Genomic DNA, 576,716 nt, shown 5'->3' with positions numbered 1-576,716 from the left:
GCTGAGGTCTCAGTGGAGGAAAGCTGACACAACTAGACAGGTTGGATGAAGTAATTCAACATGACCGGCCATGCACCTGCACTGGATGGTCACAGAAGGAAATATGGGATCCTGGCAGCAGGGAATTGAAATGGGGAGGTCCAGTCTTGCTCCATCTCTAAGAAGAGCAGGTCTATAAATAGCAGTATAGCAACACCTAGTGCTAAACATAGATATAGCAGAGCAGGAACCCAGCTCCACCTGCCTGAGAACCAATGGTTAGATGAGCCCCCGCCCCCCCCCCCCCCCCCAGTATCTCCCCCAAGGAATTGCTCAATGAAATGACAGACTTAGCTTGGAGACTGCCTATAAGTCCCTACTACCTCTGGCTTTGTGATTCTCTGGTTGGGGTTTTCTATGTGCTTTTTATTGTGACTGTCCAACTTTTTTTTTCCCAGTGAACTTGTCCACTAGATAAAATGGCTGTCTTGGGTCCAGTTCTTATTATCTTTGACATCAATTAGCTTTGTGTAGATGTCATGAGGAAGAAATGGAAGGACTTTTGTCCTGGGATTCTATGATATGAAAGTTTATACTGATGTCTTTTTCTCTTGTCTTGACTCTCTAGGAGAAAATAAAAACAAAAGCAAAGGTAGGTATCTGAGTTGTTGAAAAGAGAAGAGAAAGTGTGAACCTTTTAAGGCAAAAAGTGGTACCTTGGATCCTTTGAATTAAAAAGTGGTACCTTGTGAGAGTGGCCGGTGGCTCGCACCAGCTGCTGAGAGCTGAGGATCATGGTTCAAAACCAGCCCAGGCAGGAAAGTCTGTGAGACTTTATCTCCAATTAACCACCAGAAAACCAGGAGTTGAGCTGTGGCTCTGAGTGGTAAAGAACTAGCTTTGGGGGGGTGGAGCTCAGGGATAGGGCCCAGGCCCTGAGTTCAACTCTCACAACTGGCACCAAGTAAAATAAAATGAAAGTGGTACCTTGGATCAGCCATCAAAGGTGATGTGCATCGCCCAGAGATTTACATCCTAGGTTGCACAAAGTTGATCATTTTCCTATTTCAGAAAAGATCACCATATTATCTGTATGGGAATACTACAGGAGCACAGCCCAGATCCCCCAAGTAAAAACTTTTAATGTCTTTGTTATTCCCTTTTTCTACAGAATGAGGTGGAAGGAGGGAATATTTATCCTCTGTGGAAAGCAGTCAGCTGATAAGGCTTCGGAATATTTAGAGATAATTAAAACCAGGATCCCAGGGAAAGATCCACTTAGTTTGATTATCAAGTGTAATCTGAGTTGAAAGCTAGCATCTTGGGTACACTACAAAGATGCCTGCCCCATTTCTTCCTCAGGCAGAAGGAAGTTCTTGCTGGACTCCAACAGGGTTAGTCTGTGGCCTTGTGTTTTCCTCAATCTAACCCAGAGTCATGAGGAAGTGTGTCACATGCTGATACACCCAGGCCAACGCTGTCCTGGCCACCAGTCATCCCAGGGTACCTCTCCCATCTATGGGCATGAGATGTACATACATGTACAGTACAGTTTCACAGCTGACTGAGCTAACCTGGAAGAGCTTCCTTGGGTTTCAATGTGGATTTTCAGGAAGAAGACAACTAGAGGGTTGTTTTGTTTTGTTTTGCCATACTGGAGTTTGCACTCGGGGACTGAAGCTTGTTAGGCTAGTGCTCTACTGTTAAGCCATGCCTGCAGTCCTGTTTTGTTTTGGTGGGTCTGGTCATGGGGCCTGAACTTTGGGCCTGGTCGCTGTCCCTCAGCTCTTCAGCTCAAGGCTAGCGCTCTACCACTTGAGCCACAGCACCACTTCCGGCTTTTTCTCTTTTTGCTTACGTGGTGCTGAGGAATCGAACCCAGGGCCTCAGGCATGCAAGGCAAGCGCTCTACCACTGAGCCACCTTCCCAGCCCTGCAGTACTGTTTTTTGCTGCTTATTTTTAGGATGAGGATATCCTTCTCTCTGGAACATGCATTTGAACTGTGATCCACCAACTTTAGGCTTCCTATAGCTATTGAAATCAGAGGTGTGTCCCCATATCCAGTTTTTCTCTGTGGAGATTGGGAGGTATGGGGGGAGGGGGACTTGTCTGGGTTACCCAAGGTGGCTTGGAACTTTAGTCCTCCTAATCTGCTATGTAGCTTGGGATGACAGTCATGTACCACTGTATCCAGCTATGGGCTGAGAAGGTGTCTCATGAGCTTTTCTGTCTGGGTTAACTTTAAACTGCAATTCTTCTGATCTGAGCCTCCCACATGGCTATGGAAAGGCTATGGTATCTCATGCTTCTCATGCTTCTTAGGACAGATCTAAGTGGGGAGCCTTTATAGCAAATGCTCTGTATACCATAGGGATGGTGGTAATGTCAGCTGAAGCCTCATTCATTTCTTCAGTCAATGATCAATACTTTCTAAGCATGGCTAGGCTCTATTCTCTTGCTTCTGGACTGCAGCAGTAAATAAAGTCCTGACCTCTATGGAGCTTTCATTGTATTGGGGACACATAATAAACATGAAATCCAAGAGCTGCGAATAGGGGTCTTTTTAAATACTTATATATAATTAGTGTGTGTGTGTGTGTGTGTGTGTGCGCACGCACGCATGTGCATGCACACCGCACACATGCAACAGTAGTGGGGCTTTAACTCAGGACCTAGACATTGTCCTTTAGCACTCACTGTTAGTGCACTGTCACTTGAGCCACAGCTCCACTTCTGGCTTCTGGCTGGTTAATCGGAGTCTCATCAACTTTTCTGACTGGGTGGCTTTGAACAGTGATCCTTAAATCTCAGATTCCAGGGTAGCTAGTATTATAGGGTTGAGCCACTGGGGCCCAGCTCAGAGCCATAAGGATAAAGTCAGGTGGTGAAAAGCTGTAAAGAACAGAAAAGGTAAGGGAATGGCAGAGCACTTGGCAAGGGGAGAGCCAAGGCCTCTGAGCAGGAACAAGGGGCTGTGCCCCACTGCTGGAACCAACTTTGGCTCATTTGCTTTTCTATCTTGTCCAAATATCCAGAAAACTTGAGATTCTGGTATTTTTGACACTGCTTGGAAGACCCAGAGAAAGTTTGTAAATTTACAGAGAGGTTGGGTCTCTCTAGTCTAAGCTTTTGCCTCTAGGCTGTGAGGCTCACATGGGCTGCCACGTGAAGCCCTGGTTGAACTTCCTGCTTTCCATCTACCTACTCTATGAACTCCACATCTACAAAGGGTGCCTGCTCCTCTCCAGCCCTTCATCCTTCCTCCAGAACAGGAAAAGAGTTGATTCCATTGCTATGCATACACTCTGTGGCCATCTAGATATCTGCTGTGATTCCTAACTCATTTTCTGGTTTTGGTTTTTGTATAGTACTGGGGCTTGAACTTGGAGCTTGGGTTCTGTTCCTTAAGCTTTTTCACTCAAGGCTGATGCTCTACCGCTTGAACCATACCTCCACTTCCAGCTTTTGGGTGGGTAATTGAAGATAAGAATACCTTAGATTTTCCTTACCTTTCCTGGCTTCAAACTTCAGTCCTGAGATCTCAGCCTTCTAAGTTGCTAGGATTTACAGGTGTGAGTCACTGGCACCCAGCTCCTAACTCATTTTAATTGGTCTATGGTGCAGACTATAGGAGCTGGGCTGAGATCACCAATCTGTAACTCAAAGGTGCTGATTATTTAGTTGGTAGCCGCTGGCTCTCCAGGACTATCCCTTTGTGCTCTACATGGATCCAAGTGTGTTCTCCTTCTAGGAATGCTAGGCAAAATGTCTCAAGCAGAAATTTGATTGGCCAAACCCCAGTGTGCAATGTTTATGATGTGTCCTTGGTTTGTACCAGAGAGAAAGGGACAGTGGCAACATGATACAAGATTACATTCTAATAGATAAGAGCTCCAAATGGACAGGGAACTGGCCCTATTGGTACTTTTTTTGACTCCTTGGAATATAGTCATAGTAACATGGGTAAAAAGAGGTCTTAGGAATTATCCAGGGCAGCTCATACCTGTAATCCAAGCTACTCAAAAGGGTGAGATCTGAGGATCCTGGTTCAAAGTTAGTCCAGGCAAGAAAGTCCATGAGACTCCTATCTCCAATTAACTACCAAAAAGCTAGAAGTAGAGCTGTGGCTCAAAGTGGTAGAGTGCCAGCCTTGAATGAAAAAGCTAAGGGACAGTGCCCAGGCTCTGAGTTCAAGCTTCAAAATTGGCACACAAAAATAATTAAGTAATGAAAAAAAAAAGAAATCCTCCAGGGCATTCTCCACATTTTACCAGGATACCAAGAGTCTGAGAGCTCTCCATTTACTCATGGCCATTTAACCCTTTCTGGCCACAGGCTCCTCCTCACCTTACTTAAGACTCTTGTATGCAACAAGGGTAGAAGCCCACCCTCAAAGCACAGAAAACTAGTTGCAGGGAGGGCCATATAGAATCTTTGATGTTTCTATCAGTGTCAGAAACAAATCTTTCATTTTACTTCTGTCCTTTGGTATATTTAAATTTTTTTAAAAAATAGCAAAATGTCTCTTTGTTCAGTTCTTTAAAAGAAAAAAAAACAATAAAACTAGTACAATACTCAGAAGTTCTGATCATGTGTCCTTTGTTTATAGGTGGTGTTTCCTTTTGTACCACCTGCTTAATTCAAGGACAGCCCTCTAATGATTTGGCATGCCTCAAGGTAAATATTTCAGATATCCATATGTTAAAACAGAAAATATACACTTGTCATGGCACTGGTGACTCTCACTCTCAGAAGGCTGAGATCTGAAGATTGTGCTTTGAAATTGTCCCGGGCAAGAAATGTCTGTGAGACTCTTACTTCCAATTAATCATAAAACGCCAGAAATGGAGCTATGGGTCAAGTGATTAAATGCTAATCTTGAGCAAAAAACACTCAGGCCCAGAGATCAAGTCCCAATACCAGCACACACACACACACACACACACACACACACACACACACACACACACACACACAGGGTACACTATGTATTGATCTAGTAGGGGAAAATTAAAAACAATCTATGCTGGACACTGGTGGCTCACACCTGCAATCCTAGCAATTCAGGAGGCTGAGATCTGAGGATATAGTTCGAAGCCAAATTGCAGACAAATTGTATGGGTAGACAAATTGTATCCCTAATTAACTAGCAAAAAGCCAAAAAGGAAGCTGTTGCTCAAGTGGTAGAGTATTGGCTTTGAGTCAAAAAGCAAAGTAAGAGTAAAGTTCAAGTCCCAGTACTGGCACAACAAATAAATAAATAAATAAATAACCCCTCTGTACATCACCTTTATAATACCGATTTTTAAAATTATTAATAAATACGCACATACTACATTCTATAGAGTCATACCTTCCTAGGTTCTCAGACCTGGAATTCACACTGTTTTTTATGATCCCATAACCTCGATTTTGAAATAGAAACAGTAATGACACCTGTTGAGGGTTTCCCAGCCCCCTCTGGGTCATTCCTCCTTTTCTTGTGCCTTCTAAGGGGGTATACATGAATCACAAACAATAGGACACAAAATTCTGAAAAGAAACTAAGTGAACTTATCGTCTCTGTTTAAAAGGAGTCCAGGGTTTCTTTCAAGAAAGCAATTTTTAAAAAGTGAACAAGCAAAATCCGAGAACATTTCTGGATACATTGAGCTTCTCTTTTCTCATTCTGAGTCTCCCCCCCCCCCCCCCCCGCCCCACTTTCCCCTATTTCTTTTCCTTTTGTCCTCCTCACAAAACCTCTTTTGTGAGATGTACAGGAACAGCCCGCAGCTTCCATGGGTTCTGTGTCCCCAGATCAACTCTGTCCAGACCCAGGCTTCTGATGATGAGTGACGCAGGACTTGGCTTTTGGCTCCAGAAATGTTTTTTTCTCTCAAGTGGGTCTGACTCCTCTTGCGCCCCCCTCCTTTCCTCTTCATCTTACCTCCACCCCTCCCCCTTCCCCCTCTCTCTTCCAGATTGTTTGCTTAGTCTCTTCCCCACTTCCTTGGTGGCCAAAGTGCCAATCAATCACAGCTGGCTGTCAGGATCTCAGCTCTTTCTTTGGCCCCTCTATCTCCATGATAAAAACAAGATAGGAGTGGTCTTTTCTAGCCTGTAGGCGGCAGCGGCTGGCACTCAGCAGTCAGCCAATGGGAAGAGCCCGTCCTGTCAGCTGCAAGGGCAGTCAGCCAATGAGAAGAGCCCATCCTTTCAGACAAACCCACTGGTCTCTGCTCAAGTTTGCAAATGCCACAGGATTAAGTTGTTTTGCAAAGAGGGGAGGTGGTGGAGAGGGGATTAGAGAAGGGGAGAGGAGGGAGGGAGGAGGGAGGGAGAAGAGAGAGGGAATTCTGATAAATTCCAGATGATTTGAAAACACATTTGAGGGTCAGATATACACAGCCAGATAGTATCGTAAGTGTAAATTGATGCACTATTTAGGTCCAAACATCCTGCAGCCTTTAAATTTAAAGATTCCCAATTAGAGATGATAATTAAAAGGAAAAAAAAAGTGAATTTTGCTGTCTGTAAGCCCGAAGCCATTATTAGAAGAGAGGGTTTGCTCAAAGTTGAAACTGAACAGCTAGTAAAGTAATGATGGATATGTATTGGAAAGGGTTTAAATGCAGAAAGAAAAAGAAAGAAAGAAAGGAAAGAAAGAAAGAAAGAAAGAAAGAAAGAAAGAAAGAAAGAAAGAAAGAAAGAAAGAAAGAAAGAAAGAAAGAAAGAAAGAAAGAAAGAAAGAAAGAAAGAAAGAAAATACTGGAAAGATAAAAGTATGTAAAAACTGGTGGAACCCCTTCATAATGTAATCTAGGACCAGATCCATCTTTTCTGTTTAGAAAGTCGGGGTGGGGGGTAGGGAGGGAGTTGGAGAGGTGGGAGGGAAGGGATAGTAGGGGAAAAACAAAGGAAGGGACAACAATGCTTGATAGGAAATGTACTCATTATCTTACTCATGTAACTGTAACCCCTCTGTATAATGTCTTTACAATAAAAATATATATTTAAAAAAAAGAATCCCACAAAAAAAGAAAGAAAGTCAAAGCCATCTCATAGGCTGGTCCATATTCACCAGGATCACCAGAGGTTCCAGCTTGGCCACATGCCTATTTACCTTTGTCCTTTCCTTTAATGCAGCTAATTAATGTAAAATATATATAATCTAAATTATGTGTTAAAAATATGTATTTATAAATTATATAAATAATTATTTATATGATATATAATATTATACAATATATAAATATATCATATAAATAATTGTTTATTATATAAATATATTTATATTAACATATTGTCATATATAAGATACAAGTAAATATGCAAATATATTTAACATATACAAGATATTTAAGATATATGTATACACACATATAGGTATACTTTTTTTCAATGCTGGGATTATTAAGGCTTCACACTTGCAAGGCAACTACTAAAGTACTCAACTCCTACTTGACACCTTCAGCCCCTCATCTCTCCACTTGAACTTGAGATCTTCAGCCCTTCAGAAAACAATAAAGAGCACTACTACCATTGAGTTGAACCAATAGGGCATTCTCTTATATAAATATGATGCCATACTCCCAATATATTTAACATGGACACACTAAATATTATCTACTAGCAATTTCCCAGTTGTCCCAGTAATCTTCCTGTTATCTTTTGTAACAAGGATGTGCTTTGTGAAGTTTTCTTGCCCATCTGAATTTACCTAAGGACTTACTTTTGATCAGATTCAGGCTAAACATTTTTGCCAATGCTACCCAAGCAGGTGTGTGCGTGGACTGTGTTCCAGCTGGAGGAAGTGATGTCAGAGCGCTCTGGTATTTCTCTTGTAGAGTTGGGTGGCTTGCTCATGGTGGACACTGACATGGTGCTGCATGCCCATCCTCCCCCTGTCATCCACTGGCCTTTATAGCTCCTGCCCCAACCAAATACTGTGCTGGTGTCAGTGGGGTGTTTCTTTCTCCCTTCCTCTCTCCCTCCCTCCTTACTTCGTTTTTCATATATAATGGTAATCTTCAAACCAAGTCTTTCTAATACCACAGCTAATGCTCTTTCTGCTCCATGAGCCACCTTTTTAATGTATAAACTATATAAATACCATGTGTAAACTACAAATATATATATATATATATATATATATATATATATATATACACACATACTAGTGACACTAGTTGTCTGAAGCTATTAGGAAAACACAACTTTTTCATTTCCTCTTTCTTGGAGAGTTCCATTTATTTCCTTGCTTTCTTATATCATTTCCTTTTTCTTTTTTGATAAAAATGAATTCTTCTAGGGGCTAGTAAGGTGGCTCAGTGGAAGAGTGCTTGCCTTGCAGGCATGAGGCCCTGGGTTCAATTCCTCAGCACTGCATAAGCAGAAAAAGCCAGAAGTGGTGCTGTGGGTCAAGTGGTAGAGTGCTAGCCTTGAGCTGAAGAGCTGAGCGACATCGCCCAGGCCCAGAGTTCAGGCCCCACAACCGACAAAAAAAAAAAAAAATCCTTCTAGTCTGATGCCAGTGACTCATATCTGTAATCAGAATTACTCAGGAGGCTAAGATCCAGAAGGTCTTGGCTTAAGTCAGCCTGGGCAGAAAAGTCTACCTGACATCATCTCCAAAACAGCCAGGAAGAAGCCAGACTGGAGGTGTAGCTCAAATGGTAGAGCAATTACCTAATAAGGCCCTGAGGTCAAACCCCAAAACTGCCAAAAGAAAAGAAAGGATTGTAATCCCAGCTACTCAGGAGGCTGAGCTCTGAGGATCACAGTTGGAACCCAGCCTGAGCAGGAAAGTCCATGAGACTCTGATCTCCCATTAATCACCAGAAATCCACAAGGGGTGCTGAGGCTCCAAGTGGTACAGTGCTAGCCTTGAGTACAAAAGCTCAGCTCCAGTGCCAGGTCCTGAGTTCAAGCCCCACGGCTGATGTGAGGGGAGGGGAGGGGAGGGAGGGAAGGAAGGAAGGAGGTCAAGCCCCGTGACTGGCAAGGGAAGGTGGGAAGGAAGGAAGAAGGAAGGAAGGAAAGAGAAAAAGAAAATTTTTCTACCAGTTCCTTTTTCTTTATTATACTAAGGAGGTCAGGTCTGTCGGGCTCCATATTGGCCACATGGTAGATGGTAGAGTCTAGCATCTTGTTTTCATGCTGGGGGAGGAAAATGCCATCTGCCTCCCAGGTGATGGGCATGCCTGGAGCCCTGTAGTCAGGGGTGGGCACTTGGCTGATAGGTTACTGAATCTGTCAGTCCAGTGGCTGGAACTGGGAATTTCCTGTGGGTCTGCCCTGCTGATCTGGGCTCTATTTAAGCCCGGACCAGCCCAGCCGCCATTACATCATGTACATGTGTCTCTGTGGTCATGTTCTGGGTCCTGTCTCCTGACTCCTCTCCAATCATCGTAGCGTCCCAATTCAGCCCTCCATTGGAGCTGAAGTGGCTTGTTGGTATTGTTTTTGTTCTTTTTCCTCTCTAGCATGTTTCCTAGCTGTGTTATGTGTAGTTGGGGGCTGCAGGCCTTTGTAACAACTGGCAGCCTGCAGCCTGCTAACTGTATAATAAAGACTCCAATATTCCATATTTCAAAATGTGGCTTCTGGGGTGATTCACCTACAACAGTAAACGGCAACACCTCTTCTAATACTAATAAGTTCAGATTTCTAACTCACACCTGGTTAGCCTTGTGAGGGTTACAAAGCCCTGGGCAAGTTCCCCCAAATTAAAACAAAGCCAGAAACAAAATTCTTTGTTTGCCATCTTTGTACTGTTTAACACAAGTATTTCAACAGCCTCTATTTTCCAAACATGCAACCAGGAGAGAGTAGTCTGACCCACAACCTATTGACATACCATGTGGCCTTAACCTTGAGATACAAAGCAAAGGAAAAAGTCAAAACAGCTGCGAGCAAATACCAACACAACTCCAGACCCTTTTCCCCTGGTATCACAGGAGGCTTACTGGCAATGTCCCTGGCTGTGGGACACACCTGCTCACCTACCCTTCTGCAGCTCTGTGGGGCCCCACATGCACAGTTGGAAGATCAAACACATTTATCAAGGAATTCAAGTGCTGCTACCCATGCCATCTACCATCTACCATGCTGGGGCTGTGTTGTGTATTCACAGTATACACAGAGTCTCTGCTCTTCCTTGTAGTTTAATGTTGCTAGTACAATCCAAGAGTACAGAGATGGAACAAAGCAGCGACATCAGAAAGCTGAAGCCACTTGCTTCCATTCTGCATATTGAAAAATACAACTGCTTTCAAATCTGGTTAACCTGAGGAATGTCTTGAGGACCCAAAGTCAGAATGAAAATGCAGAATCTAAGAGAAGTTCTTTCTTCTCACTGCACATGGCAGAATCCTATGGGAGATTTTGTTTGTTTGTTTGTTGTTGTTTTACCAAATCAATCAACAGAATGGAATCTCATGTGGCCAAAAAAATGATGGGTAAAAAGCAGGGCAGTGTCTGTGTCTCTGTTCCACCACATAGGAACTCTGAAGACAGAATATCCGAATGTCACACGGGGCACTTCCTAGACATCCTTGCTCAGTGCCAAATAGTCACACCGTTGACTCAGTGAATCCACTCAGCCAAGCACCTTTCAGAAGATGCACACTAATGTTCTTTCCCTCTCCAAATAGATCTAGAGAAGTCAGGTAACATTCCTTTCCTAAGAGAGAGCAGAGCCAGAAAGCAGGTCTTAGCTCTGTGTGACTCAAAATGCAGGTTCTAAACCTTCACTGTCAGCACATCAAATTATCTTACATCCTTTTTTCTTTAAAAGAAAAAGAGTATTCATAATGGAATAGAAAAATTAGACAACTCACAATTATGTTCTGCCTTCAGGATGTTTTCTTGGAGCCAAGCTTGATGGTGCACATCTGTTATCCCTAGCATGTGGGAGGCTAAGACAGGAGGACAGTGTGCTCCAAGACAGCCTGGTGTACATAGTGAGATCCTGTCTCACACACACACACACACACACACACACACACACACGATATTCAGGCTGGCCGATGGTAGCTCACACCTTTAATTCTAGCTATTTAGGAGACTAAGAGAGGAGGATCATGGTTTAAAGCCAGCCTTGGCAGAAAGCAAACTATTATTTCTAACCAACTGGCAAAAAAAACAAAAACAAAAAACCTGGAAGTAGAGGTATGGTTCAAGTGTCAGAGCACCAGCCTTCAGTGAAAAACCAAGCAGGACCCTGAAGCCTTGGATTCAAGTCTCAGCAATCTCTCTCTCTCTCTCTCTCTCTCTCTCACACACACACTCTCTCACTCTCTCTCTCACACACACACACTCACATACACACACACACAAAGGAAGGATATAATTTGAAAGAGACAATGAACATCATATTAATCAAAGTCAACTCCACATCACTTTCTCAAATGCATGAAAAATTAAGAGATGAGCTTTTATAGCTACTTAAATGCACAGAAGCCCAACATCCCAAATTAAAACGATGACTGGGAGATGAGTAGAGATCAGTGACTTATTCAGCTGACCAATTACTTCTCAACATATACTTTATTGTACACCTACACACATTCATCTTTGCACTCACTCACAAGCTGAATTAGCAATAACAAGCCAGCTTAGTAAAAACACAATAGAGAAATTCATCATGGAACTTAGGCCTACCTGGAGATAACTCCTATCAAACACCTGTATCAAGAACTCCAAAGGAATTGCACTAGAATGAAAATTTGAAAGGAGTGGAGAGTCTTGTTTTGGCTCTAAGTCATTAAGATGTAATGAAAAGAGATTGAGTCCTTGTTTATACTTTGTTTTGTGGGAAATTGTGCTCGGAATGTGGATCTATTGTGCCCAAAGGATATTGGCTTAATTCTGTGCCCACCAGGCCGATGGAGCTGAGAAACAATTAGCTCAGTCAGCAAGCCTTTGAATCTGATTAAGCCAGGAAGTGGTCACTCCCCAGACAGGGCAGAACCAAGGGAGTCAAGGCAGCAACACCCAAACAAAGACTAATTTTCTCCTCTGCTCAAATTAAACCAGTATTCAAAATTCATCATGTCCAATTTATATCAAGGATCACGTCAACTACATTTCATCTCTGGTGAAATCAAGAGACTCTGGCTTCCAAGTAGATTAACAGTCCACCTGTGTCCTGGCTACTGTCTCTAAGAAACTGCTATTTATTGAGTCCTGTTACAGCCCCGTGTTTTGGAAACCAAACCTCTTTGAGATCAAGGAATCAGGTCACAGAAGAAAATGAAGGGCCTCTCCAGACTGCGGGCCACATTCTCCTTTCTCTGGGAAGTCTCAGCGTGTTCTCCGGGGTCCTTGTCTTTTTCCCTGTGTTTTCTTTCCTCCAAGCTTTGGTTCACTGGATGGAGTGTGTGGATTGTTTGTCCCATCTGGAATGGAGCATTGGTAGGATATATTTTATTAAATATATTGAGAGAAAATAGTTATTAGCAAAATAATATAGTTAAGGAAGTGGGGGATGTAGAGGTGGAGGGAAGGACATAAAATAATACCCTTTACATTTTTTCCCCCAAAATACAAAAATGTCTAAATTCTCCAGAAAACTAGAATTCAGGTTTTATATAATTCAGATTTTATATAATGCATTTCATTTTATTTTATTGATTAGGTTCATGATACTTGGAGTTGAACTCAGGGCCTTGGGTCTGCTAGTCAAGTGCTCTACCACTGAACCACAACCCTAGCCCAGAGCTCGAATTTGAAAGCACGGGTTTCTATAAGTGGCATAGTTAAGTATAGACTGTCAATATTATTTTATTACATACATGTAGCTGGAGTCCTAGGCCTTGCTCCGGGTATTCCAACATGTCATTCACCCTGAAGCCTCAAAGAAAGCCATAGGAAATAATGAGATAATAAAGGCAGGTAAGGATCTTAATCAACACCTCAAAGTTGGGAAGATGGAGGAGATTAAGCTTCTCAATTCACCTTTGGGTGCTGACAAGAACTTTTGGGAAGCCGGGTGCCAGTGGCTCATGCCTGTAATCCTAGCTACTTAGGAGGCTGAGATCTGAAGATCGTGGTTCAAAGCCAGCCTGGGCAGGAAAGTCCGTGACACTCTTATCTCCAATAAACCACCAGAAAACCGGAAGTGGCGCTGTAGCTCAAGTGGTAGAGCGCTCGCCTTGAGCTGAAGAGCTGAGGCTAGCCTTGAGCTGAAGAGCTGAGGGACAGCACTCAAGCCCAGAGTTCAAGCCCCACAACCGATAAGAAGAAGAAGAAGAACAACAACTACTACTACTACTACTATTTGGGTTAAATAGAAGAATTGGGAAGGGGTCAAAAAACAGTCAAAAAACAGTCCAGTATAGAGGTTTGAACTCAGGTCCACAAACTTCCTTGGCTTTCTCTCTCTCTCCCTTCCTCCTCCCTCTCTCCCTTCCTTCTTTCTTCCTTCATTCCTTCCCTCCTTTCTTCTCTTCTCTTCTCTTCCCTTTTCCCTCTCTTTCTCTTTCTCTTTTTTTTCTCTCTCTCTCTCTTTCTTGTGTGAATCCTGGGGCTTGAACTCAGGGCCACAGCATCACTACTGGCTTTTTCTGAGTAGTTTATTGGAGATACGAGTGTCATGGATTTTTCTGCCCACACTGGCTTCAAATTGCAGCCCTCAGATCTCAGCCTACTGAATAGCTAGGATTACAGGCGTGAGCCACCAGCACCCAGCTTGCTTGGCTTTCTTGCTTATAGCTGGTGCTCTACCACTTAAACCACATCTCTAGCCAAGCAGTTTTCTGACTAATTGGAGCTGGATCTGAAATGCAGGCCCATGTACAGGTTTCTAGATAAATACCTTTATATTCATTGACACTGGTAGTTCACATCTGTAATCCTAGCTCTCAGGAGGCTGAGATCTGAGAATTGCAGTTCAAAGCCAGCCCAGGCAGGAAAATCTGTGAGACTCTTATCTCTAATTAACCACCAAAAAGCTAAAAGTGGAGTGGTGGCTTGAGTGACAGAGAGTAAGCATTGAGCAAGAAAGCTCAGGGATAGCACCCAGGCCCTGAGTTCAATACAGGCACGCATTCTCTCTCTCTCCCCCCCACCTCTCTCTCTCCCCCCCATACACACACACACACACACACACACACACAAACATGATCTACTTTCAGTTGCAACCCCTTCCTCCTGATGCCATTTTCTGCCATTTTCACTTCCTCATACCCTGCTCTCCTTCCCCTCAAAAACCTATCAACCTCAGCTAAGGACAAACTCCTACTGACCCTGGACCCTGGCTTGCAAACCGTGCCTTGGGGAAGAGCAAGTACAGTGATTTCCGTCTGGGGACCCAAGCCTGGAGAATGCAGAGACTTGGCCAGTGGCGGTGGGCAGAGTCCCACTGAAAGACAGGGATCTGGTAGAAAGCTCAGGGCCTTACTTAGCCTGCATGACCTCATCTCCTTCTGCATTCACTTATTTATCACTGTGGATTATATGAAGATGGGATTTTCTGTTCTATTTGCTTTATTGCTATATCTCCCATAAGCTGGAACTAAGAGAGTCATACTCTAAGCTTGAACAAAATAGTCCTTCATGTTATTGAGTGAGTGGATTCTCCATCCTCCAGCAGAGCAGTGCAGAATGTCTTCCCCGGGTGAGCTCTGATTAGATTGCAAAGACCAAAGGTCAAGCTGGTATTTATACTGAAGCAGGAAAAAAATCCTCACCAGAAGGAAATCAATAAGAATGCTTGCTCTTGCAATAATGTCTAAATGTGGAACAGCAGCATTATTTCCCTACCTAGCCACAGTCTTGTCAAGGTCAAAGTCAAAAGGCCTCTCTCTCTGCCCTGAGTCAGTGCTGGTGGTCCCTTCCTGAACTCCTTGCTACTCAGGAAGCTGAGATTTGAGGACTGTGGTTTGAAGCCAGCCTGGGGTAGAAAAGTCTGAGACCCATTTACCAAGCAAAGAACTGGAAGTGGGGATGTGGCTCAAGTGAATGAAAAAGCTAAAAATAGCTAAGCAAGAATGTGAGGCCCTCAGTTCAAGCCCCAGGACTGGCACCAAAACAAACAAACAAACTTCTGCCTTCTTCCACGGCCTCCCTGACCTGTCACATACTCGTCTTCAAAGGATGTTTCCTCCTGTCAAAAGCTCATCTGTACACTTCAATGATGTTGATGCTGTCTTCTGCAAAGGACACCATACTACGTTTAAGACATGAAATGGGTACATTTTTGCAGGTGGTAAAGGCCCTGTATTCGTTCAAGGCTATCTCAGCAGTTCACAACTATGAGTCCTCAGACTCTCCTATCTCCATTCTGACAGCCACATGACTCCCACATTTTCTAGGATTTCTGAGGGAGGTTATTTAAAGGCATCAGCTGCTTGAAGAATGCAGCAAGGAGCTCCTAATACTCCTAACACTGTAAGGGTGGAGCCCTGTTGATCCCAGGGTTGGGCTTACTGACCAGGCCTTGAGGACGGGGGGAGCAGAGGGCCTTCCACCCCTTTGGCCAGGCCAGAGACCCGGCCAATGGCAGCAGCATTGCAGCCAGAGTCCTGCTGAGAGGCAGGGATCTGGGAGAAAGTTCAGGGTCCACTTAGCGCTGCAGGGCCTGGTCCCCTCAACTGTTACAGAAGGCACTTGGTTCTGGAAAGGCTTCAAGTCTTTATTTCAACCGTCACATGACTACAGTTACCAGATGATGGTAAAAACACCACAAAACTCAGTCAGTCAGGTAATAGATGAAGCAGTAGAAACAGATTTTATTATTTAGTACTATTGCAGAGAGAGAGAGAGAGAGAGAGAGAGAGAGAGAGAGAGAGAGAGAGACCTTAGGCTAGCCCTGGGTTTGATTCCAAATCCCAAGTGGGAATTAATAGCCCTGGCCCTGGTCAGTGCATGGAAAATTACTAAGGAGAGGATATTGGGAATAAATGATTCTGGATAAACTGGCCAATTAGGATTTTTTTTTTTTTTAAATTTCAACTAATGAAGCTCAGCTTTCTTGTTTGGCTGACATGTTATCACTTGAGCCATATGCCTCCAACCTGGCTTTTTGCTGGTTCATTAGAGATAGAATCTCACAGACTTTTCTGCTGAGACTGGCCTTGGATCTCATCCTCTAGATCTCAGCCTCCTGGGTAGTTAGGATTAGATGAATGAGCCACTAGGGCCTGATTCCAACCTATCAGGACTTTTGCTGAAGACAGTTCAGGCAAATCAGATGGGAACTGACTGGGAGTTGGTGGAGGAGAAACACAAATAGGTATTAAGTGTGAGCAGACCCACAGGCACTGACTGTAGGGACAATTCCTTCCAAGAACTTCATAGGGTTCTTGCCAGACTGGCACATAGAATGGATCAAGGAGAAGAGTGAGGAACCTGACTAAAATTGGGTCAAGCAAACAATCCCAGGCCCTGATCTGGTTTTTTCCTTAGATAGACTGTTTCTTCTTTTTTTTTAATTAAGTATTTTTTATTGTTATTATAAAGGTGATGTACAGTGGGATTACAGTTACATAAGTCAGTTACAAGTAATGAGTACATTTCTTTTTGGGCAATGTCACCCCTTCTTGTGCTCTCTTTTAGTATTTCCCTCCTGTCCCCACCCACAAGTTGTATAGTTCACTTTCAACATCGTGTCTAGTGAGCACTACTGCTACATTCGTTCATCCTTTGTCCCTTCATTTCTATGCCCCCCCTTAGCTCCCCATGGCAGACAAACAAAGACACAAAGAAAATTAAGGACTGGGAAGGTGACTCAGTGGTAGAGTGCTTGCCTTGCATGCATGAGGTCCTGGGTTCGATTCCTCAGTACCACATAAGCAGAAAAAGCTAGAAGTGGCGCTGTGGCTCAAGCGGTAGAACACTAGCCTAAAGCTGAAGAGCTGAGGGACACTGCCCAGGCCCAGAGTTCAGGCCCCACAACTGACAAAAAAACAAAAACAAAAAAATTCTTGATTCTATTTCTTAGAGTTAATTTCTATAAATATTATTTCATATGATCAGATGCACTTAGGCATTGCGCCTTTGTGTTCCTCCCCTAAGACTGTCCTCCTTTGGTTTCACTGTGTGTGAATGCCTAGAGTCTTGATAATTTATCATGTCCCCATATATTTTAGATCTAGCTTCCAAATATGAGAGAAAACATGTACCATTTGTGTCTCTGAGCTTGGCTTACCTCAGTTAACATGATTTGATTTGTTCTAGGTCCATCCATTTTCCTGCAAATGGCATAATATTATTCTTTCGAATGCTGTGCAAAATTCCATTGTGTATGTATACTACATTTTTTTGGATCCACTCATCTACTGTAGGGCATCTGGGCTGTTTCCATAACTTTAACCTATTTCTTTCCATGCACCTAGTTTGCCTAAAAACAAATGAATCATCGTATTGCCAAAGTCATTTCTTCCCTCTCCAACTTCCTTTTCATTGTTTTGAGGGCAGGGAAGGGGAGGGGGGGGAATCTTGCTGCATGTGGGTTCTAATTCAGTAGGTCTGGGTGGAACCTGTGTTTGCCCACAGCTAAGGAGTTCTGAGTGGAAATCATGCTGCTGACCATTAGACTGGGATGTAGGTAGCAGTGCCCTAACACATCCAGCTCAGCCCAAGGAGCTGCCCTGTGGCTTTGGATTTTCCCAGGAGGCACGTGGCTGAGTCTCTTTCTCTTCCTGCTCATAATTTCCTTCCCCACACTTCCCTCCCTGGCTCAGACCCCACATGGACCTTGCTTCTACAGTCAGATGTAGTTCAGTATAAGCCCAGTCTATCAGCCAGCATTTATAATGAATAGAACAGGGCGGGTGAACATTCATGATCATACATAAGAAAGCATTCTTTTTGCTAGACATCATGGATGTATTAACTGGGCCACGTTGCATAATGTATTTCTTGTCATAAGTAGAGTTAAAAGAAGATGTCTGAGACAGGAGCTGGTGACTCACGCCTGTGAGGAGGCTTAGGAGGCTGAGCTATGAAGATCACTGTCCAAAGCCAGCCAGGGCCGGATTCTTATCTCCAATTAACTACCAAAAGAGCTGAAAGTGATTGAGCACTAGCCTTGAGCACAAAAGCTTAGGGATAGTGGCCAGACCCTGAGTTCAAGCCCCAGAACTGGAAAGAAAGAAAAGAGGAAGAAAAGAAGGCTGAGGAGGAACAGGAGGAGAAGGAAGGAGGAAGAAAAAGGAAGAGAGTGACCCAAAGGCCCTATTCCACTCCCATCTCCACATGCATACCATACGGACATCATCTTTCTAAACCTGTTTTAGTAGTCAGGCTAGTGCTTTCTTCCATAGCTCTTGGTGTTTCATAACCTCTCAACAAAATCCACACATGCCAGCATACTTTTGAGGTCTTCTTTCCCCTGATGTCACATAGATTTTTTTTTTCCTGCTGGAAGTCGGAGCTTCTTCCTGCCTGTTCACCAAGCAGGATACCCCCAGGACCTTTGCATATTCTGCTCCCATAGCCTGGACTGCCCTTGATTTGTCGCTGACTACTGAAGTACTTCCCATCCTCCAAACTTGCTTCAGAATTTATTTCCCTGGGTGCTTTCTTCACTATTTTTTCCAGGAAGTGGGATCTTGCCATCCAAGCTCATGTCATGTGAAGAACACTCATTGCCTAATTGTGTGGATATTCGTGTGTGTGTGTGTGTGTGTGTGTGTGTGTGTGTGTGTGTGTGTGTGTGTTCCAGTACAAGGGCTTGGACTCGGAATCTGGGCTCTGTCTCTTAGCTTTTTTGCTCAAGGCTGATACTCTACTACGTGATACTCTACTACTTCACATCCCACTTTTTTTCTTTTCTTTTTTTTTTTTTTTTTGATGGCTAATTAGAGGTAAGAATTTCATAGTTTTTCCTGCCCCGATTGGCTTTGAACTGTGATCCTCAGATCTCAGCCTCCTGAGTAGCTAGGATTAGAGACTTGAGCCCCTGGCTCCTGGCTTATGTGAAAATTCTTTTATGTGCATTATTTTCAGAACTAGACTGTAATTTCCAATGAGAATTGGAGCCGTGTCTGGTGGATGATTAATCATGCTCGTGGGTATCTTAGCCTGTCTGTGCCTCATTTGAAAAGTGGAGGCTCCTTCTGAGGGCTGCCAACTCAGGCTGAGCATTTAATCCAGTGCTGGGCAGATGTAAGGCGCTCATTCAGGGGAGCCGTGAGATTTGTTTGCTTGTTAGTCTTGGGGCCCCAATAGATGCTTGCAAATGAAAAAAAAATTTCCATATTAATATGATGCTTTTAAAAGTTTCTCTTTCTCTTGAAGTTGTTACTGCTGCCTGCATCCTTCAAGCGAGTCTGCGTCCTTCTGCAGTTTAAATACTTCTAAGAGGCTCAACTCACCACGCGATCAAAGTGTAAGCAGTAAAACCCAAGTCAGGCAGTGCGCATGCCCAGAGAGCAAGCGGATTGCATGGAGACAGGCTGAGGGCGCAGGTACTGGCCACGGACTGCTGGGTACCCAGTCTGCCCCCCCCCCCCCCATCCTCCACAGCCTCACTGTTTGGAGTCCAACTTGTCACCTCTCCCACACACCCTCTCTCAAATTTCTTCCCCCCCCCTTGATTTTCTTACTCTCAAACCTCTTCCTTTGTCATTGTCTTCCCTTTCTCTATCGAAAAACAGAATCTAGAAAAATGGAAGTGGGCATCAACAAGGTCCCTGAGTTAGAATTCCGGTCCTGCAGAGAGAGAGAGAGATTGAGAGATTGAGTGAGTGAGAGAGAGTGAGAGAGAGAGAGAGAGCGCATGCCAGGGGCAGGGAGTTCACATCTGTAATGCTAGCTACTCAGAAAACTGAGATCAGAGGATCACGGTTCAAAGCCAGCCTGGGCAGGAAAGTCTGTGGGACTCTTATCTCCAAATAACCAGCAAAAAGCCAGAAGAGGAATGCAAGGCCCTGAGTTCAATCTCTAATGTCAGCGTGTGCACACAGACAGACAGACACACACACACACGCACACACACACACACACACACAGACACACACACACACACACACACACACACACAGAGGCAAAACAGAGGGATAAGATAAGGGACTCTCTGTGACTCTTGGCGTTCACACCTTACATTTCCCTCCCCAGCGAGGCAGGGCACTAGCCAACATGGGCGGGTTCACCTAGGGCAGTATGGATTTTGCAAATCACTGAGCTGCATTCATCCAATGCCTCCTCCCTGAAAAATCTTTTCTCCAAGCATATGTAAACAAAGCAAAATTCAAGCTGGCAGCCACAGCCGAATTAACAAGCAACTGTGATTCTGCAGCCCTTTCCAACATGTGAAAGGAAAGAAATGGCCCATGCCAGCCTCAGGAAGGCAACCTGGCACCTCAGCATCTGCTGAGGCCTGCTGTCTAAGCCAAGCTCAGCGGCCGAGGGGCGGAGCCAGCCTCCTCATGCTCTCTGCCTAGTGACAGGACCATCTGTCAATCAAGGGCTGGGAGCCGGGACCAGCCCCTGGCTCACCAGAAAGCACCAGTGAATTGCTCTTATTAACCCGCCTGTTTGGTTGTACTATTTTTGCTGGCTCGACCTCCATAGGGTCCCCTGAAAACTTTCCTCTTGCAAACACAAACCAGGAACTTTCTAGACTACATTTTTATCCATGGAAGTATTATGGGATGACTTTGCCCAGTCAGGATTTCCGGTTCAACAACTTGTGTCTACAAGTATATTTTGTGTGAGCGTGAATGTGTGTGTGTGTCCCCAAATTCTCTAAATGCAGCTTTCAAAATAAAATATGTCAATGCAATGAAAAGCTAAGTTATCAAACAATGAACATGCTAAATGTAGAGCCACCAAAGTAAGCATACCCCCAAACTGTGCTGGTGGGACCAGTTTGGGTTTGTTGATACTATTGAAGTAAGGACATTGGGTCTATGCTTCCTAGATAATTAGCCCTTGAGTTCTCCTGATCGTTTCCCTAGATGGTTTGCTTTCATTTAACACTTCTGTTAGGTTTAAGTGTGCTTACCTGGTTTGCTTTGCTGATATATAACGCTTTGGTTGGGTTTAATTCTTCACACCTATGTGTGGTTTTGGCCTATATAAGCTTTGGGCTAGCTGCATTCTGGGCTGCTGGTCCTTGAAATAAGAGTCCACCAGCAGTCTTCTGGCTCTTCAATAAGACTCACAATGTGGCCTCAAATGTTGGCTTCTCTGTTTCTCACCACTGAGTTCCGTTACAACACTATGCATACACTCATGTGCATTTTTCTGTCAAAACCCAACACTGTGTTACTTTGAGAGCTGTCCACATTCAACATCTTCTTTTCAGTATTCCTCTTTCTAGTTTACTCTCTCAACCTTAAAGACTTCACTAGAGAGCAGGGGAAAAAAGAAAAGGAAAACCAGTATCATGGATTGGGAATAGCAAATTCTAGTCTCCATGATTTTTAGTGGTCTACTTCAGCAGGCTTGGTGTCAAATCATCAATGAGCTCAGAGACTTCTGTTTCATTCCTTTATCTTTCTCTCTCCTTCCTTCCTTCTTTCTTCCCTCCCTCTCTCCCCTCCTCCTCCCTTTTTTTCCTTTCTTCTTCCCTTCCTCCCTCCTCTCTCTCTCTCCCTTTCCCCCTCTCTCTCCTCTATTGCTCAATTCTGGTGACATTCTGTGAATGCTTGTGAACTCGTGTGTGTGTGTTTGCACGTGCGCATGTGTGCGCACACACTCTGATTCTGGAACTTGAACTCAGAGCTTGAGTGCTGTCGCTGAGCTTCTTTTTGCTCAAGGCTAGTACTCGATCACTTGAGCCACAGCACCTCTTCCAGTTTTTTTGGGTATTTAATGGAGATGAGTGTCCCTCAGACTTTTCTTCCCTGGCTGGCTTCTAACCATGATCTTGATCTTCAGATCTCAGCCTTCTGAGTAGCTAGGATAACAGACTTGAACTACCCACTGGGCTGAACTCTTTACCCTCTGCACCTTGGGCCTTGTCCTTCAATGGTAACTATAAAGAAAACCTTTTCCACAAAGCTAGACAGGGCTATAGGCACAGCAATAATCACCACTTGGTGCATGCATTCTAATGATAACCTTTGTTATTTGAGACATGGAGGAGTATTTGCATCCTGCCTGCAGGTTGCAGCTCTGGAATCTCAAAAAAAAAAAAAAAAAAAGTCTCAGAAGACGAAGCCACTGGGAGGGATTGAGTGTCTGGTGAAAAGTCTATTCCAACAGCTCCTGGTGCCAATTTTAAGGACCTGTGAGGAAGATGAAAACTAGACATCCCTAAATGTTCCGCCTTGTAGTAGCAGGGGTTGTGATGGCTACACCAAAGGCAATCCAGAGACTCCAGCATTGAGCGGCAGTGAACCATAGCTCTGTGGCCATGCCTGCCTTTCCTCTGATGAGGAGAGTGGACCCACAAAGCCATCCAGTGACCTGCGGTTCCTTCTTCTTCATGACAAAGTTGTGCAACTGTGAGACCGATGTTGCTTGGACTGTGAATATTATTTTTCCCATTTTCTTTCCCCAGGTGATCACAGCTGGTGGACTTTTACTATTGGTCCACAAAGAATGGACCCAGAGGCACTTGATAAATATATGGACACCAGGCAAGGATGGCAGGGGGCATCTGAAGGTCAAATCACTACTAATTTAGGATGGGACACAGACAATATGATTTCCAGTTATAAAGGAATTTGATCTAATTGAGACCTTGCTATGATGGATTTCAGTAATAAACTGAATTTTAAAGGAATGAGTTTTATCTGATTCCTCCTCTAAACAATTTCTATAAGTTTCCTTTGATTTGTATTGCCTCTGGGAAGGCAGAGCCAGTGTAAGTGCTCCTGGATTTCATTTTGAAAGAATGGATCTTTAGGCTCCTGTTCTCAATCATTTTAAAATTACATTTAATGTGTGTGTGTGTGTGTGTGTGTGTGTGTGTGTGTGATGTTGGGGATTGATTCAGGACTTCACCTGCTCTTTTTTTTTTTAAGGCACTTTAAGCTACACCATCAGCCCTTAATAATGTAATTTTATATCTCAACTCAGACTCAGATCTCCTGTCTGTCTCTGTCTCTGTCTGTCTGTCTGTCTGTCTGTCCCTCTCCTCCCTCTCCCCTTCACATCTTGATGTTTCAACATTCTAACACCAGGTAATAAATAGAATGATCATGATGTACAAGCACAGCTTTATCTGATGACTTTGTTCTTAGCTAAAGCTGTCCTTCTCAATCTACAATGCTAATCACTCAGAGACCTGGTTAAAATGTAGCTTCTGAGCCAGCACTGGTGGCTCATCCCTGTAATCCTAGCTGATCAGGAGGCTGAAATCTGATGATCATGGTTTGGAGCCAGCTCAGGCAGACAAACCTGAGAAAGTCTTATCTGCAATTAGTCAGCAAAAAGCTGGGAGTGGAGATTCCCCCCTCCCCGCTTCATGTCACTATATTCCTATCTGCATCAAAGTAAGTTTCCTTCTGCTTCATTTTCATTGGAAAGCCAGCCTCACCTTTGTGATTCTGAACATTACGGGATGCCCAGTTCATTTTACCATAAGCTTGGAGTCCGCTCTGCTGGGCCCATACTGTTTCTCCTCACTGACAGGTATGGTGGGGGTCAACTACCTGGGCTATGCTGTTGCCTTCCCTTTTCCATATGCAAAATTCCCATAGGTCTGCGTGGATCCGCCCCACTATGAAGAGTACCACCTGACCCTTCAAGCCCTCGACTTGTGTCTAAGCCTGGTCCTATTCTGCACCTCGCTGTCCATGGGCATCAAGCTTTCTGCAAGACTCATCCAGAAGGAACACATGAACATAAGTTTCAGTAAAGGGGAAGCTGCTGTTTGTTCAATCCAGAATGGTGAAATGGAAGATCTGCATAGGAAGGCTGAACCTCTCTCTTTTATTTGCTGCTGTATCCTCTCTGACAGTGTCATCCTGCTGTGGGCACCTGGCAGGTGCTCCATAATGGTTTCTGAATGAATGGAGGGACAAAGCTGAACAAAAGCCCAAGACCCTTAGTTCAGTACCAGCACAAATAAATAAATAAATAACAGAACTACTATGGCTGGGGATTGTAGTACAGTAGAATAATGTTTGCCTGCTGTGTGTGAAGCCCTAGATTTCATAATCCCTTGTGCTAAAAGGAAAAAGAAAAACAACTATCAGCTGTCATATGCTTGTGTCTGGGAAATATCTTAAGGGTTTGGGGGGAAAAAAAGCATATTTTGAAGGGCATCTGCCTTCCCAGGTTCATTATATTATTTACAACAGCCAAGATGTGGAAACAAAGGGGCTATCAACAGATGAATGGATAAAAGAACTGTGGTATCTATAATGAAATATTACTCAACCTTAAAAAGAAAGAGGACATCCTGCCACACGCCACAAGATGGGAAAAACTTAAGTGTAAGTCAAAGACAAATACTGCATAATATCGCTTACATATAGAATCTAGAAGAAAGAGATGTATAGAACCAGAGCATATGGGTGTTTCCATGTACTGGAATGGGGAGGGGGGGGGTTGTAAGAGAAGGGAGATTGTGATCAAAAAGTACAGCAGACCATTGGTGTCTGCCAGTGCGTGGTTCCAAGGAGGCCAGTGAGGAGACACCGCGCATGCTCAGGATGTGAACACTGGGTTCATTTCCCACAACTACACCCAAACTCCCTGAAGACGGGGCGCCTGTCCACAAATCTCAACGTTTCACGTTATCAGGTAAACACATTCACTTTGACCTTGCTTTGGGGAACCATTTGCTACAAGAAGGCAGATTTTCCACAAAAGTCAGACAGGAAAACCTCCCAGAGACCACGAAGGATGGACTCTCTCCCTGTCCACGGAGCTGTGAGATGCATGTGCAGGAATTTAAAAGGTTTTGTTTTTGAAATTTCTTTTGATTAAAAAAAAAACTATTATTATTAACCACACTTGATCAAAACCACAAGTAATATATCTACAAATAACAGGGAGGGGGGCTGCTGTGTAAACTTTCAGCTCTAAGATGAGTAAATTCTAGGGGTGTAATGTATAGCATGGTAAGTATATATAATGCTATACATGGTGTACGTGAAACTAGCTGAGAGGAAAACTTTATGGTGTGTGTAAGGAGGGGTTTGCAAGCTCCTAGGGCTTGAACTCAGAGCCTGGGCACTGTTCCTTTGCTTTTTTGCTCATAGCTGGCTCTCTACCACCTGAGCCACTTCTGTTTTTTGGTGGGCAATTGGAAATGAAAGTCTCATGGATTTTCCTGCCCAGACTCACTTCAAACCACAATCCTCAGATCTCAGCCTGCCGGGTAGCCAGGATTACAGGTGTGAGCTACCCAGTGTCCAGCTTACCTTTTAGAAGAGGCCTCTCTCCACACACCCTCATGCTGGGTAGCTCATAAGAAGGTTAATTGCATTTCAGTCATGGCAGCTAGTTTTGTTCTCAGGGCTGCTCAGCCCCACCCCAAGCATTGAAGCTGGAGGACAAGAATTGGAACCTTTGGTTGTGTTCGGTGACAATCTGTTGCCTTTCACTTGGGCCTAAATCTGCAAAGGAAATCCTGCACATTCCTAAGGAGCAGGGCTGATTTGGCAAGGTCTGCCAAGAGCAGAGGCAGGAAAAACAAAAGATCCTCCTTACTGTACTGCAGGGGTCTCAAACTTCTGGAGATTTCTCTCTACTGAAATGAACTTTATTCTAGACAGATGCACTCACTGAAGTATTAGCAATCAGAACAGCTCACTACAGGATCACTCACTGGACATCGAACTCTGGTAGTAGGCACAGCACATGCTAACACCTATGTTTATCCTGGTGCAGAAGACAGGAAGAAAGGAAGGGAAGGAGCTTTGGAGAGCTTGGCGATGGGCTCCAAGCAGAGCAGTGAGTTCACCTGAAGTCTCTGGGAGGAGAGGAAATGAGTTGATGACAGAGGTGAGTTGCAGTTAGAGGCAAAGGGCTCCCAGATAGAAATTTTGCATCTGTCCACATTGCTTAGGACAAGCTCCTGATGCAAGATGCTGAAACCAATCACGGGCCAGACACTTCCTAAAGTAAACCAGCAATACCAGAATCACCCAGGATTTCAATTACACCAGATTTTAGGACTGCACATTAGCCCTACTATTATGTCCAAAATGCAGGAATTGAAGGCAGGGAATTTGCATTTTTTAACTCATACCCCTAAAAATTCAGAACTATACTTGACTTCCTTCCTTCCTTCCTTCCTTCCTTCCTTCCTTCCTTCCTTCCTTCCTTCCTTCCTTCCTTCCTCCTTTCTTTCTCTTTCCTTCTTTCTCTTTCTCTCTCTTTTCTCCTTTCTTTCTTCTTTCCTTCCTTTTCTCCTTTGTTCTTTCTCTTTTCTCCTGTCTTTCCTCCTGTCTTTCCTTCCTTCTTTCCCTCCATCTTTCTTTCTTTCTTTCCTTCTCTTTCTTTCTTTCTCTCTTTCTCTCTCTCTCTTTCTCTCTTTCTCTCTCTCTCTCTCTCTCTTTCTTTCTTTCTTTCTTTCTTTCTTTCTTTCTTTCTTTCTTTCTTTCTTTCTTTCTTTCTTTCTTTCTTTCTTTCTTTCCCTCCCTCTCTGTCTGTCTGTCTGTCTGTCTGTCTGTATTGGAGTTTGACCTCAGGGCTCTGCACTCTTGCTTGACTTTTTCACTCAAGGCTAGTTCTCTACCATTTGAACCACAGCTCCATTTCCAGCTCTTTGCTTGTTAATTGGAGATGAGAGTCTCATGGGCTTTCCTGCCCGGGCTGGCATTGAACCACCTCATATCTCAGTGTCCTGAGTAGCGAGGCTTATAAGCATGAGCCACTGGTACCCTGCTCCAAGTGTGTGTTTTTAAAGATCCCTATGTGATGATCAATATTACTACGAAAAATATCATTGCTCAGAAGTTTCGTTCCCCTCCTACATTCTCAAAAACATGGTCAGAAATGAGTGAAGCCCCTTCTTAGGAATGCCTCCTCTTGTGTTGTCTGCAGTAGACTCAGGTTGTCTTGTGAATGGTCACATAGCAATGCAGTGTGAAGAGTCAGTCACTTGGCACCCAAGGTAACCTCAGTGTGAAATGCGTGAAAGAGAGACCAAGCATTTGGCAACCAGATAAACACAAACACGCATGCGAGTCCCTCTGACTGTCATGGCCTTGTCATGCACAAATTAAAAGTTCTGCTGCTCAGGAGGCTGGAGAAGGAGTTGAGGGGATCCCAGGGGTTCCTGGGGGCTCCAGGACTCAGTGAGGGATACAGCATGCCAGCAGAGATACACGCTCTGCCTCAATGTCCACCTTCTTGATCCTGTGAGAAAGTTCTAGGGAAAACAGCACCAAGCCACGCAGCCTCCGCGCCCATTTCTGCTCCTCCTCCGTGGAATGGAATGGCTTCGTCTATTTTTCTTTCATTATTTGTTGTTATGTTTGTGGCTTTTTTTTTAATAAAAGGAGAAAGGAAAATATTTCCCCCTTGTTATATGAGATGGTGGTTTGACTTTTTTTTCTTCAGTGACGTGAGAACTGTTTGCCTCACATAAACAAGGGAGGTAAACCATTTAAATGCAACTTAAAGACCTGTGTGGGCAGAATATTTATCAGCCATGACCCTCTTCCTCAAATAGAAATGAGCAGAACGTGCTAGTTCCCAGTCTCCCAGGGGACCTGTGCTGCAGGACTAGAAACATAAAAACGCTTTGACATGCGTTCACCTATAACTCTCAGGGGCCTAGGGCTTCAAGTTGAGCTATAGTAAGATCTCTCTAGTGCTTCTGGAACTGAATTTTCTTGGGGGAATACAAGTAAGACTCACCCAGGCCCCTGAGTCTGTAAGGATCCACTATATTTCTTTTTTAAAATAATTTTAGTGGCTATTTTTCATTTATTAATTTTATGAATCAAACCCAGGGCCTCACATATGCTAGGCAAGCGCTCTATCACTAAGCTGCATTTCCAGCCCCACTATATTTCTTTTCACAAATTCCATCATGAGGTCTCAGCAGGACACTGGGAGCCGTGGCACATATGGTAATGTCAGCTCTTTGGGAGGCAAAAGGAGGATCACAGTTCAATGTCAGCCTGGGCAAAAAGTTAGTGAGACCTCCCTCACCTCAGTCAATAAAGCTGGGCATGGTGGCGCATGCCTGTTATCCCAGCTATGTGGAAAGTGTAAGTAAGAGGGATCGTGGTCTAAGGCTGGCCCTAGACAAAAGATGCAAGACCCTATTGGAAAAATACCAAAAGCAGAATAGGATTAGAGGTGTGGCTCAAAGATAAGTGTCTACTGCCTACTAAGTACAGGTCCCTGTTGAGCGAGAGAGAGACAGAGATAGAGAGTGAGAGGGAAAGAGAGAGAGCGCTTGGGGGAGGAGACTTCTCACAAGTCTGAGATATGGGGATCAAGTTTCAAAGCCCCAGCACTTGAACACTTTGTACTCATAAATACAATTCAGGGATACTACAATTCAAGGCATATTGGCAAAGCTATTATTATTTTTATGCTTCTTTTTTTGGATTTCATCATCAGTGATTCTTCTATTATTCTATTAGTAAGTAATGTAGATAGTTCAGTAATGTGGACAATGCAGTAGTTTAAAACAACAGGCACTGGTGGCTCACACCTATAATCCTAGGCACTCAAGAGGTTGAGATGTGAGGACCACAGTTCCAAGCTAGCTTGGTACCAACTATCTATGAAGAAGAAAAAGAAGGAGGAGGAGGAAGAGGAGGAGGAGGAGGAGGAAGGAAAGGAGAAGAAGAAGAAGAAGAAGAGCAGGAGGAGAAGGAGGAGGAGGAGGAGGAAGAAGAGGAAGAGGAGGAGGAGGAAGAGAAGAAGAAGAAAGCAGAAGCTGGAAGTGGAGTTGTGGCTCAAGTGGTAGAGTGCTAGCCTTGAGCACAAGAGCTCAGGGACAGTGCCCACGCTCTGAGTTCAGAGCCCCAAGACTGGTGCGCGCGCACGTGCGCACACACACACACGCACGCACACACACACACAATCGTGTCGGGGAAAGATGGGACTGGCTTGTAAGGGTCAGAAAAGGTAGTAGGTACTCTATTAATTTTTTCCTCTTTCTTTTTCTTTTCTTTCTTTTTTCTTTATTCCTTCCATCTTTGCTTTCTCTCTCTCTCTCTCTCTCTCTCTCTCTCTCTCTCTCTCTCTCTCTCTCTCTCTGTATGCTGATACTGGGCTAGAACCTAGGGATGAGAGTCTCACAGACTTTACTGCCTGGGCTGGCTTTGAACCATGATCCTTACCTCTTAGCCTTCTGGGTAGCTAATAGCACAGGAGTGAGCCACTGGTGTCAGCTAATTTCCATTTTTGGGTTGTTTTGTTTTTTGTTTTTGTTTTTTGCCAGTTGTAGGGCTTAGACTCAGGCCCTGGGCACTGTCCCTGAGCTTCTTTTGCTCAAGGCTAGCACTCTATCCTTTGAGCCACAGACCACGTCTAGCTTTTTCTGTTTATGTGTTACTGAGGAATCGAACCCAGAGCTTCATGCATGTTAGGCAAGAACTCTACCAGTCAGACACATTCTCAACCCCTAATTTCCATTTTCAATGTCTTTCTATCCATGGATAAAATCCTAGTTAAGCCTACAGAACAGCCAGGCATAGTAACTCATGCCTGTAGTTGTAGCCACTTGAGAGGCTGATTGCTAAGGGCCAAGATTTGAAGCCAGCCCAGATATTAGTCTGTGAGACTCTTTATCTCCAGTTAACCACGAAAAAGCTGGAAGTGGAGCTGGGCTCAAGTGGTAGAGCACTAGCCTTGAGCAAAAATCTAAGGAACAAGCACCCAAGTCATGAGTTCAATCCCAAGTATAGCCCATGTGTGTGTGTGTGTGTGTGTGTGTGTGCATGCGCACACACACACACACACACACACACATACTCACAGGAAAGCTCTACAGTAATATTTCAAGCCTAAAAATAATTCACCTTTTTGAGAAATTTGCTATAGTTAGAAATCGAGAGGGTCTCCAGAAAGGAGTAGAGAAGAAGAATGAGCTGGAATCTCTAGGCCAAGGAACAGTGGTGGTCTGGAGAGTTGCTTTTTACCATTACTGAAGATACCTGGAGAAGAAAATGACCAGTGGTACATTTCAATCAAACAACTTGAGGTTTGATTGTTTCTCCCCTCCCTTACCATTAGAGACAGCCTTGAGCAAGTTAAGATTCACCCTGTGCAAGCCTAAGCTTTCTCATTTACAAAATCTAGATAGTCCCTACCTCACACCATACAGAAAGAAAATGATAGCCTTTCCTTGTCGAGGAAAGCATTGCCATAGTTCTCTTTAATCATCTGTTAATTTTTCAAAAGCCCTAAGCCAATCCAATCAAGACAAAATAAAGGACAAGTGACCAATAGAATATTCCACTTCCTTCCACAGCCCCAATCACTGAAGCAATGGCTTTTCTTGTGTTGTCTTCCTGTATTACACACAGATTTCTCATACCTTCATCATTGCCAGCAAATTTTATCTCTGTGGATTCCTCCTAAACCCTCCAGTGTGTTCTGGTGACGTAAAGAAGATTAAATTAAATGTCAGAAAAGACAGGACTTTCTGATAAACTATAGACATAAACATTTCTTTCTGATTTTTTTTCTTTCTTTCCTCGTGTCAAAAGAATGGATGATAAACTTGGAGTCATGTTCTCCTTAAATCTGCCATATTTTGTGGTCATCTGTTTGATATACTTTAAAAAACATTTTCATCCTGAAACTTTCTCTGCTATGTTCTCAAGAAATAAGATTAAAACATTTGGGGCCCTTTTTAATGGTTGATTTTTTTAACCTACAGAGTATGATATAAAAAATGAAAGTAGATGATTGTTTTCATAGAAATATAAACTCTACAATGGAATTTTTCAACGGATGAACATTTCTTTGTATTTTTCTCATTCCTTATGTGGTGTTCCATGGAACTTCAGTTCTTTCCTACCCCGATTAAGGAACATGTTACTAAGCTGCATGGGAGGGGACACTAGAGTTTGAACTCAGGATTGCACACTTGCAAGAACTATACAGTGTGAGCCATACCTCTAAGCCTTTGTGCTCTGTTATTTCAGACAGATTTTTTTCATTTTTGCCCAAGGTGGTTTAGAATGTGATCCTCCTATTTTATGCTTCCCCCCCATCATACTGATAGGCACATACCACCACACTCAGCCTTTTCTGTTGAGATAGCATTTTCTAAATTATTTGCCCAGGCTAGCCTAGACTGGAGATCCTCTCCCTCTCAGCCTCACAGATAGCTGGAATGATCAATATGCATGCCCCATGGTACCTAGCTATTGGTTGAAATGAGGTGTCACAAACTTTATGCCCATGCTAGACTGGAATTGCCATCTCTCAGTCTCCACACCCTGAGTACCAAGTTGCCTTCTTTGCTATCGCTAGTGAGAGTCTAAACTTTCCAGGCACAATTAAAACACTGAGAGGAATGAAGGTTAACTGGCTGTGGATTCTGGTCAGGACCTCAGTTTTCTCCAAGTCAAATGGACATAATAAGAGTAACTGAGCCATAGGTCTACTGAGAGAACTCAAGCCTGCTCACCAGGAAAACTCTGTAGCAGAAAGCCCATCACACCTTGAGCAGTCAAAAATAGTGACAGTGTTACAGATCTACTGAATGTCAATATGGAGTTCACCCACTGGAGAATGAACAAGTCGGGGGGGTGGTGATGTAAACATTTGACACATAGATATAAGACTATTGAGTACCTTCATCTCAGACACAAAATCTGATATTAAAAGAAGCTAAGCCCTGGCAGCTCACACCTGTAATCCTAGCTACTCAGAAGGCTGAGACCTGAGGATCATGGTTTGAAGCCAGTCTGGACAGAATAGTCCATGAGACTCCATCTCCAAAATAATGTGCATAAAGCTGGGCTGAGGATGTGGCTCATGTGGTAGAGTTCCAACTGTGAGTCAGAAAGCCAAGCAAGAGCATGATGACCTGAGTTTAAACCCCAGTATTGCAGAAAGAAGGGAGGAGGGAGAGAGAGAAGATGAGAAGAGAGAGAAGAGAAAGAAGGGAAAGAAGAAAGAAAGAAAGAAAGAAAGAAAGAAAGAAAGAAAGAAAGAAAGAAAGAAAGAAAGAAAGAAAGAAAGAAAGAAAGAAAGAAAGAAAGAAAGAAAAAAAAGAAAGAAAGGAAGGAAGGAAGGAAGGAAGGAAGGAAGGGGGGGAGATGCAAAGGAATGGGAAGGGGAAACAAAGGAGGAGGCAACAATGCTTGATAAGAAATGTACTCATTACCTTGCCCATGTAATTGTAACCCCTCTGTACGGTATTTTCACAATAAAAAATTTTAAAAGAAAGAAAGAGAGAAAGAGAGAGAGAAAGAAAGAAAGAAGAAAAGAAAGGGAATGTAAGGGAAGGGAAGGGAAGAAAGGAAAGGAAAGGAAAGGAAAGGGAGCGAGATAAGTGATTTGGTCAAGAAGTATGGCTCAATTTATAGAGTGCTTACCTAGCAAGTGTGAAGTCCTGAGTTCAAACCTCCATACAGAAAACCAAAACAGAACACTTCAATAACAACAAAATTTAAAACCACACTTCAATTACTGATTCCCTGAAGTCCAATACATACCTTGCAATCCCCAGCTCTTCCTTGAATGGTTTTTGTCTGTCACTCAGTGATAAGGTATCTAGTGCTGAGCCTGGCGATTACACATGTAAGGAGATCAGACTTGTCAGTATAATGTCTGCCTTAACTCGTGTGTGTGTGTGTGTGTGTGTGTGTGTGTGTGTGTGTGTGTGTGTGCGTGCGCGCGCGCGTGGCCTTACATTCACTCAACTTGCTTGCTCATGGCTGGTACTCTGTCACTTGAGCCATGCCTTCAACCTAGCTTAAAAAAAATATTACGTTAGCTTTTTAATTTGTTTTTATGTTAACAAAAATTAATCCACTAAATACTTGTATGCATTTATAGATATTGTGTTTATGTACACGTTTTTTCTAATTTACTGTATTGTTGTTTTCGAGGTATTATACAGCAGAGTTACCTTTACATATGTCAAGTAATAAATACATTTCCTTTCATGTGGTATCATCTGTTCCCTCATTCTCTCCCATTCCCTCCCTCCCATATCCACCCATGAGTGGCATAATATTCTGAGAATAGTCTGCTCCACTGCTTTTTCCTCTGATTCTGTTCACCCCCGCCCACAGATGTGCACATGAATACACCGTACATAAGGTAAAGAATACAGAGTCATCAGATAGAGAAAAAACAATTCAAGAAAAAAGTCCTTTGTTTCTATATCTTTGGACTTCATTTCAGAATATGTATTTTTTATAGACATAAGAGGCACTTGGGTATGGCACCTTTGTGATTTTCTCCTAAGACTATCTTCATTTGGTCTCATTGTATATGGGTGTCTAGAATCCTGAACACTTTGTCATGTCCCATTGTGTTTTAGGTCTAACTTTCACATATGGGGAGAACATACGTCTTTGGTCTCTGATCATGGCTTACCTCACTTAACATAACTTATTCTCGTTCCATCCATTTCCCTGCAGATGACATTACTTTATCCTTTCTAATGGCTGTGTAAAATTCTACTGTATGTAGGTACCACGTGTTTTGGATCCACTCATCTATGTGGGGCGTCTGGGTTGTTTCCATATCTTGGCTATTGTAAACAGTGCAGTGATGAACATGGAGGTGCAAGTGTCCTTGTTGTATCTTGGCTCATGATGTTCAGGGTAGATGCCTAGGAGTGGTACGGCTGAGTTGTAGGGAAGGAAGGTCCATGTTCAATTTTTTTGAGGGACCTCCAGACTGCTTTCCAGAGTGGTTGTACTAATTTATATTCCCACCAACAGGGCAGTAGGGTTACTTTTCCCCCACATCCCCACCTGCATTTGCTGTCGGGGTAAGATGGTATCTCATGCCAACCTAGCTATTTGCTGGTTAATTGGAGATGGAGTTTGGTGGGCTTTTCTTCCAGGGTGGGCTTTGAACTATGATCCCCAGATCACTGCCTCCTGAGTAGCAGGGATTATAGGCATGAGCTGCCGGCACAGTGCTTGAGTTAACGTGAACACTGTGTAAACATTCCTTTTTAGTATTGGGCACACATATTGTTTATTTACCTACATTTTGCTTTCTTGTTCATATCCTGCTGTGTGATGAAAGAGTGTAAGATGACTCTTGGGCATTTTCTCAAGACACAGGAGCCCTGGGTGTCTTCGGCACCAAGGGGTTAGGCCCCTGAAATCGGATAGTTCCTTCTAGAATGGTAACAGGAAGCTCTCCGCAAAATGTTCTGAGAATCCCAAATAGACACATGATTTCCGTGAGGTAACATAATCCCAGAGGTTTAGGTTAACCAGGATCTCATGTATATTGTGAAAAATGACGTGCAGACATCAAGGAATGTGAGAGGTTCATTCTTGCCTTTACAGCCACAGAGCAGGGAGTTTTTGGCTGTATCCTTTTTTTCCTGGAGCACTAAATGGTTAACTCTCTCCATCTTATGCCCAAAGAGTCTACTTTCCAGGACACCGGAAGGAACAAGACACCTTCACTTTAACACAGCTGGCTTCCAGTCTGGGGGTGCGTGGGGGTGCGGGAGGGCGGGGGAGGAGGCTGTTGGTATGACCCAGGAAAGCCAAGGCAGGAAAAATGGGCTGGGTTCCTTCCAGCTCTCAGTGTGGACACAGCAGCTTGTGGGAAGAAAACTATTTCAAATGGGGCTTAGGGAAAGGGGGGGAAAATCCCCGGTCCCCAGATGAGATTCTTTCCTGATGTTGTCACGCAATCTCAGAAATCTCCACAGGACAGAAGACTGCTCCCATTGGCTATATGTAAATTACCCGAGCCCAGTGGTTTCCTGGCAGGGGAAACTTAGAATAACAGAGTAGGAATGCGATCCGAGCCCTTGCTATCTGAAACTCCTGCAAGAACACAGTCGTTCTGGACAAGGCAATTTTAACCTTTGACAAGCCAGGAAATACCTTCAAAATATTCTTCAGCCTGGAGTTGTGTGGATCCAAGGATGCAGCAACAAAAATCCGTAGTACGACTGAAAATACCAGCGTTCATTTTCACAGACGTAAACAAGAACCACCAGCAGAATAGAATGCAAACAAGACGTGCTAATTAAATTTAACATTGTCACTACTAATTAAATCCAGTGCGGGGAGAAGAAAGTGTTTGGCCAAGAAATCCTGGACACATCCTGAGGCTTATTTCCTCTCCATTTCCAGGGTACTGGGTCCCTGCCAAGTTCACGATTTGACACCCAAACAAGACAGTGTTTTTGATCCTTAGAAGTGAGCCCCAAGAGTGCAAAGACCTTTGTGAGATGTGGGTGCCGGCCTTTGCATTTCAATGTGTTTCATTTTCTCCGGTGACCTCCAGCTGAGAAAGGCTAGGAGCCTCGGTTCAAAGTCAGGAAGTGGATCAGGCCTACTCACTGACATCATTTTGTTGTGGTGACTTTTCTTGGAGGAAAAATGATTCGAGCTGACAGGCAGCCAGTTAGCTGGGGTGTTTTGTATTTTGCAGTGGAAGGTGCGAGGCCCGCCTACCCTCAGCTCTGGCCTCTTCACTCCTGGTTTTTTGGCTGGAGCTTCTCAGTAATGGGGGGGGGGGGGGGGGGCGGGGAGAGGGTAAGAGGAAAGTGAAGGGAGGAGGCAGAGCAGGGGGAGGGAGGGAGAAAGAGAAGAAGAAAGGGGGAGAGAGGTGGAGAAAGGACCAGAGGGGAGAGGAAGAGAAGCTCCATCCACTTTCAACTTTTTGACAGTCCTGATACATTTAAAGGTGAGTGTAAGCCAGGCACCCATGGCTCACACCTGTAATCTTCACTTCTCAGGAGGCTGAAATCTGAGGATTTCAGTTGAAGGCCCACCAAGGCAGGAAAGTCTGGGAGACTCTTATTTCCAATTAACCGCCAAAAAGCCAGAAGTAGGACTGTGGCTCAAGTGGTAGAGCACTAGCCTTGAGCAAAAACACTCAGGGACAGCACGCTGTGAATTCAAGCCCCAGGACCAACACACACACACACACACACACACACACACACACACACACACACACACACACACACACACACACACAAAGTGAGGTAACCTAAAACCTGGTCACAACAATTGTGGGATATTTTTATTGCTAAAGCAATTCAACTCGTAATATACAACAAAATTTAAATGGTAGCATTTTTCCAATAATTTCCGTATTGATTTATCGTGACATATAGGCATGAGTGTACAGAGCAGACAAGAGGCAGACTGGAATTCAAGTGGGGCTCTCTCCTGTGGCCATGCCCCGCACGGGGCAGTGCACACTTGCTTCTGGCTCACACAAAGGTCCTGTGACCCATGGCAGGTAGTCTGGTCATGACATAGGTTTAAGTGAACGATGGGCCTGACTTGGGCTTTCGGTCCGAATGCACTCTACAATCTGGGGCTCACACCTCTGGAGGCAGGAAATCTCCAGAAGTGTCCCAAAGCCTGCAGGCGGCCTGATGTGAGTCCTGGGTAGATTACACCTAGCACCTACTGGATCCCGTTTTTGGAATTGACAGGAGGAGGTTGCTTAGGCCCCAACCCAAGTTGTATGAGGTATGTGGATGGCTTAAGAAGCAAGAGCACCATGCTGGGACTCAGCCTGGCCACTGGATGTTGTACACATTGTCCAGTTTCAGTGGTACCCCTTGCTGCCCATCTGGCTGGATTCCATACACAACAGGACTGGTCCAGCCTTTAGGACTCACTTGAAGACATGAGTCAAGGCCACCGGAAGTTAATGGCTCTGATGGCTTCTCCAGCCTGGTGGCTCCATGTGGTAACAGAGCTTTTGCCCTGGACCTCTGGGTGCTATCCAGATGGCACTTGTTCCCTTTCCAACAGCCATGGGGGACCACAGGGAACCCCACAACCCATGGGGTAAGGGGACAGCCTGAGAATACTCTGAGTTTTCTTTTGTCTTCCCACTTGGGTTGTGCTGAGAGTTAGAATCAACTATGGAGAGGACAGAAGAAAAGAGCTCCTCCATATGTCCTTCATGTATTTCTAAACATACGAACAAAAACCCTCATTTTACTTCAGCAGAGGAGAATGAATAGGATGGGAAGTTTCTTACTTGAAGAAAAGGAAGGAAGGAAGGGAGGGAGGGAGGGAGGAGGGAGGGAGGGAAGGAAACCCAGCATTGCTAATATCCACAATGGATCTTTCCATTAGAAAGAGAACTTGTGCTCAGGCTCTGAGGCCCTGTAATCCTAGTTACTAGGGAGGCTGAGATCAGAAGGCCAGCCTAGGCAGAAAAGTTTACTAGATCATCTTCCAAAATGACCAGCAAAAAGCCAGAAGGGAGGTGTGGCTCAAGTGGCAGAGCACCAGTGACACAAGCAAACACAAGGTCCTGAGTTCAAACTCCAGTACCATTAAAATAAAAGAAACTGAGCCAAGCAAGTTGAAACTCTCCCTGGCAGCTGTGTGGGTGGAGCCCACCTTTAACCCCTCCATATTCCGATGACTTATTTCCGGTCACTGTAGCCATCCCCTTGATAGAGCGCTATCTCTGGAAAAAGGAGCAGTATCTGAGAGGCGTAACCATTTCCCCAGGATGGGTGAAAACTCAGCCCTCTGTTTACACCTTTTTCCTCGGTATCCTGTGCCTCTGCTCTCCCTTGTGTGGCCCTCAGCTGAGTCACTGTTTCCAAGACCTGTCTAAATCATCAGTTCTTCTAAGGTTAGGGAGCGTACCAAACTGAGGCAGAAGCATAGGCCTTTTAAGCTATAAACAAATGGTAACATGTCCCAAATGACTGAGGTTTTATTCCTGGGCTAATTTGGCCTTCTAAAACTTGAGGATTTATTTTTTTTCCTATAGTCAGGCCTATTTGGGGGGAGGAGTAAGGAGGGGATGGGGAAGAGATAGGTTTTTCACACTCGGTTTGAATAACCCAATTACTTGCCCATACATGTTGGAAGCATTGTTTAACTTAAATCCACAGATCCTACTCCCCCATTTGCTTTGCTGTAGGCAAGGAGGAAGATCAAAGCTTCGTGTAGGTTTCAGGGGTGACCCCTGCTTCTTCTGGACGCTCCTCACATCTGTTTGTAGAAGTTCCGACAAAGACTTTCTTGTTTTTCTATTCTATAAATCTCCTTCTGAGCAAGAAGGCCCTTGCTGGTCAAGAAGAGGGAATTTACCTATGCTTTGGGATGATTTTTTAACTTAAGGTGGAAATTTAATTTATTGTTGTTGTTCATTTAAAGAATAAAAGCATTAAAGCACATATTTTCAGTGAGTTCTCAAAATTGGGGTGTAAGGAAAGCATTTGTACACTTATGTTCAAAAGCTCATCTGTTCTCGTTTGCCTTGAAATAGCCAAGTGAACAGAGTATCCTACATATTTTATTTTTACTTTAAATAACCCTAGTTTATTCATTCATTCATTCATTCTTTGACTGGAGTACATATATAATGGAGTAAATAAACAATGATCACTTTGTTCTTAAAATTATTATCAGTGGAGGGGCTGGGAAGGTGGCTCAGTGGTAGAGCGCTTGCCTTGCATGCCTGAGGCCCTGGGTTCGATTCCTCAGCACCCGATAAGCAAAAAGAAAAAAGCCGGAAGTGGCGCTGTAGCTCAAGTGGTAGAGCGCTAGCCTTGAGCTGAAGAGCTGAGGGACAGCGCCCAGGCCCAGAGTTCAGGCCCCATGACCGGACCCCCAAAAAAAAAATTATTATCAGTGGAAAATATCCAGGGTATTAATCAGAAGATTGGAAATGAAATCTCACACATCACCAAGCAGAGGAAATATAGAAGGTAACCATTAGAAGGACATTTGAGCAAGTTTGGCACCAATGGCTCATGCCTACAATTCTAGTTACTCTGGAACTGAGATTCTTAGCTCTTAGTTCAGGCCAGAGCCAAAAAGCTCATGAGATTTTTGTCTACAATTATATCTACAACTAAAACAAACACACACAAACACACACACACACACACACACACACACACGTGCCAGAAGTGGAGCTGTGGCTCAAATGATAGAACACTAGCCTTGAGCAAAACAGCCCAGGGATAATACCCAGGCCCTGTGTTCAAGCTCTAGTAAACTACTTATCAAGAAAAGAACTGAAAGCAGGGTTGTATCTCAGTGACAAAGCCTTGCCTAGCAAGTGCAGCGTCCTGGGTTCAATCCCCAGTACTAAAAAAGAAAAGATCAAACAAACAAACAAACAAAAAACAGTTAAAATTGCCTCACATGCATGAAGCCCTGGGTTCAATTCCTCAGTACAACATGCACAGAAAAAGCCAGAAGTGGTGCTGTATCTCAAGTGGTAGAGTGCTATCCCTGAGCAAAAAAGAAAAAAGAAAGCTTCAGGGACAGTGCCCAGGCCCTGAGTTCATGCTCCACAATGGGCAAAAAAAAAAAACAAAAAACAAAAAAAAAACTGGAAAACAAAATCGTTTTGGGATCTTAGTTTTCCCACACCTGAACCAAAATTAATTGTCATGTCCCAAAATGCTGGGTCTAACAGTAATCCATATATTGGTGCGAAAGTTAATTTGAAGCATGCAAGTCCAAGCAGGCTTTGTTTGGCAAATTTCAGGAGGAAGATAAGTCCAAATATGAATTATGATTTCAGATAGGGAGATAGTTGTGGTCTTAGAGAACAACACAGAAGAAAGGGGGAGCTGGTACAGAAGGAGGGGTGGCTGAGTGAAGCTGGCCAGGCAGGAGGGGGCTGAAGCAGATCTTCGTAAGAAGTTTGGGCTGAGTGCACTTCCAGGCTTAGGCCATCAATCAACAAGGATTTGATTCTCCTCGGGTTACTTTATTTGTTAAGGGACTTTTAAAGGGGTGCGTGAGATAACATAGCCCAGGATTATATGCCGTGCTAAGTATAGTAGACTTGCAAAAATATCCTAGCGCCTAACTCTAAAAGACTAGCTGGGAAGGGCATGAATGGCAGGAGAGGGCTTTGGAACTATTTGAAGAATGCATTCATGCTTCAGCAATGGGTCCCGGCTAAGGATTGCAGAGAAGCAGCTGCTGCGGGCAGCCCAAGGACTGGTACCCCAAAATGGATTTAGCATCTATGCGTCCACTGTGCAATTAGCACTTAGGAGGGGAACTAGAAACTGTTGCAAAGAATCACCTTGGCTCCCAACCAAGGAATAATGGTCAGAATTCCTGAAGATATGACACTTTGGTTTTGTAGGAAGACTGCCACATGACTCATTTTTCCCAGAGACAGCCATGGGAGGAACTCATGAGATACCCTACGAGACTGTTGTGTCGCACAGTGAGAACTAGATGATGCTCATGGTCCTTTTTGCCTTGCCTGCCAGGAAGCTGGAAAAAGAATTTAGACTCAATTCGAGGGCTCGAATGGCTAACGTCATCTTTGATTTTAAAATCACTACTTCATCCTTGGTTCTTTTCACCCTTGTGTCCTATTCCTTTGTCTATTTCAAAGGTATTTATTATTGAGCATTTACTTTGTGTCAGGATCATTAAGGCCTTTTATTTTTTGGGGGGAGGGCTGAGGGAAAAGGGGCTTTGACTGGCACACCGGGGACCCAAGCTTTAAAAGCTGCTCTGTCCATGCCCCGACCTCTGTTTAGGTCTTAGGGCTTCAATGTTTATTCTTGGGATACAGTTCAGGCATTTCCAGATGAGCGCGGCTCAGGGGCATAGAGCTACGCTTCCTACCGAACTCACCGGATTTTTCCTCTGAGAGTCTTTGATCTCACAGCTGCAGACACTCTGGCACCAGGGAGCCTTAAAGGTCAAGGATGGAAGACACACAGGATCAATGGAATCAGAGGACATCTTAGTGACCCCTAGGAAGCTGTGGGGAAGACCCTGTAGGAGAGAACCCTTCAGCTCCCCAACATGGATGGATGGCGTCCTCTGAGCTAGAAACAGCTATGAACTTACTGAGGTCTGTCTGCCTGAGGTCCAGCAGATGTGTTCTGAAAGAGACCCAGGGAGGAAAGGCAGCCTCTAAGCTGTCCTTCCTTCAATGGGTCTCCTTTCTGACTCCAGAATCCTAATGAGGTGTGAATGGGAGGCTCAGTTTCCTCATCTGTGGAATAAAAGACGGAGACCCACCAGCCTTCTAGCTATGCCTGACTCCCATCGCCTTTGACTCTAGGACTATAAATGCTACCCCCAGCTTCCTGACTCATCGCTCCCCCTCGGAAAGTCGCCCAGCACTCATTTTCTTCAATCACAGTGGACAGCCTTGTGCAGGCAAGCACAGTGGCCACCTGGAGTCATGGCATTGCTGAAGGACAGGATGGCGATCTAACAAGATGACTGGCAAGAGAATGTGGGGTTTGTGTGTTTTGTTTTGTTTTCCTTTGCCAGTCCTGGGACTTGAACTCAAGGCCTGAGCACTGTCCCTGAGCTTCTTTTTTTGCTCAAGGCTAGCGCTCTACCACTTGAGCCATAGCAATACCTCCGGCTTTTTCTGTGTAGGTGGTGCTGAGGAATTGAACCCAGGGCTTCATGCATGCTAGGCAAGCACTCTACCACTAAGCCACATTCCCAGATCAATATGGGTTTTCTTTATGTTTTATTGTGGTTTTCATTCTTTTAGTTTTTTTGTATTTTAAAATTGTTTTGCATTTTGTTTTGTTTTGTTTTGTGCTTTGGGGAATCTGAGCTTAAACTCGGGGTCTCAGGCTTGCCTGATTTGCTTGCTCACACCTGGTGCTCTACCACTTGAACCAAACTTGATTCTTTATTACCTAATTAGAGATACAGACTTGAGGACTCTTCTGCCCTGGCTGGCTCTGAACCACTGTTCCCAGATCTCAGCCTCCAGAGTAGCTAGATGTGAGCTACCAGATGTGAGCCACCAGCACCAGGCATGGTATGTTATTTCTTTTCAGTATACATTTTTTTATTTATAGCATTTGCAAATTTATGACAAATTGTGTCTGTACAGTTCTAATAAATGTATATGAATTTATATTCATTTTACTATTCAGTATGGTAAAATGATAGAAATAAATAATAAACATGGAAAATATCTCAATAGCTTTGAACTCATGAAATAGCTCATGGTATTTTAAGTTCATGACTTTGTGGGTATGTAAAACAAGTACAAACTGAGCACTAGTGGCTCATACCTGGAATCTTAGCTACTCAGGAGGCTGAGATCTGAGCCAGGGAATTTTGTGAGACTTTTCTCTCCAATTAACCACCAAAAAAACAAAAGTGGATCTGTGGCTCAAGTTGTAGAGTCCTAGCCTTGAGCAAATAATCTCAGGGATAATGCCTAGGCCTTGAGTTCAAACCCCAGGACTGGCGCTCTCTCTCTCTCTCTCTCTCTCTCTTTCTCTCTTTCTCTCTCTCTCTCCCTCTCCTCTCTCTCCCCATATATATATATATGCATATATATACATATAGTATGTGTATATATATATACATATAGTGTGTGTATATATATATATATCTATATAAAATGTGTGTGTGACACAAATAGAGTATACACACAGTTTTTGCCCTAAAGAGTTAAACTTAAATGGAACTACTTAAAGTGTAGAGGCAGGCATCAGTGGCTCACACCTCTAATCCTAGCTGCTTAGGAGGCTAAGATCAGAGGATCCTAGTTTGAAACCATTCCTGCACAGTAAAGTTTATGAGACTCTTATCTCCAATTAACCACAAAAAAATCTGGAGATGGATCTGTGGTTCAAGTGATAGAGAGCCAGCTTGAGCAAAAAAACTCAGGGACAGTCCCCAAGTCCTGAGTTCAAGCTCAAGGACTAGCTAGCATACAAAGAAATGTAGCCGGCATTGTATTTAAATATTCCAAGAGGTTCAGTGGTGTTTAAAGTGTGTATATAAAAAGCTACCACTGGGGCTGGGAAGGTGGCTCAGTGGTAGAGCCCTTGCCTTGCATAAATGAGGTCCTGGGTTCGCTTCCTCAGCACCACATAAGCAAAAAGAAAAAAGTCAGAAGTGGCGCTGTGGCTCCAGTGGTAGAGTGCTAGCCTTGAGCTGAAGAGCTGAAAGACAGCACCCAGGCCCAGAGTTCAGGACCCACGACCGGACCTAAAAAAAAAAAAATATTAATATTAAATGAAATATTAATATTGTACACTACCCACCATGCTAAAAGCTGCACATACAAAAAGGTAGCACAAGTCCTGATACGTCACAGAATTAGAATCTTCAAATGATATATATTGAAGGCAGGTGCCTGTGGCTCACACCTGTCATTCTAGCTACTCAGAAGGCTGAGATCTGAGGACCATCATTCAAAACTAGCTAGAGTAGAAAAAAAATCCTTGAGACACCATCCCCAATAACCAGCAAAAATCTGGACTGGTGGCATGGATCAAGCAATAGAGTACCAACCCTCAGCAAGAATGTCCAGAGAAAGCATGTGGCCCTGAGTTAAATCCAGTGGAAAGACAAAAAAGCAAGGTTCAGTTGTTCATCCTAAAGCCACTGAGTGCTGGTTATGTGGAAGGCTCTACAAAAGCACTTAGCAGCACAGACATGAGTAAGATCCTGTCCTGTCTTCAAGGATCCTAAAGTTTAGTGGGAGAGAGGAATCCTCTAGCAAAGCCAAGGGGGAAGAAATATCCATAGAGGCCTTCACAGGACACTCAGAGGCTGGTGTAATTTTGCCCTGGGAGACTGTCGAGGCTGAGCAATGGAGAGCCTGAAAGTTGAACAGCATTTAATGGCGGAGACAAAGGAAATCGCCTCCAAAAGAGAGATCAAGGGTCATAAGAGCACGAAAAATCAGGGCTCTGGGATTGGGAAGGAGACAAGAGTGGCTGGAGCCACAAAAGCAGGAGGGAGAAGGAGGCCAGAAAATAGGGATGGGGCACGGTGAGGGCAGGGGCCCTACACTGCCCTCAGACCCCAGGAATCACTCCTGTTCAGCTAACAGCACTCTGTCGCCAGAAATTCAAGAGGACAAGATAAAGATCAGAGCTGTTATTCATTTATTCATTTGTTGATTTATTGTCCACGTACTGGGGCTTGAACCCAAGGCCTAAGCACTGTCTCTGAGCTTTATCCCTCAAGTTTGGCCATTTGAGCCACATCTCCACTTCTGGTCTTTTGCTGGTTAATTGGAGAGAAGAGTCTCTCACAGACTTTCCTGCCTGGGCTGGCTTTGAACTGCAATCTTCAGGTCTCAGCCTCATGAGTAGCTAGAATTACAGGCATGATCCACCAGTGCCTGACTTCAGAGCTGCATATTTAATAGCAAATATGTCACTTCTGAAATGAACGTTGGCTGGGAAGCAATCAAAAAGACTGCCATCCCAGATAAGCCATCTTATGATCATGCTTGGTAAAGAAGCTGGGTGCTGGTGACTCACCTCTGTAATCCTAGCTTACTCAGGAGGCTGAGATTTGAGGATTGTAGTTCAAAGCCAGCCCAGGCAGGCAAGTCCATGAGACTCTTTACCACTAACAAGCTCGTGAATGTGTAGTAGAGCGTTATGTTGAGTAAAAAAGCTCAGGGACTGTGTCCAGGCTCTGAGTTCAAGCCCAGTAACCTATGTATGCACACACACACACACACACACACACACACAAATATGAGTGAAATTGTAGACCCTTCAAACCAGCTCTTCTAGCCCTTTAGGTAAATTCCATAATGGCTCCCAGAAGCCAAAGAATTGGCCACCAGAATGGGTCATCACTGATCCAGTCTCAAGAAAACAATTGTGGTTTGAGGCCAAAAAATTTGGCCTCATAATTTGTAACATAACAATAAGAGCTTGAACAACCATCAAAGATTCTCCCAGTCAGAAAGCTCCCCACTAACCTCCTATAAGAACTGAGGAAAGTCAGGTGCAGAGCAACACACCACGTTTATCGCAAGGCAGAGGAAGCAGCCCCTGCCTCTGGGACCATAGCTTTTTCCCTTCATAATTCTTGATATGGCATCAAGGAAACTTCAACCTCATTGTACAAAGAGTCCACACAGCAGTCCTTTGTGCTTTTTGTATTTTTTTTATCCTATTGATACTTGGATTCCTATTGGTTGGTAACTGGATTGATAAAATTCCTTGACATGTAACTAACAAGATAACTGAGCTGTGCATGTGTGGAGAAGTCGAAAGTGTTGTGATTGAGACATTTGAACAGATCTCCTTTAAGTATTCACAAGGATATAAACCAATGACATTTCTCCTTCAGATTATCCCCTGCAGTTCTTAGCTTCCATAACTGGAAAGCTGTCCATTCCCAATGTACAGAAAGATCTTTTTGGCTCAGAGAAAAAAAAATCCTATTACTATCAACCCTCTCTTCTTCCTATCACTTGTTGCTGCCAGTTGGTGATTTACTATGGACAAGCTTCTTCCTGCTCTTTTTTAAATGTTAGGATCTTAAGTAGAGGAGTAATTCCTCATCCGTTGGCCTCAGGGTAAGTTAGGCTAATCTTGCTGAGGGAGTTTGGGTGTTTACAGCTCACAAGTCTATGTGACCTGATACCCCACAAAAGAGAAGAGGGTCTTACTGCTGAGCCTGAAGCCAGTTGGGAAAGAATCCACACAGAAATCAGTAAATCCAGCACAGTTGGTATGTGTGGGAAAGAGAATCTTTTGAGATCTTGGAACCTAGGGATGGCATTATAAAGATGGGAATGTTTTCCTTCCCAAAGATCAAAGTTATTATCCTTTTGTTAGTGACAGTGTCCTTATGCTTTTTAAAAGTGGATCTGCTTCAGGAAAACAACTAAATAATCAAATGCACATGCTGGCCACATAGATCTCTAAGAAAAAATTATGCCCACTGGTGACTCAAAATTTAAATCTTCCCACAACGTTATTGCTGTTTGTGAACGATCCGAGGAAAAGCAAATGGTCCGTTCAGTTCTCTTCTGAATTCTTTCCCATCATTAAATGCTCAGAAGTTAGTGTAAGGTCCATTCCTGGACGGCGAACAGACCTCACCCAGTACCTGCGTTACCTAGGCAACTGGGATACCTGGAAGAGGTCACATCCGCATCCGCTGAGGTCACATCTTAACCTGATGTGGCCACACCTTTCTCCCACCTGATCCCACTTCCCTTTACCTGGACACACCCTTCCCCACCCCCTACCCTATATAAGGCCTAAACCGCGGCCAGACCGCCCTTTTTTTTTCCTTTTGCCAGCCGCGTGGAGTGCCAACCTTGCCTGGTCCCAGCGGGTCTACTGAATAAACCTACCCCTTACCTGAATACCACGTGCGTGGTGCAGTTCTTACTCGGCCACCTCTTTTTAAAAACCTAACAGTTAGTTCTTTCAAACTCCACCTGTGGTGTCGAAAATCCGAGGATAGAAGGATTTCAGGGATGTTATCTGAAATAGCTTAACATCTAATAGCAAACTGGTTTGAATAAAACGGAGGACTGATGGTCTGGGGGCGTGGTTCAAGTGGTAAAGCACCAGCCATGCGTGGAATAAGCTGAGCGAGGGAGAGTGCACGATCCTGAGCTTGAGCCCCAGTATTGGCACAGAGGTCTTGGGGCTTTGGCCCTCGGTGGAGGAGGCTGGGCGTGCTGACCCCTGTCTGGTCTGTCTCTCGAGTGCCACGGCCATAGGTCTGCTCCACCCATCAGAGCCGACCTGAGAGAGGCGGCTGCAGCTTAGCCTCGTTCACTTTCCACGTAAACCCAAGTATACAAGAGGTCGAGCCAAGTGAAGTGGTTGAACTTTCCAGAGACTCGGCCTGTCTCTAAAGCTGCTTTCTCCTCCATAGCTCACTTCCTTTTCAATCGCACGTTGCTTGAAATAGGAATCCTCACTTGCTGGTTCTCTGGCCACACTCCTCGGCCTTCTTAGCCCAGATCTCTCCTGAGAGCCTCCCATAGCCAGGCCGGTGGTACCCCCACCCCCCAACTGGCCCTCCGGGAGCAGGTGCCACCGTGACCCACCCTCTTCCCCAGCTCCCCATGTGCCTTCTTTGTCTTGGGTGGATTCTCTATTTCCTCCAGAGCTCCTATGAGATCCCAGTGATCCCATGTGAGCCAGTTCCTAAATGTGAGAGCTCTCTGAAGAAGAGATCTTCTTCTGTCTTTGCTTCCAACTGTCTCCCCACAGAGGGGCTTATAGACTGGACTCACCATACCCAACTAATTTGTTTGTTTGCTTGTTTTTGCCAGTCGTGGGACCCGAACTCTGGGCCTGGGCACTGTCCCTCAGCTCTTCAGCTCAAGGCTAGTGCTCTACCACTTGAGCCACAGCGCCACTTCCAGCTTTTTTCTGCTTATGTGGTGCTGAGGAATCGAACCCAGGAGCTCATGCATGCAAGGCAAGCACTCTACCACTGAGCCACCTTCCCAGCCCCGTCAACTAATTTGTTAAGAAGGGGGCTTGCTAACTTTTTGCACAAGCTGGCCTCAAACCTCAACCTCCTTATCTCCACCTCGCAAGTTAACTTGGAGTTACAGTTGTGCAACATCACAAAATGAGGTGACTTGTGAGTATGTGGTTCTGGGGTCAGAGGGAGGTAGCAATAGAACAAGGTTGCAGACACTCTTTGAAAAGCTAACTATAAAGAAAGATGGGATTATAAAGAAATTTAAATTAATTAAAAAGATAGATCTTTTGTACAACTACTTAAAGATTTTTTTTTTTTTGTCAGTGGTGGGGCTTGAATTTGTGGCCTAGGCTCTGTCCCTGAGCTCTTCTGCTCAAAGCTAACACTCTACTACTTTGAGGCATACCTCCACATCTGGGTTTTGAGTGGTTAATTGGAGATTAATTGAAGGTTAATTGGAGTCTCACAGGGACTTTTCTGCCCAGGCTGGCTTCAAACCTCCATCCTTAGATCTCAGCCTCCCAAAGAGTTAGGAATATAGGCATGAGCCACCAGTGCCCAGCTTAAAGATAATTTTAAAAGAAAGATCAAATTCTTAATAGCAACCTAACCTTTATAATTGCTGAAGGAGAATATCAAGTAAATCTTCAGAGATAAGATGGCAGATTTTGGTAGTGTATCAGTTAGAGTAGGTGAGATTATGCGATGTAACAACTATCCTGATTCAGTTACCATCAACACCAGTAAGTTTTATCTATCTTTGAACAAAATATAAATAAAACCTTTAGTATAGGTTTGTGTATATGCAACTTCTCTGTCTACATTAGGTGTAGGAAATTCAAGCACTATGCCACAAGTATTAGATTGATGCCTTCTACTGTAAACCAGTGTATACATGTATTTCAACTGGCTACTCCTACTTTCCTGGTGATGGACAGCAGGACTTTTCCCACTCTTGTATAGTTTGAATAATGCTACTGCAAATGTGGGATTGGGGGTGGGAGGGGAGCAGACATGTCTTGATATGTAGCACAGGCTGACCTTGAACTTTCAAACCACCTGTCTCAGGCTCTTGAATGTCAAGAGTACAGGTGTATATCACCACACTCATCTCTGAACATGCCTTTTTTTAAAACATTTTATTTATCTTGGTGTCAGTATTGGAGCTTGAACTCAGGGCCTTGTGCTCTCTCTTGGCTATTTTGCTCAAAGCTGGTGCTCTACCACATAAGCCAGGCCTCTACTTCCTAAGCTTGTGTTTTTAGACATATAAACACACACACATACAGACAGACAAATGTCTCACATGTCCTGCCCTAGGAGAAATGCCAGCTCCCGTTGCTGACCAGCAGCATGCCAGGCCACGCCCATGCCACGGCTGCTATCCTCAGTGATTTAATTGCAGCCAATCTGGTGAGGGGAAGGGACTATTAATATTGACTGACCGCGTGGATGTCTTCTTTGGGAACTTCCTATTAACATCTTTTGTCCATTCTTCTCCATAGGGTGTCTTCATCGTTATTGATATGTGGAAGTTCCTTAAATACTCCGGCCACATGTCCTCTCTGAGTTCTATGTATTACAAGTGTATTCTTTCATTTTGCAGCTTGTCTTTCTAATGTCTTAATTGTTGTCCTTTGATGTAGAAGCTATTCATTTTGTGGAAGACTACTACATCCATCTTTCCCTTTTGTTGAAGAAATACTTGTCCACTCTGAAGTCACAGAGCTCTTCCCCTGGTGTGTTACACGGCTGGACTGCTTTTCTTCTTACATTTAGTTTCACGTTCCATCTAGAATTGCTTTCATAGTGTGCCATTAGGTGGGGATCAGGACATCTCTCCCTTCCCCCCCCCCCCTTTCTCTCCCCCCCCCCCCCCACCGTCTCTTGCTGGTAATACTGGGATTAAAACTCAGTCCTCACTAGGCAGGTGTTTATACATAAATTTCTAATGTATCTATACATTGAACTGTATTTACAAATTAATCATTTGTCAAGTCTCAACTTACCCACAGTGACTGCTTTCGCGTTGAGGTGCCTGGGTGATTGCTTATACTGTGGGTGTCCTGTAGACATCGCATGCTTTCCTGAAATGCTTTGCTAGTGGAGGCTGAGGAAAGACGTTGTACCTCCTTATCACAGCTCTGAGAGTGGGCAAGCTGGTATTTCCTCCTAGCAAGTAATTACAGGGTTCTGAGGAAATACGGTTTGTGTGTGTGTGTGTGTGTGTGTGTGTGTGTGTGTGTGTGTGTGCGTGTGTGTGTGTGCATGCACGTGTGTGCATGTACGTGCGTACGCACACCCTACTCCTGGGACTTGAACTCAGGGCCTGAGCTTTTTTTGTTCTACCACTTGAACCAAAGTTCCATTTCAGCTTTTTGGTGATTAACTGGATAAGAGTCTCATGGACTTTCCTGTCCAGGCTGATTTTGAACCATGATCCTCAGACCTCAGCTTCCTGAGTAGCTAGTACTATAGGTGTGAGCCACCAGCACCTGGAGAAAAAAAAGAATTTTTATCCACCAAAATAAGGAAACTTTCAGTCCATCAGCTTACACGTATCATGTATCATAAACTAAATTCTATTTGCTTCCATGGTAGTCTGCAAATGTAGCTTTCCCCCTGAGTTTCTGAGCTGCAATATTTTACACAGAGCAAGTAATTGGCATAGGGTGGGCCACACCTTATCGGCTGAAGGAAACTTATGTCCTCACTGCCCAGGTGCCCATGAACAAACAGCAGCTACCTGCAGCCAGCAGGTAGGAGAAGGACCTGCTCTACATAACACTGCCAGATTCTGATTCCAGTTCCATCTTGGACAGATGTGGCCACAGGCAATTCCCTCCATCATCCAAGTCTTAGCTACATTCACCAGCACGCTCAGGCTGATGATATCCCAGGGTTATCCTAGGTTCCACATTAGTGAAAACAAACAACAACAAAAAAAAAACAAGTCCAAAGGTATGCTGTGATGGAAAGTAAACCATTTTCAAGGTCAAGGCATTTCCAGAGGTGGCCAGAGTAGATTAAGCAGCTGATAAACATGGTAGCCAAGATCGAGTAAGAGAATGGTCTAGGGCCTGTACTCCTCGAAGTGTCACAAGTACATACTTAGCAATGTCCCTTCAGAAGTAACCTTGCCAGTTCACATAAAATGTTATAGCATCGAAGAGGCCTCTCTGATGGAGTAGGCCTTTAGACTCATTGAAAGCAACTCCATGTAAAGATGATGCAAATCTTTTCAGCTTTAATTGAGATATTGACAGTGACCACTAGCTCTAATTGTAAAGACTTGGCTTAATTCCCAGCACCTACTCAGGCCTGTAATCCTAGCTACTCAGAAAGCTAAGATCTGAAGGAATTTGGTTCAAAGCCAGCCAGGGTAGGAAAGTCTATGAGATTCCACCTCCAAAATAACTAGTCATGAAACTAGGCTGGTGCAGATGGTGGAGCACCAGCTGAGCAAGCAAATGGATTGACTACAAGGCTCTGAGTTTGAATTTGGTATTGGGAAGAAAAAGAAAACCAGATAGCTGTGTGCAGACGGAGATGAACATGAGTACAGGTAACCCCTTCTAGCTCCTCTTCATAAATTCTAATGATTGGGGCTGGGAAGGTAGCTCAGTGGAAGAGTTCTTGCCTTGCATGCATGAGGCCCTGGGTTCGATTCCTCAGCACCACATAAGCAAAAAGAAAAAAGCCAGAAGTGGCACTGTGGCTCAAGTGGTAGAGCACTAGCCTTGAGCTGAAGAGCTGAGGGATAGCACCCAGGCCCAGAGTTCAGGCCCCATGACCGGACCCAAAAAAAAAAAAATTCTGATTACCATAAACCCATGTGCTTAAAGCAACCAAGGAAAAAAATCTCAAAGAATGAAGGAGTAACGATTTTAGGTAAGAACTTTTTTTTTTCTTTTTTCTAGAAAAATTAATCTATGGCTTGTGTGGCCAGGTCCCATTGCCCATACATCACAATTCCCAATATCCACTGGATGAACATGTTCAATAAATGAACATGGAGATCTTAATCGATACACAGCCTTCTCTTCCTTCAAAACATGTGTGGGGTTTTTTTTTTTTTATTTGTTTTGCTTTAGTTTTCTTTTGCTTCTTATGCTTGTATTGCTTTGGTTTTCTCTTGCTTTTTTTGCTTTGTTTTGCTGCTGTTTCTCTTTCCTTTTTTTTTTTTTTATTATTTTGTTTTTGCCAGTCCTGGGGCTTGAACTCAAGGCCTGAGCTTTTGTGCTCAAGGATAGTGCTTTAACACTTGAGCCATAGTTCCACGTGTGTGTGTGTGTGTGTGTGTGTGTGTGTGTGTGTGTGTGTGTGTGCATGCACTTAATTGGGGATCAGAGTCTCATGGACTTTCCTGCCTGGTCTGGCTTCAAGCTATGATCCTCAAATCTCAGCCTCCTGAGCAGTTAGGATTACAGATATGAGCCACTGGCACACAACTCATTTTATTTTATGAGCTGGGGATTGAACTCAGGGCCTACACATGCGCTCACCACTGAGCTTAATGCCATATTGAGTAGAGGAAAAAGGAGAGTAACTGTCCTTCCAGCTTTTGCAGAGCCCAAAGTGGGGGGAGGGGTGGAAGGAGTCCCACACAGCCTGATCAAGGCAATTCTTGGCAAGGAGACAGGAAAAGGGTGACTTCTTGGCTCCACTGGGTCTGTGGATGATGACTTAAATATTGCTAAGAGGCCAGGCATCTTCATCGATGTTTAAGGTGGGGGCATGTGTTCCTGGCCTACCCTCAGTAAGGGACAACCTGACAATAGGATCTGTATGAGCAGAGGCAGCCATTCACATGGGTAGAAAGCAATCGTGTCCACTGCCGACTCTCCAGCAGTGGTACATCTGCTAGAGGAAAGGCCTGCTCAGAGCAACACAGCGGCTGGGGTGGCACTCCTTGGCTGTGGGTTAAAAAGGTCTGTGACTCGCCTAGGTGGATCCATAAAAGAGAAATGAATTGGAGGGGCTGTGTGGCTCGCTATTCAGGAATCCCAATTCTCAATCTCTCTCGTTCACTCTCTCACTCTCTGTCTCTGGGTCTCTGACGGCCTCTGTCTCTCTGACTTTCTCTGTGTCTTATCTGTCCTGTCTCTCTCTGACTGTCTTTCTATCCCTGTCTGTGTCTCTTTCTGATTGTCTCTTTCTGACTCTGTCTCTCTCCCCTCTGTCTCTCTGTTTCCCTCTGACTTTCTAAGCCTCTGACTCAGTCTCTGTCTCTCTGACTTTCTCCATATCTTTCTGTCTCTCTTTGACCGTCTCTCTTCTCTGTTTCTGTCTCTCTATCTGTCTTTCTCTGTGTCTTTCTATCTGTCTCTGCCTCTCTCCTCCCTGTCAGTGTCTCTCTCTGACTCTGTCTCTCTCTGTCTCTGTGTCTCTCTCTAACTCTGTCTCTCTCCTCTGTTTCTGACTTTGTCTCTCTCCTCTCTGTCTCTGTGTCTCTCTCTGACTTTGTCTCTGTCTCTATGTTCCTCTCTGTCTGACTTTCTGTCTGTCTCTCTCCTCTCTGTCTCTCTCTCTCTGTCTTTGACTGTCTGTCTGTCTGTGTCTGTCTCTGTCTCTGTTTCTATCTCTGAGGTTGGCCTCTGGAAGCTGACATACAGTAGAATGGGAGATCCTTCTCAACACCCCACAGGTTAGCTGTATCCCCCTTTTCTCTCTGCTTACAATAAGGTCTCTTTACCTAGAACCTATTTAGTGAGAAAGACATCTACTGATAGCTTTGCAATTGTTGTTTTAATATGCACCGATAACAAGGCGATTTCCTTCATGTACTAAGTCATTACTTAAAACATCTTTAATCAGTTGTAGTTTAAGTACATTCTAATCTCTTCATAAATTAAAAAATAAAAATCAGGGGCTGGGAAGGTGGCTCAGTGGTAGAGCGCCTGCCTTGCATGCATGAGGCCCTGGGTTTGATTCCTCAGCACCACATAAGCAGGAAAAAAAAGCCGGAAGTGGCGCTGTAGCTCAAGTGGTAGAGCGCTAGCCTTGAGCTGAAGAGCTGAGGGACAGCGCCCAGGCCCAGAGTTTAGGCCCCACAACCAGACCCGCCCCCCCTCAAAAAAAAAATCAAATGCTTCTACTATGCCACGAAACAGTGGCCCTGGGTAGCTCTAGGAATATCCTTTGCTTCAGAGTTAGAAAGGAAATAGACTGTTTTTTTCCTCAGTACTTGCAGAGCGTTGGGGCTGGGGCCCTGTTAGTAATATACTATTACATTTCAGGTGAGACCCTTAACTTCTCTGCCTCATCTCCATCTGGACATTCAGACCATAAGCAGCACACACCAACAATACCTTTTCAGAGGCAAACTGGGAAAACATTGGAAAGCACTCTGCAAATATGAAGTGCTCTGTAATTACTGCTTGTGGTGACAAACTATTTTCAGACCCATACATGATACAAAACACACACACACACACACATACACACACACACACAGACACACACCAATTTTTAATCTAAACTGAGCAGTAGGATCTGAACAGAAATACAGCAGGAAGAGAAATTAGTCTTAAATAAATCTTTTACGACTGTGGAGAGAAACTGGAAGAAGGAAAATTTCCTGTGTCCAAGGGGGTTGTGAAAACACAAGTATTGTTTCATTTTCCTCCCTCCTGCTCAACACAGACTGTTAAGAATTCTCTCTTGTTGACCTTACAATGGATACTACAACTAAGGTGGATATTTCTTCCTTCCTTCCTTCCTTCTTCCTTTCTTCCTTCCTTTTTTTCTTTTCTGGTGCCAATACTAAGGTTTGACCTCATTGTATGGCCACTGTCACTTATCTTTTGCCATTCAAAATGGGTGCTCTACCATTTGAGTCACAGCTCCACTTCTAGGTTTTTGCTGGTTAATTGGAAATAATGGTCTCATAGACTTTCCTGCTCAGTCTGGCTTGGAACTCTGATCCTCAGATCTCAGCCTCCTGCGTAGTTGGGATTGTAGGTGCGAGCCACCTGGTGCCCACCTGATTTGTTTTTTCTATTCAAGTTAAAGCATTACTACATGAACAGAAAAGAAATTATCTTTAACCCAAATTTAAGGACAACTGTCTTTCAAGAAAATGTCCTGTTTGTGAAGACGGTTATATGAGGTAGAATTCTCCAACCAACATGGTGGTCTTGAGATTGTTCTATTCTGGGCTGTTGAACCAGATTGTGTTCAACTAGTATTTACTGATGACCTCCTATGTGTGAAGTATTCTGTTAAGTTCCTAAGTCAAATGCAATTTAATGCAAAGCACAGCCAGGCACCGGTGGCTCATGCCTGTAACCCTAGCTACTCAGGAGGTTGAAATCTGAGGATCACAGTTCAAAGCCAGTGCAGAGAGGAAAGGACAGTTAATCTCAGAAATAGCCAGACATGGCACTGTGGCTCAAATGGGTAAAGCAAAAGGAGCTCAGGGACAGTGCCCAGGCCCAGAGTTCAAACCCCAGCACCAGATTTAAAAAAAAAAAATTGCAAAGCACAAAACTAAAGTTAATTGCAAAGCACAAAACAAAAGCTTCTGTTGGGAAGAGTTCTGAATCTAACTGGACAAATAAGCCAAACTCGTGGGAAGAGATAAAGTGGCACCACCAGACTGTCATTGAGAGGAGACAAATGGCAGGTTCAAATAGTTAAGTAAGAGAGCAAAGGGCCAAATCACAGAGCGGGCTACGGTGGTCAGGGACTGAGTCTAAGACAACCTCAGAAAAGGCAGCATCAGCAGTGGAATTGGGGGCATTGGAGCAGGCCATGTGCAGAAAGATGGGAGGGACTAAGCAGGGAAGAGGAATGAGTAGGTGATTAGCAAGCAGAGGAATCCAGATTTTAGTCCAACACAACTGTACCTATTCTCCTTCTGTTTCTTTCTGTCTCTTGGCCTCTCTCTTGTCTCTGTTTCTATGTTTCTGTCTGTTTTTCTTTCTTTGACTCCATCTCTGTCTTTCTCTCACGCATACATGCACGTGCACATAGTCATACAAAGAGACAAAGTATTCAGTGTTAAGCATACCCTAATTTTTGGCTTTGAAATATTGAGCACAGTATTTCTGTTGTTAATTATCTTTCTATTCTCATCTCCCTCTCTCCTTTCCTTCTTTTCTTTCTTCCTCTCTACCCTCCTTCTTTCTTTTATCCCTAGTCTGCTTAGTGACTGAAGTATTCATCACTTTTAATTTTCCTGACATAGAATGAAAAGAAAAATCTAGAACTTCTTGTGACTACTTCTAGAGCCCTCTTGGGCTTTCATGTCTCAGGAACAGCACAGAATCTACTCCACAGGGACCTCAGTATTCAAGTCACCCTCATGGCAGCTGACATGGGACCCCTGTAGCAGCCAACAGCCTTTGCGCCCCATCCCATGGAAAAGACACCTCTGGGTACCCCAAATGTACTCTGTCAGAAATCACATCTAAACCACTCAGGTTGAGATGGCTCCTATGACATCCTTTGATTTAAATGAGTTGCTGTGTCCCCGTGGAACCGTTGGGTGGGTGCTGGAAGTACCAGGTTGCAGATCTTATGTCAAACTCAAGAACAAGCTGTGAGCAGAAGCGAGCTGCACCCATATCGAGTTCTCTGATTGAGTTTCATGGACCGCCTGGCAGAACAGGAGAGAGGGAGGGAGATGGGGGCGGGCAGGTAAGTGCACTTTACACTGGGGCTCCTTCAAGTTCCAGTGGCCCAGGCCTGTAATGCTAGCTACTTTGGAGGCTGAGATCTGAGGATCGTGGCTTGAAAGGCTGCCAGGAGAGCAGACAAATTCATGAGATTTTAATCTCTAGTTAATCAGCAAAAAAAAACCTAGAAGCGCTTGAGCTTTTACCCTGTTGAAGAATGGCTCAGATTAATCCTTTTTTCTAGGAAACTTGATTTGCAAAGACAGCCAGAAAAGGCTTGGCTTGCTGAGTAAAATGTAAAAGTATTTTTAAAAACAAACAAACAAACAAAAAACAACAAAACTAGAAGCGGAGCTGTGGTTCAAGTGGTAGAATGGTAGACTTGAGTGAAAAAGCCAAGTGAGACCCTGAGCCCTGAGTTCAAATCCCAGTACTGGCACACACACACACACACACACACACACACACACACACACACACACAGTACATAGATTTAACTGATACTGTCATGCTCTGCCTAGCCATTCTCCCCAACTTCTCATAAACAAATGTACACAAATATGTACACACACATGTACAAACACACATATAATATACATACATACACATGCATAAGCAGACACAGATATGCACGCACACATACACACATATATACACAGAAAAACAGCTACATATGTGTGGCTGTACACACACAAAACAAACATACATGTGTGTGTCCGCACACAGGTATGCATATTCATGTATTTGTGAAAACACATATAAATATACAAACACACATGCCTCTTTACTTCTAAGTACAGAAAATTCTATAGAATGGAGAAACAGACTCATTCCCAGAATAACGGAAATCTAGAATCCACCAAATAATCAGAGACATTTTAATAATCATCTTGGCATAGTAATTGTGTTCTTTAATGTAAGAGTTTTTCGCAGAATATACTTTGTTGGTCAAGCAAAGATTTTGATGGCTTTGATGACAGTTTACAAACTGGCATGACTTAGGAGAAAAGTCTGGAACACAATGTGGTAGATAGAGTCCACAATTGAATTTTAGCATTTAGGTTTGAGGCACATGGACTAGTCTATCAAATTTTATAATTTCATGATTTTTATAATCTTTGGTCTAATCTAAGAAGCATTATTATACATGAAAGTCTCTTTTCTTTTAATTTCCCTGAACTCCATAGTAGTTTAGAGAATGTTAATACATGAAACTAAAAGAGTCAGAATCAAAAGACAGATACATGATTTTTCTATTTTAAAAGCCTGCTCAACAAATCATTTATTGTGAAGAACTTTTGCTGTTAGGTTACTGTTGAGGAAGAGCAGTGTGTTCATTCCTGTACACATGTGCTTCAAAACTTAGCTGCTCATCTTCCCTTGTTTTCTTACTTTAATAGAATAACATTCTCTAGATGTGTGGGATTTTTTTCTTCCTTTCTTCTCTCTCCCTCCTTCCCCCCTTCACCCTCTCTTCCTCCCTTCATTTTCTATTGATTCTTCCCTCCTTCTCCATCTCCCTTTTTTCCTTCTTTAGCCTCCTCCCTCATCCTTTCTTCTATTCTCCTTCCATCCTTTTTTTTTCCTTTCCCTCTCTCCTGCCCCTTTTTCTCCCTCCCTTCCTCCATCTCTCCCATCCTCCCTCTCCCCTTCCCTTCCTTTCCTTCCTCCCTTCCTTTCTTTATTCCTTTCGTCCTTTCCCTTCTCCCTCCCTCCCTCCCTCCCTTTCTGGCCATTTTCCTGAAATGCCTAAAGCAAAACAAGGTTGCTGATATCTCCCAGGACTTTAATTAGGAGCACAGTTTTATCTCTAAGCAGACAGACACTGCCCAAATGTTTGCTTTACTCCCAGTCACGGAGCTAACAAGGTTCTTCTAGGTTCAAAGAAAACAGATTGTAAGACTTAACCAGAATTTACCATTCTCAGAAAAAAAAGAAAAAGGAACAGATATTTCTAAAGAGACTGAAATTGTCCAAAATAAAAGAAACAAAACCAACGACCACTTTAACCTAATCCTATGGGAAAAGGAAGAAGGGGAGATTTTAGAGGAGATCAGCAAAAAGATAGAAAAGAAGAAAGAAGCTGCATTTTAAAATCCCTGTTCTGTAAGCACACACATTCTTAGGCATGCTGAGCATGCATTGTGCTGACCAATAGCTCCATCCTATTATTCCAAATTGTTCCCACTATCAGCAAAGCCAGAGGAAAAGTTCCCCTCTGGCCTGCCTGCAAGAAAATGCAGTTCATCCACAGGCTGAGTGCGTGTGACTCTTCCTCCCACCAGCCACAAACTATCAGCAGGAAAAGGAGGATTCTAACTTGCTGTCCTGACTCCAGAAGGCTTTGTTAGTGGGGATGTTTTTGTCTGTTTGGTTTTTAGTCTGTTTGTTTTTGTTTTGTTTTTGAGCCAGTACTGGGGCTAGAGCTCAGGACTCTCCTTTAGCTTCTTCACTCAAGGCTAGTACTCTATCACTTACGCCACAGCTCCACTCCTGGCTTTTTATTGCTTCATTGGAGATAAGAGTCTCACAGACCTTCTTGCCGTAGCTGGCTTCAAACTGTGATCTTCAGATCTCAGCCTCCTGAATTGCTAAGGTTACAGCACCCAGCTTTGTTAGTGAGGAGGTTGATGACTGACATGAGCGACTCTCCAGGCACATGAGAGGCTCAGAAGGCTGACTCTGAAAGCTGTCTGCACTGAGGTTCCCATGATCCCCATGAAATCCAGGGGTATTGGAGTCCACCTCCTTGTGTATAGCAGCTTGATGCACCTCCTTGTGCGGTATCAAGCTGCAATATAGTCACAAAACAGCCATAATACATCACCAAACTAAATGAAGACATTCCACGCACCTCTGGGAAAAACTGAGGCCTGAAAGGCCTGTTGTTGGATGAGATCCCTTGAGTTCAAGGATCAGAAAGCAGACCCTGGGATTCTGGGTCTCTGCCATAGAGAATATGGTAAGTTCTCACTGGAGATCCTTATATACCTACGTCTCTCGAGACCATCATTTGGGGGAGAATAGCTTTATCACTGGGGGAGATGCAAGACGCAAAGTGTGTTGGTGGCATCCCTTTGTTTTCTCTTGACAAGTTAGTTGTCCAAGAGTTCTGAAGCAAAGTGACTGAGAAAGTAAAATGCTGTCCTGCAGAAGAGTCGTAGCAGCTTAGCTGTCACCTAAGGCTAGATGACACTCAGGGGGAACTGAGGCAGGATGGAAGGTAATTCTGTGACTCACCATAACCTGCGTTCTGACAGGAGAAGCCCACCTTATTTGACTGTTAGGGTAATCAATATCCAGGTGTGGAGATTAAAGTGGATGTTTAGACCCCAGCCCCAAAGTCCAGGAGTCCCAAGTTAGGTCCAACTACTCATTCCCATATGCCAAGTAAAGAGCCATGGTGAGGGGCTGGGAAGGTGGCTCAATGGTAGTGTGCTTGCCTTGCATGCATGCATGAGGCCCTGGGTTTGATTCCTCAGCACCACATAAGCAGAAAAAGCCGGAAGTGGGGCTGAGGCTCAGGTGGTAGACTGCTGGTCTACAGCTGAAGAGCTTGGGGACAGCGCCCAGGCCCAGAGTTCAGGAGCCATGGTGACAGGCAGAGAAAGGAGATTTCTTCCATACAGCTGTGGAAGACAGCCTTTCAGGACATTTCAGCCATCTTCAGAGGCACAGACACGGGCTGACATAGGGAGAACTGGGCAGCGGGGAGAAAGGGATGTAGGGTTCAAATAGTCTGGCTCACAGGTGTAGCCTGGCCTCAGTCTTTGTCCCTGGAGTTCTGTAGGGGTTATCACTTTATTACAGGACTGGAATAGAAGCAAGGTTATCTCCTGAATTTGAGTCTGTTTTCCTTTAAGACCATAAGAAGAAGGCATTGTTTGTTTGAAAGGCAGTTTACCTTCCACACAAGATGGTTTCCTGACCAAGTTGGGGGACTTTCAGTTACCTCACAGGGTCCAGCAAAGGCATCGTGTGTGTGTGTGTGTGTGTGTGTGTGTGTGTGTGTGTGTGTGTGTGTGTGTGTGTGTGTGTGTGTGTGCGCGCGCGCGCGCGCCAGTTCTGGGGCCTGAACTCAGGCTAGCATAATACCACTTGAGCCACAGTACCACTTCCAACTTTTTAGTGGATAACTGGAGACAAGAGTGTCACAAACTTTCCTTCTGGGCTGGCTTCCAACCTTGATCCACAGATCTCAGCCTTCTGAGTGGCTAGGATTATGGGCGTGAGCCACAGGCACTAAGCTAAAAGCATCTTTTAAGTTGCTTCTTACACTTTGTCTTTGACAAGACTCACGGCTCCCTCAAACCACCTCTGGGTGACCCCGGTCCCTTTAGTCCTCTAGAGCACTGTCACTCCCACGCTCTGGATCCTGTCTTACTGGTGTCCTTCCCGTACTGCTAGCTCAGATGGGCTCTGTTTGCTCTGCCCTTTGGAAGGCCCTTTCTATCCATCTGAATCACAATTGTGCTGTAGAATGACAGCTTTTCATTTCCAGTGTTTATTGGGGCAGGGGTGGGGATGGAGCTGGAGCTGGAGCTGGGGAGGGGTGGGGTGGTTCAAGGGCATTGTTTCCAGCCCACATAGGAAGCTGGCCTTGCCCTGGATATGGTCTTGGCTCTCTCTCTGTGAGGAAGAGATTCTTGATTTATTTGCTTTTTTGTTAATATTTTAAAGGAAATCTTAATCGTGGTTTTGCAACTCCCCCGAGAATCTTCAGTAGCCCAGAGGGTGTTACAAAATTCTAAAGTCTCCACAAGCAAGATCACTCAAACTAATAAACATGTCACACAATCCTCTCTGGGGCCTGGGGAAGGGAAATATCATGAAATCAAGCAATGATCAGAGATTAAAACTCCCCAAAGGATGGTCAGCACAGGCTAAGTGGCTGGAGGTTGGTGTTTAGTTTTGTTTGTGTAACCTCAGCTCTCCTCCATAATCATCCTGCTTGTGCTCATCAACACTTTGGCAAAGCTGTAATTGTACCAATGATTACTAAAGTAGAGCACTGTCCCTGCCTACCACATACCTACTATGTGCTAGGTACTGTACATTATCTTTAAACCTCATGGCATCCTTAGATCTGCTAGCAATATTACATATGAGACAGGTATACAATCAATTCTACCACATTAGTTATGATCAACGTTGCCATATTCATAGATATGGTGATCCATGTTACCATACTAATAGACATAGAAGTAATATTACCATATTAATAGATATGGTGATAGACTTTGCCATAGTAATATGGTAATTAACATTACCATGGTAATAAATATGGTGATCATTTGCCATATCAAATAGATATGAAAAACAACACAGTCACAGTAATTGATATGGTAACTAGCATTATCATATTAATAGACCTGCTGGTGATCTACACTATCACATTAATGGATGTGGTGATCAATATTACCATGTCAGATACATATGCAGACCTGAGATAGATATGGTAACCAAGATAACCATATCAGATAGATATTTAGTAAGTGGGGCCATCAAAATTCCAGTATTATATAGACGCAATTATCAATATTACCATATTAGTAGATATATCCTATTAGATAGATATGAGAGAGACATAGTAGTTAACATGTACCATATTTGACAGATATGGTACTATACCTTTTTTGGATTGGTAGGGTAGTCAATATTCCTAATTAGAAAATTAGCAGTTAGAGAAGTTAAGGAAATTGCTCAAAAGTCATGTAGCAAGGGAAGCTCAGCAGACCCATACCCTCTGTCTAACCTTGGTGCTGTGTCCCAGGGTGGCTGAGCTGGTCATTAAATCTGTCCACACAAGCAATATCCACTGGCTCAAAGATATACCTTAAGGAAAACTCGTGTTTGCAAGCCCTGCTTTTGAAGAGCATACCTCCCCCTGCCCGCCCCTCCCCCCCCAGCCAACAGCAGGTCACCTGTGAGTTCATTCCATGTTCATTCCATTCTCCAAGTAGCCGTGCTTTCCATCTCACCGGGTTACATGTAAGCAAAATGCAGTGCCAAGAAAATTGGAACTGTAGCATGTGGATTCAGCATCCTGTGTACGACATGTGACATTCACTAAGACCAGCAAATTAATTTTTTTATGCATTCTGGTACTGAAGGCAAGGACTAGGTGCTGGCCTTCAACCTTCTCATTCAAGACTGGCACTCTAATACTTGAGCCACAGCCCCACTTTGGGCTTTTTGCTGCCTAATTTTAACTTAAATTACAAAAATCAATAAAAAGGCTCACTAATAATGAAAGTCACTCAAATGTAGATCGGAAAACACCATTACAGAGAGGGGGCTATTTTTCTGCTCTGTGGCATATATTCAGAGTCCAGGTTTCATTTGTAGCAGTAGTTTGTTCTATTTGGGTTAGGTGTGGAGAATGATTAAGATACAGCCATTGAAATATCCAAATGTGGCTAGGCTGCCAGATCAGATCTTGTAAGAAAAATAGGCTTGGTCAGTAGATATTCCTCTCTGGAAGAGCTCTGCTCATTCTCTTGCTGCCTGGAATGGGAATGTGATAGCTTGAGCTCTAGCAGTCATGTTATGGAGGACAGAAGGCACAGTGGAAAATACAAAGAAGGAAAGAGGCGAATATATTCCTAGCACTTCTGATACTCCTGGATTTCACAAAGGAAAGAGGCTTTTCCTGTCTCTCCTGTCAAGCCGCTGTGCGTTTTAATATTTTTGTACACTGCCAAGCTTAATTATAATTTAAACAGATGGGTAATCTTATGCTCAGCTGGTAAAATAGGAAGTGGAAAAAATACTTTGGAAAATGATTAAACATTTGGCAATTAATTCTCCATGAGGAGTAATTCATAGGGGACTCAAAACAAATGTGTGTATATGTGTACCTTTAAAAGTAGACATTTAACTCATAAGAACATTCTTAAAGATGTAGCCCACTACAATAGGAAAATATGATATAACCATTAAATCTTTGAAAAGCTTAAGAATATTATTTTCTTATGAGTGAGCAGGCTGGGGCTTAAACTCATGGCATGAGTGCTGTCTTCAGATTTTTCACTCAAGACTGGTGCTCTACCACTTGAACCATAGCTCCACTTCCAGCTATTTGGTGATTAATTGGAGATAAGACTCTATGGACTTTCCTGCCCAGGCTGGCTTCAAACTGTGATCCTCAGATCTCAGCTTCGGGAGTAGCTAGGATTACAGGCATGAGCCACTGGTGCCTGGTAGAGTATGGTTATTTTCATAAGGATTTGATGGCAAGAATTCAAATAATGTGAAAGTTAGTACAGCTAAAGCAATATTCTTCCTTTGCCCTCTGAATTCATACCTCTACCTGTTTCTAGTCTAAATTTCCACATGCAAATATACAAACATGGATCGACTTATTTTAGGATTTTTAGAAACTCAAATACATATTCCAAAAGTATCAATAATACGGAGAACTGTTCTATAACACAAATTTTATATTAGAGTATAACATTTGATACAAATAAGATCTTAATTGATTCTCAAAAGTTACCTAAAAAAATAAAAATAGCTAGGCTCTGGTGGCTCACGCCTGCAATCCCAGCTACTCAAGAAGTTGAGATCTGAGGATCGTGGTTCCAGCCCGGACAGGAAAGTCTATGAGACTCCTATCTCCAGTTAACCACCAGAAAGTTGGAAGTAGGGCTATGGTTCAAGTGGTAGAACACTAACCTTGAGTAAAAAAGCTAAATGAGAGTATGAGACCCTGAATTCAAGCTTTAGTCCTGACACACAAAAAAAAGACTTTTTAAGTTACTTAAAAAAAGAAAAAAGACTACAGTCCAAATATGCAAATAAATGACTTATCCTAATTGCCAATCTTAATTAGCAATGCTTACTAGTAATATTAAATCCTACTTTCCCCTACAATCCTCCAAAACCAGCTTTCTGCATTTCCGGGAAATCTTGGATACTGCGAGCACATATTTGAACCACCTGCTTCCAAGTTCTATCCAAAATGACCCAGAAATTTTAAAAATATGTAAAACCCTGAATGAGTCCTGGAAGCTAAGGAAGGAAATCATCTAAATTCCAGAAACTTCAAAGAATTTCTTTTAAGTCTTTTGCAATTGGGACCAGATTAAAGAAGGACTTCTAGCACCCATTTGCCAACAGCCAGAGGAGCAGCTTGACCTAGGGAGCCACAGCCTGGACCCCACAGCAGGGCCCAGCAGGTTCCTTCGCTTCCATGGTGCAGATTTGCAGAGCCAGGCTGGAAAGCTGAGGTAAGAAACCTGTGCATCTCAGCCGTAGCTGTTTATGGATGAGCCTTCAAAGCTTTGGAGATGTGCACACTCTTAGTGGAGCTGGGCGCAACTACTTTTTTAAGGACCTTGAAAGCACTAATGTAAAAATAAAAAATTGGAAAAATAAATGAATTTTGTCAAAAGATAATATTAAACTGCGAGTGTGGCATACGCCCGGAATTTCAGCTACTCAGAAAGTAAAGATCGGGAAGATGGAAGTTTGAGGACGATACAGCAAAAAGCTAGCAAGACTTCATCTCAACCAACAAGACAGGCATGGTAGTGTACACAACTATGATCCTCTGCTATCCAGCTCTGCTGAGACATAGGTAGGTGAGTTTCAGTACTGGCCCCAGGCAAAGAGAGAAAGAGAGAAAGAGAGAGAGAGAGAGAGAGAGAGAGAGAGAGAGAGAGAGAGAGAGAGAGAGAGAGAGCAAGCCTATTTGAAAAAAAAAAAAAGCAGAAGGGACTACAGGCATGCCTCATGTAAAGCTTGCTCAGTCCAAACCCCAGTAAATACCAAGGAAGGCTCAATTCCTGGGGATAGACTATAGGCGGGTTTTATATGAGAGAAGATATGTCAAGTTGACCTCTGAAGGACCTGGAACTTATATCCAGATAGCAGGGCGCAGATAGTGGATGGAAAATTACTAAGGAAACACAACAGGTAATGGGGGGAGGGAGGAGAAGGGAGATTCTAACTGAACTCACCTAACAAGATTCTTGCTAAAGGCAGGCCAGGTGATCAGACATGACCTACGTGACAGGAGGATGAGGGCCATCAGACATCCAGAGTGGTCAGATTCTTGCTGAACTTCCTCAGCCGAGGGAATTCTTATTCTAATCAGATAGCTCAGAGCTGATCATGAGAACCCAGAGGTTGGGCTTAGGGAAACCTGACAATGTCTGGTGGAGGAGAGATTCTTAGCAGACGCTAACAGAGCTTGCAATAAGATTCAGAAAATCTCAGCAGGGTTCCAGTGGCTCATGCCTGTAATCTTAGGTACTCAGGAGGCTGAGATCTGAGGATTGCAGTTCAAAGCCAGCCTGGGCAGGAAAGTCCATGAGACTCTTATCTCCAATAAACCACTAGAAAACCAGAAGTGGCACTGTGGCTCAAGCGGTAGAGCACTCGCCTTGAGCTGAAGAGCACAGGGACAGCGCCCAAGCCCAGAGTTGAAGCCCACGACTGACCAAAAAAAAAAAAAAGATCCAGAAAATCTCCGGGAGAATCCGTGGAAAGGTATTCTGATAATAACAAAAAGAGGTCTGAGGAATTTTCTCAATTACATTCTACCAAATTTCCAAGGAAGGTTGTATTTATAACACTAGAACAAGCACTCAGGAGAAGAGGTTATAAAGCCAGAGACCAGGGGCTCATTCTTGTTTTTAGCTACTCAGGAGGCTGAGATCCCAGGACTGAGGTTAGAAGCCAGCCTGGGCAGGAAATTCTGTGAAACTAATCTCTAAAAAGCCAGAAATGTAATTGTGGCTGAAGTGGTAGAACCCAAAAACTCAGGAATCTGTCAGGGAAAGATTCCAGGCCCAGATCCAAAACACACACACACACACACACACACACACACACACACACACACACACACGAGAGATTGTTTAGAAAATAAATTTAAGATTAACAAAAAATGTAAATAAAAAAATTTATACTGATGTTAAGTATAAAGGGACAGAATTATGAGAAAATTGTAAGGGAAAGATGAGGAACAGACCCAGGAAATCCAGAGCTATAGACTAAATGTGTCTCCTAAATTCATGTATTGAAAGCTAGTCAAAAAAAAAGGAAAGGAGAAGAGAAAAAACAAAGGAAAGGAAAGGGAAAGGGAAGGGAAGGGAAGGGAAGGGAAGGGAAGGGAAGGGAAGGGAAGGGAAGGGAAGGGAAGGGAAGGGAAGGGAAAGGAAGGGAAGGGAAGGGAAAAAGGAAAGGTAGTGTCAAGGTGATGTTATTAGTGGTGAAAATGTGGGAGGTAGCTAGGTCCTGAAGGCCATTCATGATGTCATCAAAAAAGGCCCAGAGACCCAGACAGAGCCTACCCCTTCTGCTATGTGTACATTCGGCAACAAGACGGTCATACTGAACACAGAAAACATCTCCTTAACCAGACACCAAAGCCATGGCTATGTATAAATTCCAGCCTCCATAATCATAAGAAATAAATTTCTGTGGTTTATAAGTCACTCAGTTTGTAGCATTTTATTACAGCACACCCCCTCCCCAGTAGATGGAGACAATCAACATGACTTAAAGATCCACAAAGAAGACAATAGACAATAAATATGGCTGTCATGGATATTTAAAGCAATAGCAGAGAAATATGGCTGAATTTATAGAACCCAAAATTAATGATCAGGTAGAGAGAAACCTATACCTGCCCTGTGATTATTTTTCAAAATTTAGAAATAACAGCAAAATCAATCCACACTCAAGCTGGCAGCTTAAATTGGTTTCTCAGCATTGACTACCATTAGAATCACTGGGCAAGTCTGGGCATTCCATCTTCAGAGGGGCTGGCTTAGCTGTTATGGGATGGAGTCTGGCCATGGATATTTTCAAAAAGTTCTCCAGAAATTTGAATATGTAGCCAGGGTTGGAAACCACTGCCCCAAGAGAATACAAAAAAAAATCATAGACGCTTCTATAAAACTAACAAGCAGCAACAAATGGGGAATTTTCTTCAAAGCAGAGTAAGAAAAGAATTATGTACTTAAGACGTTGCTTGTAAAGCTTTCTTCCTCTAAAGCAGAAAGTTATTACATTCACAATTGAGGGACAAAACAGCCCACTTAAGAAGAAAAAAATTCTGAATGAAGATAGCCTCATGTGAAGAGTTACCAGAAAGTAAGGTCCCAGTGGCTCACATCTGTAATCCTAGCTGCTCAGGAGGTTAAGATCTGAGGATTGTTGGAAGCCAGCCTGAGCAGGGAAGTCCTTGACACTCTTACCACCAATTAACCAGCAAAAAAGCTGAAAGTGAAGGTGTGACTCATGTGGTAGAGCTTCACCTAGAAGCAAAAAAATCAAGCCAGAGGAAGAGTCCCTGAGTTCCAGCCTGAGTATACACACACACACACACACACACACACACACACACACACACACACACATACAGTACAGAAAACGATTTTAAAAAGAGGTACTAGGAAATCATAGTAACTAGTTATTCCTCCCATCTACAGAGCTGTCACTAATATGGCTACAAACGGAACCAAACTTCAAAAGCAAGACTTGAAAGAAATATTAGCAATGTAAAATAATAATAATAATAATTTAGGCCTGAATTCAAAATGAAACCAATGGAATTGTGAGGTAGAAAGAGACAAGAAGCACAATACAAGATCTCCATTTACACAGATAATTAATAGACAGTGCAAGATTTTCATTTTCCACAGGTGATAATTAATGGTTTGATGCTCTACCATGATAAAAAGCATTTCAAAATGCTTTCAACAATGCAAAATAATCACTGATAGAAATATTAGTACAGAGGCTGGGAAGGTGGCTCAGTGGTAGAGTGCTTACCTTGCACACAAGAGGCCCTGGGTTCGATTCCTCAGCACCACATAAGCAGAAAAAGCCAGAAGTGGCGCTGTGGCTCAAGTGGTAGAGTGCTAGCCTTGAGCTGAAGAGCTGAGGGACAACCCTCAGGCCCAGAGTTCAGGCTCCACTACCGACAAAAAAGAAAAGAAAAGAAATATGATTAGTCTCCAAAATAGTAGAGAAATAAAGACTGAGAAAATATAGTTAATGTAGATATAACAAGATATAAACCATTACATGGTATAGAGGAAAAAAAACACTATATTTTTATATGGAGAAATAAATTGGAATAGTGATTAGTTTCAACAAATTGGGATTATAGAGTTTATGGCTTATTTTCTTACTCGTATGTTGTAACTTTCTCTAAATATTCTGCAATACAAATGCCATTTTTATAACTCAAAAATCATTAAATACTAGCAATTTTTATCTTTGTATATATTACTTGTTCATTTGTGTGTGTGTGTGTGTGTGTGCGCACATGCACGCACGCCCTTCATTTTTTCACTCTACACTTGAGCCACACCTCCACTTCCAGCTCTTGCTGGTTAATTGAAGAGAAGAGTCTCATGGACTTTACTACCTGAGCTGACTTCAAACTCTGATCTTCAGATTTCAGCCTCCTGTGTAGTTAGAATTACAGGTATGTACCACCAGTATCTGGTGTTTTGTGCTTGTTTCAACCAACGTTAGGGTTTTTTTTTATTTAATCTGATACTCATGACATTTGAGAGACAAAACACCTATGAATATTATAAAGTTATTTCACATTTTTTAACAAGGTCATTTTCTGGAAGTAACATGTTTATGAAAAATCTTGCCAAAAACAAGAATATGAAAATGTGTTCTGCATTAGGAAGAACTCCACGTCATAAGTGCATTAGAAGTTAACAAGGTTTAGAAATAAAATACACAAAGCCAGAAAAACTTGGGAAAATGTGCCTGGAACTATAAATTCTTAACTGTGTCCACATAGACCGTGAGAGACACTGTACGCTGAGCTCTTGAAAATTCAACTCAATTCCTACAAGGTCTTAAAGTTCTCTGCATGCTCTTCCATGGTTCAAATACTTCAGAAAACAAGCAACAACTTATTGATTTCTTTCTCAGGCCAATTCACACAAGTTTCTTGAGAGTGCAATTATACATAGACCTGTGTGTGTGTGTGTGTGTGTGTGTGTGTGTGTGTGTGTGTGTGTGTGTGCGTGTGCGTGTGTGTGTGTGTGTGTGTGTGTGTGTGTGTGTACTGGTCTTGCAGCTTGAGTTCAGGGCCTGCGTGCTGTCCCTGAGATTCTTTTGCTCAAGGTTAGAACTCTACCACTTGAGCCACAACTCGGAGATCAGAGTCTCATTTCCTGCCCAGGCTGGCTTCAAACTGTGATCTTCAGAGCTCAAGCTCCTGGGTAGCTAGGCCACAGGCACCCAGTTTACATAGGCTTCTTGAAATTTTTTGAACCAGAATATTAATTGGTTTGCTTTGCAAGTCTTGGGGCATATTAACTTGCCATTTGACATCTTGGATTTGCTTTTTAGCCAGTCAAAACATAAATATCAAAAGCAGGCTCCTGCCTGTCATCCTAGTTGCTCAGGAGGTTGAGATCTGAGGATCTGGATTCAAAGCCAGCCCACTCAGAAAAGTCCATGAGGTTCTTCAATTTACCACCAACAAGCTGGAAGTAGAGCTGTGTGGCTCAAATGGTAGGGCACATGTCTTGAATGAAAGATCTAAAGAAGAACACAAGGCTCTGAGTGAAAGCCCCAGTGCCAGTGCAAAAATGCACACACACATATACACATACATACATACATTATAAATAATGACAGGTAATGTCCATCAAGTGAATAAAATATGCCAGGTCTTATATACTGATTTCTCACTGCATTCTTATACCAAACTTAGGAGCGGGTCCCGCCTGTCTAACTTAATTCTGGGGTTAAATACTTTCCTTCTTGTCCTGCCACAGCCCTGGGGGAGGGACTCCACCTGGGCAGTCGGAATGCAGACTTCCTGCCTGGAATGTGCCCTGACGTTTATAGTTAGTGCCATGTCCATGATCAGGCCTCCGTGGTGTGGCCCAGGTCCCATGCTGCATGGCCCTGGGGCTTCAGCTCACTCCCTGTGTCCTTGGGGTGGATGTATACTTTAGCACCAATTCTTTCAACGTGAGCCAAGTCCTATTGTCATCATGTCCTGGGGGAAACCGTCAGGGGTAAGGCCTGGGGCAGGTGGCCAGGGGACTGGCAGCTCTCTGAGGTTCCAGCATGGAGGGACTCATCATCTTCTGGCTTCTTCAAGAACATGGTGCCGGGATGGTTGTCATCTAGGGGCAAGTGCTAGTTCATGTTTTAAAACAAATAACTTGATGGGCTGGGAAGGTGGCTCAGTGGTAGAGTGCTTGCCTTGCATGTTGAAGCCCTGGGTTCGATTCCTCAGCACCACATAAGCAGAAAAACCAGAAGTGGTGCTGTGGCTCAAGTGGTAGAGTGCTAGCCTTGAGCTGAAGAGCTGAGGGACAGCGCCCAGGCCCAGAGTTCAGGCCCCAGGACGGACTAAATCTATTAATCAATCAGTCTATCCATCAATCAAATAACTTGAAAGCAAATAGGAACGTTGTTGATGACTGTGTTGTGTTGGTGTGTTCGTGATCATTTCTGATCGCAAAGCCTGCATACTGTATACTGACTGCATACAGTCAGTATGAACAGTCACATTTCTCCAGCTCCTTCTTGCAGAACTTCAAGATTGAAGTCTCCCCCCTGACCTCCTCCACACACAAAGGCACCCCAGTTGTTGTGGGGTGCCCCCTGTTGTTTCCTGACACCCTGCATCTCACAGGCCTCCAAAATTCAGGGTGATTACAGCTGTCAGGCATCATGGGCTTCCTCCTTAGGGGACACCAGGAGCTGGATTCTCCCAAATCCCTCTCTGCCAGAAGCCTGGCTCGTGTGTGTGTGTGTGTGTGTGTGTGTGTGTGTGTGTGTGTGTGTGTGTGTGTGAGTGTGAAATCGGGGCCTTTGGGACTTCCTAGCCTGAGATTGTGGGGGCGTGGGGTGTGTGTAGGAGGCAAGATGTGTCCCCTGGTTCCAGCTAGGCCACCCCACACAGTACCTCCAGGCATCATCCAGCTGGACCTATTTTCCGGTTCTGCATTTATGCAAATCTCTTCAGCCCTTCCTCTCCTATGCAGGTGTTTCTTGGACTATACACTGAGGGTAGTTCCATGTTTTCATTCTTCTGATCAAGAGCAAGGTGAGCTGGATGCTGTTGGCTCAGGCCTGTAATCCTAGTTACTCAGAGGCCGAGATCTAAGGATCGTGGTTCAAAGCCAGCCTGGACAGGAAAGTCTGTGAGACTCTTATCTCTAATAAACCACCAGAAAACCAGAAGTGGCACTGTGGCTCAAGTGGTAGAGCACTAGCCTTGAGCTGAAGAGCTGAGGGACAGACAGCCCCCAGGCCCAGAGTTCAAGACCCATGACTGACAAAAAAAAAAAAAAAAGAACCAAGTGACAACAACAAAAAATCCAGATACTAGAAGCGCCTTTGTAATCTTTCAAAGGATGTCTGTTGCCTCCCCCTCAATAAAGCTCTACTCTGCATGGTAAAAAAAAAAAAGAAAGAATGAAATCCAGGTAGAAGACTGAGCAGACAGTCACAAAGCTTGCCAATGAAAATGAATTCTTTCAGGGCTGGGAAGGTGGCTCTGTGGTAGAGTGCTTGCCTTGCATGCATAAGGCTCTGGGTTCTATTCCTCAGCACCACATAAGCAGAAAAAAATCAGAAGTGGCACTGTAGTTCAAATGGTAAATGCTACCTTGAGCTGAAGAGCTGAGAGACAGCACCCAGGCCCAGAGTTCAGGCCCTATGACCAAGAAAGAAAGAAAGAAAGAAAGAGAGAGAAAGAAAGAAAATGAATTCTTTCTAAGGGATGATGACAATGATATGTGGGCAGGCGTTTTAAATCTTCAAGGTAATAGATTTAACCAACTGTAAAAGTATGCCTTTCAAAAGATCCAGTGAACGAATGTTCCTGTTGGAAGCATAGGACCTTGTGTCAAGGAATTAACAATAGGCAATATTTTAACTGATCCCCATGCCAGTGGCTTGTGCCTGTAATCCTACCTACTCAGGAGGCTGAGATGTGAGGAGTGTGGTTCAAAGCCAGCCCAGGAAGAAAAGTCTGTGAGATTCTTATCTCCAATTAGCTACCAAAAAAGCCAGAAGTGGAACTGTGGTTCAAGTGGTAGAACATTAGCTCTGAGCAAAAAGAAAAGAAAAGCTCAGGCACAGTGCCCTGGCCTTGAGTTCAAGCCCCAGGACTGGTACAAAAATAAAACAAAATATGAATACTTTAATTGAGCATTTAAAATAGCATTGTGGCCAGTACCCTTTCAAATCCTTGCTGGAACCCTAGTTCTAGCTGCTCAGTATAACAGATACCATTCTGAGGGGCCCCTATCCATGAAATAGTTCTAGGGCCAGATATGGTAGCATGTGCCTATAATCCCAGCACTCAGAAGCAGGAGGATTCTCGCTTTCTCATTTGAATCTTCACTTAAGACTGTGAGTTTTAAGAGAAAAGAGAAATCCTACCATGGCCTTCCAGCCTAAGTTAATATTGAAGAAAGCTCCAGGGTGGGCATACTGTCATTACAGAGGAATGAGTCAACAATGGTTGACTTTGGGGCACCCAAAATACACAGCAGAGAAACTTTGATACGACTTCCCTGGTGCCTTTCACACTGCAGCACAAACAACTTCCTGACATGAAGGCTGGCCCTAGGGCAGAGGGACACCCAGCCAGAGTGCAGTGGGAAGTTTGCTTTGGCTGGCTGTGGAGGGACGCCTTGGGCTGGGAGGGCATGGCTGCTTGGCCATCCTAGCTGTGAGAGAGGGGTGGAGGCATTGTCTACAAGGCCGAGTTTGGCATGGAGAACTTCCTCACTGGTATCTCCTGCCAGGAGGCATTTTTCTTATATAATGCCTCCTCCCTCTGCCCCATCCCTAGTGTCTGGCCAAGTCTTCAGCATTTTCTTGTATGCTCTGTTCTTGTATCTGCTCTTCTTTCCTGATGGCGTGGATGCAAAAGAGAGGCTTTTTCTCAGGGGAAATTTACAAGTAGACCTTCTTCTACGGCAGGAAGAAAGGACCACTGAGATTTCCTATGGAGACGAAGCTTGCAAATGAAGGGAATCCTCTCCCTTTGAGTGTGTTTACTTTTAAGTTTAATCATGACACCAGACATATTTATCTAGAAAAAGATACACCTTTCTTCCTTTCTTTCCTTCTTTCTTTCCTTCCATCCTTCCTTCCTTTCTTTCTTTGGTTTTGAGGCTTGAACTCAGTGCCTAGCTGCTGTCCCTGAGCTCTTCAGTTCAAGACGAGTGCTCTACCACTTGAGCCACAGCACCACTTCCAGTTTTCTGGTGGTTAATTGGAGATAAGAGTCTCACAGACTTTCCTGTCCAGGCTGGCTTTGAACCTCCCTATCGGGGTTCAAACTCAGCCTCCTGATTACTAGTCCACCAGTGCTTGGCTAGATCCACAGTTTTTATTCCAAGAGATTTTTAGGAAAGTTTTCAAGTCTCAGCCACATCTGCCTGAGCCACACACTAGACATTTACAGATTGCTTAGAGCTATTGACCATGAGATCTGGAGTGTCAATTGTGTAGAGACAAGAAAATAGTAGAAAACACTTTGTGCTACCTTTCCTCAACAGTGATGGCAAACACTGAAAAATAATAAAATAGTATAAATACATAAACAACTTTTTTGTGCCAATCCTGGAGCTTCAACTCAGAACCTGGGTGCTGTCTGGAGCTTTTGTGCTCCATTTCTGACTTTTCTGGTGTTTAATTAGAGATAAGAATCTCACAGACTTACGGGCAAAAAAAAAAAAAAAAGAATCTCACAGACTTTCCTACCCAGGCTGGCTTTGAACTATAGTCATCAGATCTTAGCCTCCTCAGTAACTAGGATTACAGGTGTGAGCCACTGATACCTGGCCCCAAACTGTTGTTTTTCTAAATGTTCTAAACCCTTGAACAATCAGCTAACTACTTTTTTTTTTTTTGGTCAGTCATGGAGCCTGAACTCTGGGCCTGAGCTCTATCCCTCAGCTCTTCAGCTCAAAGCCCTACCACTTGAGCCACAGAGCCACTTCTGGCCTTTTCTGCTTATGTGGTACTGAGGAATCGAACCCAGGGCCTCATGCATGCAAGGCAAGCGCTCTACCACTGAGCCACCTTCCCAGCCCATCAGCTAACTACTTTATCCCCCCTGTGTCAGTACTAGGATTTAAACTCAGGCTCTGTGGTCTTGCTTGGCTTTTTTGCTCAAGACTAGTGCTCTACATCCCCATTTTTTGACTGTGTTGTTTATTTGGAGATAAGCATCTCATAGACTTTCCTGCCCTGACTGCTTTGAACCACCATCCTCAGGTCTCAAATTCCTGAGTAGCTAGGAATACAAGTATGAGCCATCAGCACGTGGCCAATTGTATTTGAATGTTTTCACTTAAGGGACCCCTGAGGAGAGGATGTCAAAATGATATGACAAACTTATAATCTGCAGCACAGTGTGTATCCATGTATGTATACATATATATATATATTATATATATATATGTACATGCATACATATGCACACACATATGGAGACAGGAGTTTTGCAGTTCAGAGCCAACCTGGGCAAAAATTATCTCAAAAGCAAGCCAGATATGGTGGTATGCATGTGTAATCCCAGTTATTTTGGAGGTAGAGATAGAAGGATCCTGTTCCAAGCTCAGGCCCATGCAAAAGTGGGAGAATCTAAAACGACAAGAGGACTGGTCGCATGGCTTAAGTGGTTGAGCACCTGTCTAGAAGCATAACACCTTGAGCTCAATCCCCAGGGCCAAATAAATAAATAATAAAACCTCAGCATTCTTGCTGGGTCCTTTTCTGTTCTAGAACAGTATTTTCTAGGACATGCTGTTTATAAGACCTATAATCTAACATATTTCCCTTTCTGTGATCCAAATCATGTCTGAGAGACACTTAGCACATTGTAGAAAATCACAATCACTCACGGTTTTTTCTTTGTTTCAGATCAGTACTAGGATTTGAACTCAAAGCCTTGAGCTTGCTAAGTCAGCCCTGGGCCTTGAACCAGGCCTCTAATTGCCTTTGCTTTCCAGACATTTTCTTATGGATATTTTTTTTTAGGTATCTTTCTCATGGGGTCTCAAGATGGTACCCAGCCACAGTCTCAAACTACAGTCCCCCACAAGCACGAACCTCCATGTCTGCATGTTTGTTGACAGGGACTCTTGCTGACTTTTTTTGCCCAGACTGGCCCTGAACTGCAATCCAAATGATCACTATATCTTGAGTAACTGAGACTACAGGCATGCTCCACCATGCTTGGCCTGAAAAACTTCTTTTTCCTTCCCCTCCCCTCCCCTCTCCCCCTTCCCTCCCCTCCCCTTCCCTTCCCTTCCTTTTTTATGTTGGTTAAAAAAAAAAATCTCCTAAGAATGTGTTTGTTCTATTTCCCACATTCCTTTATAAGGAAGTATGAAGATTTGTAAAGCAGAGGCAGTGCTTCAGGCCTGTGAATCAGACTCTGCTTCAGGGGCTGGGGCTGGAGCAGTAGCCTGCATTTCTAACTAGCTCCTAGGATAAAGTCCCCTGACTACACTGCTGAGTGTGTAAAAATGGTGTCTCCTGATGTCTGTTGGTCAGCCTCCACTCGAAGGAACATGGGTAACCAGCAGTGGGTGTAGCAGGCTGGAGTTCCACACAGGACCTGGACATATTTTCACAGTGGGTTCCAAAACATTGTGTGTGTGTGTGTGTGTGTGTGTGTGTGCACCCACGTGTGTGCATGCATACTGATACTGAGACTTGAACTCAAGGCCTCAAAGTCTTGCTTGGCTTTTTCATGCAAGACTGACACTCTACCACTTGAGCCACACCACTTCTTGTGGTTTTTTGGTGTTTAAATGGAGATGAGTCTCACAGATTTCTCTGCCCAGGCTGGCTTTGAACTGTGATCCTCCAATCTCCTGAGTAGCTAGGATTACAGGTGTGAGCCACTGATGCCCAGCTATGTTCAAGTATTTTTAATCTGCTATTTAAGAAATAGGAGAATGGATTCAAAGCCCTCAGCTATGAACTATATAACATGGCATAGTTCTGGTACAACATAATCTCAGTAAATTTAATATCAGTGCCTGATTATTGCCTCTGCAAGAAAGGACGTTCTCCATTTCTGGGGTTTATTACTTTTTTTTTTGGGGGGGGGGACTTCAAACCTACAGACAAGCTGAAGACTTGAAACATTCTTAAACTCTTTTCCCTAAATTGATCAATTATTAACACACCACTCTGCTTTTCTCTCTCACACCGCTCTGATAGGCATTCACATTTGTGCATACACATAACAGTATTTTTTTTCCCAGTCCTGGGCATTGAACTCAGGGTCTGGGCGCTGTCCCTGAGTTTTTTTTGCTCAAGACTAGTGCTCTATCACTTGAGCCACTGCTTACTTCTGACTTTTGGGGGTAGTCTATTAGAGATAGGAGTCTCAGGAACTTGAACCTCAGTCTTCTGATCTCAGCCTTCTGAGTAGCTAGGAATACAAGTGTGAGCCACTGGAGCTTGGCTATCTGACACATTCTTATGTTGTTTGTTCTGATGTTTTAGGCTGTATAATTTGAAGACAAATTACACTCATGCCTCTTTATCCTCTAGTATCATTTGTCTCCATGGACAAGTAACAACTAGAAATAGAACTGTTGACCAGGCCAGTCTTGTAAGGGCAGGAAACCGTGACTACCTAGTTTCCCCAAATTTCTAGGACTGAATTTATAGAGGAGAAAGAAGATGGTGGAAACCTCTGGTTTTCTTTGGAAACCCTTCCTCATCAATTTTTTTTTTTTTTTGATCCAGTTGTGGGGCTTGAACTCTGGGCCTGGGCACTGTCCCTCAGCTCTTCAGCTCAAGGCTAGTGCTCTACCACTTGAGCCACAGCGCCACTTCCGGCTTTTTTCTTTTTGCTTATGTGGTGCTGAAGAATCGAACCCAGGGCCTCAGGCGTGCAAGGCAAGCACTCTACCACTGAGCCACCTTCCCAGCCCCTTTCCTCATCAATTTATCCAGTTATCGTGTTCTCCACCCTTTTTAAGCTTTGGAACCCAGTACTGGTGACTCACACCTATCATCCTAGCTACTCAAGAGGCTGAGATTTGAAGATTGAGGTTCGAAGCCAGCCCAGGAAGGAAAGTCTGTGAAACTCTTATCTCCAATGAACCACCAGAAAACCAGAAGGGTTGCTCAAGTGGTAGAGCACTAGCCTTAAGCTAAAAAGCTCAGCGACAGCACCCAAGTCCTGAGTTCAAGTCCCACAACCAAAAAAAAAAAAAAAGGAAGCTCTGAGTTAATACCACCAGGGGCCACCAGAAGAAGGCATTCTGAAATCAAAGGCAGAGAATAACCTGACGGTGCTAAGCAACACAAATGGTGGATGAGTTTGTTTCACTGTGTGTTCCTATTTGGCAAATGAGCTCTTACATTTAATATAGAAAAGAAAAAGGCTCGGTCTTCTTCCACAATGATCAATATGATCTCTGAAAGTGTTTTGTCAACTTACCGAAGAGATACTTATATTTCATACCTATGTTCCTGACCTGGCTTTCTTATACCCAAATGGCCAGAAATTAGACCCTTCCAAAGAGCTCTGGCAGGTTAGGTTCTGGGGATTTCCCAGAGAAGTACTTGAGCGTTTTTCCTGGACAAGCCCTGCTGATAAGTTCACTGCATCCTTCACCTTGCCTGGAGGAAGAGCCCAGATACACACTGGGATCCCTGTCTGCAGCCTCAGAGCAGCTCTCTGCTGAGCCTACCCCACAGCCTGCTCCTTTAATGAGACTCAGCTGTGAACGTCAGAGAAACGTACAGAAAAGTTGCTGATCCTAAAACTGGAAGTGAAGATACGGCTCCAATGGCAGAGCACCAGCCTAAGTAAAAAAGCCACTTGAGAGCATGAGGCCCTGAGTTCAAGCCCCAGTACTGGCACAAAAACAACAAACAAACAAAAACTGTCCAGGTTCTATCCTGACTACACCCTCTGGTCCATTATGAACCGTGATTCCAGCTCTTCCTCTTGTTCTTCAGTGGGTACTACCTGAGTTCACCCAGCCCACAGGCAGACAGCAATGGAGTCCACACTTCAAAACAGATTTCCAAGGAACTAACAAAACTTGTTTGGTTTTTTTTTTTTCCTTTTTCTTGTTTATTTTTGTGAAAGAAAATGACAATGAGGCCAAATAACACCGACAACCATAAAAATCTGGGGAAAAGAATTTCTAGTGTTAACATTTTAGAAGTAGAATATAATAGAGTTGTTTTTGTTTTTTTGTTTTTTTTTTTTTTGGTTGGGGGGAAGGAGTTGCCCAAAAACTACCTTGATGATACAATATTTTAAAATAAAAAATAGGGGGCTGGGAAGGTGGCTCAGTGGTAGAGCGCTTGCCTTGCATGCATGAGGCCCTGGGTTCGATTCCTCAGCACCACATAAGAAAGAAAAAAGCCAGAAGTGGTGCTGTGGCTCAAGTGGTAGAGTGCTAGCCTTGAGCTGAATAGCTGAGGGACAGCGCCCAGGCCCAGAGTTCAGGCCCCACGACCAGACCCCTCCCCCCCAAAAAAATTTGGAAGCTAGCTATTGGGAGCTCACAGCTGTAATTTTAGCTATTCAGGAGGCTGAGATCTGAGGATCATGGTTTGAACCCAGCAGGAAAGTCCATGAGACTCTTATCTCCACTAAATTATCAAAAAAATCTGGAAGTAGAGCTATGGCTCAAGTGGTAGAGCACCAACTTTGAATTAAAAAGCTCAGGGACAGTGCCCAGGCCCTGAATTCAAACCCCAGTACACTCACTCACACACACATACACACACACATACACATACTTGTAAATAATGTTGAGCCTCTAATTTGGAATTCCTTTGAAGCAAAAAAAAAAAAAAGTTGAGCAAGGTTTGAAGAAGCTCTGATACTCTTAGGCTGAATTTTTTGACATATACTATAAGAAAGGAACACTAAGATTTCACTCAGTGACTAATTAATAATAAAACATGTTGTGATAATGTAATGATATCTCCGTGCCTTTTTTGCTTTCCAGCTTTTTTGGTCAACACAATAGCATATTGATTTATGAATTTAAGACAAAATGGGACAATATGTTCGTGAATGGCCTAACAGCTGCTTGGCTACATGTTTTATAGAATCCATTGAGTTTGACTAACTGGACAGAAGTATTTCTTTTTTATTTGTTTTGGCCAAACCAAGCACTGGTGCTGCTAAGACACTGCCCCTCCCTGTGTGAGAGGAGGCCACATTGAGCATTCCCAGCTATATGATTGAGCTCTACCATTCCAGGCTGAGAAATGAAGATCGTTCCAAAGAAAGCCTTTCCAATTCTGATTCTCAACGGGTCCGTGACTGTGAAATCAATGTAATGGATTGTTTGTGGCATTTTTTTGAAAACTGAAAAAAAAATCAATCAATTACTCATACACTAAGAAAAATCATTGTTGTTGAAACTTCTAAATGTTATGTATATATAATATATAAATCACTGTGCATGTATGTATTATAGCATATAAATTATATACAAATGCTATCTATAATATATACACTATGGTTACTTTGTGAAATTAATTTCTTACTGCCTGTCACAGCCAAAATAATTGAAAAGCCACTGCTCTAACAGCAGTAGGAAAAACCACAACCATTAAATCATCTCCAACCCATGCAATACATTATAAATAAATGCTAGCTTTTTCCTCAGTTTTAGATTTCCTTATCAGCAGTTTCTTTTCTTCAACAGGCCATGCTAATCTCATCAAACCTTGAATCTCTAAACCTACCTTTAGACCTCTACAACATGTAAATAATAAGACATTTACATACGTATGAACCCTGCAACCCTTTAGGCTATTCCAGGGCTGTAGAAAAGGTAATATAAACACTTAGTTTCATGAAATTCCTTCAAAGTTTTCTATAATACCTATCTCTTCCAGTCAAGAAGGCACAAATGGACAGAACTTCCTGATGATGTATAACCAGACAATCACTGTAACGAAATGTCTGACAGAAACAAACATAAGGAGGTTGAAAAAGGATCTACTTTCGCTCACAGTTCCAGAGGTTTCTGCCTACAATTCTTGGCTGCCCTGATTCTGAGCTGGTGGTGGGGCAGGCCAAGCATCATGGCGTCAGAAGCATGTGACCGAGGCTGCTCACCTATGGCGGACAGGAAGCAGAGAATCGGAGCCATAGCTCACCTTCTTCTTTTCCCATTGTATCTTGTCTGGAACACCAGCCTAGATGATGAGGCCAGCCATGGACAGGGCAAGTTTTCTCCGCCAGGAATCCCCTCTTGAAACATGCCTGGCAGATACACCCAGAGTGTGGTTTACTGATCTCCTCCGTGTTCTCAGTCCAAGCAAGTTGACACTCAAGATGAACCAGCAGACAGTGGTCAGGACAAACTTGAGCTTACTCTGATAGCTTTGAAAATAGGAGAAAGAGGAAGAGGAAGAGGAAGCAAATCACCTCCAAAATTCAACTTTTACCAGTTTTACAAATAACAAAAACTTAAGACACACCTCATAATGATGACATTGAGACAAAGAAGTTGAGAATAATTAGGGACAACCAAGAGAAAATGCAGATTGACCTCTCTCTTTTTCTTTCCATCTCTCTGTTTCTCTCTATCTCAGTTTCTGTCTTTGTTTCTTTGTCTCTGTGTGCCTCTGTTTCATTCTGTCTCTAACTCTGCCTCTCTGTCCCTGCCAGTCCTAGAGCTTGAACTCAGGGCCTGGGCACTGACTTTGAGCCTCTCTGTGCTCAAGGCTAGTGCTCTACCACTTGAGCCACAACGCCACTTCTGACATTTTCTGTTTATGTGGTACTGAAGAATCAAACCCAGGTCTTCATGCACGCTAGGCAAGCATTCTACCACTAAGCCGCATTCCCAACCCTGTCTCTGCTTTTCAGAACTGAACACACTTGTGCACCCAATTAGCCAATTCAGTGTCTTTTCCAAGAGAACATTCCAGGCACCAAACTGAAGTGATTTCTAAGTGAATGACTTTCTCTCTTTTTTTAGATTAAGCTCACTATAAAGCTATAAGCTCACTATAAGTGTTCTTATTCTTTCTTTGTCTTTTGGGTTTGTTTTCCTCTTTAAGTAGAAAACACAGATTTATGATTTGAAGGACGTGGGGACATTAAAAAAAAAAAAAACAGCTAAAAACCAAATAGCAGATGGGGATAGTCAAAACTTCCTGTATTTCAGAATTGAAATTGTATCTGTCTTTGATAGAAAATGGAAAATGAAGGAGTTGAAGAAGGGCATTTACCACAAGTTGTGAAGATTATGAGCAGCAAAGCCCAGGGACACCTAACTGCTCTGCCCTTCCCCGTAGCAGAGCAATCCTCCCTGGATGGAATGGGCTAGACTCATGTGCCTCAGTGGAAACTCTTCCAACAGAGAGTGGTGTGTCCTTCACAGTGACCAGGACTGGGAAGAAATAACAAGGAGAAACTCTTGAGAAAGTAAGAAAGCACTGACTGAGATGGAGGTAGATGGAAAGAAGAAAAACAACGTATCACAAGGAGCCGAAGAACAGGTACAGCTCTGTATCTGGGTATAGTCTGCCCATCAGCCTGATCTAACCTTGTCCTGGGTTTACCATTGCTTATGCTTTGTCCAAGGGCTCTAGTACCAGACCCATAAAGGAATTTTCCCAAGCCAAAAGGTTAGCCAGAGGTCTCACCTACATCTCATTATAGTTGTGGCTTCATGAACACACCTCCCTTCAAGTCACCATCTTGGTCCTGAAAGCATTTGTTAGATAAACAACAACACCACCAACAAAAAGCTCTTCCCACTCCCTAGATTCTAGAGATGCCTTTTCATTTCTCAGGAACTGAAGTACATGTATCATATATTCTCAGAAAAATTATTAAGCCTATTCAAAAAGTGCCAAACTTGAAAGTTCTATGAACTTGGGGGTTCACTCCGGCTGCCCATTCTTGTTTTGGGCAAGGCTGTCACTCTAACACTTGAGCCACACCTCTACTTCCTTCTGTCCTATCTGGAAGGTGTACTTTTGCTTATGTATTGGTTTTTGACCTCTTGGTCAAGCTGTTCTTTTGCTTGCTTTTGTTTCAAATAAATCTTGCTCTATTAAAACCTCCTTGATTATCCTCCCCTGAATTCTTTCTTTGACAAGATCAAGAACTTTTTACATGTCTCTGGTGACAAGGCTACTTCATTTATTCATTTAACCAATCATCATTTAAGTTCCCAGCTCACAGAATACAGAGATGAATATGATCCTTCACTCTCCTAGAAAAAGACCACATAAAGCTAATCATAACATCATTTTGGTAGTATAATGGTGGAATGAGCCATTCCATAGATAAAAGAGGTGGTGATTTGCTTTGGTAGGATTTGAGCTGGGGTGTGTGTGTGTGTGTGTGTGTGTGTGTGTGTATTAGGGGCTCATCTAAGTGTTAGCTATGATGATAACCACTTATATCAGCAATCTATTTAAGAGGCCAGATGGTCTGGCATAAGAAAAATCTTACTAAAATACGGATTGTGATTTGGGGAACAGAGCAGTAGACTATGAGGTTCTCTATTTCTAACTAGATCTCACGTAACCTCCACGCCATGTCTTCAGGGCCTACACTTTCAGGAACTGTGGTCTAGTGAAACGAGTAAAAACTTCACATTGACTTTCTTTGTTCTGGTACTAGTGCTTGAACTCAAGCCTCAAGAGCTCACTTGGCTTTTTCATTCAAGGCTGGCCCTCTGTCCCTCTATCCAAAGCTCTCCCAATGGCTTTTTGATGGCTAATTGGAAAGAAAACTCTCATGTGCTTTTCTACTCAGGCTGGCCTTGAACCTGGATCCTCAGAGCTCAGAATAGCTCAGATCCTTAGTAGCTAGGATTACAAATATGAATCACCAGATCTAGGCAAGAGACAAGGGTTTTGATTTCTGCTTCAGCTCTAATAATTGGTGATCTTTGTATTAAAAGAACAAAAAAAATCCAGACATAATGGTAAATACTGCTGGAAGAGGCTGAATAAAAACACAAGCACAACCCAGGCACCAATAGCTCATACCTCTAATTCTAGCTGCTCAGGTAGAGACCTGAGGATTGTGGCTCAAAGCTACCTTGGGGAGGAAGGTCTATGAGGTTTTTATTTCCCATTAACCAAGGGGGAAAAATAGCTACAAGTGGAGCTGTGGCTCAAGTGGTAGAGCTAGGGGACAGCACGCAGTACCAGCCCTAAGTTCAAGCCCCAGTACCAGCACAAAATTCAAGCCTCAGTACCAGCACAAAATTAAATAAGTAAATGAATAAAGGTACAATGTTTGAAACAAGATAAATGCTCAAGCAAAAGGAGTACATTTTCTCTTAAGTTTGAATTGTGCAATATTGCTTTAGAAAATAAATTTGCCTCCTCAAAAATGAAATACACTTAGACAGCCTCAATGAATTCACCCGATGTCTCGGGATCCATTTTTTAAAGAAAATATCCCTGATATGTATTTGTTTTTACAGCAAATTAAAGCATGAAACTTTCCCCCCGAGGCAATAGCAAAACAACAGGCAAGTCAGAAATGAGTACAGGAAGTGCTATGCCAAACCTCACAACCTAACCACTCACCCACCCAGCCTTTTGCTTAATGAAATCATGCAACTGATGGGTGAAAGAAACCTTTGCAATTTCAGAACTTCCCACTGTAGCTGGGGGAAAAGGACTTGTCATAATGCAGCTGCACAAACCTAAGCTTTCTTTAATGCACTTGAGAAGAGATCTATGAGGGCAGTAACCACAGTTGCATAGGGCTTAACTGCTTTGAGAGTTTTTTTCCCCCCATAAATTGAGGCATGTGAGCCTCAGACAAAGCATGACTAAGACGAAGATTGTATATTAAAGGAGGAAACTGAGATCTGCCCCCAGCGCCAGTTCTAATCTACTTTTTATTTTTCCAAGATAAGAGAAGCTGGAGGTAGACTGGTGGGGGGGGGGGGGTTGGAGGACTGTTTGAGAGTAGCATAGAGACCTCAAGAATGGAATGCAAGGCGAAGGGCTGGGTGCTCACATTTATAATTCCAGCTACTCAGGAGCCTGAGAGCTGCAGATCACCACTCAAAGCCAGCCTATGCTGGAAAGTCCATGAAACTCTTTTCTCCAATTAACTAGTGAAAAACTAGAAGCAGAGCGGTGGCTCAAGTGTGGTAGATTGTAAGCCTTGAATGAAAAAGTTAGTGTGAGCACCATGTCTTGAGTTCAAGTCCCAGGACCAGCACATGCACACAAAAGAAGAAAAAAAATGCTTCTCTTGCCTTCTGGTCAACTGTGATTTCGAGATTTATGCTGTGATATTTATTCTCTGTGATAACTGATAGGCTGGAGCTAAGGACTGAACACTTGAGGAAGAAAAAAATATTTCAAATGATTTCATTTTTAAATGTTTTGATAATTCACAAGTTACATTTTGGGGATTCATCCAATGCTTTCCTTGATTTCAATGTGCTTTTTTTTGGTAGCTTTAGTTGTTTTTTTTTCCAGTTTTCTCACAATATTCCAATTTAAGGACATTTGAAAATTATTATAAAACATCTATATAGTACAGATTTCTTTTTTTCCTGATGATATCTCACTGCTTACTAATTCTTGTGTAGCACAGATACCAGTGAAAATCATTTAATAATGGGATTACAGTTTCTATTATAAATACGATTGCTGTTTTATTCACAAGGGCATTGACTTTTTCCTCAGAAAAAGCCTGTTTTCTTCAGAAAGTTAGGAAATGTGTGTCCTATGGAAATGGAAAGATGAGATGAATTGAAAAAAAAAAAAAGCAATATTTAGGAATCTAGTGGAATATGCCACTACAAAAGAAGCAAGTGGCCCTGACACTCAACTAGCAGGGATCCTTTGTCATTACTTTCAAACTTGGTGATCTACATGTTTATAAAAATGACATGAAGGGGGCTGGGAAGATGGCTCAGTGGTAGAGCGCTTGCCTTGCATGCTTGAGGCCCTGGGTTTGATTCCTCAGCACCACATAAGCAAAAAGAAAAAAGCCATAAGTCGCGCTGTGGCTCAAGTGGTAGAGTGCTAGCCTTGAGCTGAAGAGCTGAGGGACAGCGCCTAGGCCCAGAGTTCAGGCCCACGATTGGACCCACCCCCCAAAAAAATGACATGAAGGAACAACTACCGTTACCCTTGCTAAGCATTCTTATTAAAGGAAGAGCCACCCGCCTCTCAACTGAATCTCAGACAATCAAACGTGTTTATAGAATTGGATGCAACTGGTGGTGCTGTAGAAGATATGAAACAATCAGCTCTCTGGGAAGAAAAGAACCAAGGTTCATAGTGTTTGCTTGCTGACTCCCAGAGCACCCATCCTGGGAGCTCAGACATTTTCAAGGAGATGACAGGAAGTCACTGAATTTAGTGTTGGGAAGCAATCGCTACCATTGGCTCTCTTTGGCTGACTGTGTTCACTCCATCCCACCATTCGTTAGAAAGACTCAAAGTGAGATCTCCTACACACAGTCCGATGCGATCTAATGACTTACATAGAGAAGAAAGGAATTACATAACAAAATAGGAAATTAGCACCCAGGGGCCTCTTGGGCAGCCTCTTGGCCTGGCAGGCTGAAACCAAATATAAGAGAGACATTGTTTCAGAAAATCTTGCTTCTACCCTTCCCCAGCCCCTTCCTGTGACCCTGGGAAGACGGTTTGCAGAAGAGATCGGATTAGGAATTAATAACCAATCAGAATATTGTGGTTGTAGGACCCAACCAATAAGGTGTCACTTTCCAAAACATCTTTATGGGCAACCAATCAGAGCGCAGCTCAGAGTACAGACTCCCCCCATCCCCCCACACACTGAGGGAGAAGCACTTGGGGAAGAGAAAGAACATGGATAATGTAGCCGGAGTGGTGTTGGTCTTCCAGCGAGATACTCCGCAATAAACTCCTTTACATTCACCAGGACTTTGTTCTTCCAATTCTTGAGGCTACAGGAGAGATGTAGCACTGAGATTCAGCTCAGGTAGTCCAGTGCCTGTCTGGCAATCATAAGACCATGAATTGATACCCCATTAATTTTTTTTGGGGGGGGAGTGCTGGTACTGAACTCACGACTTGGGTGCTGTCCCTTAACTTTTTTGCTCAAGGCTGGTGCTCTACCACTTGAACTGTATTTCCACTTCTGGTCATTTTGCAGGTTCATTGGGGATTAGAGACCCGTGGACTTTTCTGCCCAAGCTGGCTTCAAATTACAATCTTAGCTAGAACTGCAGGTATGAGTCACAGGCACCTCACAGATCTAATTTCTTAAAGAAGTGTAAATATATCTTGTGTGTGCGACAGGTTCTCACTATGGAACTCAGGCTGGTCTCAAACTTGGGATTCTCCCACCTCCAACTCTGGGTTGCTGGGATTACAGGTGTACACCACCATGTCTGGCTAAGACACATTTTTGCTATAGATGTTTTCTGAGTTGGGGAAAGCCCACTGGCTGCTCTCTACATCCTGTCTGCTTGGGAGTGAACTGAAACACAATAAAGGCAAAAGGCTAGAAAAAGTGATACTTAGCCGGGCACTGGTTGACTCATGCCTGTAATCCTAGCTACTCAGGAGGCTGAGATCTGAGGATCGCGTTTCAAAGCCAGCCCATGCAGGAAAGTCCGTGAGACTCTTATCTCCAATAACCTACCAGAAAACCGGAAGTGGTGCTGTAGCTCAAGTGGTAGAGCACAAGCCTTGAGCTGAGAGACAGGGCTCAGGCCCAGAGTCCAAGCCTCATGGGGGGGTGGGGGGGGGGGAAGTGGTGCTGAGCAACAGGGAAGGCCAGCACTCTCAGTTCACACTCAGTTTGGAGTACCCAGAAGCCATGCTTTCTGATCAAAGGGCCCAAGAGAGGAACACAGGACATCCACAGCCACCACCTCAAAAGGCTATAGAACCCAGCAAGAAAATGGAACCCAGTGATTGGAGGGGGTGGGTGGGGTTGGGAGAGATGGAGGAGAACAATGGAAGGGGTGATACTGATCAAGACAGATTGTACTCTTAAGTTGATACATTGAATATGTACCCTACTTCAAAATGGTAATTTAAAAAATGAATCAGGTTACTTTTCTGGAGGTAAAGAAACAATCAGTGTGCCTCCTTTTCTCTTTATAGTGAATAACAAGGCAGCTAGAACTATGCAAAAGAGGTTTGGTGAAGAGAATAAAGAAAGGAAGAAAGAAAAGAGGAGAAAGAAGGAAAGAAAGAAGAAAGGAGGGAGAGAGAGAAAGGGAGGAAGGAAGGAAGAGGGAGAAAGAGAAAGAAAGTAAGAAAGAAAGAAAGAAAGAGAGAGAGAAAAAGAAAGGGGAGAAAGAAAGAAAGAGAAAGAAAGGGAGGAAGAGGGAGAAAGAGAGAATGAAAGAAAGAAAGAAAGGAAGGAATGGGGAGAAAGAGAGAAAGAAAGGAAGGAAGGAGGGAAGGAAGAAGGAGGGAGAGAGAAAGAGAGAAAGAAAGAAAGAGAAAAAGAGAGAAATGGAAGGAAGGAAGAGGGAGAAAGAAAGAAAGAAAGAAAGAAAGAAAGGAAGGAAGGAAGGAAGGAAGGAAGGAAGGAAGGAAGGAAGGAAGGGGGAGAAAGAGAGAGAAAGGAAGGAAGGAAGGAAGGAAGGAAGGGGGAGAAAGAAAGAAAGAAGGAAGGAAGGAAGGAAAGAAAGAAAGAAAGCACCTGCCAGAGTACCAGAGCTTGCTACTGCTGGTATTAAATGACCCAGGACAAGGAAGGAATTGTTCTTACCCTGACCAGCGCTGATCCTGAGACTAGAATAGACAATGCAGCCCCCAGGGATGGAGAAGGGGAAAAGGAAAGAGAAAAAGAGAGAGAGACAGACAGACAGACAGACAGGCAGGCAGACACAGAAACAGAGATACAGACAGACACAGAAAATGACACACAGACACGTACACAAAAAGAGATGGAGAAGGAAGAGAGTAGAGAGAGGGAGGGAGGGGTAAGAGGAGAGGGGGAGAGGTGGGGTCTTTCATAGTTTTTCAGTAAAGCTGAAGTTGGAGATCCTACTGAGGAAGCACACTGAATTTCATTGTGCTCTCTCTCTCTCTCTCTCTCTCTCTCACACACACACACACACACACACAATCATACGCAAGCAGTATTTTTCTCTGTGAGTGTTTAAGAATACATTCCCTAAGAGTTGTGTCATCACTCTCAACGAATAAACTTTATAAGATTCTGAATTTTTGAGACAGTATTGTTCAGGATACACAGCTGATCCCACAGGCTAGGGTACCATTTTAGTTAAGCTCTGTACACAGAGCTACATAAAGCAGTGGGGCACAGGCTGCTCACACTTGTAATCCTAGCTGAAATCTGAGGATTGTAGTATAAAGTCAGCTTGGGCAGAAAAGTCCATCAGACTCTTACCTCCAATTAGCCAGGGGAAAAAAAGTCATACATAGAAGTGTGTCTCAAACAAGAGGCTCTGAGTTCAAACACCAATACCTGCATACACATACACACACAACTGGGATTTAGATTGGTGGGGTAGCTCAAGTGATAAGAGTTCCTGCTTAGCACATAAAATTTCAAATCCCAACGGAAGGAAGGAAGGAAGGAAGGAAGGTAGGAAGGAAGGAAGGAAGGAAGGAAGGAAGGAAGGAAGGAAGGAAGGAAGGGAGGGAGGGAGGGAGGGAGGGAGGGAGGGAGGGAGGGAAGGAGGGAGGGAGGGAAGAAGGAAGGAAGGAGGAAGGAAGGAAAGAAGGAGGAAGAAAGGAAGGAAGGAAGGAAGGAAGGAAGGAAGGAAGGAAGGAAGGAAGGAAGGAAGGAAGGAAGGAAGGGAAGAAAGGAAAGAAATAGAGACAGAAAAAGAGAAAGGAAGAAAGGGCTTGGTAGGATGTTAAATAATCTAAGCTGAAAGTTTTACTTTTATGCAGTTGTTTTGACTTCTTACTAGTTTAGCTTTATTAAAATGCTTATCAGTTTAATTTATGTAAGTTAGTAGTTTTCACTCTGAACCAATTTATACTAACAATATGGACATTTAATTATACCACAGTCAGCAAACACAATAGATCTTTTGCATGAGAATTCCTGGGAAAACATTTTAATCACTTAAAATATCATTAATTTTAAAACTAATTAGACTAAATAAGATTTGGCAAACTCCTACCCTTAAGACAAATTGTTCCTAGCTTTCTTAATCTGTTCATGCCTGTAACCATGGAGACCAAGGAAGTCAAAACACACCAGGCAGAGCATTGTTCTGTTCCCAACTTCCTACTATAGATTTGATGGAGAAATCTGGCCTGCTCAGGGCTGAGAATCTGAGCACACAGCATTGTTTGAGAGGGAAAAATGAGGTCAGTGAGCCAGTTGTTGGTGGCTCGTGCCTGTAATCCTAGCTACTCAGGAGGCTGTGACCTGAGGATCACGATTTGAAGCCAGTCTGGGCAGGAAAGTCCATGAGATTCTTATCTTCAATAAACTATAAAAATGCCAGAAGTGGAACTGTGGCTCAAGTGGTAGAGTGCTAGCCTTGAATAAAAAAGCTCAGGGACAGTATCCAGACCCTATGTTCAACACACACACACACACACACACACACACACACACACACACACACACACACACACACACACTCTGAGTTCAGTATTGAGACATGATCAATAAAGCTAGGAGAAAAGGGATCTTATGGGCAATGGTGAACCTTTCTGACATGGTAATTAGGAAAGAGGTAAATCACTTCAAGTAATTATTGTTATTATTGTGTGTGGCAAACATAATGTCTCTGGTTCATTACTCCAAGCAGCAGGGCTTGAGCCTGTAAAAAGGATGGGGGAAAATGCACCTGCTTATTTGGTAATTAAACCCAATGACTTTTTAGGCTGAAAGCCTATAAGAAGCACTCTGGAGCAGTTTCTTGTTCAGAGACACTCTTCTTCTCCAGGCTCAGAACACCATGAAAGTACACCCTTTTCCCAAGTCATGTACTTGCAGTATTGTACTTCTGCCTTTTCAAGACCTATGCACGAAAAAAAAATTCATTTTCATTTTACCTCAGTCTGGAACTTTGTCTCTTTTCCTCCCCTCAGATGGGAGGAAGGAAGGGCTGATGGCCTTGCAATCCAGTCTCTGAGACCTTAATTACCCTAACATTTAAAATCTGTTGGTTTGTAAAACTGTATTATACTAATAATATGCATCAACACTTGGATAAGAATGTAACTCTGAAAAGCTTCTGTAAGGAACAGCAGGGATTTGAGCAGGGATTTGTTGTTGTTGTCAGTTCTGGGACTTGAACTCAGGGCCTGGGGCACTGTCCCTGAGCTCCTTTTGCTCAAGGCTAGCACTCTACCACTTGAGCCACAGTGCCACTTCCAGCTTTTTCTGCTTATATGGTACTGAGGAATCAAACCCAGGGCTTCATGCATGCTAAGCAAGCACTCTACCACTAAGCCACATTCCCAGTCCTTACAAAGATTCTTGAACCTTTATGCTTATATTAAACTAAAAGGACTGAGCACCAATAGCTCATGCCTATAATCCTACCTACTCAGACTGAGACCTAAGGGTTGAAGTACAAAGCCAGTCTGGGTAGTAAAATTTGTGAGACTCTAGTCTCCAATTTACCAACAAAAACCCAGAAGTGATATTATGGCTCAAGTGGTAGAACTCCATCCTTGAGCACAAAAGCTAAGGGAGAGTGCCCAGGTCCTAAATTCAAGTTCCAGTACACACACACACACACACACACACACACACACACACACACACACACAGGCTCACACACACTCACATGGGTGCACACACAGATTCATTAAGAATTTCAGTTCATGAGGAATTAATCATTTATTTCACTCAATATAATTTAAGATAATTGATAAAATCTTTGGCCAAACATCTCAATTAACAAAACAGATTATTTTTTTTAATTCCAAAACTAACAAAAACACTGAATGAGCCAGGCACCAGTGGCTCCTGTAATCCTCGTTACTGAAGAGGCTGAGATCTGAGGATCATGTCAAAGCCAGCCTGAGCAGCAAAGTCCATGAGACTCTTGTCTCCAATAAATGACTCAGAAAAAACCTGAAGTGGCACTCTGGCTCAAGTGGTAGAGTGCTAGTCTTGAGCACAAAGAGGCTCAGGGACAGTGCCCAGGCCCTGAGTTCAAGCTCCAGGATTGGCAAGAGTGGAGGGAAGGAAGAGAGAGTGAGAGAGTGAGAGAGAGAGAGAGAGAGAGAGAGAGAGAGAGAGAGAGAGAGAGAGAGAGAGGAAAGAGAGAAGGAAGGAAGGAAGGAAAAGAAAAACACTAAATGATCTCAATAAGGACATTGGAAAATGTGTTTCCTGCTATTTAGGGGAAAAAATGACTGCTTTATTGCTCAGTTGTACCTCTCTCTTTCTCTCTCTCTCCTCTCTCTCTCTCTCTCTCTCTCTCTCTCTCTCTCTCTCTCTCTCTCTGTATGCCAGTAGTAGTGCCAGTGTATGAACTCACAGCCATGGCTCTCTCTTGGCTTTTTTCTTGAGCCACAGTTCCATTTGCAGCTTTTTGCTGGTTAATTGGCTATAAGAGTCTCATAGATTTTCCTGCCCTGGTTGGCTTTGAATTGCTATCTTCAATTCTCAGCCTCTTGAACAGCTAGGATTACAGGCATGAACCACATGCACTCACTCTGTTTTGTATTTCTAATTTATCTTCTCTAGTCACAGGTTTTATGGTGCTCTGTACTTGGTTTGGTTTGGTTTTGTTTTCCCCCAAGTACAGACTTTAATTTACTATATGCTTGCAAAATTAGTTTCAATCTTTCCTGTCTTTAAAATTGCTTTTAAAATGGTTACAATTAATTTCTGCTACAGAAAAACCACTGGTATATTTTATTATAGCAAAACTGTTCAAATTCTAAACTGCAACTTTCTTCAGACAGTTTTTGCAATGATAGAGGACTGTACAAATATATGTTAGCTACAGAAGTTCTTTTGTTCTTATTTCCTTGTGCTAGTACTTGGGCCTGAACTCAGGACCAGGGCATGTTCTTTAGCTTTTCTGCTCAAAACTGTTGCTATACCACATGAGCCCCACCTCCACTTCCAGCTTTGTTTGGTAGTTAATTGGAGATAAGAGTCTCATGGATGGGCTGGGTAGGTGGCTCAGTGGTAGAGTGCTTGCCTTGCATGCCTGAGGCCCTGGGTTCGATTCCTCAGCACCACATAAGCAAAAAGAAAAAAAAGCCAGAAGTGGCGCTGTGGCTCAAGTGGTAGAGCGCTAGCCTTGAGCTGAAGAGCTGAGGGACAGCGCCCAGGCCCAGAGTTCAGGCCCCACGACTGGACCAAAAAAAAAAAAAAAAAAAAAAAGAGTCTCATGGATTTTCCCCTCGAAGTCTGGCTTCCAGCAGAGATCTTCAGCTCTCAGCCTCCTGTATAGCTAGGATTCTAGTCATGAGCTCAGCTATAACAACTGAATAAAAGATTGAAAATGAACAACAACAACAACAACTAAAAAGTTAATGACATGTTCTCTTGCAGTCATCTCTATGGAAATTATGCAGAAAGTTAATTGTCAATCATGTCCATTTCTGTTCCTTTTGGGGGTGAGGGCTTGAACTCAGGGCCTGGGCACTGTCCCTAAGCTTTTCTGCTTGAGGCTAGTGCTCTGCCATTTGAGCCACAGCTCCACTTCTGGCTTTTGGGTGATTAGTTGGAGCTAAGGGTTTTACTGCCTGGCTGACCACAGACACCTCAGTCTCCTGTACCTCTTGCCCTGCAAAGTGGAGGAGGCATTTCTGTGTGTTAATCCATCCATGAAGACAATGCTATCAGAGGCCAAAAGAGAGAACATTTGCATGCTCAAAGCCCCTCTCAGTCCCTTGAGGACTTGGAAATGGAAATGACTTAGTTAATGACTTAATAATAAAAGCCAGGTGCCAGTGGCTTATGCTTGTAATCCTAGCTATTTGGGAGGCTGAGATCTGAGGATCATGGATTGAAGCCAGTCAGGGCAGGAAAATCCATGATGGCATTTATTGCCAATTAACCAGCAATATGCTGGAAGTGGAGCTGTGGCTCAAATGGTAGAGCATACCTTTGAGTAAAAAAAAGGTCAAGGACAGAGCCCAGATCTTGAGTTCAAGAGAAAAGAAAATAATTATGGTAAATAGTTAGCAATTTCCTCCCTGTTACTGGAAAAACAAAATTAATTACTTTCTTCCTCCTCCTTTTCCTCCTCCTCCTCCTCCTCCTCCTCCTCCTCCTCCTTTTCCTCCTCCTCCTCCTCCTCCTCCTCCTCCTCCTCCTTTTCCTCCTCCTCCTCCTCCTCCTCCTCCTCCTCCTCCTTTTCCTCCTCCTCCTCCTCTTCCTTCTCCTTTTCCTCCTCCTCCTCCTCTTCCTCCTCCTCCTTTTCCTCCTTTTCCTCCTCTTCCACCTCCTCCTCTTCCTCTTCCTCCTCCTCCTCCTCCTCCTCCTCCTCCTCCTCCTCCTTTTCCTCCTCTTCCTCCTCCTCCTCCTCTTCCTCCTCCTCCTCCTTCTGATTGTTGTCAGTCATGGAGCTTGAAGTCAGGGCCTAGGTGCGGTCCATGAGCTCTTCACTCAAGACTAGGGCCCTTTCACTTTGAGCCACAGCACCACTTCCCATTTTCTGGTGGTTAATTGCAGATAAGAGTCTCACAGACTTTCTTGCCCACAGACTTTCTGGCTGGCTTTGAATCATGATCCTCAGATCTCAGCCTCCTGAGCAGCTAGGATTACAGATGTGAGCCACCAGTGTCCTGCTACTATTTTCTTTATATTCAAGCACTATGGTGGATTTTTAAATTTTTAATTTATTTTTTTATTTTTATTATTATTATTTCTTTGTCTGTCATGGCGCTTGAACTCTGGGCCTGGGCATTTTCCTTCAGCTCTTTAGCTCAAGGCTAGCACTCTACCACTTGAGCCACAGTGCCGCTTCTGGTTTTCTAGTGGTTTGTTGGAGATAAGAGTCTCATGGACTTTCCTGCCTGGGCTGGCTTTGAACTGTGATCCTCAGATCTCAGCCTCCTGAGTAACTAGGATTACAGGCATGAGCCATGGGTGCCCAGCTATTATGGTGGAATGAAGTTGACCAATAGCAGCAATTTGACCTTCTGGCATAGGTTTTATTCAGTAATGGTGAAATCTCTGGAATAACTACATTGCCTTTTATTTACAAGGAAAATGTTCCTGGTGCAGCAAACAATGAAATTATTTCCCTTCAAGTACAGAAAAGACTCTTTACGTTTTCCTTCTTGGCATGGTGCAGAAACTATTTCCATAATCATTTGTTTGTGTATTTCTTTCCACTAATTAAAAGATGGCTATTAAACCATAGAATGGTATTTCGTCTGAGTGAGAGATTTATGTGTGTAATGTGTACACATTTCTTAATGTCCAGAACACTCATTACCATCTCAGAGACGCAGATTGCTCTGTTTCTGGAAGCATGCAGCTGCTGTCACTCTAGATGAGGAAGTAGACAGCACTTTAATTGGAAAATACAGCTTTCCTAGGGCGCTCAAGCAGGGGGAGCCAGTCCAGCCTCTGTGGTATGATCCAGATTGCAGGCCTGGGCTGCCTGCTCCTGGCTCTTCAGTTGGTGGGGAGTTGGAGCCTGGGGGATTGTCCCTTGGCTTTCCAGAAGCCTCTCCAAGGACAGCCAGGACAGATGGGCAGTGTATTTGACAAGCAACCCCTGGATCGCGGCTTCAACGCCCTTTCTGCTCTACTTTCAAAGCAGCACTGTATTTCTGAAGTGTTGGAACGGGCAAGGCTGCTGGCTGCAAGGGAACAATCTTCCATTCAAAGCCAGATGCGGTGGAAAGATGGAATGAGGCGCGCACAGGGAGGCCTCTCAGCCCTCCACCCAGCCAGGGTGAGGATTGTGTCAGGCGCCCCAAATATTCCAGCGGGGAGAATTCAGCAGAGTTCTTATACAGCATCGATTATGCTAACTTCACAAGGGGGATTTATAAAAGGAGAGAGAGAGAAACAAACAAACAAACTCACCTTAGCTACCTTCTCCAAATACCTCAGAAGTAGAGGTCTCTTTAGCCACCCAGACTTCAAGCACCAATATTTCTAAGAAAACATCTGGATAAAACACCCTGTTAGAAGCAGCCTAGGCAGGGATGAAGGGAGGAGGTGAAGGAGGCTTTTCTAAGTTGACCAGGAAAGTTTAACCAGGCAAGAAGAGAAAGAAGAGCAAAGTCTGGGAGGGGTGACTCACACTTGAAATCCCAGTCACTCAGGAGGCTGACATGGGAGGATCCAGCAGGAAAGTCAGTGAGACTTTTATTTCCAGTGAACCATCAAAAAGACAAAGTGAAGATGTGCCGTTCATGGTGAAGTTCCAGCCTTTAAGTATAAAAGCGAAGGGAAGTTGGGTGCTGGTGGCTCATGCCTGTAATCCTAGCTACTCAGGAGGCTGAGATCTGAAGATCGCAGTTCAAACCAGCCGGGGCAGGAAAGTCCATGAGACTCTTATCTCCAATAAACCACTAGAAAACCAGAAGTGGAGCTGTGGCTGTGGTGGGAGAGTGCTCACCTTGAGCTGAAAAGCGTAGGGACAGCGCCCAAGCCCCATGGTTCAAGCCCCACAACCGATTAAAAAAAAAAAAGCTAAGGGACAGTGTCTAGGCTCTGAGTTCAAGCCCCAGTACCAGCGCACGCGCGCACACACACACACACACACACACACACACACACACCAACACCTGCATATAGTCTCCATTTATGTTAAATCATCTCTAGATTACTTATAATATCTAATAAAATGTAACATCTAAGCAAATCGTTGTTACATTGTATTATTTAGGGGCAAATGGTAACAATGTTACATGTTCCAAACATCTTCTATACATCAAGTTTGTTTGAATCTTCCAATAAAGAAATCGGTGGATCCAAGAGGTTGCAGCTGTGTCTAATCTGTGTGGGGTACCTACATAGCATCTGGAGCCTAAAGAACTGGATCATCCAGTTCCTTTTAACTTAACTATTTCTTCAAACCCCTGCTGAGGACTTTTTCCTGGTAGGAGACCATAGATATTTCCTAAAAGATAGCATTTCCTAGAGCAAGTTCCAAAGTTATCAGAAAGGCTAAATCATCTCTCCCATGATCTGCAACTAATGAAGGTCCTAAGTAGGGTTGGAACATAAGTTTCTTGACTCTCCAGCTGTCTTTGTTTAAATGTTTTCTTCTTATGTGACTTTGACATTATTTGAAAAAATGGAAAGATCTTCAACCTGAGTTAACTCCTAACTTTCTCAGGCAAGAGTAGATACAAGGACTCACACTCCCCTGCCTGGAATTTATCCTGAGGTCTTACCCCTCATTTCCTAGCTATTTGCCCCTAGGACAAGAGCAGATTGCATAGGAGTGAGGAATAATCTTTCAGTCTTGCACAAATAACTCTGTTGTCTCCAAAGCCAGTGTGGAAAATGGAAGTTCTGAGAACGAGATACAGTCTCTGTCTTCAAGGAGTTTGGAGACTGAGAGAAGATACAGAGGTGTAAGAGATGAATCCACTCTATTGGAATATAAACCACAATTTGGTTTTAAATAAGTCATAGGAGGAAGAGGAGAGATAGCTGCCAGACCCGTGCCACTGGACTTGGCATCATGGGGGCAGTGGGTTGTTCCCTGGTGTCCAATGCAGGAGGCTGGAAAGGATTGTCATAGTTACTGTGCTGAGTTTGGCAGACAAGAAAGCACACACATGTCAGGAAATAAAGACAAAAGTGCCAGGTGCAGGGAGCTCATTGTAATCCTAGCTACTCAGGAGGCTGAGATTTGAGGATTGAGTCCAAAGCCAGCCCCACGAGGGTCTTATCTCCAGTTAGTCACCAAAAAAGCCAGAAGTGAAGTGAAGCTCAAGTAGTAGAGTGCTAGACTTGCATAAAAAAAGCTAAGGGAAAGCATTCAAGCTCTGAGTACTGGCAGGGGCACACACACACACACACTCACAGAGAGGAGGAGGAGGAAGAAGAGGAAGAGGGGAGGAGGAAAAAGGAGGAGGAGAAGAAAGAAGAGGAAGAAGGGGAGGAGGGAAGAAGAAGAAGAAGAAGAAGAAGAAGAAGAAGAAGAAGAAGAAGAAGAAGAAGAAGAAGAAGAAGAAGAAGAAGAAGAAGAAGAAGAGAGGAGGAGGAGGAGGAGGAGGAGGAGGAGGAGGAGGAGGAGGAGGAGGAGGAGGAGGAGGAGGAGGAGGAGGAGGAGGAGGACGAGGACGAGGAGGAGGAGGAGGAGGAGGAGGAGGAGGAAGAGGAGGAGGAGGAGGAGGAGGAGCAGGAGCAGGAGGAGGAGCAGGAGCAGGAGCAGGAGGAGAAGACACAAAGATAAGAATAAAGAAGAGGAAGAGGAGGAGGAAGAGGAAGAAGCATCGGCAGCAACAGGAAGAAGAGGGAAGGAAGGTAGGAAGGAAGGAAGGGAAAGAAAGAAAGGAAAGGTCGATTGGAGCCAGTTTCTTATGACTAAATCAGAATTTGTCTATGAACAATAAAGGTATAAGGTTGCTTTTCAAGTGTAGGAATGGAGGAAGGGCATTTTTCTCTTAGGAGACAGGAAGAACGTCTGGTTGGCTGGGATGGCGGACGCCTTAGCTACCTCCTCTCTACCTAGCCCAGGCCTAGGGGCTTCCCTCCCAAGTAAGTGATGGCCAGTGTCACCCCACATCCCAGCTGGATCTGGATGGTGCCTTAAGACTTTCCAGGCTTCTGGAGCCCCAAGTACGTGCTGCCTGCCCAGTTTACCTGTGGGAAAATCCCAGTCCAGCTCCATGAGAAAAGCTTGGGTAAAGTCTTTTGAAAAGAGGCAGCAGGAGGGAGCCCCTGACATTTCAGAAAAGCCCTTCTCCTCTGCCCTTCCTGTCCATGCCATTAGTTTCCAGGCTGTCTCCATAGCAAAGACCCCCACCCCCCAAAGCACCTCAGTATGAATGAATGGGGAAGTGTTACCTGGCATGGTTTTTTCTAACTCTAAATGCATTTTTCTTTTCTTTGCATTCCATATCCAAGTCAACTGGGAGCAGTTAAGGATGCTGCCATGGTCCCCAGAGGTTAAAAGTAATAAAGAGTGTCTTTGTGTCTTTGTGGTCTGGCTTTTCACAGGCGATTATGAAGGGGAGGGAATTTATCCATGTAATTTGCATGTTAATGTTTGTACTAAAAATATACTCCAAGAAAGGAAAACACACACACACACACACCAAAATCTGTTTCAAGGGAACAACATTTTAGAGCTTAGGATCCAGGTGTCAGATAGAGAAGATAAAAAGAAAAAGAACAAAATCAATTCATTGCAAATCAATCATATGTGTTACAAGTTTCATATATCAGATTAGATTTAAAGTGACTATTAAAATATCATACTTCAGGGGCTGGGAAGGTGGCTCAGTGGTAGAGCGCTTGCCTTGCATGCCTGAGGCCCTGAGTTTGAGTCCTCAGTACCACATAAGCAAAAAGAAAAAAGCTGGAAGTGGCACTGTGGCTCAAGTGGTAGAGCGCTAGCCTTGAGCTGAAGAGCTGAGTGACAGCGCCCAGGCCCAGAGTTCAGGCCCACGACAGGACCCCAAAAAAAAATAAAAATAAAAAAAATCATACTTCATGAGGCTGGGAAGGTGGCTCAGTGCTATAGTGCTTGCCTTACATGCATGAGGCCCTGGGTTTGATTCCTCTGTACCACATAAACAGAAAAGGCTGGAAGTGGTGCCGTGGCTCAAGTGGTAGAGCGCTAGCCTTGAGCTAAAGAGCTGAGGGACAGCGCCCAGGCCCAGAGTTCAAGCTCCATGACTGACAATAAATAAATAAATAAATCTCATACTTCAGCCTGGTGCTAGTGGCTCACCCTTGTAATCTTAGCTACTAGGGAAGCTGACATCTAAGGATCTTATTTCAAAACCAGACCAGGCAGAAAAGTACATGGGACGCTCATCTCCAATTAACAAGCAAAAAGTCAGAAGTGGAGCTGTGACTCAAGTAGTAGAGTACCAGCCTTGATTGAGAAAGCCAAGCAAGGGAATGAGGTACACAAACACACACAGACACACATACATCATATTTACATTCTTACTAATTCTGAATAGGGTAGGGAATTTCAAGAAGAGATGTCTTTAAAATTCTGTAAAAATTATGTTTCTCCCTTCCCATCCCTCAACATCTCCCACTGACAGGGATTGAGGCCTCTACTGAGTCCCCTACTCAGGATAATGAAGTCTTCAACTTACACTTACGTGTAGACCCTCAACTCCAGGAACCAAAATAAAGTTGGCACAGACTGATTGTCAAGTTCTTTCATAATAAAAGAAAAGGAAGCCTATTGTAGTGAAGTGATCCAACTGGAACTGTCTGATTTACATGACAAGAAATGCTCCTCCTATAGCACCGGGTATAGAATGTATCTTGAGCAGGGCAGTCACACTTATGCCTGCAATCCTAGCTACACAGAGGCTGAAATCACAGTTCAAAGCCAGCCCTGGCAGAAAAGTCTGTGAGACGCTTATCTCCAATTAACCACCAAAAAGTCGGAAGTGGAACTGTGCCTAAAGTGTATGTGTATGTGTGTGCACATGAGCACACACATACACACGCATCTGACCTTGAGTTAAATTGGATGCACATCTGGGAGTTTGGTCTTTGACCTTTGAAGCTCATCCTGGAGGGGAAGCTAAGGATGTCAGAGCAGGTCTGTGGTCACCTGCTGAGTCACCCTCTCCACATCCTGGCCTGCTCCCTAGGGTGGGGCACAGAAGCCCTTGGAGAACTGATGAGGCTTGTGCAGAGAAAGATGAACTCACCACCTGCCTGAGTCCCAGGGATGGCCAAAGAATGGCTTCCCCTCAGAGAAGCTGGGTCCACCCTGAGGAGGGAGGGGCCGTTTCCTGTGTACTTAACCCACCCTTTGGGCAAATCCTACAGAACTTGAAGGTTCTTCCCAACTCTTGCTACAATTTCCATTCCCTTAATGTCAAAGGAGGAGGAGGAGCAGGAGGAGGAGGAGAAAGAGGAAGAAGAAGAACAACAACAACAACTTCTTCATGTTTCCCTCTCTATTAAACTGGATCTGGGCCTAACATTGGTAGGACATGCCTGTAATCCTAGATATCAGGGTGAGATCTGAGAATTGTAGTTCAAAGCCAGCTGGGGCAGAAAAGTCTGTGAGACTTTATCTCCAGTTAACCACCAGAAAAGCTGCAAGTGGAGAACTAGCCTTGAGCAAAAAACTTCAGAGACAGTGCCCAGGGTCTTGAGTTCAAGCCCCAGGACTGACACTAAAAAAAAAAACAAATTTAAGAAAGAAAGAAAATAAAACAGCTTGGATCTGTTGGATGGCAAGGAGTTAACTCTTTAAATTGTAACAGTACAGTAAACAATATAGTAAAACTGAAAACTGGATGGATTCTGGATTTGGTTTTGATGTGGGAAAGATTAGTTGACTTTTGTGAAATGTGTTTTTTTTTTTCTTTTTTCTTTCTTTTGCTTTCTAAAAGGTTTTTGAAATTTTAATTGACATACCAATTATGCATATTTGTGGGACATGGCGTGATATTTCAGTTTAGGTACTCAATGTATAATAATCAGATCAGCCTAGTTAGTATACCTCAGCTCAAACATCTGGGATTGCTTTGTTGAAAACACTCAAAAGCTCCACTATTTTGAATAACATGTAATTAACTGTTGTCATAGTTACCCCACAGTGCTACAGAATATTAGAGATCATTTCTTCTATACCCCCAACTGTACCCCTGTGTCCATTCACCTACCTTTCTTTTTTCTTGATTGTTCTGTTTTTCATTTTATTTTTAAGAGTTATTTATTTTTAACTCTAAAAACAAAAACTGATATTATTGGAATGTCCTTTATGGGCATGTAGCATTGATCACTTGAGGACATGCATAATTAAGCTGCATAATGAAGAAGAGAAAGGTGGCCTCAGATATTTTTGTAGAAATACAGAAATAGATTTTGGGGGGCTGGGAAGGTGGCTCAGTGGGAGCTTACTTGCTTTGCATGCATGAGACCCTCAGCACCACATTAGCAAAAAGCCGGAAGTGCTAGCCTTGCACTGAAGAGCTGAGGGACAGCACCCAGGGCCAGAGTTCAAGCCCTACAACTGACAAAAAACAAAAGAAATAGATTTGGGGGAAAAGGCAGGGCTATAATGGAGAAGAAGAACCAGGACGTAGCCAGAAGAGAAGTAGGAGCAATAGAAAAAAACTAGAATAAGTGATCTGCTGGTGGGTCAAAGGATGAAAGGAAACATAGCATATGGAAACAGAAAATTACTAAGGAGGGCTGGGAAGGTGGCTCAGTGGTAGAGCGCTTGCCTTGCATGCCTGAGGCCCAGGGTTCCATTCCTCAGCACCACATAAGCAAAAAGAAAAAAGCCGGAAGTGGCGCTGTGGCTCAAGTGGTAGAGCGCTAGCCTTGAACTGAAGAGCTGAGGGACAGCGCCCAGGCCCAGAGTTCAGGCCCCACGACCGGACCCGCCCCCCCCAAAAAAAAGGAAATTACTAAGGAAAAAAGAATGCTCTAGCAGGATAACATCTTTTTTCACACACAAAAAACACATTGGCGAGGGCATCAGTGGCTCACACTGGTAATCCTAGCTACTCAGGAGGCTGAGATCTGAGGGTTGAGATTCAAAGCCAGCCTGGGCAGGAAACTCCATGAGATTCTTACCTCCAATAAACACTCAGAAAACCGGAAGTAGCTCTGTGGCTCAAGTGCAGAGTGCTTACCTTGACCTGAAGATCTGAGGGACGGCACCCAGGCCCAGAGTTCAAGCCCCATGACCGACCAAAAACACATGTTGGCATATGAATATTCAAATAAGAATAAGTCAAATCTTTTTTTTTTTTTTTACTCAGGATTTCACTTTCTCCCTTGGCTGTTTAGCTCAAGGCTAGTACTTGAGCCATAGCTCCATTTCTGGCTTTTAATTGGTTAATTGGAGATAAGAATCACACAGATTTTCCTGGTTGGTTTCTAATCGTGATTCTTAGCTCCTCTGATCCTCATGACTAGTTAGGACCCTAGACCTGAGCTGATGAGCTTGTTTTTGCTGTCCTGTTTAGGAGCAAAGTGCATTTAATCATCCTTACCTGGGGTTGTGAGTACAGTCAAAGATAACCTTGGCAGACTTAGCAATCAATAAGGTGGATTGGATACCCTTTAGGAGTTAGAAAGCATCGTATTGGGAAGAAAATAAAACAAAACAAAGACTTGTAAGACCTGGGCCTTTCCAAAGAGAAGCAAATGTGTAAACAAATAAGTTACAATGCAGAGACCTAAATGCCAGGATACACAATGACCTGGGCACCAAGGAGAAGGAAGTAATTAACTCCTTCTGAGAATGAATGCCAGGCTGCAAGGACAGAGCTGGGGGAGGGAGGGCTGTGTTTTACAGACTCCTGAATTCTTCCTACAAGTGCTATGTTTCTGTTGTTTCTTTTTTGTTTTATTTTTAAGAAAAAGATGGGGAGGGGAGTATTTCCTGATGAAATGATTTAAATAGGTCCTTTATTGCAAGACTTGCTATTTATTTTCATCTATTACTTTTCAGAAACACACACGTGTATCTCTAGAGATATTTTAGAACTTTGAAGAAACTTGCCTATCAAGGTTCATTTTACTCATAAATTGATGTGTTGAATTGAAAGCCCCTTGCAAACTATTTAAAGAAAATTTTTGAAAAATTAGAAAAGTAACTTGCCTAAAGCCTGACCCTCGTGGCTCATATCTGTAATTCTGGCTAATCAGGTGGCTAAGATCTGAGGATCTTCCCAATCCAGAGAACAAAAGTCTACAAGACTTTTTTTTTTTTTTTTTTTGGTCATGGGGCTTGAACTCTGGGCTTGGGCCACAGCATCACTTCCGGTTTTCTAGTGGTTTATTGGAGATAAGAGTCTCACGGAGTTTCCTGCCCAGGCTGGCTACTCAGCCTCCTGAGTAGCTAGGATTACAAGTGTGAGCCACCAGTGCCTGGCTATATACAAGACTCTTATCTCCAATTAACTACCAAAAAGCCACAAGGAAGCCGTGGTTCAAGTAAGTAGTAGAGTACTAGCCTTGAGCAAAGTAGCCAAGCCCCAGTACTGAAACAAACAAACAACAACACAAATTTACTGTAAGATTTTCTTTCTCATATGCAGATGTTAGATCAAAAATATAAATGTATGTATAAACACCTACGAGATCATTATATATATGCATATATTGATCATATACATATGATCAATCTGATTAAAATATGGTCTTTACAGGTGTATCATACCTTAGTGAAACCTCTTTGAACAATTAACATGCAGTGTGACAAAAGCAACATTAGAAAGTTGAAAGCTGTCCGGACTGGGATGTGGGTATGAGGGGAAGGGAGAAGATGGGGGGGGTGGAGGGAGGACATATATATATAAAACCAATATATATATATATATATATATAAATATATAAAACCATAAGAACATATATAACCATAATAACAATATAACCATAATAATTTATGGACGTGTGTGGAAAGGGAGCAAGGAAGCTCCGTGAGATGGGCTTGGGACTGGGGAGGGGACGAGGTAGAAGGATGGAAGGGGTGTCTGTGATCAAGATGCATTCTAGCCATACATGGACAGGTTAAAAATGAAATTGATGCTAGCGAAAAAGAAAGCAGTCAGTCAGTAAGTTATTGGCAGTCACAGAAGGCCACGTGTCCTATGGTCCCACGGAGAGAAAAAGTTCAAAAGAGGAAAATTCCTAGAGACAAAAAGGAAGGAAGGGATTCCTCGTGGGTTCAAGGTTTCTTTAGGGGTAAAAGAAATCTCAGAGTCATGCAGGGACAACAATTGCCTGACACTATAGATATAAAACCCATTAGGGGGCTGGGAAGGTGGCTCAGTGGTAGAGCGCTTGCCTTGCATGCCTGAGGGCCTGGGTTCGATTCCTCAGCACCATATAAGCAAAAAGAAAGAAGCCAGAAGTGGTGCTGTGGCTCAAGTGGTAGAGCGCTAGCCTTGAGCTGAAGAGCTGAGGGACAGCGCCCAGGCCCAGAGTTCAGGCCCCACAACCAGATCCAAAAACAAACAAACAAACAAAACAACAAAAAAAGAAAACCCCACTGGGTGTGCAGTATAAAATGGTGAATTTTCTGCAATATGAATTATTTCTGAGTGATTTTTCTTTTCAGGTGGGCCTGCAAAGTTAAGTAAGACTGGATCAAGCAAAAGTAGGAGATGAGTCACCCATGCCTTAAGCTGATGGTGCAATAGCATCTGAGGGTTGTTAGAACCCCTAAAATGAGCGGGGAAAGACAGAGCCCTATGGCTGTGCCCCAAAACTGGGATTAGTGGTCTTGGAGTTGCTAGTCACATGGCCATGCAAGTAAGGGAATGGAGCTTGTGATGAATTGCGTGGTGCCCAGCTTGCACACATGCGCAGTAGGACCACGTATGGGCCCCTGACCAAGTGGACATGAAAACAGCTGGTCATTAAGAGGCTGGAAAAGTCCATTGGGGACAGAGCAGCCTTCCAGTAGGGGCCACTTTTGTCCAAACTTCCTTGATTAGGTAGTGTCTGGCTATGGCTGTGAATTTTGGCACTTATAAGTAAGGATTGCATTTAGGAGTACAGAACACAAAGTCAGTGGGAATTGTAAGGAAAGTGACTCTCAAAAAAAATTAACAAGCCAGGCACTAGTGCCTCTCGCCGCTGATAATCCTAGCTCCTCAGGAGGCTGAGATCTGAGGATCATGGTTCAAAGCCAGCTGGGGCAGGAAAGTCCTTGAGACTCTTATCCCCAATTCTGGTGGTTTATTAACCACCAGAAAACCAGAAGTCGCATTGTGGCTCAAGTGGTAGAGTGCTAGCTTTGAACTGAAGAGTTGAGGGACAGCGCCCAGGCCCAGCATTCAAGCCCCACAACTGACAAAAAAGCAAGCAAGCAAGAAAGAAAACAAGAAACCAAGAAAGAAAAACATAACATAAAACCTGGGGAGTCAGGCACTAGAGACTCAAGCCTGTAAACCCTAGCTACTCATGAAGTTGAGATCTAAGAATCACAGCCATCCTGGGCAGGAAATTCCAGTGAGACTCTGAATCTCCAATTAACCGCCAGGAAACCGGAAGTGGTTCAGGGCTCAAAGTGGTAGAGTGCTAGCTTTGAGCAAAAGATCTCAGGGCCAGTATCCAGGCCTTTAGTTCAAGCCCCAAGACCCAAAAACAAAACAAAACAAAACCCTGGGGGACAATTGAAATCTGACAATTGGAATCTGAAAAAGTGCTTGGAATAATTAAAAGAGGTTAGCAGAGTCCCACAGTATGTTGGACATATGTTGACAGACACATGAAATTTTCATGGTTTGTTTTCTTGTGTGTGTGCCTAGGTTTGAACTCAGGGCCTGGGCACTATCTCTTAGCTTTTTCACTCAAGACTAGTGCTCTAGTACTTGAGCCACAGTTCCACTTCCAGGGTTTGTTTGTTTTTTTTGGTGCTTTTTTTCTGCCCTGGATGGCTTCAAACAGTGATCCTCAGATCTCAACCTCCTGAGTAGCTAGATTCCTGCTGAAAGTTTATTTCTATCTATTTTGTTTTCTGTTTTGCCTTTTTTGTTTTTTTTGGGGGGGGGGAGGGTCCCGTCGTGGTGCCTGAACTCTGGGCCTGGGCGCTGTCCCTCAGCTCTTCAGCTCAAGGCTAGCGCTCTACCACTTGAGCCACAGCGCCACTTACGGCTTTTTTTCTTTTCGCTTATGTGGTGCTGAGGAATCGAACCCAGGGCTTCATGCATGCAAGGCAAGCGCTCTACCACTGAGCCACCTTCCCAGCTCCCTTTATTTTATTTTTTATTACTGTCTTTAAGTAGTTGTGCAACGTGTCAGTTTATGACATCTTAGACAATGCATCTTAGACAATGGCACCCTCTTACCATTCTCCCCCATCTATCCCAAGCCCACCATCCTCTTAAATTGCATGATTTCACCTCACGTACATACACATTCAATCTGTATTGAACAAGAGAGAGCAGAAGGAAGGAAACTGAGTTGAGGGCCGTGTTTGGGGCGGGCAGAGAGGAATAGGAGGAAGTCCCATGGCTCCCACTCTCTTGAAAAGGGAAAGGCTGAATTCAGCCAACAACATGTGTGGGAAACTTCTGGGCCCCTCCCAAGGAGAGGCCGGTATTGATTCCAGACGCTGAGAGAATCCTGTGCAGAAGGAGAGAGGGAGAAAGGAGAGGGGAAAGCCAAGGATGGATAAGAAAACAGGCCTCCGCTTTCTCCTGTGTCCTGGAGGACCCCAGGAAAAGACCTCAGCAGCTTCTCCAGAGGCCACATGCTGACTTTTTCCTCCCCCTCCCCAGCTGTGACCATGTGCCCCGCCGGCTGGTCTTATTAAAAAGTGAATGAGACTCTGTTTGAGAGTCCAGCCAGGGGGAATGTAAACACTTGTTTGTCCATGCTGGTGCAGAATGGAGGAAGTTCATGGTCTGCACAAGTAATGCAATGTGTCATATCATATTGCCAAAAGGTTGCATCATTTCTCAACTTTCCGGAAGACGGGATGGGCGAGAGGTCATCTGTGTTTATTTTGTGAAGTTTGGCCTACCAGGAAATGTGTGGGTACAAGAGATATTTTGGGCCCTAGGGATTGTCACTTAAGACGCTTAACCCGGCAGTGTGTGCTAAACTTCAGCCTCTAAGTAAATCTTTGAAAAGAGTGGCAACTTGTGAATATGTCAGAAGCTTTGGCTATACTGAGAGAACCACGTACAGAGCCCTCCTGCCAAGCAGAGACCAGAACCAGATGACAAAAGACCTCAAACACCACGGGTCAACTTTTCTGTGAAACACTCATTACAACCAAATCTAGCGAGAGTCATTTTGAGAAGAATCCATATTAAGGAAGGTTGTCAAGAGATCTTAAAATACAGACACACACACACACACACACACATTTTTTGCACACAATGTTTCATGTCAAGTTTCTTTAAGCAGAGACTAGAACTATTTCATCAAGGAAGGAAAAAAAAAAGGTTGGAAGGAAGTCATTTTCAACACAGTTAAAACAGATGTGATGGTTATGGCCTTGGCCGCATCCCCCAACTGCTCAAGGAGATTGGCTTGGGTTTTGGTTTTCAGGTGGTCCCTGGGCCAGCAGGTGACCACACCCCTTCCCAGGATGGCTCCTCCCACCTGCCCAGGGAGCTCTGGGGGCTGTCCCAGAAAACACCACTCATGCACACACTCGAGCATACCCCTACAGACATATAGTACACACAAACACATCTCACACAACACACACAGGACACACACAACACACATCCATCACACTTAACACATACAGTACACACACAACATACTACACACATACACGAAACACACCCAACCCCCCCACAAAACATACACAACACACATCTAACATATACTCAATACACACCCAACACACAAAAACACACACTGAACATACACACTGAACACAACCAACATACATCCACCACACAGAACACACAGAGTGCATGTACCCTCACAATACACACCCAACACACATACAACATAAACTGAACACGTACATGAAACACACAAAAACACAACATATATCTAACATACATACCCACATAAACACACATAACACAACATATACTAAACAAACACAACAAATACAACATACACTCACTCTCAACATACAATATACATAAATGTATACACAACATACATCTAGCACACATGCACTCCTAACACACAACACATTTAATACAACATAGATACAACATACACACCCAAAAATATAACACAACATATGCATAACACATAGTATATACAACATAGATATACAATATAGACACACAGTACACATAAACACATACCCAGTACATACTCCACAGTTTCAACCCCAATCACACAGTAAAGCATGAAGAACACTCACAACAGCAGACAATGAATATAACACAAGGTAGAAGGCAATTCTCCCTTACTTCCCACATTGGCAGAACCAAGGGGTACTCCCACCTCTGGAGCCCCTTATGGAACCTCATCACCATTATTTAGGATTATTTAGGCCTGACTCCTGGCTCCATCATTTTATTGATTGATTGATTGATAGGATTGGGAGTTGAACTCAAGGTCTGCAGGTTGTCGCTTTGCTCTTTCACGCAAAGCTGGCTCTCTACCACTTGAGCCACAATTCCACTCTAGGTCAGTTAAGATAAAGGGCCAGCGGGGCACCGGTGGCTCACACCTGTAATCCTAGTTACTGAGGAGGCTGAGATCTGAGGATCACAGTTCAAAGCCAGCCTGGGCAGAAAAATCCGTGAGACTCTTATCTCCAATTAACCACTAGAAAAACTGGAAGTGGCACTGTGGCTCAAGCGGTAGAGTGCAGGAATAGAGTCCAAGACCAGAGTTCAAGCCCCACAACCAACAAACAAACAAACAAAAAAAGATTAAGGGTCTCGCAGATTTTCCTGCCCCAACTGGTTTCAAACTCAGATCCTCAGATGTCAATCTCCTGTGTGTATCAGCTGTTGGAAGGGTCCTCAAGTCCCTTCCCACCCTGATTATACCTTTTCTGCACAGTGATTAATATGTCTTGTGTTCCAGGAACCATGGTGACCGGAGATTCAGCAGAGGAGAGACAAGGTCATGCTGTCCTGGAGATCAGAATGCACTGAGGAAGATAGATAAGACACATATGCAGCAGGCAAGTTTGAGTTGTGAGAGGCTGCTGTGCTGTGTAATGGAGATCAGGATCAGGATCTCCATTCCAACCTTTTCCAAATTGCGTCAGATACAGCTCTACTCAGGAGCCTCAAGCCTTCTTAGCTTGAGGCCCTAGTCACCTCCCACCTACATCCCACTTTTTCTTCTGATAGAGTAAGAGGCCTAATATAGCCATGTTATTATAGAGCCATCTTGTATGTTTGGGCTCAAGATTCTCAACATAGGCCATAGTAACTTTGATAGATAAGAAGAATTATCTTCATGGAACTGGGTGCTGGGGGGCTCATGCCTGTAATCCTAGCTACTCAGGAAGCTGAAATCTGAGGGTCGTGGTTCAAAGCTAGCTCGGGCAAGAAAGTCGGAGAGACTCTTATCTCCAATTAACCACCAGAAAACCAAAAGTGGCAGTGTGGCTCAAGTGGTAGAGTGCTAGCCTTGAGCTGAAGAGCTGAGGGACAGCACCCAGGCTGAGTTCAAGCACCATGACTGACAAAAAAAAAAAAAAAAAAAAAAGAATTATTTTCATGGCTATGCCTCAGAGCCCATGAGATTCAAGTTAGCTGATACAATTTGCTAGAAATGAATTATGGTTTTGGTTTTTGTTTGTTTTGTCCAAGACTGGATTGGAACCCAGTATCTGATGTTTTCACTCATTGGCTGGCACTCTACCTGAGCCACACCCCAACCCCTAAAAATGAGTCTTGACAGTAATTCTTTTTAATTTTTTTGTATTGTTTTCATAAAGGTGAGATACAGAGGGATTACAGTTATATAAGTCGGGTGATGAGTACATGAGTACATTTTCTTTTTGGACAATGTCACCCCTTCCCTTGCTGTCTCCCAGTTTTTCCCTCTCATCTTCGCTAACAAAGATTCTTTTATTATTATTATTATTATTGTGAAAATAATGTACAGAGGGGTTACAATTACATGGGCAAGGTAATGAGTACATTTCTTATCAAGCATTGTTGCCTCCTCCTTTGTTTTCCCTTCCCATCCTTTCCCATTCCCCCACCCCATTGTTGCAATGGGTCCACCTGTATCCCTATTTAAACAATTTGTTTTTTCCCTTCCCTTCCACAAATTATACCAACACCAAATACATGTGGCTGTGAAGGTGGCTCAGTGGTAGAGCGCATGCCTTGCATGCCAGAGGCCCTGGGTTCAATTCCTCAGCACCACATAAGCAAAAAGAAAAAAGCCGGAAGTGGCGCTCTGGCTCAAGCGGTAGAGTGCTAGCCTTGAGCTGAAGAGCTGAGGGACTGTGCTCAGGTCCAGAGTTCAGGCCCCATGACCCGACCCAAAAAAAAAAAAAACCAAACAACAACAAAAAAAACAAATACAATAAAAGCAGGGGTTATATTGTGGGGGAGGGACATACAAAGCAATAAAGAAATCATCTTATAAATATGTTAGAAACAATCACAAGAAAGAAAAAAACATTTGAATACTTACCTTGGGGTTCATTTCCCTAACAACAACTTATCTGACCTTTTCTGCTTGACTCAGACATATACTAGTTATTACAAATAAGGGAAACCATGGGACCTGTGTTTCTTTGGGCCTGGCTTACTTCACTTAATATAATTTTTTTCCAAGTCTTTCCATTTCCTAACAAATGGGCAGAAGGCCTAATCTGAGGATAATGGGTGTAGAGGAGCACCTAGAGACAGAAGTAAATGGTCTAGGAAATTTGTTTAACCGGATCCTAGCAGAGAACTTCCCAAACATGCAAAAAGATAGGCCTATTCAGATACAAGAAGCTTTTAGAACCCCAAATAGACCAGACCAGAACAGGACATCCTACCGTCCCATTATAATCGCACAGGATCAATTCAGACCAAAGAAAAGATCCTTAAAGCTGTCAAGGAGAAAAAATCAATCACCTATAAAGGGAAACGAATTAGAATCACCTCAGATTTCTCAGCAGAGACAATTAAAGCAAGAAGATATGGAACCAACCCAGATGCCCCTCAGTAGATGAACGGATCAAGAAAATATGGTATATAAACAAAGATTCTTTTTTTTTTGGGGGGGGGGGGTCCGGTTGTGGGGCCTGAACTCTGGGCCTGGGCGCTGTCCCTCAGCTCTTCAGCTCAAGGCTAGCGCTCTACCGCTTGAGCCACAGCGCCACTTCCGGCTTTTTTCTTTTTGCTTATGTGGTGCTGAGGAATCAAACCCAAGGCCTCGAGCATGCAAGGCAAGCACTCTACCACTGAGCCACCTTCCCAGCCCTAAACAAAGATTCTTAACCTGCAGTATGGACTGAATGTTTGCATGTTGCTCAATGTCCCAATCCATATGTTGGAATCCTAGTCCATCATGAGATGCTATGACAGGGATCTCACAGAGCAGCCTGGGGTGGAGCCCTCATGAATGAGATCAGTGCTCTTTTAGAAGGCATACCTTGGGGCTCTCCTGGAATCTTTCTGCATGTGAAAACACAAGAAGACTCCAAGAGGACCCCCCACCACCACCCCGTAGGGCTTCACCAGGTAGGCATGGGATCTTGTACTTCCAAACTTTAGAACTATGAGCAAGAACTTTCTGAGACAGGTATGATAGCACATGGCTTGAATCTTAGCCTTTTAGAGAGTTAGGCAGGAAGATCACCAGGTCAGCCTGGGCTAGTAGAGAAACAGTGTTTTAAGAGAAAAGGAACAAAAAGGAAGAACTTTGTTGTTTACAATCCATTCCATCTATGGTATATTGGTATAGCAGCTGAGCTAACTAAATACAATCAGGTCTTGATTTAACAAATACCTAAAATGGGCGAACAGCTTTGAAAGTGAGCAATAGGTAGATGTTTGAGGAATTTATTTTGAGGTTATGAGGTAAGAAAAATCTAGATGAATGTGAATGGAATTTTAAAAGAAATTATCAAATAGTACAAAAAATTCTTTTTATTGGATTGGTAGCTAAAGGTAGGACAAGAACAGGAACTAACTTTGTTCAATATTGTTCCTGACATTTTGCATATATTAATCTCTCACCCAAATAAGATCACCTGCCTGGTAAAAGGCAGGCAAGTTGGGAAGTCAGGGTTTTTTCTTTCAAATTTCAGGGCAGTTTTGTCTAATAAACTATAAAGTAATTTGTTGATTTATAAGCTATTTACCTTTCTATCTTACTAGATCAGAGATTTCTCCTCCTCTTCCTTTCTCCCTTCTCTTCCTCCTCCACCTTCTCCTTCTTCCTCCTCTGCTTTCTCTCCTCCTCCTTCTTTTTCTCCTTATCCTCCCCTCTCCTTCCTCTTCCTTCCTTTCCTCTCTCCTCCTTCTTCTCTTTCCTCTCCTTCCTCCTTCTCCTCCTTCTTTCTCTCTCTTCCTTGTCTTCTTCTCCCCCCTTCCTCTCCTCCATTCTCCCTCCTCCATTCTCCTCTTCTCCCTCCTTCCTCTTCTTCTTCTTCTTCCTCCTCCCTCCTCCTCTTCCTCCTCTCCCTTCTCCTCCACCTCCACTCTTCTTTTCTTCTGTATCCTCAGCACCTACAGTGGCTCTGGATAGCTGGAATGCACACTCAAATACACACTCAAAATTAGTGATCCTCCTCATATCCTCACAAATTCTATCTTGGCCAGTCTTGCAAGTGATCCCTGCCTGGGAACTGTGTGACCATTTGAAACATTTGCCTGTGAAATAAAACTGTAAATACAACTGAGTGTTTCTCCCAAGAGACCCTGCTTCACAGGTGTACATCCTGAGAAGCAGAAACATCTGGGTGCTGGGGGGGGGGGGGGGGAACACACAGAAATCCTGCAGAGTTCCCAGCCTACAAAATGTGTTTGAAAAAGACAAAATGAGAGAAGGCTTCAGGAACAGCCAATGTCTTAGAGAAGAAGAAAGAGAGAGAGAGACAGAAAGGAAGAAAGAAAGAGAGAGAGAGAAAGAAAGAAAGAGAAAGGAAGGAAGGAAGGAAGGAAGAAAGGAAGGGGAGGGAGGGAAGGAATGAAGAACGAAAGAAAGAAAGATAGAAAGAAAGAAAGAAAGAAAGAAAGAAAGAAAGAAAGAAAGAAAGAAAGAAAGAAAGAAAGAAAAGAAAAGAAAAGAAAAGAAAAGAAAGAGAAAGAACTCCCTTGTAGAATGATGGAAAAGTTTGGAAGTGAGGTTTGCCTGGGCCTGGCTGCCTTTGTGGCCTGGAGGATTGAACCAATAACCAGGCCTGGGGAGAATTCCAAGGCCAGTGCCTGCCAAATCCTCCTTCAAGTTCTGCAGACAAACCAGCTCAAAGGGAACTCTGCTGGAGGGCAGAGGGACAGTGGAAAGTACATGTGGCCACAGCTAAGAGTAGTGGCTTCTATTTATTTTTGAATACCGAGCTGTCCGCCATGGGCATTCCTGGGATGCTTGCATAATGGGGTTTCAGTAACTAGCATGTGGGTATAGGAGAAAACATGCTCTCTTCTCCTCCTCAGCAATGGAGACAGCTACAGTCACTGCACACTATGCTGACTGGTATTTTGTGTACCACTCCGCACAATGCAATTAGCTTGCTTGTTTCAAGATACCCACCCATAGGCAGGAGTCTGTAGCTCAACATCTTTAATTCTAGCTACTCCAAGAGGCTGAGAGCTGAGGATCTCAGTCCAAAGCCAGCCTGAGCAGGAAATTCTGTGAGACTCTTATCTCCAATTAACCAGCAAAAATCTAGAAGTGGAGATGTGGCTCAAGCAGTAGAGTACCAGCCTTGAGCAAAAAGCTGAATCACAAGTACAAGGTCCTAAATTCAAGCCCCAGTGCCAATATAGAGGGAGAACCTGAAGAAAATTATTACCACTAAATATTCCTAAAACTCCAGCTCAAGAAACTTGCATTTTTTTTTAACAGTTTGCATCTCTTAGGTTGAGTCTTTGACCTCTTTTCCACATATACTGTGAAAGAAGACCAGACCACAGTGATCTGCTGGCTCCCGCCCCACCCACTGGGATCCCACCATTTGGTGGTAACTCTAGGTCAGCAGTGGCCCTGCTCTTACCGGCAGATGCATGGTCCCAGCCATGGAGGGAAAGATGGAGGATAAAAGAACATCTATCTTTCTGGCTCCAACACACTGGGGAAAAAAGAGGGCACTGGTTCTTTATCCCCTTTCAATTCAGCTCTTATCCACTGCTTTCACTTGTGTGTGTGTGTGTGTGTGTGTGAGAGAGAGAGAGAGAGAGAGAGAGAGAGAGAGAGTACGTGCGCACGCACCAGTCTTGGGACTTGAACTCAGGGCCTAGATGTTGTCCCTGAGTGTCTTTTTCTCAAGGCTAGCAACTCTACCACCTGAGCCAAAGCTCCACTTCTGGGTTTTTTTGGTAGTTTAGTAGAGATGAGAGTCTCATAAACTTTGCTGCCTGGGCTGACTTCAAACTGAAATCTTCAGCTCTCAGCAATTTGAGTAGCTAGGATTACAGGCATGAGTCACCAGCACCCTGTTTATTATGCTGGTCCTTGGGCTTGAACCCAGAACCTAGATACCTTAGCTTCTTTGCTAAAGGCCAACACTACCACTTGAGCCACAGCTCTACTTCTGACTTTTTGGTGTTTAATTGGCAATAAGAGTCCATGGACTTTCCTGCCCAGGCTGGCTTTCAACCAGAATCCTCAGATCTCAGAGCTTGCCTTGAGCAAAAAGCACTCAGGGACAGCACCCAGGCCCTGATTTCAAGCTTCATGACTAACAAAAACAAAACAAAACAACAACACAAAAAAAGATGGAGGAGAGAAAAGAGAAGAAAGGGAAAGGAGAGGAGAGAAGAGGATACACAAAGTTTGTGGGCCATGGCCATGGGTATGCTTTTGAAGGCACAAAGATATTCCTTGGGCAAGGAGAGCATGTGTGTACATAATGGGAGAAGAGAAGGCCAAGGTCAGAGGCCGGAGGATGCTCAGTTATAAGAAGGACAGGGCAAAGGCCATTGAAAAGGAACAGGGGATGGTGGAAAGTAGCCGGATATGGCTTAATAAACAGCTGGGCAAGCAGAGAAGGAAATGGAGAGCCATATCAAATGCTAGAGGTCACATCAGATAAATGAGCTAAGAGCACATCATCAGATGTGGCAATAGGGAGGCTGTTTGTGACCTGGATCAGGAAGGCCTCTGTGGAGAAGTGGGAGAAACACTCCAGTCAGAGGGGAGGGAAAGGAGATGGAGGTCACAGAGAATGGGAAGTGATTTGGGGAACTTGGCTTTGAAGAGGCAAAGAAAGATAAAAGAGTGTGGATGGGAGTGGGGGTGAGGGAAGAAGTGGAGGAGGGATTTTTTTTTCTTTTTTCCTAGTCCTGGGATTTGGCTTGGGCACTGTCCCAGAGGTTTGTTGTTGTTGTTGTTGTTGTTGCTATTGCTGTTGCTGTTTGGAGATTTTTGTTTATTTGTTGTTGTTATTCTACAGGGCTAGTGCTCTATCACTTGAGCCACAGCTCCACTTCCAGCTTTTTGGCAGTTAATTGTAGATAAGAGCCTCACAAACTTTCCAGCCAGGGCTGGCTGCCAGCCATGAACTTCAGATCTCAGCCTCCTGAGTAGCTAGGATTCTGAGTAGCTAGGCGTGAGCCATCAGCACCTGGCTGATATTTTTCAATCCCTGCTAACACACAAGCCCTGGGTCCTTTGAGCCCCAAGTCAGGTGGAACAGGGGGACTAGCACCCATCTTGGAAGCCAGGTGGGGCACTTGAGATTGTAATGGTGACAACAAGGTAAGGCTGGCATTTAGTAAGTGAAAGTTCAAGATGGCACATATCAAACAATTCTTAGGACATCCTATTCAGCAAAGGATTACCCTACCTCGAAGGTCAATACCCACCTTGAAGAAGACTGGTCTGACAATGTGAAAGTCTCCAAGGTAGCCTCCAACAGTCCCCAAGTCCTGGCATGTGGACCCCTGTAGGGGTCCCTCAGGTGATCCTAAGAGCTGGGCAGTGTGACACAGCAGAAGTAATATGTTTACAATTCCTTCGTTGAAGAGAGCACCTCCTGTCCTGATCCTAGTTTTCCTCTTCAATCACATGCTTTGTGACCCAAGTCTTTCTTGAGGAACAGCCACCCAGTCAACAGCCATGTGCGTGAATTTGTCAACGAACTGTCTGGCCCCTAGTCACGTCTGCACAGTCCTTAGCCCTGGGCTTGACACACTCACAGAAGAGACCTTTAGTCAGCTAACCTCTCCTGGATTCCTGGCCCTCAGCAACCATCCGAGGTTGATTAGCAATGTCTGAAGTTGCTAAGTTTCTTGTGTGTGTGAAGTTGGGGAGATTTCTTATGGAGACATAGAAATCAATAGAAACAAGAAAGCCAAGGCTCTGCTTCATTCAGTGTCTGCCTTCTATCTCTCTTTATTTCATAGCAAGACTTGGAGGACATGAGTCATAGGAATGATAAGTCAGGATGTGACGCAATCGAAGCTCATGGCTCCCTAGTGGGGAGGGGAAGCTGGGCTCTTTGAGGGAGGAAACAGAAGATAAGGAAAGGAGAAGAGAAGAAAGCATTCAGATACTTGAGTCTCAGGTTCTGCCTCCAAGGTTGTGCAGGCTGTTTACTGCGCATGTATACTCTGTCAAAGAGTCAAGAGACGATGGCTAAAACAGGTCCTGTTCTACTCACCAACATCTGCAGCCTAGCCCCAAGGTACATTTTCCTCAGAGGTGCCATTTTCTGTTGTTGTTGTTGTTTTGTGGTTGTTGTTCTTATTTCTGTACAGTTCTGGATACAAGAAGTCTAAAGACAAGGAGTCAGCAAGGACATGAGCCTGAGATTCTGGGTAGCATCATTTCTTGCTTCCCTATCTTCTAATCCCGGCCATTGACCCTTTGGCTTATACTTCAATCTCTCGTCTTTGGGGTCATACAGTGGCTCTGTGATCACATGGTGTTGCTGTGATCACATGGTGTCTCTTTGCTCACACACAAAAGCCATCTTCCGTCTTGGTTTTTCTTCCATCTTCCTAGGGTTTGAAGTCAGGGTCCCATGCTTGCTAGGCATGTACTTTATCATGGAGTTATGTCTCTAGCATTTTTTTGTACTTTTGTTGTTGTTGTTTTTATTTTTGTTTTTCTGTCAGTCATGGAGCCTGAACTCTGGGCCTGGGGGCTATCCCTCAGCTCTTCAGTTCAGGCGAGCGCTCTACCACTTGAACCACAGTGCCTCTTCTGGGTTTTCCTGCTTAAGTAGTGCTGAGGAATCAAACCAGGCCTCAAACATGCAAGGCAAGCACTTTACCACTGAGCCACCTTCCCAGCCCTGCACTGGTTATTTTTGAGAGAAGGTGTCATGATCTGTCTGGGTGTGTGCCCAGACCACAATCCACCTATTTTAGGCTTCTCATCGTATCTAGGATGGCAAGTGTGTGTTACCACACCTGTTTCTTCCACTAAGATGGAGTCTTTAAGACTTTTTTCTTAGCAGTCTAAGAACCACGATGCTCCTGATTTCAGACTTCCAAATAGTTTGAATGACAGGCATGAGTCACCAGTGGAGGAAGGTGCTGTAGTAAACTGAGAAACAACCCAATAAATGATTTTATGAATGTATAGAAAAATAAGAAAACTCCCAAAGTCCACCAAAGTCAAAAATCACCCATAGCAAATGCAATAGAAAACATTTTTTATTGTCTTCCATCAGATATGAGGGTGTAAATACCAGTTTTAACCTTCGTTACCCTTGTGATCTTGAAGGAATTATTAAACTACTGTAACACTCAGCCTTCCCATTCACAAGATGGAAATTACAATATTAAAGTGACATCCATTCAGAGTTTCTGCAAGAATTGAATAAACACATATCATGAGACCTATGCTATGGACGGTGCTGTGCACCTGACCTCTAACATTGCCAGGGAAGTACAACAGTACCATGCAGCTCACACATAAAGCAAGAAATACTTCTGTCATACCCCCTGTGAAGTCTTGGAAGCTGCAGAGAAGACAGGTGTAGGACCAGCATCCTCTGGTACACACAAGAGCTTGCAGGAGCTGCTTCTATAGCTCACATGAAGAGACAAAGTAGGGATACTATGTTCTCAGAAAATTCAGATACTTAGATCAGGCCAGATGACAGGAGAAAATACAGACCAGACCGAGCTGGCTGAGTCGTACCGAGAGTTCTTTAATGAGAAGGAACTGAGCGGTGATAAACATTCAGGTATAAAACCCTGTTATCCTTAGACTCTTCAACTGCTCCCAGTCTGTGGCCCTCCAGATTGGCTATAGCAGCAGCACCTGAGAGGGTTAGAAGGGTTTGGAGAGGCAGTTTTTCAAATCTGGCCTCTTTTTATCAGGACCCTACATTTCAGCATCATTCTGGGTAAATCCAATCACATTACCAGTACAGGAGTCAAACAGAAGCTGCTGCAGGTAAAATGTGTATTAGTTTTCAGCACATCTTTTGGGTATTCATAAGATTCTCTGTTTTAAAAAATTCTTCTAGTTGATGCTGGTGCTTCATGCCTGTAATCTGAGCTACACAGAAGGCTGAGATCCGAGGATTGAGGTTCAAAGTAAGCCCAGGCAGACAAATCCATGACACTCTAATCTCTAATAACCCAGCAAAAAGAAAGAAGTGGAGGTGTGGCTCAAGAGGTACAGTGCCTTGAGAGAAAAAGCTAATCAAGAAGGGGAGGCCTTGAGTTCAATCCCCAGCACCAGCATACATACACAAAAATTTATTATCACACAGTTGAGCTCAGAGCACAGTTCAGTTCTTCATTTTATCTACAAAACAATTTATGACACAAAACTTGAAATACGCACAAAACATTTGCCTTATGTAACTTGCCAACCTAAAATCAACTCCAATTTAAAGGAGAAAACTAAAAACCTTTTTTTTATATTGTTATTTACCATCATGTCAGTGAGATCATCTTTCAAAACTTTTCAGTAGATTAAGTTGTGTGAAATCTACAGATTAAAATTTTTACTTTTTTGTTTTCACTGCTAGAGACCAAGTTAAAGGCCTTGTGCAGTCTAAGCAGATGCTATACCATTGAGCTACATACCTAGCCCCAAGATTTTACCTTTATTTCTTTTTTTAACTAGTATACATCAGCTATACAAGAGAGGATTTCATTGTGACATTTCCATTCAAACAAATTTTACTTGTGTGTTTTTGTTTTTTGGTTGTTTTTGTGAAGCTTTTTGTTGGTGGTGTTGCTTTTTGTTTGTTTGTTGTGCTAATTCTGGGGCTTGAACTCAGGACCTGGAGACTGTCCCTTAGCTTTTTTAGTCAAGGCTAGCCCTCTTATCATTCGAGCCATAGCTCCACTTTTGTTAATTTTGGTGGTTAATTGAAGATGAGAGACTTACGGGCTTTCTTTGCCCAGATTAACTTTGAACTTCAGTTCTCAGATCTCAGCTTCCTGAATAGCTAGGATTACAGATGTAAGCCACAGACACCCTATTAAATTATCCTTTTTAATTTTTTTATATTTTCATTGATAAAAATTCCAAAATATCTAGATTGTGCTGAGTTTCTACATCACTTCAAAAGTAACTGAAATAAAACAGGATAAGATTTAAGTTCTGTTTCTTTTTTTTCATCACAAGCAAAAAATTAACTTGCTTGAAATCCCCACTTTACCCCTCTTCCCCCCAGCCCTGAAGCTTGAACTCTGGGCCTGGGCTCTGTCCTTGAGCTTCTCTTGCTCAAGGCTAGCATTCTGCCTGTTGAAACACAGTGTCACTTCTGGCTTTTGGAGGGTAGTTTATTGGATATTAGGGTCTCATAGACTTTCCTGCCTGGGCTGACTTGAATTGTGATACTCAGATCTCAGCCTCCTGAGTAGCTAGGATTATAGGTGTGAGCCACTGGTGCTTGACTTTTGAAGAATTATTAGACTTGGGGTTTGAACTCTGAGCCTGGTACTGAACCTGCGCTCTTCAGCTCAAGGCTAGTGCTCTACTGCTTTGAGTCACAGCGGCACTTCCAGTTTTTTTGGTGGTTAATTGGAGATAAGAGTCTCCCAGACATTCCCGCTCAGTCTGGCTTTGAACCGTGATTCTCAGATCTCAGCCTCCTGAGTAGCTAGGATTACAGGTGTGAGCCACAGTCACCCAGCTTTTTTTTTTTTTTTTTTTGGTACCAAGGAAGGGAACCCAGAGCCTCATGCATGCTAGGCAAGCACTGTACCACTAAGCCACATTCCCAGCCCTGAAATCACAACAAAGTATATAATGATCATTTGAACAAACTTTAAATCTCTTTTGTGTACATAGTAATTCTGTTTCTTTGTCTCTGTCTGTCTGTCTCCCTCCTCTGCCCCCCCCCCCCTTCCTCCTTTTATTGGTGTGTTTGGGATTAAACTCAAGGCCTACATGTTCTAAACTATTCCCTGGCAGTTGCTTTTTTTTTTTTTTTCTTAAAAAATGATTTTAAACAAAGCAATTTTGACTTTGGACTGAGATAAATTTATGTTGGGCTAGTCTCTCATACTTAAAAGGATCCAGTTTATTTTCAAAGAATCGAAGTATTTAACATCAAAAACCAGACAGTGAAAAAGAAATGCAATATTGTGAAATTTCTCAGTTTATTTTATGGAGACAGATTTTTAACATCACACTCAGAAAAACACTACTTGTGGGTAATATCAGTAAATGGACCTTTGGCACAAACTTCAAAAAGCAACTGTCAAGTGGAGAAAAATCAAGATTAATTTTTTTTTCTTTTTGCTGGTAAATTTTACTAATCAATACCATTGATGCAGAAGCCCAAATCAGAAGGATAGTTTCCTTGTCTCATTAGCTCATGTTTTTTTTTTTTTTTTTTTTTTCTGAAAGTGTCAGCTAGTCCAAAAGAAAACAGAAAATGTCAGCTGTATGCAGTTTGGTCATGGAGAAAGTGAGCAGGCATGAACTAAGTCTCTGTGTTGTTAGTTTCCACAGGCCAAGTCAGAGAGGAAGAAAGCCAGCCATTTATGGAGATCATTTAGCCTTCAGAAGCTGCTCTACAATAAAAACGGTGTTTTAAATGATTCAGTATACTTCCATTTTATTTCCAATATTAAAAAAAGATCCATTTGCTATTCTCCCAGGTGATAATGAGACAGGTAAAGTGCATCCATACGTGCAAACTCCACAGGATGAAAGACATCTGAGGAACAGAATTTTTATCTGGCTTCAAAGACACATCACAGATTCTTCACTACTTATAAAGGTACTTTATTATTTTAATAAACTTATTTTATTTTTGTGCCTGTACTGGGGCTTGAACTCAAGAGTCTGGCACTTCTGCTTTTTTTGTTTGTTTGTTTTTGCTCAAAGCTGATGCTCTACCACTTGAGCCACACCTCTACTTTCAGAGTTGTTTTGTTTTGTTTGGCAGTTAATTGGAGAGAAAAGTTTCATGGATTCCTCTGTCAAGGCTGGCTTTGAACTTTGATCCTCAGATCTCAGCCTCTTGAGTGGCTAGGATCACAGGATCAAGCCACTAGAATTCAGACTTATTTATTTATTTATGGTACTGGTCCTGGAGCTTGAGCTCAGTGCCTCAGCACTGCCCTGAGCCTTTTTTGCTCAAAGCTAGTGCTTTACAGGCAAGAACTTCCTGAACAGAGTTCCAGGGTCACAACAAATTGGAGAGAGACTCCACAAATGGGACTACCTTAAAATAAAAAGTTTCTGCACAGCTAAAGCTATAGCAACCAAGCTAGAAAGACAACCAAATACCTGGGAAAAAATATTTACCAGCAATATATCAGACAAGGGGTTAATATCCAGGATATACAGGGAACTCAAGAAACTAATCCCTCCCAAACCTAACAAACCAATTACTAAATGGGCAAGGGAACTAAAGAGAGACTTCTCAGATGAAGAGATAAAAATGGCAAAGAAACACATGAGGAAATGTTCACCATCCCTGGTTGTGAAGGAAATGCAAATAAAGACAACCCTGAGATACTACCTTACCCTAGTCAGAATGTCCCACATCCACAAGTCAGCCAATGACAAATGCTGGAGGAGATGCAGAGAAAGAGGAACCCTATTACACTGCTGGAAAGCAGTCTGAAAGGTCCTCAGAAAGCTAAATATTGACCTCCCTTATGTCCCAGCCATACCACTTCTAGGCATCTATCCTGAACAACAGAAACCAGTATACAAGGACACATGCACCTCCATGTTTATTGCAGCACTGTTCACAATAGCTAGGATATGGAAAAAACCCAGATGTTCCACTACAGATGAGTGGATCCAAAAATTGTGGTATCTATACACAATGGAATATTATGCAGCCATTAGAAATGACAAAATAGTGGCATTTGCAGGGAAATGGATGGAGCTAGAAGGAATCATGTTGAGCTAGGTAAGCCAAGAGCAAAGAGACAAACGGCACATGGTGTCCCTGATAAGTGGATGTTAAATCCAAAATATAAGGTAATACAACAAAATTAACAAGACTTAAGAAACAAAGGACTTCCACTCATCTGCTCGAATCACTACTAAATAACCCCATGGTGCTGATCACATATATGGTATATATGTGCACACTGGAGGGAAACCAGGAGGACGACACAAAACTAGAGGGAATCAGAGAAAAACATACAACAGCAGGACCCATCAGCTGCACTGGACATTGATCAAAATGAACTAAGCAACTCAATGGCAGCGATGGGAGGGAGGGAAAAGTGGGAAAGAGGGAACAGCTGGTGCTATGCAAAACAAAAGAAATGTACATACCACCCAGTGTGGAAGAAATAACTGTATTGCAAAGCTCATAGAACTCATAAATGTTATTGACTACGATAGACAATTTGCCCCATGAAAGTTAGAATGTGTTTGTGACTCTAACTAAGCATCACTATCCCACAATACTGTGAAATTTGGAAAATTATGTAACCACTTAATCACAATAAAGAATTAAAAAAAAAAAAAAAAGCTAGTGTTTTAGCACTTGAGCCACAGCTCCATTTCTGGCTTTTTGGAGGCTAACTGGAAATAAGAATCTCATAGACTTTCCTGTTTGGGCTGGCTTTGAACTGCAATTCCTAGATCTCAACCCCCTGAGTAGCTGGGATTACAGGCATGAGCCACCAGTGCCTGGCTTTTGTTGTTGTTATTAAATCACAGCCATTTAGGGGAGTGTGATGTGATATTACATTATTATTTTGACTTTATATTGCTTACTTCTGTCAACTTAGCTGCAAGCAGAGTTGCCTCAATAAACACATATAGAACCCAGAGTTTCCTTCCTGCCTTCCTTCCTACTTTCCTTCCTTCCTTCCTACCTTCCTTCCTTCCTTCCTTCCTTCCTTCCTTCCTTCCTCCCTTCTTCCTTCTTCCTTCCTTCCTCCCTTCTTCCTTCTTCCTTCTTCCTTCCTTCCCTCTCTTCCTTCCTTCCTTCTTCCTTCTTCCTTCCTTCCCTCTCTTCCTTCATTCCGTTCTTCCTTTTTTCTCCTTTGCTTCCTTTTTTTTGTTCTTTCTCATTTAAAGACAAGGCTTTGCTCTGTAGTTTAGACTTATCTGTAATCCATGATTCTTCTGCCTCAACTTCCCAAGTGTACAGCTTTCACAACCTGGCCTATAAACACATTTTCTTTAAAGTGAACCAAGGGTCATTAGAGAAATGACTCTCTTCCAAGTCAGGTCTGAGTGTGGGTCACCTTGCCGTTGGAAAGAGAGGGGAAGAGTGAGGCCAGGAGAGACATAACCCAAAAAAAACAGTTATCTAAAGACACAGGAACAGGCATGTCTCCCACTTCCAAAATATTAATTTGATCATCAAAATGCACAACAAGAGGAAAAGATTGTAACAAACCGAAGAAAACAAAATCTTTTCTTGTGCGTGTGCTGGGCCTGAGGCTTGAACTCAGAGCTTGGGCTGTGTCCCTGAATTTCTTTTACTCCTGGCTATAGCTCTCCAATTGAGCCACAGCTCCACTTCCAGCTTTCTTTTTCTTTCTTTCTTTCTTTCTTTCTTTTATTGTCAAGGTGTCGTACAGAGGGGTTACAGTTACATAAGTAAGATAATAAGTACATTTCTTGTCAAACTTGTTACTCCTTCCCTCGTTTTTCACCTACTTTCCCTCCCCTAACCCCCAACTTGTACAGATCATTTCCAACATTACTTCCAGCTTTTTTGGGGGGGAGGGAGGAGGTAGTTTAGTGGAGATGAGAGTCTCATAGACTTTCCTGCCCAGGCTGGCCTCTAACTGTGATCTCAGATCTCAGCCTCCTGAGTAGCTAGGAAGGATTACAGGCATGAGTCACTGGCACATGGCTAAAAGCAAATCTTATTTCCACACCAACATCAATAAGCAAAAGGGAAAGTTCTTCCTTAGAGTAGAATGCCAACCACAAAATGCAGAAGAAAGTAAAGAATTGGAAATGCCAATTTAACAACCACCCTAGTATTAATAACTAATTCAGGCAAAAAAAAAAAAATGAAAGAAAGAAACATTGTCAGCAACTTTTGAGCAGAGTGCAGGCCATTTACAAGTTTTAAAGTATCAGATGAAGCTGGGTGCTGGTGACTCACACCTGTAATCCTAGCTATTCAGGAGGCTGAGATCTAATGATGACTGTTCAAAGGGCAGGAAAGTCCATGAGACTCTTATTTCCAATTAACCTCCAAAAAGCCAGAAATGGAGCTATGGCTCAAGTTTTAAACCACTAGCCTTGAGCAAAAGAGCTCAGGGACAGTGTCCAGGTCCCAAGTTCAAGCCCCAGGACCAATATAATAAAATAAAGTATCAGATAGCAAAAAGACTTAATTGCAAATGGAGAAATGGGCAAATGCCACCAGGACAGCATAACAACCCTTACCAGCCAGGGGCCACATCAAGGTGTGTTGTGGCACCGTGTGTCATCAGAGTTGCTCTCAAGGTGAATCATGTTAATGTCATGCCTAGGTGGGCACCTCAGACATGCCCCATCTGGGAAAGTCCATCAAACAGATGCTTAGGAACTCTGTAAAATGTTCAAACCATGAGAGTCATGGAAAAGTTGGTAAGTTCTTCCAGACTAAAGAGAAGGCCAGCTATATAAAGTCCGAGGTCCTCAACTGGATTCTCTTCCTATGAAGGACAGGATGGAGGACCGGCATAACTTCTGTCAGGCCACTGACACATCACCTGCGTGAGTGCTTAGCACTATTCTCATTCCCTTCCAAGTTTGACATGATTTCAAAGTCAGAAGAAATAGGTCGTCAGAACTTTTAAGAGTGTTTGGAATAAATCCAACTCCACAGACCGATTATTCTTTTGTGGGTTTGGAGCTTTTCAGTTTTTCTGGCATTATCGGATGAACTGGGGCACTGTCTATGTTTTTATAAGATCTGGAACAGTTTAAGGAATCTTGCCACAGCTTACTTTACCATTTTGATGGAATTCAGATATGAAGGTACTTGATCCTAGTGTTTTCATAAATGCTGATTCTCAGTCACTTAAAAATAAAAGTCTCCTATGGTGATTGGTTTGTTCAAGTTTCCTGTCTTTAATTGGTATGTCATATTGTCTCAGAAGTCACGTAAGTTCCAATTTTCAAATTAGTTAGCTAGCTGCACATGAAGGTTTTTTTTCTTCTCTTTGGTATTTTTATGGCCTTTTTTTTTCTCATTCGCAATTTTACACCATTTGGCTAATCTTGTTTTTCTTGATCCCAAATAAAAATAGTTTTTCCTTTTACATTGCTCAGATAATCAGATTTGGAGGTTTGTTGTTGTTGTTTTTTAATCCCTACTGTGTCTTTCATCTCTGGTTTTATGCCTTTAGTTTCTACTTCTTCATCTGTTTTTATTTTTTTCTTTCTTCTAAATTTTGTAGATAAGTCTGTTTATTTTACTATCTTTATTCTTTAAAAATAAAAGAATTTAGCTGGGTGGTGTTATTCACACTTGTAATCCTCACTACTCAAGAGGCTGAGATCTGCAGCTCCATCCCAGTTGGAAGCCAGTCCAGGCAGAAAAGCCCATGAGACTCTGGTACTCATGCCCGTGCATGCGCACAAACACACAGACACAGACACAGATACAGACACACACACACACACACACACACACACACACACATGCATGCCTGTTTCTCCTGGGGCTTAAGACTCTGATCTCCAATTAACCTTCAGAAATTCATAAGAGGAACTGTGGCTCAGGTGGTAGAGCTCTAGCTTTCAGCCAAAAAAGCTCAGGAACAGTGTCCAAGTTCAAGTCCCAATACTGGCAAAAAAAAAAAGAAAGAAAGAAAGGAAGAAAGGAAGAAAGAAAGAAAAAAAGAAAGAAGGAAGGAAGGAAGGAAGGAAGGAAGGAAAGAAAGAAGGAAGGAAGGAAGGAAGGAAAGAAAGAAAGACAGAAAGAGAGAAGGAAGGAAGGAAGAGAAGAAGTAGTCTAGGAGGTTTCATCTTAACCAACAAGAAACCTGGACTAGAGGCATGGCTCCAGCCACAGATTACCCAGTAAGACTGTGAGAATCTGACTTCAAGTCCTGGTTTCACACACACACACACACACACACACACACACACACACACACACACACACACACACACACACACGGTACTGCTGCCGGGTGTGGTGTTACATGCCTGTAACCTCACTATCAGGAAGTTTGAGATAAGAGGCTAAGCAGTCCAGACAGGACTACATAATAAGACTCTGTCTCAAAAAGGAAAGAGAAATAGTAACAACAATAAAATTGAAGCAATCAAAAATCAAAACAAAACAAAACAAATACCACTAAGAAAGTAAAATTCAAGCTATAGATTTTGAACAAATAAGCTGTTGAATATAATGAATATACTTGCAGAGATGAGAATGTCATAGCACATTCAGGAGCCAAGAGACCCACCAAAAAAACAACAAAGAGCAATCAGCTTAAAACAGACTTGACCAGTGATGTTGTGTGAGTAATACACACACACACACACAGAGAAAAAAATGTGTAGCATTCATCCTTACTCTTTGGGGCTGTATGAGCTAGCATCATAATGATGCACCACTATATAGCTATGAAAAAAGCTATAGTCTATGACTTCCAATCTTAATGCTGGCCAAAGCATAGACCAATTGAAAATCTCACAGCTTGCCAGGGACAATGTAAGAGAGCATATGCATTTTAGAACAGTTAGCAACTTCATCCAAAATAATTTACCCAAGTGACATGAAAATGGATGTCCAGAAAAACATTTGTACGCGAATGCTCATAGGAGCTTGAAGGTAACAAAAATTCAGAACAATCCAGATGTTCACTGACACATGATAAACAAATTTGAAACATCCATTCATTGAACTACAGAAATGAATCACATAATATGTATTCCAGGCACCACAGAAATGAATGACTGAAGTTGGGCACTGATGGCTCCCACCTATAATCCGAGCTATTTAAAAGGCTGAGATCGAAAGATTATGGTTCCAAGGCAGCCTGGGCAGGAGTCTGTAAGACTCTGTTATGATTGATGCTGTTGTTCTTGATCTTGTTAATATGGGGTTGTACAAAGAAATTGCAGTTCCTTGTCAGGCTATGAGTACAATGTATCTTGATCAACGTTACCCCTTCTTTCTTCCCTATTCCCAAGACTCTTTAGTTAACCAGCAAAAAGCCAGAAGTGAAGCTGTGGCTCAACTGGCACTAGCCTTGAGTGAAAAAAAAATCTAAGGGACAGCACTCAGGCCCTGGGTTCAAACCCTACTACTGACACATGCACCCACACAATTTTTCCCGTTTTAAAAATTGTCTTTAAGTAGCATCTTGATCAGCATTACCCCTCCCAACATTCTCCATCTCCCTCACAATTGTTAAATGCTCCAAGAACAATGACTCTTCAAGGCTTTAACCTGAATGAAAGAAACCAGACACAGAATATATGATTGCATTCATATGAAATTCTAGAAAAGGCTAAAGGAATTTAGAATAGTCAACATCAGATTGGTGGTTATCTAGTAAGGACTCAGGATGGGCCTGGATGACTAGAAGGGGGAAAGGAGGAGTGACAGGGGGTGAGCCTTACTTATCTGGAGAGGTGTTGCCCAGATTAAGTCCTTTGTTAGCATGCCTGAAAGTACAGCCCGAGATATGTGCTTTTATTGTATGTGAACTACCCTAGTTTAACATTATTATTATTAATTATTGTCTCCTTTGTAGAAGAGGCAATCATTTTGGAGAATGTGCTAGAATTGTTTTCTCCTGCTGGGTTATCTGGCTTTCTCTGTTGATTGCTCCACCACACCCCCTGCCTGCGCCCCATACTCCCCCCCACACACACACCTCCCTCCTGCCCCTCCTCCTACCCCAGCCTCCTTTCATTTCCCGGGGTTGGCTCTCCAAATATTTGGAGAGGTCTCGCTCAGTTGTGGCCTTTACCCACCCACCCCCACTAAAGTCTCCTCTCCTCCTGGTTAAACATTGCCAGCTCTTCCACCATTCCTACTCCGTGTGGTCTCTTCTGTCGATCAAAGCTACGTGGGCCGGAGAAAGCTACGTGGCTTGAAGCAGGGAGGCAAAAGCAGGAAGGCTGGGACGTCTCCAAGCCTGGGGAGGAGACTGAGAGAGCTGGGCCACCCAAACAAAACACACACAGCTACGTGCTTGCAGCACGGGCAGACCTGAGGCCAGGAGGGTCATGGTGAAGACCTGGGTCTCTCCTCATTAAGTTCTAAGAAAGAAGCCCCGTGATCTACAGCCCACCTTGGGCCGTGATGCAGGAGGGGACTGAAAGCCAACCAGTTCCTTCAACCTTCACATGAATTCCCTTTTCAGACATCTTGCCATCTGTGAGACACAGTGCCTTTAAAATAGTTTTACCTGGTCCCTATCTTCTGTTCGTTTGTTTTTCTTGGTCGTGGGGCTTGAACTCTGGGCCTGGGAGCTGGCCCTGAGCTCTTCAGCTCAAGGCTAGTGCTCTAGCCACTTGAGCCACAGTGCCACTTCCAGTTTTTCTGGTGGTGAATTGGAGATAAGAGTCTCACAGACTTTTCTGCTCTGGCTTTGAACCATGATCTTCAGATCTCAGTCTCCTGAGTAGAATTCCAGGCTTGACTCACAGATACTGGGTGTGTGTGTGTTTGTGTGTGTGTGTGTACTAGGGCTTGAACTCAGGACCTTGCACTCTCCGTTAGCTTTTTTGCTCAACTCTGGCTGGCACTCTACCACTTAAGCTGCACTTCTATGTCTGGCTTTTGCTGGATAGTTGGGAAATAAATCTCATGGATTTATTTTTTCTGCGCAGGCTGCCTTCGAACCACAATCCTCAGATCTCAGGTCCCTGAATAGCTGGAATTACAGGCATGAGCCACTAGTGCCTGGCATTTTCTGGGTTCTCTTTTGATGACTCCTTTCCGTTTTCTGGGTTCTTTCAAACCACCATAGATAGAAGTTTCCAAACTTCTATCCTCCTTTTCTGTCAACTAGAGATGGCAACTGTCAAAATTTCAGAATATTGCTTGTCTGAGTTAAGGTATTAACACCTGTGAAGTGTCAGTATTTCCTTGCTCCCTGTGACCTCTCCTGTGTGTATTTCCTGCTAGTGTTTACTCAGGGATCAAGAGAAAAAACTTGGAAGCTTGCAGACAGAATGAATAAATTCTCTATAAAAAGGAGAAAAAGTAGCTTGGCAGGAGGTAGAAGGTGGTAGAATACATTTCCAGCTAACCTTTTGATTACTCAATCTGCATTTTACTGAGAGGGGGAAAGAAAGATGGCATCACATTTGTGTCCATTGTATTACCCACCCCATAGGAAGTGTGGTGGATGGGGTTTCTGGTGTGAGCACTTACATATAACCATGATCTGAGACATCTACTCCACCTTCCTGGATTACTGTCTTTCCCTTGCATTCCACACATACCATCTCCTCCCCACCCCCCAGCAGCACAACCAGATCCTCTTTTCTTCCCACTTGGCATTGCAATTACACCAACCCCAGGAGGCCAGGAGGGGTTTACCCACTTTTGAATTAACAGCCTTTTTTTTTTTCTTTTTTCTGCCAGTCCTGGGGCTTGAACTCTGGACTTGCGTGCTGTTCCTGGGCTTCTTTTGCTCACAGACAACACCTTACCACTTGAGCCACAGTGCCACTTCCAGCTTTTGGGGAGTAGTTTTTATTGGAGATAAGAGTCTCATGGAATTTTATATCTGATGATAACAATCTAAGAAGAAAAATAATTATTCTGTTTCTGATTCATTTATGCTTGGATCATCAAATTGTTTTCCTAAAGGCTATTTGACGATCTACTGGCTTTTGAATTCTCTGAATCTTCTGTGTGGATTCCATCAGTACCCCAGACTGGCTACTGCTAGAACATACCAGCTCTTGCCTCCTTGCTGTTTTTTGTTTGTCTGTTTGTTTGTTTTCCTGTTTCTTTGTTTGCAAGGGCATTTTTCTCTGCTTGAAATAATCTCTCTCTCTTTCTGTGTGTGTGTGTGTGTGTGTGCCAGTCCAGGAGCTAGAGTGCTGTCCCTGAGATGTTTATTTATTTATTTATTTTTGCTCAAGGTTACACTTCTGGCTTTTTTAGGTGGTTAATTGGAGATAAGACCCTCACAGGCTTTTCTGCCCAGGTTGGCTTGGAACTTTGATCTTCAGATCTCAGCCTCCTGAGTAGCTAGGATTACAGGCATGAGCCACTGGTGCCTGGGATAGCAACACTCTTTCTTTAAAACCTTCACATTCAACTTCTCGCATCCCTCAGAGTAGATTCTTCTATATCAATTTTTTTTTTTTTGTCAGATGTGGGCCTTGAACTCAGGGCCTGAGTGTTGTCCCCAAGGTCTTTGGCTCAAGGCTAGCTCTCTACCACTTTGAGCCACAGTGGCACTTCCCATTTTCTGGTGGTTAATTGGAGATAAGAGTCTCACAGACTTTCCTGCCTGGGCTGGCTTTGACCCATGATACTCAGACTTCAGCCTCCTGAGTAGCTAGAATTACAGGTGTGAGCCACTGGTGCCAGCTGTATATCAACTTCTATCAGGTTGAATTTATTCATAGTGACTAACTCAGGCCTGCATGGTATAGCTTGAGAAGTTATAAAGGGCTGTAATTGGCTGGCTAAACTAGGAATCAAAAAGAGAGCCCAAAGAACAGAAATCCGAGCTTTAGGAAGAGTGGAATGTTTGAATGAGTCTCCCACACCACTGGGAAGGTCCAGAAGTTACAACTTTTATCAATTCTCTGAGAAATTAGTTTATAAGAGAGCCTTGGCACCATGACCACCAATTTTGGTGAGCCAGATACAATGGAAACCCGCAGGTTACTTAATTAAATCAACCAGGATAATTACATCCTTGAGGTAGTGGCACATAATTGCTAAAAGCAAGGTAGACTTTGGGCTGGGCGCGGGTGGCTCATGCCTGTAATCCTAGCTACTCAGAAGGCCGAGATCTGAGGATCATAGGTCAAAGCCAACTCCAGACAGGAAAGTCGGTGAGACTCTTATCTCCAATTAACCACAAGAAAAATCCAAAGTTGAGCTGTGGCTCAAGTGGTAGAGCGCTTGCCTTGAGCTGAAGAACTGAGGGACAGCGCCTAGGCCCAGAGTTCAAGCCCCCCAACCAACAAAAAATAAATAAATAAGCAAGGTGGATCCCATTATTGTCATGGCCCTCAATGAATCCTCTGTCAAAGAGGACCTATTGTGTTGACTTTGCTGGTCTACATGTCAAATGGGAAGCATGCTAAACATGTATGTGTAAGGTCTGCCTTGGCAATCCAGATGGACAAAAATCTTTCAGACCAGTGGAACAGAAGTCTAACTTGAGTCACAGAACAGTAATGGCTCCACATGCAGCTCCCAGTCTTGAGCACCTTTAGTCTCAGAACCAGATTTATGAGCACTTCCAGGAAGGCTTAGGCCCTACCTTCTAAACAAAAAACACCCTGAGCCCTACATACTGAAAATATCTGCTGCTGATCCTTTCTCCCAGCCTTCCCCAGAGCAGAAGTCCTCTTTCACCAGGGTAATGGGACACAGATGAAAAGAAATCAATCCGATTTTGGGGGTCTACTACAAATGGAGACTGACCCCAGGAAATCTCAAATGTCCATACTGCAGGTTAAGAATCTTTGTTTAGGGCTGGGAAGGTGGCTCAGTGGTAGAGCGCTTGCCTTGCATGCCTGAGGCCCTGGGTTTGATTCCTCAGCACCACATAAGCAAAAAGAAAAAAGCCGGAAGTGGTGCTGTGGCTCAAGTTGTAGAGCGCTAGCCTTGAGCTGAAGAGCTGAGGGACAGCGCCCAGGCCCAGAGTTCAGGCCCCACACCGGACACCCCCCCCCCAAAAAAAATAAAAATCTCATAGATGTTCCTGCCCAGGTTGGCTTCCAATTTTGATCCTCAGATTTCAGCATCTTAGGTAGCTATGCACTCTTTGATGACCTCCTCTTGGTGATGTTTTAGCTCAGGTGGGCAGCAGGTTGAGTGTCATTTTCAAGATGGTCTTTCTCCTTAAAGTTGGCACCTAGGATAAAAGGTGAGCTGAAAAGCATGTAACAGCACCAGATTTGCTCCCAGCTGCTGCTGCTCTGTTAGCAATCCCTTATAAGGCCTCATGTGGGAAAGACAGGTTGTTTTCACATGGCCTCTGAGCCATCATTGTTTAAAACAAAATAATGTAACACCAATGATAATAATAATAATAAAAACCACACACACAACGCCATGCAAGGTCTTTTTGTTGGCATGAAGGCTCAAAATGCCACCTTGTAGCAACAAAAATAATGTGTATTAATTTGTTTCCTTTTTATTATGATCTTTTTTGTTTTGGGGGGAGGGAGGTATATTTTTAGACAGCCAAGCTGGCCTCAAACTCATGATCCTCCTGTTTCCACTAGGTTGAGTGCTGGGATTACAGGTGTGTACCACCATGCCCAGAAAGATAATAGTTTTTAGATGGATCTTATGTCTAGCTTAGGAATCATGTCATAAAATGGAACAGATCTGTTTTTATCTTACTTTCAGAAAAATCTAGATTACTAAATTTTTATTTACTTTCCTAAGTGTTTATACTCTGATTGCAATTACCATATATATTTTAAAGTAAGAGCAGACATAAATTGTCTTTAAAGTTTTATTTTTCTTGAGGATAAATACAGCTAATAAAAGTTCCACTTTGGTTATTTAACCACTATTTCTTGAGCATCTACTATTTGCAAGGCAGTGCTAGGCCTTCCAGGATAAACTAAGCCCCATATACTGTCAGTTTGTTCTCCAGCTAATTGTCTTCAAGTCCTTGTAATGGTTCATTTTTTTATGTATCAACTTGGCTGGGATGAAATAGCCAAGTATCAGGTCAAATACTAGTCTACATCTAGATGATGCTGTGGAGGTTTTCTCCTCCTCTTCTTCCTCCTCCTCCTTCTACTTCTTCCTCTCTCTTTCTCTCCCCGCCTTCTCTCCACTCTCTCTCTCTCCCCTTTCTTTCTGTGTGGCACTACTGGGTTTTGAACTTACGCCTCACCCTTACTAAGCAGGCCCTCTGAATTATGTCCCTAGCCAGCTTTCTTCTCTGTTCTCCCTTTCTCTCCCCTCCTCTCCCTTCTCCTCTCCCCTCCCTCCTCCCTCCCTTCTTCCCTTCATTTAAGTCAATGGACTGAGTAAAGCAAATCTTCTAACAAAGGAGATAAAACATACGAACAAACAAATGAAAAACCCAGCAAATTAATTCCCCTGGGGAGGGAATTCTGCTCCAGACTGCCTTTGCCCAAAACTACACGCGTCGAGCAATGACTCTTTTCTGTGTATCTGTATGGGTATGGTCCAGGAATTCTATGTTGAGCATAAACTGTTTCATTTTAGTCTAATTCTTTTGCCTCTATCTACTTTGAATGAATTTCCTGTCACTTGAAGCCAAAACAGTCCTAAATACATATCCACCTCTCCTAAGGGCAGTACAGCACAAACTCAGATAAAATAGATTCATTAAAATACAGACACAAGGAGGAAGAATTGTGTAATAAAAAGGAAGAATAGTCTTACCAGAAATCCTAGGCTAAAGATAATTGCTATAATTGGGAACAAATTTTATCTCTGAATTTCTCAGCAGTCAAGTCCAAAAGGAATCAAAATAAATTACCTTATTCCTGTTAAGTAAAGGAAGTGTATCACTTTACCAAGAAAGAGAATTTTTTTCCCCCTTGAGCTAAACTATAGGGAATAAAAGAAAGTTGCTAGGGATTTCATTTAAAAAAAAAAAAAAAACTTTACAAATATTCAGTGACTTTAGACTGGGTGTAGTGGTGCATGCCTACAATCCCAGCCTTTCGAAGTTAGGTGAAGGAAGAAAGATCATGAGCTAGAGGCCAAATTGAGCTACAAGTTGAGACCCTGAAACAAGCAACTAGTTAATTCATCCATAGGATGCCAGAAAGTTAGAAGCAAATGGCTTTAGATATTATCTGGCTCCACAGATAAATGAATGAGGAATCTGTGACCCAGAGAGGTCAGATTACTCTCCTAGATTGCACAGCGCATGGTGTCACAGAAACAGATCAGAATCTGAAGTGCTCTTTGCACTAGATAAGACTAACAGCACTGGTTTTTACCCCAACCTAGACTCCCAGGGAAGCTTCAGGAACATTCAATGGCATAGAGACATGGGTTCAAAGTTGAGCTTGGAAGTTCTGGAAGGTTGGTAGGGAGACTTGGAGAACCTGGGGCAGGTGGGGTGGGGGAGGAGGGGGAGCAGGGGTAGGTCTGATCCCCTATGAATGCTTTGTGCCAGGACTCTGGTGCTGTTGCATTGTTCACCCTGGATGAATCAATGGGATCATGGGGTGGACAGGAAGTGTGAGCAAGCACACTGCCACTGTGACCTGGTTCTGTGCCCAGGTGGCCTTCTAGTCTTTGTGTCTATATTCTGAGGACTGGGCAGCTACAAGTAAGAAGAGAGCACTTGCCCCAGATTTTTGGATCCCCATCTTCCTCTTATTTCCAGTAACACACCCATGGGCTTTATTGAGTTCTGCCTGACTATCCCTAATCCATTTACTTTCTCTCCCCCCCCTCTTCATTACTAGGGTTTGAACTCAGGGCCTCCTATGTACTAGGTGGGTGTTTTACCACCTGGGCCACTTTGCTTTTTGCCAGTTATTTTGGAAATGGAGTCTATTGATCATTTCTGCCTGGACTGGCCTTGAAGCTGGATTCTCCAGATCTCTGCCTTCTGACAGGCTAGGTTTACAGGTACCTGGCTTCCAATCGATTTATTCTTCTTCACCTCAATAGCCACTACCCTAGTCTAGGCTTTTTACCATCTCTTGGTCCATTCTAACAGGTCTCTCTGTTTCCAGTCTAGTCTTCTTTCTAGTCCATCGTCCAAATGTCAGGCAGAGCAATCACTTGTGAGGAATTGATCAGATTCCCTAATGCCACCTTCTAAAGCCCACATGCATAAGCCAGGACTTACAAAGTGGTGTGACACTCAGCTTTATCTTGTGTCATTTCCTATGACTGAATTGGACAGTCCCTCAGACTCAATTTTGTTCAGCTTTCACATGTAACACACATAATTCCTTACTCCCTGCCATGCCTTGTGCTTCTTTTGGTTGGTCATCGGGCTTGAACTCTGGTATTGGGTACTGTCCCTCACGCTCTTCAGCTCAAGGCTAGCTCTCTAGCACTTGAGCTATAGCACCACTTCTGGTTTTGTGGTGGTTAATTGGAGATAAGAGTCTCACAGACTTTCCTGCCTGGGCTGGCTTTGAACCTCAATCCTCAGATCTCAGCCTCCTGAGTAGCTGGGATTACAGACATGAGCCACTGCTGCCCGGAGTCTTGTGCTTTTACTGGGCACATGGTTGGATGTGTGCAGGGTCTGTCCCCTGTCCTTCCCCCTGTGATCTAAGCTGTTATTGTCACAGCCTCCTGCCCTCCCTTCCTTGGCTCTAGCTGTGGTCCCATCTCTTTGTTTGTAGCACGTTGCTCCATGCGAAGTTACACATTTGCCTATGTATTGTCTCTCTAAGCCTGCAAGACTTAGTGGTTGGGACCCAGCCTATTCACAAAGTAGCATCTGGAGTGTGATGCTCTGTAAATATTTGCACGTTGATTGAATGTACAACAGCGGTGAGATTTGGGAGCCTCTCTAGTTTATGACTGGTGTAAGAGCATATGTCAAAGAGGGAGAAGGAAGAGGGGGAGAAGGATGTGTGTGTGTGACAGCTGTTACTGCTTCTCAGGCTTCTGCAAACTGAAAGAGACAGTGCCTGAGCTCTTAGGAACCTTCTAGAAAGCACTGGAAGGTTCTTTGTAAAGGGACTAGGGAGTCCTACAATAATGGCAGCTAGAAGAGTTAGAGAAAAGGGTATGGGTGAAAGGTAATACAATTAAAATTTAACCCCTTCTTAGTGAGGTCTAACACATGCATATGTGAAATACCAAAGAATGGGCATACTTCCAAGAACTAAAGCAAATATTATAAAACCTGTAAGATGAGAAATCATTTCCTTCCCTAACTAAAATGAGCCCATCACATTTCCCATTTTTTTAATTACTGTTTCCTTGAGTAAAAGAGTTCAAATTGAAGCCTTATTGTCTGAGATAAAGACATTTCTTTGAATCATTTCTTTGCATAGGACTAAATGAATTTGTTCAAAATTATTTCTAATATGGTGATACATGGGCTTTCAAGAGGCAATTAGGTGATGAGGATGGAGCCCTCATGAATGAAATGAGTGCCCTTAAACTTGACAAGAGAGGGCCTACTTGCGGGTGTGCTCTCTCTCTCTCTCTCTGTCTCTCTCTCTGTCTCTCTTTCTCTGCTTCTCCAGGGCAAAATTAGAAAATGACCACGAGCAAACTAGAAATCTGACCTTTACCCTATACCCAGGCTTCCAGTGCCTTGATCCTAGAATTCTCAGCCTCTGAAACTATTACAAATACATTTCTGTTTGTTAAGCTAATCAGTTTATGATATTCTGTTATAGAATACCCAAAAGAGGAAGATACATATATATATACATACATATATACATATATATACACACATCTACCTCTCTCCTCTGCTTCTCTCTGTCTCCTTTTTTTTCTGTTTCTTTTTCTCCCTCTCTACACATATATGTGTATTTATATACATATATATATAGACATCATAAGGTTGGGGCTATAAAGTTAGGTGTGTGTGTGTGTGTGTGTGTGTGTATATATATACATATATATACACACACACACACACACACATTTACACACACATGTATATGTTTCATGAAAGAAGCATGAATTAACAGGATTAAGAGACTACTAAGAAAACCAACATGATCTTTGACTATAAGGTTAGAAGTATTTTGTCCAGACAGAGGCAGGGAAAGTTGATGGCTATGTTCTGATCATGCCTGAAATATAGGAATGGAAATTGATACCCAACTATTGATGTTGAACAAGTAGGCCCCAGAAGTTATAGAATAAAAAGATGGCAAGTTATCCATAAAGAGCTTAGCATGTCAGAGACATTTGTCCAGGAAAGGAGAGTCTTTAGGAAGCAAATACCAGACATGCCAGTTCTTTGAATGGGAAGTCATGTGGAAAGAGAATGTTGTTATTCTGTCTGCCTCCAGAGGGCAGAGACATGACCAGGGGCAAGGTGCCAACAGCCCCTTTCAGAAGACTTGGTTGGGGCCTGGAATTGTTGGTTAAAGCTGCCTTGGAGCTGGCTAACCACTGGTGGCTCACTCCTGTAATGCTAGCTACTCAGGAGGCTGAGATCTGAGGATCATGGTTCAAGGCTAGCCCAGGCAGAAAAGTCCATGGACTCTTACCTCCAATTAACCACCAAAAACCAGAAGTAGACTGTGTCTTAAACTGTACAGCATCAGCCTTGAGTGAAAAAGCTAATGGACACATCCAAGTCCAGGATTCAAACTCCAATACTGGCACATGCATGTGTATTCACATGTGAGTATGCACGCATACACACACACACACACACACACACACACACAAAGAGTTACCTTGGCAAGAAACTTTTTACCTTTTTTTTTTTTTTTTTGTCGGTCATAGGGCCTGAACTCTGCGCCTGAGCGCTGTCCCTCAGCTCTTCAGCTGTAGACTAGCACTCTACCACTTGAGCCTCAGCCCCATTTCCAGCTTTTTCTGCTTATGTGCTGCTGAGGAATTGAACCCAGGGCCTCATGCATGCAAGGCAAGCACTCTACCACCGAGCCACCTTCCCAGCCCCTTTTTAACCTCTCTCTAGTGGTGATTGAGACTGAGTGCTGGGGGCGTGGCTCTGTGGGACATCAGAGCACAGATGCTACTTTGAAGAGGGGGCAGTGGACCTTCTGCACTCTGTGATTCCATGAACCCCAAGAATCATTCAAATTCTACTTGAATCGTTCTTATAACGGTGGGACAGGATTCCTTGTTTGAAATGTGGTTTGTTCTGTTTCTTCAATTGTTGGGTTAAAATTTATCCTTGTCTTATCTTGAACAATAGAAAAGAAGGTGAGATCACAGCTTTGACTAATTAAATTGTTCTGGAAAGAATGTGTTTTCTTGAAGTTGTAGTATTGCTTGTTAACTTGTATTATAAGCCAAGCCAGTTGGTTTTTAAGTGAGTTCTAGTAGATTCTGAATGCTCTTGAAAACAGGATATAGAACAGACTTATTGTCATGGTTCATATTGAAGCTCATATCCAATCTGGCTCAGTGTTAGAATAAGAAGTACGTGCAAAGAGCCACATACCAGGAGCTCATATCTGTAATCCTCGTTACTCAGATGGCTCAGGTCTGAGGATCATGATTCAAAACCAGCCCAAGCAAAAAAAAAAAAAATCTATGAGATTCTTATTTCCAGTTAAACTGCAACAGCTAGAAGTGGTTCAAACAGTTGAGTGCCAGTCTTGAGCAAAGCCAAGCAAGAAGTCAAGGCCCAGAATTCAAACCCCAGTGCTGGTATATACAAATAGTAGATATTCTCTCTCTGAGGTCCAGATTGACTTTCAAGAGTAGAGGCAAGGTGAAACCTCCCCGCAGGGCAACCTAGCTAGCTGAGAAAAATATCCCAAGACTAAGAACCAGTGTGGTTTCTGGATGGAACTTTGAACTAGTCAGAATGATCTTGAGAGTGGCAAATCTCAGCACCTCAGAATGTAGACGTGTTCCGAGATTTCCTGGTTTGAAGCCATTTCAGTGCTAGCCTCCATGTTCTCCAGTTTTCCCGAGTGTTAGCATTACACATCTTTTCTGACAAATTATTTGAAATCAGGAATGGGGACTTCGAATCTTTTAATGTTTTATATGTTTGGTTACATTGCAGGCTGTGCAATGGACAGGTTTGCAAGTCATTCTATTTGGTTATTGACCATAACATCTAGGCATTTTCATTTGGATATTATCTTTTGGATTTATGTAAATCCTCAACTGCTTCTGGAAAGTATTGGCACAGAATTTCCTGCTTTTGCTCTCAGTGAACAGAACCCGCACAGCCCTTTTGGGTCAAAAGCCAGCAGAGATCACTAGGATTTCAAACTGCTAATAGGCAATGGCTACTTATGTCACAGCTCAGCAGCAGACAATGCCTGCTAGTGTTGCAGCTCCACTGTTTAGCGTGGTGAGCCTCCTTAGGTTCCTGTCTCAGGAGTCTGAAGAATAAAGTTGGGTACAATAGAGGATAAGTGTGAAGAACTTTGTTCAGATAAGAAGTATCAGCCGGGCATCAGTGACACACTTCTAATCCTAACTGAGGTTTGAGGATTGCCATTTGAAGTCAACACAGGCAGGAAAGTCTGGGAGACACGCATCTCCAAGTCACCAGCAAAAAGCTAGAAGTAGAACTGTGGCTCAAGTAGTAAAGAACCAGCATTGAGCAAAGAAGCTCAGAGACAATGCTCAGGTCCGGAGTTCAAGCCCCAGGAATGGCACAACTATAACAACAAAAGAATCTAGCTTGAAGATTGCTGCTACTGCTCTGTCAGCCATCTAGTCTTTCCTCTTCAGGTGGATCTCTGTGATCTTGTCTGGAGGTTCTTATACTTGTGCTGAGTTCTTATTTGTTACCCCTATTATAAATAGGGTTTTTTTTGAGGGGGGAGGGGAGGAGGGAAGGTAACACCTTATTGGTTAGGTCCCACAGCATTCTGATTGGTTGTTAATTACTCATCTGGTCCTTTCTGCAAACCCTCTCCCCTGGTTCACAAGCAGGTATCAAAACTAGAAGGGGCAGAGGAGGGACAATGACTCTTTTGCATCTGGTTTCCTCTTGTTAGGCCAAGATGCTGTCCTAGGGGCCCTGGGTCTTATTTTCCTCTTTCATTATGGGGTTCCAAAATTTGGGATGTAGGGCCATGATCCATAGCAGAGAAAACATCTCATTGCCTTGGGTTGGGGCCTTTCTCATTTCCAGAAACAGGACTCTGGTCACGTCTTCATCATTTCCCAAGCAGGTTGAGAATATGATCTCTGACAGGAGTCTCATTCTGCATCCTGCTGTGAGAACAATCAGCCTTGACATCTATTCCATTCTCTCCCTGATTCAATAGTTCCATCTATTTCCCACTGGATCACTCTAAGACCCTCAGGACCAGAGACCCCTCTATCAAAAATCCCACTTTTGTCTCCGAAGCTTCCAATTTTCTGTCCTATCAATCCTTCTAGGAAACACATTTTATTCATTTGTTCACTCGTTCGTTCAAAGAAAAAAAATCAATACTCATTGAGAATCAGGTGCTTGAGATTCTAATCCTCACAACAAAAGTAGCAGACAGGGAGCAGCATCAGTGAGATTTAGTAAGAAGATGCAATGCTGGGTGCCAGTGGCTCATACCTGTAGTCCTAGCTACTCAGAAGGCTGAGATCTGAGGATTGCAGTTCAAAACCTGCCCTGGTAGAAAGTCCATGAGGCTCTAATCTTAAGTTAACCAACAAAAAGCTGGAAGTGGAGGAGAGGCTCAAGTGGTAGAACACTAGCCTTGAGTGAAAAAGGCAAGCAAAAAAATGAGGCTCTGAGTTTCAGCTTTGGTACTGGCAAAAAAAGAAAAAGTAAAAGGAAGGAAGGAAGAAAGAAGGAAAAGATGATACAGGCTTGGGGAATTTCAGTAACTTTTGTCTGATTATAACCACAAACTCTCTTCTATCTATTCTAGTTAACACTTATCATTTATAAACATTTATCATGTTTTGCTTCTAAGCAAAAACTGCTCTGAAGCCTTACGGATAAGGAAAGGAATGAAACATTGAGATCACATATATGAACATGCATATAGTTAGAAAGCATTTTACTTTATTTGTCAGGGCTTGAACTCAAGGACTGGGTGCTATCCTTGAGATTTTTTTGCTCAAGGCTGGCACTCTACCACTTGACTGAGCCATAGTTTCACTTCCAGCTTTATGATAGTTTATTGGAGGTAAGAGTCTTGTAGACTTTCCTACCAAGGCTGGCTTTGAACTGCAATCCTTGGATCTCAGCCTCCTGCATAGCTAATATTACAAGCATGAGGCACTGGCACGGTTAGCATTTTCTATACATAGATTTGGGGGGGAGGGCAGGAGGGGTTAAGACTAGGTCTTGTTTTACATCTCAGGCTGGGCTTGAACTTGCAAGCTTCTTGCTTCAATCTCTTGATTGCTGGGATTACAGGTCTGTAATATCACACTCATTACTCTATATGGATTCTTCTTGGTAAAAGGAAAGCCAGTTCATCTATTAGGAGGAACAGGCAAAAATAAGTCTGTTCTTGGAATTTCTAAAACCCATTTTGCTAAGTATCTCTTTCAACTTTTGCATTCAGCCTTTCACCCTCTAAAGTATGCCCGTTTATCTAAGCATTCAAATTCTCCCGCATACTTTCTAATTACTTCTTCACAACATATAAGGAGACTATACTCAAAGCTGAACTCTAGATTGACGTGAAGGATTACAAAAATGAATGAAACTCAGCCACCTAGAAGAGGCATGCATTAGGTCCTGAGCAATGTGAGAACTGAAAATAATTGGGATCATGCACAGAAGTGCCTTGGACCCTGGGGGAGTTTGGAGAGACAGAAAGCAGACTTTGATTGGAGCTCATGGGTGAAGCATGACTAGATGAATTTAGGCAGGGAGAGGGAACAGCATGTTCTGAACCATAGAAGGGCAATACAGGCCTGATGTGTCTTTGGAAGCCCTGAGCGTTAACCTGGGTTGAAAGGCAAGGCAGGACAGGCTGGAGGGATGAAGTTGGACAGGAGAAAGTACTGGGGCCCAAATGGAAGGTGCAAAGCATCGTAGTGCTCTGTGGACCCTGGGGATTCATCTTGCCTGCCTTTTAGAAAACTTTTCCCTCCCTTATAGGTCTATGATGGAGGGTTTGAGTCAAGGCATTAATTAGTTAATGAGTTAATGTGCTGGTACTGGAACTTGAACTCAGGACCTGGGCACTGTCCTTAGTTGTTTTTTTTTCATTCAAGGCTGGTGCTCTACCACTTGAGCCACACCTCTACGTTTTTTTGCTAGTTATTTGGAGGTAACAGTCTCACAGATTTGTCTGTCCCGACTGACTTTGAACATGATCCTCAGATCTCAGCCTTCTGAGTAGCTAGGATTACAGGGATAAGCCACAGGTACCAACTTAGAATCAAGTTTTAAGACAAATGGCTTCAAGAGTCCCTTTGGTGACGTCAGCAGGACAGAAGCCAGTAAGGAGGGAGGTCTCTGCTATCTGCAAAGAAGGACTTCAAATTCCATGAGGAGAGGAGCTGTTTCTTAGGGTTCTTTTGTTTCCCTGGGCATAGTTGTTAGAATACTATGTACTGTTATTATTTTTAGAGGTCAACGAGAGCAGTGCGCTGTGTCTTCATCAGTGAGGCTCAAAGGACTTACTGGATACCTGGAGGTCACGGAGGGGACAGTCTCCCTGGGCTAACTTCTGCTGGGTCTCCTGAGACCCCTTCCTGAATTGAGGGGTGGGGTAGGAGGGAACCCATGAACCTGTGTAGCAAGAACACATTATACCTGATTCCACGAATGCAAACTCAACAGTGAGCTAATGAGCGCTTTTGTGGTTCCCCCCCAACAAGCTGTTCACCTATAAGAGAAAACAGTTCCTAGATTTCAGGACACTGATTGGGTACTGAAAGGGGAGGTGGGATGGGGGGAAAAAAAACCCATCATTTTCTCATGCTATAATTAACTTCACGCACAAAATCCTATTGGAAATATAGGCGCGACAAAATAACTCAGAAGACTGCGGTGAGAACCAGCAACAACGAACAGAGAAATATATGTATAAATGGGGAAGGGGGGGGAGGGAGGAAGAAAGGAAGTCAGTTTTGATTATTACCCAGTTAATACTACATTTATGGGCGCCAAAGGTCCGCCCTTGCGGTTCAGGAGCCGGTAGTGTCCCTACGCTTCGGAGTTCTTTGCTCTTGCGGGACCAGAAAGAATCAGCTTAGGCCTGGCTGTGCCCCCCTCGCCCCGCGAGGCCCCGGGGCTCCGGCCAGCCGGGCCATTGTGGCTGCGGGCCTACTCGGCGGATTACGGCCGGGGGCGGGGCCCGAATCCCCATGTGGTCCCGACATCATTGACATGGCGGAATCCCCCGCCGAACCCTCCTGGTAGTTATTTGGCGGCGGCGGCGGCAGCGGCGGCGGAGGAGGCGGAGGCGGAGGCGGAGAGCGGCGGCGGCGGCGGCGGGAGCGGCGGCGGGGGCGGCAGGGCTCCTCTGGCTGGGAAGGCGCGGGGCGACCCGGTGTGTGGGCGCCTGGAGCCCCCGTTGCAGCCCCGGGGAAGGTAAGGCGAAGCTGGGCGCGCAGCGGCGGCGAGCACCGGGATGGAGGCCGGGGAGCGGGGCCGGGGCCGGGGACCCGCGCTGGAAGCCGGGACGGGCGGACGCCGAGTCCGGCCCCGTGCGCTCTCGTCCCGGGCGCGCTGCCGGCTTCCCGGGGAAAACTTGGCGCCGGAGTCCCGGAGAGCCCGGGCAGCCCGGGCCGGAGGGGGGGCTCCCGCCCCCTCCCCAGCTCGCGAGGTCTGGGACCGGGAACGAAGAGGGTGGGTCGCTGTGAAGGAGAAAAGAAACGTGGGCGGCGAGCCCCCTCCTCCCGCGGGCCCCGGGCGCGGAGCGCGCGCCCTGCCCGGTGGGGGCGGGGGCCGCGGAATCTTCGACGTGTCACTTTCCGCGGGGCCTTTCCACATGGCGGCGGGCGGGGGCCGCTGGCGGCGGGGGCCGGGGTGTGTGCGGGCTGCGGGGGGCGGCGTGTGTGTGTGTGTGTGCGCGCGCGCGCGGGGTCCGAGGCGCTGGGTATGTGTGCGCGTGCAGGGTGCGTGGCCCGGTGTGTGTGTGTGTGTGTGTGTGCGGGGTCCGGGGTCCAGGGAATGTGTGCGGGGTACAGGGTGCGAGGTGTGTGCGGGTCCAGGTCCTGGGTGTGTGTGCGCGTGTGCAGGGGAGGGGTCCAGCGTGTATGTGCGGGGTGTGTGCGGGGTCCAGGATGTGTCTGCGGAGTGCTGGGTCGTTGTGTGTGTGTGCGCGCGCACGCGTGTGTGTAGTGTGTGCGGGGTGAGGGGGCCGGGCTGAGTGCGGGGGTCCGGGGTGTGTGTGCGGGGTGAGGGGGCCGGGCTGAGTGCGGGGGTCCGGGGTGTGTGTGCGGGGTGAGGGGGCCGGGCTGAGTGCGGGGGTCCGGGGTGTGTGTGCGGGGTGAGGGGGCCGGGCTGAGTGCGGGGGTCCGGGATGTGTGTGCGGGGTTTGTGCGGGTGCTCTGTCCGGGCTGCGTGTGCGGAGTCCGGGCGCCCTCCCTCGGGACGCGGGCGGGAGAGTCCCCTGCCCGCCCCCCGCCCCGCCGGGCTCCCCGGGACACTCCCCGCCTCGCGGCCGGCCACCTCTGCGCGCCACGTCCTCCTCCTCCTCCCCGGCCCCCCGGGCTCCCCCCGGGCAGGGGGCGGGAACCGGCGGCCGCGGCCGGACCTGGCGAGCCTGGCGGCTGGGAGTGCGGGCGGGGGCGCGGGGCGCGGCGGGAAGCAGCGGGCGACTCGGTGCGTGCGCGGGGTCGGCGGAACTCGGGTCAGTCGGTCGCCGAGGGGCGCCCGGGCCGGGGTGGGGTGCGGCGGGGCGGGGCGGGGCGGAATGCGCGCCCCGGGGCGGCGGGGAGGGCCGGGGCGGCGCGGGCCGGCGGTCGAGGGGAAGGCTTGTCACTCCCGGCGGGGCCCGGGACCGAACCCCGCCGCTTTTCCCTGGTCCCCGGGAGCCCCTCCCGGTGCGGGCGGCGGCGGCTTGCGGGAGTGTGCGGCGGCCCCCGGGAGGTTTTCGAATCTCCGCTCGCGCCCTGGCGTCCCAGACGGAGGGAAGCGTCTGGCATTTTGTCCAGACGGGGCCCATGGCAGACTTCCTTAAGTTTCAACTTTTTATTTTCTTTGCTCTTCAGCCCAACCCCCCTCACCCCTTTTTTTTTAAACTGTAGAATTTTGGCTGCGGTGGGGCCGACGCTGGGGGAAAAAAATAAAAAAAAGGCATCCGTGGATCTGCCTGTCCTGGTTGGTCTCTCCCCCCCCCCCCCCCCAGGCTTAATCCTATTTTGGAACGAGTGAGGTCTTTTGTTGGGTGGGCACTCTTGATTGCTTGTCTGTTTATTTTTTAATGTGCAACTAATTTGATTTGAATTTTTTCCAGTTTCCGGGCCTTGCTAGGGAGAGCTAGGGGAGAAGGGACTAATACCACTTTTCTTTCAGTGTGGCCAGAGGTGGGGCGCGGGGAGCGGGGTCGCTGTGGAGTGGGCATTGAGAGGGAGCAGACAGACCCGGAAGAAAAGGAATCCGTTCTGGAATCACGTTTCCCCCCTCTCTCTGCTTTTTTCCCTTTTTCTTCTTCTTCTTCTTTTTCTTTTTCTTTCTCCCCCCCCCCCCGCTTTTTTTTTTTTTTTTTTAAGGTTTTAGGCCTTGAGTACAATTGCACGGATCTGTTCTGATTTCTATTTCCTGAGTTCCTCCAGGACCAGCCTCAAGTGGAAGCATTGCCTATAGCTTGGGTACCCTGATATTGTGCCCCCCCCCTTTTTTTTGGCGGAGTGGGGTGGGGAGGCTTGGTTCCCTCTCATAGGAGGCTGACTCTGGAAGCAGTAAATTTCCTGGCTTCTTGGCAGCAGCAGGAAGGTAAAGTCTCTGGACAAGTTTCTGGCTCTGGAAGGGGACCTCGCCCATGGGGGCACAATTCTCACTTTGTTTAGACCCCGGAGGGGGAACCCACCAGCCGCCTAAGAATGAAGCCGGGCTAGTAAACAGAACAAAACCCAGAAATGCTGTCATTATTAAATCGTTTTTTTAACTCACGTGTGTGCCTTTAAAGCCTTTTGGCTTAAAATGCTCTTGAGAGGAAAAAACAGAATTCCTGTGTTCATTTAAGAGAGACGTTCTAAAGGCGAGATCTCCTGAAATAGGGGGTTGTCGCCTCTAATGACAGTCTATGCAGTTGCAGAAAGAGATTCCGGTAATCTTTGAAGACAGACTTTATAAATAGCACACTGGAGAGCCAGGCTGTATTGGAGAGCCAGTCGCTGGGGTTTCTGGAAGAATCTTTGGGATCTGCTAGGAAGGAGCTGGGGGAACCCAGGAAGTTGTTTACTCCGTAGCTAAGTTTGTGGCTCCCTCACGGAAAAGTCTGAAGATCTTTAGAAGTAACAAGAAAGAACTTACCAAACTTTTCTCATTATTTGAAGAGGATGCTTAGAAGTAACGAGAACTTCCCAAACTTTTGCCGGTAGGAAAATGAAGTCCAGGGAGAGGGAGGGGCTAGTTGAAGATCACTCCACAGGATTGCATTAATGGCTATTCTTTCTTAGGTGCAGAATGTGTCCATTTCTTGTGCCTCTTACACATTGTTCCATTAACATTTGAACAACCGTTTGGCTTAAGTAGCATTAGATGAACCTTTACAAATGAGCATCATGGTTCACGGGATCTAAGTAACTTTGTAGCCACAGGCAACTCTGTGGTGTGTGAAGTGAAATGTCTGTCTTGGTAGAAATGGTTATTTGTCTTGTACAGTACCACAGCCTCCACACTGGTAGTCACTGAGGACCTACTTGCTGTTTACATTTAGTTTGCTTTTAATGATTTTAAACTTAAAATGGCCAATTATGGCTAGGGAGTGCCATGTTGGACAGCACAACCATTTTCTGACTCCTAGCTCTGCTCATGTTAAATTGGGTCATAGTGCTTTTGGAATCTCTTGATTAGCCTTCTTTGTTTTTCTTCTACATAGATATAAGATGCTTGCTTGCTTGCTTGTTACTGGGGCTTGAATTCAGCACCTGAGCATTGTCTCTGAGCTTATTTACTGAAATTAGAGCTCTACCACTTGAGCTACAGCTCAACTTCTGGCTTTTTGGTAGTTAATTGAAGCTAAGAGTCTCACAAACTCTGGGGTGGCTTTGAACCATGATCCTCAGATTTCAGCCTCCTGACTGGCTAGGATTATAGATGTGAGCCACAAGTACCTATCTCATAAGAATGTTTTAGATTCAGCTCTTCAAAAGCATTTAAAGGTTGAGTTAGGTACACCACCACTTTTCTCTCACAATAAAGTGGCTACAATAGGCACAATATTATTATTATTATAGCTCTTTTCATGAGGCAGTTCTTAAAAGATTTTCTAAGTGTCAGGCCAACCATCATTCACTTTTCCTTTTATAGTCGCAAGATTAATCAGGAGAATTTAAATTGTTTTACTATTGAAATATAAAATGAAAATATTAAGCACTACTTTTATCCATGAATTAAGAAGACTAGTGTAGGATTCAAAGAGTACATGGTAAAAAAGAAAGTCTTCTGATTAGTAGATTTAATTTAAATCTTTTGTACTTTGAGAGTTTCATTTGGTAAAAGGAACTTTGAAACTTTCTGCCTTTGTATGACATAATGGGAATTCTACCTCATATTTAGTAAGCATTCATTCATCTCAATTGGATTTTGTCCATAAATATGCAGCTAGCACAATACCTTTTTCAAAAATATAGTATTGTTGTTAAGGTATTGTATGGAGGAGTTACCATTTCATAACAATCTTTTTGAGCCAGTGGAGGGGGAGGTATCTTTCGAAAAAAACATGAAACAATGATCATTTTTTAATTGGGAATTTAGAAGAGGCAACTTCCATTTCTAGCATGAAGAGAGCTACATCTTCCATACCCAAGAGAACATTATCTGGTCCTGAATGACTTATGTCAGGGAGTCAGCTTTAAATTGACTGTTCATTTTGTGAATGTGAGTTGCATTGCTTGAAGCTCTTGAAATTGTAAACTCAACTCCAGTTAAGAGACTGTAAGGACTGTTCGAAGCTGGGCCCTGGTGGCTCACACCTGTAAAGCAAGCCTAGCTACTCAGGCTGAGATCCAAGGATCACAGTTCAAAGCCAGACAAGGCAGGAAGGTCTGTAAGATTCATATCCAATTAACCACCAAAACCTGGAAGTGGAGATATGGCTCAAGTAATGAAAGGTGCAGCCTTCAACAAAAAAGGGATAGTGCCCAGACACACAGACACACACAGACACACACAGACACACACAGACACACACAGACACACACACAGACACACACACACACACAGACACACACACACACAGACACACACACACACACACACAGAACAGAACATCTTGTTGGTACCCATTTCTGACCATTGGGGGCACTGCACTATTTTCAAAGAGCTAGGATAAGAACCACTTATAAATAGAAGTTTCTTGTCCTAGGAGAGTGCCAAATATAGGAAACAAGATTTAACCCATGTGTATGGCTCTATTTGTGGGACATGAGATGCTTAATAGGAATGAGAGTTTAACAGTATCTTCTTTTTTTAAAACAGTATTGTTACATATCTCAGGATGGCCTTGAACTCACTAACCAAAACTAGCCTTGAGCTTCTGATCCTCCTGCCTCCACCTCAGGAGTGCTGTGACTACAGGCATGTGCCAGCTGCTGTGCTGGCTATTTTACTATCATCTTAAAGATGTTGAATGACTGACAGGGATTGTGGACCACCCTTGGGCACTATTCATTTTTCCTTATGTACTTGCAAATTTAATCTGAAGAATTTAAATTGTCTTATTAATCCAGATGTAAAATTAAAATATCAAGCATTAGTTTGAATTTTGAAAATCTCATCCATGGAAGAGAAAGTTTGCTTTTAAGCTGTGTGTCCTGATAACCTTTGGACTTGGCAGAGCCTAGGTTTCTAATTGAATATGAATGTAATTGCATCCATACCTCTCCAAATGCTTGTCACAGGGACTAAAGAGTCAGTGAATTGAGTGAATGGCGGCAACCTTCAGCAGAGGCAAACTTCAGCAGTTCTTGAGCCTGAGATCTGAGGATCAAGGTTTGAAGCCAGCCAGGCAGAAAAGTCTATAAAATTTGGCTCCAATTAACCAGGAGGAAGCCAGAGGTGGAGGTGTGGTTTAAGTGGTAGAACACCAGCCTTGAGTGAGACTGAGAGAATGAGGCCTTGAGTTCAAACCCAAGTACTGGTACACACACACACACACACACACACACACACACACAAACCCAAGTGACAGTCTAGTTGGGTAGACTCAGCCATTAGCCACTGCAAATTGGAGATACACACAAACACACACACACACACACACACACTAAAACCCAAGTGACAGTCTAGTTGGGTAGACTCAGCCATTAGCCACTGCAAATGGGAGATACTTCACAACTTAAAAATGGATCAGTTTTGGCATCTAGTTGAGATATGATAGTGTTCTTTAAGTTTTGGATGGAATTTGGTGCTCTCTGGCAGGAGAGGACAACTTTTTTCTGCTGAGGGCCATCTGGATATTTCTTTTCTTTTTTTTTTTTCTGGGTCCGGTTGTGGGGCCTAAACTCTGGGCCTTGAGTGCTGTCCCTCAGCTCTTCAGCTCAAGGCTAGCGCTCTATCACTTGAGCCACAGCGCCACTTCCGGCTTTTTTCTTTTTGTTTATGTGGTGCTGAGGAATCGAACCCAGGGCCTCAGGCATGCAAGGCAAGCGCTCTACCACTGAGCCAACTTCCCAGCCCCCATCTGGATATTTCTAACAGTGGAATGGGCTATATGAACTTAAAGTACAAACAGAGCAGGCATGTCTTGTTCTGGGAAGCTTATGTGTCTTCTCTGTCATATACCAAATGGTTCCCTAGCCTGCTGTTAGTCACAGATAATTGGTGTGTGTGTGTGTGTGTGTGTGTGTGTGTGTGTGTGATGCTGTTGAACCAGATGTGGCATTAGTTGAGGTTCAAGGATGTATCGGTGTTTAAAATACCTCCTGGGTTAAGTGATTCTACTCAAGTTTTTATTTTTCCACTTTTCCTACTAGGAGGCGGGTAGCTCTAGACCAGGGTCTCTTAATGGAATATTCTACTGTGTTCTGACTGGTGTTCTGGCAGAGGGAAGGCATATTTCTGTTCACAGGCAGTGGTATTTTGCTCATATTTTTGGAATGTTGTGTAGCTGAGTGTCCACCAGCAAGCTCCCTGAGAAGCTTTGAGAAAGAGGAACATCAGAGCACCTTCAGGCTGTTTAAAACTTAATTTGGATTAGAATTTAAGCTTCCAAATTAGGTTTGAATGTATAGATGCATCTGTGTTTTGGCTTTGGGGGAGTGGTAATGATTCAGAAAAATTTACTTAATAACTTTCCCTGATCTATTAACTCACAGTTACTAAATGCTTTCTGTTGAAAATGATTGTCTAGAAAGTGGTCCTTATATTTAGAAAAATGTAGCTTTTTGTTGTTGTGTGCTGGTACTGGTGCTTGATCTCAGGGCTTGGCACTGTCCTTTAGCTTTTTTGTTCAAGGCTGAAATTGTATCACTTGAATTACACCTCTATTTAGAGCATTTTGGTGGTACACTGGAGATAAGTCTTATGGATTTTCCTGCCTGGGCTGGCTTTGAACTGTGATCCTCAGATCTCAGTCTCCCAAGTAGTTAGGATTGCAGGAGTGAGCCACTGGTGCCAGCAAATGTAGCATGCATTTTTAAAAATAAATTATTAAGTAGTACAAAGGGGTTATAGTTTCATAAGTCAGGTTGTGAGTCAATGCTTCTTGGCCAGTGTCACCCCTTTCTTCATTCTCTCCCCTTTTCTCTCTCCCATCTCTACACTCAAGAAAATGTAGCATGTTTAAGAAGCAACTGAACATTCTAAAGTGGCAGGAAATAAAATGATTAAATTTATTCATAAGATACTTAGGTCTCTACAGCCTGTGAAAGACCTCTCTATTTAAAATAACTTCATTGTTTTGCATGAAAGTAATTAGGAACTTGCAATTAACCAGGCAAAGCTAGGACAGATCTTGGCTTCCTGTTCCATAGAAATGGTTTTATCTAAATATCAGAACTTCAGAAGTATTTACTCAATTAAGTGAACAAACCAATTTAAACACTTAGGGAAAATTGTGATACTTAAAAGCCTGTAAGCCAAGCATAGTGGTTCATACCAGTAATTAATTCCAGATATTTGGGAGGTAGAAATCAGGAGGTTTGCAGTTTGAGGCCAGTTCTGGCAGAACATTTAGTGATACCCTCATCTTAACTAATAAAAAGCTGTGTGTGGTAGGGCTCAGCTCTGATCCTAGCTATAGGATGACACAAAGAGGAGGATCATGGTCCAGGTTGTCCTGGGCAAAATAATTCAAGATTCTACCTGAAAAATAACTAAAGTAAAAAAGAAAAGAAAAGAAAAAAAAGGCCAGGCATATGTCTGTAGTGGTACAGTATCTGCTAGCAAGCAGAAGGCCTTGAGTTCAAACCCAGTACCACAAATAAAACAGAACAGTGTAAAAACGCACTGTGGGCTGGTTTTGTTGCTAGGTTTTCCTCTAGATACAGGAGGCCATGGGAAGTAGGTGCTGTTTGTGAGTGTTGTTAAATAGATGTATTTCCCTGGTGCCATCATGCGCTCGGTTGGATTTGAACTCAGGACACACACTCAGTGGTGCTAAGAATGATCTTATTTGTGTGCATAACAAATCGCCACAAGACAGCACCTTGCTCCTTGACACCATTAGAACACATTTATGTCTCTTTGCTTGGGAGTTTTTCTGTTGACGTTTTCTTTGCTATTTCTTCTATAGTCTGGAAGTGTTTGTGGCATAATGATACGGGTAAGTGGTAAAGGTGGCGGGACAGCGTGATTGCTTTTCGCTGCCTATCTCCACCTCTGCTTCCCACAGCAGCTGTCAGTGTGTGGGCAAGCCCATCACTCACCCTGTTCTACCTTGCCTTGAGCAAGGCCTTCCTGGGCAGCTTGTTCCAGATATTGTCTGATCTTAATAGTAGCATTTAAAAAATAAATTTTAGTATGTTTTTTATTTTATGCTCAGTTATTTAAACATGAGATTTTCTTCCTTCCCTTTTCCCTTCCTTCCTTTCTTCCTTCCCTCTCCTTCCCTCTCCTTCCTTCCCTCCTTCCCTCCCTTCCCTCTCCTTCCTTCCCTCCTTCCCTCCCTCCCTCCCTCCCTTCCTTCCTTCCTTCCTTCCCTCTTTCCTTCCTTCCTTCCTTTCCTCCTTCCCTTCTCTTTTTCCTCCCATCCTTCCATCCTTTTTCTTCCCCTTCCTTCCTCCCTTCCTTCCTTCCTTCCTTCCTTCCTTCCTTCCTTCCTTCCTTCCTTCCTTCCTTCCTTCCTTCCTTCCTTCCCTCCTTCCCTTCTCCCCTTCTCTTTTTCCGCCCATTCTTCCATCCTTTTTCTTCTTCTCCTTCTTTCCCCCTCCCCCCTTCGCTTTCCACCTATTCTTCTCCTTCTCCCTTTTTCCCTTTTTCCCTTCTTCCCTCCCTCTTTGTGGGGAGGGCAGTATGAGATTTGAACTCAGAGTCTCTGTTTGCTAGACAGGTACTCCACTCATGGAGCCATATTTTTTTTTGAGATAGGGGGAAGTAGTCCTGGAGCTTGAACTCAGGGCCTGGGTGCTGTCCCTGAATCTCTTTGTGTTCAAAGCTAGCACTGTACCATTTGAGGCACAGCACCACTTTTGGCCTTTTCTGAATAGTTTATTGGAGATAAGAATCTCAGGCCAGGCTGTAGTAGTTCACACCTGTAATCCTAGCTACTCTGGAGGCTGAGATCTGAGGTCAAAGTTCAAAGCCAGCCCGGACAGGAAAGCCCATGAGAGTCTTACCTCCAGTTCACCACCAGATAGCTGTTAAGGGGTGCTGTGGCTCAAAGTGATAGAGCATTAGCCTTGAGCAAAAGAGCTACGAGAAAGTACTCAGCCCTGCCACATGACTGACGAAAGAAAAAAACAAAAAAACAGAAAACAAAACAGTCTCATGGGACTTTTCTGCCTGGGCTGGTTTTGAATTTCAATCCTCAGATCTCAACCTCCTGAGTAGCTAGGATTATAGGCTTGAACCACCACGGCCTGGCCTATATTTTCTCTATAATTGTGTATATATCTGTATGCTCTATGCATAGAATCTCTAAACACTAGCACATATACACACATACATGCAAATAGCTTGACAGAAGTCCACTCAATAGCATTTCCCCTGTGGTGTGCTCATTTTCCTGGTAGAAGGTATTGTCCTTGCTGTGGAAAGGTCCTCAGAGTCATGGTTTCCTATCAAGGCAAACTGTGGCAGTAAAGAATACAGCATTGTTTCCATAGTGCTCTTGCTTAACTTTGGCCTCCTAAAAAGAAAATCATGTTCCATTCTTCTTGGCATATCCTCCATCATTGCTTTTAGATAATTTATCATTTTCTTAAATTTCTTGTAGGCTTTTATCTGTACCTTTTGGAGTTCTTGCCCTTGTCAACGTTGTTTGTTTCCTTATCTCTTCTTTTGTTTTTGTTTTTGTTGGTCGTGGGGCTTGAATTCAGGGTCTGAGCACTGTGCCTGAGCTTTTCTGCTCAAGGCTAGCACTCTACCACTTTTTTTTCCCCCAAGAACTGTAGACTTCATTAAAAGAATAACCATGTGATACTAAGTACTCTACCACTTTGAACAACAGTGCCACTTCCAGTTTTCTGTGGCTAATTGGAGATAAAGAGTTTTACAGCCTTTCCTGCCTGGACTGGCTTTGAGCCATGATCCTCAGATCTCAGCCTCCTGAGTTGCTAGGTTTACAGGTGTGAGTCTTCGGCACCCTGCTATTCCTTGTCTCTCTTGATTGACTTGTAATGTGATTGTTCTTCCTAGTTATTTTGGTGTGTATGTGGGCGGAGAGGACTTGGGCAATATTGGGATTTGAGCTCAGGGTCTGGGCATTATCCCTTTTTCATTTCTTTTCCATGTGGTAGCACTCTACTGCTTGAGCCACAGCTCCATTCTAGCTTTTTGGTGGTCATTGGAGATAAGAATCTCATGTATTTTCCTGCCTGGACTGGCTTAGAGCTGTGAGCCTCAGAATCTCAGCCTCCTGAGTAGCTAGGATTTCAGGCAAGATGTATGTGTCATTGAGTGTGTGTGTGTGTGTGTGTGTGTGTGTGTGTGTGTGTCACACATACTTGGGTTGAACCCAGGGCCTCATGCATGCTTGAAAGTACTCTACCACTAAGTTATACCCTAGCCCAGCTTCTAGGTTTTCATGTTTAGTTGCTGACTGGATTCCCAGGTTGAATTTCAGCTGAGGACCACTCCAGTGTGCAATTATGGTTTCTTCTACTGAGGTAATCTTTGAAACATGGACTGTGTTACAGACCTTTTGTTGTTCCCATAGCTTTCTTGTTTTGTTTTGTTTTGTTTTTTTCTCATGGGAGGGAATAAATACTTAACTAAACAAATTAAAACAAAGGCATGAGTCACCTTCTGTGTAAAGCTAGCTTTTCATGTACTGCTATCTGAAAGAAATAAAAGTTCTCCCAAGGGTATGTTTACTTTGTCATGACTGTTTGAAAGTTGATGTTGAAAATTTGAGCAAGTACCTCCTAATTCTGTTGTCCAAAATACCATTCTTAATTGTGTATGCTTTACTTGTTTACAGGGTTGATTTGAGAATTATACATTAAGATAATTTTTTAAGGTAACTTTTCAGAGATTTGGGGAAGTTTTAAATAATCTTTCTCTAGTGAAATTCTAAAAGGGAGGTACTAAGGCCCCCCCTTACCCGCATGTGCCCTGAAGCTGTTGGGGCCCAGCTGGGAGCTGATACTGGGTGCTGCTGTCCAGCCTGGTTTTGGTCTCAGACTAAGTTATAGAAGGAGTCAGACAGCAGGCTGGGAAAGAATTTGGTTAGTGTGACCTCAGCCTTTGCAGATGGAGTTAAAGCCTTTCTGATAAGGGAAGAATCTCCTGGGACGCTACCAGCCTGTGTACGGGGTGGGCGTTGTGTGGGGCTACTATTCTTTACATCTACAATGGGATCTAGGGATCTTTATTTTATCCAGACCTTTGGGTGAATGCTATGATGATACAAGCTTGGACAACTCAGGCTTGGGGAGTTTGCCCTTTTGCCAATCCAGCTCTTTTAAGTTTTTTTTTTCTCTCTCTCTCTTTTAATCTGATGCCTGGAAAGAAGAGGTAGGTCCTGAGATCAGAGGATCTCAGGATCTAGGGAAGAACTGATCACAGTGGTTTTGTTTGTATTTTGTTTCAACTCAGAGCCTGGGCACTGTGCCTTAGCTTTTTTGCTCAAGGCTGATGCTCTACCACTTGAGCCACAGCTCTACTTTTGGATTTTTGCTGGCTAATTGGAGCTAAGAGTCTTGTGGACTTTCCTGCCCTGGCTGGCTTAGAACCATGATCCTCAGATCGCAGCCACCTGAATAGCTAGGATTACAGGCATGAGCCATTGGCACCTCCCTGATACTTTGTTTTGTATAGATTTTTTTTCTCTGTTCATGGCAAAAGCTTGTACATACTGGGAATCCAAGAATAGAAGATATGGCTGAAAATGTTAAAAACAAAAACAAAAAACACCTGTCTTTGTCACCTAGACCATTTGTAGCACTTTGCTTATCAACTTAATGCTGCCACTAGTAGCTGACATTATCTTACCTGTTTGGCCAGGCTGGTACCATGTGTGTTTGTGTTCCCAGGTAGTTGACTATTAATACTATTTTCTAGTAAAATGCCTTGCTGGCTATTACTCAGATACTTAAAATATATTCTTTTGCTACAATGCTAATATTCTGGACATTCTCAAGAGGGAGATTTTTCTGGATCCTTTTCTGTCCTGGTAATGTTAGCTTTGAATGAGAGAAACCAAAGAACAAAAGCACACTTTATAGAAATGAATGTACAGGAAACAGTCTAGTGACTGGAAAAATGGAGTGAAGTTTTCTTTCAATTTAGAGACTTTTAACAACTCCATGAGCCAGGTGCTGGTGGCTCACACCTTTAATCCTAGCTACTCAGTAGACTAAGATCTGAGGGTCATGGTTTGAAGCCAGCCCAGGCAGCAAAGTCTGATAGACTTGTCTCCAGTTAACTACCCAGAAGCCAGAAGTAGATCTGTGGCTCAGTTGGTAGAGTACCAGCCTTGAGCAGATACAGCTAAGAGATAGCCCAGGCTTTGAGTTCAAGCCCCAGTTCTCTCTCTCTCTCTCTCTCTCTCTCTCTCACACACACACACACACACACACACACACACACACACACACACACACACACAAACACACCCAACTCCGTGGAAGAGAGGCCCTTCACTCAGTGGCAATGCAGATTTCTTCATCTGGACCCTCTTTTATTTAAATTGCTTTGAGTTGATTAAGATGCTGTTCCTGGAATTTGCACCTGGCACAGCAAACCCTATTTTGAATAGGAATCCTTTCTGTGAGGTTGGCAGCGAATGGTAGTCTGGGTTGCAGCACAGCAGCCACAGGTGTGGGTAGGCCAAGCCCAGGACTGGCTGGAGGGAGTCTCACTGGTGCTGTTAATTAGAAGGGCCCTGGGCATTCTGAGGAAACCTAGGCCTTTCCAGGTTAAAGCTGGGGAGCTGGCAGTCCTAAATGCTTCCTTTGTTACCAGTCACTTAGCTTTCTGCTCCATCTTTAGAAAGTGAGTTCACTGGAGGTGAGACCAGGACAGAGGCCTATGGTGTGGACCTGGACAAGTGAGGCTGTTGCCCCAGGGGGAACCCAGGCTGCTGCCCCACCCCACTTCCCTCCAGGAGAAGCCCTTTCCTCATCCGTGGGCCCTGCAGTTGGTATACAAGCCCAATTCAGGATGGCCTGAAGATTAAACTTTTTTTTTTCTTTTCTGTATGTGCCAGTATTGGGACCTCAGCTTAGGTCTTCATGTTCTTCCTTGGCTTTTTTTACCCAAGCCTAGCCCTCTACCACTTGAGCCCTATCTCCACTTCTGGCTTTTTACTGGCTAATTGGAAATAAGAGTCTTACCACTTTGTTTCCACGGCTGGCTTCCAACTATGACCCTCATATCTCAGCTTCCTAAGTATCGTGGATTACAGGTGTGAGCCACGAGCACCCAGCTGTTTTATTTATTTATTTATTTTTATTGTGAAAATACTGTACAGAGGGGTTACAATTACATGGCCAAGGTAATGAGTACATTTCTTATCAAGCATTGTTACCTCCTCCTTTGTTTCCCCTTTCCATCCTTTCCCATCTCCCACCTCCCACCTCCCATCCCCCTGTTTTTATTTTTAAAGCTTACACTAGTTATTCACCGAGAGAGTTCACTGTTGTATTTTTACATGTTTATAGTACATTTCAATCAATCTCAACTCTCTCACTCTCTCTTCTTGCTGGATTAAATTCATTCTTAAGAGCAATTACTTCTGTGTGTGTGTGTGTGTGTGTGTGTGTGTGTGTGTGTGTGTATGCGTGCGCGTGCGCGCGTGCGCATGTGCGCACGTGCACATGTGCATGTATGTGTATGTGTGTTATTAGGATTTGAACTCAGACCTCAAGCTCTCACTTGACTTGTTTAGCTCATGATTGGCATTCTACCACTTGAGCCATACATTTATTATGTCATTTTGCTTGTTAATTGGAGGTGAAGTCTTCGGGGCTCTTCTGCCTAGAACCATGACCTTCCAGACTTCAGCTTTCTGAGTAGCTAGGATTATAGATGTAAGCCTCTGGCACCCAGATTGCCAGATTTTTTTTTTTAACACACAGTAGAAAGAGACAGATAATAGAGATAGGAGCTTGTCTGTTAGACCTCAATACTGGGGGAAATAATAACATCTACATAAAATCCATTTTTTTTGAAAGCCTGTCTCAGTGAATGCAGGCTAACGGATGAAAATGAAAGGTTTTCATCAGAGCTCCACCTCAGAGCAAGCCCTGGGCCATGTTAATAATGGCAATCCCATTATTTTCCTACAGTAGACAGGAAATACTGTCTACACCCATTAGATTTGTTTGAGTGGAGTCTGGCTGAGAATGAAGCAAATTTAATTTTCTCACTTGCAGGGACCAAAAAAAAAAAAAAAAATCACACAGTGTGGTATAGAGGTTGATAATTGGGTTGGAATAAGAACAGTATCATTCTTAAAAACTTGAGATTCTTAATATCAGTTATCAGGACATCTAGCCCAAACTGTAGTCATGAATGGTCAGATGTGTTCTGTGGTGTAGACAGCTGTACTGTGTTGATGTCAGACCTGGCCCAGTTCTGGACTTTGTGTGTGTGTGTGTGAGTGTGTGTGTATGTGTGTGTGTGCGCGTGTGTGCATATGCGCTCATGCACGCACACACGCACACACACACCAGTCTTGGGGCTTGAACTCAGAGCCTTGGCTTTGTTTCTGATCTTTTGTGATCAAGGATAGTGCACTACCACTTGAGCTACTGCTCCACTTCTGGATTTTTGGTGGCTAATTGGAGATAAAGAGTCATGGATTTTTCTGCCTGAGCTGGCTTTGAACCACTATCTTCAGATTTCAGCCTCCTGAGTAGCTAGGATTACAAGTGTGAGCCGCTGGCACCTGGCTCCAGTTCTGGACTTTTAACCACATGGTTGCAAAGAAATCAGTCTTTCACACACCCCTCTACTAGAAGGAAGGCTTTGCTGCACCTTTCTTTCAGATTCACTTGCTTTTGTCCAAAGTAACATTTGTGTTACTTTATATAGTCATTAGGGAAGTCAGTTACTTTGTGGTTTCTATAAAGAAGAAGAATAAATTGGTATTATTGTTATTTTACTGAGAATGTGGCTTGAACTCAGGCCTTGGGCACTGTCCCTTAGTTTTTTCACTCAAAGCTGGCTCTCTACCACTTGACCCACAGCTTCACTTCTGGCATTTTTTTTTTCTGGCTAATTTGGAGATAAGAGTCTTATAGATTTTCTTGCCCAGACTGGCTTTGAACTCTGGTCCTCATATCTTAGCTTTCTGAGTACTGGTACCCAGCAAAAGTTGGCATAATTGTTACAGAGAAAAGACAGGGAAACATGCTCATGCACATTTTCATGGGTAACGATGTGTTTTTTCATCTCAGTGTGATTTCTTCTGCTAGACTTTTATGTGCCTCGCTTAGGAGTGAGATTGTAAAAAAGTTGCTTCTTAAAGTTGATGTCATAGGTGTGTGTGTGTGTGTGTGTGTGTATGTGTGTGTGTGTGTGTGTGTGTAGGCAGTGCAATTAAACTCTGGGCCTTGCCTCTGCTACTTAAGCTACACTCCCACACTGAGAATTGGGGTTTAAAAGTAGCTGGACTCCTGCATACTATCTGATTTCTTTATTTCAGATAGATTTGGTCTTTTTAAAATGTGGCAAGAAACCAGGACACGAATACAAGTTAGGCATTATTGTTTATTTTTCTAAGTTAATAGCACAATTGGCCTTGCCATGGAAAAGTAATTATTGCGGACGTTTTACCTGTTAACCTATATAAACTTGCTTAACCTTTTAGCATAATGGTATTTTTTTTTCCAGGATGCTGACCGGATGATTGTGTAGAAGGATGTTTGTTCGTGGCCAAGTGAATTAAGGCTTTTAGACAAATAGAGGCCCTGTATCACTTATTCCTTTGCTTTTGAATTGTTTGGTCAGTGAGAACCTTCATTGTGAAATGCTTCAAAGCATTTAGGCGTCTTTTAACCTTTACCTTTAGGGAACAGTGATTTGGATTTTGCAAAAATGAAGGCTTCATTAGGAGGTCATGTTACTGGTGACAGGCTTTGAAAGCCTTACTTGACTTGTGTTTATTAAATCTGTTTTGCTTTTTCTAGAATCATTTCCATCATGAGGAGAATGTCCCCTCTCTTTCAGGTTTCTCATGACTCAATCTTTTTGTTAACCTCTGAGTCAGTACAGGTAATGAAAGATGGTGGATTTTGATTTAACATGATGGATTTGCCTCTTAGATGTGGGTCCCTTTGTTCTGGGGTGGGGATGACTGGTGTGGTTTTAGGTGGGGTGGGGTGGGGGCCAGTGGAAGGCTCATTATGGGTTGACCCCCACAGCCAGGTTTTCTTCTGTACATTCCAGGTCTCCACGGGTGTGAGAGAAAGTCCCCAAGGGTGGTAATTTCACACTTCACATTCCCGCTGTAGAAGAGATGGGAGGTTGTAGGAGCCTAGGAGTTAATGAGTCAGTCTCTGAAGTCTAGGGCACCTTCAGTTCAGTCAGGAATGGTCTAACTGCAAAAGGTGTCTTCTAATTCCTGTCTGTGTTTATCCCTCAGTTTCCCACTGAAATCCTCAGCACACAGCTGCTGGCCTCGTGCTCCACATGTATGTAGTGTCTAGCAAACAGTGAATGCTTCCATTGAATCTGTGACTTAATAACGAAGCAAAACACGGGCTTTTCTTTTTGTCAGTATGTGGATTTGAACTCAGGGTCTCTTGCTCTGTTTGCTTGGTCAACTGGCCCTCTACCAATGGAGCTGCACATTCAGTCTGGCTTCCGCTAGTTAATTATAGCCTTATGGACATTTTTGCTGTTTTGAACTGTGATGTTCAGGTCTCAGCTACCTGAGTAACTAGAATTCAGGGATGAGCCACTGGTACTACTTGGCGCGCGTGTGTGTGTGTGTGTGTGTGTGTGTGTGTGTGTGTGTGTGTGTGTGTGTGTGTGTGTGTGTGTGTGTGTGTGTGTGTGTGTGTGTGTGTGTGTGTGTGTGTGTGTGTGTGTGTGTATGCATTGGTCCTGAGGCTTGAACTCAGGGCCTGGGCACTATCTTTGAGCATTTGTGCTCAAGCCTCTGACTCTACCACTTGAGCCACATTTTGTGTGGTTAGTTGGAAATAGTCTCTCAGACTCCTGCTTGGGCTGGCTTTAAACTGTGATCCTCAGATCTCAGACTCCTGGCATGAGCCACGGGAACCAGCTAAGAGGTATTGTTTTGACACTGAGATGCCATGTGTTTGAACCAGGAGAAAGTTCTATGTCCTAGCACTTTGGTAGGGTCTCCCCTGGGCAGTAGGATTAAGATTTGGTATATGGAGCTGAGAGAAAATCCTTGATTGTATCCTTGTCCTGGTAGTATAGCAGTAGCAGTTGTCACTCAGTGGACAGATATTTTCTGGTGTTTTGTTTAGACACAATGCTAACCTCAACTTCAGTTTTAATTATAAAGATGAAATTTTAATAAAAAGAAATGGGCTATGCTTTTGGAAGTACATGAACTTTTTACCACTACAAGGAATAACAGATGCCTGAAAATAGGTGAAGATAGGCTGCTGGTGTTCAGGATTATTGTGTTTGCACATAACAAACCTGAGCTGTCTTACTTAGGAAGCTTGGATTTGTTGTAGGGCTATGAGGGTACTGGGAGCAAATAACTTTTCTCCTTTCCTTTCCTCCTTCCTTGATAACAATCCTCTCCTGTAGAGTCTCGTGTGTGCAAATGCTTGTAAGTTTCTAACATTGTGTTCTTACAAAATGACCTAGTTTGTACATTACTCTTCTTTTTTTGAGCTGGTATGGGGGCCTGAACTCTCACTTGGCTTTTTTTTTTTTTTTTTTTGCTCAAGGCTGGTGTTCTGTCACTTGAGCCACACCTCCACGTTCAGCTTTTTATTGCTTATTAGGAGATAAGAATCTCTAATATTGTCCTGGCTGGGTTTGAACCATGATTCTTAGGTCTTAGCCACTTGAATAGCTAGAATTATACATGTAAACCACCATTGCTTGTCTTGTATATTGATTTTTTTTAAGAAAGACTTTTAGGAAATATATTGTGAAGCAAATTTCCTTTTAGTTTGTCACTTACAGTTTGTGAGGAGATGACTATATAAAAAAGAATGACTACTTCAGAAAATAGTGATGTCCTACATTTTCTGGTCTGTCTCTTGTTTCTCTCATTGTCTCTGTGTCTCTGTGTCTCTTCAAATGAGCTAGCTTCACAGCCAGGCTGATTTCATCCATGAAATCATCTTAGAAACTACCCCGTCCGTTAATTACTCTGTTCAGTGGACAGGAAATGGTTAGATTTGTACAAGTTACTCAATCTTAACGAACTTGGGACAAGGCTGGAAGAAATCTGTGAAGCTTTTTTTCTTCTTCTAATATTCACCTTTTTGTTCCATTAATTAATTGATTAATGCCTGATGTATGAACCTAGTTACTGGAGAACATTTACCAAAACAATCAAAGTTATTTTGCAGAAGATATGCCTGTTTGGGGCCACAGAGGAAAGTCACAGGAGAGCATTGTGTTTGTGCTGAGGTTAAGTCTGTGAAGTTTTACTTCCTTCTTCGTGGTCTCTTATACATGAGTGGAGGAAATGTCCTGAAGCCTGTCCCTGCCAGCATGACCATGAAGTACTTGGTCTGACCCCATTCCCTTCCTCCTTGCCCTCTCTTGCAGGCTTATTTTAACTTGATTCTTGATTGTGTGTAAGTGTGTGTGTGTGTGTGTGTGTGTGTGTGTGTGTGTGTACGTGTACACCTGCATTTGACCTTAGCACCTTGAGCTTGCTTCCAGGTGCTCTGTCACTTGAACCATGCCTCCGATCTGTCTTTTTGCTGGTTATTTTGGTGATGGAGTCTCATGGACTTTTCTGCCACCTCAGTAGCTAGGATTATAAGAGTGAGCCACCAGTGCCTGGTTTTTGTTTTTGTTTATTTTATAAGGTAGGATCTGGTAGATGTGAAGGTTTGTGTCGTCTGAGAATTCATAGGTGCAAATCTACTCTCAGGTGATGAGACTGAGAGGTGGTCCTTTAGGGCAAGAGGATGGAGTGCCCTACGATGAATGCCTGTCCTTATAAAGAGGCCAGAGGAGCCTGTTTTCCTTCCTGCTGCGAGAATGTAGAGAGGGGGCATTCATGGTTCTTACACTGAGGAATCTTGGACTTCTTGCTCTAGAACTGCAAAGAGTACATTTCAGTTTTCTGTGTCACCTAGTCTCAGGCATTTTGATATAGCAGCCCAACTGGACAGGCCTGTTATCATCTACTATATATTTTTATTTATAATTTTATGGTTTAGTCTTTTAATCCACAGTTTGTCCCTTTCCTCGATCTATGAGATTCCTTGTGAAGGAGTTACAGAGATGTCTGGTTAGACATGTTTTCAGTTTTTTTCAGCTTCAAGTTGCCCTCTGAAAGGATGAGATAGCTCTGTAATCCCAAGTGCAACTTTACAGATAACTTTCATTTCTTTGAATTCTGTTGAGAAATATTTGTAGGAAGTGCACAGCCCTGGCTTATTGGGGTTTCTCTGTGCTCTAGAGGAAGATGAACCAATGTAAATCCGTGAGGGTTCACATGGCTCCTGTTGTCAATGGTATTTTGCATGGAATCGCTTCTGAACTCGGTGCGTGTGTGTGTGTGTGTGTGTGGCGTAGGCACTATTCCTGAGCTTCTTTTCTTCAAGGTTAGTGGAGCCACAGCTCCACTTTGGGCTTTTTAAATTTTTTTTTTTGGTAGTTTAGTGGAGATAAGAGTCTCATGGGTTTTCCTGCCAGGGATGGTTTCAAACAGTAATCCTCAGATCTCAGCCTCTTGAGTACCTAGGATTACAGGCATGAGCCACCTGCGCTCGGCCTGTAGAGTTCTATTTTTGACAGAGTTGTTGAAGGCTTTGATTTCATTCACCATCCCTGGCACAAAATAGGTGGTCTGCTTGCTGGCTGAAGAACGTGGTCCTGTTGGTCCTTCCAGTAACCTCATCGGTCATTAATGATCTAGCTTTCACACTTGTCTGTGTATTGTGTGATGCCACATTGGTTGCAGTCTCATGGACACCTCAGCCTCTGCCAGGAATGGCCTTAACCTTTCTGGTGGATTTCCATGTGCCATTTCTGAACATAAACAGCCATAATTAGACTTCATTCTGGTCCAGAGATGGCTCTTTTTAGTTACACTTCTAGAATATCCCATTCCTGGTATGTGAACAAAGTAATAAGATTACACACACACACACACACACACACACACACACACACACACACACACACACACACACACTCTATGGTGTTGCGCCATGACTCTGGGTACATTTCTTTGGAAGTCCTTTGTGTTTGCTGCAGATACAGTATAAAACTCCCGGGAGCACCGGGTGGGGGTGAGATGTGCCCTGTGCCCGTGTGTTTGCAAAGTGGCACTGATAGGTCTGTCACGGACTTTTGAAGAGATACAAAGTTTGGACTACCTCCCGATGGTCACAAGAAATGTTTGTCCAGAAGTCAGAATGCACATCGCAGCGACTGAACAGGCCACTTATGCTCATATTAAAACACTGGCTTCCTACTAGATGTCTGTGCCAAGTTCTCCCCCTTGTCACCTCTTCTCTCTCCCCTCTTTTTCCTTCCTTTTCCCTTTCCTCTTCTCTTCCCTAACCTCTTCTTCCCTTCTCTCTCATCCCATCTTCTTTCCCTTTTCCTTCCTCCCCCCTTCCCTCTCCTCCCTTTCCTTCTCTCTTCTATCTCTCCCTTTCCTTTCTGTTCTCTTTTTTTTTTTTGTTCTCACCCAACCAGTGAGCAGAGGAACATGTTAGTCTAGAGTTACGGGAATTAACATTTGGAAGCCTTGTTCTGGTGCTTCAGGGGTAGAAAAATGTTGTCTATGGCTAGTAGCGTTTCTTTGTCAACTTCAGTATCTGTGACGATTTTAGGCCACCAGCAATCCAGCTGATTTGGCAATGTAGGCCGAAGCTTCCTTTGGCTCTTACATGCTCCTCTAATAACCTCTGTGTACCCACAATGCGTAGGGATTTCCTCACTTCTTCTCCAATCTGGATTCCCCATGATTCTGTGGTCACTAGGGCAATCATGAAGAGTTGGTGTCCATTTGGGTTGGAGGTGGGACCTGGGGGTCAGGTCATGCAGGGTGATGCTGCTCACCTACACTGACTAGGTGTTGTTGGTCTGGGTCTTAGAGCTTCCTTAGGATTTCACACATGGCCTTCCATTCCTTTTCTCAAACCACAGGGAACCTTATTTTCCAGAAGAGAAACCAGACTCAGGAAGATACTACCTGCCCCAGGTAATAAGCAGGGAAGTCCCTCTTGCAGCCTGCTCTGACAGGTTTGCAGAAATTTATGACAATTTCCTGTCCTTTCAGGCTAGAGGAAATAAGGGTTATTTTCCTCTGGGAAACTTGGGGCTTGTGGGAGTTGAGCCTTTGAGTCAAGCTTGGTCACGAGGCTCAGATTAAGTGAGGAACTTGGTGCATCCGGACTGCTTTCAGTTACTTCTGTGGTTATTGAGTAACTATGGGGTTTGAAGACCATTAACTAGAGTTTTATGTTTTCGAAGGATATATTGCCCATGACAAAGGGGTATTAAGCTATGTCGTTCAGAAAAGAACTTTTTTTTTTTTTTGGTTGTGGTATTATAGCTGGTACTCAGGGACTGGGCATCATTTCTGAGCTTTTTTGCTCAAGGCTGATACTCTGTCACTTGAGCCACACCTTCATTTCTGGTTTTTGCTGGTTAATCACAGGTAAGAGTCTCTTGGATTTATCTTCCCAGACTGGCTTTGAAGGTGATCCTAGATTTCAGCCTCCTGAGTAGTTAGGGTTATGGGTCATTGGTACCTGGCAGGATTTTTTTTTAAAAAAATGTTTTGAGTAACTGGTTGCAGGGGTGTTCGACTTTGGTTAGCTTTTTTTTTTTTTTTTTTGTCGATCGTGGGCCTGAACTTTGGGCCTGGACGCTGTCTCTCAGCTCTTTAACTCAAGGCTAGCGCTCTACCACTTGAGCCGTAGTGCCACTTCCAGCATTTTTCTGCTTATGTGGTGCGAAGGAATTGAACCCAGGGCCTCATGCATGCAAGGCAAGCACTCTACCACTGAGCCACCTTCTGAGCCCCATGGTTAATTTTTTTTTTGGGTCCAGTCGTGGGGCCTGAACTCTGGGCCTGGGCACTGTCCCTCAGCTCTTCAGCTCAAGGCTAGCGCTCTACCATTTGAGCCACAGCGCCACTTCTGGCTTTTTTCTTTTTGCTTATGTGGTGCTGAGGAATTGAACCCAGGGCTTCATGCATGCAAGGCAAGCGCTCTACCACTAAGCCACCTTCCCAGCCCACCTTTGAAACACCTTCTTTGTTGTGGCTGACAGCATATGAGGGTTGCCTACAGGTAGCCTTTCTTGTGGGTACTGGGATGGACCCTTTTCTCTTCCTTGGGCCCCTGTGGAGTTGGTTTTCAGTGGACGCCTTTTCCTTGTGCATGACCTCAGGCTCAGTCAGCAGTCTCTACTCACACTCAGTCTTCCCAACACTATCAGAATCCTTCTCTAGGCTCCTATTGTTCTGCTCCATTATTTTGTCTTTTAAAAATTCCCACTGTGTAGATCTTATTCAGGCAATAGTGGTATTTTTCTCTGTAGATGACAGGGCATTGCATTAGGTCATGAGTTCTTTTGGGATTGCGTCTTAACCATAGGAAAGGCCAAGAGTGATGGATGTAGTGCTGTCTTTTTGTGGTTTGAAGTGGTGCTGTCTTTTTGCTGAGAAGGGTGACAGATTGGTTTGGAGGTTTGCTGACTGAATGTGTCTCCATTAATGTAGAGTTTTCCTTCTTCTATTTCCCCCCTGTATTCACCAAGGCAGTAGAATGAGATTCTGCTTTCTTACTTTATTTCACTTATGAATAAAACAACTCAGTTATTTTATAAAAGATAGGCTTAAAAGGGGGGAAAATGACTATCACCAGGAAAAAGACAGCTACAGTTATGGGCGTTTTCTCTATGAAACAAAGTTGCCAGTGATTTTTTTTCTTTTTCTTTTTTTTTGGTGCCTGTTCAGGGCCTTGTCCCTTAGCTGTTCCTCAAGGATGGCACTCTACCACTTGAGCCGCAGTTCCACTTCTGTTTTTTGCTGGTTAATTGGAGCTAAGAGTCTCAGGGACTTTGACTGTGATCCTCAGATTTCAGCCTCCTTTGGACCTAGTAATGCAAACACGAGCCAGCAGTGCCTGGCTGGAAGCTCACTTTTATCTTACTCAATAAAAAACTTTTTCTTTTTTCTTCCAGTGCTGGGAATGGCACCCAGGGACTTGCACATCTAGATAAGGTGTCCTATTCCTAACCCAAGGACTGTTCACAGAGTCAGAGCCTGTGCTGTGCAGTGTCCTGCTGAATACCTGAGAGCAGAGAGGAGGAGGGGAGGGAAGAGAAAAGGAAGGGAGAGGAGGGGAGACAAGAAGCTAAGGAATGAGCCTAACTCCCAGAGTCTGCTGTGTTTTCTTAGATGTTTTGGTTCAGTTAATATGTGGTTCTCTCCTTCAGAACTGCTTACCCAGCAAGGGTTTAGGCCAGAATGTGTTTTCTTTGAGGAGTACTAATTTATGCAATGGTGTAGGGAAATTTAATATATGTAGCAGCCTAGACTGAGCTCTTACCATGTGCCAGGTACTGTTGTAAGGCTTGATGTGTGTTTCTTCATTTACTTCTCACTGCTATTTGAAGGTATTTATTTGTCTTTAAGTTCTGTACTCACAGAGTAAGAAAGAACACCAGGAAATTGTGAGTCAGGGTCTGTGATCTTCAGGCTAATTGTGTGAGACAGGAATGTGCTGGTACTGAGGCCTTGTGCTCCTGCTTGGCTTTTTTTTTTTTTTTTGCTCAAGGTTGGTGCTCTACTACTTGAACCATACTTCTTCTTCTGGCATCTTGCTGGTTAATTGGAGATAATAGTCTCTTGGACTTATCTGCCCCAGCTAGCTTCAAACTATAATTCCCAGATCTCAGCCTCCTGATTAACTAGGACTACAGGTGTGAGCCACTAGTGCTGGCCTAAATGTGTGTGTGTGTGTGTGTGTGTGTGTGTGTGTGTGTGTGTGTGTGTGTGTGTGTGTGTGACACATTTCCCTCTGTCTTGTATAGTTATTTGGGTCAGCCTGCTGTAACTTTTGCTACAGAATGTTCCTATCAACTTCCTTGCCCTGTAACTGCCTGCTCAGACTTGCCAACCCTGCCAAGCAGTGCCTGTCTTTAGTGGGTCACTAGAGGATTTGGGGGAGAGGCTGGGGAAGACAGTAAAGGCATTTAAGCCTCAGGAGATGGTCTTAGAGTTAGCCACATCCTTCATTCCAAGGGTGTAGGTTTGTTTCTTGTAAGTTTTTTAATTTTAATTTTTAAAATTTTAAGTAGTATCACAAAGGGGTTTTAATTCAACAAGTCAGATTATGAGCATGATTCTTCCTGGCCTGTGACACTCTTGTCATTTTCCCCAGTCTCTCCCAACCCCACCCAGCTCCTCAAACTTTCCACTTCTGCTTTCACATGTGTACATTGATTATCATGACTGTCTCTGCCCGAGGAAGGACATAGTTTTGAACATCTTCATCAGATCAAATTAGAGCTGCTTGTGCATTTGCTTAGTTTTCTTTGGTAAACAGAGTGTTTTGTGTTTGTTGGCTTTTTCAGTGGCTACAGTGGGCAGATAGCTGTGGAGATCTCCGAAGGATTGGTGGATTTCCTCAGTGGTGGTTGATGCCTCTGCTCTGATTGGTTGCTGGCCTCACCTCACCTCTGTGGCTGGGCTCTGACTCACCTTTCCTACTTTCCACCTTTCCTACTTCCTGACTTTCCACAGTTTCTGGCTCTCCCCAGAACCTTGCTGATGTGCTCACCGGGGACAGTGCCCAGTCAGGTCCTCAGTTAAGCCCTAGTAGTGGCACAAAAGAAATTTAAGAAATTCTAGTCTGAGTTAGTGGGTTTCTCCTAAGGGGATTTGCAAACAAAGAGAGAAATGAAGTAATGATTCAGTTTTATCCCCCTCCTGTTTTTTTCCCCTAGAGCATAATGATGTCTCAAAATTGGCTGGTCTGTAATTGAAAATCTCCCGCACTTCTGAAATTATATGAACATTACAATATTTTCACCCTGTGAACATTTTCCTGAACTGTTACTCTAATATTTTGACATTCATTTTTCTAAGTGGAGAAAGGAGTTAACAATCACCCTAGTTATTGTAAATGTGAGATGTTTTAGATGTTAGCGCTAAATTAGGCTTCTTCAACAGAAGGCAGTGACATGGTGCTTCCTCCCTTTCTTTGTACTGTTACTGACACTTGAACCCCCTTGGATTCTTCACTCAAAGCTGGCACTCTACACTTGAGCCACAACTCTACCTCTGGCTCCTTGCTGGTTAATTAGAGATGAGGACTTGGCTGCCCAGGCTGGCTTTAAATTGTGATCCTCAGATCTCAGCTTCCTGAATAGTTGGGATTACAGGTGTGAACGATTGGTGCCCAGCATCTTAATGCCTCTTTTGACTAAGGGGACATATTGGACATGAGAATTATGGATCAAAATGAGACCCTTGGTTGGTTCTGTAGGGTGCTAGACAATCCACCCTGTAGTTTTCTTAAGAAAGAGAGAAACCAAATCAAAGCCAGGCCATGAGAGAATGAATGCTCTGGGGCATGAGGTTGGGGATAATCATGAGTTCTCTCTGGGGTGGCTGATGGGGGGGGTGAGTGGAATTGAAGTACCCTGCTACCAGTGATGAAACTGAGGTTGTCATGCTGTCACTTTGCAAAAAACCAGAAACAAAGCAAAAAACAATAGAATAATATTCCCCTCCTCCACTACAAACCCTTACCCCCCCTTTTTAAAAATAGATATGTCACATCTGCATTATTCTAGAATAACCCCATGTGGCTGTTGAGTGCTTGAAATGTGGCCCAGAATTGAAGATTTAAAGTACCTTAAATTTAAACTCTAAAGGGAGCTTTGAGTGTCTGGGAGACTTGGGGGTAATGACAACAGCTTGATATTTTGTGACTGTGTCTTGACTTTATTAGGGGGGCAGTGAGTGTATCATTAAGTAGCAAGGATATAAATGAGGATGGGTTTACAAATCAGATAATTGAATGGTTGAAAATGTAACGCCTCATAACAGATTCCTGTTTGATCATCAACTTGAGAGTTTTCCAGTCTACCACATCTGGAGGAAAGCATCCCCTCGTTAATTCCTTTGTAGTTAAACAAACATTGCTTTGACATGCCCTTATGCTTTGCAGTCTGGTGGAGTTCTCGCTTTGTAAAGAGTCCAGCTTCTTGGTCAAGCTTGAGTCAAGGAGTTTTGATAAGGCAGCACAATGGCCTTTGTGCTCTGAAGTAAGCCTTGTGAGCTGAGAGCTTGGCTCTTCCTAAAGCATTGGTTCGGTGGGTTCCTTTTCTTTGTGTTTGTGTGCTGGTACTAGGGATTGAACTCAGCTATTTTACCCAAGGCTAGTGCTCCATCCTTTGAGCTACAGCTTCACTTCTGGCTTTATCCTGGTTCATTGGAGATAAGAGTTGTCACAGACTTCTCTGCCTGGGCTGGCTTCAAATAGTGGTCCTCAGATCTCAGCTTCCTGAGTAGCCAGGATTACAGGGGTGAGCTATTGGTGCCTGGTTATAAGATGCTCTTGACAGAGCTCCTGTCTTTGAAATCACAGCCAGATACTCAGGGCCAATGAAGCCAGGCTTTATTTCAAACAAGACCCTATAAACTGTGGTATTGATGCCTCCAATGTGCTTTTATCTGAGCCTTTATGAGGCACTTAGGGCTAATGATTTTAAACTTTTCTTTATTTTGATGGAAGGAGTTGGCTTCAGCAGCCATGGTGGCTCTCAAATTCCTGCAGAGTTCGTCTACAGATGGTGGTGGACTTTGGGCCTTAGCCACATCATTAAACAAATTAAACATGTCTGCAGATCTCTTCTGTAGCAGTACTAACACAGACGTTTCCTTTGTTTATGAGATGCAGTTGTTATCATTAGCATTGAAGTGCTAGCCAGGTGTAGTTATTCAGCTACTGTGCTAAACATCAGAATTTTGCTTTGCAAGTTTGTATAGTGAGAGAGTACATTTAAAAACTGGGTTGCTAGGGGTCAGTGGCTCATGCCTGTAATTCTAGTCACTCAGGAGGCTAGGATCTGAGGATCCAAGTTTAAGACAGACTGGGCAGGAAAGTCTGTGAGACTCTTATCTCTAATAACCACTAAACAGCTGGAAGTGAAAGTGTGGATCAAGTGAAAAAGCTAAAGGATAGCACCCAGCCCCAGAGTTCAAGCCCCAGTACTGGCAAAAAAAAGAATATTAGGAATTATTTCAGTGCCCAGTAAATCTTGCTTGTCCAGTCTGTTTGGAATTCCCAAGTGTACAGTTAGAATGAAGAGCCAACTCTGAGTGTGAAGGCAGATTTGGGGTGTTAAAACTATTGAGTTGAAAAACTATTGCCAGAACTATTGAATAGCAGCTGAAGATATGGAGTTCCCCTGGCTATACCAACCTTTGTTTGAAGTCAGGTGCAAGTGAGCGGACTTCTCACAAGGAGAATTACTGTTTTATTTGTGACAGGGGACCCCACCCCCCACTCCCTGTGTGTAGTCCTTGCTTTATTCCAGATGGGCTCTCCATTTGTGCTTGGAGCAGGTCAGCATCTGTAGGCCTCTGTGATAAATTATCCCATGCAGTGGTGAGCAAGATAAGGGCTCCATCACCATTTCCAGCCCCTCACCTTCACCTGCCTGGTCCTGGGTGAATGATGACAGTGTCAATTTGCTAAGGGAGAAACAAACTCTCATTATTTTAGGTAGAAAAACACAATCATTTTTCTTTTGTCCCTTCCTTCCCAGTATCTCTTCCTTTACCACATGGCCCTTTTGACCTGTGCTCTTTTTGGAAGCCAGGCCTTCTGTCCTGAATTGGGTGAGTATTGAGCTATATCTTTTGGCTAGGGAGGCATCATGGGTAATGATAGTGGAGGGAAACTTTAATTCTGACTTTGCAAATGAGAATGGATTGCCCTTTTCTCCCCCATGCCCAACTCCTTCCTTCTTCCTGCCCCTTCTCCTTTCCTTTCCTCTCTCTTCCCCTCTCTTCTCCTTTTTCTTCTCTTCCTTTTAAAAAATGAAACTGGGGTTTGAACTCAGTGCCTCTTTATACTTTCTAGATAGGCATTCTACCTTTGAGCCGTGCCCCTAGTCTGCTTTTGCACTGGTTATTTTGAGATAGGTTCTTGGGCCTGAACAGAGATCCTCCTATTGTTGGTTTTCTACTATCGCTGGAAGCCACTATACCTGGCTTTTTCTGTTGAGAAGGAGTCTTACTTACAAGCATTCCCTCCATCCCCCTAGACTGGCCTGGAACTGCCATCTTCCCAATCTCAGCTTCACCACTAGCTACGATTACAGGCATGAGCCACCATACCCAGATTGTGAGGGAGGTCTTTATTCTGTTCCGCAGATGGCAGATGGGTGGCCTGTGGCCATAACTACCTCTGAGATGGCCATCTGGGTGTCTGTGTTATAGTGGTCTCACCAGACAGGACCTCAGACCTTTTTCTGTTTATAGATTCTGTGGGTTCTCAAACCAACCACACACATCTGTGTGATCACAAACTTCACATTCCCTCCCACACACATTTGTAAGGCAGAAAGGAACTAAAGATTTGTAATGACAACCAAACTTGGAAGGAACTTTGAAGTTGGCAGGAGGTTTAAACCTTACTTACTTCAAGACATCAGAAAAGTTGTGTTTCAGAGCAGTCTAGTCCTCCATACTGTAGGCCGGTTAGTCGTTTGTAAGAGTCAGCTGGATTGTTGATGATACTATAGGATTTGTAGAAGATGTTTCACAGGATGGGAGTTAGCTTGCTCTTTTGTGGCCTGGGTTATGCTTTAAGGGTTGAAAAAAATTAGGTAATTTAAGTCTCTTTGGAGACACCCAGAAAGGAAGCTATTTCCTAACTTAGAGCCATGTGAAACTTGACAGGCCCCAAGCCCATTAGTGGTCAGAGTCACATGATCAATTGCCAGTTGGGGACCCAGGGCTTAAGGCAGAAATTCATCAGATCCACCCTGTTCTGCCAACTTCTTTACAACAACCAATGCTTATTGTCCTTCATGTGCAAAAGTTTGTTCTATATATCCAGTTAATACTGTTGGAACTGTTTACTTGCATACTTAATTTACTTACTTTAGCAGTACTGGGGATTGAACTTGGGACCTTGTTGTACATGCTGGGGAAGAGCTCTACCACTAAGCCATACTCTGATCTCTTGAATGTCTTGATTTCAATAGAAATTTGAAGGTTTTATCACTTCCTTAACCCATCCTTATATTTGAAAAAGTTGTGGTTTTTTTTCTTAGCAAGTTAAGAGAAAAAGAGACCGATTGCCCCATATCATGACCCTAGCCATGCCTTTTGCCTAAAAGAAAATTTGCACGGCAATGTACGAATGTGAAATAGAATGGGGTTTAAAGGGTGGTTGATTGTTCATGGAAATGAGTGGGTTGTTTTCAGTGGGGTTTGCTGTAAGGGGGTCATTTTGTTCTTACACAAAGAGCAGAGGTAGATGTGTGCAAAATGTGGGTGGGGTGTGTAGACTGTTGCATGAACCAGATCTTAGTCCACTCAAAGCTTAGGGTTAGGGTCTCTTATTGAGGGGGAGCACAGCAAGGGACATTTTGATTTTAGAGACTATTTAAGTTTTCTGTAACTTGCTTAAGGATGGAATTTCTTTCATTTAATTAAGGGTTATCTAATGCATATTTCATTAAAAGGTGTTCTTCTTTGTTTATGTGTCTTCTATATTTGAAAGATTTTTTTTTCCTCAGTGGAGAAACTATTTTAATCTACTTATTTAGTTAAATTTTCTTAATATTTAATAAAAACAAAAAGTTACAATTTAAGAATTTTATTATAAAACTTATAAAAGTATATTACAAGTGATTTATTATAGAAACTCAAAACATTTTCCTTAATTTTTTGCCTTTTATACTGGTACTGGGGCTTGAATGCCAGGTCTTGTGCCCTCACTTGGCTCTTTTAGCTCAAGACTGGTGCTCTACCACTTGAGCTACACCTCCACTTCTGGCTTTTTTGCTGATGAATTGGAGATTAGAATGTTACCTTTCCTACCTGGGTTCACAGACTTTCCTGCCTGTGCTGACTTTGAATCATAATCCTCAGATCTTAGACTCCTGAGTAGGTAAGGATTATGGGCGTGGGCCACCAGCACCTAGCTTCTTAATTTTTTTTTAAACCCATATTTGAAGTCCTATAAATAATGTAGGCCCTGGTACCTATATGTGATAATTTATGAGTTGATTATCCAATGACATATATAATAGTTGTCATTTTACCCTACAGGATTTTAATGGATAGGCCTCAGGGAGGCCAGTAAGTGTGGAGACCTGGCAGCGTCTGTCTCTCTCCACAGCATCCTTTGGTGTCTTCCAGTTTATGATGAAGGAAATGGAAGAATGACACCAATGGTCACTAAGTTTCCTTCATCTCTGCATTGCTGAATATCCACTGGCAAAGAGCCTTCTGCCTCCAACAGAAATCAGTTTATTCTTTTTGATATTTTACATCTCATTATTATATTGAGCCTAGAGTGGTACAGTTAGATGTAGGCTTGTTTTCTAGGCATGTATGTATTTTTATACTGCAGCTCAGTAAATGTATAAATCAATGCAAATAGCTGTGTAAATATTTGTGTATGTATATATCTAGCTGTATCAAGTTTCTCTGATCAGTACTTGCTTTTTTTTTCCTTTGTGATTGAAGTTCTGTCCTATTCTGAGTGCCAAGCACCAACCCACTGAATATTGATCCTGCTATAAGAAAACACCACTCTTTAGTAACCTAGACCAGTTTTGCTTTTCCACAAGGCAGCTCCTCCAGCTCAACCCCAGCCAGTGTGCTGATCTCCGCTGCTTCTCTTCTATAGGCATATTTGGGCCCACCACCATCATGGACCCTAGATACTGGCATTTATGACCAGAAAGAAATGCACTCTCAAGATAATTTAACTAAGTTATGTTTATACCTCTTTTTCTACTCATGTCTATGTATTTTTGTATTTAGTCTGCTAGTATTTGTATCCCATGTGTGTTTTCTGAGCCACTAGTATGTGTTTTCTGAGTCATAACTGTGTTTACTGAGCCACTACTGTATATTCAGGCTCCTCATGGAGCTTTGGGCTACTGAAGATCAAAACAAAAGTCCCTGCTCTCTGCATCGTAGAAAACTTAGCCAGCCCCTGGCACATATCATTGGATTCCACCCAGGGACCCCTCCCAAAGGCCACTTGCATGTGATCTTTTATGGCCCTATGTTGTGGCACTATTGTTACAAATTTACTCTCCTAATTGTGAGCTCTTCCTGCCTTTCTACTTGAGCGCACATGTTGGCAAAGATGAGCTGTAAGTTTCTAGGGAGAGAGCTCCCGATTGTTTCCTTGATTATTTTGAATTCATTCAACATGTTAACATTGAAATGAACTTATCAAAGTAGAAAACTATGAAGTTACTTAACATTTTTCAAATTGTTATTATAAAGGGGATATACAGAGGGGTTGTAGTTACGTAGGTCAGGTAAAGTGTACATTCCTTTTTGGACAACGTCACCCCGTCCCTTGCTTTCTTCTAGTTTGAAGTCATTTTTCTTAGGGTTCAGTGGTTGATGATAGGTTGAAAGTTTTTCCATTAGACGTGATGGAAACCTGTGGATCTCTCCTCAGAACCCCAGGGCACCAAGAAGGATTATACTCTTTGGGGCCATAAAATATACTTTTCAAAGAAAATTATAACTTTTCCCCAGGGACTTTTGCCATGAGTAAGCTGGATCAAGAGGTTGAATTACATTTAAAATAATCTATTGTGTGTAAAGCAACATATTGGGGAGAATATATTACTTTAGTGTGCAAAATTTTGTTAGTTAGTGCATTACATAGTTTTAGTTAATGAACAAAATGAAAGTGGGGTCCTTATCTTCTTGTGTTTGCATTAAAAAACAAACCTACAGGCAAATAGTTATATAAACCAGTGATCAGATTATATAATCCTGGCAACTTGCATATGATTATAGTAGAATGAATCAAGAAAGACTAGCAGCTGGGCATCTATGGTTCATGCCTGTAATCTTAAGTACTTAGGAGGCAGAGATCTGAGGATCATAGTTGGATGCCAGCCCCAAAGGAGAGTTTGTGGGACGGTTATCTCTGATTAACCAGCAAAAAGCTGGAAGTGGAGTTGTGGCTCAAGGGGTAGAGTGCCAGTCTTGAGAAGAAAAAAAAAAAGCTTAGCGACACACACACAGTCTGTTTTTTTTTTTTTCCTGTTTAGAAAAGTAGCAGATTACAGAGAAGATGTATATGTATTTCTGACATGAGAAATGAATAGTTAGGTACTGAAAGCACAGGAGAGACCAACTTTGTTGTGGTATTGTGTAGTCAGCGTGTTTGGAGAATACAGGGTGTGAAAATCATCAGGGTGGCGGTGCCTGTAAATCGTTCTTTTCCTTTATACTTTATTCTCAGCCACAGAAACGTCAGTTAAAGCTTTTTGCACCAAGTTAACAGATGGCAATTTATGTCACATTTAGACACAAAGCCTTCCAACATGACTACACTTAATTGATGAAAATAATCTCCCTTCTCTTAGCAAAGATCTTGGCCTCCAGCATGGTTGTCCGAAAGGAAATTTTTTTTTTTTTTTTTTTTTTTTTTTTTTTTTGTCGGTTGTGGGGCTTGAACTCTGGGCCTGGGCGCTGTCCCTCAGCTCTTCAGCTCAAGGCGAGCGCTCTACCACTTGAGCTACAGCGCCACTTCCCGAAAGGAAATTAATGAATTGCTTTCTGTGATCTCACTATTGAAATATTTGACTTTTCCTCATCTCCAAGAAGAAAACTTCAATGCTTTGAAGTGGCATAGTGTTTTTAAGTTCACAAAGGTGTATAGAAACAAGATTTGGAAAATTGTTACATTTACCTAAAAGCATTCTTATTTTTGGCTTCAATGTAGAATGATGGCTCAAACCCAGAAATAATATTCTGAAATAAAACACAAAAGTAGAACATGTCTAATTATATGATTTCAGACAAACATCCAAATTAGAGCCTCTATTTTAGGCTTTTTCTACTCCTTCCTTCCTTCCTTCCTTTCTTCCTTCCTTCCTTCCTTCCTTCCTTCCTTCCTTCCTTCCTTCCTTCCTTCCTTCCTTCCTTCCTTCCTTCCTTCCTTCCTTCCTTCCTTCCTTCCTTTCTTCCTCTTTCCCTCCCTCCTCCCCTTCCTCTTTGTGGCAGTACTGAGGCTTGAACTGTGGTACTCACACAGTCTTGTTCAGCTTTTTTACCCATTGCTATCACTCAATAACTTGATCCTTGTAAATTATTTTTCTTCTTGTTCTTCAAGATGAGATGATACTTTTAACTGAAGTACACATTGGAGTAGCTGGGATGACAGGTGTGTACCACCATGCCCAGCTTGTTCTTTGAGATAGGGCCTTTCTATCTTTCGCTGGGGCTGACCTTGAAAGTGGCTGCCCAGTGTGTTATCAGTGTAAGTGGAACTTGGAGTTTGGGAGGGCGGTTGCAGATGGCTATGGCCAGTGGAAGGTGGGTCTCAGCATCGGGTGGGAGTAGCCATCGAGCAACATACCAGTATGTATATGGTGTGCTCCTTTTTGGACCTCTGGAAATGGTAACTTTCTGCTTGTGAAGAAGTGTGTCTTCTAGCAGCTTTGAAATGAGCAGTTGGCCAATTGAGGTAAATACCGGGAGACTATGGCAATGATAGAAGCATAGGCCTTGGTTTAACACTTGGTTTTAATGGTGTGTGTGTGTGTGTGTGTGTGTGTGTGTGTGTGTGTGTGTGTGTGTGTGTGTGTGTGTGTGTGTGAGAGAGAGTGTGTGAGATGGCTCTACTTATTTTTTCTGATAGGGTCTTGTTCCTGGGTCTGTCTGGAACCACAAACCTCCTGCTTCTGGAGTGGTTGGGATTTAGTGTATGGACCACCATACCCAGCCTGTTCTTTGAGATAGGGTCTGGGTAACTTTGCTCAGTCTGACCCTGAACAGAGTCTTCTAGTCTCTGTCTTCCAGGTAGGTAGGATTATAAGCATGAAGCTTCTGTTAGAAGTCTGATGGTGACAGTCCTATGATTGCCATGGGAATGTGTTTACTGGACTGTGCCACTGTGAAACAGGTGATAAAGATTCTTCTCCTGCGGCCCCCCTCCGCCCCCTCCCCCCCCCCCCCCCCCCCCCCGATTCTGACGTTGGCAAAAGTCACTCACACCTTACAGAAATTTGTTTGTAGGTATTGTTAGAGCTTGGTCTCTATTGATTGACCCAGTTTATATATCTGAATTCAGTTTTATAAGTAAGCAAATAAGCATCTCCTGAGAATTTGGAAGATACAATATTAACATGCAAATTAGGGCATTCTGTGTGTGTGTGTGTGTGTGTGTGTGTGTGTGTGTGTGTGTGTGCGCGCGCGCGCATGCTGGTACTGGGGCCTGGGCACTGTCTCTTAGCATTTTTACTGCAGGCTGAAGCTCTGCCTTTTGAGCCACAGTTCCATGTCTGGCCTTTTTGGTGGTTAATTGGAGATCAGAGTCTCATGGACTTTTAGATCTCAGCCTCCTGAGCAGCTAGAATGACAGGGATGAGCCATGGTACCTGGTGAGAGTCTTGTAACTATGGTGTACTGTACATCCAGATTGTACAGTCAGAGCGTGAGATGAGGCTTCACTGTCTTCTGTCTGTCTGGAGAGCTGGAGCAGCCTGTGTGGTTCTCATTCTCCTTTGGTCCAGAATGGGTCTCTGCTTTTCTCCCAGGCTGCAATTTGTGCATGTGTTGGGATCCATATTGGGAGTGTAAACCCAAATGGTCCTGCTTGTGGGTTCAGAGGAGTAAAAACTGGAAGCTAAATTGGCTGACACAAACACAAACAACTTGGGAGACCAGGAAAGACACTTAGTAGTGAAGATATTTTATTTTTCATTTTTACCTTTTTTTAAAAAAAGAACTAGAACTATTTTGATTCTTGTTTTGCTTGTTGCTGGGGGTCTTAGTTTAGCACCCTATTCTTCCTAAGTTGAAATTTGTGGAGATGGGAAATAATTCCTGGAATAGCCATATCCGGGAGATTGCCACTGCCATTTAAGATGATGGAATTGGGTTTCTAATAAAGACAGAGTCTGGAACTGTTTTTAAACCAGGGTACTGGAGATGGGGATGGGATGATGCTGGTTTTGACATGTGTTTCTGCCTTGCTTTGGGAGTCTCTACTTGTTAGAGTGTTGTTCCTGGAAATGAAAAGCCTGGGGACAGATCTTCTATTTCTTTAGAAAAGATTGCTGGCCTGGCTCTTGATTGGACAGATTTAGTAACTGAGATCGGTCCACGTGGCTCTTCAGAACTCAGATGTTTGTCTTCAAGTAGAACTCTGCTTGAACCAGAAAAACAGGGCAATGGAAAAATGCAAAACAGAAATAAGGTTTATATTTTGAGTGTTCACATTTTGCTTTTAGTCATAGTCATGAGTGATATTCATTTTCCTAAGGGATGTGTGTGTGTGTATGTGTGTGTGTGTGTGTGTGTGTGTGTGTGTGTGTGTGTGTGTGTACACTCGGATTTGAGCTCATGGTCTTGCAATCTTACTTGGCTCCCCCCCCTCCCCCAGGCTGGTTCTCTACCACTTGAGCCACACCTCTGCTTCTAGCTTTTTGTTGGTTATTTGGAGATAAGAGTCTCATAGACTTTCCTTCCCCAGACTGGCTTTGAACTGTGATCTTTAGAACTTAGCCTCCTGAGTAGCTAGAATTGCAAGTGTGAGCCAGTAGTGCCCAGCCTGGGTGAATTCTCTGGTTTGAGTTTTACATGGTGTATTTGAACTCTCAAGGGCTTAATGCCACACATAACATTTCAAAACACAATGTTGACTTGATAGATTCTTTTTCCTACAAGCTCTCATCAGCTGACTCCATGTTTTACTGTTGGGAGAGGATCATGGGTGACAGCATTGGTGTTCACATATATTTGTCTTTAATCATGCCTTTTGCCTCTTCTTCCTCAGAGCAATTAAGGTAGTGCACTAAGCTAAAAGGGTAAGAAATGTGCTTCAAAGTGTAGAGTAAGTTAAACTTACCTAATTGGTAAGGAAGAGCTTTTGCTGGTTTACTTTTTCAGGGACATAATTTCCTCCTTTGGTATGATGAAGCATAGTAGCAGAGTGGAATTGATCATTAACACAGAGTGGATTTATTTTCTATGCTGCGTATTGCCAGGGAATGTAACACGTGGTATTCTGCTCATACACAGTTGCATGAGTTACATGGAGATGTGGCAGGGAGGGTCATCTAATTCCATTTAATAGTTCAACAACAAACTCAGCATTTACTGTGATCCCAAGAAACAAGTCAGGCTTTGGCATTTGTGGTCTTCTTTATGTGCTCATTCTTTTTTGGGCCAGTCTTCTTGATTAAGATAGAAGTCAGCCCAGTATACACTTTTTTTCTTCTTATGTAAACAATTGGTCCTGCTCCCCAAATAATTTGCATAAACTCTTGTTTTATTCCTGCCTGGCTTAGTCGCTGACTGTGGACATGGTATTCCTGGTTATTTGCCAAGCTGATGTAACAGCACAGCTGTTGAATGCTTGGCATTTCTGCTGCTGGTGTAATGTTATTTGGGCAGATTTATCGGATCCAGATGTGTGACTAGCAAGCTACATTTCTAATTATAAGGACGGCCAAATTCCATTATATGCACATCATGGGATTGGAGGGCTCAGAGGCATCCTGAGAGGACATCTAGTTTACTCTCCAGTCTTTGAGCAGCACCCCACTTCTGCAACTGCTCCGGCCCCGAACAGAATGGTAAAGAATGAAGGATGTCCCACCATGTCTACGCTGATCCTGGCACCATCATAATTACAGCTGGCTGGGCCCTCCAGGTTTCAGGCCTACAAAAAGTCTATTCTATCAGTCCTTTCTGACCTCTTTGCCTGAGTTTGCAGGGCTGTCTTCTGAAGTGTGTGCGGAGGGAGATGGTGGTGGGCTTGTTGGGAGATTCCGTGTCATGTCCATGATAGAGTTCTTCAGTCACTTGGAAATAAGGGGATGGATTGGCAGCAGCTAGATTCCACTGAAGGCCAGCAACTTTCAGAAGCCCAGTGCAGGGTGAGCTCTTCCAGTGCTGAAACACTCACCTATATTGGGGTGCTTGAGTGAGAAATGCAGAAGAAATTGAGCATGATAGTAGGTTTGCAAATGTCATATTGATCCTAACTTGTCCTGGGTTCTGTTTTATCCCCATACCAGCTCATTGACGCTTCATAGAGTTTCCCAGGTGCCACAGAACACGACTCCAGAACCATGAGCAAGAGCTTTATGTCAGCTAGAATAACTATCTGTATGCTTATGTTGGTTTGCCTGGCTTTAAGAGTTGTAGGGGGATAGGAGTGTCCCGATGGACTGCAGAGGAACAAGAGCTCTGGGGAGCCTCTGCTTTTATCACAGGCAGTCAGGGGGACTTGCTCTTTCTTCCAGGGGAGACATTACCTCATCTGTCATGGCTGTTCATGGATGAAATGGCCCTGATGCAAAAATGGCCAGTGCCTTACACTTTGAGCATTACTTAGGAGACTGTGTAAGATCAGGATAGGCCTGTGGAAGAGAAGGCCTAGGCCTGGGGGGGCTGGGGGGGGGGGGGGAGAGAGAGAGAGAGAGAGAGAGAGAGAGAGAGAGAGAGAGAGAGAGAGAGAGAGAGAGAGAGAAATACTACACTGATGTCTTGGGATTTCTGTCCAGTTTTTGTTCTGGAAGAAAGAGATGATCAAACAAACACTGCACTACCAACTTCATTTAGAGTGAATACACCAGGAAGCAAACTCATGATAGGAAAGCTTAAATGCTGGATTATCTGAGTGATAATTGAGGAGGGAAAATAAGAAGTTAAATTGATTTCTTCTGTAAGTCAACATAACCGCAACGGGAGAAAGTGGTCAGATTATACTAAAATAAATTAGGGCTTATATATCTTGTTTTTGCACTGCTAAATCTGTATACCTTTTTGTGCAGTGAAAGAATAGTGGCTGTGTGGATCCAGCTGTGTTTCTTTTTGAAAGGCATTCTGGTCTTTTTTCCTACTTTAAAAAGTTCTTTAGCCAGGGCCCAGGTGGCTCCTGCCTGCTACCCTAGGTATTCAGGAGGCCGAGATCTGAGGATTGAGGTTCAAAGCCAGCCTGGGCAGACAAATCCATGAGACTCTTATCTCCAGTTAGCCAGCAAGAAGCTGAACGTGGAGCTGTGGGCCAAGTGGGGAAAACTCCAGTTTTGAGCAAAAAACCCACAAGTGCTGGCCCAAAGTAGAATATCTTTTGTCGCTGTTTTTGGCGAGAGAGGAGGAAAGGGGAAGGTGGACCTTTTAGTGCACGGAGATTCCTTTCTTGGCTTTGGCGGCTGTGAGCATGGGAATGTCTATGTGTGCATGTTTTGGGGAAGTAAGCAGTTTAGATTTTCTAAGATTGTAGTTCCAGTTGTTGATGGCATGCCACAGGGAGGAGGTATAGAACAAGGTGTGCAGGGGCAGGTGGATGAGGCCTCCTCTGTTGAGTTATTCATACACAATACGTTTACATGTTACAGGTGCATGGTCACGTTTGAAAGGTCCCTGAAAAGTGTGTGTTTTGGTTATAGAGAGAAGTGGTGGCTGAAAATTCAGAGGATGTATATAACATTTTATTGCTTGGGAAAAGTGAAATTTCCTCCAGGAGAAAGGAATGTTTCCATTTGTTATTGCTATAGATGTAAAAACTTAAGCTTTCTGTTTCCCTTTCAATCTAAAAGAACAAGTGGCATCTGATGTCTAGCTAAATTGAAATAGTGACGCTGTTTCAAATCATACTTAATATGGAAATGATTTATTGATTGGTAGTATGTATGAAGACTGTATTGGTAGTATGTATAAAGACTGTATAATCATTTTCTTCCCTCCCTCCTTCCTCCTTCCTGTGTTTTTTTCTTTTTTTTTCTTTCAGAGACAGCCCCTGGGTGCTTGTCCCTGAGCTTTTTCCATTCAAGGCTAGCCCTCTGCCATTTGAGCCACAACTCTACTTCCAGCTTTTTGGTGGTTAGGAGATAAGAATCTCATGGACTTCCCGCCCAGTCTGGCTTTGAACGGTGATTTTTAGATCTTAACCTTCTGCAGAGAGTAGCTAGGATTACAAACAGGAGCCACTGGTACTCATCTGGATTGTTTGTTTCCCTCCCTCCCTCCCTCCCTCTTTCTCTCTACCTACCTTCCTTCCTTTCTTTTCTTTCTTTCTTTCTTTCTTTCTTTCTTTCTTTCTTTCTTTCTTTCTTTCTTTCTTTCTTTCTTTCTTTCTTCTTTCTTTCTTTCTTTCTTTCTTTCTTTCTTTCTTTCTCTCTTTCTCTCTTTCTCTCTCTCTTTCTTTCTCTCTTTCTTGTTGTTGTTGGTCATGGTCATGGGGCTTGAAACTCTGGGCCTGGGTGCTGTTCCTTAGCTCTTCAGCTCAAGGTTAGCACTCTTCCACTTGAGCCACAGTGCCACTTCCTGGATTGTTTCTTTATACTCATAAATTGCTTATTTGATTTAAGCTTAACAGACGATCCAGTTTGGTTTTACTTTATTCATGTTGGTGCCAGTACTGGAATTGAACTCAGAGCCTTGTGCTCTTACTAGGCTTTTTCACTCAGGGCTGGTGCTCTATGACTTGAATGACTGCTCTACTACTGGCTTTTTGGTGGTTAATTGGAGATAAGAATCTTACAGACTTAGCTCCAGCTGGGAACTATTACAGGTGTTAGACACTACCTGGTTGAAAACTTTAAATGCTGAGGTTGCAATGTCTGGGGAAGTAGAAGGGATTGTGGTCCTTTGGAAGAGAAATCCATCCTCAGGGTAGAATGGTGCAAGCTGGTAGAGGAAGGTGATGTGGAATCTTTGGCATTTGCCAGGGGCTGTAGGAATGCTTCTCTAGTTGTCTTTGCCTCTCACACATGGATGAGGTAGGAGAATTCCAGAGCCCTAGCTCTAGCTGGGAAGAGAATGCACAGGGTCCAGGCTGCTATGCTGACAAGAAGTGGGAGTAGAGTGCGGTCCTCGGCTTGTGGGTCAGGAAGCTTTTACCATCCATCACATCAACTATTCATCTCCTGTCCTGCCCCCCCCTCCCCACCGCAGAGTAAATAATGAGCGCTTAGGACCAGGAAATTGCTTGCCACATCTTGTTCCTGGCAAAACTGTCAGTCTAAAAACGCTTACCACTCAAGGTGTGACAGAGCAAGCAGTGTAGAATGGTTATATTTTTTTTCTGTAAAGATATGCAGCTAAGTGGGATTCTTTCTAGGGAAAGTCTCATGTTGCTTAGACTGGACTTGAATTTTCCTGATCCTCCTATTACAGCCTCCAGAGTGCTGGTATTACAGATGTGTGCTACTCTACCCAAGTTAGAATGAATATTTAAGTGAATGCACAAAGTCATCATGTAGAGTGTCAAAGAGTATAAGATTAGGGGCCAGGTGCTTTTACCACAGAATTTTCTCCAACCCTGGAAAGACCTGCATAGAATCCCTTAGGGATAAGGAAATTTCCCATGTTGAGGATTGACCACAGGATGTGTTGTATGGAGGTTTGGAGCCATTCCCTGGGATGCTCAGGACAGAGTCACTTATTGAAGTGCAACACATATCACACACAAGCTGAATATCAGCCTTAGTAAGCTGTCAGCAGCACTGTGAAGATCTTAAGTAATAATCTCAATGATAGCCCTGTCTTAATATCTCCAACAGAGGGATCTTGGAACATCAAAAAATACTCTTGTAATGCCATCCTCTAAAGGTTAAGGACTTGGAGATTTGTAAATCTTTTTCCCTCCCTCCCTCCCTTCCATTTCACTCAGGGACTTTCACTCAGGGACCTGGGGCATTTGCTGTTCCTTAGCGTTTTTTTTATCCAAGGCTGGCACTCTACCATTTGAGCCACAGCTCCACCTTTTGCCTTTTGTTGGTAAATTGGAGTTTCATGGACTTTGCTGTTAGCTCTGGCTTCAAACTATGATCCTCAGATTGCAGGCTCCTGAGTAGCTGTGATTACAGGTGTGAGCCCCCAACATCTGGTTTCCATTCATTATTTAAATATCTCTTCAAGTCTTGACTCAGTTGGTCTTAGTCATAAGTATAGAATCAGATTTTTTCATCTGCACAGTACAAGCAATGTAATTCTAGTAAGTGTCTGAGCAGTTGAGGGTTGAATTCCTTGGTCTTCCATCCCAGTGACAAAGCTGATTTCAGCATACAATATTCATTGGTGTCACAGTTTGGGGGTGGTAAATCTGTTAGGGGTTTTTTTTTTTTAAAGTGAACTGGGTTTGTGTGATTCTAACGTTAATGATCAGATGCTTCTTTAAGTGTTTTCTTTTTTGGGTCATTTTTGAGTTCTCAGACGTGAATATTATCTCTGAAATGTGAAATGAATTAGCGATAGAGGCCAGAGGCCAGAGCCTTGGTCATTGTGACCTGTTCAGGATTAAATGGGCCTCTCCTTCCCTCCTCCTGCTGCTGTCCCAGACTGACTCACAGGAAGCTCCAGTATGAGGGTCGTCGGTGCTTTTTTTAACCCACAGCCAACTACGTGACATTGCTTTTTAATCTCACGACCTTGCCAGCCATGTCTGATCACAGAATGGGGCAGTTAATCTTTCTCAACATCACACTCCAGGCAAGCTCAATCGATTGGCACGACATGGAAGGAAAAACCTAGAGCAGCCATAAAACTGTGTGTTAGTGAGCTGCAGAGGGATTGGAGCCCCAGCACAGAAATAGTTCTGGGGAATCACTATGACTTAGGTGTACTGATTTTCACTGGAGTCTTCATCACTTGGCCAGGATTGGATGTGATACCAAACTGAAATTAGATCCATACTTAGGGTCTAGCTCATAGAACTAGGTCATTTTATACCTTGTGGTTTCTGAGTACTGAAGGGATATGTATTTTTTTCCTGTTGTGTCAATTCTGGGGCCTGGGCACTGTCTCTTAGCTTTTTTTCTCAGGCTGGTGATCTACCATTTGAGCCATAGCTCCATTTCTAGCTTCTTGTTGGTTAATTGGGAATAAGAATCTCATGGACGTAACTGTCTAGGCTAATTTTGAACTGGAGATCCTAAAAGCTCAGCTTCCTGAGTAGCTAGGATTATAGGTATGAGACTGACCTCTCTTTGGAAGAACCATGCATGGTGAGCAGGTGTGTAATAATTTAGTAGAAACGGTATTCCAGAAATGAATGTCATCTGCACATACAGTATAAAGTGGATGGAAGTAAGATCGTGGGCAGGCTGTGGGCCCAAACTGCTCCAGAATCTGGAAGTGATTTTAATTATTTCTAGAACTAGGATGCTGTTGCTGCTAATGAGAAGAAGGGTCAGAAGTTATGGACTGTGTATCACAGAGAGAAACCTTTCAAGCCTTGCACTGATGGCTCATGCCTGTAATCCTAGCTGTTCAGGAAGCAGAGATCTGAGGATCATGGCTCCAAACCAGCACAAGCAGGAAAGTCTGTGAGACTTATCTCAAAAAAAAAAAAAAAAAGCAAGCCCAGAGGTGGAACTGTGGTTCAAGTCTTGAGCAAAAGAAACTGAGGGACAGCACTCAGGCCTCAAGTGTAAGCTCTAGAACTGGCAAAAATAAAATAAAATAAATAAAAAGACCCACCATTCAGTGAGCAGGATTTAAAAATATCCAGCAATTTATATGTCTCATAGTTCCAATACTGGCCTTGACTGTCACTGTTATCCTGTTATTCCATATAAGTGCATTTTTTTTTTCATAGACTGAGAGAGGAAATCCTGGGTAACTAACTGAAGGATATGGTATAATAAAAGTGCCGGCTTGTGGGATTTTGGAGCCTAGCTCTCCTAGGGATGTTTATGTATACTTGCAAGTCTGAGTCAGAACTGAACGTTTTCAAGTTCCTTTTTAGATGGAGATTCTGGGATGTGTCTTGAAATGGAAAATAGCTTCTGGGAGGCTCACAGTTCTTGTTATCAGTGGTCCTAACAGCCAGTGACCCACGTGTGGCAGTCCCAGAAGTGAGCTTTGTCATAGGGCTGTCCTTCTGCAGATACCCGTGTTGATTCTCACATCTTTCTATTATATGCCATGAAGTAGATGGCCCTTCAGATGCCCCCCAGTCGTGGTGGCTCACGCCTGTAATCTTAGCTACTCAGGAGGCTGAATGCTGGAGATTGTGGTTCGAAGCCATTCTGGGCAGGAAAGTCCATGAGACTCTTATCTCCAATTAACCACGAAAAAGCCAGATATGGAGGTGTGATTCAAGTTGAGGACAAGCCTGAGCAAATAAAGGCAAAGGACAATATCCTAACCCTGAGTTCAAGCCTTAGCACCAACACACATGCAGTCAGTCAATCAATCAATCAAATATCAATAGAAAAAAAGCAGATTAGTCTGTATTCTGTAAACTCCAGCCCTCTAACTATACAAATTTCATGTCTAGACAAACATCATCGACATAAATATGCAGGTTATCAGTTCATGAGGCCTGTTTCTGTGTGGTGTGGTTATCAGTAATTCAAGCTTTCTTCTTGCTATTCTGTGTTGTTAGATTTCTAGTGTGAACATGTATGTATACATGGGAGTGTGGACTAAAAATACAGGACAAATATTTTTAGAAATTGTGGAATGAAGGAGGGTGGGGCAGAGATAGTAGCTCGTACTTACTTTTCTATTCAAAGGCTAAAGCCTGCCAACTCCAGAAACATCTCTGACCCCACCCTGTACTTTCTTGAGCTTTGGAAGTCTTTGTGCTAGTTAGGGACCAGCAGATTAGCACAGCTAAGTTAGAACATGGCAGCTTCTATTCTTAGGCTTATCTCCCATGGTTCCCACTTGATTGACAGAGAGGTCTCCACCCCAGAAAGTCTCATTTACTTTGGCCATTGGAAGTAGATTTTTTATGGAACACTTGTTATCTAAAAAAAGTTAGCCTTGAGGGACCTGCCCCCCTTTTCCTTTGCTGGAGCTTTGGCTCTGGTGAGCCTTGCCTAATCTAGGGATTACTCAGCAAGCATGGTTTAAAGGCTGGTTTTTTGTCAGTGTTACCAAGTTCATTACTTTGTTACCAAATCGATTACATTGTTACATCCTGCCTCAGTCTGTGAGCTTTGGATAAAAGTTCTTTTAGGTCTTTCTGTTGTTTGGTAGTTCAAAAGTATTTTATCAGGTGGTATACAGTACATTCAATTTCATGCTTAGGTGTGTGTGTGTCTGTGTGTGTGTGTGTCTGTGTGTGTGTGTCTGTGTGTGCTCATGTGTGTGTGGGTGGGGGAGGTGGGTGTGGTGTGTGGTGCTGAGTTTGAAACTCAGGACTATATGCTTGCTTAGCAGGCCCTCTACTGCAGAGCCATGTCCCCAAGCACCCTCTCCCCATTTTGCGTTGTTATTTTAGGATCTCCCTTCTTGGCTGGGTGCTTGTTTGTGATCCTCCTATTTTTCACTGCCCACTGTAGCTGGAATGACAGCCATGTGTCATCATGCCCAGCTTCTTTCATGGAGATGGTATAAAATGGACTTTAATGCCTAATCTGGCCAAAACTATGATCCTCCTCATTTCAGTCTCCCCAAGGAGCTAGAATGATAGGAATGAGCTACTGGTACCTCAGTACTAATTACATGGGTTTAAAAAGTTTACTTTCATATAAATTATCAGGACCCAGTGTATATTTTAAAAATATAAGTATAATAGAAAAATAGAACTCACTTGTTCCACTAACCATAGGATAACTATTGTCAGTTTTTTTTCTATTTCTATTTCTTTTTTTTTTTAACTTATGTAATCTGACTGTATATTTCCATAAACTTTATCTTGTGAGCATTTGATGATAATATTTCTGGCTTATGTTTTTCTCTACTTCTCAGAGGATTCCTAAAGCTTGTAAGGGGTATGAGGTCTGGTTGGTGTAGGTACAATAGCTGCCTGGATAGACTTGCATAAAACCCTTAGGTGCCTGTGTTAGTTACATACTCAAATCCATCAATTAGTTGAAGAATTTCCTTTCTCCCCAATATCATTAAGTTATTTAATGGCCCTGCAATTTTACTGCAAGAAGTAGCTATGACTTCTGTTTCACAGATAAAGAAACTGAGGTGTTAAGAATTTGATTACTGTGTTTTTAAAAGAACTGGGTTGGGTTACTTTCCAATCTCAAATAGAAAAAGGTCCAACTTATAGGTTAGCATTAAACTGACCCAATTTATTTTCCAACTGCATTTCCCTCTTACCATGTGATTTATTTATTTATTTAAAGGGGCAGATGACCATTGTCCCTTTCGGTGCACACTAGTGTGCACATGGTGTTGAAAAGACCTACTCGAGGCATTCACATAATTATCATTTGGTTGTTTTTCATTTAAACACAGAAGCCAGTATTTCAGGAGCCACATTTTCCTGGTGATCAGTGAAGTGACATTTGAGATTTTGAGTTTTTCAATCTCCACTCCTTGCACTTGAGTCTGAGAAAAAAGAATACCTTCTTGGGGAGTATTTCCTAGTGTATTTAAGAAAAATAATTCCAGAGTTGTGGACCCTTCCTCTCCCTTCCTTCCTTCCTTCCTTCCTTCCTTCCTTCCTTCCTTCCTTCCTTCCTTCCTTCCTTCCTTCCTTCCTTCCTTCCTTCCTTCCTTCCTTCCTTTCCGTCCTCTCCTTTCCTTCCTCTCCTTTCCTTCCTCTCTTTTCCTTCCTCTCCCTTCCTTCCTTCCTTCCTTCCTTCCTTCCTTCCTTCCTTCCTTCCTTCCTTCCTTCCTTCCTTCCTTCCTTCCTTCCTCTCCTTTCCTTCCTCTCCTTTCCTTCCTCTCCCTTCCTTCCTTCCTTCCTTCCTTCCTTCCTTCCTTCCTTCCTTCCTTCCTTCCTTCCTTCCTTCCTTCCTTCCTTCCTTCCTTCCTTGCTTCCTTCCTTCCTTCCTTCCTTCCTTCCTTCCTTCCTTCCTTCCTTCCTTCCTTCCTTCCTTCCCTCCCTCCCTCCCTTCCTCCCTCCCTCCCTCCCTCCTCTTTCTTTCTCTCTCTCTTTCTTTCTTTCTTTCTTTCCAAAATGATGCTCTGAGGGATGATCTAGAAAAATAACACAGGACGGTGGTGCCCTTCTCTTTCACCTTGGGGAGAACTCCAGGGAACAGCTGTGAACAATTCCAGCTTTGTTGATCCTGACGGGTAGGCAGCCAGGGCCTCTGAACATGGCATTTCCAGGGCTCCTCATTCTGGCCTTGGAGTGTGCTCTCAGCCTGCTTCCTGTGTGTGAACCTTTTGTGGAGGCCTCTTTGGCTGCGAGGTTTCCCACCAACTCACAGTGCACCTCTTCGGCCATGGAAATAGACATTTGGCCTGGGGGCAGGGGAAGGAGCAGCTCAAGTTAAGCCAGCTCTTGTAAAGAAAGATATTTTGGAGTTCCCTTTATTTAAAGTGGCCAGTGGAAAAATGAATATATGCCCATGAAGTCTATTTTTAAAAAAGAAAGGGAAGTCTCTCATCTCCCAGTATTTGCTGAATGCAAATCAATTTGCTGTGGCATCCTTGGATTTTGCTAATTCATTGCTCTTTCGGAAATGAATTTCAATGTCTAATTATTCTGTCTGTATTTGAAACCTGAGGGTCATTCCATAAGAGTTCTTCTTTGTGCCTCAGGATTTTTTTTTTTTTAAAGCAGTACTGGGGTTTAAACTCTGGGCCTCACATTTGCTGGGCTGGCACTGAATTGTTTGAGCCATGCTTTCAGTCTTGGCCTTTTTTTCCCCTTTTTTTTTTGGTGGGGGTAGTGCTTGTTATTTTGGGGATAGATTTTTTTGTGTGAATTTTTCTCCCCAAGCAGGCCTCAAGCCCACTGTCCTTCAGATCTGAGCCTCCACAGTAGCCAGGATTGCAAATGTAAGCCATTGATGCCTGGTTTAGGTTCTTTGAAAGACATAAATAAGTGCGTGACCCAAGAAAATAACTAAATCAAGTGATTGCAGGAATTAAAATGGGCTTTTGGAGTAGTCAGTGAGTGTGCATCAGTCACTGTAGTGATCTGAGTAGACAAGAAGACAAGATGGGTGTTGATCATCTACCTTGATTCTAGGACACTGGTTTGATTACGAGGCAGACAATTAAGTGTTCCCTTCTAACAGGCCTGGGTTTGTTGCTTCGCAGTCACAGCCTCCCTTGGCAGTTTGACAGCTTGATAGTTGGAGCAGGAAGTACTTGGTTCCCGACATCCAGTTTTTGTCTTAGTCTTCTGGCCTGTTTCTCTCAAGATTTTCATCATATGAATTTGCTTTACAAAGGTGCTTTAATGGCAGGAGCCTAAGAAGAGAGAAATCTATGATAGAATTTAAACATGATTTGTATACCTCCTCAGGTATAAGGAGAAAATTGTTAAGTGTTATCAGTGCATATGGATTCTGTTTCTATTTTAAGCCACAAGTAACATGGCATTTGCTTTGTATCCAGTCATATTACATGAAACCCAAAACTGATCTTGAGAATCTAATCTGTGTAATGGCTCCACGGACTCCTAACATTCCAGCTGTAACTTGTTTTTAGAAAAAACATCATTATGCTGGGTGCTGGTGGCTCAGCCTGTAATCCTAGCTACTCAGGATGCTGAGATCTAAGGATCTCAGTTCAAACTCAGCCCAGGCAGGAAAGTTTGTGAGACTCTTTTTTCCAGGTAACCACCAGAAAACTGGAAGTGGCACTGTGGCTCAAGTGGTAGAGTTCTAGCTTTGAGCTGAAGAGCTGAGGGACAGCACCCAGGCCCAGAGTTCAAGCTCCATGACTGATCAAAAAAAAAAAGAAAAAATAAAAAACATCATTATAGGCAGATTTTCAGTGCATCATATCTATTATTCTCACGGGTTTGTTTTTTGCTCCAAGGAGTTTAGAATCTTATTATTATATAGTTGTTGGAAAGTATTTGAACAAATATCTAAAAGAACTTACATCAGAAATCATTGAAACCATGTACAAAATTAGGGATGTTTAAAGTCAGAGATTGCTTTTCTTAGGAGAGTTTTACAACATTGCTTCAATTAATCAAACTTGAGTGTGCTTATGTATGAATGAGTTCTCTATGAGCTTATTGAGGTAATACTTTTCATGTCCTCATGGCTGATCAGAAATACAGGTTAGGGAGGAGGCCAAAGATAAATTACCTTCTGTAACACTTATCAGATTTCAAAGCTCAGAAAGAGACCACAGCTGGGCAATCAAATTGAGATGCAGAGCTTATCTCAGATGAAAGGTATCTTGGAAAATGGGTGTGTCTGTGGCCCTTGTGTGAGGTTGTGTCAGAAGTCTCCAGTGTGGATAGTTACCCTGTAATAATGTTCAACCCTCAGGCCTTTACTATTAGATACCTAGAACCTAACGTAAGTTCAGTGTACCATAAATACTTGTTTAAATATTGGTTATTGCCCTTGTTAAGGTTCTCTTGGCTTTTTTGCTCAAGGCTAGGGCTTTACCACTTGAATCATGCCTCCACTTCCAGCTTTTTGGTGGTTAATTGGAAGTAAGAGTCTTGGGGATTTGTCTTCCTGAAGCTAGGATTATAGACATGAGTTACTGGTGCCTGGCTGTGTTTTTGTATATAATCCTTTTTTTTTTTTTTGGTCCAGTCATGGGGCCTGAACTGTGGGCCTGGGCGCTGTCCCTCAGCTCTTCAGCTCAAGGCTAGCGCTCTACCACTTGAGTCACAGTGCCACTTCCGGCTTTTTTCTTTTTGCTTATGTGGTGCTGAGGAATCGAACCCAGGGCCTCAGGCATGCAAGGCAAGCGCTCTACCACTGAGCCACCTTCCCAGCCCGCCTATATAATCCTTATAGATGTGAATTTTTCATTTAGAAGATAGTACTGACTTCAGGCATGATAATGTGTTTTTGGATTTTAAATTATTCAAAGTTATTTAAAAATATATTTAAGACCAAATTGTCAAAAAGAAAAAAGCAAGTGTGGATTCTTAAATGCAGAGCTGATGCAGCCAGCTGGTTGACTGTCCTTCTCTCCCACTGCCTTTAAGAGTACAGTCATAGCTCTTTTTGCATGTATGCAGTGTATTTTTTGCATGTATTTATGCAGTGGTGATGGTGTTTTTAGTCTAAAAAAAAAACAACTAAAGCCTACCATTTCACAGGATTTGTCTGTGGAGTTAAGCTTTCCAAGTCAATATCCTATGCTTCTAATTGGGTGCAAAAAGCAAGTGTGTTTTTAAGGTTAAGAATTTTTGTAGACAACTGTGATCTTACTTCACTAATGAACATGTATCAGACAAGAAGGCAAATTCCAGACTATTTGTGCCTTAACCAAGCAGCTGGGCACATACCTCCAGGTACTGCTCATGTCTCAAGAGCTTTTTTTTTTTTTTTTTTTCCATGAACAATTAGCACCACTCCTTTCATTCAGGTGGCAAGCCATGGCAAGAGGCTTTCCTGCCCAGCTGTACAGAACTCAGCTGCAAAATCAGATCTATTGGCATAAAAACACAGTGAACAGCAGCTCTGGCTTTTGTACGTTTTCTTTCACATTTTCTTTCAATTCTTCCTCACTGCTATGCAGAAAGCTAAACACCACATTTTAGAGATTCTATTTTAGCTTTAGATTAATCTGTAATGAATAAACACAGAAGGGAATTAGTATATGAAACATAGTGAATTAAGAGCAGAAAGAATATTTAGGGCTAATCCATAATCTTGTGCTTTTATAAAATAAGAAAAAGTTAGTTGCTCAACTTTAGAGCCAATTGTTACCAAACCTAGATTGGAATTTCCTAATGGTCAGTCCTAGGGAGTGCCAATCTAGGACTGCTTGCTTTATTTTATTTCATTTCATTTCATATTTTTAAAACTATAACATACTGGTTCTTTAAGCTGGTTTTAAAAATACTTAACTATTTATTAATGCTAGTGCTGTGGCATAAACTCAGGTCTTGAACTTCTTGATTCGTTTATTTTTTATTATTTTGTCTCAAGGCTGGCATTCTATTACTTGAGCTACACCTGCACTTCCAGATTTTTTTGGTTATTATTTGGAAGTAAGCATCTGATGTACTTTTCCTGCCTGGGCTGCTTTTAAACCTTCATCTTCAGATCTTAGCTTCCTCAGTAGCTAGGATTACAGATGTGAGCCACAGGTGCCTTGCTTAGAGTTGTTCTCTGTGTTAAAATTTTTTGTTTGTTTGTTTTTAAAGCTGTGACAAGTCCTAATCACAACCCTCAGTCTTTCTCCCTCTACCTTGTTTATTTTGTTTTTATTTTTGTGCTATTTAATTTGGTTTTCTAAAGAAGCAAAGGACCAAGTGCTTACCAGTTGGCAGTGGACTGGAGAGACTTAGGGCCTGTCAGCGGGCAGCCCCTCCCTCTCGGATTCTGTCCAATGGCCGTGCCCCACATCGGGCCACAGGGGCCCCATGCTAATGTCTCATGCAGAGCTGGTGTAGGGTTCCTGGGAAGGCAGAGGTAAGCCCTCTTCTCACAGTCCTGGAAGTGGCCGAACAAGTGTATGTTGATGGATGAACAGATTTCTCAGAATTTCAGAGGTAATGAAGATAGTGGTCTGCTCCAGTTTCCTTTTAATTTTCCCCCCTCCTGTTGATGCTGTGCATTTCCCATAGTTATTGTATAAATGAAAAGAGGCATCCAGTTTTGCTGGGAAGACTTAGAATGTTAACTACCAGAGGTTCTTTCTTTTTCTTCACTTCACTTTCTTTTTCTTCACTTCACTTTTTCTTCACTTTCTTTTTCTTTCACTTCCAGAATTTCTAAGTCTGGAAACACCAACCTACGAATTTGCCTCTCAAACCTGGTGTGGATCAAGAAGGACAGAGGAGATTGTGGTACTTTGATGTCCCTAGTCCTTGCCAGAATGTGTCCAACTAGCTGCCTCTCTTCCTCTCTTCTCCTCCTCTCTCTTTTCTCCTCCCCCCACCCCATCTTTGTAAGTCTTGCTAGTAAAACACAGAAAGGAAGTGCACTTTTAAGAAATTGTCAGTCCTTTTGACAATGGCATTTACACATCAAGGCCACCTGTAGGGTGGGGTGATCCAGGCTGCTATTATTTCTGTGCTGTTTGATTCCTTATTGAAATTGGACCTGCCTAGATTTTCTACTTCTACTGCCACTGTGACATAAGCAGGCATGAACCAGTGACACAAATGGCTGATGTCCTGAATGAAGTGTTCTTAACTTTTGGTTGTATATTGCAATTCCTCATAAAACATTAATTCTCTTAAGGTGGTACTGTTTTTAAAAGGCTAGAGCACACATTTATTTCTTAATAGCTTCCAAAACAGAGCACAGAAAAACAAATCATTTTCTGAAAAGTCAGGGTGTTTATGGTTTATGAAAGGATCCTGTTGACTATTGATACAGTTTTCCCATCTCCTCCACAAGAAGCTCAGTTACTTTTCTTCATTAATATTATAGAAGTAGACAGACATTGCTTTGGTATAATTGTGACAATGTTCTCAAGTCTTACCTACAATAAAGTTTTCAGTATCAGAATCAGTTTTGTTTGGGCTGCTGGTGGTGGTGGTACTGGGATTTGACTTCAGGGCTTGCTAATTGCTCTTTATTTGGGCTATATTCTCAACCCTTTTGTTATTTTCTTGAATACACTCTACTTTCTTTTGCACAGGATGTCTTAGATCATGATCCTCCCATTTCTGCTTTCTGAGAAGCTAGGAGGACAAATGTGCACCATCTTGCACAACTTATTATTGGTTGTGCCAGCATCTCATGACCTTTTACTCTGTGCATGTCTCAAAGCATGGTCCTCCTGATCTAGCCTCCTGAGTGGCTGATATTAGTGATGCATCATTTCCAGCTTAGTTTTTCATTTGCTGTTTTCAATCAGGTTCCTACTAAATTGGTAGGCCTGGTCTAGTACGTCATGAGCTCAAGACATTCTCCTGCCTTAGCCTCTTGAGTAGTTGGGATTACAGGTGTGAACTACCACCCTTGGATAGTAAAGAAGGAAATTTTCATGAAATCGGACTCAAGCCCTGATTTGATCATTTTTGTGAAGTTGGCCAGTTTGAAGTAGGAAAACTTGGAATAAGCCAGTTGTCTAGAGAAGTATAGAACTAGCAGACACTTGGTGATTTTTAAAATTTATTTTTGTGCTGGTACTAGAGCTTGAACTCAGTGGCTGGGTGCTGTCCCTCAGCCTTTTTCACTCAAGGTTAAAGCTCTATCACTTGAACCACATCTCCATGTCTGGCTTTTTAGTAGTTAATTGAAGTTAAGAATCTCATGGACTTTCCTGCCCAGGTTGGTTTTGAGCTGTGATCCTCAGATCTCAGCCTCCTGAGTGGCTAGGATTATAGCTGTGAGTCCCTGCCATCTGATTGGGATATTATTTTAAAAATAACATTAAAAAAAAAAAGCTTTGGACTCATACTTGAAAGACATTTCGTCTTACTAACAGCAAAGTTGTATTCATTTTGTTTTCTTATTTCCCTGTCCAACCCCTGACTCCTGCCATTTATTGAACCCAGAAGTAGTTGATAACCAGGGATGTGCTCTCTTAGAAGAGAGTCATGAGTCACAAATGCCACATGGCTTCTTTCCCACCCCTTTCATTCAAAAGAATAGGAAACGCATGGAGTTCTTGCGGTTTTAGTGTTAGGATGTGGGGTTAGGGGGAGAGATTGTGAGGGCCTGTGGTTGAAACTAAATTTCTTCCCCTTCCCCTCCCCTCTCCTCCTCCCTCCCCCTTCCCTAATCTTTCTCCTCCCTTCTTCCTTCCCCCTCCCCTCCCTTCCCTTCCCCAACATGTACTGTCATTTTCTATGCTCTGACTTAAAGGATGACCTACAGAACTTGCAAGGACTTAGGGCAGTCCCAGAAACTAGTTAACTTCTTCTGTCCTACTGGGTGACACAGAAGAGAGCAGGTTCCATCTGTCGGGGAGAGGGGCTGAACTGTGCTGTCCCAGTGGGGAGGGGAAGGGAAGGCTGTTATGGAAGGCAAGGGAGAATCACTGTTGCCGTTTGCTCCTTCATCCAGTGTCTGGAAGTCCTTTATGGGCAGGGCCAGGGGTCATTTCTAACTGTGACCCAACTGACTTTCAAGGATACAGTGAATTAATCACACCTAAGAAGGAGGTCTTTTTTCTTTTTCTTTTTTTTTTCTCAATCAATCTGAGAAAAAAAAATGACTTGCCATATTTCCTTGCCCTGCTCCTAGGATCAAGTGTTAGAAATGAGAGTGAAGTGGTCCTTCTCGATCACTTCACTCCCAGTCAAACACATCTACCTGAGAGTGTCTAAGGTGACCTGAGCTTTCATGTAGAAGGCTGTTTTCCTCATGGGGATAAACCCTTGTGCTCTGTGCTTTGTACTTTTATTTGTGTAGGACATGAGCAATTGCCTAATAAAACAGCACGGTGGTACTCATAACACCTGATTATAAGACCTGTTATTAGGGAGTGTGTTGACTTTGCTGGGACAAGACTTCCTAGCTTGCTGCTTAAATAATTAGTTCCTCCAAGTGGGGGTGATAATGTGTAGTGTAAAATTCTACTTATTTAAAAGGAAAAAAATGTTTATTATCTCTTGGGTGGCTTTTCTGCCTCATTGGGAGGGCTTTGTCTAGAGTGGGGTATCTGGGATGGAGTTGTTCAAGAATGACAATAGATGGATATGAGTGGCTGATGCCTGTAATACTAGCTACACAGGAGGCTGAGGATCACAGTCTCAAGCCAACCTCGACAGGAAAGTCCAAGAGACTTTATTGTTCCTCTCCAATTAATCAGCAAAAAGCCAAAGAAAAACTGTGCCAGCTTATATTACATATATTATAATTGTAGTATATGCAGTTAACATCTGTTTACTTGCTTGCATGAAATTATTTTAAATCCTAATGAAAGGGTAAATCAACCTCCCTCCCTCCCTCCCTCCCTTCCTTCCTGTTTTTGTAACAAAGGCTCACTAAAATGAACACTAAGATGAGAAAAAATTGCATCCCCCCCCAGGGAGAAAGATTTTTTTTCCTGGTCTTGGGGCTTGAACTTGGTGCCTGAGATTTATTCCTGAGATTTAGTAGACAAGGATAGTGCTTTATCACTTTGAGCCACAGCTCCACTTCTGGCCTTTTGTGCTGATTAATTGGAGATAAGAGTCTCACAGCCTTTCCTGACCTGGCTGGCTTCCAACTGTGATCCTCAAATCTCAGCCTCCTGAGTAGTTAGGATTACAGGAGTTGCATTACTGGCACCCAGCTTGAGGGATGGGTTTTTAATTAGAAGCAAAACTCTGGGTAGACAATGGTGTTGTACTAGCATTAGTCTCTGGGCCTGTCTTGTCTCACTCTCTGGAATGTTCCTTCACTCAAGCGGGGAAAATCTTTTGTGATTACCAAGATGTTGTCTTTGCCTCCCAGATGATATCCCCTGGTTTTTACTTGGCATTGTCTTTGTTTGCTATCAGTGGGTCTGAACTCAGGGCCGTGGGCATGGCTGTTAGGCTGGACCTTCCAGTGATTTTCTTGCACTGGTGATTTTCAGGGTAAGGTCTCACTTCCCACCCTGGTTGTGTGGCTGTACCCTGATTTTTCTTATTTTTTACTTAGGGAAGACAGGTGTGTACTACCATGTCTAGCTTCTCTTTTTGGAGATGGAGTTTTGAGGCCTTTTCTGCTTGGGCTGCTCTTGAACCATGGATTTCCCAGTCTTAGCCTCCCATGTAGTTTGGGATGACAGGTATACACCATGGTGCCCATCTGTATGTTGAGAAACAGTCTCGCAACTTCTCTGTTTAGGCAGGCCTTGAACAGGGAGCCTCCAGATCTCAGCATCCAAAGTAGTAAGGACCACAGTTGTAAGCTATCAGCTTGTTTGGCATTTTTACTATCTGAGAATGTTTGACTTTATCCTCAGAAAGACCTCTAGGGCAAGATTGTTGTTATTATTGGTCTGTTTTAAAGTTCTTCACTAACTGCCCAGCTGAGGCATTAGAGGTTACATTCACATGGCTGCCTGGAGACTCTGGTTTTGATCTCCCAGTTCAGGGTATTTTTCCCCCCTTGTCTCTGCCCCTTCTGGAAGCTTGACAGAATAGTAATAATCCTCTATGATTAGAGTAATTTGGGTTTCAGCAGACTTCATGATGGTGCATTCAGAATTGCTGACTTTCATATAGCTTAGGTTACAGTTCATTTTTGTGGTTCTTTTTTTTTTTTTTTTAAAGAAAAAAAACACACACAAAAACACAAAACTCCAAACCAAAAATTTGTGGTGTTTGTCTTGCAGGAAGCCAGTGGAGGGAACTTCTCCATGAATGTATGTCACCATGATGATGACCGACCAAATCCCTCTGGAACTGCCCCCACTTCTGAATGGAGAGGTCGCCATGATGCCACATTTGGTGAATGGGGAAGCGGCCCAGCAGGTTGGTGCTGAAATAGGACACCTTGTCTCAGTCCACATTTGGTTTATCTTGGGATGCAAAGGTTTCTGTTTGTGTTAGTGCCAGAACCAGGGTGTGAACTCAGGGCCTTGCGCCTTCACTCAGCTTGCTTGCTCAGCTAGCACTCTACCACTTGAACCACACCTCCAGCATAGCTTTTCCTTCCTGGGCTGGCTTTGAACTGTGGTTCTGTGATTTCAGCTTCCTGAGTAGTTAGAATGACAGAATTACAGGCTGGTGCCTGGCCAAGTTTTTTTTTTTTTTTTTTTAAGTTATAAAATTAGTTTTTGGCTCTCAAGAAAATACCAGAAACTGTTGTTTATGAGAACAGCAACTTTACCTTATCTGGTTAGTATCCTTAAAGCATCAAAAGCTCCCAAAAGGTGTGATCTTTTTTTTTTTTTACATGAGTCATGGAGCCTATGCATGTCTTTGGAATGAGAGGGTGGATTCTCTGGGTCTGAGAATCTGCTCCCCTGGTCTCTTGCATGGGCATTACAGGCAGCCCAGAGGGGTGGGTTCTGACTTCACAGTGCCCTGACCTGGGCAAGGTGCTCAGGTCAGGATGAACCTACTGGAGCTTTTGGAATAGTTCTTCCCAACGTGTGCCCCATAAAACCAGAGTACTCATTTTGTCAAACTCCTTTGTCCCTAGCTTACTCAGAATTATGGGACAGAAAAGTATTTCTGAACTCAATCAGCTGGCACTTGGGGAAACTATTTAGAATATAAAACTTCAAAAAAAAAAGTAGAACTTAACATTCAGTAGGAATTATTATCTCTGATAGCATCAATTCAGTTTTCTTTCTAACATGTTTATTTTATTTTTTGCTGGTAGTTGAGCTTGAACTCAGGGCCTGGATGCTGTCCCTCAGCTTTTCCCTTAAGGTTGACACTGTACCAGTTGAACCATAGCTCCACTTCTGGTTCTTTGCTAGTTAATTGGAGATAAGAATCTGATGGAGTTTTCCTGTGGGGGCTGGCTTCAAACAATGATTCTCAGATCTTGGCCTCTTGAGTAGCTAGGATTACAGGTATGAGCCACCAGCGCCTGGCTCCTAGGTTGACTTTTTAAGGTAGATGGTGTTGTAGCTACTTCTCAAATGACTCTTGTGGAGCACTATAGTCTGGCACTGGGTTTTCTGGCAGTGTGTGTTAGGAGTGTGAGTGGTGTATGTGTGTGAGAGTGTGCATGTACATACACTCACAGCATTGTTAGTGTACCCCAGCTGTCCCAGCCCATTATGAGCATTTCTAGTATGCACAGGACCCTTCAGTAAGGAGAGAGTTCCTGCCTCCTCAAGCCTCCTTCTCCTGACTAACGGGCCTGAAAGCTGGATTTGATTAGATCAGCTTATGCCAGGGTTCTGGCTCTCTAAATGAGAGATTCTCTTAGTTTTCTTTATTAGAAGTCCTATTAAACTGGAAACTTGATTTGTCATCTTATGGGAACAGAGATTGTAGATGATGGTTCTTCATAAAGCTTTCCTTATTACGAATGGAATGAGAAAAAATGGATTGTCCTCTAAAAAGAAGCAGTAAAACTCAATTGGACAGAGAGCATGGACATTTGTATTGAACTTTAGTGCCTGTAGTATACACCTTACCCATTTAGTACATGGTGGAACTTGGTGTATTCACATAAGCTTTAAGTTTTTATCACTGTGACAGAGTACCCGAAGAAGACAAAGATTTATTTTGGCTCCTAGTCTCAGAGGTTTCAGTCCATGATGGGAAGGCTGCCTGGGAGCCTGAGTGAGGCCAAGTGTCCTGGTGGGGCGTGATGGAATGAGCTACTCACCTCAAGGCAGCCAGGAAGCAGAGAGCGGTAGTGAGAGAGCGAGAGCAAGAGGGACAGAGACAGGCACCATCAGGGATGAGGTAAATCCTTCTAGAGCTCACCCCCTATGTCCAGTTTCCTCTAGTTGGGCCCACCACTTAGTTTCCATCAACTGCAAATAGTTCCATAGAAGTATGACGCTGTCAATGTGTAAATCTATTGACCCTCAGCCTGATGATCCAATAACTTACCCCCGACCTTCCTTCTCATCCTTGTAGTGGGGGACGATTCAAGTGCATACCACCACCAGAGCTTTGCAGAAACCTGAGTACAATTGATTTTAGGGTGTTTGGACATAGTGAAAAGACTCTGATGAACTCACTCCCTCATCTCTGTTTCTTCCACCAGTCTCAGTGAACCACTGATCTGTTTTCTCTGCAGATATTCCTTGCTCTGGACCTGTCATAGAATGAATTCTTGCAGGATTTTCTGCAGCATTCCTACTTGTGCCTGATCTCTGGCACTTAGAATCTTTTCTGGGTTTGTGTGTTTTTTGTTTTTGTTGGTCGTGGGCCTTAAACTTTGAACCTGGGCGCTGTCCTTGAGCTTTTCAGGTCAAAGTGAGCGCTCTACTTAAGCCACAGCACCACTTCTGGTTTTCTGGTAGTTAATTGGAGATAAGAGTCTCATGGAATTTCCTGCCCAGGCTGGCTTTGAACTACAATCCTCAGATCTCAGCCTCCTGAGTATCAAGAATTATAGGCATGAGCCACCAGTGCCTGGCATGGTTCGTCTGTTTTGTAGCAGTGTATCCATGCTTATTTCCCTCCAGTCCCCTCTCCTCCCTCAAATATCCCAGTGTATAGTAGACCACATATTATTAATCCATTTGTCAAGTGAAAAAAATTTTTGGCTATTATGAACAGGGTTACTATGAACATTCACGTATAAATTCTTGTGTGACCATCTGTCTTCATTTGTCTTGGAGACATAACTTAAGAGTGAAATTGGAGAGCTTCATTGTCTTCTAAATAAAGTATTGTTATTTGCTCATCAGTAGTTTTATCTGCCTTTGGGTAATTGTAACCCAGCATAACTAAGTAAAGTTGTCTTTCTTAATATTCCTTACAAAGTCTTATTCTTGAGGTTTTTTTGTTTTTTGTTTTTAAATTATACTGGGGTTTGAACTTAGGGTGTTACAGCTGTTAGATATGTGGTCTACCACTGGAGGTACACTTTACATTTCTAGCCTGTTTTGCTCTGGTTCTTTTCTTTTGGGGGGGAGGGGGCGGGTTCTGCTCGTAGGGCCTGAACTCTGGGCACTATCCCTCAGCTCTTTAGCTAGTGCTCTACCACTTGAGCCACAGCGCCACTTCCGGCTTTTTTCTTTCTGCTTATGTGGTGCTGAGGAATCAAACCCAGGGCCTCATACATGCAAGGCAAGCGCTCTACCACTGAGCCACCTTCCCAGACCTCTGGTTCATTTTTTGAAGTTGATTATTGATTTTTGCCTGGGGCAACCTGGAGCATGATCTTCCTATTTACTTCTAGGATGATAGGCAAGTGACACTATGCCCCCGCATTTGTATGTTGAGATATCGTCTTGTGAGCTTTTTGCCCTGGCTAGTCAGTCTGGAGCCATGACTGTCCTGATCTCAGTCTTTTGAGTAGCTGGGATTACAGGTATAATTCACAAGAATTAGATTTTAATTGAGTTTTTACCATGTGACCGTACAAATAACAGTGAATATCATTCAATAATCAGAGAATTGGTGCTTTCAGCGTCTGGTGATGCAGTCCTGTAATTCCAGCACTTGGTAGGCAGAGGGAGGTGGGTCCTAAGTTCCAGGCTAGCCAGGGCTATGTAACAATAGCCTGCCATTTAGGAAAAGAAAAAAAAAAAAAAGAGGAGCAGGAAAAATTGGTATCTGTGTTGATATTTCCAGAGCTATTAATAATAGAATTCAGCTGTCTTTGTTTTGAGGTTTAAAGATGTAGCAGCTAACTGTAAGCATGAAAGAATAAATACCAGCTCAATTTCTGCCTTTTATAAATGGGAAAGAATCACAGCATTTGCCAGTTAGATAAAGAAACCATTATGTTGGGAACAGAGATGTTCACAAGGGTGACAGAGTTAGCTGATTGGTTGATTTTATCTGTACATACACAAAGGGAAAATGCCACCTTGTATTCTTGTTGGGGACTCCTGCTTCCTGGGACCTGGGGCTACGTTGGTGGCTTTCTCTCTCCTGGTTAGCATTCAGCACATAGAAGTCACCTAGTGAATGTTCTATGTGTCTTACTGTAGGATTTTCTCTTATCATCCCCCCCCCCCCCCCCCCCCCCCCGCTTTTTTAAGCTTCTTGGATATTAATTGCCCACAAGTGCTTTTAATGCTTCTTCAGGACATCAGTCCTGTTAAGTGTAAATAGAAAAACATTATCTGCCTTACTAGCTTGGGAGCATGTGTGACAAAGCTTGCCCTCAGAGACAGGAGGTTAGCAATGCTGTCATAATTTCGGTTCTGACTTTGTCTAGCCGTGGCGATGCACACATCATTTCACCAAGCATTTCACCAAATGTTTGACATTTCTTTTCTCATTTCTTCTGTGATTTTTTTGTATTTTTATGTTGCAAAATCCTTGTTTCTTCTCAGACATTTACATTGCCAGAGTTTTCCCAGAGCATTTTTTTGTGTTAAAATGTACTAAATGTGCTAAGACATTTCAGATGGCACTTATTTATCAACTGTAACCTCCTGGCCTCATCCAGTGACCTTTCTGCTCTGGCTTTTACCTTCTTAGCTTTCCCGATGGCCTTTTCTTGCTTTTAGTAGTTCAGATTCTTCATTGCTCAAGTTCAGTCTCTAAATATACTGAGAGCCCCTGTGTCAGGGAACTCATAAAGAGTATTATGTATATAACAGGCCTCTTATACTCCTCAAAACCCTAGTGGAGGATGTTTTACAGACAGCCTCTCCTAGAGAGGTAGATGCACAACTCCAGGGAGAGTACTCAGGAATAAAGATGATATTCAGTGAGAGCGGACATTAAATAAATGGCATTCAGCTGTGCCTCTGAATGTCCTTTTATATATAGTGCCTTTCCTCATAGAAGCCTTCCTGGGGCCGATGCTCACTCTAGAAAGTAGACTTAGATGGGCGAAAGGTTGAGTTTGGAATACCAAACACGAGAAAGCTGAATTCTCCAGCAGAATGATGCATAAGGAATGTACACCTTGCTCAGATGTTTATACTATCCTTGCATCCAGGTGCTGGTGGCTCATGCCTGTAATACTAGCTACTTAGGAGGTTGAGAGCTAAGCATCATGGTTCAAAGCCTGCCTGGGCAGGAAAGTGTGTGAGATTCTTAATCTTAGTTGACCAGCATAAAGCTGGAAGTGGAGGTGTGGCTTGAGTAGTAGAGTACCAACTTTGCTTGAAAGAGCTAAGAGACAGTGCCCAGGTCCTGAGTTCAAGCCCCAGTACTAGCTTCTACCACTCAAAAACTCACAAAGGCCTCTGGTGTCAGCATATCAGTAGCCTGTGTCTCCTGAGATTAGGTGGCAAGGAATGTGAGATTTATGGCAGAATTAAGGAGCGACTGAATAATAGATGTGTTCATTTTAATAAGCATTTATCAAATCCTTCTGTGCAAGTATCTTAACAGGAAGATGAATAGAAACAGGAGAGAGCAGTTTAGCTGGTGAGTGAATCCTGTTTCACTTAAAAAAAAAAAACAATGGCCATGTGTCAAGCCATAGAAGTGCTTGGACTGCAGATCAGAACTCAGAGGAGGGTGTGAGGGTTGGAGTAGATACACAGGAAAGCAGATCTAGCTAGCAAAAGTGTGAGGATGCTGAACCATTCCAGAGGTCTGCCTGGAAGTGGAGTGGGCAACCATTATTCATGCTTTGCATGTCAGGTGACCGATTTCTGTGTTGTTAAATGAGAATGCCCCATGGGGGTTTCCATTCAAAGGAGCACTAACATTAGGAATGCCTTGAACAACTGTTTGGTTGGTTTATGATCAGTTCTCTTGACACTTGGCTTTCAGTATCGTTGTTAGTGAAGCTGTGTGTTGTGATGCTCTCGTCCTTCTGTCTGGTGCCCACCTTGGCCTCTGAATGTCTGGCATCAGAATCTCAGGTTCTTCAGAGGTCCACATCATAGACACTCTTCCATCAGAGCTGCTTTCTAACTGCACAGCTGGCCTTCTCTGCTGTGGAGGGCCTCCTTGTAGCTATAAAAGTGATGAGTTTATTCTGTTCTGTGGCCTGATTTTTTTTTTTTCTCCAGTCCTTTTTGCATTGGGCTTGCCAGTTCTCCCCACAGAGACTTCCAAAAACTCAGCCTATGCATAGCCTCCATGCTAACCAGGAAAGTTTTGATGTAATATTATCAGAGGGTGTCGTTATGTGTGGCACCCGTAATAATTAGGACAAATGACATGTAATTATGACAGCTCAGAGTTGTCTGGGTTGGGAGACACTGCAGAATTTAATTAGCCAAAGGCCACAATAATAAGATGCACGATGTCCTCAGTATCCTTTCACTGGTAGAAGCTAAACTTCCTTCAAAAAAAGAGAGGATTAAGGAAAACTATTGCGGTGGCAAGGTTGCATTGAAGAGTAATGGCCATTTCAAATTCTGGGGCAGTTTTAACATTATGATTGTTTTTAACTGACTGCAATCTTTGATTTCATTGTAAAGCAGGGAGAGTAGACACAATCTTTTTTGTCCATGCTATGCCTGGTACCTGAAGTTGCATTCTGTAAATGTCTTTAAATGGATGAAGACTTTAAAAAAAGAGCAAATTTAATTCATCTATACTATGAAAACTGCAGCTATCTTGTGTGTGTGTGTTTGTGTTGTGTGTGTGTGTGTGTGTGTGTGTGTGTGTGTATACGCGTGTACTGGGGCTTGAACTTGGGGCCTGGGTGCTATCCCTGAGCTCTTGGTGTTTAAGGCTAGCACTCTATCACTTGAGCCACAGCACCACTTCTGGCTTTTTTTTTTTGTGGTTAATTGGAGATAAGAGTTTCTCAGAATTTTCCTGTCCAGGCTGGCTTCAAACCATGATCCTTAGATCTCAGTCTCCTGAGTACCTAGACTTACAGGTATGAGCCACCAGTACCCAGCCATAACTTTTTGCATTTGTGATACAGGCTAATTAAAAGAACTTATAATTAAAAAAGGAATAACAAAAATACTTGGGTGCTATGTAGTCCTCCTGTCATGCCCCTGGGTTCTTTGTTTTCAGATTCTACTAATTGCCATAGATCTAAAATACTTGGAAAAGTGGGAATGAATAGTGTCTATACTGATCATGCACAGTCTCTCCTTGTCATTACTTCCTAAACATACTTACTACAGTTTAACAAATGCTCACCTAATTGTACACTATATTCAGGAAGTAATACAGAGAGGATCTGAACTTGGGAGGAGGGATGAAGGAATATGCAGGAAGATGCTATTTGTGAGCATCCTCAAGTTTTGGTATCCATTAGCAGGAAGGAATAAGTTGTCCTGGAGGACTGTATTTAAAAACAGGAAGATTTGGGGTGAGAAGGTGGCTCAGTGGTAGAGTGCTTGCCTGAGATGCTGGGTTCAATTTCTCAGCACCACATAAGCAGAAAAAGCCAGAAGTGGCGCTGTGGCTTAAGTGGTAGGGTGCTAGCCTTGAGCTGAAGAGCTGAGGGACCGTGCCCAGGCCCAGAGTTTAGGCCCCACGGCTGACAAAAAAAAAAAAAAAAAAGAAAGAAAGAAAGAAAAAAAAGGAAGATTTGCTATCCAGCAAATAGCCCACAAATATAATCCTAGAGACTGTGGAGGCTGAGATCTGAGGATCGCTTTTGAAGCCAGTTTGGGCAGGAGAGTCTGTAAGCATCAATTTAGCATCAGAAAAATGGAAGTGGAGCTATCCCTCAAAGTGGTAGAGCACGACCCTTCAGCAAAAGAAGCTCAGGGCAGTGTCTAGGCTCTGAATGTAAGCACATCCATGTGCATGTGCGTGTGTGTGCACACATATGGAATATTTGCGCAAAATTCCGTATTTTATTTTTCTTCTGTGTACCTGGAGATCTGAGGACATAAGGCTTGACTTATCACTTGACAACAATAGACTGATAAAACTTGGCTGCCCTCCTTGTCTCCACTTTACCTATGCTTAACTTTTTATTTATTTATTTATTTTTTGGTCGGTTGTGGGGCTTGAACTCTGGGCTTGGGTGCTGTCCCTGAGCTCTTTAGCTCAAGGTGAGCGCTCTACCACTTGAGCCACAGAGTCACTTCCTATGTGCTTAACTTCTTTACCTTTGCAACTGCATCCATGCTCATGCCTCTTAAAATAAAAATAGCACAACTCATCAAGAGTTTTCAAGAGTTCCCATTTGTTGATGTTGACTAAGGTTCTTAGCTTGTACTTGTACCTGGCGACTTGGGAAATGAATTAGGATGTTACCTGCTTACCATGGCTCAGGAGAAGTATTACTATTGTTTGACTTAGGACCCATGGAGTTTTTGACTTCTGGTGACAGAACCTTCACTAAGTGCCAGATGCCTTGGTTCTGTTTACAGTCTAGATCAGGGATACTGTGCACAGATTCTAGATCTAACTGTTGCATGAGCATGGATGCAAATATTTGGGTTTATAATCATTTTTTAAAAAGTAAACGTATAGTGGTATTCCATAAATGTGGCTTTTTCCCCCTGCTTGGAGCCAGGACTGGGGTTTGAACTCAGGGCCTGGGCTCTGTCCCTTAGCTTTTTCACTCTGCCACTTGAGCCACAGCTCCACATCTGGCTTGTTTTTTTTTTCCCCCCAGGAGGGGTGGTTAATTGGTGATAAGAGTCTCACAGACTGTCCTGTGTGGTCTAGCATTGACCTACTATTCTCGGATCTCAGCCTCTGAGTAGCTAGTATTACAGGCGTGAGCCATTGTACCTAAGCAGGCATTTTTATTTATAGCACACTAGATTTTTCATCAACTATGATTAAATTTAATAGATTTCCACTCTCTGATTTGTTTGGAAATCTGTTTGTTGTATTGGACATGATATGACTGCTGTTGCTGCATCAGAACAGTGAAAATAGGATTTACATGCAGGAAGGAGGGATGGGCTGCCTGTGCATCCAAAGTATTTGAAGGCATTTGTCAGGAACCTAATAGCTTCATAGAAGCAGACGTTTCTTTGTGGTCATATGACTGGTTTCAAAGCAGACCTTGTGAAATAACTCACATCATGCTCCCGACATGATGGTAGTGAGAAGGCTGTACAAAATTAGTAACAATCTCCCAGGTTCCAACTGCAGACATATTCATTCTTATTTTTTCCTCTCCTACATTTCCAAATTCAAGTATACATAGACTGCCAAGAAGTTACTTGCTGGAGTGCTGTCATATGCTTAGCTACAACATTCAGATTATTGGCACTGATCTGAGCATCAGCTCTAGTGTTACAATTAAAAAAAAAAAAGAAAGAAAGCTTTGCAAATAGGGTCTTGCTGTGTAGACTATTTTGTCCTCTTAAATTGAACTCTCCCTGTCTACTTTTTGAGTGCTGGGGTTATAGGCATGTGCCACTATTCCTGGCCAGAGTTATAGTAATTTTATTTTATTTTATTTTTTTTTGGGTCTGGTCGTGGGGCCTGAACTCTGGACCTCGGTGCTGTCCCTCAGCTATTCAGCTCAAGGCTAGCGCTCTACCACTTGAGCCACAGCACCACTTCCGGCTTTTTTCTTTTTTTGCTTATGTGGTGCTGAGGAATCGAACTCAGGGCCTCATGCATGCAAGGCAAGCGCTTTACCACTGAGCCACCTTCCCAGCCCCAGTTATAGTAATTTTAAAGTAGACATGGTGAGCCCCCAGAAGAAATGGAATTAGAATACTACTTCAATGTTCTTACCTCTGCTGGTATTGCTTTGCAGCCCTGGGCTTTTTTCTTAGTAGCCAACCATCATATCAGGTCATCTGTTGAGAGGCAATGTGTGTTTTATGAGCAGCAGGTGTGTTCAGCATGACCCTTAACCAGAACAGTCGGGCCCTGCCTCTTCCAGGCCTGCCCCATGCTGTCCAATCCTTGCTTCATGCAGTCTTTGGATAAAATGGACAGTCTACCTTTAGCAAATTAACTCACTGAAGTCTTCTGTTTCAAATAATGGCAGTTAACACAGAGGCAGAGAGAACCAGAGGCAGCTGTGGCCTTGTTTTAGCTGTTGGCTAAGAGGACATACTTAGGAAATATTCCAGTGACCCCTTAAACATTAGGAGCCATCCTATGTATTTGGGTAACAACACAAGTCCAGTTTCTTTTCTTCTTTAAAATTTTTTAATTGTTATTATAAAGGTGATGTACAGAGAGGTTACAGTTACATAAGTTAGGTAATGAGTACATTTTCTTTTAGACAATCTCATGCCTTTCCTCACTCTATCCCAGTTTTTCCCTCCTGTCCCTACCCAAAGGTTGTATACTTCATTTTCAGTGTAGTGTCCAATGGGTACCATTGCTGAATTTTTTTTTGTTCACTCTTTGTCCCTACATTTCTGTGTTCCCCCTTACCCTCCCAAAGACAGGTAAGTGAACAAACAAGACAAAAAAAAAAAAAACAAAACCAGAAACAACAACAAAGAAAAAACCACTTGTTTCCATTTCCTGGAGTTCCTTTTGATAAATATTATTTTAGATGATCAGAGGCACATAGGCATTGTGCCTTTGTGTTCCTCCCCTACGAGTGTCCTCCTTTGGTCTCACTGTGTCTGAGTGCCTGGAGTCCTGTACAAGTCTATTTTCCATCATGTTTAATGTTCAGTTCACTAGGATTGATTTTCATTGCTTTGAAAACATTAGCAATGGGGCATTCCTGACAGGTTGATAGTAACAGGTTAATAGTATAGCGACTTACAAGTCAGCCTATATCCAAAATTAGACTCTTTGCTATCTCCACTGAACTGCCCCAGTTAGCTTTTGATTTGGGGTGGGAGGAGAGGTGGATGGGGATTTGCCGGGGACCAAACTCAAAAGCCTTGAGTGTAGGAGGCACATTAGTTCTCCCACTGACCTACATCCCAGCCCACCTGCCTGGTGACTGCACTGAGCATGTGGCTTTCTCCCATCTTTGCTGTAGAGCTGAGCAGTCAAGGCTTGTTCACGGAAACTCCATAGGTCTAAGATGGCTTGCATGCTGGTTGCAGTAGATGATAAAAAGTAGAACCCAGAGACCCTTAGAGACCCATGACACTGGCACCTGTATTTTGTTTAGTGACATGGCTTGGTAGCTGCTTTGATCTGAGCCAGGCAGCTGTTGTCTGGTTTTGCCATTTTACTTGTTGCTTTATGTTGTCAGCATGAAGACTTGTTCATATGCTCCTCACCTTGCAAGCCCACATCCAAAGCATCCTTCTAGAGGGGTGGTTGTTCTTTTAAATTCATTGGGTGGCTTTAGTCATGATGAAAAAAGAGCAGTAATAGAAAATACTAAGGTAATATGAATTATGGGGGACTGAAGACATCTTCATTTTTCTTTGAGAGTGTAAAAAAGTTGGGCATTAGTTTACATCTCTTCTGTCTGTGGGTCCTAGCTACCACATAGATCTAATAACATTGTGCCTTTATAAAGTGTAATCTATGCCTCAACCCTGCACACTCAGAACTCCAGAATTCCTCCACTAAGAAGACTTGAAGACTGCGTCACTCCAGGCCCTAACTCCTTCTTTGGAGGGGCCAATGGCTTTTTTTTTTTTAAATGGGATATTCTAAACCCTCTGGGAGAAATGCAGGACAAAAGTTTCTGAGTTTGACTCTCCCAGAAATTTCTGTGCCTAACAATGTAAAAGATAATGTTAAAGGTCAAATTTTCGTTATTGAACGCTTACCAATTGAAAGCTTTCACTGAATTTTCAGCCCTTACTTCTGACTGAAATTTTATAAGTTTGCTGGTCACCAGGAGACGTTCAGTCTCAAACTTTTACCTGCCTGGTTTATTTGTGGATGGCAAGTGAAATTGTTGGAAAGGGTAATGTGTAGTCAATGTTTTGGTTTCTTAAGAAGTGAAGGGAAGGAAGAGTACCTAGTTTGGTGCTTATGAGGTGCTAGGACCAGTGTGCTAAGTACTTACCTACACCAGTTCATTCGGTAATCATATATCCCAGAAGGTGGCAGTCATTCTTATAGGCAAAAACCTAAAAGTTTAAGTGCTTGCAGCTGGCAAATCAGGGCTGGAATACATTTCCCGTAGGACCTCTTCCAAAATGCAGATCCTCTTCTGAAATACAGGTCCTTCTTTCCAGGGAGATAGAGTGTCCTGGGTCAAGTGTGTCTTACTAGTCTTGCTTAGGTGTAAGCACTTGAGGAGGCATGGGATTGGTTTAGTAAACAAAGTTTATAGCAAAGGCTGTTGCTCTTCAATGTCTGTGGCTGCCATATTAGTTCCAGAAAGTAGCAGTTGTCCTCTGCTGACTGACGAGGCCCAAGGGTCAGTAGAGTGTTTGGAAGCACAGGGGCCGTGTTTCCCTTTGCAGAAGGATTCCCAAAGTCTAGGTCAGGTCACTGTAGAGGTCCTGTTTTTCCTTTTCCCTGAGATTAGCAACAGGGAAGCCATTGACTCTGTGGTCAGTGGCTGCTGAGAGTGATGTCCACAGGTGGTGGTGGTAGAGGTTCTTCTCCATGGTATGAAGACCTGCCGTGTGTGTGTGTGTGTGTGTGTGTGTGTGTGTGTGTGTGTGTGTGTGTGTGTGTGTGTGTGTGTGTGTGTGTGTGTGTGTGTGTGTGTGTGTGTGTGTGTGTGTGTGTGTGTGTGTGCGCGCGTGCACGCGCGCGCAAGAGAGAGAGCTTTCTGCTTGTCCTTTCTTCCTCAAACCCCACTCTTGGTAGCTTTTGAGATTTAAGAAATCATGAAACTTGTTGGAAGATTTGAACCCATGAGTTGTTTGATTTGTATTCCTAAGTGAGAATTATTTCTTTTAAGCAAAGCCAGAATACAACCATCAACCGAGTTTACTCTTTGCAAAGAAAGGAAATAGGCATTAGGTGCACAAGCATGTCTTGGGTCGCTCATTTTGACTTTCTGGCTTTCAAGGGGACCCAGAATGCAAACCATGCAGGCCTTGTACACAAGCCACGCGCAGCACCCGATTGCCAGTGGGCTCTCATTTTCTTTGTCTCAGATTGCTGTAGGGCTGCTTGGACTTTTCCTCTCGCCCTGTTAATAATATGTTTCAGAATCATGTGTTCTGTTAAAAACCACTTACGCATAGTCTTGGAAAGAGAACTAGAGGCAGGGAGTTGCTTCAGGGTGCAGAATATTGTTTTGGAGGCCTTGGGAAATAAATCTTAGAGTTAGTTCATTTACCACCAAGACATATTTAGTCAGTGGAGATAAACAAAAGAAGTCACAGTGTGCCTGGACATTATTTGTCCCAGATGGAGTTTAAACTTGGCTCATTGTGCTGCACTGATGTCATGGCGCATAAACTTGGCCCTCAATTAGACGTGTATAGAATCTGCTCTGGGCTTGTGTGTGCTGAGGGCCTGTGGGGAGGAGTGGTGGGGCAGGCTGGAAAAACTTGGTCACATTTTTTTTCCTTCACATTTTGCAGAGACTAGTGTCAGCCCTGTCTTTGGACGTGGTCCTGAAGGGGCAGGAATTGGAACGATCAGTTAATTTGTACAAGTTTCTCTGTGTACATGGGGATAGGCACTCAGGACTGTGCTGCTTTGAGAGCTCAGTATGAGTCCCACCTGAGTCCAAGCTGTTCAAGAGACAACTCTGGTACTCCGAGAATCTGAAGACACTTGCTTTCTCCCTGCCCCCCCCCCCCCCCCCCCATGCTAAGGATTGAACCCAGGGCCTTGTACAGTTTGATCTGTCTCTGCAGCCTCAACTTTGGCTCTTCATCTCATGCCTGTACCACTGTAGCCACATTGAAATTTTAGCTGTTGGAATGCATCATACCCTATAGTCTTTGTGTATGTACTTGTGTGGTTGCTCCTTTAGTAATCTACTGTGATCCATCCTTCTTTCCTCCCTCCTTCCCTCTTTCCCTTCTGTCTCATTCCTTTCTCTTTTATCTTCTCTTTTCCCTCCCTCCCTCCTTCTCTCTTTCTCTCTTCCTCTTTCTTCCCTCCCTTACTGTGCATGCTATACAAGTGTTCTACTGAGCTACATTCCCAGCCACCTACTCCCTCCCTTCTTAAATGCACTCCAATGACAATTTCTTCTGCTCTTTTGTTGTTATAATCGTATTTCTCCACTATAGAACCAACTCATATGCCAGGTATAATTTCATTGTTGTCAACATAAAATTGATCATCAGTGCTTGCTTTGTAAAAAGTGCCTGATGCATATGTCAGCATATGTTAGTTGAGTTGAATAATCAAGGTTTCAATGATTGCATTAGGTTGACTTACATAAGGGCAATGGAACCAGTACAAAGTCAAGGCCTGAGTAGGGGGATGTTCTGTGTAATGTGGGTAGGGAAGGTCTTGCTATTTATTGCTTCTCTCAGATCCTTCTAATCCCGCTCCCCCAAATTATGTTAAAGGACACAGAGTATGAGGCAACCGTAGTATTAATTTCAAGTTGTTGGAAACCTGTTGCCCTGAAGAGCAGTTTCCTGTAGCGTATCCATCAACAAAAGTTAGAAACGGAAGCAGAAGAATGGGAATATTCTTTCTGGGCATATTATCTGAAAGGGAAGAACAATGTTGCATGAATACATATATGGTTGGCATTAAAATGGATTCTAAAAGCAGTGGAATATTGGAACATAGGCAGTTGAATATTTCCTCAATGGCCTTGAGATCCGCTGCTGTGAGGTGTCAGGTGGCTTGTCAGCGGGGATTATATTGCTCTGTCTCATTGGATCAAAACCAGATACCAGGTAGTTGCATCTGAAATGAGATAGGCTAGTTTCAGTGTGCATTGTCAAGGTAGGACTGCTGATTCCCAGAACTGTGACCTGCAGACACTGCTGTATGGTTTGAGCAAAAGGAATTAATCAATATTGATCAATCTTAGGAATGAAGATGAGCCAGAAATGGTGATGGCAGGGACTCAAGTGTGTTCTCAATGAACCTATGTTATTTTATTGCATTTTATTGTGAAGATGCTATACCGCTGTATAGCACATAAGTATAGTTACATAACTAATGTAATAAGTACATTTCTTGTTGAACATTGTTACCCACTTCTTTGTTTTTCTCCTACTATCCCCTCCTTCTCCCCAAGTTGTAAAGTTCACTTCCAATATGTGTCTTGTAAGTATCATTGTTGCATTGGGTCAACCTTTGTCCTTTGTTTCACCATTTTGTTATTCCCTTCCCCAAATCAGGTAAGTGTATATTCAAGACGCAGGGTACCAGAATCTGAGACAGTGAAAGGAAAAAGAAAAATGAAATAAAATAAAATAAATAAAATAAAAAGAAAGAACTTGATACAATACATTGAGGACAACAAGGTCAGCAACCAAAATGAGACCTGTAGTTTTGAGGTTATTTCAATAAGCATCATTTTATATGCTCATGTGCATAGCTATTGAGCTGTTATGATCCTCTGCTAGAACTATCCTAGACATATGCTAATTATTACAAATGAGGGAAGCCATGGAGCCTGTGTTTCTTTGGTTTGGCTTACTTCAGTTAATATGACTTTTTCAAGTCTTTCCATTTCCTTATGAATGGGGTGATGCCATTCTTTCTCATAAAAGCATAGAATTCCATTGTGTATATATACCACATTTTCTTGATCCTATCATCTATTGAAGGGCATCTGAGTTGGTCCCACATCTTAGCTATGGTGAATAATGCTGCAGTTAACATAGTTGTGCTGGTAGCTTTAGCATGACCTTGTTTGTGATCATTTGGATAAATGCCCAGGAATGAGATTGCTGGATCATAAATATGTAAGTCAATTAATGTAATTCAACACATCAGTAGGAGCAAGAACAAGAACCACATGATCATCTCTATAGATGATAGTAAAAGCATTTGACAAGATCCAACACCCCTTTATGATGAAAGCTCTGGAGAAATTAGGAATCCATGGAATGTTCTTCAATATAATATATGACAAACCTAAAGCCAGCAATATGCTTAATGGTGAAAAGTTAAAAACCATTTCCTCTAAAATCAGGAATGAGACAAGGATGTCCACTTTCTCCACTCCTCTTCAATATTATATTGCAATTCCTAGCCAGAGCAATAAGGCAAGAAACACATAAAAGGGATTCAAGATAAAGTAAAACTCTTCTTCTTTGCAGATGACATGATCCTGTATTTAAAGAGCCCCATAGATTCCTCTCACAAATTACTTGAGCTGATCCAAAATGTTGGCAAAGTAGCAGGTATAAAATTAACCCACAAAAATCAGTAGCTTTTCTGTATGCCAACAATAAGAAGAGCAAGGCTGAAATAATTGCAACTCCTTTTGTAATAGCCTCTTAAAAAAAAAAAAACCTAGGAATAAACTTAACCAAAGAGGCCAAGGACCTTTTGGAGAAAACTTTAAAAACTTAAAAAAAAGGAAATTAAAGTAGATTTAAGGAAGTAGAAAAACCTCCCATGCTCCTGGATTGGAAGAAGTAACATCATGAAAATGGCAATATTTCCCAAAGCTATCTACAAATTCAGTGTAATACTGATCAATATCCCACCAACATTAAAAAAAAAATTTTGTCTTAAACTGGGTATCTGATACTTTGCTCATTGACTGGTGCTCTACCACCTGAGCCATGCCTCCAACCCCCTGAGAGTACTTTTAACTAAAGGATGATGACTGATCTTTTTGGTACTTTTCCCTGAAAAATGCATTTACTGAAGTGATTTGAGTAGACAAGATGGTGCTCCAGTGCATGTGGGCATTTGATAGCTGTTATTCTTAGCTGGGGACAAACCATACTGAAGCGTACTTGGGAGTTGTGTAGTTGAAACTTTAGATTCAAGTGTTGGTGATTCTCTTAAAAGACTCTTTTAACTTAGTTTGGGCCTGCTAGATTACGTTATACATTTCTTTTCCATTTAAGTGAATGCTGTGTTTACATTCTCAGCACAGAGCAGCTCTTTTTGTAATAGAATCTTTTTTTGTTTTTCTTCTTCAAGGCAGTGTACAATTAGAGTTGAAATGTCCTTCTTATATTCTGCCTTCTCACTTTCGTTGCCATGGCCTGTAAATGCTTCGTTTCTTTAAATGACTGCCCTTCTCCATCCTGGGCAAAGGTGGTCAGAACTTGGTGTTGCTAAGGCTTTGTCTGCAGTGCCTATAGGAATTCTGGGCTATCTGGGACATGGAGATTGCTGATGAAGACAGAGTTGTAGTGGGACTTTCTTCAAGGGCAATTATTTCCTGAAATCCACCTGTTGAACTCTTGTGCGCGTCTGTCTTTTGCAGTTCTTAAGTTGTATAATTTTAGCACATAAAAGTATCCCATTTGCCAGGCCCTGGTGCCTCATGCCTGTAATCCTGGCTACTCAGGAGGCTGAGATCTGAGGATCGCGGTTCAAAGCCAGCCTGGGCAGAAAAGTCCATGAGACTCTTATCTCCAGTTAATCAGCAGAAAACCGGACGTGGTGCTGTGGCTCAAGTGGTAGAGCACTTGGCTTGAGCTGAAGAGCTCAGGGACATGCCCAGGCCCAGAATTCAAGCCCCCATGACTGACAAAAACAAACAAACAAAAAACCAATATCCCACTTGGCCCAGCTGCTTGCTCTTCAGTTCCCATGCCAGTCCTTTTTTGTTTTAGGGGAAAGCCTTAAATTATCTTTGCCTTGTGTTTACTATTTGGCCATGAGGATTGGTGTGCAGTTATTGTAGCTTTAGAGTGATTATCTGGAGGAATGACAGAACTTGAGAATGACTTCATGGGAATGAGTCCTTTATGAGACTTCAGGAGAATACCTCCATGCCATGCCCTAATCGGGGCAGGGCCTCTGCGTCAGGAAATGAGCCTCAACTCTCAAAAAGGGAGCTTGTCCCAGTTAGTGTTGGTTGTGCCTTGAATCCAATTCACTGCCTTCTTCCACTGTGGCAGATTTTTGAAGGATCTTGATCGAGAGGCTTTGTGAGAAACTCAGGCTTACTGGAGTGGAGGAGCTGGTACTAAATAGGGGAACATGTATTTTTACCCTGCCAGGCTGGGTCCCAGTTTAGCTCAGACAGATACATTAAAGTTTGGTGACTTTGGACAAGACTTTTGTGTTTTTGAGCCTCAGTTTTCCCATCTGTAAAAGTCTGGTTAGTTATGTCTACCTTGCAGACCATACATGTTCAATAAGTAGGAACTATTTTTATAGTCATTATAAGGGAGAAAAAAACCTGGGCAGAAAGAGTTTTAATAAAGCAGTTTACATCATGCAAATTTCATCTGACAGATGTGAAATAGTCTGTTGAGGGAAACAGCTTTTGAGCTTTTTGATAGAGTACAAAACACTTTTGAACCATTAGAAAGAGACCTTGAGTCCAGGAAGATTGAGAATGAGAACATTTATCCTTTCAGTTGTGTTAGCAACAGACTGGCCTAATACTTATGTCCTCTGGAAGCCTCTGGTCTTGTGTTCCTTTCCTGTGGGCTTTGCCTGAAGCTTTGGTGGTGGGGGGGAGAGGGTGGGGCAGGGCAGAAACGGAGCAGAGCACGCAGGTGGTATTTGCAAATGACTTTCTACTCTATCTGCTCATGTCTTTAATTCTGGGATGTGGGATATTATTGCCGCAAAGATTTGCTATCACTTCCCAATAAAAGAAAAATAAAGAAAACTTTATTTGGAAAAAAGAGATGGGGTTCAGAAAAAAAAACAGTGCTTACTTTTCAATGTCATCTAAGGATTGCTGTGTTTTGAAGCGCAGATATCAGTGTACAGAGGTGAGTATGGATGGAGGCAATCAATCAATCAACCAGTAAATCAATCGTCATTCAGTTTTTCTCTGAACAAAAAGGTGATCGCTTTGTGTGTGTGTGTGTGTGTGTGTGTGTGTGTGTGTGTGTGTGTCTCCATGCCTTTGACAGTACTGGGGCTTGAATTCAGGGTCCTTAGTATGGTCCCTGAGCTTTTTCATTTAAGGCTTGTGCTTTACCATGTAAGTGGTAAATTGGAGGTTAATTGGAGGTAAGAGTCTCTCACTGACTTTCCTTCCAGACTGTCTTTGAATAGCAATCCTCAGATCTTGGCCGCCTGCTTAACTAAGATTACTTACAACAGTCGTGAGCTGCCAGTGCCTGTTGGAAAGGGTTAGTTTAAAAGCTGTTGCAGCCGGGTGCTGGTGGCTCACGCCTGTAATCCTAGCTACTCAGGAGGCTGAATCTGAAAATCATGGTTCAAAGTTAGCCCAGGCTGGAAAGTCCTTGAGACTCTTACTCCAATTAACCACCAGAAAACTAGAAGTGGTGCTGTGGCTCAAGTGGTAGAGTGCTCATCTTGAGTTGAAGAGCTGAGAGACATTCCCAGACCCAGGACAGCGCCCAGACCCAGAGTTCAAGCCCCACGACTGACAGGGGGGGGAAAAAAAAAAAGCTGTGTTAGAGCACTTGCCTAGCTTAAGGGAGACCCTGGGTTTGATCCCCAGAGCTACAGAAAATAAAATAAAATAAATACATTTTATGAGATCACTTGGACAAAACATTTGCTCACATGAAACTCTTTTGCAGCCTTTAGGATATACTATGTCTTTTTTTTTTTTTTTTTTCTTAAAGTCATTTGTGGACAATAGTAAATATTGGCTCGAAGCCATAGGTGTTCATTTGTACAGGAAACAGGTTTAAGGAAGATACATTTCACAGCCCCTGAAAGCCACTGAAGTGTGATGAGCTCTCCTCCCCCTGTGCTCCTTATGTCTTGTTTGTCTGGGGACCAATTGAACTTCTCAGAAGGAGGCAAACATATGTGTCTCCTTCAGCCCCCACACACAAAGGTTTTTGATATGCTGACGTGTCACAGGTGCCAGGTGGTTGGTGGTGTTTTCATTTGAAGCTTAAGTCAGAATTTGTCTTCAGAGGTAGTCTTAGATACTATTGTTCCGATCAGTCAGCCTCCCAAAGTTTAAGTTGCAAAAGTAGCTTTTCCTTTTCTCTTCTAGCGAATAAAATAGAAAAAACAACAACAAAAACGAAAACAAAACAAAACACACATGTAAGCCAGGTGCTCTTGGCTCACACCTGTAATCCGAGTCACTCAGGAATCTGAGATCTGGGGATTGCAGTTTGAAGTCAGCCTATGCAGACAGATCAAGACTCTTATCTCCAATTAGCCAGCAAAAAGCCAGAAGTGTAGGTGTGGCTTAAGTGATAGAGCACCAGTGTTGAACAAAAACCTCTTAATGAGGCCTTGAGTTCAAGCCTCAGCATCCCCTCCCCTCCCTGCTCCCTGCCCCCTGCCATAAGAAAAGATGATGTGGTTTGGACAGCAAGGTCATATTTTATATTCTGTATTTAAGAGAACCTTGTAACAGTTATCTCTGCATGTGAAGGATGGAAGGGGTACTGACTGAGACTTGTGTGATACAGAGATTAAGTGCTCCCTGTCTGCCAGGGCGTGACTCCTGTCTTCAAGACTACAGATGCCTGGGGCTGCTGCTGACCCATTCATGTCTGTTGTCAAGACCATTCATTGGGCTGGTGTGTTAAAACTTTATTTTTTCCTCTGCTTATTGACAGCAAAAGCTGCAAGGTACTCAGCTTCTCTTGGTACAATGCAGTGCTTTCTTCTTAAAATAAAAATATCTCTTGGTGCCAAGATGAATACCATTTATTCAAATAGTGACCTTTTGCTCTTACTAAAAGAAATTGGTATTGGGACACAGGAGATTTGCCTGGTTTCTGAGGGACCTTGGGAGATCACAATCTGGTTGCCATAGCAACTCAGCAGCAGTGAAAATTACTCGTACTAGACATCTGAAGAGAGGTATTTTAGGGATGCTTAAAAGCCCTCTTCCCTTTATTTTTCTCCCTTGAGGAAGTGGGGCAGTGGTCAGGAGTAAGAGGGGGGCCTGTGTTTTCACTCTGGCCTTGGTGACAGTGATGGCTGAGGACTGGTCACAGGCCCTTTCTGTGTAGTATGGTAGGCAGACAGTGTGACAATCCAGAGCATACCCCACATTCACAAATCCTCACTCTTTTCTCCTAGAACTTTCTGACAACCCTGGTTGTCAACCAGGGTTGAGGACACATTGTCTGACAATTTGTAGGAGAGAGTAAGTAAGTTTGAGATTTGTCAAACAGAATCTGGGACCCAGAGTTTTGATGTCTATCAGTTTTCTTTTCCCCTGACTAACTCCACAGACATTTTATTATGAGCTTATCCCTAGAGCTTTAGACACAGAGCAGAGGGATTTTGCTCTTTTAGGGTGATGCTAGTATTTATCTAAGGACTTAAAAAAAGGTATGATTTTCCTTGTTGAAGTGTGGGTTTTTTTTTGTAAAATTTCATTTATTTTTGATTGTCAAGGTGATGTGTAAAGGGGTTACAGTTACATACGTAAGGTAATGAGCACTTTCCTTGTCAAACTTGTTACCCCATCCCTCATTTTTCTCCTACTTTCCCTCCCCCTCACCCCCTGAAAGTTGTACAGATCATTTCCAATATATTGCCTTGTGTATATCACTGTTGCATTGGCTCCCCCTTGTCCTTTGTCCCACATTCTGTTGTTCCCCTTCCTTTCCCTAATTCAAATAAGGCATTTGGAAGACGGGGAACAAAGAGTGGAAGAAGACATGAAAATGAAAAGATTTCTATGTTACTTCCTCACATGATCCTTGAACTGTTCTAACAAAGAATTTAGTGTTATGATAAATGTATACTTGTTTACATCATTGATACATGTATACACATGTATCAAAAGAAGTAATCGATGCAGTGTGGTTTATGCCATTATAGTAAAGTGTACTCTATATGTAAAAACAAAGTTTTGTTGTTGTTGTTGTTGTTGCTGTTGTTGTTTTTAAACTCAAGTGAGTGGCTTAGTGGTAGAGTGCTTACCTAGCATGCATGAAACTGGATTTGCTTCCTCAGTAACACATGAACAGAAAAAGCTGGAAGTCAGTGCTAGCTCAAGTGGTAGTGTGCTAATCTTGAGTAAAAGAAACTCAGGGACAGTGCCCAGGTCTTGAGTTCAAGCCTCAGGACTGGCAAAAACAAAAACAACCCCTTCCCTCCCTCCCCCCAAAAAAAAACAAAACTCAGGTGACTTCCTGAGTTAAAAGAATGATTAAAAGTGAACTTACAGGAAAGCAATGGACATGTTTCAGTTGTGCTGAGGATCTGACAAGATTTCTTCTTGAGGTCTTCTAATGGCATTTGGTGTTTGTATTGGTATGAGTTTGAATGTTGAAGCCTGAAAGATTATTGACATTCCTATTGTCCAGAAAAAATAAATTACCTTCAAATAACTTATCAGCCAAAATAATGAGAATTGCCAGGGATAAGTCTTACACTCCTTTTCCTTGAGTAGTCCTGATGTTTTTTCTTCCCCAAATTCATCTATTTTCTAATGTTAAACATAAAATCTCAGCAGTGAGTTCTTTTTTTTTTTCTCAGCAGTGAATTCTAAGGTGAATGAGTAGAAAAGGTGAAATACAAAAATAGTAATGATTTAGTTTTTAAAGATGAAATGACTTTGATCTCAATAAGGAGTTTTGTAAGACAGATAAATAAAATTGATTTTTTTGGGGGGGTGGTAGTGGATATTGGTACTGGGGCTTTGAACTCAGGGCCTGGCCACTTTTTCACTCAAGGCTGACACTCTACCACTTGAGCTCTAGCTTTACTTCTACCTTTTTGCTGCTTCGTGGACATACAAGTTTCATGTACTTTCCTATTCGGGCTGGCTTCAAACTACAATCCTCACATCTTAGCCTCCTGAGTAGTCAGGATTATAGGCCCAGCTGAGCCCTTTTATTTCTGTGAATTACTTGCTATTGTTACATAGTAGAATCAAATAGCCCAGGTTATGGTAGGAAGCAGAAATCAGTTGTTAGGTCAAAGCCCCATTTCAAAGTTTACCTTTGAAAGTATAGTTCTTCACTTGTTTCTTTTTTCTTTTTTTTGTTGTTGGTCAAACTCTGGGCCTGGCACTGTCCTTGCGCTCTTCAGCTCATTGCTTTTTTCTTTTAAGTCTTGTGTCTATACTCATTAGGGAGAAAAAATAGTGTGCTTTCAAAAGAAAAAAATTACTTACAATTGAGCTTTTTAAAGCTATTTAACCTAAGCAATGTCGGCAAATTCAGTTTTTCAATGCAAATGTGAGCGGCATTTAAGATGGATGCTCTGTGCTTTCTGCTGGTATAGGATGTGTGCTCCATACTCCCTGGCCCCTCAGGGAAGATGATGAAGCTTGAAGCCCCCAGCGCTCTAGTAATAAACTGAACTTGTGGTGTTGTTTTGGCAGGTTATTCTCGTTCAAGTCAATCCAGGAGAGACTTTCACAATCCGAGCTGAGGACGGGACTCTTCAGTGCATCCAGGGTAAGGAAAGTTTTGCTAACTATTTGGAGCAAAGTGTTTATCCCTTATTGTTTTGAAGAAGGAATATAAAGAAGTTTTTTTTTTTTCTGGTGCATCTATCTGACTTTCTTCTAGAAATAAAATATATCTGTTCCTTTTTTTCCCCCTGTCAAATAGTCTGATATACAAATGATGAACTTACTAGCAATATCTAGATCTTATTTACTGCTAACAAATCATCTCAAATTATAGATGCCTATAACACCCCCAGGCATGATGTCAGTTTCTGTGGATCTGGGATTTAGGTGTGGCTTTGCTATGTCCATGGGCCCTGGCCTCTCAAGTTTCTAAAGTGAGGGTGTGAGCCAGGGGTCCAGTTGTTGTAAAGCATAGGTGCAGGTAGATCTGCAACAGGTGTAGTTGAGTGGTTACTGGTACCACTTACTTTGATAGGGGGTGGCTATTAGTAGAAAATTTCTCTTGTTTTCTGTTAAATGGACATCTTGTTTAGCAGATGGGGTAAAGGACTTTAATAATGGCAACTGGCTTCATCAGAATGATTAAGAACCCTGAGGGGTCCGTAGGTCCAGACCACACTGAGCCTGTTCCCAAATCTTCTCACCTAGATCAGCCGCAGGTGTCGGGGAGGCTGGGCATGGGCTGAAGATGCAACGCCAAAGACGTTCATGGAATACTTATGCTGTTTCTTTTTTCTTTTTCTTTTTTTTTGGGTCCGGTTTTGGGGCCTGAACTCTGGGCCTGGACACTGTCCCTCAGCTCTTCAGCTCAAGGCTAGCGCTCTACCACTTGAGCCACAGAGCCACTTCCAGCTTTATTCTTTTTGCTTATTTAGTGCTGAGGAATCAACCCAGGGCCTCAGGCATGCAAGGCAAGCGCTCTACCACTGAGACACCTTCCCAGCCTTATGCTGTTCCTTTACATTTTTTTTTTTCAGAGAGAAATGGGTGAAGTAACTGTGGCCCCTGTAGAATTCTGGGTGGAAAGTCACTGCAGATCTGTGATTGGTCTATAAACATTGTTAGAAGGCATGGCTTGTGACAGGGTAGCTCTTTCTGACAGTGATTGGGATTATGTCCCAAATATTGAATTGGCCTGTGCTAATTATTGATTGAAGCAGAATCTGAGCAGAGGATTATTTGTATTAGTGGGACTGGCTTACCAGTGTGGGGGGAAAAAAAAAAAAGAGAGGAAATGACCATCAGTTTTACTTGCGTCTCATGTGGAACTTGCTTTGCCTAACAAGACAGCATGCTTTGTGGGCAGTACTTCTGTATTTATAAAAAATAATAAAAATAAAATCCACCTAAACTTAAAAGAATGGATTTTTGAAGACCCAAGCCTGATGAGTTTGAATTGTATTTAAGCTGAATGATTAAATCATTTGACTAATGATTTCTGCCGACTCCATTTCTCTAACCATAGTGTCCCTGAAATTGATCGTTGGTATTTGAAACCACTTAAAAATGAAGCTCATTCTTTGCTAATGAAAAATAACCTCAAGAAGAGAGGAAAGAAATACTTTAAAGTCGTATAAGAGATGGGATCTTCTGCCTAGTTGTAGTACTATAATAAATGAATATTGTTGACATCTACTTTGTATCTCTTTTAAAAACAATTCTGTAGGAAAACCAGATGGAAAGCTACCTATGTGGAACAAAGCAAATTTCTCACCCAGTAAGAAAGCAGTTTATCTTCTGCTTATGGTAGTGTTAGAGTCCTGTGAATTTATAGGTAGACTATGTGTCCCTGTACAAGTTAACATGGGGCTTAGAAGCCATAAAAGCAAATTGCTCCATGGATCAGCAGAAATGAAATCCAGCCTTCAAAATCAGCTGAGTTCACTTCCTTTTTTGTGTGTGTGTGTGTGTGTTGGCACTGGGACTTGAACTCAGGGCTTTGTGTTCTTGCTTGGCATTTTAATTAAGGAAGTCTGGCTCTCCACCACTTGAGTCAAAGTCCCACTTCCTGTTTTTGTTTTTTTTTTCTGGTTTATTGAAGCTAAGAGTCTCTAGGATTTGTCTTCTTAAGCTGACTTTGAACTGCAGTCTTCTGAGTAAGTAGGATTACAGGTATTCGCTACCAGTGCCCACCTTGAGTTCAGTTTTGGATAAGCGTGGGTATATAAATGTGTGTGTGTGTATACATGCGTGTGTGTATTCATGGAGTTAACCTCTCCCTCATTTTTATCTTCTGAGTTCATGTCAGGAGCGGGTGCACTCGGCAGGAAATGTTGCAAGTATATTGCTGCGTTCACAAAGGGAGCTCTGTATTTATTCATGATGATACTGGGAGATAAGTGACACTTACACCCTTCCAGTGACTTCAGAAATGGCTTTGACTGCAGTCGAATTGTGAAGCCTGTTATCTTGGTCTCTCCCAGCCTTCCTAGTCTTTGTTCTCTTCTGAGGATCCAGATTCTTCGTTAATATCTTCATTTCGGGCCTGGTGGCACCTGGCCCTGTTTCTTGACATGGCACAGTGAAGAGTGAGAAGGAACAGGAACCAGAAGCCATGGGCTGCGCTGCTAGAGTCAGGGAAGGACTGTGGCTGTGTGAGCCTCACCTCTGGACTCACGGGCTGCCACTAACATGTAACAGGTCAGGCACAGGGTTTTAAAAAGCCAGTGGTTGCAGTGGGAGGATGCCCATTTTCTTCAGGTATGTGACCAGAGCGTGGTGGGTTTCAGGTTGAAGAGAAACAGGATTCTGGGTAGCATGTGAGAGGGTCAGGGAGAGACAGAGCTGGTTCTCAGAGCAATGTGTAGTGTCGATGGACACCTTGTTAATACAGTAAGATGGACTTACTGGTTTGGGGTTGGACTGGGAATGCAGGAGGTATTGCTTTCTAACCTAAATCCTTTCTGTGCGAAGTCAGGATTGGGCTTAGATTCCGAGAGGAGGATTGGGCTTAGATTCCGAGAGGGCGCAGTTCCCAAGTGGGGCTTCAGCTCCAGCTGCAGGCCAGGCAGAATCCCAAGGAAAGAGCTAGAAATTGAGTCATTGTAGGGGATCTGGTGAAATTTTCGTAGGGGCTGAATTTAGCAGAATGCAGCTGACGGGTGTGTGCTTTTTGTTTGTTTTTGTTTTTGATGGTTGCTTTTGAGTTGGGGCAAGGTGAGCAAGGTAAGTGGTTGCTGGTGGCCTTCCTGGAAATTTGGAAGGCAGACTCATTGCTTGCGCCATGGTTGTAACTGTCAACCTCCTAACTTTGCTTTGGCAACACTGGCCAGCAGGCTAGACACTGCTTTTGGAACAGCGGGTGGTTGAAAGTAGGGCTGGTTCCTGGCCCTTCCTGGAAACTTTGAAACCATACCAGATAAGACCCACCCCCTTGTTTGTAGTTCCATCTTTCAGTTTAATGGCTTTCTAAGACATTGTCACAGCACTAGAAAGACCCTAGGAGCTCATCTTGATGTCTTTGAAAGCTCCTCAGCAGTTAAGACCAGTTTAGCATTGAAGAATATGGATGCTTGGTTGAGAAAGGGTTTTGTTTCCAGGAGAATATCCTTGGTCATAATGAAGGAAGAAAAACACAGGAAACATACAATATGCTAGGACAGCAGATTCATTTCTAATGGAATATTTCTCAATATTTTCCATGAAACATGAGTCATGAAGGGGCCACAAAAGGGCAGGGTTTACTTTTATTTGGAGGTTCCATCTACCTATGACATCCTAGACAAAAGTGTTTTCATTTCTTGGCCAGGTGGAATTGGAGAGCGAGCTAATTATTAGGAAAAAGAGCCATCAATCAGAGTCTCCCTGCTTTTGCTTGAAGTCAGGAATTCGTAGAGGGCAGCTGTGGCTCTCATTATTTTCATGTCCCTGTCTGGGCCAAGCACTGGCAGAGCAGCAGAGCAGCCTTCCTTCCTGTCCACACATGCCATCTTTCTATTTGGGCCACTTCTCTGTTCCCTGTGAAATCCTTTGGCCAAAACAAACACCCCACTTCCTGGAAGGCTCAGGTCTGTCTCTTCCCAGAGCCCTCCAGATCACTGCAGTCCATCCTGACCTCCTTCCTCTGGGTTGGGAGGAGAAGGGAGAGGTAATACTCCATAGTCTGGTTGTGTGTAAATCTTTCCTTCACCCCAGATTACTCTGCAGTCAGCTGTGGCTAGAAACAGCCAGCCCTCCAGCCTGATATCCAGCTCTAGACAGCCTGATGGCCATTTCTGTCTACTCCTGACCAGCTTGCCTCTCTGCCAGCTGTGGCAGTCCTTCTTTAACTCTTACCATTCTAGTGGTTAACATCTTAGCGGTTAGTTATATGTCTATCCAATTTAAAAACTTCAAATCACACTGGGTGCTAGTGGCTCATGCCTGTAATCCTAGCTATTCAGGAGGTAAGATCTAAGGATCCCAGGTCAAAGCCAGCCCCAGGCAGATGAATCTGAGATACTGTAACCTCCAATTAACTACCAGAAAGCCAGAAGTGGATCACATGGCTGAAGTTGTTAGAGTACCAGCCCTGAAGGAGAAAAGCAGAGTGAGAATGGAGATCAAGCTCCAGTACTGGTATAAAAAATAAACAAAATTCAAATCATATGGTTGAAGCACACTTGTTTGCTTTACAGAAACATGTTGTAGTTCTAAAAAACTTTCATAATGATCCTACATGAATAATGAACTTTTACATTTTCCAATTGTTATACGCCACCTGAGCCTGTAGAAAACAGGTAGAGTAAGCAAAAGCAAATTGCTTAGAAAGAAGCGCCATCATTTTGATCAATAACAACAGTGAAAGACTAGTTGGAAATGGGTTTTGTCCAGAATTATTTAGAATATCTTTTGCAATAATATTTACTCCACTAACTTAGGTTAGTGGAGACCTGGAAATGACTAGAGAATAGCCACTGTGTGCTTAAAAGGACACGTAAGAGGATCTATTTGGAGTCAGCCATCGCTTTGGAGCTGCTTGAATGGACAGCTCTCTCCTCTTTCCTCTTCACCTCTGTGTGTGATTTGTGCTGTGAGAGTGGGTGAGGGAAGGGAGTCAGTGAATGACGCCACCCATGCTGTCTCATGCTCACTCACTTCCTCATCTGTCCCCTGCACCACTTCTGTGAACACTCAGCATTCACAGCGACACAGGGACTTAGCGTTACTTTTTCTTTTTTGATTTGGTGCATTGACTTCGCTTAATAAAGTTGCTTGGCAGATTAAAACACTGGCCTGTCATTCTTTGTAAGAATTTTATGACAGATCATGGGAAACTCAGTTTGTCTCTGGCTTTGTTTATGTGGGAAAGTCATGAATGGTATCACAGCTTTGTTTTATGAGCTAGGTAGACCATAATTTCAAAAGCGGAGCTTCTGGGTTTTCCTGTTTCTTTTTCTTTTCTTTTCTTTTTTTTTTTTAATGCTGGCAGAGGGGCTTGAACTCAGGGACTTGTGTTCCCATAGCTTTTTCTCTCTAAGGCTAGCACTCTACCACTGGAGCCACACCTCCACTTCTGGCTTTTTGCTGGTTAATTATAGATCAGAATGTCACAAACTTTTTGTCCTGGGTTGACTTCAAACCGTGATCCTCTGCTCTCAGCCTCCTGAGTAACTGGGATAGTGGGTGGTCTACCTTTTTAACCCAGAACACAGGAACGGTGCCAGATGAAGTCTTTTGGTTGAACCCTTGCCTTGGCTTAAATGTAACAAAAGTTTGATTGAAAAAAAAAATCTTAGGAGCTTGAAAGTGGAGTCATTAGCATAAGTATACATTAAATGCCTCTTCATTTTTCATCATGTTGGACACAGAATTGATGGTTATTTCGTGGTAGTTAACTATTTGCAGAGTATCCTTACTATAAATAGAGCTATCTCTGTTACAAGGTTAGATGTGGGAGCTTGCTTTATTCACAAGAAATTGCTTTAAAAACCCACTTATTTTGCATTTGGGGTTTTGCAAGAAGGATGGCTAATACACTGAAAAGTTTGTGTGAACTGAAAAATTTCATAGAACTGAAAATGGCAACTCTTTTGCCCAGGTGAGCCTCAATGCCATGCCCATCTTTCTGATTAATCTAAAGCTGTATTTGCTGATAATCAGTTTACATTTCTCCAGGGATCTTGAAGTCAAGAGAGTCTGAGTGTGAATGAAAACCTTCCACTCACTTTCTGGCCCACTTTGTATCTCCTCAGTGCTAGCTTCATGACAAGTCAGCCTTTGTGTATGTGAGCATGTTTTTGCTTTTAAGGTTTTCTTCGATTTTCCTCATGTGTACATTTGTATCTCCCCATGAAATATTGGAGAAAACTGACTTTAGCTTTGGAGCCCACATGATTCCTTGAAGTGTTGGTTTTTCTTTTGTATCTATGATTTAGTTTTTCCTCCAAACAGGAACTGGTGGATGCATAGCTATTTGGTACAATAGGCTTTCCATTCACTGAACTCTTAGGCTGGTATCCAAATAGTAGCTTGTTGCTACTGGGTTTTTGTTGTTGTTGCTGTTGTTTTGTTTTTGTTTTTTGGCCAGGACTGATAAGTACTGATGGGTGTCTAGTATGGAGTCCAGTTATAGATCTAATGAAAGGGATCAAGTACTATCATAGGCTGGGTTCCATCTGTGCCAAACTGTGGTACTGCCCCAGACAATGCTGAGTCCCTCCCAGGGGAGGTACTTAGTGCCCTCTGCCTCTCTCTTCCTGCCTTTCCCAGTTATCTTGATTCTTTATGTCTCCTTAAGTTTGCATAATTATGGAATTTTAAACCACTTAGACAGACCCTTCACCAAGTGTTATATCATCAGATTTTCCTTTTCTTTTTTCTGCCAAGTTGAGTTCTAGTGGTTTGATTTGCTGGAAGATCTCATGGTGAATTATCAGAATTATAAAGTTACCAGAGTAAAATATCACTGGACTGATGTTTAGAGTTTTAGCCCCAGTTTGTTCTGGTAAAATAGAGACAGTGATTGCACATCTCTTATAGGATTGCCAGACATTCTTTATGTCCATCATTATCATCATCATTGTCATTGTCAGTTTCAGTGTCATCTATGGTTGCACACAGCTCTGCCAATCACTGTTTTCCTAAAGAGATTACATGATTAATTGAGGGCTGTGACTTACTATCCTATGTGTGGAAATCAGCCAAAGTTCCGGCCTGTTCATGGCTTACTCAAAGTAGTCTTGCTAATGGTGATCCTGGTTCAACCCTTTCCATATGCATTTTGTGTACTGATCAGACTTGGGATTGTAGAGAAAACAGGGAGTCCACTTCGGCATGTGTTTAAGGCGGGGCTGGTCATCATTGCAGCTTTACTGGTGGCTTTTTTTTTCTGGATTATAGCTGTTAATTCTCATGTCATGCGTGAACAGCCATAGCCATACACGCTTTTAGAATCTTCCCATGTTCCCAGTAGCAGCTCCTGTGCTCTGAAGGTCTTGTCTCATTTCTACCAAATTGAGTGCTTCCTTTATTCTTCATTTAGTGTATCGTGCTCTTCGGTAGTGCTAAGGGTTAGTAAGGTGTATTTATTGATGAGATCATTTATAGGTTCTGGAGGGAGAAGGCCTGGCTTAGAGAAACACCTATGTTATATTGTAAAACCAATCACTGCTTTGCATATCTGTTTTCATTTCTCTAGAATTAGAGTAATAGCCACTTTGAAGGATAACTGTGGGAACTAACTGAGATACAGTGTAGAAAACACTGGGAACAAAGTTCCCAGTAAATAAGAATTGTTGTTAAGCTTTGGATCATTATGAGTATGATTTCATATTGAATGTGTGTGTGTTTTTTTTTTTTTTTAAGCATTCTGGTGTTGGTTCTGGAGCTTGAACTTAGGGCCTGAGCACTGTCCTTTAGCCTTTTCCATTCACAGCTAGTGTTCTACTTTTACTTCTGACTTTTTCCCCATGAGATGAGAATCTCACAATCTTTCCTATCTGCCTGTCTTCAAACTGTGATCCTCAGATCTCAGCCTTGTTTCAAGGGGCTAGGATTATGGGCATGAACTACTCGTGCCCAGCAATAGCTTTTATTTTTATGACCTGTCACTTTAAAGTATCTCAGAATGAGGCCCCCATGGTTGTGTGTTACCAGGACTCTTTTAGATGTCTTCATGTTTCAGCCTAAACACTTGAGGGCAATATGTTTAACACTCTTTCAGCCGTGTGTCTTGTACACCCTCTGCCTCTCAGGCTGGTGGATGGAGGAGTACAGCGTTGGCTCTGAAGATACACTGCTTGCAGTTGTTCTAGTGTTGCAGACCTTGGCATACCAGTGACCAGAGGAGCACACAGGCTGTGACATTGCCACAGCCATTTACCACATGCTGTTTCACAACTTGTTGTCTGCCAGCGCTTGCTGTATTATTTTTTTTTCCTGTATTTTTTATACCCCTATTCTTAACACAGCTTGAAGTAGAAAAAGTCATGTTAGAAGTGTCTTTAAAGAAGCGAATGGAATGGAATTTTTCCAGAGGGCATTGCTGTACCTTCACTTCTCAGTGCCCTGCCAGTACACCGAAGCAGTCGAAGCCATGGCAAGTGACTTCCCTGTCCAGTTGCTGCAGTCTGCTTGGGCAGCTCTAACACAGGCACCAAAGTTGGCTGGATGGCTTCTAAGCAGCAGAGAGTTATTCTTGTGGTTTGTTTTGGAGGCGGGAAGTCTCCCATCCGGACACTGGCACAGTTGGTGTGTGATGTGGGTCTGCTTTCCTCTCTATCCTCACGTGGTTGGAAGGGGCCTAATTTTGAAGACAAGGGAGGCGAGAGCAGCAGACCCACTGCGGCTGCGCTTGTTTCCATTTGCTTTATGATTGAATTGGACTGACCTGTTGCTTCCCCTTCTTTTTACCTTTATAGATCGGGACATTGAGTGATGTAGATGTCCAGAAAAAATGTTGGTGTCTGAGTTGGTTCCCACAGGATATGGTTGAACCCGTGGTGTGACCTCAGGTACCCTACCCTGAGGAGCCCACCAGGCAGCAGCTTGGTTCTCCTGTTACCATGGATAGGCATCACCTGGATAGGCACAGTTGCTGGTTTTAGACTCAGGTCCACAGTGGGCAGGACCTTGGTGTTGGGTTCCCCAGTGATATTGATGTCTCTGGTGCCAGAGTGCTGGGTGAAGGGAGATAGGGATCGTGGAGGTGGTGCTCTTTTGAAAGAAGGGAATCTGGACAAACCATGCCCTACATGAAAGACAAGATTCTCAGAATTAAGCTTAGCCCCACAATGGGCCAATGGAAAAATGACAGGAAAGGCAGAAAAATAAGAAAACATCTGGCTTAAAGACTGTTCCTAAGTTCACACATGGAAGTTTGTTTCCTCCTCCCTCCCTTTCTCCCTCTCTCCCTTTTTTCCTTCTTTCCTATACTGGGATTTGAACTTAGGCCTGTGTGCTAGAAAGTCCAGCACAGCTCAGACTGGCTTCAAATCATGATCCTCTGATCTCAGCTTCCTAAGTATCCCTCGCTTTTTCATCTCATGAATTGAGGTTTAAATTGGGACTCTGTTATCAAAGGATTGATTGGTATAGTTTTCAGTTTCTGTCTCCTAACTAGAGGAACATTTTCTTGGGAATTAGTTTTTCTACATATTGCAAATAAAATGGTTTTCTAAAGATATCCTAGTGGTTCTGTAAAGTTCAACAAAAAGATTGCTGAATTAGTCACCATGTACAAATATGAAAGTTTCTGAGGGGAGATAATGTCTCACATTGCTGCATTCATGGAGCGACCAAGTACACGTAGGCAGTGGAGTCCAGTACGGACAGGAAGAGCCAAGGGAAGAATCAGAATGAGGCAGACCCGTGTAGGAGCTGGCTTCGTATTGTAAAATGTTCTAAAGAAACAGGAAGATGTCAGTGCGTGCTATGGAGCCAAGGAAATGACTCAGGGCAGAGTAGATGGGGGTTCCCACCCAGCACCCATAACTGACCTGGGACTTAGAGCCTTTACCCCAGGGACAGAGGAGGGAGGCAAGCTACAAGGGACAGCCAAGGTCAAACCATCCCTCCATGACAACATACAAAACAGGATTAGACATATTCTCTTTCTGGATTTTTTTTTTCTTCACATGGACAGAGAACCATTGTAGAAGCTTAGAACTTTGAGCCCTGCTGGAAAAAATCTGTTGTGAGGGTGAAATTGCTGATTATTACAAAGAATGACAATACTGAGGCCCTCTCTCTGAGTCTCTAGCTGGTTCCATTTGTGACTGGAGTTCATTGATCATTCTCTGCCCCTCTGTGCACCTGGCATACTGGTATCCGCAATTAACATTCTTCAGAAGTGAATAGAATGCCAGCCGCCAGCCCAAGCCACTCAGGACAACAGGTGCATTCTCCCAGTTTCTGGGCCATACCCAACTGGTTAGAAGGCGAGCAATTACATGGAATAGACTTTGATGAAAATGGATTTTTTCTTAAAGTAATGGAGCTGCATATTAAAAAAAACCCTCTGGAAAATTAAGGAGATGCAGGAAGTGGCTCAACAGGAAGGGAGAGAAAGATTTGCTAATCTGGACTTTTAAGTATTTGCAAACCCATTTCCTCTCATTGATACAAATCTTATTAACTGTGCACCTTCCACAGCCAGTCTTTTCTGTGTAATGCTATTCTCCTCCCTCTCTCTCTCCCTTCTTCCTTTCCTCCCTCCCTCCTCCCTCCTCCCCCTTCCTTCCTTCCTTCCTTCCTTCCTTCCTTCCTTCCTTCCTTCCTTCCTTCCTTCCTTCCTTCCTTCCTTCCTTCCTTCCTTCCTTCCTTTCTTTCTTTCTTTCTTTCTTTTCTTTCTCCATTCATTCATTCATTCATTCTTAGGTTTGAACTTAAGGCTTTACACTCCTGCTTGGGTTTTTAACTCAAGGCTGGTGCTCTACTGTGTGAGCCACACATCTGTTGTGGCTTTTTACTGATTAACTGGAAATGAGAGCTTCATAGATGTCTGGGGTTGATTTTGAACCGTGATCCTTAGATCTCAGTCTCCTGAGTAGCTAGGATTACAGATATAAATTGCCAACATCTGGCATTGTGAAAGGCTTTTTAAATTACTTTCCATCAAAGATAATTGAACTTGGATTCATACAATAAAATTTGGTTTGGTACATTAAAGGTGTTTTTTTTGTTTTTGTTTTGTTTTTGTCCTGAGGGCTGTCCATGAGCCTCTTTTTGCTCAAAGCTAGCACTCTACCACTTGAGCCACAGTACTACTTCCAGCTTTTTCTGAGTAGTTTATTGGAGATCAGAGACTCATGGACTTTCCTGCTCTGGCTGGCTTTAAACAGCAATCCTTGAATCTCAGCTACCTAAGTAGGTAGGACTAGAGGCGTGAGCTACTAATTCCTGGCTTAAGTTTTATTTTCCCATTTAAATGGAAAGTTGACAAACCCCTCTGGTTCTGAGAAGAGGAATAGAACCTTCTGTTATAGATTAAAGTTGGTTTCCTTCAGCTCCAACCCATCAATCCCTGAGGTTTCCTGAATGTTCAGTAGTATAGGTCAAAGCAGGTAATTTCCAAAATTCTGCCCACCTTCCAATTTCTTTTTCCTTTCTGGTTTTTAATTTTGAGATACTTTTAAAGTTTCAATTTTTCAAGGTACTTTTCTTCTGTGAAAATTGTTCTGTATTTAGTTAAAACACATGGCAGCTATTCAGCCTGAAGTATTTGGCTTTCAGGACAGTAACAGGTAGCATAATGTAATGTTGATTTTCTTGTATATGTAGAGGAGCTGGAGGCATATCATGTATGGATGTGTAATACCTGTGTAAAGATGAGATATGAAGTGACCATTGAGTTCAGATAGGAGATTATACTTCTTCATTTATTTTTACAAAATTTTAATAATACCATAAAGTACCTTTGATGTCACCATATTTCTAATACCTATAAAAGAAAAACAAAAAAAAAACCAAGAAACCCGTTTTTTGTTGTTGCTGGTGTTGCCTTGGGCTGCCCTTGAATGGCATTCTTCCTATCTTTGCCTCCTGAGTAGCTGGGATTACAGACAAGTGCCATTGTGCTCAGCCTTGATTTGTTTTTGCAACTAATTTCTCTCCACAGAAAATGTTGGTTCTGCAGCCCCACTGGGTAATGGCTCATTGTGGGTTTTTCCTCCTTTCCTGACTTGTTCTTTATGCCTGTATGGCTCGAGACTCCTTTAAGTCATGTTCCATTAGGTTTGGGGTTCCTGTGTGCATGGGGCTCTAATGCCTTCTTTTGGAAGTAGCTCGGCAGCTCTAGAACTGTTAGGAAGGGAGGGGCCTTTGATTTTCCAAAGTGAGCGGGTTGTGTTGCTTTCTGTCTGTTCTCCACCCCTGCCACTCCTTGACATTTCACCCTTAAGCACCCCCCTTTCTATCATTTGATCCTTTCTCTCTACTCAGAGTCTGTTTAAAAGGCCTTTTTCTTTAGCAGATGTGGTATTTTCAGACTTTGGGGCTGTCTTTTCTTCCCCTAAGAGCAGAGAGGAAAGCCCTCTGCTTGGAAGATGTCTGAGAAAAGTCACAGGTCCAGTTTTTGCAGGATCCCTGGAAACACCTAGCCAGTTATGACACCCTTAGGTGTCCCTGGTGAGCAGGAGCCTGCAGTTTAGCACAAAAGCCTGGCTGTGTGGCATTTCTTAGTGACAACGAGATGGGAGTTGTGAGCCAGCTACCTGAGGTCATTTGTTCAGGTGTCTGTGGATGACGCATGGCAGGACTTGTTTGCTTGCTGTATTGAATGTGTAAGCACAGGAGAGAAAAGCCTGCAGTAGAGATGAGTCTTTTCCTACCCTGGCTCCCTGCAGATCAGATCAGGGTGGAGATGGAGGTTGGGTTGCAGAATTCCTGATCCTGCTCAGAAGTCAGAGAGCCACTGGGAGGTTTGGCTTGATCAGTGCCAGCCTTTACCAAAGAGGAGCGTGGATGCATTCGTCAGTGCTCCAAGAAAGAGAGGAGGCAGGAAAAGAACTCTATAGGTAGAACTTGTAGACAGGGGGACACTACACTCTGAGGTTTGTGTCTCCCCTATGCGGGTGTCACAGGCGATCAGAGGTTCTTCCCTCCCCCCCCCCCCCCCCCCCCCTCTCCTGGCAGCTCAGGGTTCCTGCACTTGGGAGAAACCACAGAGGCAGCCTCTGCCCTGTTCCAGACTGGCTCACTGCGACCTGGCCGCCAGCACTGTTTCCTGCTGATGTGGCCTCCGGGCCCAGCAGAACAGAGCCGCCTCAGTGTGAACATGAGTCACCCCAGGATAAGGAGAAATGAACAGGGACAGCACCCAGCTGCCTGGCTTGCCTTGCAGATATACGTACTGAATAGATACCTTTCTTACAGGAAGGGAGGAGGAAGGGGGCAAAGAGTACCTTCTCCCTCTCTTCCCACATCAGGCAGGGATTTCTTTCAGACTGGCTGACTTTCTTATCAGTAGGTGTGAGGTTAGGGTGGGGGAGGCACAGGAGGACCCCGACTTCTTAGAGGGTACGTTAGAAGGTCACACTGAGCAGTTGAGGGTCTTGGATTGCTGTTGCAGGGCCATCTGAGTTCTCAGCTGTATCTTGTAGCTGGAATGCAGAGAGATATTAAAACAAAACAAAAAAATCCCAACCCCTCAAAACCAAATAACTGCAGTTTGCGGTTTGGTGAGAAAGGCGCTCTCACCTCTACAAGAACAGCAAAGAATTCTGGGAACCACACAGGTGCAGGTCCGTGCCACGAGGTCCTCATCAATGGTGTTGTCAGTCTCCCAATGGGTGTTCATTAGGTACATCTGTGTCAACCTCTCTTTGGCACCTCAGTTGACCTATTACAAGGTCCAAGGACAGCTTGCTGTCACCTTCTAACAGACAGAACCCCCAAAGCCAAGGTGTCAAGGCATTTTACAATGAGATGGGACTGTAATTCTGCTTTCCCTAGCATTCTCTAGTGGCTTCCATTGTGAAAAGTTACTATAGAAAGTATCAACTGCTGCATTTGTTCACCCTTTGTTCCACCCTTTCTGTGTCCCCCCCAGCCCCCAAGACAGATAAACTTACAAACAGGATGGAAGGTAAAGAAAACAAAAACAACAACAAAGGGAAATACTAGTTTATATGGTCTTATGCACATAGCTTTTGTGCCTTTGTGATCTCTCCTAACAGTATCCTCCTTTGGTCTCACTGTGTGAATGTCTAGAGATCTGTATGAATAAATGCAGCAATGGTGCTCTCTAAACACCATGGTGAAAATGAACTATATATCTTGTGGGTGGGCTGAGAGGGAAAATCTGGGAGAGAACAAGGAAGTGATAACATTGTTCAAAAAGAAATGTACTCATTACCTGACTTATGTAACTAACCCCTCTCTCTATATCACTTTTACAATAACAAAAAGAAAAGACTGCGAGAGTGTGAGGGAAGGGGTAACATTGTCCAAAAAGAAATGTACCTGTTACCTGACTTACGCAACTGTAACCCCTCTGTACATTACCTTTATCATAACACTTAAAAATAATACTATTCCAAAAATAAAGTAAAATTATAGAAGGAAAAAAAGGTTACTATAGAGCTGTTACTTCAGTTAATCTCATGAGGGTCCTCAGCACACAGCACATATCAATGGTGCTTAGCACAGGTGGAGCCCCTCTGCTCACCTGCCTGTCTTTCTCCTGGGAGTGACCGTTGGCATTTCTTTCCTGCTATCAACACAGTTTGTACACCACCGAACCCCAGATCTAGTCTACTTTTCCTGTTTTCTTTCTGGGAATATTACCTCAGTCAGAGGTCCCGTTTTGAAGTGGTATTGCCATGAGCCTGTGTCCTGCCTTTCCAGTCTCTATTTATTTATTTTATTTTTTATTTTTTGGTCGGTGGTGGGGCTTGAACTCTGGGCTTGGGCACTGTCCCTGTGCTCTTCAGCTCAAGGCAAGCACTCTACCGCTTGAGCCACAGTGCCACTTCCGATTTTTTAGTGGTTTATTGGAGATAAGAGTCTCACAGACTTTCCTGCCCAGGCTGGCTTTGAACTGCAATCCTCATATCTCAGCCTCCTGAGTAGCTAGGATTACAGGTATGAGCCACTGGCGCCCGGCTTTCCAGTCTCTTAGTGGAGGTGGAGTAGCAGCCTCCTGGTCTCCCTGCCTCCAGCACAGGCATGGATGGGGACAAGTGGAGAGAAAAATGCCAGTGGTTTCCCTGGCTGAGATTTGAGGTTGCGGAGATAGCAGCGTGAGAGGAACTAAGAAAGAGAATCATCAACATGTTTGAAGTATGGCGAAGGTTTTATGTTACAGAAACTGGATATTAAAAGTTATTAAGAAAACTTAATCAAAGATAATCCTTAAACTGGCCAAGGAAATAGGCAGAAGGCAGAGGAGTCTCTATTTATTAAAGTCGCATTTGTGACAGAAGACTGTCTGGTATGAATGGGAAGACATTATTTAGGCTTGCCTGAGTTCTAGTGAGTCTCTGTTTCTTTCTGCCTCTCTATGTCTGTCTGTCACTTTCCTTATCTGTCTCTGTTTCAGTCTCTTTCTCTTTCCTGGTACTAGGGTTTGGAATTTGGGGTCTGGTTGATGTCCCTTAGCTTTTCAATCACAGCTGGCTCTCTACCACTTCAGCCACAGCTCCACTTCTGGCTTTTTTAGTGGAATCTAAGAGTATCTTGGATTTGTCTTCAAACTGCAATTTTTGATCTCAGCCTCCTGAGTAGCAAAGTTTTTAAGTGAGAGCCACTGGCACTGGGCAAAGATGTTTTGTTTCCAATAGACCGTACATGGGTAGAATTAGGAAATAATTCAAGTCATTGATGATTGTGTGTGTGTGTGTGTGTGTGTGTGTTACTGCATGTATCATAGGCTGAGTTTTCAGCTTTGTGACTGGCTGGGAGGAGCTGGCCATATTTGGCAGTCCCGTTTCAGTGGTAGAGATGCTGTATGTTTAATTATATACCGTGACTTTTTTTTTTCTTTTCTTGAAAACAAATCTAGCATGCCCATATTTTTGGGGGACCATTTTTTTCAAAATGTTCTTGGTGAATCTATTCTAGCACAGCTGCGAATTAGGAAGCTGTGGTAGTGGGAGGTGGCCATTCTTTCATGTGTTGGTAGGTGAGATGATTTCTGCATTATAGATTTGCAGGAGACTGCTTGTTTAAATGAAACTTTAGAGCCCTTGGAAAGCCACGCTATGACCCAGCCCCTTGGCTTTATTATTTTATTTTATTGTTAAGTTCTTTTTAGTTTCATATGTTTTGCTGTCACCAGTTGCATAAGCCAATGCAATCATTTTAAATAAAAAAACTTAGGCCATCATTTGTTTGGTGTCTTTTCTTTTCAAATATGATTTGACCCCGTCTGGCTCAGAATTGTTCTTGTTTTCCACACCGGCCACCCATCCCAGTAACAGGGCATGCCAGTATGGATTGAAGGTGAGAGGAAATGTTCAGGATGGAGCTTGATGAGCAGTTGCCCCCCAAGGCTGGCTGCGGCTTCCTTTGGGTTGTTGGCAAGGGACTGGCACAGGAATTTCCGTTACACGCAAGAGGAAGCCAGGTAAGCCTGGTGGTGTCAGATTGCCAAGCCAAAGCTAAAGCTCCTTTGTGTCATTTGCTAATGGAACTTGGATTCCTCACCTTACAAAGTGATCACAGAGAGATGAGAAGTGCTGCCCTTGGAAGATTTTAAGTGCTGGCTCTGCAAGCCAACTGGAATCTACTTGGTTAACAAGCAGCTCATGGATCCGTTTGATCTTGATGTGGAAATGAACCCTGTCAACTCTCAGGTCAGGGCACTTTCCCTGGGTGAATGTTTGATTAGTTCTTTGAGATGTCTTTCATCAGGTGGGGACCATCAAAGGTTTACTTCCTTTGGAGGGTCTCCTGTTCTACATGGAGGTGTGACTGTTGCTCTAGGGGCGTTCCCTGCATGGTTCACCAGTCTCTGTGCTGGTGTGACTCTTCTGACAGTGATACCGTCTGTGTCAATGCGATTCTCCCCACAGAGAAGCAAAGTCCCATTTGTAAGTGGACTGTCTGGTCTGTGGAGTGGTGACTTCATTGCTCACACAGCCTCCTGTCATTCTGGAAAAGTTCTTGCCACTTTATTCCAAATGATTCCTGGATTATATTTATTTATTTTTTCTTTTGTACTTTATATTAAAACACTTTTTTTTTTATACCACTTTTTAAACTCCTCCTTCCCTTTTTATTGCTGAATTCAAATAGTTGTACCATGGTGTTTTAATTTAACATGTCTTTTTATGTGTGCAATGCATCTTGATCAGAATCACCCCTTACATTATCTTCCCTCCCCATCTATCCCAGCCCCCTCCATCTCTTGTGTGTGTGTGTGTGTGTGTGTGTGTGTGTGTGTGTGTGTGTGTGTGTGTGTGTTTGTGTGTTTGTTTGTTGGTCGTGGGGCTTGGGCACTGCCCCTGCGCTCTTCAGCTCAAGGCGAGAGCTCTACCGCTTGAGCCATAGCATCACTTCCGGTTTTCTAGAGGTTTATTGGAGATAAGAGTCTCACAGACTTTCCTGTCCGGGCTGGCTTTGAACCGAGATCCTCAGATCTCAGCCTCCTGAGTAGCTAGGATTACAGTCACTGGCACCCACCTCTCTTGTGGGTTTTTTTCTCTCTCCTTTTTTTTTTTTTTTGCTGGTCCTGGGGCTTGAACTCAGGCCCTGGGCTCTGTCCCTGAGCCTCTTTGTGCTCAAGGTAAGTGCTCTACCAGTTGAACCACAGGGCCACTTCTGCATTTTTTGAATAGTTTATTGGAGATAAGAGTCTCATGGGGACTTTTCTGCCCAGACTGGCTTTGACCTTTTTTTTTTTTTTTGGTACCAGAATGGGACCTTGAACTGAGGACAGGGTGAGCCCTTAGCTGTTTTATTTTAAATTCAGGCTAGTGCTCTTCTTTTGTACCTTTCAATTCTCATTAATCTGCCTGCTAATACTATCTTTAATTATGAAGAAATGAAAATTGAGAATGGCTGGCAAACTGATATGATGTATGAGTGGGAAAAGTGGAAGTGGAGCTGAAGACAGTTCCAAAGCCACTGGTGTTTACCACCTCCCCATCTCTCTCCATCTAAACACTTTAAAACAACTGCAAACTTACAGAAACTTAGAAAAATGTGTAGGGTGATTCCAGTCTTAACATCTTGTACAACTATATCTTCCTATTAAAGTCAAATGGACCTTGGTATAATCCAGAAGTTATCAGATTTGTGTAATCGCCACCACAATTATAATATCAACTTAGTATTTCACCAAGTCTTGTCTGTGCCACCCCTGTAAAGCTGTTCTCTGTCTGTCTTCCACCATCCTTAATCCCAGCAAACACTTATCTGTTCTCTGTCTCTCTCAGTATAATTTTTTTTAAAGTTATGTTTTGAATTGAATTAAAAAAAAATCCTTCAAGTAGTTTACAAAGGGATTTTAATTCAGCATGTCACTTGATGAGTACAGTGCTTCTTGGTCGACGTCACCCTTCTATCATTCTTCCTTATTTCTCCCACCCCTACCCATCCCTTCAATTTACCTGGTTCCATTTTCATATATGCACATTGAGTCGAATGGCTGCATCTTCCCACTCTCCCACTCTTCCACTCTGCCCTGGGTAGAATTGTAATTAAGACAAGGGTTGAGTGCCATTGAAGGTTCTTTGCCTTCACACCTAAGTTTGGCCAGGGTATCGGTATTGGTAGAAGGTGAGCTGACTGATGGCTTTTCCAATCCTGTTATTTTCCAGTGTGGTTTGGAAGAAAATTCTCTGCATATGAAGTCAAGAAAGTGCAGGAAGCCTCTGGTTGATGAATTTAGTGTGTTTCAGATTTTCCTCTCATAGGGAGTCCTGGAAAAAGCACTTCAGAAAAGAGTGACACCACTCTGCATGCATATAAAATTGGTCTTCTCCAGGCTGCCTTGAGCTCTGGCCTTGCCTCAGGTGGACAAACTCAAAGTCTACTGATGACCACATCATGGATTGGAAACAAAGCCATTTTGTGTAGCATTTAGGCTTGTCCAGACTTGTGGCTAGGCTCAGAGGCCCATCGAACATGTGCGTCTTGGACCAAAGCCTGGCAGTTTCTGAGAGCTGTTGTGTGTTATTCATGACAGGGATTGGCTGCTATGCAGTTTTAGAAGTCCTTCACACATCCATGCACGTGCGCGCACACACACAGTTTGTGGTATAGACAGTTTGGAGTGTAACTATCTGTGTAACTGTGCAGTCTGGATAGCCACCAGCAGTCATTTCCTTTTCTCCATATCCCCCAGGTGAGGGAGGGTGTGCGTCTACTTTCTGTCTCTACAGTTGCTTATTCTGGACATTTCATATAAATGGAATCATAAAATTGTGGGGTTTCTTCTTTTACTCAGCATAATAGTTTTGAGATCCATATATTTTGTAATGGGTCATTATTTAATTTCTTTTATTGCCAGATAGTGTTCTGTTGTACAGTAGTAGATAGACTACATTTTATGGACATTTGAGTTGTTTTGACTTTATTGACTGTTACTACAGTCATGAGCATTTATGTACTAGTTTTTGTGGAGACATGTGTTTTATTCCTCTTGGGTATGTGCACAGGGGTGAAATTGCTGGGACAAGTGGTAATTATGTTAATCTCTGGAGGAGTTGTTTTCCAAAAGTATACACCCATCTTACCTTCCTGCCAGCACTCGGGGGTTGCCTACTTCTCCTGTATCCTTGCTAATACTTGTTCTTGCTTTTTTTTTTTTTTTATTGCAACTTTATGTTTCATTCCTTTGTGTTATGTTTTGATCCTTTGTGTTGTTGGCATTTTCCTTTCAGAAGATTGGTGTTTATATACTTCTAAAAGTAAGGTGTGGCTCACTGGAGTGACTATTAGTGAGGTTTCAGTTGCTGTGACAAAAAGCCAGAAGAGGGCTGGAACTATGGCTTAGTGGTAGAACGCTTGCCTAGCATACATAAAGCCCTGGGTTCGATTCCTTAGTACCACATAAACAGAAAAAGCCAGAAGTGGCGCTGTGGCTCAAGTGGCAGAGTGCTAGCCTTTAATAAAAGTAGCTCAAGGACAGTGCCTATGTCCTGAGTTCAAGCCCAGGACTGGGAAAAAAAAAAGACAGAGGAAAATGAACTTGAGAGAGGAAAGGAAAGGGAGGGAGAGGGACAGAGAGAGAAAGAGAGAGGTGTAGGGAGAAGGAAAAGGGGAAAGATTAAGAAGACTGGGGATAAGACACACCCACAGCAACTTACTTTTCTCTAACTAGCACATACCTGGGAATAGCTCATTAAGCTGGGAAGGATGAGGTTAGAGCCACCATGATGCAGTCACTCCTTAGTTAGCACATGTTTGAACACTGCTGCTCAGGAACCACACAGTTAATACGCATGCTTCAGGGTGACTTACCAGGCTCATGCCATTAGCACCTGGGATGGCTGGAGCTGCAGTAGAGGTGCTCTAGAACCTTCCTCAACCCGTAACCTCACCAAATCATGGTGCTACCCCTAAGAATTTTAGTAGCTCACATTTGATCTTTGTAATTTATTATTGAGACATATCAGACACACATAAAAATGCCTAAAAATTTACGAATAAAGAATATTTATAAAGTAAATACATCATCCACTCAGGCCACATAGTACAAATGTAGGGTTCTTAGTATAGGTAAATAATGGACAGGATTGAAAAGTCCTCTGCTATTGTGAACACAAATAAATAACCACCAGCAAATAAAGTAAATTCCCCTTGTGATAATCCGCCTCATTTGGCTTCAATTTGCTTTTGGGTTTAACAAACACATGGATCCTTAGTCCCAGTAAATGTAGTTGGATTTGCTTGGTTTTGAATGTCGTATAAATGAAACTGTACATTTTTTTATGCTGGCATTGGGACTTGAACTCAGGACTTAATGGACTTGGTTAGCTTTCTTGCTCATGGCTGGCATTCTACCACTTGAGCTATGCCTCTAATCTCGCATTTTGCTGGTTAATTGGAGATCAAGTTTTATGAACTTTTCTGCCTGGACTGGCTGTGAACTTCAACCCTTGAAGTCTATAGGCATAAGCCACTAGCACTTGACTTTTCTTAGTTCTGTTGTGTTGCTTTACATTAATTTCAAGTTTTGTTGCTGCGCATTAATTTCAAAGGTTCTGTGTGTAGTGGTTCACTCCTTTTTCAATGCCATCTATTCTTGTTATTTCTGCAGTCTCAAGGAACTTTCGGACTGTCCTGGTTTGGGGTATTAGCACTGTTGCCATGAGTGATTGGGTATGTGTCTGTCCATTCTTTGGAATTGCAGCTTTGCTAGCTAGTACCAAGCTAAGTACTTTTACAGAATAGTGCTTTCCTCCAAAAATGATTTTAAAGTGGTTTGCTGTCAGTAGTCACCTCCATAGTGACATCTTATCATGGTTTTCATTTGATCATTGTGAGTGTTATATTGCTTTATTTTTTTCACCCAGTGAATTTCTGGGCTTTTTTTTTTTTAAAGTGGGCATTAGGTTAGCAGAAGATTATCTTGTGCAGCTGAACCCCCTCAGGCAGTGGACTCTGGGTAATGTCATCAAGAAGCAGATCACTTGAGTGAGAAGGATCATTGGGTGTTTTCAATCCTGTGACTTCTGAGTAGATAGATTTTTAGGTTGCCAGATCGATCGATGCTTGAAGCATGAAGTCTCTAATTAGTTAGCAATGAATCAAGGTGTTTATAACATGCTGTTTAAGAAATCCTAGCTCTGCAAAGCATGGTACCTTTCTGTGTGTATGTGTGCCAGTGTCCAGATAGAGCCTGATGTTGAAAACAGTGACACGCTTATCCTTTTGAGACTATTTTGTGCTAATGGAAGATGTTTCCTTTTTTTTTTTTTTTTTTTTAAATGAGAGGAAACCTAACAGTAATCTCAAATGTTTAACTTAATGAGAACCAATAAACCTGTTGCTTCAGCTGTGGAAAAATGGGATGCAAGGACTTTTTAGGTAATATTAAAAATATAAATCTACAAGCATTTATTACCCCTGTGAGAAGAAAATACCACAGTCACTCTACCTGGACTTACGGTAGTAGTAGAGAGGTGAAATCGATCAAAAGTATATCAGGTGCATTTATAGAAATAGCACAATTAATACACATTAATAAAACTAAATAAAAAACCATGTGTAAACATGTTGTATCATTCAGGTGCCAGTGGCTCACACATGTAATCCTAGCTACTCAGGAGGCTGAGATCTGAAGATTGTGGTTCAAAGCCAGCCTGGGCAGCAAAGTCTGAGACTTTTATCTCCAATTAAATGGCAGAAAGCTGACAGTAGAGCTGTGGCTCAAGTAGTAGAGTATTGGCATTGAGTGAAAAAGCTAAGGGACAGTGTAGGTCCTGAGTTCAAGCTCCAGTACTGGCAAAAAAAAGAGAAAAAGTTATATTTTTATGTCAGCCGGTTTGAGTATGCTTTAAGACATAAAAATGAAGCAGGGTTGGGACTGGGAAGGTGGCTCAGTGGTAGAGTGCTTGCCTTGTGTGCATGAGGCCTTGGATTCGATTCCTCAGCACCACATAAGCAGAAAAAGCCAGAAGTGGCGCTGTGGCTCAAGTGGTAAGGCGCTAGCCTTGAGCTGAAGAGCTGAGGAACAGCGTCCAGGCCCAGAGTTCAGGCCCCAGGACCGATACACTAGCAAGGTGCTAGTGGCTACCCAGGAGGCTGCTGTCTGGAGGATCACCAACCCTGGCAGAAAAGTCTGTGAAATTTTTGACTCCAAAGTCAAAAGCAGGGCTGGAGGCTTGGCTCAAGTGGTAGAATGACAGCTGAACAAGGAGTCTGAATGAGTACAAAACCCAGAGTTCAAATCATAGTACCACAGGGAGTAGAGAGGGAGAGGGAGGAAGAAGGGGGAAGGGTGGGAGAGGGAGAGGGTGGGGAGAAATGAGGATGAGAGACTACTGCTTTACTTCCAGTTCTTTAATCTACATACAATTAAAGCTACTATATAGGAAACTATAGCATCTCATCACCAGGGTTGTGTTAATGTTTTTAGTTTATAGTGATTGCTTACCTTCCTGGTTATGGTTATATACTTAAGATTCCTCAGGAACATTTACCTTAGCTGCTATAGTGAAAGCCTTTCTAAAGCTGGATTCTGTATGTGAATGAGGGTTTGTTTAGTTGTTCAAGTGGGAGGATGAGTTCAAGGAAATGTAAAGCAAGCAGATTCTCTTGTTTATACTGGTTGTAAACAGTGCTGTTGAATAGCTCTTTGGTTTTGATTCAGTAATTGAATGATCTACACCAAATTACATTGTATTTCCACGGGAACATAATTGCTATATCTTATCCCCTTAATTCTGGATTGAATTTTACTGTGTCATTCTGTACTGTACAGAGTAGAAGGGGTCTTTGTTTTTTACACTGAATTTCAGTCCTACCATTGTACAAATTGTTATGTTTTTACCACTGTCATTTTGTTGATCATTTCATAAAGTCGACCACTTTATGAAACCATGTCTCGAAGTCATTCAGAAGTAGAAAAACTACCAGGCATTCCCTAACCATGTGACCTGGCTGTTCATGGTCTTAAATTTGGCTAGTTTTCATGAATTCAGGGTTAGGAAGTCCAGGAAGATTGCCTGTGTATATATGTGTATGTGTGCCATATGTGGGTGTGTATTTTGTGTACATGCATTTGTGGATTTGTACATTTGTGTGTATGTGCCTTTATGGGTGCATGCATTTGTGTGTATGTGCATTTGTGGGTAACAGTATTTTTGTGTATATGCATTGTGGCTGTGTGCTTTTGTGCATACGTGCATTTGTGGGTGTATACATTTGTGGGTATGTGCATTTGTGGGTACGTGTATTTGTGCATATGTGCATTTGTGGCTTCATGCTTTTGTGTACACATGCATTTGTGTGTATGTGCATTTGTGGGTGCGTGCATTTGTGTATATGTGCATTTGTGGTTGCGTGCTTTTTTGCGCATGTGCATTTGTGGGTGCGTGTATTTGTGTGCATGTGCATTTCTGAGTATGTGCACTTATGTGTACATGCATTTGTGGGCATGTGCATTTGTGGGTGAGTGTGTGTGCATTTATGCTAATGCCTCGCGTGGCAGGAGAGATGATTTGATTCTTCCTTTCTTGTTTCCTTGGGCAGCATAGGCGCTTCCCACTGTTGGTGCCTGAAGAGGAAGTTGTGCAGAATGGGCCTCAATAGCTCTCGCTGATATTAATGAATAAATGTATTATCCTTTTAGGAAAGGTCCAGTCATGTAGGGATTTCTTTTTTTTTTGTCGGTCGTGGGGCTTGAACTCTGGGCCTGGGCGCTATCCCTCAGCTTTTCAGCTCAAGGCGAGCGCTCTACCACTTGAGCTACAGAGCCACTTCCGGTTTTCTGGTGGTTTATTGGAGATAGGAGTCTCACGGTCTCTCCTGCCCGGGCTGGCTTTGAACCGCGATCCTCAGATCTCAGCCTCCTGAGTAGCTAGGATTACAGGCATGAGCCACCAGCGCCCAGCTATGTAGGGATTTCTTAATCAAGAACTAGAGTAGTTCTCTCCAAAATATGCTTTGTTTTATGAGTAAATCATTTCAGTGTTCCCCATCTTGTGTTGAATTAAGTTGCTGGTGCCAGTGGCTCATTCCTGTCCTGTAATCCTGGCTACTTAGGAGGCTGAGATCTGAGGATCTGGGTTTGGAATCAGCCTGAGCAAAAACGTCTGAGACTCTTATCTCCAAGTAATTAGCATAAAGCTGAAAATTGACTTAATGGTAGAGCTCCATTCTTGAGGGAAAAAGCCAAGTAAGAGCATGAAGTGCTGAGTTTAATTCCCAGTACTAGCAACAAAACAAAACAAGAAAAGGATGGCAGTAGTTTTACCGCTGAGCCTGTGAATTTCCAGCTTTTTCCTATTTATGTTGGGTGGTGTTTTGAACAGTGTTGTAACTCCTACTGTCTCTGTAAGGATTTGCCACCAACTAGGTCTTAATATCTGGTAAATAATGAGTGAAAGAATGAGTGATTATAGCCTGCATAGGACTGTGTAGGAGCATATAAATAGTAGAGTAATTGGATACTCCACAATTGAAATGGCCCTTGTCACAGTCTCATTGGAAGCACACAGGTATTCTAGTCAGGATAGGCTTATTCTAGCCATTTTGGAGTTTAAGCCCATAGGATCCTGTGTCCATTTCTTTCCTAAGAACAAATGTGACTGTGTAAAGTGAGATACGGGCTGAAGAATGGGAGCCCAGTGTCATTTCTTTATGGATACATCCAAAGTCAAATAGTTCTGAATTCTAGGAATACATTTATTTCTGAGAAGATTAATTTAAAGTAAAAAAGAAAAAGCTGGGTGCTGGTGGCTCACGCCTGTAATCCTAGCTATTCAGGGGGCTGAGATCTGAGGAAATCTGATCGAAGCCAGCCTGGACAGAAAAATACTCTCAAGACTCTTATTTCCAATTAATCACTCATAAACTGAAAGTGGTGCTGTGGCACAAATGGTATGGTGCTAGTATAGCACTAGCCTTGAGCACAAAGAGGCTCAAGGACAGTGCCTAAGCCCTCAGTTCAAGCTCCACAATCAACACTCTCCTCCCCTCCCCCTCCCTCATCCCCCCCAAAAAGGATTGAGAATATTAGTGTTTGTTTTTTTTTTTTTTTTGCTTTTTATTGAAGGAGCACATTTTAGATCATAAAGGAAGAAAGGAGAAGAGTATTCTTTTTGCTGTTTCCATTGTCCCATTTAATTATGACCCCCCCACCCCCATTCCCCCCTGCAAAACCTTGGTGACTGGAGAAGGCAGGCAAGCTCTTCTCGCCCGTTAGGTTCTTTGAAAGAGTAGAAGGTAGTGTTGTATGTGGCTGCAGCTATCTGTCCCTGTGTGTATCTGGGTGTCTGGTTCATCTCATTAGTGCAAGGCCGGTTGGTTTCCTGGCATGCAGTGGGTGAAACCATTTGCTGGCTGTCACAGGGCTTGTTCCTGGAGACAACCGAGGTGTGCCTTCAGCTTCCTCTGACTCCACTGCTGTGAGTTCTCTGTGCCCAGTCATTTGTGCAGGGTTTCTATTCTGGGGTCCCTCTGTGGGAGGAGCTGGAAGCTCCCACATTTCGTAGTCCTGCCCAGCTTTTCATTTCATGCAGTCGGGAGAGTTTTGCTCCAGAGTATGCCAATGCCTGTGTTTGCTGGCTGCTCACGGTACATTTACTAATCAATTTATGTCATGTACTTTTTAATCCCTATTTCCAAATTGTTATAGTCAGTGCAAACAACCAGGAAAGAGCAAACAGTGACAAAGTAGTCATTATGGTGGAAGCTGCGGGCCCTGCAATGATTTACTCCTGGGGAGTCAATCAGTCATGTGGTCCTCTGCCAGCCATGCTGTGAATAATCGGATAGGACTCTTCTACTCGTTCCTGCCTCAGTAAAGCTGAAGAGAGCCAAGAAGGCATTGTTGTTCCCCAGCTTTTGTGGCATTCTCGTAAGACCAACAATGGTAAAAGAGAAAAGCTTACAATTCGAATTACAATAATGTACCCTATAATGGTGTTTTGGTTAGTTGATTATACTGTGTGTGTGTGTGTGTGTGTGTGTGTGTGTGTGTGTGTGTGTGTGTGTGTGTGTGTGTGTGTGTGTGTGTGTGTGTGTGTGTGTGTGTGTGTGTGTGTGTGTGTGTGTGTGTGTTTGGTACTAGAGCTTGTATTTATAGCCTCCTCTACTGGCTTGGCTTTTTCAGCTCAAACCAGGCACTGTACCACCTGAGCCATAGGCATTGTTGTTCCCCAGCTTTTGTGGCATTCTCGTAAGACCAACAATGGTAAAAGAGAAAAGCTTACAATTCGAATTACAATAATGTACCCTATAATGGTGTTTTGGTTAGTTGATTATACTGTGTGTGTGTGTGTGTGTGTGTGTGTGTTTGGTACTAGAGCTTGTATTTATAGCCTCCTCTACTGGCTTGGCTTTTTCAGCTCAAACCAGGCACTGTACCACCTGAGCCATAGATCCACTGAAAGCTTTTTGCTAGTTAATTGAAGATGAGATTCAGATTTGTCTGCCTGGGCCGACTTTGAACTACAATCCTCAGATCTCAGCCTCCTGAGTAGCTAGGATTGTAGGCATGAGCCACCAGCATCCAACTTAGATTTAACTCCTTGAGTGCCATCTCAGCCTGACTCACCAACCATGTGATTTTCGGCCCCCTTGTCAAGCACTGACACACAAGCAAGCCCAGGCCAGTCCCTTTCCTCTAGTTACCTGGAATGTCCATAGCAGCAGTGTACACTGTGTTGATGCCACACAGGCCAGGGGGAGGAGGGGAGCAGGCAACCAACCAAGGGGTCTCCTGAGCAGGGCTCTGTGTCCTGCAGCCATGTGCCAAAGGGTTTGTACTGAGAGTGAGGCTTGGCTGTAGGACCAAGCCAACTGGTGCATTTAGGGTGGAGGAATGGGAAAATAATTACTAACTATGAGAATGTAATGGATCCAGGCTTCCTAGTAGGATGTTTTTAAGTAGGCCAGTTTTGTTTATTGCACATAGTGGTGACTTAGCTGGAAAACAACTTTGAGAACAGTGGTGATGAGTCATGGGTTTCCTGGCCTGTATCAAATCATTAAAAACGATGGCCTGGATAAGACTGTGCAGCTGGAAAGGCCTTCTGCAAGGACAGATGTTACGACGCCCACTCTTCCTTAGCCCTTTTCTGTTCAAAACTGGAGCTCTTGAGCCACAGCTCCACTTCTGGCTTTTTGCTGTCTCATTGGAGATAAGTGTCTCATTGGAGATAAGAGTCTCTCTGATTGGTATGCCCAGGCTGGCTTTGAACTCTGTTCCTCGATCTTAGCCTCCTGTGCATTTAGGATTATAGGTGTGAGCCACTGATACCTGGCACAAAAGAATCACTTTGTATTTGTGTGGTTGCCTAGTGTACATTTGGTTGGGATCCCCCCCACCCCCCCCAAGCTTGTGGGAGATCCTGAGTTTGTACCCTTCTTACCTGTACCTGGAAGGAGCCAGGTCAGCTTGGAGAACAGGAAGAAAGCAAGCCACACATACTGTGCAGAAGTGCCGTCATGTGTAGTGTCTACTTCTGTCATTGGATCCTCTTCCTGGAGCTGCAGAAGAGCTCAGGTGACACAGGACACTTTCAGGTAATGAGACATGGCCTTCCTCTAACTGTGACCTAGTTACTTTTCATTTCACTTATAAAGTTAGTTTTGATTTCAATACAACACAATTTCATTATGCAAATCTGTGAGCTACCTTGATGGTATAACTTCAATCATATTGGTCTGATATTAAATATCTTCTTTGTCTGTCTGTTGTAAGATAAAACCTTTGAGTGCAGTCAGAGAAAATGGGCTCCTGGAGGATTTTGCCAGTGTCAGCATGAGGATGTGAGGCTGGGATCCACACAAAGGCTTTCTGTGCAAGGTCTGTATGTCCTACGACGGGGAAAGGCCAGCCAGGCCAGCCAGGCTAGCCGAGAGGGGGCATTCCCAGCTACGGAGCCCTGAGGTTCCTCTGGCCATTATTTCAGACCGGAACTGCTCCTTTATTTCAAAACAAAACAAAACAGAAACAAATAAACAAGTAATGTGCCAGACAAATGAAGGGCATTTCATGTAATTATATTAAGGTCTTCTGAGAATGTGCTGATACGGACTTCAGAAATACCTGATTTAAAAGCTCTTATTTATCCTCTCTGGGTGGTTAGCCCTCTCCCCCACCCCTTCATTTTGTGGCACACACATGCTAATATTCACACTTACTTCACAGGAAGTCTTCTCCCCCCAAATCCCGGTATGTTTTCTTTATTGTTGAGGTGGCACACAGGACTGGAAACTTTGATGCCTGATGTTTTCCTCCCAAGGCTAGGGTATCTTTTTAATACTGAGCTTATACATTATTGTGACTAGGGAACTTAGTATTAGTGGGGGAGATGTTGAGGGAAGTTTAGAGGGAGGAATTGCATTCTTTTGGCATTCTTAAGGGGAAAACAGCTGTATTAACTCCTCTTTTTTTTTTTTTTAAGTGCAGGGTATCTCCCCTGACACTAAGAATTTCAGCTCTTCACAGTTGAGTACAAACAGCTTGGTCCACGTATTCAGGGAGGCAGCACACATCAGTGTTGCAGTTCTGGTCATCAGCAAATAGAAAACAGCTGTATACCTTACTCATGAAAGGACTTTGAAATTAACAACAAAATCCCATAGAGGCCAGGCATCAGTAAGTACTGTAGTCCTAGCTACTCAGGAGGTGGAGATCTGAGACTAGTTTAAAGCCAGCTTGGTTTGGAAAGCCTGTGAGATTCTTATCTTCAGTTAACCACCATCATGTTGGAAGCAGAGCTGTGGCTCAAGTGGTAGAGCACCAGCTTTGAGTGAAAAAAGTAAAGGCAATGCCCAGGCTCAGTGTGTGCATGTGTGTGTGCATGCACACACACCCTACCACCAGCACCAACAGCAACAACAAAACCAGTGGAGCTTCTCTATACATACCAGCTGCCATATCTGGTGTCTGCTCTGTACTTCAGACCCATTGGCTAGGGTTGGACATGGAAGCCAGCTTGGCAGAGGTGAAAGCAAGATATGTGTGTAGCAAAGGCAGTTGTGTTATGGTTGACTAGTAACATTTTAAGGTTAATTATTTTAAGAGAGCCTTTCTGTAGCCAGACATTGGAGTTCTGTTCTTTTTCTTCTCATAAAAAGAAAATGTTCTGTACCTGTAAACATAGGGTCTGCTATCAACATTCAGACACCTGTATCTATCTATGGATGTCATTATATATATATATATATAAGTGCACACACTATATATATGTGTGTGTGTGTGTGTGTGTGTGTGTGTGTGTGTGTGTGAGAGAGAGAGAGAGAGAGAGAGAGAGAGAGAGAGAGAGAGAGAGAGAGAGAGAGAGAGAGAGAATGAGAGAATGTGTACTGGGGTTGAACTTAAGACCGGTGTGTGCTGTCACTCAGCTTTCTTACTTAAAGCCGGTACTCTACCATTCTACCACTTGAGCTATGCCTCCACTTCTGGCTTTTTCCTGGTTAATTGGAAACAGAGTCTATAAACTTCTCTACATCTCAGCCTCCTGAATAGCTAAGGATTACAGGAGGAGTTACCAATGTCCAGCTGTGTGTGTGTGTGTGTGTGTGTGTGTGTGTGTGTGTGTGTGTGTGTGTGTGTGTGTGTGTGTGTGTGTGTGTGTACACCAGTCTCTCCAAATGGACATATTCCATTTGTTGTTCATGAGAGATTTTGTGTTTTTTTTTCAGGTGTATATATATAACCCTTGATTAACTTTCACATTGATTTCAGTTTCTGGATTTCTTTAGGACAATTTAGGGCTAGCTAAATCTCAATTTCCAGGCTGTATTTTGTATCATAAAGTAAGGATTCTCTAAGATAATAAATCTGAAGATCCTACTTTTGTTGTGGTGGTTGTTTTCTCTAAAGCAGTACATTTCTTTGAGGAAGGAACATGTGTGACTGGTCCTCTGGGAGAAATGGTGGAACTGGTTATTGAAGTCTCTGTATTGGGAACATAGGAGGAAGTGCTTCATGAACTTGCCTGGGAGGATTCCCAGATTCTTTTACACCTTCTGAGCACAGTAGCTTAGTATAAGTCAGGTTAGACATACCTATTCCATACCTATTTTTCTCTCAGCTCATCTACTTGTTCTAGCAAATCATGGCTTCACAAATGATCACATTTTGTGTCCTTTTCATTTGAAATTTCTTCAGTGGAAGAGTAGAAAGCTTAGAGGTAAGCTGCTAATGATGTGCTTTTCTCATGGACTGAACTCAATCCATTGTGTCTTCTGTGCATCACAAGGTTTCTTGGATTGATCTTCTTCTTCTTCTTCTTTTTTTTTTAAAGATGTTCTCAAGCCTTGTGTCTCAAACTCTTTTTGCCATGAGAATCCTCAGTCTGTTTAAAAATGAAGCCCAAAGATGACTAAATCCCATAGTAGAAATGTGACCAGCTGGATCCAAGTGTCTCGATGGGTTCTGTCAACTCACTACTCCCAGGAGAAGTCTTTCTGTGTGGTTTCTGAGCCACTGTGAGTCATGGTAGTATGTTTAACATCTCCTGAGGTCCTAGGAATAGGAGACTGTTGCTGGAGCAGTCGTGCTGACATGGGACTAATAGGAGCCATTGGTGATCCCCTCTCAGTGTTGATAAAAGGTGTCTCAGGAATGTGTTATTTACAGGAGAAACGCAGCCCATCAGTGAACTGAGGATCTATTCATGGGTGTAGTAAAAGATGCCCTTTGGGGAAAATGTTTCTGCGCTCCTTGGCACCTTCTCCGACCAGAGGAATGTGGGTTGTCTTGCGGGGGCTCTGAGGATTGTGCCATGTTCACACCTCCAGGTAGAGACTGGCCCCCAGTGTCTCTGACCACAGGTTACATCTTTATTCACACAGAGGCGGGACAGCATCAGGGCAGATATAGGAAACACTACTGTGTTTAGACACTTTCACACATGGAGCCTTATTTCAAAAATAGTTGTGCTCCTGCGTGCTTTGTCTGTTCCTGCGTGGGGAGACCTCCGTGGAGTGAGCCTGGTGAACTGAAGCTTCTTTATACAACATGGAATCAAACGTGCAGACTGCATGTACAAAAAGCATCTCTGTCAAAACTCCCAAATCTGAATGGAACTCTCATCGCGCTCGACATTCCTTCTGGTGCTTCCAAGCCAAAGGCAGGGGGAAAATATAAACAGTGTACTAATTGCAGCATCTGGTCCCAGAGTATCTTTCTGTTCATGTTTGGAATTTGTGAATTTGAAGGACTTGTAGGAAGGCCATCTGGATTCACATGGTAGATGCAAACCTCAGTCTTCTGAAGGGGGATTGGTGTCTTCAGGGGAGAAACCAACCAACAGACACACCTTGAACAGACTAAGAGGGAAAGGTGTGACATTTCTATAATATTAGGGAGAAATGAAGACAGAGGGGCTGGGTTTGGTCATGAGTGAGCAGCCTCTTATTTAACATAGTATTTAGCTGCTGTGGTGTCTCAAGTCTTTTGCCTTCTGTGTATGCAGTTAATTCCCAATTCTTCACGCATGCATGCTTTACCCAAATTGCTGTTCCTGACCTCCATTGTCTATCCCTTTGCCTGATTTCCTCTGTGACTGTCCTGTCCTTTCTCCCAGGGTGGAGTGGGGAGCTGCTAACCTTGTTTTCATGTTTATTTCCATCTCCAGCACTTACTGTTTGCTTTCTCTGCTTTGGCCTTTGTGTTCACCCGAGGTTCTTGTCCACACTCTACTTATTCTCTGTTGGTGAAGAAGAAGTTGGTTTATTGTTCTGGGAAGCTCTAGAAGGTAGCTGCTGTTCAGGCTGTTAAGGAGGGAGTGGAGGCTGAACACAAAGCATTTTCTTTGAAACTTTTCTGATTTGTTCTTGCCAGTGTTTTCTTCAGGACTTCACAGCCTACTCTTGGCTGGTAGGTGATGGTGGGTGGGATATTGCAGTTAAATACTTAAGTATCTTTTTGTCCCTTGTTTCTTTTTTACTGCTTTCAACTTGGACCAAGTCTCCTGCCCCTTGCTCTAGGCCAGTCATTAGAAAAGGAGTTTTTAGATTATTTAAATCTGAGGAAGTTCAACTTTGGAGTTAGGGCTACTACAGTAAAAAGAACCTTGAAAAGAAAGGCTTGTCACGTAACAAATATTTAGTTTATTGAGATCTCTTTCTGTTTTGAATACTGTGGGAAATACTAAAATGAATTTGCCCTGGATTCTGCTGTTTAACGGATTTTACTATAGAGAGGAATCTTTAAGGACAATGACACCGGAGGCCCTTACATCTAAATAAATACATAAACACATGATTAGTAATGTGGGTGAGAAAGCTGTGTTCTGTGCATGGAATATCAGTGATCTCCTAAGAAGACATTATCTCTCTAGGGGGAAGAAGGCTGGTGTTTGCTCTGATACTCCTTAATGGAGAACGTGGGGAGGGGAGGGGAGGAGAAGATGGAAAGAAAAACTCATCTGGACAAAATCAAGTATTATCTATAGAATTTTTATAAACCTCTTTCTGTTTCATTTTTGAATATTAAAGCTCAACATGGAACATAACTTTCCCCCCTCAAGTGAAAGGCCAGTTATAGATATTCAGGTCCCACTTGGCAAAAATACTGCTTTGAGTAACACTCAGTCCTGTGTTCCATTCCCGAAGCCACCTTAAGCCAGTCAGTCTGTTGAAAAGGCCTTTGATTAGCCAGTTGCGTTTCACATAAATCAACCCTCACTAGCACACGTATGCACTGCACACAAGGCGCCTTCATTCCCTCACTGAGCTTCCGCGCTGAGTTTATTTCTAGTTCTACTCAACTTTTTGGTGTCTTCTGTAGATAAAGTAACAACAAGATGGAAACACTAAGAAAACAGCAGAAGGTTTCTGAGAGCTTGGCAATGTCTGGTGCTTTCTGTTTTAATTGTTGATATTATGAGGGACTAAACTGTGCTTGGGGGTTGCCTAGATTTTTAGGAATCCCAAGGTGGGTTTTTAGTGGCCTCGATTCAGGAGCTTACTGAAAATGATGTCTGAATTGAGTTGGACACTTCAGTTGTGTGGTCAGGATTGTGGATTACATGAGGAGGAAGAGGCAGGGTCAGAGATGGGGTTGATACATCTCTTTAGAGTTCTTTCTAGGATGATGATGATGATGGTCAACTGAGCTCATGAGAAAGCTTTGTAGTTGAGAAGAATAGAGGGACCATGAGTTGATCTGCAGCTGTAGCTCAATATTTGTTAAAGTGGGGTCTGATGTTACTCTCCCTGCCCCATACTCTGAGTCTCACACTTGTTCCACTACTTGAGCCACATCCCAGCTCTGCTTTACGTTTTGAATCTAGTTTCACTTTTTTTTTTGGGGGGGGGGGCTGGACTGCCATCCTCCTATTTATACCTCACATGTATCTGAGATGACAGATGCATGCCACTGACTGCACCAAGATTGTTGGTTGAGTTACAAGCTGGCATGACTTTCAGGCCGACTGTATTCTAATTGCGAGGAATCCTCTAGATAGTTCCCGTCTTCTAGGCTGCAGGGAATGCTGACATCATTAAGAGGCTGTGGTTTCATGCCAGGGAAGATCATAATGGGAAGGAGGTTGAAACTGTAATTCAGATGTGTAGAGCACGTACCTAGCATAGGCAAGACCCCAGCCCTGAAAGCATACAAACTATAAATAGGAAGAGGAACTTACATATGGATATATGCAGGTGACCATTCCTCTTAGATTTAAAAGAGATAATCTCAAATTGAGAATAAGCTCTAGAAATGAGCTTTGAAAGAATCTAGGCATCCTAAGCCTATATTCTTTAAAAAAAAAATTCCCTGTGGAACTTAACTTTCTGTGTGTGGTCAACTGGCCTGTTGGCATATTATCATTAAAAACAGCTGGACTGTCCTTCTAAAGCAGGAGTGCTGGAACGTGTGTGGTGTGTGGAGACTGAGGTCAAGGGAAAGTGGGGCACGGAGAGAGGATGGGTGTGCAAATGCAGCCATCACATTCAATGTATGCATATTAATAAAAGCAGAACCAGGTAAATTGAGGGGAGGTATGGTGGGGGGGGGGTTAGGAGAGATGGAGGAGAATGATGACATTGATCAAAATGCACTGTACTCATAAACTGACATGTTGAATTGAAACTCCTTTGCACAACAACTTGAAGATAGTTGTAAGTGTCAAAGCAGGACTGCAGATAGAGCCCAGAGGTAGAGTGTTTGTCTAGCATCAGCAAGGCCTTGAGTATGATTCCTAGCAATGGGGGGAGGGAGAAGGAAAGACAGAAAACCAATTAAAACAAAAACGGAGAAGTCTATCTTCACAACAACAGAATTGCCCCAGTTGGGAGAGAGTTCCTGCTAGCACCAGGAGCTGGCAGAGTCGCAGAAGGGCTGGTGGCTGACTGTGGCCTTTTCCAAACATCCATAGCTAGGGAGCTGGGGTAGAAGGTTGAGTGAGCCTGGCCTTGGGTATAGGAAGCAACCTTAGTTGGGGAGCTTCCTGGCTCTTGCCCTTAATGAGATCAGATGACACAAATTCCCTGTCTGATATCAGCCATGCTAGGTACACTTCTGCTGGCAAGCTTGGTAAGATGAATGGTTAAGATGTGATTTTATTTGACATAGATTTAATGCAGTGCTTGCTAGCTGCAACCAGGTACCTGTGGAGGACCGATGAATCTAACATAGAAGCTGAGAAAGGATCTGTTTGTCAGGATGTAATGAATTTATAAGTTGCGTAAATGAGAATTGGAGGTGTCATGTTTTAGTAGTGTAGAAGAAGGCTAAGAAGAAGCTTGGATTGTTTGACAATGTGTTCAGGTTCAGAACTCCACCCCTTTGCCCCACTAACAGCAGAGAAATTACAGAAAGCTGTATTGTCTTTCTGGCAAGTCAAAGCAAGATAGAACAAGCTAAGATCCTAGATTGCTTTCACTTATGTGACACAAAGCTTCTAAAATAAGAAATAAGAAGCCCCTGGGTGCTTGCTTTTTGGAATGTGTGTGGACAGATCCAAGTCATCATGTACTGCATGCTTTTTAAGAAGTGAGACTTTCTGATTAGCTGAATTTCTGAATTTCTGTCTCAGCTCTTACACTGGTTCTTTAAAGATATACCTTGCGATGAAAATTTTATTTTTATCATGAAAATTTCACTTCCAAAGTTTATATTTCTCCAGAACTAAAATCTGTAGCCTCTCTAATTTGCAAATAGAGGAAAACAGTCTGATTTTATTTAAATCTGAACCAAAAGGATGATAGTACCATCAGTATGTCACTGTGGAAACTAGAGAGCCTAACTGATGGTTAGGCCTCATAGGGCAATGCCCAGCGGCCAGGGGGGCAGACACTGAGGGCCTCGAACGTCAGTGTTTGAAGAACGAACATCCAGGTGTTCTCAAGTCCCTGTGCTAGTCATTTAAGTAACAGTTAGGAGGATTTTTTTTTCCTGGAACTTTCCCTCCCTTCCCCTTCCCTTGCCTTCCTCTTTCCTTTTCTCCCCTGCCCTTCCTCTCTTTTATTACCAGTACTGAGGCTTGAACTCAGAATCTCATGCTCTTGCTTGGCCTTTTCACTCAAGGCTGGCACTTGCATTGCCCCCAGCCATGGATTGAGATGGAACTTTGTGAATTTGGGGCCGGGGGCAGGCTGACCTCAAACAGTGATTTCCTGTTCTCCATCTCCCTAGTAGCTAGGTAACAGGTTTCAGTCCAGCTTTGCAGTTTCTTCATTATAAGTAAATAATCATCTACTGCATGAATTCTTTGCCTTTGCCTTTCTTTCAAAAATTGGGCCGTGCCATCCATTTTACTTGGACACTGAGGTGTAAGAAGGCAAATCAATTAAAAAGGAGAGAGGATATAATTGGTAGAAGATGACTGTAGATCTTACAGGCATCTCAAGTGAGGCTAGGAGAGGAAGAAAGAAGTTTACGGCTTCATGACATATGTATGTCATGAGCTCTTTCTCTATAACATTTCTCTTTCAATAAACTTTTCTTCCATCTTTAAAAACAAAAGTGTGTGGCTCTGAAAAGTCTGGAAACTTAAAGAAGTTGCATGAATTAAATATTCTTAGAATTACTTGACTCACTCCCATCCTACCAAGTGGGATGTTTTCTCTCTTAAAGGATTCTGACAACTACTGTTTTTTAGTTTATATAAACTGGTAAATAAACAGCTGAATTCATATACTATCATCTGCTTCTTTTCCATGGTTGAATAAAATTGGGGATTACAAGTGTTTTTCTGTTCATCTCATGATAACAGTTTGTAAAACATTCCAAATTTGGGATTTGAGCATTGTGGTGAGATCTTTCTCCAAGCATCTGAAATATTTGCTTTATTAGTTCAGCTAAGAATGTAAAGATTTATGAGTAGGACGTATTTTGGGTGGCCTCATAGATAACAGCTCCAAACTCATTGGCTTACCCTTACAATCTTGGAAAGTCCTGTCAAACTGTGTCAGTGTGACCTGAGGGGAAAATGCACATGCCTTTCCCCTAAATTCCTGGTTTCTAGTCTCTTGGTACTATGGTATTTTACTCCTATCTTATAAATCCTGCACCAGCGTAGATAATGAAGGAAATAGGAAAAGCATAGAGGGACCTCTCGGAGTCTCACTGTGCATGTCCTTGGCCTCCCTGTGTCCTTCACAGAGGGGGTAGGAAGGGAGAATGAGTTTTAAGATTCTCTGCCCTGTCATCTCATATATATATATATGGGATTTTTCTAATCATGAGCCCATTGCTGAGAGGATGTTTTCTATCAGCCCTCAATAACCAATGTGGGTGAAGTGACCCACAGATTCTGAGACTTCAGTTTTAAAACTGGAATTGCTATTGACAATGTGATTCAATTAATTCTTTTTCCTTCTAAATAGTAGCTACCAATAAGCAACTCCTGTATAATCTGGGCCCTACTATTGTTTAAAGTGTAAGTGATTATGAGCCCTTGCAGATGAATACAAGTTTTGGGGCTACTGCTGACTTATACCTCAGAGGCACCTCATGAACTGTTGCTTCTCCTAATATATCAGGCAGGTATAGATACAGATCGAAAATGTACAAACACTAGGCTCCCTTTCCCCTAGATCTGTGTTGACAAGCATCAGCTGTATATGTGTCTATCTGTTAAAAAGTGCAGAATTCCTTTTTATTAAGTTTAGGTACTGCATATTCATTCGTTCATTGTATCACTATGTAGTTCAGGTTGGTCTCCAAGTTCTAATCTTCCTGCTTCCATCTCTCAGTGCTGGAATTGCAAGCATGTGTCACCACACCTGGTGGTATCACTTAAGAAATATATCTTTTTTTTTTTTACTAAGAAAATCCAATTGATTTCAAAACCAAATGGAAATATGTTAGGCAAAGACATTACTTAATCTCTTCTTGCTCTTGATAATGTAACAGAGTAAAACAACTGCCTTGCTTTGTTTATGTGGGGTGGCCAGTCTGCAGTAGGTGATCACACTTATGTTATATTCACCCTGGTCACCCTGGTCACTCCCTGCCATGCTGGCACTTGGCATAGGTAAATATTGGAAGAGCGACTAACATAAATCACGATTGTTTTTCAAATATGTTATAGTGGAAACAACAGTGATGTTTAGCAAATATTTAGAACATTGTTATTCTTTGTGTGGGGGGTGTATGTATGTGTGTGTGTGCCTGCCAGTCCTGGGGCTTGAATTCAGGGCCTGAGCACTATCCCTGAGCTTTTTTTTTTTTTGGCTCAAGTTTAGTTCTCTACCACTTTGAGCCATAGCTCCATTTCCAGTTTTCTGATGGTTAATTGGAGATAAGAATCTTACGGACTTTCCTGCCACAGCTGGCTTCAAATCTCGATCCTCAGATTACAGCCTCCTAAGTACTAGGATTACAAATGTGAGCCACCAGTGTCCAGCTTGACATTGTTATTCTTTCAGCCTTTCTCTTTGGCAGTCTTGGCATTTAAACTCAGGGTTTCTCCCTTGCTAGGCAGGTGGTGTAGTTGAGCCCAGGTATATGCCTGAATCACAATTCACCTATTTTTAGGTTTCTTGCTGTAGATGAGATAGCAGTGTGCTAGCAGCACTGTGTCCAGATTCTCTCTTTGAGATGGGATCTTATTAACTTGTCTGCCTGGATTGGCCTGTAACCACAATCCTTCTACTTTCAATCCTCCTACATGGCTGGGATGACTGGTTCACATCATCGAGCCCAGCTATTGGTTGAGATGATGTTGAGATGCCTGGATTTGCCTACATCCTCAGTCCTCTGATTCCAAGTATCCAAGCTATAAGCCTGAACTACTAGTGCATGTCTTCTTTTTATAACTCTTAAGTTAACTATGGTTAGTATTAGCCTAAAGGCATTTTGCAAATATGGGCAGACTCTTTATTTGTATTACTACTAATTAGAATTCAGTGATAGAAATTCAGATGAGAGAAATAAACATTGGAAGTATAATTTAAATCCCATTTTTGTAGTTAAGCAAACGTATACAAATCAGTGCAGCAATAAAGTTTCTCCTTGCCATTTCTTGGAGTGGCTAGGCTGAAGTTGTTCAGGCTTTAAGCTGGAAGTTACATGTTGAGCTCACCTGTGCATTGTGTATTGGACCATTATTTTGGGTTCAATAACTGTTAAAAACCTTCATGTACTTCCTTCCTTCTTTGCACCCCATGGGTCTTGCCTCCCTTGGCAACTTTGACATGACATGTACTGTTTGTACTCTGTGACATAGTTTTGTTTTGTTCCCTATTGTTTCTTTACTGCTTGGGCATTTTTCCTCAACATGGAAAACGAACCATAAGGAATGAATCACCTTAGTGGGAAGGAAAGTATTTAAGCATTGATTTGACAGGTTTTTATAATTGAGGAGAATTAATACTTGCTTCCAAGGAAAAGTGAACTTGCTGAAATTTAGAACATAATAATCAGGATAGGATATTCACAATTTTTAATGTGTAAAAATGTAATTTGCTTTCTACTATGGTTTTATTTTAGAAGGGAACATGTAAAAATGTTCAATCCTGATATTGTCGGGGAACAAGATTCGTTTCTGAATAAGATTCTGCACTCACGGCAAGGTTGTTAGAGGTCATCGTGACCCATCTCTGTGTTACAGCTGGGGCTCCACTGCTGAGTCATGTGATGCGTAGGTGGTTACCTACTTTCTGGCCCACATTTTCTCTGAGAAGGTGCTGCTTCTTCAACAGGTGATCACCATGGCAATAAGATAGTCTCCTATTTTTGGATCATGAAAGTAGGACCTTCTTAAATCTAATAATACACGAGAATTCCAGAGACCCAGGGTTTTAAACAAGTGCTTCTATTTGCCTTCTTTATAACTCACACCCTTCTGTCATGTTCCTGTGAAATTGTCTGGAATGGAGAAAGTTTGCCAGAGAAGTGGTTTAATTGTAAGCTTTCATTGTTTACAAACACCAACAGCACCCATTTACTAGTTGGTAGGCCTTGCTGGTAGGCTATTTTTATTCTTCTAGGGAAACTCAAGAAAAGTTAAGTAACTTGACCAAGTTCACAGAGGAAATGAGTTCAGCCCAGGCTGCTTAGCATTAGATGGCCACTATGAGCCCCTAGAGCCTGGCCGGGGCCACTGTGAGTTCCTGGCTCCTCATAAAAGGGCTGGCAGGCAATGCGTGTGGCCCCTAATGAGGAATGGGGTAAGCATGGTGGCCCTAAGTGGGGTTAGGTGCAGAGTCTGGGAGTAAGGGTGAGTCCAAAACACACAAGTTTGGCCATTGAGAGTCTTGTTACTAACTTTTAAAGTCATGCAGCTCCAAGTGTCCTGTTCCTCATGAAGACTACGGATGGCTCAGAAGCCATGGGGGTTAGCACCGGGAAGGAGATAAAAGCTTTTAGTGCTCTTCAAACAGTTGGAATCTGATTGCAGCCTACGGTTCACCACCACGTTTATCAGGAAGCCCACTTTTTATTACATAGTCCCTTTTCAAAGTCTGTCCCAGAAATATTAACAGGCTTAAATAGACCAGATAACTCAAGGATAATGGCAAAGCTTGTTTAGAATCACTTCTTAGAGGCCGGAGGGGTTGATGATAAATATTCAGAACTTTTCAGTGGCTTGATAACCATTGTCTTTTTTTCATTTAATGATAAAACATTGAATAACTTGAAATTATATTTATAGATAATCAAACATCACGTAATTTTAGAAGTAAATGACACTGCAAAATATAACCAACTTGTCCACAAGTGCAAGATGAAAAGCTGCAGGCTCAGAGAAAAAGCCACATAATCTATGGCTTCTGAGGCTATCCAGCATGCATCTGAGGATGGCTGGAGCCTGGTGCATTCAGCCCCTTCTCAGAGAGGAAGGGGAGGGAGGGAAGCGGGGAAGGAAGGAGACTGACAGTCTCTAACAGTGGTCTTAACACACTCCTCTACATTGAAAAGAGCTGCGCCATCTTAAAAGAACTTAGTACTTGTTTTTCTTTACATGTTTGCTTTGTGTTCGGTAAAATACATTCTTCATCTCAGTGATCATGATTGGTCAGTGCCAGGAAAGCCTGTGTCTTTGTTATTTTGTTCTTGATGTCAGTGTTATCATTTTAGGAATAGGAGAGCCTGTGTTTTCCAGAAGTTTAGCAAGCTCTTCAGACTTTCAGCCAGTCTTTTGTGTGTGTGTTTGGGGGTGGGGGGGGCAGGGTACTTTACTGGGGCTTGAACTCAGGGTTTTAGGTACTTTTTCTTGGCTTTTTCACTCAAGGCTAGCACTCTACCACTTGAGCCACATCTCTACTTCTGTTTTTTTGGTAGATAATTGGAAATGTGAGTTTGACCGACTGGGCTGGCCTGGAACCTTCTTCATCCTCAGATCTCAGATTTCTGAGTAGCCAGGATTACAGGTGTGAGCCACTGCAGCTCCATGAGTCTTAATTTGTATTAGAGAAATGAGTTAAATGCTCCTACCCAACTCTGTCATCTGAGACTGGTTGGACAGCTCTGGAGGTTCAGAAACTATCCCATAGTCTTGGGGGAAAGGTGCAGTAGTCTGCTGTAGTCTGCAGTGCGACTGGGGGGCAGGAAGGATGTGTGTGTCGCTAGACCAATCATTTCTTCTAGCTTTCCTACTCATCTGAGTCTTGGTTCTTGGGGTAGAAAACTCAATTTGAAGGTTACAGCAGAAGATGGAGGTAGGGCTTGATGACCTGACTCTGGAAATCGAACTCATGTTCAGAAATGAAGATGAGTTATCTCCTGTTTCATTTTGACTGTCACAGTGTCCAGTTACAGGGCCTGATGTTTACTGATCTTGTCTTCGTTTTGATGATGACCCCATGGAAAAGCAGGATTCTCCAGTACACTGACTTTATAACAAGGATTTAATTGCACATCTCTGGGACCATGAATTATTATCCACCATGCTTGCCGATGATCAAATACAGTTTATTCCACATTGTAAATGCCAACCTGGAAATCAGATAATTATTTAGAAAATACATTTGTCTAGCTGCTATCTTGCAAATTATGAGTTCTCCTATATCTTGGCTTGTGATTTTTCATTTCATATTTCTACCCCATTCCACCCCGTTCCACAGCCTGCAGTATTGTGCCACTTGTATTACGATATCAGACACCAGTCTTGACTCTTGCTATCTAACTGCTTGTCTTTTTTTTTTTTTTTTCCTTCAAGGTATTTTGATTTGGTAGCTTCAAGTATAGTAAGAGGTATTTCAAAGTATCATCTAGATGCCAAAGATACTCTGTATTCCTTGGTTCCTTTCAGATCACTTGGTTTGAGTGTAACTCCTAATTGTTACTGTGTGATCTTGGCTTGGGGTCACTTCCAGCATAGCATTTGTAGTGCCATGTGGCATTGTGATTGCTGACCACTGGCACTGGATGGCCTTCCGCCTTCTGGTGCCTATACTCTATTGGAAAGTAAGATGCTCTGAAATGAGGTAAATATAATCAATTATTGCCACCAGAGGAAGATGAAGAATCCTTTTCAAGGAAGGTCTCCTGCTTTAAATGCTAAAATGCTCACATTGAGGATGAATGAAAAAAAAAGTTTTTTTTTTTTTTTTTTTTTTTTTTGTGGGGGAGGAGGTGAATAAGGATTATAAGCAAGCAGGTAAAATTCTTCTAAAAATTGCAATATTGGTTTTGTTTGTGTCGTATGGTGCTGATTTACATCAGCCAGCAACTAGTTGAGCAACTAGTTGAGAGATATTGGAGAACTACAAATTATGTGTCTTGTCCAGTGAAGAAGAGGAAGGCAGGAGCGATAACATGTTATGAATGAGATCATCTCCTAATTGTTATGGTGGTTGCAACAATAAGCTGTAAGTTTCTTGTGAAATGTTTGTTTTTTTTCTTTTTCTTTTTTTCCTTTTGTGCTTGTACTAGGACTTGAACTCAGAGCCCCTGGGCCCTATCCCTTAGTTTTTCAGCCAAAGCTGGTGCTTAGCCACCTGAGCCATAGCTTCACTTTTAGCTTTTTGCTGGTTATTTGGTGATAAGAGTTAGATAAATTTTCCTGACTGGGCCGGCTCCCAGTTGTGATCCTCAGATCTCAGCCTCCTGCTTAGCTTTGATTACAGGTATGAGCCACCAACGCCTGGCTGGAATACAGTCATCTCGTGCTATATCACACTTCACTTATTGCGGGGTCACTGTATTGTGTTTTTGTTTTGTTTTTTAAGTAAACCTACATTCCAGAGACCTCTGCGATAGGTGAAAATTCATGAAGTAACAGTAAGCAAACTGTATTATAGCCAGGGACAACTACTCCCGCATTGGTGAGGGATTATAAAATGCATGGGATGAGCCTGAGAAGCTCCCAGCATGAGCGAACAGCATTTGTGGGAAACATTGTTTTTGTAGGTATGCTCCCTGGCCTTGTGGATGCCAGGTGAGCGCCTTACCACTGAGCTACTGCGCCAGACCATACAATTTGTGTTGTTGTTGTTTTTGTCGTGGACCTTGAACTCAGGGTCTGGGTGCTGTCCCTGAGCTCTTTTGGCTCAAGGGTAGCACTCTGCTGTTTTGAGCACAGCAGCATTTGCAGCAGCACTTGTGGTTTTCTAGTGGTTAATTAGAGATAAGATTTTCACAGGGACTTTTCTGCCCTGCCTGGCTTTAAACTGCAATCCTCAGATCTTAGTCTCCTGAATAGCTAGGATTATGTATACCAGTACATGGCATAACATTGTGAGCTTTGTTACTGGTTTGTTTTCTGTATCTGAATTCCAGCGTACCACTTCTAGAAGCTTCTCATCAGAGTTACCTGTGGTACTACCGTGCTGGTGAAAACTGGAAAGGACATGATTATGCTTGGATTATATATTGAGAGATGATCACAGTAAGAAAAAGGTGCTAGGAACATTTGGAGTATTTAGAATTTTGTTGATCAACATCTGTTCATCTAATTTAGCACCACAGAGTCCCCTGTGAACTCAGATTCATAGGTGCATCAAAAGAAGCGCGAAAACTTTTTGGTTCTCATTACCTGGAGCCTAGGATGTTTAATGAGTCTAAATGATTGGTCTGGCCTCAATCTGGGGTGGGTAACCTAATTCTAATGCCACGGTGAATGGTTACTGTGACTACCCTGTTGCTAAGAAACCTGTTCTGTTATCAAGTTGCCTTGGTGAAGTAATGGCTTCTCTGGACTTGGACTCCTTCACACTGCTGAGAGGTTGTTAATCATAGCCATGAAGGACCATAAGAATTTGGTTCCCAGGTTATAACTAGTTGTTTTGTTAAAAAAAAAAATTAAATCAGGAAGAGACATAAACACAGGTTTTAGAAACGGACTTACAAAGTTTTACTTTTAACTCTGGCTTTTTATTATAGAATAAGTTGTAATCCAAGATAGAAAACTGTTGTTATTAATCCTAAGTTAGAACACTTCATATATGGTATGTCTTCCCCCCCAGAAATCTCAGCATTCTGTTTTTGTGAGGGATTCTTGGCAGTGGATCTGAAACATACAGAAGAGTGTGAATTGAGAGTGTGAGAAAGAAAAAATATGCGTGAAATTATTTTTGTCACTTGGTATTAGTTGCTGTTAGGAAACGATTCTCAACATTTTCTAAGAAAACAAATGCTATACTATCTAGCCAGTCTTTTTTTTTTTTTAATGCATAGACTGGATTTTAGGATAAAAATTCTGTTCAAGGAAAGGGCTCTGTCTTTTGCCAACTTTGCTCCATGGCAAAAGGTTTCTCACTGAGGTAAGCGACATCACTGCAGATTCTCAGGGGTGAGCTACTACTCACATTCACATATGAAAGGATCTGAGAAGTGTCCAATTTTGTGTAACTTGGATCTCTTCCATGTCTTCGCTTAATAACCACATATGTACTTGTTCCCAGCAGGCCATGTTTTGAGAAAACTTATTACTGATGACCAGAGGCAGTGTAGAAGGGTTGGTTCCTGTTTCACTCCAGTCTCTGTACAGTGATTCTGCACAAGTCACAAGCCAGCCATAGAACGAGGACCCCTCAGGAGTCAGACTGGCTTGATTCCACTCTGGCTCTTCTGCTTCAGCCTTCCTGACCTTATCTGAATTACGCAAAGACACAAATCTTGATTTTCCTCCACAACAATAAACGATACCAGTTTCGATACAATGCTTACCATGCTCTGGCTTTTCATATGAGTCTTCATAATTGTAAAACATTCATTATTACTTTAGAGAAATTTTTTAGGGGACTGTAAATTATTTCTTTATATCGGAAAGGTTTGGGTATTTGGTATTTGACATATAGCATTTACTTGTTAGGATGGGTTTCCAGATTTTATAACTTTCATGTATGTATTTTCTATAATTTTTTAATTTTAATATTTTAATGCCAGTCTTGGGACTTGAACTCAGGGTCTGGGTTTTGTCCCTGAGCTTTTGTGCACAATGCTAGCACACTGCCACTTGAGTGACAGCTCCACTTCAGACTTTTTGGTGGTTAATTGTTGATAAGAGTCTCATAGATTTTCCTGCCTGACCTAGCTTCAAACTGCAGTCCTCAGATCTCAGCTTCTCGAGTAGCTAGATTATAAGTGTGAGCCACTGGCACCTGGCTGATTCAATTTTTTTTTTTTTTTTGTCATTTCTATCCCTTTGTCCTGCTTGGCTTGGGCATTCTTGGTGCAGTCCTGTCTCCTAGTCTCTCATTTTTTTGGGGGGGGGGCATGAAGTAGTGTAACGTGGTTGATGTCTTTTATTTGAGCTCTGGCAGAAATATTTCAGATTTATCTGTACATGTCCTCCTCATCTCTTGATTTAACTATTAAAAACAAATACTTTAGTTTTACCAGGCCCCGGGTGGCTCACACATCTCTCTCTCTCTTGCTCTCTCTCTCTCTCTCTCACACACACATACACACGCACACACATGTACACATACAGAAATACCCTATTTTCTTTCAGCTAGTAGTGAGAGCCAGCATGTGGGGGGTAAGTGTACCGGTACTATTGGGGTTGTGCTTCTGCAAAACTCTCAGTGAACAGATGGAGAACACTGGAATACGTAGTTATGTGCAGACACAAACACTCATGTATTATGTTTATTTCTACCTCTTAGAAACTATGAATTTACATTGATGTCTGTAATTCCAATCTAAAGGATTCATTCTCCTTCAGTGAACCTCCTCTGTTTCTATGATTGTGAGAAACCTGGCTCACCCCACATGCATCTCTACCTCACCCCTTGGAATCTGATGTCTATGTCAGACTCTTCCCTTCCCACCCCCCCACCTTATCCCACCCAGACTCCAGCACCAGCACCAGGAAGCCATCGTGGATAATGCCCGTTTCAGACCTCTCACATCTGGATGTCCCTACCTCACAGGGGTGGTCACTCCCCACGTCCAGCCAGCCCTAGTCCCCTCGACACTGTCCCCTGGATGCCTGTCTTGAGGAGCAGGAAGAGGAAGAAGAAAATAAGAGCTATTTTCATATTTTTAGCATGCCAGAGGAAGGAGTCATAGCTGTTCCAAATGTTTTGAAAAACACTATTCTGCTGGTTGTCCTAAGGAAAAAGCTTCATATATAATTGCTTTTGTCATTTGGAGTTGGAGTTCATATGAGAGGATGTAGTGTATGTATAAATGAATTCAGTATATCCACCCTCTACCCACTGGCTTAGTTGAAAAATAAATGTGTGGTAAAAATGAGAGAGGGACACAGAGAGAGAGACAGAGAGAGAGAAGCACTTGAAATATTTTCTCCTAAAGTATGCCATGTTCTATTACTTAGTTAATTGATTAATCTATTTTAGGGTGTCTATACTGGTACTTGAACTCATGGCCTCATAGTCTCCCTTAGTTTTTATGCTCAAGGGTAGTGCTCTACCGCTTGAGTCACACCTCCACTTCTGCTTTTTGGTGGTTAATTGAAGTCTCATAGAGTTTCTGCCCAAGCTGGCTTCCAACCATGATCCTCAGATACTCAGAAGATCTGAGTAGCAAGGATTACAGATGTGAGCCATCAGTGCTTGTCTTTATTTAATTTTTTACTGAAAGGGCTTTGTGGCAGTTGTTTCTAACCTATACTCTGTCATGTACTTGCACAGGCAAAAAGAGGTTGAACAGAGCCTGTTATCTAACACCAACTTCGTGGGTTCATTTGAGGGTGGCTCAGAAGTCTTAAGCTTTAAGATCATTCTGTTGCTAGGCTGTTTGGACCAGCCATAGTCTTGTGGGGAGCAGAAGCTGTTCATGCCAGCCTAGGGGCTACAAATGAATGGCAGAGTGAAGATATCCCCCAGCCCCAGTGGAAAAACTGGATGAAGTTTCCACCCAGTTCTGGCAACTCTTCAGACTCCAGTGTCTTGTGAGTTTTCCGTTTCCTTCCAAAAGCATTAGCACTACCACGTGGGCATGGTAGGGGCGTGGCATGTGGATCTGGTTTGCAGGGGGAGGTTCCTCCTGCTGGCTCTTGTGTCACCCGTTGTCCTGTGAGTGTGGCCCTCAGGAAAGGGGCTGGCACAACTGAGGAGTAAGTCTCTAGGTATCAAAGATTTCCCTGTCCTGAGATCATTCCCCTGCAGTTGAGTAAAGCAGTGGGGATCTCTTGGTGACTCAACACGTGCCTTTCCATGCCATTTCTGGTGGAAGAAGTCCACCTCATTTTGAACGGCTTCTCCCCTCCTGCCTGTGACAAGTTGGCAGGTGTTTGAACAACCATCTGTCTCCTTCATTTGTGGTAGACCTGCCAGGTACAGCCAGGTACAGACATGATGTCCTCTTAAAGCTGAACTTCACACAGACTGCAAATATTTTTTTTCACATTAAGTGTATTCCCTGCAGTCTTGTGACATGTTTTCATGGAAAATGACTTGTGTGTCTACAGTTTAGCTTTTAACTGGGTGTGGCGTGGAGCTTCACTCTGCAAGAGTTTGCATGCTGGAATACTTTAGATGTATGTTATACATAAAAATAGTGTATATGGATGGTCAGTTTCAAAAAAAAAAAAAAAAAACCCAAAACAACAACACCTGCCTGGTTCACAAGTTTAGAGTGACCAACATTTCCAGAGGCTTGAAAGGTAGCTGTGAGCTGGTCACAGGTAGCTCATGGCTGTAATCCTAGCTACTCAGGAGGCTGAGATCTGAGGATCACAGGCTGAAGCCAGCCCAAGGAGGAAAGTCTATGAGACTCTTATCTCCAACTTAACCAAAATTCTGAAAGTAAAACTGTGGTCAAGTAGTAGAGCATTAGCCTTAAGTGAACAAGCTAAAGGACAGTGCCCAGGCCCTGAGTTCAAGTCCCAGTACCAGTCCAATAAGGAAAGAAAAAAGGAAAAGAAAGGAAGAAGGAAAGAAAGGGAGGGAGTGGAGGGAAGAGAAGGGAGGCAAATGACTATGTAAGGCTAGTGTAGGATGTAGGAAGAAAGACACATTATAAAGCCGCCTCTACTTTGATCGTTTTTGGTTAGTGTGCCACAAGAAGACTAGAAAACTATGTAGCACAAGGGACAATCCCTCCCATCCTGTTAGGTACTTTCTTCAATAGCTTTTCAGTGCTTGATTCAGCTAATTGCTTCTTGTAAAGGCCAGTGATTATTATTGTTAGGCTTTTTTTTTTTTTTTTTTTGGGTTGGTTGTAGAACTTGAACTTTGGGCCTGAGCACTATCCCTCAGCTCTTCAGCTCAAGGCAAGTGCTCTACCACTGAGCCACAACACCACTATTGCTAGTTTATTAAGTTAGGAACTCTTCAAGGTGAAAGGTTTATTGGGTATCTTCCCAAAGGAAAGAGTTTGTCTTAGAGTTGCCCTGTTGAACATCTGTGCAGATTGAGTAGATAAGACCCTTGTCTCTGATTGATCATTTCATCTTCCCCCATGTCTCTGGTCCCTGAGATCATTTGAAAGCACATATATTGTTTTATTTAAATAGAATGAAAGATTATTTGAGGCTTTTTAGTGGTTTATCATAGGGGCTGGCACATTTTTTTCTGTCAGGGGCCCCTAACAGAAGTACCTTATATGAGGCACATTGTTTTAGATGCATGTTCTTTTTTTCTTTTATGACTCTTTAAAACTATGCAATCCATTTTTAGCTGGTGACCTGTACAAAAATAGGCCATGGGCTGGCAGTAGATTTCCTCAGTAAAAGTGTTTCCTCTGAGAGATATATTACAAATGTACCTTTAATCCAGATATAAATACAAGTGGTCTTGACAGGGATTAATACTTAGTAGTAACAATATATTATAGACTGTTGGCATTATTGTTATTATTTGTGGTACTGAGGTTTGAAGCTCAGGGCCTCACCCTTGCTAGGTGGGTGTTCAGCCACTGAACTACCAACATTTTCTGTTGCAATTTCCTTTTTTTTTGGATTGGTCTTTTGTGTATGTCCAGGTCCAATTGTGATCTGTCTATATAACCCTCTTAGCCAAAATGGCAAGTGTGCACACTGCACCCGAGTTTTGTTAGTTGAAATGAGGGTCTCATGAACTTTTGGCTTGAGCTGGCCTTAACCTGCAATCCTCCTGATCTTGGCTTCTTAAGTAGCTAAGATTATAAGCCTCAGCCATTGTGTTTGGTGGTATGGGCATTAAAATGTTCTGGAGGACACAGTTTCTCTTCCTGCCCCCTTCCCCCTATGGCAGTTACCCATATATCGATATATTTGTATATGTATCTATATCTATCTAAACATATAGAGATAGATAACTATCTCTGCATCTGCCTATATCTGTCTATGTTTGTCTGTCTGTTTATCATCTGTCTATCCTTGGATAAGACTCTCATGGACCTTCCTGCTCGGGTTGGCTTCAAACCTTGGTCCTCATGTCTTAGCCTCCTGAATAGTTAGGATTACAGGTGTGAACCACTGTTACCCAGCCATTACCCATATCTTCAAAAGGAAAAATACTTAAATTTGCATTTAAAATTTTGGCTGTGTATTTATACCCCATATATGTCATTCTTACAGATCTCGGTTACCAGTTATGTGGGACTAAGTAGTCACATAGCAAACTCAAACCCAAAGGCGTAGTAAGCAAGATAGACAATGGCTCATGTTTGCTTTGTGACTTGAAGTGTCATGAAAATTGGGTATGACAGGACATCCTGACCAGCTCTGTTGTCTTTCAAAGCTAACAGTTCTTCCAAAACCATATATGCATTTTATTTTTGAATTCTGTTGTGTAGGGATACTGCACTCACAAATGTAATTCACCAAGAAGTTTGCTGTCTGATTTGCTCCATCGTGTCTGATTTCCTTAGCATGATTACGCTTGGTGTTCCTCCAGATTTGACTGAAAACTCATCACCGTAGCACGCCTCTGAGAACATCTGGTAGAACATAGGAGCTCATCAGGGCCCATCGTGTGGGTCTTGCCTTTCCAGCTACCATGTTACTGATTAGTAGGAAGCCGTTCACTCACTGGTTGCTTATTATTATAAGAGGAAATCGGGGTACTTCCTCTCATGATTTCTTTTTCACCCCTTCTGACCTTTACAGATGATTTGCGGGCCCAACCGCAGTGGTGAATAGACAGACATAGTTTCTAGGAAAGCTGTTGGGAGCCAGTGAATTGTGACTGCTGGACAAAGGCATTTTGTTTAAAAGGCTTGTCCCAAAGTGGAGTTGGAGTCTGAAAGGAGGGCCGCCAGCGTCTCGTTCTTTCTGCTGCAAACTGAGAGGAAAGCTGGTGTTTGCTGAGTGGATGTCTGTACTCACTGTCCAAACACATCTCTGTTTGCCAACTGTGAACATATTGCTGCCTCTGTGGGCATCCATCATTCCTTGAATGGGTCCTCTTGTGTTCAGAATTTCCGACCCAAAGACAGGGGGAGAGAAATATTTCTTTCACACTTGAGCATTCACGGGAGCACCCATGGTCTCTCAGGCCTTTAGAAACCAAGCTTACACCCGAGGCACTTTTGAGGAGAATGAGAAAGGAGCTGAGAAAAAGGAATCAGGAAGAGACAGCCCCATTGAAATGCCTTTCTCCTGCCTTATTGGTAGCCAGGTTTTTGTAAATAAACCTAGCCTCCTTGGCAAATACATGGGTCAGAATATTCCTGATGTATATTTTCTTCCCCTGAACAAAACAAAACTTTCTCCACTAAATTTCCAACTCATGGTTTATTTCTATTCCCCTATCTTCATACACATGGATACTTCCACAAAACCTAATACCTCCATAGTATTCTAAAATAGATGATGGGTAAAGTTTTGATTATTTTATAAATGATAGAGTTTTAGAGTTTTCAAACTTACTAGAAATTGAAGGAGTGAAAAATATTGATTTTTTCCGGGGGTGGTGTCATTTTTGTTACTTTCTACATGAAAGTCTGCTCTCAGGGCAAGTCTAGCATTTGCTGTGTGGGAAAGCTTGGATCTGTCTTGCAGTTCTGCATTGTTCTGTGACTTTGTGGAGTCAGGACGAGTCACATCCATAGACAGTGTGACTCTGGAAGCCTATGGCAAGGGCTGGGTACTGTACCCATTGCAGCTGACTTGTTTACCAAGTACCTGTTAAACAGTGGGCAAGCTTCGCTAGGCATTGTGGGGAAGCGCAGAGGGCTTTCCATGTTTCTGGGATGATTGGAATGCTTTTTTGAGTGGAAAGAAGGTCTCTAGTCAGCAGTAAGTTGTTTTGTCTGGAGGGGTTTCTCATCAATGAGAAATCAATGTGAAATAAAGGAGGGTATGACCCCAGGCAAGGCATAGTCCCTCCTGTCATCCAAGTTCTCATGTTTCCCATGTTTGCTGTGTAGATGTTACTTATCTAGGGCTACTTAGACACAGCCATCTCTTTCATCGGATAGGTTCCAGTGGGCTGTTAGCAGGGACAGATAGTTGGGGAGAGGGATGGGTGGGTGTCTGGGCAAGAATGACTCCAGCCAGGTATTTATTTTTAAGCCCTTTGTGTGTTATGTCATTGCTTTAGGAGATCTTCTCAGATTGGTACCACCAGTTGAGTGTTCCTCATCTGAAATGCACACCTACCAAAAGCACTTGAGATTTCTAGTTTTATGGAATGTGTGGAATATTTAGGTAGACTTTAACTGGCTGGGTGCTTCTACTCTGAAAATCCAAAATGCGAAGGTTTGAAAGCCTTGTCAACACTTTGAAAGACCAAGATTTTGGAGCATTCTGGATGTCAGTTGGGGGTGTTAGGACTCTGGTTTGAAGCAAGCCTGGGGCAGAAAAGTCTTTGAGACCCTTCTCTCCAGTTAACCAGCAAAAATCTGGAGCTATGGCTTAAGTGTTAGAATGCCAGCCTCAAGGAAAAAAGCCAAACAAAAACATCAGGTCCTGGGTTCAAGTCCAGACCTGTGTGGGCAGTGGAAAATGAACTGGAAAATGCTTTATTTGCATTGACCTTAAAAGAAGTTAACAAGTGGCACATTGCAGCAATACTGAGACTACCTGAAGTATGTGGGTCTGAATTTGAGGTTAAAGGAATCAGGTGCATTTATTGAGGTGAACTACTCTAATTATGCCTTTGAATTTGGGTCAGAAAGTGAATATTGATAAGTTTCTAATATGTTAGACTTCAAGCTGGACAGTTCTTAGCTAGCTCAGTAGCTTAATTTGTAATCCTCACTACTTTGAGGCAAGGATTGTGATTTGAGGCTAGCCAGGTATAGAAATTTGGGAGACTTTATTTCAAACAATTATTGTGCACAGTGGTGTACACCTGTTGTACCTACTACTGGAGCACAAGATGATTGGGCACAGTGATGCACACCTGTCATTCCCAGTGACACAGGGAAGCACTAGCAGGAAGATTGCAGCCCATGGTAGCCTAGGTAGAAGTAAAACTCTACTTTGAAAATAACCAATACAGAAAGGCACTGGAGAGGAGGTGGCTGAAGTAGTAGAGTACCTATTTTGCAAGTAGTAAGTCCTGAGTTCAAGTCCTGAGAAGGAAGAAGAAGAAGAACACCCTCATCTTAGCCTGTTGGGCTGAAGAAGGGATTTGAGAATTTTGGATCTCACTCATAGAGATCTAAAGGGTGGAGTAGATGAATCTCAATTTTCTTTCTTCTGAATGAGAAATCCCTCTGGGAACCTTATTAGTCATGAATACTGGAGTAATATGGTTGTACCATGAACAACCTCTCCTACTGAGTAGAGTCAAATGAGGTAGTACGTTTCCATAAAAGGGAAAATTTTACTTATCACCATAATCCAATAGAAGCAAACATTTCTGGGTAAAAATATTTCCAGAGTTACATGGGCATGTTTTTTAAGAAAAGTCATAAAATTCTACTAAGGTAGAAAACAGGAACGTAAAATCTCTTCTGAAGTTCATGTCTAGTACAGGTTTTCTTCACCAGATTTTAAACTTCCACCTTCCTTCTTTCTCTCAGCACAAGGTAGTGGCTATGTTACATGAAGTCTATCAAGTTAGTGACATGTTTTAGTAGGAAAAAATCCATTGGATTTTAAAAATTTTTTTAATTTTTTTATATTATTTTATATTATTTTTTTGTGAACATACTGTACAGAGGGGTTACAATTACATGGGCAGGATAATGTGTACATTTCTTATCAAGCATTGCAGCCTCCTCCTTTGTTTACCCTTCACATCCCTTCTCAGCCTCCCCCCCCCCTCCACCCAATCCCCCCCCCCCCCCCCCCCCCCCCCACCAACGTTGTAAAGCTTGTTTTCAACATGACAACTTGTACTTCTCTGGATTTTTTTTTTTGACACTTCTCTTCTGTACACTTCATTCTAGTTAAACTTTTTAGCCAAATGCAAAAGCAAGTGAAAGGATTTGCTTGTGACCACTGAAATGGCTGTGACCTGGGAGGTCTGGACTAAGGTATACGTGAAGAAATGATTTTTCTTTCTGACTCAAAGGAGACACGTGTTTGCTGAGAAGGCATTTGTTTGTTGGATGTGTTATCTATATGTGGAGTCGTTAAATCATTTTTCCACTCATATTCTCAGAGGTGGTATTTTGTTGCTGACACAGTTGCAAAAGTTGGGTTAAAAATTAAAAAGAATCTTGATTAATGCCTTTTTAGTATGCTGTTACAAGGACCTTGAGTTAGAGTTACAGACAATGAAATGATTTCCAATGTGGTAAACTGTTTATGCTTCCTTATGAAAATATTCCTATGCCTAAAACATAGATCTATGATACTTGGATGATGGCATAAACAGATATGTACCTAGTGGCTAGCTGATTTAAATAGCATGGATTCTGGGCCCATCTGAGGATGAAGAGAGTGCTTGCTTTCAGATGTGAACTGAGGGATCCTCTGTTCCCAGGTTCTAACTGCAGTGGGTTGAGTTTTCCACTACCAGAGGCGTGACAGGCACAACATATCTTTATCACTGGTCCCTTGGCCCTGTGTGGAGGCCAGCCTGATGGGCTTGTTTCTGTCTGAATTTAACTATGAGTAGACCAGGCTATAAATGACCCCTGCACGCGCTACCTCCACCCCCGCACCAAAAAGAAAAAGGAAAAACATTAGGAATACAAAAATTGATAAAATTCAGTGGTTTTAGAGCTCAGTTACTAAAAGGAGCGCACATAGTCTGTGTGAGGATCCATAAAGATGGTGTTGGGATCCATGTGATGAAGGAAGGAGACAAAGCAATCCCAGATGGTTTTACCTATATAAAAGAGTGGCCAAGCCGAGCGCTGGTGGCTCATGCCTGTAATCCTAGCTACTCAGGAGGCTGAGATCTGAGGATCGAGGTTCAAAGGCAGCCCAGGCACGGAAGTCCATGAGACTCTTACCTCCAATTAACCACTAGAAAACCGGAAGTGGTGCTATGGCTCAAGTGTAGAGCACTCGCCTTGAGCTGAAGAGCTCAGGGGCAGTGCACAGGCCCAGAGTTCAACCCCCATGATGGACCCAAAAAAAAAAAGTGGCCAATGGGATTTAACTATCCTTGTATCTGAAGGACCTTTTTATGGAAATTAGTTAACATTTAGTCTGCCTCATTCTTAGGAAATGAATTCCTGCTTATTAAAACTGAAAATATTTAATCCTCTCAGGAAGCTGAGATCTGAGGATCCTAGTTTGAGCCAGTCTAAGCAGGAAAATCTGTGAAACTCTTATCCCCAGTTAATCAGCACAAAGCCAGAAGAGGAGGCATGGCTCAATTGGTAGAATGCTAGCCTTGAATGGAAACAAGCTTAAAGTCATGAGTTCAAGCCCCAGTACCTGCACAAAAGGTGTAATTTGTTGTATTTTGAGAAAATGAACTCTATGTTGCCTAAAGTATTTGGTCACTTGCTAAAGATTTTTGTACAGTTGGTCAGACTCTAAATGGGGAATTGTTCTGGGGGATCTTGGAGATCCTCAAGTGAATTTTGATTCTGTCATCTATAATATAAAGATTTTTACCAAGTTTTCTATTAACTTATTCTGAGATACATAGAATTTCATATCTAACTATCACCAAAGGCCAGTAATCATACAAACAAGTTCTCTAATTGCCCAGACTTCTTGATAGAATGCTTATTACATTATATAAAATCCTGTGATCATTTTGTGGCCATGGAAGTATAATAATAGTTGCTTTATTGTGATGAAGGCTAGAGAATATTTTTAGCCAAATTATAATCATCTTTGTCAGTTGAAGTATATTCAATTAAATACCCATTAACAGGATCAGATTCATGGCATGCCGCTAACCTCCCCCCCACCCCCCACCTTCATTTCTAAACTTTACAATGAAATTAAGACTTAGCTAATTGGCTGCTCAAAGTAACTATTAATGATCTGTGCAAACGAACTTTACAACTTTGGTGGGGGGGGGAGGCGGGGAGGATTGGGGGTGGCGGGGGGGGGGGGAGGATGGGAAGGGATGGGAAGGGGAAACAAAGGAGGAAGCTACAATGCTTGATAAGAAATGTACTCATCATCTTGCCCATGTAATTGTAACCCCTCTGTACAGTATTTTCACAATCAAAAAGATTTTAATTGAAGCAAAAACAACAAAAAAATGATCTGTGCTTCAAGAATCATGAATATACTAAGTTTTTTCTTATCCCAAACTGGTCCATAAAACACTTGGATCCAAATCAAAGGGCTCTTTGGCATCTGGGGAAGAGGTGGAGGGAGGAAGGTAAGCCTTTGTGGAAAAGGCTTGGAAAAATGGCAGTCTACATTTGCTCAAATTTGGCTCTAAAAAACAGTTGATGATGAAAACAAGAAGGATTTTAAGTAATGCCAAATCACAGCTGCTTTCTAGAATTTGTCAGCCTAGCCTGAACCACACCAGTCCTTGTAGGAGCATCTCTCCCCAGAAACCAGGGGGAGATGCCAGGTTCCTTTTCTTTTCTCCTGCGTTGAACATGGACAGTTAGTGCTTTGCTCAAGGCTGTAAGGATTGGGTCCTCTCTTCCTGCTGAGCCATCTGGTTTCAATGGGGAACAGTTGAGCAGAAGAGCTTTGAAAATCCTGTTGGACCAGTGGCCAACATCTGGGCTCCTCTTAGGCTTTTTTGTGAGTCTCCACTTTGAATGTCATGGATGTGCTGTGGTCATAGGCCTTTTAATGCCTCACAGGGATAATGGGAAATAATTCAGATGATATTAATTAGGGCCATATAGATTTTCTAGGTGTGGTTTGAGGGCTCCATTGTTTTCCCACACTCCATTTAATTATTTCCTCTCCCCTCCCCCCTTTTTTTTTGTGTGTGTTTTTTTCTACATTAGCACCTCTCCTCTTTTCCAGGGTCACATTTCTGCCCCAGACCTTTCTTTCTCTTATTATTATTTTTTTAGCTAGAACTCAGAGCCTCATGCTCATTTTTCCTCTCAAGGCTGATGCCTACCATTTGAGCCATACCTCCATTTTCAGCTTTTTGTGTGGTTAAGTGGGTAAGAGTCTCACGGACTTTCTACACTGGCAAACAAGACCTCAAATCTGTGGTCAGAATTTTCACGCAAAACTTTTTTTGTTCTCTTCTAAAAGTGAACATAGTCTGTAGTTTGGTATGATGCTGGAAGTGAATCTGATAGCACGGGCCCACGTGTGTGCAGGTGGACGTGGGGACTCTCTTGCAGGGGAAGTCACACACCACAATGTTTTCTCACAGCTGTGATGGAGATAGGGAACATTCTTTCAGCCCTCAGTTTATTTATTTATTTATTTTTTTTGGGGGGGGGTGTCAGTCATAGGGCTTGAACTCTGGGCTTGAGCACTGCTCCTGAGCTCTTCAGCTCAAGGTGAGTGCTCTATCACTTGAGCCACAGTGCCACTTCTAGTTTTCTAGTGGTTAATTGGAGGTAAGAGTCTCATGGACTTTCCTGCTTGGGCTGGCTTTGAATTGTGATCCTCAGATCTCAGCCTCCTGAGTAGCTAGGATTACAGGCGTGAGCCACTGGCGCCAGTCAACCCAGTTTAATCTGAGTAGTAGTGTTTGGACTTCTAAAGCTTTACCCTAAAAGTGATTCTAAGTTGCTCAGCTATGCATGTACCTTAAATATGTTATAAATATGTTGTTGTTTCACCATTGAGAACACTATGCAAAGCACCCTATATGTTTGTTTTTATTATACACAATTTTTTCTTCTCTCCTTCTCTATTTACTCCCCTGTGTCTTAGTCTTAGCCATTTGACTTAGAAAACTGAAGACTAGTTTTGCTGTGTTATCTTGAAAATGTAACTGTTCTCATCAGGTATAGTGTTGCGCACTTGTAATCCCAACTACTCCAGAGACAGAGATCAGGAGGATTGAGATTCCAGGCAAGCTGGGGCAGAAAGTTAGGGAGACTCTTATCTCAATCAATAAGCTTGGTATAGTGCTAAGTACCTGTGATCTCAGCTATGCAGAAGACATAGGAGGAGGGTCCTGGTCCAGGCTGTCCCAGTCATGAATTCTAGCCCGTGTCAGAAAAAGAAGCAAAAAGGGCTCAAGTGGAGTAGCACACCTGTCTAACAAGTGCTAAGCTCTAAGTTCAAATCCCATCACCACCACTGAAATTTAAAAAAAAAAAAAAAAGCCAAAGCATCTGCCTTTTTAAAAAATTAAAAGAAAAAACTTCCTGTTCTTTTCAGCTCAGGAAAACCAGCAGTAAGGAATCAGTAAGGAAACTTTTCTGATTACTTCTGATCCCAACCCCTCCAAGAGTGGATGCACTATTTGTATTTGTCTCCGGCTCCCTTAGTAAATGATTTTGAGTTTAGTATACAAAGTTGCTGCCTATTGTGTAAACTAGCAACCTTTGGGGGGACCCTGTGCCCTGAGGGAGAAGCTGAGAACTTGAAGGTAACCCCCACCCAGGTGGTCCCCAGTGTGTTCCGCCCTCCCACAAGATGCTGGGAGGTGTGACACAGTCTAAACCCAGGGGCCTGGGAGACGCTCCTATTGGTCCTTGTTTACTGTCAGTCTTCAGCTTGCCTTTTATGTTTGACATAGGAATCACAAAAGTAACATCAAAAGAAACATCCTGTGTAACCTGGGCTGGACCTTAGGAAGCCTCATTTACTTTCTTGTTGCTCTGTGTGGTTTTAGGTAAAGGCAGAGAACAGCACTAGAAACCAACTAGTTATCCCAAAGCCCGTGATTAGGATCCAGTCACTGGCAGTTTAGAGGATTTTAATAGTAATCAAAATGCCTTTGTAATAGAAGATTGCAGGTTCAGGGTTGAAATAACCTCCAGTGGGACATGATGATTATGAGAAAATGAAGAGAGCCTTCTAGACTGGAGGGAAAATGGCAGCAGGGAGATTGATGTCCTCCGGAACATTTAGTTCATTTTTTTCCATTACTGTAGTAACTCTTGACTTTTCTTTTGTTTGTAGTAGTTCTGTTATATATATAGATCTGGAGTATTTCTGCCTTGCATTTGAATGTGGAGTGCATGAGTTAGAGAGCTAATATGCACTGGGATATTAACAAAACACCTTTTGGCCCGTTCTCAGAGGCTCTACTTATTGGCAAATACTGCAGGGCCCTGGAAGGCCCAGCCCTGAGAGCAGTTGAAAGGGATCCACTATGGTTTGCTTTTGTAAAGCTCATGAAAGCAAAAAAATAATTGAACTCCCCCAAAACACATTGAGAAATGATATGCTAAGAAAGCTGTTCATTATTATTCTTTGCAATGTAGAGTTTAGGTGGGGGATGCCTTAGTGTTCTTTACTTTGTAACCAGATGAAGGATGTAAAGCAGGGCTTGTTAAGGACTGTGGTCACATGTTGTCTGAGAATAATTTCAGTCCTATTTGCAAACTTGTCCCACAGGAAGTTAATACTTGTCCCTAAGTTTTCCACAGAGTTGTGATGGAAATAGATATCTACGGTTGCCTTGTCATTTGCCTGCTCCTCTGTCCTTCCTTAGAGAAGAAAACCTCCTAACTAGATGAGTGGGGTGGGCCTGGGAGGGAGAGAAGATGAGGCTTTATTCATTCCTGTTCCTTTTCCCAGATCTCCCTGAGAGCAGAGAAAGCCCTTTAAACCCTTGGGACCACAGTGGATAGAGAGGTTCTGCCTCATTCCTGGGACGTGGCCTCTAGTTGCTTTTCTTGCATTGTCTTTTTATGAACAGCCTATCTTTCTGATTCTTTTTTTTACAGAATAGTTTATTATTATTATTATTAATGATTATATTGTCATTATTACTTCATGCTGGCATTGGAACTTGAACTCAGAGCCTTGTGTTCTTCTGTAGCTTTTTTGCTCAAGTCTGGCACTCTGCCTCTTGGGTTACATGTCCTCTTCCAGTTTTTTGCTGCCCAATTGGAGATAGAAAACTAAAGGCTTTGTCTGCCCAGGCTGGCTTCAAACCCCAGTTCTCACATCTCAGCCTCTTAACTAGCTAGGATTACAGGTGTGGTGAGCCCCTGGCACCCAGCTTTAATACTATTTTTAACAATGTATTTCTGCATTTCATCTCAGGACATTTAACATGATATTTCAGTGCCCTAACTCTCATAGGGAAAATATAGGGAACTCTTTAGCCTCAGAAAGAACAGGTAGAAGGTTCTGCTGGCATGAAGTCACTACACTTACTCACCTTTCCTAAACACCCCTGCTTGAGTTTGTGGTCAGCTCAAGTGCTAATAGGAGGAGGAATTGACAGGGACTTCTGGTACCGGTGATGGGCATAGATGAACCCTCTAGCAGTGATGTGCTCTTCATAGCTTTCGTAGGAAGTGCTTCCTACTCTTTCTGATGCCTTTATCTTAACATCCTTGTTAATATTTGCAGGACTGTTTCTATGCAAAATAGCTGGACCCCTTTTTTTAAATCAGCATTTAGAGCTGCATTTGTCTAATTATAATAAATAGCTGTGCCCCCAGTCTCCTGCCACTCCACAACCCACATTGGAGAGAACACAGCCCCGCACTGGTGGCTCACACCTGAAATCCTAGAAATCCTAGCTACTCAGGCAGGATTCTGGTTTGAAGCCAGGTAGAGAAGAAAAGTCAGTGAGATTCTTATCTTCAGTTAGCCAGTAAAAAGCTCAAAGTGGAGATGTTGGCTGAAGTGTTTGTTAGAGTTGCACCAGCCCTGGGTGAAAAAGACAAGCAAGAACTTCAAGCCCAGTACCAACACAGAAATTTAAAAAATATATAAACACAGAAAGACCCCATCGAAGTGGTTGTTTACATAAGTGTAACTGGCAGGGTGTTCCCGAGGGCTTTTCATTGTAGTCTGGAAAGTTTTGGTCCTGGTTTGAATTGAGTGGAGGAGTTGAACTTGAAGAGCAGGTCCCCACAGTCCTGGAAATCAGTTTGAGCTGGAGGTGGGGGTGACCCCACTGGGTTTTTCCTTAACCACCCTTCCCCCCTTTAAAGGCCTCCTGCCTACTTCTTTAATCATTTCAGCTACTAGACTAGGCGCACCATTGTTTCTTGAGCAGACTAGGCGCACCATTGTTTCTTGAGCAGTCTGCGCCGTATTCCTGACCTATACCAAGACCCTCAGGCCAAAAGGGGAACCCAGAGCCGGCATCACCCTTCTGACTCTCTCCACCTGTGCATTACACCTTTGCCTGGCTCTTCTCAGAGTCCCCGTGTTCTTAGTTATCCCGGCCAGGGCTGGATGACAGTGTCTTTGACAAAGGTTTACTGGACCAAACAAAGCAACATGAAGAGATGCAGCTGAAGGCTGGATTACAGACCTCTCTCCTGCTACCCCATATATCTCTGACAATCTTAGAGCTTGTGTTTCTGTATACTGGAATTGAAATCCAGTTCTTTTAAAAGCCACAACAACAGCTTATCATGCCTGTAAATGAATGGACCTCCAACTTCCTTTTCCATTCAGCTGTGGTCTAGGAGGCTTAAATGTTTTTTCCACTCACCTGCCGATAATCATTACTCTCCTGCTTCACAGATTCTTGCCTCTAACAAAGCAATTACAAAGTGGTTCACTGTTTATGATCTGTCGTAAAATCCTGTTGTGACTATTACTTCCTTACAGTGTCTTACATAACAAGTGTTTATTGAATTGAATTCCATCAAATATTAACTAAGAGGTGTAGGGTTAGATCTTCATAGAGTTACTATATAAATTTAACATTTAAGCCATAACACAGTTTGACAAAGTCAGTAGTTAGGTAGATATCTCCATTTTGTTTGAAACGGAAGAAAATCATATCTAGGCAGTTAATTCTCACGTGAGAAACGAGCCCCTGGTTTTCGGTTCCTGAGACCCCTGTAATAAATAGCTGAATCCAAGTCCTGAGAGCCATGCTTGAGACTTGAATTTGAAAACTGCTCGTATGGGTTTGTTAACAGATAAAATGCCTTTTGTCTTTTGACTCATTACTTACAGAGTCTGTCTCAGCTCAGTTTTGGTTCTTGGGAGAGGTGTTTTTCAGGAAAATTCAGCAGAAAGAATACATCATTGTGCAGTTTGTTGTTATGGTCATTTGCTTTGAACGACAACGTCTGGGCCAGACTAGAAATTCTTGAAATAAAGCCAAGGTCAGAGGGATGGATAGGATTGGCTTTCAGAAAACAAGGGCTGGTCCTGTGGCTGAGAGCTGTCTGGGGAGAAAGTTAGGCACAGTCAGCTTTTTCTAAGGTTTCCTAGAAATTGGGTAAAAGGACTTGCGAACTTTGAGAGGGATACAGGGTTAAGCTTTGAGCTAGAGAAGTAGGGAAAATGAAAATAACTATCTTTTCCCCTTTGTGTGTGTGTGTGTGTGTGTGTGTGTGTGTGTGTATGCACATGCACATGCGTGCACACACACACTCATATATACACTCTGAGGCTTGAACACAGGGTCTAGGTACTGTCCCTAAGCAATGCTCAAGGGTGGTGCTCTACCTCTTGAACCACAGCTCTACTTCTGGCCCTTTCATGGTTAGTTGAAGATAAGAATCTCACTGACAGGCTGGGAAGATAGCTCAGTGGTAGAGCGCTTGCCTTGCATGCATGAGGTCCTGGGTTCGATCCCTCAGCACCACATAAGCAAAAAGGAAAAAACCAGAAGTGGCGCTGTGGCTCAAGTGGGTGAGCGCTAGCCTTGAGCCGAAGAGCTGAGGGACAACGCCCAGGCCCAGAGTTCAAGCCCCATGACCGAACCAAAAAAAAAAAAAAATCTCACTGACTTTCCTGCCCAGGCTGGCTTTGAACCACAACCCTCAGATCTCAGCTCCTGAGTAGCTAGGATTACAGGTATGAGCCACAACCACTGGAATACAGCTTATCTTTATTTTTAATTTTTGTTATTTGCCTTTATATGTTGCTTTTTTTGAAAGGAGGATAAATTTTTATGCTAAAGATAATAATGCATTTTAGAAAAAAAATATGCAGAGTGAAACAAGTAACTTATTATTTAATTATGCAATAATTAGCCAGGCACTGGTGGCTCACACCTGTAATCCTAGCTATACAAGAATCTGAGGTTTGGAGTATTGTGGTTTGAGCTCAGACAGAACAGTCTGCAGTACTTAATCTCTAATTACCCAGAAAATGTTGGACCAGAGGCATGGTTCAAGTGGTAGAACACCTGTTTAGCAAGTAAGCCAACCAAGAGAGAGATGCTGAGTCCAATCCCTGGTACTGGCAGGAAAAAAAACAACAAACCAGTATAATTTGTTTGGCCTCTGTGGTAAATAATCATACTACTAACACCTCTTTGTTCATGTAGTGTTATATTCTTAGCTTGTTATTAGGTACTTGATATGCATCCCAAATTCTGTTTTTTTTTTTTTTTTTTTGGTCGGTCATGGGGCTTGAATTCTGGTCCTGGGTGCTGGCCCTGAGTTTTTCAGCTCAATGCAAGCACTCTGCCACTTGAGTCACAGTGCTACTTCTGGTTTTCTGTTGGTTAATTGGAGATAACAGTCTCATGGACTTTTGTGCCTGGGCTGGCTTTGAACCACGATTCTCAGATCTCAACCTCTTGAGTAGCTAGGATTACAGGCCTGAGCCACTGGAGCCGGGCTCTGCATCCCATATTCTAATCCTCAAAGCAATCTTTGAAAGTAGCAGTTAGGCTTTGTTGAATGGCAACTCTTTTGTACAGATACCTAAAGATTATTATTGTTAATAATAATAGTAACAATAATAAAGAAAGTGGCAGTTATTCCTTGACGTGGGTGAATAATTTGCTGATGTCTGTTTTTTTGTTGTTGTTGATACTACGGTTTGAACTCATGTTTCCTAGGCAGATGTTCTATCAGTGAGCTATTCTTCTTAGCGCCCCCTCCCTTTTTTTTTTTTTTTTTTTTTGGACTGGTTATTTTGAGATAAGATCTCACTTTTTGCCCAGTCAGGTACTTGAATCTTCCCACTGTAGATGGAGTGGTAGGTGTACCCCATGATGCCTAGCTATTGGTTGAGAAGGAATCTGGAGAACTGTTGTTGCTCTGGCTGGCCTCATTCTACCATCCTCCAAATCAGCCTCCCAAATCGCTTGGCACGAGCCACCCCACCTAGCATGGAATTGTTTTCTTAATTCCCTTTCCCAATTGTTCCTTGCTGGTATTTGAAGTTAAGGTTCCTGTGTTGCTATTACATCTTGTAACTGTATAATCACATAATAGCTCTATACTTGTGGATACTTTGTGATTTCCTGTGTATTAGACCATATTGCTTTTGGGTGGATACAGTTTTGCTTAGGACTCCAATCAATGCCTTGATGTTTCTTATCGAATTGTTGTGGTCAGAACATTTAGTACAATGTTGGGTAACAGTGGAGAAAGTGAGCCTTCTTGTGGTGTTCCTAATCTTAGGGGAATCTTTTCCAATTGTAATCATTGGGTTAACTGTGGGTCCTGACTAAGACGGAGGCTACCCAACTGCTGACCAGAACGTTGCATCTATGTCATCTAGAACCAGTTAGAAACACTGCCATTGTGTCCCACACCACCCTCAATTCCGAAGCTGACTATGCAGTCAGCCTTAAAGTCCATATTTTAAGAGCCCTGCCTAGGATTGTTATGTACAATGATTTTTAATAGTTCCTGCAGTAGAGCTCAGGTTTCTTTGACGTTAGGACTCCAATTCTGTTTCTTTTTAATTCCTTTGTACATTTAGTCAAAACCAACCACCACCGCCAATAATAATAATAATAATAATAATAATAATAATAATCCTCATAATAGTAATAAATATCCTTTGACATAGATGAATAAATTGTTCATTTCTGTTCTTCCTTCTGATTCCTGTTTTCTGTTTTCCTCCTCCTCCACTTCTTCCTCCTCTTTCTCCTTAGGTCAAAGCCAACCAAAGGGCCTACCTAATGTCTTTGTGCAAGTCTTCACTTACCACTAGACTTGCTATTTGCTGTTTGCTGTTCTGGCAGTCCTCAGGCCCTCTCCCACTTTGTACTCCATCCAAGATCTGCCCTTTGAGCAGATCATTGGTCTCATCATCAGAGTCACTGAATGATCTGCCCACCAGTGGTTGAGCCTATCTAGAAGGCTGTCTTTTCCGGCAGAACCTCTATTCTTTAGTGATTTACAAAGACCCAAGGGCTCCTAGATTTTTATCACATCATATTTCACCTCTACTGTCTTTCCTAGTGTTTTTTTTTTTTTAAATCTTGTTTTGATGTGACCTCAGTCCTCTTGTATCCCTTTTGAATATGAAATTTAAGTTAATATCTGTATCTCTTAAGGGATACTGTGGAAAAATAGCCATTTGGAGACCCATGTAGGTGTTTACACCCAAGCACAATTGCTTTATTCTTTGTTTACCCATGGTGAATGCTGAGCTCTTAAATCTACCACTTAAAATGTCTAAAGTTATAGCAGAATTCATTTATAGGCCGTCTTTTTCTCAGGCCGACTCCCATTTGCACTGCTTTCAGGTCTCTCAACCTCATTTGTTCACTTGTTAGGTCTGACTCCCAGAATGGGTGAGTGCTGAAGATGGTCAAAGGGGAGGGCATGTGGCCTGGGTCAGAGAGAGGAGGCAGAGGCCAGGCCCTGTGACCTTTAGCCTGGGCCCTGAGCTCAGGAACCCTCTGTGACTGTGTGCAGTCCTAGCCAGTGGAGCTAGGGTTCTTCTGCTCTTTGGAATGTGCATATAAGGTCAGAGCATCACTTCAGTAATTACTGTTGATGGAATAATAAAACATCTTTCTGTTGATTTTTGTTTCCAGCTTCCTTGTGGTCAATGAAAAAATCATTAAAGATACTAGCAGACTTTTTTGTTCTTTGTTTTTTATTTTGGTGGTGCTGGACTTACTGACATTACTTACTTACTTGGACTTATTAGCCAAGCAAATGCTCTTCCAATGATCTAAATCCCCAACTCCTACCAGCAGACTTTAAACTGATGGTTTATACACTTAACATTTGTATGCTGAAATGAAAGGTTTACACTAATCTGAGGTATTATTTGTATCTCACATCTTACTAAGCTAAAGGAATTTGTGGTTTTTTTTCAAGTTTCAATAAACCTGGAACTGATCAAATTCCTCAAGGGGTGTGTGTGTGTGCGTGTGTGTGTGTGTGTGTGTGTGTGTGTGTGTGTGTGTGTGTGTTACATGTGTTGGTCCTAGAGTTTGAACTCATGGTCTGGATGCTATCTGTGAGCTTTTTTTTTTTGGTCAGTTGTGGGGCCTGGGCCTGGGCCTGGGCCTGGGCCTAGGCACTGTCACTCAGCTCTTCAGCTGTAGACTAGTGCTCTACCTCTTGAGCCCCACTTCCAGCTTTTTAGTAGTTAACTGGGAATAAAGACTCTCATGGATTTTCCTGACTAGTCTGCCTTAGAACTGTGATCCTCAGATCTCAGCTTCTTCAGTAGCTAGGATTTACAGGTGTGTGCCACCAGCACCCAGCTTAAGATTTTCTAAATAATGATGTTTTGTTCTAAATAACATTCTAGTTCTAGTTCTAAAAACTGTGCATGGGACATTTTCTATCTGTTTGCACAAGAGTTCATTCGGTCTCTGGATGAGCTTCTTAGTTTCTGCAAAGCAGAAAAAGCCTCTTCGTATAGTATGTGTTTACTTTTGTCTTAATTTTTCATCTGTGTGTATATATGCATGTGGCATAGATCTGTATCTGTACGACTAGTGTATTTAAAGGGACTTTTGGATACCTCAAGATTTTTTTTAATGTTAATAGTTTAATTTTTCAGTAGTCTAGGAATATATTGGTTTGTTTGAAAAATTACCTAGATCTACTCTCCTTTTCATATAGCCTGTGTTGGTGACCTAAACAATAGATCCTTCCCATATACATACATACATACATACATACATACATACATACATCTATGTGCATATGCATATATACACATATGCCCCTTATTGTGTGGGCATCCCCTTTGAGTTTTGTATATGGTATGGGTGTGGCTTAAGAGGAAACTAGCCATGGAACTTTAGGGAGGGGAATGTGTTTAATTATTTAGAGAAGGATGAGAGGATATGGGGACTTGACATTCTCAAACAGGGTGAGAAAACTGCACAACTGTAAGGTCTTTAGGAAGAGAGTAACTTTCTTGCGCTGCCTTGTAAGAGGATTTCACTCTGCCAGCTTTTCAGCCCTGAGGACATGGGTGAGAATGGTGTATGTCAGGAAGAAGAGGAGCCTTGGCATGCTGAGGTGTACTTGGGTTTTGAACACCTGAGCTGCCTATCTGGAATTGTCCCTTGAAATGGTTTTGGTGACAATGACAAGAGGAAAGCCTCTGGGCCCCAAGTGAATTTCAGGACAGGAAGAAAACATTTTCTAGCGGTAAATCACTTACCTGTCACATTCTTCAAAGCACTTTATACAGATGCATGTAACTGTTTTAAAGGTTGTGCCTGCAGTCAAGAGACTTTTTTGCCCAGGATACACATCCATGATTTAAAAAGCATCATTTATTGACTTGGCAGCACTTTCGTTCACACTGTTCTGTTCTGACCTTGTATCTGTTGAGGAAGGGCTACTCCTTCAGTCAGTATTAGCTAGTATACTTGCATTTTTGTGTTGCAGGAATATACAATATTTTTAAAATGTATTTTTTTAAAAATATGATTGTAACAGAAAGAGCAACTTAAGCCATCAGTAAAAATTTAAAAAGTATTGAAAGAGTAATAATGATCAGGAATAATTTTGGTGAGCAATTACTGTGCCATTTATTGCCTTAAGGCACTTTTGTATGTGACATGAGATTTATTTGATTGCTTGATGTTCTCACAGAACTGGGCTTTGAACATAGGGCCTCACCCACGTTAGGTAAACAGCTTCCTACCACTTGAGCGATTTGCCCCAGCCTCCATTCTGATGAGGTCCTGAGAATATGCCCAGGCCAGTCTGGATGGTGATCTGCCTGTGTCCACCTCTCAAGTAGCTAGGATTACAGGTGTGCACCACTGTGCTTGGCAGTGAGTTTAATCTTTAAACTTGACCTTATGAAGTAGGAATTGTTATTCTCATACCTTTTGTGAAGTGAAACTCAGAGAGGAAAAGTGAATGAATTGTTCAAGGTCACTCAGAAAGTATGACTTGAGAACTGAGTGTAAAAGCAGTCAGAGACTATACTCTGAATATCCCACTCCATGGATTGACCTTGGATTTCACAGACCGTGCTCAGGCAGATGCTGAACTAGTTGTGTAGGATTTCTTTGTGAATCAATTCACATAAGAACATAAAGTACATATCTAGCTGTTGTGATGGCTAATGCGAAAGTATGAAGCAGAAGAGAAAGGTGAATATAGACACAGTCTCTTTAGAGATCAGTGAATGTGTTAACTTAACCAATACTTTAAAATAGGGTCACCTAGTACCCCATTTGTTCTGAAACTTTGCTTGTGGTATGCCCATACTGGGCAACTGAATTATGGCCCGGCACCCATCACCCATGCTCAGCCATTGTGTGTCTTTGCTTTGCCAGTATGTCTCCCTTTTGTGTCCTGTGTGCCATTCACCTTCCCTTAGTGGCACTGTGATGTGGGGTGATCTGTCTCTTTTGCCAAATAAAGCTCTGCATTTCTCTTAGGTTTTCATCCAGCTGAGCAACTGCCTTGCCTGGCGGCATAACACAATTAGGAGAAAACAAATGAAAACCACAAGGTGGTTGGTGCCCCAGGGGGTTGAATCTCAGCTCAAAACCCAGAGCTTTTCACTGACCTTTAAGGAGGGCTGTGGTGAATGAGAGCTAGCTACCAAATAGAAAGCGCTGAGATTCTTTCACACATCTTTCGGCTGGATGTCCTGGGTGTCAGGTTGATTTGATATCATGACCAGTAGTGTCCTTGTGATTGATTAGCTGCTCAAACTATGGCTGGGGTCCCTGAGTGAAATTCTGTACCATTCATTACTTGGCCTTATCCATGTGACTAATTTGCTGAATTCAGTATTTTGAAACTTACCCCTTGTTATTTTAAAGCTTTATTGTAAAACAATTCAAATGAATTTGGCATGAGTATTCCTAACAGTGACTTATTTCAACATATGATTTGTATTTTCCCTTGCCTTCAGAGGGATTGACCAAACAAGCTGATTTGGAGTATTTTCAAGGCTTCCTGTCTTTCATATTAATGGCAGGTTATAACAGCTTACTAAAAATAGAACTATGACTGTACATCATAAACCCAAATATTATAAGGAACTTTTTGAACTAGAAACTCACTTTGATTAATCTGTTTAAACATTGATCAGTAATACTTTTTTGTTGTGGGGCTTGAGCTCATGGACTGGGTGCTGTTCCTGAGCTTTTGCCTCAAGGTTAGCACTCTACCATTTTGAGCCACAGCATCACTTCTGGTTTTCTGGTGGTTAATTGGAGATGAGAGTCTGGTAGACTTTCCTGCCCAGGCTGGCTTCAAACCATGATCCTCATATCTCAGTCTCCTGAGTAGCTAGGATTACAGGCACGAGTCACTAGCATCCAGCCAGTAATGCATTTTCAAATGCAAAAAAAGTAAAAAAGAGAAACTTTTTGCTGTAGTAGATTCCTTCCTTCCTTCCTTCCTTCCTTCCTTCCTTCCTTCCTTCCTTCCTTCCTTCCTTCCTTCCTTCCTTCCTTCCTTCCTTCCTTCCTTCCTTCCTTCCTTCCTTCCTTCCTTCCTTCCTTCCTTCCTTCCTTCCCCCCGCCCCCCCTTTTCCTTTTGGCTGTAGGGTCTCATAGTCCTAGAGCTTACAATCCTCCTGCTTCCACCTCCCCAGTACTGGGATTGCAGGTGTGCACTACCATGCCTGAAAGTTACACTGCTCTTTACTAATCAGTCTTGGCTCATGGAACTTGAGGCTTGGGGAGTCATGAAATATTCACAAAGCACTGATAGTTGTTTTATTCATTTATTTGCAAGTTTACCTTGAGTTGTGTAACTGGAAAGTTCCTTTTCATTCTCAGTCTCAGATAAGATAGGAGATGCTAGTTCTTAAAGAACCATTAGACAAATGACTGTCTTGGATTTTGATACTGTATCAAAAGCATCAATGATCATTTTACTAGAATGCTGTATAATTCTTCACCTCTTAATTCTTTGCTGTTTCTCCTCTTAGGACCTGCTGAAGTTCCCATGATGTCACCTAATGGATCCATCCCTCCCATCCACGTGCCACCAGGTTATATCTCACAGGTACTTCTGCACTCCGCCATGCCTTAGTTTACTTACCAGAAAGCTGCTGGGTAGGATTGAATGCCTTTCTTTTTGTGGCAGCAAGCAGCACTGCAGATCTTGCCACTTGGGGTGCCAGAGAGCCAGAGAGAAATGGAAACAGGCTCTTGGGCTGCCCTCTGTCAAAGTAGGTGACCACATCTGATGTCTGCTTCATGATTCACCAATTCTCCTGATTTAGAAATTACCTTCCATCCGTCTTATAATTTCCTGGGACTTAATTAGCAACGACATTGCCTCACACTTGCAAACCTACTTACTCAGGAGGATGAATTCTGAGAATCCAGCCTGGGCAGGAAAGTCTAAGAGATTCTTAATTAATCAACAGTTAACCACTGAAAGAAGGCAGAAGTGGAGATGTGGATCAAGTGGTAAAGCACCAGCCTTGAGCAAAAACACTAAGGGACAACAGTCAGGCCAGTATACAAAAAAATGGGTGTAGGGCTGCCCTCTGGTGTAAGAGTTGCATTTCCAAATCACTAAAGTGACATAGGTAGGCCTATAGAATTACTGAGTGTGATGTGAGAATTTGGAATTTGGTGTTTGCCCTTAAGTTTATTTGAATTTTGGTCTGTTCTTCAGTAAAATATTACCAGTAGCAATCTCAGAGATGTATTGGAAGAGAAAAACATTCAAGAGGATGAAGTTATTGTTCTGAGCCTAGGTCCTGTATAAAGTGCTCAGGGTACTTGTGATGCAGTGGTTGGTGAATATGTAAAATACTCTCCTGTCATCACTAAATTCCTATCTTTGTTTTTCCTTCCTAGTACATAATACTTCACCAGCCAACCATCATTCTTTTCTCTCCTTTCCCTCCTCCTCCACTTACCTTGCTCTCCTCCTCCCACTCTCTCATTCTTGTTCTTTGTTCCCTGACTTATATAAGAGTATGATATATACATTTAAAAAAAAAAAAACAGGACAAAAGCCTGAAGAATATGAGATGACAGTCACAATGTTAATGTTTTGGAGGTTATAGCCTTTCAGAGTTTTCCCTTCATGCCTTATCGATTTGCCTGCCGCTGCTTTTAAAAGAGTATTAAAAATCTGTAATTTTTACTTTTTAATGATTTTTTGCTAGGGTGGAAACAACTGGCGACGGCATAGGCAATTTACTGAAGCTTAGGCAGGAATGAAAGATTTCTCCTTCTGTGATGTAAAAACATCCATTTCTTTATGGCATAAGGCATACTGCAGCCACTATGATTTCTTTTTCCATCCTTTTATGTGAGTCATGTTGGCCTTCTTTCTCTCTTTCTCTCTCTCTCTCTCTCTCTCTCTCTTTCTCTTTCTCCCTCCCTCCCTCCCTCCCTCCCTCCCTCCCTCCCTCCCTCCCTCCCTCCCTCCCCTCTCTCCCTCTCTCCCTCTCTCTCCCTCTCTCTCTTTCTTTCTTTCTTTCTTTCTTTCTTTCTTTCTTTCTTTCTTTCTTTCTTTCTTTCTTTCTTTCTTTCTTTCTTTTCTTTCTTTCTTTCTTTCTTTCTTTCTCTTTTCAGGAAGAGAAGTTTATTTACTGAACTGCTGCCCTGCAATGCATGGTAGAGGTGCACAAGCCAAAGGGGCAACCCACCCCTGGCCCAGGACTTACCTAGGCCAGGGGCAGGGACAAGGTGTGGTCACACTAGATGCGACCTCAGGGCCTAGGACCCTCCCATGGTTCAGTGGGAGGTGTGAATGGGGCGGCCCTGGGTGCGATCTGGGAGAAGAGAATGACTGCCTACAGGTGTGCCAGTTACCTAGGTGACATAGGTACTGGGCCACTATGGTGGCAAAAAATCACACCTCCTTTCATAGCCCCCATTCTCTGATGGAAAGCCATTATACTTCCAGTATTCTAGCTAGTGACTCATGCCTGTAATCCCAGCATCTCAGGAGACTAAGAGCTGAGGATTAAGATCAAAGCCAGCCTGGGCAGGAAAGTGTATAAAATCCCTACCACCAGTTAACCAGTAAAAGGCCAGAAGTGAAGGCATACCTCAAGCAGTAGAGACCCAGGGTGGAAATACAAAAAGAGAGTATGAGGCAGAGTTTAAGACTTAGTACTGGCATTAAAAAAAAAAAAAAGACAAATAAAAACATCTAGCATTCCATTTCCATCAGCCTTTTGCTCCTTTTGGTGTGGCTGTGATTATATTAAATGCAAAACATTTATTGGAAGTGAGTCCTAGGTAAAATGGAGAATATTTGGCCTGGGTTTATTTTGGATTCTGAAAAAAACTTTTATTGAAAAATCCAAAAGGAAAGGGCAAAAACAAAGATGTAAACTCAATTCTGCAAACCTGAATTGGAAGCAAAGTGACACTTCTTCCCAATGATGATTGATCGTGAGAAAATTCTACAAAACTCTAGAAGAGTAGTAAGAATGGAATAGATTTCATTTGGAACTGAAAAGTGAGGAAGAAGCAGTCTGAAAGGCCCGTGCATGGTTCTGTTTCATAGCCCCTACCCCATTCTCCTTGTGGTGCTGAGAATGGAACTCTGGACCTTGTATGGGCAAGGCAGGTGCTCCACCACTGAGCTACACACTAGACTGTTTTGATTGGGATCCTTGAATATAAGACGTATTGAGAGTTTACCCTTCCGTATTATTTTTGGTGGTACTAGGGTTTGAACTCAGGGCTTTATTCTCACTTGGCTTGCTTTCTGACAGCGGATGCTCTACTACTTAAGCCATACCTCCAGCACCAATTTCTGCTGGTTAATTGGAGATGGACTGTAATGCACATTTCTCCCAGGCTGGCCTCCTGCCATAATCTTCCAGTTCTTTACCTCCTGAGTTTCTGGGATTACAGGCATGAGCTCGGCTTTCACGTTCCACCCTGGCTGCTTCCTCTTGTCTAGTTTCTTCTGTCACATCCATGAGTAACCCACTGGGTACAGTAGGAGGAAGAAGAATGAAGAAAACCATGGCCCAGGCATTCACTGTGTTTCAGCAAACCCTGTGGCTGCCTGGCAGGGCTTGTCTTTCTGAGTCTCTGTCGGTGTGTGTGTGTGTGTGTGTGTGTGTGTGTGTAAGGGGAGGTCGGCCGAGTTTTCCTCTCCTTGTACGTTGGCCATGGCTCTTGTGGTTTCCTCCCATCATTAATTTTCTGAATAATTTCCACGTAAAAATTTCTTAAGCAGATGTCCTGCGTTTTATTTTCCATGGCTCCATATGAATTTCTGGTATGATTTTCAAATGTTACCCAAAGATGGAAAAGATCTGTGAAAAGAAGAAAAGTAAACCATTCAAGTCACTGTCCTATCATTTAGGAAAACCACTTTGCTTGTTTGTGTGCGCGCACGCACACACGCGCGCACACACACACACACACACACACACACACACACACACACACACACACTCATTCTAATCCATTCCATTATTATTTTTTGTGGATTTGTTAATGAACCAGTTAAAGAGAAATTGTTACTTCTGGTGAGGGGAAGACATTTTGAAAAGCACATTTAAATTTCACTTTGTTTATTCTGCAGAGCTGGCTGGAATTAGCCCATTGGAGATATAATCTGGCCTGTTGGTTGCCCATCCCTTTTTGGCTCAGCCTGGTCAGATGACTTACAATTAGCCTCCTCTTATAATTACCACTTCATCTTATATTATACACTGTTAAGATCAGGCAGAAAGAATGCAGGTATTGTACTGTACCCTGACAAATTGAGAGGGAGATCCCCTAAGCCATCAGTAATAAGAAAATCAGGTTTCTTCAATGTTCTTTGGAAGAAATAAATTTTTTAATAGGAAGTTAGGAAGATGAATTTTTGGAAATTTCTGAATTTTAGGAATTATTTAGTTTCCATGATCAGTTTTTTAAAATACTTTGAATTACTTTGAGGAGCCATCACAGGCAGATGTGAGAGTGCTTAATTAAAGGAAGATATCTCTAGCTGGGTACCAGTGGGTAATGCCTATAATCACAGCTACTCAGGAGGCTGAGATTTGAGGATCCCAGTTGGAAGTAGCATGAGGCAGGAAAGTCTATGACACTCTTCTTTCCAATTAATCACCAAAAAAAAAAAAAAAGAATCACTATCTGGCAACTAATAACAAGTAATTTTATAGTTGTGATCAGCATATATCTTGTTACCTAATAAACCTTATAGTGTATTATCAAAGTATCTGGGCTTTAAAACGAACAAAATCTGAAGTACTGCTAAAACTATTGTAACTTGTTGATTACATTTACAACTAAAAGAAGTACTAAAAAATAAAAAGATTTCTGATTCAGGGTTCCCTGCATTCAGTCCACCTTACAAGCTTGCAGGCTAGCAGTCCCTGGACCTGTATAAGGCCTTGGGCTCTAATGTAATGGCCCCTACCTTGCAGGCTAGAGTCCCTGGGCCTGTTTAAGGCCTTGGGCTCTAATGTAATAGCCCCCACTGTGGAGTAGCACAAAGCTTAGCACCATGGGTCTGTCCATCTCTGGGAAAGATTCACCCTATTTCTTCCTGGTGCCTCATGACAGATGACTTAATCCAAGTGGGATGCAGTACACAAACAGAAAAGGCCTGGGTCTCTAGGGTCCCCACCCACGGGTGGTACTGTGTTAATCCTCATCAGATCTCTTGGCGTCAGTCTTTCCCTTTGTTTTTTTAGCATTGTTCTTCATTGTTCTCCAGCTTTGTTCTTCTCTGAGTCAATTATCAGAGCTGTCTCAGAGTTATGGACATTATGAAAACTAACTTGTTCCATAAAGCTGTGTAGCTAGGTGTCAAGGAATGTACTAGTGGCCTGTTAGGTTGACTGTGGAGGGCTTTGATCTGTGTATTATCACCCCTAGAATGCTTTTCCTTGTTTCCAAGGAAATGATCCTCAGAGCAGCATGGAGTTGGCTATGTCTCTCCATTGATCAGCACTCAAGAGATGGCCAATCATTTCTCTCAGTCCAGCTTCTCAAGCACAGTTATTTCCTTAAACTTAGTCCCCAAGTTCAAGCCCCAGTACCCGAACCCAAAAAAAGAAAAGGGGGGTGGGTCCTAAACTTGGAGGGTTTATAGTCTCCGAGTATGGATGATGGCAACACATTTGAATGTTCAAATGTTATTAAGGCTAGATGTAGAGAAAAAAAATGAAGTTCACAAGTACTGTTCTATGATTTCAACCATTCAGTTGGAAATCCAGAAATGTCACAAGATTAGGATAATGCCTTCAATTTCTGTCAGCATTTTCAACTTGAACTTTACCAGTAAAATGAAACACATGGCCATGTGTTCCTGTCAGTCTTCGCTGGTCCTTGAGAATTATTTTATACTAATCCTTCCACATACTCACCCCATCCCCCTTTTAATGTCAGTATTGGGACTTGAACTCAGGGGCCTGGGCACTGTCCCTTAGCTTTTTCAATCAGGGCTTGTGCTCTACCACTTGAGCCATACCTTTATGTCTGGTGTTATAGTGGACATAAGAGTCTCATAGAATTTTCTTCTCAGCTTGGCTTTGAACCTGATTCCTCATATCTCAGCCTTCTGAGTAGCTAGGATTACAGGTGTGAACCACCACTGCCCAGCCTTCCCTTTCTTCCCCATGAAGGTCAGAGGAGTTGGATCTATTGTCTGCAGTCTGGGCTAAGAGAGTACAGTGCTTGTGTGGCAGATCTGTCCCCTATATGAAGAACAGCCCAGCTTTCCATATGAGCCATGGTAAGGGCCAGAACTAGCTCAGCAGTGGAAAGTGGGATGTGATCTGTGAGTGGTAAACCTTGTGAACGCTCCTCTGGTAGAAAAGTGTGCTTGACACTGGACATGCATCTTTCTGTATAAATACTAGTAATAAAATCACACTGAGTTCATTTAAGAGGATCAGGTATGATGGTGTGTAGTTTCCTGAGTTCTTACTAGCTAAATTTCCAGGCACTGAGCTGTGTCCTCATTCTCAGCATTGTGTGAAATTTTAGAGAAGACCAGTCCAAGCTCACCAGAGTTATGTGGGGAATTTTTGATAAAAAAATGTGCTGCTATTCTTGACACATTTTTAATCTGTCACAGAAAAGCTATATTTTTTAATGGGTGATAGAAGACTAGTTATTCACTTAATTTACTAGGACTTTGGGGGGGGGGGCAGGAGAGTCTTTTGTGTGTCCAAGTGCTTTTAAATTGTAGCTGGCCAGGATGCATGGCTCTCCTGCAAGCTATGGTGAGAGAGGCTTCTCAGTTTTGGACAGAAGGTAAGGGCTAGCGTGGATTCTCCCGTGGTCCCTGTTCTTGCTGTGGAGATGGTTGGCTTCCTCTGGGCCCTTCCCCTGGTCTTTGTCTGTCCCTCTGGAGTCTGGTCTCTTCTTAGGACAGTTATCATACTAGGTTAGAGACCCCCCTCTGTGTGACATTGCTTTATATCAGATTATCTGTAAGAACCCCTGACTCCAAAGAAGGCACATGCTGAGGTCCTGAACACTTGGACTTGAACTTGAGAGAATTTGGGGTGGTCCAGGCTTCTGTCCTTCCAAGGGGATACCATGTTGAGGGTCAGGTATGTTGAAGCTCAGAACACTCAGTTCTGGCTTCTGAAAGTCCAATTCTTTGTTCTGGTATCCCTGGCAACACTCAAGAAGGCTTTGTCTGATTTTTCTTTTATATTGTTGCTATACTCTGTTGTTTAGTACCTACTTATTCTCAACTTTGAATATCTGGTATTTAGTGTATGGTATGTGTCAGGCAATAATTGTTGAAGATGTGATTTGTCTGTCTCTGGACATTGACCTAATTTCAGTGGTCCCCAAAAGGAAATTAATTTGTGTTTTAGGAAAATAGAAGACGGATTTTTGATAGCCTCTGGATTTTTTTTTTTAATGTCTACAATACTAGATTTATTTGTGAACCATCTTGATTAAACAAAGAATATTTCTACCATGGTATCCCAAGTGGCTTATTGCTTTCTTGCATTATAACCAGTCCTTACATGGGGCTGTTCTTTGTGACAACATCGGCATAATTTCATTAGATATGGTTCACAACTGAATTTGATAACTAAAATCAGTTGCAATTCATTTTTTTGGTATGGTTTTTGGTATTTTATGCTTAATTTAGAATTACTGCTTAGTTTTATTTATTTATTTATTTTGAGGGGAGTGAAACACAGGCTTGGGTCCTAAGTAGCTCTCTGAAAGTGTGTTGTAATGTGTGCATGTCTATCTTAGGCAAATGCCACAGAAGAATTTAGGAGAATTGGAAAGGGCAATATCAAACATCTTTTATATGTGTAAGCAATTTGTGGTTTCCCAAAGCTACTTAATTATCTACTTAATTATCTGAATTATCTGGAAACCTGTTTGGGGAGCATGTGTGAAGGACAATTTATCCTTTACCTTGACTTAGTAATTTTTAAATTAGCACAAACATTATCACTAAATACAGTAGTAGATAATTTTTGGACTATCTTTGCCTCCTCCCCACCTCCCCCCCCCCAAAAAAAATTGTAAAGTTTTTCTTTGTTAGTGATACTTTTCTTAAAGCATGATAGCAGGTCAAAAGTTATGTGATGGTATGATGAAAATAAGCTGGGTGTGTAGTTCATGCCTGTAATCCCAGCCTTGAGGAAGCTGATGCAGGAGGATGGATCTCAAATTCAAGGCCAGCCTGAACAATGTGGTAAACAGATAAGCAAACAAACAAATAAGAAAGAAAATAAATTATTTTTTTGGCAACCATCCTGTTGAAAGTTAATGTATCCTCCCATTGAGTGAGGACCCTGTTTCTCTTATACCGCATCAGTGTGATCTGTGTAGCTGATTGAAGGTTTCTGTATTTGTGAAATAATAAAGGCTAGAAACTTTGAGAAAATTCTTTGTTTCTGGGGACCTTACAGGATTTTACAAAAGCCCTAGCAAGGAGAAACATTTTAAATAAGCCTACCTTCTTTCCTTCTGATGTCCTTGGCAACACTTAGTCTGCTTTTTCTCTTTATTATTATACTCTTACTTATACAATTATTTTTATGATTAGAAGGTAGGGAGGATAAAAGAGATAGAATAATGTGTTTTTTGTATCTGAAGTGGGATCAGTTCATAACACTTGTAGGAAAATTGCACAAGGTGTTCTAAATAGCATTGTCCGCTCTGCCTTTTAGACAGCAGATAGCTTGTAGGAGGTGAGTGGCATAAACACTGCTACACAAACCCTTGGAAATCAGCACATAAAAGCAGGTTATAGTTCTCTGAGCCCAGACAGGGCTAGCTACTTCTATTCAAGAACACAGAGAAAGACAGGCCTGAGCTCTACTGTGCAGTGAGATTCAGTGTTAATTTTAAGGAGTTAATGTTGTTTTATTTAATGAGGTATTACCACCACAGAAACCTTTATCTTAATATATTTATTTAGATACTTTCATTTTCTTGGCAGAAGAATGGCTGCTGGTTTGTGTTTAACTTACTATATGCCTGAAGTAGACACTAAGCATTTATACACTTGCTATTTGGTTACAGCAATGTGTTTTTCCCCCCAATAAAGCTAAGCTTAGAGTGCTATTATTGTTGTTAGACATGATGAAATCATTTTATTCTGGCCTGTAATCAGCCTCCTGAGGGGTAATGGGAAATCCCTTTCAATAGACAGGTTCAGTTTTCAGTTAAAAAGAAATCTATCATATTGTATGCTTGATTATTTGTAGTTGATTAAACCAGTTATTGGTATGTCTCTTTAGCTAACTGATCTTGGCTCTTGGCTTCCTAAAGACACTCTCCCCCTCTCTCCCTCCCTCCCTCCCTCCCTCCCTCCCCCCTCCCCCTTCCTTCCCTCCCTCCCTCCCTCCCCCCCTCCCCCCTCCCTCCCTCCCTCCCTCCCTCCCTCCCTCCCTCCCTCCCTCCCTCCCTTCCTTCCTTCCTTCCTTCCTTCCTTCCTTCCTTCCTTCCTTCCTTCCTTCCTTTCTTTCTTCTTTCCTTCCTTCCTTTTTTTGGTGCTGGTACTAGTGGTTGAACTCGGCCTGGACACTGTCCTTTAGATTTTGCACTCAAGGCTGGTACTTTACCACTTGAGCCATAGCTCCACTTCAGGCCTTTTGCTGGTTAATTGGAGATAAGTCTCATCGACTTTTTAGCCCAGGCTAATTTCAAACTTTGATCCTCAGATGTCAGCTTCCTGAGAAGCTAGGATTACAGATATGCACTGCTGGTACCCAGCTTGTTCAAGTTTCTCATATGTTAAAATCCTTTCATTGAAATACCAGCTCCAGTAACCTTGTAGGCTATGACTTTTGACTTGAACAGTCCTCGTGTTTCTGAAAGCCTTTATGATCATGGAAATGTGCATATTAAATGCAATGGGACAGAACATTGCCAGGAGAACCAGCCCTACAAATGTCACACAGCTCAGAAAGCTTTTTTTTCTTCTAGAAAAATTCTACAATCTATTGAAGCACACATTAAATTTATTTGTCTTGGATGAAGCAGAGAAAACTCTTGATGACAAAACCAAGACTTATCAAACTACTGTTCTCTTAGGAAAGTTAGAAAGTATCATATCAGATCATTTACAAACAGCCTATTTTGGTGAATTTTAACAGTTCCAAAGTGCCTCCTTCCAGCACTTATCTCAGAACTGGTTTTCACTGGTTGAATTACAGAGCCAGGATAGCGGAGAAGTGATTTCTTTTCCACGGGAAGAAGGAAATTGCAGTGAACGGGGGATTTACCTTGTGTGGGCACAGCACATGTGTTAATTCTGCCTCCTCTCCTTCTGCCTTTCTCTTCAGGTGATTGAAGACAGTACTGGAGTGCGCCGGGTGGTAGTTACACCCCAGTCCCCTGAGTGCTACCCTCCAAGTTACCCCTCTGCCATGTCTCCGACCCACCACCTGCCCCCGTACCTGACGCACCACCCCCATTTTATCCAGAACTCTCACGCGGCCTACTACCCACCTGTCACTGTGCCTGGAGACATGCCACCCCAGTTCTTCCCACAGCATCACCTTCCCCCCACGATCTACGGCGAGCAAGGTGAGTACACCCCACATCCAGGCCGGCACCCTGAGCCCTTAAAACTGGGCTCACACTTCAATGCCTGGAAGCGTTTTTGTTCTTCTGTAACAGACTTGAAAGAAAAGGATCTGGCCTGGTGTAAAACTCGGCGGACACCCCTAGTCCCCCTTTCCTGGTTAGTGCTTTTTGAGGGTTGCTACTCTATTCCTTCTTTCTTTTGTCCTAAATATTTTCCCTGGGTTTGATTCCAAGCCCAGAAAAGCCAAGGAGTGATGTAGCTACTTTCCATGTGGGAGGAGTGGCAGTGATGTTCAAGATACTCTTCTATCCTGTTCACGTGCGTGTGTGGAAGAATGGCCTGAGGTAGAGCTGGACCACATTATATCCTTGGCGTGTGTTAAGTCTTCCCCTACAGAGGAAATTGAAGAGTTTTTGTGTCCCATTTCGAATGGTAGAGGATTGTAAAGTCTCAATATCCTTTGGGGTTTGGCAAGATCCTGCTTGGCACAATCCACAGATCCTGTGACTGGCGTGGGGCCCTCGGGAGACAAGCAGATACTTACCTTGAAAAGCGAAGAGCCTTGGAGCGGCCGACATTGTGTCATTTCAAAGTTTTGGCCTTGGTGTTAGTTTAGTCTGAAACTCTGCTCTGTTAAAGTGGATACTACAGGACCAGATAAGCCAGTTCAAAATTAGTTTTTAAACCTCTAGGACTTTGCAGAGTGATTTTCTTCAGAGTCTGTGAATTGAAGCACTTTATGGTTTCAAACATTTAATTGGTTTGGTTCAGATAAATTGTATGAAGGTATATCTGTCACATTGTAGAACTTTTGAACAAGTTATTATCTAACATTCCTTTAGCAGTAGCAATTTTGGTATCAGTTTTTGTCCTCTGTATTCATTTTATACTGTTGTATTTTCTTATTATAAAAAAAAAATCTGAGCTGAGTACTTTTAAGTGAAATATCCTGTGGTAGGATTTTTTTTTTCTTTTTTTAAAGTAATCTGAAATTTAATACAATTCAAAATAATCAGGTGCTTTCATAACAGGATGTGGAGAGATGAGAAAAGAACATGGAATCAATATTACCAACAATATCAATGACTTCTTAAGAGTTGGATCTTTTTCTACCTTGTGATATGACTCCCTTCTCCCCACTCCACCCCCCAAAAATCAAAGCAACAAGCTTATAATAGGGAAATGTTTAGAAACAAAGTGAAATAATAAGTTAAGTACTTTTACCCAATATTTGTGAACTATGAGAGATTCCATCTGGGTCTGAGCTGTACAGACAGGCAGCATGAAGGGCCTGAGCCTCTACTCGCTTCACGCTGAGTATCTGACCTACCTTATGTAGCTTGGGAGAAGGGTTTCAGGTATGTGACATCTATTGTGACTTTAGTCATGGCAAACTGATTTAAATTGCCAATAGGACTAATTATTTTTTAAATCTCCCTCTCCATTTTATACTGTATTTTTATTTAATTTCATTAAAATAAAACCATGGATTAATGTCCAAATAAGAAAAGTATGTACTTTAATTTCAAGTTAAAGACAATAGTTCAGTAAGATCTTTATGTCAAATAACTATATATTTTTCATTCCTGAAATGTGCATAGCTAAAAGCATTTCAACATTTGAGCCCTAAGAGTTTAAAGTTTCAACATGACTTAAATGATGATTGTAGCAGTGCCTGTGTGACTGTTTTAAATCTGAAATGTAATGAATGCATTATGCCATCTAGAGTACTTGCCCTCCATCTTGATACGCTTTATTCACACATAATCTCTCTGAATAGGGTTGTGTTTATTTTTGTGAGCATTGTAGTACGAATTGACTTACCTTATAAAAAAATATTCTTCTTAAAGATCTTCTGTTACTGTGAACAGGAAGAAAATGAGGAGTTGAAGTTTACAATTGAGCAACTGAAATAGAGGTTAAATTCTCTGCAGAACACAGTATGCCCCTGTGAGCCTGCAGGGCCCTGATTTCAGCCTCTGTTTCCCTCTCACAGGAGTGGATTTGGATAGTGATTCATATGATGACTTGGTGTAGATAAGCCCTGTTACCTTGTAAGATACAAAGGCCCAGCCTGGCACCTACACCTGTGACTCACACCTCTGAGCCTAGACACACAGGAGGCAGTGATATGAGGATTGTGGTTCAAAACTAGCCTGATCAGAAAAGTTTAAACGAGTCTTATCTCCAGTTAACCACTACAAAGCCAATAGTAGAGCTGTGGTTTAAGTGGTAGAGTACTAGCCTTGAGCAAAGAAGCTAAGGGACAAGCACCCAGGCCTTGATACAAGGACCCAATATCTGTGTTATAGATTGCATTTTGATTGATGCTAAAATATAATTTCAAAGTGGCTTAAAACTATAGATTTCAATTTTTCCCTCATGAGAGCATAAGATCTGTTCTGTTAAGCAACTTAAATATGTATGTAGCAAGGTGCCACTGGCTCGCGCCTGTAATCCTAGCTACTCAGGAAGCTGAGATCTGAGGATCATGGTTCAAAGCCAACCCTGGACAGGAAAATCTGTGAGATTCTTATCTCCAATTAACCAGCAAAATGCCTGAAGTGGACCTGTGGCTCAAGTGTTAGAATACCAACTTTGAGCCAAAAGGCCAAGCAAGAGCTTGAGGCCATGAGCTTAAACCCCGGTACTGGCCTCTAAAATGAAGTATATAATAAAGCCAATCATTTTGGTCTTCCCCTTTGTTCTTCTACATTTTCCTGCATGATTTATGGGAAATTTCTCAATACCCTGTGTGGCTTTTAATAATTGATTTTCCCTTGATTGGTTAGAAAAGAATAGGGACATATTAAACATATATGGTATATACACATATATACATAGATACATACAAAACATACATATAACATTGTCTTCAAAGTATTTTTGATAGGAATTCTTCCTTTTGAAGGAATTCTTCCTCCTAGAGGTCAGGCCCTATGACCTTCAAAGCACATATTGCTGAAACTGCAGGCTGAGCCTTTGTTCCACTTTGCATTTTAGAAATCATCCCACTGTACGGCATGTCCAGCTACATCACCCGAGAAGACCAGTACAGCAAGCCCCCGCACAAAAAACTGAAAGACCGCCAGATCGACCGCCAGAACCGCCTCAACAGCCCCCCCTCAACCCTCTACAAAAGTGGCTGCACCACCGTGTACAATGGCTACGGGAAGGGCCACAGTGGAGGCGGCGGAGGTGGTGGAGGTGGCGGCAGCAGCGGGGGCCCTGGTATCAAGAAGACTGAGCGGCGAGCCAGAAGCAGCCCAAAGGCCAACGATGCAGACTTGCAAGGTAAAGCCAAGGCCCTTTTCATAAAAGGGAACTTGCAGATGGAGGCGGGAACACCCTAAAGACTACATCAAAGCATCTTGTTTCCTGAGTGCGTGGTTTTTCCGCTGGGGACTATTGAGTGGACCTCTCTAATCTGGTCCTATTAGGCAAGCCTATTGGGGTATCTAATTTTTACATTTTGTGGCAAAAGCATCCCATTTTCATCACATCTAACTTAGTATCAGTAACAAGTGTTCTGTGTGCGTGTGTGTGTGTGTGTGTGTGTGTGTGCGTGTGTGTGTGTGTGTGTGTGTGTGTGTGTGTGTGTGTGCGCGTGCGTGCATGCATGAGCATACCAATACTGGGGCTGGAACTCAGACTTGTGCTCTAAGCATTGCCCATTTTCATCACATCTAACTTAGTAACAAGTGTTCTCTGTGTGTGTGTGTGTGCGCGCGCGCGCGCACGTGCATGCGTGAGCATACCAATATTGGGGCTGGAACTCAGACTTGTGCTCTAAGCATTGCCTTTCACTCAAGGCTGTTGCTCTACCACCACTCCACTTCTGGCTTTTTTCGTCGTTAATTGGAGATGAGAGTCTCACAGTTTTGTCTGCCTGGGCTGGCTTTGAACCTTGATCCTTATATTTCAGCTTTCTGAGTAGCTAGGATTGTAGCCACTGGTGCCCAGCTGAATCCTGAATTTTTAATTGCTGGCTTTTATAGAGCTTGCTTTCTGATTAGACACCTCTTTCTCTTTCTGGAACAAATCGTTGGATAGCTCTGGCTGCTCTGTGGCTTACTCTTGCTGATGGCTTGAGTCCCTAGCTCCTTCAGAGAAAGGTGGAATTGTGGTTTTCTTAGAGCTGAGGGTGTGACATGGGCAGAGAATACTTGGGACTTCTGTAACTGCCATGCTTGGCTTAGAATCAAACTATGTCCTTTCTTAATCATTAGTTTTATTATTCCTAGAATTTCTGTGTCCTTGCTTCTACAATGGGCAGTTTCATTCCTATTTGTAAAATATTAAAAATATCTAGCTCAGCACCTAATGTTTTCCTGTGACAGTAATGCATGTTACTGGAATATTCCTTTTTTTGGTGGGGGGGGGGGGTCCGGTTGTGGGGCCTGAACTCTGGGCCTGGGCTCTGTCCCTCAGCTCTTCAGCTCAAGGCTAGCGCTCTACCACTTGAGCCACAGCACCACTTCCAGCTTTTTTCTTATGTAGTGCTGAGGAATCGAACCCAGGACCTCATGCATGCAAGGCAAGCACTCTACCACTGAGCCACCTTACCAGCCCCTACTGGAATATTCTTATTGTCTTCCTCATACCTGCAATGGCTCCATTCATACCACTGTGTGTCAGCCAATGTATCTGGTCCTCATAGCAGGCATCCCCACCCTCTCATGACCCTCACTTTCCCTCCTGTCACATGCTTTCTCCTGTGAGCAAGGGATGCTAACCCTGTACCCCTGGACCACTGGCCCTGCCCACCTGCATCCTGGTTGCTCTAGAAGGGATTGGGACTAAGAATATACACCAGCCCCTGGATCTATTGTGTGGAATCGTGCCAGCTCTCCCTGGCTTTTCCTGGCCTCTTGGTGCGACCCAGCTCCAAGAGAACTCTGGGGCATGGCCTCCTTGCCTTGTTTATCATGTCTTATCCTTGGGGGTCTGTGCACATGGTCCTCGTAAGCCTCAACAGACCGTCCCCATGCTCAGGCTGATCCCTGAGGAGCCTCCCCGAAGGAACCCCCGTGTTCTCAAATCAGTGATTTTTCCATTCCCTGATCTGTGTAATGGCTATAGCTAAATCAGATCTGGACAGAGCGTTCCTTTGTTGAGGATCCGTGTGGCCCTGATGATGTCTGCAGGGCATTCTGACAGCTGCCATCCACTCGCCCGCCTCACAGCCCCTCCATCCTCATCCTCCACCCCTGTCTGCCCCAGCACTCCAGTGCCTCAGTCTTTCCTTGCTCTAGTTTTTCCAGATCCTCTAGCTGCAAATGCCAGCTTCATCCTTCATGAGCCCACTCAACAGATCCCTTCTCAGGGGAAAATTCTACCAAAATGTCTACCTGTCCTTCTTCTCCCAGCATTTCATTTTAGATCGTGGGCATCAAGTCCACAGATGTTTAAGAAGAGTGGAAAAATACAGTACGTCTGTGTAGACTGTTGTGATAGAAGTAAGCCTTGAGCCTGCTCTGGAGTCAAAACCCAGTCAAAATAATCATAAGGCCTTCCACTGCCAGGACTAGAGGAGTTTCCTTTGCTCCGTGCGCATGGAGAAACAAGCTTCGTTCCTTCTAGTTTGTTTATAGCAGAAACTGAGGCGTGTGATATTGGGTGGTAACTTGTGAGATTTGCTGAGCGACAATCAAAGTGCCTGCATTTTCAGATAGTGTTTTATATTCTCTGAAAGTAAAGGCTTCTGCTACTTAGTTTTAGAAAGAACTTGTATGAATTTAGACTATTTTTTAAAAAAATAAAGCTTAGGGGCTGGGAAGGTGGCTCAGTGGTAGAGCGCTTGCCTTGCATGCATGAGGCCCTGGATTTGATTCTTCAGCACTACATAAGCAAAAAGAAAAAAGCCGGAAGTGGCACTGTGGCTCAAGTAGTAGAGCGCTAGCCTTGAGCTGAAGAGCTGAGGAACAGTGTGCAGGCCCAGAGTTCAGGCCCCACGACCGGACCCCCCCCCCCCCCAAAAAAAAATAAAGCTTGGTTGAGGACCCACTACCCAATCATGTAATGATACCTGTTCCAATCGAATAACAGTATCTATCAGGCATGGTGGCACACTCCTATAATCTCAGCCTTAGGGGGAGAGTGAGGCAGGGATATCATGGGTTCTAGGCTAGCTTGGGGGTATATGGAGAAACCTAGGCTCAAAACAAAATAAACAAAAACAACTGCCCCCCCATGCCGTCTTCCCACTTAATGGTAGTAATGGTGAATATTTGAGTAGGGTGTGTGTGTGTGTGTGTGTGTGTGTGTGTGTGTGTGTGAGTGAGGCAGATGGGCTAGGAGGAGAGGAACGAGAGAAATGCACAGAAGAGTCAGGATTTCATCTCTGGTGTGTGTAGGAGGAAGAAGATATGGTTTGTGCGCTCGCTGATGGTTACTTTTGCTGCATTCCTAGTCTTCCTCCAAGAGTGAGAGTGCCTTTATAAACTCATTTGTAAATCATTTCTAAAACATACTGGCATGAGTGGGGTGCCACATCTGTAACCCCAGCTACCTATCTGAGAAACAAAATTAGAAACCAACCAGGGCAGGAAAGTCAGTGAGACTTTTATCTCCCATCTACCACCAAAAAGCCAAAAGTGGAGCTATGATACAAGTGGTGTAGGATGCCAACTTTGAGCAAAAAACTAATGGACAGTGCACAGGCTTTGAGTTCAAGCCCCAGTGTACATGTGTGTGTGTGTGTGTTTGTGTGTGTGTGTGTGTTGGAATGGAGAATGACTGCGTGTAATATAGAACAAATAATTTCACTAGGCTTCAGGCTCCCTTTGGAAAATTGAATGGATGAGTTCAGTGATTTTCAAAATCTCACCCATGATGACATTCTCTCTCTCTTTCACTTTTTTTTCACTCTTCTGTAGCTCTCAAGTTCAATAGACTATTTCATCATTAGCCAGTTATAAACACATGCATCCTGGAACTCTTATGGTTTCAAGGGGACCATGGGTCTTTGTCACCATCTACAGCCATTGATAAAGGACCCAGACCTAGTGTAGGCCCTGGCTGCTGAGAATCTCAGGGCAGCAAATCTGAGAGCTGACAGTATTTACCCTTCCAGCCTTTCCCAGAACCACAGCCCATGGAAGCTGTTTCCCAGGTGCTTTAGGGAGTGACTTGCCCGCTAGCCCTTGAGAAATGCTGGCTCTCTGAAAGCCAGGCAATTCCCAGCTGTGGTGGGGAGGGGGAGGAGGGTGTTTAGTTAAGACACATGATTTCAGATGAAGCCTGTTCCTTGTCCTTAACTAACTGTGTGTGATACATTCCCATGATAACTCCTAGGGTGGAGAATCCCTTCTGTGTTACAAAGATGCAGCAGCTTATGCACAGTCTTCTAGAACTCACCAAGTCACATTGAGGAGGGGGTGGAACTGGAGCAAATGGTGAGAATTCCAAATATAGAAGAAAGAGAACATAGAGCTGGCTTGGGCATTTGACCTTTGGGATTGTGAACAATCCAAAGACTGGAGGAAATTCCACCACATAGAGTCATACTTTGTGACTGTAACACTGAAAGACTTGAAGAAGACATTATTCCTGCACATTCCCCTTTCAGAGGTGACCCATGCCCTCAGGAGCCTTTATATCAACTGTTTGTATTCCAGTGATTTTCCAGGTGGTCCTCCCTGATTCTTCCTCTGTCCTTGCATTTTCTAACCAATACTAAGAAGTCTGAACCAGAGCAAAGTGACATTTACCCCAGAACTGGTCGAAAAGTTTCTTCATAGTAATACTTATTCATGATAAAAAGCATCCTTGCCCTAAGTTGGGGATGGCATTTTCCCCTCTAAAGGTCTGAGGTTAGGACCACTGTGGCCCCAAAGTCTGTCCTCTTGTTGAATGCCATGTCGTGGGATCTGGGATGGATGGCCGAAGCCACCTGCACAACCCACAGTGGCTTTCTTTGTTTGCAGTGACGTGCGTGATCGCAATAAGGCCTGGAATGTGTTTTTACTGGAATGTCTTGGTCTTGGCTCCCTGTGAGAGATAATGCTGGCATTTTCCCGTTTAAAGTTGGATATGCAGTGGAGATTTGTGCTTCACCAGCAGCTGAGTTCTTCTTTCTCTTGAAAGCTTTCTCTCATTTGAGCACACACCCTCCCAGACAGGGTCTTCGGAGGATGGGAGACAGTGTGAGTCACAGATTATAGACCAGGCCCCCGAATAACTTCATTAGAAACTCATTTTGACATAGAGTTTCAATATTGCTTCATCTGAACGCACTCCGTTGATGATAAATCCTGTGTGTTTTCTCCTGTCCGATGCTACCTCTGAATCCTGACCCTGCCAGAACTATCAAGAAAACATGAAAGAAAAATTAAAAGTGAGCTCAGATCCATGGAATTCACCATTTTCCTGCCAAGTACAGTCTGAAAAGTGAAAACAGTCCAAACAAGTCCAAATAGCTTTTTATTTAAAAAAAAAAAAAAAACAAAAAGGACAAAATGGATCCCTGGATGAAGATTCAAGTGACATTCTTCTTGGCAGGAAACTGGACAATTAGCACCATCATTCCAGCAGATGTGGCTGCCAGCTCTTCCCCTCTGAAGGCCTTGGAGAGACTGAGTTGTGGGCCCCATGGACTTCAGGGTCTTGCAGCTGTCTGTGTGTGGGATGGACACGATGATCGTTTAGGGGGCAGAAGGTCTTTCTCATGGACTGTGTTGCTCATTAACACATGTGCTTTCTGACGTGGGTGTTATTTTCTGAGGTCCAGGGGCTGGAGAAATTGACTATGAATAACCTTTTCTATGAGCCCAAAGTGTGCCAGTTTCCCTCCTGGCTACAATGTTAACTTTACTGGTGCAGAGTCACATCTGACAGCAAAAGAGGGATCTGGTGGCCTAATTTGTCATTAATAATGAGTAGGGTACATAGTAGTAGCCTTTATCAAGCATTAGCAGATCCTTATCATTTTGCCTTTTGTCCTTCTTCCTTTTAGTGTTTTTCTTTTCTTTTCCTTTTTTCAAAAAAAATGCGGCCACTACTAGGGCTTGAACTCAAGGCTTTATGCTCTCACTTGGTTTTTTTACACTCTAGGCTACCCCTCTACCACTTGAGCCACAGTTCAAAGCCACAGCGTTTTGGTGAGTAGTTGTAGTTAAGAGTCTCATGGGCTTTCCTGCTGAGGTTGTCTTTGAACCACGATCCTCAAGATCTCAGCCTGCTGAGTAGGTAGGATTACAGGATTACAGCTAGGATTACACCAGTGCTCTTTCTCTCTGTATTTTTGCTGTGGCTGGAATGTTTTAAAGATGTTAACTATATGATTCTTGTCACCAGGCAGGGGGAAATATTTTTGTCCTGTCAATCTCAGGAGTCTGCATTCATTAAATCATACTTTAAGCTTCAGCATTGTTCACCTAAATAGAAGGCAGCATGTGACAAGCGGCTTTGGGTTTCCTTTGGAAATGATCTTTCAGCGGAGGTTTGAAGGCAGAATCTTGATTGGCTTCTACTGTATGTAGTACTTAGCTCCTTGGAGCCATGTTATTTTCTCTGCCTTTGGGCTTTCTTGGGAAGTGATCAGAGCAGCATTTAGATGAGATCAGTACCCTTGTTTGACCAAAGAGCCCTTTAAACAGCAGGTATGTGTGATGATATGGTGTGTGTCTGGTAGATCTGTAGCCTTCAATTTCATCGAGTTGAAACTCTAGTGTGTTGCTCTCTGGTTTAGTTCAGCTGGATTCAGAATGTATCTGGGTTAGAGGTCATGGACCAGCCAGGCTGGGAAGCAGAATCACATGCAACGTGGGGTTGACATGTCCTGGCTCTATCATGTGTAAGCTGCGTGCCCTTAAGCGTGATTATTAATCTCTTGAAGCTTCTTTTTCTCCATGTCTATTAAAAATGGGAGTAATTAATAACACCTGTTGAGGAGGGCTGTCGAGAGCTCTTCATACAGTTTTAGACACTTAGCAAACATTAAAAATTTTAGTGTTCAAGAGCTGGGCACTGGTGGCTCATGCCTGTCATCCTAGCTACTTAGGAGGCTGAAATCTGAGGATCATGGTTGAAAACCTGCTCAGGCCCGAATGTCTGTGAGACTCATCTCCAATTAACCAGCAAAATGCTGGAAATGGAAGTATGATTCAAGTGCGAGAGTACCAGCCCCGAGTGAAAACACCACGTGACAGCCAGAGGCCCTGAATTCAAGTGCCAGTACTTAGAAGGAAAAAAAAAGAACCAAAAATAATGTTTAGGTACTGGTAAAGGAAGACCATGCCTTTTCTGGTTTTGAAGACTGGGGTGGGTCAGGGTGGAAGAGAGAATCCTCCCTTAGTGGTCTAGGGAAAGACACAGTGAATGCCTGGAGATAGAAGTTGTTCAGAAGGGTTTCTGCTGTGTCCCTCACCAACCCACGGCAGACATGGTGGGCAAAATGCAGGCCTCTCTTCTCTTCTTTCCTCTGCCTTTTCTCTGAGCTGGCTTTTTGCTGTGAGCCAGAGTCGGGAATGACAGACGGGCTTGTATCTGTTTGAATCTGCTCATCCCATTGACTGTTGTAGATTACCGTGCTATATGAAAAGTTAAGAAGAAAAAAGTGGGGATAAAGTAGCTGATGATAACTTGGGCAGACAGCAAAACTTGTTGATAATTATTTTATGAACACATATTTCTTGCAGTAGGTCATGTTGTTAAGCCAAATGGATATGCTAACTGAGAAGATCACTGAATTACAGTCTTTTATACTTTGACTCAAACACTTTTGAAGTTAAATAATACCGTCTCCTGCACTTTCTTTGGGATACATAGGTTGGCTCTGACTCCTGTGGATGGGTATATGCACGATGGTGGAACTTACCAGCCGAGTGCTTGCGGCTCATGCCTATAGTCCTAGCCACTCAAGAAGGCTGAGATCTGTCAATTGAAAGCCAGCCCAAGCAGAAAAACCTTCAAGACTCCATCTTCAACTAACCAGCAAAAAGCTAGACTGGAGGATTGGTTCAAGTGGTAGAGCACTAGCTGAGAACAAGAAAGCTGAACAAACTCGTTTCTAAGTTCAAGCATATGCTTAACATGTGCACTCACAGACACACACACACACACACACACACACACACACACACACACACACACACACACACACACAGATGTAAATCAAGGAAGCAAAGATCATGGATCAAGGATCATGGAGGCCGCACATGGCCTGCAAAGCAAAAAAGCATCTCTATGATAGTCTTATGGAAGAGCTCAGCATTTGTGCTGGAATTCTGACCATCAACATGGCTGTTGTTGCTTCCTTTCCTTCACTGATCCTGGGATCATTGATTCTAGGATCCCTGCATAAAGTGCCATTGAAGGGGCTGTTATATGACCAGCACCACACTGTACACTTGTAGCAAGTTGCCAACCTGCTAATGCTAGGCCATGTTTTCCTCAATGATCACCCTTGGCTTTCTTTTCCTCCATGATCACTCTTGGCTTTCATTGTAAGTTTAATTTGATCAGCCAAACACATAGTATAACAGTCTATTTCAGGTTTGGGAGCCATAACAAGTCCTTGAAATTTAGGGTAGACAACACAAATGTGATGTGGCAAATGTCCCTGAAAACAAAGGCACTGAGTGTGATTTCCAGCATACCAAGTGCCAGTGCTCTGTAGTTGACTAGAGTATTTCTTCTTTACTTCCAGTGCTGGATTTGTATTTTAGAAAAATACAAAATGGCACCTTGAAATAAAAAGGAAGTGGTAAAAAAAACCCAGGGCCAACCATCATGGAAGGGAGTGTATATGCGGGCAGGAAAAATCGGTAGACTGTGAAATAATGATAATTTGGAAAGATGAGGCAGAAAATGAGAGGTTTCAGGGTTCCATTTCATATAGTCCAATCCCCCTCATGAGCTAACATTTTCCAGAGTGTTCGGGTGGGGTGGGTGGATACTGGAAAGCCTTTTTGCCTTCTTGTAATCAGTGAGCCTTGTGACCGGCAGATATACTTTGAATAAATCTTTATGTGAATACAACCTCCCATTTCCTATTTGGACTTTGCTGACACTCTTCGGATGCCAGTGTACATTATTTGATAAGCAACTTAAAAGCAAATTCTTCAGCAAAACTTTGGAAGTGTAAGACTGCACTGTGCGAAGGTGTGGAGTGTTTTGAATAGTCACCTGAAATTATTGATGTGCACGTACAGCATTTGGATGTGCTTAAAACATTGAAATTTAGATACTTTTTTCCTACCTTTGGATTTAGATTGAAAATTCAGCACAAGAAAGAGAGATCATTTTTCCCCTGTCTCAATGATGGTGTGAAATTGTTAATAACCTGCCGTTATTTAGTTGAACGTTTGGTTGTTTGAAATCCTCTTTCAAACAGACCGCTCACATGCTACCTTTACATACAAGAAGAGAATGCCCCTCAGGTCTCTATGAAATGCCCATTCCTCTTTCTATACTGATCTCACAGCTGCATGAAAGCAACATGCAAAAGTGAGTGGGAGAAACTAGTTTTCCCAATGATTAAAAAAAATCTTTCATAAATGCTTTTATTACTTTATTTACATCATGAACTTGCCTTGACCTATTTACTCCTATTATTTGAACAGGCAAGTTACATGGAACACAGTAAGATTCCTAAAACCAAAAGGGATAGAAAAACTGCCATATTTCAAGTTCACTGAGTTCCTCAAAACTATTTAAGTGTCTTGCCAAGCACATTTTAATAAGTTCAGGAAGATTTATCTTGTGGTGGAATGTTGCTCCAAAGAACTCCACAAGGTAGCAAAATGTCTTGAAAGCTCTGTTAAAAATCATGTGTTAAGACACACACACAAAAAGGCTATTGGTACCTCTGATTATGACTTGTTTTTTAAGCACTCTAACTACATTAACTATGTTTATACTACTTATACCATGGGAAGATGGCTCGAATTAGGTTGCAAAGTTCTTCACTGGGAATTTGTATTTTCATCCCATTGAAGATTTTCCATGTTCATGATAGATCTTAATCCATGAGCACAGCGATCTTAGTACCACTAAAACACCATGTACATGGATTTCACATACTGGTCATCATGTCTTTTCACATACTGGTATTTCATAAAAGAAAGATTGTCTTTCTGCAGTGTAGACTCAGTAAGACTTCTTTCAGTTTGCCAGGTTCTGCAGTGTTTATGCATCTGTTGGTTGCACTAACTATTATTATTAATATTTAATTAGTCGTAAGGCTTGAACTCAGGGCGTGGGTATTATCCTTAAGCTCTTTCACTCAAGACTAGCACTCTGCTACTTTGAGCCATAGTTCCACTTCCAGTTTTCTGGTGTTAATTGGAGATAAAAGAGTTTTATGGACTTTCCTGAGTGGGCTGGATTTGAACCATGATCCTCAGATCTCAGCCTCCTGAGTAGCTAGGATCACAGGAGTGAGCCACCAGTACTCAGCTACACTAATTAAGTAATATCAGGAGTAGGTATGACTCCAAGGTCATGTTTCCCCATCCTAGGAAAGGAAACTACAGTGCTTTGTGTGTTAGCCACTGTTTTTCCCTCCTCGCCCTTTTTATTTGAAAATGCTAAAAACAAAGGGGTTATAGTCACATAAGTCAGGTAAAGAGGACATTTCCTTTTGGACAGTGTCACCCGCTCCCTTGGTCTCAACCAGATTTTCCCTCTCATCCCATCCACAAGTTGTATAGTTCATTTTCAACATAGTATCCAATGAGTACCACTGCTGCATTTGTTCACCCTTTGTTCCTTCATTTCTGTGCCCCACCCAGCACTCTCAAGACATGTAAGCAACAAGACAAAAAGAAAAGAAAGCAAAAAAGAGTAAGATCTCATTTCCATTTCTTGGAGTTAATTTCAATAAATATGATTTTGTATGGTCAGAAGCACGTAGGCATTGTGCCTTTTTGCTCTTGTCTTCAAGATGTCAGTACTCATGAATCTGTGAGATGCTTTGAACTAAGAAATTAGGCTTCCACTCTTTTGTTTTTACTTTATATTCTTTATTTTCTGTTCGTTTTTCATTCTGCAAATCCTCAACTCTCCTCTGTCCATCCCCATTCTCTATACCTGGCTTTGACGACTAACTGTGTTCATAATCACTAATATAAACATATTTTACTGACTCACCAAGTTGTTCACTTATTCACACTGACATACTTATTCATTTTGGTTTTTGGAATGAGTAAGGACATGGAGACATGATAGTTGAGAATAATATTTCCAGCATTATTTTTTTTTAATCCTGGCTGTCAACTCGTACTTTTTTTTTTTTTAAGAAGAAAAATTGTTCTTCCAAAGAATCTTTTGAAAAGACTCATAAACCAACTACTTCCTCCACCACCTCCTCCTCCTCCTCCTCCTCCTCCTCCTCCTCCTCCTTCTTCTCCTTCTTCTTCCCTCCTCCCTCCTCCCTCCTCCTTCTTGCTTTTAATGGCCAACCGCCAGAGGTTCATTGCCTCTGGAGACATGAACTCAGGAGGCTGAGATCTGAGGGTTGCCATTCAAAGCCAGCCCAGACAGTAAAGTTCATATGACTCTTCAGTGAGCCAGCAAAAAGCTGGAAGTGGGAGTGCAGCTCAAGGGGTGGAACACTAGCCTTGAGTGGAAAAGGTAAGGGACAGTGTCCAAGACAGAGTTCAAGCCCCTCCTCCAGCATCAAAACAAGCCAACAACAACAATCCCTTAATGAAGCTAAGAGTCTATACATGTTAAATATTCTACAAGAAAAGTTGCCTGAAGGCTGTTATGCTTAGATGTTTGTCAGAGGTGGGAAAGTTTTTCCTTTCCAAGGGTCTCTTATTTGCCTATTTGTAACAGAATTCAAGGGCAATACAGAATTACTGATACTGACAGATCCTGTCTGTCCCATCATGCACCAAATGATTTTGATTTTAGGTGCCTTATGCAACCTGCATGCCCATGTTCCCCACACTCATATAGATGGAGTGTGGTAATTGGTTTAATCTTGAAGAGGAGGTATGTGGACCCTGTGGTCTTACATTCAACTGTTCAAGTCCTGTTATCTGCCTTGAGTTTTTTTAACTAACATTGCTTGTTAAAATGAACTTGTATCTTTTTTTTTTTTGGTTGGTCATGGGGCTTGAACTCTGGTCCTGGGCGCTGTCCCTCAGCTCTTCAGCTCAAGGCTAGCACTCTACCACTTGAGTACCTCTTCCAGCTTTTTCTGCTTACGTGGTGCTGAGGAATCAAACCTAGAGCCTCATGCATGCAAAGCAAGCACTGTACCACTGAGCTACCTTCCCAGCCCAAACTTGTATCTTAAAAAAAAGTTTTCTCTAATTCTATATAAGATAGGTATTCTTGCCTCTTCTACTAAACTATAATTCTATTAAATGTGGTATGAAATGTATGTATGTGTGAATATATATATATATATATATATATGCATATATATATATATATATATATATATGCATGTGTTGACCTATGTGTATTAATTGAGCATATATGGTTGAATTGTGAGTTTCAAAAATTGTAAAACACCCCCAAACCAAAGGTTGATGAAAGTAATAAAGATGGAATACGATGAAACAAGAAAAAATATGAACAATGAAAAAAGCCAGATGCTGGTATAGTTCACACCTGTAATCCTAGCTACTCAGGAAGAAAACCCCTGTTCAAAGTCCATGACATTCTTATCCCTAACTAGCAAAAAACTGGAAGTAGTGGTATGGCTCAAGTGCTAGAGTGCTAGCCTTGAATGAAAAAGCCAAATGAGAGGCCCCAAGTTCAAGAACCTGTACTAGAGGGTGGGGGCAAAGAAGGGAGAGGGGAAAGTATGCAGCTAGATTCTGTATTATCCACCATGATCTGCACTGTGTATCAGATACACAGACAGTGGCAGCCACAGCTGGACAATAGAGAAGTCAGGGGTAAGGTTAGTTCAAGATCAGCCAGTTTAATTGGGTAATCCACTCCTGTGGTAGGAGAGGACCTTACTGAAGGTGACACAAGCTGAGGGGTGACCCATTACCTCTTTAAAGTTGTTTTCCCCATCTTACTTGGAGTGAATTTATAGCTGTCCAAGCCATTTAGCTCTGCACAGGGTCTTGAGCCTTTCACTTTTGCTACTTATGTGGTTTTTCCATAAGAGGATCTATCCATCAGAGTGCATCCTGTGTCTGCCAGCTCCTTTTGGCACCAATTTAAATGAGAAAATAAAGGACTGGTTGGGGGAGGGGGGGGGGGTGACTGGTTAAGTATGTCTGCTAAACTATTTTACTATTTGAGAACAGTTTTGGAGACTGAAATACATTTTCCATTGAGTAGAATTTGCCTTTCTTCATGAACCACATTTGTGGAAATATGTTGAAATCTTCAATGTAGAGAAAATGACCTAACTGCTTCTGGTATTATCCGCTGTCTAGAAAGATGATACGCTCTTCACAGTAATATATCACTGATCAGCCGCACTGGAAAACCAGAATAACTTCAGATTGCAGTTCAGTGGGCAGTTCATGATTCACATGTGGCTTCTCCAGATTTAGAAGCAAGTATACTACCTACTGTAGCTTTTTTCTCAGACATTTTCTCAGATGCGTATTCCTGTCTCTTGTGTCATGTATTCCTATCATGTACGAAAATGTAGGTACGGAATATCACATTGATTATTGTGCAACAAGTATTATAGCTTCTGTATACCCCAGACACAGTTCATTTGACTTTTCCTAAATTTCTTCCATTATTGTAGTATTTGTTTTGTATTTGTAGTATTTGTTTTGTGTATGTATTTGGACATACGAACATTCTGATAGAACTTACATGTGTAAAATAGACTTCCAATCTCAATGGTTAGTGTCTCTAGTGTAACTACTTTTGTCCCGTCCAGTTCATTCTTCACACACTCGCCAGGAACATTTTGTTTAAATTCCTTCTTCTTTCCTTTTAAACTTAGCATCAAATGCAAAAATCTTTATTTTTGCATCTAGGCCTGGTACTAGTGGCTCACACCTGTCATCCTGGCTACTCAGGAGGCTGAGGTCTGAGGACCCCAGTTTGAAGCCAGCTCAAACAGACAAATCCAAGAGACTCTGATCCCCAATTAACCTGCAAAAAGTCAGGAGTATAGCCATGACTCAAGTGGTAGAACACCATCCTTGAGTAAAAAAGCCAGGCAAGAGCACAAGATCCTGAATTTAAGCCCCAGGCCTGTGTGTGCATGCCTTTACATGTGTGTGCGCACATACACACTTCCATCTGGTAGTGCCTGCTGCTTGCCTCTTCCACCCACTCTGCCTGAGGTACTTGAGATTCCTTCCTAATTTGGGCCCCCTAACAAAGAAAGGCTTACCTGCCCTATGACCTTCACCCTTTCTGTGCTCTTCTCGAAGAGTTCTCTTACTCTTTGTTGGCACATTACACATCCTTCCTGGCATTACCTAAGTGGTTCTGGGTCACTGAAGCCATCCGGGACTCCTCCTGTCACATACATCTCTCTTCTTTCAGTGTTTTTTCTGACTCTCACCAGTAGCTGACCTCCTCATATTCGTTTGTGTCTATATTCTCCCCCGGCAACATTGCCTCCTTAGTGAATCTGAAACAGATTGGAGTGAGCAGATGTTCAAACACAGAGCTCACCCAATGGAACTTCCAAATATCTTTTATAGACAATACAAATTGCTGAATTTGCTTTTTTTAATATAAGATTTTTTTCATTTTATAAGACTTGGGTTAAAATACAGAATTCCATTGCAGTTGGACAGCGTTACCAGATAGTTTACTGTGTGTGTTTGAATGCCAGAGTTGGCTAGCACATAGAACCATCAGTATAACATACTTATTTGAGGAGCTGAAACAGTGGGTAAAAATTCACTGCTAAGCCTATTTCATCCCACAAATGAAGGCCTTTCTTGTCATGAGGTCTTGTACCTTCTTCCTGCCAGATCAATGTGGGAAACTGTCATCACTCATTGCCAACTTCTTTGTTAATAAGGATTCGCCTCTCTTGGTGCCTGTAGTCACTTTTGGTGGTCCAGTATTATTTCTAATACTAGCTTTTATCCTCAGGTAAGATTTGTAGTTTTATGGTTTTGCACATCTAATTCTACAAATTAAAACTTAGGAATGTGTGTGTGTGTGTGTGTGTGTGTGTGTGTGTGTGTGTGAGAGAGAGAGAGAGAGAGAGAGAGAGAGAGAGAGAGAGAAAGTGGGTGTGAGTATGTGATTACTGGGGCTTGAACTCAGGCTGTTTTTTAGCTTTTGCACTCAAGGGTGGCACTCTATTTCCAGATTTTTGCTGGTTAATTGGAAATAAGCATCTCCTGGACTTTTTTTTTTTTTTTTTTTTTTTGCCTCAACTGGCTTTAAACTGTGATCCTCAGATCTTCTTAGCCTCCTGATTAACAAGGGTTATAGGCTTGAACCACCAAGGCCTGGACTACTCAGGTACTTTTGCCTGCCTAGCAACAAACATTTCAAAGAAACTGATTCAGACATTCTTCTAAACTATTAATTTGCTTTATATAGTTTGGGGATGCTTTTAGGCACCAGCTCTCAGTAGTTTTGATTTCATTAACCCTTGAAAAACCAACCACTAACTTTTGTATTAGCCAGCACCTTCCATATTCTGAATGGTTTCATATGCTCTTATTCTGTTGGAGGATGAAACTTTGCTTTTGTAATTGTTGGGGCTTGCTGTAAAAATCTCAGTTTTTGACCATTTTGTGCCAGTTCCAGCGACTGCTGGCCATTGTACCTATGTTGCTCTGCCAGCAAAAGCAAGCTCAATGGCTCACCATGGTCTTAGAGCAAGTTTGTAAAGCAAACTTTAGGTCTGGGCCAGAAATAAAAATGGGGAGTCATCACCTTCCAGAGGTAATAGAGTTCAAGGCAGAGGAGGAGGTTCTGCTGGGGAAATTAGCGTTCTGAAAGCATGCTTTACCAGATAGTAAGTGTGCCAGCATTTTGGAACATGGGCTGACCACTCACCGGGTTCAGTGAGGTCCTGGTAATAGCATTGTGGATGGGGAAAACTAGGTGATTCTCTGTCTCTGTCTCTGTGTCTGTCTCTGTGTCTGTCTCTGTGTCTGTCTGTCTGTCTGTCTGTCTGTCTGTCTGTCTGTCTGTCTGTCTGTCTGTCTCTCTCTCTCTCTCTCTCTCTCTCTCTCTCTCTCTCTCTCTCTCTCTCTCTTTCTCTGCTGGTTTTTGGGGGCTTGAACTCAGAGCCTGAGCACTGTCCTTGAGCTGTGTTTTTGTTTTTTGTTTTTTCAAGGAAAGCACTCTACCACTTGAGCCTCAGCACTGATTCTGGCCTTTTCTGTGATTAATTGGAGATAAGAGTGTCACAGGTTTTCCTGCCTGCACTGGCTTTGAACCTCAATCCTCAGATCTCAGTCTCCTGAGTAGCTAGGATTACAGGTGTGAACCACCAGTGCTCAGCTAACTTTGATTCTTAACCCAGGATATAAGTTTGTCTCTAGAGAACACATCTGAATAGGAAGCAAATCCTCTTAACTGTCGATCATCATTTAGGTCTAAATCATCATTGTACTTAAGCAGAGACTGGCTTTAAAACAATCCAGGTGTTTGAACTGAAAATATAAGAGATATCATAAATGTGTTTGCCTAAAAAGCAGGTTGTCACCAAACTAAGAGAGTCAGAAATCCTTCCTTCTCTTGTGCTAAACAGTATCAATGTAAGAGAGGGGTATGAAAGGGGTATTTTGATGTTTTAAAGTTATAAAACATAGTACTCTGAGTCTTTTTTTTTTTAATTTTTAAAATTTCATTTATTTATTTTTTATTGTGAAAATACCATACAGAGGGGTTACAATTACATGGGCAAGGTAATGAGTACAGTTCTCATCAAGCATTGTTACCTCCTTTGTTTCCCCTTTCCATCCCTTCCCATCTCCCTCCCCCCACTCCTCCCTTCCTCCCCTCCAGACAAAAATGTAAAGTTCATTTTTGGACATAACGTCTTGTACATCTCTTTGTTGCAATGGGTCCACCTGTATCCCTATTTAAACAATTTTTTCCCTTCCCCTCCACAAATTATACCAACATCAAATACAGTGAAAACAGGGGTTATACCATGGGGGAGGGACATACAAAGCAATAAAGAAATGATCGTATAAATAGCTTAGAAACAATCATAAGAAAGAAACAAACATTTGAGTCCTTATCTTAGGGTTCATTTTGCCTAACATGAACTTATCTGACCATTTCTGCTTGTCTCAGACATACACTAGTTATTGCAAATAAGGGAAACCATGGGACCTATGTTTCTTTGGGCATGGCTTACTTCACTTAATATAATTTTTTCCAAGTCTTTCCATTTCTTTTTTTTTTAATTTAATTTTATTTTATTTGTGAACATACTGTACAGAGGAGTTACAGTTACATGGGCAGGATAATGCGTACATTTCTTACCAAGCATTGCAGCCTCCTCCTTTGTTTACCCTTCACATCCCTTCCCAGCCTCCCCCCTCCACCCCTAATCCCAATCCTTCTCCTTCCCCCCCCCCCCCCCCCAACGTTGTAAAGTTCATTTTGGACATGACAACTTGTACTTCTCATTGTTGCAACAGGTCCACCTGTATCCTTAAACAACTGGTTTTTCCCCATCTCCTCCACAAGTTATACTGACATCAAATATAGTGAAAGCAGGGGTTATACTGTGGGGGAGGGACATACAAAGCAACAAAGAGATAATCTTATAAATGTGTTAGAAACACATGCATGAAAGAAAAAAAACATTAAAATACACATCTAAGGGTTCATTTTCCTGACATCACATTATCTGACCTTTTCCGCTTGACTCATACATATACTAGATATTACAAATAAGGGAAACCATGGGACCTACGTTTCTTTGGGCCTGGCTTACTTCACTTAATATAATTTTTTCCAAGTTTTTCCATTTCCTAACAAATGGGGCAATGTCATTCTTTCTGATGGAGGCATAGAATTCCATTGTGTATATATACCACATTTTCTTGATCCATTCATCTACTGAGGGGCATCTGGGTTGGTTCCATATCTTAGCTATGGTAAATAATGCTGCAATAAACATAGTTGTGCTGGTAGCTTTAGTGTAGTCTTGTTTGTAAACATAGGGTAAATGCCCAAAAGTGGGATTGCTGGGTCATAGGGGAGCTCTATGTGAAGTCTTTTGAGGAACCTCCATACTGCTTTCCAAAGTGGTTGAACAAGTTTACATTCCCACCAACAATGAAGTAAGGTTCCTTTCTGTCCACATCCCCTCCAGCATCTGTTGTTGTTAGAGTTCTTGATTTTTGCCGTTCTAACTGGAGTGAGGTGATATCTCAATGTTGTTTTGATTTGCATTTCTTTTATGGCTAGGGATGTTGAACATTTCTTCATGTGTCTATTGGCCATCCTTCTTTCTTCTTCAGAGAAGTTTCTCTTTAAGTCTTTAGCCCACTTATTTATTGGGCAGTTGTTTCTTTGAGGATTTGTTGTTGGGGGATTTAATTTTTTGAGTTCCAAGTATATTTTAGATATGAGACCCTTGTCCGTTGTATGGCTAGTAAAGATCTTCTCCCAGTCCGTGGGCTTTCTATTGATCTTGCTAGCTATGTCATTTGCCCTGCAGAAGCTCTGCAACCTTATACAATCTCATTTGTCCAACCTTTCTTTGATTTGTTGTGTTTCCGGGTCTCTATTCAGAAAATTTCGGCCTGAGCCAAGGAGACCTAGGGTTTCTCCTATTCCATCCTGTAATGTTTTCAGAGTGTCTGCTTTGAGTTCAAGGTCTTTGATCCATTTGGAGTTGATTCTGGTGCAGGGTGATATATAAGGATCTAGCTTAAGTTTTCTACACGTAGTTAACCAATTTTGCCAGCACCATTTACTGAAGAGGTTGTCTTTCTTCCATTCTATTGTTTTAGCTCCCTTATCGAAGATTAGATGGCTATAGGTCTGTAGGTTCATTTCTGGGTTTTCAATTCTATTCCATTGGTCCTGAGGTCTGTTCTTATGCCAATACCAAGCTGTTTTGATTACTATGGCTTTATAGTAGAGTTTGAAGTTTGGTATTGATATTCCTCCAGCAGTGTTCTTTCCGTTGAGGAGCGTTTTTGCTATTCGGGGTCTTTTATTGTTCCATATGAATTTTTGGATTGCCTCTTCTATTTCCTTGAAGAATGAGGTTGGAATTTGGATAGGTATTGCATTGAATTTGTAGATAGCCTTGGGAAGTATTGCCATTTTCACGATGTTAATCTTTCCAATCCAGGAGCATGGGAGGTTTTGCCATTTTTTAAGTTCTGTGTTGATTTCCTTTTTCAAGATTTTAAAGTTTTCATCATAGAGGTCCTTCACTTCTTTAGTTAAGTTAATTCCTAGGTATTTTATTTTTTGTGGGGCTATTACAAATGGAGTTGCTTTCCTAATTTCAGCCACACTTTTCTCATTGTTGGCATACAGAAAAGCCATTGATTTTTGGGGGTTAATTTTATAACCTGCTACTTTGCCAAAGTTTTGAATCAGCTTGAGTAATTTGGGAGTGGAGTCTATGGGATTCTTTAAATACAAGATCATGTCATCTGCAAAGAGGGAGAGTTTTATTTCTTCTTTCCCTATTTGGATCCCCTTTATGTCTGCATCTTGTCTTATTGCTGTAGCTAGGCATTCTAATACTAGATTGAAGAGAAGTGGAGAGAGTGGGCATCCTTGTCTTGCTCCTGAGTTAAGAGGAAATGGCTTTAGTTTTTCACCATTGAGTATAATGCTGGCTGTAGGTTTGTCATATACAGCCTTTATTGTATTGAGGAATGTTCCTCTGAGTCTTGATTGTGAATGAACACCTGGGCGGTCTCTGACCAGCATCCAGAGACACAGAGATGGTGGGAAGTTTCCATAGGGAGACACAGCCATGTGTCTGGGCATCTGAGATGTAGCAAAGCATAATCTTTATTTTATTTCATTTTATTTTATTGATATCTATCATCTATTTATTGTGCTGGTCCTAGGCTTGAACTCAGGGCCTGCACATTGTCCCTTAGCTCTTTTGCTCAAGCTTAATGCTCTTTCACTTGATCTACATCTCCACTTCTGGCTTTATTTTGGTGGTTAATTGGAGATGAGAGTCTCATGGACTTTCCTGCCTGAACTGGCTTCAAACTGTGCTCCTCAGATCTCAGCCTTCTGAGTAGCCAGGATTACAGGTGTGAGCCACCAGCACCTGGCTAATCTTTTTATTTGGCATGTTGATTTTTACTTGTTGTAGGAAAATTTTGTTTTTATGTTTCAGAGGAATATTCTTTGTTCCTTCGGGCTTTGGAGGAGAGCATAAATCCTTCGAAAACCCAGGGGGATCATCTTGGAACCTACTTAATTCCTTTCTTCCCACACAGTCCATCTTCTCATTTCCTTTCACTGGTCTGAAAGTTAACACCTGCTGGTGAAATCAGCTTTGTGCTGCTTTCACTGGAGACTAAGTCTCAAACTCAATCCTGGCAACCAGTGAAAAATGAAATTTGGAAGATGTCTTGATTCTCATGGACTTGTGCAAGCTGAAGTTATTATGGAGGATTAGAACCACAGCTGGCCAGCAGACGGGAAGCTTATAATTTCCACAATCTTAGGTAGCCATAACCCCCAGAACTGCTCAGAACTCTGCTTTTTCTCTCGTTTATTTCCCTTTATCTTGCTGAAATAATAATCCTGTTCATATGTGATCTTTTCATTGTTGGAGATGATAAACTTTACTTAAGAGGTTTTTCATTGGGATGGCCTCACTTATAATTCTGGTCAACTTCCTATCAGAATTTTAAATTAGAAACCAACTATTTTAATAATTGACTAAACAGAGGCATAGCAAAATAAAAAAGTAGAGTAAGACTTCTGTTTCAAAAGATAGAAATGGATTGGAAGTTTGAATGATGAAGACTAAGTTCACAGTGATTGCAACTTTTGCTGCTTAAAGAAACCCTGGAACTCATCCATTTTTTTCAGCTTTTTCTTTGTGTCCATTTCTACAAGTAATACCTGCTCTGTGTACACAATTCACCTAGACCAGTGGCTCTGCTGCCCACATATATGCTCCATAATCTTATCTCTTCTGGCATATATATGCATATATGAATATATATATGTATAACTTGTGTAATATATGCATATACTCCTACAGGCCTGGACCTCACTTTCTGGCCCATTTGTATTTTCTCTAGAGAAGAAATTTCTGCTCAGTGACTGTTAAAGAAGGTCAAACCAGGGATGCCATTCAGCTAACATGAATTACTAACGTTTTAAGGGCTATTACTTTGAGGTAGAATAGATTTAGTGCCCCTTACCCTGTTTATCAAGCCTTATCCTTCCTCAGAGAAATGTGCAAATGCTAAGTGTGTGTAAATGTAGAGGAACAGCTGGAGTCGAAGGCCGCTGAATAGTGTTGATGCTCAGGAGAAAAATAATACAAAGACATTTCAGGTGAAGCAATCTGGTAAACAGATGTAGGTTTTGGGCCAGCAAAAGGTCTGTTCTTTTAGAACCAGTATGTGCTTTTTCTCCAAAAGCCACCATCAGCTGTAGAGAGATTGCAACATGTTTTGTTTTGTTGTTTGTTTATGCTTGAACCTAGCGCCTGGGCTGGGGGACTTTGTCATTTAGTTTTTTTCACATAAGGCTGGCACTTCACTACTTAAGCTGTACCTCTACTTAACTTCTTTTTTTGGTAGTTAATTGGAAATTAGTGGATTTTCCTGCCTGGACCAGCTTTGAACCCCAATCCTCAGATCTCAACCTCCTGAATATCTAGGATTACAGGCATGAGCTTCTGGTGTCCATCTTTCATATGTGTGTTTTGAAAGTAATTATTGATTGATACTCAGTGTTCTGGCTTGAAACCATCCTTAATGCTGTATTTTAATGCAGTGGATTGTGTGCGTGTGTGTGTGCGTGTGTGTGTGTGTGTGTGTGTGTGTGCGCGTGTGCGTGCGTGCGTGTGTGTGTGTGTGTGTGTGTGTGTGTGTGTGTTTATGTTTATGTGTAGAGGGACAGTACTGGGCTGCCAATACATGGGCCCAAAGCAGTCTGAAGAGTTGCCATAGGAAGTGTTCTTTTCTTAGACTAGCTTGTGAAATAAATTTTGGTAGCTTCTCTTTGGATTTCTAAATTGAGCTTCTATAATTGAATGTGATATGGAAACAGTAGTATAAACTGTTAATTAGCTTCTGGTGTAATTATTTTGTACTGAAACAAGGAGTCTAGCAATCTCACCCAGCTGATAGAGTTGTCTCTCTAAAATTGTTTCCCCTACCCTGGGTACAGGGGAACGACAGTCTCTGCCTCCCATGTAGCCAGGGTGACAGGCATGAGCCCTGGTTCCTAGCTTCTAAACCTTTTAATTAGATTGATTTTGTTGTTGTTGTTAGCAGAACACTAGTGTCATTCTGAGATTGGAGGATAGGATACCTTTTTAAACCTGTACTATATTTTGAACAAGAACAGCCCATTGGACAACAGAAATCCATCCACATGGCCCACCCAAGATGAACTCTTTTATATAGAAAATGGAAGTTCTTAACTTCTGCATAAATATTTTATTATACACTTAGGATTAGGCAGAGCAAGTTCCGTATATATAATTTTGACATAGATAGGAGGCTTGTAGACAAGACTTCTTTAACATTGACCTTGGATGTGTGGGAGTCTCTGTCATATACATGTTGGCGAATAAGATGGAAAACTTTATGAGCTAGGCTCTGGTCCACAGAGTAGACTCCACTGCTGAGACCAGTTTCTCAGGTAGCATCTTTGTCATGGACAGGTCTGACTGGGGCTGAGCATTTTTGTTTTAGTTCATTCCTTAGATCAATGCATTTAAAAGATGGCCCATTTTCTTTTCTGGCCTGGAACAGATGGTGCTGTCTGTTTTGATCATCTATTTTTCAAAAGTAAAATGTTATTAGGAAGAACAAGGAATAAACCACAACTAGATTGAATTAAGAGCAGAAATTACACAATCTAAAATGAGCCAAATGTGTTTGATGGTGTTTTACTTAAAGTTTACTATAGTTCATATCCGAGTTTCTATAGTTCTGGTTTGGTGCATTTTAAGATGTGCTTTTTTCGGTAATGGCTTGTTTTTGTTTTTTTTTCTACTTCTAGTCCTATTTAAATTCTTGGGCAAGAATGGCTTTTGAAAAATCTAAAATAGTTAGATAAAATCTATGTTACAACTTATTTCCCTTTAGACTAGGGACACTTTCCATTTTCTTACTCTTTGGCCATAGAACATTAAACCACAGCACTTAGCAGAAGACAACTATCACAAGCAGGTGGACACAGGAGGGTACCCAGGGGACAGGGGCCTCTTGGCTACATTTGAGACAAACAACTTCTCTGACAATAGTGATAATAATGGAGGATTCTCCATTTTAACACATTGAATACAAAAATGAGTGAAAGTGAAATGACAAATTGGCAGGATTAGAATGTTGCAACTACCAATATAATACGTTTCAGCAAAGATCATCACTGTTTTTTCCTAGCCATTTGCTAAAAGGGGAAAAAGTACTCCAACAGTGGAGGAAGATGTTATGCAGAACCTCAACCAATGGATTCTAACTGAGCATCGCTAAATGGTTCAAATCACAGGGCAGTTTCCTCTGTCACTGGACAGGAAGTACATAGTTACACAATTCTAGCCAAAGGATTTCAGCCTGTATTTAATCATGAGGAAACAGTCACAAGGTCCCAATAGGGATGTATTTTATAAGAAGACCAGAGAGACTCTGCCAGAGTTATTACCTTCATCAAAACCAAAAGCATAAAGGATTTTCTATCTAGATTAATAAGACTCTAAAACTTGACAAATAATACTACCCTGATCCTTGATTGGATCCTAGGTTGAAGGGGAAAATACTAAAAATGTTATTGGAATACAAGGAAACTTTTAAGTTCAGATTCTAGATTTGATTTTAATCCATTTTTGTTTAGTCTTTTCATTGTAGTAATGTTATTATATAGGATGACCTCATTGTCAGGAAAACATGGTAAATGTAGGGATGAAGTATCATGAGAAGAGAAATGAATTCAGATGTATTTCCTTTTTTTTTAAAGAGTACGTGGTATGTGTGTGAAAAGTGAGATAGGGAAGGAAGGAAGGAAGGAAAGAATGAAGGGAGGGAAGGAGGGAGGAAAGGAGGGGCAGGGATATGCAAATATATTGATATGTTAACAGTTGGTCAATGCAAGTGAAAAGTAGTTCTTTGTCAAGTATAGCTTGAGGTTACTCTAACAAACCATCATAACCCATGTGGCTTAAACAATAAATATTTATTGGTTACAGTTTTGGAGACTGAAAAGTCCAGGATCAAAGTGTAGGTAGATTTAGTGTCTGGCAAGGGTCTGCTTTCTGATTCAGAGATTATATCTTATCACAGATGACTGAGAAAAGTTGCAGGCTTTCTCAAGATTTTTCTGTACACTTTAAAAAGTATTAGTATCTTTAAACAGTTGTACAAAAGACTTGCCATTAACCAGTAGTTTATAAATACAGTATGTCTTGATCAACGTCATCCCTTTCAACATTCTCACCCAGCCCTCCCTTATCCACTCCTGTGTTAAGTGAAGTTAAACAGGCCCAGAGAGACAAAATACAAATGTTTTCTCTTACATGTGGAAGCTAGATTTAACCTAAAAACTCCTAAGTTAATACAGTAGTTGGTATGTAACCTTGTACAAACAGAAATGCGGTAGATTCAAGGGAAGATCTCATTTAGTGTAATTCCTTAGAAAGCAAAGTTCAGCAAAATAAAATACCAGGAAACCTACTGGAAAGGAGTAGCATGGGATCAAAGGCAGTGAAGAGGAGCAGACGGAGGAGTTGCAGACAAGAATCCAATATATATATCTTACAAGATCGACTTTTTTAAGGACATTAATCCCACGGATGAAGGCTTCATCCTTATGACCTCATCTAGTCCTAGTTTCTTCCCAAAGTGCTCACATCCAGCACTATCCCATGAGGAAATAGGATTTCGGCATACGAATTCTGGGAGGACACACACATCCAATGTGTACCAGCAATTGTAGGACTAATGTAGCTTTTCCATAGGCCTACACTACCTTAAAATACATATACGTACAAATTGGTCAATTTCACATAACATTTGCATTTGCAGATTCTCTAAAAATAAATGGAAATATCTGTCAAACTTAGAGCCATGAAACCCCTGAATGACTGAATGTATGGCTACTGTCACTGTGACTCATTTCTTGCCTGGTAACTGGAGCTATTTGCTTGTGCCCCTTGCTGATTTCCGAGTGGGAGAAGTTGTATCATGCAGTTATGACCTTTCTGCATTCCAGAACTCCAGTGAGGTACTGGAGCCCTCTCCTATGACATTAGCTCTGACTCTCATTCTTTCATCAGCTGATGATCTGGGCTTTTAGGATAGACTCTGAATGTCCATCTTCACATAGCTTAGTCATACAAAGACGTTTTTAGGAATACTGGTATAGAAACTGATCAAAACCTGCTAAATGGGTGGTAGAAATATTAATGTTCTCATTCAGTTGCATTGTCTTAAAAAAAAAAACAAAACAGTGCTCAGTGGATATTGCCTGTCAGGCCTCCTATTTTTGCAAGAATATTGAATAAGCTACTTGAAAAATTCTCAATGTGGCATGCCAAAATTTAATGCAACAACATATAGTGGAAATGCTTGTAGATGCCACAGCAGAAGGAAGTGCATAAGCTTTCATTACCTTTTAGGTTTTTCTGTCCTGTGATTAAATAAGTCTGCTTTCCTGGTACACACCCAGGGAGGGCGCCAGCCTTTCTGGGTAATCATGGCGTTGAGCCTTCCCCCAAAATAAAGTAACTATATCTGGTATGGCTTAGCTTGCTAGTAAACAGTTCCTATATGAAGGGTGAAGGACAGGCAGTGGCCGATGTGTGAGACAGGCTCACCAAACCACCATGTCTACTTAATTCTTTATTCATTTTTTTTTTTTTTTGGTGGAATGTACTAGTGGCTTCTGTCCATTACTAGGCACATATCTGATTTTACCTTCTTTTAAATCATAAATACCGAATTGGACAGAAATGTAAATATTAAGCAGAGCCCTAATACAGTTGACATCAAAGATGGCGATGGAGTTGCTATAGAAATCCCAAAATATATCTAGTACTTTCCATGAAAGATCCAAACGTAGTACTTCTGTGTTTCTTATTTATTACCACAGGTATTGCACAGCCTTTGCCCCAGGGGGTCATCTGCCCCTGTTCTGGGAAGACTTGGTGTCAAATCTTGAGCCAAGAAAGAAAGAAAAAAAATCATTTTTTCTATTGAATTCCAGAAATAGCAACACAAGCTGAGAGGAAATTAGCCCCTGTTGTCCCATTTGCATTCTCTGGCCATCCCTCCTGTCCAGCTGGGCATTCCACCTGTGAAAGGAATTCGTCTCTCCATTCCCTCAGGTTTCAGAATGTATTTGGAACCCAAGCCACCTTGCAAATATTTTTGTAGACTGGAATGCAACTTCATACAACATATGCGCATCTGCCAGCTACTTTATTTTGCAGTGGTCATAGCTTAGTATTCCCTAGGATAGCTTTCAGGGCTTCAGATAGAGTAATCACTTGAAGACCAGCCAAATAGTCAAATGTTTATTTTTGTTGGGTAGAAGGGAGAGAGTGGAGTTACTGGGATTTGAACTCAGAACCTCAAGCCTGCTAGGATGGTAGCATACTGCTGCCTCGCCTCTAGCTCTGGTTTTTAGGATAGGATTGCTCTTCCTTCCCAGGAGTGTAGGTGAGCCAAATTCAGCCTCCCTCTGCTGGACTTTTATGCCAGGGCTGGCTTGAAGTGTGATCCTCTCAATCTCAGCCTACCACAACCACTATGTTTCCGTATGGATTGAGAAGGGGTCTCTCGAACCTTTCTATCCAGGTGAGCCCTGAACTGTAATCCTCTCTCAACCTCCAACGTAGTTAAGGGTGTTAGCTACCATCTAGCTATATTGGCATTTTTTTGACCCAGGCAAGGTTTTTTGATATCTGAAGATATTTCTAAAATATTTACCTTTGGGAAATTGTTTCCATAATAAGTTATGCAAATATATTTTTCGTCAGTTTTAGATGTCTTTAGTTTTTAATTAAGACCATTGCCTGTGGAATCACAATCACTAAGTGGAAGAACATTTTGTTAGGTAATTAATACTATTTTTGTATGAATTTTCTGATTCCCTTATTTTCTCTTAACATAAGGGAAGCAAATAAAGAGCTGACTGTAGCCAGTTACTTTTCTCAGAGGGAAAGCATCTACAAAGCACTCTCAGTATTTTCTTTCTTCTGGCCAGTTTATTCTGATAGGCATTAATATACTTAACTGGGTAGCTAGTTTGTCTTTATTGTTGAACACTTTTCTTTTTCAATCAAAGTAGTTTTTTCTGGTCATTTGGGTCTTAAATTGATTGGCTGTTATTCCTTCTCCCCCCCCCCCCCAAAGGGGGGCCAGACTGCATATTTTCAGTCGCTCAGGTTTTTTTAGATTTGTTCAGGAGAGCAGATCTGTCAGGCCGCTGGCCAATCTGAGCACGCCATGTGATGTTGTGAGGGGAGTATCTGCCCAGGAGCCTGGGGATGTGAATTAGGAAGAAGGTTCGGGGCTAAGCCAGCCTCCTGTCATGCCATTGGAATGAAGGTACTCTCACAACCCTGAGTCCGTTCTATAGCTAAGAGCAAATGATTGCTAAGAAGGAAAAAATGTGAAACCAACTAAAGAAGAAACTTGTGTTTACAGAAGAGGATATTTTAATGAGTTTAGACCTTGCAGTTATTCAACTGCACTTCTTTTTGGAGCAAATATGAAAACCATTATTTATGGAAAGTTTAGGTTTCACATGTCACATCATCTTCATATGTGTGTGGTTTGGGGGTTGGGCTCTCCCACCTATATTTGCTTTGCTTGTATAGTTTTATTTTTACCTTCCTTTGCTTTGTTTTCAGGGTAGGGACTTTGTTTTGGGAGGAGGAAAGATGAGCTGAGCCCCACTTTCTTCTTTCTTGATATTTCTAAACAGATGGCTTCTCAGTGCATTGAGCATTTTTTGTATTTATTACTTCAAAAAAAAGGTCCCACCTCTAGAGGGGGCCTGTGTCTGCAAAACAGCGTGTGCCTTCTCTGGATGAAGCTTTCTTTAGAGCCTGGTATCCTGCATTTACCCATGAGCTAGACTGCTTTGCAGGAAAATGCTTCTTTCCTTCCTTCCCTTCCCTCCCTTCCTCTTCCTTCCCTTTCCTTCCCTCCCTTCCTCTTCCTTTCTTCCCTCCCTCCCTCTCTCTTTCTTCCCTCTCTCCCTCCCTCCCTCCCTCCCTCCCTCCCTCCCTCCCTTCCTTCCTTCCTTCCTTCCTACCTTCCTTCCTTCCTTTTTTCCTTTTCCTCTTTATTTCTGTCTTGCTTTCTCTTTCTCCCCTCTCTCCCTCCCTCCCTTCCTCTTGCTTTCTTGCTTTCCTTCCTTCTAAGAGTTTTAATTCCACATGTCAGTGTGTAAGTACAATGCATCTTGATCAATGTCACCCCTTCCATCATTCTCCCCACCTCTCCTAACTCCACCCATTCCTTCAGGTTGCAGTTCCATTTTCATATACACACATTGAATAGCATGACTTTTTTCCCACTCACTTGAAGGTAGGTGTCATATCCATCTAGCCAGCCAGCTGCCAACAAAATTGAAGCAGAGAGAAGAATGATTTTGCTCTGTTTGCTTACTCCATAGCAGCTTCACTGTGAGGAGAAAGAAATGTAAAGTTGGTTTCCAAGATTGGCCTGTGAACTTAGGAAGACTCGCGTCACTCCAAAGCGAATCCATTCCGTTCTGTGGGGAAGCCCTGTGACCTTGTACTGGTGCCTTTCATTTCTGACCCCAAGCTAGGACAGCTCTTGTTCAGATGGCACAGGCCAAGTTTTTCAACAGAGAGGAAGCTGTCCTAAAGCAAATCTCCACTACGCTAGTTCCTCTCCAGTTTCCTCATTACTTTGGGAAGGGATTAGCTGTTCTTCCTTTTTACTCTTTTTTTTTTTGCCCACTGTGTGTAGGGAAAGGGGAGAGAGAGACACACAGAAACAGAGAGAGTATATACTCACAAGCAGAAGGACTGTGGCTACGCTGATAGAACCGCCATCCATGGAGATGAGCTCTAAAGCTACTTACTTCACCAAAGGATGATCATTGATTGACTGTGTGTAGTGATGGGAGGTCAGAGACTCACTCATAGATTAAGGTAGTAGAGTTGTGAATGTTGACATTTTCATTCCAGATGCTTAGTTTTCATGTAAGAACTTTTTATGTTACTTACTGTAACTTTCTCTTTAGGTCAGTTAAACAGATCTTATGTCACTCTTGATTGTACAAATTATATTCCTGGGATTTATTTCCTTTTTTACCCTCTTAGCTTACAGAGAGGACCCAAATGGAAAAGCATTAAGTAAATACGGCATAAATGCAATTCTCTCCCCTCTTGTCCAGTTTTTGTAATTAGATCCATGAAAAAAGGCAGAACACCTGTCTAATGCCCAGTATGTCCTGATCCAGCAGCGTGGGAGACGGTGACGCCCATCCTTCAGCCCCTCCTCCCACTCCTGCCCTTCATATCGCTGATCTTTTCAGAATCATGTGTTTATTTGACAAGTCAAGTAAGAAGAGACTCATGACCCACTTTTGCTTAGTCTCCCTTTAAAAATAAATGCATTCTCCCCAGAGCTTTTTGGTCCATGTACTTGGTAATTTTTTTCCAAAGTTAATAAAAAAACAAGAAAAAATAGAACCAATGCAAACCCATTTTAGGGACATAGAGGCTCTCCTCCTTCTCAGTGACAGTCACCAGAATTAGTCAGTGTTTGCTCTCTTGCTCTCCCTCCCCCCCCCCCCCCCCACACACACACACATGCATACACCTTATCCTTTATAACTTCCAGATGTGTGCTAATTCATTAGGATACAGTCAGCGTTTCTACTTGCTTTGAGACCGTTTATTAGACTTGTAGCCCTAAGGAAATCACATCCGCTAGGAGTCTTATTTTCCTCCTTCATTCTTCAGTCAACAAGTCCCCTACAAGCATTACCCGGTGGAAAACGGACCTCAGCCCTCACCTCTGCTGGAGAAAAGGGCAGAGCAAGGAGTGTGGGTTCCTTGACCAGCATACACCTGGGTGCTCAGAACTTGTCCGCTCTTGTTATTGTCATCAAAGGCAGAGGGACAAGGAAAACCTTGATCTCTTCTTGGAAGTGGTTTTATCCTACCATCTTTCTCTTGTATTTCTGACTCTTGTCAGGAGCCCATTCTGCTTGAATTGGGGCATAGCAAAGCATGGGCACTCTCCTGTCATCTGGGCATGGAGGCAGGGTGGTAGGGGAAGCTTCTGGTTTTCTGGAACAAAGCATGCTCTTTAACTCTTGATTCTTTCAGACACTATATTGAGTATGTAATCTTGCAGATTCATACTTGGAGAGCTTTTAAATTTTTTTTTTTTTAAATGCTGGTATTGGAGTTTGAACTCAGGGCCTAGGTGATTTCCTTCAGCTTTTCTACTCAAGGATGGTGTTCTACTACTTGAGCCATACCTTCACTTCTGGCTTTTTGCTGATTAATGGGTGGTAAGAGTCTTATGGACTTTCCTGCCTGGGCTGGCTTTGAACCTCAATCCCCAGATCTCAGCCTGTTGAGTGCTAAAATTACAGGCATGAGAACCTGGCAGAAACTCTTCTCTTTAACAACTGAACCAGGTTAAAGCTTAGAATGGTGCCAATTCCAAGTGCTTATTATTATTATTATTATGTTTGTCGGTCATGGGGCTGGGCCTGAACTCTGGACCTGGGCGCTGTCCCTCAGCTCTTCAGCTCAAAGCCGGCACTCTACCACTTGAGCCACAGTGCCACTTACATTATCAGGATTTTGATGCCAAAAATTTCTGGTGAAAGGTAACTGACTTGGTGACAGCCTTAGGCAAGGCCTTGGGGAAAGGAAGTCAACAACAACCTTACTTCTTTCTAATGGTATTATTTTTCCTGTTTTGTTTTTCCTTTGTTGCAATGCAGAATATGAGTTGGAAGTAAAGAAGGTTCAAGACATTCTTTCCGGGATAGAGAAACCACAGGTATGTCTTCTGGATTTTTCAGCACAAAAGATGCTTTATTTTAAGTGTGAGTGAGTGTGTGTGTGTGTAAGTAAGCACAGTAAGTAAGCAAAAGGACCATTTCCCATTGAGGATTATTTATAAACTATGAAATTGCCATCAGTTATTAATGGTACATGAAAATATAGAAGAAGGGTATTCTGTGGTGAAATGCTTCCTTTATTTCGGGATCTGGATACAGTTGGATATTCTCTCACCTTCCTAGGATACATTTTTTAAAAAAATTTCTTGAGTCTACAGAGCAGTTTTCCTTTTACTTGAGTAAATGTAGTAATAGTAAATTTATAAAACCTCAAAAATTCCAAGTGTTTTTTTTCCAGGTAAATCCTGGGGAAGAAAAAAGATATATAAATATTAGCCGAGACACACAAGCTCGGGGCATTGGGCTCAGCAACAGGAAAACTGCTGTTATGAGTATTGATACTGTTTGGTTTTCAGTTGGATTTTGCCAGGTGCTTTGAAATTCAAGTGAAAATTCCAGAATGTTGATTCCACCTTTCTTCTGAGATGTACAGAGCTAGCATTCTATGGAATGTTCTCTAGCTGAGTTGGAGACCTTGATTCTTCATGTGTTTTGAATACTGAGGCTTTCTAAGGAGAATTCAGCCATGCCTCAGGGTGCATAGTTGAGTTTGACTAAACCTAAAAGCAGGGGTGTGTTGGTGGGGGCGGAGGGAAGGGGAGAGAAAGTGTGTTTGTGAAGGAATGAGACCTTGTTGTAGAGTTGAAGATTCTGAGCTTCCTTTGGGAAAGAATGGGCTCCCACTGAGGACTCTGAACAGAGGTGTTCAGTAATCAGGGCCACATTTTTAGAATGCTCAGAATGCAGATGGGTTGGAGCAATAGTATTCTATTAGTAATCTCCTCCTGTGGTTCTCACAAAGTCAGAATTTGGATGACTTAAGGAGGGGCAAGTATTAGACCCACCATAGAGATGATTCTGGAAGGTGTTAGAGATACTGTATGTCATGGCTTCCAGTTTCAATTGTGTCCTGTAAACGCCCCCCCCCCCCCCAATTATTGTCCACATCCTCATAGAACTAAGCGCCTCTGGTACTGAAGCCACATGCACTGGGCTCTGACTTTATTCAGCTCTGCCATGGTCTCCAGTGTATTACTTCAGTCTTTTCCAGTTATCTGGAGCCCTCTAAGTGAAGTTCATCTCTAGGTGTTTCTTGTTTTGTGCTAGGTCTTAGGCCTAAGCACTGTCCATAAGCTTTTGTGCTCAAGACATAGCATTCTACCAGTAGATACACAATTTCTGGCTTTTTGCTGGTTAATTCAAGTTAAGAGTCTCAGACTTTCCTTTCCCGACTGGCTTTGAACCTAGATCCTCAGATCTGTTCCTCTTGAGTAGCTAGGATTACTGGCATGAGCCACCAGTGCCTGGCCTTCTAGTTCCCTTTTGTGGTTTCAGTGCCATCCTTAGTCATATTGAGCTAGTTTCCTAAGAATCGTGGGCAGCTGCAGTGGACAGGAGGACCACAGATATTGGAATGACTACTCATAGACGGCCAGACTGGAAGGCAGTATGAAAAGGCTTCGGAGCAGAATCATTGAGAAAGCTCATCATATGTAGCACAGCAAGAAGAAGAATACTCCATAACGAAAATAGAGGGAGCAAAGTCAGAGAAGGAAAGCAGACAACACCATCCCAGAGGTCCTTCCTCACAGAGCTTTCTTGCCCTGTCTCGGGGCTGTGCACACAGTGCATACAGTGCACACAGGCAGGTGTACCCGCTTGCTTCTTTACTGTACAAGTGGCACAACCTCCATTCTGAGATACTAGTAAGATAAAAGCAATATTTCATTGCATTGGTCCTGTTTCTTCACTCAGCATCATCTTGAAAGCAGGGCAGATAGATAGACTTTATAGCTCTGGTGGAAGGTAAAATATGGTAGGATCGTCATCTGAGCATTTTCATCTGTAACACCTAGAAACTAGGATTGTTTGGCCAAAGAAAGAGATAGATGCTGGTGGTACCCAGGCCAGCCTAACTCAATAGCAATGTCCTCATCGTGAAGAGCTGGCTGGTTAGAGCTCAGTGGAAATCTTTAGTCTCAGTGTCATATAGCTAACCATCAGCATTCTCATTCAGTGCCTACCCAGTAGCCTTTTGAGAAGTTGACTTCCCTGGGAAACCAAGGGAAAAGTCCATGCGGTCTGTTGATAGTACTGTCTCACCTCTCCGAGCATTTTGTTTCTCATTATGAAGGAATTAATTGGGGATCTGATTTTATGTATCAGATTCTATGAGTCTTATTTTCACTGCCAGTGTATTTTCACATACCTGAATCTGATTGACCATGACACAGCAACTGGGCGAAGGCTATCCTTGGTGGGTTACTCTGGTAAATGCCACAGAACAGCAGCCTGCGCTGGGGACTAGCCAGCTTACATGGACAAAACACTAACCCTATTCACTGCCCTGCCCCAAATTTCCAAAATGGCTTGGGAGGTTAGAAGTGGAAGCAAAAGATACCATTTCCATATGAGCATGGTTTAGTCAGTAGAAATAATACGATGCCAAGGCTCTTCTTTATTAATTTTATTTTTAAAATTAAGTAGTTATATATAGGGGTTATGACTGAACACATGTTCGTGAGTACAATGCATCTTGGTCAATGTCACCCCTTCCGTCAGTCTCCCCATCTTTCCCAACCCCACCCATCCCATTAATTTACCTTGTTCCATTTTCTCATATGTACATTGGACTACTAAGGGTATTCGTTAATCTTGTTGCATAAGCAACATGTTACCTAGGATTGCAGGAGACAAGCTGAAGAACTTGTAGATGAGGAGAGACAAGCACTACGATCCAATGCTCTTTTTGCCAGTCCTGGTGCTTGAAATCAGGGCCTGGGCACTGTCTCTGAGCCTCTCTGAACTCAAGGCTAGCATTCTACCACTTGAGCCACAGTGCCACCTCTGGCTTTCTCTGTTTATGTGGTATTGAGAAATCAAACCCAGGGCTTCATGCATGCAAGGCAAGCACTCTACCACTAACCCACATTCCTAGCCCATCTAACGCTCTTTTTAACAGTGTTGGGCTTGCATCTTGCCTTTTTGTTGTTGTTGTTGATCGTGGGGCCTGAACTCTGGGCCTGGGTGCGGTCCCTTAGCTCAAAGCTAGCATTCTACTACCTGAGCCACAGTACCACTTCCGGCTGTTTCTGCTTATGTGGTGCTGAGGAATCAAGCACTTTACCACTGAGCTACCTTTCCAGTCCTGCATCTTACCTTTTAATCACTCTCATATAAATGAAGTCACCTGGTTGGAAGTCAGTGCTGGGACCCATTTGCTTCTTAGCTTGTACTGAGAAACACAAGCTCACTGCCCTTTGGGTCAGGTGGGATGGCAGTGTAGATGTAGCTAAGACACCTTCTGAAGGCAGTCACAACCATGAAGGATTTATGAGTGTTGTGCTAATTTATGTTTTCTACTCTTGCACATAATTAACACAACTTTGCTCCTTGCCCAACTATGTTAGTTTCCTATTGTTGCTAGAACAAATAGCTGCAAATCAAATGGCTTAAAAGCAATTTAAGTTGCTGGGTAACAGTTGCTCACACTTGGAATCTCAGCTACTCAGAAGACTGAGATCTAAGAATCGCAGTTCAAAACCAGCCAAGCCAGAGAGTCTCTGACACTCTTATCTCCAGTTAACCAGTAAAAAGCTGGAAGTAGAACTGTGGCTCAAGTGATAGTATGCCAGCCTTGAGTGAAAAAGCTAAAGGACAGTGCTCAAGCCCCAGCATTGGCACCAAACAACAACAGTCAAAATTATGTTACAGTTCTGAAAGGCATGAAGTCCAAAATGAGTCTTGCTTGAGCTAGCATGAAGGGATGAGCAAGGCTCTTTTACTTTCTGAAGTCTTTTCCATTTCCTAAGGATATCATGCATTCAGCGGCCTATGGCCCCTTCTGCCTTAAACTTATCATTCTTACCCCTCACTCCACTTCAGTTGACCTGTCTGTCCCTCTAACTCCTGCCTCCCTCCTATGCACATAAGGATTTTTGTGATCACTGTGGATCTGCGTAGGTAGTGCAGGATAATCTCCCCATCACAAGATCCTTGCTCTAAGCGTATCTGCAGAGTCCTTATTACTTGCAGGGTAATACATAGACTCACAGGTTCCTGGGCATAGGGGATGGATGTCTCTGGAGCAGAAGATGCCCTGCATACTTTCATACTTTATCTGTCATTCATGCTTATCTTACTTCTGCATTCCTTGTAAACCTCCTCTGCCGGGGCATCTCTTTTTTTTCCTCTCCCCTTTCTTTCCCTGTCTCCTACTCCATCTTTATAAAGTTCTTAGTCATGACTGTGTCTTACTTATCTTTGAGACCCTACTGCCTAACACTGTCCTTGGCCCATAGTGAAGCCCTATCAGATGTTGCCTAATAAACATGTGGCAGACTTCAGTGTCTGTGGCTGGCTTTGGCAGGTGGGACAAATGCCTGAAGGCTAGCAGGCATCAAGACCTCCTGCTCAGCCAGCACAGAGGAATGCTAGCACCAGAGTGTCAGGCCACCACAGGGAGGGGAAGGGCCTGTGTTCACAATTGGCCAATCAGGCCTCAGACATGAGCACAGCTATTAACTATCTCCCCATGCTTCAGATTTCTTATCTTTGAAGAGTAGGAAAATAAATATTGCATGGTTTGAGAAGTAGAGAAGTTTGAGAAGTAGATTCTGTATTCCGTGGAATACTTATACCATTTCCTTAAGCAAATGTGTGACACCCTGTCACACTGTGGAATTCTGGGAAAGACATCACTCTGCAGAAGACAACAGACATACGTTGTAAAATGGGTCATTAGTTTTCTGATCTTTTTTTTTTTTTCTTTCAGGCACATCTGGTTCCCTCTCTAAATAAAAGACTTGTCCTTTTCTTTGAGGTTTTGCAGGTGACTTGTGGATTCTAGTCATCTTTATGGGACAATGTGGGCACCTTGAATCAAGCAAGTCAATTCAATCCTGTCTATACAATTCAATTCTCTGAACAACTAAGTGAGTCAAGATTGACTTAATTGTTCAGAGCCCCAGACACTGTAAATACACAGATGCGTAGCCAATTGCACTAAAACAGTATATGCCACACTGGCCTTTTGTCCTGGACTGTAGCTTTCCCAGGGTATCCACTGAGTGCTGTAGCAGAAGAATCAGCTCAGATTTATCGGAATGAACATCACTTTCAGCCTCCTGTAGTCTGACCTCCTCGGGCCATATCACTGAAGGTGGCCTCTCTCATCCTGGTGGGCTGTTGATTTTGAAGATGTAAATAAACATAACCTGGAGTAGTGGCCCTGCATTCTCATGCACTCATGTTTAGCTTGCAGAAACAATTTGTTGGTTCCAGAGTATGATCTGAGAAGGAATACTTCCCCCCAAGAAGCAGTTTTGTGAAAGATAAACAGCAGCATTGGCCCTGGGAACCGATCCAAGGCTCTCAGCACATGAGGAGTATAGAAGCAGACGATTCAGAAATTTTTAGATTTGAGTATGCCTTTTTATTTGACCTGTTCCTTTCTCATTTATTTTCCTTTGTGATGTGATTCCTTGTGGTGGATGACTTCAGATTTGAAGACCTCTATCTCTAGGGTGACACTTCCTTAACTTCTCTGTGATCAGATCCAGGGGCCCCCTAACGTGGCTGAACCCAAAGGCCAAATAATCCAGAAAGTGCTAACGTGCCAAGCAGTTCAAAAGGGGTAACAGTGATGCCGGGCGCCGGTGGCTCACGCCTGTAATCCTAGCTACTCAGGAGGCTGAGATCTGAGGATCTTGGTTCAAAGCCAGCCCAGGCAGGAAAGTCTGTGAAACTCTTATCTCCAGTAAACCACCAGAAAACTGGAAGTGATGCTGTAGCTCAAGTGGTAGAGCACTAGCCTTGAGCTGAAGAGCTGAGGGACAGTGCTCAGGGCCAGAGTTCAAGCCTCATGACTGATAAAAAAAAGGGGGTTGGGGTAAACAGTAACAAGTTACTATCTATGAAGAGAAAAAAAAACGTTTCTGATCCCAATAGTGCATATCATTTCTCTATGAAAAATGGTGAGCATAAAAATCATGATTTCCCACAGAATAGTACTAAATAGTGTGATGACCAGAAGAGACTGGGGAAAGAGAGAGGCAAGGACTACATACTGAGTCTGAGAATGCAGATTTATCACTTATGCACACACACACATATTTGCGATCTGCTTTTAATAGTCGCATAGACAAACCTAATTTCTAATTAGCATGTGATCAGAAGTAGAGACCAGCCAGGCGCTGGTGGCTCACGCCTGTAATCCTAGCTACTCAGGAGGCTGAGATCTGAGGATCGCGGTTCAAAGCCAGCCCGGGCAGGAGAGACCGTGAGACTCCTATCTCCAATAAACCACCAGAAAACCGGAAGTGGCGCTGTAGCTCAAGTGGTAGAGCGCTCGCCTTGAGCTGAAGAGCTGAGGGACAGCGCCCAGGCCCAGAGTTCAAGCCCCACAACCGACAAAAAAAAAAAAAAGAAGTAGAGACCAATTTTATAAATGCCTCCAGTTACTTAAAAGCAGTTTAAATACCTCCTTTATACATTTACACTGGTCACCTCCCATCGATGCACTTGTATCATAATACAAAAACAAGTGTCAGTGTGTCGAAGCCACACTGGATCTGGAAGTCATCACTGTTACAAAGGATATTGACTTCATGTTATGCCAGTTAGTTACATACTAGCAAGTCAGTCTTGTGGCTGCTAACCTTTTTTTGGGAGGTGGGGGGAGTGAGTCAGCAGCCAGGATGGTTGAGATTACCTGCTTTGCTTCAGTGCTCACAGATGCTGAGAAGGTTTAGGCATAGAGTGCTGTGTAATGTCAGGCTCAGGTGATGGTGCTGCTCTGAGCAGCTTGAGCCTGTCTTCTGAATCTCACAGTACACTTTCCAGGATACTGGAGTAAATAGACTGGGCACTGAGCCTTCTCCCCCAGCTGATGTTCTCTGGAAAGACTCTGTAATGTCAGCCTTCAAGTAGAAGTGAGCCACATCCTCAGGATGCCAGGGATAGAAGTAGGGAAGCTTAAGGCTGAGAGTCATGGAAGGGTGGGTGGGAGGTGAGGGAGAAGCCTGAGCAGGGGCTCTGGAAGCATGATGCGTAGTTTGAGTGATGTTCATAGACCACTGTCCTTCAAAAATGCTGCAGAGTCCCCAGAGAGCCCCCGAGAAAAGGTAGACATTGTCATCGCTGATGCCCCAGCTGTTAGGTGCCTGTGTTCACAGAAAGAATAAGCAAAGGTTCTCTGTTGGGGGAGAGGGGAGAGGAAATCTGACCAGGCACCTGTGGCTCATACCTATAATCCTACTCAAGAGACTGAGATCTGAGGATTGTGGTTTGAAAAACCAGCCAGGGTAGGAAAGTCCATGAGACTCTTATCTCCAATTAACCACCTAAAAGCTGGAAGGGGAGGTATGGCTGAAGTGGTAAAGCACCAGCCTTGAGAGAAAATGCTAAGGGATAGAACTCAGGCCCTGAGTTCATGCCCCAGTACTGGCACCATTAACAACAATAGTAATCGTAAGTATATCAGCAGGAGCTGGTGAAAAAAGCCAAGCTTGAAGGGCGGTGACTTATGGATCTGTGTTTGGTATCTAGAGCACTAGCACATGGCTGAGCTGTTTTGTGACATAATGCTGTTTTCTACCATAATTCATGAAATCGATGCTGATGCATTCATTCTTGGTTCTTGGAATTCTGAAAAGCAGCCATTTGTCACCTGGTGAATGTCTTCCCAATATCCCATCAGCCTCCTTTTTTAAAATTTCAAACAGATCTCTTCAAAGCACAACATCTTCTTAAGTTGAAAATCAAGCATAACACTAAGTACCTCAGGCTTACTGGTTCATGTATTAAAGAATTAAGCAAATACACTGACAAACATAAGGGGTTCTATGTGCAAATGATAACACAAATAATAATTCTGTCTACAAACATGTCATGCTCTGTGCAATGAAGCAAGCATCAGATATTAGTCCTGGGAAATTGTGGTCAGAACACAAAGCAAACCTCTATCATTTCTGATTGGGGATCTGGAAGGTCAATTCAGACACTTCATGAACCTGGAGCTTTGGAGGTCTCTAGGCTCAGAAGCAGGCAACTGAGGCAGGAACTGGGAGAAGGACAGGCAGGTCGGCTATGGAGCAGACTACTACAGGACGCTGCCACAACTCCCCAAGCAGTGGGAGGCTGACTGAGTGATGGAACATGCCTCACACCAGAACTGAGAGTGGTCCAAAAGTCAACCTATGTAGGTGGGCTCTCATGGCTCATGCCTGTAATCCTAGCTACTCAAGAGGGTAAGATGTGCAGATCATAGTTCAAAGGCAGCATGGGCAAGAAACTCAGTGAGACTATCTCCTATAAACTACTCAAAAAAAAGCCGGAAGTGGTCCAATGGCTCCAGTGCTTAGAGCACTCACCTTGAGCAAAAAAAGCCTAGTGTCCAGGCCCAGAGTTCAAGTCCCAGGACTGGCAAAATAAATAAATAAAAAACCATATATATATATATGTGTGTGTGTATATGTGTGTGTATATATATATATATATATATATATGTATGTATATATATGTATATACATATATATATATATATATATAATCATATATCAAAAAGTCTCAGGATAATTTGTTCGAGGGAAGTCTTAGGTGAAGGCTAAAACTAAAAGAATAAAAGTAGAGCTTAGAGCCCCTGCCTGTGTCTCATGCTGCTTAGGAGGCTGAGATCTGAAGATGATGGTTTGATGTCAGCCCAGGCAGTAAAGTCTGTGAGACTTGTTTCTCTAGTCACACACAAAAAATGCCAGAGTGAGGTTGTGGCTGAAGTGGTAGAGTACTAACCATGAGCAAAAGGAGCACCCAGCCCCAAGTTCAAGCCCCAGGACTGGCACAGAAAGAAAAACTAAAGCTTAGAGAGATGAGATCTCCACTTCCACACTTATTTCTGTCTTCTCATGTGCTGTTCCTGGGTTCCAGTTTCCCATATATGAGCTCCTCTGGGAGTCTGACCAAGGGAACATAGTTTGACTGATGTTAGCATCAAAGGATTATTGGACACTGAGTAAGGCTTGAAGGCCCACAGGAAGAGCCTGTAGACAAGGCTCCTTCCACAGAATTCAGTGGCTAACCTGAAACGATTGAATTTCATACTCAGTGTTTTACCTTGACAGCAATTCTCAGGCATGGCTGGTTATTGTTACTTTCTGAAAGGACTAAGTGAATCCTACTGGACTTGAGTGAACCTTTGCATTCTAATGCCACACATTTCAGGGACCATGTTTTGAACACCAACACTTAGACAAAAGCACACCATATAGAATTTCTTTCTTAATTACAGTTGCTTGTCAGAAATTCATTTGGCCATTTTACACCATTAGTAATGATTACAAACACCTTCTCCATCGAAGAAGGAAGTGTGTGATCATCCATGTAAGATAATTTGACTTCTTCTAAGCCATGTTTTTCTAACCCTCAGGTGTCGAACATCCAGGCGAGAGCAGTGGTGCTGTCTTGGGCTCCTCCTGTAGGACTTTCCTGTGGTCCCCACAGCGGCCTCTCCTTCCCCTACAGTTATGAAGTTGCCTTATCAGACAAAGGACGAGATGGAAAATACAAGATCATTTACAGGTAGTGCCTCCTCTCATGTGTTTTTCTTAGCTGCTAAGCTGCAACATTAGAATCATTGAAGAAAAATCTGAAGCAAAGGAAAAAAGTTTCAGGCTTTGCAATTTTTCATTTAAATAGTTCTTTTTAAGAATGAATAATTATGGACACTAGAGGCCCACACCTGCAATCCCTGCTACTCTGGAGGCTAAGATCTGAGGATCACAGTTCCAAACCCGCCCGGGCAGGAAAGTCTGGGAGATTCCTTATCTCCGATTGGAGGTATGGCTCAAATAGTAGAGCACCAGCCTTGAGCAAAAAGGCTAAGCAAGCATTTCAGTCTAAGTTCAAACCCCAATAGTAGTGTGTACCCACAAGTGCGCGTACGCGCGCGCACACACACACACGGAATGAATAATTATAATGTCAAGAATTAATTTGTCTAATCATTAATCAAATTAGTAGTATAGAGTTATTTCTTATTGCTAAAATAAATCATTTAGCTTTCTTAGATGTCAGCATCATATTAATGAAATTAATTTTCAAACAAATTTTCCAATAATGTCCGTCAGGGCAAAAAAATGTCTGACTTTTATATACATTAAGCAACTCCACCATCATTTAACTCTTTAGCACCAATCTTTCATATAGTTTTCATTTAAAAAATTCTGCGATACTTTTTTTGCTTCTATTTCAACTTCTCCTTACACTGTTTCTTCTAAGAGGTACTTTAAAGCAGTTTGTTCAAAGTCTTTCTTAAGTGATCAGAAGTTTCACCTGTAGAAGAAAGGGAGCAGCCTTTTGGTTTTATGGACTCCCACATGTAAGCTGTCCAAATGATTTATACCTGTGTTGTTAACAGGGTAAAAATGTGAAGGTCAAGTCCTCCTTTTGGGATGGCTCCAGAAGGTTGCTATTTGCACATCAGGAAATCAGGCTTCTTTAATACTAGTTGGCCCTCCCAGTGGGGCCCCTAGAAAGATGCCCACACCAAGTACCTGGCTCCCATGAGCTGGTCTGTCTCCACCACAGGTGTTGGCTTTAGTCCTGCCTCGAGGCCACATCACTACACTGTCTCCTCCTCTCTGCCCAGTGGAGAGCATGCTCTGGACCCAGAGAAGAGGAAGGATGAGGAAGGAACTGCCCTTGGCCACTACCTCCTCACTTCCTACTCTGCAATGATGTCTCCTCCAGAATACCCACACACACACCCCTTGGCCTTCCTTCCGGCCTCTGCTGTAGATCTCCACAGGCTACCCTCCATGCTGAAGCGGACCCCACCCCTGAGAGAATCTGTCATCCAGAAATTGTCCACTGTGATGCAAATAAAAGCCTCACTACTCTCCTTCACAGCCATGTTTTATTTTGAAAAATCAGAATTAGATACACAGTCTAATTAGAATTTCACACTCAGGAAACATTGCACAGATAGAATGATGAAGACACAAACCTACATTGTACCCATAGTTACCAGTTGCTAAGATTTTACTATGTCTACTTTACCATTTGAACACCTGCCTTTTTCCTTTTTTTTTTTTTTTTTTCTCTCCTCTGTCATTTTATAAAAATGCTGCTGAGTATTTTGGTATATTTTCTCAGAAAAGTATTCTCTTAAAAAACTAAATGTACATCGGTATTATACTTTAATCTATGATCCATTTTTCAGTTTTCTTGGCTGACATGCAGAATGACTATTACTTAGAAAATTGTGAAAGCATTTTGTTTAGGACAGCATTCAGTCTGGTCACAGATGGCATCTAGCTGTCTTTTTAACTTTGTTTTATTTGGATCATGTCCACAGTGTTTATTTGTCTTTTGACATTTTGACAGAATACAAAATAAATTATGTCTGTGTGCACCCTCTTTACCTTTTGAGGGAAAGTTTGGGGTTTTTTTGTTTTGTTTTGTTTTGTTTTCCCAGAGAGTCTTGCTGTGTAACCCAAGCTGGCCTCAAAGTCATGATCCTTTTATTTCTGCCTCTTTGCTGTGATTATAAGCATGCATCACCATGCTCAGCTTTTTGCATTAATTTTCACATACTTAAGTGTCAGTTTGGTTGTTCCTTTTGATTACGTAAATGGTTTCATTATCTTTGGTGAATTGGTGTGTGAGAGAAGTAGTCTGTGACTTCATCAACAGTCCGTTGCTGAGGGAGTTTAAGTCCAGATGATTTGGAACCTTGGACTCTTGGAGCTGACTAATTGAGAATGGGTGTAGCTATTTACATACATATTTATTTGCTTGCTTACCCACTTTTGTCTTTTGAAAAGTGGCAAGATACTTTGGTGTTTTATTAGTATGTTGGCCATGTCATTTTTTATATCTAGCATGCATCATTAAAAGCAACCTCATTTTCAAGTCCTAAGAGAATAATAAGAGCAAATAAGAAAGCTCATTCCTGGTTTATGGTGGAGACGCATTAGCTCTGGCATCCCAAAGCCTGATTTACTTTCCACGCAGGTATTACTAATTAACAAATGTTTCTCTTTGCAGTGGAGAAGAATTGGGATGCAACCTGAAAGATCTCAGACCAGCGACTGATTATCACGTGAGGTGAGTCAGCACCCAGCAGCTAACTGTACTGGGGAACCAAGTCACTGGGGTCATGCGACCCCTTTGAAAGCCTGGTATGGAAGCCAAGCACTGTTGGCTTAAGTTGTAATCCTAGCTACTCAAGAGGCTGAGATCTGAGGATCACGGTTCAAAGCCAGGCTGGGCAAAAAAGTCCATAAGAAAAGCCAGACATGGAGCTGTGCTTCAAGTAGGGGGAATGCTAGCCTTGAGTGAAAAAGCTCAGAGATAGTACTCAGGCCCTGAGTTCAAGCACTAGTACCAGCACAAAAAAATAAAGGGCAAGAAAACAGAGCCATGTTAAGGTTGTAATATCTTATTAACTACATGAGTGCTTTAAAACTAAGTTTAGAGCAGTGTACAAAAGAGCAGATTATATCATTGTAAACAGCACATCTACTCAGCCATTATACTATGTAGATGAACATTTTTGCAACTGTTTCTTCCTGTTTACATCAAAACCTTCAGGTTTTGAGTCATTTAGCCTCCTCAAACATAATGAACTTCACACAGGCTGCACAATGTCGTATAAACTGTGATGCTAAGATAATAATAGAAATAGTTTAACCATTCTTACGCAGTCAATGGAACAGCAAACCAGAGAATGGAACCTCATAGAAGGAATACTGCAAACATTATCCATTATTCATGGCTAACATACGTTTTCTTTTATCTTTTATGTTTTAATAGTTTATTGTTACTGCCTTATTCAAGGTTTATTCTCTTAATTTCCTGTCCATTCATGAGCTTCCAGTATCCTTTTTAAGAAGTTGAAATGCCATGAAATCCAGCCCCATATTTACTATCTTGTCTCCTCTCCCTTTACTCTTTCCTGTCTGACTCCTTGCAAAGAGTAAATTTTTAGAACACTATCAGTTGACTGTCATGCTTTTCCTGCCATGTGCTGTGAACACTTGGCCTTGCAGGCAGATAAGAGGCCTGGGGACATGGGGTGGTTACCGAGCAGGGGCTGGATGTGGGCATTCTCCTGCTTCATTTGGGTATGCATGCAATGTCACAGGCATGCAGCCCAACAGATAGTATGTGGCGTAGCTCTCTGCTTGACAGAGAAATTGAAAATTCTCCCTCTGCTTGGTGACATCTAATTTACTGTTTTTCAAACAAATTCTCTCGCTTGACAGAAATGTCTACAACCTAAAATTTCTTGTATTTCCCCTGCCTAAAGCCAATCTATATGGATAATTTTGCTTTTCATTTTACACTTTATTTTTCCTTCTGGAAGAGAAAAAGTTTTAATACTTGTAACTCACTCAAGTTAATTGGTTAGGTGAGGCCATTGCCAAGTATGGATACACCATGGAGCTTGGATGTTAGGACTTGTTCCTTGCTAAGGGTACCAGCTTATACAAACCATTAACACTGCTTTGGCCTCGTTTTCATTTGTAAAAATAAAGAGAATAAGCCAGGCACTGGCAGCTCACACCTGTAATCCTAGCTGCTCAGGAGGCTGAGATCTGAGAATCAAGATTCCAAACAGGAAAGGCCATGAGACTCTCAATCTACAAGTGACCAGTAAAAAGCTAGAAGTGGAGTTGTGGCTCAAGTGGTAGAGGGCTACGCTTGAGCAAAAGAACCCTGAGTTCAAGTCCCAGGACTGGCACGAAAGAAAAAATTTAAGATGATAATAAAGCTAGCATCAGAAATGCAGGTCAAATATACATGCAGACTTGCTATAAATCTGTGAGATATTTACAAACAGAAATTTCTTTTCTTTTTTTTTTCTTGAAGTTGTTACAGTTTTTGAACAATTTAGAAGTAAAAAGAGCTTCATGATGTAGGGTTGGGTCTTTGAACTTGTTTACCATCCACTCTTCTATTGGGATGTGTCTTACTTGACACTAAGAGAAGCAAAATTCTTGATGATGATGATGATGTAGTTAAGATTTTCTAAGTCTTAATCCTAGGAATGCAAGTTTTTAATCACATAAAGGAGCCTCAACTTATCTTAAAGTTAAAGAAATACCTATAAGGCCTCAAAGGGCTGTGTGCAAATACCTCAGTTTCACCCCCTCCCAGCTGTTCAATGAGCAGATCTTGTACACTTCTGGTTTCTTCGTATTCCTAATTTTAGAAAGCATCACCCGGTACCAAGCTCACAGAAGTATGGAAGAAAACTGAGGTGTCTTTAATGTCACTAAATAGACCACATTTTCCTTCTAATACTTTTTTTGAGGGACCAGGACCTAAACTCGGGATCTTGAAACTCTAGCATGGCTTTCTTGCTCACAGCGGGTACTCCACCATCTGAGCCATGCTTCCAGCCCAGCTTTTTGCTGATATATTGGAGTTGGAGTCTTTATGGAGTATTGTAGACTTTTCTGCCCCTGCTAACCTCCAGCCATGATCTTCCAGCTCTCAGTCTCCTGAGTAGCTAGGATTATAGGCTGGAGACACCAAAGCCTAGCTTTTCTGATCCTTACAGTTGTACATTTTGATTATGACCTACAGTAATCTTAAATGATGGCTGAAGTCTCAGGGCTTCTGCAGTTACATTTGTTATTTCTGTTTTTTCCTACTCTGATTGTTGTATCCTCTTCAAAGATTATCCTGTATCTTCATAATAGTGCTTCTCCTCATTTTCACCCCATCCCCAGACACACACACACACACACAACATGTTACTCTGCTAACATGGTCAAATGGATAGGTTTTATCTTTAAGTGGCAGAGTGATTCCGTTGTGGAATCTGGCCATTGCTTGGATCAGTTGCTTGGCAGGAAAGGCTCTGATTTCTTTGTTCCTCTGGGTTCAGTGAAGCCCGAACTAGCCTGTACGCATTGCAGGGGGTTTAATGGCTGGCTGGTGTTGTGGGCATCTGCCAGACCATTTGAGCCAGTCTACCTGCAAAATTACATCTTGAAACACTTCAAGTCTTCTTAGTGTTACTCTGCTAGTTTTGTGTGCCAGTGTTAATGAATCTACTCAACTCTGTTCTAGCAAGGAAGGAAATTAGATCCTTCTCTAAAATATACATTGATTGAATAATTTAGGTCTTGGGTCTTGGTGTAGCATTTTATTACAGCTGTCACTTTTTTACTTATTAAATGGTTCTTACAGAGATTGCCTTTTTTGGTTTAAAATTGATACTGTGTTTAAAGAGAATCAACTTATAATTGTCAAAGTGTAGTTAGTGATTCTATAAAGGGTATTGTGCTATGTGTTATATAAAATTATTAACTCAAAAATCCAGTATTACTGGGGTTTTAACTCGGTGCCTAGTATTTGCTAGGCAAGTGCTTTATCATGTGAGCCATGTCCCAGCTATGTTTTTAGTTACTTTACAGGGTCTTAACACTTTTTGCCTGGGCTGGGCCAGGAACATGATCCTCCTACCGACACCTCCAACATATTGGTTGGGACTGCAGGCATGTACCACTACACCTGGCTTGTTAATTTAGATGGGTTCTTGCTAACTTTTTTTTTTTTTTTTTGTCCTGGGCTGGCCTTGAACCTCCTGCACAGTGGAGATGATAGTCTTGAGATACCACACCCAATAAACATTCCTATTTTTATCAATCATGGGATAATTAGGAATTAAATGATGGAATGGATAGCAGTTTTCCAGCTGTCAGCATAGGCAGTTTGTCAAAGAAGTTGCCCGGAGATGACATCATGTAATGACATTTCCCAGAAAAGTTATGTGATGAAATATTTCCAAAAGTATGGCGGGCCAGCATAGTGCTGGGCTATGCAGTGGGTGTTGCTGACCAGAGACTATGGCTCCTTGGCTATTAGAGATATGTGGGGGAAAGCTAGAAGTGTACTTTTGAAATTCCCAGAGGCTAGTCCATGAGATTCTTACCCTACTTAACACCAAAAAGCTGGAAGTTAAGGTGTGGCTCAAGTGATAGAGTGCCAGCTTGGAGCAAAAAAGCTAATATGCAAGAGCATAAGGCTCTGCGTTTAAGCACAGTGCTGGTATACAGACAGACAGACACCCACCCCCCCCCCCCCCACACTCACACTCATACACACAAATTATAATTATAATGTATTGTTAGGAAAACATTTGATTTTCTAGTGGTCAAAGGAAAAGAAATTCAACTGCTTGTTGATTTGTTCAACCCAAGAAATTGACCGTCTACCAATCTTCCTACTACAGAGGGTGTTTAGGGACAAATATCACCATCATGTGGGAAATGCGGGACTTTAAAATATGGCATCATTTCCCAAGAATTGCTCTTGCTTGTGCAAATTCCTGGTGGGATTGTGGCTGGTTACTGTTACAAATAGTTGCTATCTACTTACGACAGTATTTTAATTAACAGGAAATCATAGTACACTCAGATCTTGTGTGAAATTGTACTCTACACAACACACTTGCTTTCCCAAATAAATATAAATCTTGCTTTCTTTGCTGATGAACTTTGTGTGTGTATGAGTGTGTGTGAGAGTGTGTGTGTCTGTCTGTCTGTCCTTTAGCAAGCCAAGCTTCTACTCTGCCACTGAACTACATATCCAGCCATCCATAACCTTTTCAAGGTTAAGCACCACTCCATGTGTTCCATAAGTCACTCAGGATGGCCCTTCCTCCAGCCCAGGCACAGAGTACCTCTGTCAATTGTGCTTTCCTTCTAATTCCAGCAATCCTATTCTTTTTTTTTGGTCGTGGGCCTGAACTCTGGGTCTGGGTGCTGTCCCTGAGCTTTTTAGCTCAAGGTTAGTGCTCTACCACTTGAGCCACAGTGCCACTTCTGGGTTTTTCTGCTTGTGTGGAACTGAGAAATCAAACCCAGGGCCTCATGCATGCAAGGCAGGCACTCTACCACTGAGCCACCTTCCCAGCTAGCAATCCTCTTCTAAAAGCAGCAGAGAACTTGACTGGGTCCAGACTGCTTTCTCCTCAGACAACTAATCTTTTCTGATTGTACCTTGCCAGCTGTTTTCTCTATCCTGTGATCTAGATAGATTTCTGGGGCCTGTCATTTTTGTAAAGATCATGGACACAGCCTAGTAGTATACATTTCTGCTATTGTAGGGAATTGCCCAGGGATTGCAAACTGGGATTGCCTGCTTCCTGGAGGCACCAAGCCTACATGGCTGAAACAGGAGTGGGAACGGCTCAAATGGAGTCCTGGTACTGGGTGACAACGGGGAGTGGTAGGTACTGGGTGAAGTGTAGCTTCTGCCCCATGCAGGGGAATTGCTGCAGTCTGCCTTCTCCATTCCCCACAGTATGGGGAAAAGAGCCAAATCTCATTGAACTTTCTGTTCTTAAGAGAAAGCCAGCGGTGGTGGTGGTTCTTTTTTTTTTTAAATGAAATCCCAAGATGTAGACTTACATTTTACTTTTTAACTGAAGAAAATTTGAGGATGTTGTCACAAATGGATAGCAGTGGAATAAGCTCTCACAAAGAGAGTTCGTTCAGTACTTGCGTTAACTCTGGGCCCCACACCTGCCCCGGCACTGATGATGCTGACATCCAGATGTTCTATTTTCTAACCTGTCAACTGAGTTACCACCAGCACAGGCGCACCCAGAACAAACAACAGATCAACTCCTCCATGTCCTCAGAACTGAGAGGTGCTTCCCCTTCCCTTCTGTCGTTCTCAAATGGAAGTTTTGCTTTGGCTTTTTCTGTGATGGGAATGGAGATATACTGTCTGGATGGTAATTATTTAAGCCACCATTCTCGGTGTTTTTGAGTGCATAGGTTTCCCTTCATCCCTCATTGTTTTTGTTCTGTAGAAATTTCCACACATCAGCTTGGCTGGGTTCTCAACCACATTGCTTAACATACTCCCCTGCGCTCTGATTCCCAGGGAATCTGCTTTAATCCAAGCCAGATTCAGTTTTCCTGGCAGGACATTTCATCCATAGTGGCAATTTCTCTTCTCTTTTATTTATTTTCTTCTTAGAGTCAAGGTCTTGCTATGGAGCCCAGACTAGCCTTGGATTTGCACCCTTCTGGCTTCATCTCCTGAGTGCTGGGATTATAGATGTCAGCCGGTTGCTCTTGTTAGGAATGTTAAAGACTGGTGGTCTCTTTTTGTGATTATTGATTTCTGTATCCTCTACTTCCTAGTTGGGCTGTAATATAAAGATACCTCCACTCCAATACACTCATAGCTTGAGCTCGATGTAATCTGTAAACCACCATTTGAAGAATTATGGTCTAATAAAATTTAGGCTTGGGCTGGGAAGGTGGCTCAGTGGTAGAGTACTTGTCTTGCATGCATGAGGCCCTGGCTTTGATTCCTCAGCACCACATAAGCAGAAAAAGCCAGAAGTGGTGCTGTGGCTCAAGTGGTAGAGCGCTATCCTTGAGCTGAAGAGCTCAGGGACAGTGCCCAGGCCCAGAGTTCAAGACCCATGACTGGCCAAAATAAATAATAAATTAAAAAATTAAAAAATTAAATTTAGGCTGGATCCCTGCCCAAGTCTGAAACATTCTGTGATTCATTTTAAGTAATTGACTCCCACTGAGCCTGTCCTGACACATGGAAATGATCTTGCCAGATCTCCCCTTTGGTTTTATGTTATCATATGCCTAGAAAGTGTGTATATTCAATATTAGAAGAGTTTCTCTGTTGTATTTTTTATGCATATCCTCTATGAATCTTCATTAGAGGCAGTAGAAGAAAATGACTTTGCATATCACACACATAATTAAGATTATCTAGCTAGCTAGCTAGCTAGCTAGCTATCTATCCATCCATCTATCTATCTAATCTGTCTATCTGTCTGTCTACCTGTCTATCTATCTAGGTGCTGGTACTGGGATTTGAACTTGGGGGCCTGGGTGCTATCCCCTTAGCTTTTTCATTCAAGGATGGTGCTGTGCCACTTGAGCCACACCTCACTTCTGGCTTTTTGTCGGTTAAGTGGAGATAAAAAGTCTTACAGACTTTTCCTGCCCAGGCTAGCTTTGAGCCGCAACAATCCTCAGATCTTAGCCTGTTGAATAGGTAGGATTATAAGCATGAGCTACCAGTGCTCACTCAGCTGATAATATTTTCTTTGCTGCTGTTCAAGCTCATTGAATAGAGGGAGGGGAAGTGGCCATGGACATTTAGAGGAGCATGACTGCAGGTTGAGCATGGTGGGTAGGCAGTGTGGCATGATGGGTAGGCAGTGTGGCATGGTGGCTAGCCATACACACTGAGCAGAGTTGATCCAACTTCTAGCAGTGTAGCCTCAGGACATCTCCTTCATCTCTGGGAACTTCCTTCCATCTTCCGTGGGGTAATGACTTCCCTCTATGAGAGAGGGTACTTGCAAGAATTGTTTATAAGCTGAGTAGCTTCACCTGGTATGTTTTAATGGTATCAAGCCTTCTTCATACTCATTTGGGAAGAGTGTGCTTTCAATTGAAAAAAAAAATAATTTTCCATATAAAAGAAGTGGAAAGCTAGAAAGTATTGTGAGGAAACTTGTGTTATTTGTGGTTAGAAAAGAGCAGGGTAGTGTATGTCCTGTCTTCACAGCTTCTCTTGAGACTCCACATGCATGTGTTCATTATTGAGCTAAGTGCTTTGAAAGTGGAAAACAAGCAGCTTTGTGCAAGATTGCAAATACTCATATGGATAAACTGTGTCTGAACACTGTATTTGTTTTAGGAGAGAGAGACAGATACTCAGCTGTAGCAAACATGTTTATGTGTGAACATCCATTTTTACCTATGTATGAGCAGTGGGTTCTGCTAGATGCTGTGGTGCCTGCCTGTAATCCTAGCTTATCAGAAGGCTGAGATGTGAAGATTACAGTTCAAAGCCAGCCTAGGCAGAGAGTCTTTATTTCCAGTTAACCAGCCAAAAGCTAGAACTAGAGATGTGGCTTAAGAAGTAGGGTGCCAGCCTTGAGAAAAAAGGCTAACCAAGAGCTTGAGGCATTGAGTTCAAGCCCCAAACTGGAATGCGCACACGTGCACAAATTACTTGAAAGATGCATATCCCATGCTTTTTCTTTCTCTCTTTCCAGCCTGTGAACTCTGATCATTGAGTCTTAAGCTTTTCTACCAACTTTTAGATCTCCATATAAAGTCAATCAGAGAATAGCTTGATGGAATTTAGAACAAAGATTTAGAGACCAATCTGGGGATTAGCGTTTCTTTTCTTGTTCTTTTTTTGTTCTGAGGTTTGAACTCTGGGCCTGGGTGCTGTTCCTGAGCTTTTTCTCAAGGCTAGTACTCTACCACTTTAGCCAAAGCTCTATGTAAGTTTTTTTGGTGGTTTATTGGAGATAAGAGTCTCACAGACTTTCCTGTTTAGGCTTGCTTCAATCCTCAGTCCTCAGATCTCAGCCTCCTGGTTAGTTAGGATTACAGGTGTGAGCCACAGGCACCTAGCAGATTCATTTGCTTGTTGTAAAACAGGGTTGGGTGAAGCACATTTAAACATAGGCCAGTTGGGATGGTTGCCCCTGTAGTACTTTCCACTGCTAGATCAGAACCAGACCAGCAGGTCAGAGCACAAGTCACAATGCTCCTTCTGCTCACCAAGGATAGCCGGCAGGCGAGGGTGAGTACCAGAATCCTGGTCTTGAATCCCAGCTCCCCACACTGACTGACTGTTCTCTTTACAGGGTGTACGCCATGTACAATTCTGTGAAGGGATCGTGTTCGGAGCCAGTTAGCTTCACAACCCACAGCTGTGCCCCGGAATGCCCTTTCCCTCCCAAGCTGGCACACAGGAGCAAAAGTTCCCTCACCCTGCAGTGGAAGGTGGGTACCCCAGACTGTGGAGAGCCATCTCCCATCAGTGTCCGCTGAGGCCATTTGAAATCACAGCTTCTGTTCTGCTAGAGCACTTGGCATGGTCCATAGTCAGTCACATTGCACAAGCACTTATTATGATAGCAGAAGTTGCCATTTCTAGAAGACTTGACCAAGGGATGGGAAGAGGACCTTGGAATTCAGTTTCCATGAGAGATTATAGATCTTCTAAGATTAGAACTAATAAGTGATATAAATATTTAAAAATAACTAAATTCCCATACTTTCTTATAGTTGATTTTATTTCAACAAATGTTTGAGAACTTCAGCATGCTATTTTTATAATGAAAGATGGAGAGAGAAAGTATGGTTATAGTTTCTATCATGAGTGACTCAAAATATTTAATATTAAAAACTTCCCAGTGAGGCTCCAGTGGCTCAAGTCTGTAACCCAATTTACTCTGGAGTCTGAGAACTTAGGGATTGTGACTCAGGCAGAAAAATTCAATAGACTTCATTTCTAAAACAAGTAGCAAAAACCACAGGGCTGGGCTAGCTGTGTGCTGGTGGCTCACACCTATAATCCTAGCTACTCAGGAGGCTGAGATCTGAGGATTGAGGTTTGAAGCTAGCCCAGGCAGGAAAGTCTATGAGACTCTTCTTTCCACTTAACCACTCAAAAAAATGGAAGTGGAATTGTAGCTCAAAGTGATAGAGCCCTAACTTTAAGCCGAACAGTTCAGGGATATTGCCTAGGCCCTGAGTTCAAGCCCCATGACTGAATAAAAAAACAGGACTGAATGCATGGCTCAAGTGGTAGCACCATCCAAGCCAGCAAGCCTTGCAAGTATAAAGCCCTGCATTTAAAAAATACTGCCACCAAAAGATGAAGAAGAAGGAGAAGAAGGAGAAGAAGAAGAAGAATTCTCCCCAAAATATATAGTATTCTAAACTATATTTAGACATTATTAGTTTTGGCTAATTAGTCTTTAGATGTTTCAGGATAGTTAAAAGTCTAAATTATATAGTAAATCTTGTAAAAATACAATGTACTGACTAAAAAAATAATTTAAAAAAATATTACCAAAGCAGAAATCGTATTGAACCTTCTTTAAAGTGTGTCCTTAGCTATGTTTTTAAGAAACAAGATCACTCTCAACCTCCTTAATAATTTTTATGTTTTGAAATGCAGTTACAGGGCAGATCATAGGTCAGCTGGCGTTGTGTGGTTTGGTAGGGATCTAGTGTGAGAGGTAAGTGGCTGGGAGATGAGCTGAGAGGAGCCCTCAGTTGTGACCACGTGGGCTTCTCTGTGTCCTCGTGGGGGGCCGCCAGTTCCATAGCCAAGAGCCAGCCCTCAGTGTATTGTTGGGACAGAGGCAAAGCGTGGATGGCTTAGAATCTGAACTATTTTATTTTCCTTTCTGGCTGCCAGGGATAATGCAGGTCAGTGATTTCCCACCTTGTCAGAGTTTTCACAAACACCTGGTCATCTTGCTTAATACCTTGATGAATATCCATCTGTTTATTAACACATGTTTACTTATGTAAATGTAAGGAAAGAATTTAAAAAACGTACTGATAGTGAAAAAATATATAAGCTCTTAAGCTTACCAGAGGGATCCCGGGGTCTTTCCAACCTAAAGTTGGGAATCACTGATAACATATTTTCTCTGCTTAATATCATACCTCAATAAAATTCAGGTCTCAGGCAGACAGAGCAATATGAGGAAAGTTCAGTTGAGAATCAGAAATACATTTTTAGCTTATTCATTCTTACCCAAGCATCAAAGTCCTGGATTTTCTGATCATAGTGCTTCAAGTAGAAGGCAGAGGACAGGGGACATTCTCTGTCTATGACCTGTCCCCACTTCCATAAACTCACTGAGAGAACTAAAGATCTGCTGGCATCTACCAGAGCCTGTTTCTGTAGAGCCAGCAGACTTGGCTGAGTGAGAGTCCATCTGAAGAATGCAATGCCCACGGGGCAGGATAGCACTGAAAAGTCTACTCCTTGAGTAGATTCAACAAACCATCAAAGAACTTCTTACAAATGGGTTCTTGTCACTTATTGAGAACTTTAAATGCATTCTAGCCTGTCTTCCAGGCCCCAAAAGCCTGAGATGACAGTTTTATACTCCCCTGGGCTCAGAGTTTTAAGACTCAGGTTTTGTGACACAGAAGGAGAGAGAGAGGAGGTAGGAGGGCTTTGAATATGACACTTAATCTGCTTGGTTAACAGTAGTAAACAGTGACTGTTTACTGAGTATTTCTCATAAAACTGGATAGTTTCATAGTGATTTACATACATTTGCCCAGTTATTTACCACAGCTATCTGTGACAGAATAAGAAGTCAGACATGGATATTAAACAGCCAATTCCAGGATGCCCTTGACAGGCAGGTAGCCGGGTCCAGAGTCAGATGCAGCAGCAGGGCGGGACCTTTCCCACAATTCTCCAGACTCTTGTTATTTTCCAAAGGAAGAGCCAGGCCCAGGCTGTGAAATCAAAGCCGGAGTCTCCTTTTCAGCTTTCCAGCTTTCCTTCTGAGCGTTTGTGCCCCACTGTGGGGCCCTTCTTACTAGTCCAATTCTGCAAAGCATCCTTTTCTCCAAAGTTCTCTTTTTTGGTTTTCTCAATAAAATAGATGTCAAGAGAGGGAAGGAACTGATGGAGCTTCTTTCTGCTAACTTAAGGAGCAAACAGCCTCTGTCAGTCTGTCCAAAGGGTCCTTTCTCCTTAGACACCACACACAACTTTCTAATCTTAACAACCCCATCTTACAAGCACACAGACTTGCTTGTGTCTCCTAAACCCCAGCAATGCTTGTGTTTCTCAGTATCTTGTTTAATCACTTGAATTCAAGGTGATGAAATCTTCAACGTTTTGTCCACTGAGGAAGTAGGACCGCAGGGGCCTCTGGGCGGAAGTGGTGGGAGGAGGCGGTGTGGCCATTTGTGGCATGGCTTACTGGTTGTGAATTCTGTCTTGGGGCTAAGCTGCACTCAAGCTGGTGTGGGGTGCTTGCCTAGAGGCACCAGGGACTGCCGGGGGTCTCTCAGAGAGAGCACGCGACTGTCATAAGCCCCGTGTTGAAGCCATGTTGGTAGCTCGTAACTTGTTTTTGAACAGCTTTCTCCAATGTCATTTTGTTATTTTTTTAGGCTCCAATTGACAATGGTTCAAAAATCACCAACTACCTTTTAGAATGGGATGAGGTAAGCATATTTTCACATTCATCCATCGAAAACACCATTTCAAAGATAAATTGCTGAGCAAATATCATCATATATGTTTTTAGAAGACATGTTAATCGGGGTGAGGGGGGGATCTTAAGCGGAGACAAATTTAATAGTTACTGACCTAGAAAGGAAAACAAGTTGTTGAACAATGAATTGCACATTAAAACCTATTTCCCTGGTTTATTTTTGAGCTGAACTGTGGAAGATAGGGTATTAGCTGTGTTGACTCAGTGTATCATCAGGCATAAATTTGTATTAAAAATAGACAGTTTTGTCAGTTTGACCACTTGATGGGTTTTGTTGTTGTTGGCTCTTTGATTTTGTCTTTATGGTTTGTCCCATAAACATGTTCATTTATGTAAACAGTGCATCTTGATGCTTTGTGGTGTTGATGGGGTGAAGTACCGGGTTTGGGAAATATGTCTTGCACTCCCTTTGTAGAAAATGACACCTACCTGTTGCTTGCTGTAGACCTGGTGAGCACTCACATGGGAGAAAGGCAGAAAGGCGCTCCCCCCCCCCCCCCCGGGCCTAGGGCCTGAGCCTTGCGCCCCAGAATCATGTCTGCCACGGAGGTTCTCTGCCAGCTAGTGGCCCAGGCGCCGCCATCACAGGCAGCAAACGCCTGGGCAGAGGAAGCCCTTGGTCTCTAAAAAGCAACTGTGCTCTTTTGTTCCTAGAGATCTAAATTCCATTCATTCATTCCCCCCTGCTTTTATTCTGTCTTCTTCTGTGGTGGATCAAATAGTAAAAGGATTTTAAGAACAGAAAAGGTGGGGTTAGAGAAGAAATCCATGTTTTTGTAACTTAACTGGGGGTGAAGGGATTGAAAAATCCAAAGTATAAGTTTAAACAAAAAGTGACAACTGTTACAGAAAAATATTCCAACAGAATGCAAAAGGAATATAAATATACATATATACATACATTCATACATTTGTACACACACACAGAAGCAAATTGACTGAAGTTCAGTATATGCCCAGAAGATATGTAACCAATGATGTATAACCTTTTTGAACAACTAACTTTCGTTTAACAGAATGAATACCAGGAGGCTGAAATGAGTTTGTCAGGGGAGAGGTCATGGGGAGAAGGTGCAAAATAATGGCTAGAGAGGACAGGTGGGTGGATGCAGGTGTAATACTCAATGTACACCTGTAAAAATGGAACGAGGTAACTTGAGGGCATGGGTGGAGCTAGGAGAGATGGAGAGAATGGTAGAAGGGGTGACACTGATCATGATGCATTGTACCCATAAAACTGATACGTGGAATCAAACCCTTCTGTACAACTACTTTAAGATTAAAAACAGAACAAGAGGAAGAAGAAAATAAAGAAAAAATAACCGGATGGAATTCCCAGGATGGAATTTTGATGCAGGATGTTGTTTTCTGTGAAAGCTGGCTGCATCGAAGCAGCTTGACTTCCAAGTTCGAAAAGACAGTGATCCATTGTTGTCAGAATGCTTGTGAATAGCTGATATGTACAGATTGGCCAAATCTCAGACTTATCTGGGACACTCTACCTGCAAGGTGGATCTCATTTGTAAAGGCTTTGGTTAGAAAAATGAAGGCTCCTCTGTAGCCCTCTTAGATGGTTACAGACAGTCGAGAAGGCTAGATGGGAGCTGTCATTATGTCTCCTCTTCCCCCTCCTCCAGGAGAAGAGTGGAAGCTCAGTGCCACCCTGCTTCTATGTGTTGACCTGATGTGTTTGTTTTCTCTCATGTCTTGATGTTTTCTAGATAAACTTTACTAACAAGAGGAGTGTGTGTGTGTGTGTGTGTGTGTGTGTGATGTCTGTCTGTCTGTCTGTCTCTTGTGGATTTTGCTGCTTCTCTGCTTGGAACTGTGATCAACTAAGTTCAGGAGGTCAGCAAGCTTCAGCACTTAACTGGGAAGGTCTCCCTAGCTCTGCAGAAAATGGCTGTGGTGACTCAGGTGCTCGCTGCTCCCCTGAGAGGGGTGTGTGTGTGTGTGTGTGTGTGTGTGTGTGTGTGTGTGTGTGTGTGTGTGTGTGTGTGTGTGTGTGTGTGTGTGTGTGTGTGTGTGTGTGTGTGTGTGTGTGTGTGTGTGTGTGTGTGTGTGTGTGTGTGTGTGTGTGTGTCTGTGTGTCTGTGTGTGTGTCTGTGTGTGTGTCTGGGGCTTGGACTCAGGACCCGCACTGTCCCTCTGTCCCTTATATTTTTGCTGAAGGCTAATGCTGTACTATTTGAGCCACAGCTCCACTTGTGGCTTTTGGGTGACTTATTGAAGATAAGCATCTCACACCTGTGAACCATTAATCCTCAGATCTCAGCTTCATGAGTAGCTAGAATTACAGGCATGAGCCACCAGTGCATGGCTATTCGGTAGTGTATTTGCTTTATAGTCTACTTCTCTTAGCCCATTTATAAAGACTAAACAATGGTTTTATTGAGTATCCTGGCATGGAGAATAGATAAAAAGATGACAAGGTCATTTCTGCTCATGATTTTGGAAGTGAAATTTCTGACCAGACAATCTAGCAGTGTGTGAGTCTAAACTTGAACGTAAGCTGGCGGTCAGTAGCCCTCCTGAGAACAGGTTCCTCATGCTGGTCTCTGAGTTCCATAGTCTCACTTTACCCAGGCATTGGCTGCAAGGAAGGAAACCAAACGTTCAAACAGCACCTGGCCTGCAAGAAGTGTAGCTCCACGAGGCCTGTGCTGGCCCTCTGAAACCTGTTGGTAGATTCTGGTACCAGATGTTGCCCAAGTAGGGTACAGAAAGATTGTGAGGTGCCTGAGGAGAGTGTCACTGCCTGAGATGAACAGGGGTGAGCTCAAAGGAGATCTTACTCAGGAGGAATGAAGTATTGCAGTCCTAGTGAGAGTATATTCTTTTGCTCAATTTATAGTCAAAGGAGAAGCCACCTTTACGTCTGCTAAGATCTACAGAGCTGCACTGAGCTAACCATCTTTGAAAGATCTGTCTTGAGCAGAAGCTTAACCACATGGTCATCTCCTGAGAACCAGGGAAGGCATGGCTTGAGGCTGGAGAACAGTCCTGGCCCTGCCATCATGCATTCAAGTTCATTGTCACAGAATCCACATGCTGTTTCTCCAGATGACTTGATAAGAGTTCACTAGCTACCCATTCTTCACTAATGACTCGATAGTCCCTTAGTGGAGTAAATGACGATGGAGCAAGGAAAACTGCAACTTTCAGGCGTCCCCGGTTTCTCAGCTGGTCTCAGTTTTAATTTTCACCTGCCATGAGTCGTTTGGGGTAACCTGAAATGGTAGCTGGCCAAGGACCCACACTGGAATGACTGTGATAAGTCTTAAGGTTCAGGGCTTTCCTTGGTGATTGAGAATGGGCCCTGCACTGCTGCAGCCCTCCGGCCTCTGATTCCTCCCATAGGTGGCTCCATTTCAAGCAGAAAGAACCGCACACTTGTTAGGCAGGGCTCTTACTTGAGCCATGCCCCCAGTCCCAGAGGGTTTAGTTTTAACCCTTTCTACTTGGTTACTCCTGTGTGTGTGTGTGTGTGTGTGTGTGTGTGTATTGGTTCTGTGGTTTGAATGTAAGGCCTCTCACACTTGTTTACTTTCTCAAAGCTGTACCACTTGAGTCACACCTCCACTTCCTGCTTTTTGGTAGTTAATTGGAGATAAGAGTCTCATAGACTTTTCTGCCCATGCTAGCTTCGAACCTTGATCCTCGGATCTCAGTCTTTTGCGGTGGCAGGATTGCGGGCACCCAGCTGATTATCGGTTGCTGATTGTTGATCTTCCTGACTCCACCTCCATGTTTATTTTAATCTGTTAGTAATCAAAATGACAGAAGGTAACCTGAAACTTCTAAGAGGTTATTTCTGCTATATTTCAGCATTGTGCCTATTACCTACCAGTTACCTCCTACCTGGGCCCTGGGCCCTCTTGGCAGCCTTTCTAGCTCACTTGCCCTTATGCCACTTCTAGCTGGACTTCTTGACACATGTTGGTATCTAGTGGAACAGGAGATTTGGAGGACCCAGACACCACTAAGGTAGGGAGGAACTTTAGGAAAATAGTGGACAGCCATTGCATGGGATCTCGTAATTGTCTGCTCCATCTGTGTTGAGGTTCCCAAATAGATGAAAAACAATTTTTTTTGAAAACTTGGGGAAGGGGAACATATTTCATGGTCACATAGGAACTTGCCTTTCCAATTTAGGGGAGGAAAAAGCAGGTTGTGTAAGGGAAGCATGTTTGGAGTCTGAGCGTCAAAGTTTTACTCTAAAATACTGCTTTCATTAATTGTGCTAGGCAAATGTGGCAGTGTGGTAGCCGGTCACTCAGAGCAAAACCTGAGTCTCCTAAGATGGCACCATGAGTGTGTGCCATGGATTCATGGTGACGTTGTTTAATTGGTGATGTGGTGTTGATCCACAGAGTCCCGGATTAGTGTTTGTGTGGTCTGTGTGTTCCTCACTGGTTAGGGGGACCTCAAACAAGCAACTGGGCCTCTGAGCCTCAGTCTCTCCACTTGCAACACCATGCTGGTATGTCAGGGCTGCTCAGATTACCTGGGCACATAGCAGATGCACTGTTTTGTTCAAGTGCGCTTCAGTAGATGTTAAGATGTGAGGTAGGACAGCAGTTAAGACTGTTTGAAGAGAATGTGATAGAAGGAATTTAAGCAGGAGTCCTGGGGCCTACGTTGCTGGTTTGAACTGAACAGAAACTGATTACCAGTGCAGTCCGTAGATGTAAATATGTCATTGGCACAACTTTCTGCCATGACATGTAAGGGACATGTGGAAGATCCAGGCAAAAGAAAAATCACCTTGTGAGAATAAGATAGGTAAAGTTCCCCTGGATCGCTGTGACTCAGCTGGCCCAGAAAAGAAGTTCACATCCACATCTGGTTTCCTGGTGACTAAAGAGCCAACACAGCTGTGAAACTAAGAACAATCTAACCATAGAAACGAAGGCAAACACAGCATGAAGTCATATGACATAAAAGGCCAACGGCAAGGTAGAGCCCGAGAGGAGGCATCAGCAGGCCAGGCCTGGCCATAGCTGGCAGTTCTACTGTAAAAACTTCCTGGAACCATTGCCAGCCCCACAGGGAAGCTTCTAGAACATCTGATTCTAGAGAGTCTAGGCTAGCTCATGGAAAGACTAAGCTTGTTCCAGAGGAGAAGGTTGGTACCTTGGTTATCAGTTAAGCCCCTGTGCAAGTTTGGGTGTTGGCACCTGGTATTGATGGTCTCTCAGCGTTGCTTGTCACTGGTGGATGTGCACACGGCTTTCTGATATGCCTGGCATTCTGGGCATGTAGAGGTAGAGCATTAGCAAGCAAGAGTGACTGACCAGGAGCCATCCTGGGAACTGGATGCACTCTGTCTATGCAGTCGGCCACACTACCTGAGGTTGAACAGTGTGTTGGCTCCATGAAGAATACCAGAAAGGTTGGTTTCTATTCTCTGACCCAGCACCAGCACCTGGCTGGAGTGGGCAGGAAACTAGCCCTTGTGGGGACTGGGGAGTTGGGGAAGGGTAGGATTCATCAGACACTGTCCACCAAGGACACCAAGGTCCTAGGCTGGAAGTGTAACCTGCCCCATATGGTGGCCAGTGTTTGGCTGTGTCACATCCAAGGGTGGATTCATAGAAGCAAAGGAAAGGGAAAGGAAGTCAGCCCAGAAAGACTTTACAACTCAAACACCAAGTTAACAAAGAAGAGACCCCACTTTTAGGACCTACAGCCCCAGAGATGGCGGGCCCACAGCAGACTTTATGTGGGAGCTCCTGTCTGAGATGAAATTGTAAAGACTCATGCTGGCCCCTGGCATCCAGTAGTTTGATTGTTATGTTTGCCATGCCTGCCGGTTGCCAGCTGGACATCAGCCACCGTGGACCTTGGCTCGTTGAATGGCCCAGGCCATCCCTTGGTTCATTTGTGAGTTACATAGGCAGCTTGTCCTAAACCTCCCTACCTGATCCTTTCCCTTTCCCTGGGACACATTGATCTTACCACTTATCCCCAAGTGAACCTAATATTTGGAGACATATATAGGAAAGTTACAGCCGCTTTTTTCAATCAGAGGACCTGATGATCCTCCCACGAAGAGTACAGTTAGTATTCCAGACGATGGAAGGGTACTTCGTGACACACAGCCACAAGCCACTCCACCCCTTTCTTTGCCAGTGTGCCTCTTTACTAAGGCATCGCTGAGAAGAGCGAGGCTTGGCACAAGGAACCTTTGAGTCCTCTCAGATATAGTATACCCCACTTTACTGTTATACACCCCATCTTATACATAGCCAGCTGACCACACACGCGCAGTATTTATCGTCGATGTTGCCTGGGTTTGGCTGGTGTGGAACAACTTCTAAATATAGGCACAGAAGCAGATGAAATCTTACAACCTGGCCAGAGTTCAGTTGGCCAATATAACGTAATTTTTTTTAATTGTAAAGGTGGTGTACAGAGGGGTTACAGTTACATAAGTCAGGTAATGAGTACATTTCTTTTTGAGCAGTGTCACCCCCTCCCTCATTTCCTCTCATTTTCCTCTCCTTTCCCCTTCTCTCCCTAACTTTAGTTTTCATTTGATTTATCATTTTCTGACAAGTTGATCTATGCCATCAGAAAGCATGCCCAGCCCAGAATCACGTTGTCCATGTCTGGGTCTAGCAGTCCTGAGCCATAGGCACAGTCACGATAACTGATAACCAGATTTGTTTCTCAGCTAGTAATCCATCTTCGTATGCACAGCTCAGAAAGGCAGCTCTTCCCAGAACAACCCATACGAAAGGGAAATCTCTGGAACAAGAACACAATTTAAGAAAACACCCTGCCAGTCAGAAAGTCTGCTAGCACATGGCCAAAGCAAACTGGGTCACCTGTATTCTAGCTGTCTCAGTTGACTCTCTTTCTCTCTCTCTCTCTCTCTCTATCTCTCTCTTTCTCTCTCTCTCTCTCTCCATGTGTGTATGTGGAATGAAGGTGTAAATAGGAACAAGGGATCAGTTCCAGTTTAATTTTAATACAATTAAATACAATTAATAGCAGTCAGCATCATCTTCTAGTGCCAGTAGTGTTGGACATAGCCACTTGCAGTGGTGTGAGTGCCAGGCTGATTGGCAGTGTTATCCAGGGCACCCTCAGCCCCAAAGTCTGAAGAACTATGCTTGCAGGAAGATAGGATTCAGAATTCTATGCATTTTATGCATAGAACCAGCATGGAGGTATTAATTTCCTTAATGAAAACCCAGCTCATGTAGATGATTCCTCCTCCCAAGTACTGAAGATAGGCGTCAGGAGGACACAGGCTTGAAAATCCTTTTTTTTTTAAGGGACTACAAATTTCCTTTAAAAAATTATTTAGTTATTAAGTTTAATTTTTGACTGTAGATAGAAAGAAAATCAAGTAATAAAAGGGGTAAAGGAGAAAATAAAAACAAGTTCCTTAAAATAGTTAAAAATCTTTTGTATTATTTATCCTCAAATTTTACTTCAATGTGATACAATGTATGTATATGAAAATAGAATGAAATCTATTATTTAGATAGTTAATACACACTAATATCAAAAAAAATGGCATAGTGTTAAGGCATTTTTTCCCCCTTTGAGAAAGAAGATCCTTGTCCCTGAATTGTGTCATACCTTACACGTTTTCGAAGATCACTCTTGAGATGTAATCATGTAAGAGTGTCCATTGTAAATATTTACCATGCTCCCTTCCCTCACCCCTGTATGTCCAGGACAGGTCTGTCATCATGCCTGGGATCCTTGACTGAATGTGTGACCCTCTGAGATGTAAGCAAGGACAAGGTCTTTGCAGGTGCTGACAGCACACTGTGTTCTGAAGGTGGGGGTTCTCCCTCAGAGATGGCAATTGCCTTTAGTAGGTGCATCCAATGTGACACAAGGCCCCGGGGAACACAACATGCATAACCCAGGCCAGGTGAACCCTGGACAAATAGACTTGCAATGACAGTAGGGATGTGGGAATGGAAAATAAGCTGACCAATGGGGTCTAACATGTGGATTATACATGGTGAGAATGCAGAGAAAGAGGTAATCAGAAATGGGAAGGATGGCCCTGATAGTCATGAACATAAGACTAGCAATTCTGAGGTGTGTGTGTGTCTGTATGTGTGTCTGTCTGTCTGTCATGGGGCCTGAACTTGGCCTTGAGGCTGTTCCTGAGCTCTTTGGCCCAAGGCTAGCACTCTACCACTTTGAGTGAAAGCACCACTTCCAGTTTTCTGGTGGGTAATTGGAGATAAGCATCTCAAGGACTTTCCTGGCCAGGCTGGCTTTGAACCAGTCCTCAGATCTCAGCTTCTTGAGTAGCTAGGATTCTAGGCGTGAGCTACCAGCACCTGGCTAATTCTGAGATTTATTTCCTGGAGAGCAGTTTTGACCAGAAGGCAAGGATGACACCCGGTGCTGGTCAGGACATAGCTCCCCTGGGGTGATCAGTGTGGATGGATAGTAGATGAACAAAGATGGGTATTCTGCTGCGTGAGAAGAGGAACCCCCAAGCCTGGAGAGTGAACTAGGCCCGGCGCATAATGCTTTCCCCAATGCCAAATCACACACCTGGAGGCTAATCTGCATGCAGTTGGCTTGCAAGCCAAGATTTCTCCACATTCTAGAAAAGATTACCCTTGCCCTCAAGTGAACTCGGGGCGAGCTGTGCAAACAAGCGCTTGGGCATGCCCAAGACTATGAAGTGGAAACAAGCCAGTCAGCCCTGAAAGTCAGCCCTCCTCCATTTTTTTTCACTGCCAGGCTAGGCCGGTAAAGTTAGGCCTGAACCACTCCGGACTTTAGATAAGTTCATGTCATAGTAGGTCAGTAACCTAATGGCCAGGCGTTCCCAGTGACCAGAAGTGTGGGCTGTGGTCTCCTCATGGGTTTTTCTAATTGAGGTGGTTCCTCCTTCTTTGCAAGAATGGGGAACCCCAGAGCTCATCGTGGGGTTCTCACGCCCCACTACCTGCCCTCCAGGGTGTCAGTGGGTAGTCCGGGGTTGCTGGGATTGCTCTTGGGCACCAGCCACATCCTGTGCCCACCCTTTGCATCAGTCTGCGTATCCTTTCCTCTTTCTGACACACAAGTGACCTGGCACTAGTACCTGATCAGAATGAGGCCTGGCCACGACTGGCCCTGCTCCACCTGTGTTTGACCAGATCACCGGTGACAGCAGGCCTCAAAAGCGGCAGCATGGTGCCCGTTTCAATTAGAGAATTCGGCCCGAGGCTGATTTCACATATTGAAATGTAAGATTTCTAGGTTAAGCTAAGTACCTCAGTAATCCTGTGGGTTTAAAATATAGTTTATGAGGAGGAATGTGGCATCTATCATAATCTCTCAAATTGCTTTAGAGCCACACTACATGTGTAAAATGTCAAAGCAAGGATTTGCTATCCAGAAAGCTTTACTGACAGTAACAGCTTGGACATATTTAGTTTCTGATAAACAGTGATAAACTTTCCCATTATCAATCAGTTTATGTGACTCTTTCAATCTTCTATAGCATTCTATCTTTTCTATCCTGTTTGTCAAGAGTAACAGGGCAGTATTTTATTTGTAAATACTGTCTGTCAGCCAGGAACTGGTGGCTCATGCCTTAGTCCTAGCTACTCAGGAGGCTGAAATCTAAGGATCATAGTAAGAAGCCAGCTTGGGGAGAAAAATTCTGTGATTCTTACCTCCAATTAACTAATAAAAAGTTAGAACTCAGCCGGGCGCTGGTGGCTCACACCTGTAATCCTAGCTACTCAGGAGGCTGAGATCTGAGGGTCTCGGTTCAAAGCCAGCCCGGGCAGGAGAGACCGTGAGACTCCTATCTCCAATAAACCACCAGAAAACCAGAAGTGGCGCTGTACCTCAAGTGGTAGAGCGCTCGCCTTGAGCTGAAGAGCTGAGGGACAGCGCCCAGGCCCAGAGTTCAAGCCCCACAACCGACAAAAAAAAAAAAAAAAAAAAAAGAACTCACATAGTAGAGCACCAGCCTTGAGCAAAAAAGGCAAGCAAGAGTATGAAGCCCCAAGTTCAAGACACACACACACACACACAACGTAATAATATATTTTTCTTTCTGTGTGTCCCTTTCAGATTAAACTCCATATCCTACATGAATCTTTTCTTGTGCCTGAGATATTTTGTTAACCTGCTTTCTATTCTTTTTGCTCTATTCTCAAGACTTCTAAAATATTTCCCACAAGGTTTAAGTTTATAAAATATTGCACTTACTTACTCAAACATTACGGACATTGTTCCTAAAATTATATTCCAAGGTTCCCATAACTCTGGAGCTCTCTACATGTTCCTAAGTTCCAGGCATATAGTAGTATATCTCAGAAGGGTTAAGATGGGTAATTCATCGTGCATTTAGTTGGAGCAATTATTCTGGATACTGAAGTAGAATTGGTTTGGTTTGGTTTGGTTTTCGTCTTGGGGCTTGAATTCAAGGCCTGGGTGCTATCCCTGAGCTTTTTTGCTCAAGGCTAATGGTTCTACCACTTCTGGCTTTCTGGTGGTTAATTGGAGATGAATCTCATGGACTTTCTTGCCTGGCTGGCTTTAAACAGTGATCCTCAGATCTCAGCCTCTTGAGTAGCTAGGATTACAGACGTGAGCCACCACGGGCTAGTAAAGAAAATGCTTTGAAGGTCCTGCAATTCCTCTTCCTGGATTCTTGAGTGAGTACCACCCTTTTAAAATAGAAGTCTACTTTCCTGCTTTTGGTGTCTCTCCCCTCTTTCTTATTTAGGTCATAGACAGTCTGCATTGTACAGTATAAAAACCAATTAACCTAGTAAGAAAAGACCAACTTTATTTCTTGGCTGTAGGGCTGCCAAGATGAAACAAAGACATAGGGAAAAGGAAGCATTGAGGAGGAGCCAGCATGGGTTTTGGAAGGGAGAATAGCTTCTGCTGAGTTCAGAAATAGAGGAGCAATAGCAGCAGACCTTGCTTCGGCCTGAAATGAATGCAGAACACACCAGGAGTCTTGTGAAGCATAATCAGACACAGGTACTAATCATGCAAATCTGCGCACAAATAGTTTTCCTATGAATAAATCAGCAGCATCGACCTTGGCATTCAAGGTTAAATAAGCACACAGTGGCCTCGATCAGCGTTCCCATAGTTTTCTTACACTCACCTCTCAACTGAGCCATATTTAACCCTAACAAAATGAGCTTTAGGACTTCCATTGCCTTTGCTGGAAAAAGTTCTGCTTTTCCTCGTGAGGAGATGGGATTGGATGGTGAACAGGACTATGGTCTAGTTTTTCCTAGTCTGATGATCACACTGGCTCCATCCACGTATTTTATTTTGAATTACACATCCCTTGGAATGTGCTCTAGTGATAAACATTTGGAAACCTGCTCAGAGATGCTCAAATGTGCCAAGGGGGGAAATGTGTTTGCTTTTGGTTCTTTATAAAATACACTGAGAACTTCAAACATATTCCTGAAGGCCCAAGGTTTCACTAGTGAGAAGACTGTCCACTGTCGGCTGTGATTTGCTGTTGCATGCACAGCAATAAGTTATATGATGTGATGGATTATGGGTAGGAAATTTTCTCCTAGCACATGGCTCACAGGAGTGTACCATCCTTCTGAGCACTACATAATACAGCTATGTGTTGTCCTTACTGCGAATCTATTTAGATACCGTACTGGGCTTATTTTTCTCTTAAGTGATATGAAGTATCTTGGAAAGATAAGAGACTTAGAGTGACTGCAATACATCTAAATGAGTTCTGTCAATGTTCTGAAGGCTTGTAAGGGATCAGTTCATTTCTTCAAGTACTGATTGAGCTCAATTTGTGTAAAACACGAGGAAAGCGGGTATGAGTCAGGTGAAGCAGGCATACGGGACTCTGGTATTCAGGGACCAGTGAGCAAACAGCTGGGCGTCACTGGGATGTGTGGGGTGGGGATGGCCAGGGCCACAGTTGCAGGAGAGAGGAGACAAGTCCAGTGTGTCCCCGAGGCTGTCCAGGCTGGTCTTCAGTATATGGGAAGGCCTGGAAAGACCACAGTCCTAGCCAGCCATCCCTGCAGTGGGCACCCAAGTGAAGAAGGGGGGTCTTAGAGATGGTGATCCTTAAGTGAAGCATACTTTGTACCTGAAAGGGCTTTATATGCGTACTACAAGTATAGATAGGCACTGGCAGCCCACACCTGTAATCCTGGCTACTCAGGGGGCTGAAATCTGAGGATCAAGGTTCAAAGCCAGCCCAGGCAGAAAAGACTGGGAGACTCTTATCTCCAATTAACCTGCAAGGACCTAGAAGTGGAAGTGTGGCTCAAGTGGTAGTGCACCAGCCTGGAGTGGAAAAAAGAAAAAAAAAGCAAGAGTGTAAGGCCCTGAGTTCAAGCTCCAAGGACCAGCACCATAAAAATCAAATAAGTAAAAGAAAGAAATCCAAGTACCCGTGGATGACCCTTGGCACGGAACTTCCTGTGCTGCCTTTCTTTACGTTAAGGATGAGATTTCACCCCGGAGTTCTTTCTGTGCTACATGGATCCTTTCATGTAAACTTTCCTTCTGTTGGCTGTGTTCATTCGGACTAGGAAATTAATTTTAGTTTTAAATTGCTCCTTCGCTTACCTATGGTTTTTTTTTTTTTTCCCAAAGAGTTGAACGCATATCATAGTATCAGAATGATACCCATTAATTTGGGCAAGGAGGATGCATTGGTGATAACTTTCAGTTTTGGAGTGACTCAATCAGTGAGCCAAGTCTAGTGATAACTGAACAGTGCAAAAGAAGCCTCACCCTGTGGTGCTGAGGGCAGAAGAAAGACCTTGCATGCGTTGTCTTCCTATTTCCTTGTAGGGGAAGAGAAGCAGTGGGTTCCGACAGTGCTTCTTTGGGAGCCAGAAGCACTGCAAGCTGACCAAGCTGTGCCCGGCCGTGGGCTACACGTTCCGGTTAGCCGCTCGGAATGACATCGGCACCAGGTATGATGCTGGCTTCTCTCAACTTCCAACTTGGAGGCCATGTGTCTGGATGTCCTGTCATATTGCCAGAAGGCATAAGGAAACCTGCTGCCCTCCACAGCTGCACATTCTCTGCCAGGAAAGCCTCCTTTGTTGGGAAAGACCTGTGGAAGGGATAAAGTCACTCTGGCCTTTCTGCGGCCTTCTGCGAAGACCCCATTAGGGGTCTCTGAAAACAGAGATGAAAGAGACAGGCAGCTTTTGAAAGGAACCCTGTAAAGGCATGAGTACTTCAGATCTTACATCTTTTTATTTTTATTCCAAACCCTTTATTCAGTTACCTTTTCCAGTTGTGCTTGGGGTGCTGGCTAGCCATAGTTCTCAAGCCCGGGGTGGATAGCCCAGGATGGAGAGACTCGGAGCTGTCTTGGTCGCTGATCCCACTTAGGCTGTAGGAGAGGGGGGAGCAGGTGTGTGGCTCCGTGCTCCGTGCTGTGGAGGCTGTGGAAAGGCCACCTTTGGGTCACGCTTGCTGCGCAACTCATGATGAAGGAATGTTTTCTTCTATCACTGCTTATGGAAACATTTCCTTTAAAGATGTGGCCAGCAGCGGCCTCCTACCTTCTCTCCGGCCTACAGAGCCTCTCCCTTTCCTGCTTGGAATTTAACAGAAGTACTTGTCCCAGCCACAGTGATGATTATAGCTTTAGAGCTCCCTAGATAAAAGGTCATATGAATTGGAGATTGCACACACTTTGGAGAAACAACATTGTATCTATTTGTAAAACACTGGAATTGATCATTAGACCATTCTTTGTGCTCACATTGATTTGAAGACCGGTAGTTTTAGCTTGATACACAAGGTTCTAGGCTGTTCTTTCTTATAACTTTGAAGGGGAAACTATATATTGGTCTCCAGTAACTTGGTATGTTTTTCTAAGAGTGGACAATAGGGGGCGATAGAGGAAAGGGAAAGTCGTGGTATTGAATATCACACAGGTCCCTTGTCTGCCCCTTTCTCTCCTTCACGGCCGTGTGTGTGTGTGTGTGTGTGTGTGTGTGTGTGTGTGTGTGTGTGTGTGTGTGTGTGTGTGTGTGTGTGTGTGTGTGTGTGTGTGTGTGTGTGTGTGTGTGTGTGTGTGTGTGTGTGTGTGTGTGTGTGTGTGTGTGTGTGTGTGTCTCACTGTGTTCATTTCTCTCCAGTGGCTATAGCCAGGAGGTGGTGTGCTACACCTTGGGGAACATCCCGCAGATGCCCTCTGCTCCAAGACTGGTTCGGGCTGGCGTCACGTGGGTCACGTTGCAGTGGAACAAGCCAGAAGGCTGTTCACCCGAGGAAGTGATTACCTACACCCTGGAAATCCAAGAGGAAGAACACGTAAGGTTTACAAATCGTGCATCCCGTGCAGGTTCTGTGTAAGAGCATTATGATAGCCCTCACAAAAAGGTGCTAAAGAGCCACTTGCCAGATTACCACCACTACCAAAGGCTAACCTGCACTTCCCTATCTTGGTAAATGGTGTCCCCTCCTTGTAGCTGGGGAAGACAGAGTTCCATGAACTTATCCTTCTCTCTGTATATAATTACTCAGCAAATCCACAAATCATTCTTAAGAAATCAATCCTTCAGTAGCCAGGTGCCAGTAGCTCACGCCTATAATCCTAGTGGGTAATCGTAGCTATGCGGGAGGCTGAAAACTGAGGGTCCTGGTTCAAGCTGACCTCAGACTCTTAATTAACCAGCAAAAAAAAAAAAAAAGCCGAAAGTGGGGGTCTGGCTCAAGTGGTAGAGTGTCAGCCTCGAGCAAAAATTCCAAGCCCTGAATTCAAACCTCAGTACCCGCACCAAGAAAAATAATAATGAATGAGAATCTAGAAGTCAAACGTATGTGCAGAGCTAATGTAGTGGTCTCTGAGCCATGTTGTCTCACCCCTGGTTGTGTCAGTGTCCTGTCATTGTCACTCTGTCCCAATCCGCGTGTGTTCTGCACATGATGCCTTCGTGTGGCCACGCCCCGCTGGGCCTATTTCCTGTCTCAGAGCTGCCTTTGTCCCTTCCAGAGGAAAGGCCAGGCCCCCATCCAAGTCCAGATGAGGTCACAGCCACGGTGTCCTTGACCTCTGCCTCCCCTCCCTCCTGTCCCCTGGGTCTCCTGTCACACATCACCTCTGAGGACAAGCCCTCCCCTGGCCACTCTGTGGGAGAGTGCTGTCCAGTCACACCTACCACAAGTGGCACCAGGCACTTGAAATGTATCCACAGACCTAAGGAGCTGCAGTGTTCACCCTATTAAATTTGAGTGTGAAGAGTCACACATGGCTGCCGTGTTTAAGTCACGCCACAGTGGAAAGCAGCACCTCGCTGTCCTGTCTGCTTTTTACCCAGCCTTAGCTTGTGTCCTAAACCACAGACTTTGTGGGGGAGTCAGGTGGGGTGGGGTGCTTTTGATGGCCCTCTAGGTCAGCTGTGTGTATGTGTGCATGTGTTTGTGTGCGTGTGTGTGTGTGTGTGTGTGTGCGCGCGCGTGTGCTGATTGAGCCAGGCTGAATCATATCTCAAAAACACAGATAAGAACCTGGTGCCCAGAAGTTGTGCCGCAGTATTTGATGAATGAATAGATGCTTGATAGAAAGTAAATGAACTCTCTTGAGGGAGGTTTATCCTTCCCATCTAAACTACTGTTTCTCTCTTGGTCAGAAGAGGGCACTGTTGTACCCAGTAACCTGAGATGCCCTTTTGGGAAGATCACAGTACAAGAAGCTTTTTATTTGTGATAAATACATTATTAAATAATTGTTTTCAAGTATTTACTGCTTTGAAACAATGAAGTTGGCCAGAGCCAGGGGAAATGACAATATAATAAAATGATTTGTTTTGCTTATTTTTGGAGATAGGACTGTAGATTGAACTCTAGGTAATTGCATTTTTGTTTGGCTTTTTCATTCACTTGAACCTCACCTCCATTTCTGGCTTTTCGGTGGTTAATTGGAGATAAGCATCTCACAGATCCTTGTGCCTGGGCTGGGTTTGAACCATGATCCTCAGATCTCAGCATCCTGAGTAGCTAGGATTACAAGCATACGCGCCAGTGCCTGCTGAAACATACCTGAATCTCCAGTGCTGTGTGTGGCACCTGGGGCTTCTGATACTCTCTGAAGCTCTGCCAGATTTGTCCCCCTGCCTAGAGTAGGAGGAGGCTACATGTGAGTTCTATAGACCATGCCCAGAGTCGGTGATGCTGATGTTTCTTTCTGGCTTTTCCTTCTCAGGATAACCATTTCCACCCAAAATACACTGGAGAGGATTTAACCTGTACTGTGAAAAATCTCAAAAGAAGCACACAGTATAAATTCAGGGTGAGTTGATCACTTTGGTTACCTAAAGTAGTAGTAGTAGTAGTAGTAGTAGTAGTAGTTATTAGTAGTAGTAGTAATATTACTGTTTATCATTTCAAAAGAAGCATCCTGGTTAAAAAAAATAAAAGTTCACATTTGTGGCCTCTTCCATGTTCAAACTAGCATTGGTATTTTAATAGACATCCCCCATTTTAATTTTAAACTGTACTATTGAGACTGAAAATTGTCCTAATGTATATTGCATAACAGCACAGCCAGGTGGCCTGGCTGGAAATAGCAAGCCCGGTGAGAGTGTACCTGTGCCTCTCATGTAGAGCCAAGTGGTTTAATTTGGTTTCTAGTAGTCACTCGGTAAATCTTTTGTCAAATTATCCCACGGAAAGAACGATTTGCTACCAAAAATTCCTTCCTTTGTCCACAAGATGGCACTGTCCTACTCCTAAATAAATTGCATCATCTTACCAGGTTTTCCCACCTTGTTTTTCCTTCCATTATACAATAGGATGTAGTTAATAATGTACTGATTTTTTTTTCTATGTCTTCTTCAGAAGACACAAATACATTCACCTAAAAACTACCTATGATTTTATCTTTAGTGTTTACTAAAATGTTTAATGTTTACCAGAATATACAGACCATAAGTGGTCACGAATAAGGACTATTAAATTAATACTTGACTTTAGAGGTAGAAACTGTGTGACTGTGTATGTATTTCACTCTGGGTTTCTGAGGACCTTGATCTTGCAGTGTTAAAAAGTCATGTGCATTATGGTGGATGAGTGGATCAAGAAAATAGTGTGTGTGTGTGATATTCATACAATGGAATTTTAATCATTAGGAAGAATAATATATGTCATTTGCAGGAAAATGGATGAACCTGGAAATAATTGTTAAGTGAAATAAAGTCAAGCTCAGAGAGACAAATGGTGCATGTTTTCTCTTATATATGAAAGCTAGACATAAATTGTGAAAGTGTGTACAGGGCCATACATACATATACATAAATTAACTAAAGGAAGGGACACCCCCCGGGTGGTACAACTGCTATGAACAACTAACTTATGCTTTTACAAGATGAATACCAGGAGGCTAGAACGTGTGTCACTGAGGATGGTGTCATAGGGAGTTGGGGCAGACACACAGAGAGAAAGGATGGGCAAATGAGTGAGAAAATTCCAGGTATCTATTTGAAAATGGAACCAGGTAACTTGAGAGGAGGGGTGGGGATGAGAGATGGGGAGAGCAATGGATGGAAGGGGTAACACTGAACAAGACTTGTACACATACACTAACATGTCGAATTGAAACCCCTTAAAATGGAACAACGAGTTAATTTTATAGAACATCATCTTGAGTGAATTCTCGGTTGTCTTCCAGCTGACTGCTTCAAACATGGAAGGGAAAAGCTGCCCAAGTGAAGTGCTCGTTTGTACAACCAGCCCTGACCGGCCGGGGCCCCCGACCAGACCCCTCATCAAGGGCCCGGTGACAGCTCACGGCTTCAGTGTCAAGTGGGGTACGGAATGCATTGGTTTCAATAGTGGCATACTGGTAATAATAATACCAAACGCTGATTTGTGAGCATAGGGCGCATTTGGAGCATACAGGTGAGAAGCCCTCCTAATTAGAATAGATACTCGCCTGGGTTGTATTCTAAAATGAAGAAGAGGGATAGATAGAGTAATAGGCTGAATTTGATCAATATGCTATTTATAGGGATATAAAAACTATCACAGTGAAACCTCTCTGTATGATTAACATATGCTAATTTAAAAAAAAAAAAAAGGCAAGCCAGGCACTGGTGGGTCTTGCTTGTAATTCTAGCTGCTCAGGAGACAGATCTGAGGATCACAGTTCAAAACTACCTAGGGCAGGAAAGTCCATGAAGCTCCTGGTCTCGGTTCACGTGATAGAGCACTAGCTTTAAGCAGAAAAGCTCAAGGACAGCACCTAGACCCTGAGTTCAAGTCCCAGGACTGGCACCAAATAAATAAATAAGCAAGAAACAATGAGATTTTCTTTTCTTTTTTTTTCTTTTTTCTTTTTGTCGGTCATGGGGCTTGAACTCTGGGCTTGGGCCCTGTCCCTGCGTTCTTCAGCACAAGGCAAGTGCTCTACCACTTTAGCTACAGTGCCACTTCCAGTTTTCTGGTGGTTTATTGGAGATAAGAGTTTCACGGACTTTCCTGCCCAGGTTGGCTTTGAACCGTGATCCTCAGTAGCTAGGATTACAGGCATGAGCCATTGGTGCCCAGCACAATGAGATTTTAATGTGTTGCTAAATTTTATAACTTAATGGATTCTTAAAGTTTAAAAATCTCATTTATTTATTTCATAGTTTTCCTGAATTACATATTTTCCTCAAAATATTCCTGATTTGGGTATGGAAATGGATCAATATTCTTCAATAGACCACCCTTAAAATGTCAATAGACAAAAATTAATTGAAAAGTTGGCATTGAAGGTGAATTAATTACACAAAAGAAAAATAAAATGAACTGCAAAATTTAAGCATGTCCTCTCAAGTTGGTTTTATCATGCACAGTGTTTGTGTTGCAGTGACACAGGAAGAGTTGTGTCTTCCTGACCTTTGAGCGTAGACACCTCCCTGAACTTAAGGATGGTCTATTGCTGAATGTCATGTGGAGTTTGAGGAGGAAGCCTGGATTGTCTCAAATAACTAGATACAGCTAGTTATTATTGATAGCTAGTCAGAGGATGTAGAGCTGTGTGGTTTTCACTGAGGGCATATAATATATTAACTCAAAGGCAAAAGCAGGAAACATAGAGAAGTCTAAAATACCATCTTACCAACAGCCAAGTGGCATACAGGAGATGGAACCCCTCTGGAGGCTGCCTCAAGGTACCTGATCATGTTGAGATAGAATCACGAGGATGTCTCTTTCCCTGGATGACAAAAGACACACAGAATTACAAATCCTGGTGTGCTTTTTGGTAGACCTAGAATGCGCTTGTCAGAAAATCCTAAGAAATTATTTAACAATACAGTCTTTGACTTCATACTTGTCTTCTGTCTTATGAAGTATGATACACAAGTGGAAATAGTAGGTGAGAGGTGAGAGGAAGTGAATTCCCAAAGGTGTGGTCACTGGGAAACGTCTCTCCCTGTGTAAGCATGGAGACGGTGAGCTGATAGTCAAGACTTCTCAGAGTTCATTCACAGAGTTATGCTTTGAGGCAGTTTTGTGCCCAGAGCATCAAGCTCCCACGGGTAGACATCAGCGGACCGTATTTTGAGCTGTCATAGGGAGGGTCTATGCACAGGCAGGACCCTCCCTCCTTAAGCTACCTGCCTCCTGAGTGAGTTCTCGGGGTCCCAGCTCTGGGGTTGCACCTGGGATGGGGGATTCTCTATAGCCAATCGTGACACAGGAGACATTTGCTTCCTTCCTAGACCCGCCGAAGGACAACGGTGGCTCTGAGATCCTCAAGTATTTGCTGGAGATCACCGACGGCAATTTCGAAGGTAGAGTGAGAGGCAGCTATTCCGTGCACAGGCCACAGCGAGGCCTGCTTTCTAACGTGCTCTGCGCTGTTACGGTGATGGGGCAATCACAGTCCCACAGAAAACCAGTTTGAATCCCATAGTGGCAGCTTTGCCTTTCACACAGAACTCCAGAGAGCAGTTTTTCTATGTCATTTTAAAGCAGAGTTTCTAGTGAATCAAATAAATTTAAGGTTCTCATCTCCAAACTAGTCGTACTTTCTGTGGGAATTCATTGAAGCGGAGGAGAGGGAAGGGGAGGGGAGGTTTCCATGGAGACTATAACTTGTTTCTGACCGTCAGTAATGGTTGATAGTGTTAGGTTTTTATTTATGAGCAGCGTAAACTTACCCATGATTCTTGTCTTACAGCCAACCAGTGGGAAGTGGCCTATAGTGGATCTGCTACAGAATATGTTTTCACCCACCTGAAACCAGGCACTTTGTACAAACTCCGAGCATGCTGCATCAGTACTGGTGGGCACAGCCAGGTGAGTTTGTCTCCAGCTAATAGTACCCTCCTTGATCAAGTGTGGCCAAGCTGCATCGATCATACCAGAATACAATTGCAGGTTCACAATGTATTTTCAAGGGCCAAGCATGCGCCTGTAATCCCAGCCAGTCAGTCAGAGATTGGGAAGACTGTGATCTAGTGCCTGCGCTAGCAAAAAGTGAAAGACCCTACCCGAAGAGTAACTAAAACAGAAGAAGGCTGGGGTTATGGTTCAAGTGGTAGAGCACTTGCCTGGAAAGCGTGAGAAGTCCTGAATTCACATTCCATAACACCAAGGGAGGAACAAGAAATTATCTCACTCATGCCTAGTGTCATGCCATAGTATTACATTAGGAAGTGAAAAATAGACCCTTTCAAATTGTACTTTAGAGGAAGAAAAGATAGGCCCCAAGGATTATCAACTGAATTAACATGGCTACCAGTTCCCTCATCACTTACTTATGCTTCAGGAACATTTGAAAATTGGTTAGGATTTGCATCCACTAAATAAAGGAGACCTGAAAGGAAGTATAGAACTTAAGAGTCAACAAGGCAAGACTTGTGCACACCTGCCAATTCTGTTAAAGGGCCCAAAGGTCCTCTGCTGCCCTCTTCTGGCAAGTAGTGCTAGAGACCCTATAAATCTCTGAGGGCAGCAGCCCTACCTTGGTCTGTGTGACCTTGGCTCTGTGACCTTGGTCTGGCCAGTTAACCTGTCAGGAACCTTCCTCTCAGCCACATGCTGAAGGATAACCTAATAAATGCACATGGAGTACTCTGGACATAAGCTAATGGCATGAAGTTGAATGAGAGGGACATGCTGCTAGAAGATGTGATCCCTTGGAGAGATGCTACTTAACGGTGATGGTTTGAAATCTTCATACTTAGAGAGGGAAGCGGAGATGTTGACTGGCGTCCTGGCACAGGAGAAGGTCTACCATTCTGAAAAATGAACGGGTTTTCTTCCATCAACCCAACTTTAACGTTTATTATTATTTTTGCCCTATCTGCCCACGGCCCCCAAGGAGGTACTGTGCTATCTGCCCTGCCCCGTAGACAGTTAGAAATTCTAAGGCAGAGCCAAAGCTCTCCGGGATGCCTTCTGGGACAGAGGACCTCCAAACCAAGGCACAGAGCCATCATGGTACCTCCTGTGGGAGGGGCTGCGCTGCACACACCTTTACTGCTGGATCTGTAGAGTCTGTGTCCTCTGACCTGGTGCCTGGTCCTTCAGACCCTACTTCCTTAGCTCAGCAGTAGCAGGACCTGCTGGCCCACAGCACACTCTGGTGGCCAACACTGGATTTATTGGCTCTCCTACTCGGTCTCTGGCCAGCCATTTATGGCCCATTCTAAATGTTCACTCAGCCATCATTTTGTGTTCTCTTCTGTCCTCATGAAGGCTCTAAGTTCAATGTAGAGCCGAAGAATTATTTGCTAAAGTTATACAACACTCAAACCTATTGATGTGAGTTCAGAAGTAATCATTCTTGTTTTCAAGTATGCCTCCTGCAGACAGTCTACATTCAAAACACACACATCTGTAATCCTAGCTACTCAGGAGGCTAAGATCTGAGGATCGCAGGTCAAAGCCAGCCCAAGCAGGAAAGTCTATGAGACTCTTATGTCCAATTAACCAGCAAAAGCCAGAAGTGGAGGTATGACTCAGTGGTTGAGTTCCAGTCTTGAGTGAAAAAGCCAAGCAAGAATGTGAGGTCTAGAGTTTAAGTCCTCATACTGGTGCACACACACATCCACATACACACACACGAACACACACATCCACACACTGACATGAAAGTTCTTCTACCCAGGGCACATACAATAATGTCTACACATTCAAACCGTACACCGTGTGGGGTCAGATCTGTGTGCTGTGTTGCGTTTATGAAGAGCTCTCCCCTGTTTCTCCTGCAGTGTTCCGAAAGTCTCCCTGTCCGCACACTGCGCATAGCGCCCGGCCAGTGTCAGCCACCGAGGGTTTCAGGGAGACCAAAGCACAAAGAAGTCCACTTAGAGTGGGGTGAGTGAAGAATCTTCACCTTACCTGGACAGGGGCGGGCAACTGGACTTGACGATTCATGCTTTGTCAATTAACTTCCAAAACTTCCTTCATTTACCTGGGCCTAGATCCCCTCATTCCCTCCCCTTGCTGTTTGGACTGCCAAGGGCTCCCACCCTCCCTCCGTCCCTCATCGGCACCGGGCCCAGCCAACTCCTGCCTTTCTCAGGAATCTTTCTAGATTCCTCAGCTTTGCTGAGAGCTTAAAGCAAGACACGCTTCCCAGGCTGCCGTGGGGGGCGCCCTGACGGGGTGGTGCTGTTGATACTTTCTTTTTTTTCTTGCTTTCTTTTCTTTTTTTAAATTCACCTGAATAGTCAGGGAACTTCCACCTATTTTACTTAGATTTTCATTTTTTTCAAATTCCGACCAGAAAAAGCTATAGTTGGAAACTAGTTACACACTAGTTTTACTCCAAAGGAGTAGGATCGTTCAGATTTACTCCATAAAAGTATGCAATCCTTGGCTGGGAAGGTGGCTTAGTGGCAGAGCGCTTGCCTTGCATGCTTGAGGCCCTGGATTCGATTCCTCAGCACCACATAAGCAAAAAAGAAAAAAGCCAGAAGTGGCACTGTAGCTCAAGTGGTAGAGCGCTAGCCTTGAGCTGAAGAGCTGAGGGACAGCGCCCGGGCCCAGAGTTCAGGCCCCACGACCGGACCCAAAAAAAAAGAACTTTTGATTATTTTTTTACAATTTAAGATCCCAACTTTTATAACTTTTTCTATTCAAAAATTCTCCTTTTCCTTTAGGATGGTGTAGATACAAGTATTTCTGCATGATTTACTGAAACTTCTGTTGACACTTTGCTCATGTGCTTCCTGATGCCATGTAAACCTTTCCTGTTGTTCCCAAAGCTTCTCGCTTAGGCATATCCGTAGACCTTGCCTTACTCGGATCATGGTCAGGTAGGGGGGACAGTGTATGCCAGAGTAATTGGAGTTCATGCCATCTCTTATCAGCTTAATCAGTGGCTTGATAAATTGCAGGACTCCAACATTCACCTGCTTCTTACCCTGTGGTTCTTAGGTTGGAAAATGAGTGACATCAAATCTCTGCTTTTTTATTTCTTTGTTCTAATAAAAATAAAATTAATAAAAGCTTCTGGCCTGATGATTGCAAGTGTCAGTGTGTGGGACTAGCACATTCTCCCCACGTAGCCTAAAGGTAATGAGATACTACGTCACATGGCAGTCTGGAGCTTTGAACCTGGACTTACTGTGATCTCCAAGTTAAGATTTATTTTTCCTCTTTTACATTGCATGACACGTGAAGAAGTTTGCCCTGCTAGCACTCCTGTTATTTTGGGTTCATTAAACACATGGAAATCTACTTGCTTTGGTTACCGAGAACACCATTCAGGGCTTTTTCATTTTGTTAGGAAGAAGAGATCTTTTGTAAGAGAAATACATGGTGTTTCACAAAAGCTGTAGGAAATCAAACCCGCTATGGTGCACAGAGCATGCTAAGATTTACAAACATGACCTGCTGCCTTGCAGATGTGCCCGAATGCGAGAGCGGCTCCGAGGTGTCGGAGTTCAGCGTGGAGATGACGGAGCCTGAGGACGCGGCTTCCGAGGTGTACCACGGGCCAGAACTCACGTGCACCGTGGGCAACCTGCTCCCTGGGACCGTGTACCGCTTCCGAGTGAGGGCGCTCAACGACGGAGGGGTGCGTGCCAGGGCCGTGCTGTCGTCCACATGCGGGCTTCTCACACAGCTGCTTCTGTGTGTGCTTGAGCTGGGGCTTGAACTCAGAACCTAGGGCTCTGTTCTCAGCGTTTTCACTTTGCACTGGCACTCTGCTACTGGAGCCACGCCTCCACTTCTCCATGTTGACGTGAGGGGTGGGGCCCTGGGGAGAAAGAGATGCAGAAATGCTGGCTTCCAGAGAATGACAGTCAGCAGCCAAGCATGGCGGCACATCCCTATATAATCTCAGCACTAAGGATGCTGAGGCAAGGGAATCATAGGTTTGAGCAAACCAGGGAGACAGTGTCTCAAGACACAAAAGGAGGAGAGAGAGTCTAGAATACCCAGAATTTATTAAGCAAATTTTTTTAAAATCTGAAGCTCTAGTCGCTTTTTTTTGGGGGGGGGGTCCGGTCAGGGTGCCTGAACTCTGGGCCTGGGTGCTATCCCTCAGCTCTTCAGCTCAAGGCGAGTGCTCTACCACTTGAGCCACAGCGACACTTGCGACTTTTTTCTTTTTGCTTATGTGGTGCTGAGGAATCGAACCCAGGGCTTCAGGCATGCAAGGCAAGCGCTCTACCACTGAGCCACCTTCCCAGCCCCTCCAGTCACTCTTTTATGAAGTTAAATTTTAACTTAGGCTGTGCATCAGACTTAGTTTTCTCGGATGTGTCTGAGGCGTGGGACGCAGGATGGCCTTTCTTGTCAGAAATTGCCATATTTTTTTCCGACATCAGAGTTGAGTCACACAACCTTCTTCTCTTTTTGAGTAAAAGATGAGACGTGTGTACGAGGCTTTTACTCCCTGGCAAACAGCACTAGTGTACAGACAAGTAAAAGCGAGGAGCATTGCTTCATTGGGGTGGTGGGGAGGTTATTACGTGGTGGGCCTGAGGTTGGAGCTCAGGACCTCACCTTGCTACTACCTGAACCATCCCCCCCAGCTATTTTTTGGCTTTAGTGATTTGGAGAGAAGGTCTCACACTTTTGCTCTGGACCATCTAGATCATGCTCCTCCTATTTCTGCTTCTCACCACCACATCTAACTGTTGGCTGAGAGAGAGTTTTTCAAGACTTTATGCCTGAGCTGGCCCTTGAACCGAGTAACAGAGATTACAGGGGTGAGCCACAGCACTGGGCCTCAGGAGAGTGGGTTTTGTTGTTGGTGATGTTAGCATCATCTGTATCCACACCCACACACAACATGTGTTCACACATGTGTGCCCTTCTCTTTCCAGTATGGTCCCTATTCTGATGTATCCGAAATCACCACTGCAGCCGGGCCCCCGGGACAGTGCAAAGGACCTGGGATTTCTTTCACATCTGATGGCCGTGTCCTTGTGAGCTGGGAGGTAAGCACTGACACATAGGCATCCAGACACAAGTTTGGAGGGATCCACGAAGCCAAGATGCCTGCCTGACATTCATTTGGTCTGAATATAACAATCTTGGCACTTGGTTGCATTCTTTAGAGTGATGGAAATGGCCACCATTAAAAAGGAAATGAACTTGTGTGTGTGTGTGTGTGTGTGTGTGTGTGTGTTGGTGCTGGGGTTCAAACTCTAGGTGCTGGCTCTTAGGGTGTGGTTGTTTTTTTGTTTTTTTTGGTTCAGGGCTGGCACTCTACCACTTGAGTTATTCTTCCACTTCTGGCTTTTTGTGACTTGGTTGGAAATAAGAGTTTCGTGGACCTCCCACCTTGGGCTGGCTTTGAATCCTTATCCTCAGATCTCAGCCTCCTGAGTAACTAGCATTGCAGGCCTGAGCCACTGGCGCCCACATTGAAGTGTGGTTTGCATGCCTTCCTTTTTGCTTGTGATATTTGTATTGGAAATCCGTTGGGCCTGTTGCCCCCCCCTCCCCCTTTCCCACCCAGGTGAGCTAGTTGAACTGCACACAGTCTGCATTTTCTTGGTGGAATGACTCACTACCTGAATCGCTTTTCCCCAGAGCCCCGAGAGCTTGGGTGCAGACATCTCAGAATACCGGTTGGAGTGGGGAGAAGATGAAGAGTCCCTGGAACTCATTTATCACGGGCCAGACACCTGCTTCGAGATAAGAGACCTGCTGCCTGCCGCTCAGTATTGTTGCAGGCTACAGGTAGGCCGACATGTTTCTCATTATTCCTTGGGCAGGCGAGTCTTCATAAAGACTCTTTCAGGAAATAACTAATAGGGGCAAAGAAGAATGTTAAGGGGTATAAGGAGGAAAGAGTCCTTTGAAATAAGAAAAACACGTGCAAGCTGGGCCCTGGTGGCTTATGCCTGTAATCCTAGCTACTCAGGAGGCTGAGATCTAAAGGTCACAGTTCAGCACCAGCCCAAGCAGGAAAGTCCATGAGACTCTTCTCTCTAATTAGCCAGCAAAAATATGGAAGTGGAGGTATAGCTCAAGCAGTAGCGTGGCAGCCATGAGCAAAAACAGTTAAGGGACTGTGATCAGGCCCTGGGTTCAAGCCCCAGTGCTAGCACAAAAGAAAAAAACTCATTTTGATGTCTGGTATATAGCAAATTCCATTGTCTGAGCAGTTGTAACATGTTAGAGCCTGCGGGGGTCTTCCCTCTCTACTTCTACACCTCACGTGGCCGGATCATGTGTGAATGAATGCATCCAGGTGAAAGGAGAGCTGGAGCCTTGGGAGGGAGGCCCTGCAGTGCCCCTGCAGCTCCCGCGGTGCACCCCGCATCCAAAAGCCAGAGAACTGGCATGCAGACAGAAGTCCCATTCATATACCAGCTCGTATTGGAGCTGAGAACAAATATCTGGTTTGTTTGGGACCCATCGGCCTGAGGTTGCAGGACCACCTCCCGTAACTGTTCAGGGCGGGGCATCTGCAGGCTTCTCCCGGGGTGGGGGTGGGGATGCGTAGAATGGGATCAGGAATCGTGATTCCTGGCCTCACCCCCAACACCAGTGTTCATGGGTTTACTCTATATCATGCATTTGGGTAAATGTTTTTTCCTGCTAGAAAGCTTGTTTTCTTTTTAATGCTTGCACTTGCAGTACTGGAACTTGAACTCAGGGCCTTGCATTCTTGTTTGGCTTTTCTTGCACAAGGTTGGTGCTCTACTACATGAGCCACACCTCCACTTCTGGCTTTGGTAATGGTTCTTTGGAGAAAAGAGTCTCCTGGACCTTCCTGCCCTGCCTAGCTTTGAATGGTGATCCTCAAGTCCCAGCCTCCCATCCCAAGGGTCTAGAACTACAGACATAGAGGGACCACTACCTCCCAGCTAGAAACCTGTAATAAAAACTGAAAATCAAATTCTTGAACCATTTCTTTCCATTTTCTTCAGTAATATTTCCTGAGCACAACGTTGTATTAGAATCAAAAGACGATCAGTAAGGAATATACAAAGATGAATTAATCAAATGCCAGTGTCGGCCTGGAAGGATCGTCTTCACATGTCTAGCTTTGACTGCAAAGATGCCACATTTAGGTTCTGACCTGATTTAAGTCATGGATCAGAGTGTTTATTAGAAGTGCTCCCAATGTCCCTGACCTCTTTGGAGAAAATACTCCCATCAATTCAATTTTCCAGAAAAACTAAAGCTTTTTTTAGTTAAATTCTGAAAGCCTGCTTTATCTGAAACATTTCTGATTAAACCATTTTGCTACACATCATCCTTCCTTTCTTCTCAGCTAGAGCACCTGAGACGTAATTAACCCTTCCCTTAGTCGTGTGTCGTGGCACATTAGCTGAGCTTTGTAAAGGTGGCGCTGAGTCCCTAGGAAAGGGCGGATTGTATGCCATCCTCCCCAGTGGAGAATAAGGTCAGGATAAAGAGTGCCACGTGGTGCAAGCGCTCCCTCCCCTCTGCTTTTGAAGTTTTCCTGCCTCTTTAAGGTTGCCTTTTTTTTCCCCTGGGGTTATGGTGTCACTTAGCATTGCCTGCATTTTCTAAGATGCAATTAAAAGAGATGCAGAATGATCTGGTTTCTCTGTATGGACAGTCAGGAATAGGAAATGTTTTTAAATGTCCATAATTGTCAGAAAATGAGTCAGAGCGTGTGACAGAGGTGTGAGGACATGGAAGCAGGCAGTACCTCTGAGGTCGCCACGGGCACACTGGAGCAGGACCGCCACAGGCTCTGTAGCCCTCTCACGGTGTCTGTGGCCCACGGAGGAATTATGCCCATCTGACTTTACTCCAAAGTCAGCTTCAACCTGAATATTCCTTTGACTATCTGGCACTTAAAAAAATTAAATCATTTTAACACATACACTTGTAGGATTTGGGGGATGGGGGAGAAGGTGTGTGTTGGAATTGAGGCTTGAACCCAGGGCTTAGGTCCTCTCCCTGAACTTTTTTTTTTTCCAAGACTGGTGCTGTACCACTTGAGCCACAGCTCTAGTTTCAGCTTTTTGCTAGTTAATTAGAGATAAGATTCTCATAGATTTTTCTGCCTGAGCTGGATTTAAACTGAGATTCTCACATCTCAACCTCCTGAGTAGCTAGAATTATAGGCTTGAGCAACTGGCACATGGCTCTTTTTTATTGTTTGTTTTTGTTCATTTTTTGGGTGCCAGTTCTGGGGCTTGTACTCAGGGCCTGGGTGCTGTCCTTGAGCTTTTGTGCCCAAGGCTAGCACTCCACTACTTGAGCCGCAGTTCCACTGCTGAAGATAAGAGTTTATTGGAGATAAGAGACTCATAGATTTTCCTGCCTGGGCTGGCTTAGAACCATGGTCCTAAGATCTTAGCCTCTGAGTAGCTAGGATTACAAGCGTGAGCCACCAGCACCTAGTTCTTTTTTTTTTTTTTTTTAAGGTTACAAACTTCAAGTGGCTACACAAGGGAGACATTTAACATGTCCATGTAAGTGGACGTAAATGTAGTGCTACTCCATCTTTCTCCCCTTCTACCATTTTCCCCAGCCCTCCTAGCCCCCACAGACATGAGAAATTTCTCATGTCCCACTTCCTTTATCACACATGTACAATGAGCATTCTTGCTGTATTTGTTGGCTATTCTTGTTTCATTCATCCACAGTGCCCAACTAGCCCCTCATTCAAACTGTATGTCAGCTTCCTGATACTCATTTCTGTGCTGTATTTTATAAAAATTTAGTGAAGTGTGTCTTGTTCTGCTCAGGAGTTGTTTTTTTTTTTTCTTTTTTTGAATTTTTATGTCCTTCCTTAGGAGTATTTTAATTAAGAAGTACCAGAGCAATGCTTCTTTTTTGTAAGTGGCATATAGAATATTACACTGGCCACTTTCTTAGTAAAAGATGCTTTTAAATTAAGTGTCCTTTGAACACTGATGATTACAAGTACCATAAATCAAGAAAGAATTTTCCACACAGCCAAGCCCGATTAAAGAAAGTAGGCCACCAGATAGAATCCTGGAATGGAAAAAATAACTATCTTACTGGAAAAAATGGGGAAGGCATGAATGGAGTCTTGCGCTCTTCACAGTAGTGTAGCAAACGTGGCTTGTTCAGTGTGATTGTTCTGTGGTGTATAAAACGTTACTCCTGAGAGCACAAGGTGAGACCACAGAGATTTCCCTGTGCAGTGTGTCTGGCTTTTCTACCAATGTGAAAAGTGGTCCAAATTCTATAGAGTTCGGTCACAAAGGGAAATGCTGTCTTGCTCGGGTTTTCCCCCTGGGAAGGAAGTAAGGGACAGAGACAGAGGAGGAAGAGGAGTTGGATGAGTAGGGGGAAGGAAGAGGGCGGGAGGGAAGAGAAATGATAAATGAAAAATGAAACAATAATGAGACTAGAAAAAGAACTAAAAGCAAAAAGAGAGCTGTGGGCATTGCTCAAGTGGGTAAAGCACCTGCCTAGCAAGCATGAAGCCAGTACTTCTAAAAAGAACCAAAATGTGTGATTTAAAATTTCTTTAAAGGGGGCCCTGTGGCTCAAGGGGTAGAGCACTTGCCTTGAGCTGAAGAGCCCAGGGACAGTGCCCAGGCCCAGAGTTCAAGCCCCACAACCGACCAAAAAAAAAAGGTCATAAAATTTCTTAAAAAAGATATAGTTGAAATATTGTCATAGTCACATGTGACTACTGTCACAATGCTACTAAATATTACTAAAGTTTTTTTTTTTTTTTGGTGGGGGGGGGTTGTCCGGTTGTGGGGCCTGAGCGCTGTCCCTCAGCTCTTCAGCTCAAGGCTAGTGCTCTACCACTTGAGCCACAGCACCACTTCCGGCTTTTTTTTTCTGTTTGCTTATGTGGTGCTGAGGAATCGAACCCAGGGCCTCATGCATGCAAGGCAAGCGCTCTACCACTGAGCCACCTTCCCAGCCCAAAATATTACTAACGTTTTGCAGGGATTTGATAGGGAGCCAATTCTCCTAGCCTACTTTTTTTTTTTATAACTTGCAGATTAACCAAGAAAGGAGCTATATGTAAGTGTTGTTTGTTAGACGTCTCCTGATCAAGTCTCAATGGGGTCAATGAGAACTAGATTTCCATTCACTTCCAAAAAGTTACCTTCAAGTTTTTTGTATATGGAAAAAAAAAAAGACACCATACTAAGCAAGGCACCAATGGCTCACACCTGTAGTCCTAGCCACTCAAGAGGGTGAGATACAAAGATCACTGTTCAAAGCCAGCTTGGGCAGACAAATCTAAGAGACCCTTATATCCATTAAACTAGCAAAAAGCTGAAAATGGAGGTGTGGCTCCAGTGGTAGAGCACCAGCCTAAAGCTGAAAAGTTAAGGGAGATCTCCAGGCCCTGAGTTCAAGCCTAAGTGCTGGAACATGGATGGATTGTAGATAGATAGATAGATAGATAGATAGATAGATAGATAGATAGATAGATAGATAGATAGATAGATAGATAGATAGATAGATAGATGAATGATACACCAGTTACATGGAGGCGTTAGGATGTGCCAATGGAGTGTCGCTGTCCTGTTTTCCAGGCCTTCAACCCCGCAGGTGCGGGACCGTACAGTGAGCTTGTTGTGTGTCAGACGCCAGCGTCCGCCCCCGACCCCATTTCCACGCTCTGTGTCCTGGAAGACGAGCCCCTCACCACCCACCCAGACCCACCCTCCGTGTGCCTGGTTCTGAACTGGGAGGAGCCATGCAGTAACGGCTCTGAGATCCTCGCTTACAACATCGATCTTGGAGACAAAAGTGTCACGGTGGGCAACACCACCAGCCATGTCCTGCGGGACCTTCTCCCCGAAACCACATACAGGTGAGTGCAGGTGGGGCATCCAGGCAGCCCCAGCCCCTAGCGCCTCCCACTCTCCTAGGCTTCCAGCTTGTGTTGCTTTATTCTTACCTCGGTGGAAGAATGTCCCCCCATGTTAGTCTCGTGGGGCCTCGGTTGTCGCTGGGTGTGTTCTCTCCATGGCTTGTCTCTCTGTCCTTACCCATGTGTGTGCTCATCATCCCCAACAGCAGATGCAGGGCTACAAAGTGTTTGTGATAGACTGGACTTTGGATTTCACAGGGGGGCTCAGAATAATTCCATCACACCCCTGCACAAAACACAACACTCATCTGCATTCTCTCCTTCTCCCCAAGTACCGGGGAGACCTTCTAATTGTCTGTGAGAACTACAAATCACCTGGCTCTGCTCCCCTGCAGCTTGCTGCAGCCTCTTCAATTAAAACATTTGGAATGATCTGGCCCACATGCTCAGAAGAGGTTCAGGAGCTGTCTCTGGTCATGTTAGTGTGGCCCCAGAAGGTCCCCTGGTCACTTCCAAAGTTTCTTTGGCAGGGTGGTATGCGAGCGCCACAGACTCAGACTCAGCTCTTTGTGCAAGGTGTCTTTAGGCAAGGTATTTAATCTCTGTGTCCCAGTGTCCTCTGTGAAATGAAGGCAAGAACTATTGTAAGGAGGAAATGATGGCCTGGTGCCTGTGGCTCACCTCCGTGGCCTTAACTACTCAGGAGGCTGAGATCTGAGGATCTTAGTTCAAATCCAGCCCAGGCAGGAAAGTCCATGAGACTCTCATCTCCACTAACCACCAGACATCAGAAGTGGAGCTGTGCCTCAAGTGGTAGAGCCCCAGCCTTGAGCAACAATGCTCAGGGACAATGCCTAAGCCTTGAGTTCAAGCCCCAGGACCAAGACAAAAATAAATAAATAAGTAAATAAGGAGTAAATAATGAGTATTAGGGGCTTAGAGTCCAGCATCACATAGGAAGTTGAAAACAGACACTACTGTAACCTGATTATTAAGATCCTCACCCCACAGAGCCCTTCTTCCTTTGATCATTAAGATCCTCACCCCACAGAGCCCATCCTCCTTCCAGTGGGTAGCAGGCACCGAACCCAGCAGCAACTGCTTCCAAAGGTTTGTCTCACTGATGCTTTTTTCTACAGTGGTTTCTAATTCTTTTGCCGGGTAGATTTGTCTTTCTGTCCCCGGAAGCTGAAGTAAGAACCCCACAGTTCCATCTGGACACATCATATTGTCTCTGCCTGCCTCTCCCACCAAGTCTGACTGTTAGGAGTAATTCATATATTTGTTTTGCTTTCCCAGACAATGACAGGCTTTGCTTGTGGTTTTATATGCTTGCGTTATTTTAGGAACTCTCTTTAGTTATTGTATACGCTGACTTTCTAAAACATTGTCCTGGCACAGGCCCTGGTAGCCGTAGCTCACATCCATAATCCTAACTACTTGGGAGGTTGAGATCTAAGAATGGGGTTCAAAGACAGCCTGGGCAGCAAAGTCCAGGCAATTCTCATCGTCAGTGAACCACCAAAAATCCAGAAGTGAAGCTCTTGTTCCAACAGTAGAGTGTGAGCAAAAAAGCACAGAGACAGTGCTTAGACCCCAAGTTCAAGCTCTAATACCAGCAGATGAATGCATACACATGCATGAGCACGCACGCACACACGCACACACACACATTCACACACATAAAACCACTTTTGTGTCATTTGGAGCACTCTGGATTTCAGCACACAAAGGTCAAAGGTGGTTGTGGTGGTAGAAAAAAAGGTTGTATATGGAAGGTTGTTGGGGTCTCAGAGAAGATCAGAGTTCCTAGTGGTCAGGATCTGCAGGCGTAGGAGCTGGGGTATAGCTCAGTGGCAGAGCATTTACACAGCCTTCACAGGGCCCTGGGTTCCACCCACAACACTCAGTGGGGAAACAAAAGGACTTCCGACCAACACTGGATAAACAGAGGCATGATGGAAACAGATGAAGAAGCAGGTCAGAGTACTGTTGTAGCCAATCCCAGAAGACCAGTCTTCCTCACTCCTGTTTTGTACCTTGGTCTGAGTGCCTGCTGTGCCCACGCACTGAGAAAACCCACGGATGATGAGCCCCACACCTTGACCACTGGGAATTTCCTGTGTGGTTGCTCAAGGAAATCTGATCATGAGCTTAGCCTCCTCTGGAGATGATTGAGGCCTGTCATCCCCATCTGTCTCCAGAAGACTGGATGTCCCCGTGCAGTTTCTCCTGGAGCCCTTGGAGCAGAACTAGCACGGAGACTTGGAGGGGAGGGGGGGGCGGGGAGGGAGGGAACAGTTTCATGCCCACTCTGGCCCACACCTGTCTTGAAACAAGACTCAAATGCTCAGTCCTCTGAGTGTTCAGAAAGATGAGGGGCTTTGGGCACAGTGTTAGCCTAAGAATTTCCCTTTCTCCTATACTGTACTCACCTGACAGGGGGCTTCAATGATGGGACTCAAAGGACCCTGTGCATGGAAATATAATGAAATTACCACATATTACAAATGTATCCCAATTCTAAATGGATAGATAGATGAATAGATGACGGACAGATAGATGGATGCTCAGGGGTATCAATGAAGTAGAGAACATTTTGAATCCTGTTCAGTAAGAAAAGCCAGTAAAGGTGAGAGGTGGTGGCTCATAACTGATACCCCAGCTCTTCCTCTGAGACCCCAACAACCTTTCATACATAACCTTCTTTCCATTGCTACAGCCACCTTTGACCTTCGTGTGCTGAAATCCAGAATGCTCCAAATGACATGATAGTGGTTTTGTATGTGTGAGTGTATGTGTGTGTATGTGTGTGTGTGTACATGCTCACACACATGTATGCATTCATCTGCTGGTATTAGAACTTGAACTTGGGGTCTAAGCACTGTCTCTGTGCTTTTTTGCTCACACTCTACTGTTTGAGCAACAGCTTCACTTCTGGATTTTTGGTGGTTCACTGACGACGAGAATCGCCTGGACTTCTTTGAAACCCCATCCTTAGATCTCAACCTCCCAAGTAGTTAGGATTATGGATGTGAGCTACTGCTACCAGGGCAGGAGACAGATATTAGGAGAATTGAAGCTGACAGCCAGTCTAGACAAAAAAGTTTTGAGAGACTTCTAGCTCAACTAGGAAAAAGCTGGGTATGGTGGCATGTATCTGTCATCACAGCTCTGCAGGAAATGCAAGTAGGAGATCCAGGCTGGACTAGGCAGAAAGCCCAGGGCCTATTTGAAAAACAAAAAGAAATGGGCTCTGAGTGAGGTAGATTGCCTGCCTGGCAGATGCAAAGTCCTGAGCTCCAGGAAGAAAAAGAGGAAGGGAAAGCCAGTAATAGCTTCCATGAAAGTGGTTGATTTAAAACAATACATGTAAGCTAATAAAAAACACAAAATGCTTTTTAAAGTATTAGAAAGTACTTCCAAAGACAAACCTGTTCTGGAGAAGGTGAAGTTGTTTAATGATGTAGGAACTGTGGAGGGGTGGGGGGTGATGAGAGAAGAAAGAAATTGACCGAAGTCATTATCCAGTCAATTAATTAAAAATTAGACATTGCCTATTTCAAGATGCTAAAAGAAATAGTTCTTAAGGTCAGACGTTGCACAGCTTTAGGAATTCCTAGTGCACAGTTGGGTTACTGCATCATACAATTCTGGTTGACCCCTGAGTCTTCTAATATTATGTTATAATAACATGATTTCAGCAATCATAGTGACACACAGAAGGAGTATTTCAAGGAACTAAGGGTATCATTGTGGTCCAATCAACTTTTAGCCCACCTCTTTCTGTCTCAGTAATTGGTCAAAATGCAAGTGAACAGACCATGATGTTCTAGATGAAAATGGAGAAAGCAGGCCGTAGATAAATGGGCTTGTTTCTTTTGTTTGGTAGTTTTTGTTAGTGTTCAGTCGTTACATATTGTTCTCACTGGAGTCGAGCTGGCCTCTGTCAGCATGGCGGGAGGAATCTGGTGAAAAGCTCAGGTTTCAGGGGTGCCGTCCTTTCTCCCATCCATACTGGCAGAATCCCATCCCCCCTCCCCTCCCCCCCCCCTCCACTCCCGTGTCCTGCACAGGATTTGATAGGAATTACAATGCTATTTTTAAGAGCATCACTTTAAACATTGAACTAATGTGAAATTGAATTTCAAATCGTTTTGCTTTGAAGAAGAGAAGATATTACCAAGAACAGAATCAGCTTTTTCCTTCACGTGAGTTCCTGCCAAATAGTTGTGTGGCTTATGCGCCAAGAAAGGCATGAGGTCCCCTGGAGTGGCCGTGGTCCTTGTGGTGGGGCGTGTTCCAGCCTTGGCTCATTGGGTAGTGTCCCCCCCCCCATATTTGTATCTCCTGCTATAGTATTTCCCTTGTACTTGATCAAGACCTCCTCATAGCTAAAATCCCCTCTGTTGACTAAGAGATATCCTTTACAGCAGTGGTTCTCAGATGTGGTCCCAGGACCAGCAAGGTTAGCACCACATGGGGATTTGCTCCCTAAGAGGTCCCTCTCAACCCTCTCAAGACCTATTGAAAGTTCTGGAAATGGCACCTACCACTGTAGCCAGCAAGGAGGTTTTAATGCATGTCAGAGTTTGAAAACATCTGTCCTAGAGCAGGGCCTCTTAAATATCAGCACGTATTAAAAGTTGTACCAGGTATAATTGTAACCCCTCTATGTGGTATTTTCACAATGTAAAAAAAAAAAAAAAGTTGTACCAGGTACCTGTAATCCATTCAGGAGGCTGTGACCTCCTGAGATTGTGGTTCAAAGCCAGCCTGGTTAGGAAAGTCTGTGACATTCTTATCTCCAGTTAACCACCAAAAACAAAAACAAAAGCTGGAAGTAGAGCTGTAGCTCAAGTGGTAGAGCACTATCCTCGAGTGAAAGGGATAAGAGACATTTCCCAGGCACTGAGTTCAAGCTCTAGTACTGGCATCTACACATGCATGCACTCACACACATACACACGTGTACACACACACACATACACAACTGCTACAAAGCAGGCAAAATACGTGAGCGCCTGAGCCCTGCTCCTATAAACTACGCATCAGTTGTCCCAGGGAGGCCAAAACAACATCTCATAATGCCAACTGTGTGTCTGTCCTCATCAAATTGTCCTCACTAGCATGGGTCCTCACTAGAGCCTCCTCCATCCTCAGTTTCTATGCCTTCATGGTCCCCATTACACGGCTTGCGTGGGGTCTGGCTGAGAAGGGCTACTGCATTCCTCTTCCATCCTCAGCAGTTACTCAGTTTTCCTGAGATTACTTCTTTTGAGCCAATCATTATGTGTTTTAACTCCCCCTGAGCTGGCAGACACTAAAACTTAGAGTAGACTTGCTTATTGCATCAATGAAATGTGTCCTCCTCCTTCCTAAATAAAAAGGAGTTGCTAGAACATTCATGGCGTCCCTCTAGGCCCTCCTGCTCGCTAGGTGGGAAGTGAGCATCCCTTGCGGATGACTGGACCAGGTGCACTGCTTCTACTGGAGCCGAGTGCAGTGTGCTTCGGCACATGTAGACCGGTGCAGCACATGAGTTAACCACTGTGGACTTCAACACCTCACTTATTTTCTCTGACCTCAGTCTGGGTCTCCGGTTCCTGGTGTCTAAAATGAGGATGACAATGTAAACTACCTATGGCAGGGTGGTTGTGTATTGTGGCAAGATGCCTGGCTCTTTGTCTGGGCATTCGTTGGATTGTAAGCATTCGATAGCTTTCTGTGCGTGTTTGATAGGGAAGAAATGAACCAGAAATCAGGCTGGGGCCCCATGCTTCTAAGCAATGGGATGTACTGCAGGACTTCACCATTGCTGCAGGTCTGTCGAGTGGAGGCAGGTGGGTGTACGCTGCCAGCATGCTCCCAGGGGAAGGGACCTGGCTGGAGGAGTTCAGAGCCTGCTCCACGGAACGCAACCGAGTGTGTCGCTCCCACACAGGGACTTTCTCTACTTAGAACATTTTCGCCCTGTAGAAGTTATTTGATAATGGTTCTCTCACATTTTGGGGGGAGAATAAATGGGGTTTGAACTGGGGATATTCAACCACTTGAGCCCTGCCCTTGGCACTTTTTAAATTGGACCAGCTAGAACCATGATCTTCCTGTTGACGCTTCCTGCGTAGCTAGGACGACAGGCATGTGCCACAATGCTTAGCTTTCTATTGACTGAAATTGGGACGAACAAATTTTTGTTGGTTTTTTTGTCCAGGATGGCCTCAGTCCTTCTAAGTCACTGGGATGATAGGCACGAGCCACTAAGCCTCATTACTTCTTTTTTGCAGTTGGGTGATTAGATCGTAGACTGGATCAAGAGTGCTATGTAAAGTACATTTTTGTTTCTTTTCTTCTTTTTCTTTCTTTTTTTTTTATTGTGAAAATACCGTACCAAGGGGTTACAGTTACATGAGCAAGGTAATGAGTACATTTCTTTTTTTTTTTTATTTTTCATTGTGAAAATACCGTACAGAGGGGTTACAATTACATGGGCAAGGTAATGAGTACATTTCTTATCAAGCATTGTTGCCTCCTCCTTTGTTTTCCCTTACATTTTTGTTTCTTAGTCCTCTATTGCCCCAGCCTTCCCTGGGCCCTGTCCTTATTCTCCATGCACGATCAGACAGCAGCGATGACCACTCGAGATAAGAAATGTCATCATCCCTGGCAAGGACAATTTGTTTTGAAAGTCATTTTTCTTTTAATAGGCTTAGTATTGGGAATTTGACTGTGACTATGTATCAAGTGCATTAAAGAGACGGTGTGATCTTCGGAAGCAGGAATGTCTTTGGCACTACTGGATAGATATTTTAATGGTGTCTTTTTAATCCAAGTGTATAAAGATATGTTTTGTAATTTGATTTACCTAATCAGCAGTGTTAGTATATTGATGGACTCGGACACCTCCTGGGAACTTGAAGAGATTCTTGCACAGGAGCCTGGCCAAGACAGGATGACATCACTTCCCTATGCTGGACAGCACATCTCCGTTTCCCTTTGGCTTCGTTTGCAGGGCTAATGATTTCCAAAACTGACATAATGCACGTTACATATTTTAAAAACACATCAATGGGTTGTGCCTAAATTTCAAGATGATCCCATTATCTTCCGCTAAAGAAAAGTTCCTTTGGAGTGTGGGATAGGTTTTAATTTTAACTTTTCTAAAAGTTGGCAAGTTTTTTTCCTTTTGGAGGTATGTATGACTTGCTCATCAGGTTGGTGTGTAATGCATCACTAATTACCACCCTACCTTGCCCCTCTTCTGTCATCTCTCACCGGAGTTAGGAAATGATTTTGATACCCTACATTTTTTCATCCTAAGACGAAACAGGAAATCACTGCGTGAGGCCTTTTCTTCATCTTTCTAAATCTTTTCTCCTTAGAGTTCTTAATATTTGTTTCCCAGAATATAAGATAGCACCTCTGTGTTGTTAGTGCCTCAGTCCTTTTTCAGTTGTGAGTGTTACTTTATAGTGAGAATAATTGATGTTAGTGCAGAGTGTCTGCTACTCAGGAAAGATGGTTTTCAGTTGCTTTACGGAAAGAAGGTATATTTTTACCAAAAAAATAGGGAAGCTGGGTTAAGTATTTTAAAGTCTTAAGTAGCCGATCTCAGGACCAAAATGCTAACTAAATAAAATGAGAATAAATTTGTTGACACTTCTCAATATTTCATGGAGACAAAGCAGAATTGACACGTGTGGCTTGAGCTAAAACGACCTTTTGTCTGGTGCCCAGTTGTCAGATAGGCAAATATGGTGTGCCAGGACTTAACAAAGGCCTTGGAGCCTGAAGGGCCTCAGTTTCCCCACATGCAGGTCTGACCTGGGTCTCACGTATGGACTAGTCAAGGAACCAGACCTGGCTGTGCATCAGATCCTTCGCTTGTAAAGTAGGCAGCGTAGTTCCTGCCTCATGGGGTCAGGGGAGGGATTAGAGGTGAAATCACTCCTGTGAAACCCACACTTCAACCCCTGGTAGCACTGAGTCTTGTCCATGAAGTTATCTGGTCTCTTTGAGTTGACCTCCAGTCATCCTTGATGACTCAAGCACATTCTTCCGAAGAAAGCAGGTTCACCGCGTGGGGTGGGGTGACTGTCCATGGCAGTGGGACAGTCACCATTCCCACCAGCTCCTGAGCTCTGTGCCTTACCTCTCCTCACCCTCCAGAGCACGGCTGGAGAAGAAGCCAGTCCTCTGGGCTGTCCTTGGCCGTAAGGCAGAGGAAGGAAATGGTGGGGTGGGGAAGAGGGTCTGCAGACTATTGGAGCTATAAAGGAAGTAGGAGGCCTTAGTAGTCTGCAGACTACTGGACCAAAGATGGGGTGACTTTGGTCCAAGAGCCTCGAGTCCCCTCTCATGTGCTTACTGGGTTTTCTCTGCTGCTGGTAATTATAGCAGTCTCTATAAAAATGTCATAAGGTAATCGTGGCATAAATGGTCATTTTAGAGCTCACCAGAGCACACTTAGATACCTTGAAAGCTTTCCTGGTTTATTATGTAATTAGAAGATATTAAACACTAGAAAGTGCTCCTCCTTTACACGCCCATCCCAAATCACCTGGTTCCATTTTCACAGATGTACATTAAATATTATGGGTGCCCTTCCTCTCACCATTTGCCTGTTTTCCCCCCTTGACCTGACTCCTCCCCTAACAAAATGTGTCTTTCCTGAATTCATCTCTGTTCAATTGTTTATTCAAAGGAATGATGCCATTGGAATCCTCCCCATACTTTAGTTAAAGTGTTAGTGCTTTATGCATATGACCCTGCATGTGTTTTCATATATGTTTGTGCCCTAGATATAACTTCTGCACCTGAGAGAAAACGTGGTGACTTCATTTTGGCATCATATATGCAGACCCTTTAATTCTGAGAATAAAGGCTTTTTCCCTGTGTTTTCTTCTTCAAAGTTGCGTGTTCTGCATTTAGATCCATGGCTCATTTTTTTGAGCTAAGTTCTTGTTACCAGGTGTGAGGTGTAAGTTGAGGCTTATTTACTGTTTCCTGTTGACATCCAATTGCTCCAAACCAGTTTGTTGAAAAGACTATCCTCTCTCCATTGAATTGCTTTTGCACCTGGGTCAAAAATCAATCGGCCATATTTGTGTATGTCTATTTCTGGAGCCTCTGTTCTGTCTCATTGATCCATGTGTTCGTCTCCTCACCAGTACCACACTGTCTTGATTACTGTAGCTTTATAGTAAGTCCTAAAGTCAGGTGCAATTTCTCCAAGCTTCTTTTTTTTTTTTTCTTTCAATTTGTGATAGCTATTTTAGTTCCTTTGCCATTCTACATAAATTTTAGAAGCAGTTTGACCTTATCTCTCATTTTCTTTTCTTCTTTCTTTCCTTTTTTTCTTTTTTTTGGATTTTGAAATAGGGTCTCACTATGTAATCTAGGCTGACCTTGAACTTGCCTTCCTCTTGCCTCTGCCTTCTGAATGCTGGAATTACCAGTATATGCTACCATACCTGGCTGGAGTCATTAGTTTTTTTTTTTAATTGTATTGTCTCTGTCAGTTGGGAGGGATCTTCTAGCTCATTAACAATATATATAATCATCTTTAGTATTTTTAGCAATGTCTTGTAGCTCTTTACATGGCTGAAGCAATGGGTGAGAGATGGCTTGAGTAAAGATGATTTTAGGCTATTTTGTATTGTACAGAAGAAAAGAGGAGGAGTGGGGGAGGCCTTTGGTGAGAGGAGTGGAGAAGGCCCCACTGGGGCGTGCATCCACCACCTCCAGGAAAGGGTGCAGTCACTGTAAGAAGTGCAGAAGGAAGGTCAGGACGGGAGTGGAAGGAAGGTCAGGTCAGGACAGCACAGCAGCATCAGCATGCTACTTGGTGAGTGGAGAGCTGTTCTGCTCAAGGACTGGGAAGCAAGGGAACAAGAACAATGGGACTCGTACTCTCGTTGAGCATATGAAAGAGTTCTCCATATTGCATGGTTGAGCTTTCTTAGATTTCACATTCATAGACCCTACATGGGGTTAAATTCTTTGCTACCCATAAGGCTGCATGCACAATAAGCCACTGGTAGCGATTTTCCAACACCTCGCTACTTGGTGAAGGCTGTTGTCCTTTGGTTTTGACTCTAAATAAGACAAATTTGTTCTCATATTCAGTTCATAATTTAATTAAGGGCTGGCACTCTGCCACTTGAACCACATTTCTGGCTTTTTGCTGGTTAAACTGGTGATAAGAGGCTCTTAGATTTATCCACCCACGCTGGCTATGAACCGTGATCCTCAGATCTCAGCCTCCTGAGTACCTAGGATTAGACGTGAGCCACCTGCACTCAGCTCCCTACTTGTTTTCCTTCATTTGATTAAACCATTTTATTTTAAGGGCAAATAATAAATACCCTGTCCAATGTTTGCTTTGAATGAAAAACTTTTACATTTTATATTTTAAACTATTTTGTTGTTGTTTTTTTTTTCCAGGATCAGAATTCAGGCTATCAATGAAATTGGAGCTGGACCATTTAGTCAGTTCATTAAAGCAAAAACCCGGCCCTTGCCACCCTTGCCTCCTAGGCTGGAGTGCGCTGCTGCCGGCCCCCAGAGCCTAAAGCTAAAGTGGGGGGACAGTAACTCCAACTCCAAGACACACGCTGCTGATGACATGGTGTATACACTGCAGCTAGAGGACCGGAACAAGAGGTGAGAGGGGTGGACGCTTGGGGAACAGAATCTTAATTCACATCCTTGTTTTTCCTAGTCCAAAAGACACATCCTTTGGTCAAGGCAGGAGCTTGTGTATATGACTATTGAATTTTAAACTCAAAATTTTATCCTCCTGTTGGATTTTCTAGAGATGCAGAAGATCTTGATTTCTCTACATGAGATAATATAATGCATGTTATTTTTCCTTCCCTAAAGCCAGATCAGAGAGAAGTATTATCGAAAGGGAAATGGCCAAATTTAAGACCACTCTATGTAATAGTTTCCTATTAGAGATGAAGGCCGAGGGAAGAGATGGTGTCTCTTGAAATATTCAGTAACCATTGGGACAAACATGTTTACGGATCTGAAATCACTGTGGGTGTGCACAGATGTGGATTTTACTCTGGAACTCTGAGCGGTGCACTATCAAATGAATCAAAGCAAATAGACTTGTTTTTAATATGTCTAAGCCCAGAAACAAAACCCAGCCTTTCACATCCTATGTATTTAACTTCATTTCTTCTGAAGATGGCTGTTCAGAAGATGGGCAACCTCTAAGGTGTTTTTGGAATATTTAGAGGAAAAGTTAGTGGTGACAGAATGTTCTCATACCAAAGAAAATCACAGTGGGGGGAGGGGGGAGGGAGAACACAAACCAGCACTCATGTGTCAGCATTTCTGTCATTTCCCCCTTATATCTTACAGCATTCTGGGCCTTTCCATGAGACTCTGGTTCCCCCAGAAATCCGTCCAGTATCAGTACACACTTTGTAGCCAGGTCCTAAGGGCCTTCTGGCAGACCAAGAGGCTGCCTGGGCTCCTGCCCTTACAGCCACTGCGGTACACACGGTTTCACAGGGACAGGGCTATGGTCAGGAGGCAGACACTGGGCAGACGCTGTGAAAGAGGAAAAGAGGAAAGAGGTCTGGCAAAGTCAGACAAAGCTTACTATGAAAGAGAAATGAAAGCCTGTAGCCCCTCCAACTGTAGACAAAAGGGAGATTCAAGGATCCCCACACATCCCAGAAGCCTCCTTTCACCTTCCTGCTCTGTTCTGAGTCCTGCCCAGCCTGCTGCAGTGCATGGGTGATATTGCAAAAACAACCTTGGGGGAGATGGACACCCGCTGCTTTGAGGACAGCAGCCCTTTGCAAAGTAGACTGTTGAGCTGAAGAAAAAATACTCAGAGAATACTGCTGAAAGCAGGTGAGGCAAAAAAAGAGTCACTGTGGCTGAGAATGACCAGAAGGATGAGGGAGAGGAGTAGAAGGAAGAAGAAGATAAAGAACAGGGGGATGACCCAGAAAGTTCTGTTTACCAAGCATAGACAGGGAATTTGGTGGTTTTTCCTTGTTTATAAAGTCTTTAACCCCCCCTGTGCACAACTCAGGGCTTTTAAAGAAAAGAGTTCAAATGTAAAGCTGTACAGGATTTGTTTTTAAACTCTACAGTATCTTTTTTTTTTCTTATTGGGTAGAGTTATCAAACTAATAAATGTAGGTTTAGAGACCCTGCCCTGGGCCTGGCACCAGAGGCTCATGCCTGCCATCCTAGCTACTCAGGAAGCTGAGATCTTATGAGGATCCAGGGTCAAAGCCAGCACAGGCATAAAAGTATGTGACAGGCTGATCCTCAATTAACTACCAAAAAGCCAGAAGGGGAGCTGTAGCTCCAGTGACAGACCGCCAGTGAGAAAGCAAAGCCAAGCCCCAGTTCTCTAGCAGCTATAAAGAAAGCCCTGTCCTGGCGATATTTTTGTTGACTGCTCACCTCATCTAGTGTGACAGGAGGGCACTGACAGGGAATTCAGAGCAGGTTCTCCTTGGTGCATAGTATGAATTAGTTATATATGGGGAATCTTGTTTCCAGTCTCTGATGAAGCTCAAATGAAATAATTATTTTGTTAACTGATTACCACTCTGTACATGCAATAATAATAATAACAGTAATAATAACAAGGTGCAGCTATTTTGTTGACATTCAGAAAGTGTCTTAGTAAACTAAAAAGCTCAATTGTGGCGGGAGGGGCTTGAACTCAGGGCCTAGAAGCTGTCCTTTAGCTTTTTCACTGAAGGCCAGTGCTTTACCACTTGCCAAAGTACTACTACCTGCTTTTTGTTGGTTAATTAATGCTAAGAGTCTCACAGACTTTGCTGCTCTGGCTGGCTTTGAACCGTGGTCCTTAGATTTCAGCTTCCTGAGTAAGATTACAGGTAGGAGCCACAAGTGGTGCATAATTTCCTTAGAAAATATTTGTGCAGTTATACTGTGTCAGAAAAATGAAGCACAGAAAAGTTGGGCTCTAGTTGGGACTGGATCCAGTGTCCCAGCACCAGTCCCATGGACTGGGATGGTGAGGGAAGGTACCCATGCTGTACGCATGTGTGGTCCCATCCTAGGGTCCCCTGATGCAGAGCTCTCTGAGCACAGAACCAAAGCTTGTGTCTAAGTGAGTATGCTGTCAAGGCATATTCAAATAGACCAGACAGAACAGAATGCAGAACACAGTGATCAATGTATGCTCTTCTCCAAAAAAATAAATAAGAAACAAGTAAATCACATGCCTAAATCTAAATGGCAATTTAAGAAATCTGACCATTAGGAAAGCAATATTTTTTCTTAATTTTATGAGCTGGAGTCCCCAGTGTATCTTGTAAATTAAATTTGTCAATGTTCTCAGAAAGTTATTAAAGTGATACGAATCCTGGGCATAATAAATTCTTGTTCTATTTGTAGAATAATTTTCCTTGGATTTTAGTTGGAGAAGGACAGCCTAATTTTGGTTGGTGGATGACCTTTCTAAGTGTCTTGGATGAAACCAAGCTCTTATTCTCAATGGCCCCTTAGGGATCAGAGTTGCATCCTAGCCTTTGTTACTAGTGTAGGTTTTGTCAGTCCAGACTTTGGGTGCTTTTGGGTGTGCCTTCTTCCCAGGTGGGCAGCTGTTTTTTTTTTCAGTGAATTTGGTGCCAGCTCATGTGCTCTTTGGCATACACATCTTATTACAGATGTGGAAGGAAAAAGCTCATCTATTCTGCTTGTGGCCCAGGTGAGATGCAGAGATGAGTTCTGATTTACTCTCTTGTGTGTCGTATCTCAAAGTATTTCTCTAGCCCAGACACTTTGCAACCCGGGCTGTGGGCATTTGAGATAAGAGGCCCTGATGTCCACACGGTACAGGCAACCTTGCCTTGCCAGTATTGGAGTGGTCTTAACTGAAGATGTTGGCAACAGAAGAATAGCAAAAATGAATAACTCTACCCATGTCTGGTCATAGATTAAAGAATGGCTCCATCCGGGTCACTAAGCCATGACTCTCACTTTTCCTTCATTCATGAAGTAGATTAAACTGGACAACGATCTCTCCTGTCCTTTCCACTTCTTTCCGCTATAAAGTACCATGACTGTGTAAACCATCTGTGAAATAAATCCTTTTCAAAATGGCATTGTCCCTTTTAGTGATGGGGACATGCTATGTTTTGGTTTTATGTTTTAGCTTTTCAGTATCACACTTAAGAGTGACTACTTTGCTTGGTGCTATTGGCTGATGCCTGTAATCCTAGCTATTCAGGAGGCTAAGATCTGAGGATTGAGGTTTAAAGCCAGCCCAGGTGGGAAAGTCTCTGTGATTCTCTTCTCTAATTAAACACCAAAAAGCTAGAAGTGGAGCTGTGGCTCAAATAGTAGAGAACCAGCCTTGAGTAAAAAGCTAAGGGAGAGCAGCATGGCCCAAAGTTCAAGCCTCAGTACTGGCACAAACACACACACACACACACACACACACACACACACACACTTGTAAACATTGTAAAGGAAACTACTTGGTGCCTACAAAGTGCTGAGTACAGAGAGCCTCAGGCTCGATCTGAACTTACCTGAATCACATGGGCTTGCTACACTGAAAGCTTGCTCCCCATTGGATGGGCCATTAATGCCCATGGATTCATGCTTTGGACTTGAAGGTCCCTACTTTACATTTATATGTACATAGCACCCTTGAAGCAGTGCCTCATGCTTCTAAGGCTAAGTTTGTACCTCATGATTCAACTAAGAGTGTTCAATTTTTTTCCGCTATCTTCTTTCTTGAATTTCTATATGGTAGGCCTTCTAAGTTATTTGACCTCTCCATAAGCTCTTATCTCACCCAGAAAACAAATTCACATTAAACAGCGAGCAGACAGTATAAGGGATTTTATTTAATTTCACCAGAAAAACAGAAATGAGATTAGATCGGCCTTGCTGTGATTAAGTCTGTTATTCTTAACAGATCCAGCAGAGAAAATCTGAATGGCTTTCATTCCCTGTTATACAAGAAAATTATATGCCCATAAGGCCAACTTAACCTAATACACATACTAGAGGACCAGGCACAGGCCAGGCATGTTGAGATAGCAGTGTTGTGCGATGCTTCTGAAGATGCATCTGTCTGTGTTACTGAGATGCAGGGTTGTGTCATACTCAGAACTGAAGTTGGTGCTGATGCCGACCTTTGCCGGTCTGAGGGCCCTGATAATTGCACACAGCGTTGAGGCAGAAGAGCGTAAATTCCAGGAATGCATTTGCGGTTAATGTGTTTGTCAGGGTTAGTCAGACAGCCCTGTGGGTTTATGTTGTTGTTGTTTTTAAGTTTTGTGCCAGCAAAATTGGCTCCCTGTGCTCATGCTCTTGACTCTGTCCCCATGGCCAGCAAACTGGAGAGGCTGTGATCTTTGTAATGGGCCCGTCTGTCCGCTGGTGCAGATGGACAGACACACCCACATTATTATGGTTCTCATTAAGGTCTGAAAGTTTGCACACTAGGCAACTAGGAGCCCATGTGTGGGCACAGAGCAAGCACTTGAGTTTCCCAGTGTTCGTCCTCTCTAAGCAGAATCCTGCTTTTAGTTCCCAGAGCATGTTGCTCAATTAAGTGACATGAATGTCACTCCCAGGCTGGGAGACTACATGTACAAAGGGGGTTTTAATTCAATGTGTCCTTTATGAATACAGGGCACCTTGATCAGGGTCACCCCTTCCATCATTCTCCCTGTCTCTCCCAACCCCACCCAGCCCCCCATTTCCTAGTTCCATTTTCACATCTGTACATAGAATATAGTGACTATATTTTTGCCTACCTCTCTATTTGTGTCTCCCTCCCCTCAGCCTCTCTTACTCCCCAACACATGTTCCAGCTTCCTCCTCATTTTGTTACACTGTAAGTTTGTTGTTCAAAGCAGTTACACTATTTAAATCCTCCCCTCCATATACCATACTTTCATTAATGCATTTGTGTGTATGCATATGACCCTGTATATGTTCACATATACATTCATAATTTAGATGTCACTTCCACATAGGAGGGGAAATGTGGGCTGGACAGTGGTCCACTTGATCATGCCCATCAATAAAGGATGTTTCTCTATGACCTTCAGTCCCAGAAGATGATGTGGTGTCCGTCACAGGTGTCAACTTGCTGTCGCTATCACTGACCTGCCACTGAAATTCCCAGCTGATTTGAGCCATATTTCTTGACTTCTTTTGCCTTAGTTTCCCCCACTTCCCAGGCAAATAATGATGCCTGGCCTTTCTAAATGGGAATATATTTGAGAAATATTTTTATTTTCTCAGAAAAGAAGCATAAAATTCCAGCATACAAAATGAAGAGTATGATTAGCTTAGTCCATTTCAGGCTGAAATGTCTAGGCACAAGCAGCACTGAGGATGAGCTATTTGAGCTCTTAATTGGACCAGAAATAAAATCTGGATGATAGCTTTTACCTCTCGTGTAAGTAAAATAAATAGAATGGAAATGAATAGCGTCTTCCTAGGGTTGAAGCAAGGCCACTGAGCAACTGGACAGAAATGTGGATTTGAAAGCAACAGGAGAGTGGGAGGGTCTCCAGGTTTTCTCTTTAACTACAAATTAATATCTCTTTTAATATAGCAATGTCTAAACTGGGTGCAGGTAGCTTATGCCTATAATCCTAGCTCCTTAGGAGGATGAGATCTGAGGATCGCAGTTTGAAGCCAGCCCAGGCAAGAGAGTCCATGAGATTCTTATCTTTAGCCAGAAGTAGAGCTGTGACTCAAGTGATAGAACACCAGCCTTGAGCAAAAAAGCTAAGGGATACCACCAGGCTCTGAGTTCAAGCCCTAGTACTGGCACAAAGATAGGTAGATAGATAGATAGATAGATAGATAGATAGATAGATAGATAGATAGATAGATAGATAGATAGATAGATAGATAGATAGATAGATAGATCTCAATGTCTAAAACTACAGTTTTTACAAGCAAAAATTGAAGGCAATGTTTTTATTCCTCTATTCCTTTTAAAGAATTTCTCCCATCAGCAGCAACAGTGTATTTTTATTTAATTAAAAAAAAAGAGCATAAAAATTCAACCCATTAACCAAACGTGTTCACAAGTCAAAAAGCCCAAAGCATAGTCTGACAGGACCCAGGGGTAAGGGATTAGCCCCGTTTTCATCCCCGTTCTAGAAGGAGCCCTGTTCTTGCATGACCAGTTTGTAAGTGGGCATCACCATCAGCATCTGCTTAGGGGATACATGTTCCTTGTCCAGGTGTTGCCACACACCGTGCCATCTGCTTCTGCATAGAAATGCAGGACTCCGTGTTCCTGGCAGGGTGAGGGGAGAGTCCACTCACCAGTCCTGCTTTCAACATCTCCTGCACCCAAATGCCACTTGAATAACAAAGGAAGCTTTCTTCCCCCTCCCACCCTCCTTTCCTCTCTTTTCCCCCACCTCTTGGTTTATCTGCTCCTCTCTGCCTCCATGAGACCCCAAAAATGAAGAAAAAGGAATTAAAAGAGGAAGGCATTGTCATTGTTAATGAATATCGTTGTACCAAGTTTGGGAACAGATGTGGGTTTGTGACGTTGTGAAAGATGTTTTGAAAGATGCCATTTGCAACCTTTTGTGGATCACAGGCCATTTCAGGTCAGCAGGTTAGATCACTCTGAGCCTTCATGTGAAAGGGCTGTGCTTAGCCTTTGGTGGGCACACAGATGATAAGATGGCAGCAAAGCAGTAAACCCACACCCCTGCGCAAGAAGTCTTTTCATTTAAGATGTATTTAAGATACAGGCTATCAGGCATGCTTGGATGTTCCTTTCTAAACAAATGGTTTAAGAAAACCGCTTAAAACACATTCTGTATATAAGGTAGGATCTTATTTTATGGCCTGGGCTTTGGTCCTCCTACGTGGGCTTCTCCATGTCTGCCGCCGTTAACAACAGATGTGTGCCTCTGCATCTCACCCCACAGCTGGAGTAACAGGTGTGCACCATTGTACCCAGTCACTGGTTGAAATGGAGTCTCATGAACTTTTTATGCCCAAGCTAGACTCAGACCACAGCCCCTAATGTTCATGTCCCAAGTAGCTAGAATTACAGATTTGAGCCATCCTGCTTTGCTAATAGTTTTGTATTCTTTATTGACTAATAGTCTGTATTTTAGAGCTGTATTGGGTTCATAGCAAAGTTTAAGAGGGAGGTAGACTGGTGTCCCATCTCCCTTCTTCTCCCAGCCCCCATTAGTAACATCCCTCCAAAGTGGTGCATCATTACAGTTGATGAACCTACACAAAACTCCTTGTTACCAGCCAAAGCCTTAGTTTACATTAGGGTTCAACACTTAACGTCGGCATATCTGGGGCATCACTCATACATTTGTCTCCATTGTAGTATCAGAGAGACATTTTATTACGTAATCACAGACAGTAGAAAGCTTTAAGTCATTGGAAAAAATCTCCTCCAGTAAAATCCATGTGTGCTTGTTGCCATCAAGAAAATATTACTCTTAATATGTTATTACTATGAATAATGCTAACATTTGTTAATATAAGTAAAAACAAGTTGGAGGCAGAGCTGTCAAGAATTCTGTTAGACTGCAGCCTGAGGTCACCCACATAACCTCCCATTGTTTCCCCTTCCTGAGTTAAAATGCCCAAACTGGGTGAGACGATGTGTGTTTGTAAGGTCAGCACTCAGCAGGTTAAGGCAGGAAGATCAAGGTCGCAGTACAACCTGGGGAACAGAGCAAGACCCATTTTCTAAAACAAAGAAGAAAAGAGCTCCAGCACTGGAAGGGCAGGCTGCCTGGCCTCCAGCTCCCATCTCCGGGCTTTGAGTGGCTGGGAGACCATCCTGGCTGACACAGCTTGGCGTCAGGCCCGCATCCTTGTTCACATTCAAAACCAGAGCCCTTCTGTCGTGGTGTCTTGGGATATTTGGTATGGTTTATTCTATCACACAAAGCCTCTAGCTTATTTATTAATAAATTTTAAATTTAAGTCAGTCTTTCAGGAAAAATATAAAAGAAGAAAATGACGTTGGTCTTTGTAAAGGCGGGATTTGATGAATATTTTTAATCTCTCCCGGAGTGGTTCTAGCCACAGGGGTGTTGACCCTATGGAGTGTTCAACCATGTGCCGGCCCATAAATCATTGATTTCGACAGGAAAAAAACAGTCTCTTTTCTGCTGCCTCCTGGAATGATAGAAAATAATTCTAGAATGGGGGTGAAAGAGGGGTTATATCGATTTGTGTGTGTTGGCTCATGTGCTGGTGTTTTTGTTTGATCTTTGCTACTTGATATTTAAGAAGCAAAGAAAAACAGAAGTTCTTGTCTGTGTGTGTGTGTGTGTGTGTGTGTGTGTGTGTGTGTGTGTGTGTGTGTGTGTGTGTGTGTGTGTGTGTGTGTGTGTGTGTGTGTGTGTGTGTGTGTGTGTGTGTGTATGTGACATCTGCCAGAAAGACGCTGCAGATACCAGGACTAGAATTCAAGGCCTGGGCATTGTCACTTTTTTTCTTCAAAGTTGACACTCTACTATTTGTACCACAGTTCAACTTCCAGCTTTTTGGTGGTTAATTGTAGATGAGTGTCACAGACTTCTTTTCCTCTGGGCAAGCTTTGAATGGTGTTCTTTAGATCTCAGCCTCCTGAGTAGCTAAGATTACAGGCAGGAGCCACCAGCAGCCAGCAGGAATGCCATTTTATTTGCTTGATAAAACATGGTGGCACAGCTAGTAGGTTTGGTGAGTTTGGAAATTGTATGTGTGTTCTTTGTTCAGTGTCAGTCATACTGAAGAATTTGAGGACTCTGTGTGCCTTGTGAATTTCTTTGTGACCACGATTGACATCCAACACTTATGATTGAACATGGACACAAAGTCAGACACATTGAGCCCCTTTCCAAGAGAAAATGCTTCCCCTGGGAGGTAAGAGAAGCCAGACAGCAGAGCCCTCCCTAATCATCTTCTCTAAACTCTTTAAACTGAGCCTTATGACAGGGTTGTAATGCACTTGGAGGTTTCACTTCTTCAAGCCTTGACTTCCATTTGGGATATAATTAAGGGTAATTACTCCCGTTAGAGAGTCTGGCCCAGGTGAGGCCGAGTTAATAAATAGCTCTTTGCCTCTGGCATTAGCCAGGATGTCTTCATTAAGGAGATAATATGTCAGGAGAGCTAAGCAGGTTGCCATGGTATTTGTGGGTTCCAACCTGGACTCTGGCTTTCTTTGAGATCGAGAAGTAAAAGGCACTTCCTTCCACCACAGAGCAGACAGAACACTAAACAGTGAGATGACTAGGCCTCATGAAGTCCACAGCGAAGGCTGAGGGATGACTAGATGTTCTACATTAAACATTGGCTCAGACACACTTAAGTAAAACAAAGTAAGCCTCTGGCCTGTGGCTCACGTCCTAGTTACTCAGGAGGCTGAGATCTGAGGATTCAGATTCAAAGCCAGCCTGGACAGGAAAATCCATGAAACTCTTCTCCAATGAATCCCCAAAAGCTGGAAGTAGAGCTGCGGCTCAAGTGATAGAGCGCCAGCTTGAGCAAGAAAGCTAAGGGACAGTGCCCAGGCTCTGAGGTCATTCTCCAGGAGCAGCACACACGTGTGCACGCACACACGCACACGTGCACATACACAGAAACACAGATATTTAATCCCTCCTTCTCTATCAACCACATGTCCATCCATGAGTGTTCTTCAACACATGAAAGTGTGCTGCTGTCATTCAGAAAAACCTGTCCCCCACCCCACGGACCAGCCAACCCCTGGGATTGGGCCTCCACATCTAGCATGCAGCAGATATTTGAGAACTTCTTCCCGCCTCCCCTTTACCACTTGAGCCACAGCTCCACTTTCAGTCAGAGAGGTCAGATGGTGACTCTGTGGGTGACTGGCTTCCAGAAGCACAGTGCCAGCAGCCAGTGCGCAGGTGCAAGGAAGCCCCTGTGGAAATAACATGGTGTGGTTGGGTTACATCAAGGGGGGGCTCGCGGGGTACCCGGACCAGTGGGTCACTTCCTTTATCTCTGTGACTCACAGTGGCTCCCACCTGTGATCCTAGCTACTCAGCAGGCTGAATCCCCAATTCCAGGAAAAAACAACAAAACAAAAACCTGTAACTTATGCAAAGTTACATTCTAGAATTTTACAGTTAGCTTTAAAAAATTAGCATAAGTATTTTGCAGTTCTAGGTAATCCATTGTCACTGGAAAAGTGTTAGGTTTTCAAGACTGCGGGGTTGGGTGACGGGGTAATACCTAAAATACAAGGCTTTTTTTTTTTTTTTTAGATATCTTTATGTGTGTTTCATTAAAAAATAAGTTCAGCCTAAATGGTTCAACCCCTGCCATTTTTCTTCATTTTAGCGAACCTGTCAGATGACTCTGAACACCATAATTTTTTTCTTTTTACATATTTTTGTCAAAGGTATATAACCCTTAATATTTTCTTATTTAGGAAGGAGCTATGTAAGGCCTATCAGGGAGAGAGAGAGAGAGAGAGAGAGAGAGAGTGTGTGTGTGTGTGTGTGTGTGTGTGTGTGTGTGTGTGTGTGTTTCCCCACAATGAAATGTTTGAAAAATTCTATAGTTTACTAGTAAATAAAAACAAGAGCCAGGTGATGTTGGCTCACTTCTGTAATCCTAGCTACTTAGGAGGCTGAGATCTGAAGATCACAGTTCAAAGCCAGTCTGAGCAGGAAAGTCTATGAGACTCTTACCTCCAGTTGACCACTAAAAAAGTCAGAAGTGGAGCTGTGGCATAAGTAGTAGAGCACCAACATTGAGTGAAAAGGCCAGGCAAAAGTGGAAGGCCCTGAGTTCAAGCCCCAATGTTGGTGTGTGTGTGTGTACAGAGAGAGAGAGAAAGAGGGAGAGAGAGGGAGGGAGAGAGAGAGAGAGAGAACAAACAAGCAAACAAACATGAGTGACTAATATTTCTAGAATCTGGACCATAACCAAAGGAACCTCATTCCAATCTCTGTATGCGCTTGGTTTTGTGTTTCTTTTATGTAAATACTCATTAGCCATTAAACTTCACCATTCCCTAGCAGACTATGTGAAAAGAATTTGTCAGGTTGGCCTCCACCAGCTTGTATCATAATTAACTTCTCAACACTAAGATTACAGATGACTAATGGCTCCTCTGCCTCCTCCAGGTTTATTTCGATCTACAGAGGACCCAGCCACACCTACAAGGTCCAGAGACTGACGGAATTCACCTGTTACTCCTTCCGAATCCAGGCAGCCAGTGAGGCTGGGGAGGGGCCCTTCTCAGAAACCTATACCTTCAGCACAACCAAAAGTGTCCCCCCTACCCTCAAAGGTCAGTCGCCAGCCAGTGGTCTCTGTCACACTGTCCCCTAAGAGGAAAGACATGCTTGGTGCTAGAGTAGGAAGTTCCATTCTTACCTTAAATATGTGCAGTAGTTCTAGTATTAGCACAACAAAATTAAAAGGACATCCTAAAACAGATGATGCATTGGATTGTCTGGTTAGATGAGAGGTAATAGGAGAGGATGTGGAGAAGCCATCTGTTCTGTGCTGTGTATGAGTAGTGAGCACTCTCATCCCTACAAACAATAGACTAAGGAAAAGCACTACTTGGACAGGCTCACGCCTTTAATCCTAGCTACTTAAGAGGCTGAGATCTGAAAATCGAGGTATGAAGCCAGCCAGGCAGAAAAGGCTGTTGGGACTTTGGTCTTTAATCACCAAGAAGTTGGAGGTAGAGATACCACTCAAGTGGTAGAGCACTAGCCTTGAGCAATAAAGCCAAACAAGAGCACAAGGTCCTGAGTTGAAGCTCCAGTACTGGGGAGGGGTGGGGAGGGGAATCCATGCAGGCCAACAGTTATTAATATTAATATTAATATTAACTAATGAGACGTCTCATCCCATTCTGTCCTGCAGTAACTCCTCTATGCCTAAAGCACACCCAGCTGGGTTACTGAGAGACTGAGCAAATACCTCTCCTATAAGGCCGGACCCAGTCACGCGCTCACTCACTCTTTCTGGATTCTTACTAATAGAGCTAGAATATTGACTGTTAAATTTGAAGCTTGGATGTGTGCGTTTCTGTTCCAGCACCACGAGTAACACAGTTAGAAGGCAATTCCTGTGAAATTTTTTGGGAGACGGTACCACCAATGAAGGGCGACCCTGTCAGCTACGTTCTACAAGTATTGGTTGGAAGAGAATCCGAGTACAAACAGGTAAGAATTGGTGTGTATGGCACACGTGTGGGTCTCTGAGTTACGAAAATTATTGTATACTAATTGGACCTGGCTAGTCATGGTCTTTAAAAAAACCTTTTATTCCAGCCAGGCACCTGTCACTCATGCTTTTAATCCCAGCTAGTCAGGAGGCTAAGATAGGAGTTCTCAGTTCAGAGCCAACCTGGGCAGACAAATCTGTGAGACTCTCGTCTTTAATTAACCAGTAAAAAAACTGGAAGTGGAGATGTGGCTTAAGTGCTAGAGTACCATCCTTGAGAGAAAAAGCAAAAGTGTGAGGTTATAAGTTAGGCCCAGTATTCACCCCCCCGCCCAAACACACACAAAACAAAACCTCTCTCCTATGTTCCATGCTTTTCCACCTATTCTTGGAAATATGCTCTGCTTCTCAGAGCCCAGTAACTGCTAATGTCACAGCAGAAAAAAAAAAACAAAAACATTATTTGTTCAATATTGTACATGTCAGTTTTGCCCAAATGAAGGCAAATCTATTCCATTATTTGGATGTAGATTTTTACTGGCAGATTTCTGTTCTAAATCCACTGTCTGTTGTGTATTTAGCTGATGGATCTATGAGTTCTAATGGAACAGTGTACAATCATCTGTATGCCACAGAAAATTTCTCTTATCATAAACAACTATTTCCTGGTGAAAACACAGGACCCCCTCAGTAGATGGACACATCCTCAGTAGATGGACGCATCCATCTACCAAGAAATGCATAAGGACCACAGTCCAAGAGAAGTCACAATTAGACCAGGAACAATGTGTCCTGGGTCCTGGGGGAAATTTTTTTTTTCTTCTGCTTCTGCCTGTTCCGTAAGCATTCATTTAAACACCATTTTTTGAGTGTTTCCTTTTCTTGTTCAGGATGTAAGATAGGGAATAAGGGTGATTTGTATTGTATGTGCAGAACAATGGTTAACTTAATTATAGTCCAGGGATAATAGGCACTAGGCTTTGAATTCATAGAGGCAAAGCAATAGCAAATGGGAGGTAATCGGGCACCGTGGGAGCTGCAGGCTCTCCTGGGGAACTCAGTGGGACTTCATTACAGCACTCGTCAGGCAGGGTCCTTTAGCATGTGAGCTGTGTGACTCATTTTTGTTTTACTGAAACTGGCCACCTAGCTGGGTACTTGGGATATGTTTATTGCACCAGTGAAAGAGGCAGTTTCAAAGTTAGAGGGTTGTTGATATCAGCAGTGGTTGGTGATCAGAGTTCATCGTGGAGATTGTTGTTTAGAAACTTTGATGAAAAAAAATCTCCTGGCACAGGAACATGTCCCTTGTCCTGAGCTTATTTTTGTGGGATGAGTGTTGTGGTATTTTTACCTTTGTGCTAGCTGATTAGCTTTCAACTGCTCAGCTGCTGTGATGCAAGAAAATAGCAGCAGGGTTGGTTTGTTTGTGAGCTTGTGACAGTACTGAGTCTTCAACTCAGGGCCCAGATGCTATCTCTTTGCCTTTTCATTCCAGTCTGGCTTTTTACTGGCTAACTGGAGATAAAAGAGTTTCATAGCCCAGACTGGTTTTGAACCATGATCCTCAGATCTCAGCTTCCTGAGTGACCAGGATCACAGGTGTGAGCCACCAACTCCCAGCTCAGATGGCAGGTTTTCATAATTATGCAGTCTATTCAAATATTCATCGTTACCTAAAATTTTCCTCTGAAGTAGAATACACATAGTATTAATTTGGCTTTTCTGACAGTCAGTGAACATTTCAAACACAGTGTTGTGTTGTGGTTGGTTGTGGGTTTTTTTACAGGAAGGTTAATTTTCTTTTTGAACAGTAAGATTGTAAAGCATGATTGAAAAGGATGAAGAGGGCATGCGTGCTATTGCTCTTTGGCACAGGTAGAGCATAGACAGTTCAACCCATGCATAAGAAGTAAAGCAAACGTCGAAAAACGAACTTTACAACTTTGGCAGGGAGGGGGAGGATATAGGAGGGCAGGGATGGGAAGGGGAAACAAAAGAGGAGGCAACAATGCTTGATAAGAAATGTACTCATTACCTTGCCCATGTAATTGTAACCCTCCATCCGGTATTTTCACAATAATAAAAAGAAAAACTTAATAAAAAAAAGAAGTAAAGCAAAATTCTCATATCCATATCTCTGTCCCAAGAACTATAATTCTGACAGAAAATGTTGCAAAGAAGCATTTGGAAGTGAGAACAGGATCTGCTGACTGCAAGAAATGACTTCCTCTTGGCAGTCCGGACTTAGGCCTGAGGCTTTATGGCTTCTACTAGGGTATAGAGCTCTACGATTTATTTATTCATTTGTTTATGCCAGTACTGGAGTTTGAACTCAGGACCTGAAACTGTTAGTTTTTTTACTCAAAGGCTGGTGTTCTACCACTTGAGCCACACCTCCATTTCTAATATTTTGGTGGTTAACTGGAGATGAATCTCTTGGATTTGTTTGCCCAGGCTGATTTGGATGCTTAGACTTCAGCCTCCTGAGTAGCTGGGACTACGGGCATAAGCCACTGGCACCCAGTACATTCCGTTTTAAAAGCCTGAAATATGTCACTTCTTTTGGAAACACTATTTATTTCAGGAATGATTTTTTTTTCAGCACAGGAATAAACAGTGTGAAGTCATGGCTGTTCAGAGTCACATTTAAACTGAAAATCAAAATAACAACCTTTAAAGGCCATGATTTGTCTTTAGCAAATTCTTAAGGGTTTGGGGTCTGGAAGTTCCCTTAAGTATCCGATGAAGGCCATGACCTTTTATGTCAGAAAATTTCCCACATGTGAGCCAGTTAAAATTTCACATCAAATGAGTTTGTCTTCAGATCCCAAAGCTCAGGTCGGGACCCCTAGCTTACTGAGCTATACTAGCTTACTGGGTGCTTTTCCTGTGAAGAATGTCTGATATAGGCTCTGAGTGCTGGTAGGAAAGGCAGTTGGTCATTCCGGACTCACGATCACAGCCTGTGGGCAGATTCCCACCCCCTAGAGGCCTGCAGGTGAGCTAGCAGTGGCCTGAGGCCCGCTCTGCCTCCTACCCTGTGTGGTTTGGAGGAATCAATTCGCCTCGCTGAGCCTTGGCTCTCTTGCCAGAAAAGCAGAGATGATAGGCCTGCTGCTCACCCACAGCCATAGGAGGAGTGGAAGAAGAAGGTGAACTTCCCGCTTCCATCCAGCACTTGGGGGTGGAGCTACGTAAAGAGCCACAGACCTGTGTATACTTGCTTCCCCCAAAAGCTGCTTTTGAAAGGATTTCAACTTACATAGCATGTTACCCTGAATTAAGCTTTATGGATTCTTTATCTCAGTTATGTGGGTTTTACTCTCCTTTATTGGCATCTGGAATAAATGATCAGATTTACTTTCAAATATATTGCTCCTCAAATCAACAGCAATTGTCCTTATGAAAGGAAGGTTGCATATATACTTTAACATGATGATCGGTCACTTCAGTAAAGAAAATCTGGAGCTTCGCGTATGAAATTGAGTTGAGGCAGGAGGAGAAACCCATAATGGTGCCTCTGTCAAAATGAAAGAAAATGAAGGGACATGATGGCATGGCCAGTTGCCCAGCGCCAGGCTGGGTTACCGGGTGGAGGCCCAGCAGCAGAGTCCAGCCTCTGTGACTTGGGCTTGTAGCAGCATCGGCTCCCACATCTGCTGGTCTCCAAGGAGCAGTGAAGAACCTGGGCTCCTCATGATTTCCTCCAGCGGGTGTCTGCATGTCCTATATCATGGGCCCTGGTGATGGTCCTGGCTGCCTCCCGGCTACCACAGGGAGCCGGCAGGAAGCCCAGTCCAATAGCAATGTCATTCTCAAGTTCTAGAGAATTAGAGACACCCTCTCATCTTCGCCCTAACCTATGTGGCTCAACGATACCTTTGTTTCAGGGAGTTGTTTTTCATCCCCAAAGACATGGTGACTTTGATGCATAAATGTTAGAGAGATGCTAAATTCGTTCTTGATGATTTGGGGTTCGGCAGAGTATCTGGGACTTAAAAATTCTCGTTGTTGTTGTTCTAAATACCCACAAGTTTAAAATGAAGAGCAAAGGTCTGCAACTATAATAATGCAGATGGCTTATTTTCATTTAGTTATATAAAATATAATTTGCGGCGAGGTGCCAGTGGCTCATACCTGAAATCCTAGCTACTCAGGAGGCTGAGATGTGAAGATCATGGCTTGGGCAGGAATATCTGTGAAACTCTTTATCTCCAAAAAAAACCCAGAAGTGGTAGAGTGCCAGCCTTGAATGAAAAAGCTAAGGGACAGCTGCCAGGCCCTGAGTTCAGGCACAAATAAGAAGAAGAAAAAGGAGAAAGAAGTGAAGGAGGAGGAATAATAATTTGCTTCTTCTATAAACATTTAATTTTTCTAATGGACGTGGGCATTGTCTTGTATTTTAAGGCCCATTTTCCTTATTGTCTTTGAACCTGAAAATCCTTCGTGTATTTTTCTACCTTAAATTGCTAAAAGTGAAGGTATTTCATGCAGCCTTTTTGTTGGTTGGTGAGTTGGTTTTATGACAGTACTGGTGCTTGCCAGCACTTTCTACCACCTGTGCCATGACTCCGGCGTGACTACTTACTTTGGCTTTAGTTACCTTTTTCAGATAAACCCTTACAGTTATGCCTTGCCTAACCTGGACCGAGATCCCATTTGCACTTCCTGCATAGTTGGAAAGACAGCTACATACCACCACACACAGCTTTGATTGGTTGAGATGGAGTATTGGGAACGTTTTGTCCCAAGCTAGCCTCAAACAACCTCCTTACAGCTATGTACCAAATGATTTTGAGGGCCTCACATGGCCCCTAGACTGGACATTCCCTCCAGTGCTTAGAGCAGTTAGTTAGGGTCAAGAAGTTCCATGGAAACATATGATGTCTCTTTGCAAGATTCTCTAACTGCAGTTTCTAGGAATTTATACCTACTTTTGAGCCCCCTTTCCTATAAAGATGTAGCCACTGGGTTTGGGACCATGGCTCAGTTGGTAGAGCACCAGCCAATGAGCCAAAGTATCAGGTACTGAGTTCTAGTCCAGTCTTGGGGGAAAAAGAAAAATATAAAAAGATGTGCCCATGAAATTCTGGAAGCTGTAGAGAGCACTTAAATAGATATCAATATCTTTCTATGCACTTTCCAGAAGCCTCTAAAACTTCCACAGGATCAGTTATCAAGTGGATTTCAACCGTGAGGTCATCCTTTGCAGAAATGAAGAGGCCACATCGTACAGATGTGGCCTCCGTCTTGGCATAGTAGAGGCTGAGGTGGAGAACTTCCCATAGTGTTTGGAGGGAAAGGCAGAGCCATCTGTGTAGGAAGCTGGACCCAGGCTGGGGGAGCTGAGAGGTCTTTAACAGAGACACCAGCATGGGAGTGGAAGTGGCACATGTTTCGTAAGGCAAAGTCAAAGACTCTATGTGTCACATTGTCATCTTTCGATGATGTCATGGGATGGGTGATGGAATGTGGGGCATGTCACTGCCCGTGGGCCATGTGGGTGATGAACTTCTCTGTAAGTTAGGAATGGGATCTCATACAGAATATTCTGTTTGTTAGAATTTCCCAAGTTGATAATTAATTGGTAATTACATTATGTTAAGAGATTAAAGAGCAATAAATTTAATAAGGTTCATTTGTCTCCACAAAACTGTGTATGTGTATGTCTCTGTGTGTTTGTGTGTGTAGTGTGTGTGTGTGTGTGTGTAAGCGCACACGCACGTGTGCACAGCTCAGGTCCTAGGTGCTGTCCTTTAGCTTTTTTACTCACGACTGGCACTCACTCTGCAACTTGAGCCACAGGTCCACTTCTGCCATTTGGTGGTTAATTGCACACACGAGTCTCATGGACTTCAATGCCAGGGGCTTGCTTTAATCCTCAGATCCTCACATCTCAGCCTCCTGAGTAGCTAGGATGATAAGCATGAGACACCTGTGCCTGGCTTGGATGAGAACTTTTTTTATATCATTTTTGCCGTTATGGATTGAACTTACACCAAGGCTCTGATGATCGCCTAGAGACCACAGTGTTGTGAGTTCATTGATGATGGCATCCTTTTTCTTAAAGGTATACAAGGGAGAAGATGCCACATTCCAGATCTCAGGCCTCCAGACCAACACGGAGTACAGGTTCCGTGTGTGCGCGTGCCGTCGCTGCCTGGACACCGCACAGGAGCTCAGCGGAACCTTCAGCCCCTCCGCGGCTTTCACCCTACAACGAAGTGAGGTCATCCTCTCCGGGGACATGGGGAGCTTAGATGACCCCAGAATGAAGACCATGATGCCTACTGATGAACAGTTTGCTGCCCTCATCATGCTTGGCTTCGCGACTCTGTCTATTTTATTTGCCTTTATATTACAGTACTTCTTAATGAAGTAAACAACTCATATGAATTTACTTAGTGCTACACATTTTAATACACACATTTATTCAGATACCCCACCCCCTTTTTTAAAAAGCCCTTTTGTTCTTTGATTTATATACTTCTCTTGTTTTACAGATTTAGCTAGGAAAAAAATGTCAGTGTCTTGGTGCACCTTTTTGAAATGCAAAACTAGGAAGAGGTTAAACTGGATTTTTTTTTCTTTTTTAATTAAAAAGAAGAAGAAGAAGAGGAAGAAAAGCAAACCAGATACCAAACGCTTTCTTATGTTTTCTTTTTGAGTTTTCAAATTTGCTTTGATTTCTGTTTTTCACTGATGTCTTTGGCAAGACTTTGATTTTTTTTCTTTTAATGTTACAATTTAGTAATTTATAGTCACCCGTCACTTCTTTATCTTGATCATCTATATCTGTAAACAGAATCACAGCATGTGTGCTTAAGAGGACTAGGTTGTCAGCACTGTCAGAGTTACTCATACAGCAACACATACACAAGCGTGTGCACTCACATACAGCTGCCCGAGCCGTCATTGCCACTCAGTTTTGTAACTGTGTTTAGGTCGTTTAATTCAAAATGTGTATTTTAATCGGAAATGTTTTAGTAATCTATAGTTCTTCTGATTTAACACTCTATGAGCTGCCTGTATAAAAAACAATCAAGTAATCAAAATGCACCAATAAATTACGGCGCATTGTGTAGATTTGACCACACAGATTCATAGCAGTAACTTTAAGAGGGCATTGTGCAATAGATAGTTGTTTTCTTTATTCAGCTATTTGAAAAGCTGCTTTAACTTGTGTGTTTGTCTTTGTATATAACTACTTTTCTAATCACTAGAGTTATTATATTCTGTTACGTTTAACCACAACGCTACAATGACAGTTGATGACGGGTTAGTGCCTCTGCCCATTTGTCTGTGACTTACACTAATTTTGAGCAGTCTTTGTACATGTCATCTCATGATTTGGAAAGATTTGCCTTCTGGCTGTTCTTTGAGGTATCAATGAAGTGATTGAATTTCAATACCTTAATTCAGTGCCCATCATACTAGTGTAACAGCAGGTGAAGAAATGATTTAAAAAACAACCCAAAGGGGAAATCACCTGAATCTGTAGCTCTTATTTCTGTGGGTGGACCAAGAATGGGATTTGGCGACCAGCCTGGGTGGGAGGGGATCGGGAGGCCTAGATGCTCTCCCTGGATCTGTCACTAACTTGCTGTGTGATCTGAACACGTCACTTTACCTCTCTGTGCCTCGGTTTTTCCATGCTTGAAAAGAAAAGAAAATGGAGGTTCTTATGCTTGTTGAAGTGCTTTGAGATCCTTGATGAGCAGGTGCTATCGGAGTGCACAGTGTTTCTCTTACATGTTTATGTTTTTGAGTCATGAGATAATCGATTTTAACCCAAAGTCATTGCATTGTTTATATGAAGTCCATAATGTTCAAGTACCTCAGGGACACTTAAGGAATTGGAGGTGCAAATGTATTCCAAAAGGGTGCAACAGGCACAGAATACCCCCCACCCCACCCCCCACTCTCCTGCTCTAGGTTTTTTTTTTTTTTTTTTTTTGTATATTTTTGCTACTTGGTTTTCTTTTTTGTTTGTTTGGATTTGGGTTTTTGTTTTGTTTTGGGGTTTCTGTTTTTGTTTTTGTTTTGATCATTGCTATTTTGTGCTTGGTCTATGTTTTGTCTAAGATGCAGTAAGTATCCTGAACTAGCTTATAATATTCCCATACCAAAGTCATGGGGGAAACACCATTATTTGTTTTTGGTTTATTTATACTATATTCTGCATACAGTACTTTAAATGCCAATTACAGTGCAATCTTTATTTATTGTAAAAATAAAATTTTTTAAAAATGTACTTATATACTAATTCTCCCTTGTAGCATGTTATTTTTGTGTGTTTTCTACTTTTGTAATTTTAGGTCAGTCTCATTTCTTGGCAACAACATCTATACTAGTATTAACCTTCTGACGTTTTCTTGTGTTTTTAATGAGAAGAGCATTTAGTGCATTGAATGCCAAAAACAAAAACAATCTATTATCAGTGATTGAAAGGTTTACATGTACCCAGAAAAACCATAATCATCTCTTGAAAGAGTGCTACAATCCATGAATTTAATTCTTTGTGCCTATATTGATGTAGTAACTACTAGAACGAACGTTCTGTATTTGTTCTTGACTGTAATTAGTGTAATTAGCCTGGCAAATAGATACCATCAAGGTAAATAAATTTTTGCCAAAGTTCTGGCCTTTGAAGACCCATTCTCCATCTAAATGTGTGATTTAACCTGCTCTGACATTATGTCTACATTTCAGATTCAATTTGATTGCAGGTAGTTTAGATGAAATGGCTTTTTTTTCTTTTTTAACCTATGAAAATTCAGTGCAGTCATTTTTGCAGAGGAAGAAATGCTTTTTTGAAACACTTCAGAACTGCTGCTATCAGGAAATTCTCTGAATCAGTCAAAAAAATTTAAAGGAAATAATACTTTAGGTCACAATTGCTTCAGACATTCATTTGATCTTTCTGAGATTTTCATCCACTCTCTTCATCCCACCAGAAAGCTGAAGTATGTGAAATCCAAGCTGATTGCACTTTATTTATTGCTTTCTATTTTCTGGTATTCAGTATATTCCTTTCAATCAGAAAATTACCACACTCTCTATGGCACTATTTTCTATCCTAAATCTGCCTATGTGATATGGATATATAATGCTCTATATTTCATTACACACAAATGATAAAGTATTATAGTAAAACCTTATCTTTTTGCCCTTCTGCCATTATGCATTGAGTGAGCTGCTTCCTGATAGGTAACTCTGCTTCTCTGTATGTCAGACTCATCCCTGACACAAGGAATTCCAACCAGTCCTATGGCACAAACTGCCGTCTGGTCTCAAAAAAAAAAAAAAAAAAAAGATTTTCTTAAAAACACTTTTTTTTAAAAAAAGGTATGTTTTCATATGATCTGCCTTGTTCTTTTCCACTTGAAATGTTGGCATTTTCTAACCTTGTTTTCTTTGACCATGGTAATTCAGTATTCATGTCAAAATTGAAAAGTGCCCTAATTGAATGTGTTTGAATGTTATCCTTGCACAATTCTTTAAATTGAAAGACAAAAAAAAAAAATGTTTTTACCTCACTGTTGGACATACATTCCAAGCTTTTCAACTCTAGGAGAGAAATAATCATATGTTTTCTTGTATTGTAAATTTTAGACTATTTCATATACGTTGTATTAAAACTGCCATATCGATTTTTAATGTATAGATTTTTGCAAATACTATGCTATAAGTAATACCTAACTATCTGTAGTGTATATGTAATATATTTATGCCCAATAAATGTTTTAATTCTTTCTGACTTCAGAAGGGTTTTTCTGCCATGAATAGGATTACTTTTGTTGTTGGCATTCCTTGAAAGATCGAAACAACACTGCCAATTTGCTAGTCAAATGCCTTTAGAAGCCACACAGGTAGCCCATGCACCAGGCTTCATTGAAGGAGGAAGCTGAAACTTGGCTTGGCTGGTGAACAATCCTGGTTAAGCAAGCTTAGCTGGTGAAGGACACCATCTCACATGTACTGATGTTGCAAAAGAGTCTAAAAAGCCAATGTCTCCATAGGAACCAACTAAAATGTGACTGCAAACTACATCCACTGCCAGCTTAATGCTTCATTATGCAGAGGTCTCCATGTCTAAGCTTTTATCAGGAACTCCCTCTGTGACCTGACACTGTGTACTTCCTGTCCCATGACAGTTTTGGTCTTCCTCCTCCAGGATTCAATCAACAACAATAATAAAGCATAGCGTTCCTCTTAAGGCTGTTGTTCATCATTTATGGTGAAGTTGTTTTGCTTGGAATTCCTCCTATTTCAGGGGATGTATGGAGTGCGGGGAGACAGTTATACCAAAAAGCTCACTATGTGAAGAGTGGTGGTTGTTCTGAGCACTGGTGGTTCGCTCCTGTCATCCTATCTACACAGGAAGCTGAAATCTGAGAATCTTGATTTGAAGCCAGTCAAGAAGAAAAGTCTGTGAGACTCTGATCTCTGATTAACCACCAAAAAGCTAGAAGTGTAAATGTAGCTCAAGTGGTAGAGCACCAATTCTGGAAGAAAAAAAAATCCAAGCAAGAGCTGGAGGCTTAGTTTCGGTCTCAGTATGAGCACCTAAAAAAAAAGCACAAACTTAGCACATGGCCCAGAAACTCTCTTCCTAAGCATATGGCCAAGAGAAATGACATGCACATGCCAAACTTGTTCACACACATTGCCAGCAGCATTTCTGATTCCTAACAGCCAATTCAATACACACACAAAAAAGGTGTTGTATGCCTTGTAGTAGAGCGTAGAGTGAATAGTATAGAATGTAGGAGAGAGTAAAATGAGTGTACACTGCCCTGAGTAATAATTAATTAGAGTGATAATTAAGCTCTCCAACTATGGGAAGTAGGAAGACACAACTGCCCTGGCAACCATCACGGAGTTTGACTCCCTGGCTGGGCCACTGTGTTAGCTATGACTGGATTCACAGACCTGATGCCTTAAAGCAATCGAGAGATCCCAGGAGTCCTTTGTAAGAACTGTTTCCACAAAGATGGAGCTGGAGACAGATTACTGAGAGTGAAAAATGAATATCTGTTGGAAACTTGTGAATAGGGAGGGAGAAATAATGGCTGGTGGTTGACCGGGACACAAGAGCGGCTGGCTGCCTTACCCTCAGTACCTTAGGATGGCCATGGACATTCGGTTGACCCAAGAGAGGAAGCAATTGAAGATGGAGAAGGAGGTATATTTGGGGTAGCAATGTTACCCAAAGGGAAGAGTGCAAACTAGCTTCACCACTGAAAGATTTAACCTTAAAAACTACATTTGAGACAAAGGGAAAATAATGGGTGTGTGTAGAGCAAAGTATAGAAATAGATGTAATAGGAAAATGCATGTTTGAGAAAGCCTCTGTTATTTCAGGAAGAGCAGGACTAGGTCCTGAGTGTAGAGAGTGAAGGGCCTGGGAGGGGCTTAGAGGCCAGCGTGGTGCTGGGGGAGAGAAAACAGAGCTCCTTCAGGAAAGTTGCTCAGGAAGGGCTGAGCAGCCTTTGTGGAGTTGTCTATCAGCAATCAAGCAATTTCCTTGAGCAAATCCAGGCTGGAGTGTCAAGCAATGAATGGCCAGGACTTAATGAGGATTTTAATATTAGCTCAAGAGGTCAGGCCCCAAAGGGAGAAAAACCCATCAAAGATATGCAAGAGAGGAGGCCAGCGACCCCTGTAAGTCAAAGATGACAAAGCTGTTGAAAGTAGAAAGAGAGCCTGGTGGGCGATCAGGGCAAAGGCCCCCAACCACAGTGGTACTGCGTCTCTCACCACGACCTTGAGCGATCCACGTTCAGTTCCCTAGATATCATCACATCACCACGGCCCTGAGCATTACCAATATGGGTCACTAGACATCATCACATCGTGGCCCATTGTCCTTGGAAGACTTGCCCAAGAACACCCAGCATCACAATGGGCATCTAGAGACTAAATGACGAGTGGGGAGCTGGTTCAGGATGTATGGAGCCTCTGATTGAGTCTAGAGACTGATATGTCTGCCAGGCTGTCCAGTGATCTTTAGAGTCACGTTGCTGTCTCCTAGAGACACCTATTTCTGAGCCCTGGACAATGCAGCCTGGGCAGTGTTCTCCCTCAGCACCCCTCCTGTCTAGAGAGAGCTCTGCTTATCTGTTGCCCATTAAATCGTGCTGTTGGTGGTAGTAGTGCCAATCCTGGGGCTTGAACTCAGGGCCTAGGTGCTGTCCCTGAGCTTTCGTACTCAAGGCTAGTGCTCTACCCCTTGAGCCACAGCTCCACTCGCAGTTTTCTGGTGGTTCATTGAAGAAATGAATTTCATGGACTACCTGCTCTGGCCAGCTTAGAACCTCAATCCTCAGATCTCAGCCCCCTGAGTAGCTAGGATTACAGGCATGAGGCACTGGTGCCTGGCCTTTGTTCAATTATCTTTGTTTTACTTTTCCCTCTGAGTTGGTAAACCTATCCTTCAAGACTATAGAGCCAAAAGACTCAATCCAGAGTTTACCATTTTCAATGTTTCCATATGGGACATGGATTTTGAATACTGAGCCTATTACATAGACGCCAGAGTAAGCATTAGAAGACCCAGGGATGAGTGTTCATAGAAAAGCATCTATTAAGAGCTGGCTGGATTCCCAACATGGAACCAAGCATCATAGAAGCATTATTTCATGTATCAGAATAATCCTTTGTATGATATTGCTATTTTCATTTTATGGACAAGGAAGCTGAACTCCAGTATTACTTTTTCTTTCTTTGGTTGGTTGTGGGGCTAGAACTCTGGGCCTGGTCGCTGTCCCTCAGCTCTTCAGCTCAAGGCGAGCGCTCTACCACTTGAGCTACAGCACCACTTCCGGTTTTCTGGTGGTTTATTGGAGATAGGAGTCTCACAGTCTCTCCTGCCCGGGCTGGCTTTGAACGGCGATCCTCAGATCTCAGCCTCCTGAGTAGCTAGGATTACAGGTGTGAGCCACCAGCGCCCGGCCTAGTATTACCTTTTCAATGTCACTGTGGTAGAGGTTTTTCAAAGATGGCTGAACCTCATCTCCCATCATGGACAGTAAGGCCCTCCCACTGCCTCCTCAAACCCCACACCGAATCTGCTGTGACTGCTCCAACCAACAGAATGTGACCAAAATATCTCTATATGCTCTCCAAAAGTTTCACATAAAATGCCATGCGTCTGGGGGGAGGGTTGGAGGGGGGGAGCGGGAGAGGCTGGGAAGGGATGGGAAGGGTAAACAAAGGAGGAGGCTACAATGCTTGATAAGAAATGTACTCATTATCTTGCCCATGTAATTGTAACCCCTCTGTACAGTATTTTCACAATAAAAAATTTTAAAAAATGCTGTGCATCTACCACCTGGTTCTGCTGGATGTTTATGCTGGAAAAAAACCAACAACTGGTAGGAGTTAGTATAAAAGCAGGCAGTCAAAGCATTTCACCTACAGAACTTTCCAGCAATAAGGTAAGCTAATAAACCCAAAACCGCCTGGCAATGAAATGAGGGATGAGCTAATAAGGACCAGTCAGTAAATTTCCGGCATCGTGATTTCACAAAGAGACCTACTGATCAGAAAGCCATCTTCAAGAACTCTAGCTCTCCTGATTTAACCCAAGGCCAATCTCTGTTACCAGGAAGATGGCACAGGATGGCTGAGATGGGCCAAAGTGCTGTCTTGCAGTGGCAAATCTATGCCACGTGTCCTCTTTCTCTGCCATATTTCTTTTCTAATAAACATTCTTGTCTTCTTTAGTATAATTGTGTCTTTCCTGAATTTCTCTCTTGCCAGACACAAAAGATGGAGTTAGAGATTAAGTTTTTCTTTTTTGCTCACTTGGATTCATTGAAGAGTAACATAGCCATGTCCAAAGTCTGACATCTGCAAAGCTGCCATTCTGGCTTAGCTCCTCGGTCATCCACGAACAAGAACCAAAACTGACCTCACATCCAATGCAACCTAATGTCAAGCTTTCCTATGAACTCTCACTGCAACCTTCGGAGAAACCCAGCCTTTCCTGAAGTTCTAACCCAGACAATCATGAGCAAAATGAAGTCGTTGTTGCTTTGCCACAAGTAGAGGGCTCGTTGTACAACAAATGTAACTGGAATAGCTTCACACCAACAGAGACGAATAGGGATTCCTGCAAACTAGTTTGCGTGGAGGCCCAGCTCTCAAACGCTCCATTCCCCTCCATGTTACTTCCTCTGGCTGTCTCCCTTGCCTCCAGTTTTCTTCCCACTTTAGCCATATGCCAAACTAACCTCTCACTTACTTAGGCACATACCTGCTTTTCACTAGTCTCTGCTTTTTCACTCTTTCATATATTATACCATGTAAATCACATGGGATTCTGTGCCATTGTTCTATGTGGCTCTGGCTATGAAAACTTTCATGACAATATTGCTAAAGAAATCAACCATTCAAATATTATTACTTTTATGCTTCTTGGGGTGGGGGAAGCCATAAGTATTCAGGCTTTGATTAAAAATAAAATATGTGCCGGATGCTGGTGGCTCATGCCTGTAATCCTAGCTACTCTGGAAGCTGAGATCTGAGGATTGCGGTTCAAAACCAGCCAGGGAAGTCCATGAGACTCTTATCTCCAATAAACCATCAGAAAACCAGAAGTGGCACTGTGGCTCAAGTGGTAGAGCTGAGGGATAGTGCCCAGGCCCAGAGTTCAAGCTCCACGACCGACTAAATAAATAAATAAATAAAAACATGCTATCTTCCTCTTAGCTATGTTAACTAGGAGTAAGGTGAATCTTCTCTCAGCGTTCTGGTATTTTTCAAACAGATTAAATTTAGGGAGATCAAGAAAGTGCACTAGGCACTGAGCAATAATGATGATTAAGAAAATGATGATTAGGGGGGCTGGGAAGGTGGCTCAGTGGTAGAGCGCTTGCCTTGCATGCAAGAGGCCTGGGTTCTATTCCTCAGCACCACATAAGCAAAAAGAACAAAGCCAGAAGTGGTGCTGTGGCTCAAGTGGCAGAGTGCTAATCTTGAGCTGAAGAGTTGAGGGACAGCCAGGCCCAGAGTTCAGGCCCCACAATCGGACCAAAAAAAAGAAAATGATGATTTGGAGTTGAAATCTGTGTTTGTAAAGAGCTAAGATCTCCCCCTTCTAATGCCCTATCTCTGAGAGTCACTGACTTCTTTTAACAAGAAGGCACCTTTTGGGTGTTGGACGCATTTTGAAAACCTGTGTTTCAGCAGACAGCGGCGCATGCTAAGCATGGTGAAGCCAAGGAAATGGCCAGCAGAAATGAATGAAGTCACACATTCTGCCACTTTTGAAATCTCAACCCAGACCACAATCCTGGGGCCTATACCCAATTGAACCTGTTTTTCCCCTCTTCACTCTGAAGGGCCCACTAAGAAAACAAGGCCGTCCTTGAGTCAGTTAAATGTTGCTTGGCCTACCGTAGGTGTTTCTGTTTCCTGTAGCTCCCCTGTCGCGCTCAAGGTTCCAAATGGAGCAGCTTGTTCTGTGGTCAGTGGGAAGCAGCATCTCAGTGCTCCTCCTGCTCCTCCGCCTCCAGTGCTATTGAATTCCTAGATGTCTTCTCCAACATTCTTTTTGTTTATTTGTCTTGTTGGTTGTGGGACTTGAACTCTGGGCTTGGGCACTGTCCCTCAGCTCTTCAGCTCAAGGCCAGCACTCTGCTGCTTGAGCCACAGCGCCACTTCCGGTTTTCTAGTGGTCTATTGGATATAAGAGTCTCATGGACTTTCCTGCCTGGGCTGGCTTTGAACTGTGATCCTCAGATCTCAGCCTCCTGAGTAGCTAGAATTACATGGGGCCTGGCTTCCAATATTCTTAAGCTGTAACCTGAGCTCCAGGTCAGAGAGGGCACAATTCTCATTAAAGTACTTTTTGACAAACTCATCTAGGGTCATCCAGAAGAGACCATGGTCTCCCTGCAGGCATGGATGTGGAAAGTTCTTTCACAGGGAACTTAACTACAAGTTCTCTTTCTTCAATAGACTGTGTTTCAGCTTATCTGCTTCTTCTTTAGTGATCTATAACATGTTGTATCATTCAAGGGTGTCACTCATTGTATCAAAGTTGAATTTACTAGCAACAAAGACCTTTATATTATCTTATGATCTGAATAGTTCCTGCAAAGCCTCTTGATGATGCCATCTTTTATTCTTAATTAGAAATATGTGTTGTTTTTTTCTAATCAGTATGGCTACATTTTCAGTGTGTTTGATTTTTCTCAAGGAATCATGGTTTCTCTGAGTTTTGTTTTTTTTTTTTCTGATTTCTGTTTCATTGATTCCTGGTATGATCTTTATCACATACATTCCACAAGTTTCTTAAATTGTTGAGACTTTTTTTTTGGTCTGAGACCAGGACTTAAACTCTGTATCTGAGCTTTCTCTCGTTGGCTAGTGTACAGCCGTTCCTCTAACCCCTGATGAGACTTTGGTCATGTGGAGATGTTAAATACTATCAAATGCCTTTACTGTATTTGTTGAATTGTGTTTGCTTTCTTTTCCTGTTGTTCTCTGGCTCATCCTAAAAATCTTTTTTTCTGTTACATACTGCTATCTTAAATTGCACTTATTTAATTTTTATCAACTTGTTTATTTGTGTGCCTATACTTCTTCAACAAAATGTAGGACACAAGCATAAACTTTAATGGAATCCTTCTATCTGGTACCTAGAACATTGCCTGGAATATAATGTGCTCATCAACTCATTAATTAATGACTAGGTAAATTTATATGGGAAGACAGGGAAAATACCTGCTCCTTGCTATTCTTTTGTCATCTAATTATCCACAACCTTCATTAAATGTTGAGGCAAAGAATTCCAGACTCGTTCTGTTTTATTTCTCCCTCCACTTCTGGACTAAAGTAATGCTATCAACACTTATACGTTTGATTAAAATATAACCCTGCCTAATTGAAGGATTTTTTAAATTCCTTCCTGTCGGGTAGCAGAGGTTTGCAGGGAATCAGGAGCAAAGGATGGCATGGCAGAATGACCTTGAATCTTTCCTCTTGCCCTGGGCTCTTTTCTCCAAGGATTCTTCCCTGTAGGGAAGGGCTTGGATGATTTTCCCCTGAGTCGCTCACTTCAAGTCAGCAACATTGATGCCCAGGTGATGAGCATCTTTCCTAGCAAGCCAGCTCTAATCCCAGTTTCTAATCCCAATGCCTCTGTCACAAACCGGTGTGGGCTTCAGCAAGTCACCTCCTCTTGCAAGCTGTGCTGGGCTTCCCTGTCGTTAGAAGGATGGCTTCTGCTTCCCGGGGGCCTCATGAGTCAGATAAGAGAGGAAGTGTGAAAGAAAAGGGTGACGTAGGTAGCAATGCTCAATTTTTAATAAAGACCTGAAACTAGAGACCCGTTCTTTATGAGATTTGGGTATGATAATGATGACAGGCCATTATAAGTCAGCTTTAATTTTTTTTTGTGTGAGATTGTACCACTCAGACTTCTAGTACAGATACTTCTAGTACTATTATATGATTTTTCAAAAGTTATGACTTACTAAGTATGTAGTCTCATATATGTGAGCACTTTCACTTGGCAAATACGATTCCAAGTGCAAAGGAAAATGTAGAGAGGAAACCCCTGTTGGGGTGGGCTTACATTCCAGTAGAGAAGCAGACAATTACCTCTGTTTGATTAAAAAAAAAAAAAATGAGCCAGGTACTGGTGGCTCACTCCTGTAATCCTAACTACTCAGGAGGCTGAGATCTGAGGATCATGATTTGAAATCAGCCTGGACAGGAAAGTTCATGAGACTCTTCTCTCCAATAAATTTCCCCAAAACCTGGAAGTGGTGCTGTTGCTCAAATGGGAGAGTGCTAGCTTTGAGCAAAAGAAGTTCAGAGACAGAGCTGAGGCCCAGAGTTCAAGACCCAGGACAGGCAACATTCCCCCCCCCCACCTCCAAAAAAAAACCAAATAAAACAACCAGGCAACTATAGAGTGACGTGTGCCCTTGTCTTTCTGTCACCTGCTATTTTTATAGTGCTAAGAAAAACCTTTTCTACATACAGACACCTAAAGCTTCTTAGGACTAAGAGGGCTATCAACTTATACCCCTACTTGTGGCCCTTAAAAGTATACTTGGCAGAGTAAAAAATAGAAAAAAAAAAGTTTTCTCCTGCTCTTGTCTACAAAAATTTGTCACTAGGGGCCAAGAGTGGATGACCTAGACACCATAACCCAGGCTTCCATAAATCTACAAGGACTTCTGACCAACTATGGCTTTACTAAATAAAAGAGCTTTAAATATGGAGGGCTTGTGCCACTCACAGACCAGGACAAGTCTAAACTAACATTTGTATTAAGCCACAAAGCCTCTTGAAGACAGTTCACTCAAGGACAACTCTCAGGGGAGACACCTGTCCACGTGTCTTGACTGCTATCTTTCCTGGCACCCCTAGTTAGTCTAATAGTTACGCTCACATTTGGCCTTTGTATTCTCAACCTGCTTGTTGTTTTTTTCTTCTAGACTGGAATCTAGAAGCTACAAGTGGCCAGAAACAACAACAATGAAAGGTTAAAGTTTGAGGCAGTGACCACCACGTGTTGCTTGTTTCTGTCTAGCAAAGCAACACGTGGTGGTAATCAAAACACCTGGTTGATTGTGTGCCTATATAAGACCTGCAAATCCTTAGCTCGGGGCTCTCCTCCTAGGCTCCGCTGTGTTGGAGTGTAGGACGAGGCCCGAGCTGCAGCCCGTTTAAATAAAACAGCTGTAGAGTCTGACTCTCGGTGGTCTTCTTGCAGGGGGGGGGGGGGTCCTGCGACCTTGGCATAACAAACAACAACAACAACAACAACAAAAGACATATAAACGGTCCTCCAGAGTTTTACCATGGTCCATTGCAATGCGCACAAGCCAATTCTATCTGCCTAACAGACCCTTCCTGGTGGATCCCTGACTGCCATGTCCCACTCAGGCTTCAGCAGGAAGCAGCCATCACCCCTGTTCTCTAACATTTGGAGTTTTCATCAGAGGGGGCTGGGGAATGAGAGAGAAAGAGAACTGTTAGATAGGTAAGGATAAAAAGGTAGCTATTACATGTGTCTGTCCCATCATGGAGGTTCTTGTTCCCATAGTGCCTTGGGCTACTTCTCAAATGCTTCTTCCTGCTTAGACACTTCTTCCCATAATGCCCTGGGGTGCCTGTTCAACCAATGAAAAAAGCAGGGACAGTACATGCACAAACCCTGAAGCCCCATACTATAAAACCTCCACCCCAAAGGACTCCACAGGACTCCTCTCCTGATAGAGTTTCTGCTACTTTCTTTCATGGCTTCCTTTTATTTTCAAATAAACTTATTCTGTTTAACTTTTTTTTTTAAAGGTGAAGCCTAACACATTTGTAGTCCTAGCTAATTAGGAGGCTGAGGTCTGAGGTTTGTGGTTCAAAGACATGCTGGAAAAGTCCTTAAGATTCTTGTCTCCAATTAACCAGCAAAAAGTCAGAAGGAGAGCTGTGGCTCAAATGGTAGAGTGCAGCCTTGAAGCAAAGAAGCACAGGGACAGTGCCCAGACCCTGAGTTCAAGCCTCAGACCAACACAAAATCAAATAATAACAATAGTAATAGTAATAATAAATGGATGTTGAGAAGGAACTGAGGAGGAGAAGTTGGAAGACGTGGAAGAAGAAGAAGAAAAAAGTGTAGGAGGCGTTTTCTCCATGGTAAATAAGACAGTAAGACATCTTATTTCAACGTCCTCATCAGGGGAGATTTTGAGCTAGCTAAGACTCCGGGGCTTAGCATTTACTTGCTGGTTGATGGAAGTTTAGAAAACAAAGTGAAAATGCTTCCATTTCCCCATTTCAATCTGCGCATCGCCATCTGCTGTCCTTGCTTCCCTGGTGAAGTTCAGGAAGCCACAGACTCACTGATGCCAGCTCAACATGGATTCAAAGCCCTGAGGTCAGGAGAAAGCTTCCTGATCATTTGTCTTCAGCACCTCTGGGACTTTGCTCATTTTCTACAAAGGCCTGGTGGTCCCAAAGCACACATTGTTGAATGAGTTTCATTGACCAACCTTTTGATCATAATGCAGGCAGGTAAAACGCGTAACTATTGTCTCACGGTCATCTGTCCTTCGAGAAGCCTTTCATCATTGGAGAGTCTTTTTTATTTAATTATGCACCCCATTTGCGACACCCAATCTCAGCAACAGAGAGTAAAATCAAGTGCAAGTGTTATCCCATGAGTCTGCCTCTCCATACCTTCTTTGGCTCTTCTTGGTATTGGGGCTTGAACACAGGCCCTGAGTGTTGTCCCTTAGCTTTTTTGCTCTAAGGCTAGCACTCTACTACTTGAGCCATAGCACCACTTCTGGCCTTTTCCTGGTTCATAGGTGATAAGAATTTCACAGACCTTCCTGCCCGGACTGGCTTTTGAACCTCAGTCCTCAGATCTCATCCTCTGGATAGCTAGGATTACAAGCATGAACTGGTGGTGCACAGCTGTCATCTCTGTTTTACTCTTAGCATAGTGTTCACAGTTCCTGGCATTGCCTTTGGGGCTCTGCCCATCTCTGGGGCCACCTTCTCCCACCTTGCACCAGCCTCTGCCCTGCCTTCAGTGCCTTAGAGATATCATGCCCCCTTCCCATTCTCCTTTCCCTGCTTCAGCCACCTGACCTGCTCCCAGTCATCCTTTGTGCTCTTCCATTAATGTCCCCTCCTCATGGGCTGCCCTTCTTGGTCTCATGCCCCACACAAGGTTGGGTAAACATGCAAGACTTCAGAGCATCCACTCATGTTACACAACTGAATTAAGCTAACCGATTATTGGACAGTTGTTTCCTCCACATTAATTTTCTCCATCAGACAGACCAAACCAGTGCTTGACCACATGGTTTATTGACACTTTCTTTTTCAGTACTGAACTCATGAGAAATGCATTTCTCCTGTTGGTAAGCTGACTGTTTATGGTATTTCATGATGGCAGCCTGAGCAGACTAACAGAAGAGCTGACTAAGGAAGTCCCCGGAGAAGAGGACCTGTGAGATTTGCTCAACCTGGTTAAGTGGGCCACAGGATATTTCTATATGATGATGTTGATCCAACCGGGTGCTGGTGGCTCATGCCTGTAATCCTAACTACTCAGGAGGCTGAGATCCGAGGATCACAGTATAAAGACAGCCTGGACAGAAAAGTCTGTGGGACTTTTATCTCCAATTAACCACCAAAAAGCCAGAAATGGAGCTGTGGCTCAAGTGGTAGTTCATCCATCTTGAAGGTAAGGCTCTGAGTTCTAGCAACAGTACAAAGAAAGATAAGAAAGAGAAAGAAACAAAGAAGGAAGGGGAAAAGACAGAGAAATGGAGATGGGGTAAGGAGGGAAGGAAGGAAGGAAAGGAAGAAGAAAGGAAGGAAGGAAGGAAAGAAGGAAGGAAGGAAGGAAGGAAGGAAAGAAGAGAGGGAGGGAGGGAAGGAGGAAGTTTTTGGAGAGACAAAGATAAACAAATGAACCAGTGGTACTCATTGGACACTATGTTAGAACTGAACTATGCAGCTTGTGGGTGGGGATGGGAGGGAAAAACTGGGAAAGAACAAGGAAAGGGGTGACATTGTCACGAGCAGGAGGAGCCTCCTTTAAACCATCCATCTCCACAAAACTCTCCCCTCTCCCCCTGCCTTCCCGGACTTTGCACATAGCACTGGTTCACCCACAGAGGCCCCTCTGTTCCCCCATCTTGTTCTTATCCGTGTTTCATATCTTGATGCTCCCGGGGACAGCTACAGAAATAGCAAAGGATAGAGGAAGCAGGAGACTGATAAAGAGGAGCAACTCAAGCCACTGAAATAATGAATTCAGATGACATTAACATTTATCTGATACCTGGCACTTGCTCTTGGCTCTTTTTTCTTTCTTTCTTTTTTTTTTGGGTCAAGTCGTGGGCCTGAACTCTGGGCCTGGGCGCTGTCCCTTAGCTCTTCAGCTCAAGGCTAGCACTCTACCACTTGAGCCACAGTGCCACTTCCAGCTTTTTTTTCTGCTTATGTGGTGCTCAGGAATCGAACCCAGGGCCTCATGCATGCAAGGCAAGCGCTCTACCACTGAGCCACCTTCCCAGCCCGCTCTTGGTTCTTAAGATGACATGGAAATTGTTGCCTTGGAGCAGTTGTGTTATGGGGGGGGGGGAATCCTCCTCTTACAGGAAAATTTGGGGTTCCCAGTTGCCCTAAGTATTGTTCTCCAGCAAGAATTTCCAAGACTAGACAAGGTGCAGGACTTTCCCCCCTAATTCATGGAGAACACCAGCGAGAGATGAAGATACCTTTTATACAGAGGACAGAGACAACCTTAGTCATGTGACCAGCAATGCACTTCTAGAATGAGAGCACTTTGAAGCAGGAACGGAGTTAGTGAAAATAATGAAGTGCATAATGTTGGAAGTTCGTGTTTATTGACAGTTGGATTTTACTTTGTAGTAAAAGTATCAAGGAATTCTAATCATACTGTTTTCCCACTGATGGTGGGTGGCGAGGGGGAGAAAGTGGGTACTGTCTTTCTCGTGTTTCAGTTTTTCTCTGTGTGTGTGTGTGTGTGTGTGTGTCTGTTGTGAATTTTGGCAGTTTATGTTCTATTTCAGTTGCTAGAGCATCACAGTTTCTTGGGGGTGAATTATGTGTGGGTACCACACATAATTGTGTGGGTACCACAAGGAATTTCAAGCTCTGCTGTGGGCTGTGTAAAATTCACAATTTGATAAGAATGTTCTTCATACCTTGACATAGTGACCGCCCCACATTCTATTTGTACTGGCACCCCACAATGAATATGTTTAACATGGAGAATTTTCTTATGTTTTTTGGAATCTTACATGGATAATGGCCATCCTCCTTTTAAAATTTTCCACTTTCCTTCCTTGCTTCCTTCTTTCTTTCCTTCCTTCCTCCCTTCCTCCTTCCCTTCCTCCCTCCCTCCCTCCCTCCCTCCCTCCCTCCTTCCCTTCCTTCCTTCCTTCCTTCCTTCCTTCCTTCCTTCCTTCCTTCTTCTTTTCTTCCTTCATTCTTTCTTCCTTCCTTCCTTTTTGAGTCTTGCAATGTAGGCCAAGTTAGCCTCTTTCCCTCTATCATTCTCTTTCTCCCTCCCTTCCATCCTTGCTTCATCCCTTCCTTCCTCCTTCCCTCCTCCCTCTCTCTCTTCCTTCTGCCATTCCTTCCTTTTTAGGTCTGGCAATATGGGCCAAGTTGGCCTCTTTTCCTCTCTTCCCTTTCTCTTCTTTCCCTTTCCCTTTCTCTTTCTCCTTCCTTCCTTCCTTCCTTCCTTCCTTCCTTCCTTCCTTCCTTCCTTCCTTCCTTCCTTCCTTTCTTTCTTTCTTTCTTTCTTTCTTTCTTTCTTTCTTTCTTTCTTTCTTTCTTTCTTTCTCTCTTTCCTCCTTCCTTCCTTTCTTTCATCTTCTTCCTTCTTTCCTTCCTCCTGAGTCTTGATATATAGGCCAAGTTGGCCTTCAGTTCTAAATCCTCTGGTATCATAAGCATGTGCCACCATGCCCAACAAAATTACAATTTCATTCTCAATGAAGGAAAATATTGCACTGTGGCAGAATTATTTCCAGAAGCTTTATTCCAGTCTACCAATTAGATGACCAAAACTCAGCCATTAGTGAGATTAGCTGACTTATTAAAGTGTCTCATGGCACTGATACAAAGTTGGTCTCATTCAAGTGTGTGCCAACTTGTTCTTCTGACTGTGGAGCTGTCACAGTAACTGCTCTCATGAACTTTTTGCACAGGCGTAAGAAGCTATAGGACCCAAAAGGAGTCAAATTAATTTGAAAGATAATTATTTCATTTGGATGTGAAAACGTGCTTTGCATGCTGAAATATAAATATACTTTCTCAAGCATTGTGTGTTAAGTAGACATCTTTGGGCATAGGTTTCTTCGTGGAAAGGATTTTATTCAATTTATAGCAAATTTAAAAGCTTATGATCATTTAACAAGTTCTGATTTCTACCCGAGGAGGAATGCTCAGTCTCTGCCTCCTGTATTTCTAGACTGGCACTGGCACCAAATCTACAATTCTCCCCATTCACCCCTAATCCTGCAGACCACCAGCCTGGAGATTCCGTATCTTGAAGAACACAATGAGAGCCACACACAACTGTCTGTCCTTCCTTCTTTCCTTATTTCCTTTCTTCCTTCTTCCTCTGCCCCTTCTTTCTTCTTTCTGTCCTAGAACTAGTGCTTGAACTCAGGTTTCAAGCTGTCTCTTTTCCCCCAAGGCTGGTGTTCTACCACTTGAGCCACACCTCCACTGAGCACCTCATCAAGATTGCATTTGTCCTGAATAGACTTACTTTGTGTGTGTGTGTGTGTGTGTGTGTGTGTGTGTGTGTGCTGGTGGCAAGACTTGAACTCAAAGCGTTGAACTGTTCCTAAGTTTGCTTTCTCATGGCTGGTGTTCTTCCACTTGCGCCACACTTTCAGGGTTATCTGGGATAAGAGTCTCACCAGCTCTTCTTAGGCTGGCTTCAAAGCTCAATCTTGCAGCTCTCAACATTCTGAGAAGCTAGCATTACAGACAGGAGCCACCAGAGTTTTTCCTAAATGTTTTCACTTTTTTTTTGGGGGGGGGGGGGGAGTGGAGGTCCGGTTGTGAGGCCTGAACTCTGGGCCTGGGCGCTGTCCCTCAGCTCTTCAGCTCAAGGCTAGTGCTCTACCATTTGAGCCACAGCTCCATTTCCGGCTTTTTTTTTCTTTTTGCTTATGTGGTGCTAAGGAATCAAACCCAGGGCCTCAGGCATGCAAGGCAAGCACTCTACCCGCTGAGCCACCTTCCCAGCCCCAGTGTTTCCACTTTTTAAGGACAGGTCACTAGTAAGTAGTTGCATTAAAGTAAGTTGAGATGTGGTTCTTAGTTCTTTGCATGGTTATTGGGAGTTTCTGCTGGGGATTTATATGTCTAGGAGGATGAGTGATTCACTTTCAGGAGACAGATTTCTCTCCTCTGCACAAGCTAAACCTGAGAGGTGACAAGCTACCACCTGTTGCTTATTTCCTGGGGGAAACACTGGTGGGGAACACTGGCTGCGAAAAACCAAGCACCTCATACATGGCAGCTGGAGAATGCCAGGTCCTTCTGCTCAGATGCTGAGAAACATTTGGTAGCAATCCTAATCTCTCAAGAAACTGAGATCTGAGGATTATGATTCAAAGGCCAGCATGGGAAGGAAAATCTGTTCGCACCTTGTCTCCAATTTACCTGGCAAAGGCTGGAAGTGGCGGTGTGGCTTAAGTGGTTGAGCACCAGCTTTGAGTGAGAAAACTAAGGAACAGTTCTTAGGCTCCAAGTTTAAGCTTCAGTACTAGTGTGTGTGTGTGTGGTGTGCACGCACACACAAATTGTACATACTTATGGGGGTAGAGTGTGATCATTGCACACGTGTAGAGTGTACAATAATAACTTCCTTACCTACTTAGCATTTGTGTTGGAATGCTTTGAACTCCTCCTTTATTTCTTTACAAATATTATAATAAGTGGCTGTGAAATTCGATTTCTTCTTCCTGAAGGATGCTGTTGCTTCGCAGTATTAAAGTGCTCTGACACAAGTGTCCAACACATCCTATCTACAAGCCCCGTAAGGGCTAAGAGGCCATAGTGCCTTCCCACGCTGCCCCGCCTTCTCATCCCCTGCCTGCCTTCTTGGCTCCTCCCAAATTTGACTCCACCCATTTCACATGTTGCCCTCCTTACTCAATTAAAAATTATACAAATAAATTGTGATGGCACACACGCACACAAACACATACAAATCATCATTTGTTTGAACACGCTAGTGAATCCTGTTGAAAGGCTCAAGACTCAAGCCTGGCAGTCTCTACAGTTCCATACAGATAGAACTAGTGTGGTGATTAGAAAGGGTGGGGTCTAAAACTGTATAAGGATCCAAACTCAGCCTTCTTCACACATAGCTTAGCTAGCTTCTTGCTCTGCTACCACCACCCTGCAAAACAAAGAAAGAAGAACAGAAAAATAAACCATGGAATGAAGAAAGAAAAAGAAGAAGAAAGAAAGAAAGAAAGAAAGAAAGAAAGAAAGAAAGAAAAAAAGAAAGAAAGAAAGAAAGAAAGAAAGAAAGAAAGAAAGAAAGAAAGAAAGAAAGAAAATCCCAGTTAAGGTGGTACAGACTTATAATCCTCAAGCACTTCACAGGCTGAAAGAGGAAGATTGTAAGTTTGAGGCCAGCCTGGATTACATATCCAGAGTTGAAAAAAAAAAAAGCCAAGCACCCAGGCACCAGTGGCTCACACTTGTAATTAGCTACTCAGGAGGCTGAGATATGAAGACCCCAGTTTGAAGCCAGCCCTGGCAGAAAAGTCTGTAAGACCCTTTTCTCCAATGAACCACTAAGCAAACTAGAAGTAAAGCTGTGTCTCAAGTGGTAGAATGTTAGCCTTGAGCAAAAAAGCTCAGGAACAGTATTTAGGCTCTGAGTTCAAACCCAGAACCACCACACATACAACATAAAGAAAAACAAAGGAAAAGCTATCTACCAGTGACTCATACCCATGGCTCTACTTGGGAGGCTGAGATGAGAGGATTGTACTTTGAGGCCAGGCCAAAAAAAAAAGTTTCTGAGACCATTCTCAGGTGTGCAGTGGTGCACACCTGTCAGCTTATCTACATAAGAGAGGCTCAGGTTGGGAGTGCACCATTATAGCCATGCTGCTGTGTACCTACCACCCTAGCTAAGGCAAGAAGCAAAAAAAAAAAAAGGATCACAGTCCAGGTATATGCTTGGGAAGGATGCAAGACCCTGTCTTAAAGATAACTAGCGTGAACTATGGTTCAGCAGTAGAGCATCTGTCTAGCAACTATGAGGTACTGAGTTCAAATCCTAATATCCCTCCCCCGCAAAAAAAAAAAAGAAGAGAGAGGAAGAGAAGAAAGAAGAGGAGGAAGGAGGAGGAAGAGGAGGAGGAAGAGGGAATGGAGGGAGGGAAGGAGGGAGGAAAGGAGAGAGAGAGAGAGAAAGAAAGAAAGAAAAAAACAGGGGTTGGGAAGGTAGCTCTGTGGTAGAGCACTTGCCTTGCATGCATGAGGCACTGGGTTCGATTCCTCAGCACCACATAAGCAAAAAGAAAAAAGCCAGAAGTGGCGCTGTGGCTCAAGTGGTAGAGTGCTAGCCTTGAGCTGAAGAGCTGAGGGACAGCGCCCAGGCCCAGAGTTTAGGCCCCACGACCAGACCCCCCCCCCAAAAAAAAAGGAAAGAAAGAAAGGAAGGAGGAAGGAAGGAACGAAAGAAAGAAAACCTCAAGTGGTAACAACAGGCTGTAAACAACCTGATATGTGTTGGCTTTTCTAGGAACTAGATGGTCTAGAAATCTCATTTGTTCTCACCAACAGCTTTTAGGATTCTCATTGTCCTGTTAAAAGCAGACACGTGTGAGGTTCATGTTGGGTAACTGCTTGGTGGCTCCTGGCTGGCAGATGATGAAGCCATGAGTCAATCCTTCAGCTGTTCAGCTTTCGATCGAGTCCTGTCCCACCTGCTCTGCGCTTGGAGGTTCAATTAAGAAAGGAGCTATTATGAAGAGGTCTGAAGCAGGCCATCAGGCCTCGGTCGCCAGCAAGTGTCCATGAGCTGAGGAAGACAATGCTCAGCCCAGAAGGCTCCCCCAGCCTCCACCTCCTCACCTCTGCCACCACAACCTGAAATGACCTTTCCTTTTCCTTTCTATCATTTTTCTGTACTGGCACTGGGGCTTGAACTCAGAGCCTGGGCGCTATCACTTGAGTCATACTTCCAGCTCCAGCTTTTTGCTGGCTAACTGGCAATGAAAGTCCTAAGGGCTGGGCACTGGTGGCTCATACCTGTAATCCTAGCTATTCGGGAGGCTGAGATCTGAGACTCAGGGATCAAAACCAGCCCAGGCATGTAAAGTATGTGAGAATCTTATCTTCAATTAACCATCAATTAACCGGAAGTGGAGCTGTGGCTCAAAGTGGTAGAGCACTAGCCTCGAGCAAAAAAGCTCAGGGACAGTACCCAGACCTTGACTGACAAGCCCTATGATTGACCAAAAAAAAAAAAGAGGAAAGTCTTAAGGATTTGTTTGCTCAGGCTGGCTTTGAACTGCAGTCCTCAGATCACAGCCTCCTGAGCAGCTAGGATGTGAGCCACTAGTGCCTGGCTCGGTCTGTAAACTTTCATTCCCTGACCAGCACCAGGGTGTGGTTTCTGAGAACAAGGGCAAAAGAGCCCCTTCCCTGACTCTGAGGGCTCGTGGCCCTTGGGTCGCAGATGGGTGCCACCCCTGCAGGGCATGTGGGCTCTGGGTCACAGGCTGGAAGGTCCCCAGGTCGCGGGTGACATGGGTTCCCATGGGAACCGGGGGGTTCATCCAAGGTCCCTTACTTTTCTAATCCTTACTGGAAGTGGTTCATTCCCTAGGAAATGTTGCCACCCTTTACCACCAAACCTTGTATTCACAAAATATGTCTCTCAGAAATGTAAAATGGAGCAAGATAGAACTAAAGTTAGGACCAGAGGTGAAGCAACACATCCCAGATACCTTACAAAGACATTTATTAAGCAATGACTTGAAAGAGGAAGGAAACTCAATATTGAATTCCATACACAGCTTTGTGAGAACTATAGTAGTCTTTATTAATATTTCAAAAAACAAACTTAGAAAGAATTGCAAGTGAAAATACCACCAGTGACATTTCTGACACATATAACAACATAAATTAACCAAGTACAGCATTAAATTCTATGTGGATTTAGATACACCATCTACCATAGTGAAATGGACATACAGTACTCTGGGAGTTTAACACACTCAAGTGTTTCTAGGATGAGAAACCTACACTACTAAAAGTAAAACACATAAACATTTTTATGGTTGGAGCCAGGGAGGTGTTTTTGGATTTGAAATGCTAAAATCACAAAATCTTCCTAACCCTTCTTTCTCATCACTTTCTCTGTGGTCGAGGGAGAGAACTCTTCTAGCACATTCTAATAGAAATTTCTGGTCACTTAAATGAAGCATACTTTTCGAGGATAATACTGTTTTGCCAGTGTTGAGGGTAATTGATAAAGCAATGCAGCATCACAGCATAAAAAGATTAATTGGAATTCCAATAAATAGGCAAATTATTAGGAAGGGCATAAACATAGCAGTTATTTTTAGGATAATGACAATTCTACCAACCAAAATAGCTAGTATCTAACATCATGCAAGAGATTGCCAAAGGAAAAGCACAAAAACAAACTTATCCAATCTTTCCCGCTACTTGATTCAACTTTACAAATTTCAGAGAATCAGTGTGATTGGATTCATTGAATGTCGATAAGTAAATAATTTGAGCTAAATGCAATGAGCTTTGATAAACAGTCCTTTCATCTGCTGATTTTGACTAGTAGCCTCTTTTCTGGATTGAATATGTATAGTATCAATTCACTCACTGAATTAACATTTGTCTCTGTCACCTAAGTAAGTTACAATTGTACATCCTAGCTAGTATTGTGATTTAAATCACAAAGAAATGATAGGAAACTTATAAACTAATAAACCATGTTGGAGAGAGTATATCTTCTATTGATATTATCTTATAATGACATTATTTACACTAGCTGCCTTATTTCTGAAAGCAGAAATCTCTTTTCTGTTCACTTAGACATTATGATGAGAAATTTTTATAACTGTTAATATGCGTATCACAGTTCATAGATGTATGCACTACTTTTTAAAATGAAGATTTTCAGGCACCAGTCTTGCAGAAAAAAACCTCACAGTTTTGTTGTTAATATTAAATTCAAGTATGTGGATAAAAAAAAAAAGAGAAAAACAGCTGAAACATTAATGCTGAATGAAATAAGGGTAATTGTCATGATTTCAGGTAAGCGTTTGTATGACAAAAGCTGGAATTTTAAGCCAAATTACATCACAACCTTCATTGTAATAAATAGTTTACCATGAAATGACTTTGAAGGTTGCTAAATTTCCTGATCACAAAGCTTCCTATTTTAAAATAAAGGATGGCAATGCGCATTACCTTTAAAGCAATGATTTAAAAGTTCCTACTCAGGTAATAGTGAACATGCTGTCATGAAGATGATCTAATCCTTGATTATGAGACTGTGTGAAATGTGGGCGAGATAACCAGGAAAATGGAGACACAATCAGGCCTTGAAAATAGCTTACCCACCCCCACTGTGTGAGGGAAGAATGTGGAAGGTGGTGACAGACAGGTTAACTCATGATACATTGTACTGGTGTATGCAGGATGATCCCAGTTCAAATCCACTCTGAGCCAGTGTCTGCACCACCAAAGTGGGTTGGCTGTTAGATAGTTTCCCTCCAGAGATGATTATTTCATGACTTAAAGATATTTATCGGTCACCTACCAAAGCATGATATTGAAATAATTATGTTCTCACAAAGGAGAAATAAAATCTTTGGCTTATTAATTGCTAGGCAGATACTAAATGCTGAGAAAAGATAGGCTTTTAAGAACAACCTTCCTCAGAGTAATTTCCTCTTGTCCCTGAGTCTTAGACTATAAGTGAAGTATAATACAGAAGTTACAGTTAAAAAAAAATTGCTGAAGAGGATGAATTGCTGAAGAGCTCTTTCTCCACAAGTAGCCTCTGAGTTCCCAGATTGCCCAGTGCAAAACTCTGTGTGTGTGTGTGGAGGGGGGGTGTACGCGCGCACACGCGTGCATGTGTCCTCGCTGTAGAAATTATTTTCCAGAATTGAGTTAGGCTATGCTACAAGTGCAACCCCTCAAGAGATGGAGGACCAGCGAATAGATTAAGTGACTAATTAGAGGTTGGGTTTGTTTTCCTCTAAAGTAATCAACTATGCAATAGAGGTTAAGCTTTTTGCTTTGCTTTTCATTTCTTCTCAAGGAGGATTTGGCTGAATTATCTTTGGGAGATTTTCCGTTTAGAATAAAAATAGTAAATTCTCCAATTAATGTTTCATGGACCTAAATGCACTGGTATACTTAAAAAAAAAGTACTCATATGTTCCTAAAACTAAACTGAGTAACCAGCTTGCTAAAATTCTGCGTCTAGACTGAATTGTTGTGAACTTTTAGTGTCCAAATGGATTTCAGATATTTCTTTAGTGAAATAGTTCTTATGATGAATATGTTCGGATGTTCAATAGATAGCCAATCAATTATTACAGCATGATAATCTTTCTTTTGGATGAGTAAAAAAATCATGGCAGTAATTTCCTTAAATAGCTTAATTAGTTCCATAGTTAAAACACTAACTTTAAGTATAACCTGCTTGTAAGATTCAGTACTGCACTTGCATTTAAAGAAAGCATTTTTGAGTGATATATTTAATACAAAATGGTCCATTATACAGGGACAGTGTATACAAATGAAAAATTTAACTTTATAAATGTACAATATTTAGTTGAAGGTGTCTACTCATTCATAATTATGATTAGAAGGCTGACTAGAAATCAAGTAAACACATCTATCAGATAAGCAGTGGAATATAAATAGCAAAAGAAACTCAGAGAAAGGACATGACATAGATATGTCAAAAATAAATGACTGCTGTTTACAAGTTTTGAATATTAATAAGCAGTAGCATTTACTAGATTCTGAGTCTTGTACCTGGACCTACCTTCTACATCTGAAAAAATTCTAGCCTGTGAGCTTGTCAGAGTAAGTCATTATTCCTTCCTCCACATAAGTCAAAGCTTAAGTGTTTTTATTAGGCCAAATAAGGCAGTTTGTGACTGCCTGTCACTTTTTTTTTTGTAAAATTGCAATTCTTGAATAGTAACACATTCAACTAAACTTAAGCACATTCTGTTCTTTTTTGGGACTCATCATTCTAAAATTCTCCTCTGTTTATTCACCAGGAAAATGTACTTATTTGAAAACAGTTAATATAAGATTATTGAGAATTCTGTATATACTCTAGAGTCTTCCTGCTCAGTGTTGTTGCCTCTACTCACATTTGTCCAGTGGACAAATTTGTCTGTTGGAGTTGAATTTATGAACTGAATTTCTCCTTTTAACTAAATTTGAGTTCAGAAAGTTCTTGTTGATGTCATTATTTGAAAACTGTTAAGGGTATTTATACCATTGAAATTGCGGAATTGACTCTTTCATCTGTAAACGTTCTGAAACTTAGATGCACTGTTCTACCAATGAAAACAATGTCCAAATAGAAGCGGGGTGTAAGTATAAATGCCATATCAGATTTCAGGATTAAAAAAAAGAAGGTAAATGTCTCATCCAGGATTTTCATATTGATTATTAATGCATGCTGAAATGTATTTCTCTTGGGAAGCATGTTCTAGAGCTTTATGAAAACTTCTAGTTTTTAAAAGTCAAGTTTTGAAACATATTTTATTGTAATGCTAGTCTTCTAATCCAATCATTTTGATCACTATGGGAAAGCAAATCAGATTTAGTGTTTTTCCAGCCAGGACCATAACTACTGGCTCTGAAACTCCTCCTCTTTCTGAGATGGAAAGCCCCCATCAGTACCAGCTCCAGAACACAAAGTTATAGGCAGTGGATTCATGGGAAGAGAGTAGGACAGCATAGATGAGTGTGGAATACAACCAAACTGCTCAGACCCTCCCCACCCCCATTGTCTCCAAGTTCATGGGTCCCTAAATCTGGAACTGACCTTCAGCTTCCTCCCAAGTCCTGCCTGATGTCCTATGGCTTCTGGTTTGGAATAAGAAGCAATGACTGGACTGGGACATGTGCTCTATCATGTGTTGATACTAGATTTTGTCCAAGCCCGAGAACTTTCATCTTTCAGAGTAGACATCTTTCTCTGGGAGGATTCAAATCCTAGGAGTTTAAACACAGCCATCCGGTACTTCTTGGACATGATGTTGTACAGAATGGGGTTGATGGCAGCACTGAGGTAGAAGAGGACGAATGACACCAGGTTGCAGTATTGGCTGATCTGAGCAATTTCTAGGGAGCCAGGCTCGAAGGACTTAGAAAACAAGTATCTCCCCACGTGGAAGGGAAGCCAGCAGAGGATGAAAGCAAACACCACTACAGCTGTGAAGGACAATGGGAGAAAGATGGTCAGGTCAAGAAACATCACAGCAAATCATGTTCTATCTTTAACACTTAGCTTTCTTTAGAGAATGTGTAGTGTGGTCACCGGGAAACACTGCTCTGCTCTTGACATAAAGAAATGTTATGTTTCTGACCTTTCCCATTCCTACACTCTAACCAAGATGGAGACTGAACCCACAGTTCAGCAATTTTTACTGAGCTGCTCAGCCATTTCTATTTTTGATTTTGTGATTTGAGTTAACATAATGACCACACTCATCAGCCAATTCCTTCCCCCAAATCAACCATTTTATATGTATCAGGCCTGTATGAATGAGTCAGGATGATTGTACTCAGCCATCACTGGTAATCAGATACCTGTGGTGCTTTTAAAGAAAGCAGATTGGAAGGAGATACACATGCAGACATAGAGAAAGAAAAATAGATGATAGATGCATGAATGGATGGATGGATGGATGGATGGACACATGGATGATGTATAGATAGATATAAATCAATAATGACTAATATAAACTATATATAAACTATTTAAACTATTATTACATGTGATAAAATAACATATACCATCCACTTTGATTTGCTCAAGTAAGATTTTTTTTCAATAATTCTACATTTTTCAAATTGTGTTTAAAAAATTCAGAAACTATGAGGGAATGGAAGGGGTTGAGAGCGATGAGAATGAATGATGGAAGATGTAAACTGACTCATAAACTGACATGTTGGATTAAAACCCTTTGTACAACTACTTAAAGATAATTTCATGAATTGGGGAGAGAAAAACGGAAGACAGAGGGAAAAGGATCTATGAGTGCTTGTCCCCATTCAGTGATCCTCTTCAGAACTGTCAAGGAAGATGAAAATTAACATGGTAGTAACATTAATTCCCAAGGAAGAAACAAAACAATATGCAGGAGGCTGGTTTTGAAAATTTGAGTAAAATTAATTAATGTTTTGCTTGGATTAAGAACACATTTTTATAACTTCCCCGAAACCAAGCACCTAAGGTAGTGAGTTCATACATTAACTATGCAGCATCCTGGAGTTGTGGCACTGCACCCAGGGCTCCTTGTGGGGGCCACTGAGGGGGTGTAAGTCCCGCAGGTGCCACAAAGTCTCCTTTCCTCTAAGGGGACACTTGTCTAATCTCCTAGCAAATGCTGCTCACAGTCACAGATAATGACCTAAGCAAACCAAAGGAGACCTGAGCACCAATCAGTCACTAACTTTTTTTTTTTAAACAACACTGCCATAGACACAGCAGGGAAATAAACAGTCAATGAAATAATCTGAAAAAATCTCCAGGACATGGAAAAAAAAAAACCCCTCCAAATGTAGAAAGAAAAATAAAAGATCCCCTATAGAATCAAACAAATTGGTCATGGTTTGGGTGATTTTGCCCCTGAATACTTCTTCAATCATTATGTACCTTGGATATTCTGCCATTTCTCTTTGAAACAGGAGCTCCAATGTCACCTTTCACACAACACAAACACAGTAGACTTTTATGAATGATCTCGGTTTTGAAGTAACTTTCTGGACTAATGTGAAACTCATTTTAGGGAAATAGAAAAGTGAGACTGATTCCCATGAAGGAGAGAAAGAAGGTATAGCAAGAAAAGAGATACAAAGAGATGGAAGAGACCAAAAGAATCAAGACAATGACAAGTGAGAGAGGGGGAGACAGAGACAGACAGACAGACAGACATAGAGAAAGAAAAATAGATGACTGAGATAGATGATAGATAGATAGATAGATAGATAGATAGATAGATAGATAGATAGATAGATAGATAGATAGATAGATAGATAGATAGATAGATAGATGGATAGATACTGGATATATACAGAAAGAAGTCCAGAGACATCAGAGAGGCAATAACTAGAGGAAGGAGATGGCTCGGTAGATAATGGATGATTGATGATTACATACATGATAGACAAATAAGATAAATGGATAGATACATATATGCATACATACATCATGCATACGTATAAATATAATAGAGACAGAGACATTGGAAGACATGCGATAACAAAGTAAGAGAGGAAGGAGAGAGAGAGAGAGACATGGACACACACAGAAATCGAGATGCATACAGAGAGCCAGAGAGCAGGAGAAGAGAGAGACTCCAAGCAGGGGCAGAGGGGAGGACAGGAGAGCCAGGCTGGCGACAGCGGCGCGCGATCCCGATCCCGTGGCGCGCGGAGACTTACCGAGCATCTTTACCGTCTGCTTGTGGTTCTGGTCCCTGAGGGAGGCCCCGGCGGCTGCCTCGCCCCGGCGCCGCCGCCACAGCTTCCTGCCAATGAGGCTGTAGAGGACCGTGAGGCAGAAGACGGGCAGGAAGAAAAAGACGCTGGACACCCACACCATGACGGTGAGCAGCCCCGAGCGCACGGCGAACTCGGTGGCGCGGCACTCGTTGGTGTCCCGCGGGTCGGTGCCGTTCTCGTGCTCCACGCCGACCAGCACAAAGATGGGCCCGGCGCTGCAGAAAGCCACAGCCCAGATCACCAGGATGACCAACTTCACCCGGCCCTTGGTGACCACCACCTTGGCGCGCAAGGGGAAGCAGATGGCGAAGTAGCGCTCGACGCTGAGCGCCGTGATGGTGAGCACCGTGGCGTAGGTGCAGCTCTCGCTGACGAACTGGAAGAGTTTGCAGAGCAGGTCGCCAAAGTTCCAGGGCCGGTACTGCCACAGGCGGACCAAGTCCAGCGGCATGCACAGGAAGATGAGCAGATCAGAGAAGGCCATGCTGGATAGGTAGAGGTTGGTGGTCGTGCGTAGCTCCCGGAAGCGCGACACCACCAGCATGGTGAGCAGGTTGCCCGCGATGCCTACCGCGAACAGGGCCACGCAGGTGGCCGTGACGCCCGCAAGCAGCGGCGCGGGGAACAGGGGCAGCAGCAGCTGCTCCGTCAGAGACTCGTTGCCCAGGGCTGCGTCCCAGTCCGGATCTGCCACGGTGAGGTTGGGCTCCAGCTCCTCGGCGGGGGTCGCGTTCCACATGTTGCCTGGTGGCCTTCGCTGATGGGAGATCGCGACGGTGCGGGTCCCCGGGCGAGTCCGCTCAGGCGCAGAGAGTGCGAGGAACGAGCGCCCGGGCGCAGTGAGGATGCTTGGAGAGGAAAGAGAGAGGTGGGGGGGGGGGGGACGGGCTGGAGCCAGGGGAGAAGGTGAGACCTGAGAGGCGGCCAGAGAGCTAGGGGGAAGAAGGGGAAGACGGGGGCAGGGGGGCGGGGGCGCTGCGTCGCTCTGGCACCGCTGCTTCCCTCTAACCTCTTGCACAAACTCCTGGTCTCCGAGCCCAGCCTCCCCGCGGCACCCACACGCCTACCTGTCAGCGGAGCAGCTGCGCCGGCCCGGCCAGGAGCGCGCGATCTCCACCCAGCTGCGTCTCACACTCGCTGCCCAGAGCCAGAGAGCGGGACCGGAGCGCGGGGCTGGAGCGCGGTGTAGGAGCGGGAGTTCTCTCCTGATCCTTGTGCGCGCTAGGGGAGCCCGGAAGGACTGCTCATTCCTGTAGTAGGGGTGGACACCCTGGTGAAAGAGTCGGGGGCGGGGGGGGGGGGGAGAATCTTGGTTGGGGGAAAAGGTGAACGTGCCTGGCTTGATTGAGAAAGGGGTGGGGTTAGGAAAAGAAGGCGCTGGTGCCAGGATCCTGGCTATTAGAGGAGACAGAGGCACACCTGGAGAGAGCCTCACAAAGACCCAGAACGCCATCGTGTTCACCAGGAGAAATAAGTTGAGAAATGAGAACCGTTTGAGCAAGCTCACTCACGGAGTGGTTAGCATAAAAGAGAATTCGAACTGAATTCCGTGACTCACGCCAGTAATCCTAGCTACGCAGGAGGCTGAAATTTGAGGACAAAGGTTCGAGGCCAACCAGGGCAGGGAAGTTTGTGAGACTCTTATCTTCAATTAACCACCAAAAAGCAGGTAGTAGAACTGTGGTTCAAGTGGTTGAGTATTATCCGAGAGGGAGAGGAGAGGGAAGAGAGAGAGCGAGCAAGCGAGCGAGCGAGCGAGCGAGAGAGAGAGAGAGAGAGAGAGAGAGAGAGAGAGAGAGAGAGAGAGAGAGAGAGAGAGAGAGAGAGATTTGGGTTACTCAGCGAGCTTGGGCATTCAAGAATCAAGAGGCAAGATGAGTGAATAATGCCACCTCAAAATTCAGCTCCCTAACTAGGGTGGAGGGGAGATTGCTTTTGCTCGGTGCAAACCAGGAGCAGGACAGAGGAAGGACAGCGTCGTGGGTAAGATGAGGAGTGGCGGGGGAGCAGAGGCCGGCACACACTGGAGTGCGCAGTGTTTTGATGCCTGATCAGGAGCCATGGACCCTTGGGTAAGGCTTTCAGCCTTGGAGCTTGGCTTATTAGGGTGTGTGAGTGAGCTCGGTGTTGGGGTCAGGGGCATCAGTAAAGGAAATGAAGGCTGCTAGGCCGTCACCGCGATGAATGGATGGAGACGCCCCTGCGTGACGGGCAGATCCCCTGAGCGCAGCCTGGGCACCTGCTGCCCAGGATTACAATTGGCATCCAGGAGGGGAGACTGCCTGGCCAGAGAACTCCCTTCCCCTCCCCTATCCTCTCCTCCTCCTCCCCCCCACAACCCCAAGCCCTTAGAAGCCTCTTGTGGCAGCTATCCAGGGAAGGTGTTCAGCACCCTGGCCAGCGCCCAGCCCATTGGCCAGTGAGCCGCCTGCAAGAGCCATTGTCATCCTTGGCCATTCAAAGCCTCAGCCCTGCTGCAATTTATTTTTTTTAAGGTTTATTTATAACCAAGCAGGGTGCTGTTGACTCACACCTGTAATCCTAGCTACTCCGGAGGTTGAGATCTGAGGAGTGTGGTTGGAAACTCGGGCTGAAAAGTCCTTGGGATTCTTATCCCCACTTAGCAGCAAAAAGCAGGAAGGGGAGGTATGGTTCAAGTGGTAGAGCACCAACCTGGAGAGAAAAAGCCAAATGAAAGCACAAGCGTACTTGAAATGGATTTTAAGCCCAAGATCAGCACCACCCACAAAGTTCACTTGTAACTACTATTTAAAAAAATATGGCAACTATATGAAACCATGAATTACTAACTTGATTTTTTTTGAAAAAGCAATACTTTGACTTTCCTACTCCCAGCTCTACATTGTGTGTGTGTGTGTGTGTGTGTGTGTGTGTGTGTGTGTGTGTGTGTGTCACTGTGAGTGTGTGGACAAGAATATAAAATAGACTGAGAAAAATAAAAATGCTGTAAGAAGTTATTGTCTAAGAAAAAGAATCAGGAAAGTATTGTTAGACATATTTCTAGTCTGTTTTATGGCTAACAGGAGCGGGGAGAGCAAAAAAAAAAAAAAACAATGAGCCCCCCAAAATACTATAGTAAAATTTGTCATGTTGTCACAGCCAGTTATTTAATTGTACCTGGGTATTTTCTACAAAACAGACAATCCTATGCTGTGGGATTACAAAAGAAGCAGAAGATTCTATGACATAGATCAGTTCATTATGTCATTGTTATAAAATATGAAAAAGCCCTGTTTCTCCATGTAATAAAAGCATGAAAAGCACTAACAACAAAATAGGTGAAACCCAGATAGGCTCTGTGTTGATAAGCTTGTCTGGAGAGAAAAGTATAGTTAAAGAAGCAAGTATGGGAGAGTATTCCTAGGTGAATTTTTAGAGGTGGGTACACACACCAGAGTAGAATCAAGAGAATTATGAACTACTTTAATGTTGGCAAGTTTTAGGAAAGGCTTCTCGGTAGAAGGGGCATCTGAGCTGAATCTTAAAGAATTTGAGTTCTGTCTGGAAAAACAAATTCATTCACCTATTCAAAAGGCCCACAGCACTTGGGGGGGGGGGGTGGGAGAAGCCAATATATCTTGTCCTATGAGTGCTGTAAAGATTATTGTTATGGACTTAAGGATTCTTGTATAGCCCATCAATACTGACCAATGTCTGATTTTCTTTTGATCCTGAAATTGTCCCTTTTTTTGCCCAATGGTATCCCTTTCAAGCTGGCTCCAGAGTACTTTTGACATGGCGCAAATGTTGAGAACTTCCTTGCTTTGTGGCCCAATGTGATGTGTGGGGCTCATTTTGTAAATGTTCTACTCTAGACCTGAGAAAAGCCATGTACTTGAAAAATACATGGGGAGAGGGGGGATTTGGGGGACTAAATTTGAGTAGTAGGAGGGAATGATTGCATAGCCAGAGTGTGTGTGTGTGTGTTGTTGTTGTTGTTGTTTTTGCTTTGAAGTTGTGAGATGATGATGATGATGATGTAATAGTAAATCAGAGACATCCACAGTCTATTTTGATCAGGTGATCAAAAGTAATGCCATTATGCTACCAGTTGGATAATATTCCAGGGGAAATGGGAACTCTTTTTTTTTTTTTTTTATTCCTAATGCTCTTTCCCTTTCCTGGGCATTCTCTATCAGAGCATGTGGTCCTTTAACTCTTTCTGAAGAGTAACAATCTCTTTCTTTTTTTAAAATTTTTTATTGTAAAGATACTATACAGAGGGTTATAGTTACATGAGCAAGGTAATGAGTACACTTCCTATTGAGCATTGTTACCTCCTCCATTGTTTTCCCCCTACTAACCCTTCCCTCCCTACCTTCCCCGAGGTTCTTTTTTTTTTTTTAATTGTGATTAAGTGATTACACAATTTCCCAAATTTCACAGTATTGTGGAATAATGATGCTTATTTAAAGTCACAAGTTCATTCTAACTTTCCTGGAGCAAATTGTCTATCACCATCTATAACATATAATGGTGTACACATATACACCATACATGTGATCAGCAGCATGGGGATATTTAGTAGTGGTTTGACCAGATGAGTGGGAGTTCTTTGTTTCTTAAGTCCTGTTAATTTTGTCGTATCACCTGACATTTTGGATTTAGCATCCACTTATCAGGGAGACCATGTACCGTTTGTCTCTTTGCTCTTGGCTTACCTCGCTCAACATGATTCCTTCTAGCTCCATCCATTTCCCTGCAAATGCCACTACTTTGTCATTTCTAATGGCTGCATAATATTCCATTGTGTATAGATACCACAATTTTTGGATCCATTCATCTGTGGTGGGGCATCTGGGTTGTTTCCATATCCTAGCTATTGTGAACAGTGCTGCAATAAACATGGAGGTGCATGTGTCCTTGTATATTGGTTCCTGTCTTTAGCTTTCTAAGGACCCTCCAGACTGCTTTCCAAAGTGGTTGTATAAGTGTACATTCCCACCAGCAGTGTAATAGGGTTCCTCTTTCTCCACATCCCCTCCAGCATTTGTCGTTGGCTGACATTCTGACTGGGGTAAGGTGGTATCTCAGGGTTGTCTTTACTTGCATTTCCTTCACCACCAGGGATGATGAACGGGAATGGGAACTCTTAACCTAATGATAAGGAAACACCTCACAAACTGAAACAGGAGAGCACTTTATTTAAAAATTCCTTTAAAACTAACAATGTTTTAGTTTCTTTTTTTTGTTTGATTGTTTTGTTTATCTGTCTTTTTGGTGGTACAGTAGGCACAAAAATGGAGAAACAAAGGGTAAGCAAATGCATCAGTGGTACTATACAACTTGTGCATGGGGATGGAGGGGGGGCTGGGAGAGAACAAGGGAAGAAGTGAACTGTACTTATTATCTGGTTTATGAGATGCTAACCCCTCTAGACATCACCTTAATAAGAATTTTTTAATCCTCTAAAACTTCAGTGTTATATGAGACAAAGTAATACTGAAGTTTACCATCTTCTCTGTGTCAGGAACATACAAACATACAGGAGGGAAGATGGCTGCACCAACCACCACCGGAAATGTTCCAGACTAGAGGAAATCAAGGAGAGACAGTTAAACATCATTCCTTGTCCCAGAATGGATCCCAGCTGTTGCCATTGACACCCATAGATAGGGAATAATAAAGTAGGTAGAAATGTTGGATCGATGTTTTCTGAAATCAATAACTGTATGAAAAGAATGTCTATTCTTAGAAATACACATTCAACCATAATTCATGCAACTTGCTCTCAATTGTTTTGGAAAACATTGTGTATATGTTACATGTGTACCCAAATGGACAGAATAAATGATAAATCTTATCTATGGGAGAAAATGTTAATGAGATGAATATGGGAGGAAGGTAAAATAATTTTCCTTTCATTATTCTCGCAACTTTTCTGTAGCTTGACGTTATTTCAAGAAGTCACATGTTTATGTACGTGCTTCCAGCTCAGTTCTCATTTACTTAACTTATTTGACTTGGGGTTCAAGCTGAACATCTTGACTTCTAGCCATAATTACAGAATTATTAATAAATACAATTATTTAGGTATATAGCAATCATATAATTATTTATCTTGTAAACCACTAAATTATTTCAAATGAATACATCAAGTTTGTCATTAATAAAGTTGATATATCAAGATTGAAATTTTTTCGAGTTCTCCTTGGTTCTTACAATATGTCCCACTTGTACAAGTAAGTACTGTGCTTTAAAACTCTGCTAATGCTTTTCTATGGATAATTATGTTATGATTGGTGTGTATGTGTGTGTGTGTGTGTGTGTGTGTGTGTGTGTGTGTGTGTGATACTGGGAATGGAACCCAGGGCCTTATGCTTTCTAGGTAAGTGCTCTATCACTTAAGCTACATTCCCAGCCCATGTTACCACTTTTATATATGGTTCCTTTCTCTCAAGGACCTTGAACTTTAGTAACTATTTTTAAATTTAATTTTACTTTTGAATATATGATATCTACATTATTTGACAGAACTTTAAAACGAAGCAGGATTCTAAACTAAAAACTGTACGTCAAGTATGTTCATGAAAATGTTTCTCTATTTTCATACTCCCTAATAGATAAAAATTAAAGAATTGTAGGGGAGTAGAAAGGGGTAAACGGGACAAAATAAAGGATGGGATAACAGTGTTTAAAAATAAATGAACTCAAAATGTACTCATTACTTTACTTACGTAATTGTAATACCACCCCCTGCTCATCATCTTTTCAATAAAGATTAACAAATAGAAAATAAATAAAATAAAATAAATGAAAAAATAAAAATAACAAAAGAATTTTAACTTCTTAGTAAAATTTCAGAATACAAAGGCAATATTACAGAACAGTAGCATCTTATTGAAAAATAAACCTAAAAAACAACATCACTCACAATGTCTACAGAATTAAACATTTAGGTATAAATATAACCAATGAAGTGGCTGGTATTGGTGTTGCACACCTGTAACCCCAGCTACTTTGGAAGCAGAAGCAGAAGGATCTTCAGTGAGTCCAACCCCAGAAAAATGTATTGAGACTTTTGACCCCCAAAGAAAAGTAAAGCCCAAAGCACTGGAGCATAGCTTAAGGTGTACAGTACTTGCCTAGCATATGCAAGGCCTTGGATCCAATCCTCAGTACCAACCAAAAAAGTAAATAAATAAACATTCTCTCTCTCCCCCCCACCCCCGCAACATTACCAAGAAAGTAAAAGATTTGTGCAATGAAAATGATGCAATGGTGACCAATTTTAAAGGCTGCACAGAAAAGAATTGAAAGTATGGCAGATGTCCCTTGCTCATGGATTAGAAACATAATCTAGTTACAATGTCCCTTCTGCCCAAAGCAGCCTATGAATACAATGTAATCAAAATCAAAGTACCAGTGTCATTCTTAATGGAAATAAAACATAGTTTAAAATTCATATGGAGCCAGAGGACAACCTCAATAGTTATATCAGTCCTAAGGAAAGCACACAGACACAGACACAGACACACACACACACACACAGACACACAGACACACACAGACACACACACACACACACACACACACACACACACACACACACACACTCCATACCTGATTTCAGAATCTACTATATAGTACAGGGGCTGGGCTATCATTCAGCGATAGAGTGCTGAGCGAGATCTTGGATTTGATTCCCAGCACTGCAAGATAAAAGCAAAAGTAAAAACAAACAGAATTCTACAAAGTTATAGAAACCCAAAGAGCATTTTGTTGGCATAACAACGGACAGGTAGGTGGATGGAAGAATCCATTCATCAAGACAGAATCACTGGAGATACTATTCTGTACACATGCAGCCAACTTAGTTGTCTTAACAAAAGTAAAAAATAAAAATCTTTACAGGAAAGAACATGAAGGGTGCTGGCAAAACTGCATATTCACATGCAACAAAGCAAAAATAGATCCCAACAACTTCTGCACACAAAAATCAGCTCAATGGATTAAATATCTAAATACAGACCCGAAAGAGAACATAGAGGAAACACTTTAAGACATCAATGTAGGCAAAGATGTTTTAAAAATAGGATTCACAAAGCACAGGCAACATGAAAATGTCTGAGTCTATCCATAGTCTACATAAAAGGTAGTATACTCAGCCCTCCATATCTGTGGGTTCCATATTGGATGATCCAACCAATTATGGATGAAATATAATTGAAAATATATTACATCTGTACTGAACATGTACTGAACATTTTCCTTGTTATTGTTCCCCAAGCAATATAGAATAGCAACTTTCTTTTCTTTTCTTTTCTTTTTGTGGTGGTAGGCCTGAACTCTGGGCCTGGGCGCTGTCCCTCAGCTCTTCAGCTCAAGGCTAGCACTCCACCACTAGAGCCACAGCATCACTTCCAACTTTTTCTGCTTATGTGGTGCTGAGGAATAGAAGCCAGGGCCTCATGCATGCAAAGCAAGCACTCTACCACTGAGCCACCTTCCCAGCCCAAATAGCAACTATTTAAATAGCAGTTGCATTATATTGAGTACTATAAGTAATCTAGAGATAATTTAAAGTATATGGGGAAATATGCAAATTCACACTGATTATGTAAACTCAGACTAATTTACATAACAGTCTTGAGAAGCTGCAGATTTGGTACCAATGGGAGATCCTGCAAGGTTCTGGAACTAGTTCTCCATGATTATCAAGAAGGAAGGTATGCTGGGCTGGGAAGGTTGCTCTGCGGTAGAGTGCTTGCCTTGCATGCATGAGGCCCTGGGTTTGATTCCTCAGTACCACATAAGCAGAAAAAGCCGGAAGTGGCACTGTGGCTCCAGTGGTAGAGTGCTGGCCTTGAGCTGAAGAGCTGAGGGATAGCACCCAGACCCAGAGTTCAGGCAGGAGGGGGAGGAGGAGGAGGAGGAAGAGGGGGAGGGGGAGGGGGAGGGGGCATGCCAGAAGAAGGCATGCCGTATCCAATATCTTTTTTTTTTTGGGGGGGGGGGTCCGGTCATGGGGCCTGAACTCTGGGCTTGGGCGCTGTCCCTCAGCTCTTCAGCTCAAGGCTAGCGCTCTACCACTTGAGCCACAGTGCCACTTCCAGCTTTTTTTTTTCTTATGTGGTGCTGAGGAATGGAACCCAGGGCCTCTGGCATGCAAGGCATACGTTCAACCACTGAGCCACCTTCCCAGCCCCTTATCCAATATCTTTTACTTTTTTTTTTTGGTTGGCCATGGGGCTTGAACTCTGGCCTGGGCGCTGTCCCTCAGCTCTTCAGCTCAAGGCGAGCGCTCTACCACTTGAGCTACAGCGCCACTTCCTACTTTCTCCTTTAACCTTACCTTATCTGCTAGGATTCTCTTGCATCAATGCTATTTTTTAAAGTATTTTTAAAAATCTTTTGCTGATACTGGGCTTGAACTCGGGTCTGGGTACTGCACTGTTCCTTAGCTTTTTTTTTGCTCAAGGATGGTGTTCTGTCACTTTAGCCACAGCTTAGTTATGGTTTTTGGTGGCTAACTGGAGGTAAGAATCTCATGGACTTTCCTACTCTGCCTGGCTTTGAATTAAGCTCCTCAGATCTCAGCCTTGTGGCATCTAGGATTATAGGTATGAGCAACCAGCACCTAGCTAGCAATGGTATTTTTCAAATGGTTCTATTAGACTCCATCTACGGAAACTTTCATGGTTTCTTTCTTTTTTTGGGGGGGGGAGGTGTCGGTCGTGGAGCCTGAACTCTGGGCCTGGGCACTGTCCCTCAGCTCTTCAGCTCAAGGCTAGCACTTTATCACTTGAGCCACAGTGCTACTTCTGGCTTTTTCTGCTTATGTGGTGCTGAGGAATCGAACCCAGGGCCTCATGCATGCAAGGCAAACAACTCTACCACTGAACCACCTTCCCAGCGCTCATGGTTTCGATTATAGAGATATATCTTAGTTTCATTTAGTCATTATTGATTGGTAAATATTAGTGTGTTTCAATCATCTTTTGTCATGAATAATACTGCATATAACATTTACACAAGTACTAGTATAATAAAATAACATAAAATAAAGTAGGAGTTTAATAGAAGAAATGGAACTGGGAGTATACAAGTCATTGAAAGTGTGGGGAGACAAGGTGAAGGGTGGAGTCTGAGTTCTGTAAATGCATACAGAATTTCAGTGTAGAATAACAGGCATAGCACTATAGTATGTTCTTCGAAGAGAAATAGTTGGCTCAGAAGATGAAAGTGGAGTATCTGAAAGTATATTATTCTACACATTTTCTCTGCATGAGGTTGAATCCTTGTGTATCTCCACTAGCAATCGATGGTAACACCTGTGTTTCTTCAACCTCTTGCAAAACAAGGTGGTCCCTCTATAGCTAAGATATGGAACCAACCCAAATGCCCCTCAGTAGATGAATGGATCAAGAAAATGTGGTATATATACACAATGGAATTCTATGCCTCCATCAGAAAGAATGACATTGCCCCATTTGTTAGGAAATGGAAAGGCTTGGAAAATTTTATATTGAGTGAAGTAAGCCAGGTCCAAAGAAACATAGGTCCCATGGTTTCCCTTATTTGCAATATCTAGTATATGTCTGAGTCAAGCAGAAAAGGTCAGATAAGGTGATGTTAGGGAAATGAATCCTAAGATATGTATTTAAATGTTTTTTTTTCTTTCATGCAATTGTTTCGAACACATTTATAATATTATTTCTTTGTTGCTTTGTATGTCCCTCCCCCACAGTATAACCCCTGTTTTCACTGTATTTGATGTCGGTATAATTTGTGGAGGGGAAGGGGAAAAACAAATCGTTTAAATAGGGATACAAGTGGACCCATTGCAACAATGAGATGTGCAAGTCATTATGTTGAAAATAACTTTACAACTTTGGTGCAGGGGGTGGGGAGGGTGCTGGGAGGATTGGGGGGGGGTGGGGGGAGGATGGGAAGGGATGGGATGGGGAAACAAAGGAGGAGGCTACAATGCTTGATAAGAAAAGTACTCATTATCTTGCCCATGTAATTGTAGCCTCTTTGTACAGTATTTTCACAATAAAAAAAATAATAATCATGAAAAAAACCAAAAAAAAACAAGGTGGTCCCTGTTGAATTTTTGGCCATTTACTTTATGAGAAATTATGTCTTTGTATTTTAATTCATTATTTTATTTTATTTTACTTTATTTTGTGTGCTGGTCCTAAGGCTTGAACTCGGGGCCTGGGCAGTATTCCTGAGCTTTTTTTTTTTTTTCTCACAGCTAGTGCTCTGCTAATTGAGCCACTTCTGGCTTTTTGGTAGTTAGTTGGGCACAAGAGACTCAGAATTTCCCATCTACGTTGGCTTCAAACCACAATCCTTGGATCTCATCCTTCTGAGTAGCTAGGATTACAGACATGAGCCATCAGAGCCCAGCCCAATTTTGTTTTGATCTTGAATGGTTATTCATTTGTTTCAATGTCAATTGTTGACAAATTAGTTTTCCTGTAATAACTAGAGGTAGATTTTTCTCATACATCAAATTTCTATGTTTCAGAATCCAGACTCAATACTTAAGCTACACATATTGTTTCTGCAGACTTTTTTTTTTGGCATGTAGTAAATTGTATTCTGCCATGTGCTATTTCTTCTATTAAGTAGCTATTGGATTTTTATATTATTCTTTAACTTCCTGTATTAAGTCTGTATCAAGTCCAGGATTTCACACATAAATCAAGAAATCTTTAAAAAATATATATATAGGAACAAATTTATAGTTTTATTTTACTTTTAAATTAAATCACAATGCTGGCTGTCCAGAAGTGATATCAAGAATTCATATTTCCTTTGTCTTCATTCACCAGCATCCACTCGGTGTGACTTCCAATATCAAGATTGCTTCACAGATTGAGAATATCAAGGGTGTATCACAGATTAAGATTGATGCCGGGGCTCCAGTCATCCAAATAAGTTTCAAGAAAGAAGAAACAGAACACAAAGGACAAAGAATTTTCTTAAATTCAAAATTCTTACCTATATTAACCTAGCTAACTTCAACTTCAAAAGATGCGGCTCAGCATGGTAGTATGCGCCTATAATCCCAGTTACTTGTGAAATAGAGATAGAAGGATCATAATTTGAGTCCAGCTGGAACAATAATTTAGTGAGAATCTTTGTGAAAAAATAAGTCAGGTATAGTGATTTCTGCCTGTAATCCCAGTTGCTCAGAAGGTAGAATAAGAGAATCCTATTGATCCTATTTGAAAAACAAACTAAGAAAACAAAAGACCTGCATGGCTACTTGCCTAGCAAGCTTAGACCCTGAGTCCCTAGATTCAATCCCAGAATTCCTAGTATCGCCAGGCAGACAGAGAAAGAGACAGAGACAGAGAGAAATAGACTTTTATAACCAGGTCCTTGATCACTCCCTGAGTTCTAAACTTGGGTAAACACCTTACCTCTTTGCCATGTTTCCCTGGCCAGACTACAAGCAATTTGAAAGCAAAGGTTTCTTTACCTGACCCATGAGACCTAGCACTGCGTCTTTGAAGGTAACAGGATGTCTGAGTAAACACGTGCTGATTGGATGTCTTTTACCTTCCATCTAAAATCTCATGTATAAACAGAGGACACAGAGAAGGCCCAGAGGAAATTGAAGTGCGGTGTGCATCTTCTGTAAGAGCCATCACTTACTGGAATATTCCACTAGAGCTTTGAACATAATGTCCTAATATATTTGGCTCCATTGCTTCCTACCATATCCTACCTCATTTACATAATATCATGCACATATTTCAAAGTGAAAGTGTGTATCACTCTTTCCTGACCAACAAGCCGTAAGTAAGAATCTAGATTCAAGATCTACTGCATCAACGGTGGATTAGTAAAATTGTATTTTGTAGAAATCATTTAATCTTTAGCATGCAGGTACCTCAAACAATTGCTTTTATGATCAGCAATACATTTTCACAAATGATCATTATGAATAATTAAGTATTTTCATAGTTTAGAGGATCACTTTAAAAATCTATGTTTTTCTAACTGGAGAAGTAACATGTATTTCTTAAAAATTAATTATGTAACCATAATCCCTGTGTACATCTCCTTTATAATAACAATACAATTTTTTTTTAATTCAGCATGTTAGGAAATGATTGCTACCTAGTATGCCCTGACTTTCCTTTAGACCAGAGCAACTGGTCTCTATCCTGATGTTAAATACCGTGTGTGTGTGTGTGTGTGTGTGTGTGTGTGTGTGTGTGTGTGTGTGTGTGTGTGTGTGTGTGTCCTGGGGCTTGAACTCAGGGCCTGGGCACTGCCCCTGAGTTATTTTTTTGTTAAAGGCTAGTAGTGTTCTATCTCCCAAGCCACAGCCCCACTTCTGGTTTTTTGGTAGTTAATTAAAGATAATTGTCTCTCAGACTTTCCTGCCTATGCTGGTTTCAAACTGCAATCTCCCAAATCTCAGCCCCCTGGGTAGGTAGGAGTACAGTATGAGCCACCAGTGCTCAACTTCGGTTTTTAGCTCTTTTCTCTTTCAATTCTCAGATCACCTATACGTAAGTGCAGACAGACAGACAGACAGACACACACACACACACACACACACACACACACACACACACACTCATTTCTCCATACTGTAATCTAGGTTAGATTAGATTCTTAACATTTACATTTTATACTAAATATTAGTAAATCTAAATTGCATACTATGCTGCAACATTCTCCTTCGTTGGAATACTTTTTGTTTTAAGCCAGGTGGTGGTGGTTCATACCTATAATCATAGCTACTCAGGAGGATGAGAATCGTAAGCTCAAGGTTCAAAGCCAGCCCTGGCAGTGAGCCTCTTACCTCTAATTAACCAGCAAAAATCAAGAAGTGGAGGTGAGACTCAAGTGGTAGAATGACAGCCTTGAGGGGAAAAAAGAAAGAGCACCAGGCCCTGAGTTCAAACCCAGTACTGAAACAGCAAGCAAGTGAGGAGCAAGAGAGGTGTGGAGGGAAGAGAGAAAAGAAAGAAGGCAAAAGAGAGAGAGAGAGAGAGAGAGAGAGAGAGAGAAGAGAGTGGGAGGGGGAGAAAGAAAAGAAAAGAAAGAGAGCTGGGTGCCAGTGGCTCATGTCTGTAATTCTAGCTACTCAGAAGACTGAGATTTGAGGTTCACAGTTCAAAGCCAGCCCAGGCAGAAAAGTGAGATCATGAGCGATCACTGTGGGCTTGAAGGGAGAGATGAGTGGCTTCCAGCATCACATCAGTCCCGGCTCCTCCCCAGGGCCCTAGTTGGTCTCTCCCACTTTATGTCTCTTTTCTTCCCAGCTTCCTATTTGGCTGACCTCAGCACCGGCAGTCGTGTCCAAAAGCAAAGCCATTTGTAGACGGTACAAGCAATGACCTCAGTGGTACAAGGTCAGATACTCAAAATTCATTTCTTCTTCCAAGTCACTACTAGTGATTCTGCCTCTTTGATGGAGTCCATTCCCATGTACCAAGACAGCCTGACTCGATGGAGAAACAGGGAGGGGGCTGAACTGGCCATGTTGGGGAGATGGGATGGGGATGGGGGGAGGAGGAGTCAAGAGCCATAATGGGGTTCAAAGGTGAAGAGCCTCCATGGCCACGGTTAGGATTTTGCTTTTACTCTGATTGATATGGAAAGTTACTGGACGATCTGAAGCAGAAAAGCGACATAATCTGACTGATATTTCATATTACAATTCTGGCGGATGCTTAGAAAGAGGCAAGGGCAAAGGCAGGGAGGCCATTTAGGAAGTCATTTTAAGAATCCAAAAATAGTTTAAAAGGTACAGTTTACGTGCTATGCTTACGAACCTCGCCGGCCTATGGTTTGGCTTATACAACTCAAAGTCTGATGCTGTCATTAACTAACACAGGAGAGATTAGAGGTAGAACAGGTTCTAAAAGAATGATTATGAGATTAAGGTTACCAGTACTGAGTTAGAAACACATGTGGGAAATTTTGGTAGAGAAATTAGGAAGGCACTTGGTATACTGCTATGAAATGTAGAGGTAGAGAAAAATGGAGGGAGCAGGAATAGATAGTATTTAAATCAGATGTGAGATTAATATCACATTGGAAGCCAGGGTAGCTGGAAAAAGGGTCCAAAGTCCTTGAGATCTGGGGTTGTCTGCTTACAGTCCCGAGAAAGGATTTATAAGTAGTCACAAGAATAGAACTGTAGGGCTGGGAAGGTGGCTCAGTGGTAGAGTGCTTGCCTTGCATGCATGAGGCCCTGGGTTCAATTCCTCAGCACCATATAAGCAAAAAAAAAAAGAAAAAGAAAAAAGAAAAAAAAAGAATAGAACTGTAAGCAGGAAAGTGGGAGGTTCTAAACACAGAGAGGAAAGTACAGCAAAGAGAGAGAGCAATCAGTTACACAAGATTCTGCTAGGAGTCACATAAAAGGAAAATTGACAATGGCACTTAGGCAATGATTGTGGAGCCATGTTGCAGGCAATTCTACTTGGTTCAAGGGAGCATGGAAACGCATCATCTGGTCACAGCCACTAGAGGAGGATAGGAATCACAGGAGGGTTTTGTTTTCTTCTCCTTCTTTCTGTTATCTAGGCTTAAACACAAGGTGTCTCACTCCATCAGCTTTCTTGCTCACAAACATTGCTCTACTACTGAAGCCATGCCTCCAGGCCTGTTTGTGTTTGCTGGTTCATCAGGGATGGCGTCTCACAGACTTTTCTGTCCAGGCTGGCTTTGAACTGTGATCTTCCAACTCTCAGCCTCCTGAGGAACAAGGATTATGAGTAAATATTAGAAAATTCATAGAATTTCTAGGAAAATGGGCCAGAGGGAGGCAGCCTGGGCAGAAGGGCACATGAGGGTCAGTATCTGGTTAGCATTGGGTCCTGGAATCTAACTGGCAAGGGCAGGCGCTCCTGCAGCCATCACACCTGGTGCCCAGAGGGCCCAGCCACTCGGCAGCACAGTCTGGTTGCTATACTGCCCCCAGGAAGCTGCACAGGCTGCACTACCTTTTCCAGGGCCAAACAGCATTTCTTCTGTCACCACATCCACGTGTCACTGTCTCCTGACAGACACACAGTCTGGAGGTGCCGGGTCTTCTTTTCTCAAGCCTTTGTCTTCCGCTGACACTAGCTGCACGGAGGATGGCAGGCAAAGATTTGGTTGCTTGGGCTGTTGGCGTGGGAGCAGCATTTTCCTTCCTACCTCAATGCAGGTGGCGTGAGCTTCACCTGATACAGAGGTGGGGTGGGGGTGTTCAGATAACCCATAACCAAACATGAAAATGAGGAAGTATTCCTTAAATTGTGATCCTGTATTCGGCTTGGCTTCACTGGGAGCAAACACCTGACAGGGGCTAGGGAGCAGAGGAAGGATGTATTTTGGCCTAAGGATTCAGTAGCCCCTGGCTCCTTGGGCAGAACACCATGGCCGCAGGAGTGTATGTAATACAGGAGATCTGTTCACATGATGGTGGACAGGAAGCAGAGACAGAAGCAGGAAGGGACCAGGATGATGTATAGCCCCCGTGACACATCCTCAGTGAGCTATTTCTGCAGCTTGCCTCTATCTCCTTCTTCTTACCACCACCAGGAATGCCATCCTATTAAGAATCGGAGAGATTAAAACACTGATGATCTATTCATTCCTAGAGAATCACTCACAGACCACCCAGAGGTGTGCTTTCTTCATCTATGCACTTCTCAACCCAAGACAATCCACAGTCACATGGTTCAACGATGCAAAGAAATACTAAGTGGCCGTGGAAATAATTCTGATCAGGGCTTAATAACATAAACAATCATGTTTGATTTTAAGTGACATGAAAATTTCTGAAAAAAACACGATCTCTATTATTTTGTTATCTTTATTATGTATCCTACATATTATGTATAACTATTATTTTTATATCATTATATATGTGTATCTATATCTTCTATCTATCTATCTGTCTATCTGGCATCTATCTCTCTATACACATTTATCTTACTATGGACCCTTGCCTTGCTTTCTCCTTTCACTATTGTGAATAATGTTGCTGTGAACATTGGTTTACAAATATCTGTTCTAATCTATGCATTCAAATTCTTTTGGGAATCTATTCAGATGTATATTCATGTGGTAATTCTATTTTTAATTTTTTAGGCACCACCACACTTTTCCATAGTGACACAATTTTGTGTTACCACCAGCTATGTGTAAGGGCCCAAATTTCTCTACAGCCTCTCTAATACTTGTTAATTTCTGCTTTTTTAAAAACAAATCCAAATAATAGCCATCAATTAATAAATGTGAAATATTTCATTGTGGTTTTGATTTGCTTTTCCATGGTTGGTGAGATTGAACATCTTTTCATGTGCTTATTAATCATTCACATATCAGTTTGGGAGAAATTTTTATTCAACTTCTTTGCCTTTGTGTGTGTGTGTGTGTGTGTATTGGTACTGAGGCATGAACTCAGAGCCTTAATGTCTTGCTTGGCTTTTTCACTCAAGGTTGGCATTGTACCACTTGAGCCACAGCTCCATTTCTGGCTTTCTGTTGAATAATTGGAGATAAGACTCTCATAGCCTTTCCTCCTGGGCTGGCTTCAAATTGTGATCCTTGGAACTCAGCCTCCTGAGTAACTAGGATTACAGGTGTGAGCCACTGGCACCCAGCTTCTTTACCCATTTTAAAATAAGGTTTGTTTTTGTTGTCCTCATCTTTAGGTTGTTCCTTTGACTTCCGAGTTTATGTATTCTTCCAATTAATTTTCTGATGACTCTTAAAACATTTGCAAACAAATGCAAAGGAGGAATGTTAATAGAAATGTTAATAGAAACTAGTATTCCATTTCAGTAGAAACAATCAGTACAGCTGGTTTCCATAAGCAAGGCAGTTTCAGAGTGCTTCAACAGATGGTGTTCAGAGAATGAGCTCTGCGGATGGAATTACAACAAATTCCATTCAATTAAAACCCCACTTAGCACAAGCCTTCAACAGTTGCTGCCCTCTCTGAAGCTCATCTATAGTAGAGACGTCACTTTGGGACTTTTTCATTGGTACTGTGTTTGGCTCTTACGTGAGATTTTTCTACAGGTGGCTCCACTGGTATTTTGGTGATTGCTGAGGAGTTGAAGGTTAGGAGATGGAGCGTATTTTTATCTCTAATAGAAAGGCACAGAGGAGGCCAGTGGACTGTTAACAACCAGAAAAGATTTGCTAACAAGACGTGTGCATGAATTACTTTATAAAAATCAACAACATACCCTAAGGCTATTTTGCTAGAGATTGCAAAATAATTTTAGTGGAAATTTATTATCCTATGTCATTTTTTTCATCTTTAAAACCCCACTAAATTGAAATCTCCTTACAGTTCTTAAAGTTACTATTGCCAGATTTTTCTAAAACTCAGTAGATGTTTATCAGAACAAATCCATGACTGCTTAGGCAATTCAATTTTATTGTGTGGAAATGTTTAACATCTCATTCCATAAAGTCTGAGAAAGTGCTTTTAGAAACCGGGATATTTTTTTCCCTTTATACAAATCATGGAACGTGGCAGAGCTAATGAGGGAGGCATCAAGGGATCGGAGAGGATGCAGAGGAATGCAAACAAAACCCTCAGTGTATTTTGCCTACTGAATATTCATTATTGGAACAATCATCCTCCTCACATGTCAGTTTCAAGCCCATCACATCCCACTAGCTAGATGTGTCTGCAATCTTTCCCTGTCCGCCATCAACGTCCAACACCAAACTCAATTACACAGAAGGCAAGTTCTTACAGCCCAGCAAAACCAAACTTCTTTAAATCTTGCTTTCATCTGTACCTTTCCTACATGAAATATTTTTAGTGGAGCCTTTGTTATTCTTCCATCAAGTCTTAAAATTTTGACTTCTTTTGGCCTTATCCAAAGCTTAAACTCTGAGTACCACAGAATTGAGAATGGGACTGGATCAGACTGGATCAGGCTCTCGTGGCTGCCCAGGGCTGCATCTGCTCCAGGATCTCATCAGCATAAGCAGAAATAGCAAGGTGCTCTCCCTGCGCCCAGGGCTCTCAGAGCTGACTGAGCATAGACTCTGCCCTGGTCCACAGGTCTGGTGGTCCATGAAGACCAGGCCTACAGACTGACTCAAAAACAGAAGGCAAACTTTATGAGTAAGCCAGATGTTTTATGCATCTGGACAAATCAGAATTCCGAGTCCTTTTTCTTGTTTAAGTCAGATGATCATATACTCAGTTTTCTTTCATTATCAAAGTAAATCATGAGATTCTGTTTTAGATAAAGCAGCTGCTCCCTGTGCTTGATCTTTGTGCTGGTTCTGGGGCTTGAACTCAGGGTCTGGGTGCTGTCCCTTAGCTTTTTTGCTCAAAGCTGCCACTGTACCACTTGAGTCATGGCTCTATTCCTGGATTTTTGATGGTTAATTGGAAATAAGAGTCTCATGGTGGGCTGGGAAGGTGGCTCAGTGGTAGAGCGCTTGCTTTGCATGCCTGAGGCCCTGGGTTCGATTCCTCAGCACCACATAAGCAAAAAGAAAAAACCCAGAAGTGGCCCTGTGGCTCAAGTGGTAGAGCGCTAGCCTTGAGCTGAAGAGCTGAGGGACAGTGCTCAGGCCCAGAGTTCAGGCCCCATGACTGGACCCAAAAAAAAAAAAAAAAGTCTCATGGAATTTCCTGTTTAGGCTGGCTTTGAACCAGGATCCTCCCATCTCAGCCTCCTAAGTAGCTAGGATTTCAGATGTATGATCATCATACAGTTTTAGAATTAAAATAATTCATTTAATTTTATTTCTACTAAGATGTTATAAACCTATTACCTCTCTACTTACATGTTTTTACTTTAATACTTTTTTTATTGTAAAAGTACTGTACAGAGGGGTTACAGTTATATGAGCAAGGTAATGAATACATTTCCTATCAAGCACTGTTGCCTCCTCCTTTTATTCCCCTACCATCCCTTTCCTCTCACCCTATATGTTTTTTAAATTATATGTTTTGTTAAATTATATATATAGCATTACTGGGATTTTAACTCAGGGCCTTGCTAGGCAGGTGCTCTATTATTTGATCTATATCCCTGACTCTATTTGCTTTAATTAGTTTTCAGAGAAAGTGTTTTTCCCCCCTGGGGCTGGACTATGATTCTTCTATCTAAGCTCCCTGTATAGCTGATACATGTATCAGCTTTTTGGTTAAGATGAGGACTTGTTAGCTTTTTGTCTGAGCTGGTCTGAAATTATGAGCCTCCCGATCTCTGTCTCATAAGTAGCTGGGATTACAGGCATGAGCCACTGAGTGCAGCTCTCCTATATTTTTGACTTTAAGTAAAACTTGTAGAACAGAGCAGCATGAGAGGGAGGACTTAGATCTATAATCTTTTTAAAGACGTCAGTGCTCATGCCCACAATGACAGGGAAGTCTTTTTAAAGAAGTCGGTGCTTGTGTCCAAGTACCAGTAATATCCATACTAATTTTCTCTTTGCAATTTGTTGTTCATACAACTTGGGAGAGAAAAAATGAGCTCAATTTGAATTCTTGACCCTTCTTCCAGCCCCCATCCCTTTCTGCATCATATTCTTCAGTCCATTGTGTTAAATTTTTCAAGTTCCAATTCTCAATAGAGAAGAAAGGAAGTGAACAGGCTCTCTACTATTCCAAGGATGCGTACAACACTCACCTCAAATTCTGCCAGCTGAAAATAGCATGAAATTGCCATAATGGCAGCATTACCATTTTTCTTCTCTCCATTCAAAATTCTAGAAAAAAAAATACCCTTCCACAAATTACTGTGAACATTATCTAACATGGTTTGCAAAACGTTTACACGTTTTATTTTATTTTTCTACTGATGATCCTGTGAGACACAGAAACACCAGTCAGAATGTCTAATTTCAAATAAGCTAGCAACCAGTACCTCCATGCAATCCTCCCTTTCAGACTTGGGGTGCTGGCTGGATTAAAGGGGTGAGAAAAAGAGACTGTGAGATGGTTCCCTATCTCTTCAGTGGTGGAGGTTGCTGGGAGAGGGGAAGAGCGCCAAGGAATGCCAACTAGAGCAGGAGCACTCCAGGGCAGAGGTGGCTGGGAAGCTGTCTGGGAGGCCTATTCTTTTCCCCTTTGCTTCAGAGCAAGAAACCAGCAGTGTCAACCATGTTATGATCAGGACAGGAAGGACAAGTGTAATGTTACACCCCTGTCATCCGGGCATTTCAGAAGTGGAGTCAGGAAGAGCGAGAGTTTAAGGCTAGCCTTGGCTACATAGTAATGTCCTGTCTCAAACACCATAACCATTGGGAGTCTGGAGGAGTCTGGCTACAGAAGTCCATTGCTCTAGGTAGAAAAGAATGATTTATTAAAGCCTAAACAATCAATGGCCCAACAGCAACAAATCCTCTACACTAGGACCAAATCCTCTACACTATGAATATCACCATTGACATACTACAGTAGAAAATGAGAAAAAAAAAAAGTCCCAATTTGCTGAAGCTAAGTGATATGATTAACAGTTGATAACATCTAGACAGGTGAGAAATAAACATAATTACTGGTTTTATGGGTTTTATATGGTTTTATAGACATTAAGAACATAGACTGCCAGGCACTGATGGCTCATGCCTATTAATTCTTAACTACTCAGGAGGCTGAGATCTGACAATTGCTGTTCAACGCCATCCTGGGCAGGAAACTCCCTAAGACTCTTAGCTTTAATTAAAACCACCAAAAAGCTGGAAGTGGAGCTGTGGCTCAAGTGATAGAGCACTATCCTTGAGCCAAAATAACCTCAGGAACAGCTCCCACACCCTAATTTCAAGCCCCAGAACCAGAACACACACACACACACACACACGTGCACGCACGCACGCACACACGAACATAGACTTTAGCTAGAGCTGATGACTCATGCCTGTAATCCTAGCTATTTAAGAGACTGAAGCCTGAAGAACTGAGATTTGAAGCCAATCAAGAAAAATCCACAAGCTTCTATCTTCAATGAACTATCCAAATGCTGGACTGGTGGCATGACTCAAGTGGTACAATGACAACTGTGAGCAAGAAAGCTAAGCAAGAGTTTGAAGCCCTGAGTTCAAGTCATGTTACTAGTACAAACACACACGTGTACACACATGCAAGCACACACATACATTTACATACACTGGACTTTATAACTCTAAAACTAGATAAGAAAGTAATGGAGTAGATAAATGTGTAATGGAGTAGGTAAATGTGATAAAAAAATTATATTCTATACACACAGGAAAATGTCACAATGTCATTATCTTGTGTATTTTCCATGGACTTTATAAAAGAATGGAAAAAAATAGAATTCGCAAAAAATTTAAAAAGTAAATAATTTATAAAGTTGTTAGGAAATCATTTTAATTAACCAATAAAAGTTAGAATAATGGGAGGGAGGAGAATGAAACAAAATACATGTTTAAAATAAACTTACCAGTCAGGCATGGTGGTGCATGCCTATAGTATCAGCACTTGTGATGTTTGGAGGAGGAGGGCTGGAAATTTGAGGCCACCTTGGGCTGCATAGTGAGTTCCAAGCCAGTCTGGGTGACATAGTTGAGGCCCTGCATCAAGAAGAATTTTTTTTTTTAAAGTACCAATACATAAAGATACATTAAAGTGCCCAATATTCTAGTGGTCTAAATGGAAATGGTTTAAACTCACTGTGCAAGGCACAGGTGGCTTGTGCCTATAATCCTCGCTACCTGTACTCTGAGAATAGAAGGATCATGGTTCTAGGCTAACCTGGGCAGAAAATTCTGTAAGATCCCTTTTCAATCTGTGGCCGGATATAGTGGCACATGCCTGTAATCCTAAACTACATGAGAGGCTAAGGCTAGGAAGATCACAGTTCCAGGTCAACTTGGGAAGAAAAGTCCAAAAGGCTCCATCTCACAGGAGAGTGTTAGATACAGGCTGTCCTCCCAGGGAGTCTGAGAAACCTGAATAAGCAGAGCACAGTTTGGATGCATGCCCAGGTAAGAAGGAAGACTCTATCTTAAAACTAACCATGGACTGAAGTGGCACTGTAGCTCAAGTGGTAGAGCGTTCGCCTTGAGCTGAAGAGCTGAGGGACAGCGCCCAGGTCCAGAGTTCAAGCCCCACGGCCGACCAAAAAAGAAAAAAAATAAAAAAATAACCATGGAAAATCAGTGCTGGAGCTGTGGCTCAGTGGTAGAGCATCTGGAAGCAAGCCTGAGGCCCTGAGTTCAAACCCTAGTCCTACAAAAATAAAAACAAAAAAACCCCGCCATTCCTAGTGTATTATGATTATGAACGGATGTGGGACTTTTCTCAAAGGCTGCTGAAAACAATGAGCCATGCCACAGCTGCTGGATGGAATATTCTGTTGAAGTCTGTTGATCAACGGAGCAATTTAACTTTAAAATTTCTTTGTTGAGTGTTTTGGTCTGGATGATGGATGGATGGATGGATGAGAACAGGGTATTGGAATCACCCACTATTATGGTAGCTATACTTTTATGTCCACTGGTGTTTGTTTTATGAAACTGGGTATACCGGTGATAGATAGATAGATAGATAGATAGCTAGATAGATAGATAGATAGATAGATAGATAGATAGATAGATAGGCAGGCTGATGGTATATCTTCAGTGGATTATTCCCTTTATTAATATGTTATTTGAAGTCTGCTTTTTGTAGTATTCCTGTAAGTATCAAGTGTCAGGCATGATGGTACATGTCTTTAGTTCAAGTTTACAGAGGCTGAAGTAGGAGGATTAGGAGTTGAAGGTCAGCATGGGCTACCCAGTGAATTTGAGGTCAGTATGGCCTATACAATAAGACCTTGGTTTACCAAACAAAAACAAACAAAGCAAAAGTCTTTAATGAAAAAAATAGTCAACATCATATGAAATTTCAGCTTTCACATAATCTATGTGGAAGAGAATTTTTACAAAAGCACTAAACTTTTTATTAGTAGAAAAAAGATAGAATTTTTATGCCTAACAAATAAAAATATCTATACAACCCTTAGTTTCAGGAGCAAAATCATAAGACAGGTTACATAAAATTTAAGACTCATCAATAAAACATTATAGATCAAGAAGTATGATGAACAGTTCAAGTTATATCTGGAGAAAAACTATGGGATTTAATTTGCCTACCACAAAATAATATTTACATAAATTAGTTAACAATACATTTGAAGTAGAATAAGTTGTAGAAATAGGAAACAGAACTAAACCAAGATGAGTTAAACCATCTTAACAGGCCCATATCAAGCACTGAAATAGAAACAGCAATAAGAGACCTCCCAGCTAAGAAAAGTCCAAGACCAGATGGTTTTACATCGGAATTCTACAAGGCCTTCAAAGCAGAGCTCACACCAGTACTCCTCCAACTCTTCAATGAAATTGAAAGAGAAAGTTCACTACCGAACACATTCTGAAGCCATCATAACCCTCATCCTAAAACCAGGCAGGGACTCATCAAAGAAAGAGGACTATAGACATTTCTTTGACGAACATTGATGCGAAACTTCTCAACAAAATTTTGGCCAATCGACTTCAACAATTCACCCAAAAAATCATACACCAGGATCAAACAGGATTCATTTCAGGGATGCAAAGCTGGTTCAATATACGCAAATCAATTAATATTATTCATCACATCAACAGGAGCAAGGATAACAACCACATGGTTATCTCAATAGATGCAGAAAAAACATTCGACAAGATCCAACACCCCTTTATGATGAAAGTTTTGGAAAAATTAGAAATCCATGGAACATTCCTCAATACAATAAAGGCTGTATATGACAAACCTACAGCCAGCATTATACTTAATGGTGAAAAACTAAAGCCATTCCCTCTTAACTCAGGAACAAGACAAGGATGTCCACTCTCTCCCCTTCTCTTCAATCTAGTATTAGAATGCCTAGCTATAGCAATAAGACAAGATGCAAACATAAAGGGGATCCAAATAGGGAAAGAAGAAATAAAACTCTCCCTCTTTGCAGATGACATGATCTTGTATTTAAAGAATCCCATAGACTCCACTCCCAAATTACTCAAGCTGATTCAAAACTTTGGCAAAGTAACAGGGTATAAAATTAACCCCCCAAAATCAATGGCTTTTCTATATGCCAACAATGAGAAAAGTGTGGCTGAAATTAGGAAAGCAACTCCATTTGTAATAGCCCCACAAAAAAAAAAATCTAGGAATTAACCAAAGAAGCAAAGGACCTCTATTATGAAAACTTTAAAAACTTGAAAAAAGAAATCAAAACAGAACTTAGAAAATGGCAAAACCCCCCCATGCTCCTGGATTGGAAAGATTAACATCGTGAAAATGGCAATACTTCCCAAGGCTATCTACAAATTCAATGCGATACCTATCAAAATTCCAACCTCATTCTTCAAGGAAATAGAAGAGGCAATCCAAAAATTCATAATGGAACAATAAAAGACCCCGAATAGCAAAAATGCTCCTCAACGGATAGAACGCTGCTGGAGGAATATCAATACCAAATTTCAAACTCTACTATAAAGCCATAGTAATCAAAACAGCTGGTACTGGCACAAGAACAGACCTCAGGACCAATGAAATAGAATTGAAAACCCAGAAATGAACCTACAGACCTATAGCCATCTAATCTTTGATAAGGGAGCTAAAAAAATAGAATGGAAGAAAGACAGCCTCTTCAGTAAATGGTGCTGGCAAAATTGGTTAACTACTTGTAGAAAACTAAAGCTAGATCCTTATATATCACCCTGCACCAGAATCAACTCCAAATGGATTAAAGACCTCGGACTCAAAGCAGACACTCTGAAAACATTACAGGATGGAATAGGAGAAACCCTAGGTCTTCTTGGAGCAGGCCAAAATTTTCTTAATAGAGACCCGGAAACACAACAAATCAAAGGAAGGTTGGACAAATGGGACTGCATGAGGTTGCAGAGCTTCTGCATGGCAAAGGACATAACTAGCAAGATCAATAGAAAGCCCACGGATTGGGAGAAGATCTTCACTAGCCATACAACGGACAAGGGTCTCATATCTAAAATATACTTGGAACTCAAAAAATTAAATCCCCCAACAACAAATCCTCAAAGAAACAACTGCCCAATAAATAAGTGGGCGAAAGACTTAAAGAGAAACTTCTCTGAAGAAGAAAGAAGGATGGCCAATAGACACATGAAGAAATGCTCAACCTCCCTAGCCATAAAAGAAATGCAAATCAAAACAACATTGAGATACCACCTCATCCCAGTTAGAATGGCTAAAATCAAGAACTCTAATAACAACAGATGCTGGAGGGGATGTGGACAGAAGGGAACCTTACTGCATTGTTTGTGGGAGTGTAAACTTGTTCAACCACTTTGGAAAGTAGTATGGAGGTACCTCAAAAGACTCCACATAGAGCTCCCCTATGACCCAGCAATCCCACTTTTGGGCATTTATCCAAATGTTTACAAACAAGACCACACTAAAGCTACCAGCACAACTATGTTTATTGCAGCATTATTTACCATAGCTAAGATATGGAACCAATCCAGATGCCCCTCAGTAGATGAATGGATCAAGAAAATGTGGTATACATAGCTAAGATATGGAACGAACCCAGATGCCCCTCAGTAGATGAATGGATCAAGAAAATGTGGTATATATACACAATGGAATTCTATGCCTCCATCAGAAAGAATGACATTGCCCCATTTGTTAGGAAATGGAAAGACTTGGAAAAAATTATATTAAGTGAAGTAAGCCAGGCCCAAAGAAACATAGGTCCCATGGTTTCCCTTATTTGCAATATCTAGTATATATATATGAGTCAAGCAGAAAAGGTCAGATAAGATGATGTTAGGAAAATTAACCCTGAGATATGTATTTAAGTGTTTTTTTTCTTTCATGCATTTGTTTCTAAAGCATTTATAAGATTATTTCTTTGTTGCTTTGTATGTCCCTCCCCCACAATATAACCCCTGCTTTCACTGTTTTTGATGTCGGTATAATTTGTGGAGGGGAATGGGAAACACAAGTCGTTTAAATAAGGATACTGGTGGACCCATTGCAACAATGAGATGTACAAGTTGTTATGTTGAAAACGAACTTTACAACTTTGGTGGTGGTGGGGGGAAGGTTGGGTGGGGAGAACGGGATGGGAAGGGGAAACAAAGGAGGAGGCTACAATGCTTGATAGGAAATGTACTCATTATCTTGCCCATGTAATTGTAACCCCTCTGTACAGTATGTTCACAATAAAAAAAATAGGAAAGAGAAAAGTATGTAGATAACAGAGACAAAAAAAAATAGAGAATAGAAAAGCAAAGAAAATTATTACTAGTACCAAAAATCTTAAAAAAGTGACTAACAGGGCTGGGAAGTTGGCTCAGTGGTAGAGCGCTTGCCTTGCATGCATGAGGCCCTGGGTTCGATTCCTCAGCACCACATAAGCAAAAAGAAAAAAGCTGGAAGTGGCGCTGTGGCTCAAGTGGTAGAGCACTAGCCTTGAGTTGAAGAGCTGAGGGACAGTGCCCAGGCCCAGAGTTCAGGCCCCACGACTGGATCCCCCCCCCCAAAAAGTGACTAACAACGTGGAAAGACTAATGAAAAAAAGCAGCAAAATAAAATGAGAGAGGAAGCAAAGAAACTAAAATCTCCGAGTCTTCACTGTTCCATTAAGTGATTATGAGTAGAGAATGCAAGCCGGGGTTCTGTGTTTTGCACCGAAGTTTCATTCATGAGATTTTCTGTACCAAAGTTTTTTATGTGTACCTGTCTCTCCCAAGAATTTATTATTTTATTTCTACATGTCTCTATATCCATACGCACATATTCATCTTTTGGTGCATTTGGGAGAGTCTGGAGATTAGACCAAGACCTCAAGACACTCTGGATCATTGTTTTACTCGAGAACCCAAGACTATAAATGACCAACAAAAACCAAGACCCGTGTTGTGTTGTTAAAGGCAGTCCCTAACATGAGAAAACTCCCAGGGAGCAACAGCTTTTATAGAGAAAGAAATCCTCAGGTTGTTAAGGCCAAGAGGTCAGTGGCAGACAGAAGCCACTTGGTCTTCTCTCTTGCTATGGAATGGGAGAAAGAGGAAGGACCTGGTGGTTGGGTGCTAAGCAGCAAGAGAAGAAAGTGTGACCCTTGTGCCCACAGCTGGTCACTGAGGATGAGTGACCCCTCCCTCCCCCCATGCTGTCTGGATTCTAGTCTACACTTTTTCTACTTCATCACTGTTTTTATTTTATTTATTTTTGTTGGTCATGGGGCTTGAACTCAGGGTCTGGGCACTGTTCCTGAGTTCTAGCGCTCAAGGTTAGCACTCTACCACTTTGAGCCACAGCACTTCTTGTTTTCTGGTGGTTACTTGGAGATAAGAGTCTCACAGAAGCCGGGCGCCGGTGGCTCACGCCTGTAATCCTAGCTACTCAGATGGCTGAGATCTGAGGATTGCAGTTCAAAGCCAGTCCGGGCAGGAAAGTCTGTAAGACTCTTATCTCCAATAAACCACCAGAAAACTAGAAGTGACGCTGTGGCTCAAGTGGTAGAGCACTCGCCTTGAGCTGAAGAGCACAGGGACATTGTCCAAGCTCAGAGTTCAAGCCCCATAACCGACAAAAAAAAAATTTTTTTTAAAAGAGTCTCACAGACGTTCCTGCCTCTTCTGGTTTTGAACTGCAATCCTCAGATCTCAGCCTCCTGAGCAGCTAAAACTACAGGGGTGAGCCACCAGGGCCTGGCTTCATCATTGTCTTCATAAAGGAATATTATTTTACAGAAAAGAACTTCTATCAGAATATGTGAGGCCATGTGGGACTACAGAAAGAAACAATATTTCTAGAGACAACTTTCTGAAGGAAGAGAATACCAAAAGGTCCACATCAATAACGTAACAGATAAGAAAAACAATATTGCTTTGCATGGTAGCTCTTTGTATCAGGCCATCAGCCAGTGGCTTTGTGTATGTTTGCTTTTCTTTTTTAATTTTAAATTACAATTATTTATTTTATTACAAATTTAAGACAATTCTATCTTCAGTAAGGCCCCAATCCTTCCCCCATACCTACCTTCTTTGTTGGCTTTTGTGCTGCAAAATCATGTAAAATATCAGGAAGAGCCAGGTATTGGTAGCTGATAGACTTATTTCACATAGTTAGAAAGAGATGTGATTTTAAAACAAAAACAAAAACAGGCAAACTACAAATCAAGACAGGTGCTGGTGGCTCATACTTGTAATTCTTGCTGAGGATCTGAGGATCATGGTTTGAAGCAAGATCTCAGCCTCCTGAGCAGCTAAAACTACAGGGGTGAGCCACCAGGGCCTGGCTTCATCATTGTCTTCATAAAGGAATATTATTTTACAGAAAAGAGCTTCTATCAGAATATGTGAGGCCATGTGGGACTACAGAAAGAAACAATATTTCTAGAGACAACTTTCTGAAGGAAGAGAATACCAAAAGGTCCACATCAATAACGTAACAGATAAGAAAAACAATATTGATTTGCATGGTAGCTCTTTGTATCAGGCCATCAGCCAGTGGCTTTGTGTGTGTTTGCTTTTCTTTTTTAATTTTAAATTACAATTATTTATTTTATTACAAATTTAAGACAATTCTATCTTCAGTAAGGCCCTAATCCTTCCCCCATACCTACCTTCTTTGTTGGCTTTTGTGCTGCAAAATCATGTAAAATATCAGGAAGAGCCAGGTATTGGTAGCTGATAGACTTATTTCACATAGTTAGAAAGAGATGTGATTTTAAAACAAAAACAAAAACAGGCAAACTACAAATCAAGACAGGTGCTGGTGGCTCATACTTGTAATTCTTGCTGAGGATCTGAGGATCATGGTTTGAAGCAAGCCCACGAAGGAAAATCCATGAGACTCTTAACTCCAATTAACCACCAAAAAGGCAGAAGTGGAGCTGTGGTTCAAGTGGTAGTGCGCTAGCCTTGAGGAAAGAGAGAGAGAGAGAGAGAGAGAGAGAGAGAGAGAGAGAGAGAGAGAGAGAGAGTCCCTGAGCTCATATATATTTCTATCTATCTATCTATCTATCTATCTATCTATCTATCTATCTATCTATCTATCTATCTATCTATCTACCTACCTACCTACCTACCTATCTATCTATGTCAGAAAGTTCAGAAAGAAATAGAACTGGAAATGAGCTGCTGTCAATATGGCCAAATTCTCTGCAGAAGGAAAAGGAGAGAAATAGAGAAAGAGAAATGGTGTGTGGTGGGGCAGGGAAGTGGGGGGTGGGGGGTGGGGAGCAAGGACAAAAAGGACTCGGGTTTTCTGGGAAATCTGGTTTGGGAATTGGAGCTTTGGGAAATGGTGCAAAGGAACAGAGAAGAATTTTCAGAGAAGCTGCTGTCAGTTTGGAATTCTTTCTATGAAAGATGAATGTGACCATGGGAATCACGTCTGTTACATTTAGACACTGGATTGTGTTCATTTGAATAGAACCTGGAGATGGAGCTGGGCCCACATTGTACAGTGCAAGGTAACTGAGTAATTTTGAAAGCAACAATGAGAAACAGATCGCTATCATTCTCATTGCATAAGTGAGGAGGTGGAGCTTGAAAGTTAGGCAACATTTCCCTATAAATCACTAAGATTTTAAGTGGTGACCTGACTTAGAATGCATTGAACTAAATATTTAACTTTAAAGGAGATGAGAGTAACTACTTTAATGATGATGAGAGTCAGAAATAGAGTATGTCCTGGACGGTGTTGGTAGGTCACAGGCTAGAAGAGTTACTGTGTTTTGTTGCAGAATTAGTCTGAGCTGACTTTATTCTCAGATTATATTTCATTATTTTTATTTTGAAACAGATGTGGTAAAAAGCAGACAAACTAAAAATCAGCACAGGTGCTGATGGCTCATCCTTGTAATCCTTGCTACTCAGGAAGCTGAGATCTGAGGATCACAATGAGAATCCAGCCTGGGAAGAAAAGCCTGTGAGAGTTTTATCTCCAATTAACCAGCAAAAAGCAGGAAGCAGAAATGTGGCTCAAGTGGTAGACCACCATCCTTGAGTGAAAAAAACAAGTGAGAATGTGATATCCTGAGTTCAAGCCCCAGAACTTGTATGCATGCATGCATGCACGTGCGTGTGCACACACACACACACACACACACACACACACACACACACGTGCACGAGAGTCAAAAGATATTTCCAAATTTTAAACAAAAAAATTAAACAAAAACTCTAACTGCCTGTGCAGTTGATGAGAAAAGCTTTTACTCCATCTTATGTTATTATCAGCTGTGTTTGAATCCTTATGTAATCCTCAGTGTTTCCCTGGCCTTAGTTTTGTGAAAATCCACCTCCCCCCAGGAAAATGGTGCCCCCAAATCAGTGACAAATTTGAGATTCATTCAAAGACGGCACGTCTGTAGTGGAAGTTGATTGGGGCTGTGGGAAAAGTGAATGCATGCTCTGCATCATTACCGTTTCCCTCAATGGTGCAGCTCCTGGAAACCCCAGGCCCCTGTTCTACTGTACACCGACCGAACCCCTCATCCCACCCGACCCTCCCTTCTGTACGGACCATCAACCTTGCTAAAGTCAAGACTTGCTCAACAGTTCTGGGAGCTAAGATTCTTTCTATGTAAATGAAAAGTGAGCCCCATCTCTATGCCATAGAGTTTTGGGGTTTTCTTGGATGGTTCTGGGGCTTGAACTAGTGGCCTGAGCACTATCTCTTTGATAGCTCACTCAAGATTGGAACCAAAACTCAACTTCCAGCTATTTGGTGCTTCATTAGAGATTGGAGTCTGCCCAGGCTGGTTTTGAACCTTGATCCTCACATCTTCACCTCCCAGGTGGCTAGGATTACAGGCGTGAGTCATCAAGCACCCCACTATCACAGTACTCTTTCTTTCTTTCTCCTTCCTTCCTTCCTTCTTTCCTTCTTTCTTTCTTTCTTCCTTCCTTCTTTCCTTCCTTCCTTCCTTCCTTCCTACCTTCCTTCCTTCCTTCCTTCCTTCCTTCCTTCTCTCTTTCTTCCTTCCTTCCTTCCTTCCTTCCTTCCTTTCTTTCTTTCTTTCTTTCTTTCTTTCTTTCTTTCTTTCTTTCTTTCTTTCTTTCTTTCTTTCTTTCTTTCTTTCTTTCTTTCTTTCTTCTTTCTTTCTTTCTTTCTCCTTCCTTCCTTCCTTCCTTATCTCTCTCTCCCTCCCTCCCTCCCTCCCTCTCTCTCTCTCTCTTTCTTTCTTTCTTTTTCTTTCATTCTTTCTGCAGGGACAAATGGGCACTCCAGCAGGAGAACCTGGAATAGAAGAATTTCCTTCCTTTCCTTCCACACCATTACCTCCTTGGAGTCAAAGATGTTTCTGTCAGAGAAAGTCCAAGGGCAAAGAGCACAGCCCTCCACCCTTGTTCAGCTTCCTGTGGAGCCTCCAGGTCAGGACAGGAAGAGAACTCACAATAGGACTACTGTGTTTCTTCCCAGTCTGCATCTATTTCTTGTGCTTCTCCTAGAGGGAGGGGATTGAGTAGAGAGGGGACTGCCACAGGAAGTGGGGAACATGTAGGAAAGGGAAAAGCTACAAGGAAAGGAAGCATAGAGCACAGAACTCAAGTCACTTGTGTCCCAAATTATCCTAATCATCTCCCAGCACAGTTTCCAGAAGCAAAGTGGGTTTCATATGTTGGAGCAAAGTGGATCTCATTTGTTGAATCAAAGTTTTCACATACAAAGAACACCAGTTTTCTCAGGAAGGTTGTGATGCATTGCTTTGTAAAAGACTTTTGCAAAATCTCGAGTTTCTATGGTTTGTAACCTTGGAGATGTTGTACATTGGTTTGGCAAGCAGGAAGTATTTGAACCCTCTTCTCTGTATCCAGATCATTTTGAGTTTTGATGTTGATGTGGCTTTCTACAAGATTTGAAGAATAAAAATGAGTGTGGGGTAGAACTCACCATAAAAATGCTTAAAATATGGCTGGGAAGGTAGCTCAGTCGTAGAGTGCTTGTCTTGCAGGCATAAGGCCCTGTTTGGATTCCTCAGTACCACATAAGCAGAAAAAGCCAGAAGTGGTGCTGTGGCTCCAGTGGTAGAGCACTAGCCTTGAGCTGAAGAGCTGAGGGACAGCACCCAGGCCCACAGTTCAGGCCCCACGACTGACCAAAAAAAAAAACAACAAAAAATGCTTAAAATAAAGATTCATTTAAAGGCGGCACATCTTTAGTGGAAGTTGATGGGGGTTGTGGGAAAAGTGAATGGCTCATGCTCAGCCCAGCACAGATGTGTTAAGTGCTCATGGCTCACAACTGTAATTCTAGCAATTCAGAAGGCAGAGGTCTGAGGATCACAGTTCAGAGCCAGCCTGGGCAGATCAATCCATGAGACTCTTATCTCCAATTAACCAGTTTTAAAAAAAAATAAAACTAGCAGTGGAGCAGTGGCCCACGTGTTAGGGTGATAGGCTTGAGTAAAATGGCTAAGCAAGTGAGCCAGGCTCTGAGTTCAAGCCTCAGTACCAGCACAAAACTATAAATAATAAGCCAGGAGTTACTGAGCATCTAGAACTTGCCAGGTTGACTCAGCTCTTCATGTGTTTTGTCATTTTCTTGTACTCACTCCCCACAAGGTGGTGTTATTTTTGTTCCAATTTTGCTGAATGAAACACTGAGACTCTGAGATCCTGCTGAAAGCCTCTTACCTCCCACAATCCTCTCTCCCACCTTTCAAGTACTTTGGGTATTGAAGCTATTAAGGGAACTTCGCCTCCTGGTGGACACTCATTGTATGACAGTAGATGACAGACTGGTCTGAAAGAAAGCAAAGAAAAAACAAGTTTCTTTCTGCTATAGGAGCCTGCCAAGGTCAGAGAAGCTGACCTTGCCTCTAGATTCATTGTCTTAAAAAATGATCCCCACTGCAGATGTTTAGTGGGCCAAAGTCCAGTAAAAGAAGGCCTGAACTTACTATTTTTTTCAAAAGCATTCATGTTTATGGCTTTCAAGAAGGGATTCACCAGTGACCAAGAAATTGTCATTTCAGAATACAGTCATCCTACAGCTTAAGTTTTAGGTGTTTTTCATCAGGGATTGTGTTTGATACACACCTGAACTACACCTCTAGCCCTAGTTTTTGCTGGGATGCTATTTTTTTTTGAGATAAGCTAATGCCTGACCCTTAATTCATGTACTTTAAGCTTCACTTTTTTGCTGAGCTCACATGTGCACTACTACTATGTCCAGCTTCCCCCATAAAGCTGGAGTCTCATGGGCTTTCCTGGTTGGGTTGACCTGGATTTGCTATTCTCCCAACCTCAGTCTCCCATTCGTGGTGATAAGGGGAAGAAAGCATTCTTATTTCCTGTTTCAGAGAATGTAAACAGCAAGGAGAGATTTTTAAAGGTTATTGGTTATTTTTTTTAACATTCAAATTATTAAGGCCGAGGTGGCTTAACATGTACCCGGGTTCAATCTCCACCACCACCAAAAAACAAAACAAACACACAGAATGCAAAGATGGTTCAACATATGAAAAATCAATAGAATAGGTCACAGTAATAGGTTGAAGAAGAAGAAAAAAAAACCCTTGATGATCGTCTGAATTGGTGCATTGGTGAGTGGAATGAATTGATGATTTGAAAGTATTTGACAAAATTCAATATCCTTCATTATAAAGAACACTCAATAAACTGGGATTAGGAAGAAAACAAAACAAAATTTAAAAACACAGTCCTAAATTTCAGTTTAGGAATCAGAGCATAAGGATCAATGGCAAAGGTTGTTATGACCTATTTTCAATGACAAAACAATTGGAGACAACTCAAGGGTGGAGTTTTATGATCTATTCATCCAAAAGGTTGTTACCAGGTCCAGGAGCCAGTGGCTCAGGCTTGTAATCCTAGCTCCTTGAAGAGCTGAGATCTGAGGATCATAGTTCAAAGCCAGCTCAGGCAGAAGTGTCCATAAAACTCTTAACTCCAATTAACTACCAAAAGGCCAGACACTTCTGTCTCAAGTGGTAGAACACAAGTATTGAGCAAAAAAGCTCAAGGACAGTGCCCAGGCCCTGAGTTCAAGCCCTGGTACTGGTACAAAAATATTATTATAAGCCCGATGCTGGTGCCACTCAGCCACTCAGGACACTGAGACCTACTCAGGAAAGGCCAAAAGATTCCATCTCTGATTAACCAGCAAAAATCTGGGCTGGAGGAGTCGCTCAAGTATTAGAGTACCACCCGTGAGCAAGCAAGCTAAATGAGCCTGAAATGCCGAGTTCAGGTTTAGGTACTCTGTAGTCATGTGAGCGTGTGCCTGTGCTGGGGCTCTTCATCTCAGCCTCATTCTCTCACTTGGCTTTTTTACTCAAAGCTTGTGCTTTACTTCTTGAGCCACAGCTCCACTTCATTTTTTTTTTTTTTTGCTTGTTACCTGGGGATAAGAGTTTCAGGAACTTCTCTGCCTAGATTGGCTTTGAACTGAGATCTTCAGATATCAGTCACCTGAGTAGCTAGCATGACAGGTATGTGTCACCAATGCCAGGCTCATGTACTCTTAATTCAGTGAGTTTCCTGCCATACACACACACACACACACACACACACACACACACACACACACACACACACACACACACATGCATATATTTACATATGTGTTTGTGGGTGTATAGTCCCATTTATAAAAAGAAAATTTAATAAAGCTGGAGTATTGTGAGTAAGTAGAAAGACAAAAGGACACAGTTTCCACATCTCCTTCATGTGAAAAGGACACAATGTCAAAACTGTTAACTTATTCTTCATGATTGTGCTTTTAAACTTTTCCTTCATGTTTGTGTAAGGTCCAATAATGCTAGTGCTTGTCTGTTTTTGTGCTGGCATTACAGCTTGAACTCAGTGCTTTCTAGCTCACAGCTGGTTCTCTACCACTTGAACCAGGCCTCTGGTTATTTAAAAACTTTGGCAGGTCTGAGCTTTGAATTCACAGCCTCATGCTTGCCAGGCAGGCACTTTACCTCTGAGCCATACTTCCAGCCCCCAAGAATGTTTTCAAAACTATGTTGGTGAGGTAAAAATTAATATGTCCCCCCCCCAACCCCACACACACATTCTTCCTAGAAATAGAGAGAAGAAAGGTGTAAAACTTGGAGAAAGCTTTGTTCCTTGCTGAAGTAACAAGGAATCTGGTATGGCAGCAGAGGAAGTGGAGGAAGGAGATTTAGAGGAGAAGGTCAGACATGGAAGTGCTTCCAAGTCAAAGGAAGGAATTTGCAAAGGTACGTGCAGGTGGAAGTATTTTCACCTTGCAGGAGACAGGGGAAAGGAGCACATGAAATCAGCTATGGCAGACGCCATCTGACTAAGACTTGGTTGTACAAGGCCACAGCAAGGAGAGCAGGTGAAAGGCTTTGCCTCCTCCAGGCAGAGAGGATGCCGGCTCTGAAATGGACAGCGGGAGGGGGAACAGCAAGAACTGGGCGAGTTCTGGGCAGGTTCCAGTATAGAGGACTTGCAAGTGGATCTGATAGAGGAGGGAGAGCGGCGAGAAGTAGATTTTCCAGGCAGTGTCTCTGAGGAGCTCCATTTTGGACACTGAGACTGAGAGCTTATTTGAAGCAAAGTCCAGGCTGGAGTCCGGAGTGTGGATGTCCAGTCAGATCAAATATTGCTACCCATCATTGTGGAGACCATCATGAAACCATGAGATGGGGTAAAATGATGAGGGAGTAAAGGGAGACCAAACATCAGCGGAGACCCAACACCAGACCCCACGGCACACTTTCTCTCCATTTTAATGGACTAATACATGAGAAGAAAGCACCCAAAGATACCAGGTGCTGGTGGTTCACCCCCCCAAGCCCTAGCTACTCAGGAGGCTGAGATCTGAGGATCAGAGTTCAAAGCCAGCCCTGCAGGAAATTTCATGACTACCAAAAAGCCAGAAGTGGAGGTGTGGCTAAAGTGGTAGCCTCTGTGTGTGTGTGTGTGTGTGTGTGTGTGTGTGTGTGTGTGTGTGTGTGTGTGTGTATGTGTGATGTATCCCAGGCTGATCTGGAACTTGTGATCCTTCCAACTTAGCCTCCTAAGGGCTGTGATTATAGGCATGTGCACACATATCAAATACAAAGAGGATGTTTTAAGGCAAGAGTATACAATGGCATTCAATGTTGCTTGTGGGAGGACTCAGAATTGATTGTTGTGTTAAACAGTACTGAAGTCATTGGTCATACTACTTTCTGTCAATTAAATGTGTTCCACAGATAGATAGATAGATAGATTCCTAATTTATAAATTATCTTCTTGTTTTGTTTATTGTTTTAGATAATAGGGTGGGGGACCTGTTTTTCTGCCCAGAGCCATTGGATATTAACAACATCATTCGAGGGTCCATGCAAATTTACTAACTGAAAAGTTAGCCCTGCTGCATATGGTCAAACATTTCATTAACTCACCCCTCACATGGTGGCTGAGCTTTCTTCTCTTTGGCAAGCTGTGTGATGTGTCTGGTATTGATGATGTGGCCACTCATAGCTGCTTTTCTGGGTCACCTTCTGTCAGTCTGGAGTGCAGTTGACTTCCTGGGAAGGCAAATTTGGAAAAGAGCTCACACTATAACTTGTCCTGAACACTAATGTATAACTCTCAAAGAGGGAAATTCCTCATTGCTTAAGGAACCATTATGGACGGCGGGCAGTAGGAGGCTTGTCGTATCTAGCTTTTAGCTCATCACCGAGTTGCAGCTAGATGATTTCGTGTTGTAGGTTATTGGACACATCAGCTGGTTCCACATTGAATGGTATAGCAAAGATCTTCAGTTCCATTTGTTTGCTTTAAATACACATTCGCCAGCATATTCAAATGCTGGAGAAGGCTTTTTGTCCTTCCCGAGTAGAGAAATGCACCACATAGCTTTCCAGTTGCCATTACCCCAGCCTTAATTTAGCTTCAAATGCTTTCACCTTGCACATGGAGACTTTCTTGGTGTATGCCACAGTGGCACATAATTATATCATTTGGATGAAAACGAATTCTTTCTTGACACACGCAAGTAACCCTATCTGAAAGCCAACCATGTCTGGAACTCCATCTGTAGCATGCCCTCTTACTGGTTTAAATGATAGCTCAAGATTTTTCATTGATCAAACAAGTCTCAGACACATCGCAACCATCCATGGATCCACCCCCCCTCCACAGGTCCCTTTTGCATCAAACTCTGCAGCTGTCCCATAATAAAAATAGCCAGTTGGGCTGCACTTGTTTGGTCTTTTGTCTCATCACAAAGTACAGAGAAAAATTGGAAATCTCTTGAGGAATCCTTTGATTGTGTTATTTTTCAATATTTTGTGCCAAAGCAGTCTCTAATCTGAGACAGTTCTCTGAGATAAACGAACACTGAAACAATTTGTCTTCGATGCTAGCACCTTTGCAGCAACCATCACATCCTGCCCGGAGACTTGGCCCAGTGTCCTTGTGATTAGTTCCCTCTACACCACTCATCTGAATAGTTTCTCTCTTCCCCAGTGAGGGCTAGTGAACACAGCTTGTGGTGATTCTAAGCTCCTCTGAAGAGCATTGATTTTGTGCAGACCCGTTTGGCCTGTCAACACATTGAGCCGAACATGTTTTGAGTTGTAATGACACTCGAGATTGCTTTTTCATTATTGTTATTACACAGACCACACAGCGGGCACCCAGAATTGCCTTGAAGTTCGTTAGCTGGGGTGAAGTCATTCTGTGAGGGCTGACATTCCAGTGGCTAAGGTTCTGCCTAGCCGTCTGCGTCTCAAGGTCACCCTGGCCCAGCCTTTCCACTAACAACCCTGCCTTCTACTCACAGTGCAGTCCTCCATCTTCTTCTTCCCTCCCTATAAATGCCTCTCCCCAACTTAAATGCAGCTGCTGCTCTCTGTCCTGACAGAGACAGCCTGCCAGTCTTGCTGGCATTAAACTTTTCTTTCTCTCCCAGATGTGTATAGTGTGCTTTACCCAGTCGAGACATCTAACAGAGTTCAACATCTGTCCATGTCTCCAAGAGACATCTTTCCTTTCCTTTCAGGGAAACATTTGAAGGCTGTGACACCATTTATGGTCCAGGAGCTATCCAATGTGTGCATCACCAGTCATGTGGCTATGTTGCTTTGATCAGTATCCAAATCTTGCCTCTGGTTCAGGAATATATGCCATATTTGAATCAACTTTTGAGGTGTGTTCTGTTGGCTTTAATTTTCTTCATCTGGATTTCCATTTTTTTGCAAGGATTGTTGAATGTGAATGTATAGATAAAGGTAGGACTGGAGTTGTCCTCTGTATGGACAAGGAAGTGGGCGGCAGTGTCACCGGTGCTCAGAGGCATGGTCTTCATCGTGAGAATCATCTCATCACCACGGGATCACTAAAGTCTCATCACAGTGTGTGAACACATCCACAACATGTATACCCGTAGCCTGCCTGGCACTGATTGTCCTGCGTCACTGCCATGCAAACTGGCTTCGGGCAGTTATTGAGAGGCATGTCTGTCTGTCCTGTCTTGTATTCCTGTGTCCTCCAAATGTACATTATTACTATGGTCCACTTAATATGAACGTTTGTAGCTATGACAAAAGTTTCTAGATGTATTGAATTTCAAGTCCTGCCTGCAGCCTTATGTGGTCTTCAGGCTGGACAGTTCCCACTGATGATTTTAGTGAGCCAAAGTTCTTCATTGTAATGTAATCGGTCATAGCAATCTTTTACATCATTGTTTATCATTTTCAAATTTTGTTGAAATAAATTATATGTTGGTGTGTGTGTGTGTGTGTGTGTGTGTGTGTGTATAAAACTATTACACATAGGCAGCAAGTGTCTTGCTTTCTAGCCTAATACAGTATTGAGTTGCATTTTTATTTTCCAGAATATGGTCTGCTTAGGAGCCAGTGGCTCATGTCTATTACCCTAGATACTCAGGAGGCTGAGCTCTGAGGATTGCAGTTCAAGCCAATCTGGACAGGAAAGTTTGGGAGACTGTTAACTCCAATTAACCACTGAGATGTGGCCCAAGTGGTAGAACATCAGTCTTCATAAGCTAAGGGATGGTGATCAGGTCCTGAGGTCAAGCCCCAGTATTGTTCTGCGTGTGCATGCACACGTGCACACACACACACACACACACACACACATACACAGAATCTGGACATAGAATAAGACGTGCTGACAAGGATGTGGAGTAAAAGCATTCCAAGTACCTCATTGGGAATGTAACTTAGTCCAGATCTTGGGAAAACCATTTGGAGATTTCTCACTAAACTAAAAATAGGATTTCCTGTAAGTCAGCAGTCCTGCTTTGTGCATTTACCTGTGTTCATTAACTTTCTTATTGTCTTGACACAATACCAGACACAAACAACTTAAGGGAGGAAACATTTATTTTAGCTCATGGTTTCAGATTCCAGTCCATCATGGAAACAGGAACATGTAGAGGAGTTTCTTCACTTCATGGCTACTGGAAAGCAGGGAGAGAGAGCCTCAGAAACACATGGGGAGATGGAGACATACATATGGAGAGATAGATATATATCTAGAGAGAAAGTCACAAATACACACACGGAGAGATAGACACACATGGAGAGAGACAGAGAGACAGAGAGAGAGGAGACATGGACAGACAGAAACAGACACTGCGATACAGATGACACAGAGAAATACAGTACCTACAGGATGGAACCAGAACAGAGATTCTGTAGTAGAGTACTCATGTTTACCTGATAAACCAGGACCGAGCAAGCCACAGTCCCGGAGGACACTCCCCCTCCTTTCCCCCCAGAGACCGTCAGCATCTTCCTCTCCTAAAGTTTCCACCACCTCCAAAAATACTGCCAGAGGCAGTGTTCAACACAGAAGTCTGTAAGGCACATTTTATATTTAAACCATGACTGTACTCAAAAGATTTGAAGTCAGTATATGAAAGAGAGATCTGCACTCTTACATTGAATGCAGTACAATTCACTATAGCCAAGATATAGAACCAACTTAACTATCAGTGGATAAAGACAATGTGATATATATATATATGTATATGTATATATATATATATATATATATATATATATATATACACACATATGATGGAATTCTAGTCAGCCTTAAAAAGGAAAGAAATGTCATTTGTGTCAATACGGATGGAATTGGAGGAGATTATGCTAAGAGAAACAAAGTAGGCATGGAAAGAGAGACGCTTCCTGTGCTCACTTATTTGTATAATCTGCAATGATAGAGTTCACAGAATTGGGTTCCTAGAGGCTGAGAGAGGCTGAGAGCGGATGCAAAGGGGAGACAGTGGTCCATGGGTAGGAATCTTCAGTTAAACAGGAGGAAGTCAGGGGAGGGGACTGAAAGATATATTGTGGCGTGTATTTCAGTAGAGTAAATTTCAGATGCTTTTACTCCCCAGATATTGAGTTGATGTTAGCTTAGCTCAATTATCCCACATTGCATCAATGAATAACATATTTTGTACCCCATAAATACAGATGGCTTTATTGTTTTGAATTTTTTAATGAATAAAAGAAGATACCCCCCATAATGCATAAGCATCATCTCAGACTTCTCAAAGATGCTAGATGTCAGGTGCCTGCCAATCCAAATGCATGGAATCTAACCTCAGATTGGGCTCTAGAAATCTGTTTTAAGCTCTCCACACCATTCTAAAGTTCACTGAACTTAGAGAAAACACCAACTATTTTGGATTTAGTGTTGGAGGCGGAAGGCATCCACCAGGGGGCGCAGTAATAGTCACAGAATTGGACGATAAGCCTACCATATTTTTATGCTTCTCATGCTCTGGGATAATGGGGGGAGGGGGGGCGGAGGAGGGCGGAGTGCTGATTGGTTGGTCCTGGGGCTTTAACTCATGACCTAGGTGCTGTCACTGAGTTTTTTGCCCAAGGCTAGCACTCTAAAACTTGAGCCACAGCTCCATTTCCAGCTTTTTGGTGGTTTATTGGAGATAAGAGTCTTATAGACTTTCCTGCCTGGGCTGGCTTCAAACCACAATCCTCAGATCTCAGCCTCCCAAGTAGCTAGGATTACAGGTGTGAGCCACCACTTTCCAACTTGACTCTTTTTTTTGTTTTTAAAGGAAACTTGATGTCACATTTCATCTTGATCAAGGAATTATTTATCTTTTCATCTATATTTCCATCAATTGAACTAGTGGCCTCTGGTATCTTGGTTGGTGGCTGTTCTTTGGGATTTTGATCACTATCTTCTTCTTTTGATGGACAGTACTCATCCAGATGTAGAAGTCTGGTGGTTGGCCAACTTTAAAATGAGATTCAAAAACCTCTCCATTATTATTAAAGGTTGAGGAAATTGATCACATGCCACAACACCAATGAGCCTTAAGCCATTATGCTAAGAGCAATAATGCAAAACACAGGAGGACAAGTTTAGTAGAACTCCCCGACCTAGGTATATTCAGAGACATAAACAGAATGGGGCTACCAGGTGCTGGTGGAGGGACCAACCTGATGCTGCTGTTTAGTGTGTACCGTGTTTCAGTTTGGGGGATGAAAGCATTCTGTACACAAGTGGTGGTAATGATGGTTACCTGACAATGTGAACTATGAACTATGTGCTGAAAAACGACTAAAACAGAAGATCCTGTGCTTTATAGATATGACCACAACCCTTTTTTAAAAGGATGATATAGATATGACAGAAAACTAGAACAATAGGAAAAAAGAAACAGCTATATAACTTTGCATACAATAGCAGAGACATTTAAATTGGGCACTGGTGACTCACGTCTATAATCCTAGCTATTCAGGATACTGAGATCTGAGGATTGTAGTTCAAAGCCAGCCTGATCAGACAAATCTGGGAAACTCTTATCTCCAATACACCTCCAGAAGTGGAGGTGTAACTTAAGTTACCTGAAAAAAAGCTGAGGGCGGGCTGGGAAGGTGGCTCAGTGGTAGAGCACTTGCCTTGCATAAATGAGGCCCTGGGTTCGATTCCTCAGCACCACATAAGAAAAAAGCCGAAAGTGGTGCTGTGGCTCAAGTGGTAGAGTGCTTAGCCTTGAGCTGAAGCGCTGAGGGACAGTGCCCAGGCCCAGAGTTCAGGCCCCACGACCGGACCCCCACCCCCCCCAAAAAAAGCTGAGGGAGAGTGTGAAGCCCTGAGTTCAAGCTCCAGTACTGACACAAAAAATAAAAAAAAAAAAATTTAAAAAAACAAATCAAACAAAAAACAGACTCTGATGTTCTTTGACTTGCAACTGCATCTCTCAATCTTTGTCTGTTCCCACCAGTGTTCCTTCTGGATGTCTCTGCACCCAATTTTCCTTCTTTTAGTGGAGACACTGGTCCTTCTGTGTTAATATCCAATTCCATCCTAACTAGTTATATTTGTAACGATTATACTTACAAATTAGGTTCTGATCTGTGAGGTACAGGGAGTAGGGCTTCATCATATCTTTCTAGGAACACAATTCCACTGATAATAAAAGCATTAACCATGAAAGAAAGAATTGATACACTGAGCATAATAAGAAACAATCGACTCAATAAATACATGAAATATTCAACATCCTTAACCATAAAGGAAACACACGTCAACATGAGAAGATTCCATCTGATACCAGTCAGAATGGTCATAATCAAGAAAATGAACAAGAACAAATGCTGAGAGAAGATGGAAGGGAAAGGACCTTTATACACTGAGGGTAGGGATGTAAATTAGTCCACCTGCTATGGAAGTCAATATGGAGGTTCCTCAAGAAACCAAAAACTAGATCTTGCATATGATCCTGCTGTACCACTCTTGGGAATATATCCAAAAGACTCTTAAGTCAGCATACAAGAGAGATACCTGCACAGCAACACTGTTTACAATAACGCTATGCTATTTACAAGTGATGATTGGATAAAGAAACCATAGTATACATATATGCGTGTGTGTGTGTGTGTGTGTGTGTGTGTGTGTGTGATGGAACATGATTCAGTCATATAGAAGAATGGAGTTGTGTTGTTTGAAGGAAAACAGCTGAAACTAGGGGTGTTAAATGATTGTATGTTTTTGCCTCATCTTCAGAATCTATGCATAAAATATACATCTGTGTATGTACACACACGTACATGCACACCTGTGCACACACATGTATATGCATGACTGTGAATGGGAGACTGCTTGAACTGGATGCTAGTGGCTCATGCCTGTAATCCTAGCTATTCTGGAGGATAAAATTTGGACACCCTGGTGCATACCTGTCATACAGCTATCACAGGATGCCTAACATAGGTAGCTCATGCTCAGGCACTGTCTGGGCAGAAAATGAGGCTTTATCTCAAAAATAGGGCTGAAGGTGTGGCTCAGACATAAGAGTACCTGCCTAGCAAGTAAGAAGCCTAGAGTTCAAATCTCAGTATTCTTCTAAAACTAAGGGGGGGGGGGCTGCTTGGGAGAGGAACAAGAATGGGAATAGCAACAAAGGAATGGTTGACAGAGATGAATAGTATAGGAGTACATTATGTCTATGTATGAAAACAGCATATATAAAATGTATGTATGAAAATATGTATATGTATGAAAATAGTGAAACTGGTCAAAAACTGTTCAAAATGAGTGGGGAGAAGGATTAAGAAAGGGTAATACTTAATATGCATGTTGTAAATACCCTAATGAAGCTTCTCTCTACAATTAATTGATGTTGAAATATTTTTAGAAAGTTAAAACTGGAGGGAAATTTTCAGTCATTGAAGAGGAATGAGATTGTGCTGTTTTGGGGAAAATGGATAGAAGGAAGTGGAGATCATCACGTGAAGTGAAATGAGCGAGACTTAGAAAGGCAGGTATCACATGCTTCCTCTCATTTATGGAGGCCAGGGAGAAATAACACAAACCAAAACAATGCAACTAAGGCCGTGAAAATGGAAGGGGAGGGCTTTGCGCCTTGCTAGTAGAGTGCTTGCCTAAAGAAAGCTAGCCCTTGAATTCAAACAGCAGTCCAAAACACAAATGAATCAACAAGAGCCAAGCACTTGTGGCTTATGCCTGCAATCCTTTGTGCACAGGAGAATGAGATCTAAGAAACACCATTCGTTGTTGCTCTTGTTTGTATTTTTTTTTCTGGTTGTGGGGCTTGAACTCAGGGCCTGGGCACTGTCCCAGAGCTTTTTTACTAAAGGCTAATGCTTTACCACTTGAACCACAGCTCCATTTTCAACATTTTGGTGGTTATTTGGAGATGAGGGTCTCATGGGTTTTCCTGCCCAGGCTGGTTTTGAACCATGACTCTCAGATATCAGCCTCTTAAGCAACTAGAATTGCAGGAATGAGCTACCAGGATGTGGCAGAATCATTTTTTGAAGACGCTTGAGAAGACAAATCTGAGAAACTCTTATCTCCCATTTACCAGCAAAAAGTCACACATAGAGGTATAGCTCAAGTGGTAGAGAACCAGCCTTGAGCAGAAAAGCTAAGCAAGAATGAGAGGGCCTGAGTTAAAGCTTAATACTGGCAGAAAGGAAAGAGAGTGTGTGCCGAGTTTGCATATCAATGGCAACACTCTTAGACTTCACTCAATTGATTCAAGCACTTCAAATACCAGCCATACCAATAACGGACTCCTAGGCCTAGCCTACTAAGCATGCCCCACACCCAGGGAAGCTCATGTGGAGGTCATGGGGAGTCCTCTGAGGGTGTCCTAAGGGCTGTTCTGAATTGCTGCAGGGAGATGCAGCTGCCTTGCCAGGGCGGATCCAGCAGAGGGTCGGTCCCACGTGGTCACCTCCTGGGGAGGCTGTCTTGCTGTGTCTCTGCTGCCCTGGGTTTTTATATGCTTTAGGCTGGCCCTTCCTTTCTGGCCATGTCTGATTACCAGGGCTGTCTTGGTGACAGCTTAGCTTCTGGTCAGGTCTAGTTATGGATGAGGGCGGAGCTGGCTTGTCTCTGGCTGACTCTGGTTATGGATGAGGGCTGGTTGCGTTGGTGGTGGCTCTGCAGGCTTTCTGGGTGTGTTCTTATCTACCCATTACTTAGTTCTAACTTCTAACTCCTAACTCCTCATTTTACAGCTTAACATTTCATATTATTTCACAGCACAATTACATTCAATGTATTTTTATTTAATAGTTCAATATTCAATATCATGTCAATAGTTAATAACACTCTATGTCAGTACATACTATGTCAGTATTTCATAATATTCAACACAGAGAGAGAGGGAGAGGGAGAAAGGGAGAAAGGGAGGGAGGGAGGGAGGGAGAAAAGGGAGGGAAGGAAGGAATAAAGGAAAGGAGGGAAGGAAGGAAGGTAGGTAGGAAGGAAGGTAGGAGGGAGGGAGGAAGAGAAAGGGGGAAGACAGAGACTGAAAGAAAGAAAGAAAAAGAAAGAAAGAAAAGAAAAGAAGATATTAATAAGATATGAATAAGTCCATTATATACTTGTATGGAAATATCACGATGAAAGCCCTTACTTTGTACAATCTAATATATGCTGATATAAATGACAGTTTCTCTCTTCCTTCTATAAGGTGTACATTGAAAGTAAGATTAGAAGCCCTTTTCACATTGTAGTAGTGTGAACCACACAAACACAAGCATGTAATGTTGTACTACCATGTTATTTTATTGAAAAGTAATGGCCATTTCTTCTTCTTCTGCAATCAAACTCAAGGACCCTAAGTGAAGAGTCCCAACTTTCAGAGGGAAACTTCACAAACCTTCACTTGGATGCAGTGACAATTATTATATCCCAGATCCAAAAGAGACTTTGAGACACCCAGTTAAAGGAGCTGGGAACTTTATTACAGCCGCGCAAGGTCCGCTTCCTCCTACCAGGAAAGTAGGAGAATGGCCCCAAGCTCAGGGTAGGATGGGTTTTTATAGAGGTAGGTTACATAGAGTTACATAGCTGAGCCATACAAGGTAGGTTGGCACATTTTCATCGGTTATGGTTATATGACCTTTAAATTCATTTGTTCTTTATGGTATATATCATACGTGATAATTTGCGATAGGCCACCCACAGTGAGACCACTCCGTGGTGCTTTTCAATTGGAGGACAGGGGTGATGTCACCTGTGGGCTCAAGGCCTTGCTACTGAGGCAAGCCAGCAAGGTTACAGCAGCAAAACAGCCTCGAGTCACAGGAGCATAAGCAGGACATAAGCTTGACTTGGTCAGCATGATCATACTATCAGTGCTATTGACACTATTACAGAAGTGATTGTTATTATAAGCTCCTGACTAACACAGCCACTCAGTGCAGCTGGTGATAAGCCTCAAGGTTGTCAGTAGCCTTCAGCAAAGCTGCCAGCTTGGTAAACTTGAGTGAAATGTTCTTTTGCTTTTTAGCAAGGTTGGAGGAAGGGCAAAGGCTGAGCACTTGTCAGCCTTTGTCTGGGGTTTTTTCTTTACCAAGAGGTTTTGTCCTTCATCAATAATTTTGTTCTGTTTTCTGATTTCACATTTTTGTTCCCATGGATATTCTTTTCCCAGGGAAAAGGGGGTTCAGGGGAGAGAGTAAATTCCCAACAGCAGGAAGGCCTGAGGCTAGACAATAGGAGGAACTTTCTGCCAGTGAATAGCAACTCAGATATTACAACACTCTCTTTAGTGGCATTTGCTGATTTCCATCCAATTCAAGTGGCATAACTTTCCATGGTTTAAAAAAATACCTGAGAGAACAACTTGCATAGGAGAATTATTTACATTAGCTCAGATTCTCAGAGATTTTTGGTTTTTTGGATCCTTAGTCTTGGCTCATTTGATTCTTTGCCCAAAGTGAGGTAGAAAATCAGGGTGCTGGATAGCAGGGGGAGAGGACAGAACTGAGGAGCAGGTCTAGCTTTACAAGACATGACCTATTTCCGGTCAGGCCCCTCCGAAAGTGTCCACCATCTCCAAAGAGAATGTCTGGCGAGGCTGGTGAGTGTAGTTGAAACCTCATGGTTCACATCCATCTTAAAGACAACCGTCACCACATCTGATCTGATTTCTTGGTTAGGGATGTTGTATTCCGATTGTCTTTCTTTGTGAGAATTATTGTAACATTTCCATAGGCTAATATCTCAACAGATGAATGATCATTTTGAAGGTGTTGGTTGTTTTTGTTTATTTTGTTTTGCTGTTGGAACTGGGGTACCTTTGCTCCCCACAGTCTCATTGGACCCTGGGCCTAGGCGTTGTCCCTTAGCATTTTTGCTCAAGGATGGTGTTCTACCACTTGAGCCACACCATCACTTCTGGCCTTTTGCTGGATTATTGGAGAGAAGAGTTTCCCAGTCTTTTCTATCTGGGCTGGCTTTGAACTGCAATTCTTAGATCTTAGCCTCCTGAGCTAGGGTTAGTGGTATGAGCACTAGCACCTGGCTTGTTGTTGTTGTTGTTGCTGTTGTTATTGTTGTTTTTGTCTTTTCTTTTACTTGTACAGGTCATTTATCCAACTAAAAACACTCCAAAATAACTAGCTTCTTGGTCCAAGTCAATCAAACTTTCATTAGTCACAGAGACAAAAATCCGGTCATTTTCCTTAAGTTCAAATACTCCCCCTTGATAGATAGAATAGAGTCCGTATTCGGAATCTTTGGCCCAGCAACTATTTCTAGCACTTTTCATCAGCAAGATCGGGTCAGGGTAGCTTGTGTTCTTGTAAATATATTGAACCATCTGTTTGACTCTCTTTCTAGAACCTGTTTTGGGAGATTCTTCCGGTTCTTGAAATCGGAAGTACACTTGGGAATAGATGTAATAGAGGCCTGCTTTGTGGATGATCAGCTCTCCATTCCTCAAGTGTAAATTGCTTAGGAAGGAATGACCCTTTCTTGATGATTCCCAGGACTTTATCTTCTGACCCAAGGTCGTGTCATTCTTGGAGTCTGCATGAGAAGCAAAGAGCAAGTGAACAGGGAGAATGTGGAGCAGTGCAGAAAGACGAGGAATCCCTGGCAAGCTCTGAACAGTCAATGTCTGATGAGCTTGCGGAGGATTTCACTCTCATGCCAAACGCCTTGCTCTTTCAGCCTCATGTGGGTGATGGAATCTACTCATGCACAACTGAAGGAGCTCCTGAGTCAGCATGACCTACAGGAGGTCCCTAGAGGACCTGCACCTCACCTGCAGTCGAAGTCACACCTGTCCTACTCAGCTCCGAATGGCAGCGTGGGCAGCCAGAGGGCAGCTTTTCCCCATGGACAAAGCTCCCATCCTGAACGTCTGACTTCTTTCTTTCCTGTGCTGGAAGCTGGAAATGCAGACTTCAGAAAGGAACCCGAGCAATGGTGTCTTGCTTTCTTAAGGTCAAAGCTCGGGCTTTCTCACTATTTCTTTAGGACTTTTTGAATGTGTCCTCAGCCTTTCAGGCAAAGGTGCCAGCCAGCCAGGCGGCATCCACAATCCAAAATAAGAAAGGACAGGAAGTGCAGCTGTGGCTCAACCTGGTAGAGCATTAGCTTTGAGCGAAAGAGCTCAGGGACAGAGCTCAGGCTCTGAGTTCAAGCCCCATGACCTACAAGGAGAAGAAGAAGGAGGAGGAGGAGGAGGAGGAGGAGGAGGAGGAGGAGGAGGAGGAGGAGGAAGAGGAGGAGAGAGAGAAGGGGGAGGGGAATAGCAACCAGGTCCTGAGTTCAAGCCCCAGGACCAGAAAAAGAAAGAAAGAAGAAAGGGAAGGAAGGAAAGAGAAAGAAAGAAAGAAAAAGAAAGAAAGAAAGAAAGAGGGAGAAAGAAAGGAAGGAAGGAAGAAAGAGAAAAAGGATTAAGGAGTACAGAATTAAAGACCCTTGGTTCCTTCATACTATAGCTGCCAAAATGTCTGAATGAAAAAGAGCCCTAACTTAGCCTTCATCTCCATTGATTGGTGCAAAACTAAGCCTTTTGAGAGTGTCAAATTATTATCAAATTTGTTGATGAATCACAAATAGTAGTATTGCTGTGCTTACTTGTGGGAAGATGGGAAGAACATGCTAATGGTTTCTAAAACATGAATTCAGAAGGCAAGCTTCCAGAAAATGAACTCATAGAACAGAACCTTTTCATCTATAACTGATGTCTGAAATTACCTTAACATGGGGCAAAGCCCTTCGTCACAATAAAGGTGAGCTGAGTGTCTGTGGCTCATGCCTGTGAGCCTAGCTTGAGCAGCTGAGATCCACAGTTTGAAGCCAGCTTGGGCAAAAAAAATCCATGAGACCCTTATTTCTAGTTAACCACCAAAAAATTAAAAAAACAACAGATTAGAGCTCAAAAAGTAGAGCTCCAACCTTGAGCAAGTCCTAGTAGAGGCAGAAAAATAGATAAATAAAACTATTATTGAGTACTTAACTCAGACTATTTGCTTGTACTGGTCATCTTCAATCTTATGATTGTCTCTGAATGTAAAGAATCTGGAGTTGGCTTCTTAAATCACACTACACAGGCATCTAGGTGAGATGGAGCTAAGTTCCAACTTGAGTATTTACAGCACCAGACTATGGGCTGTATCACAGCGCTATGTTCACACCTGGCTCTCTAGACAATAATCAGACTTAACATCGTTGTGGGAAACTGACATTTTGGTGAGATGTTTCTGTAAGTGAAGTGATTTGCAAGTCAAATGTTTCCTGTGATTCAACTTTATATAACTTCCACTAGGTGCTCCCAGTGTGTCAGCGAAAGAATAAACATGGAAAGTGGTAGAAGGCCAGGGACAGAGACAGATAGGCAGGTAGACAGACAGAGAGACAAAGAAGGAGAAGGAAGGTAGAGAGGGTATGAGAAGATAGTGTGAGATTCAGAGGAGATAGGAAAGGTAGACAGAGACAGAGGGAGGGAGAGAGGGAGAGAGAAAGGAAGAAAGGAAGGAAGGAAGGAAGGAAGGAAGGAAGGAAGGAAGGAAGGAAGGAAGGAAGGAAGGAAGGAAGGAAGGAAGGAAGGAAGGGAGGGAGGGAGGGAGGGAGGGAGGAGGAAAAAAGAAGGAAGAGCAAAGTCAATGGAGCTGAGCCTGGGAATTTCCAAGACAAAATTCTATCACATGGAGACCCCTTATACCATTATATATCCTATGCTACTTCTGTATAACTTTTGTATCTGAAAGCAATCGATCAGAAATCAATCATTTTGTAGATTGCTGTATACATATTTGAGGATAGCTGTATAAATATTTCAGATACAAGTTAAAAAAAAACTATTTCAAAAAATTCTTCCGTTGGCTTTGTTGTCAGACTTGTTTCTCTCGGGGCTGGAGATCAAGCCCAGGGCCTTGTGCTGTAGCACCCAGCTCCACCCCAGCCCGTGTCTTACGTGGCACTGAGAGCACACTGCTTCTCCGAAAAGTCCCGGTGATGTGAGCCGCCACTTTCTGAGGTCCTCGCTCTCTCATTAAAGAGGGAGAACCGTATTGCTTTTCTAAAAGAGAAATCACAGCACTGTCACAACTCATTCTTGAACATGGTACAGTTCCCAGCTACTGCAAATTAGGCCTTATCAGCACCTATGTCCTATGCTACTTCTGTGTAACTTTTGTATCTGAAAGAATCAATCAGCAATCAATCATTTTGTAGATTGTTGTATACATATTTGTAGAGAGCTGTGTAAATATTTCAGATAAAAGTTAACAAGTTATTTCAAAAAAATTCTTCCCTTGGCTTTGTTGTCAGAGTTGATTCTGAGTGCCACAGAACAACCCATATTTTAGTACAATAATCAATCTAATTTAATTAATGTCTAATTTGAAAAGTACTGTAGATAGAAAGAATGGTAGTAATATGTATTATAAGTTATCAGCGTCATAGAGGTAAGCTCCAAATAGAGTAGAACAAAGTGAAGCTTCTGAACACTTTCAAAGAAAGAAAGAGGAAAGGAAAGAAGGAATGAAGGAAAAAAGAAACTGTAGACTTGTAATAATCCTGTGAAGCAGTTCAGAGTGTGCAAATAACCAAGTATTGGCAACGTTTTACTTTACATATATTTAGAGCATGGCACCAATGGCTCATGCCTATAATCCTAACTACTCAGGAGGCTGAGATCTGAGGGTTGCAGTTTAAAGACAGCGCAGGCAGGAAAGTCCATAGACTCTTATCTCTAATTACCAGAAAAGTTGGGAGTGGAGCTGTGGCTCAAATGCAAGAGAGTGCTAGTCTTGAGCACAAAAGCTCAGGCCCTGAGTTTTAGCCCCAGTACCAGCACACACACACACACACACACACACACACACACACACACACACACACAGAGTTATATTTAGAAAAAAATAGTGATACCAATTTTTATCATCTCCACTATCTTGCAAGCTACTGATCCGTGATAAACCATTGTCCATAAATGCTGTAACATGTCCACAGTCACCCAACATTCCCTCCATTGCCACAAAAAGAACAGGGATTGGCCTGCTGGTTATAGAATTCAATGTATGAGTAAATAAGTTGCTTACAACAGAGCATAAATGAACAAGTAAGATTATCGACATCATCCAAAGTACCATAGAGTAACTTACAAATACAATAAAGTTCTCTCTTTAAAAAATTAGCTTACACCAGGCACCGGTGGCTCACGCCTGTAATCCTAGCTACTCAGAAGGCTGAGATCTGAGGATTGTGGTTCAAAGCCAGCCTGGGCAGGAACGTTTGTGAGACTCTTATCTCCAATTAACCACCAGAAAATGGGAAATGGTATTGTGGCTCAAGTGGTAGAGTGCTTGCCTTGAACCGAAGAGCTCAGGGACAGCGCCCAGGCCCAGAGTTCAAGCCCCACGTCAAACCAAAAAAAAAAAAAAAATTAAATTATATTCATTCATTGAGTTCATATTGGCAAAAAGAAGACGTCTCTTTATACCATACAGGCCTACATGGAGTAGCCACTGACTTCACTGAGTGAGGAAGGTGGGCATGGATAGGAGAAAGACATTCCCACACAGCCTAAGCAGAGGCCAGAGGTAGGCGGCACAGTGCAGCCTGGGACAGGGCCTTACAGGATTCAGGTCTAGACTCAAAGAGGAGCCAACACAATGGAGCTCTAATGTTAACCTAGAGACTCACAGAACATGGAAAGACATGTTGTTCAGGAAAGCAAAGAGATCCACGTTCCACGTTAGGCCAGTTTCTTATGTATAGGATGGCTCACGGGATAGATGGCGGGAGGGCCATGTGATGGCAGAGAAGGAATAGTTAGGCTAACAGGTGAGTGTCATTGGTCAGGATCAGAGCAGTCGGCCTTCATCTAGGCTGACAGCACAAGGGACCAAAAGGAAGTGGGACATTTTTATTGAATAAGAATGAATGGAAAATGAGAAATCTCTTTCCTCAACCTGGCGTTACTTATAAATTATTATCATTATTGTTGTTGTTGTTGTTGCTGTTGAAGCATATTCTCCTCAAAGCAACAATCTCTTGAGCGAATAACTGAGAAATTTGATAAAACTGTGGAGTTAGAGATGGGGTAAGAAAGTTGGCATAGATGAGACATAAATCATTAGTGAGGGATGATAGACAAATGGACAGAGCAAATCCTTCCGAGAAGGTGGAAAAAGTTAAACAATACATGCTGGCCTTCCTGCCATTTCACTCATCCAGGTTCTAGACCCTTCAATAGAGCAAAACTGCTTCTTTTTTTTTTTAAAGTTGTATTGCTGAACATTAATTGTACAAATTGATTTTATACATATATAAATATACTTTCATTACATTCACCCACTCTCATTCTTCCCTCTCTCCAAATAGTCCCTATTCTACTTTCACATCCTTTGGAGGGTGGGGGGAGGAACTAGATTCCACACATGAAAGAAAACATTTGATATTTGTCTGTCTGAACTTTAGTGCTCCATCCTTATTTCTTAAAAATGATAGCATTTAATTATTTGTTCATGCTTGTATAATGTTGCATTGTGTGTATGTGTGTGTGTGTATGGGTGTGTATGTATCACTTTATTTGTTTGTCTGTTGACAGTCACCAACGCTGATTTCATACTTGACTATTATGAGTAGTTCTGTGAAAAGCACAACTATGCATTACCTTTCTTGTGTGCTGATTGAGATTCTGTTGGATCTGGACCCTGGGGTGGTGTAGCCTGATTATGTGGAAGTTCTATTTATTGTTGTTGTTGGTGGTGGTGGTAGTGGTGGTTGTAGGGCTTGAACTCTGGTCCTGGGCACTGTCCCTCAGCTCTTCAGCTCAAGGCTAGCACTCAACCACTTGAGCCACAGAGCCACTTCTGGTTTTCTGGTGTGTTATTGGAGATAAGAGTTTCATGGACTTTCCTGCCTGGGCTGGCCTTGAACAGAGATCCTCAGATCTCGGCCTCCTGAGTAGCTAGGATTACAGGCATGAGCCACCAGTGCCTGACCTAATTTTAATTTTTGAAGACCCTCCACACTGATTTCCATAGTGGCTGAACTAATATAAAGTCCCATTCACAGTGTATAAGTGTTCCTTTGTCCTGTATCCTTGCCAAAATTGGTTCTTTTTTTTTTTTTTTTTTGTCTTCTTGCATAAGATAGAATCTCTGTGTGGTTTTGATTTGCATTTCTTTTTTTTTTTTTTTTTTTGTCGGTCGTGGGGCTTGAACTCTGGGCCTGGGCGCTGTCCCTCAGCTCTTCAGCTCAAGGCGAGTGCTCTACCACTTGAGCTACAGCGCCACTTCCGGTTTTCTGGTGGTTTATTGGAGATAAGAGTCTCACGGTCTCTCCTGCCCGGGCTGGCTTTGAACCTCGATCCTCAGATCTCAGCCTCCTGAGTAGCTAGGATTACAGGCGTGAGCCACCAGCGCCCGGCGATTTGCATTTCTTTTATGGCTAAGGATGCTGAACATTTTTTCATGTATTTATCAGCTATTTGTGCTTCTTTTGACAACTACATATTCAGTTCATTTGCCAGGTTATCAGTTTGTTAGTTCTTTTTGTACCAGTCCTAGGGCTTGAACTCAGGGCCTGGGCACTCACTGTTCCTCAGCTTTTTTGCTTAAGGCTAGTGCTCTACCACTTGAGCCACAGCTGCAATTCTGGCTTTTTGTGGAGATTCAGTTAGTGGCTTGAGACAGTGAATGACATAGCCCATAGTCTGGATTGGGGCAGAGAAGGAGGACAGAAAGCCATGCACCCTGCTCTGAGGTCAGTGATAGCAAATTAAGACAACAACAAAAAATGACTACCTTGAATTGCAGGAGTGGTTTCCTCAAAGGTTCTCAAAACCATCTGCAAACAGTATTGAGTAAGCTTGTTAATACATGTTTTACTTATGACAGCATACCTATAACTCTTCTTGCTGAAATCTAATAGGACATTTCCACAAAGATGGTCATTGTGAAAGCCTTACATTGTTCAACATAGGGCTTCTATGTGGAGCGGGTAAATGGGATGAAGACTGAGAGAGACATCCCTTGATCAGTGGATCAAGACTTGGTCCTCTGTCTGGGAAAGTTCTGCCTCTGAATGAAGTCTTTGGAAGGTCACACTCAACACACAACAGGAGGAAGAGGACATCTCTCTCAGGTCTCCCAGAGTAAGGCAGTCTAATGCCCCCCAGGGCACCATGTGGCTCATAGACGACAGGACAGCCACATGCCATGGCTCACTCTTGTGGGGCATGTGTTATCAGGTGGAGAGGGAAGAACACAGTGTAACAGCTTGCAGTTGTTGGACAGACCTAACCCTTACGCTTCCTCAGCCTCATGACACCCACAGACATCACAGGTGTGTCCTGGTAAGCACAACATACACATTCTACATCCGGGTAGTATCTTCTCACACCTTTGCTGAACATCTAGTAGCCTCCACATTGGACCAATGAATAGGGAAAACCAATAAGAAAGTGTAAGCTGAATGCTTGTATTAAGGGAACAGAATCTGACTTAACTCAGTCACAGCTCCTGAACTGCCTTTATTCAGCTCTGCCATTCCCAAGCGCTCTGTTTCCCATCACTGTTGCTAATTTTTCAGATGCCACAAATATGCCTCTTCTGAACACCCACTGCAAAGTGAAGCTGTCTGCTTCAACTCTGCCTCAAGGCTGGACTGCAATCAGTCCTGGGCTCTGGAGGAGGGGAGGCAGAGTGAAGAGGAAGGAGTATTCTCTCTCTCTGTCTCTCTCTCTGTCTTTGTCTCTCTCTCTCTCATCTATTTCTCTGTCTCATTCCTCTAAATTTGAGACAGGAAAGAAGAAAAAAGGGAGGGATGGAGAGAAGAAGGGAAGGGAGGGAATAAGGGAAAAAGGAGAAAGAAGGAGGAGAGAGGAAGAAGGAAAGGAGGAAGATCAAATGAGAATCCAAGCTCTGAGATGTAGATATTAGCCCTAGGGTCTGCTCAAGCTACTTAACAGACCAGAATTCCAGTTTCTTTCTCTACTTAAAAATGTCTCCAGGCCTGGGATGTAACTCAGGGGCAAAGCACTTGCCTAGCAAGTGACTGTCCTGGGTTGGATCCCCAGCACCATAGAAGAAAAGACCAAAAAACATACAGTTAAAAATGTCTCCATACAATGTATTTTGACCAATGTCACCCCTTTCAGCATTCTCACCTGATCCTCTCCTACCCACCCCTTCCCTCGCTTTTCTTAATTTTGTAGGATATACATTGAATTCTTGACTGCATTCTCCCCCTCTTCTCCTCTTTATTCATCTACCCCTTTCCCCTTGACCCCATCCCAGTACCCCCTTTCTGGTGTTTTATTTTGCTGTGTCTTCATTCAGCCCACTCCTCAGTTTCTCCAGTCTTCAGAAGTTGCTGGATTTACCCTGCCCACCTCCACCCTACTTAGGGGACTTCCAGGTTCTGTCTTAAAAATTCCACCACCTGGCCTTCCCCTTTCCCCTTCCTTCCCCTACTCCAGTCCCAGCCGCTTCTGTATAGCTGTGTGCGGTGGGTGATCCATTCCCCACCTTTACTTCTAGGTTGGCCATGGAACAAGTGGGTTTCTGGGGTACCCAGGTAGATAGATTTCATTTCCTATGGAAATAGCATCACAGGATACATCTGAGTTCTGCTCCATAGACCAGGAGCAAACAGAGCAAAATACAACGGCTATCAGAATCACATCTGCCTCCTCCCTGGGAGATAGGAGATACCTACCAATGCTGGCCTGTGTGGGGTTTCTTAATTTATACAGAATGACCTTTATGGGAGAATAAAAGACAACTATTTTTAAACTTTATCTTACGAAGAAGGAAGCAGCCAGAGGCTGATTTGATTTGATCTAAAAGTAACATTATACAACCACATTTCGTAAAATCAAATGCAGTATTTTGGCCAGAGATCCTATTTTAACAACTTCCATAAACCGATAGTTTTTGTGTGGATGTGGGTACTGTGGCTTGAACTCAGATTCACAGTTAGCTTTTTTCCTTCAAGACTGGTGCTCTACCACTTAAGCCATGCCTCCAATTCTAGCTCTCTGCCGGTTAAGTATAGCTAATAGTCTCATGGACTTTCCTGCCTGGGCTAGCTTCAAATTGTGTTTCTCAGATCTCAGCCTCCTGATTAGCCTTATAATTTGTCATTTTACTGACTGAAGTTCCTAAAGTGTCTCATTTCCCTTTCTTCTTCTATGCATACAAAAATAAAGTTGCATTTACTTCCAGAGATCGAGGAAGAAGATAAAACACCAGCTTGTCCCCTTTTGTTTTCTAAGTGCAAACAAAAATCACACCCATCCTTTATTACTAAGAATCCTTGAACACATTACCTTGTTTCCTGTCCCCTTTTGTTTTCTAAGTGCAAACAAAAATCACACCCATCCTTTATTACTAAGAATCCTTGAACACATTACCTTGTTTCCTCATAAAATAAAAAGGCTTAGATGAGGGGGTATAAGTCTGGATTATGTGCATGACTATGAAATCTGAAGAACTTGCTTCAACACACTGGGCCTCCGTTTCCTTATTTACAAAATGCAAAGTCTACACTTGATATCATTTTCCTCTGGCCAGATACACTGCTGGTGAGATGACCCACCTTTCTAGCAAGGTGCTCCAGTTGCTGCTTTACCAGCCAGCACGGACTGTTCATTGCTCCTTCATTGCCGGAGCTCCAAGGGACAGCTTCCTCTAAGAAGCAAGCTGTGATACTTTCGGAGTACTTCTCCTGCATCTGCGGGAAAAAGTAAAACAACATGATGCCCACATAATTTTTCTGCTTGCTTACTTGCTTCCTTCCTTCCCTTTCTCATGCCAGTTCTGGGGTTTGATCTCAGGGATTTCAATCTCACCTGGCTTTTTTGCTCAAGGCTGGTACTCTACCACTTGAGCACAGCTCCACTTCTCGCTTTGTGCCAGTCTTATAGACTTTCCTGCCCAGGCTGACTCTGAACTACAGTCCTCAGATCTCAGTAGCTAAGATTACAGGTGTGAGCTTCCTGTACCCAGTACCCAGCCTTTTTCTCTTTACACAAGTGGAAGTGACAACAGCAGAAATGAACCAGAGAATCAGACTGAGTTTTGCTACTGTGGATAAATCCATGCTGTGAATGAGAAACGCCATGCTACCCTTCATCCATTGACTACAAGAAAGCAGGTGGGTGTAGGGGAAGGGTATAGCTGTGGGCCAGGCATGCCAGTGGACAGTGACCTCTCTGCCCTACCTCTCACCAGCTCCCCATCCCTCTTGCTCTCCTCTTCTGCCTGTGAGCTGCCTGCAGTAATGTCTGAGGTCCCTTCCAGCTCTAACAAGTGTGGATCTATCTCGCCCTAAAGCTAAAACACAACTAAATACCATGCAGGCAATGGAGACAGCCTAAATGCTAACATCTTCAATACCGTCTGTGCAACCCTTTGCAGCAGAGGCGATGTTCTGGTGTGTGTGTGTGTGTGTGTGTGTCTGTGTGTCTGTGTGTGTGTCTGTGTGTGTGTGTGTCTTAATACTGGGGCTTGAACTCAGGGCCTGGGTGCTGTCCCTTATCTTTTCTTGCTTGGAGATAGTGCTCTACAACTTGAGCTGCAGCGCTACTTCTGACATTTAACTGGTTAAGTAGAGATAGAGTCTCATAGGCTTTTCTGCCCAAGCTGGCTTTGAACTTCAATCCTCAGATCTCAGTCTCCAGAGTAGCTAGGATTCCAGGTGTGAGCCATCAGCACCCAGCAGAATGTCCTGTTTCTTAGTTTTCCCTCTGGTAGCTCAGTAAGTTCTAGCAACAGATGTGATTTCTCTTCCTTTGAGGGCAGTGGCAACTAGATAGGCTGCCCCTGGAACTTCGCATGGGGCTCAACAATTAATTACCCATACTCCCTAGTGACTTGCCTGCCAGAAACTCTGCATACCATTGTAAGGTTTTCCTCTTGCTAGAAAGTAAGCATTTGTAATAGCTCCATTTCTGTCAACAAAATCCTAACTCTCCTAAACAAACACTTGCTCGGCTCCCCTCCCCTGCCACAAGCACACATTCAACACATCTTAACAAGGGCAGAACTCCTTTTTTTTATTATTTATTATTTTTTATACTTTTAGAACTCCTTTTTCCTACCAAGGGAAATTTGAATATTTATAATGTCATTCTCAGGCTATACAAAATGGTCAATAGAGGTCAACAGGTTCTCAGGCAGCCACGGAGAAATAAACCAGAAGCAGTTATGCAGGTACAGTGGCCCACACTTGTAATCCTAACTACTCAGGAGGCAGAGATCTAAGGATGGAGTTGAATTGGAACAATCAAATTCACATGAGGTACATGGCATGCATTTCCCTAACAGACAAGTGACACTCTCTGACTTTTGTGTGGGGATAGGCAGTACTGGACTTGAAGAGCCTCAGGCTCTTAATTAGCTTTCTCCCTTAAGGCTAGAGCTTTACCACTTGAACCACACCATCACTTCTGGCTTTTTGGTGGTCAGTTGGAGATGAGAGGCTCAGGGACCGGCTGGCCTCCAGCTGTGAGCCTCAGATCAGCCTCCTGAGCAGCTAGGATTACAGGCACCGACATGAACTCTTGTTCCTCATATTCAGACCTGCATTTTTAGCAGAACCATCCCTGAGCAAAGTAGAAATTTGATTTGCTGTCATATCTACAGGAAACATCCAATGCTGAGTATAGAACTTGAAAAAGTTCAAATAACTTCTACAGAAACCATAAAATGCTGAGTCTAGAACTTGGAAATAGCTCAAATAGTGACTTTATTACAGGCGTTGGCTGTGGCACACTCATCATGTCCAAGGAGAAGTTACAATGTCAGCCCTTTGCACTCATACAATTGCCAACCCAGAGCCACCTCAGCAATAGACCCAAAACATACATCAAAGATCTGCTTATATTTCCATGACCCACAGGTGCAGAAGGAAAAGAAACCTGATATTTCAAGACTGAATCTGATCTCAGTTTAACTGCTAGATTGGGAAAGCTCAGCTTGTGGATGTGAAGTTTTTTTCCCCCTACTTATTTAATAATATTTAAGAGAATCTCAACTGGAGATGTGGTTCAAGTGAAAGAACCCCAGCCTAGCAAGTGAAAGCCCTAAGTAAGCCTACTGCCTGGTACTTAACCCAGTGACTGGACTAAGAAAATGGTGTGTGTGAGTCTGGGGGGGGGGGGGGGGGTGGGAGGAGAGAGAGAGAGAAATAGAGAATAAAGAAGAATGGAATTATAGCATTTGCAATAAAATGGATAGAATGGCAGATTATCATGTTAAGTGAGATAAACTGAGCTCAGAAAGATAAATAATGCATGATTTTCCTCATATGCAGAATCTCCATTTGAAATAATGACATTGTTAGCATTATCCCCACCGCTGGTCCTCAGCTCCACCCAGACCTGGAGTTCCCGCCATACAGCTGGCCACTCTTTCTCTTTGCCCAGACCCACCTGTGCACACAGCTACCTCACTACCTGCCCCCAGACCTACTAGCCACTTGGATAGGGACAGACACCATGTGCTTGCTTTCCCAGGAACTATGGCCCCTCTAATAAACCATATAATCTTTCTCCTGTGCCTGCCTGCCTCCTCTTGGTCTCCTAGGATGGTTGTGAAGAATTACAAACATGACTGGAAAAGGGGGCTCTGCTTGGGAGTGGGGCACCAGCAAGTGGGGAGAGGGAGAAAGGAGAGTGTGCTGGGAGTGAATATTACAGGGTGTATATGTACAGAATTGTATATGCTACATGAAAATATAAGTGTATGAAGCCCACTGAAAGCTGTTAAGAAAAAAAAGGAGGGAGGAGGGTCTAAGATATATTAGCATCAATGGAGGAATTATGTTGTAAATGTCACAAAGAAACCTCTTTGTGGATACAGGTGGACCCATTGTGATGGGTACAAGTCGTTATGTCCAAAACAAACTTTACAACTTTGGTGGTGGGGGGGGGGAGGATTAGGTGTGGGGGCAGGGAAAGGGATGGGAAGGGGAAACAAAGGAGGAGGCTACAATGCTTGATAAGAAATGTACTCATTATCTTGCCCATGTAATTGTAACCCCTCTGTACAGTATTTTCACAATAAAAAAATTAAAATTAAAATAAAAAAAAAAAGAAACCTCTTTGTACAGTGAAGTGTTAAAAACTTTCCAGGTTCATGACTATCACTAATGGCTCATGCCTGTAATCCTAGATACTCAGGAGACCATCCGGGGCAGAAGAGCCCTTGAGACTCCATCTCCAAAATAACAACAAAAAGTAGGACTGGGGCATGGCTCAAGTGGTAGAGAACAAAGAGAACAAGCTTGAGACCTTGGATCTAAAACCCAGTACTAGTAAACAAAATGGGGGCATAACTCAGACAGCACTCACAAAGAGTGCCATTGCTAACACTGCAAATCACAGATCATTTCAAAGACAAAAGCCACAACCATCCTCAGGCCCCTCAGCTGCACTTGGTCCTCACAATCCTGTAGTCTACCCACAGATCCACAACAAAACTTTCCAAAAAGAGCAGGCTGAGAACCGAGGAAAGAGAGATGACTGCATTGTACTCACCTGCTTCAGCTCACTGGAGAAGTATATGTATGTCACAGCCACAGAGAAAGCCTGCAGGACTACCTGCAGGAGTATGGTGAAGACCAGAATGAGCCCAAACGTCTGCCTGAGGCTGGGGTCGGCTGGGGGCCGCAGGGACGCCATGATCTTGCCTGTGCCTGTCTCCCAGCGAGTCATTTGCAGGGATGAACTTCTCTTTAGTTTAGTTTCCTGACCAGGAAATGACCAGCACCACCACCACACATACACACACACACACACACACACACGCGCACATGCGCACACACACACACACACCCCTACAGAAAAACAAAACAGAAAGTTCATCCCCCAACGATTCTAATCTAGTACTTACACAAGAGACGGAGCAGATAAACACACCTTAAATAAACACATTAAGTCCAACCAGCTTCCTCCTGCTCTGCACAGACCCTGGCACAATCCGAGCAGCTTCAGGCTAGACAGATGTGGTGCTATCTTCCCTCCCCACACCAGCTTCCAATTTCTGAGGAGTAGGAATGGCTGCATTTGTTTTTTATACACCATTCCCCCCCCCACACACACACACAGCAAGCCAGAGCTATATAGTACTTGGAACTTTACAGCTTTCCTGGATCCTCCATCTGTTTTAATGAAAATTTCTAAGAAGATTTAGGGAATTTACTATTTGGCAAAAAGACACATGCTTTCTACTATTCACTGTTGACAAGTCATTCATTTTGATAGAACCCGAGGGAAATTTTTTTTTTTTGGGGGGGGGGAGGTCTGGTCGTGGGGCCTGAACTCTGGGCCTGGGCACTGTCCCTCAGCTTTTCAGCTCAAGGCTAGCACTCTACCACTTGAGCCACTTCTGGCTTTTTTCTTTTTGCGTATGTGGTGCTGAAGAATTGAACCCAGGGCCTCATGCATGCAAGGCAAGTGCTGAACCACCTTCCCAGCCCCAGAGGGAAATTTAAGTTTAAATCACAACACACACACACACACACACACACACACACACACACACACACACACACACACACACACCCCTTTACCATTTCAGTGGTATGTTCAGAATTGTTTCTCAATCCTGGTTGACTTTGGAATCCTCTGGAAAAGCCTTTAAAAACTTCACTGCCTGGGTTCTACTTATCATTTATATAATCAGGCCTACTGAGAACAGCATACAGACACTGGCATTTTGTCAGAAGCTCACTATGGGAAATCAACTGGGACGTCCATTGCCAATGGTAAAAAAAAAAAAAAAAAAAGTGATATAACATTATGCAGCCACTTAAAAAAAAGAAGAATGCGGTGTCAGTAGCATATACCTGTAATTCTAACTACTCAGCAGGTTGAGATCTGAAAATCATGTTTCAAAGCCAGTTGGGGCAGGAAAGTATATGATACTCTTATCTCCAATTAACAACCAAAATGCGGGAAGTGGAATTGGGGCTCAAATGGTAGAGCAGTAGGCTTGAGCCAAAATGCGAAGTAAGACCCTGAGACCTTGAGGACAAGTCCTAGTTCAACACAAACGGGAAGAAAAGAAGGAAGGAAAGGAAGGAGAATAAAAGACAAGAAAAAGGAAGCACTTTTGAATTATTAGCATCTCAGGCCTGTAATCTTGGCTATTCAGGAGGCTGAGATCTGGAGGGGAGAGGTTTAAAGCCAGCTTAGACAGAAAAATCCATGAGATTACATCTTCAAATAACCAGCAAAAATAAGGGTTGGATGCATGGCTCAAGTGGTAGAGCATCAGCTGAACACGCAAGCTGAGCTAGTGAGAATACCAGCAAAAAAGAAAACACTTTCACTTAGATTTTAAAAATATTACTTTGTTTTATTTGAGGGAGGACATTCACTTCAGCTGTAATCATTTTAGCTAAAACATTCACCAATTTCATTGCTGTACTTCCAAATTCCTAGAGTCTTTCTTAGTTCAAGAATTACTGCTCCAGGGGCTGGGAAGGTGGCTCAGTGGTAGAGCACTTGCCTTGCATGCATGAGGCCCTGGGTTAGATTCCTCAGCACCACATAAGCAAAAAGAAAAAAGCCAGAAGTGGCTCTGTGGCTCAAGTGGTAGAGCACTAGCCTTGAGCTGAAGAGCTGAGGGACAGCGCCCAGGCCCAGAGTTCAGGCCCCACAACCGGACCCCCCCCCCCAAAAAAAAAAAAAAGAATTACTGCTCCAGCTTTGGCTAAGTCACTTGATTAAAGAACCATTTTTTAAAAACAAACTCTTCTTTCTTTCTTTCTTTCTTTTTTTTTTGGGCCCGGTTGTGGGGCCGAAACTCTGGGCCTAGGCGCTGTCCCTCAGCTCTTCAGCTCAAGGCTAGTGCTCTACCACTTGAGCCACATCACCACTTACGGCTTTTTTCTTTTTGCTTATGTGGTGCTGAGGAATCGAACCCATGACCTCATGCATGCAAGGCAAGCGCTCTACCACTGAGCCACCTTCCCAGCCCTCTTTCTTTTTTTGAACTAGTTGGTAGAGTATTTTTATTCATATTTTGGGTGTGTTAAGTAAACCTACTCTGCTCAGGTTCTCTGAGAATTACGAGCGTTTTCATTTCTTGCTAAAATTAACCTGTTTATTCTCATGAGCATTTCATCTGAAGAAGCATGGTGGAGTGAATATGGTGACACATGCCTATAATCTTAACTACTGGACAGGAAAAGAGAGGGCAGTTTGAGGCTGTCGCAGACAAAAGTTAGCGAAAGCCTATCTCAAAAACAAGCTGTGAGAAATGGATCGCTGTAATCCCAGTTGTACAGGAAAGAGAGCTGAGAAGAGCATGGTCAAATGGTAAATGTTTTCCTAGCATGGTCAAAGCCCTGAGTTCAATCCTCAGTACAACTACCAGAAGAAAAGGAGAGAAAAGAAAACAAGCAAACAAAAAAGGATAAGAGAAACTGAATGTATGTTTTCTCTGTTCAACCCCTCTTGTTCTGCAGTGTAGTATTAAAAATTGAACCAGGGACTACTACTTAAGCTATGTTTCTAGTTCTATTTTATTTTACTGCACCCCTCCCTCCCTCCCTCCCTCCCTCCCTCCCTCTCTTCTTTCCTTCCTTCCTTCTTTCCTTCCTTCCTTCTTTCCTTCCTTTGAATTTGAGATCTTCCTATCTCTGCTTCCAGATTAGCTTGGATTATAGGTAGGTGTCACTACATTTGGCTTCTTTTCAATTCTTAGCCCAATGACTGTCAAGTGCAACATACATGTAAAGCACCAGGAAGTTTGTTCAAAAACATTGCTGCCTGGGCCTAATCCCGCATAGATCCAGTCTGCCTCCATCCTTCCCCTGTGCCTGTACAAAGACAGCATGAGCTAAAGCTTGTATCAATATAGTAGCTGGAAAAGGGGGAGACAGTGTGAGTTAGCTGTTCCTGATTGTGACTCAACACTTGATAAAAATCAACTTGGGGGATGAGCAATTTGTCCTGTGATTTTAGAGATTTCAATCCCCAGTCACAGTAGACTCCTTATGGTGGTGAACACGTGGCACCAGATTTGCTTATCTCACAATGGCTGCTGGCTGTTAGGTTTTTAAAGAAGAGGCCGAGTAATAACAGCACCACGCACGTGGCATTTGGGTAAGGGGAAGGTTTATTCATTGTTCCTATATTCATCGTTCCCGACTAGTACCAGGCCATGTTAGCACTCCACGTGGCTGGGAAAGGCCTGGGAAAGAGGCATCTGGGTAGGGGTGCGGAAAGGTGTGGCCACATTGAATCCAAATGTGACCTCAGTGGATGCAGACGTGACCTCTTCCAGGTGTGCCAGTTGCCTGGGTAACACAGGTACTGGGTGGAGACTTTGCTGCAAGGAAGGTAGAGTCTGCTCACCATCCAGGAGTGGATCTTACATTCCAGCCTTTTAATAATCATGAAATAAGGCATGGATTCTCTCTGGCTACTTCCTGCTGACAAGGGGGCATTGACATTAGGGGTAAAAGGCTGGAATGTGGTCCCCTCCCAGAGAAGGCAGCGAGCAGCAGCTGTCCTTTGGTAGGCGTGAGCCTTTAGATGAAGTCTGGAGGAGACAAGTATCTTGGATGAAGTCTGGAGAAAGTCTCATGAGGCATTGAGGGACTGAAAAAAAAAAACACTAGAGAGCAAATAAATGGCAAGAGGAAGGACTTGGGGCTGAAAATTAAAAATTAGATGACTTGGCTAGAATGGCTAGTTCTTATCTCCTGCATTCCAGGCTGTCCTGGAGTTGGTAGAAAAGTTCCTAGCTACTTCTGACATCTGGCGACTAGGTAGGCGAGAATGTCCAGTAACAAAGGCGAGAATGTCCAGTAACAAATGCAAGAATGTAAATTCCTGTCCAGTTAAAAGGTATACAGGTTGGACAGTAGATGGGCAGGCTTCTTTCTTCTATTAACCTCCCGGCTCTGATTAATTTTAGAATGGCAGGCACAAAGTGGCTGATGTCACATCATCCCCTGTTACTCCTCTCCATGGTCCCTTGTTCCCCAGACTGACTGAATCACGGGGGTCTAGGTGCTTGTTTCTGGGATGGCTTGTCCCAGTTGGCATGCACAGGCTTTGAACTCAAGGCCTGGACACTGTCCCTGAGCACTTCTGCTCAAGGCTAGTGCTCCACCACTTTGAGTTATAGTGCCACTTCCAGTGTTTGTTGTTTAATTAGAGATAAGAGTCTTGAGCCAGTTTCTAGCCTGGCTCCTTGCAGGTTAGTTGGGAGATGGAGTGTTAGGGACTTTTCAGCCTGGGCTGGCTTTTAACTGCAATCTTTGCCATAAAACCTTTATAATTTCCAATTAAAGCAACAAGGAGATCAAATAGAGTAAGTAGAGCTTATTACCTGCTCCTTATCAGGAATTGACCAACAAATATTCTGCAATGACAAAACTCGTTAGATGTGATGAGAATTTTAGCACAGATGTGCCCAATATTTTAGAACCATGTAGTCAGTAGTAGAATACACAACACCAAACAAAAAATGCAAAACTCAAAACCTAAAATTTTTGAGAACAATGTTTAGGCATCTTTGGTAACAAAGCACATCAGATGGTTGGGCCTCAGTTACCAGGCCCTGTGAAAAGAGCAACTTGTTAGTAAGGCACATTTAGAATAAATGGGTGGATGGAGTAGTAAGCTTGGTAGAAGGGTAAGGGTCAGATGGGGTCAAACCTTTAACCCACCATGTGGCCAAGATGGCAAACTCAAGATGGCGAATTTCTGAAAAAAGTGCAAAGAAAGCCTGAACAAATAGATCTAGCCTAGATTGGCTCACCTTTTTGAGAGGGAGCCTAGAAGGGGGCCCCCAGGACCCAGCCTTCATCACACTCTTCAGGCACAAGCCAAATAGTTGTAGAAAAGAGAAAAGGAGAGAAAGTTGGACATGATTAGCAGAGAGAGCAAAGAGAACCTGAAAGTAAACAGACTTCTGACTATTTACCATTGCAGAGGCAAAAATTGTCTAAATCTGAGAACAGCATAAAAAATTAAGCGCTCTGGCTTTCCAGGGAGTGCAGGAGGCATTTCAGAGGGGTTTCCAGGACCGGAGTGACACACAGCACCCCATTAAAAGCATAGGAGAGAAAAAATTAGTGAGTGAAGGAGGGCTTATCGAATGGAAGCCGTGTCCCGACTTACCACCAAGCCCTGTAGGGAGGAGTGGCCAAGCAACCAGAGTCAAGCATCCTTGGCTCCAGATTTGACTGGCCTTTCAGTTAAAGGCCTAGTAGGTTCTCTGGCATGGAACCACGTCTGGAGAGGGACTGAGCAACAGAGAACCCTTAGAGAGTAGTTTACTCACCAAAATGTAGAAGCATGGAGGTGGATGCAGAGGCCAGCAGTGGTATTGATGTGCTGTGTCCACAGCAGACTGGTCCCCAAAAAGGTCATCAGAACTGTGGGTATTCCTCAGAGCAAAAAAGGGGGAAAAACAAAAACAAACAGAGAGGAATCCCACCTATCTTGACTTTAAGCCCTTCCTGGGTTCAAACAGCACTATTTGTGTTAGGTTTTTAAAGAAGAGGTTGCCGTGTAAGAACCACACCACGCACATGGTATCCAGGTAAGGGGTAGGGTTTATTCATCTTTCTGGCTGGCACCAGGCCATGTTGGCCCTCCACAAGGCTGAGAGAAGGGTGGAGTCTGCTCACCTTCCAGGAGTGGACCTTATACTGGCCGAGGGTTGAGAGGGTCTCGGGACCCTGGGAGACCTACTTCCTCCAGCTAGGCCCCACCTCCCAGTAGCCCATTCAAGACAAGCACTCATTAGTGGTTCCTAGTCCACTCATGAAGTAAATGATTTTAATGGGGATGGTGAGGGGCTTCCCTCTGCTTCCCAGTTTCCAATACCAAGTCACAGATCCTTGAGATCCAGGCCTTGAGATCCACTGGCGAGTAAAGAAACATTTCCGGGACTCTTGCAGTAAGCAAAGTTTCACAAGGTGAAGTTTAGCTGGGATTTTTTTCAACATAGCAGGAGAATGAGAAATGAGAACAAAAACAACCAAAAAAGGAAAGAAATATTTTCTGTTCCCCACATGGAAATGAGAGTTAAATGTGTGTTCCACACACTCAGAATGGAAGTTCCTATGTGTGACTTTCAGAGCTGGGAAAATATACCTTAGTGTTTCCTCATTGTTTTTGAGTGGGAGCTGAGCACCAGTGGCTCATGCCTATAATCCTAGCCACTCAGAAGACAGAGTGTCACTGGACAGAGGTGAGGTTTAGTGAAGCTTCCCTTTACATATAGGAACTCTTTAACTTGTCGGGAGCCAAAAGGGAGTCTCTCATCATGATAGGCTTGACTATCTCACTGGTACATCTTGAGGCTGAGTTTACAGAATCTGACCTTTTCACTCTGCCCTAAGCAAACATCCTGCAGCTGCTACGGCCAATGAAAAAACTTCCTTAACAACCAATGAAAAAGCTTCCTTATTCCAAGCATATAAATACCCCTGTGTGAAAAATAAAAATTTGCAGCTTGATCAGAATCCCTGCCTTGCTGTCATTCTTTGTATCTCTTGTCCCTTCATTCCTTCTCGCTTAGGTTCACTGCCCTCATTGACGTCCTGCGGGTCGGGACATTTACTTAGGGTCCTTGACTTGGATCCCAAATAAGAATTTCTGGACAAGTCACAATAGTAAGAAAACCTGGCAGAGATTTATTGAGTAGGTAAACAAGCAGGCAAGCAAACAAATAGACAAAAAAGGAGACAAACAGAAGGACAGGGGCACACTCTAGCAGATAGAGACAGAGAGATAAACACACAGACAAACACACACACACACACACACACACACAGACATGCACATGCAAGGAGACACCCAGACAGATCAGGAGGTGGACTCCTGACTTAAAGACCTGCAACCCAGTACTGAGTTTGAACCAAACTTTCAAGACAAAAACCACATGCTTGGGTGGGAGTACTCAAGCTCAACAAAAGCAGACCATATACACAGCACAAAGAGCAGAGCTTTTCCTGGGGCTAAACAATATGATGCACCATCGTATTCTTTGAAGCACAACTCTCTTTGCTCTCCTGGAGCTATGCACCAGCAATTCAAAGACTGGCATGTCTCACCTCTAATCCTTTGAAGCTGAGTGGAAAGCTCCTACCACCCAGCTAGGCGCCAGAAGAGCTTGTGAGAACAAGGTGATATTACTCAGACCCAATCTCCTTACTTCAGTTGGATATGGGCTTTCTTGTTCACAGGTAGAATATCAGAAAAACATGCTTCTCCCAGGCATCTCCCAGCTTCCCAATTCTGTTCTCTCAAATATAAGAAAGTTAGCATCTTAAAATGTGAGGGTTTTCAGTACAAGAATTGTGTTAAAGTTTTCCACTGACATATTTATAATCAGTTTTCTGTTATTTTGTTAAATAGTTTGAAACATAAACTTATAAAGAGAAAATATTTATTTTGGCCAAGAGTTGAAGAGGTTTTTTAACAGGATTTTTAGACCCCAGACCCCAAATCCAAGAGTCTCAACTTAGGTGCAGCCACTAGCCCCAATATGCTAAATAAAAAAGACATGGTATAGGGCAGAGAAAGAAGATTTCTTAAATGGCAGCCATAGGAATACATTTTAGTATATTCGATACATTTTCAGCTGTCTATAATGGTACAGACATTGGCCTCAGGTTACATACAGAAAATTGTGGTGGGAGGGGGAGAGGAGGAGCAAAAAGTGAGAAGGATATGCATAGTTAAGACAGTTGCAAGTCACTGGCATGGCTTGGTTGACCCTTAGCTCAGTCTTTGTCCATGGAGGCCTGGCCTGTAGTCTCTGCTCTTGGATATTCCCTTCAAGATGATAAGAAGAAGATATTTCACAGAGGAGCAGTTTGACATTTGTCACAGTTGTGTATCAATGGAATCCTGTCTTTCATGGAGCCCCAGAGGCTTAGGAGAGAATGATCAAAGAAGGGGGTGGAAGGAGGTTGAGGCCTCATGCCTAGCTTTCAGTTAATTCTCAGGCCCACAAAAAGCATCTTTGTGTGCATGCATGCACGCATGCATGTGTGTGTGTGTGTGTGTGTGTGTGTGTGTGTCTGTCTGTCTGTCTGTCTGTCTGCCTGGCTTGGGCACTTTCCCTGAGTTTGTTTGTTTTTTCCCTGTTGAAGGATAGCACACTACCAGTTGAACCACAGCTCCACTTCCAGCTCTCTTGGTTAGTTAATTGAAGATAAGAGTCTCACAGACTTTCCTGCCCATGCTGGCTTTGAACTGTGATTCTCAGATCTCAGTCTCCTGAGTAGCTAGGATTACAGGTGTGGGCCTGGCAACAGAAACATCTTATTAGTTGCCTCTTACAGTTTCTGTCTGTGAACATCTACTCCTTTTGTTTTGAGCCTTCATTGAGGATATATACATATACATACACATATATGTTCCATATACATACATATATATGTGTATGTATATGGAGCACCTATATATGTTTGTATATATGTTCCACACACACACACATATTTGGAGAAGTATGTGGTAGAAAGAAGTCATAACCAGGGTATGAAAACAAGAAACAGGAAGATACTAGGGTCCCACAATCCCCTTATGGCCACATCCTTGGTGAGCAGAGCTACCCTCCAACAATTAAGACCCCCAAAGATGACATGAGCTAAGAATTCAAGCCTCTAATGCATGGGCCTTTGGGAACATTCTAGATATAAGCGATAGCAAAATAGAATCATAGAACATGTGTGTAAGATTGGATAGTGTATTCACACCCATATGTACAGGGATGGGGAGAGGAGGAGAGGATTGACTTTTCAGAAACAGGCTCATGAGACAGTGGGAGCTGGCAAGTCTGAAGTCTGTAAGGTAGGAAGCCTGTGGCTCCCACCTGGTCCTAGCTACTCAGGAGGCTGAGGTCTGAGGATCTCAGTTAGAAGCTAGCCCAGGCAGAAACATTTGTGAGACTCATACCTCCAATGAACTACAAAAGTAAAGCTGAAAATGGAGATGTGACTTAACTGGTAGAGCGCTAGCCTTGAGAAAAATAAATAAATAAATACAAAACTTCAGGGATAGAACCAAGGCCCTGAGCTCAAGCCCCAGGACTGACCAAAATAAATAAATAAATAATACATACAAACCACTGTGATGACCGTGCAAGGTCATTGCTTTCCTTTGGTCACACCTCAGCCTGCATCACACCAGCCATTTCGGAATTCTGTCATCCCAAGTTAGCTTCTGGCTTAGATTTTATATAAATTGAGTAATAATGTGTGCTCTTTGTGACTAGTTTGTTTGAATGTGTGTGTGTGTGTGAGAGAGAGAGAGAGAGAAAGAGACAGAGAGAGAGAGGGAGAGAGAGAGAGAACATTTGTGTTACTTGTGTTTCACTGTGGTGTGTGTTTAGTGCTGATAATATTAAAATAACAACACAGATCCACAAAGCCAGATGGGTAAATTTTAGGCATTTTGGGGGTACTCATCTACGTACTAACTAAAACAAGATATTTTCATTGCTCCAAAAAGTTTCCTCAAGTACCTTTCCAGTTCATATCCTCCAGGTAAAATAGGATGTTTAGACCCCAGGCCTAAAGTCCAGGAATGTGACCACTCACCCTATATGTCAAACAAAGATGAAGGGCGGAGAAAGGAGATTTCTCACATGGCACCCAGGGAAGACAGCCCATCAGGACAACTCCTGCCATCTTCAGAGGCACAGACCTCAGCGGAAAGGTATATACAAAGTTAAAACAGCCCCTGGTTTCAGGTACTGTCTTTGTCCCAGGAGGAATTCCAGAGATGTTATTCTTATTTTGTTACTGGCCTGGGACAGGAACTAGGTGATCTCCTGCTTTGTGCTGTTTGCTTTAAGACACTAAGAAGACATTGCTGGGTTAAGGGGCCATATGCTATCCACACAAGATTGCTTCTCTGTGAATCTGGTCTTGCTTGGAACCCATAGTGATTGCAAAGTTGACTGTAGCAGAGAATAGATCGGGTCAAAGGGCACAGATTCAAAGTTGAGGGATTTTTTTTTTTTACTTCACTCACAGGATCCTAAAACTTCTTTTAAGTTACTTCTTAACACAGGTCATCACTTTCTATTTTGCTTATAATGGTTTTGAGATTTATCCCTGTGTGACACAATTTTGTAGTTTGTTGCCTTTTGTGAGTAGCGTCTGTAATTTGTTCTCCTACAGATGGCCAAGATGTTCGTTTCCATTTGAAAAGGCTATTTGGAATACCAACAAATGAGCCCATGAAATATATTTAGCAGAACAATACTGAAAACTTTCCAAGTCTCCAGGGAAATATGGACAGCTGGGTGATGCAGGCGGTCCAGGTGCATGCAGACACTTGGCCCAGCTGTTGGACTTCCACAGACATCTGGATGGGGAATAAACAGGAGGACTCAGTTGGACTTAGATGCTGTGCCAGTGCTCCCGGGCAGCAGGTCCCAGGCACTTGGCTAACTACCCACTATGCTCGCATGTTAGCTTTCCCTCTGTGGCTTCTGATGCCCAGAATGGATGTAAGCTAGCATCCAGTTTCAAGAAGGCGTCAAGCCATAGCTCTTAGGGGGTGGGGACTGCACAATCCGGGCTCCTCTGCTCTCTTGGTTCTGAGTTGGCCCATGTGGGGAGTCAGTGTGCGAGAGACAGGGGAGCCCAACGTTCATGTGTCCTTCCTGGGTTTTCCCCAGCATCTTGACCTCATCCGTTTGCTGCCATCCCCCGGCTTCCTTTCCCCATGTTTCATATGCTCATTTATTCTTGCTTGTGGTCCCTTCCCACAGTAAGTACAAGAACTTAATTTTCTCTCTTCTCTCTTCTCCTTGGGCCCAAGCTGGTGTTAATAGTCAAACAAGCAGTCCATGTTGCCTCTGATCTCAGAGACCAGGCCTGAGATGCTGGAAGCAGAGAATGTAGGGGTACCACTGGCAGTGAAAGGGTACTGTTGATATTTCATGAGGCCCGAACAAGCTGTCTGGGTTATTTGATTTCAAAGCTCTCTAGAATTACTCTTAGGAAAACTGTAATTCAGCATAATTCTGGTTCCCTCACTTTTTCCAACTATTCAAATGAAGGTCAGTGTAACAGTTCTGTCTGCTGCCATTAACTGTTCAGGACTTAGAAGCTAAATAAACAGTCTGGGCTGACTGAGTTCAATGCAGTCCCAAATAGATCATCTGAAATCTGGAACCCAGCAAAATTCTGGGGCTTTTAGATTGTCCAACTCATTGAACTAAACATAAACTTTGGAGTCTATTCAGTTAATATTAACAGTTGGGGATTTAAAAGCTGTGGTCCAATGAAGCCTACACTAGCATTTGGGGAATATTGAATTCAATGATGTCCTGAGTGGCTCTTATGAAAACCGCAACCCAGCATAATCTGGTGTTTTCAGTTTTGTGAACACCTCCAACTAAATGTAAATGTAAGAGTTCATCTGACCATCATTAACTTTTTAGGATGTAGAAGTTGAAATTATTAAGACTACTTAAATAAGCATGGGCCTATGAGTTCAATGTGGTTCAGAACTGCTCATATGAAAACCAGAACCCAGAGAAACTCTGATGCAGTGCAGCTATGCCACATCCTGTAGATCACAGGCACTTGCCTGGGTAGTACCAGGAAAATCACCAGAGGCTTAAACACTTGTGGGTTTTTTTCTTACACCTTAATGTAGAGAAGGAAGTCCAGGGCTAACCTTAGCTTCTCCAAGAGTAAGTCTATGGACATGATCTGCCTATTTCCTTCTTGTGCCATCATGAAAAGGGCAAAACCAAGTCTCAGTAGCTTCCAGATGGGTGAGATGTGAGAGTCCCAAACCTTGAAGACCCTAGTAATCATTCTGTACATCAGCACGGAGCTGGTATTTAGCAAGTATTTCCTAAATTGTCAATTCACGCATGCTTCCTTCTAAGATTGTATGGGGTTTTACAACCTCACTTCTTTCTTCAGGAAAAAAAATTCTGGGCTTTCTATAGGGAGCTGCCATGCCTCTGTCCATTTTTCTTCAAGAGACAAGCACATTTTTAATTTTAATCAAACAACAACCAGCACCACCTCCAAAATAACAAGTTCTGTTTCACCTTCACACCCTGAAGCTCCAGAGGGGAAAGTGTACTCTATTACAGGTGGAATCTCACTCCCAAGAATTGAGCTTCATTTCCAAACTGTGGATTAATTATCTGGAAGAGAACCTGTAGTTGCAGGGGCCAGCAGATTAATTCTCTTTTTCTTTCTTCTTAAGGGTACAGCCAAACAACCGCTGCCAGTAACACAGCACTACCCCTTGTCTGCAGGATGTTTTGTTCACAAAGAAACATGAAAACAAAATGATATTTGAAGGGCAGTTTACTAGACACCATGTTAACTGTACCTCAAAAGCTTTGAGGTAATTTCTATTGAATTCAGAGGAAAATGGGACGGTGTAATTGGCCACAAAATGAAGGCACACCGTCTGATTGCACCTCCATTATCTAACTAACGGCGGTCACTATATGTCTGATTGGGACTAAGGTTAATTATTCTGTTCGTTACACTGCAGGGATGTCAAGCTAAGTTGTTTTGCTCGTCATTTGACTTAACTGGATCGCTGACCTTTTCCCTTTAAGTTATGGCAGCCATTTTGTTGTGCCTTAGATTTTTCTTATACTTCGTTTTCCATTTTCCATGGATTGTATCTTGACATTTCCTATAAGATAATGCTCTTATTCTGCACAGAGATCAGTGTCTCTATCATCTGATATTAGAATCATTCAGAGATAACATGCAGAACTTCTAGTTGGGATGGGAAAGAATATCCAGAATGATGACTATACATTGATGAGGTCATGGTCCAAAGTCAATGTAACATAAGGTCTCTAAGGAACATTTATTTATAAGGTGTTAGCAATTCCAGATTTTTTTTAAACTGGAGTTATTTCTCACTGAAAGGTTCTGGATGAGCTGATTTGTGTCCAATACCTTGTCTTCCTGACAGTCGTGTGTGTGTGTGTGTGTGTGTGTGTGTGTGTGTGTGTGAGGTTGTAAGGTGTTTCAGCTGGTGAAGGAGTTCAGATAGTGTTTTCTTGCTATAAATGGTCTGCTTGTTGTATTCACTAGTAATTTTGGCTAGTATGGTCCCTCAGTCAGTGTTTTGACCTAGTAACCCAGTGAGCTATTCACTTTGGGAAGCAACATGGTGTAGTGATGACATTTATGGGTTTAGGAATCAGGCAAGGCTGGATTTGATTCTGGGTGCTGTGGTTAGGTCACTGAGTGGTGGTCCTGATTAGGTGTCATTCTAGATTCTTGGTGTCATGAATAAAGAATTGAATGAAATGCTCATGACTAGTGAGATGAGTACAGGTTTCTTGAAGTGATTGTAGAGAGAGTAAAATAGGAATACATTCCATGGTATGGGAGCAGGCCTGAGAAAGAATGCTTCAAACCCTGTTGGAGTGGTATCTGGAACAATCTATGGCAGAATTGTATTGACCAGAAAGACAGCGGGCTCCTCACACAAAAGGAATTCTTCATAATGGACAAGTTGTGTGTGTGTGTGTGTGTGTGTGTGTGTGTGTGTGTGTGTGTGTGTGTGTGTGTTTATACTGATTGAACATTAGATACCGTTATAAAAGAACTGTGTGGAAACAGAAAGCTCCAGTAACTTTTGGTCATGTTTTGTATGGAGTGACAGAATGAAAGAGGCTGTTTCTGAGGGGAGAGCCACAGCTCATTGCCTTCTCAAAAGGTGAGGAGACTTTTCTACTAAGCACATCAAATGAGTAGAAGTAAAACTGTGATGAGAATTCTAGTTTCTACACTCTAAGTTGGCTCTTCATCCACATGAATAAAATGTGTATCAAATCCACGATGCCTTTTTAAATGGTTAAATTGTTTTTTGTTGTTGTGGTGGTGTCAGTATCAGGGCTTGAACTGAGTGAGGGCCTTGCACTCTCTCTTAGCTTTTTCTGTTCAAGGTTGGTGCTTTACCATTTGAGTCACATTTCTACTTCTGACATTTTGCTGATTAATTAGAGATACAAGTCTCTTGAATTTGTCTGTCTGGACTGGCTTTGAACCACAATCCTTAGATCTCAGCCTTCTGAGGAGCTAGGATTACAGATCTGAGCCACCAGAACCTGATACTTGTTTTGTTTTTAATGTGTGTGTGTGTGTGTGTGTGTGTGTGTGTGTAAGTACTGAAAGTTGAACTCAGGATCTTTCATTCTTGCTTAACTTTTTGGCTTTAGTTTGGTGTTTTATCATTTGAGCCATATGTCTGGCATTTTTGTGGTTAATTAGACATATGAATTCTCAAATTTGTCTGCCTGGGCTGGCTTCACACTGGGATCCTCAGATCTCAGCCTTCTGAGTAGCTAAGAAAACAGGTGTAAGCCTCTACTACCACATTCATTAAATAGTTTTAAGACAATTAACCCAAAATTCAGATAATATTATCTAAGGAGAAGGTAAGTATACTTTATAGGACACTGTGGGAGTAATTGCTCCAGGTACATTTTTTTTGGTTGAGTTCAGACTAATCAACATGGTTCAGAAGGAAGAATTTATAACAGTATGTCAAAATGTGGTAGATCTACATTAATGCATGTTGTAAACTGAAATCTGCCTCCCAAAATTCAAATACTGAAGTCCTACCAGTATCTAAGAATGTGATTGTGTTTGCAGATTGGGTTTGAAAGAGGTATTAAGTTAAAATGGGGTCATAAGAGTGTGTTCTAGACTAGAGTTGGTGGCTCAGGCCTATAATCCTAGCTACTCAGGGGCTGAGATCTGAGGATCATTGTTTCAAGCCAGCCCAGGCAGTAAAGTCTGTGAGACTCATATGTACAATTAAGCACCAAAAAAGCCAGAAGTGGAGCTATGGCTAAAGTAGCTGAAGTGCTAGCATTGAGCTGAAAAGATCAGAGACAGCACCCAGGCCCTGAGTTCAAGCCCCAGGACTGGGGTGCATGTGCACATACATTACACACACACACAAGAGTGGATCCTTACTTGTTGAAGTACTTACTTGGGGTGTGTGTGTGTGTGTGTGTGTGTGTGTGTGTGTGTGTGTGTGTGTGTGTGTGTGTGTGTGATATGTAGGTCAGGGTCTTGAACTCAGGGGCCTGGGCACTATCTCTGAACTTTTTTGCTCAAGGTTGGTGCTCCACCACTTGAGCCAGAGCTCCAATTTTTGGTGGTGAATTGGGAAGGCAAATCATCCAGAGTTGCATGGCAAGAATTCTCTGGAGAAGCAGCTGGCACAGAGCTGGGTGGTGATTGGGACACCGTCAAGATAAGGACCTGCTCGAGGTATTAAGAGCATCATCCATCCCAGAATTCCTATGTGCTGGCCACACCCCCTTGCTCTTCTGAAAGTCACCCCTCTCCTAAGCCTATGTTCCTCAGGATCATTGTCGGTCTTCATTTCTGAGAAAAATTCCAAGAAAAGATTTGGTGGGATGAATTGCCACCATTGGTCCTCGGATGGTCACTGATGCTGGATCCTTATCATCTCCCTCTCCCCACCCCCAGCAATCCTAGACTGTCAGTACATAACACTAATCTATGTGGCTTGTGGCTTATCTGATGGAGTCAACCACGTATTCACCTGTGAGATCCCCTGAGTCACAGCCTTCATAGGCCATCATTGCTGTAGTTTCCCAGCTATAGCTAAAATTGGGCATGGGCAATCCCCGCTCATGGGAGGAGACTACTTCTCACGACAGATTTCTTCCAGATTCCATTCTGTATATCAGATTTATATTCTCATGATAATGAGAATCATTTAGTCCTGACAGTATGCTAACATTTGGGGGGAATCTGCTGGGTTATTAGTACAAACAACCTAAAACTACCAAGAGGGAAGCAGTAGCTTTAAATTTAGTAATGTTCTTACTCTGTTCCCCCTTTGGGACTATAATACTCAGACCCACAGAGATAAAAAGGCAAGAATAAGTATACATTTCCAAAGTCCTATTCAGTATGGGTTCTTCTAGGCTAGCCTTTTGTTTTCTGGAATGCTATACTTTAGTTGTTAATTTCAGAACATATACCAGCCATTGGTTTAAGGTCTATACATTGAAGTTTTGTTCTCCATCACTGGGGGAGGTGTTAGCTGTACTCGGGTGTGGGCATTGTACTTCCAATAAATTGTCCACAGGGGTAGATGAATGAAGAGGAGAAGATGGGGGGAGAATTTCATGTATATTCTATAAAACTGAGAAAAGTAGGGGCTTGGAAGGTGGCTCAGTGGTAGAGTGCTTGCTGTACATGCATGAGGCCCTGGGGTTGATTCCTCAGCACCACATAAGCAAAAAGAAAAAAGCCCAGGCCCAGAGTTCAGGCCCCACGACCGGACCCCTGACCCCCCCAAAAGAAAACAATAAAAATAATGTTTAAAAAACTGAGAAAAGGGATGGAAGGGATTGGTTGGGAGGGATGGTTGAGAATGTTGAAAGAGGTGACCTTGATTAAGATATATTATATTAATAAGATACTTTATTAAATGGCAACTTATTTGTACAACTACTTTTTTTTTTAAGTATTAAATAAAAGAAGCCATCCCAGTACTGTTGGAGGTCAGCAACTTGCGGATGGTGCTGTATGTGACAAGGCCAGTGGGTGCCATGGCTGTTATCTTTCAACTCCTCCTCCGTGCTGTAGTCCTTTGGTCTGAGATGGTGTCCTGTGGGACTGTGTTTTTGGGAGATTGGCCATTGAGCAATGACATTAACTGAGCAATTATATGGAAGAAAGGCAAATCCATACCTAGTCAGAAAGAACCATATTTGTCAGGCGCCAGTGGTTCACGCCTGTAATCCTAGCCACTCAGGAGGCTGAGATCTGAGGATTGCGGTTCAAAGCCATCCTGGGCAGGAAAAGCCGTGAAACTCTTATATCCTATAAACCAGAAAACCGGAAGTGGTATGGTAGCACACATGGTAGAGAGCTAGCCTTGGGCTGAAGAGCTGAGGGACAGAGTTCAAGCCCTATGACTGACAAAAAAGGAAAAAGAAAAAGAAGAAAAAAGAAAAAAAAAAAACATTTCTTCTCCCAGGCTGAAGGAATTTCTTGTAATCAACCTGCCACCAAGTAGCTGATGGACTCCTTTGAAGCAATAGTGCCCTGTCACTATTACTGTTCATAATCAATACGTGATGTTTTGGCTGCTATCATCCAAACATTCTTCATTTCTTGAGGAAGCTCTGAAAAATAGCGAAAGGCTGCTTTGCAACTTCCTGTACAGAAGCCAAAGGAGATGAATTCTATATCGGCTCTGCCTTAGCAGCTAGACTGGCTAGCCAGAACCCTTCCAAGTTCTTAATTTTCAAGACAGGATCAATCAGCTATCATCACTATATATGTAAACAGAGTGAAATTTCCAGCATACAGTCTAAGAGAATCCTGAAGTGCAACTACAGCAAGAACAGCCAGCCAGCACTAGGTAACCATGTCAACCACAGAAAGTAACCACAGAACCACAGGAGATAACCATAGCAATCACAGCAGGTAACCATGACAACCATAGTGGTAACCATGGCAACCGGTGTGGGTAACATGGTGATAGCAGTGGTGATAATGTTCTAAGTGTTCATTCATGTGAAAAGGTTTTGGCTTCGCTGTGCATCTTTTTATTGTTGTGGTTAAGTAGATGTACAGAGGGATTACAATTCCATAAGTCAGGTTATGAATACAATACATCATGGTAAATATCATCCCTTTCTTCATTCTACCTGATTTTCTCCCTTCTGTCCCTATCCTCAAGTTATGTAGCTCATTTTTATGTAATATACATTAAAGATAATGACTACATTTTGAATTTGCTTCTTTGGTTTGATTTGGGTACCTAAATCTCTGATCTTCTCTCTGTGAAGTTCCAATGATTTGTCTTATTGTGTTGTTTAGAGTCAGCTTCTGTTTATACAATGAATAATCTGTGCTAATAATATGACTCTTGTTAGCATGAATCACATACGTGGCTAGATAGGGAGCATCAAGTCGCTGATGCATGAAGACATAAACCTTGTGAAGATGGGTTCCTGGGAAAGCTAGAGTAATCCAGTGAATCCATGGGACAAGTGTTCACAAAAGCTCAGCAGCTGGGGGAAGGCCTGATTCACAGAGAATGACTTGAGCTATGCTCAAGGCTGTGGATATAGTTATTAGAGTAATCAAACATCCTATAACAATATTTCCCCTGATTGATTTTTGTTTTTGTTTCTTTTTTTTGATGAATTCTCAAGACTAACATCCGGATAATATGAGTAACCAGCTATCATTGCTGAGTACTACCTGTCTTCCCATACAATGGGACAGTGTGAAAGGAGAAGTTATCATATCTGACTAGTACATTCAGAAATCATAATTTTTTGTTTTTGTATTTGCTGGAACAATAGTTTCCTTAAGACAAAAGAATTTACTTCCACTCTATTCTGAAATCACTCTCCTTTTCGACATTTGTGTTGTAACTCCTTCCTAGAACCTAAAATCAAGTTCAGAACGATGAGTTTTTTTTTTATTGTGAAAATACTGTACAGAGGGGTTACAATTACATGGGCAAGATAATGAGTATATTTCTTATCAAGCATTGTAGCCTCCTCTTTTGTTTCCCCTTCCCATCCCTTCCCATCCTCCCTCCCCCCACCCAATCTTCCCCACTCCCTCCCCCATCAAAGTTGTAAAGTTCGTTTTCGACATAACGACTTGTACATTTCATTGTTTCAGTGGGTCCATCTGTATCCCTATTTAAACGATTTGTTTTTCCCCTTCCCCTCCACAAATTATACCGACATCAAATACAGTGAAAGCAGGGGTTATACTGTGTGTGTGTGTGGGGGGGACATACAAAGCAACAAAGAAATAATCTTATAAATGTGTTAGAAACAATCGCATGAAAGAAAAAAAAAAACATTTGAATACATGTCTTAGGGTTCATTTCCCTAACATCACCTTTTCTGCTTGACTCAGACATATACTAGATATTGCAAATAAGGGAAACCATGGGACCTATGTTTCTTTGGGCCTGGCTTACTTCACGTAATATAATTTTTTCCAAGTCTTTCCATTTCCTAACAATGTCATTCTTTCTGATGGAAGCATAGAATTCCATTGTGTATATATAGCACATTTTCTTGATCCATTCATCTACTGAAGGGCATCTGGGTTGGTTCCATATCTTAGCTATAGTAAATAGTGCTGCAATAAACATAGTCATGCTGGTAACTTTAGTGTGGTCTTGTTTGTAAACATTTGGGTAAATGCCCAAAAGATGACGACTTTTAAAAAAGTGAAATAAAACAGGGCAAAGTACAGTTGAGTACTGATGGCTCAGACTTGTCACCCTCACTACTTAGGAGGCTGCGATCTGATGATCACACTTCAAAGCTAGCTCAAGCAGGAAAGTTTGTGAAACTCTTAGCTCCAAAAGCCAGAAGTGGAGGTGTGACTCAAGTGGTAGAGCACCAGCCTAAGAAATACTATCCTGAGTTCAAGCCCAGTACTGGCACACACACATGCACATACACACACGCAAATAGAAATGATCATAATAAATGCTTATCTCTCTTTAACTTGGGGTTCACAATGATACTGATGGTAAGCTACGATCCCAACCTTTTTTTTTCACATAGACTTTGCTAACTGTCACAGATATTGTGTTACATGTGTAGTCTCAACTATTCTGCAAACTGGTCTCTCTCTCTCTCTCCCCCCCCCCCCCACTGACTCCCTTCTTTTCTCTCTGAGACATTAAAACTAAAAGACTCTAAGCAATTTCTGTACATGGATAGGATTGAGGTCTTAAGACTGAGAAAAATAGAAGTCTTCATGTGGCGCTCTAGGAAGTTGGCTTTAGGCTGATTTCAGATAAAAATAAATAGAAATAAAATGTGTCACAATCTCTGTGTTCAGCCTGGCTCAGACTGCAGCAGATGCAATAGCTAGCATTAGTGGGGGCACTGGTAACTTTGACCTTTACACCGGAAGGAAACACAAAGGCTACCCTCTAACCTGTGGAGATGTGATCTCTCAGCCCTTCTGATCGATCCATTTGTAGTTGTCTTTGTTGCTGTTGGTGGTGGTCATGGGGCTTGAACATGGGGCCTGGGTGCTGTCCCTGAGCTCGTTTGCTCAAGGTTAGCTCTCTACCATTTTGAGCTACCCCCCTACTTCCTGTTTTCTGGTGGTTAAGTGGAGATCAGAGTGACATAGATTTTTCTGCCTGGTCTGGCTTTGTACTGCAATCCTCATATCTCAGCCTCCTGAGTAGTTGGGATTACGGGCATGAGCCACCAGTGTCTGGCTTCATTTCTCATTTGTAGGAAAAGAAGACATTCCTGTTCTAATGTTTAGAACCTAACAAACTGCATACATATTTTTGATACTTTTATATTTCCCTAGGTGACTATCAGAAATTGTCCTCACCATGGTAACCACAGTACGGGCTCTGGAAAATGCCATTTCTGATTGTGTTGTGCTGAGCTGAGCATCAAAGGAAAATGATATGAAAAAGGGAGTGTGTCAGATCAATTCTTCAAAAAATTATCTTTTTAATATACTATTTAATTCATCTCAGTGTTTCCAACATTTTGAATGGCAAAGGAAAATCATGCTTTCCCCATGAAATAAATGAGTGTGTGTGTGTGTCTGTGTGTGTGTGTGTGTGTGTGTGTGTGTGTGTGTGTGTGAATACTGAGGGTTAAACTCAGGGACTAGACTTTCTCCTTTAGCTTTTTTGCTCGTCTGTCTCTCTACCTCTTGAACCATGCCTCTACGTCTGGTTTTTTGGCCCTTTATTGGAGATAAGATTCTCTCAGGTTTGTCTAGTCTGGCTTTAAATCACTATCCCAGATCTCAGCTTCCTGAGTAGCTAGGATTATAGGTGCAAGCCACCAGCACCTAGATTTAATTAATGTTTTTACGATCTTTAGTAGTTGTACAAAGGGGGTTCAATTCAACCTGTCAATTTGTGAATAGAGTGTATCTTGATCAATGTTACCCCTTCCACTGTTTCTCTTCATCTCTCCCAACCACACCCAACTCTTCAATTTACCTGGTTCTACGTTCACATATGCACATTGAATACTGTGACTATATTTGTACACCTTTCCAGAGTGAATGAATTCTTAAATGAAGTGAGGGTTTAGGAAAGCATGAGAGAGTGAGAACTGGTTTTGCTGTCCAGTTGTTGGTGGCCATTTCTTCTTTGTTGAGGAGAGCAAGGAGTTTGCTATTGAACTGGAGCTCAGCTACCTGAGTTCCTGAGAGCAGGAAAGCAATCTTGTGGAAAGGAAATGAGGTACAGCCTCTGGATGAAATAAACACATTACAAACTGGGTTGGTGTTTTGCCTCTTTATTCCTAGGTCTGTTGTCTTTTATCTGTCATTTCTTATGGTTTTATCAGTTATTTTAAATTGCTGGTGAGGCTCTGTGAGAGTGTTCTTATTCAGAGTTCCTTCTCAAGTGTGTTGGGTATCTTAAGGTTACAACTTAAGCAGGGATTTGAGGCTTAGATGGGTTTGGACATGGTTGCATCTTTGGGCTGGGGATTATAGACACAAAGGAGGCCAAGAAAATAGGCATCTGCTGGCACCTGGTAGCTCATGCCTATAATCCTAGCTACTCAAGAGGCGGAGATCTGATGATCAAAGTTTGAAGATATTCCAGGCAGGAAAGCCCTCCAAATTCTTACCTCCAATTAAACAGCAAAAAGCTAGAAATGAAGCTGTGGCTCAAATGGTAAGAGTGCTAACATTGAGCACAAAAAGTCAGGGACAGTGCCCAGGCCCTGAGTTCAAGCCAGAGGACAGAAGTAGAAGAAGGAAAGAAGGAGGAGGAGGTGGAGGAAGAGGAAGAGGTAGAGGAGGAGGAGAAGGAGGAGAAGGAGGAGGAGGAGGGGGAGGAGGAGGAGGAAGGAAGGAAATAGGCATTGATGCAAATTAGAAACACTCATTTCCCCCTTGATACTCACATCTTGAAAAATACCAGAACTGCCATTGCTACCCTTGTCAGATCAGCTCCTCATCCCTTCCTGCCTCCCCAAACACACCCTGTCACTTTAAGAGAGATAATCTGTGACTGAGGGCCATACCAGGTGTTGGTACATCTGCCCAACACAGAAGCTGTTTAAAAAGTCACTCATCCTGTGACTCCAGGTATGATTGCTCTCCCACCTCAGCTCCTTCTTTGCACAAATAGCCCCTTCCCTTGGGAAACAAACCACCCCTGACCCCTTCTGCCTTGCCTGACTTCACTTTTCTGTCTGATGGAGAGGGACTCTAGTTGTGAGGGAGGTGCGCCATTTTCTCCTCAGCTGAGCTGAGCCAGACTTGGATTCCCGTCTCAGGTTTCCATTCCAAATAAAGCCTGTTGGTTTGTTGAGGTCACATTTCTGCTCATTCTCTTTTCTTACAGGCATCTGCACTCTTGAAGCTTTCTCCTCATGGCAGCTGAAGTTGAGTACCAAACAGAGCCTCCAAGTCATTGATGTTAGAGCTGCTACAAAAGCAAAAGCAGGTATTAGACCCAGAGCAGCTCCCAGGTCATCCACAGGCCCATGTAAGGAGTCCATGTTTTTCAGCACAAGCAGCTTTTAAGCACCTCTTGCAAGCCATGCCCATCCCATTCACCTTCTTACACCCTAGGAAGCAACTAGGCACCCCAACTGGAGCCCAATCTGAGTCTGAAGATGACCCCACAAAACAGATGGTTCTACTCACCCTCCTGCTGCCTTGGGAAGTCCCTCCTCTCCCCAACTTTGTTCTAGAATGTGGCTGGACAGTCTTCCTGAACAGCAGTCCCACCCTGGTTCAGGAAAACAGATTAGTGGTCCAATCTACCCAAACAAGACCCCAGAGGGCAGCCAGGCATTTTTTACTAAGTGGCTCAGTCTGCCAGATTTCTTAAAAGTCTCCCTCCATCTCCACCCCCCCACCTCTGTCACACACACACACACACACACACACACACACACACACACACAACACACACACACACACACACACACACACACACACACACACACACACACACACACACACACACACACACCCTGCCCCAGCCAGCCCCATTCATCCTCCACCAGTCCCAGGAAGCAACTGAAAAACCTGTTTGGCACAGCTCAGTCCACTGAGTCCTGAGCAGATGCTCAGCCTTGCCTGCTCACCCACATTACCCTCCAGGAGCCTTGTGAAGTCGTGCCTGTAACTCCTGGGCACTGACAGATCCTCTATCTGGACTCACTGGTGTGGTCTAGCCTCATGAGGCCTTCAGATGCTGATGCCTTGCAACTGGACAAGCTGTATACCATCACCTAGACCCACTGGGATCTCAGAACCTCATGGATGTTCTATCTCTGCTGGTAGTACACTTCACTGCTAGCAAGCCTGCCCATCCCAAAGGAGCTGAATTTCAATCTGTGCAACACCATAATCCCTGTAGGTCACTTAGACTCCCACATACATGGCCAATGTTGACTTTCTGAGGAAGCTACATGGACATGACACCAAATTATCCACCTGGAACAAAACCAAACAGCATCTGCAACTAACCCCGCAGACACATTGTCAGCAGAAAGCCTTTTACTATGAGAGCTATCCTAGGAAACAGGTAGGGGCAACCAAATGCAGAAATGGAAATACCAGGTACAAAAAGTATGAATAAACAAAGAACACTGATTCCCTTCAAAGAAACACAATAACTCTCTAGTAACCAGATTCAAAGAGAAGGAAATCAATAAATTGCCTTACAATTAGAAAACAAAAATTATTCTTTTTAGTACTAGGGCTCAAAATTAGTGCTATCCTCATGGTGAGCAAATGATTCACCACGGAACTACAGCTGTAGCCCCAGAAGATGACTTAAAGAAAACTAAATGGAATTCAAGAGAACATAGACAAAGGATTCAATAAAAATCAGAAAGGTATTCATACACTGGCAGGAATGACATTGATCCAGATGCGCTGTACCTAAAATTGGACTTGTTACATTTCAATGAACATCTCTTTGTGCAACTATTTAAAATATAAAAAAAGATATTCATGCTATATGAATGAAAAAGCCAACAGAGATTACAAAATGTAAGCAAGAAGAAAAGTAAGGCTAAAAAACTCAATAAATGAAATTAAAAAAACAATAAAAAGCCTGAGCAGAATTGATCTGGCAAAAGAATGAATTTCTAAACTTGAAGACAGGTCTTTTGCAATAAGGAAGCTCAATTAGAAAAATATTTAAAGATATGGACATAGACAATAACTTTCCAGTAGGTCTCCAACTGTCAAGAAATAAATGCTAGAACTGACAAATGAGACTACATCAAATTAAAAAGCTTCAGCACAGAATGGGAGAAAATCTTTGCAAATAATGCATTAAACAAAGGATTACTATCCTGAATATATTAGGAGCTCAAAAAATTAAATACCAACCCCCTCCAATTAATGAAGTAATGAATTGAGCAGACAGCTCTCAAAAGAAGAAGAAATGACAAACATGTGAAGAAATATTCAACATCCTTAGCTATAAAGGAATGTAAGTCAAAATGACAATTAGATTTCATCTCACCCCAATCAAACCCCAATCATTAAGAAAACCCACAAGAAATGCCAGTAAGGAATCAGCCTTTGACAGTGGAATCCTCATACACCCTCATACATGTCAGTCAACATACACTGAAATACACTGGTACACTCATGTTTACAGCAGCACAATTTACAGTAGCCAAGCTATGGAATAATCTAAGGGACCCAACAACTGATAACTGGATAGGGTCCATAGATACAAAGAAGAGTGAAATTATGTTATTTGCAGGAAGATGGACAAACTGGAGACAAAACAAAAGAAGCTCAGAAAGATAGATATCATTTGTTTTACTCATATGTGAAATCTACACTAGCTTTCTGTGTGTGTGTGTGTATGTGTGTGTGTGTTGTAAAAATAGCATAGTAAGCAGGTGCCAGTGGCTCACTCCAATAAGCCTAGCTACTCAGAAGGCTGAGATCTGAGGATCAAGTTTCCAAGCCAGTCTGAACAGGAAAGTCCTTATCTCCAATTAATCATTAGAACTTCAGACTCAGAGCTGTAGCATAAGTGGCAGAGCATTAGCTCAGGGACAACTCCCAGTCCCTGAGTTCAAGTCCCAGGATGGGTACCAAAAAACCCATAGTGAAACACACTAAAAATGTTTAAAAAGCAGGCAGGAGGACAAGGAGATTAGGAATGAGTAATATAGACAGGGTAAATAAAAAGTAAAAACAAATAATACCCCTAACTTCTTCTTTTCTTCAAAAGAATGAATCACAAGGTTTTAAAGAACATATATGTAACTAATCTGTTTTTTAAAAGTTGTGGCAAACAAGCCAGGTGCTGGTGGCTCACTCTTGTGAGCTGAGATCTGAGGATTGAGGTTTGAAGCCAACTCAGGCAGGAAAGTCCATGAGACTATCTCCAATTGATGATCAAAAAGTCAGAAGTAGAGCTCTGGCTCAGGTTGTAGAGCACCAGCCTTGAGTGAAAAAGCTAAGGGACAGAACCCTAGCCCTGAGTTCAGTCCTAGTACTTGGGCGCGCACACACACACAAATTGTGGCCAAAAACACATAATATAAAATTTCCCATCTTCACCATTTTTCCATGGGATAGTTCAGTAGTGTTAATTACATTTCCATTTGATGCAAGCAACTTTTCACCTTATAAAAAGAGAAAGTCAAGACCTGCTAATTAACTGCTTTCTATTTCTCTTTTCTATAAGTACTGACCACTACCTCATACTTTCAGTCTAATGAACTTAATACTTACGATACTTCTTATAATTACAACCATATGCTATTTACCTCTGTGAGAATGGCTTATTTCTTTTTTTTTATTGTGAAAATACTGTACAGAAGGGTTACAATTACATGGGCAAGATAATGAGTACATTTCTTATCAAGCATTGTAGCCTCCACCTTTGTATTTCTTATGATGATGGTTTAAAGCCAGCCCCTGGAGAGGAGTCTACTGCACTCTTATCTCAAAATATCTAACAAAAATCAGGGCTAGAGGTGTTAGAGTGTTAGAGTAGCCATATAGCAAGTACAAGGCCCTGAGTTCAAGTCCCAGTACCACAAAAAGGGAAAAGAAGGGTAAGCATATTTGCACGTCTGAATTTCTATACATTAGCTGTTGAAACTGTTGAAATCTGCCAAAGAAGAGTAAAATGAGGGCTGGGAAGGTGGCTCAGTGGTAGAGCACTTGCCTTGCATGCCTGAGGCCCTGGGTTCGATTCCTCAGCACCACATAAGCAGGAAAAAAAAAGCCGGAAGTGGCATTGTGGCTTAAGTGGTAGAGCACTAGCCTTGAGCTGAAGAGCTGAGGGACAGCACCCAGGCCCAGAGTTCAGGCCCCACGACCGGACCCCACCCCCCCCCAAAAAAAGTCAAATGAGCCACAATGTTTTTCATGAAGAATTCTTTTTCTACATATTGTTTCCTGTTGACAATGGGATTAAGGTCAGGTTTGTCTTGACAAAATCTCTAAGTCATACACAAAGCAAATAATAGTTGATCAAGAAGAAATAAACCTCAGTATTTCTACAATAAAGGATAATAAATGGAAAAACATAAAAAAACAAGTTCCATAGATTTAATCTGGGGAAAAAATAGAGTAGTTTATAGTAGCTATCAATCCAGGTTCCAACAGCTATCATCTCCCCATTCTCTATAGAGTCTGCTCTCTAATCTGACATTATTATTTTTTTGAGGCCAAAATCTAAGTATAAAAAATGTTCTACTATAGCTGGGTCACTGAGCTCACACCTGCAATCGGAAGGCTGATTCTTTTGCTATTCGGAAGGCTGGGATCTGAGGATCCCAGCAATTGCTTGCAATTAGTCCCAAGGTATAATAAGAACTTCCTCATTGCTCAGTCAGGGAGGGGGCAAACTCCAGTGCTGGGATTGCAAAGTGGCCCAGCCCAGGTAAATTGGATATCAGATGATTTTCAACATTCCATACTTTAAACATGTGCTTGTTTGTCCATGGAGGAACTTCATAAATCAGTAAATTTTTCTACATTTATGAAACCGCTCTTTACAATTTACCAGTCATTGCAAAGGATGCATATCTCAATTGCTTATATTCTCATGTTATTCTTTTTAAAAAAATCAATGTAGCTTGGCACCAGTGGTTCATGCCTATTGTTAGGTTTTTAAAAAGAGGTTGCCAAGTAAGAACCACACCATGCATGTGGTATTCAGGTAAGGGGTAGGTTTATTCATCAATCCAGCTGGCACCAGGCCATGTTAGCACTCCATGCAGCTGGGAAAGGCCTGGGAAAGAGGGGTATCTGGCCCTGGGCTAGGCCTTATCTAGGGCAGGGGTGGAGAAAGGTGTGGCCTCTTCCAGGTGTGCCAGTTGCCTGGGTAACTCAGCTACTGGGTGGAGACTTTGCTGTGAGGAGGGTGGAGTCTGCTCACCATCGAGGAGTGGACCTTACACCTATAATCCTAGATGCTCAAGAAACTGAGATCTGAAGACTGAGGTTCAAAGCCAGGCTAGTCAGAAAAGTCTGTGAAGCTCTCCTTTCCAATTAAAAGCAAAAAGCCAGACTAGAGTCATGGCTCAAGTGGTTGAGCTCTAGCCATGAGTAACAAAGCTAAGTATGAGTTCCAGGCTCTGAGTTCAAGCTCTTAATGGCACACACACACACACACACACACACACAAATGTTACACTGTTCTCACTAGGTGTAGCTCATTGAGAACAGTGTATAGTGTGTGCCTTTCATGCACAAGACCCTTTCATGCACCACCACTGGAAAAAAAATCACCAGGGAAACAGAAAAGAGAGGGTACGAGGAAAGAGAAGACGTTAAAAAAAAATAAACAGGGAAACAAGAAAGGACAATAAACAAGGGGGAAAGAGTTATGCTGATTAAAGATTTACTATTCCTGGGTTCCCAGAAGCCGGATAAGTTTCAGGAATAAAAACTTCTTTGAGAGCCTCTGGTGGTTTCATTTCCTTCTAATTGATAGGATCTTTCTCAAATTAGTAGGCAATTTGATTGGCTATGCAGTCATGTTCTGATTCTCTTAGATTCCTGAATTATATAACAGCCAAGTAAAGAAAATAATCAATGAGAGTGTAATGTTTTTCTACAGATTTTGATAAGGATTTTCAAACATGAAAGAAAAAACCCCAATCTTGGGCTGGGAAGGTGGCTCAGTGGTAGAGTGCTTGCCTTGCATGCCAGAGGCCCTGGGTTCGATTCCTCGCACCACATAAGAAAAAAAAGCCGCAAGTGGCGCTGTGGCTCAAGTGGTAGAGTGCTAGCCTTGAGCTGAAGAGCTGAGGGGCAGCGCCCAGGCCCAGAGTTCAGGCCCCACGACCGGACCCCCCCCCAAAAAAAAAGAAAAAGAAAAAGAAAAAACCCCAATCTGGTAGAAGTAAAGTTGACACTAGAAAAGTGAATGAATTTCAAAGCATTATTAAAACCGTGTATTTAGACAACAGACCCAAAGCCCAGGAGTCCCAAGTTAGGTCTGGCCATTCAGCCCCATATGCCAAGTAAAGAGCCATGGTGAAGGGCAGAGAAAGGAAATTTTTCCCATGCAACCGTGGAAGACAGCCTTTCAGGACATCCCACCCGTCTCCAGAGGCACAGACATGGGCTGACATAGGGAGAACTGGGTAGGGAGGAGATAGGAATGTGCGGTTCACAGGCATAAGCCTGCTGACCGATGGCTCAGTCTTTATGCCTGGAGGAGTTCCAGAGAAGATAATATCACTTTCTTCCGAGTTTCTTCTGAGTTTTTGACTGTTTGCTTTAAGATAACAATGAGCAGTCCTTGCTTGTTTGAGGGGCAGGGTGCCTTCCTGCAAGATTGCTTATCTGTAAATCTGGTCTTTCTTAGAGCCCTTTGCTAAATTGACTGCAGCAGAGAAAGGCTCAGATCAAAAGGCACAGGTACAGAGCAGGGGAACTTAATTCAGAGGGCCCAGCAAAAACATCTCATGCGTTGTTTCTTACAATTATTTTTTGTTCAGTGGAATGAATCCTATATGTTTTATAGTCACTGGTCCAATGGAATAAAAGGGAATAAAAGGGAATATTGCCCTTTATTCCCCAGGCTGAGTGGTGAGAATGCCCTTGAATTCAGATTACAGAACTGATTATTGCTAGTGCAACTTATAACTTTGCCTTCCAGCTAGACTCGGGTCATGTTTTATGCTATTGGAAACTTTTTTCAATTCAAGAGGTAAAAGAACAGAGTAACTTAATTAATATTGAATACAGGCTGTCATTACCTCTTTATGTTGTTAGTTGTAGGGCTTGAACTCCTGGCTTGGATGCTGTCCCTGAGCTCTTTTGCTCAAGGCTAGTGCTCTATCTCTTTGAGCCACAGTTTTTCTGGTGATTAATTGCAGATAAGAATCTCACTGACTTTCCTGCCTGGGCTGGCTTTGAACACTGATCCTAAGGTCTCATCCTCCTGAGTAGCTAAGATTACAGGTGTAAGACACCAGCACCTGGCTTGTCATTACCTCTTGCATGATCATCCTGATCAGAGAAGAAGCTATTAGAGATATAAACAAAGCTGGGTGTACACATAAGTGCAATGAGTTCCTGCAACAGAAATCATGGGGTCATAGCTACAATGCACAGAAAGACAATTAAGTGCAAGCCCAAGATTATGGAGCAGCCTCAGACCTGGATTCATCCATGCATTCTTGGTGATAATTATATCTAAAATGGGAATAGTAAACCAAGTGACAGTGGCTCATTCTTATAATCCTACCTACTCAGGCAGCTGAGAGGCAAGAATCATGGTTCAAAGCCAACCTGGGCAGGAAAGTCTGTGAGACTGTTGTCTCTTAATTGAGAAGCGTGATATATATAACCAGATAGACCTGTATTTGCCATTTTGTATTAGACCGGTATTTGCCATTTTGTATTTTCTTTAACTTGCCTTTCTGCTTCTGTACACATGCTTGCTAAACCTTGAAGAATGCAGCTGCTATTCTACCCGCCCTTGAACCCCCGACACTCCTGGTTCTGGAGCTGAAATTAATGACCCTCTGGCAGGGAGTACCTGACACATCCCGACCATTTCCCCTGGCCTAGGATCCGAGATAGTGGCTGCCTGGCAACCACTTCCCCCGGGGTCGGGGTCAGAGATAGTGGCCATCTGGCAACCACTTCTCCTAAATTACCCTAGAAGTACCCTCTAATTAGTTTAGAGCACAATAGCTCGCTAGCCTGACCAATTATTAGCCCCAGCCCTTTTCCCGCTTTGTACTGTGTCAATCATCTGCTAGAATTATGATTTAAATTTCCCACGTGGTGTATTGATTCGTTGCCAATACATACTGAGGCCTTACCTCTACCAAAGAACATATAAAAAGAGCTGTACCCCTGTGCTAGGGACCTCTCTCTGCACTCGGCCATCAGTGCACAGAGGGGTCCGTGCTCGAGCTCGTCAATAAACGACTCATTGCCGCTTGCATTGATCTTTGGTCTCTGGTAGTCTTTTTAGGCGCTTCAAGTCTCTGGGTATTACATAATAACCACCAAAAAGCTGGAAGAGGAGCTGTGGTTGAAGTGGTAGAGCACTAACTTTGAGTGAACAAGCTCAGGCCCTGAAAGTCTAGGACACACACACACACACACACACACACTAGTAATAAATGATATATCTCTACTTCTCTGGGGTCCATGAAGATACTGATGGAAGCCAAGGCCCCAATCATTTACCTTCTTTTGTTCACATGAACCTTGCTAAGCATCACACTAAGAGTCCTGTATTTTATATGTAATCTCAACTGTGCTGCAAACTAAAGTTCTCTATCTCTCTCCTTTCCTCTCTCTCTGAGAAAGTAAAAACCAAAGACTATAAGCAATTCTAAAAGGGTGGAGCTGAGATCCTAAGACCAAGAAAAATGCAAGTCTTTCCTCATGAGGTGCTCTAGGGAGTTAGGTTTTAGATTGATATCACCTTTGTGTGGTTATTTTACCTGAAATATCCTGATGAAAAGGCTGAGAGGCTTACTTTTCTACATGTAAACTCAACCCTCTACTCTTAGGAATGGAATGTTGAAGGTAGAATTGGTGTCTTTCAGGTTTGCAGAATACTTGCTCATAGATAAGCTCATAGGAGAACACAACATCTTCTGTACTTAAAGCCACAGTGGGGCCGGGGTCAGGGGGTCGGGGGGGGATGAAGCAGGGAGGAGGAGGTCCGACACTAGGTCCTGGGTCCCTGGAGAAGCCTGTGTGGCCTGTGTTTAAGTGGAGGATCCATAACAAGGAGGTAAATGGGACCCCCACTGAACAATACAGAGCTGAAGCAGAAGGAGCCCCCTGAAAGCATAATGGTAGATGCCTGGTTTTGAGCACGGAGTAGCAGGACAGCTCTTTAGACTGAGTTGCTCTTCCTCATTGCTCTTCCTCTCTGTCTTACCTTGTCTCCTCCAGTGTTCCAGGTGGACACAAAGGCAGAGGCACATGCCAATATCAGAGAGGAGCTGCTGGAGGAGAAATAGCCCCACTGTATCCTGGCTTACTTTAAGATAGGGCTGAGCATTAGAGGCCCCACTGGGGATCACGGGCTTACAACTTGCTATGGATATAAGAGTAAGAGGCACCCTTTCTGGCTATTCTGACCACAGAAGTTTAAGCCACTGTCATTCCTGGCCCTCTGTAGGTCAGGATGTCAAGTGATGCTGAGCACCAGCGGATATCAGGATCGTAATGCTAGTTACTCAGGAGGCTGAGATTGGAGAATTGTGATTCTAAGCCATCCCTGATAGAAGTCTATGAGACTCTTATTTCCAATTAATCATCAAAAAACTGGAAGTGAGCTGGGCACCAGTGGCTCACGCCTGTAATCCTAACTAATCAGGAGGCTGAGATCAGATCTGAGGATCATGGTTCAAAACCAGCCCAAGCAAGAAACTCCATGAAATTTTTATGTCCAATAAACAACTAGAAAACAGGAAATGGTGCTGTGGCTCAAGCAGTAGAGCACTCACCTTGAGCTGAAGAGCACAGGGAAACTGCCCAGACCCAGAGTTCAAGCCCCATGACTGACAAAAACAAAAACAAAACAAAACTGGGAGTAGAGGTATGGCTCAAGTAGTGGAGTATTAGCGTTGCATGAAGAAGCTCAGGAATAGCCCTGGTACCATTACCAAGAGAAAAGAAAGGAGAGAACAAAATATGTCAAGTGACCTGCAAGATTTAGAGCCAGCACTGTTATATACAGAAAGTCAGAGGAAGGGCAAATTAGTTAGGACCCAGGTCCCATGGACAGCCTATTGGCCTAGCAAGCTAAAGCCAGATGCAAGACAGCCATTATTTCACACCACCTTGCCTCTGCCCCTCCCCAGCTCCTTTCTAGTTTTGATGCCTTCCTGTAACCCTGGGGAGAGAGCTTGTTGAAGGGACCTGATTAGGAATTAACAACCAATCAGAATGTTGTAGGATCGTGGGACCTAACCAAAACTAGAACAGGGGCAACCAATCAGAACACAGCCCAGGAACCCCTGCACTCACACATATGCAAACATACATTCACACACACACACACACACACACACACACACACACATACACACACACACACACACACACACACACACACACACAGATGGATGGATAGTCATAGAACAGCAATGGCAGCAGCCTTCAAGGCAAACACTTCTCTTCTGAATAAAGTTCTTTATATTCTTCTTTCATTGTCCTGGAATTCACTCTTCAAACTCCTGAGTCGGAAACCCAAGGGGGTCAGAGCAGGGCTGGTAGTAGAGCTGCAGCTGCAACACCAATACTAATAGGTACTGCCAGCACAGAGCCACTGATCTCTGCCAGCTGCTCAGCCAAAAGGGCTGTGTGTGCTCTGCCCACCAAGAGCAACAGTAGAAAAGTTGAGATTGCCAGTGTGCCAGCACACCTAACTATGGGTATGTTGGAGCATTTAGCACATCGCTGATGTTGAATTCCCCGTTTGACCTGCCTCCTGTCCCTAGTAGGCCTCACTGACTGTGGAGGAATGTTCCAACCGATGGCCTTGTTTTCATTGTGAGGGATGTTACCTTTCAAATTGAACAATACCACATCATCTGAGCAGCAAAGAAGATAACTTGTGTTAACAGAGGCTTGCGTCTTGTGGTTCAATATTTTCCCATTTGAAAGTCTAGTGTAACCTAAAAGAAAGGAATCCAGGGCAGGGGAGTTTGCAGTAAGCTACTAACTCACTTCTGCCATGATTGACCATGCTTTATCAAACATATATATATATAGTAAAGGTTCAAACATTACTTCCCTTACAGAATGCTTGGCCCAAACTTATACTGCCATTGACCTTACAATGCCTCTGCCTCACTTCCTTCAGGCAAACTGGCCAAGACCAATTCACTTAGCTGTGGCTCAGAACGCACCTGTCTGGCCATCTTCTCAGGATTATCAGCTGCCCTGTCATCTGCCATCAAAAGGCTGAACTTACAGCCCGAACCTCTGCTGGCATGAGGTTAATAACAATGATTGGCTCCAATGACAAACATGCTTTTGAGTGGCAATGACCTCAACTGTCTCGATCATCAGTTCAGATAAGTGTCCAGGGCCAGTTCAACAAAGAACCTTTTCAGAGAATGATCTAGGCCAGATCCCACTGGACTATTGCAAGCACAGTGAAGGACAGTCATGAGCACAGTGCTCTTCAAGGAAGGCACAAGCCAGGGGACTGCTCTGATAGGAGTCAGACTGAGTGAAGCTAAAGATGTACATGGAAAAACTACAACCAACTTCTTCTAGGGCACCCCAAGCCTCCCCACCCCAAGCTTCCAAACGATAGATCCCACCCATTCCAACTGTAGCTTATGGCAGGAGGAGACTGGCATCAGATGACCAGTCAGCTACAGAACTGGGACATCCCTGGTGTCAGTAACTAAATGCTTAGCTGGCCTGTCCCCGGACACTGACAGAGACAGAGCATGTCACCTGTCAGTCACCAAGTACTGTAGGACCTAACTTGCCTTTCATAAACTAAGTCAACACAAACACAACCCACAAGGTGAGACAGATTGACAACATTCCATCATGAAATGGGAAAGGTGTGTACAGGACCACAGTCTCCTGGGGCTCCAGGCTATCACGTGATTTCAAGAGTTGGAAACTTCACAGTGATACCCAAGGTATCACAGCTGACTACTGCTGAACCACTGGTGCCCCCAATTGCAAATTGGGGGCCCTTCCTAGAGGAAGTTCTTCCAAATACATACAAATAAATCAACCCAAAAAATGTGCGACAGAATCCCCGCATGGCTGTGCCACCTGATCTTGAGACGACCAAATCCCGACCCATGAAGATGTGAGGAACATCAGCACCAGGGACAAAACAGGCAGCAGAGTGGTTGCACATGCAGGCTACCACCAATCCCTGCTACGTCTTCCCCGATTTCTGGACAAAAGCCACTGATCTCACCAAAAGGCCAACAACCAACCAAAACCAATTAGAACACATGCAGAATCATGGAACACTCTTAAAGCTGCTTTACAGAAGAAGACAAGAATAAAAAAGGGGGTTGGGAATGTGGTTTAGTTGTAGAGTGCTTGACTAGCATGCAGGAAGCCCTGGGTTCAATTCCTCAGTATCATATAAACAGAAAAAGCCAGAAGTGATGCTGTGGTTCAAGTGGTAGAGTGCTAGCTTTGAGCAAAAGAAGCTCAGGGGCAGTGCCCAGTGTAAGGTCCATTCATGGATGGCAAACAGACCCTGCCCAATACCTGTGTTACCTAGGCAACTGGGACACAATGAAGAGGTCACATCTGCATCCGCTGAGGTCACATCTGGATCTGATGTGGCCACACCCTTCTCCTACCTGGTCCCACCTCCTCTTACTTGGTCCCACCTCCCTTTACCTGGACACACCTTTCCCTACCCTTACCCTAGATAAGACCTAGCCCAGGGCCAGATGCCCTCTTTGCCAGCTGTGTGGAGTGCCAACCTGGCCTGGTCCCAGCAGGCCTACTGAATAAACTTACCCCTTACTTGAATACCACGTGCGTGGTGTGATTCTTACTCGGCTACCTCTTTTTAAAAACCTAACACCCAGGACTGAGTTCAAGCCCCAGGACCTGCAAAAAAAAAGAATAAGAAAGGGAACTAGAAGGGTGGCCAAATATGATGAAAATACATTCTATACACATATGGAAACATTGCAGTAAATCCTGCGGTACAGTGAAACTAAACTTGACAAAGATATCTTGATGTTTGGACAAGATTTATGGCAACAACGAAAATAAAACAGCAACAAACAATGAGTCCAGTGGTAGCCAGGTGTACACTGTAAGGTCTGCCCGGGGGCCATGCAGGCCCTGGCCTCTACCTCCTGCATAAGTCTCCACCCAGTACCTGCATTGCCTAGTAACTGGCACACCTGGAGACAGTTACCTCCCCCTCCTCCCAGGTCACATCCTGGGCCTCACTGTCACACCTCCCATTGGACCTTGGGAGGGTCCCAGACTCTGAGGTCAATCCACATCTGGTGAGGCCACATCCCCTAGATAAGTCCTGCCCTGGGGGTGGGGCACCCCTATAGCCTATGCACCTCTACCATGCTAGATGAGACAACAGTTCAGTAAATAACCTCCTCTTGCTGCCTGAATACCTCATGGCATTCTCTTTAAAGGCTATCTAATTAAACGTAACTACCTAATTACCTTACACACGTGCCTATATACTGTGAGCACTCAGGAGGCAGAGGCAAAAGGATTGTGAATTGAAGGCCAGCCAACGATACTTCATGAGTTACACAAGCCTGGACTGCATAATGAAATCAAACCAAACCAAATTAAACAAACAGCCCAACAAACAGCCCAGTAGGTGGAAAAATATTTTTCATCTATGTGGAGGATAAAGGCTCCTAGCAAAGCAAGAGAAATGAGAACAAGCAGGCCCCTGGAGGCTGACCCAAGCTCTTGGCGCCACTGGAGCTGGCTGGGTCCCTCAATCAGGGACCTCGGGCTGCAGCCCACATGCCGCCACATGCTTGACTTGAAAATACAAAAGCTTACCAGGCAGCTGTTGCCTGAGACGGATTGCTGAGAAGTACAAAGAGCCCAGAGAGGAAAACAGAAAGCCAAGCACCAGTGGCTCACACCTGTAATCCTAGCTACTCAGGAGGCTGAGATCTGAGGATCTCGGTTCAAAGTCAGTTCCGGCAATAAAGAATGTGAGACTCTTTATCTCCAAGTACGCTCCAAAAAAAAAAAAAAAGCCAGAAGTGGAGCTGTGGCTCAAATGATAGAGTGCTAGTTTTGAGCAACAAAGCTCAGGGACCACACCCAAGCCCAGAGTTCAAGCCCCGAAATGGGCAGCAGCAAAAACAAACAAACAAACAAAATGAAACAAACAAAAGCCTATACACCACACAGAGAAAGAAAAAAGGAGTATAAAACAAAAAGGCAAACAGAATTACACCAACCCAAGGCTAGCCCCTAGGAGACTTCCACAAATGGACCACATCTGGCTGATCCAGCCACCTCTGTCAGAAATTTAATGATGTCCGCCACAGTGGACACCTGTTCTGGGCTGTGACAGGGAGCCCGCTCCCCACCCCCACCCCACACTTGCCCCCCCTTTGGGTGAAGACCATTCTGCTAGTGTGGTCATCCTCCTAGTTTCTTAGCAATCCTGATGAAATGGTGTTTCGGATTGCCAGGGAGGTTCTACAAGTAAATCACATCCATTCATGCTTTCTAGGGTTTCCACGGACCCCGCTCTGCATCCAAGTTGTTTTGTTTTATGAAGAATCGTGAAACATGAAAACAAAAGGTGGTGTTACAAGTTACTGTTATAATGGCTTTTTACAATCACCCTTTCATTTCAACCTGTACAACTCTCTAGCATTTGTTTCAGGGAAGGTCTTAATATTTCACTGACCTCTTTTTGTGTGGGTGTGCCAGTACCAGGGCTTGACCTCAAGGCTCTTGCTCTTCAGAGTTGGTGCTTTATCGTATGAGCCACACTTCTACTTCTGACTTTTTGCTGGTGAATTGGAACTGAGAAATTATCAGATTTGTCTGCCCAGGCTGACTTTGAAATGTGATCCTCAGATCTCAGTCTCCTGAGTAGCTAGGTTTATAGGAATGTGCCACACATAGCTTTCTTTGACTCTTGAAACAGCTATTTTGAATATAGGATTCTTAGGTGACACACATTTTTTTTCTTTTAGCACTTTAAATGTATTAGCGTATTGTATTGCCTTCTGGTCTTCAAATATCCACAGATACTTGATCAGAAATGTGGATATCTATGGATGGTGGCATTGCGAGTTTTCTTTAAGTAATGAGCCACTTCTCTTCCTATGATCAAGAAAGTCTCTTCAGCTTTATCTTCAGACTATTTTATCATCAAGTTTCTTGATCTGGCTCTCCTTGAGTTCATCAGACAGAGTTCATTGAGCTTCTTGGATTTTTTTTTCTTTTTATTATTATCTTAAATAGTTGCACAAGAGTTGCCCTCAACAAAGCAGTTTATGATACAACCCATCTCCATCAATGTCACCCCTTTCCACATTCTCATCCATCCTTCCCAAACCACTGCTTCCCTCACTCTTCTTCACTGTGTAGGACATACATTGGATTCTTGACTGCATTCCCCTAGGATTCTGGGCCCAGCCCATCATGCATGGCTCTTCTTGAAGGTTTGTGTTCTTGTGTCTCAACACATTCTGGAGGTTTGGGGCCCATATTTCTTCGAATATTCTCTCTCTCTCCCCCTTTCCCTTTCTCTTCTCCTTCTGCAATTCCCAGAGTGCATGTATTGCGGTTACCTCATGGGTCCCTAAACAACTCTTCTTTTGACCTTTTCCTCTCTGTACTGTAGAACCAGTAGTTTCCATTGTCCTGTCTCCAAATTGGCTGGTACTTTCTTTTGCCTGCTAACATCTATCTTTAAATCCTTTCATTGATTTTTTTTTAACCATTTCAATGATTGTACTTTTCAGCTCTACATTTTCTTTCTGGTATCTTTTTGGATTTTCTCTCTGGTATCTTTTTGGGTTTTCTCTCTTTGTGGATGTGTTCATTTTGTTTGTATGTTAATTTGTTAATTTTCTCCATATTTCCCTTTAGTTCCGTGAACACCTTCAAGACAGTAGTTTGAAAGTGGAGCAGATCTGCTCTCAGATAGTTTTCAGAGAAAATTTCAGTATATTTAGTTCCTGTGAATGAGCCACACTTTCCTGTTTCTTTGTACGCTTGTTGGTTTTGATTGAAAGCTAGGATTTGAGCCTTATAATTTGATAATTCTGGAAATTAGATTCTTTGACTTCTTTAAGGCTTGCTGATTTTCTTTCCTTTTTTGTGGTTTTGATTATTGTAGGATATCTACATGCTGAGGTGTAAACATAAGGCTTTCTCCGGGCTTTTCTGAGTCTGTGTGTTATGCTGGGTATGCATGGTGACTTTTCAGGACCCTTAATAGATACAATTGCTTTTAAACATCATAATCTTTAATATCTGGCCCCAAAGAGAGAAAAGGGGGCGGGGGGAATGAAGGAAAGGAAAAGGGTGCTTGCTTTTTAATTCCCATGGAAGTCACTTCAACCTGGGGAGGGGAGAGAAAATGTTCCAACAATGGCTGCCATTGTGACCAGAACCAGCAGAGATCAGTGCTCAAATCCCCAAGAACAGAAAGATGGGGACTCCTGTGGTCTCCCCTGGAGCCTGCAGCTCTCCGCAAGTGTCCAGGGAGGGAGGGGAGCAAGGGTTAGCCAGTGTATCAGTAGAAGAATGCTAGAGCTGATACTGACTGAAATAATTGCAATTTACCACCCAAGCCTTCTTCTGGAAGTTGTAAGTATCCATCCTCTAGCTTCAGAGCTTTGGAGCAGACCTGCTGGGTTCTACCCTGCAACTGTCTCAGCAGAAGACACTAGAGCATCTCCTACTCCTGTCCTCCCAGAAGCCATTCCCAGAACTCTATTACTCAACAGAAAGGAGAATTACTGCACAGAAAGGCCTCATACTTTTTACATAAAGAACTATTAATAACTCAGACACAAGAATACAACGTAACAACTTTCTTCTTCCTGGAGGTCCTGCTTATAGTGAAACCAAGGAGAAACGAAAGTGATACTTTAAAAGAAGAGAGAGGAAGGGGAAGAGAGAGAGAAACACAGACTGAAAATAGTGACACACACAGAAATTTCCTGCTTCATCTTCTAAGAATTTGGATTTGTTATGACAGAACACATCTTCCTGTCTAGGCTTTTCATTTACACAGTATATCATCAGGATCATCATCATCATCATCATCATCATCATCCTGATATCAGGATTTGAACTCAGGACCTCCCACTTACTTGGCTTGCTTGCTCTGTTGGTACTCTGTCACTTGATACACACTTCCACACTAGCTTTTAGCTGATTCATTGGAGATGGAGTCCCTCAGACTTTTCTGCTCAGGCTAGTTTTGATCCTCAGTTGTCTAGCTCTCAGCCTCTTCAGTAGCTAGGATTATAAGTGTCTGGCATGTTCTCATTATTGATGAAGGCAGTGTGTTATGTTTCTAAATGACTCAAAAGTTTTTAGCCACTCTAGAAGGATAAATATTAGGTTCTTATGGGACAACACACCATGACCTATTATTCCTTTAACTCTCATTTCTCCACCTTCCTGTTTCCAATACATAGAATTTTTTAAAACTCTAATTATGCTATTTTCCTGCTATTGTTTTCTAGTATAAGTATATAGAACCAATACATAAAACTTTCACCCCAAGATCTCAGGGCATAGAGACCTAGGATACGTGTGCCTCCTCTGGAGATCCTGGAGCTTGCGCACAATTAATTTTTTTATTGTGAACATACTGTACAGAGGGGTTACAATTACATGGCCAAGATAATGAGTACATTTCTTATCAAGCATTGTAGCCTCCTCCTTTGTTTATCCTTCACATCCCTTCCTAGCCTCCCCCCCCCCACCAAAGTTGTAAAGTTCGTTTTCGACATGACAACTTGTACTTCTCATTGTTGCAATGGGTCCACCTGTATCCTTAAATGACTTGTTTTTCCCCTTCTCCTCCACAAATTATACCAACATCAAATACAGTGAAAGCAGGGGTTATACTGTGGAGGACGGACATACAAAGCAACAAAGAAATAATCTTATAAATGCGTTAGAAACAAATGCATGACAGAAAAAAAAACATTTGAATACATATCTAAGGGTTCATTTTCCTAACATCACCTTATCTGACCTTTTCTGCTTGACTCATACATATACTAGATATTGCAAATAAGGGAAACCATGGGACCTATGTTTCTTTGGGCTTGGCTTACTTCATTTAATATAAATTTTTTCCAAGCCTTTCCATTTCCTAACAAATGGGGCAATGTCATTCTTTCTGATGGAGGCATAGAATTCCATTGTGTATATATATACCACATTTTCTTGATCCATTCATCTACTGAGGGGCATCTGGGTTGGTTTCATATCTTAGCTATGGTAAATAATGCTGCAATAAACATAGTTGTGCTGGTAGCTTTAGTGTGGTCTTGTTTGTAAACATTTGGGTAAATGCCCAAAAGTGGGACTGCTGGGTCATAGGGGAGCTCTATGTGGAGTCTTTTGAGAAACCTCCATACTACTTTCCAAAGTGGTTGAACAAGTTTTCACTCCCACCAACAATGAAGTAAGGTTCCCTTCTGTCCACATCCCCTCCAGCATCTGTTGTTGTTAGAGTTCTTGATTTTTGCCATTCTAACTGGAGTGAGGTGGTATCTCAATGTTGTTTTGATTTGCATTTCTTTTATGGCTAAGGAGGTTGAGCATTTCTTCATGTGTCTATTGGCCATCCTTCTTTCTTCTTCAGAGAAGTTTCTCTTTAAGTCTTTAGCCCACTTATTTATTGGGCAGTTGTTTCTTTGAAGATTTGTTGTTGGGGGATTTAATTTTTTGAGTTCCAAGTATATTTTAGATATGAGACCCTTGTCCGTTGTATGGCTAGTGAAGATCTTCTCCCAATCCGTGGGCTTTCTATTGATCTTGCTAGCTATGTCCTTTGCCATGCAGAAGCTCTGCAACTTCATGCAGTCCCATTTGTCCAACCTTTCTTTGATTTGTTGTGTTTCCGGGTCTCTATTAAGAAACTTTCGGTCTGCTCCAAGGAGACCTAGGGTTTCTCCGATTCCATCCTGTAATGTTTTCAGAGTGTCTGCTTTGGATTGTCCCCATTTCTAAAAAGGGACCTCTGTGTATTTGGCATTGCTTGTAATGGGTAAATTTTATTTATGGAGACAATTTTGATCATTTTTGTGGTGGTACCAGTATTAGGACTTGAACTCAGGGTATTACACTCCCACTTAGCCTTTTCTATTTAAGACTCATTCTTTACCTCTTGAACCACAGGTCCATTTCCAGCTTTTTGGTAGTTAATTGGAGATAAGTCTTTTTCTGCCTGGGCTGGCTTTGAACTGTAATCTTCTGATCTTAGGCTTCTGAGTAGCTAGGATTACAAATGTGAGGCACCAGTACCTGTTTGTTTGTTTTTTTACATCATTTTTGACATGAGAAAAAAATGTATATAAAAACTGTGAAGAGATACAACTGGCAGAAATATCAACATTAGACTTTTTTGGTATTCATACTTTGATTTATCTTTGGACAGCTATTTGGCCTGTATTTCATCCATGAGGTTTCTGTGAGGCTCATCCAGGTGAAGGCAGAGAGAAGCAGATAACGTGATTAGTTTGGGGATGGGCAGGTAACTCAGACTTGCCCAGTGAGAAAGAGTCAGCTCTGTTAGCCTTATTAGTGTCTGCAAAAAGACATTCCTTTCCCGTGTCTGGCTAACCTGGAAGACTCTAAGCCTGGATTACTAATGACCCTCAGTCACACAGGGAAAGAAAGAGCTTTCTAGGAATACAGCCAGCACGGAATAGCAGCATCGAGCCAGACATGTTCCTGACTTTAGATCATCTGGGTTCAATTGCACTTCTGCCTCGGACGGTTTATGCAAAACAATGACTTCTTCCTTCTGGGCAAGTCATTTTTCACTTGATGTCTCTCCTGGCTAATGGAGCCACAATAGAATGATTCTGTTATTCTTGGTTTTCTGGTTCATAGAATCTTCACACTTTATTTCCCGGTATGTTCTTTCTTCTTTAGAGATTTCTCAGGTCATTTTAGTTGTCTTATTTCTGTTATCATATTTTATTTTTCTTTTGCTGGTCATGTGGCTTGAACACAAGGCCTGGGTGCTATCCCTGAGATCCTTTGGCTCAAGGAGAGTGTTCTACCATTTGAGCCACAGCTCTAAATTCTGGCTTTTTTTTTTTTTTTTGGTAGTTCATTGGAGATAAGAGGCTCATGGACTTTCCTGCCTGGTCTGGCTTTGAACCCACCCTCAGATCTCAGCCTCCTGAGTATCTAGGATGATAGACAGGGATGAGCCATCGGTACCTGACCTACTTGTCTTATTTTTGAGATGTGCATCTCTCCATGTTGTCTTAATTGTTTGTGAACTCAAGCAATCCTTCTGTCTTAGTCTGATGAGAAGCTGGAACTCTAGGCATTCACTACCATGTCTGGCATGTCAGGTCCTTGAAGTATCTATTCCTGGCTGATTTGACAATACATTCATCTTTCTAAGGGAAGCTGGATACATAATTGATTTTCCCATAATATTCTTCTTCAGTAGGAACAAGTGTGTGTAGCTGGTTTCTGCATCAATAAGTCAATGCCTGTGTTTTGCCAGGTAAGTACTTTGAATATCATATCCATCTGGGATAAAGATAGTGGTCTAAATTTCTCTGAATATATTTTCTGTTCCCAGACAATCATCAAACTAAACCACAAATAATTTCCAGATAACTTAAAATTTAGTTATAAGTTTAACCTTTGATCAAATAATGGGAAAGTGTAGAATTTCCCCTCATGTTTAAACCAGAATAAAATTGACACTGAAGAGCCACAATACCTGGATCCCATCCTTTGCCTCTATGGCTTGAAGAGGGAGAAGTAAAAGAGCAAAGATTTATTGAAGAAAAGGATAAGCAGAGTTCCCACTACACAGAAGAGATCCCAAGGACAGGCACCTTTTTTTTTTTAGTGGGGGGGAAGGTTGTGCAGGGGTTAAAAAGATATCTCTAGGAGGAAGAGCTTCATGATTCTCAAGATCACTGGACAGTTTGTAGGAACATATCTGTCTCCAGATCCAAGCAGAGGCTTCCCAGAGACTCCCAGTGCATCCTGCAGCCCCTCTGATTGGGTGCCCATTCTGGTGCACACCTTTAGAATCCAATCAGTCAGAAAGTATTCTAGGGGCAAAGGGCCAAGAAGTGATGCCCAGGGACTCCCATCTGGGACTGCTCAAGGCCATGGTGTCGTGATGTCTAGGGGCTTGCTCAAGGCCATGCTCAAGGCCCTGGTGAGGGTTACAGAACCAGTCTGGGAGGGAGCCTTTGCCCAGATGGCTTAGCCAGGCTCTTTTACTTTTCTCAAAATTAAATACAGAAAGGAAGAAAGAAGGAAAGGAAGAAAGGGAGAGAGGGAGGGAGGGACAGACGGAGGGAGGAAGGATAGAGGTTCAAGGACAGCCTGGATAGGAAGTTTTCTAGACTCCACCTCTAAAGCAATCAGCAAAAAAAATAGGCTGGATGGTGTGGCGTATGTGTACATATGTTCACTTTTACACAAAGCCAAGTTCCTTCAATTTTGCACTTAGTTTCACCGAACAGAATGAGCTAAGACTTGACTGGTCCTAGGGCTTAAATTCGGGACTTGGGTGCTGTTCCTGAGCTTGTTTGTGCAAGGCTAGCACTCTACCACTTGAGCCACAGCTCTACTTCTGGCTTTCTGTTAATTGGAGAGAAGAGTTTTACAGGCGTTCTGGCCCGTTCTCAGCTTCCTGAGTAGTTAGCATTATAGGCCTAAGACAGCAGGGCCCAGAAATACTGTGTACATTCTTAAAATGTCTCGTCTTTGCTTCTGTGAGCTGCTGAGGAGAAAAATAGGCAGTGCTCTGGAATCCAACGATGGTTGCTTAATTCCTTTTCCTATGAACAATAACACGACTGCACGGGTGAAGGGTTCTAAGGCAGAAAAACGCATGTGGCAATGTGAGACACGGATGGCAGACTGCAGAGGTCTGAGCTGACTGGAACACAGGGTCTGTATTGGCCTCCTTTGAACTCAAACAAAGATTCAAAAAAGATTTATTATTTTTCCAGTCAGGGAAGGGCTAGTTGGAATTGAACTTTGTTTTTTCCCTAAACTCAAATTGTAACAAAGACAGGATGTCCTGGCTCCATCCGAAGGAATTTCAGTTTCCATTTCTCTTTCCTATGGCCCTCATCTCTCAAGGCAAAGAAGACAAGAAATATACTTAGGGTTCTTCAAAGGGGAAAACAATTATTTATTTTTAATCACAGGCACCGTGATGAAGGCCTGGATGCATACATACTGAATATATATGTGTGTGTATGTGTGTGTGTGTGTGTGTGTGTGTGTGTGTGTGTGTGTGTGTGTGTGTGGTTGTGCATGTGTATTGCTATAAGCTTTGCTTAACTGAACAGTGAAAGCCAAGTGTCTCTGTTGTCTTGATGTTCTTCTAGGTGAAAACTGAATCCTCTCTGCCTCAGATGAACAGATACTGGCTCCAGTCCTGGGGCCCAGAAAGTATGGGAGTTGAGCTGTGCAATTTAGTCACCTGGAAACAAGTCAGTTCCTGACTAACATAGAGATGAATTTTTTAAACTTACAGAAAGTCAGTTTGGAATTTCCCAGCAAGTAGTTTGGACTGTTCGACAGCTAATGTTTTTTAAATGAGTCTAAGATGAATAAAGTAGTGTATTGTGATGTACAAAGCTACACTTTGTTTTTCAATTTAGTTTAGTTTGTATTTTTTATTTGTCTATTTGGAGGTTTTGAGACAGGGTTTGTTGTGGTTGTGTTATTTTTCCTGTCTGCCCTGGGGCTTGAACTCAGGGCCTGAGTGCAGTATCTGAGCTTTTTTTTGCTCAAGGCTGGTGCTCTACCACTTGAGCCATAGCTTTACTCAGCTCTTTGGTGGTGAATTAGAGATAAGAGTTGCATTGACTTTCCTGTCAGGGCTTCACACTTTTGCTTAGCTTTTTCTGTTCAAGGTTGGTACTGTGCCACCTGAGCCATAGTTCTACTTCTGGCTTTTTTGATAGTTAATGAGATGAGAAAAAGATAAGAAAGTCTGTGGGTAAGAGTTTTGAGCTCCTCAGCTTTCAGCCTATTGGGTAGCTAGGGTAACAGGTGTAAACCCGGCTTGAGACAGGTTCTTTCTGTGTAACCTGTGCTGCTTACAACTCAACGATCCTCCTGCTTTTGTCCTCCTGAACACTGGAACTCCAGGCCTTGCTTAAAGCTGCATTCAGTTGCCAGGCATGGTGGCTCAAAGACTGTAACCTAGCTACTTGGGAGGCAGAGATGGAAGGCTTGAGGTTACAGGCCAGCCTATGACGCTGAGTCTCCATCTCAACCAATGGCTGGGTGTGGTGGTGTATGATCATTATCCCAGCTACAGGGATGCACCACAGCTGGGTACAGAGGCCAGCGCCTGTCATCCTCAGCACAACAAATCGAATAGCTGCCCAGGCCAGCAGAGACAGATAACCAATATATGAAGGGGCTAGATAGGAGTGGCTCAACTGGTGGAGAGAGCCTGCGTAGCAAGCTTCCTGTTCTGAGTTCAGTCCCCACTGCTGTGTTATTATCGCAAAGTCAGGAGGGGAAGGGCGTGTTAATTGGTGAGGGGGCCGGCATGAGATGAATGCAATCAATTTCAAGGCTTATTAAAATCAAGGTTAAGCACACTTGCGTCCTGCCTGTGTTGTTGCCCTGCTTTTATTCATTACTACCAAGAAACGAAAGTGTAACTAGCAAAGCCAAGGGAACGGAAGTGAGGCCTGTTAGTTTGCAGGCTCTGTGTGTTAGGGCGCCCTCTATCGGCAAACCCTGAATAGTGCGCCATATAAGAAAGAACGCCCACCCCCTCACCCCCATCTTCTTTGCTTATTTCATTACCAATAGTGCTCTACCACTTGATCCACAGCTCCACTTCCACTTTTCTGGTGGTTAATTAGAGATGAGTCTCATGGACTTTGCTACCCAGGCTGCCTTTGAACTGTAATCCTCAGATCTCAGCCTCATGAGTAGCTAGGATTATAGGTGTGAGCCACTGGCGCCTGGATTTATCATCAATCTTTTAACCCTTGCACTCCTTCGTAAGCTACAGTATTGACAAGGGGGGAAAAAAGAGCAAGAGCAGCTTTCTCCATTTGACCTTGCCTGCAGGCCCCAAGCAATCAGTGTTCTCTAAAATCTGAGAAAGAACATCCTAAGAACCACATCCTAGAGAAGTAAATTCTTGGAAAAATGGCTCCTCCAAGCACAAAGTGCTCATCTCCATGGAGAACACTTGTGGCAGGTCATATTCTATCTCAAGGATAAACACCAGTTTAAAAGCATATACAGAATGCATTCTTTCCTGAAAGGGATGCCCAAACACAATGATCCTATATTTAAAGTAGAGCTCAGAGTCAGACAGAGTCCAAGTGGTAGATTAAGAGCAAAGATAAACACCTATCTGCATAGCTTTAAGTCAGACCCTCTCTTTACCACAGATACACCCTTGATGCCAAGAATTGTGTGTCTCTCTCCCTTTGAGCACACACACACTGGGCTGGAGTGTGCATCTGAGTTTCTGTTGGCTCTTTGTCCGCTTGCTTACTTACTCAATAACGTTCTGCCAAGTTTTCTTACCATTAGAACTTGTCCAGAAATTCTTATTCTGCAATCCAAGTCAAGGACCCCAAGTGAACAGTCCCTACTTCACAAAGTAGAACCAGCAGCACCAAAAAAATGTGAAAAAGTGATAAAACAAACAAACAATTTTTCTTGGCACTGCTGTGATATATGACTGGCTTATCTCCATGGCAGAAAATAAGACCTATCTTAAAAATATCCGGCATGAAAGAGAAGTAGAGGAGTGGCTCAGTGGCAAGAGTGGCTGCTAGGCCATCATTAGGTCTTGAATTTGAACCCCAGTTCAACCAAAGGGAGAAAAAAACAACAGAGAAATAATATAGTGGGTTATATTATGTATGGTAAAATGGGATTCTAGTAATTATATATGAGATATGTGTTTAATTTTTAACGCTTTTCTTTGGTACTCATATATTGTTATTTTGGGGAGGTTTAGGGGTTTTGTTTGTTAAGGGTTTTTTTGCCATTCTAGGGATTGATGTCAGGGCTTTGTGCATGCCAGCCAGGCAATCTACCCCTGAACTTCACTTGTAGACTCTATTAGGAAGTCTTGAATAAAACATACAAACTAAAAATCTTTTGTATCTATGTACAAAAGGAGAAGTATAGTAAATACTATTGTATTAAAGAATTGTCTAAAGTTAGATATTAGATGTTCATGCAGTAACAAGAAAAAGAATTACAGAAGTAATAGAGATGTTGATTTCCTTCCCTGTAACCATCAGTTCATTATATAGATGTATCACATTACAGATCTTAGCTATACACAATGAAAGGAAAGAAATAATTTGGAAAATAATTTTTATGATTGAAATTTATTTCTAAAAAAAAAAACAGAAGCTAGCTACTGGTAGATCATGTCTGTAAATCCTAGCTGCTCAAGGAGTTGAGATCTCAGGATCACAGTTCGAGCTAGCTTGGGCAGGAATGTCTGCGAGACTCTTACATCCAATTAACAAAAAAAAAAAAATTTTTTTAAAGCCAGAAGTGGTCCAACCTTAAGCAAAAAATCAAAAAAGCTAAGGGAGAGCTTCCTGGACCTGAGTTTAAGCCACAAAGTATGAGCATGCATACACACACACACACACACACACACACACACACGAATTCAAATTTTTGAACAGGTGTGGCAGCAGGAAAGTCCTGTAGGAATTTCCATATTATGCCCAGAGAAGATGGGGTTAGAAAATGGGCCTCATCTAGCAGCTGGCTGCGTCAGAGCTTGCCCTGGCCTCTCCAACCTTGCAAACACTCGGTGCCGGCTTTCAAGAAGGAGCCTGGCATTAGGAAACCTGCCTCTCCAGGAATAGAGTGATAAGATGCCAGGAAGCCCAGGACTCAGGTGGCAAATTCACCTGTGTCCCAAGCCTTATCCCAGCCTCTTTAATTAACTTTCTGTATCTAACTGGACACAGATATGCGGTGCCAACATTATTCTGGGTATGTATGCACAGATGTTTAGATGAGATTAATATTTGAGTCTATAGATTAAACTAAGGGGCTGGGAAGGTGGCTCAGTGGCAGAGTGCTTGCCTTGCATGCATAGGGCCCTGGGTTCGATTCCTCAGCACCACATAAGCAGGAAAAAAAAAGCTGGAAGTGGCGCTGTGGCTCAAGTGGTCGAGTGCTAGCCTTGAGCTGAAGAGATGAGGGACAGCGCCCAGGCCCAGAGTTCAGGCCCCATAACTGGACCCCCCCAAAAAAGATTAAACTAAGAAGGTTGCCTTCTCCCAAGTGTGTGAGCCACATCCAATCTGTCCAAATCCTGAACAAAACAGAATGTTGGGTAAAAGAGAATTCTCTCCCACCCCTGACTGACTCTGCTGGGACATACTCACACAGCACTGCCGCTCATCCACCAGCCCACTGGGAACAGCAGCTCTTCAAGTGCAGATCTTGGCACTTCCCAGCTTCTGTAACTGCATGAGTTAATTTGGAATTGACCATTTCATTACATGATATAAGACAATATTGTGACACACATATTTTTATATAATGTAAACATATCTTAAACACATGTGCATATATATTATAAAACATATATCATATATTATATAAGTGTTACATATTTGTCATTATTTTATATAATTATTATATAATTACTTTATATAATACAATATATTAAATGATACATTATATAGTAATATATTACATTGTATATTATATAATAGTAATGTGTCAGTATAATATACATATTGACATAACATATTAATATGGTTATAGTTATTAACACAATATAACATATTAACATGTAATATACATATTAGTATAACATACTATGCATATTAAAATATATGCATATTAATATAATATAGTACAATATAACATATAATTGTATAATATATTCAAATTCATATAATAACATAATATACATATTAAAACAATATATTAACATAGTATATAATATCATATATTACATGTATTATGCTATATATTTGTTTTTTTTGGGGGGGGGGGGTCCGGTCATGGGGCCTGACTCTGGGCCTGGGTGCTGTCCCTCAGCTCTTCAGCTCAAGGCTAGTGCTCTACCACTTGAGCCACAGCGCCACTTCCGGCTTTTTTCTTTTTGCTTATGTGGTGCTGAGGAATCGAACCCAGGGCCTCAGGCATGCAAGGCAAGTGCTCTACCACTGAGCCACTTTCCCAACCCTATGCTATATATTTGTATATATTATTTCATATTTTATTTTATATAATATGTATATGTTATATAATATATTTTGTATTCGTATGATACATCATAAACCTTAAAATATAATACATATTGTTTTATGTAATATATGTAACATAATATATATTATATAATTATTATATATTATGTTCATTATATATAACATATAGTACATATAAAATCTATATTACATATAATATGTAATATCTATTTTCTCTGAAGACTCAAGACCAAGACATGTATGATCTTGGATAAGCTAATGAACATTCACTTTCTTGATTCACAAAACTCAAAGTATTACAACTGTTAGGGAAAAAAAAATTTTTTTGGTTGATCTTGGGGCTTGAACTCTGGGGTTTGCATGCTGTCCCTGAGCTCTTCAGCTCAAGGCTACCTCTCTACCACTTGGGCCACAGCTTCACCTCCGGTTTTTCTGGTGGTTAATTGGAGATAAGAATCTCACACACATTCCTGCTCAGGCTGGCTTTAAACTGTGATCCTCAGATCTCAGCCTCCTGAGTAGCTAGGATTACAGGTGTGAGCCACCGGCACCCAGCTGTTAGGGAAAAATGTTGTGACATGATTGTCCCAAGTATAAGCCTTACAAACATCAAATCATTTATATTAGTGCTTCCCTCGAGATTTATTTTTCTAAAAACTATTTTTTTTACTTAGTATTTCAGGTAACAGAGAAAACAGTTTATAAATGGAGCATGAGTCAGTATAAGAGCAATATTTTTAAGTTATTTTTTTAATTATTCAAACGTATCTACAACTTTGTTAAAAGTTTAACCAAAATGTGGTATTGGTACTGTGTCAGCTCCATTTTCTTCTATTTTGGGATTTGAATTTCAGACATCCTGAGTCTTTATATTATCGAACCTGGCAAGAAATGGGTCAGATCTGGCTATCCATGCACAACAAAGTGTTCTCTCTTATTTACAACGCTCTTTCTCCATTAGGTCATGCCAATTTGGGGACTGAAAAAAACAAAAAATCCCATCGTGTTGAGATGCAGAAGACATTTTAATCTGGCTTCACAGAACTCCATGTGCTCAGTGGGGCACTGATTCATTATGGCCCAGGAGAAAGGAACAAATGACCATGAGAGCAGATAGAACATTGTTTGTGACATTAACTTGTTATTCTTCTCTTGCTCGGCAAAGTAGGAACGGAGCACGTAGCCTTGATTCGCACTGACCTGGTTACAGGCTCAATCCTAGAATGAAGCCAGGGGATGGCAGTCATAGAACCCACGTAGGCTACAGGGCCAGATCTTGAGAAAACATGGTCAATGAATGGTGCTTGGTGGTGGTCTTTCCCACTTCTATCTGATTTCTTCCTTTCTGTGCCAATTTTAGTTACATGTCCCCTTTTACCGTGATGGTCCAGGCTGATTTATGCTCTGCAATAAATAACTTAATATTTTGCCCTTCCAGGTGTATGTGGCTTTATTTATTCATTTTCAGGGTTTGAACTCTGCTTTGCACTTGCTAAGCAGACACTCGATCACTAGAGCCACACCTCTCTACCCTTCTTGTATTTAATATAAATTGTCTTATCTTTTTTTTTTAAATCGGTCATAGGGTTTGAACTCTGGGTCTGAGAGCTGTTCCTCAGCTCTTCAGCTCAAGGTGAGCACTTTACCACTTGAGCCATAGCAGCACCACTTCTGGTTTTCTGGTGGTTAATTGGAGATAAGAGTTTCATGGCCTTTCCTATCCAGGATAACTTTGAACCTCAACCCTCAGATCTCAGCCTCCTGAGTAGCTAGGATTACAGGCGTGAGCCACTGGCACCCGGCTAAATTTTATTATCGTTAAGTACGCATACAGACTTGTTTCAGTTTAGCATGTCATTTTGTGATTGATGAATGTCATTGCTTCCATCCTTCTAAACAAACATGGCAGTCACAGAGCATTGCCCAGCCTAGGGACGCGTATTCTATGACCATATTTTAGTTCTGTCGCCACTGTTAGTATTGAGCTTATCTGCATCTCAGTTACTCATCTGTGAAATCAGGATAAGAAAAATGACTTCCCAAGTTACAGTGAGGACCAGATAATATCTGTAAAAAGACACAAAAATCCTTCTGGGGAATGGGACCATGATTCAAATGGCACAGTGCTTGTGTACCAGGCACTGGACTATGAGTTCAATCCCCAATAACACACACAAACACATATACATACACGTCTACACACACACATACACAGGAATGCAAACGTTATACTTACACACAAAAGCTTTGTAGAACTTCTGATTTCTGGTCTGGCATGGAATTATTGCTTCAAACTAAAATGCAAAATGCTGAACACATTTATTTAGAAGCCACCAAGTACTCTTAGAGATGCCAAGGAAGTGAGGTCACAGGGAAAATCACTGGTCTCTAAGTTGGAGAATCCAACAGGGAAATACAGAGAAGCACAACTTGCCACACGGGAAACCATGGGCAAGTAGCCACCTCCTTTGGCACCAATGTCAAAGTAGAGAATCCCAAATTGTAACTGTCAAATCACCACCAATTTCCCTTGGGTGTGGACAACTCTGAGAGTTAAACACTCTGGGAGACTGGGTTATATGGACCCTCACGCCATGAAAACACATGGAGGAAGTTTGAATGGTAACTATTATGCAAAAGAAGCTCCCTTCCCCTCAAAACATGACTCCAGCCATATGGCATTCTGGGAAAGGAAAACTTATAGAGTCAGTAAAAAAGATCAGGGGGTAGTGAGGAGGGAGGGAAAACTCTACTGTATAGAACTGTAATGTGTATGTCATTATACATTTGTCCAAAGCCCATAGAGATACAACATCACTAGATAACCCTGTGTAAACTAAAAGGTGGAAAGGATGCATCAGGGTTAATTCAACAGCCATAAAAGACACGTCACCCTGCTGGTAGATGGGGATGATGGGAGAAGCTGCAGGGGCGTAGGGGACTGTCTAGGGAGTGTTTAGGAAATCTCTATACCATCTGCTTCATTTTGCTCTAAATCCAAACTTCTCTAAAAACCAGAGTCTAAGCCAAGCTCTGGAGGCTCATGCCTGCCATCCTAGTTATTCCAGAGGCTGAAAGTGAAAGTGTCATGGTTCAAAACCAGGCTGGGCAAGAAGGTCTGTGAAGCCAGGCACCTGTGGCTCATGTTTGTAATCCTAGCTACTCAGGAGGCTGAGAAGTAAGGATCACAGTTCAAAGCCAGCCCAGGCAGGAAAGGCTGTGAGACTCTTATCTCCAATAAACCACTAGAAAACCAGAAGTGGTACTGTGGCTCAAGCAGTAGAGCTCTGGCCTTGAGCTGAAGAGCGCAGGGACAGCACCCAAGCCCAGAGTTCAAGCCCCACAACTGAAAAAAAAATCTGTAAGATTCTATCTCCAATTAAACAAAATGTCAGACAGGAAACATGGCTTAAGTGGTAGAGCACCAGGCATGAGCAAGAATTCTGAACAGAAGCAGGAGGCCATGGTTACCACACACACACACACACACACACACACACACACACACACACACACACACACACACACACGTCCACTTTGGATTATTATAAGCATTTTTAGTTATTTTCATAATTATTATCAGTAAGTTTTCCATTTCCCGGCGTCCTCTAAGCCCTATGAGGTCCTTGAGTGCGGGGCTGGGGTCTCTGTGATTCAGTCTCAGTCAACCAAATACTGGGATTACAGGAATGTACCACCATACCGGGCATAGTTCTTGTGAGGCTTTGCCAGAAAACCTTATGAAGACCCAGGCACAAAGAACAAAGAAAAGTTTATTGCCAGGAAAGGGACTGGCAAGACCCCTTCTCACAAGAGAGAAGTGCTGGCTATTGTCTGAGGTGACCTATATAACCTACAAGGTTAGGAGACCACAGAGACCCCAGTGTGGACATATGGACTAGGGGCTTCATCATGGCAGACTAGGATTTATGGCTGCTTCCCAAGTGGTAGATAAGGAGTCTTGTAGCTGCCCAGATTTGAAGATCACTTTAAGGGGATCATATGGTTGGAACTGCCCCCAAAGGCGTGCCATCTAAAGGGGGGTGGAGGCTGATTATTTACTGCTTTTATCAAATGTACTGAGTGTTGCCTAGAAGAAGAGCATGCTAAGTGATGGGAGAGGAGGTTATTGGACTCACATTTCTTGCTTAATTAGAAAGTTTCAAGTATTTTGGGGAGTAAGGAAGAGATTTAGATAAATATAACTTTTTAAATGAGGAAACCAAAGTATACGCGAAGACTTACAAAATATATTTGCAATCAGAGCTAGAGCTTAGGCTTCATGTCTCAAATGTTTCACGGTCCAGTTCAGTGAATGATGATCATTAATCTTCAAACACTTTCCTTAGCTCTGTTCCTTAGCATTTTCTACTCAAGGCTAGCATTCTACCACTTGAGCCACAGCTCTGCTTCAGCTCTTTGATGGTCCAATGGGAGATAAGAGTCTTAAAGACTTTCCTGTCCAAGCTAGCTTTGAATTATGATCCTCAGATCTCAGCCGCCTGAATAGCTTAGAAGACAGACATGAGCTACCAGCGCCTAGTAGATTTGTTGTTGCTAAGTATGGCAATCTCACAAATGTCTCTGCTGAGTATTAAGCATGTGCTCTGGCTTTAGAAAGCCATCTAGGCATTAGGTGGCTAAGCCTAAATAATTTCTTACAGATATCCTAGGCAGGAAATAGAGGGCTGTTCACTCAGCTCCAAGGCCTAGAGGGGAGACAAGCCATTCTGTGAGGTGCAGATGCCTGGCTCAATAGGGTGAGCTAGGAGGGCTCTGCTTCAGAGAGATGCAGATGTCATAGCCTTAGGAAAGCTTTGCATACAGAGAATGCTCTGATTCTGCATTGATTAGCTCCCTAAATGGCTTAACTCACCAGCCTCTGAGTAGCCTCTAAGCAGACCCTATTTGGGAGGTTAAAGCCTATCTTGCCTAGATGGAAAAGTTTTGCTGGTACCTGAGTATGTCCATTTAAGGTCGGGCATCTTGTCTTCACCCCCGAACATACCTGGAACCCTGGAGATAGGGCCGGACACTTGGCTGATAGGTTGCTGAACCTGTCAGTCCAGTATCTGGAACTGGAAGTGTCCTATGATCCCACCCCCTGCACAGACTCTATTTAGGCCTGGAACAGCATAGGTGAGGACTCCATGTTTCGTGTGTCTCTGTGATCATGTCCTGTCTCCTGGCTCATCTCCAATCATCATGGCATTCCAATTCAGCCCTCCCACGGAGCTGAACTGGCTTGTTGGTACTGTTTTTGTTCTTTCTTTCCTCTCTGACCTATTTCCTAGCTGTGTTATGTGTATTTGGGGGCTGCAGGCCTTTGTAACAATGGGCTGCCTGCAGACTGCTAACTGTACAATAAAGACTCCAAAATTCCATCTACCAGATTTGGCTTCTGGGATAATTTACCTTACAACAGAAAGACTTGCCTCTCCCTTCTTGGCCTATTCTTTCTGTAAGGTCCTCTCCTGGACGGAGAGCAGACTTGGCCCTCCAAGTCTCTGCCCAGTACCTGCTTTACGTAGGCAACTGGCACCCTAGAGGGGGTCACATCTGCATCCTCTGAGGTCATATCTGGATCCGTTGTGGCCATACCTTTCTCCCACCTGGTCCCACCTCCCTATACCTGGCCACACCTCTCCCACCCCTACCCTAGATAAGGAATGGCCTGGGCCAGACGCCCTTTTTCCCAGCCACTTGGAGTGCCAACCTGGTCTGTTGCCAGCTAGTCTGCTGAATAAACCTATTCCTTACCTGATACCACCTGTGTGGTGTTGTTCTTACTCAGCAGCCTCTTTAAATACCTAACACTTAATACCTAAATACTATTCAAAGGTGGAATACGAAGAATCGAGCCCACCCTGTTTTCCTAGGTGCATACAGAGTCAGGCAAGCCACCATAGATGTGTGCAGACTGCCTGACACAGGCTGGGCATGTAGCTAAGCCTGGCTGTAAACATTCCATTGTGGGCCCAAGCAAAAGTCCTCACCTCCCTAGACCTAATGGCTTTTTCATTAACCTCTGTTTCCCTGCTAGACCCCATAAAATGCCATTGCTGAGCCCACCTCTACACAACCTCCTTACACATAGGAAGGTCTGTCTGTGTCCCTCGCTAGCCTGCTGAGATCGAGTCAGGCTCTTCCTTCTTTTCTCTCCATTTTCCTACCAAGCCTGACTTCACTTACTGATCTCAAAGACAGTCTTCTTCTTATCTAAGGAATCACAGTGTGGTTCTGGGTACGTGGGTTGCCACCCAACACAACAAAAAAGATAAAGATTCTCTAATATCCTGCTATCAAATAAATGGTCCTTCAAAAATAGGATACATTTTTTGACAAGTGGATAAATTCATGTTTTAAAAAGATGAAAAAGAAAAGAAAGACCAAGTATTTGGGGAGCAGGGAGATGAGTCATGTTTTTACAAAGCGACGTGAGCCCTGCTTTGAGAATTCAGCCATTTCCTTTCAAGCACTCCTGAGGATTTACATTTTTCAGTTGAAAAAAAAACCCACCACAGCTAAATTTCATATATTCTTTGATGAGACATGACATGGCTTATTTATTTGCCTTTTGTAAGTTCAAGAATGCTACTGGAAAACAGTTTGCTTTCTTCTGTGAAATTTTGGATGTAATATGAACAGCAGTGGATGGAGGGAGCTGATGCCAGTGGCTTTCAAGTGTGCCCTCTGCTGGCCATTTCCATAAATGCTTAAACTTCACTTGAAGGCTCCAGGATTTCATCCTGTGGCCAAAGGTTTTCAGAGTACAGAAGAGAAAGTATTTTCCTGGAGAAAAATTCTCAGAGAATCTTAGATATATAAACAAGGCAGGCAGGTGTGTATGTGTATGTGGGGGGGTCATGCCTGCATTCCTAACTCCTCAGAAAGTTGAGATCTGAGGATTATAATTTAGAGCTAGCTTGGGCAGAAAGCTCATGAGACTTTTCTCTCCAATAAATTAGCAAAAACCTAACTGTGGAGTTGTGGCTCAAGGGGTAGAGCTCCAGGCTTCAGCAAAAAAAAAAGCTAAGGGACCGCATCTAGGCCTTGAGTTCAAGTTCCAACACCCACACAAAGGAAAGAGCACAACGAAACAAAAAAGAACATAAGCAAGAAAGCATATTATACATAGAAGCGTGGAGCATAATTTTACATACGAAAAAGAAAAACAAAACCCAAGTTTGGATTGTGGCAACCTGAGAATAACAGTCAGCTTTCTCTGCAGAGATGATCAAGTTCTGATTTGGTGACTGGTACCATGACCACATCAGGTTCACCTAGCTCAGGTAGAAACCATGCCAGCTCCATAGACCTGTCAGACCCATCCACAATCACCACACCATGTACCTGGTGCCTGTGAGGCCTGAGGAGCCGGCCCCAAGGCTTCCTCCTTGGGGAAGGATGAACAAAGGCCCAGCAGGAAGAGCAAAGAAAGGTATTGTGCATAAAAGACAACATAGTTTCCATGTGGAGCATGTGGAGAACCCAGATGATGTGCTCAGCATGGTTGGCTGCAGCTCAGTGTGATACACAGTGGTAGCCAAGACAGGATACCCTAAAACAGCAGTTCTTGCTCATCTTAAGTCTCAAAAACATCCAAAGAAATGATTGAGGAACCCCTCCCAAGGGCTTTGGTGATATACATTTTATCTGTTGATAAAGCCTATCATCTTGGAAACAAAAACTAAAAAATGTGAAGTGTATTCATTCGTTCATTTAATTACATTATCTATTTAGTTCCATAGTGTGTGTTTTCCAGGGAGAATTTTTTTTTCTGGTACAAATTAGTGAGAGAAGTGTGGGGCCAGTGCACATTTTCACAAATCTCTCTCAATATCTTCTGTAAGTGAGAAGGCTGGATCTGGCGTCTGTTATTCGGGGTACTGCAGCATTATATGTGGTAGCTGCTGAAGGATGCCCGTGTACAAAGGCACACACTGTCACAGTGTTATGACAAGCTGGTGGGCCTTCCAGGTCTCCCTAGCATACTTGGGATGCTAACCCAGAAAGAGAAAGCAGAGACAAGGTCATGAGGGAGGCCTGTGCACATGGAAGGTTGTCAAACTCAGGAATATATCATCGAGCTGGAGTTCTAACCCAGTGTTCCTGGAAGCTGTGGAGTGGCAGGACTCGAGGGACACGAGATTAAAAGCAGAGAAAAAAAAACAGTCACTCACTACTAGTTTATTTGGACAAAGAATGAGGGCTGGGTGTCTGGTGATGGAAAGGAAGGATTTGGGAAAGGTTTAAGAAGTAAAAGACATGAGTGCTGGGAAGTTGGCTTAGTGGTAGAGTGCTTGTCTCACATGTATAAGGCCCTGGGTTCGATTCCTCAACACCACATAAGCAGAAAGAGCCGGAAGTGGCGCTGTGGCTCAAGTGATAGAGAGCTAGCCTTGAGCTGAAGAGCTGAGGGACAGCACCCAGACCCAGAGTTCAGGCCCCACGACTGACCAGAAAAAAAAAAAAGAAGAAGTAAAAGACATGAGACTTGGGCAGTGGAGAGAGCAAATGTCCTAATTCTACCTTGGGTATGTGCACACTAAATGGGCCAAGCACTGTGGAATTAATGCTAGTGGGGGGAGACAGGGGAAGGGAGTAAATTTGGGGAATAGCTCAGGAGATGCACCAGAGGGTGAAAGTATGAATCTTCTGCAGGAGTAGGTTTGCTACAAAATCTGAGCTTAGATGCCCTCATTTGTATGAACTGTGTTGAGGAACAGGAGAGCCCCATTTGTAAGGGCTAGGGGTGTGTGGTAGAGGGCTTGTCTAGCTGGCCCTAAGCTTGATATCATCACTAAGGTAGGAAGTGAGGAAGGGGAGAGGAAGAGAAGGGATGTCTCTGACTTTAAAGTTCACAAACTTAAAATACTTTAAGTGTAGTAGTTTCATTCTTTTCACTGCAATTCTTTCTCCATGTTTCCTCCCATGTCAGATGACTTGGTGACAGCAGACATTTCTACTCATACTATTAAGGGAACATTGGAATAAGGCTACATTTAGCTTTTATTTGGTGGGGTATATGTGACATGCAGCTATTTCTTTTAAGAAAGCCAGTAGATGGATAGTTTCTCTAAAACTCATACCCCACGTTCTGCTGAAGGCAAGCTAGAAGGATTGCAATATGAATGAATCCTAGCTTCTCAAAGGGTTGTGAGGATCCCACTTCAAAGCCAGCCCATGTATAAAAGTCCAAATGAGGAAGTGGCGCTGTAGCTCAAGTGGTAGAGCGCTTGCCTTGAGCTGAAGAGCTGAGGGACAGCGCCCAGGCCCAGAGTTCAAGCCCCACGACCGACAAAAAAAAAAAAAAAAGTCCAAATGACTCTTATCTGCAATTAACCAGCAAAAAGCCAGAAATGAAGGTGTGACTCAAGTGATAGAGCACCAGAGTGGAGAAGCCAAGAAAGGGTATAAGGCCCTGAGTTCAAACCCCAGTACTGGCACCAAAAAAAAGACAGGAAAAGGGAGAGGGGATAGAAAGAGAAAGAGAGAGAGGAAGGAAGGAGGGAAGGAAGGAAGGAAGGAAGGAAGGAAGGAAGGAAGGAAGGAAGGAAGGAAGGAAGGAAGGGGAGGGAGGAAGGGAGGGAGGAAGGGAGGGAGGGAGGGAAGGGGAGGAAAGGGAAGAGAAGGGAGGAGAAAGAAAGAAAGAAAGAAGAGAAGGAAGGAAGGAAGGAAAAGAAAAAGAGAAAAGAAAAATAGAAAAGAAAGAGCTAAGGAAAAAAATATTCATGGGACCAGATACAATCTGGAAATTCTCCCCATCATCAGACATAGAAAACTAGTAAACAGAAAATGTTGTAATCATTTAGTCACCATGGAAGTTCTCTTCTGGCAAGAATTAGAGTGCACTCAAAGATAGCTGTAAGTTCTCTGTCATTCCTTCCATTTCATTAGAGTCTGTTTCTCCTTCTCGCATCTGGGGCTGCTCCAGCAATTTGCTTTGACTAGTGGACTGTAATAGGAGGGAGGTCGGGCAACTACATGCGGTGCATGTGGATGCCCAATTCAGATGGAAAGTCCATGTGCAAGGAACAAGGCACTCAGCCCCGAGCCCACAAGCTGCCCTTGTGCAGTACCTGGAGGGGAAGAAGTCAGTCTGCAGCCCCACTGGACAGCACTGAGCTAACCCCAGCCAACCCCGAGTCCTCAGCTAACAAATACCTCTGCTTTTCTTTTTGTTTCTTTGTTTTGTTTCTGCTTTTCTTGTTGTGTTGCTTTTGAGACAAGGTCTTGCTCTGTAGCCTATACTAGCCTTGAACTTGTAAGAGCCTCTTGAATGCCAAGACTTAGATGTGTGCCACCATGCTTGGCTACAGCTACTGGGTGTTGGTTGGGGTTTTTTTTCCTGCTATTGTTTCATCTTTTAAGTTATATTTTAGTATGTTTAAATGAAGAGATTGCCATTTAACAACTCAGTTTATCAGTAGAATGCACCTTGACTGATAGCAGCCCTCTCATCATTCTACCCCAAATCTCTCACCCAACCCCTCCCATAAACATTTATAGTTAACTAAGACAGGCATTGAACACCGATTACCTCCCTCCCTCCCCACACACTTCTTCGCTTCATTCACTACCAGCTTCCTCAGAATCTTCCTCAAGTATCTGCTTCTACATCTACTGCTTTTAACGAGGCACGTCCAGGTGGCGTGTGCCTATACTGTAATCCTGTTTACTCAGGAGGCTGAGATCCAAGGACTGCTGTTCAAAGCCAGCCAGAGCACAGCAGAAAAGTTTGTGAGACTCTTAAAACACCCCAAAAAGCAAGATGTGAGGCTGTGGCTCAAAGGGGGAGAGTGCCCGCCTTGAGCAAAAAAGTGAAGGGACAGCACTAGGCCCTGAGATCAGGCCCTAGTACCAGTACCAAAACCAAACCAAACCATAAAAACAACGAATCAAATAACTAACTAACTAAGTGTGTCAGAATGATTTGTTACTCAGCAACAGGTAACTAAAAAGGCATTACAGCACGTGCACTGGTACTGGATTTGTCTAGAAGGAACTAAGGAGCTTCAGTTTATGAGAACAGAAGAAATACAGTACGCGGCTTAGAAAACCACTATTGAAAGTAGAATACATGGATTGGTGCCAGAGACTCATGCCTGTCATTAGCTACTCCAAAAGTGGAGCTGGAGAGGATGGAGGTTCAAGGCCAGCCTCAAGCATCATTATGAGACCTAAAGAGATGGGGGCTCGTCTGGACACAGTGTCTGGCCAAGGAAGGAGAAATAAGCTAAAATGTCAACAATGAACCATGCATCTGTCAGAAATGAAAACCTGGGGGAGGATCCTTCAAGCATAAAACACATGGATGTGTATACCATCCACCTCTCTTCACTCCCATGGAAAATGACATGCTGAGTGACATGCAGGCCCCACAGACATTATATTTACATTTCCAATTTTTGGATCTGGGTAATCTGGTATGGAAACCAGTATCATCATCTAGAGAGTTAAATAAAGTCTCCATTAGAAAGAAGGAAATTTAAAACAAACAGATATGGGAGCCAGGCACTGGTGGCTCACATCTGTAATCCTAGCTACTCAGGAGGCTGAGATCTGAGGATCCTGGCTTGAAGCCAACCCATGCAGAAAAGTCCATGAAACTCTGATCTCCGATTACTCTGCAAAAGGCTATAAGTGTAAGTGGTAGTGCAAGTGGTAAAGTGCCAGCCTTGAGCAAAAAAGCTAAAGGACAATGCCCATACCCTGAGTTCAAGCTCCAGGCACACACACACACACACACACACACACACACACACACACCAAAAGGAACAGATAAAAACTTGGAAAATAAAATTCATAATCAATAAAAAAAAACAGGGGGCTGCGAAGTTGGCTCAGTGATAGAATACTTGCCTCGCATGCATGAGGCCCTGGGTTCGATTCCTCAGCACCACATAAGCAAAAAGAAAAAAGCCGGAAGTGGCGCTGTGGCTCAAGTGGTAGAGTGCTTGCCTTGAGCTGAAGAGCTGAGGGACAGCGCCCAGGCCCAGAGTTCAGGCCCCACGACCGGACCCCCCTCCCCCCAAAAAAAACAAAAAACAAAAACAAACAAAAAACCAGAAAGTTGGGATTGTTAGTGGTAGGTGCTTGCCTAGCATGTATGAAGCCCCAGGTTCTGTTCTTTTCTTTTTTGGGGGGGGGGGGGGGTCCGGTAGTGGGGCTTGAACTCTGGGCCTGGGCGCTGTCCCTCAGCTCTTCAGCTTAAGGCTAGCGCTCTACCACTTGAGCCACAGCGCCACTTCTGGCTCTTTTTTCTTTTTGCTTATGTGGTGCTGAGGAATTGAACCCAGGATGCAAGGTAAGCGCTCTACCAATGAGCCACCTTCACAGCTGAAGCCCCAGGTTCGATTCCTCAGTACCACATAAACAGAAAAAGCTGGAAGTGACACTGTGGATCAAGTGATAGAGTGCTAGCCTTGAGCGAAGGAAGCTCAGGGACAGTACCCAGACGCTGAGTTCAAGCCCCAGAACTGGCAAAAAAAAAAAAAAAAGAAGAGAAAGAAAGGAAGGAAGGAAGGAAGGAAAGGAAAAGAAAAGAAACGAAACAGAGTTACATCTAATGCCTCAAAGAAGAATTACTGGAACCATTGATGCATATTTTTTACAGCCACATACCAGCTGCTTGTGAAACACACAATTATAATTGGGGGGAAGTGAATCAGGATACATTGTATACATGTGGAAATGTTACAATGAAACACCCCTTGTACAGTTAATGTATGCTAATAAATAATTGTAAGCCAGGCACAGGTGGCTCATGCCTGTAATCCTTGCTACTTAGGAGGCTGAGATCTGAGGATCTGAGCAGGAAAGTTGAGAGACTCTGATCTTCAGTTAACCAATCAAAAGCTGGAAGTAGAGCCATGGCTCCAGTAGTAGAGCATTAGCCTTGAGTAAAAAGTTTAGACATAGTACTCAGGCCCTGAGTTCAAGCCCCATGATCAGCACACACACACACACACACACACACACACACACACACACACACACACACACACACACACACACACTCACTTACTCACGGTCACACTCTGGTCTATGACTTTGTTTCCTCTTTTTTAAGACAGGGTCTTACCATGTAGCTCAGGCTGATCTCAAACTTGTGAGTTTCCTGCCTCAGCCCCCCAAGTGCTGGGATTCTACCACGCACTTGTACACCACCGTACTTGGCAATGTGGAACCATTTAGTGCATCCATCTATATAATTGAATCTAAAGAGAATCCTTTGTAAATTCCTGTGTTTGCAAGGTTATAGACTATGTAATACACTCAAATGAGAAATGGTGTAACAGTTAACTCGAGAATTTTTCTTTGGTGATCCAGACAATTCTTTGGTTGAAATGGCTCCAACCTAGACTTTTTTTTTTTTTTGCATTATACTTTCCTACTATAGATATTAAAGATCCCCACAATCCCAAAGCCCCCCAACTTTTATGAATAGTCTGGCCAGTCTAAGGCAGGTTTCACTTGGGTAAGACAACATACAATGACTCCAGGCACCATGACACAGTATCATCCAGGAAGTCATGAAGCCACTTCCGGTGACAGAAAGACAGCTGGGCGATACAGTGGGAAGAATCTGGGGAGTAGGGATCGGAGGTACAGGACAAATAAAAAGAGAATATGAAGTACTTCATCAAATAGAAACCTGAATGGGAGCAGGAGAACTGAAAGAGCTACAGTTCCAGATGGAGGCATTTTATTTCCAAAGAGACACATTACCATCTCTATACTGGTTCTCATTTTATAAAATTTATTTGCTCCTAAAATCCTTCATAAAACCTTCCTTCCCATCACCCCTTTGCAGTGGGGGGAGGAGAGGCACAAGGTCAAAGGTTAAAGATCATGCATAAAATATGATATCCACAACATAATCTTGGTACACATCTCAATACATCATAAATCAACAAGAAAACATTAATTTACACTTCAGATTAATTTACACTTCAAGGTTTTCTGCATATATTAATATTCTTATTTCACAGACACTCATATTACAAAAAGATGATCAACTTTTTTCCTAAGATCAGAAAAACAGACAAAAGACAAAACTGTACTAGAAAAAAAAGACCTATCAGCAGAATACCAAAAAAAAAAAAAAAATCATTGTTTATAAGACTAAACCCTAAAGGAAAATAAAACTCAAGCATTTTGTCAGGAATAGGGTGGGCCCCTCTTTTTCCATTCAGTTTTCACTGACAGAACTCTTGAGAGATCTGAAAACACTTAGCTGGAATTACTGTAGAGTTTGGCTCACAATTCTGGGGAAGGGAAATGTCATTTTATGGAACTGTGCATTTATTATAGCATTTTCTCAGAGACAGACAAACACAAAATAGGACCTGTCTTTCAATGGTATGAAAAAATTTATAGGCATGGAGCCAGGCTCTCTTGGCTCATACCTATAATCTCAGCAGGCTGAGATCCAAGGATTGAGGTTTAAATTCAGCCCAGGCAGACAAATCCATGAGACTCTTTTATTTCCAACTAACCAGCAAAGTCAGAAGTGATGTGGCTCAAGTAGTAGAGCACCAACTAGCCTTGAACAAAAAAGTCAAGCGCAAGTGCAAGGCCTTGAGTTCAAACACCAGTACACACACACACACACACACACACACACACACACACACCAACAAGGGTGTAGAGGTGAGGGTCTGGCTCATTAGAGCACTTGCCTAGTATGTGAAGTTCTGGGTTCAATTCCCAGCATCACAAGAAAAAATATTCTTAAAGGAAGTAGATACCAATAGAACAATACTTTCCCTAATATTCTCATGATTATTTTCTCCTAATCTCAGTCAAAAATGAGCATCAAAAAAGGGCTCAACAGACATCTTTGATGCCACCTGGGTGTAGACAGAAAGTCTCTGAGTTGGAGAAAAGTGTGACAATGCATCTGTCCATGCATACAGAATCCTAACAACAACAACAACAAAATCACCATAGGAGGACAGTACATTACCAGGCTGGAAATGTGATTGGAATTTATAGCTGCAAGAGACTTCAAAGATGAAGTAATTGAGCTCTCTTGATTTTAAGGAAAAGGGAGACAAGGCCCAAAGATGATCTATGATTCACCTAAGTATACTCTGAAGGTAGCTTGGATGATTATTGCTACACACACACACACACACACACACACACACACACACACACACACACACACACACACACACACAATTGGCTCTTGCAACAACTATGTAAAATTTCATTCGTTAGCTCATTGGCAGAAGTGGCTAAGAAATACCCTTCCTTCAAAGGAGTGAAAAAGAGGATCTACTTTCTATCTCTCATGTACTGTGTCCTTGCTCAGTGAGACTGTTCTTTTTCACAGCCCCTTGGCTAGTGTTCTACTATTTGAACCAGATCTCTGTAGCTGGATTGGGGTAGAAATGGGGTAGCAGGAAGAAGGGCAGAGTGCTCAACTGAGGTCAGAACTGGAGTTTCTTGAGTGCACCTATGCTCCCACTGGCAGTGAAGATCTTACATGAATGTAAGTTTGGGTTGTTAGAACTTCTAGATCTAGTTGGAAATAAAAACAAAATTAGGGGTGTAGGAATGAGGTGCCCAGGC

The 576,716-nt window shown here is 42.9% G+C and overlaps 4 protein-coding genes and 1 non-coding gene across 6 annotated transcripts; 3 read left to right on the top strand and 2 right to left on the bottom strand.

Annotated features, from left to right (window-relative positions):
• The first annotated feature begins 9,774 nt into the window (after positions 1 to 9,774).
• Positions 9,775 to 23,872, top strand: Tmem212 (transmembrane protein 212). The gene is given in 6 exon segments (XM_042678860.1): positions 9,775 to 9,910; positions 10,616 to 10,630; positions 12,159 to 12,310; positions 12,312 to 12,377; positions 22,417 to 22,476; positions 23,381 to 23,872. Coding segments are annotated over 6 exon segments (921 nt in total).
• Positions 23,873 to 142,861: 118,989 nt separating this feature from the next.
• Fndc3b (fibronectin type III domain containing 3B) lies at positions 142,862 to 422,230 on the top strand. 2 transcript variants are annotated; one of them, XM_042678836.1, is made up of 26 exons: positions 142,862 to 142,944; positions 198,518 to 198,656; positions 221,824 to 221,899; positions 291,612 to 291,688; positions 301,404 to 301,647; positions 304,652 to 304,942; positions 335,648 to 335,706; positions 345,252 to 345,403; positions 347,873 to 347,932; positions 356,496 to 356,634; positions 359,791 to 359,844; positions 372,690 to 372,814; positions 373,997 to 374,171; positions 376,063 to 376,149; positions 377,527 to 377,665; positions 379,565 to 379,636; positions 380,026 to 380,144; positions 382,064 to 382,169; positions 383,705 to 383,877; positions 385,136 to 385,249; positions 385,848 to 385,997; positions 390,779 to 391,059; positions 401,506 to 401,724; positions 413,187 to 413,353; positions 414,115 to 414,242; positions 420,317 to 422,230. In XM_042678836.1, the coding sequence occupies exons 2-26, from the start codon at positions 198,546 to 198,548 to the stop codon at positions 420,626 to 420,628; spliced, it is 3,630 nt and encodes a 1,209-aa protein (XP_042534770.1). In that variant the 5' UTR covers positions 142,862 to 142,944; positions 198,518 to 198,545; the 3' UTR covers positions 420,629 to 422,230. The 2 variants fall into 2 exon arrangements, with proteins under 2 accessions (XP_042534770.1, XP_042534771.1); XM_042678837.1 differs by lacking the exon at positions 142,862 to 142,944 and adding an exon at positions 144,159 to 144,208.
• On the top strand, positions 383,073 to 383,207 carry LOC122107315. The gene has a single exon (XR_006147336.1). It is a non-coding gene; the product is annotated as a small nucleolar RNA SNORA58 (small nucleolar RNA).
• A 24,681-nt stretch (positions 422,231 to 446,911) lies between the features above and the next one.
• Ghsr (growth hormone secretagogue receptor) lies at positions 446,912 to 450,280 on the bottom strand. Its single transcript, XM_042678913.1, has 2 exons — positions 449,479 to 450,280; positions 446,912 to 447,243 (listed from the first exon to the last, which is right to left on the bottom strand). The coding sequence occupies exons 1-2, from the start codon at positions 450,275 to 450,277 to the stop codon at positions 446,942 to 446,944; spliced, it is 1,101 nt and encodes a 366-aa protein (XP_042534847.1). The 5' UTR covers positions 450,278 to 450,280; the 3' UTR covers positions 446,912 to 446,941.
• A 47,489-nt stretch (positions 450,281 to 497,769) lies between these two features.
• Tnfsf10 (TNF superfamily member 10) lies at positions 497,770 to 511,443 on the bottom strand. Its single transcript, XM_042678881.1, has 5 exons — positions 511,268 to 511,443; positions 507,325 to 507,459; positions 504,528 to 504,570; positions 500,687 to 500,791; positions 497,770 to 498,288 (listed from the first exon to the last, which is right to left on the bottom strand). Exons 1-5 carry the CDS (start codon positions 511,409 to 511,411, stop codon positions 497,849 to 497,851), a joined length of 867 nt encoding a protein of 288 aa, XP_042534815.1. The 5' UTR covers positions 511,412 to 511,443; the 3' UTR covers positions 497,770 to 497,848.
• Between the last annotated feature and the right edge of the window lie 65,273 nt (positions 511,444 to 576,716).

Source organism: Dipodomys spectabilis, unplaced genomic scaffold (assembly GCF_019054845.1).
Source record: "Dipodomys spectabilis isolate Male_0828 unplaced genomic scaffold, ASM1905484v1 ptg000050l, whole genome shotgun sequence".
NCBI lineage: Eukaryota > Metazoa > Chordata > Mammalia > Rodentia > Heteromyidae > Dipodomys > Dipodomys spectabilis.
Note: the sequence above shows the minus strand (reverse complement) of the source record. Positions and strands in the feature narration are given on the sequence as shown.

Excerpts from the sequence above, each read along its gene's own strand:
- Ghsr (XM_042678913.1), bottom strand. The coding sequence starts at position 450,277 with ATGTGGAACGCGACCCCCGCCGAGGAGCTGGAGCCCAACCTCACCGTG. Across the intron at positions 447,244-449,478 it reads GCAGACGGTAAAGATGCTCG|CTGTAGTGGTGTTTGCTTTC; the intron begins GTAAGTCTCCGC and ends TGTCCTTCACAG.
- Tnfsf10 (XM_042678881.1), bottom strand. The coding sequence starts at position 511,411 with ATGGCGTCCCTGCGGCCCCCAGCCGACCCCAGCCTCAGGCAGACGTTT. Across the intron at positions 504,571-507,324 it reads TGGAGCACCTTGCTAGAAAG|ATGGTTTTGAGAACCTTTGA; the intron begins GTGGGTCATCTC and ends TACTGTTTGCAG. Across the intron at positions 500,792-504,527 it reads AACCACTCCTGCAATTCAAG|AAAAGCAATACGGTTCTCCC; the intron begins GTAGTCATTTTT and ends TTTCTCTTTTAG.
- Fndc3b (XM_042678836.1), top strand. The coding sequence starts at position 198,546 with ATGTATGTCACCATGATGATGACCGACCAAATCCCTCTGGAACTGCCC. Across the intron at positions 221,900-291,611 it reads GACTCTTCAGTGCATCCAGG|GACCTGCTGAAGTTCCCATG; the intron begins GTAAGGAAAGTT and ends TTCTCCTCTTAG. Across the intron at positions 383,878-385,135 it reads GGGCGCTCAACGACGGAGGG|TATGGTCCCTATTCTGATGT; the intron begins GTGCGTGCCAGG and ends TTCTCTTTCCAG.